General features: G+C 48.0%; 5 protein-coding genes, 1 long non-coding RNA gene and 2 pseudogenes across 12 annotated transcripts; 5 read left to right on the top strand and 3 right to left on the bottom strand.

The window, feature by feature from the left end:
- The first annotated feature begins 27,208 nt into the window (after window positions 1-27,208).
- Window positions 27,209-71,925, top strand: rffl (ring finger and FYVE-like domain containing E3 ubiquitin protein ligase). Of its 5 annotated transcripts, none has more exons than XR_011587281.1 (7): window positions 27,209-27,393; window positions 56,981-57,391; window positions 58,228-58,293; window positions 67,422-67,635; window positions 67,736-67,759; window positions 68,805-69,093; window positions 71,029-71,925. XR_011587281.1 is itself a non-coding variant. In XM_070857362.1 (6 exons), the coding sequence occupies exons 1-6, from the start codon at window positions 27,217-27,219 to the stop codon at window positions 68,984-68,986; spliced, it is 1,074 nt and encodes a 357-aa protein (XP_070713463.1). In that variant the 5' UTR covers window positions 27,209-27,216; the 3' UTR covers window positions 68,987-69,186. The 5 variants fall into 5 exon arrangements, 2 of the variants coding, with proteins under 2 accessions (XP_070713463.1, XP_070713464.1); XR_011587280.1 differs by having other exon boundaries at window positions 70,119-71,925; XR_011587279.1 differs by having other exon boundaries at window positions 69,236-71,925.
- A 2,612-nt stretch (window positions 71,926-74,537) lies between these two features.
- On the top strand, window positions 74,538-114,405 carry LOC139226172 (schlafen family member 13-like; annotated as a pseudogene).
- Window positions 114,406-144,649: 30,244 nt separating this feature from the next.
- On the bottom strand, window positions 144,650-162,517 carry LOC139226528 (schlafen family member 13-like). Its single transcript, XM_070857361.1, has 5 exons — window positions 162,120-162,517; window positions 151,825-152,908; window positions 151,446-151,574; window positions 146,958-147,730; window positions 144,650-146,113 (listed from the first exon to the last, which is right to left on the bottom strand). The coding sequence occupies exons 2-5, from the start codon at window positions 152,906-152,908 to the stop codon at window positions 145,301-145,303; spliced, it is 2,799 nt and encodes a 932-aa protein (XP_070713462.1). The 5' UTR covers window positions 162,120-162,517; the 3' UTR covers window positions 144,650-145,300.
- On the top strand, window positions 162,198-243,018 carry LOC139226529 (uncharacterized). The gene is made up of 3 exons (XR_011587278.1): window positions 162,198-162,513; window positions 185,238-185,365; window positions 242,618-243,018. It is a non-coding gene; the product is annotated as an uncharacterized lncRNA (long non-coding RNA).
- LOC139227053 (schlafen family member 13-like) lies at window positions 199,919-210,535 on the bottom strand (annotated as a pseudogene).
- A 7,348-nt stretch (window positions 243,019-250,366) lies between the features above and the next one.
- On the bottom strand, window positions 250,367-324,970 carry styxl1 (serine/threonine/tyrosine interacting-like 1). The gene is made up of 8 exons (XM_070857360.1): window positions 324,746-324,970; window positions 296,915-296,976; window positions 294,083-294,182; window positions 274,121-274,254; window positions 266,812-266,957; window positions 262,760-262,854; window positions 256,334-256,443; window positions 250,367-254,717 (listed from the first exon to the last, which is right to left on the bottom strand). The coding sequence occupies exons 1-8, from the start codon at window positions 324,846-324,848 to the stop codon at window positions 254,586-254,588; spliced, it is 882 nt and encodes a 293-aa protein (XP_070713461.1). The 5' UTR covers window positions 324,849-324,970; the 3' UTR covers window positions 250,367-254,585.
- A 306-nt stretch (window positions 324,971-325,276) lies between these two features.
- Window positions 325,277-365,447, top strand: mdh2 (malate dehydrogenase 2, NAD (mitochondrial)). Its single transcript, XM_070857359.1, has 9 exons — window positions 325,277-325,425; window positions 349,211-349,379; window positions 350,202-350,285; window positions 355,767-355,876; window positions 357,094-357,219; window positions 359,787-359,864; window positions 362,774-362,873; window positions 364,345-364,496; window positions 365,125-365,447. The coding sequence occupies exons 1-9, from the start codon at window positions 325,363-325,365 to the stop codon at window positions 365,254-365,256; spliced, it is 1,014 nt and encodes a 337-aa protein (XP_070713460.1). The 5' UTR covers window positions 325,277-325,362; the 3' UTR covers window positions 365,257-365,447.
- A 2,560-nt stretch (window positions 365,448-368,007) lies between these two features.
- Window positions 368,008-403,923, top strand: LOC139226524 (uncharacterized). Of its 3 annotated transcripts, XM_070857358.1 has the most exons (4): window positions 374,555-374,629; window positions 395,789-395,897; window positions 396,003-396,303; window positions 400,409-403,923. In XM_070857358.1, the coding sequence occupies exons 1-4, from the start codon at window positions 374,598-374,600 to the stop codon at window positions 400,543-400,545; spliced, it is 579 nt and encodes a 192-aa protein (XP_070713459.1). In that variant the 5' UTR covers window positions 374,555-374,597; the 3' UTR covers window positions 400,546-403,923. The 3 variants fall into 3 exon arrangements, with proteins under 3 accessions (XP_070713458.1, XP_070713459.1, XP_070713457.1); XM_070857357.1 differs by lacking the exon at window positions 374,555-374,629 and adding an exon at window positions 368,008-368,212 and having other exon boundaries at window positions 395,789-396,303; XM_070857356.1 differs by having other exon boundaries at window positions 395,789-396,303.
- The last annotated feature ends 172,793 nt before the right edge of the window (window positions 403,924-576,716 follow it).

Raw genomic sequence — 576,716 nt, 5'->3', positions numbered from 1 at the left:
TGGTTACTCTGGGTGGTGGATTGGGATTTGCTGCAGCCAATCGAATTTAATGATCCCAAAAGCAGTAATGTTTAAATTGGTCCCTATATGTTAATTTCGCAATAGAATTGCATAGGATATACAAAAATATAATACCTCACACTTATGCCGAATTTCATTTGCTAATTATATGCCCATTCTGCAAGATTATTTGTTGCAGTCCTCCTCCGTATTGACTATTCCCCACCTCCAATTTGGTGTCATCTGCAAATGCATCCTGTGCGCTCTTAACTATAAATGACAGGTGTTTACAATAAACTTTCATTTAAGCCATCTTGGATTTAAAATATAAAAATGTTGAAACACAAGTCCTATTTTATATATAGTCCAAATTGAATCAGAGTCACCATTAAAACACATGTTTAATTTGCTAACCTCCCTAGTGCTGAAGAATGCAGTTAATGAAAGGGTAGTTTTCCTTTCATCACTGCAGATGATTTGACTGCCACAGCATTGATTTTTAGTTTTGCTTTGATGTGATGGATTTAAATCCGGACTTGAAGCTATAGTTTGTAACAGGGAAACCAGTGACTCCTTGAGCAAAATGTTAGCATAGTAAAAATAAGTGTGTGCATCTTTTCAAACCACTTCTAATTTGGAAAATAAAGGCAGTTCAAAGCAATGGCAGTGCATGTTTGGCAGATTGGATTGTGAGAAATTTTGTAGTGTTTGTTTTTTGTGTGTGAAAACGGAATGAATTCTCATACTGTGAATGCATTAGTGAGCAGGCTATGTGGCATCTCTGGTTTTACTGAATTTGGGATTTAAGAACATAGAAATTTACAACACAGAAAGAAGATATTTCGGCCCATCGTGTCCACCCGCACGGCCCTCAGTCAGCAACCCTGAAGGTTACATATAAACCTATAAACAATGGCGGAAAGGCAAAGAACACCCAGCTCAACCAGTCCGCCCCACACAACTGCAACACCCCTTATACTGAAACCTTCTACACTCCACCCCAACCGGAGCCATGTGATCTCCTGGGAGAGGCAAAAACCAGATTTAAAACCCCAGGCTAATTTAGGGGGAAAAGAAATCTGGGAAAATTCCTCTCCGACCCATCCAGGTGATCGACACTAGTCCAGATCATCACCCTGGCTGTATTCGATTCCCTGCAGTACTTACCATTATATCTGCGCCGACCAACAAAAGGTTATCCAGTCTAATCCCAATTATTAGCTCTTGCCCAATTTATTTTTTGGTCAGATGGAATCTGATGTGACCTGTTGCCATGCTTCAGACTGAACAGCGCTACCGAATCAAACTGTTTGCTAGAATGTGTGCATTCTCCCCACAAACACGCCCTAAATCCAGAGAGCTCGGGTGCGGGTTGGCAGTGCCGAGGTTCAGGCCAAGTGTGCACAGCACAACAACTGGCGTTTAACCAGTTAAAACCATGCAGCTTACCAGTACAGAGCACAAGAATAATGCTCCACGGTAAGATGAATAGGCCCTGCAACTGAAAAAGTGCAGTCTGTACTGCTAGAAATTTGAGGCACATTATCTTTGTGGGAAAGTGTATAGCTAATCTATTGAAGGAGCATAATTATTATGACATCATTTGGATCATGGTGACATTGCTTTCCGACAATGGTATCAGCTTTCCTTGGGCTCAGCTCATGATCCAGCATCATTTCCAGATGTTTTGCTGGACAACAATCTAGGCTAAAACCTGATGTTGCAAAAGAAGTTGAAACATGAAACCCACCTTTGTGGCACCCACCTTGATTTCTATCCACTCTGCTTTCTCCCTTTGGGAGTAGGAATTACATCCATTGTCATGTGACCATTAAAATATGATCCAGTTCTTCAAGTAAAATAATTTTTTTTGTATATGTGTGTATATATAAGAACATAAGAAATAGGAGCAGGAGTCGGCCATTTGGCCCCTCGAGCCTGCTCCGCCATTTAATAAGATAGTGGCTGATCTGATCAGGGATTCTGCTCCACTTCCCTGCCCGCTCCCCATAATCCTTTATTTGCTTATCGCTCAAAAATCTGTCTATCTCCACCTTAGATATATTCAATGACCCAGCCTCGATAGCTCTCAGTGTGGAGCAGAGAATTCCATAGATTTACAACCCTCAGAGAAGAAATTCCTCCTCATCTCAGTTTTAAATGGGAGGCCCTTATTCTGAGACTATGTCCCCTAGTTTTAGTTTTCTCTGAGTGGAAATATCCTCTCTGCATCCACCTTGTCGATCCCCTCATTATCTTATGTTTCGAAAAGATCATCTCTCAATTAGGCCCAAGTTTCGAGTGGAGTTGCTCCAATTTTTTTTTGAGCAACTAGTTTAATTTGGTGTATCTTAGAAATCGCAATTCTCAGCACTTGGTTTGCTCCAGTTCTAGTGAGTTAGTTTAGGTTCATTTTAGTTCAGGCTTTTTTTCCAAAAGGGTGTGTGTCTAGCCACTTAGGCCTGTTTTGCAAGTTTCGGCAGCGAAAACTTACACCAAACTAATTTAGAATGGAGTAAATGTCCACTTTTGTAAGTTCTGAAAAACCTTACCAAGAGTTAAGCTCAGTTCAGGCACAGCCAGAGACGGGGGTGGGGGGCGGGGCGGGAAGCATTAAGCACATCACTTAAAATGGCCTAAAACTTCTTGTGATGATATTTTGCCTTATCTGCTGAGTGAGGACAGTTGTTTCTCTTTTTTTATAAATAAGCAAGTGTATGCTCCCGGCTGAGGCAGGCACATCAACACCTAATTATGGCTAAAATGTCAGGGACTGACTGTTAGAGTAACGTGTTGTAACCCACCCTAACCCACCACTGTCTCCCACACCCCCAACTGCTCTCTTTTCTCCCCACCCCGCTGTCCCCAAACCTTCGCTCCGTGTGCCCCTCCTCACTCCTACACCCCCAACAGGTGGGGTGGGGGGGTTAGGGGGGTGTAGGGGAAGAGATGGGGTGGGGGGAGAGGGAGGAGTCCCAGCTTGGGTCTCTACAGAGGTTGCTACTGGGATTGCAATAGGAGTGGCCTTTGATTGGCCGGGATGTGTGCGCTTATTGCAGCCTGATGGCCTCTGCCAGCATTTGCGCTGCTCCAGAGATTCCCGCACTCAGTTCACGTGGCATAACTGCTATTTGTCCAGACAGTGCTGCTAACTCCTCACCAACCCAAAGTATAATTTGCCAGTCTATCCTAGCCAATTCACATCTCATACCATCGAAGTTACCTTTCCTTAAGTTCAGGACCCTAGTTTCTGAATTAACTGTGTCACTCTCCATCTTAATAAAGAATTCTACCATATTATGGTCACTCTTCCCCAGGGGCCTCGCACAACAAGATTGCTAATTAGTCCCCTCTCATTACAGAACACCCAGTCTAGGATGGCCAGCTCTCTAGTTGGCTCCTCGACATATTGGTCTAGAAAGCCATCCCTAATACACTCCAGGAAATCCTCCTCCACTGCATTGCTACCAACTTGGTTAATCCAGTCTATATGTAGATTAAAGTCACCCATGATAGCTGCTGTACCTTTATTACACGCATCCCTAATTTCTTGTTTGATGCCATCCCCAACTTTACTACTACTACTGTTTGGTGGTCTGTACACAACTCCCACTAGCGTTTTCTGCCCTTTGGTATTCCGCAGCTCTACCTATACAGATTCCACATCATCCAGGCTAATGTCCTTTCTTACTATTGCGTTAATTTCCTCTTTAACCAGCAACGCTACCTCACCTCCTTTTCCTTTCTGTCTATCCCTCCTGAATGTTGAATACCCCTGGATGTTGAGTTCCCAGCCTTAGTCACCCTGGAGCCATGTCTCCGTAATCCCAATTATATCATAATCGTTAATAGCTGCCTGCACAGTTAATTCATCCATCTTATTACGAATGCTCCTCGCATTGAGGCACAGAGTCTTCAGGCTTGTCTTTTTAACACTCTTTGTCCCTTTAGAATTTTGCTATAATGTGGCCCTTTTTGATTTTTGTCTTGGGTTTCTCTCCCCTCCACTTTTACTATTCTCCTTTCTATCTTCTTCTGCCCCCATTTTATTTCCCTCTGTCTCCATTCCCCTGCCATATTAGTTTAACTCCTCCCCAACAGCACTAGCAAACACTCTCCCTAGGACATTGGTTGTGGTCCTGCCCAGGTGCAGCCAAGTCCCACCTCCCCCAGAACCGGTTCTAATGTCCCAGGAATTTTAATCCCTCCCTCTTGCACCACTCCTCAAGCCACGTATTCATCTTGGCTATCCTGCCATTTCTACTCTAACTAGCATGTAGCAGTGGTAGCAATCCTGAGATTACCATCTTTGAGGTCTTACTTTTTAATTTAACTCCTAGCTCCCTAAATTCAGCTTGTAGGACCTCATCCTGCTTTTTACCTATATCGTTGGTACCTATATGCACCACGACAACTGGTTGTTCACACTCCCCCTCCAAAATATCCTGCAACAGCTTCGAGACATCCTCAACCCTTGCACTAGGGAGGCAACATACCATCCTGGAGTCTATCCCCCTTGCAATAGAATCCCCTATCACTATAGCTCTTCCACTCTCTTTCCTGCTCTCCCATGCAGCAGAGCCACCCACGGTGCCATGAACTTGGCTGCTGCTACCTTCCCCTGGTGAGCCATCTCCCCCAACAATATTCAAAGCGGTATGTCTGTTTTGGAGGGAGATGACCGCAGGGGACTCCTGCACTACCTTCCTACTCCTGCTCTGCCTGATGGTCACCCACCCCCTATCTGCCTTTGTAACCTTTACCTGCGGTGTGACCAACTCACTATCCATGACATCCTCAGCATCGCGCGTGCTCCAGAATGAATCCATCCGCAGCGCCAGTGCCGTCGTGCGGTCTAACAGGAGCTGCAGCTGGATACACTTCCTGCACACATAGTCGTCAGGGACACTGGAAGCGTCCCTGATTTCCCACATGGTACAGGAGGAGTATGACACGGGTCTGGGCTCTCCTGCCATGACTTAACCCTTAAAATAACCTAATGTGGCAACAATGCCCAAGGTTTCTTACTGACATTATAAGGAAAAAAGAAAAACTACTCACCAATCAACCAGCCAATCACTTACCCTCTTGGCTGTGACGTCACACTTGGTGATGGTATAGGTAAAGGGTTGACAGTGGACAGGCAATGGCAGACATTTTATAGATTACATGGATGAACTTCAACAATTGTACATCCCTGTTTGGAGTAAAAATAAAAAGGGGAAGGTAGCTCAACCGTGGCTAACAAGGGAAATTAGGGATAATGTTAAATCCAAGGAAGAGGCATATAAATTGGCGAGAAAAAGCAGCAATTGAGGACTGGGAGAAATTTATAATTCAGCAGAGGAGAACAAAGGGTCTAATTAGGAGGGGGGAAATAAAGTGAGAGGAAGCTTGCAGGGAACATTAAAACTGACTGCAAAAGCTTCTATAGATATGTGAAGAGAAAAAGATTAGTGAAGACCAACGTAGGTCCTTTGCAGACAGAATCAGGTGAATTTATAATGGGAAACAAAGAAATGGCAGACCAATTGAACAAATACTTTGGATCTGTCTTCACTAAGGACGACACAAATAACTTTCTGGAAATACTAGGGGTTCGAGGGTCTAGCGAAAAGGAGGAACTGAAGGAAATTCTTATTAGTCAGGGAATTGTGTTAGGGAAATTGATGGGATTGAAGGCCGATAAATCCCCAGGGCCTGATGGGCTGCATCCCAGAGTACTTAAGGAAGTGACCCTAGAAATAGTGGATGCATTGGTGATCATTTTCCAATATTCTATTGACTCTGGATCAGTTCCTATGGACTGGAGGGTAGCTAATGTAACACCACTTTTTAAAAAAGGAGGGAGAGAGAAAACGGGGAATTATCAACCGGTTAGCCTGACATCGGTGGTGGGGAAAATGTTGGAATCAATTATTAAAGATAAAATAGCAGTGCATTTGGAAAGCAGTGATAGGATCGGTCCAAGTCAGCTTGGATTTATGAAAGGGAAATCATGCTGGACAAATCTTCTGGAATTTTTTGAGAATGTAACTAGTAGAGTAGACAAGGGAGAACCAGTGGATGTGGTGTATTTGGACTTTCAAAAGGCTTTCGACAAGGTCCCACACAAGAGATTAATGTGCAAAATTAAAGCACATGGTATTGGGGGTAATGTATTGACGTGGATAGAGAACTGGTCGGCAGACAGGAAGCAGAGAGTCGGAATAAACGTGTCCTTTTCAGAATGGCAGGCAGTGACCAGTGGGGTGCCGCAGGGTTCAGTGCTGGGACCCCAGCTATTTACAATATACATCAATGATTTAGATGAAGGAATTGAATGTAATATCTCCAAGTTTGCGGATGACACTAAGCTGGGTGGCGGTGTGAGCTGTGAGGAGGATGCTAAGAGACTGCAGGGTGACTTGGCTGGTTAGGTGAGAGGGCAAATGCATGGCAGATGCAGTATAATGTGGATAAATATGAGGTTATCCACCTTGGTGGCAAAATCAGGAAGACAGAATATTATCTGAATGATGACAGATTAGGAAAAGGGGAGGTGCAACGAGACCTGGGTGTCATGGTACATCAGTCATTGAAGTTTGGCATGCAGGTACAGCAGGTGGTGAAAAAGGCAAATGGCATGTTGGCCTTCATAGCTAGAGGATTTGAGTCTCGGAGCAGGGAGGTCTTACTGCAGTTGTACAGAGCCTTGGTGAGGCCACACCTGGAATATTGTGTTCAGTTTTGGTCTCCTAATCTGAGGAAGGACGTTCTTGCTATTCAGGGAGTGCAGCGAAGGTTCACCAGATTGATTCCCGGGATGACAGGACTGACATATGAGGAGAGACTGGATCAACTGGGCTTGTATCCACTGGAGTTTAGAAGAATGAGAGGGGATCTCATAGAAACATATAAAATTCTGACAGGATTGGACAGGTTAGAGGCAGGAAGAATGTTCCCGTTGCTGGGGAGTTCCAGAACCAGGGGTCACAGTCTAAGAATAAGGGGTAAGCCATTTAGGACTGAGATGAGAAGAAACTTCTTCACTGAGAGTGATTAACCTGTGGAATTCTCTACTGCAGAAAGTTGTTGAGGCCAATCTGTTAGATATATTCAAAAGGGAGTTAGATATGGCCCTTACGGCCAAAGGGATCAAGGGGTATGGAGAGAAAGCAGGAAAGGGTACTGAGGTTGAATGATCAGCCGTGATCTTATTGAATGGCGGTGCAGGCTCGAAGGGCCAAATGGCCTGCTCCTGCACCTAATTTCTGTTTCTCACCCCTCTGATGGTGCCCTCGAGTGAACGGGTAAGGTCATTGCCCTCCACACCCAATGCAATAACGTCAAGCGCATTTGTTGAACGCTGCATCTCAGGAGATTCTACTCTGGTTCTCTTGGCTCTGCCTCTTGCACCACTCCAGTGCGAGGCGCAGAGTGGGATGGTGGGGCCCTGGCTGTTCCACACTGTATTCCACCACCACCACCACTGAGACCCGCTTCCTCTGACAGTGGGGGCCTGGGTGCTACATTGCACCACCATTACTGGGACCCGCTACTTCGGGAGATGTGAAACCATGGAATGTCTTACCAGAACTTATATCACTAAGCGCGGATGGGTACGTGAGGAGACGATGGCATGCGGCATCAGAACTTAAAGCACCACACAAGGATGGGGGGTGGATGAAAGAGTGGAATGTTGGACAAGAACGCATGATATTGTTTGGGAGAGTGAGGCCCTGCACTATGGACTGATTCATATTACGATCAGCATTCTCACCTGAACACACACATCCATGCCCCTGTCCCCCCCCCCCGCCCCACTGCCTTGGTCTTGATCGTACGCATCTGAATCTTCTGGATTGGCATTATGTTCTGCAAAATATAACCGAACAGTCAAATGGTTAGCAGGGCAGGAGTGGGCAGGATGGGTGACATGGATAGTCTCGCACATAGCAGGCTAGGCAACAGGTTGATTTGAAGGGTCACGATGCATTTTCAGGACTTGCCCTCTCCTAAGCGTGTGGGCCCAGCTTGAGCATCACTGATTGCTTTTCTCTCGGCACGACTCATCAGGGCAGCAACCCTCACTTCCAAGGGTGTCAGTTGGTGCAGATTTGGCGGGCCTCCTTCTGTTCGTGTTCTTTCCCTTTTGTTGTGAGCCAATTTCTTCTGCAAGGATGAAAATATAACTTTTTAGAGAAGGTGCCTTTCTGCTGAGTGGGCCATATACAGCTGGTCACATTTACAATTGCAATTCCAGTGAGAAAAGGAAGATATTACTTACACTAACAACTTGACCAAGGTCCTGCCATTTCTTTTTACACTGGACCCCAGATCTCCCGGTATTCACCACTCTGCAGTATTTGGCTGCAACTAGGTCCCAGCGTTTCTTGATTCCTTTGTGCGGCCTCTGTTGCTGGTGTCCAGCTCCTGCCATCTCTCCTCAATGACATTAACTAGTGTCTCCACTTCGTCATACAAGAAGTTCTTCGTTCTCGCTGCACGTTCTTGCATTGCTGTACTGGATTTTCACTGTGATTTTTAAAAATCACTGTCCTTTCCTTGCATGCACTCCTTTCCCTATCTGCAACCAAAAGTCCCAGCTCGCTTTAAATGAGTGCCTGTCACGTTCTCCCTTTAAATTGCCACGGTCGAGGACCCATTGCGCATGCGCGCACGCTGTAACGTGCATGCGCAAGGGCCCCGACCTCCTGCTGGCTGCGATCGACTTGCTCCATCCCAGGGAGACTCTGCTGTGCCATGCCACACTCCAGGACGACCGGAGAATTCCCCGGTAAGATTTCGGCACACTTTTTTTTTCCCAGACAGGTTATGTAAATCACGGAGGTGTGCCGTTTTCAGCAACATCGGAAACTTGGGCCCATTCTTCTGAACTCCAATGAGTATAGGCCCAACCTACTCAACCTATCTTCATAAGTCAACCCCCTCATCTCCGGAATCAACCTAGTGAACTTTCTGAACAGCCTCTAATGCAAGTATATCCTTCCTTAAATACGGAGAACAAAACTGTACGCAGTACTCTAGGTGTGGCCTCACCAATACCCTGTACAGTTGTAGCAGGACTTCTCTGCTTTTATACTCTCTCCCCCTTGCAATAAAGGCCAACATTCCATTTGCCTTCCTGATTACTTGCTGTACCTGCATACTAACCTTTTGTGTTTCATGCACAAGGGCCCCCAGGTCCCTCTGTACTGCAGCACTTTGCAATTTTTCTCCATTTAAATTATAATTTGCTTTTCTATTTTTTCTGCAAAAGTGGATAACCTCACATTCCACATTATACTCCATCTGCCAAATTTCTGCCCACTCACTTAGCCTGTCTATATCCCTTTGCAGATTTCTTGTGTCCTCCTCACAATTTGCTCTCCCACCCATCTTTGTATCATCGGCAAACTTGGCTACATTTCACTCGGTCCCTTCATCCAAGTCATTAATATAGATTGTAAATAGTTGAGGCCTCAGCACCGATCCCTGCGGCACCCCACTAATAACTGTTTCCCAATTGGAAAATGACTCATTTATCCCGACTCTCTGTTTTCTGTTAGTTAGCCAATCCTCTATCCAATATATTACCCTCAACCCTGTGAACTTTTATCTTGTGCAATAACCTTTTATGTGGCACCTTATCGAATGCCTTCTGGCAATCCAAATACACCACATCCACTGGTTCCCCCTTATCCACCCTGCTTGTTACATCCTCAAAGAACTCCAACAAAGTTGTCAAACATGATTTCTCTTTCATAAAACCATGATGACTCTGCTTGATTGAATCATGCTTTTCCAAAAGTCCTGCTACTGCTTCCTTAATAATGGACTCCAGCATTTTCCCAATGACAGATGTTAGGCTAACTGGTCTATAGTTTCCTGCTTTCTGTCTGCCTCCTTTTTTAAATAGTGGCATTACATTTGCGGTTTTCCAATCCGCTGGGACCTTCCCAGATTCCAGGGAATTTTGATAGATTACAGCCAATGTTATCTCTGCAGCCACTTCTTTTAAGGCCCTAGGATGCAAGCCATCAGGTCCAGGGGACTTGTCTACCTTTAGTCGCATTATTTTACCGAGTACTACTTATTTAGTGATAGTGATTGTATTATGTTCCTCCCTCCCTATAGCCCCATGATTATCCATTATTGGGAAGTTTTTAATGTCTTCTACCGTGAAGACTGATACAAAATATTTGTTCAAAGTCTCTGCCATTTCCCTGTTCCCCATTATTAATTCCCCAGTCTCATCCTCTAAGGGGCCAACATTTACTTTAGCCACTCTTTTTTCCTTTTTTTGTACCTGTAGAAACTCTTACCATCTGTTTTTATATTTTGTGCTAGTTTGCTTTCATAATCTATCTTCCCCCTCTCGTTTTTAGTTGTTCTTTGCTGGCTTTTAAAAGTTTCCCAATCCTCTGGCCTCTCACTAAACTTGGCCAACATTGTATGCATTTGTTTTCAATTTGATACCATCTCTTATTTCCTTAGTTGGCCACAGATGGTTATCCCTTTATCTTAGTCTTTCCTTCTCATTGGAATATATTTTTGTTGAGAGTTATGAAATATCTCCTTAAATGTCTGCTATTGCTCATCAACCGTCCCACACTTTAATCTATTTTCCCTGTTCACTTTAGCCAACTCTACCTTCATATCTCCTTTGTTTAAGCTTAGGCCACTGGTTTGAGATCTGACTTTCTCTAGAAAATATGTGAATCTTAAAATATTTCTTCCATATTTGGAGTCTCTGTCAATACAGTTCACACTTGAAAGAAAATAAAATGAATTTACAAGTTGGATGTGTCTTGACATCATCAGACCACAACCTGATTATAAGGCAAAATCTTTTTTGTTGTGTAGGATATGGGAGTGAAATTAGCACACCATTTTAACAATCAGTGAAGTACCAGTAAATTAGTTGATTTGGGAGTGAGACCAGAAATTGAATTGGCTCTTAAAGAACTCTGAAATCAGTTGTACTTCTTGCATTTGTGCACATTATTATCCCAGAAGGATTTTGGATTCAGCAAACTAACATGCAAATCATGGAAGATGGTATTTCTTTTTTGAATATTCGATGTGCCATGTCTCTTGGTTTCAGGACCGCCCAGCCAATTTCCACTGATGTCATCAGCAGCGGTCCCGCTAAGGTATGCGGCCGCACAGTGGTCTGGAGGTCCCGTGCAGGCTGCTCACCAGCTTTTTACATTGAAGAAACTGCGTAGGCACGAAAATTTGAATGGGCCGCGCAGCCAGTTAAAGGGACTGCGCACTTAAAATAAAAATTTGAGAGAACAATTGTCATCAGTACTCAATGTTTAACTTGCAGAAAGTTGCACCAATATAAAATTACATAAAATAACTTTTTATAATGAGTTTGCTCATTAAATGTATTGGACTACACAATCCATACTGAAGCTACTCTTGTTAATTCTGTACTGCTTTGTGCACAAGTGGTGTACACATTCACTTTCATTCCTTTTCCAATTTTTCCTGTTGCTTACCAAAAACAAATTAACTTGTACTCTGATCATGAGTGCATATGTACACACATTAGCTCAGTTGCTGATATTGCATTTTATTTGTTTCAATTATGTTTGAGATATTGTATAATAAATACAAGACTTTTATTTAATTGAATTTTATTATTGAAATTGCCTGGTGATTTAGTTGAGCCTTACAAATCAGGAAGTCTGATCTCTAGTGTCTGCAATCTGAGTTATGAGGACAGACAGTAAGGACTTGAACTGTTCAGCCTGGAAAGGGGGTGATCTTGTAAAAGTATATAAAATAGTAAGTGGTATGGAAAAGGATAATCTGGAATACTACTTTAAATTAAACAATGAGAATAGGATAAGGACATGTGTTCAAACTAGTTGATAGTCATTTTAGCATTGATACTAGGTGGTCTTCACTGAGTAATCAGCTCTTGGAATGGGCTTCTGGTTAAGAGTGGTGGAGACAAAAACCCTGACATCATTTAAGAAACAACTAGATGCAGAAATGAGTGGAGAAATTACGATGGGCTGAATGACCTTCCTCATCCAAATGCCTATTTCTTGATTGTCTTATTTTGACTGGCCCAAATGAGCAGTGTTTTGGCAGAGGCCATATTGACCTCTGTACCCTAAAACTTTTATTTTTTTCGAAATAGTATGAGTGAGGGAATGGTTTATTTTAGTGTGGGTAAAAGGGTTGTAGAAAGGATTACATCATCCAGTAAAATAGATAAATGATTGTTTGTTTAAAAAGCTGCTCGAGGCTATTTTACTAATCCAGAGAGATGCACGAGTGATTTTTATCCAGGATTTAAATCACTTGTTCTGTTGGAATGGTGATGGAGGAGAGCTTTTGGCAATGTTTCAACATAAGATTGAGGGGAAAAGTTAACATTTTATCAAAGTATATATATTTTTTCAGCTATTCTGAGTGAGGGGTGGAACATAAAATTCAAAGCAGAAGTTTTTCAGTTGAAGACTTGGCTATTGTGTAATTCCTTGTCTGAATTCATTCTTCAGAAGGCAACGATTATTTTTGGGGACTGAGGTGTTCTGACATTGACTTTTCCAATGGTATGGTTGGGTAGCTTAATTTTGACTCATCGTTAATTTTAAAAGTTAATGATTGCCTTTTTTGCTATCAGATGATGAATTCATGGCAACAGTTTGCAAAGGAAAGTCTATCCTCTCCAGATTCTACAACCAAATGCAGCTTACAGCACGATAAGCCTAGAAAATAATATATCTTCTAATAATGGAATGCAAACTTAAAAATTTACTTCACAGGATTTTCTCTGTGAATGTATATAATCTTCCTTGATGCAACCTTAACCCTTAACTCTCCTTTCCTTTCATGATTTGTCTGGCTTGACATCATGTAGCCCAACAAGGCAGGCATAACGCCTGCTCCCAGGCTGCCATCATTGTCATCTGTATCAGGCTCTGAGATACAGAAGAGCATCCAGGCCTGATTGTCCTTGCCAGTTTGTCCACCTTCTCCCCTCTAACCTGGAGATACCACAGCCTCTGCTTAGCTCCTCCACAATCCATGCCATTCAAATCCGGAAGCGAGCAGATAGGAGCTTGATTCCTGTTTTGTGGCATTGCTTGTCTTTCTGTGAAGTTGCCCCAAATGTGTTGTGCCATAAAGTATTGGACTGTGGGTTACATAGAATTTACAGCACAGAAATGGGCGATTCGGCTCAACTGGTATATGCTCCACATGAGCCTCTTCCCTGTTTCACCAAACCATATCAAATTATCCTTCTGTTTCTTTCTCCCTCATGTACTTACCTAACTTCCCCTTAAAGACATCTATGCTGTTTGCCTCAACTATTGCATGTGGTAGTGAGTTCTTCACTGCTATTTCCCTCCACTTGGTCAGTTTGATCATTTCCCCTTTGTACTGGTTGATTGTGTAAAGTGAGTAAGTGACCTCTAGTGTAAAGCTTCCATACCTGATTAAAAGGTGGTATGATATGCCTCTTTATCCATCATTCATTCTCTTATTAATATTCAATCAAACATAATTAGCACTAAGATGGAGATTGGGTTTAGTTAATTTATTCTGCTTTTTGCCCCAGGGTTTTACTAACCTGGGCTGCAGAAATATCTGTAATTTACATACTGACGGTGCTGCATTTTGATCTATTCAAATAGCATCGGACTTATCCAGTTTTTTGTGCTACTATTTTGAGTTATAATCTTTCCAATGAGTTTGGTTTATCTATTGAAGCAATAATTATTGTAACCATGTTGAGACCTTTCTAGGAATACTTAGACTGCAAGATTGCATCGAGGGTGGAAATGCAGTCTTGGAGTACTTGTACCAACCTGTGCCATTGTTCAGTTTGTGTGCTTGCCGGTCTAAAATTTATCAGCCTGATGCACGAACTTTTTTTATTTAAAGTGGAAAATTAATTTCATTTGGCCTTTGTGGAAATCTGATGTGAAACTTAAATTGCAGTTCTTTTGAGGTCTAGTTTCCACAGTTGGAGCTTTTACTATGTACTAACATGAGAATAAATGACAAGCTATTGCACAATTACAACATGAACTTTTGGAATTGCAGTGTAAACTGGACTTTGAAGATATATTTGAGATGCCGCACTTTCCTAAAATAAACAGTAAATCCACTTGGGTTCGCCTGATTTCAGCTGCAAGATACGTACATGTCTCTTGTCGAGTGTTTTTGCTTTGCTATTTTAGTCTTCCTGCTCCGTTTACTGACCAATAAAACGTTTTGTCTGGGAATATTAGCTGACTTGTATCTTCAGATTGCTGGTGCACACACAAGATTGGCATTGGTGGGGATTCATGTTCCATTGTGAAAGTGTGTAGAGCAATAATCCAGTCAAATGATTTATACTTCCAATAGACATTCATGAAATAGAATCTCATCAGGTTCCTGATGGTATCATGTTCTCATGACTGGCACACTGATATCAAAACTTAAAACAGTTGAATTGCTGCCTAATCCTTTGGAAAACTTTAACTACTAACTTGATCTAGCTAACTTTTAGCTTGTTAGTTATTCATTTGCTCCAAGATCAGTGTTAATTAACTGCAGTCTCAAATTTAAATGCTACAGAGAGAACTCTGTGATCCATTTTCTTGTGTATATAATTGAATAGGCACTACATGAGTAACTATAATAGGATTTCTACTCTAGTAGACAAAAACTCATTTGGAAAAATGAAACTCAAACATTATCCACTGGCTTAATTTGACTTCAATGTTGTGCATGTCTTCTGAATTGTAACAGTCCCTTCATTCTGTTGTTCCTCCCCAACTCCTAGTTTGCTTTACAAAAAGCAATTGTCTAAGTTGGATACATTTAATATTCAAGTATCAACACACAAGGTGTGTATTTAAGCAAGATAACATACGTATGTGTGTATATCATCATAGGAAGTCCCTCGGAATCGAGGAAGTATTCTTTGGTGACTGAACAATCCAATATGAGAACCACAGACTCTTGTCACAGGTGGGAAAGATAGTCGTTGAGGGAGGGGGTGGGTGGGACTGGTTCGCTGCTGTGGGGGGTATGTAATATATAGTTTTTAAAACTCCATTTGGAGCAAATGTAGTTAGTGTGTCGAAAGTCATTGTACCAGTTATGGAGAAATGGAAAGGTGAAATGTGTGTCAGTTACATGGCATTTATTTAAGTGAAGTTAGTAGACTTGTTGCTTTCTAGATCTATCCCTCCTCATCTTTCTCGACCTGTCTGCAGCCTTTGACACAGTTGACCAATCCATCCTCCTCCAATGCCTTTCCATATCGTCCAGCTGGGTGGGACTACATTCACCTGCTCCATTCTTGTCTATCTAATTGTAACCAGAAAATCACCTGCAACGGCTTCTCTTCCCACTCCTGCATTGTTACCTCTGGTGTCCCATAAGGATCAATCCTTGGCCCCCCTTCTATTTCTCATCTACATGCTGCCCCTTGGCGACATCATCCGAAATCACGGCATCAGTTTCTACATGTACGCTGACGACACCCAGCCCTACCTCATCACCACTTCTCTCGACCCCTCCACTGTCTCTAAATTGTCTGACTGCTTGTCTGATATCTGGATGAGCAGAAATTTTCTCCAGTTAAATATTGGGAAGACCAAAGCCATTGTCTTTGGTCCCCGCCACAAACTCCGTTCCCTAACCACTGACTCCATCCCTCTCCCTAACTTCTGTCTGAGGCTGAATCAGACTGTTGGTGTCATATTTGACCCTGAAATGAGCTTCCGTCCACATATCCGTGGCATAACTAAGATCGCCTATTTCCACCTCCGTAACATCGCCCGTCTCCGTCCTTGCCTAAGCTGATCTGCTGAAGCCCTCATCCATGCCTTTGTTACCTCTAGACTTGACTATTCCAACGCACTCCTGGTTGGCCTCCTACATTCTACCCCACGTAAACTAGAGGTCATCCAAAACTTGGCTGTCTATGTCCTAACTCACACCAAGTCCCGCTCACCCATCACCCCTGTGCTCACTGATCTACCTTGGCTCCCGGTTAAGCAACGCCTCGATTTCAAAATTCTCATTCTTGTTTTCAGATCCCTCCATGGCCTCGCCCCCCCCCTATCTCTGTAATCTCCTCCAGCCCCACAACCCCTCGGGATATCTGCGTTCCTCAAATTCTGCCCTCTTGAGCATCCCTGTTTATAATCGCCCAACCATCTGTGGCCGTGCCTTCAGCTGCTGGGCCCTAAGCTCTGAAACTCCCTCTCCGCCTCTCTACCTCTCCTCCTTGAAGACGCTCCTTAAACCCACCTCTTTGACGAAGCTTTTGGTCACCTGCCCTAATTTCTTCTTGTGTGGCTCAGTGTCAATTTTTTTTTCTTGTAACATTCCTGTGAACTACCTTGTGATGTTTTACTATGTTAAAGGTGCTATATAAATACAAGTTGTTCTTGTAGATGTATTTTGGAGTGTCAAAATATAAAAATATAATCTCTTTTTCCACTGCCTCTTCAGGTTTGCCTTACTTTTGGTGGGATTTTGAAGTTTTTCAAATTCTCCTTCTGTGCTCCAGTTTGCATTTTAGGATGGGAAGTAAGAGCATGAACTTCTATAAAGTTTGAGTTCTGCACTCCAAGGCCTGTTATTTGTTCCTTTTAGAGAATAGAAGTGGAGGGCAGAGATAGAGAAATGGAAACAAAGGAACTATGAGAAGTGAGCAAGTAAAGATTATGCAAGGGCAGTTAATACAACTCATTTTCTGGGAATAAATCAAAGGCTTTAATTACATCAGAGCTTTTTGAATGTACAGTATCCTTTTCCCTTTGTGTGCCTGCTCACCGCTCCTGAAAGTAGTGATCCGTGCTAGGTTATAGTTTCATGGCGGCAGCAGCAGCCTGCTGGTACCTTGCCCAAGTGGTCAGCAATCTTGAAAGTTATAACTGTGATGGTCATCAAGCTATTCAGGTGTGGCAGCATCACAACTGAGCCTGATGATGGCCTTGATATACCTACATGAGCTGCGCAAAATTTTATGTGGTATGAATAGATTTTTAGGTATGCACCCAAGACACTACTAGAAGTTAAACCAGGAAAGTAGGGTCCGAGGATACAAATTTAAATAAGCGAGTAATAGTTTCTTTACTTGAAAGTTTTTTTTTATAGAACAGCAAACGGAGACAAAAAAGATAGTAAGTGCTGCAAAACAGAATACAAAAAGAAACTTTTGAGATATATCAAGATTAACACACAGTTTTTACAATTATATTACATGGAATAAAGAGTAGTCAATAGTAATATGGGTCCTTTAAAAACAGATGCAGGTAATATTGTAAATAAAAATAAGGAAATGTCAGACTTGTTGAATAATTACTTTGTGTCAGTCTTCACAGTAGAGCAAGAGGATAATATATCTGACGTTCCAGGGAAACTAATACTGAAGCAAGGACGGGAACTCCCTAAAGTTAATATGAACAAGAAAGCAATATTAGAAAATAATAATGGCACTAAAGACTGACCAATCCCCAGGACCTGATGGTTTCCACCCAGGGTTTTAAAGGAAATAGGTGAGGAAATTGCAGATTCTTTAGCCATAATCTTCCAAAATGCTCTCAATTCAGAAATTGTCCCTTTTTAGATTGGAAAATTGCAAATGTAGCGCCATTATTTAAGAATGGTGAGGGAGAAAACCAGGAAATTATAGACCTGTTTGTCTAACATCTGTTGTAGGGAAGTTACTGGAATATATATTTAAGGATAAAATGACATGAGCTGATTAGAGAGAGCCAACATGGATTTGGAAAGGGTGAGTCATATCTAATAACATAGAAACATAGAAAATAGGTGCAGGAGTAGGCCATTCGGCCCTTTGAGCCTGCACCACCATTCATTAACATCATGGCTGATCATTCACCTCAGTAGCCCAGTCCTGCTTTCTCTCCATACCCCTTGATCCCTTTAGCCGTAAGGGCCACATCTAACTCCCTCTTGAATATATCCAATGAACTGGCATCAACAACTCTCTGTGGTAGGGAATTCCACAGGTTAACAACTCTCTGAGTGAAGAAGTTTCTCCTCATCTCAGTCCTAAATGGCTTACCCCTTATCCTTAGACTGTGTCCTCTGGTTCTGGACTTCCCCAACATCAGGAACATTTTTCCTGCCTCTGATCTGTCCAGTCCCGTCAGAATTTTATATGTTTCTATGAGATCCCCGCTCATCCTTCTAAACTCCAGTGAATACAGGCGCAGTCGATCCAGTCTCTCCTCATATGTCAATCCTGCCATCCCGGGAATCAGTCTGGTGAACCTTCGCTGCACTCCCTCAATAGCAAGGAACGTCCTTCCTCAGATTAGGAGACCAAAACTGAACACAATATTCCAGGTGGAGGAAGGCCATATACAACTGCAGTAAGTCCTCCCTGCTCCTATACTCAAATCCCCTTGAGATGAAGGCCAACATACCATTTGCCTTCTTCACCGTCTGCTGTACTTGCATGCCAACTTTCAATGACTGATGTACCATGACACCAAGGTCTCGTTGCACCTCCCCTTTTCCTAATCTGCCGCCATTCAGAGAATATTCTGCCTTCGTGTTTTTGCCCCCAAAGTGGATAACCTCACATTTATCCACATTATACTGCATCTGCCATGCATTTGCCCACTCACGAAATCTGTCCAAGTCACCCTCTTGGCGTTCTCCTCACAGCTCCCACCGCCACCCAGCTTAGTGTCATCTGCAAACTTGGAGATATTACACTCCATTCCTTCATCTAAATCATTAACGTATACTGTAAATAGCTGGGGTCCAGGCACTGAGCCCTGCGGCACCCCACTAGTCACTGCCTGCCATTCTGAAAAGGACCCGTTTATCCCGACTGTCTGCTTCCTGTCTGCCAACCAGTTTTCTATCCACATCAGTACATTATCATCAATACCATGTGCTTTAATTTTGCACACCAATCTCTTGTGTGGGACCTTGTCAAAAGCCTTTTGAAAGTCCAAATACACCACATCCACTGGTTCTCCCATGTCCACTCTACTAGTTACATCCTAATGAACCTAATTAATATTTTTGAGGAAGTAACTGAAGTAGTAGACAGGGGAATGTCTATGGATGTAGTTTATATGGACTTCCAGAGGTATTTGTTAAGGTTCCGCATAAGAGACTATTATCTCAAATTAAAGCTCATGGAATAGAAGGCAAATTATTGACCTGGTTAGGAGATTGCTAAGGTAGTAGTGTCAAGTGTAGGAATAATGGACCTGGGGATTTGTCAGTCTTTAGTGCCATTATTGTTTTCCAATATTGCTTTCTTAACTTTAGGGAGTTCCCATCCTTGCTTCACTATTAGTTTCCCTGGAATGTCAGATATGTTGTTCTCTAATTGGAAGGAAATGACTAGCGGTGTGCCACAAAGATCTGTGCTTCAACTATTCACTGTTTAATAATAACTTGGATAATAGAGCCATATATCCAAGTTTGCCGATCACACAAAGATTGATGGTATAGTAGGTAGTGTAGAAGGGAGCATAAAATTATAAGAGACAGTGAAGATTGAGTAAGTGGGAAAAACTGTGGCAGATGAATTTCAATGTTAGCAAGTGTGATGTCATCCATTTTGGACCAAAAAGGATAGATCTGAGTTTTTTTAAGTAGTAAAGAGCTAGGAACCGTGGTGGTCCAAAGAGATTTTAGGGTCCATGTACACATCACTAAAATGTAGTGGGCAGGTATAAAAAATAATCAAAAATGCTAATGGAATGTTAGCCTTTATCTAGAAGGCTAGAATATAAAAGGGAGCAAGTTTTTCTACAGCTATACAAAGCCCTGGTTAGACCACATCTGGAGCATTTCTGGGCACAGTACCATAGTAAGGATATTGGAAGGAGTGCAGTGTAGATCTACCAGAATGTTACCAGGGCTCCAAGGGTTAGATTATGAGGAGAGATTACATAAACTAGGCTTATATTCCCTGGAATATAGAAGGTTAAGTGATGATTTGATTTGATTTGAGGTTTTTAGGATTTTGAAAGGAATTGATAGGGTAGATAGGGAGAATCGTTTTTTTCGCTGGTGGGGAAGTCCAGGACCAGGGGACAGAACCTAAAAATCAGAGCCAGGATATTCGGGAGGGAATTTAGGAAACACTTCACGCAAGTAGATGCTAGCTTAATTAATCATTTTAAATCTGAGCATTAGATTTTTGCTAGCCCAAGGATATGGAGCCAAAGTGGGTAAATGGAGTTCGGATGCAAATCAGCTATGCTCTCATTGAATGGTGGAATAGGCATGCGGGGCTGAGTGCTGTACTCCTGTTCCTGTATTGGGTTTAGTGGGGTATTCCTGCTTGGGTCTTTCACAGTCAGAGTCAACCCCACTACCTATTGAATTCACTGAGCTTACTCAAACACTTTTTTTTTTAAACTGCATTATCCAAGTAGCCAACCTCAGCAAATCCAGCAAGTTTATTGTGCAGTTACAGTTGTCAGTGTGATATTTGTTGTCAAGAGCAGCTGGCACTAGCACCCCACTAAACCCAATGTAAAAGCTACTCCAAGATTGATATGTTTGAAGCAATCTACCAGTTGGGGTAGTGGAAGAAAAAGTATTCGGACAATCACAATGATCCTGAATACTATAATGGAATAGCTAGCATTCTAGAGAGATGAGCCGAGACCAGCTCAAAGTCCCATCTTGCCCTTGACCTCGAAAGGAGAACTAAGATGGCTTTACAACAATTGCAATTGTACTGCTGCTCTTAAGCCCAAGTGATGTGATGCTTTCTCTTCCAAGTTGCCGATGCCGATATTCCAATTGTCTTCAGATCTCTGACATTAACTGCTGTATAACTGGCTTATAAATCTTGGAAAGTGTGAAGTTATTGCCATATATCTAGCTCTAATCTTGAGCCTTGAAATCTTGTACCATTTATAATCGAGCTTCTCTTTGTACATTCATTGTTTCGGGGTTTACTGAAAGGGAATTTTATAGTTCGGCATATAGAAAATATTTTAGATTTAGTTCACATTTAATATCTCCAGAGTGTTGCTGTATGCATTTACGTTGGGATCTATTTTGAGCACTATAAATGATTTTTTAAAATCGAACATTCAAGGGTTTGCATTCAGTTACATATTTTGTTTGCCTGATGTTTGCAGTAAAAACATACTGATGCATTAGGTTTTGAAACAGAGCTGTTTTTCTTTAAGGGTAGCTGCAGTTAGTTTGGTCAGTCTCTGGAATACAATTTAGCGAGGAGATCAAGGGAATCCTGCTTAACGAGTGCACACGTTAGTCATTGCTACTGTTTTTGCCTTCACTGAGAAGGTGGTTTGGGTGTAGGGCAAGCATTTATACAAAGTTATTTTTGAGGCACATAAATTAGAGTCCATTCTCTTGAGTGATCCAGTTTCTGACAGTTGCATATTTCCTGTTGTACAGCAATGTGTTCTTCATTGACCAGTCCAGATGACTACTTGTAGAAGGAATATTATGCTCATTGAATCTTTTGCATTTAATTCTTTCCTACCAGAGGTGTATTATTGCGATGAGTCATGTGTATTCTTTGTTCAGCTGAAATGTTTTAAGTGTATAAAGTGCGGGTATACAGGTACAACGAGACCGCGCCGGTTTTCGGATTTTGCCGGATTTCAGACCTCGCTGTTGGTGCTTCTCACCAATCCTTGCTGCCTGCCGATTCCCTCCGATTATCGCCCGGCGCTGCGTTTTTTTACCAGTTTCCTCATCCCTCGTCACCCGATGTCGCCATCTTGGCTGCCGCAAAAATGTCCAGTTTTCGGACAATTCCGGTTTCCAGACGCCGGATTCGAGGCGTTGTACCTGTAACAGCATATTGGTTATGTTTAGTAGTTATAGAGGCCAGGATTACAGGTAGAACATTCCGATACCGGAAACCTCGGGAGTGAGACCATTCTGGTTTTCGGATTTTTCCAGATTTCGGAGAAGAGATTGGACATCCGGAATCCAGAAACCCCCCAACTGGGCCGAGTCTCATGTATTTCCAGATTTCAGAGAAGAAATCCAAGGGGAGTACGTAGGTCAGGTGGCCGTTGGCTCAGGCCACACGTGGGTTTGGTCGGGTCGGCTCTGGTCTCGTGGGTTAGGTCAGGTCGGCTCGGGTCTCACGTGGGTCGGAGTCATGGGGCATTGGAAAGGCTCAGGAGCAGGTCTGTACATTGAAACATAGAAAATAGGTGCAGGAGTAGGCCATTTGGCCATTCGAGTCTGCACACCATTCAATAAGATCATGGCTGATCATTCAACCTCAGTACCCCTTTCCTGCTTTCTCTCCATACCCCTTGATCCCTTTAGCCGTAAGAGCCACATCTAACTCCCTTGTGAATATATCTAATGAACCGGCATCAACAACTTTCTGCGGTAGAGAATTCCACAGGTTAACAACTCTGAGTGAAGAAGTTTCTCCTTATCTCGGTCCTAAATGGCTTACCCCTTATCCTTAGACTGTGACCCCTGGTTCTGGACTTCCCCAGCATTGGGAACATTCTTCCTGCCTCTAACCTGTCCAATCCTGTCAGAATTTTATATGTTTCTATGAGATCTCCTCTCATTCTTCTAAACTCCAGTGAATACAAGCCCAGTCGATCCAGTCTCTCCTCATATGTCAGTCCTGCCATCCCGGGAATCAGTCTGGTGAACCTTCGCTGCACTCCCTCAATAGCAAGAATGTCCTTCCTCAAATTAGGAGACCAAAACTGAACACTATTCCAGGTGTGGCCCTCACCAAGGCCCTGTACAACTGCACTAAGACCTCCCTGCTCCTATACTCAAATCCTCTAGCTATGAAGGCCAACATGCCATTTGCCTTCTTCACCGCCTGCTGTACCTGCATGCCAAACTTCAATGACTGATGTACCATGACACCCAGGTCTCGTTGCACCTCCCCTTTTCCTAATCTGTCACCATTCAGATAATAATCTGTCTTCCTGTTTTTGCCACCAAAGTGGATAACCTCACATTTATCCACATTATACTGCATCTACCATGCATTTGTGCACTAGCCTAACCTGTCCAAGTCACCCTGCAGTCTCTTAGCATCCTCCTCACAGCTCACACAGCCACGCAGCTTAGTGTCATCTACAAACTTGGAGATATTACATTCAATTCCTTCATCTAAATCATTAATGTATATTGTAAATAGCTGGGATCCCAACACTGAACCCTGCGGCACCCCACTAGTCACTGCCTGCCATTCTGAAAAGGACCCATTTATTCCGACTCTCTGCTTCCTGTATGCCAACCAGTTCTCTATCCACGTCAGTACATTACCCCCAATACCATGTGCTTTAATTTTGCACACTAATCTCTTTTGTGGGACCTTGTCAAAGCCTTTTGAAAGTCCAAATACACCACATCCACTGGTTCTCCCTTGTCCACTCTACTAGTTACGTCCTCAAAAAATTCTAGAAGATTTGTCAAGCATGATTTCCCTTTCAATAATCCATGCTGACTTGGACAGATCCTATCACTGCTTTCCAAATGCTCTGCTATTTCATCTTAAATAACTGATTCCAACATTTTCCCCACTACCGATGTCAGGCTAACCGGTCTATAATTCCCTGTTTTCTCTGCCTCCTTTTTTAAAAAGTGGTGTTACATTAGCTACCCTCCAGTCCATAGGAACTGATCCAGAGTCAATAGAATGTTGGAAAATGATTACCAATGCATCCAGTATTTATAGGACCACTTCCTTAGGCTGCATCCCAGAGTACTTATCAGGCCCTGGGGATTTATCGACCTTCAATCCCATCAATTTCCTTAACACAATTTTCTGCCTAATAAGGATATCCTTTAGTTCCTCCTTCTCACTAGACCCTTGGTCCCCCAGTATTTCTGGAAGGTTATTTGTGTCTTCCTTCATGAAGACAGAACCAAAGTATTTGTTTAACTGGTCTGCCATTTCTTTGTTCCCCATTATAAATTCACCTGAATCTGACTGCAAGGGATCTGCGTTTGTCTTCACTAATCTTTTTCTCTTCATATAGCTATAGAAGCTTTCAAGTCAGTTTTTATGTTCCCAGCAAGCTTCCTCTCATACTCTATTTTCCTCCTGCTAATTAAACCCTTTGTTCTCCTCTGCTGTATTATAAAATTCTCCCAGTCCTCAGGTTTGCTGCGTTTTCTGAACAATTTATATGCCTCTTCCTTGGATTTAACGCTATCCTTAATTTCCCTTGTTAGCCACGGTTGAGCCACCTTCCCCGTTTTATTTTTACTCCAGACAGGGATATATAATTGTTGAAGTTCATCCATGTGAGCTTTTAAATGTTTGCCATTGCCTATCCACCGTCAACCCTTTAAGTATCACTCGCCAGTCTATTCTAGCCAATTCACGTCTCATACCATCGAAGTAACCTTTCCTTAAGTTCAGGAACCTAGTCTCACAATCAACTGTGTCACTCTCCATCTTAATAAAGAATTCTACCATATTATGGTCACTCTTCCCCAAGGGGCCTCGAACAACAAGATTGCTGATTAGTCCTTTCTCGTTACACATCACCCAGTCTAGGATGGCCAGCCCTCTAGTTGGTTCCTCGACATATTGGTTTAGAAAACCACCCCTAATACACTCCAGGAAATCCTCCTCGGCTGCATTGCTACCAGTTTGGTTAGCCCAATCAATATGTAGATTAAAGTTGCCCATGATAACTGCTGTACCTTTTATTGCACGCATCCCTAATTTCTTGTTTGATGCTGTCCCCAACCTCACTACTACTGTTTGGTGGTCTTTACACAACTCCCACTAGCGTTTTCTGCCCTTTGGTATTCCGTAGCTCCACCCATACTGATTCCACATTATCCAAGCTAATGTCTTTCCTTACTATTGCATTAATTTCCTCTTTAACCAGCAACGCCACCCCGCCTCCTTTTCCTCTCTGTCTATCCTTCCAAAATGTTGAATACCCCTGGATGTTGAGTTCCCAGTTTTGGTCACCCTGGAGCCATGTCTCCATGATGCCAATTACATCATATCCGCTAACTGCTATCTGCGCAGTTAATTCGTCCACCTTATTACGAATACTCCTCGCATTGAGGCACAGAGCCTTCAGGCTTGTCTTTTTAACACACTTTGCCCCTTTAAAATTTTGCTGTAATGTGGCCCTTTTTGCTTTTTGCCTTGGGTTTCTCTGCCCTCCACTTTTGCTTTTCTTCTTTCTATCTTTTGCTTCTGCCTCCATTCTACTTCCCTCTGTCTCCCTGCATAGGTTCCCATCCCCTGCCATATTAGTTTAACCCCTCCCCAACGGCACTTGCAAACACTCCCCCTAGGACATTGGTTCCAGTCCTGCCCAGGTGCAGACCGTCTGGTTTGTACTGGTCCCACCTCCCCCAGAACCAGTTCCAGTGTCCCAGGAATTTGAATCCCTCCCTTCTGCACCACTCCTCAAGCCACGTATTCATCTGAGCTATCCTGCGATTCCTACTCTGATGAGCACGTGGCACTGGTAGCAATCCTGAGATTACTACTTTTGAGGTCCTACTTTTTAATTTGACCTTCATAGCTAGGGGATTAGAGTATAGGAGCAGGGAGGTCTTACTGCAGTTGTACAGGGCTTTAGTGAGGCCTCACCTGGAATATTGTGTTCAGTTTTGGTCTCCTAATCTGAGGAAGGATGTTCTTGCTATTGAGGGAGTGCAGTGAAGGTTCACCAGACTGATTCCCGGGCTGGCAGGACTGACATATGAGGAGAGACTGGATCGACTGGGCCTTTATTCACTGGAGTTTAGAAGGATGAGACGGAATCTCATAGAAACATATAAAATTCTGGCGGGACTGGACAGGTTAGATGCAGGAAGAATGTTCCCGATGTTGCAGAAGTCCAGAACCAGGGGACACAGTCTAAGGATAAGGGGTAAGCCATTTAGGACCGAGATGAGGAGAAACTTCTTCACTCAGTTGTTAACCTGTGGAATTCCCTACCACAGAGAGTTGTTGATGCCAGATCATTGATATATTCAAGAGGGAGTTAGATATGGCCCTTACGGCTAAATGGATCAAGGGGTATGGAGAGAAAGCAGGAAAGGGGTACTGAGGTGAATGATCAGCCATGATCTTATTGAATGGTGGTGCAGGCTCGAAGGGCCGAACAGCCTACTCCTGCACCTATTTTCTATGTTTCTGGTCACCACATTACAGGAAAGATGTGATTGCACTGAAGAGGGTGCAGAGGAGATTTAAAGTATGTTGCCTGGACTGGAGAATTTTGGCTATGAGGAAAGATTGGAGGTGCTGGGTCTGTTTTCTTTAGAACAGAGGAGCCCAAGGGGAGACCTGATTGAGGTGTATAAAATTATGAGGGGCCTGGATAGAGTGGATAGGAAGGACCTGTTTCCCTGAGCAGAGCTGTCAACAACTGAGGGCAAGATTTAAAGTAATTGGGGGAGGTTTAGAGGAGATTTGAAGGGAAATGTCTTCACCCAGACGATGGTGGGGATCTGGCTGATAGTGTGGTAGAGGCAGAAACCCTCACCACAGTTTAAAAAATACTTGGATGTGCACTTAAAGTGCGCTAACTACAAGGCTAGGGACCAAGAACTGGATAGCTCTTGGTCAGCCGGCAGGGACACCATGGGCAGAAATGACGTCCTTCCGTGCTGTAAATTTCTATGATTCTATGAAGAGAGAGTCTAGCCGCCTCCATTGATTAATCCCCCACCATTAATATCCTGAGGGGGCGGTCACCATTCACCAGAAACTTAACTGAACCAGCCACATAAATACTGTGGCTACAAGAGCAAGTCAGAGGCTGGGTATTCTGTGATAAGTGACTCATCTGACGCCCCAAAGACTTTCCACCACCTACAAGATGTACTGCAGCAACTCACCAAGGCTTCTTTAACAGCACCTCCCAAACCCGCGACCTCCTCCACCAAGAACGCCAATGTTGCAGGTGCACAGGAACACCACCACTTCCAAGTCTCACACCATCGTAACCTGGAAATATATCGTCACTGGGTCAAAATCCTGGAATTCCCTACCTAACGTAATGTAGAAGTAGCTTCACCTCACGGACTGCAGCATTCAAGAAGGCAGCTCAACACTACCTTCTCGACGGCAATTAGGATTGCGCAGTAAATGCTGGTCTTGCCAGAGACGACCAGATCCTGTGAATGAATAAATAAATAAGTGATAAATTGTCTGCAGTCGAATATAGATATTGTCATGCAAGTGTCACCCTCCTGCAAGTTATGAATAAATCGTTGTGTTTTGCAGACGGCGTTGCAATGTGGGCCTCCTGCTGCAACTGGTTCTGCGTGGACAACCAGACCATGGATGAGCCGGACATTAATCCTAGAAGGCAGGCGTACACTAATGCAGGCTACAACTCTCAGTCATCTCCATCTGGATTGGAACACACATGCAGAGCGTGTGGTTCTCGATTTGAAAACGCATCGAGAAAGGTTGGTACAAGTTGTGAGCTAGACATTAGAATTGAATTGAACTCTGCTTGCACAGGAAGAAATTTGACTAATTGTCAGCAGAAGTTGCAGGTTTGAAACCAGCATTGCTAAATGTGATTTTATCCTGTGCTGCTAACCTTTAATTTTAACTTGTGTTGGAGACATTTATTAGTGATTCTGTTGAGGCAGAAGGTGATGCATTCTGTCAATAGTTGCTAACTTGTTTATGATTTGGTGACCTGTTCATCTCTTGGTAAGTTGGAGGATATGCTGTTTTCGAAGAACAGGAAATAAATCCCGTGTAATATGCCAGCTGTTATTGTGCTAAATTTGAGCTTTGTTCATGCCACATGGGTTAATTGCTGTGAATAGGTTCATCTTGAAGTGAAAGTTGCTAATTGCTTTTTCTCTTTTAATGCTTTTCTTTAAAGATTCTACTTAAGTTCCCTTTCTGGTTGTGACTTGTTGCTGTTTTGTGAATGGTATTTGAGGCGGTAATCAAAAATTCCCTAGACGTTATCTTTTTTGTGACTATTCCATGGCAGATCAGACGATTTGCTATTTTTAGAGAGAGGGAAGTGTTATAACATGTAACGCACAGTGCATTCTGCTAAGGCACATCTGTGTCTCCTAAGATGGCCAAGTCTAATTGCTAAGTAAACATTTAGATGAATAGGACTTTAATTGTTGTTTGATCAGGGAAGCTTATCGTGTTGAATGTGCTGGTCAGTTTTAGGCTACAGCTCTGTAGCAACCTGCACTTAAAAATATTTTTCAGCAATAACAAAGTATGATTTCTGGATTCCCCAGATGTACCAGTTTTGATCCTGTGGTATTATTAGTAAACAAAAAAAAATCCTTTTCGTGAAAATTTCTCTGCTTCTCACGCTCTTAATTTTTCTCATTCTTTGCCTTCCATCCTTCTGGCTACTGAACACTTTTCTGTATTATGTCGATCAGTCTGTTTAATATTTTCATTGTTCATGTCACACTGTTTGACACCAGTCCTCGTCTGCTGTATGTCTTCAGTGTTTCTGTGGAGCTCTATTGCATGTTCTTTGTGCACAATATCTCTTGCCTTTTCTTTTTAAAGGGTTGTGGATCTGTGGAATTTGCTGCCTCAGAGAGCTGTGGAAGCTGGGACATTGAATAAATTTAAGACAGAAATAGACAGTTTCTTAAACGATAAGGGAAAAAGAGGTTATGGAGAGCGGGCAGGGAAGTGGACCTGAGTCCATGATCGGATCAGCCATGATCGTATTGAATGGCGGAGCAGGCTCGAGGGGCCATATGGCCTACTCCTGCTCCTATTTCTTATATTCTTATGTAGGGAGAAGCTGTATGAGAAGTGATGCAATATGGGTGATCAAGTGAGATGAGACAGGTGAACCAATGAAATGGCTCCTAACATTTTATTGAATATCTTTTTGCCTGACAGAACTCTCTCGATCGGAGAAACATAGTGCAGGAAGTAAGATTTGTAACATTGAAGACGTTCAAAAAAAATAATTCAACATTTAGAAGAAAAGCATTACATTTAGCTATATAGGAGCATTTTGTGTTCATGTTGTTAATGTTTTCAGTCAGAGGCTTGTGTATTTCTTTTCTGAGATGTTTGAGCTCATGCGCCTTCCCAGAGTAGGAGAGACTCAACCTCTTCCAATGTGTACCCGTGCCTACAACTCCGGAATTATTTTAGATTGGCAGCAAGACTGACCGTTCAGTGTGTGTAGAACTTGCTATTTGTGCCTAAGCCCTCCTTCCGCTCTTGATGAAAAAATGAGGCAATGAAAGTAATTTGCCAAAGATCAAAACAAAATAAAGCATGACAACGACATTTTCTAAGATAACTTTGCTGAGGAAAACAATGTATGTTACTATATTTAAGGGAGTTGTATATTTAGTTAATATGATGATGTGTGTGACATGAAACTTTTCAATTTTGTGATTTTTTTTTTTCCTGTAGTACATTCTGATTATAGCAGCTGCATTTCTTTTGTATGTTGGGAGAGAATCGATCAGGAAAATAAATCAAATATAGACAACTTATCTAAGAACTGTAGCATTATTCAAGTTTGCAGGGAGGTTCTGAATAGAAGTCCTGAATTTAAACATGTTTGTTTAACTGAACCCTTTAATAACAGTAAGTAATGTTGCAGAAATATTTTAAGAAATAAAGATACAAATTAGTTTAATCTTTTTCTGAACGTAAATATATCTTTATCTTCATTAGTTAAAGAGCTACTACCCTGTGGGACATGGTAATTCATTTCTATCTAAACTGTATGTGAGAGGAGCAATCATATTTATTTATCTTCTTACAATGGGATGGAAAATGCTGTTTTATTTTCTAGGAAACAATCAAAGTCCATGAACATAATATAAGAAATAGGAGCAGAGGTAGGCCAACTGGCCCCTCAAGCCTGCTCCGCCATTTAATAAAATCATGGCTGATCTGATCAAGGTCTCTGGTCCACTTCCCTGCCTGCCCCCCATAACCCTTTATTGCTCAAATATCTGTCTATCTCCATCTTAAATATATTCAATGACCCAGCCTCCACAGCTCTCTGGGGCAGAGAATTCCACAGATTTACAACCCTCAGAAGAAATTCTTCCTCATCTCAGTTTTAAATGGACGGCCCCTTATTCTGAGACTATGTCCCCTAGTTTTAGTTTCCCCTATGGTTGGAAATATCCTCTCTGCATCCACCTTGTCGAGCTCTCTCATTATCTTATATGTTTCAATAAGATCCCCTCTCATTCTTATGAACTCCAATGTGTGTAGGCTCAACCTATCTTCATAAGTCAACCCCCTCATCTCCGGAATCAACCTAGTGAGCCTTCGCTGAACTGCCTCCAATCCAAGTAGACCCTTAAATAAGAGACCAAAACTGTACGTAGTACTCTAGGTGTGGTCTCACCAATACCCTGTACAGTTGTAGCAGGACTTCTCTGCTTTTATACTCTCTCCCCCTTGCAATAAAGGACAACATTCCATTTGCCTTGCTGTACCTGCATACTAACCTTTTTTGTTTCATGCACAAGGACTCCCAGGTCCCTCTGTACTGTAGCACTGCAATTTTTCTCCATTTAAATTATAATTTGCTTTTCCATTTTTTCTGCCAAAGTGGATAACCTCACATTTTTCCACATAAAGGGCCCAAGTTTCCACACGCGCCTAGAACGGCGCAGTCCCGACCTGGACGCCCGTTTTTCGCGCCACAAAGTGCGCCTAAAACAATCCTCGGTATTCTCCACCTACCTGCAGGTCCTCTGGCCCTCGGCGCAGCCAGCACGAGCTGTGGGGGGATGGAGCCAGGTCCCTGCGCTGAAAACAGTGCCGGGACCTCTGCACATGCGCGCTACAGTGGGCACGCAAGTGCAGTAGCTCCAGGCGCCGAACTGTGTGGGAGGGGCCCGAAGCACGCAGCCCCGAGCCCTGGCTGAATAGCCTCACTGGGGCTGCGTGAATAAAGCTCCACCCACGGCCAGCTCCTGCTCCCCCCCCCCCCCCCCCCCCCTGCCCCCGACCAGACCCGACTGGACCCGACCCGAGCTCCTGTTCCCGCTCCCCAACTGGACCTGACCCGACCCGACCCACGCTCCTGTTCATGCTCCCCGCCCCCCCCTGACTGGACCCGACCCGCGCTCCCGCCCCGACCTCCTCCCCCCCCCCCCCCACCACTGGACCCGACTCCCGCTCCCGGACGACTGGATCCGACCTGACATGACCCCCCCCCCCTCTCCCTCTCTTTCCCCCCCTCTCCCTCTCCCTCTCTTTTCCCCCCCCCCTCTTCCCTCTCCCTTTCCCTCTTCCCTCTCCCTTTCCCTCTTCCCTCTCCCTCTCCCTCTTCCCTTTCCCTCTTCCCTTTCCCTCTCCCTTTCCCTCTCCCTTTCCCTCTCCCTTTCCCTCTCCCTTTCCCTCTCCCTTTCCCTCTCCCTTTCCCTCTCCCTTTCCCTCTCCCTTTCCCTCTCCCTTTCCCTCTCCCTTTCCCTCTCCCTTTCCCTCTCCCTTTCCCTCTCCCTTTCCCTCTCCCTTTCCCTCTCCCTTTCCCTCTCCCTTTCCCTCTCCCTTTCCCTCTCCCTTTCCCTCTCCCTTTCCCTCTCCCTTTCCCTCTCCCTTTCCCTCTCCCTTTCCCTCTCCCTTTCCCTCTCCCTTTCCCTCTCCCTTTCCCTCTCCCTCTCCCTCTCCCTCTCCCTCTCCCTTTCCCTCTCCCTCTCCCTCTCCCTCTCCCTCTCCCTCTCCCTCTCCCTCTCCCTCTCCCTCTCCCTCTCCCTTTCCCTCTCCCTCTCCCTCTCCCCCCCCCCCTCCCTCTCCCTCTCCCCTCTCTCTCTCTCTCTCTCTCCCTCTCTCCCTCTCTCCCCGAACCGAAGCTCCCCAACCCAACCCAACGCCACCTACCTGTAAATCTGGTGCTGGGGACTTCAGCCTTCGGTCCCGAAAGGCCTTCCTGAAGCACTTTCACACAGGTAGGAAGATGGTTTATTTAATCTTTTCTTTGCTTATAAATGTTTGTTCAGGTTGGACTTATTTGTATAAGTATAAATAAGGATTCATTATAGAATTTAATGACTTCCCTCCCCCTCCCCCCACCTCGTTCTGGACGCCTAATTTGTAACCTGCGCCTGATTTTTTTAATGTGTAGAACAGGTTTTTTCAGTTCTACAAAAATCTTCACTTGCTCCATTCTACTTTAGTTTGGAGTATGTTTTCACTGTGGAAACTTTCAAATCAGGCGTCAGTGGCCGGACATGCCCCCTTTTGAAGAAAAAATTCTGTTCCTGACTAGAACTGCAGAAAAAAAAAATGTGGAGAATTGCGATTTCTAAGATAGTCCGTTCTCCACCAGTTGCTCCTAAAAATCAGGCGCAAATCATGTGGAAACTTGGGCCCATTATTCCATCTGCCAAATTTTTGCCCACTCTCTTAGCCTGTCTATATATCCCTTTGCAGATTTTTTGTGTCCTCACAATTTGCTTTCCCACCCATCTTTGTATCATCAGCAAACTTGGCTACATTACACTCGGTCCCTTCATCCAAGTCATTAATATAGATTGTAAATAGTTGCGGCCCCAGCACCAATCCTTGTGGCACCCCACTAGTTACTGTTTGCCAACCGGAAAATGACCCATTTATCCCAACTCTCTGTTTTCTGTTAGTTAGCCAATCCTCTATCCATGCTAATATTTTACCCCCAACCCCGTGAACTTTTATCTTGTGCAGTAACCTTTTATGTGGCACATTATCGAATGCCTTCTGGAAATACAAATGCACCACATCCACTCGTTCCCCCTTATCCACCCTGCTTGTTACAACCTCAAAGAACTCCAGCAAATTTGTCAAACATGATTTCCCTTTCATAAAACCGTGCTGACTCTGCTTGATTGAATTATGCTTTTCTAAATGTCCCGCTACTGCTTCCTTAATATTGGACTCCAGCATTTTCCCAACGACAGATGTTAGGCTAACTGGTCTATAGTTTCCTGCTTTTTGTCTGCCTCCTCTTGCAAACTTCTCCCCAAACTCTTATGGGCAAGGGGTGCACCCTTACCCGCTGCTACACCCCAGCATACCCACCCTTTTCAACAGAGCAGTTTCTTAGCTACTGTGACCAGTGTTGCATAGTATGTATATGAATTTGCGAAGTTATTGACTCTTTAATACAGTAAAATATATTGATTATATCCTGGCTTCGATATTTACCTCAAAAGGAATCTTCATTTCACAAACTGTCAAACTAAGAAATCATGGAACCAGCTTTTCTCAGGCTTGGGATATTCAATATTTATTTAAAAAAATGCACTATAGAGCATTGCGCTGATTCATATTTGACCACCAAAATGCAGAGTAGGAAGGTTTGTTTCCCCTGCTCTGATTTGTTGTCCATTTTATTTTCCCAAGTTCTACTATCAACTCCTCAAAATTGTCTTTTCTCCAATCTGTTACCCTGATCTTTGTCATACTTGCGTCCTTCTCAATTATTATCTTCAAGTATATTATATTATGGTCACTATTGCCCAGATGTTCCCTTATTTTTTACTTTTATCTGCTCTGGCTCATTCCCCATTACTAGATCCAAAATCGAATCCTCCCTTGTTGGGCTTCTTGCATATTGGGTTAGGAAGGAGTCCTGTACACATTGTAGGAACTCCATTTCCTTTTCCCATTTGCCTACCTCTTCTGTTCAATTAATATCAGGGTAGTTAAAATCCCCTATGATTATTCTATGTTTTTTACTCATTTCTTTAATTTGTTTGCATATTTCTTCCTCCACCTCCCTTCCTCTATTACATGGTCTGTAGACTACCCCTATTAGTGTGATGAATACTTTATTATCTTTCATCTCTCTCCACATGGGTTCTATTTCTGTCGTGCTGATAGCTGCGTCATTTTTTTTTAACTCCAATTGTTATCCCTAATAAGTACAGCTACTCCACCTCCTTTTCCCCCCTCTAACTTTTCTAAATGCATTATACCCAGTGATGTTTAATTCCCGGTCCTGATGTTTTTGTAGCCATTTCTCAGTAATCCCTCCCATGTCTGGTTCCTTGCATCGTATTATTGCCACCAGTTCCCCTGTTTTATTACGGACACTGCATTGCTGTACAAACAATTAAACTCATTTTTAATAGTTCTTTGCACTTTATTTTTTAACCATCTTTTTACACTCCTCCTGTTCTATAACTCTATATTTATTCCCTGGCCATCAATGCCCTACCTTTTATTCTTTCCAATGCTCTCCTTTCCTGTTTTGTTTATATTTAGGCTGGTTTAATTTCTTGTAGATCCCTTCCCCTGTCTTACTAGTTTAAAGCCTTTGCACCTCCCTATTTACCCTTTCCACTGGGACATCGGGCCCATCCCAGTATTGGTGCCAATGGCCCATGAAAAGGAACCCCTCTTTCCCACACCAGCCGTTTAGCCAAATGTTCTCCTCATCTGACTGTTTCTATGCCAGTTTGCACATGGCTTGGGCAATAATCCAGAGATGATTACCCTCGAGATCCTGCTTTTTTATTTTCTCCAAACTCCTGATACTCCATCAGCAGGATCTCCTCTCTATTCCTACCTATGTTGTTTGTTCCCACATGGTCCACGACAACTAAATTTTCTCCCTCCCTTTGCAAATTCCTCTCCAACCTCCATGAGATATCCTTACCCTGGCACTGGGTAATCAGCACACCCTTCAGGATTCTCGTTTGTGGTTGCAGAGGACGCTATCACCCTAATTATCAAATTTCCCATCACTACCGCATTTCTGTTCTGCTCTTCTCTCTTTTTTTCCTTCCCCTCCCGCCCTGGGCCACCTTCTGAGCCACGGTGCCTTGGTCTACATTGTGGCTGTCCTCTCCGCAGTCTTTCTCCTTGTCCTCACAGGTGGGCGAGTACATTGTACCTGTTGGACAGGACCAATGTATGGGGGACCTCCTTCTCAACCTCTTCTAAGTCCTCGCTACCCATCTCCCTAGCAGTCATACTCTCCCTTTCTGGAACTGGTGCTTTCTTCTGGGGTGTGACTGTTTTCTGGATATTACTTCCTCCCCCCTCCCTTATGTTTCGGAGTGTCTCTAACTTGCAATTCAGCTCAATAATTGTGAGCCGGAGTGACTGAAGGCAGAGACATTTCCTGTAAAAGTGTGAATCTGAGACAGTCTTGCTGTCCACAAACTTCCACATACTACAGTCCTGACACAAAGCCTGCCCTGCCATCTCTAGTCTTTTTTATTTATTTGCTTATTGATGGCCTGAATTAATTTAATTAAAGTTTTTATTCAAATTGTTATTTATAGTTAAATGAATTAATTTATCTAGTTAAGTTATTAATTTAATAAAGTAATAGTTATAAATCCCCAACTCTTGGTTTAAACCACTGCCCTAGTTCTCTAGTTTAGAGAGAAAAACAAGTTGTAATACTCACCAACCAATCACCTACCTGCTGTCCCATGATGTCACTCTTTGATTTTTATTTGCTCTCCCCGCTCCTTTTATCCCCATTTCTCGCCACTGGTCCCACTCTCTCCACTGGCTTCAGGTCCCCGCTCCTTTTATCCCCATTTCTCGCCTCTGGTCCCACTCTCTCCACTGGCTTCAGGTCCCCGCTCCTTTTATCACAGTCTCTTGCCTCTGGACTTGCTCTCGCTGCAGAGATTCAGTGTGTGGGACCTAGATCTATATGAATCAGTGACATTCACTGCTGAGTTATTGGGAGTGTGCTTTTACTTAAAGAAACATAAGATAATGAGGGGGCTCGACAAGGTGGATGCAGAGAGGATATTTCCACTCATGGGGGAAACTAAAACTAGGGGACATAGTCTCAGAATAAGGGGCCGCCCATTTAAAACTGAGATGAGGAAGAATTTCTTCTGAGTTGTAAATCTGTGGAATTCCCTGCCCCAGAGAGCTGTGGAGGCTGGGTCATTGAATATATTTAAGGCGGAGATAGACAGATTTTTGAGTGATCATGGAATAGAGGGTTATGGGGAGTGGGCGGGGAAGTGGAACTGAGTCCATGATCAGATCAGCCATGATCTTATTGAATGGCAGAGCAGGCTCGAAGGGCCAAAAGGCCTAATCCTGCTCCTATCTCCTAGTTCTTATGTACTTAATTGGCATATAATTACCTATTTTTGTTGCGTTTAATTCCCATTTCTTGGGAAAGAGCATGAATCCTTCCCGAGGAGGTACTGTATCATTGCTTTTAAAGTCCTCCATTATCATGCAGGATATCAATCTTTTCCAACATAAATAGTTCACTCAAATGTACATTACATAACTTTTAACAACTTTACTCCCGAAAGTTCTCAACTGCTAGATCAGTTAGTTGCAGCCAGAAATATAACCCTGTGTTTCAGAAAGGTTCATGCTACCTTTAGAAGTAAACGGAAACATTTCATTCTCCTAAAACCTTGAGCAAAAACCAGTAACTGTTCCTTATCTTCTATGGTGCTATTTCAAGAACCTAAAACGAACTGTGGAAGCAATTTAAGATGCCTGTTGAAACTATTGGACTTCCACAAGTGTATCATAAGTACTGATGTTATTTTAAGTGCGCACCCACCAATTTTGTTTTCCTTCAGAAAAATGTGTGCCCTTTGTCTTGTGATCAAACCTGTTAATCCAGTCTGCAATTTGAATTCTGTTAATTTTCTTTTTACCTAGCTGAGTTACGTGCTGTGTGCAGTGTTTAAAGAATAAAGTGAGAATATGACATAAGTGTAAAAATGTTTACTGAATCCATAATTAATTATGTATACCTTTTAGTCTTTACATATCGCAACAGATATAACCTAGAAAGTAAGTTCCTGTATGTGTCCAGGAATATCTTGCTATACTCAAAATATTGGCTGACATTTCAGTGTTGTACTAAGGGAGTGCTACACTGTTTGAGGTGCTGTCTTTTGGCTGAGACATTAAACAGTGACCCGGTCTGCTCCCGCAGGTGAACGCAAAAGATCCCACTGCACTATTCGTAGAAGAGCAGGGGAGTTCTCCCTGGTGTCCTGACCAATATTTATCCCTCAACCAATATCACAAACAGATGATCTGGTCATTATCACATTTGCTGTTTGTGGGAGCTTGCTGTGCGCAAATTGGCTGCCGCGTTTCCTACATTACAGCAGTGACTACACTTCAAACGTACTTAATGGGCTGGAAAGCACTTTGGGACGTCCTGAGTTCGTGAAAGGCGCTATAGAAATGCAAGTCTTTCTTTCTCTCCCTTTCCTTTTAGCTTTTTAATTTTTCTCTTGCGCTCTCTCTCTCGCTGTCTCTTTCATCCTTTTTCTGTTTCTCTCTTTTCTCCTCCCTTTTTCTTTATGCTTCCTCTTTCTGTCTGTCATTAATAATGCTGGGCTTCCATGCAAATGAATGCGCTGAATATGGCCACTGCTTCCTGATTTTGATTAGTCGTACTCAGACAAAACAGCACTGAAGATGTACAAATGGTCTCGGGATCCCAGAACAGCAAAGGGGAAACCCAAACTGTTAAATAATTCCCCACTGCTATTTTGCTTGGAATGTTTATTCCTCACTAATTGGACCAGAGGCTGTCCAGGGCACTGTTGTGATATTAAGGACCAGTTGCAGATATTGTCAGTGGAATAGTTGACGGTGGGGAGTGGGGTGAGAATTGTCAGCTACATGTTAGAGTACACTGCGGGATGAAACACATTTTAGAATGAGATGCATACAATCTTGCTTTAAAAAAAATATATGCACTATAATCAACAGTGGCACGTTCTGATCTTTGAAGTCTAGCTATTTTCAGCATTACAAAAGATTTAAATGCCATTTTTAGTACACCACAGTCGCCACTAAATTATTTTAAATACATTTGAAGTGCGTGAAAAAATTAATAATGAAGGAGGGGCAGGAGCTCTGTAAATACAGGAGCTGTATCTGAAGAGAGGAAGATGGTGAATGTTAACCTTATAGTCGAGGAAAAAGTTGTTGGAATTGTAGACTGGTTAGTACAATATAAATAGTGGGGGATGGTGTGCAGTGTTTATCTCTAGTTTGGATGCCATAAGGGACAGTTGTTGTGGTCAGCCATTCCTCACGACTTTTGGAATTCCTGGCGCTGACAACTCTTCGATGGATACAATTTAATGGGACGTCCAGCAGGTATTTGAAAAGATTATGCATGTGAGGCTTTTAAAGAAGATGGAATTAATGGCAAATGAGCTAGTTAGATTGTAAATTTGACAATATAAATGCAAAAGGCTTTGTCCAGGAGGTAGGGCATGAGTGGTGAATTTGTAAAAGGGATCTAGTCTGTTCCCCCCCCTGCCAGTTACACTGATATATGATAGATGACGATTCTTCTATCAATATTATAGTACCATTCTTTTCCAAGTGTAAAGAAGGAAGTGGGGTTGGAAGAAGATGGGAGTTGTGTGTGCTGAGGGATGTAGGAAGTGGTCAGAGATGGCCTTGTCTGTGATTGAGAATGGGAGTAGTGAGGCTGTGGGAGATGGAAAAGTTGACAAGGTGGCCGTGAATGAACAGGGGAATTTATATGGAGGGAGAGGTTTTGGGAGCTCAGAGGAGAGAGCAAGGGGAGCTTTAAATTATCGAAGATGAGGAATTGCTCATTGCAGGGAGAATATCACAGTGAGAAACTCGGGTGGGTTGATAGAAAATGAGCATTTTAAGAAAGACAAGAGATATGGAACGAGGTGAGGCGCTCAAAGGAGGAAAAAGTAGGGGGGGACACCAAGGTGTGATTCAGTGATAAAGACTACAGCATCACCAAGGCGGTTTGGAGGGCAGGTGATGGGAAGTTTTTAGTTAAGTGGGAATGATTCAGTAAGAGGCAAGGTGTTGCCATCCATGAACAAAGTTTGTCAAAGTCAAGGTGTCCATGAAGTCATGCACAGCAAGGTACTAGATAGCAAGGGCCTTGTTTGCAAGTGAATGGACATTCTGAAGAAAAGTGCGGAGATGTCTTGTTGATCCATTGGCAGGGTCCAAGAACGCAGTGAGCGGGATGGGAAGGAGGTTGGCAAGGTTATCCCCTAGCAGGTGCACTGCAGGAAGATAGTGACAGGAGAATGGAACATTTGGAGTTGCTGCTCGCAAGGAGTGAATGACTAGTGCTTGATGGGCCCATTTTTTAAAAAAAACAAAAAAAGACAGCCACAGCTGACCAGGATAAAACATTTTTATGAACTAAATGAGAGGCTGGAAAGAGTATTCAGTGGAACCATGAATACTGAACCACTGCAGAAAGAGCTGGTGAAGCAGAATGGAGTGATGAATAGTGTCGAAGGGAGCATGAAGTTGCAGGAGAATGAGGGCAAGCAGGCAGCTACAGTCACAGTCAAACACATATGTCAGTGTCATTGACAATGTCAATGCTGTGGAGAGGGCGAGAACTACATTGGAATAATGAGTGAGAGGTTAGAAAATCATTCAAAAGTGAATGGTAGGTCATGTCTGGCTAATCTATTTGAATGTTTTGAGCAGGTCAAGGCATGGTGGATAGGATGTTGTCTAGAAATGTTGTCTATATATGGATATGGCAGTAAAGGCAGCCTTTAAACAGCATGAGAGGGAGAGCCCAGGGACACACCACACAGTGCGAGACCAGAGCGGGAGCGGCAGCCTTTAAACAGCGCGAGAGGGAGGGCCCAGCAGCCCAATCAGCACCAACTGACCTGAAGGCCAGAAGTAAAAAGAACCAAAATCAAATTGTGATGTCACAGGAAAGAAGGGAACTGATTGGTGTTTTTTTCTCTCTTCTGGGGCATTGGTTTGAATTAAGAGCTGGGATTAAAAACAAAACTTGCAAACTTAATTAACTAAATACATTAGAGATGGCAGGACAGGCGATGTGTTTCTGCTGTTGCATGTGGGGGCTGGTTGGACCCCATTGAGGTCCACAGCAACCACGTCTGCAGCTCGAGGAACTTCGGCTCCGCGTTGACGAGCTGGAGTCCAAGCTTCAGACACTGCAACACATCAGGGAGGGGGAGAGTTACCTGGACGCTGTGTTCCAGGAGGCAGTCACACCCCTTGGTTTAATCAATTCAAATGTGCTCGGTGGTCAGAGCCAGGAGGGTGTGACTGAGTGAGGAAGGTATAGGGACTCAGGATGGAGCGATGGAGAAGCCTCAACCCTTGCTCTTGTCCAACAGGTTGGAGGCTCTTACTCCCTGTGGAGATGAGAGCAGGGACTGCAGGGAGGATGAGCAAACTGACCATAGCACCATGGTACAGGGGGCCATTCAAATGGCGGGAGTAAAAAGAAACATTGTACTGATAGGGGACAGTATCGTTAGGGGGATAGATACTGCTCTCTCTAGCCAAGAATGAAAGTCCTGAAGGCTGTGTTGCCTGCCTGGTGCCAGGGTTACGGACATCTCCTTTGGGCTGGAGGGGAACTTTGAGTGGGAGGGGGAAGATCCAGTTGTCGTGGTCCACGTGGGTACCAACGACATAGGTAAGATAAAGAAGGAGGTTCTGTTGAGGGAGTATGAGCAGCTAGGGGCCAAATTAAAAAGCAGAACCACAAAGGTAATAATCTCTGGATTACTACCGAAGCCACGAGCAAATTTGCATCGGGTAAATATGATCAGGGAGTTAAACATGTGGCTCAAAGACTGGTGTGAGAGAAATGGATTTTGGTTTGTGGGACACTGGCACCAGTACTGGGGTAAGAGGGAGCTGTTCCGTTGTGATGGACTCTACTTAGACCGTGCTGGGACTAGGGTCCTGGCAAATCGAATAACTCTGGTTGTAGATAGGGCTTTAAACTAATTAGTGGGGGGGAGGGTTCAGGTAACCGGAAATTTAAAAAGTCAAAGAATAAGAAGGTGGCAATAGAGCAGGGAAGCACTAGGGGAAATTAAAACCAGAGCGTGCCAGGAAGAGACAATGTATAAACCTAAAAGTGAATCAGGGGTCAAAGCAGGAAAAAATGGTAAAGTTTATTTTTCATAAGCTCTTTATCTGAATGCATGCAGCATTTGTAACAAAATAGATGAGTTGATGGCACAAATAGATACAAATGGGTATGATCTAATGGCCATTACAGAGACATGGTTGCAAGGTGACCATGGCTGGGAACTAAATATTCAGGGGTATTTGACAATTCGGAAGGACAGACAGAAAGAAAAAGGAGGTGGGGTAGCTCTGTTAATAAAGGATGAGATCACTGCATTAGTGAGAAACGATATTGGCTCAGAAGATCAAGATGTTAAATCAGTTTGGGTGGAGATAACGAACAATAGGGGTAATAGTCTACAGGTCCCCTAACAATAGCTACACTGTTGGACGGAGTATAAATCAAGAAATAATGGAGGCTTGTAAAAAAGGAACGGCAATAATCATGGGCGATTTTAACCTTCATATTGGACAAAGCAAATTGACCAGGGTAATCTTGAAGAGTTCAGTGTATCCGGGATAGTTTCCTTGAACAGTACGTTGCGGAACCAACCAGGGAGCAGGCTATCTTAGATCTGGTCCTGTGCACTGAGACAGGATTAATAAACTATCTCCAGATCCTCTAGGAATGAGTAACCATAACATGGTTGAATTTCAACTTCAGTTGGAGGGTGAGAAAGTTGGATCTCAAACCAATGTCGTAAGCTTAAATAAAGGAGACGACAAAGGTATGAAGGCAGAGTTGGCTAAAGTGGGCTGGGAAAATAGATTAAAGGGCTCAATTTTCCCCAAAGCTTTTTTTGGCGTGCTTAAAGAGTTACGCCCGTTTTTTGGGGGCCCAAGTACACCAAAAAAAAATGTTCTAAGTTTCCTTGTTGGATTTCTTCATTTTGGCATGGCCTAACCTGTCCTCTAGTTTGGGGAGTGGAGACTTGATCTGCATCATAAGATTGGGTTGCCTCGGTGCAAGCTGAGGCTGCAAAGTGAAACATGTAGCCAGCTCGCAACACATTAAAACATCAACTTAAAAACACATTAAAATATATTGCAGCAACTTGCCTCCAATTATTAAAGCCGGTCCCTCTCCTAGCCCTGGCCAAAGGGCTTGCCTAGCCCGCCCCGAGCCCCTTGCTGTGCTGCTCCAGCTCCCACGCCCCCACCAAACCCCGAGTGCCTTGCCAGTCCTGCCCCCCGCCACCCTGCCCCAAGTGCCTTGCTGATCCCCTAGCCCTGGCCGAAGGGCTTGCCGGTCTGATCCCCCGCCCGACCCTGGCCCAAAGTGCCTTGTCGGTCTCGGACCCCTGCTCCTCGCCCAGACCAAAGGGCTTGCCAGTCCGCTCCCCTGCCCCTGGCCATGCCGAATGATCTCCCTCCCAGTCCCCACACCTAACGATCTCTCTCCCCTCTCCCCTCTCCCCTCTCCCCTCTCCCCTCTCCCCTCTCCCACCTCCCACCTCCCACCTCCCACCTCCCACCTCCCACCTCCCACCTCCCACCTCCCACCTCCCACCTCCCACCTCCCACCTCCCACCTCCCACCTCTCACCTCTCACCTCTCACCTCTCTCTCCTCCTCCCCCCCCCCCCATCTCTCTCTCTCTTCTCCCCTCCCTCCCCCCCCCATCTCGCTCTCTTTCCCCCCCCCCCCCAATCTCGCTCTCTTTCTTCCCCCCCCCCCCCCCCCCCCCACCTCTCTCCCCCTTAGCTTTCCTACTGCTGCTGTCCAGGCATCTGCTGCACGTAGCTGCGCCGATTTCTTTAATTCTCCAGAAGGTTTTTCTGCAGAGGCCACATACGCTGGCCTAAGCACAACTGGAGTAACCCTCAGCTGGCCAAACTTGCCTAAATGGCCAGAATTGGCGCGGGTGGCAGGTTACGACCCCTTTGGCTGAAAAAAAACTTAGCTAAAAAAAAAATCATAACTGAGTTGCGCTGGTGCAAATTGATCAGTGAAACGGTAGTTTTTTTAACTTGGGCCAAAAAAACGGCGCAAATCACCGGGAAAAACTGAGCCCAAAAAATGGGACGGTTGATGAGCAGTGGCAGCCATTTAAAGAGATACCTCATAACTCTCAACAAAAATATATCCCAATGAGAAGGAAAGGCTCTAAGAGAAGGGACAACCGTCCGTGGCTAACTAAGAAAATAAGGGATGGTATCAAAATGAAAACCAGGGCATACAATGTGGCTAAGACCAGTGGGAGGCCAGAGGATTGGGAAACTTTTAAAAGCCAGCAAAGAATGACAAAAAAATGATTAAAAGAGGGAAGATAGATTATGAAGGTAAACTAGCACGAAATATAAAAACAGTAAGAGTTTCTACAGGTATATAAAAAGGAAAAGAGTGGCTAAAGTAAATGTTGGTGCCCTCGAGGATGAGACTGGGGAATTAATAATGGGCAACAGGGAAATGGCAGAGACTTTGAACAAATATTTTGTCTCGGTCTTCACGGTAGAGGACACTAAAAACATCCCAATAGGGGATAATCAAGTGGCTATAAGGAGGAATGAACTTAATACAATCACTATCACTAAAGAAGTAGTACTCGGTAAAATAATGGGACTAAAGGTGGACAAGTCCTCTGGACTTGATGGCTTGCATCCTAGGGTACTAAAAGAAGTGGCTGCAGAGGTAGTGCATGCATTGGTTGTAATCTACCAAAATTCCCTGGATTGTGGGGAGGTCCCAGCGAATTGGAAAACCGCAAATGTAACACCCCTATTTTTTTTTTAAAAAGGAGGCAGGCACAAAGCAGGAAACTATAGACCGGTTAGCCTATAGCCTAACTTCTGTCATTGGGAAAATACTGAAGTCCATTATTAAGGAAACAGTAGCAGGACATTTGGAAAAGCATAGTTCAATCAAGCAGAGTCAGCATGGTTTTATGAAAGGGAAATCCTGTTTGACAAATTTGCTGGAGTTCTTTGAGGATGTAACGAGCAGGGTGGATAAGGGGGAACCAGTGGATGTGGTGTATTTGGATTGCCAGAAGGCATTTGATGAGGTGCCACATAAAAGGTTATTGCACAAGATAAAAGTTCACAGGGTTGAGGGTAATATTTTGTATAGAGGATTGGCTAACTAACAGAAAACAGTCGGGATGAACGGGTCATTTTCCGGTTGGCAAACAGTAACTAGTGGGGTGCTGCAGGGATCGGTGCTGGGGCCTCAACTATTTACAATCTATATTAATGACTTGATGAAGGGAGTGTAATGTAGCCAAGTTTGCTGATGATACAAAGATGGGTGGGAAAGCAAATTGTGAGGAGGACACAAAAAATCTGCAAAGGGGAATAGACAGGTTAAGTAAGTGGGTAAAAATTTGACAGATGGCGTATAATGTGGGAAAATGTGAGGTTATTCACTTTGGCAGAAAAAATAGAAAAGCAAATTATAATTTAAATGGAGAAAAATTGCAAAGTGCTTCAGTACAGAGGGACCTGGGGGTCTTTGTGCATGACACACAAAAAGTTAGTATGCAGGTCCAGCAAGTAATCAGGAATGCAAATGGAATGTTGGCCTTTATTGCAAGGGGGATAGAGTATAAAAGCAGAGAAGTCCTGCTACAACTGTACAGGGTATTGGTGAGCCCACACCTCGAGTATTGCGTGCAGTTTTGGTCTCTGTATTTAAGGAAGGATATACTTGCATTGGAGGTTGTTCAGACAAGGTTCACTAGGTTGATTTTGGAGATGAGAGGGGTTGACTTATGAAGATAGGTTGAGACCATACACATTGGAGTTCAGAAGAATGAGAGGTGATCTTATCGAAACATATAAGGTAATGAGGGGGCTCGTCAAGGTGGATGTAGAGAGGCTATTTCCACTCATAGGGGAAACTAAAACTAGGGGACATAATCTCAGAATAAGGGGCCACCCATTTAAAACTGAGATGAGGAGGAATTTCTTTTGGGGGTTGTAAATCTGTGGAATTCCCTGCCCCAGAGAGCTATGGAGGCTGGGTCATTGAATATATTTAAGGCAGAGATAGACAGATTTTTGAGCGATAAGGGAATAAAGGGTTATGGGGAGCGGGCAGGAAAGTGAAACTGATCCCATGATCAGATCAACCATAATCTTATTAAATAGTGGAGCAGGCTCGAGGGGTCAAATGGCCTACTCCTGCTACCATTTATTGTGTACAGGTATGACGTCCAAAATCCGTGATGTTCCGACCTCCCGCCCGCCTCGGTCCGCCCAGCCTCCCCCGGCATCGGTCCGACCGAACCCCACCCCCACTCCTACGGCGCGACCGACACCCCTGACCTCCGGCGGCCTGAGAGACCGACCTTCCCTACCTACCTTCCTCCCCTAGCTGCCTTCCTCGGCCCAGGCAAAGATGTTCAGAAATACCCAGAATAAGGAATGGTCTCAGTCCTGAGCTTTCCGGATTTCGGACGTCACACCTGTAGTTAGTTAATGGGTATGGGTGAGACACAGAAGCCTGGGACAATAGAGGAATAGGAATATAGCAAAGGGATAGCAATGGGGGAATAAGAGATCGTTGTGGGAATGGTACAGTTCCTTTGGAAGGAGAGTGTGAGGTTGGGAATAAGAGAAGGAACTAATGACTCGGTAGTACACTAGGTGGGGCAGAGATGTACCCCCAGAAATACCCTTCTGTATCTCTATCAATCCCATTTTTGCAGGAAATAATCTTTTTGGGAAAATGAAGAAAAGTGACGTTGGAGCTTTGTGGCATTTTGAGAACTAGTTTTGCAAAAACACTACTTAATCAAAAGATTTACACGCTAAGACGCAGGTTTACATAATACAAAAGCAAAATACTGCTGGAAATCTGAAATAAAAGCAGGAAACGCTGGAAATACTCAGCCGGTTAGGTAGCATCTGTGGAGAGAGAAACAGAGCTAACGTTTCAGGTCGATGACCTTTTGTCAGAACTGGGTTTATATAATGCCTACTGTGTCTCAAATGTCTCAAAGTGCTTCACAATGAATTTATTTGAAATACAGTCACTGTGATGTAGACAAACATAGCAACCATTTTGTGTCCCGTAAGATGGCAGAAAAATAATGTGAATGAGCATAAGGCCTGCTTTTACCAGCGTAGAGTTTTTAAAAACTAGAAAAATAAAATGTTATCACTCATTTATAAATTTAAAAACCCTGTCCATTAAGGTAAGTTTATTCTTAGCCCTGTTAAAACATATCAAAAAAAAAATGTTTTTAAGTTTTGGAGAAAATATTCCATTAAATGCATTTTAATTAATTTTAAATATGTAATTTTTTTTTAAATTTAACCCTTACACAGAAACGGAACTCACCATAAGTATGAATGAGAATAGCCCCATTTTGATTGGTTGGGCTGGCCCACGTGATCTCAGGGACGCGTACAAAGCACACATGCTCCTGGGATACGTGGGCCTCTACGCAGGCCTTCACAGAGGCTCAGGACCACGAGTCTCTGAACCTCTGGGACTACATAGAAACATAGAAAATAGGTGCAGGAGTAGGCCATTCGGCCCTTCGAGCCTGCACCGCCATTCAATGAGTTCATGGCTGAACATGCAACTTCAGTACCCCATTCCTGCTTTCTCGCCATACCCCTTGATCCCCCTAGTAGTAAGGACTACATCTAACTCCTTTTTGAATATATTTAGTGAATTGGCCTCAACAACTTTCTGTGGCAGAGAATTCCACAGGTTCACCACTCTCTGGGTGAAGAAGTTTCTCCTCATCTCGGTCCTAAATGGCTTACCCCTTATCCTTAGACTGTGACCCCTGGTTCTGGACTTCCCCAACATTGGGAACATTCTTCATGCATCTAACCTGTCTAAACCCGTCAGAATTTTAAACGTTTCTATGAGGTCCCCTCTCATTCTTCTGAACTCCAGTGAATACAAGCCCAGTTGATCCAGTCTTTCTTGATATGTCAGTCCTGCCATCCTGGGAATCAGTCTGGTGAACCTTCGCTGCACTCCCTCAATAGCAAGAATGTCCTTCCTCAAGTTAGGAGACCAAAACTGTACACAATACTCCAGATGTGGCCTCACCAAGGCCCTGTACAACTGTAGTAACACCTCCCTGCCCCTGTACTCAAATCCCCTCGCTATGAAGGCCAACATGCCATTTGCTTTCTTAACCGCCTGCTGTACCTGCATACCAACCTTCAATGACTGACTTACATGACACCCAGGTCTCGTTGCATCTCTCCTTTTCCTAATCTGTCACCATTCAGATAATAGTCTGTCTCTCTGTTTTTACCACCAAAATGGATAACCTCCCATTTATCCACATTATACTTCATCTGCCATGCATTTGCCCACTCACCTAACCTATCCAAGTCACTCTGCAGCCTCATAGCATCCTCCTAGCAGCTCACACTGTCACCCAACTTAGTGTCATCCGCAAATTTGGAGATGCTACATTTAATCTCCTCATCTAAATCATTAATATACAATGTAAACAGCTGGGGGCCCCAGCATAGAACCTTGCGGTACCCCACTAGTCACTGCCTGCCATTCTGAAAAGTACCCCTTTACTCCTACTCTTTGCTTCCTGTCTGCCAACCAGTTCTCAATCCATGTCAGCACACTACCCCCAATCCCATGTGCTTTAACTTTGCACATTAATCTCTTGTGTGGGACCTTGTTGAAAGCCTTCTGAAAGTCCAAATACACCACATCAACTGGTTCTCCCTTGTCCACTCTACTGAAAACATCCTCAAAAAATTCCAGAAGATTTGTCAAGCATGATCTCTCTTTCACAAATCCATGCTGACTTGGACCTATCATGTCACCTCTTTCCAAATGCGCTGCTATGACATCCTTAATAATTGATTCCACCATTTTACCCACTACCGATGTCAGGCTGACCGGTCTATAATTCCCTTTTTTCTCTCTCCCTCCTTTTTTAAAAAGTGGGGTTACATTGGCTACCCTCCACTCCATAGGAACTGATCCAGAGTCAATGGAATGTTGGAAAACGACTGTCAATGCATCCGCTATTTCCAAGGCCACCTCCTTAAGTACTCTGGGATTCAGTCCATCAGGCCCTGGGGATTTATCGGCCTTCAATCCCATCAATTTCCCCAACACAATTTCCTGCCTAATAAGGATTTCCCTCAGTTCCTCCTCCTTACTAGACCCTCTGACCCCTTTTATAACCGGAAGGTTGTTTGTGTCCTCCTTAGTGAATACCGAACCAAAGTACTTGTTCAATTGGTCTGCCATTTCTTTGTTCCCAGTTATGACTTCCCATGATTCTGACTGCAGGGGACCTACGTTTGTCTTTGCTAACCTTTTTCTCTTTACATATCTATAGAAGCTTTTGCAGTCCGTCTTAATATTCCCTGCAAGCTTCCTCTCGTACTCTATTTTCCCTGCCCTAATCAAACCCTTTGTCCTCCTCTGCTGAGTTCTAAATTTCTCCCAGTCCCTGAGTTCGCTGCTATTTCTGGCCAATTTGTATGCCACTTCCTTGGCTTTAATACTATCCCTGATTTCCCTTGATAGCCACAGTTGAGCCACCTTCCCTTTTTTATTTTTACGCCAGACAGGGATGCACAATTGTTGTAGTTCATCCATGCGGTTTCTAAATGTCTGCCATTGCCCATCCACAGTCAACCCCTTAAGTATCTTTCGCCAATCTATCCTAGCCAATTCATGCCTCATACCTTCAAAGTTACCCTTCTTTAAGTTCTGGACCATGGTCTCTGAATTAACTGTTTCATTCTCCATCCTAATGAAGAATTCCACCATATTACGGTCACTCTTCCCCAAGGGGCCTCGCACAACGAGATTGCTAATTAATACTCTCTCATTACACAACACCCAGTCTAAGATGGCCTCCCCCCTCGACATATTGGTCTAGAAAACCATCCCTTATGCACTCCAGGAAATCCTCCTCCACCGTATTGCTTCCAGTTTGGTTAGCCCAATCTATATGCATATTAAAGTCACCCATGATAACTGCTGCATCTTTATTGCATGCACTCCTCATTTCCTGTTTGATGCCCTCCCCAACATCACTACTACTGTTTGGAGGTCTGTACACAACTCCCACTAACGTTTTTTGCCCTTTGGTGTTCTGCAGCTCTACCCATCATCCAAGCTAATGTCCTTTCTAACTATTGCATTAATCTCCTCTTTAACCAGCAATGCTACCCCACCTCCTTTTCCTTTTATTCTATCCTTCCTGAATGTTGAATACCCTTGGATGTTGAGTTCCCAGCCCTGATCATCCTGGAGCCACATCTCTGTAATCCCAATCACATCATATCTGTTAACATCTATTTGCACAGTTCATTCATCCACCTTATTACGGATACTCCTTGCATTAAGACACAAAGCCTTCAGGCTTGTTTTTCTAACACCCTTTGTCCTTTTAGAATTATGATGTAGTGTGGCCCTTTTTATTTCTTGCCTTTGTTTACTTGGCCTTTCACTATTGCTTTTTGCCTTTCTACCATCTGTTTCTGACTCCATTTTACTTCGCCCTGTCTCGCTGCATAGGGTCCCATTCCCCTGCCATATCAGTTTAAACACTCCCGAACTGCATTAGCAAATGTTACTCCCAGGACATCAGTTCCAGTCCTGCAAAAGTGCAGACCGTCCCTTTTGTACAAGTCCCACTTCCCCCAGGACTGGTTCCAATGTCCCAGGAATTTAAACACTAGATTTTAAGCATCATTCCACCTCTTGAAAAGAATCCCCCCTGAAACTCTTAATCCAAGATATATGGCAGAATAACATTCCATGGAGATGGGACATTCTGTTGGTATCTGGCACAATAATCCTTGGGGAGCACATCCAACAAGTGCCAAAGATACTCCATGATGGACATATTAAAACCCAACCAAGAGCTAGATCCACTCAGCACAGTACTTTTTGAAAGGAAAATGTAGCTTGGAGCTTGACTTTACTCTTATTAAACATGCAGGATTCTGCAGTCCTTGATAGATGTGGCCTCTGAGGATCCCCATAAAATATTAGTCTGTTGCATTCAGTGGAGAAGGGGATTAATGTAGTGAACATTCGGGGGAGGTAATTGCAATGTAAAGAACTTTTATGTGCTGTAATCTCCTTTTAAAATATTTGGCACAAGTAGTAGCTCATTGCAGTGAATTCAATTTACAGGTCTGAGGTGGAGCCTTGAATTCACTGTTTGGATATGTGTAGGGTAATATGTCTAATGGTGTAGTTCATCAAATCCCGCCAATCCCCGATAAGGAAGGGACATGTAGGTTTTCCCTACATTATGCAATTAAAACTTGACTGGCTGAGTGGCAAGTACTCTTGTAATTGAGGATCATTCTAGCCTTACCATATCTGTGATCAGCATTTCCTCTTGTGGAAATGCATCCAGTGGCAATTCACCTTTATATTTCTTCCAAACACTTAGCGGTTTAATTTCTCCACAGGTTTCCCGATCTCCCAGCAGAAACCGTAGCAAAATGGTGGCAACGACTGTTGATGCCATTTCTCTGACATTTCCACTGGAGTTGAGGTGGGAGATCGGGGAACCAATGGAGAAATTCTACCCCTAAGCACCCAAAATTCCACACTGCCGTTTTTTGCCATTATTTCAGATTAATAGCCGTTTTTTTAAGTCCGAAATAACGCCAAAAATCCGAAGTTTTGCCAAAATTAATTTTCATTTTGGCACAGTGCAGAAACACCTGGTTTTGAGGGCGGAGCTATGTTTTTGCGCCGAAAAAATGAGTCCCGTTCTGCGCATGCTCAAGCATTTAGGTTTCCAGTGTAACGCGAAGCACCATGGGAGGGAATGAGCTGTTTCTCTCTTGTTCCCAGAGGAAGGAAATCTGGACTGAGGGCTGCTTTTATATAATTGTGTCGTGGGAGCTTTACTTTGTAGCTAACCCGTGCTGTACCTACCCTGGGAGTGTTTTGATGCTGAAACGTAAACTCCCCGTCCGAGCCACTGGACTCTGCCGACGGCTTGCAAATGGCACGCTGCGGCCGCCCCTCTCCCTGGCCAAATGGCCCACTGCGGCCGTCCCTATCCCTGGCCAAATGGCCCACTGCGGCCGTCCCTATCCCTGGCCAAATGGCCCACTGCGGCCGCCCCTATCCCTGGCCAAATGGCCCACTGCGGCCGCCCCTATCCCTGGCCAAATGGTCCCTCCCGGCTGTCCCTCTCCCTGGCCAAATGGCCCACTGCGGCCGCCCCTATCCCTGGTCAAATGCCCCACTGCGGCCACCCCTATCCCTGGCCAAGTGGCCCGCCGAGTGTTTTAACACAGTAAATATTAAGTCCTAAAAATAAAATAACTTTCTTTTGTAATGAAGTAATTCAAAGATAATAATGCATCACTACATTCAATAGGAACATAATAAATACAGATCAACACAACAAATCAATCCTAAGCTCCCGTTACCGCCGATTTCGATCAGACTCCGACTTGATATGGTATGGTTTTAAAAAGTGGTCCCTAGCACTGTCCTAAAAAAAAATTAAATAAATAAAAATTATATAATTTTTAAAATCCTTATTGGCGAAACTTGCAAAAATGGCGTTATGGGTGGGTTTGACCCCAAGTGATAGCAGAAAAACGGTACTTTAAAAAAACGACCGTTACCTGGTAAGCCATTATACCATTGCCGAAACTTGCAAAATTAAGTTAGCTCCAAAAAACACTTAGCTCAAAAAATGGAGCTTAAATGGTGGCAAATTTTGGGCCCTTAGGGGTAAAATTTATCCACGGGTTCCCCAATCTCCCACCGTAACACCAACAGAAACTGCAGAGAAATGGTGGCAACAACTGTTTATACCATTTCTCTGACATTTCCACTGGAGTTGAGGTGGGAGATCGGGAGAACCCCCATGGAAATTATTAATGCCTCTTTCCTTTAAACATTCTGTTTGGGTGGACAGAGTAGACTCAAGAAACTAATCCTATCTGCAGCCTTAGTTACTTGCAATTTGACTGTTTCAGAATATTTATGTGCTGAAGACCTAAACTGGAGGTGATGAATGTACCTCAGAGTAGTAGTTGATTTAATAGAGAAAATGTCCATGTGCAACTGTAATGTTGTTTAACTATCCTTGAGTGGGGAGAATTGCCTTTTCTTGCTTGGTAGTTAACTGATTCTGTAAGGATTTTTGTGGCTGTATAGAGGGCGGGGAGGTCCAAGGGAAGAGGAAGGAAGAGTGTTAACATGTATAAACCCCAGCAGCAGTAGGATCAGCACTTAAAATTCTTGACTGCAATGTTTTCTGCAGTACAGTTGATTAGAAGGCTCTTTGAACTGATGCAACACTCAAGACATGGTACAAAGTTGTTGTGATAACTCCAACAAGTGAATACATTTATTTTTCCTGCAGTCCAACAGTGATTACACTTTAAAAATAACTCAATGGCTGCAAAGTACTTTGGGATGTCTTGATGTGAAAGGCACTATATCAATGCAAGTTCTATTTTTAATTATTTGCAACATGTACTCTTAACATGACTTTGTAGACAAGAATGTTTAAGTGACCACACAGGCTTACAAAGTAGGGTCTGGCAAGGTCGCAAATTTGCAAAGTGCATAATTCTGCTGCTAGATTTAATTTTTTTTTTCACTAGGAGAATGCTCAGAAAATTCACCTATCTGCTTTTCTTGACTCTGAGAAAGCTTGTGAAGGTGCTTAATGCTTCGACTCCTGCTGGGGAGTAGCAAAGTTTTATGCGCTGACCAAGACAAGGGGAATATTTTGATGGTCCCCAAACAGAATTTGTGTGGGGTCAGAAAGTGGGCCTAAGGGAGGCAGACAGGAGGCAAAGTATCCACCCAAAAGATGTTGTTTATGGAATGGAATTGTTAGCTGTTTTTATAGCACTTTTTCTTTTAGATATGTATGCAGGGCTAGCTGTAGAGACTGAAGACTAAGTGGATGGAGAACTCTCATAGGAGATATCTGTTTCTGATTTTGGAATCAATGTCACGCTGTCTGTGACCATATAGTAAATGCTAACCACAGTTAGCAGCACTGAAAGCACTTTACATGTGGTCTACATTTTTACACAACTTTCAATAATGTGGATAGATTGTTCACAAGTGTGATATCTCCTCCAATTCAAACAGTGATTTGTATTTCACTTGGCAATGCTCCCATTCCAAACTCTTCTTGCAAGCCCCCTGATGACTCTCTGTCAAGTGTTTGAGAGAGCTTATTTTTGCATCTTTGGCTCAAATACAAATGAACTGAAGTCTTAACCTGTTGGTAACCAAGACGATGGAGAAATCCAAGTTTTTCTCCTAACTTCTGAAAGTACCTCACTCAAGTGATCTTCAAGTGTAAACCTAGCAGGTTCATTGATCGTAGATGGCATCACAGTTGAGTTTTAAATGGTCTTCCTTTGACATGAGAACTTTCCAAATATTTAGCTGAGAGAATGCCGAGAACAACTTTCCACAGGTCACTCCTGGTCCTCGGTCCAGGGTCACCAAAGTTAATTGCTTTATCTGAGATCAGGTAACAGCACAGCCTGTGGGCCTTTCTGTTCTGTATGGCTCGTGATCACACCTTGATATGTTTCCCAAGTTACCAATTAGGAGCTCTGGCTTAAAATAATCTATAAGGGAATCTGTACTGCAGACCTATTCGAGGAAATATTTAGAGCGGTCTCATGATCTACTGTGAAGTTTGAACCATGAAGGTTGGGACACAGAGTTTGTCTGGAAGTGATTCCCTTCTGAATCTTTTTTTTTGGAGATTATTTTTATCCCCTATTCCATCTTGTCTTTATGTGTCTTTAGACAGCCACTTCCCCAGACACTAGTGCCTTCAGAATCCAAAGCATCTGTGTAAGACAAAGCTAACAAAGATAATGTTCTGACTACAGTAACTTCTGTTTGGTTGGCCACTGCGATTCTGCACACAGACCTAATCTGCACAAGCTTCTTAAACCTTTAAAATACTAGCATTGGCCTTGCATCAGTGATAACACTCGTGCCTCTAAGTCAGAAGGTCATGGGTTCACGCTTCCTCAAGGACATGGACACACAACCTCAGCTAATACTTCAGTACGGCAGTGACCGAGTGCTCAATTGTCAGAGGGTGCTGTCTTTTGGATGAGGTGTGTGTGTCTCTCTCCCCCTGTCTGTTCTCTCAGGTGACCTTGAAAGAACCCATGGCAGTATTTGAAGAAAATTAGGAGCCCTATCTTCATGTCCCTCGACCAGCATAATTTACAGATTATCTAATCATTTGTCTCATTGGGGTTTGTGGGACCTTGCTGTGCACAAATTGACTCCCTTGTTTGTCTACATTACAACAGTGGCTGTGTAGTGCTTTGGGATATCCCAAGGTCATGAAAGGTGCTAAATAAATGCAAGGTTTTTTTATTTAACTCACTAATTTCTAGATTACCAATTTTTTTGAACTGACTTGTTTATTGGCAGAATACAGATAGATAGGGCTCTTACACATGTAGATATTACATAAACATTATATGAATTCTTAAAATCTTACAATTATCTGCAAGTGCAGATCAAAACTATTTTTTGTGAAAGAATTTAAAAAGGGGGCTACTACAATTTCCATTTTGGTGAATTCCAACAATTTATATGTTTGATTCTGCGGCTTCAAGTCAAATTTATTTAAACAAGGTTGTCCAATACTGCTCGTAAATTTGCTTTGCTCTTTCTAATTTCAGATGATAAAAATTTGAAGAAACTGAATCAATCAAATTGCTCAGAACAAAATTTCAAAATCTTTTTGGCCACATTTATTTTCTCTCTGGCTTAAAACTTTCTGTCAAATGAGGTTCGTAACAATGTTTTAAGAAGAAATAGTTCACAACATGATTTTTAAAAAATCCCCATTTAAAAACATTCCTGTCTGAGTACCTTCATTAATGTTTTAACCATGGGAGCTCATTCACTCGATAAAGCCTAGGGTTGGAGTTGATATTCCTAAAGCTATCATTCTGCCAGCTGAAGAGAGTAAACCTAAGTCTGCAATTCTCAGGGTGCCATAGTCTGAGTGTGTGCAGTGTTGAAAATTATCCAGCATTCATCCATATGATGGTGCACTGAGTCTTTTGGCAGACTACAAAAATTGAGTTTGTTTTTTCCAAGTTATTTTAAAACAGACCCCAAACATGAATTTAAAAACCTTTCAAGTAAAGGTTCACAGAGAAACTCTGTTCTGATGCTTATGTTTTTGCTGCTCAAAAAGAAATTGGGATTGCAACACCAGTCTTTTAATTTTAGTCCTAGAATTTGAAAACAACGATCGTTATATAAAGATTTTTTTTTCCAACTGCTGTTAGGACAACACAAAATATTTTCCGACAATCAAAGAGCAGTTGCTTCAATGGCCCGGATTTTGCAGTCAGCGGCAAACAAGTTGTGTTAGCCGCTTATTACATTTGCCAACGGACTTTGTGGGCTTCACTAGAACTTAGTGATTAGAAATCCAAAACAGCATGACGCCCTCTAGAGGAGATTTGAAACCTGTATGAGCGAGGCAAGCAACTGTGTATCTGCTTAACCAATCCGATTGAAGAATCTTGACTGAGCCACGCAGAGTCTCGACCAGGAAGTGTAAAATAGAATAATTAATTCGATGTAAAATCACGTACAGGAAACAAAATAGAGGGGAAAGAAAGATGAGACAGAAAGGAAAAGTTAAAAAAAAAATTGATTTAAATTTTTACATTAAAAAAATTCTCCAACAATAATTAAAATCTGTAGGAATGTGACTCCACACGTTTATAAAAGTTAATTTTCAGTGCCAGAGGTTTTGTTTGGAAGTATTTAAGATATATGTGATTGCTGGAAGTTGCTGTCTGATTTACTCTTTAATAATGGTGAACACTGATAGCCTCGCCGTTATTTTTACTGCAGAATCCAGGCTATTGTCTTTAAGCAGAATTCTTAGGATTCACAGAAAAGCTTTTCACTGGTGTGCAGCCCACTCTTCCTTTTGCTTCAGAGAGAGGGGCTGAGAGAAATGTGTGGAGCACTTCTTTTTTGTTCATATTGAGAATTACAATGTTTTTTTTCACATTTGTTTATGCAGCTGTGCTATTTATCCCACTGCAGTGAAGAAAACTCTAATTTATTTTACTATGACTAATCAAAAATCCACTATCTCTGCATAGCATTTTTAGAAACACTTTTTTTCCCCCCACTGAAATATATACCCATCCCCCCCCCCCTCCCCCCCCCACCACCCCTTTGCACAACCCTGCACCTTGCAATAACTTAACCTATGACTCACATCGAGCATTCCACTGGAGATTCCACACTGGGGGAAAAAGCCACTATACATTTCATTTCATGTCTGGCGGACTTCATGTCAAACTGAAAGTGCTATGTCACCATTAGCGGGAGGGGAAGATGAAGAATCCGAAATGGAAAATACCAGAGCCTCGTCCCTGATATTACTATTTTTATTTTAAAATAAAGACAGTGGCAACCATTTGGAATATACCAAAACTCTCCAGAACAGAAAATATTGAAGTCTCAATTGCTTTTACCAACTACGCTTAAATCCAGGGTTCTGAACTGCATTAATATTAACAGTTAAACTCTGAATAAACTAGCCCAACGTTTATCCAACAGCTGCTTGATTTATGGTCTTGAAAATACACTGCTTTACATTACCAACAAGATAATACATTGTGCATTTCATAGGATACTACTTCTATCCCTATATGACAGTGTAACATCTCACCATGAGCGGACACAATGGGCCAAAATGCGCTGTAAATTTCTATGTTTCTATGAGCAATGCCACAGAAGAACTGCGAATAATGTATCAAGAGCTGTATGTCTGTACACACACAACCATCACGATGCAGATGTCACACTTTGTCACAGATGCAGAGCAACTTTAAAATGCAGGGTGTTTTGACCTGCATTTGTAATCTCCAGCCTGAAACAGATGAGTGCATTCCAGTTTGCAAGGAAGTGATCTAAGCATCTATTTCCCTAATTAGTTTGTTGCTGTAAAGGAGCACAGCTGGGAAGCGGAACAATACATTGTGAATTGCATGGTATAACACTGCTATCCTTCTAAAACAGCATTAGTATATCATCCGATTTACTGTGACAATCTCATGGGGGAGCGGCTATTATGTCTAATTATTTTGAGAAATGCTTGTTTTTTTAAAATTCCTTAGCCTAGGAGAAAAAAGAAAATTATCGCAGAGTCAAGCAGGAATGCTGCATTAATTTGATTAAGTTGAGATGCACTGTGCCATTAACACTTTTTCTCTCTTTGCAGCATGTATGTGTGGATTGTAAGAAGAATTTCTGTACAGCCTGTTCCGTCCAACCCGAGAACAGCCCTAAAATGTGCCACACTTGCCAGAGATTCCGTGCCACTGACTTCCAGCGAAGAGAGCTGATGAAACTAAAAGTGAAAGACTTGCGTGACTACCTCCAACTACATGAAATTTCAATGGAGATGTGCAGAGAGAAATCTGATCTAGTGGACCTGGTACTGGGACAGCAACCTCAGTCTGCCCCACCTGGTCACATGCACATTCCTGTTTATAGGGTGGACATGTCTGAGCAGCAGTCCTTCATATCAAATATACACACAGGGACAACAGCATCTACCTCACACGATGCTCCGCCACCATATGGAGCAACCAGCCCAAGTAACCCAGAACAGCCTCGGGATGCAAACCTGGTATATATGTATTTTATAAATTCATGAAAACTGCATAATTTTTTTTTCAAGTTGATTGTGGGTCTGTGATGTTGAACCTGTTAATTTTGTATCAATGGTAGAAGGAAGAATTGACTGACTCCTATTGGTCACTTGACTATTGTAGATAAAGTAATCAATTATTTTGAGGTTCGTGTTAGCTCCTCAATAGTAAAGCTATTTGTGACGTTTGAGTCGCTTTTAATGCATTCTTAAGTGTTGCAGTGCATGAGATGCAAACAAACAAAACATTAGTCAGCCAGCAAGATAAGAGTTCCTCTGAATCTGACGGAAGTCTGAGAGTCGGGATTGCTCTAGTACAAGTTTATCCATCAGAGACATCTACAGAAACCGATTTCCCACTTTCTCAAATTCTTACTGCAATAAAACGTTGCCTACAACCTATTAAATGCAACATAGAACTGAGCGATGAAGATGTATACTCAAACCAAATTAACTAATTTCACAAAGGTTATGGTTGCAAAGAGGAAATTGCTCATGTCTATGTATTATTTCTGGGCTTGGCTTCGAAGTAGTAACATCTGTTGGGTTCACTGGGAAACCCTTAGAGCAGTCTACTCTTAGTAGGAGTTAACTCATTACATGCACACCATAATCTCTTTTTTTTTAGTATTGCGTAGAAATTGAAAAGTACTAGACCAGCAGTGAACACTAGTTACGCATGTATATAATCTTTCAGTATTAGTCATGAACTTTAATCTTAAATCAATTTAGTTTTCACTTTGTTGTCCATTTTGGAATATGAATGTGATGCAATTTTGAATTACTGAGTTAACTTCTTTTCTATACATACGCAGGTGCATGCAGAAGTGACAGGAGAAGGTCACCATGAACCTGTGGCACAAATCGAGGATGAGACTGAGGTATGTTGCATCTCTCCTGGTGCCACAATGTAATTCTCTTGTTTCTGGAATTCTGTAAATGACACTAGTGGAAAAACAGCGGGTTTGCGACCAGCAATGTTGTTTTTGGAAGTCAATCAGTATATGCCGAGAGTATTATGTTGACAATATTTTCAGTCAAAAGTAGTCTATTTTTATTGAGTGAGGTCAATTATACTCAATCCCACAGACCAGTTCTTCACAGAGCATAATTTTAGTGGTACCCTGTATTACAAATGGCTAACCCTTAAACTTGGGCAATTCTGGGAAACTCCAATCATCCTGAGCTAATCATTGTGTCTCAATTTTTTAGCTCACATGCTAAAATGATCCTAATATAGTAATAGTTACTGTTAGTAGCGTTATTACTGTAATAACCCTATACAACTAAATCATTTTATTTATGCTGGCTCTGTCTTCCCTACTGTAATTTTTCATTTTTACCAAGCCTTTTTATTCTAGCTTTACTTTTATCTAATATAGCTTTATTTTGCAAACCTTCTACATGCCTATTTACTTCTGTGTGCCTATTGAGGTGAAAGCCTGTTTTTAAATAAAAATGGCCACTGGCTGCAAAAGTCAATTTTAAGCTGCTAAAGGTTGGAACTCTGAAGTTTGACAAGGTTGTATTATAAGACATCATATGATCAATTTCTGATGTGGTTTTTGTACTTCAAAAAGAAAAGTGCTACCACAGGCTACGTTAGCTCATCCATAGTGCCAGTAGACTGAATGAGAGAGTTCATCCGTGGCATTCTAGGGATGCTGCAACTCATTTAGTGGTCATGTCCAGTGTTCCCTATCATTTTTTTTTGTACTGAGCGGGCCACGAATTCTTTTGAGCACAACCGTTACATTCGTGGGCAGCTTTTACAGCAGCAGCTACCACTTAAAAGCATATATACAGTATTCCCATTAACACCCCAACGTCTCAAACCATAAGACAATCAGACAAGGTTCTATACAAGTTTAATATAACTGCTCTGCTTTTGAATTCTATTCCTCCAGAAATGAACCCCAGTGCTTTATTTGTACTTTTATGACTTTTTTTTAACCTGCGTTGCTACTTTTAATGATTTGTGAATCTATACTCCTAGATCCTTTTGCGCCTCTACTCCATTTAGATTCTTATTTTCCAAGTAGGTAGCCTCCTTATCCCTTCTACCAAAATGCACAAAATCCCGGTCTCGCCGGGTCCATGCGGAATACATGCGGACCCGTCGAGGCCTCGCAAAAGCCGTTTTTTGGCGCGCAATGCACATGTGCCAAAAACCAGCGCTTCCGATCTGTCAAGATATCGCTTGACAGATCTTCCGCATCCCTGCAGCAAGGACATTCACGCGGGGGAGATTGGGCCATTTGCCCAGCGAATGTCTTTGTAACTTTTATGCCTGGTAAAAGCAAGCGCATAGCCTACTTTTACCAGCGTAAGAGCTTTAAAACACACACAAATTAAAGTTAAACACTCATTTTTAGAGTAAAAACCCTGTCCATTAAGGTAAGTTTATTTTAAACCCTAAATAAAACACATTAAAAAAAAATCTCCAAAATGTTTTTTTTTCTAAAACATTTAATTAACTTTAATTTCAATTCATTTTAAATATGTGAGGTGTTATTTTTATTTATAATGTTGTGTTTGGGTGTTTTAGGGGGTTATTCTCATTGATAGTAACAGGAACTCGGAGATAGAGAATTCCTATTATAATCAATGAGAATATTGTACCGTGTTTGGTTGTCCAGGCCCACGTGATTCCAGCTTTTACTTGCATATCTCCAAGACTGGCGCACTGCGAAGTGCGGGAAACAAAGACCTCTGACCGGAATCAAAGGCACCTCTGGGACCACCAGGTACATTCATAGAAAAATTTTGTGTTGGAGGCATTCGTCCGAAGGAAGCCTCCGACCTTAATTTCAGGGCCATTGAAATTCATTCGTCATTTACACGCCCATTCTACAAGTTTGTTTACGGTAGAATAATTAAAAGCTTTTCATTCGCCATGTACAAACTCAATTTAAAAAAATATATATACATATAATATAATCATCATCATAGGCAGTCCCTCCAAATGAAGGAAAACTTGCTTCCACTCTTAGCGTGAGTTCTTAGGTGGCTGTACAGTCCAATACGAGAACCACAGTCTCTGTCACAGGTGGGACAGATAGTCATTGAGGGAAAGGGTGGGCAGGGAGCCTGGTTTGCCGCAATCTCCTTCCGCTGCCTGCGCTTGATTTCTGCATGCTTTCTGCGCCGATGCTCGAGGAGCTCAGCGCTCTCCCGAATGCACTTTCTCCACTTAGGGCGGTCTATGGCCAGGGATTCCCAGGTGTCATTGGGGATGTCGCACTTTATCAGGGAGGCTTTGAGGGTGTCCTTGTAACATTTCCTCTGCCCACCTTTGGCTCGTTTGCCGTGAAGGAGTTCCGAGTAGAGCACTTGCTTTGGGAGTCTCGTGTCTGGCATGCGAACTATGTGGCCTGCCCAACGGAGCTGATTGTGTGGTCAGTACTTGTATATAAATATATATATATTATATATATTTTTTTTAATATATATATATTTTATTACATATATATATATATTCAAAAGAACTGCAAAACAGTTCGGGAACATAAGAACATAAGAAATAGGAGCAGGAGTTGGCCATCTGGCCCCTCGAGCCTGCTCCACCATTCAATAAGATAATGGCTGATCTGATCTTGGCCTCAACTCCACTTCCACGCCCTCTCCTCATAACCCTTGACTCCCTTATCCTACAAAAATCTGTCCATCTCCACCTTAAATATATTCAATGACCAGCCTCCACAGCTCTCTGGGGCAGAAAATTCCACAGGTTCATGACCCTCAGAGAAGAAATTCCTTCTTCTTTCCATTTTAAATGGGCAACCCCTTATTCTGAAACTATGCCCCCTAGTTCTAGATTCCCCCACGAGGAGAAACATCCTCTCTGCATCTACCCTGTCAAGCCCCCTCAGAATCTTATATGTTTCAATAAGATCATCTCTCATTCTTCTAAACTCCAATGAGTATAGGTTCAACCTGCTCAAACTCTCTTCATATGACAACCTCTTCATCTCCGGAATCAACCTAGTGAACCTTTTCTGAACTGCCTCCAATGCAAGTATATCCCTCCTTAAATAAGGAGACTAAAACTGTACGCAGTACTCTAGGTGTGGTCTCACCAACGTGTCACTCAGTTACACTGTTATGCATAGACAAACTATCCAAAAGTTCATGTTGAGCTGAAAGAAGCATATCTGTTTGTGCAATTAATATTAATTTTAAAGTTTCCAACGTATTAGCCCATCCCTCATGTCACTATATCAATGGCTGCACAAGCAGCAGGAGCAGCGGTCTTCCTGTGGTGCTGACGTGCTGTATGTCTAAATAAGTAATTAGAATATTAATCACAATGCAACCAGACAACCAACAAATATAAAGTGCTGTAGTTATTTCGTTCACAGTATTAAAAAGAATTGAACAAAAATTGGTATCTGTATTTTCAATCTCTTCCATTAATAAACGTTGTCTTCTTGAACCAGCACAGCCCTCATGTAGCACGTTAGAAATTCAGCACTTATTCACAAGTGCAGAAAAATACGTACACAATTAAAAACAAAAAGCAGGAAAAGCTATAATTTAACAGAAATAAACATTCATCTTTCTTCCTGGACAGAAGAACCAATCCGATTGACTTGAAAACTAATATGTTGAAGTAAAGATGTTAATTTACAAATTGCACTTCCAATATTTTTCTCTCAAACATTCATCAGAATATTAATCCCTGCTCTTATCTCAAAGTGTTGAATTATATTAGGTACTTTGCAATTAAATAGCAGGAAACAAACTTCATTGTACTATCAATTTTTTATCTCCTAATTTGAACATTTATACCAAATCAAAATTATACATTGTCAGTTTAATTGAAGTATTTTCTGTCTTTCTCAATAAACAAATAGTGGTTTCTTCTAAAGTAGCTTCCTGCAATTTTTATACATCGTTACATAACTCTCAACTAAACGTTTAAGAGGAAATCTATATTTATGTTATTCAAGACATATGTAACTCCTACAAATCCTCCCCTGCCCTCCCCCTCTTAAACAGCATGGATGTATGCTTGTGTAAAGCTACTCACTTCAGTTGATCATTCAACATCAAATATTGAGAAATTTTAATTTTAAAACGTTGTAAGCAATTCGGAGCCTCTTTAAAAGCATTTGGACGTCAACACCTGGTTGAAACTTGTTTAGATGAAGGGAAAATTGATTTTTTGCTTGTTTTTTCCAAAATCGTATTCAAAACCGAGGGGGAGAGAAAGTTTTTGGGGTAGTTCTTTAAATTCTTTCAAGTCTCGTTGCGACTTTGACAGAAGTTGCTCCAAGTTTCTCTTTCCCTCCAACGCTGTCGTTGCACATGAACAAACAAATAATAAAATAAACTCTAATTCGAAACAAAGCTCAAATAAGAAAGTGAATAAAGTGGTTAAACTTCCTAAGAAGGTGATGAGGTCATTTATAACCAGCCTTGGTGATGAGTTGGGATCAGTTTTTGAGAAGTTGTTTCCTCTTTTTCTGCTGCCGATCCCTCCGTGTCTCTCAGACTCTGAGGTACAAACAGGGGCACAAACTTTTTCCCCTCTCATAATATGATTTAAATAACATAAGAACATAAGAAATAGGAGCAGGAGTAGACCATAAGGCCCCCTCGAGCCTGCTCCGCCATTTAATACGTTTATGGCTGATCCGATCATGGCCTCATCTCCACTTCCCTGCCTGGTCCCCATAACCCCTTATTCCCTTATTGTTTAGGAAACTGTCTATCTCTGTCTTAAATTTATTCAATGTCCCAGCTTCCACAGCTCTCTGAGACAGATCCACAACCCTCACAGAAGAAATTTCTCCTCAACTCTGTTTTAAATGGGCGGCCCCTTATTCTAAGATCATGCCCTCTAGTTCTAGTCTCCCCCATCAGTGGAAACATCCTCTCTGCATCCACCTTGTCAAGCCCCCTCATAATCCAATGAGTAGAGGCCCAACCTACTCGACCTTTCCTCATAAGTCAACCCCCTCATCCCCGGAATCAACCTAGTGAACCTTCTCCGATCAGCCTCCAAAGCAAGTATATCCTTCCTTAAATACAGAGACCAAAACTGCATGCAGTATTCCAGGTGTGGCCTCACCAGTACCCTGTATAACTGTAGCAAGACTTCCCAGCTTTTATACTCCATTCCCTTTGCAATAAAGGCCAAGATTCCATTGGCCTTCCTGATCACTTGCTGTACCTGCATACTAACCTTTGTGTTTCATGCACAAGTACCCCCAGGTCCCGCTATACTGCGGCACTTTGCATTCTTTCTCCACTTAAATAACAACCCTGATAAACTCTTGCAAAAGGGTACAACACCTAGCAAACTTTAAATAGAACTTACCGCAGGACATTCATCATCACTTTCCCATATTTTTTTCTGGCTTTAGAAAATTTTCCGAATTTTTTTAAAAAGTTGCACTGCGGGCCTAAAAATTGTTTGCTTTCATCTCCTTCCAGCAGCCATTGTACATGTGCTGTGCCACCATCTGTGTTGGTTAAAAAGGGCGGCCGCTGCTCCGACCCTGGGAATGGATTACATGTGCCTGGACCCTGCCCCCCTCTCCCCTCTTTCCCTGTCTCCCTGTCTCTGTCCCTCTCTCCCTCTGTTTCTCTATCTCCCTCTGGCACTGTCACTTGCTATCTCTCTCTCCCTGTGTGTGTCTCGCGCTCGCGCTCTCGCTCTCCCGCTGTGTGTCTGTCTGTCTCTCTCAGAAACATAGAAAATAGGTGCAGGAGTAGGCTTTTCGGCCCTTTGAGTCTGCACCACCATTCAATTAGATCATGGCTGATCATTCTCTCAGTACCCCTTTCCTTCTCTCTCCATACCCCTTGATCCCTTTAACCGTAAGGGCCATATCTAACTCCCTCTTGAATATATCCAATGAACTGGCATCAACAACTCTCTGTGGCAGGGAATTTCACAGGTTAACAACTTTGAGTAAAGAAGTTTCTCCTCATCTCAGTCCTAAACGGCCTACCCCTTATCCAATGACTATGTCCCCTGGTTCTGGACTTCCCCAACATCGGGAACATTCTTCCCGCATCTAACCTGTCCAGTCCCGTCAGAATCTTTTATGTTTCTATGAGATCTCCTCTCATCCTTCTAAACTCCAGTGAATAAAGGCCCAGTTGATCCAGTCTCTCCTCATATGACAGTCCCTCCCGCTCGCTCACCCGGCCCGACCCAGCCCTCCCTCTCTCCCTCCCTCCCTCCCTCCTGCTCGCCTGGCCCTCCCGCCCGAAGTACTAGAGGACCGAGGGTCTAGTGAGAAGGATGAACTGAAGGAGATCCTTATTAGGTGGGAAATTGTGTTGGGGAAATTGATGGGATTGAAGGCCGATAAATCCCTGGGGCCTGATAGTCTGCATCCCAGAGTACTTAAGGAAGTGGCCATAGAAATAGTGGATGCATTGGTGATCATTTTCTAACAGTCCATCACCTCTGGATCAGTTCCCATGGACTGGAGGGTAGCTAACACCACTTTTTAAAAAAGGAGGGAGAGAGAAAACGGGTAATTATAGACCGGTTAGCCTGACATCGGTGGTGGGGAAAATGTTGGAATCAATTATTAAAGATGAAATAGCAGCTCCTTTGGAAAGCAGTGACCGGTTCGGTCCAAGTCAGCATGGATTTATGAAAGGGAAATCATGCTGGACAAATCTCCTGGAATTTTTTGAGGATGTAACTAGTAGACTGGACAAGGGAGAACCAGTGGATGTGGTGTATTTGGACTTTCAAAACACTTTTGACAAGTTCCTACACAAGAGATTGGTGTGCAAAATCAAAGCACATGGTATTGGGGGTAATGTACTGATGTGGATAGAGAACTGGTTGGCAGACAGGAAGCAGAGAGTCGGGATAAATGGGTCCTTTTCAGAATGGCAGGCAGTGACAAGTGGAGTGCCGCAGGGCTCAGTGCTGGGACCCCAGCTCTTTGCAATATACATTAATGATTTGGATGAAGGAATTGAGTGCAATATCTCCAAGTTTGCAAATGACACTAAGCTGGGTGGCGGTGTGAGGAGGACGCTAAGAGGCTGCAGGGTGACTTGGACAGGTTAGGTGAGTGGACAAATGCATGGCAGATGCAGTGTAATGTGGATAAATGTGAGGTTATCCACTTGGAAAAAACACGAAGGCAGAATATTATCTGAATGCGGCAGATTAGGAAAAGGGGAGGTGCAACGAGACCTGGGTGTCATGGTTCATCAGTCATTGAAAGTTGGCATGCAGGTACAGCAGGCGGTGAAGAAGGCAAATGGTATGTTGGCCTTCATAGCTAGGGGATTTGAGTTTAGGAGCGGGAGGTCTTACTGCAGTTGTACAGGGCCTTGGTGAGGCCTCACCTGGAATATTATGTTCAGTTTTGGTCTCCTAATCTGAGGAAGGACATTCTTGCTATTGAGGGGGTGCAGTGAAGGTTCACCAGACTGATTCCCGGGATGGCTGGACTGACATGTGAGGAGAGACTGGATCAACTGGGCCTTTATACACTGGAGTTTAGAAGGATGAGAGGGGATCTCATAGAAACACACAAGATTCTGACGGGACCGGACAGGTTTGATGAGGGAAGAATGTTCCTGATGTTGGGGAAGTCCAGAACCAGGGGACATAGTCTTAGGATAAGGGGTAGGCCATTTAGGACTGAAGAGGAGAAACTTCTTCACTCAGGGAGTTGTTAACCTGTGGAATTCCCTGCCGCAGAGAGTTGTTGATGCCAGCTCATTGGATATATTTAAGCGGGAGTTAGATATGGCCCTTACGGCTAAAGGGATCAAGGGGTATGGAGAGAAAGCAGGAAATGGGTACTGGGGGAATGATCAGCCATGATCTTATTGAATGGCAGTGCAAGCTCGAGGGGCCGAATGGCCTACTCCTGCACCTATTTTCTATGTTTCTCCTTCCCTACCGGTCGCTCGACCGCCCGCCCTCCCTCCCTCCCAGTTGCTCCCTCGCCCTCCCTCCCTCCCAGTTGCTCCCTCGCCCTCCCTCCCTCCCAGTTGCTCCCTCGCCCTCCCTCCTTCCCAGTTGCTCCCTCGCCCTCCCTCCCTCCCAGTTGCTCCCTCGCCCTCCCTCCCTCCCAGTTGCTCCCTCGCCCTCCCTCCCTCCCAGTTGCTCCCTCGCCCTCCCTCCCTCCCAGTTGCTCCCTCGCCCTCCCTCCCTCCCAGTTGCTCCCTCGCCCTCTCTCCCTCCCAGTTGCTCCCTCGCTCTCCCTCCCTCCCAGTTGCTCCCTCGCCCTCCCTCTCTCCCAGTCACCCGCCTGCCCTCCCAGTCGTTCACCCGCCCGTCGTCGCTCGCCCTCCCTCCCTCCCCAGTCGCTCGATCGCCCGCCCTTCCTCCCTCCGCAGTCGCTCGCCTGCCCTCCCTCTCGCCCCTCCATTGGCTTCCGGTTGAACAATATCTCAATTTCAAAATTGTCATCCTTGTTTTCAAATCTCTCCATGGCCTCACCCCTCCCTATCTCTGTAATCTCCTCCAGCCCCACAATTCCCTAAGATATCTGTGCTCCTCTAATTCTGCCATCTTGAGCATCCCTGATTATAATCGCTCAACCATTGGTGCCTTCTGTTGCCTAGGCCCCAAGCTTTGGAACTGCCTGCCTAAACCTCTCCGCCCCCTACCTCTCCTCCTTTAAGACTTGCCTCTTTGACCAAGCTTTTGGTCACCTGCGCTAATTTCTCCTTGTATGGCTCGGTGTCAATTTCTTTTGTCTTATAATACTCCTGTGAAGCGCCTTGGGATGTTTTACTACGTTCAAGGTGCTGTATAAAAACATTTTTTAACTTTTCACCATTTTCCTCACCCCAAATTAGACGTCCATGAAATTGGTTTGGTCAAGTTTGGGGAACTTTAACCACTACGTAAAATAGCGCTGCATTAGTGTGTTGCACTGTTATACTATTGTTATCGCTTGTACCATTTTATATCTAGTGTGTGGAATAAATGATTTTGATGTTTTTGCATGATATTGTTCACACCATATGTATCTACAATCATGAACCCTTTTGGTTTTGGTTGCCCTAGTCCATCGATTCAGAGGAGGTCGTCGCTCCAGGCCGGCGCCGAGCGTCTCTATCAGACTTGACTTGCGTGGAAGACATTGAAACTCTGACAGTGCGTCAGCTAAAGGAAATACTAGCACGGAACTTTGTAAATTACAAAGGGTGTTGTGAAAAGTGGGAGCTGATGGAGAGAGTGACGAGGCTCTACAATGAACAAACAGAACTTCAGATTCAGGGTAAGAGAAGTTCCATATATAGAATCAGATAACTATGCTGAATAGTTAATTTCATTGTTTGGTATATACCTTTTTTCCTCCTAATTTCTTTTCTCAGCAGTTGCTGAATCCAGAACACAAGACGGTAAGAATCTGCATTATTTTCACTTTGTAACTTTTATGAAACACTGATGAATGGTCATTGTTTTATATATTGCACAGAAACAGGCCATTCGGTGCAACAGTCCATGCCGGTGTTTATGCTGCACAAGAGCCTCCCCCACCCTTCTTGTAACCCCATTGTGCATAAATAGATAAGGGGTTCAGGATTATCTTGGGTTGTGGAGCATTTGAAAGCTGTGGATGATTTAGTTTGTATGTCATAACTTTGCTGGATGAATATTGTTATCCCAAGTAAGGGATGTTGGTGCAGGGAGTTAATTATTTGCTATATTTTTCACCCAATATTTGTTTAAAAGTATTCCTGAATTTAATATAAGCCAAAAGTATCCTTGACCCTGCCTAACATGTGCCCTAACACCAACTGCAGGAAAGTGCTACTAATGTCCCAGCGTAGGTTTTCCATTTCTAGTAAGTCATGAGTGAGGCTGCATACTTAATGATAATCAGTGCTGAACTATGGGTAGTTTTGTTCTGTGCACATATGCCACCAGGCACAGGGTTGAAACTGCACAAACCCGTTTCACTTTAGGACCTGTAGGCAGTAGAGAGAAATTAGACTTTCATCCCATTTGAGTTGGCTGATTTCAAACCGAGAGGTGAAAGGTCAGGTGAAATTCCTGCATTGCACAGTCGCTCAACTTTCCTTGATGTACTCCAAAGGCCCCAAATTAGAATGTACCTTTTGTTTGGAGTTACATTGCATCTGTGGAATGTGATGTTCACTCAGCAGACTGGAATTGCTCTACTGACTCAGATCAGTGACAAAGCAGCACTCTGCTTGCATGCTTGGACATGCAGAGTTCCAACCCCCGCCAGACAGATCATTTGTAATGTTGACTGTGGGTGAGAGCTGAGCACTAAAAATAAACATGTTCATTCTCCAGTACTGACATTCTCAATGACCACAAAAATGTAAATTTATATTTTGGACATGAACCAATTTTCTGTTCGATAACTTTAGCTTGTCTCATAGAGGCATGTTCCATTAATTGTTTTATTTTGTGTAGGTGGGACTGGATCGTCGGGTGTTGATGAGAACCTCTGTAAAATATGCATGGACTCTCCAATTGACTGTGTGCTGCTCGAGTGTGGCCATATGGTCACGTGTACCAAGTGTGGAAAGCGCATGAGCGAGTGCCCCATCTGCAGGCAGTTTGTCATACGGGCTGTGCATATCTTCAGGTCTTGAGTAACCGTGTCTACTGTGAAACCATATCCCATCGATTGGAGACGTGCATTTTCACAACCCAGATCCCACGCTGCTGATTTAAGCATATCTGTCCACATATACTACTAGTAAGTGAGTTAACACATTTCTGCTTCACTCACTGGAAACACTATTTAATTGTATAGAGTTTTTTTTTTACATAAAACATATCATTTACCTTGGATGTGTTGAAAGGATCACTTTATACAGCTTCAATTCCTTCCCCTGTAGAAAGCAAGGTAGAAATGGGATTGGAAGGAGAAGTACAAGAAAACCCAAAGCAAAAAGAAATTAAGCTAGGAATCACTGGTCTTGTGCCACTCTATGGAACAACATGTGTGGCGGAGCTATTTTAGCATGTCACTAATTGGAGGTGAGAGTTACTCCAGATTTCCATTGTATACCCAGCACCTGGTAAAAGAGTGGCATTGCCAGAATGTGAGAGCAGGCTGCTGATCTGGGGTTAAAGGAGAGAAGTTGAAATTATTAAATGTAAGCTAGTTTCTATTCGGGGTAATTGGTATTTTTGAAGGATCTTGTACCTATGTTTTGAGCATTCAGAGTTTATCAGAATGACTGCAGACACTTTAAAAATAGTGTAATTTGTTTTTACCAGTAGTTACTGAAGGGGCACTAAATATGCACTGGAAATCGATATGTGGGCAAATAATAGAGTAGAAATGGAACTGCACTAAACTGAACAAGTACTGGTAGAAAAACAGAAAATGCTGGAAACACTCAGCAGGCCAGGCAGCATCCGTGGTGAGAGAGACAGTTAATGTTCCAGGTCCAAGACTCTTCGTTCCACTGATGAATGGTCACAGACCAGAAACCTTAACTGTTTCACCACAGATGCTGCCTGGCCCGCTGAGTTTTACAGCATTTTTTGTTTTTGTTTTCGATTCCAGCATCGGCAGTATTTTGCTAAAGTACTGATAGATGTTTCAAAACATTAATAAGCCACAGTCATCGTACTAATTTTCATAATGCAAGTAGAACGCATAACATTTTTTCAGTTCCAGCTAAAACTTGGCTCTGCCGGCTTTCTGTTGAGTTCAATGCTTAAACCTAAACCCACTGAATTAAATCCTAGATATATTATTACAACTCGCAGGCACAAGGCTTTCCCAAATGCATTTGACTGTCATCGGACAAAGCCAGCCCTTGGTGAGCAATTGCATGTGTAGGTCAGATTGGGTTGATAAAATGCACCATCTTCATTTTATTGTGCCCCAAACCTTAACATGAAAGTGCCATGCAACACTCTGCATGGTTCCATATCATTTATACAGTTCTGTGCTATCTGAATCTTCCTGTTTTTCTGTACCAAGTAGATCGAATGAGTATATTTAAAGATCAGTAGGCATGCACAAGTTTAAAAAGTAAAGATAAATTTAAGTCATTTAAAATCCAGTCTATTGATCTTTAACTTTGCATTTGTGTCTACAGTGCAATAATTGCATGGAAATGTTTACAAGAGTATTAAGCAGGTTAAAGGTCAAACAATAACATTGTACATTCTGTGAAATCATTTTAAGATTGACTAGTTTTCGCTACTGCTCTTCCAAACTGAGTGTTTGATGCCAGTGCCTTAACATCTTTTATCCATTCTGTTGCTTTTATAGGTACTGGTTTTCCACTTTTAGCAGTCCTACGCCATCAGTTTGACCTTACATTTATACCAATATTTTCCCCTGAAAATCTATTATTTTTGATTTCCTTCTCCCTCCCCCTTCACAACCAAAAGAAAATTCATGACACCAAATGCACTATTTGAAGTGGCTTTTATTGAAGAATTTTAGAATCTGTTGTGCCTTGAAGTTCAATAGTAGTCTTATCTGTACAGTGAATGTTTTTTTTGCCGATTAAGTTTTCAACAAGCAAACATTTTAGTGTGCTAACAATCTATCTGTTAAACCTTTTGTAGTCTGTTAATTGTACTGTACCTGCAGCTGATCTGATGATGCAGCATTGTAGCGCTTGTCACCTGCAAGACATGTTTACCATTTCCCTCTTTTTCTCAGGATTGAAAGCTGTTTCCCGCCCCATTTTCCTCAAAATTCATCCCACTCATTTAAACCTATTCTCTCAGACTGGTTTTCTTTCAACTGTGCAAACTGACTCTGCCTATATTTGAGATGGTGCTATTTGTATCTTGAAAGCAATAACTAACGAGGAAGGCGTGTTGATTGAAGTCTTCGTTATTGGGTTTACATTGATGCAAACTTTTGGAGAGTTTTGCAGTCCTTAGACCAGAATGTCGCAAGATGCGATTTGTGAATTCCACCTCAATCTGACTCCAGTCCCTTCATATTGTAAATTTCAAAAATCCAGGATAAGTGTGTATTAACACCAACCACCTCTAGAACACACCCCCAAAATAGATACCCACATACCATTGGTCGTCCATTAGAAAAGGGGGCTGTATTCTGTAATACACATAAAATATCTCCCGTTGCCTCTAAGATGATGGAAACTATACCCCTCTCTCACCTAAGCCATGTTTATGTTGCATCCTTTATGGCAGCAGTGGCTTCGTTTCATGGGAAGAAATGTATCAAGTAGCCATCTTCTCATCCATAATACTGCCTTGAACTTGCCTGGTGTTCTGGAGGACAATTCTACAGCAAGTTTTCCCATTTTACATTTACCTCTTTTTTTTTTTTCTTCTTTCTCTTCCCAACCCCAAATATCATGTGAATGCTACTTAAGAGTGTGGATGTGTGGTAGGCCGAATCTGAAGGGCCAGGATTGTTTGCTGTTGAGTATAGCTCCCTTTTATACACGCTCACAAACCGACCCACTTTCTTTCCTCTCCTTTTATAGTGTTGAAACTTGCTTGATGCTGCTGAGGTTGGACTGAGGTGCTGGTGGTGGGTGCAGTGTATCAGGTGGTGTCGACTGCTTGTGAAAGCTTCATAATAAGATAATGGGGGGGGGGGGGGGGAGAAACAGAGTTGCCTGTGGACATCTCCTATTCTACCACCATAACTAGGCATTTACATGCGTAAACTGAGTATCCACCCACCTTCTGTTGAAGCTACGGAGGCTGGAAGCCACAGTTTATTTAAGTATCTTGCAATCATATTTGTGTAAATGTCATTTATGTAAAAGCTGGATTTTGGAAAAAGGAATTCCTACAGTAAAATGTCTATTCCAGTCACAAGGTTCTACAACTAGAGTGAACTGTAGTGTTTACAGATTTATCTGGTTGTGTACTATCAGATATCAGCTGGTATTTTTACATTTGCATTATCTCTACCTTTTTTTTTAAAAAGATTGTTAATAAAAATACTTTTTGCTATCTTACCACAAAATGGCCTCAACATAAAGCACCATCATAAGGACAGTCCACTGAAAATTCACCTTCACTTTTGTCTTCTCCACAAATATGGATTTTCAATCATGTCGATTGGCGATTGGAAGATTATAGGCCAAGAGGACATCCTTTCTGTTCTTCCACGGATAGTCAGCACATCTTTACCCTTCCTGTGCTGAGGTCTACGGCTCTCCCATTCAGCTTCACCGAAGCACACGTTTTGCACATTGATGCATCGTTGAAGAATTATTGTTTGTATCAAGAGGAATTTTCCTTTTCTCCTTCTGACACTGCTATGTTTCTGAATTATTTTTTAATGTGATTTACATATTTGAAGTGATAAAGATTCTGATGCTGGTTTACCTTTAATAACAGGCCTCAGAGAAAGTGGTCAGGATGTTTGGGAGAATTTACTTCTTACTCCCTGTACATCCCCAACATCCCCTGTAGATCCAAAGGAAAAATTGCTGAGAGAACCTCAACGTTGCCTGAAGTGCCTTTATTGCTTTCAACTGTTCAGTAATGGAAGGGAAGCTGAAGATAGGGATTTTTTTTTTTTGAACGGGGATAGGACGAAAAAGAAAAGCAAAATTTAATAGTTTTATAGGCCCAGCTGCTTTATAGGGAATTAATACATCCCCTTAAAGGGGAAGCAAAGTCTTCGGGGTGTAATTTTATAACCCTTGCCCATTCAATGTGTCTGCTCAGAGGCTCCATACGAAACAGCAGGGACTTCATCTTCAAACCAACCTGGGGACCATTATGTAGGCTTGATGCAGGTTTCCCAGCCTGCAGTGCTATGCCCTGGGGCCCGATGTCTGTAGTCGCAGCCCCTCGCCCCTCCCCCAGCGTTTCCTAAAAGCTGCTGTGGATGCCCAGTGGTGACTCCAATGGTGATGTCACCAGATCAGCTGAGCAGTGAGGGTTCTGAACACTGGCTTCAAAGAAAACTTGACGCTTTTCCTAAAATGCCAAAAATATTTGTTTAGACTATTATTTTCCTGTATAAAATGAGGAAATATTTTGATCAGGTTGTACAACCCCACCATTAAGTATTGGAGCTTGTGTGAATCGTATAAGAATAGGACGTTTCATGATGTATGTTCAGACCAATGTGAGAACACAAAATATATTGAGAGGCGCATGCCTTCATCTTTGACAATGTTACTTAAAATGACTGGAAATCCATAGATGGATGAAGCAAGATTTAATCAAAAGAGTAATGGTTCCTACAAATGATTTTGAGCTGAAAAAGTGAGCAACCTATAACTGTAGTACACTTGTTATTTTATTATATCATTCACTGCTATTAAGCACAGGTTTGTGACATACACTAGACTGGGATTTGGGCACCAGATATGAAAGGGCTCTGAGTTGTACAACCTGTTACATTAGTGGAGAGTTATGGACAGGGGCTGGAATTAGCTTTAAAACTACACAGCGTTAATCAGCTGTTGAAACAAATCTCGTTGGAGACAAATTTGGTAATGTTAATGTGTTCACCAGAAACTGTGATACCCAAAGAAGTGGCTTCATGTACTAATGTTTCAAAACCCTTGCATTTGCGGAAACCAAAAATCAGTACATTATCAGGAAGGCAGCAATATTTGAAGCAGAGATGGAATACAGATGTTAAAATTCTGTTATAGCCGTCTAAAGAAATACTTGCCTCTTGTGAACTTAATCGACTGGTTATTTGCAGTGATGTATTTTTTGTGAGGCAGTACTATTTCGTTGCCAGTCACATCACCATTACTGTAACCGGTTCAGCAGTTGCAAGAGAATATTGAAACCACACTGTCCATTGGACCAGACCTCCTTTCCTGTTTGTGTCTCCCATAATAGTATTTTCTTTATAATAAAAAAAAATTGGTAAGTGAATTTAATCAACACATTTTATTGAAAATGACAATCTAAATCAAACCCTTTGTTTGGAAGCTTTACAGACTACCTGATGCTCCTGAAATACCATATTACATTGTCCATTTGCCTTCCGAACTTTTCAGAATCTGCTGTAAGTTTAGTGTCTTTTTAAAATTGCCAAACTTCAGTTCCCCTTACCTACCAAAGTATCTTCAGTAAAATATATGCAAAGAATGAGTAACTGATCTAGCTACTCTCTTGAAATCCTCTCTGTACTTTTTAAAAGCAAGAATATTAATTAAGAGGATTTAGCAATATAACGATGTCAAATTTGAAAGTCAGATTGGGAAAATGGAGGGTGAAGAGACTCATGAGAATATGAATTCATTTTCTAACCAGATTAAGAATGTGGTATTTGAAGTAGACCCTTCACATTCAGTTTTATTTTCCCTGCTTCACTTTGTAATAAAGCGGAAGCATGATTGATGGTGTGATTTTCAAAAAATCAAGTAGAAAATGGAGCTTGTTCTGTGAAGACTGGTGATCAAAGTTACATGGGAAATGCGTATCTCTAGTTGAATGTATAACCTTCAAAATGTTTAAAGCATTTATAGGTTTAAAAAAAAATACTATTTTAAACAATGAGAGTGTTGAATATAACCGCGCATTGGATGCATTTTTTATTTCAAAAGGCAACTGACTGTGTCAGGAGCAGAATTTAAAATAAGGCACAAAATGCCTCCTTTTTGCTATCATCGCTTTTATGAAATGTATTTTCATTTTGGGGTTTTACTGTTTCCTTTTTACTGAAAGAAGTGATTGGTTCTGCTGAGCACTGAGTAGACTAAATGACAGCACTACAAATGAGGGTCTAATGATTTATTCTATACATTTGTGGTTTAATGGAGTTTGGTAATCTATCATTTATCTACACTGGAAATATTGTCTATTCTGACTAACTAGAAATTTTATATTGATTATATGGATAATTCTTGGAATCAGTTCCTTGGTTAATTTTAACGCCTGCATAAACTTTCCTGTACATGATTTTAGATTTCATTTTTCTAATCAATAAAAAAAAATGTAAATTTGGAATTTTGATGTATTGAATTTCTGAAAACACTTCTGCAGAGTGATGCTGTACATAATACACATGCACACGCACACACACATCCGATAGACTTGGAAATTCTACAAATCTCCCAATTTATGCACTGCGATAGATTGTTTTCGTCCAGTTGTACTTCCCCCAACCCCCACTCCTCCCCAAAATAAGGTGAGAGTTTTTAATTAATACATGAATATTTTGTTAAATCATTGGTGCTGCATTGAATGTATTCAAGGTGAAGTTGACGGTGTTTGCTTATTTAAAAAAAAAAATCAACTGCATTTACGCTGGCCAACTGAGCACGGATTCGCTGTCAAATAGCAGGCATTTTTAGTGATGTTCATCTCTGCCCTCCCCTCATTGAGAATTGGATCACTGTTACTGATCCGAAGTGACGAGCAGCTTCAGTCCGAAGAGTGAATCAATGAATGCCAATTCCAGCTGGGGAAAGTATATTGGTGTATATGGTTATCTAATCGTAGCCAGAGAATCGCCTGCACTGGCTTCTTTTCCTGCTCCTGCACTGTGTTCCCCCATGGATTTATCCTTGGCCCCCTTCTATCCATCTACATTTTGCCACTCGGCAACATCATCTGAAAACACAGCATGAGTTTCCATGCTGATGACATCCAGCTCTTAATTCACCACCACTTCTTACAACCCCTCCACAGTCTCTAAATTGTCAGGCTACTTGTCTGACATCCAGAAATTTCCTTCAACTAAATATTGGGAAGACTGAAGCCATTTTCCTCAGTCCCCGCCACAAACTTCATTTCCTAGCCACTGATTCCATCCCTCTCTCCAGCATCTTTCTGAGGCTGAACCAGACTGTTCGCAACCTTGGTGTCATATTTGACTATGAAATGAGCTTCCGACCACATATTTGCACTATCACTACCCTATTTCCACCTCCGAAACATCGCCCGACTCTGCCCATGCTTCTGTTGATCTGCTGCTGAAACTCTCACCCATGCCCTTGTTACCTGTAGACTTGACTATTTCAACGCACCCTTGTTGATCTCCCACATTCTACCCTACCCACATTCCACCCTACGTAAACTTGAGGTCATCCTAAACTCGGCTGCCCGTGTCCTAAATAGCACCAAGCCCCGTTCAACCCCTAAGCTCTGGAACTCTCTCCCTAAACCTCTCCGTCTCTCTACCTCTCTTTCCTCCTTGAAGATGCTCCTTTAAAACCTACCTCTTTGACCATCTGCCCTAATTTCTTATGTGGCTCAGTGTCAAATTTGGTTTTAAAGCTCTCCTGTGAAGCGCCTTGGGACGTTTTACTATGTTAAAGGTGCTTTATAAACACAAGTTGTATGTTCGCAGCTTTCTCATTTATTGCTACATGAAAATTCAGTTTTTGATTTTAAATCGAGAAGCCCACAGTTGATGCTCTACTTGCCAAATAAAAGAGCATGGTCGATTAGAGGTGAGAGAACCTAAAACAAAAGGAAAGACCACAAACAAGTGCAAGAATAGTGTAGATCTAGGGAACTGCGGGAGATGTAAAGAACAGTAAAGGAAGGCAAAAAATAAAGAAAATTGTGAGGGATGTTAAGATGAACAAGTGTTTACAATTGTATTGGAATTAGAAGGGTAGTCCGGGGTGATGTGGGTCTTTAAATACAGATGCAGGTAATGTTGCAAGTGGAAATAGGGAATGGTAGACTAATTGAATAATTACTTTCAATCTTCACAGAGAATGAGGAAAATATGCCTGACATTCCAGAGAAACTAATAATGACTCGACTGGAACTCACTAAAGTTAACGTACGGAAGTAGACAGTATTAGAAAAAATAATGGCACGAAAGACTGACTCATCCCATTTTAAAGGAAGTAGATGAGGAAATGGCAGATGCTCCAAAGCGCGCTCAATTCAAGAACTATTCCTTGGATTTGAAAATTGCAAGTGTAACTCCATTATGTAAGAAATGGCTGAGGGAGAAACTAGGAAATTATAGACCTGTTGGTCTAACATCTGTTGTGGGGGAACTTACTGGAATCTATAATTAAGGACAAAGTGACCTGAGCACTTGGAGAAATCAGAGAGAGCCAACATGGATTTGTAAAGGGTGGGTCATGTCTAATGAACCTAATTAATATTTTTGAGGAAGTAACTAAAGTAGTAGACAGGGGAATGTCTATTGATGTCGTTTATATGGACTTCCAGTGGCATTTGATAAGGTTCCACATAAGAGACTATTATCTTAAATTGAAGATACATTATTGACCTGGTTAGGCGATCGAAGACAGCATAATGGGTATATACTCTAATTAGAAGGAAGTGACTAGTGGTGTCTCGCAAAGATCTATGCTCGGGCCTCAACTATTCACCATATTTATTAGTGACGTAGATAACGTAAAGGCCCGAATTTTGCTCTCGGCGACAAAGGAATGGCACTCGCTGTTTTCCTCGCTGACTGTTCAGTTCCATTCCCAACTCTGATAATGAAGCAGTCCATGCTCGCATGCACATCATTCAGGTTGGGCTGATAAGTGGCAAGTAACATTCACACCACACAAGTGCCAGGCAATGACCATCTCCAATAAGAGAGAATCTAGCCACCTCCCCTTGTCATGCAAAGGGATTACCATCACTGATTCTCCCACCATCAACAGTCTGGGAGTCAACATTGACCAGAAATTTAACGACCAGATGCATAAATACTGTGGCTACAAATCAGGTCAGAGGTTGGGTATTCTGTGGTGAGTAACTCACTTCCTGACATCCCAAAAACTTTCCACCATCTACAAGGCACAAGTCAGAAGCGTGATGGAATATTCTCCCATTTGTCTTGAAGGGTTAGAATTGCATTAAAATATAAAGGGATATAGGGAAAGTCCAGGGAAATGGAATTGTAGCTCATACTCAGACCGTCGGGTGCAGCACACCCAGCGCTACAGGTGATTGTACCCGGAAGACATCTCCCCATGCACTGCACAGCCAGTGGACGCCTCCGAAGGGGAGCCGCCGTTCTCCCGGGAACACTGGTCAGAGCAACCCGGGGAGGAAATAGTTTGGAAAAACAGACCTGAAGTACAGTAAGTTTCTCTTTCAGAGTTCAGTAATTCTCCAATGGATGTTTTAGAACTATTGATGTAAAGTTCTGACTCCCTTAATAGTCGCCAAGGCGGTGCGTGACAGGACGTAGCCGGGATTGAGGGTGTATTTTCGGTGTCCCGCCAATCGCCCTTTCCCATTGCCCAGCCTCTTGTGTATTTCACTCTCCGCGCTGGTGATGATTCTTGTCCATTTCACATTCCTCCCCCTGGGACCAGCTGTTTGTATCCTCCCTTGTTGCGATTTGGTGCCTTTATTTAACAGCTGTTTGCTTCTCGATCTTTGCCGGATAGGTGGCACTTTTAGATCTCTGGATGTCCGGGCTGCTTTGTTACTTCGCTCCCCTCTAAATAATTACATGTAACAGGAATTCAAAACATGCTGAATGTGGAGGAAATGCTGGGGGTGATTTTCAGATCACAAAAGGGGTGTATTCCCTCTGCACGTGTAAAGTCGAAAAAGTACTGTTTTTCTTTGGATCATTTCTGTATTTAAATTTGGCGCCTTTATTTTCTTGGCAGATCTCCCAGAAGATAGCACGGCTCCGGGTGAGGAGAACTCTGCTTTGTGACATTGCAGGTAAGTGATTGGTAACATAAGAAATAGGAGTAGGCCATACGGTGGGCTAAGTTTTTCTTTTAAATTAACATATAGCCTATAACTAAATTCTAAAAACGAACCTTTATTTGTTTAATTAATTTAATAAACTATGTAGGGTAAATACTTGATTAACGCTAAACGAATTAATTAAATAAAGTAATGGGAAAACAGGAGATGTTTTGCTGCTGCAATATGTCGGAGCCCCTTCTGGACGTTTTGGTCCAGGGTGCCTACATCTGCGGCTTCGGCTCCGAGTTGAGGAGCTGGAGTCTGAGCTGCAGACATTGCCAGATATCAGGGAGGGAGAAAGTTATCTCCAGGAGGCAGCCACACCCTCTAGATTAAATACTTTAGAATTGACACGTGGTCAGGGAGAGGAGGGTGTGACTGCGAGTGAAGCAGGCAACGGGATCCAGGAGGTCGTATTGCAGGAGCCTCAGTCCCTGCACTTATCCAATAGATTTGAGGTTCTTGCAACCCTTGTGGACAAGTGTGCAGACTGCTGGGTGGACGAACAGATTGACCAAGGCACCGTGATGCAGAAAGCCATTCAAGTGGGTGGAGTAAAGAGGCAGGTGGTTGCAGTAGGGGACAGTACAGTTAGGGAGATAGATAGGGTTCTCTGCAGCCGAGAGCGTGCATCCCCAAAGGCTGTGATGCCTACCCGGTGCCAGGGTAAAGGACATCTCCGGACTGGAGAAGAGCTTGGAGTGGGAGGGGGAGGATCCAGTTGTTGTGGTATACGTAGGTACCAATGACAGAGGTAAGATTAAGAAAGAGGTTCTGCTGAGAGAGTTTGAAAAGCTTGTGACTAAATTGAAAAGCAAAACCAGAAAGATGATAATCTCTGCATTATTACCTGAGCCACGAGCAAATGGGCATAGGGTCAATAGAATCAGGGAGATGAATGCGTGGCTCAGATGTAGTTTTTAACTACTTAGCAGCTTTTTGCCGCTTTGCTAATTATAGCAATTCAACTATTCTCAGAGTTTATATTTAATTCAAACTAGGAGACTTTTCAGATTATAGCTCATGCTTTTAACACAGGTATATTGAGTAAAAACAACAGAAATTTATCAAGTAAATTACGTTCTGTTACAAAAAGTAATACTTAACAAATGATAGTCCCGATAGCGTCCTCTTGAGAGACCATAGTGCCGAGCTCTTATCTCTTGTCTTGATTCGCACTGCCTTCCTGGTAGAAGAGCTGTTACTTTATACCCTTTTCCTCCCATTCAAATGCTGTGAAAATCTGCAGCTGTTTCAGCCTCACAACAGATCATATTGAGTGTGCTGTTTTTGACCACCTATGTTATTTCTACCTCCCCTCCCTCTCTGGGAACAATTATACAGACCATGATGCACAGAATTATAATGAGCTTGGCTTTACAAAATTATAAGAAGAAATGGTACATGCTTTTATCTTATTGATTATTAATTTTGGCCTTGATCATTCTGGTTCTAAATTAAGTTGTATCAGCAGTTACAAGAATGGTTAACATAATAATGGCTCAATTTACCATGATGCTTTGCTTCTCAGCCTTTGGCCATTTTAAAACCCATTTTATGTTATACGGCCATTTTCTATCATTTATAAGTGAGTTTTACATACAATCAATGCATATAAAGGAAGTTACAAATATAAAGGTTAATCATTAATTAAAGGCGTTTAAAATAAGCTTCTTAATTCTAACTTCTAACACCTAACACCTGTCAATAGGCGATATCTTACACAGAGGTTGGTGTGAGAGAAGTGGGTTTCGATTCGTGGGGCACTGGCATCTATACTCGGGAAAGAGAGAGCTGTTCCGTGGGGACGGACTACACCTGAACTATGCTGGGACCAGACTTCTAACAAACCAAATAACTAGGGAGATAGACAGGGCTTTAAACTAAATAAGGAGGGGGGAGGGGTAGATGGTCCCAGTGGAGAGAAATCTAGAGAGGAAAAGAGAAAAGGAAGCAATGCAGGAAAGTGATTGTGGTAAGGATAACCAGATTATGTCAGGAAGGGACAGAGCACACAAACAAAAGAGTGCACTAACAAGTAGAGTCCAGGTAAGAAAAAATAGGGCTATAATACAAAATAATGTTAAGATGTCTAATAATAAGATAAATCTAAAAGCATTGTATCTGAATGCACAAAGCATCTGTAATAAGGTAGACGAATTAACAGCGCAAATAGATGTAAACGGATACGATATAGTTGCAATTACGGAGACATGGTTGCAGGGTGACCAGGGTTGAGAACTGAATATCCAGGGATATTTGATATTTAGGAAGGACAGGCAAAAAGGAAAAGTCGGTGGTGTGGCGTTGTTAGTAAAGAATGAAATCAGAGCAATAATGAGAAAGGATGTTGGCTCAGAAAATCAAGATGTAGAATCAGAGCTAAGGAGCACCATGGGGCAGAAAACATTGGTGGGAGTTGTCTATAGCCTCCAAACAGTAATGATAATGTAGAAGATGGTATCAAACAGAAAATTAGAGATGCATGTAACAAGGGTCATCGTCATCATCATCATCATCATAGGCAGTCCCTTGAACGAGGATGACTTGCTTCCACGAGCTCACTGATGTTTCAATGAAGGACCCGATGTTCCAGTCCTGAACTCTAATTGAGGGGGTGGAAGATGCCTGTTCGCAAATTGTTTTACCGTGTGGTGACCATTGCACAACAGCCACCACACGGGCTTGACAGAGCTTGGTCTTGGTCCAGTGGCAAGGATTAATCGAGACAACTGGAGACCTGCTCTGCTGCACGGACCTAGTGCACGCACACATCGCAGTGGTACTACAGTAATCGTAGGTGACTTTAAACTACATATAGACTGGCCAACCAAATTAGTAATAATACTGTGGAAGATGAATTCCTGGAGTGTGTACGAGATGGTTTTGTAGACCAGTATGTTGAGAGCCTACTAGGGAACAGGCTATCCTAGATTGGGTATAGCGTAATGAGAAGAGGTTAATTAACAGTCTTGTTGTACGGGGTCCTTTAGGGAAGAGTGACCATAACATGATTGAATTCTTTATTAAGGTGGAAAGTGAAGTAGTCCAATCCAAAACTGGGGTCCTAAATCTAAACAAAGGAAATTACAAAGGTATGAGGAATGAATTGGCTATGATAGATTGGGAAGATTCATTAAAAGGCATGACAGTGGATAGGCAATGGCTAATATTTAAGGAACGCATGCATGAATTGCAACAGTTATACATTCCTTTCTGGCGTAAAAACATAAAAGAAAACGTGGCCCAAACATGGCTAACAAAAGAAATTAAGGATAGTATTAGATCCAAAGAAGAGTTGTACAAAGTTGCCAGAAAAAATAGCAAGCCTGCGGAATGGGAGCAGTTTAGAATCCAGCAAAAAAGGACCAAGAGATTGATTAAGAGGGGAAAAATAGAGTATGAGAGTAAATTTGCAAGGAATATAAAAACCAACTGCAAAAATTTCTACATGTACGTTAAAAAAAATTTAGTGAAGACGAATGTAGGTCCTTTACAGACAGAAACGGGAGAATTTATAATGGGGAACAAGGAAATGGCAGAACAATTAAATAAATACTTCGGTTCAGTCTTCACGGAAGAGGACACAAATAACATCCCAGAAATGCTAGCAAACTAAGAGTCTAGTGAGCAAGATGAATTAAAGGAAATGATTATTAGTAAGAAAATAGTGCTGGAGAAACTAATGGGACTGAAGGCTGATAAATCCCCAGGGCCTGATGATCTGCATCCCAGAGTACTAAAAGAGATAGCCATGGAAATAGTGGATGCATTGGTTGTCATCTTCCAAAATTCTATAGATTATGGAACAGTTCCTGCAGATTGGAGGGTGGCAAATGTAACCCCACTATTTAAAAAAGGAGGGAGAGAGAAAACATGGAACTACAGACCGGTTAGCCTATCATCAGTAGTAGGAAAAATGCTGGAGTCTATTATAAAGGATCTGATAACGGGACACATAGAAAATATCAACGGGATTAGACAAAGTCAACATGGATTTATGAAAGGAAAATCATGTTTGACAAACCTATTGGAGTTTTTTGAGGATGTAACTGATAGAATAGATAAGGGAGAACCAGTGGATGTAGTGTATTTGGATTTTCAGAAGGCCTTTGATAAAGTCCCACATAAGAGGTTAGTGCGCAAAATTAAAGCACATAGGATTCAGGGTAATGTACTGGCATGGATTGAAAATTCGTTAACTGACAGGAAACAGAAAGTAGGAATAAACGGGTCCTTTTTCGAGATGGTGGACAGTGACTAGTGGGGTACCAGCTATTCACAATATATATAAATGATTTGAATGAGGGAACCAAATGTTAATATTTCCAAGTTTGCTGGTGACACAAAACTAGGTGGGAATGTGAGTCGTTAGAAGGATGCAAAGACGCTGCAAGGTGATTTAGATAGGTTGAGTGAGTGGGCAAACACATGGCAGATGCAGTATAATGTGGATAAATGAGAAGTTATCCTCTTTGATAGGAAAAACGTAAGAACAAAGTATTATTTAAATGGTGATGGCTTGGGAAGTGTTGATGTACAGAGGGACCTGGGTGTCCTTGTACACCAGTCATTGAAAGCAAACATGCAGGTGCAGCAAGCCGTTAGGAAGGCAAATGGTATGTTGGCCTTCATTGCAAGAGGATTTGAGTACAGGAGCAAGGATGTCTTACTATAGTTAATCAGGGCCTTGGTGAAACCGCACCTGGAGTATTGTGTGCAGTTTTAGTCTCCTTACCTAAGAAAGGATATACTTGCCATAAAGGGAGTGCAGCGAAGGTTCACCCCCAGACTGATTCCTGGGATGCCAGAACTGCCGTATGAGGAGAGATTGGGTCAACTAGGCCTGTATTCACTAGAAGAATGAGAGAGGATCCAATTGTATAAAATTCTGACGGGGTTGGACAGACTGGATGCGGGGAGGAGGTTTCCCCTGGCTGGGAAGTCTAGAACAAGGGGTACAGTCTCAGGATACAGGGTAGGAAATTTAGGACCGAGATGAGAAATTTTTTCACTCAGGGTCGTGAACCTGTGGAATTCTCTACCACAGAAGACTGTGGAGGCCAATTCACTGAATATATTTAAGAAGGAGATAGATAGATTTCTAGACAGAAAAGGCATCAAATGGTATGGTGTTGAGACAGAGGATCAGCCACGATCATATTGAATGGTGGTGCAGGCTCGAAGGGCTGAATAGCCTACTACTGCTCCTATTTTCTGTTTCTAAGAGGGGATCTGATTGAACAGCACAGTCTTTCTGTATGTACTGAACTCTGTAATTCAACTGAACAGCAATGTCTTAAACACAATTTCCCAACCCTAGTAGTTTTAAATAAATGAAACTGGAGCTATCTTTTTTAACTCATTTGGATTGTGCAGGAGGCAAGCGACCATTAAAATCTTTAACTTAGAAAAGGGTAGTGTTATGCACATGGGCGGATCAGATGCGAAATATGCATATGCCCTGCAGGGAAAAGTATTGAATGCAGTGGTGGAAGAAAATGAGCTGGGTGTTACAGTGTATCAGTCTGTAAAGGTTCATGAACAATGCTGTAAAGTTACAGCTAAAACAAACATGATTGTACAGGTATTCACAGGACAATTCACTACAAAACAAAACATACCATGTTGTCCTTGAACAAGACCTTGATTAAGACTCAGTTAGAATACTGTGTCCAGTTTTAGTCTCCTCATGTGTAGAGGGTATTGAGACTTTGGAAATGGTGTAGAGGAGGGTGGACGATGCCTTCGGTATTCCTGACTTTTTAGCTGGAGGAATCTGCGATAGATGTGACAGCTATGTAGCTGGTGGTGGAGAGGTAGAGCTGGATACTGGCAGCATACAAATGGGAGCTGACTCCACGTCTGCACTGAGGGGCAGCATATAGAGGAGCAAAAGGAGGGGGCCAAAGATGTATCCTTGGAGGACTCTGGAGGTGACAATGTGATGGCGGGGGGGGGGGGGGGGGGCTGCGGGGGCGTGGGCCGATACGCCATTGATTGAGATGCACTGGCTGCAACCGGATAGATAGGAGTAGAACCCAGCAAAGGTAGTTCCATGGAGCGGGACAAGAAGTGGAGGAGGATGGCATGATCTGCCACATCAAATGCTGTGGAAAGATTGTGGATGTCGAGGAGGGATAATGCACCATGGTCACAGTCACAGAGGTGCTAGCAGCCCTCGAGTATCTTGCTCGAGTGACTATTTTAAAAAGAAAGAGAAAACTTGCATTTATATGATCTCAGGATGTCCCAGAGTGCTTTGCAGCCAATGAAATGGAGTCACTGTTGTAATGTAGGGAAATACAGCAGCCAATTTGTGCTCAGCAAGGCCCCACAAACAGCAATGAAATAAATGATCAAGTGACTATTTTAGGGATTTGTTTGAGGGATAAATATTGACCAGGACATCTGGGAGAACTCCCCTACTCTTCTTCGATTAGTGTTGTGGGATTTTTTACATCTACCTGAGAGCAAAGACATGACTTTGGCTTTTCATTTCATCTAGAATACGGCACGACTGACGGTGCAGCATTCCCTCAGTATTGGACTGAAGTGCTGGCATAGATTATGTGCTCAGAAATCGCCTGCTGTTCTTCAAAATAGTGGCAATGGATCTTTTACGTCCACCTGAGGGGGCAGGCTGGGCCTCAGTTTGATGTCTCATTCAAAAGTCGGCACCTCCGACAGTGCAGCACTCCCTCAGTATTGCACTAGAATGTCAGCCTAGGTTTTGTGCTCAAGTCTCGTGGAGTGGGGCTTGAACCCACAACCTTCTGACTCAGAGATGAGAGTGTTACCACTGAGCCACAGCTGACACCTTACATTTTACATATGTGAGTTTGTGTAGCGAGTGTTGTAAACTGTAGGCCGAGACTCAAAAAAAATGCTTTTTCATTCGAAAATAGGCAGAAATCTCGTCAAAACCCAGAGTGATGATGCAATTGCTAGTTATTTAAATTATCAAAACTGCTATATTTGTCGGACGTGTTTATTTGTACTGCAAAAATGGCGACCATATTCCACCCTTTGTCTATGATTGGTCCCCTTGGAGGATAAGCCACATCCTGAAGTTGCACAGGAATGTGCAACTGGATTTGTCCATCCCACGGTCTCACTGACTTTACAAATTGTAACTCGATCCATTTTGACTTCCTGAAGCGACAGAGGACAGACCTCCCCCGAAGACAGCAAGGGCCAGCCAAAGTGCCTTACCCCAGTCCAAGTGCACGTCTCTCCCAGCCGAAGTGCCTTACTCCAACGCAAGTACATCCTCCCCGCCGCAACATAGAACCATAGAAAATAGGTGCAGAAGTAGGCCAGTCGGCCCTTCGAGCCTGCACCTCCATTCAATAAGATCATGGCTGATCATTCCCTCAGTACCCCTTTCCAGCTTTCTCTCCATACCCCTTGATCCCTTTAGCGATAAGGGCCATATCTAACTCCCTCTTGAATATATCCAATGAACTGGCATCAACAGTTCCCTCTCTGCGGTAGGGAATTCCACAGGTTAACAACTCTGAGTGAAGAAGTTTCTCCTCATCTCAGTCCTAAATGGCCTAACTCTTATCCTAAGACTGTGTCCCCTGGTTCTGGACTTCCCCAACATCGGGAACATTCTTCCCGCATCTAACCTGTCCAGTCCCGTCAGAATCTTATGTGTTTCTATGAGATCCCCTCTCATCCTTCTAAACTCCAGAATATAAAGGCCCAGTTGATCCAGTCTCTCCTCATATGTCAGTCCAGCCATCCCGGGAATCAGTCTGGTGAATCTTCGCTGCACTCCCTCAATAGCAAGAACATCCTTCCTCAGATTAGGAGACTAAAATTAAACACAGTATTCCAGGTGAGGCCTCACCAATGCCCTGTATGACTGCAGTAAGACCTCCCTGCTCCTATACTCAAATCCCCTAGCTATGAAGGCCAACATACCATGTGCCGCCTTCACCGCCTGCTGTACCTGCATGCCAACTTTCAATGACTGATGAACCATGACACCCAGGTCTCATTGCACCTCCCCTTTTCCTAATCTGCCGCCATTCAGATAATATTCTGCCTTTGTGTTTTTGCCCCCAAAGTGGATAACCTCACATTTATCCACATTATACTGCATCTTCCAATTCTTTTGCCCACTCATCTAACCTGTCCAAGTCACCTTGCAGCCTTTTAGCATCTTCCTCACAGCTCACACCGCCACCCAGTTTAGTATGGCAATATTACACTCAATTCCTTCATCTAAATCATTAATGTATATTGTAAAGAGCTGGGGTCCCAGCACTGAGCCCTACGGCACTCCACTAGTCACTGCCTGCCATTCTGAAAAGAACCCCTTTATCCCAACTCTCTGCTTCCTGTATGCCAACCAGTTCTCTATCAACGTCAGTACATTACTCCCAATACCATGTGCTTTCATTTTGCACACCAATCTCTTGTGTGGGACCTTGTCAAAAGCCTTTTGAAAGTCCAAATACACCACATCCACTGGTTCTCCCTTGTCCACTCTACTAGTTACAAAAAATTCCAGAAGATTTGTCAAGCATAATTTCCCTTTCAGAAATCCATGCTGACTTGGACCGATCCTGTCACTGCTTTCAAAATGCGCTACTATTTATCTTTAATAATTGATTCCAACATTTTCCCCACTACTGATGTCAGGTTAACCGGTCTATAATACCCGTTTTCTCTCGCCCTCCTTTTTTTAAACAGTGGTGTTACATTAGCTACCCTCCAGTCCATAGGAACTGATCCAGAGTCGATAGACTGTTGGAAAATGATCACCAATGCATCCACTATTTCAATGGCCACTTCCTTAAGTATTCTGGGATGCAGACTATCAGGCACTGGAGATTTATTGGCCTTCAATCCCATCAATTTCCCTATCACAATTTTCCGCTTTATAAGGATAACCTTCAGTTCCTCCTTCTCACTAGACCCTCGGTCCCCTAGTATTTCTGGAAGATTATTTGTGTCTTCCTTCGTGAAAACAGAACCAAAGTATTTGTTTAACTGGTCCGCCATTTCTTTGTTCCCCATTATAAATTCATCTGAATCTGACTGCAAGGGACCTACGTTTGTTTTCACTAATCTTTTCTTCTTCACATATCTATAGAAGCTTTTGCAGTCAGTTTTTATGTTCCCGGCAAGCTTCCTCTCAAACTCTATTTTCCCCCTCCTAAATAAACCCTTTGTCCTCCTCTGCTGTATTACAAAATTCTCCCAGTCCTCAGGTTTGATGCTTTTTCTGGCCAATTTATATGCCTCTTCCTTGGATTTAACACTATCCTTAATTTTCCTCGTTAGCCACGGTTGAGCCACCTTCCCTGTTTTATTTTTACTCCAGAGATGTATAATTGTTGAAGTTCATCCATGTGATCTTTAAATGTTTGCCATTGCCTATCCACCGTACAACCCTTTAAGTATCACTCACCAGTCTATTCTAGCCAATTCACGTCTCGTACCATCGAAGTTACCTTTCCCCAAGTTCAGGACCCTCGTCTTTGCATTAACTGTGTCACTCTCCATCTTAATAAAGAATTCTACCATATTATGGTCACTCTTCCCCAAGGGGCCTCGCACAACAAGATTGTTAATTGTTAACCCCCCATCCCACCATAGATGGGACTGGCATTATGTATGGATTGTTAACAGGTTTATTGAGTATGAAGTGAATAGTGACAGAGTCATGACTTCAGGAAGGCCAATGGTATCTTGGCCTTTATGGCAAATGAGATGGAGTATAAAAGTAGGGAAGTCTTGCTACAGCTATACAGGGTATTGATGAGGCCACACCTGGAATACTGCATGCAGTTTTGGTTTCCATATTTACGAAAGGATATACTTGCTTTAGAGGCAGTTCAGAGAAGGTTCACTCGGTTGATTCTGGGGATGAGGGGGCTGATTTATGAGGAAAGGTTGAGTATATTGGGCCTCTACTCATTGGAATTCAGAAGAATGAGAGGTGATCTTATCGAAACGTAAAAGATTATGAGGGGGCTTGACAAGATGGATGCAGAGAGGATGTTTCCACTGATGGGGGAGACTAGAACTACAGGGCATGATCTTAGAATAAGGGGCCGCCCGTTTAAAACTGAGATGAGGAGAAATTTCTTCTGAGAATTGTAAATCTGTGGAATTCGCTGCCTCAGAGAGCTGTGGAAGCTGGGACATTGAATAAATTTAAGACAGAAACAGGCAGTTTCTTAAACGATAAGGGGATAAAGGGTTATGGGGAGCGGGCAGGAAAGTGGAGCTGAGTCCAATATCAGATCAGCCATGATCTTATTGAATGGCGGAACAGGCTCGAGGGGCCATATGGCCTACTACTGCTCCTATTTCTTATGTTCTTATGAATCACAAGTGAGCTTCCAGTCGACAACTCACAGGTAGCAGTCTTCTTCATTCATACAGTAGTAGCAAACCAAATCAAACATCAATATCCAATTTGGATATCCAGTCCAAAGCTTCCGGTGTAACAGCGTGGGTATTTCGTAGATTGCCCACAAATTCCCTCTGAGGGCAGTGCTCAGTGATGTGCTCCAGGGTTTGATTAGGAGCTCCACAGTCACATGATGGGGATGCTTTAATCTTCCACCTATGGAGAAGGTGACAGCACCGACCATGACCAGTTCTGAGGCGGTTGATGGTTGTCCACTGTTTGTGAGGAAGGTTTGCTCCTACAGGTTATACTGTGGGGTCCTCTATAAGGAGTCCATTCCGTATGTCGCAGTTCTTCCAAGCATTTTGCTATCGGTCACCAAGGCTGAGGGTAGATCGCTGAAGGGCTCCGGCAACAGTCCAAAATGGCCTTGTAGATTTGAGACGGGTTGGTGGTAGATGACATCAACAGCCGTAGATGATATCAATAGCCGCAAGATTATTTCTGTTTGCCATGATATCATGAATCTCGGATTGAAAGAGAGGAACCCCATGCCAAAACACTCCGCTTTGGCCATGTCTGTCAGACATGTGACTGGCTCAGCAGTTGATTGGCCTTCTGAATGGCCTTGGACACTGCTCTTCAAATTCTCAAGTACTAGAACATGACACAGCACTGGCCGAGCTCCTGATTCAACAAGGTGAGCAGTATTATCACACACAATATCAAGCTCAACGTACACGCAACACTGGTTTGGGACAACGATTTCTGAGAGGAGACATTCAAGAAAAGGCACAGTTCACAATACAAATGGCTACTAATTTAAAGGGATGAGTTAACTGCAATAAAACAACCAGAACTACTGGCCTTGAAGAAAACGAAAAAAAGACACCTGCAGTACCCTCCACGAATATTGACCTTTATTGTTCATGCACAGTATGCATAAGGAAGGTGCTCTTGCCTTCTCGACATCGACTCGTGTGTAGGTTATGAGAATGTTGCATCTTTGCCCGAGATTTCTAGGGCCGAGGAAACAGATGCCCTTGATTCTGTTGATGATTCATAGATATGTATTCCTTTTCAGCCTCTAACTTTTTTCCAGATCTATTTTGTTTTTTCAGTACTTCTATCTTTTTTTTAAAAAAATCAATACTATTACTTTTATTATTATAATTATATGGTTGACAAATGAGTGCGGGTGTCTGTCTGAAATGTCTAAGTATGTATGAAATAGATGGTTGCTATGGTCGATTTCTTTCTCAGCAATGGAAATGAAAACAAAACTTAGATTTATGTATAACTGCACCATATGATGCGTCCAGACCTCAGATATCCTCACTGATACTTTTTTTTTTACCAATTCTGACACTATCCAAGCTTAAAATTTAGCAGTAGCACTTATTGCTAGGGAAAAGAAAGTCCAAAACAACCATTTTTATCTTTTTCTTTGTTTTTGGCCATTTCTCGATAACACTCAATTTTCAGTCACAGATTTAGTTTTTGCTTCAGATGCACATGTTTAACATATTTAGCATGATTTTGGGTACTTCCCACACGGAGACTATGGAACATAAAAATCAGGCTTCAACCCATAGTCTATTGGGAGGCTGTTCAATCATTGGGCCGTCGCAGCCAAGCTTGAGTCAGTCTCCGAAGCCCTTGCACGCACCTCCAGCAGTAATCTCTGCAGAAGAATTTATGTCTCTCTTCCTCCTTCCTAAACTCAAATGTCGTGAACTTCAGAGCTATTCTGTCCGCCTTGAAATTGCTTAACTCAGGACAGTGAGTCGGGTTTTAAGCTGTGATGTAGCGAGTAATACATCACGCCATTTATCTACTGAGCCATCAGAGGGTTTACACTACAATGTAAGATTTGGATCTCATTAATTTCATGCATATTGTGTGGTGTGAGCACAATACATAATGACATGGGGTGTGCTCCTTGTCCACGAGGGGCACTTGGGGCTTTGCTGCTTGTGAGTTCCCAGCTCTGTATTTATTTATTTTCCAGATCCTGTGAACATTCGAGTGATCGAGACTGAGTACCCCGACTGGGTGCTGGATGTTGGCACGGCAACCTTTGGGGAGAAGCAGAGACAAATAATGCAAAACAAAAATTTGAAAAAGATAGAATGCAAAAATATACTTCAATCAGCATGTGCTCTATTAAACTCTGAGGCTGGGATCATCACTGTGAAATTGATGTAGATTACAACTGTAAAGTTGATGGAATTGGATTGGACATAGAAACTGCTAGTAGCGAGCTAGTAAATGGTTCAACAAACACATCGTTCTTTGAATTCAGGCAACAAAGTGGAACCATGTTGATTTTTGTGCAGTCTTGGTGCAGTGGAATTATTAATGGTAATGAAAAGTTGCCACAGCTTTGTACTGTATCATGTCATACCTACAAGCGATTGTATTGAAATGACTTCCCTTGACTTCTCAATAGATTCCCGTGGAGAATCTATTGAGAAGAGGAACCAAGCCTGCTCCAAACAGCGACAGCACTGATGAAGATTCAGATTCCAGCATTGGACCATCAGTGAAAAAATCCTGTTTATCTCCTGAAAGTGAGGATATTGAGTCAGCTGGATCGAACACAATTTAAGCATGGTGAAGAGTTGAGTTACGGTGAATTTAAAGAATTTTCAACAGAAAAATTCTTAACCAGGATAAAAGAGGCACTGCCAAAGTACATCTCTGGGTTTGCAAACAGAGGGTGGGATTTTATTCATTGGGGTCAATGACGAGTCGAGAAAAGTTGTTGGATGTGGGCAGTACATTAAAGATCCTAAGGTGTTTGAGGAATTGGTATCCAGCACTGTAAGAAAACTCAACACTTCACGTTTGCTCCTCTCCAAAGAACATTAAATACAGGCTTAATGTTGCCAGAGTGATGCAGGGATCAGAACAGCACAGCTTTGTGTTAATTTTGCATGTGAAGCCATTCTGCTGTGTAGTGTTTGCCGATTACCCTGCTGGAAGGTAGAAAATGACCAGGTTAAGAGAGTGGAACCTGGTGAATGGGCTGCAAAGATGTTGGCTACAGATCCTGGTAAATACCCAAGTATTGTAAAATCTGGTAAAGCTCACCTTGCATGTGTTAAACAGGGGGGTGGGAGTGATTTTACAGCAGAGCACTTTCTAGTTTTTCTAACCTAAATCAGTAACTAAAATAGAGAATTAATTTTGTTACCATATTCAGTGATTAAACACAGCAAATAGTTACAATTGGCAATAGACGTCATTGCTGTCGGTTGCTGACAATATGTTATTTTGAAAGGTATGATCTTTCTCTTTCCCGCAGTGACGAAAGAACTCAGTATGAAGTTTCAGAATGAATTGAGTGTGACTGCAGCACCACCAGGGTGTAAGACCGTGTTTTCAATTGGAGGTGCTGAACGTTTGGACAACTTGCAACAGCAGCTCTTTAAAGGTTTGAAGCCGTAGTGACAATTTCACTTCCCTTTAACAAAAGGTCCAAAAATGTATCGTTTCACTATTAGTTGCATAAGAACATAAGAAATAGCAGCAGGAGTAGGCCATATGGCCCCTTGAGCCTGCTCCGCCATTTAATATGTTCATGACTGATCCGATCATGGACTCAGGTCCACTTACCTGCCCGCTTCCCATAACCCCTTAATCCCTTATCGGTTAAGAAACTGTCTATCTCTGTCTTAAATTTATTCAATGTCCCAGCTTCCACAGCTCTTTGAGGCAGTGAATTCCACAGATTTACAACCCACTGAGAGAAGAAATTCCTCCTCATCTCAGTTTTAAATGGATGGTCCCCTTATTCTAAGATTATGCTCCCTAGTTCTAGTCTCCCCATCAGTGGAAACATCCTCTCTGTATCCACCTTGTCATGCCCCCTCATAATCTTATACGTTTTGATAAGATCACCTCTCAGTCTTCTGAATTCCAATGAGTAGAGGCCCAACCTCCTCAACCTTTCCTCATAAGTCAACTCCCTCATCTCCGGAATCAACCTAGTGAACTTTCTCTGAACTGTCTCCAAAGCAAGTATATCCTTTCGTAAATATGGAAACCAAAACTGCACGCAGTATTCCAGGTGTGGCCTCACCAATATCCTGTATAACTGTAGCAAGACTTCCCTGCTTTTATTCTCCATCCTCTTTGCAATAAAGGCCAAGATTCCATTGGCCTTCCTGTTCACTTGCTGTACCTGCATACTATCCTTTTGTGTTTCATGCACAAGTACCCCCAGGTCCCGCTGTACTGCAGCACTTTGCAATTTTTCTCCATTTAAATAATAACTTGCTCTTTGATTTTTTTTCTGCCAGTGGATAACCTCACACTTTCCAACATTATAATCCATCTGCCAAATTTTTGCCCACTCATCATCATAGGCAGTCCCTCGGGATCGAGGAAGACTTGCTTCCACTCCTAAAGTGAGTTCTTTGGTGGCTGAACAGTCCTTCAACACGAGAGCCACAGACTTTGTCACGGTGGGACAGATATTCATCGAAGGAAGGGGGGTGGGGAGTGGCACTGATTTACCACATGCTCCTTCCGCTGCCTGCGCCTGACCTCTTCACGCTCGCAGCGTTGAGATTTGAAGAGCTCAACGCCCTCCCGGATGCACTTTCTCCACCTAGGGCGATCTTCGGCCAGGATCTCCCAGGTGTCAGTGGTGATGTCGCACTTCACCAGGGAGGCTTTGAGGGTGTCCTTGTAACATTTCCGCTGCCCACCTTTGGCTCATTTGCCATGAGAAAGCTCCGCATAGAGCAATTGCTTAGGGAATTTCGTGTCTGGCATGCGAACTAAGTGGCTATACCAGCGAAGCTGATCGAGTGTGGTTAGTGCTTCAATGCTGGGGATGTTAGCCTGGTCGAGGACACTGATGTTGGTGCGTCTGTCCTCCCAGGGGATTTGCAGGATCTTGCGGAGACATCGTTGGTGATATATCTCCAGCGACTTGATGTGTCTTCTGTAAGTCGTCCATGCCTCTGATCCATACAGGAGGGCGGGTGCTACTACAGCCCTGTAGACCATGAGCTTGGTGGTAGGTTTGAGGGCCTGGTCTTCGAACATTCTTTTCCTCAGGTGGCCAAAGGCTGCACTGGCGCACAGGAGGCGATGTTGAAACTCCGCATCAATGTCTGCCTTTGTTGACAAGAGGCCCACTCACTTAGCCTGTCTATGTCCTTTTGCACATTTTTTGTGTCCTCCTCACACATTGCTTTTCCTCCCATCTTTGTATCATCAGCAAACTTGGCTACGTTACACTCAGCCCCTTCTTCCAAGTCATTAATATAGTTGCTCTCCATTTCTTTGTCAGTCTTTGTTTTATACATTAATATACATATCCCCCTTTTCCTGGTGATTTTAATATGCCTTTCTACTACTTGTTTTTCAGTTCTGATGAAGGGTATGAATCTGTTCTCTCTACAGATGTGGATTATCCTGCTGAGTGTTTACAGCTTCTTCTGTTTTTCATTTCACGTGTCCAAATGAAAATCTATGGGCTAGAATTTCCTAACAATTCGCCAGAGCCCAATTGCCGCCCAAAATACCGCTAAGATTCTCAAGATTATCGGCAGCAAAAAAAACTCGCCCCGCGACAAAAACGGGCGTTGTGCCACGATTCTCGGCGAAAAAGTGGAAATTTGTCTCGATTGGGCGGTTCTTAAAGAAAATGGGCGATAATTAATAAATTTACTAAAAATTTACACCGAGGCTGCGGGTTGGGACGAGGAGGAGAAAGACATTAAAAATATTTTTTCAAAAAACATAACATAAAAAAATCATAAAAACATAACATTAAAAAATCATAAAAACATTCTCCGGACCCTTTTAACTTAAATCACTACAAGAGAATTTTAAACTAATCTCCAACAATGACCATCTGAAGGAATGGGCCTCCACACTTTAATTGTTCACTTTCTGGGCCAGAGAGGTTGATTGGAAATCATTAACAATGATCACATTGTTAAAAGGCTACTTACTCTATTAATTACTAGACTTAATTTTCTGCGGCGTGTGTAATGGGCAAATGCAGCAACTCCATGAACCTCACGGGGAGGTTGAGGGTGAGCTGCCGGTTTCACGAGGCTAACGGCGGAGTAGCACAAATCTTCAGCAAATTGTGGTGATTCGCAATTCTCGGGTTACCTCTTCCATACCACAAGTTGCTGTCCGATTTACACATTAATAACGGTGTGCATTGTTCAATATCGTATTTCAATATCTCCATTATTGGCTTAATTATTCAGGATTATATATTTACTATGTTGTTCACTGTTTTGCAGTGGAATCTACTTGCTCCAGTGGAATATGTATAATGCCAGAGAACGTGTATAAGGAACTGTTAAAAGATTATCCAGCTCTCGGGAATCTGCTGCCTAAAATGAAAGCGGCAGGAAGTCGGGGAGTTCTGATTTTCTCCAGAAGCTGGGCTGTTGACATTGGCCTGCCAAAGAACCAGGATGTAATATGTGATGCTCTGCTAGTGGCCACAAAGACTGCACCACTATTGTACACCGTCATCAGACAGGACAGTCAGGGAGTGGCCAAGTATTCAAAAGGCACAGCATTTTCCATCAAACAAAAACTGGTGAATCCAGGTGGCTATGCAGGAAAACTCTGTGTAATTCCCCAAATCCTTTGTTGCACAGACCGTGAGTCAGACAAAGATGGCAATGCATCTACGTTGGGATCTGGCAATGTGCAGGAGACTGTGAGCAAGTTACAAGTTCAGTACCCAGCTGTTTATAGTGTCTTAACAGACATTGACATCAGAGCATTGCTGAGGGTGCTCACTATTGTTCTCCTGAATTTCACCTCCTTCCTAAGTGACCAGTATTGTGTTCCTAACACAGATGAGACTGCACACGGAGGTTAAAGTAACAGTGACCTCAGTCTTTATTAAGACACTCCAGAGTGAGGAACAGGCCTTAGGAGCCCACTTATATACAGTGCTCCCAAGGGATGCTGGGATCCCTTGGGACTTCAGGGGATGCGCTCCCTGGTGGCGGAACATGGGAGTGCATCCTTTACAGATACTCATCATCACTCCCCGCCCACCGCCCCCCCCAAAGTCAAAGTGAAAACTATTTACAAGGTGAGGCGGTCGGGAGCCTTTCTTTCCCTGGTGGACCGCCTCGGTACAAATGTCTGTTCTGGTGTGTTGGCTGTGCCCTCGCTGGGCTGGCGTGTTGTTGGCCTTGCAGGGCTGCTGGGTGAGCCTGGCCTTGCTGGGCTGTTGGGCGTGATGGGTTCAATTTCCTGGTCCGGCGTGGTGTCGTTGATCCTTTGGGTGTGTGTTGTGGGCTCGAAAAAGGTGGTGTCTGCTGAGGGTTGATCAGGGCAGTCTGTGAACCGCAGCCTCATTTGGTCCAGGTGCTTTCTGCAAATTTGTCCATTGTCCAAACACCCTATTCCCTTCTTTAGCTATCACCGTGCCCGCTATCCACTTGGGACCATGTCCACAGCTTAGTACATACACAGGGTCATTCAGATCAATTTCCCATGACACAGTGGTGCGACCATCATTTACATTTTGTTGCTGCCGCCTGCTCTCTACCTAATCATGCAGGTTGGGGTGAACCTGTGGGAGTCTGGTTTTAAGTGTCCTTTTTATGAGTAGCTCAGCCGGGGGCACCCCTGTTAGTGAGTGGGGTCTCGTGCTGTAGCTGAGCAGTACTCGGGACAGGGGGGTTTGGAGTAAGCCTTCTGTGACTCGTTTAAGGCTCTGTTTGATTATTTGTACTGCCCGCTCTGTCTGCCCATTGGAGACTGGTTTAAACAGGGCCAAGGTGACATGTTTTATCCCATTACAGGTCATGAATTCTTTAAATTCGGCACTGGTGAAACATGGCCCGTTGTCACTGACCAGTATGTCAGGCAGGTCTTGGGTGGCAAACATGGCCCTCAGGCTTTCAATGGTGGCGATGGCGGTGCTTCCTGACATCATTTCATGTTCAATCCATTTTGAAAAAGCATCCACCACCACCAGGAACATTTTACCGAGAAACGGACCTGTATAGTTGACATGGATCCTCAACCATGGTCTGGAGGGCCAGGACCACAAACTTAGTGGTGCCTCTTTGGGCGCGTTGCTCAACTGAGCACACATGCGGCATTGCTGTACACAGGACTCTAAGTCAGAGTCGATACCGGGCCACCACACATGGGATCTGGCTATAGCTTTCATCATTACCGTACCCGGGTGTGTGCTGTGGCGATCCGAGATGCACGTCTCCCTGCCTTTTTTGGGTAGCATTACGCGGTTACCCCACAACAGGCAGTCTTCCTGAATGGACAACTCGACCTTTCGCCGCTGGAACGGCTGATTGGCTCTTGCATTTCAACGGGGATGCTGGCCCAGCTCCCATGCAGTACACAGTTTTTTACTAGAGACAGCAGCAGATCTTGGCTGGTCCAAGTCCTAATCTGGCGGAAAATTTATCATTTTCAAACGCTTCCATGACCATCAACAAGTCTGCGGGCTGCGCCACCATCAACAAGTTTGCAGGCTGCGCCATTTCCACCCGCATGGTGGGCAATGGTCGCTGACTGAGAGCATCCACACAGTTCTCGGTTCCTGGCCTGTGGCGGATGGTATAGTTATACGCTGATAGCGCGAGTGCCCACCTTTGTATGCAGGCTGAGGCATTAGTATTTATCCCCTTGTTTTCAGCGAACAGGGATATGAGGGGGCTTGTGATCGGTTTCCAGCTCAAATTTGAGGCCAAACAGGTACTGATGCATTTTCTTTACCCCAAACACACACGCTAATGCCTCTTTCTCAATCATGCTGTAGGCCTTCTCGGCCTTAGACAAGCTCCTGAAGGCCTAGTCGACAGGTTGCAACTTCCCTGCAACGTTAGCTTTATGTAATACACCCGACTCCGTATGACGACGCATCACATGCTAGCACAAGTCTTTTACACGGGTTAGACAATACAAGCAGCTTGTTGGAGCATAAAATGTTTCTGGCTTTCTCAAAAGCAATTACTTGTTTGTTTTCCCCATACCCAGTTCTCACCTTTACACAATAACACATGTAGGGGCTCTGAGAGGGTGCTTAACCCCAGTAGTAACTTACCAAAATTGTTGAGTCCCAGGAACGACCGCAGCTCCGTGACGTTCTGTTACTTGAGCGTGTTCCTGATAGCCTCTGTCTTGGCATCTGTGGGCCGGATGCCGTCCGCCGCAATCTTTCTCCCCAAAAACTCCACTTCTGTTGCCATGAAGATGCATTTCGACCTCTTCAGCCACAGCCCTACGCGATCCAGTCGCTGGAGGACCTCCTCCAGGTTTTGTAGGTGCTTAACGGTGTCCTGACCCGTGACCAATATGTCGTTCTGAAAAACCACCATTCGTGGTACCGACTTGAGTAGGCTCTCCATGTTTATCTGAAAGATCGCTGCAGCCGATCGAATTCCAAACGGGCATCTGTTGTAGATGAACAGTCCCTTGTGCGTGTTGAGGCCCTTCGAAGACTCCTCCAGCTCCTGCGTCATGTAGGCCGAAGTCAGGTCGAGCTTGGTGAATGTCTTGCCTCCTGCCAGCGTCGCAAATAGGTAATCTGCCTTAGGTAGCGGGTATTGGTCCTGTAGTGAGAAACGATTAATAGTTACTTTATAATCGCCGCAAATCCTGACCGTGCCATCACTTTGGAGTACTGGAACAATCGGGCTGGCCCACTCACTGAATTCCACTGGCGAGATGATGCCCTCACGTTGCAGCCTGTCCAGCTCGATTTCCACACTCTCCCTCATCATGTGAGGTACTGCTCGCACCTTGTGGTGAATGGGTCGTGCCTCTGGGACCGAGTGGATCCGCACCTTTGCCCCGGAAAAGTTTCCAATGCCTGGCTCAAAAAGGGAAGGAAGTTTGTTAAGAACCTGGGTACATGAGGCCTCATCGACATGTGATAGCGCTTGAATGTCATCCCAGTTCCAGCGGATTTTGCCCAGCCAGCTCCTTCCAAGCAGTGTGGGGCCATCGCCCAGGACAATCCAGAGTGGCAGTTCGTGCATCGTGCCCTCGTAGGTGACCTTGACCAAGGCGCTGCCCAGGACAGTGATGAGCTCTTTGCTGTACATTCTCAGTTTCGTGTGGATGGAGCTCAGGGCTGGTCTGAGTGTCTTGTTGCACCACAGTCTCTCAAACATCTTTTTACTCATGATGGATTTGCTAGTGCCAGTGTCCAGTTCCATGGCTACGGGTAAGCCATTCAATTTTACATTTAGCATTATAGGTGGACATTTCGTCGAAAATGTGTGCACCCCGTGTACTTCAGCATCTGCCTCCCCTCTCTCAGGCTCTAAATTGCTTTGATCCACCATGGACCAATCTTCCTCTGCCACGTGGTGGGTAGCAGGTTTTGCAGAGCTTTGCAGCTTGTCTGCAAGCTCGTTGGAGGTGCTCCATTGTTCCACAGCTCTTGCAAACATACCCTTTGAAGCGGCATGAATAGGCTGAATGGAAGCCTCCACAACGCCAACAAGGTGTGAATTGCCTTGCATTCATCCTTTGTTACAGACTCTGGGTCACCTGAGGCCTGTTGGCAGTTGCAGACTCATGGGTTCTGCCCTGTACATTTCTGCTCGCAAACACAGTTCCAGTTAATTTATGAACATTGTTAGCACTTGTGCGCTGAGAGATTTGTTTGGTGTTATCACTGGTGGACATAAACGCCTGTGCTATCGCAATGGTCTTAACTGAGGGTCGGTGTCTCTCCAGTCAAACATTTTCGTAGGATGGTCTCGTGGCCAATGCCCAGTACAAAATAGTCTCTGAGCATCTGCTCCATATAGCCATCAAACTCACATTGTCCTGCAAGTCGCCTTAGCTCGGCAACGTAGCTTGCCACTTCCTGACCTTCAGATCGCTGGCACGTGTAGAACAGATACCTCGCCATCAGCACGCTCTCCCTTGGGTTAAGATGCTCCCGAACCAGTGTACACAGCTCCTCATACGACTTATCTGTGGGTTTCACCGAAGCCAGAAGATTCTTCATGAGGCTGTAGGTCGGTGCCCCGCAGACCGTGAGGAGGACCGCTCTCCTTTTTGCAGCGCTTCCTTCTCCGTCCAACATGTTGACTATGTCAACATAGGCTTCCCAGTCCTCACCCTCCGAGAACATCTCCAGGATGCCCACAGTTTGCTGCATCTTTTCGTTGGATTTGTATACTCATCGCCAGTTATTGTGTTCCTAACGCAAATGAGACTGCACACAGGGAGGTTAAAGTAACAGTGACCTCAGTCTCTATTCAGACACTCCAGAGTGAGGAACAGGCCTTAGGAGCCAGCTTATATACAGTGCTCCCAAGGGATGCTGGGATCCCTTGGGACTTCAGGGGATGCGCTCCCTGGTGGCGGAACATGGGTGTGCATGCTTTACAGATACACAACAACGAGCTTGGCTGTAAATTTCTCAATCTGCTAACACTGGACCAATTTCAGCTTCTTCATTCAAAACACGAGATTGAGAATTGCAAAAAAACTTTTTCTACATGGTCTTCCTGGAACTGGCAAAACAGTTCCAGGTGTGTGTAGAGGCTCAGTAGGTGCGTCGCTGAGGCCTATAAAAAGGCGCAATGCGTCGGAGAGGCTTGGGAGTTCCAGGTGCGTGGAGAGGCTTGGGTGGTGCTTCGCTGAGGCCAGCTGGTGCAGCTATAGGGAGAAGGCAAAAAAGTAGTAGAAAGAAATCGAAAGGTGACGTCACAGCCAAAGGGGTAAGTGATTGGTAAGTAGTTTTTCTTTTTCTTTCTTTAACATTGTTGTTGCCCAATTAAGTTAATCCGAGGGTTAAGTCATGGCAGGAGAGCTTGGACACGTGTTATGCTCCTCCTGTACTATGTGGGAACTCAGGGACGCTTCCAGTGTCACTGATGACTACGTGTGCGAGAAGTGCATCCGCCTGCAGATCCTGACAGACCACATTGCGGCACTGGAGCTGCGGGTGGATTCACTCTGGAGCATCCACGATGAGGAGAATGACGTGAATAGCACGTTTGGCGACTTGATCACACCGCAGGTAAAGGGTACACAGCCAGATAGGGAACGGGTGACCAACAGGAAGAGCAGTGCAAGGAAGGTAGTGCAGGGGTCCCCTGCGGTCATCCCCCTGCAAAATCGATACACCGCTTTGGGTACTGTTGAGGGGGATGACTCATCAGGGGAAGGCAGCAGCAGCCAAGTTCATGGCACCGTGGGTGGTTCTGCTACACAGGAGGGCAGGAAAAAGAGTGGGAGAGCGATAGTGATAGGGGATTCATTTGTAAGGGGAATAGATAGGCGTTTCTGCGGCCGCAACCGAGACTCCAGGATGGTATGTTGCCTCCCTGGTGCAAGGGTCAAGGATGTTTCGGAGAGGGTGCAGGACATTCTGAAAAGGGAGGGTGAACAGCCAGTTGTTGTGGTGCATATAGGTACCAACGATATAGGTAAAAAAACGGGATGAGGTCCTACGAGACGAATTTAGGAAGCTAGGAGCTGAATTAAAAAGTAAGACCTCAAAAGTGGTAATCTCAGGATTACTACCAGTGCCACGTGGTAGTCAGAGTAGGAATCGAAGGATAGCTCCGATGAATACGTGGCTTGAGGAGTGATGCAGAAGGGAGTGATTCAAATTCCTGGGACATTGGAACCGGTTCTAGGGGAGGTGGGACCAGTACAAACTGGACGGTCTGCACCTGGGCAGGACCGGAAACAATGTCCTAGGGGGAGTGTTTGCTATTGCTGTTGGGGAGGAGTTAAACTAATATGGCAGGGGGATGGAAACCTATGCAGGGAGGCAGAGGGAAATAAAAGGGAGACGGAGGCAAAAGATAGAAAGGAGAATTAGTAAAAGTGGAGGGCAGAGAAACCCAAGGCAAAAAACAAAAAGGGCCACATTACAGCAAAATTCTAAAGGGGCAAAGTGTGTTAAAAAGACAAACCTGAAGGCTTTGTGTCTCAATGCGAGGAGTATTCGGAATAAGGTGGACGAATTAACTGCGCAGATAGCAGTTAATGGATATGATGTAGTTGGCATCACAGAGACATGGCTCCAGGGTGACCAAGGCTGGGAATGCAACATCCAGGGGTATGCAACATTTAGGAAGGATAGACAAAAAGGAAAAGGAGGCTGGGTGGTGTTGCTGGTTAAAGAGGAAATTAATGCAATAATAAGGAAGGACATTGATTTGGATGATGTGGAATCGGTATGGGTGGAGCTACAGAATACCAAAGGGCAGAAATCGCTGGTGGGAGTTGTGTACAGGCCACCAAACAGTAGTAGTGAGGTTGGGGACAGCATCAAACAAGAAATAAGGGATGTGTGCAATAAAGGTACAGCAGTTATCATGGGCGACTTTAATCTACATATTGATTGGGCTAACCAAACTGGTAGCAATGTGGTGGTGGAGGATTTCCTGGAGTGTTTTAGAGATGGTTTTCTTGACCAATATGTCGAGGAACCAACGAGGAGAGCTGGCCATCCTAGTCTGAGTGATGTGTAATGAGAAGGGACTAATTAGCAATCTTGTTGTGCGAGGCCCCTTGGGGAAGAGTGATCCTAATATGGTAGAATTCGTTATTTAGATGGAGAGTGACAGTTAAATCATAAACTAGGGTCCTGAACTTAAGAAAGGTAACTTCGACGGCATGAGGCCTGAATTGGCTAGAATAGACTAGCAAATGATACTTAAAGGGTTGACGATGGATAGGCAATGGCAAACATTTATAGATCACATGAATGAACTTCAACAATTGTACATCCCTGTCTGGAGTAAAAATAAAACAGGGAAGGTGGCTCAACCGTGGCTAACAAGGGAAATTAAGGATAGTGTTAGATCCAAGGAAGAGGCATATAAATTGGCCAGAAAAAGCAGCAAACCAGAGGACTGGGAGTAATTTAGAATTCAGCAGAGGAGGACAAAGGGTTTAATTAGGAGCGGGAAAATAGAGTACGAGAGGAAGCTTGCCGTGAACATAAAAACTGACTGCAAAAGCTTCTATAGATATGTGAAAAGAAAAAGATTAGTGAAGACAAATGTAGGTCCTTTGCAATCAGACTCAGGTAAATTTATAATGGGGAACAAAGAAATGGCAGACCAATTCAACAAATACTTTGGTTCTGTCTTCACGAAGGAAAACACAAATAACCTTCCGGATGTACTAGGGGACCGAGGGTCTAGTGAGAAGGAGGAAATGAAGGATTAGGCGGGAAATTGTGTTAGGGAAATTGATGGGATTGAAGGCCGATAAATCGCCGGGGCCTGATTGTCTGCATCCCAGAGTACTTAAGGAACTGGCCCTAGAAATAGTAGATGCATTGGTGATCATTTTCCAACAGTCTATCGACTCTGGATCAGTTCCCATGGACTGGAGGGTAGCTAATGTAACACCACTTTTTAAAAAAGGAGGGAGAGAGAAAACGGGTAATTATAGACCGGTTAGCTTGACATCAGTCGTGGGGAAAATGTTGGAATCAATTATTAAGGATGAAATAGCAACGCATTTGGAAAGCAGTGACGGGATCAGTCTAAGTCAGCTTGGATTTATGAAAGGGAAATCATGCTTGACAAATCTTCTTGAATTTTTTGAGGATGTAACTGGTGGAGTAGAGAAGGGAGAACCTGTGGAGGTGGTGTATTTGGACTTTCAAAAGGCTTTTGACAAGGTCCCACATAAGAGATTGGTGTGAAAAATCAAAGCACATGGTATTGGGGGTAATGTACTGGCGTGGATAGAGAATTGGTTGGAAGACAGGAAGCAGAGAGTCGGGATAAACGGGTCCTTTTGGGAATGGGAGGCAGTGACTAGTGGAGTGCCGCAAGGCTCAGTGCTGGGACCCCAGCTCTTTATAATATACATCGATGATTTGGATGAAGGAATTGAGTGTAATATCTCCAAGTTTGCAGGTGATACTAAACTGGGTGGCGGTGTGAGCTGTGAGGAGGATGCTAAGAGGCAGCAGGTGACTTGGACAGGTTAGGTGAGTGGGCAAATGCATGGCAGATGCAGTATAATGTGGATAAATGTGAGGTTATACATTTGGTGGCAAAAACACGAAGGCAGAATATTATCTGAATGGTGGCAGATTAGGAAAAGGGGAGGTGCAACGAGACCTGGGTGTCATGGTTCATCAGTCATTGAAAGTTGGCATGCGGGTACAGCAGGCGGTGAAGAAGACAAATAGCTAGAGGATTTGAGTATAGGAGCAGGGAGTTCTTACTGCAATTGTACGGGGCCTTGGTGAGGCCTCACCTGGAATATTGTGTTCACTTTTGGTCTCCTAATGTGAGGAAGGACGTTCTTGCTATTGAGGAAGTGCAGCGAAGGTTCACCAGACTGATTCCAGGGATGGCTGGACTGACATATGAGGAGAGACTGGATCAACGGCCTTTATACACTGGAGTTTAGAAGGATGAGAAGGTATCTCATAGAAACATATAAGATTCTGACTGGACGGGACAGGTTAGATGCGGGAAGAATGTTTCCGATGTTGGGGATGTCCAGAACTGTTAATTCCTGGATTCTTTTACTTCAATCTGGTTCAGTAAAATTACTGAGTCGAATACCTCTTGTGCTTTGAACAAAGCAGTCTTTATTACCGGCCAGTAAGACCTATCAGACAGAAGATATACTCTCTGGATAGAGCGTACACACTCCCTACGGATAGGTGAAGTTACATCGTAAAGCGTTAACAGTTATACAGTTTTGAAATCAGATAACAAAATACAAATGGATTGACAGTCTAACTCAGCCACTCATTAGTCAATCTATATGAGATGTTCTTCTTGAAAGCTCAAGTATTGCCTCTAAATGTTTCAATCTAATGGTGTGACTATTTACTGAGACCTTGCAATTCTGCAGATGTATTTCATGTTACAATTATATATTATTGGCAGGATTAGTGACTTGAAACCTTGAGACAGACTGTTAGCTATGCTGATGTTGCACTATTTGCAATCTGACATTCTCCCAGCTATTCTTCCATGGCTTATACATTTTCATATATCCCGTTTACTTTACTGTCCTTAATTCCATATATTCCGTTCAGATATCCACATCCCCCCTTTTATCATTCTATGATAACATTTAGGATCATTCTATGAGTATTGCATTGTTGAGTAGTTCTCTAGTTTGTTGGATCATAACCCGGGAACCCTTGACCACAAGAGGGTCTGCTAACCTTGTCATTGCTTTACAGCAGAGGTTAAGGCAACCAACAATCAAACAGCAGGTAATTATTATGATGAGAACAATTGCCCCATGTATTAGATAGGATCTCCAAGATCCACCCAGAAACCAATCAAACCTGCTAAGTTCTTTTGCTGGTGTGGATAACTTTTTCACCTCCCTCCTTATGTGATCGGCAAGGTGGGTTATGTTTTCTGAACTATCAGGAATGTAAGTGCAACATTCAGATCCTATCAGGGCACACGTTCCCCCTTTCTCAGCTAACAGGTAATCGAGGGCCATTCGGTTTTGTAATGCTACGGTCCTTATCGCTACCATTTCAGCTGTGATGCCCTCCAGAGCCTCAGCAGTGTGGTTAGCTACCTGTTCCAATATCGTTTCTTTGAATCCATCTAACAGTCTCAGTTAGGGTCAGTGGAACGGTGCGCAAAGGAATTCCCCCTTTAGAATGTATAGGGATATGTGAACACACCCAGCATCAAGTGAAGTGCCCTTTTTCCGCATAAACGTAAGACATATACAAAAAGGTGTTTACATGGAGCTCTCGCCTTTGTCTTCCTTCCCGTGCACCAAAACTGTCATATATCAACACTATTATGCAGACAGTAGCATACAGACACAGTCTCATCTTATAAATAGTCCAATTATTTAGCTGATAAAGAGTTCTGTTTTCACGTTTCCCTTCAGGTCTCCGTCAGTGTATTTGGCTGTCTGACAGGTAAGAGTTCAAACTGATCCTCCTTCAACTGCCTTGTTCAGCTATAGGGAGGAGGAGATCTGGAACAGAAACAGGAATTAGACTAACCAGCAAAATTTGTTTAAATGGTGATGAGCTTGCAGTGGTGCAGGTGAACCCAGGCACTTTTCCCCTCAACCTTGGCTGCAGTGGGGGTAGTGAGTGACACCTAAAAAGGCCCCTCCTATTTGTGGCTCTAATCCCTTCCGAATCCATACTTCCCTGGTGCCACGAGGGACAATTCGGGTAAAACTGGGAGGTCGAGGTGAGCATCTTGAACCTGGTTGTGAACTAGTCGCAGAGCCTGAGTCAGAGAAAGAACATAGGTGGTCATCAGTCTAGCTGAGATCTCATATCTAGGAACAATTTCCCTCATTAACACCTTAACAACAGTCTGAGTCTTATTGTCCAGGTTAGGGTAGGCTTCAATCCATCTGCTAAACACATCTACTATTACTAACACATATTTGTAACACTGAACTTTTTGCAACTCAATGTAGTCCAACTGAAATGTCTCAAAGGGACCTTCGGGTAGGGGCGTTTTACCCCAATCACAGGGGACTCCCTTCCCTGGATTATGTTGCTGGCCAACCAGGCAATGACTACTGATATTCTGGGTGAGCGCCTGGAGTTTAGGGTGCCACCAAGTAGCCAAAAGCGTATCACTTGTTGCCCTTGCTCCACAATGAGTAGCAAAATGCAGACATTCTATAACCCATGAGGCCAACTCGTCAGACATGCAAGTCTGTTCCGCGGGAGTGGTCCAGAGTTTAGAAACATTGTCATAAGTACATGCATAATATTTCCACAACAGTTTATCTTTTTCAGGAGCGTCCCCCTGTGCTTTTATAACATCTTGGATGGTTGGCATTGGTTTTTCCGAGGCTAACTTATCCTTCGCAGGATTTTTAGTCTGACTCATAATTTTGGGCACTACCATCTGTTGGTCACGAGAGGCCTGTTTGGCCTCTTGGTACAATGGCAATGCGTTTGGGGAACATGAGGGCTTGCAACAAATCAGATACTAGCTGTTTATGAGATATCTCATTCCCCTGTGAGGTTAGGAATCCCTATTTTTCCATAATTGTCCGAAATCATGCGCCACCCCAAAGGCATACCTAGAGTCGGTATAGATATTGACTTTGAGATCTTTGGCCAAGATACAGGCTTGGGTGAGGGCGAATAGTTCAGCTTGTTGAGCAGAATAGGCGGTTTCAAAGCAGCAGATCTTCTGGATTAATAGAAGTACTTCCGTCAACAAACATAAACAATCATGACTGGGTTCTTCCTCATCTTGGGGTGGCTCAGTAAGAAAACAGGCCGGATTAATTGCAGTACAGTGCCGAAAAGTTAGTTTAGGATTGCCTGTGATTTCAGTGGGTTCTGTCGGATAGAGGGCCAGTCCACATTGCCCTGCACTGGGATCTCAATTAATGGGAGTATAACCCACTTGGAAGGGGTCCTCTGCCCACACATGAGGATCCACATAATCAGGTATGTCCGAGCCAGTATGATGCCGTAGAGTTGTTAATACTTTCTCGGGGTCCCCATTAAATTGGACTGTTCGGCCATGTTTTACAATTTGCACATCCCGGCTGGTAGGGTCAGCCTCATCTATGGCCTTACGTACCATAACTCCCAAATCTTTAGCATGGTGAGGGGCTAATACTTCACGAGCAATATGCGGTGCCATTGTTAGGGGCTGTTTCCACAGATTCTTATCCACTTCCACAAAATCTGCCTCTCTTTCCAGTCCAGTCACTCTAGCCCTTAATAGAATTCCCTTCACTTCCCCTTCGTGATCCTGATGAAAGTTCTGCAGGTCCTGATTCTTTCCACTGGGATCGTATGCTAGGGTCACGTGATAGGGTGCCTGCGGCAAGTCCAGAGACCACCACTGAGGGGTTCTAGTGGTATAATACTGCCGCTTAAGGGTTTCCTGTTTTACAATAATCCCATTATCTCCACACTCCAAATGCAACTGGAATTTGCAAAGGAGGTCTCTAGCCATCAAGTTACAGTCCAGATTGGTTGTGATAACAACTCGATGTTCCACCAATTCTTCCTGGTAACCCATTTTAACCGGTTCTGACACTGGGAATGTCGAGATTTGTCCCAGGAATCCTGAAAGTTCCTGTGTTTCAGTAGAAGCAGGGAGTTTAAGCTTTGATTGTACAGAAGACATGAAGGCTCCCGTATCTATCAAAAAGGGTTGCCACTCATTCAGAATGGGTTCGTCATCCGGGGAGGATCCCTGCACAATCAAGCTGCGTAGTCAATCGGGGGACAATTGACCAAAGGGGTTGTTCTGGGAGAAGTTAGTGTAAGATCCTCCTCTCCCCCCTTGCCCCCCTCCTCTTCCTCCTCTTCCTTTTCCATGCTGACGGTAGGGGCAATTTTTATTCCAATGTCCTTCCTGCCCACAATTAAAACAGTCAATTCCTCTTACCCAGTCCCGGCCTCTTCCCATACCATGCCGGGGACAATAGGGAGGTTTATTAGCAGGGCTCGGGCCGTTTGGTTGTTTAGTATAACCGTATCCTTGCTTATCCATCCAATCCTGTATGCAACACTGCGGTTCTATTGATCCTTCCTCCCGAGATGGCTCTTCCTTTCTAGTCACGTATTCAGTCTTGACCCGGGTTGGGGGCGCACCTCCCCCCTCCCCTTTCTTTTTCTGCCAATAATATCTAACTGCCCTTTCCATCTGTCCGGATAGCGTGAGCAATCAAATAGTTGTTTGAAGATCACAGACATCTATAGAGAGGTGGTCTGTAGCTTGTTGTGCATCAGGGTTTGGCATTGGTCTGACAGGGAATTGGTGTCGGGACTTTGGGATCTTGGAAATCATTTCTAGGCCGGAGGATGTTTCAGAGCTGTCTGACTGCTTGACAGTTCTGCGTCTCGATCGGCGGGGGTGTTTGCTATGTCTTTCACAACTTGGACTGGTAGATTGACTAGAAGATTTACGGGACTGTTTGTGATGTTGAGATATAGTTCTGCCCTTTCGAGTGTGAGATCTGGTCCTTTCGGCTATATTGCCTGTGAACTGGGGATCCGAATCGCTATCAGAGGATGAGGAGTCAGTTTGGGTTTGTTGCTTTGGTGATATGTGGTTGTTCCTAACTCTTTTTACCGGAGTGTTAGGTGGAGGGTGTTGGGAAGAGGACTGGAGCAAGAGGCCAGGGGGTGCGGGAGGCGCCGTTGGGCGCTGAGTCAGTGGCCACTCATCAATTTCATCATCAGCCTAAGTTAACACAAAGCCAGTCATTTTAACTTGTAGTTGATCAATACCTTTCTCAGAGGTCCCAGAGGATCTCTTAGCAAGTTTCTCGTGCGCACATTCATTCTTTTTTTTTTTAAGACGTCTACAGTTTTAACATGTGTTCTCTCTGTCAATGCAAGTCCTAATTTAATAGCATTTGTTTGCCAACTCGATAGAAGTGATGCATCTTTTAATTTCTGACAATAATGTCGCCAGGTTGCAATTAAATTTTTTTATCCCCTTTTCCTCGTCCCCTTCTCCAAATTAATCCCTGTGCTTTTTTTTTTACCTCTACGCTTCTAGTGTGACCTAGAGGCCACTGGTCATCCCCTAATAATTTGTTCAGGGCTCCTGATAATTTTCTAAAGTCTTCAGCTCTTTCAGGGAATTCCTCACATAGCTTTTGTAGCGGATTATCCGCATCCGTGGTTTTATCTAACTGATTACCCATTTTCACACTGCCCCTCGTATTACTGTGTCGCTACGCGTTCGTGTCGTCATGCAATTTAAACAAACTTAAAAATAGACACAGACTTTACAGAACTAACACGGACTTTAACTAACTCCAAATAACCAAACTTTACTAATGCTAACACTTACCCGCGTCGCCGCGCGATTCGCGTCGCCGTGCGATTTCAATACTAAACTACCACGTCGCCTCGCAGTTCATGTCGCCGCGCAATCCGCGTTGCCTCGCAGTTCACATCGCCGCGCAATCCGCGTCGACCCGTGGCTCGCGTCGCCGCGCGAGTTAAGATACTTTAAACTTTAAAAGATAAACAAGGACTTCTAACACTTACCCGCGTCGTCGCGCGGTTCGCATCGCATCGCGATTTACAAAATAGACAAAGACTTCTAACACTTACCCGCATCGCCGCGCGGTTCGCATTGCCGCGCGATTTCAATACTTAAAACTTTACTTAAAACTCTAAACACTTTAAAACTTACAGACTTACTGCCATTAGCACTGACTTTCGCGATTCGCGTTGCTGCGCCTCGGCGTCACCGCGCGTCTACGTCACCGCGCGTCTACGTCACTGCGCGTTGACGTCACTGCGCGTTCGCTTCACTGCGCGTTTACGTCACTGCGTGTTCGCTTCGGCCCTACCTTCCGAGTTGCTGCGGGGGTTTTTTTTTAATTCAATCAGAGCCTAGACGGGCCAAGTGATATACAAGGTCGACGTCGTACCTGAGTTGAACACCTATCTTCTATTTAAATCCCCATTTTATTCCCTGTGAGCCTAATTTTCTAATTTTGATTTCTTATGAGCCTCAATTAATTTCTTTTAGTCTCCAAATTTCCCTATCCTTTCGCGTTACTGCGCAGTTTAAATCCAATCAGTCAATGAAAGCCCTAATTTAATGGAGTTTTTCTGCCAACTGGACAGGAGTGATGTATTTAAAATCTCAGAACATTTTTTTTTCTTTCGGCACCTATTTAGTACGTTACTTTTTTTATAACTAGAGAGAAGTCTGGCACGTAGGCTGTGGACTGCTTTTCGTTATCTCAATTGTTCCAGCCTCAAGGTCGTGTTATTTAATATATTTTTTTAAAATCCTTTTGAATCCATCTCAGTTGTTTTGCTGTGCCTTCTCTGAATGTTTTCTTTCAACAAGTTTTTCTTTTTTTTTTAACCACCGGGACCATGTAATTTTTTCTTTTTTTTTTAACAAACCTATCCTTTGGGCATTTCCTGGCTCCGTAACTTATCATCCGAATATACGTAATTTAATAAGGTTCACACTCTTAAACTTCCCACATACAGGACAACACTACGAAGGGTTAAAACAAACTTTCATTCTGTTTGAGATAAAACAAACCACAACTCCCCGGCTTTTTTTTTTACAGTAAAAGTCACAGAAGCATTTCTCATTTAAACAGACATTCACAAGAGTCTCTTTTCTTTCCTATTAATTTTTTTTTTTTTTTTGGATCCATGATTGATCATCTATCCCTATCTAGCTCTAACTATCTTTCCCTTTCCAAGTCGCCGCTTGGTTTGCGTCATCGCGCAATTTCCCTATCTATCCCTATTCTAAGTTTGAAAGATATTCACCAGATTGTCCTGGATCTCGTTCAGACACTACCTGAGAACCAGCGAGTGGCTAAACTTTCCTCAGACTTTTGAAACCGGGGGAAACTGGAGCAGTATTGAAATCATACTCACTCCAGTGGCCATTTTCCCCTCGTCTCGTCCAAGGCTAGTCTGGCTCTTAATTCGCAAGTTTTCGGCAGTCGTCCGTTGAGATCCCACTTCTGACACCAAATGTTAATTCCTGGATTCTTTTACTTCAATCTGGTTCAGTAAAATTACTGAGTAGAATACCTCTTGTGCTTTGAACAAAGCAGTCTTTATTACCGGCCAGTAAGACCTATCAGACAGAAGATATACTCTCTGGATAGAGCGTACACACTCCCTACGGATAGGTGAAGTTACATCGTAAAGCGTTAACAGTTATACAGTTTTGAAATCAGATAACAAAATACAAATGGATTGACAGTCTAACTCAGCCACTCATTAGTCAATCTATATGAGATGTTCTTCTTGAAAGCTCAAGTATTGCCTCTAAATGTTTCAATCTAATGGTGTGACTATTTACTGAGACCTTGCAATTCTGCAGATGTATTTCATGTTACAATTATATATTATTGGCAGGATTAGTGACTTGAAACCTTGAGACAGACTGTTAGCTATGCTGATGTTGCACTATTTACAATCTGACATTCTCCCAGCTATTCTTCCATGGCTTATACATTTTCATATATCCCGTTTACTTTACTGTCCTTAATTCCATATATTCCGTTCAGATATCCACAGAACCAGGGGAGACAGTCTTAGGATAAGGGGTATGCCATTTAGGACTGAGATGGGGAGAAATTTCTTCACTCAGGTAGTTGTTAACCTGTGGAATTCCCTGCCGCAGAGAGTTGTTGATGCCAGTTCATTGGATGTATTCAAGAGGGAGTTAGATATGGCCCTTACGGCTAAAGGGATCAAGGGGTATGGAGAGAAAGCAGGAAAGGGGTACTGAGTGAATGATCAGTCATGATCTTATTGAATGGTTGTGCAGGCTCGAAGGGCCGAATGGCCTACTCCTGCACCTATTTTCTACGTTTCTATGTAATAGCCGGGCAACTCATTGAAAGGATTATCAACACCTTCCGTTGTGAAGGACACAAGGTCATTTATATTTGTGAAAATAGTCCATTGGAGAAATCTATGAGGTAAAATTTATGTTACAACCTTTTTTTAAAAACAAAGCTAAATGCACGAGTGTATTTGTTTGTTTGAGTCATGGGCAATGCAGAAGGAGAATGAAAGGTTTGGAGCCTTTTCTTCTCGTTCCATCGTCCATTTTGCCTTTGCTTCAATTTTCATTGACGCTAATCCTAATATTGCCCCAATTTGTATGTGCCCACTCAATATTCCATTAATAGCATAAATCTCCCTCCAAAACATTCACTTAGATTACGAATCTCCATTTTTCTAACCAAAATACAGGCACTCCCTCGTCACTGCAAACAGGTGGAAAAAAATAGAGAACTTTTCTTTATATAGTGCCTTTCAAAACATTCCAAAGCGTTTTCAGCCAATGAAGTACTTTTGGGATGTAGTCATTGTTGTGATAGCAAAACGTGGCAGCCAATATGTGCACAGCACGCTCCCACAAACACCATTGTAATAATGACCAGATAATGTGTTTTTGGTGTTGAAAAGCGGGTAACATGCCTGCTGTTCTTCGAAATAGTGCCAATGGATCTTTTATATCCACCTGAGAGAGCACACGGAGCCTCGGTTTTAACGTCTTGTCCGAAAGACAATGCAACACTCTGTCAGCACTGCACTGGAATGTCAGCGTAGGTTTTGTGCTCAAGTCCCTGGAGTGGGACTTGAACCCACAACCTTCTAACTCAGGCAAGAGTGCTACCCACTGTGTCACAGCTGAAAACCCTTCACAAAATGGGATTGAAACAGCTGGACATGTGTCAGACTGTACAGCCAGATGTGTAGGGCTTATCACCAAGTATCGCTTTTGAAATATTTTATCACAGATGAGCTGTTTTTGAGTGATATTTTGCATTAACCTGGCATTTTAATTTTAGGGAAAAAAATTATTGCCTCTGCGCTACAAGGAAGACCTTCATGGAGAAAGATTTCCCAAAGGTGAAACACATCATTGTTGATGAGGCTCAAAACTTCCGCCTCGAGTCTGATGACTGGTTCGATAAAGCTGAGAGAATCAGAAAAGCGAAACAAACACATCCTGATGGACCCAGGAGTCTTCTGGATTTTCATGGATTACTTCCAAGCTTCCCATCTGTATGAAAGTGGATTGCCCAGGATTCTATACCAGGATCCCAGAGAGGAATTGACAAGAGGAGTCCAGAATGCAACGAAAATAATGAAGTTGTCCACTTGCATATGGCTAAGATTATTAATTTACCAAATTTCAAACAGCAACATGATTTTCTTACAAAACTATCTGAAGATGCTACTTGTGGACATTCTATTCCAGGGACAGTTGACGAGCCAGCAAAAATGACACGAGAAGGGATTGCCCAATACATAGGTGGCAAAATAAAAAATTATCTTAAGACAGGCTATGCAACACAGAGGCAGCATGCAGGCGTTACAGAGATCTGCTGCAGCGTGAGGTCAGAACACTAAAATCAGGTGTAGGTTTAGCAAAAGTAGATGAAATGGTTGAGGATTGTATTATCCTGGACAGTGTTTGCAGATTTTCAGGCCTAGAAAGGACCATTGTATCTGGCATCCACTCTGTACCTCACCACATGCAGCCTAAACTAATTCCTAATCTGTTAGTCTGCCTGGCGTCACGAGCTATGACACACCTTCATGTGTTATATGAAGAGTCTGAACAAAGTTAGACTCAGCCTAGATTTTCTGCTCCTCACTTAGATTCGATACAAATGCTATTGGTGGCTTTAGATGGACTCAAATGGCAGTGTGGTGTTTGCACGCAAACTTTCATTAGCTCACCTCATGAATGTAACTTCAAATTCACATTTGGATGAGTCACTGGGGACACACAAGCAGCAGGAGCAGAAAATTGTGAGTAAGTGAATTTAAAGGAGTGGGAATAATTAAAGGGCTGCCACAAAAGAGGAATTTTAAAATTTAATTACATTTACTTTTAATAAATGTCGTCATTAAGTAGATTTTGAGCTTGCTTCTCGTAGAGGAAGAACAAAACTAGGTTGATTCTGGAGATGAGAGGGTTGATTTATGAGGAAAGGTTGGGTCTCTACTCATTGGAATTCAGAAGAATGAGAGGTGATCTTATCGAAACGTATAAGATTATGAGGGGGCTTGACAAGGTGGATGCAGAGAGGATGTTTCCACTGATGGGGGAGACTAGATCTAGGAGGCATAATCTTAGAATAAGGGGCCACCCATTTAAAACAGAGATGAGGAGGAATTTCTTCTCCCAGAGGGTTGTGACTCTGTGGAATTCGCTGCCTGAGAGCTGTGGAAGCTGGGACATTGAATAAATTTGAGACAGAGGTTATTGTGTTCCTAACACAGATGAGACTGCACACAGGGAGGTTAAAGTAACAGTAACCTCAGTCTCTAATAAGACACTCCAGAGTGAGGAACAGGCCTTGGGGACCGGCATATATACAGTGCTTCCAAGGACTTCAGGGGATGCGCTCCCTGGTGGCGGAACATGGGAGTGCGTGCTTTACAGATACACATCACTCCCCGCCCCCCCCCCCACACCCAAAGTCAAAGTGAAAATTATTTACAAGGTGAGGCGATCGGGAGCCTTTCTTTCCCTGGTGAACCACCTCGGTACAAATGTCTGTTCTGGTGTGTTGGCTGTACCCTCGCTGGGCTGGCGTGTTATTGGCCTTGCTGGGCTGTTGGGCGTGATGGGTTTGATTTCCTGGTCCGGGGTGGTGTCGTTGATCTGTTTGGGTGTGTGTGTGTTGTGGGCTCGAAAAAGGTGGTGTCTGCTGTGGGTTGTTCAGGGCAGTGTGTGAACCACAGTCTCGTTTGGTCCAGGTGCTTTCTGCAAATTTGTCCATTGTCTAGTTGGACTACAAACACCCTACTCCCTTCTTTAACTATCACCGTGCCCGCGATCCACTTGGGGCCATGTCCATAGTTTAGCACATGCACAGGGTCATTCAGATCAATTTCCCACGACACAGTGGCGCGACCATCGTTTACATTTTGTTGCTGCCGCCTGCTCTCTACCTGATCATGCAGGTTGGGGTGAACCAGCGAGAGTCTGGTTTTAAGTGTCCTTTTCATGAGTAGCTCAGCCGGGTGCACCCCTGTGAGCAAGTGGGGTCTCGTGCAGGTTTGGAGTGAGCCTTCTGTGACTCATTTGAGGATCAGTTTGATTGTTTGTACTGCCTGCTCTGCCTGCCCATTGGAGGCTGGTTTAAACGGGGCCGAGGTTACATGTTTGATCCCATTGCGGGTCATGAATTCTTTAAATTCGGCACTGGTGAAACATGGCCCGTTGTCACTGACCAGTATGTCAGGCAGCCCATGGGTGACAAACATGGCCCTAAGGCTTTCAATGGTGGTGGTGCTTCCCTACATTATTTCACATTCAATCCATTTTGAAAAAGCATCCACCATCACCAGGAACATTTTACCGAGAAACAGGCCCGCATAGTCGACATGGATCCTCGACCATGGTCTATAGGGCCAGGACCACAAAATACGTGGCGCCTCTGGGCGCGTTGCTCAACTGAGCACACACACTGCTTGCCGTACACAGGACTCTAAGTCAGAGTCGATACCGGGCCACCGCATGTGGGATCTGTATCGCTTTCATCATTATTATACCTGGGTGTGTGCTGTGGAGATCCGAGATGAACATCTCCCTACCTTTTTTGGGTAGCACTACGCGGTTACCCCACAACGGGCAGTCTGCCTGAATGGACAGCTCATCCTTTCGCAGCTGGAACGGCTTGATTAGCTCTTGCATTTCAACAGGGATGCTGGCCCAGCTCCCATGCAGTACACAGTTTTTTTACTAGGGACAGCAGAGGATCTTGGCTGGTCCTAATCTGGCAGGCTGTGACAGGTGATTTATCATTTTCAAACACTTCCATGACCATCAACAAGTCTGCGGGCTGCGCCATCATCAATAGGTTTGCAGGCTGGGCCATTTCCACCTCTGTGGTGAACAATGGTAGCCGACTGAGAGCTATACATTGATAGCGCGAGTGCCCGCTTTTGTATGCGGGCTGTGAGGCATTAGTATTTATCCCCTTGTTTTCAACGAACAGGAATATGAGGGGCATGTGATCGGTTTAGAGCTCAAATTTGAGGCCAAACAAGTACTGATGCATTTTCTTTACCCCGAACACACATGCTAATGCCTCTTTCTAAATCATGCTGTAGGCCCTCACGGCCTTCGACAAACTCCCGGAGGCATAGGCGACAGGTTGCAACTTCCCCGCAATGTTAGCTTATTGTAATACACACCCGACTCCGTATGACGACGCATCACATGCTAGCACAAGTCTTTCATACGGGTTATACAATACAAGCAGCTTGTTGGAGCATAAAATGTTTCTGGCTTTCTCAAAAACAATTACTTGGTTTTTATCCCATACCCAGTTCTCACCTTTACGCAGTAACACATGTAGGGGCTCTAAGAGGATGCTTAACCCCGGTAGGAAGTTACCAAAATAGTTGTTGAGTCCCAGAAATGACCGCAGCTCCATGACGTTCTGTGGCCTGGGCGCATTCCTCATAGCCTCTGTCTTGGCATTTGTGGGCCGATTTCCATCCGCGCGATTTTTCTCCCCAAAAACTCCCCTTCTGTTGCCATGAAGACTTATTTCGACCTCTTCAGCCACAGTCCTATGCAATCCAGTCGCTGGAGGACCTCCTCCAGGTTTTGTTGGTGCTCCACGGTGTCCCGACCCGTGACCAATATGAAAAACTACCGTGCATGGTACCGACTTGAGTAGGCTCTCCATGTTTCTCTGGAAGATCGCTGCAGCCGATCAAATTCCAAACGGGCATCTGTTGTAGATGAACAGTCCCTTGTGCGTGTTGATGCAGGTGAGGCCCTTCGAAGACTCCTCCAGCTCCTGCGTCATGTAGGCCAAAGTCAGGTCGAGCTCAGAAACATAGAAAAATAGGTGCGGGAGTAGGCCAGTCGGCCCTTCGAGCCTGCACTGCCATTCAATAAGGTCATGGCTGATCATTCCTTCAGTACCCCTTTCCTACTTTCTCTCCATACCCGTTGATCCCCTTAACCGTAAGAGCCATATCTAACTTCATCTTGAATATATCCAGTGAACTGGCATCAACAACTCTCTGCGGCAGGGAATTCCACAGGTTAACAACTCTGAGTGAAGAAGTTTCTCCTCATCTCAGTCCTAAATGGCCTACCCCTGATCCGAAGACTATGTCCCCTGGTTCTGGACTTCCCCAACATCGGGAACATTCTTCCCGCATCTAACCTGTCCAGTCCCTTTTATGTTTCTATGAGATCCCCCCTCATCCTTCTAAACTCCAGTGAATAAAGGCCCAGTTGATCCAGTCTCTCCTCATATGACAGCCCAGCCATCCCTGGAATCAGTCTGTTGAACCTTCGCTGCACTCCCTCAATAGCAAGAACGTCCTTCCTCAGACTAGGAGACCAAAACTGAACACAATATTCCAGGTGAGGCCTCACTAAGGCCCTGTATAACTGCAGTAAGACCTCCCTGCTTCTATATTCAAATCCCCTAGCTATGAAGGCAACATACCATTTGCTTTCTTCACTGCCTGCTGTACCTACGTGCCCACTTTCAGTGACTGATGAACCATGACACCCAGGTCTCGTTGTACCTCCCCTTTTCCTAGTCTGCTGCCATTCAGGTAATATTCTGCCTTCGTGTTTTTGCCCCCAAAATGGATAACCTCACATTTATCCACATTATACTGCATCTGCCATGCATTTGCCCACTCACCTAACCTGTCCAAGTCACCCTGCAGCCTCTTAGCATACTCCTCATAGCTCACACCGCCACCCAGTTTAGTGTCATCTGCAAACTTGGAGATATTGCACTCTATTCCTTCATCCAAATCGTCAATGTATAGTGTAAAGAGCTGGGGTCCCAGCACTGAGCCCTGCGGCACTCCACTAGTCACTGCCTGCCATTCTGAAAAGGACCTGTTTATCCCGACTCTCTGCTTCCTGTCTGCCAACCAGTTCCCTATCCATGTCAGTACATTACCCCCAATACCATGTGCTTTGATTTTGCACACCAATCTCTTGTGCGGTACCTTGTCAAAAGCCTTCTGAAAGTCCCAATACACCACATCCACTGGTTCTCCCTTGTCCACTCTGCAAGTTACGTCCTCAAAAAATTCCAGAAGATTCGTCAAGCATAATTTCCCTTTCATAATTCCATGCTGACTTGATCCGATCCTGTCACCGCTTTCTAAATGCGCTGCTATTTCGTCCTTCATGATCGATTCCAACATTTTCCCCACGACTGATGTCAAGCTTAACCGGTCTATAATTACCTGTTTTATCTCTCCCTCCTTTTTTAAAAAGTGGTGTTACATTAGCTACCCTCCAGTCCATGGAAACTGATCCAGAGTCGATAGACTGTTGGAAAATGATCACCAATACAGCCACTATTTCTAGGGCCACTTCCTTGAGCACTCTGGGATGCAGACTATCAGGCCCCGGGGATTTATCGGCCTTCAATCCCATCAATTTCCCTAACACAATTTCCCACCTAATAAGGATACCCTTCAGTTCCTCCTCCTCACTTGACCCACTGTCCCCTAGTACCTTCGGAAGGTTATTTGTATCTTCCTTCGTGAAGACAGAACCGAAGTATTTGTTGAATTGGTCTGCCATTTCTTTGTTCCCCATTATAATTTCACCTGAATCCGACTGCAAGGGACCTACGTTTGTCTTTACTAATCTTTTTCTCTTCACATATTTATAGAAGCTTTTGCAGTCAGTTTTTATATTCCCTGCAAGCTTCCTCTCGTACTCTATTTTCCCCCTCTTAATTAAACCCTTAGTCCTCCTCTGTTGAATTCTAAATTTCTCCAAGTCCTCAGGTTTGTTGCTTTTTCTAGCCAATTTATATGCCTCTTCCTTGGCTTTAACACTATCCTTAATTTCTTTTGTTAGCCACGGCTGAGCCACCTTCCCAGTTTTATTTTTACTCCAGACAGGGATGTACATTTGCTGAAGTTCATCCATGTGATCTTTAAATGTTTGCCATTGCTTATCCACCGTCAACCCTTTTAGTATTGTTTGCCAGTCTATTCTAGCCAATTCACGCCTCATACCATCGAAGTTACCTTTCCTTAAGTTCAGGACCCTAGTTTCCGAATTAACTTTTGTCACTCTCCATCTTAATAAGGAATTCTACCATATTATGGTCACTTTTCCCCAAGGGGCCTTGCACTACAAGATTGCTAATTAGTCCATTCTCATTACACGATACCCAGTCTAGGATGGCCAACTCCCTGGTTGGTTCCTCGACATATTGGTCGAGAAAACCATCCCTAATACACTCCAGGAAATCCTCCTCCACCGCATTGCTAGCAGTTAGGTTAGCCCAATCAATGTGTAGATTAAAGTCGCCCATGATTACTGCTGTACCTTTATTGCACACATCCCTTATTTCTTGCTTGATGCTGTCCCCAACCTCACTACTACTATTTGGTGGTCTATACACAACATCCACTAGTGTTTGCAGCCATTTGGTATTCCGCAGCTCCACCCATACCGATTCCACATCATCCAGGCTAATGTCCTTCCTTACTATTGCATTGATTTCATCTTTAACGAGCAACGTTACCCCGCCTCCTTTTCCTTTCTGACTATCCTTCCTAAATGCTGAATACCCCTGGATGTTGCGTTCCCAGCCTTGGTCCCCCTGGAGCAATGTCTCCGTGATGCCAATCACATCGTATCCGTTAACTGCTATCTGTGCAGTTAATTCAGCCGCCTTATTCTGAATACTCCTCGCATTGAGGCACAGAGCCTTCAGGCTTGTTTTTTTAACACACTTTGCCCCTTTAGAATTTTGCTGTAATGTGGCCCTTTTTGTTTTTTGCCCTGGGTTTCTCTGCCCTCCACTTTTACTATTCTCCTTTCTATATTTTGCTTCTGCCTCCTTTTTATTTCCCTTTGGTTCCCATCCCCCTGCCATATTAGTTTAACTCCTCCCCAACAGCACTAGCAAACACTCCCCCTAGGATATTGGTTCCGGTCCTGCCCAGGTGCAGACCGTCCTATTTGTACTGGTCCTACCTCCCCCAGAACTGGTTCCAATGACCCAGGAATTTGAATCCCTCCCTTCTGCGCCACTCTTCAAGCCACGTATTCATCTGAGCTATCCTGCGATTCCTACTCTGACTAGCACGTGGCACTGGTAGCAATCCTGAGATTACTACTTTTGAGGTCCTACTTTTTAATTTAGCTCCTAGCTCCCTAAATTCTCCTCGGAGGACCTCATCCCATTTTTTACCTATGTCATTGGTACCTATATGCACCACGACAACTGGCTGTTCACCCTTCCTTTTCAGAATGTCCTGCACCTGCTCCAAGACATCCTTGACTCTTGCATTAGGATGGAGAATGAAACAGTAAATTCAGAGACCATGGTCCAGAACTTAAAGAAGGGTAACTTTGAAGGTATGAGGCGAGAATTGGCTACGATAGATTGGCGAATGATACTTAGGGGGTTGACTGTGGATGGGCAATGGCAGACATTTAGAGACCGCATGGATGAAGTACAACAATTGTACATTCCTGTCTGGCGTAAAAATAAAAAGGGGAAGGTGGCTCAACCGTGGCTATCTAGGGAAATCAGGGATAGTATTAAAGCCAAGGAAGTGGCATACAAATTGGCCAGAAATAGCAGCGAACCTGGGGACTGGGAGAAATTTAGAACTCAGCAGAGGAGGACAAAGGGTTTGATTAGGACAGGGAAAATGGAGTACGAGAAGAAGCTTGCAGGGAACATTAAGGCGGATTGCAAAAGTTTCTATAGGTATGTAAAGAGAAAAAGGTTGGTGAAGACAAACGTAGGTCCCCTGCAGTCAGAATCAGGGGAAGTCATAACGGGGAACAAAGAAATGGCGGATCAATTGAACAAGTACTTTGGTTCGGTATTCACTAAGGAGGATACAAACAACCTTCCGGATATAAAAGGGGTCAGAGGGTCTAGTAAGGAAGAGGAACTGAGGGAAATCTTTATTAGTCGGGAAATTGTGTTGGGGAAATTGATGGGATTGAAGGCAGATAAATCCCCAGGGCCTGATGGCCTGCATCCTAGAGTACTTAAGGAGGTGGCCTTCGAAATAGCGGATGCATTGACAGTCATTTTCCAACATTCCATTGACTCTGGATCAGTTCCTATGGAGTGGAGGGTAGCCAATGTAACCCCACTTTTTAAAAAAGGAGGGAGAGAGAAAACAGGGAATTATAGACCGGTCAGCCTGACCTCAGTAGTGGGTAAAATGATGGAATCAATTATTAAGGATGTCATAGCAGTGCATCTGGAAAATGGTGACATGATAGGTCCAAGTCAGCATGGATTTGTGAAAGGTAAATCATGCTTGACAAATCTTCTGGAATTTTTTGAGGATGTTTCCAGTAAAGTGGACAAAGGAGAACCAGTTGATGTGGTATATTTGGACTTTCAGAAGGCTTTCGACAAGGTCCCACACAAGAGATTAATGTGCAAAGTTAAAGCACATGGGATTGGGGGTAGTGTGCTGACGTGGATTGAGAACTGGTTGTCAGACAGGAAGCAAAGAGTAGGAGTAAACGGGTACTTTTCAGAATGGCAGGCAGTGACTAGTGGAGTGCCGCAAGGTTCTGTGCTGGGGCCCCAGCTGTTTACATTGTACATTAATGATTTAGACGAGGGGATTAAATGCAGTATCTCCAAATTTGCGGATGATACTAAGTTGGGTGGCAGTGTGAGCTGCGAGGAGGATGCTATTAGGCTGCAGAGTGACTTGGATAGGTTAGGTGAGTGGGCAAATGCATGGCAGATGAAGTATAATGTGGATAAATGTGAGGTTATCCACTTTGGTGGTAAAAACAGAGAGACAGACTATTATCTGAATGGTGACAGATTAGGAAAAGGGAAGGTGCAACGAGACCTGGGTGTCATGGTACATCAGTCATTGAAGGTTGGCATGCAGGTACAGCAGGCGGTTAAGAAAGCAAATGGCATGTTGGCCTTCATAGCGAGGGGATTTGAATACAGGGGCAGGGAGGTGTTGCTACAGTTGTACAGGGCCTTGGTGAGGCCACACCTGGAGTATTGTGTACAGTTTTGGTCTCCTAACTTGAGGAAGGACATTCTTGCTATTGAGGGAGTGCAGCGAAGGTTCACCAGACTGATTCCCGGGATGGCGGGACTGACCTATCAAGAAAGATTGGATCAATTGGGCTTGTATTCACTGGAGTTCAGAAGAATGAGAGGGGACCTCATAGAAACGTTTAAAATTCTGACGGGTTTAGACAGGTTAGATGCAGAAAGAATGTTCCCAATGTTGGGGAAGTCCAGAACCAGGGGTCACAGTCTGAGGATAAGGGGTAAGCCATTTAGGACCGAGATGAGGAGAAACTTCTTCACCCAGAGAGTGGTGAACCTGTGGAATTCTCTACCACAGAATGTAGTTGAGGCCAATTCACTAAATATATTCAAAAGGGAGTTAGATGAAGTCCTTACTACTCGGGGGATCAAGGGTTATGGCGAGAAAGCAGGAAGGGGGTACTGAAGTTTCATGTTCAGCCATGAACTCATTGAATGGCGGTGCAGGCTAGAAGGGCTGAATGGCCTGCTCCTGCACCTATTTTCTATGTTTCTATGTTTCTATGCACCAGGGAGGTAACATACCATCCTGGAGTCTCGGTTGCGGCCGCAGAAATGCCTGTCTATTCCCCTTACAATTGAATTCCCTATCGCTATCGCTCTCCCACTCTTTTTCCTGCCCTCCTGTGCAGCAGAGCCAGCCACGGTGCCATGAACTTGGCTGCTGCTGCTGCTCCCCTGATGAGTCATCCCCCTCAACAGTACTCAAAACGGTGTATCTGTTTTGCAGGGGGATGACCGCAGGGGATCCCTGCATTACCTTCCTTGCACTGCTCTTCCTGTTGGTCTTCCATTCTCTATTTGGCTGTGGGCCCTTTACCTGCGGTAAGACCAACTCGCTACATGTGCTATTCACGTCATTCTCAGCATCGTGGATGCTCCAGAGTGAATCTACCTTCAGCTCCAATTCCACAATGCGGTTCGTCAGGAGCTGGAGGCAGATACACTTTCCGCACACGTAGTTGTCAGGGACACCAGAGGCGTCCCTGATTTCCCACATAGTAGAGGAGGAGCATAACGTGTCCGAGCTCTCCTGCCATGACTTAACCCTTAGATACATTTAAATTGGCAACAACAGTGCTAAAAGTTACTCACTGATATAGAAGAGAGAAAAGAAAAACTACTTACCAATCACCAGCCAATCACTTACCCCCTTGGCTGTGACGTCACTTTTCTATTTCTTTCTACTTTTTTGCCTTCTCCCTGTAGCTGCACAAGCTCCGCCTTTATAGGCCTCTCGCTGACCCCGGACTCACGTCTCCGACGCACCTCCCCACGCCTCTCGTGGCCTCTTGTAGGCCTCTCGCCGACCCCGGACTCGCGTCTCTCCGACGCACCTCCCGATGCCTCTCGCGGACTTTTGTAGGCCTCTCGCCGACCCCGGACTCACGTCTCTCCGACTTGGTGCACGTCTTGCCTCCTGCCAGCGTCGCAACTAGGTCGTCTGCCTTAGGTAGCGGGTTTTGGTCCTGTAGCGAGAAACGATTAATAGTTACTTTATAATCGCCACAAATCCTGACCATCACTTTAGAGTACTGGAACAATCGGGCTGGCCCACTTGCTGAATTCCACTGGGGAGATGATGCCCTTGCGTTGCTGCCTGTCCAGCTCGATTTCTATTCTCTCCCTCATCATGTGAGGTACCGCACGTGCCTTGTGGTGAATGGGTCGTGACTCTGGGACCAAGTGGATCCGCACCTCCGCCCCGGAAAAGTTTCCAATGCCTGGCTCAAAAAGGGAAGGAAATTTGTAAAGAACCTGGGTACATGAGGCCTCAACGACATGTGATAGCGCTCAAATGTCATCGTAGTTCCAGCGGATTTTGCCCAGCCAGCTCCTTCCAAGCAGTGTGGGGCCATCGCCCGGGACAATCCAGAGTGGCAGTTCGTGCACCGTGCCCTCGTAGGTGACCTTGACCATGGCGCTGCCCAGGACAGTGATAAGCTCTTTGGTGTACGTTCTCAGTTTCATGTGGATGGGGCTCAGGGCTGGTCTGAATGCCTTGTTGCACCACAGTCTCGCAAACATCTTTTTACTCATGATGGATTGGCTCGCAGCAGTGTCCAGTTCCATGGCTACGGGTAAGCCATTCAATTTTACATTTAGCATTATAGGTGGACATTTCGGCGAAAATGTGTGCACCCCGTGTACTTCAGCATCTGCCTCCTCTCTCTCAGGCTCTAAATTGCTTTGATCCACCATGGACCGTTCTTCCTCTGCCACGTGGTGGTTAGCAGATTTTGCAGAGCTTGCAGCTCATCTGCAAGCTCATTGGAGGTGCCCCACTGTTCCACAGCTCTTGCAAATATACCCTTTGAAGCGGCATGAATAGGCTGAATGAAAACCTCCACAACGCCAACAAGTTGTGAATTGCCTTGCATTCATCCTTTGTTGCGGACTCTGAGTCATCTGGGTCACCTGAGGCCTGCTGGCAGTTGCAGACTTGTGGTTTCTGCCCTGTACATTTCTGCTCGCAAACACAGTTCCAGTTAATTTATGAACATTGCTAGCACTTGTGTGCTGAGAGATTTGTTTGGTGTTATCACTGATGGGCATAAACGCCTGTGCTATCGCAATGGCCTTACTGAGGGTCGGTGTCTCTACAGTCAAAAGTTTTCATAGGATGGTCTTGTAGCCAATGCCCAGTACAAAAAAGTCACTGAGCATTTGCTCCAGGTAGCCATCAAACTCACATTGTCCTGCATGTCGCCTTAGCTTGGCGATGTAGCTCGCCACTTCCTGACCTTCAGATCGTTGGCACGTGTATAACCGATACCTCGCCATCAGCACGCTCTCCCTCGGGTTAAGATGCTCCCGAACCAGTGTACACAGCTTCTCATACGACATATCTTGTGGGTTTCACCGGAGTCAGAAGATTCTTCATGAGGCTGTTGGTCGGTGCCCTGCAGACTGTGAGGAGGACCGCTCTCCTTTTTGCAGCACTTCCTTCTCCATCCAGCTCGTTGGCTACAAAGTACTGGTCTAGCCGTTCGACATAGGCTTCCCAGTCCTCACCCTCCGAGAACGTCTCCAGGATGCCGAGAGTTTGCTGCATCTTCGTGTTGGATTCGTATACTCGTCGCCAGTTATTGTGTTCCTAACACAGATGAGACTGCACACAGGGAGGTTAAAGTAACAGTGACCTCAGTCTTTATTAAGACACTCCAGAGTGAGGAACAGGCCTTAGGGGTCGGCTTATATACAGTGCTCCCAAGGGACGCTGGGATCCCTTGGGACTTCAGGGGATGCGCTCCCTGGTGGCGGAACATGGGAGTGCATGCTTTACAGATGCATAACAGAGGTAGACAGTTTCTTGACCAATAAGGGGTTATGAGGAGCAGGCAGGGAAGTGGACCTGAGTCCATGATCGGATCAGCCATGATCGTATTAAATGGCAGAGCAAGCTTGAGGGGCCGGATGGCCTACTCCTGCTCCTATTTCTTATGTTTTTGATGGAATCAGCCTAAAGAGCTGAGTCTGTGTTTTAGTTGTGTAGTATAAGCAGTGTAATAATCACAATAATTCGAGCATCCAAAGAGAAATCATCTCATCAGGAAGCAACATAGTAATGTTTAAACACACACGTTGATTTGTCTTTACGTTAAGTGTCCCCCATGTCATACACAATGCTGGGAGCCATCCCGCTGAATGAACTGTAAAGCTAACTTTCCAAGCAAGTATTATCATATGAAATTATATCTTTTATTATGCTCCGATACTGTAATTGTGAACATGCTGATACTGTAATTCTGAACTGATGATTATGTTGATGTGTATTATCTTTACCCGTGCAAATGCAGTTAAATAAACTAACGAGGACTTGTAATAAACCTCGAGTTGTGTCCTGTTCACTCCTCGATCCGCCTGAGGTGAACTAAAAGTGAAATACTATTCTCACCGGTGGTCAGGTTACCGCCGGGCTCTGGGTGCTTACATTAATTCAGTCTCTTTGTGAGAAATTAGGAATCACCGGACACCCTCAGACATAAACCTAAATCCCACATAATTTTAATAATTTCAAATTTACTCTATGGTTCCATTGCAGATCCCTGGGATAGGTCACTTTATCAACCTCTTTCTCCCTGATATCATCATAGGTAGTCCCTCGAAATCGAGGAAGACTTGCTTCCACTCTAAATAGTGAGTTCTTGGGTGACTGAACAGTCCAATATGGGAATTACAGTCTTTGTCACAAGTGGGACAGATAGTGGTTGAAGGAATGGGTGGGTGGGACAGGTTTGCCGCACGCTCTTTCCGCTGCCTGCGCTTGGTTTCTGCATGCTCTCGGCGATGAGACTCGAGGTGCTCAGCGGCCTCCCACGTGCACTTCCTCCACTTAGGGCAGTCTTTGGCCAGGGACTCCCAGGTGTCGGTGAGAATGTTGCATTTTATCAAGGAGGCTTTGAGGGTGTCCTTGAAATGCTTCCTCTGCCCACATGGGGCTCACTTGCCGTGTAGGAGTTCCGAGTAGAGCGCTTGCTTTGGGAGTACCAGTGGGAACCTGTTCAACCTTCGTTGTCTCCAGGCCAGATCCAAGACCGCCCCAACCTCTGTCGTCGAGCTACAGTACACGGATGACACTTGCGTCTGCGCACATTCAGAGACTGAACTCCAAGTCATAGCCAACAGCTTCATTGAGACGTATGAAAGCATAGGCCTTACACTAAACATCCGTAAGACAAAGGTCCTCCACCAACCTGACCCTGCCACACAGCACTGCCCCCTCCGGTTATCAAGATCCACAGCGCGGCCCTGGACAACGTGGACCACTTTCCCAATACTCATAGTTCCAGTCGCAGTCATGTTGTCGACCAGCAAGGCTTCTGTTGCGATCTACCTGTCTCGAGGTGCTGTGCAAACTAGCCCAGTCTGAGACATGGGAATATATCACACTTGAACCAAATGCCTTCCTCAAAAGATGCAGAATCCCAGGAGATTGTGAACAGTTCTTGATTGTACGACTCCTCTGGTTCTTAGTCCATGTTCCTGATTTCAATTATACAATTAGACAAAGAAACTGATAATCAGCACGGAGTTCCATGGGGAACATTAGTTGACAAAGAAAAGACATGATTAAAATGACTCTTTTACGAAAAGCAGAACCAAGCAAGTTATTTTTTTTGATGAATTTGTGCTTTAGATAATAATGACCTGAACCTGAACAGGGCATAATTTCAAAGTTTGCAGATGATACAAAATTTGGAAATGTAGTAAACAATGAGGTGGACCTTCAAGGGGTGGCAGGATTCAACCAGGATCTCCCGGGGGGCATTCGCCAACCTTGTACCAGGGTCACGGGGAGCTGAGTGTGGTTTACCGTTAAAGCGAGAGTTCGGGGCCCAGAGGCGGTGAGGTCCAGGGGCAGCACGGACCTGCCCACACTGTGGTATGTGTGCACAATAGCTCCGTGCAGCAGAGATGGTCTCCAGTCGTGTTGGTTAACCCTTGCCACTGGACCAAGACCTAGCTCTGTCAAGCCCGTGTGGTGGCTGGTGTGCAACGGCCACCCCACGTTAAAAAAATCCACGCACAGGCATCTTCCACCCTTCAGGATGTAGTTCGTGATCCAGAATATTAGATCCTTCATTAAAACACCTGTGAACTCATCCTTTCTCGGCGTAGAAGCAAGTCATCCTCAACACGAGGGACTGCCTATGATGATGGATAGTAAGCAACTTCAGGAGGACAGAAACAGACTGGTGAAATGGACAGACAAATTACATAATATTTAATGCTGAGAAGTGTGAAGTGATACATTTTGGTAGGAAGAATGAGGCGAAGCAATATAAACCAAATGGTACAATTTTAAAAGGGGTGCAGGAACAGGGACCTGAGGGTGTATGTACACACATCTTTGGAGGTGGCAGGACAAAGTGAGAAGGCTGTTTTGATCTTCCAAAATTCCCTCGAGTCTAGAATGGTCCCAGTGGATTGAAATGATTTTGTGTATTTTAAAACTCTTACGCCTGTAAAAGTAGGCTATGTGCCTGCTGTTATCAGGCGCAAGAGTTTTGAGGACATTTGCTAGGCAAGATATGGGTCAATACCACAATCTTGCCCTTGCAAATGTCCTCGCTCCCGATATGTGGAGGATCAGTCAAGCCAGAAGCTTGACCGATTGTGCGCTGAAAACTGGCTTTTCCAATGCCTTCCTGGGTCCGTAGACACTCCGTACGGATCCGGGGAGGCCGGATTTCCATGCCAACATATTAGCATGGATAGCTGATTGGTTAACAGGATGGCAGGCTGTAAGGATCAGAGCAGGGGCTTCAGCTATTTACAATCTATATTAATGACCTAGATGAAGGGACCGAGAGCAATGTATCCAAGTTTGCTGACGATACAAAGCAAGGTGGGACATTAAGCTGTGAGGATAACACACAGGGGACAAAGATGCCCCCCGCCCCGCCCCCGGCTGGAAACACGGCGCACCTACTGTGTTTGAGATTTTTTCACTGCCACAGCCTCTTGCACGAAATTCCACTCTGGCTTTCTTTCCCCAGCAGACCAGAAGTCGGTCATAATGGGATGGAAGTGAGGCGGAGAGCGGGCAGTCCACCGCTATGACTCATCAGCGTAGCTCTGACGATGTCACCACGCCGGCACGTCTTCCCTTCACTGAAAGGGGAGGGCCGCTGCAAGCTCTTTGTTTATTTTAGTTAGGTCCACTGGGCCACCACGGATGGTTTCGGCTGGGCCGCCAACAGGCAGCCTGGCACCCCACTGGCCTGGCCGAAACCATATAGATTACAACCAATGTATCCACTAACTGCAGCCACTTATTTTAAGACCCTAGGTTGCAGGTCATCAGGCCAAGGGTCTTGTCCACCTTTAGTCCCATTAGTTTGCCTAGTACTTTTTCTTTAGTGATAGTGATTGTTTTAAGTTCCCCCATCCCTATAGCCCCTTGATTATCTATTATTATTGGGATGCTAAGGTGAGGTGCTGTTCCTCGAGCTTGTGTTGAGCTTCGTTGGAACAGTGTAGGAGCCCAAGGATGGAGATATCAGAGTGGGAATGGAGTGGAGAATTAAAAGTAACAGGTGACCGGAAGTTTGGGGTCACGCTCACAGACTGAATGGAGGTGTTCCGCAAAGCGGTCACCCAAACTACGCTTGGATTCCCCAATGTAGAGGAGACCACAGCGTGAGCAGCGAGTACAGTATACTAAATTGAAAGAAGTACAAATAAATTGCTGTTTCACCTGGAAGGAGTATTTGGGGCCCTGGATAGTGGGAAGGGAGCAGGTAAAAGGGCAGGTGTTGCATCTCCTGCGCTTGCACGGGAAGGTGCCATGGGAAAGGGAGGGGTGTCGGGGGTGACTGTGGAATGGACCAGGGTGCCGTGGAGGGAGCGGTCCCTTCGGAATGAGGGGAGGGGAGGGGAAGATGTGATTGGTGATGGGATCACGCTGGTGGTGACGGAAATGGCGGAGGATGATCCGTTGAATGTGGAGGCTGGTGGGCTGAAAGGTGAGGACAAGGAAAACCCTGTCATGTTCCCTAGTTGGTTCCTCAACATACTGATCTAGAAAATTATCTTGTATGCATTCCATGAATTGGTTCTCTACACTATTACTGCAAATTTGGTTTGTCTAGTCTATATGTAGATTAAAGTTCTCCATGATTACTTTATTACCTGTTGGGGTAAAAAGAAGACTTCTCTTCCTCAAGATGGACTCCCTGATATAAGGAATCGACACCCGTCCGTCCGTATAGCGACCACGGAATCACTCAGACTAAACCTTGGTTTAAACGGTTTTTATTCAAGCATGCTAGGGAAGGGTTCTGATGAACCCTTCTCTGATCAGAGGATTTACAATTACAATTATACAGTTTTTCGAGGTGTGCGACCCTCCTACAAAACCACCGATTGGCCGACTGCTATCAGCGCAGTTACATTGATTTGTGGACCCGTATTAGAGTGGCTCTCCCCACCTGTCCATCTCCCATCACATGTCACCCTCCTGGAATATGTTATTCAGTGGTGTCAACTTTGCCTCAGTTCCTCATGATGTGTGAAGTAACCTTGTTTCCCAAGGTGGTGCCTCCTTATTCCTCTCTCAACAACTCTAGTCAGAATTACCAGTCAATACCATCCTGTTCCCATGCTGCTATAATCCACGTTCCCGAACATTTTACTATCCTTGTTCTGTACTGAATGTAAGTTTCCCTCAGCCTGTACTAAGGTTAATACAACGGATGGTTCATTACCCATCAAGCTTTGCTGCTTCCCTTTCTTAAAACCCATTCAAGCAAGTGTATAAGCGTACTTTACATACATGAGCGAGTTTTACATACAATCGGTCAATTACAATCCTTACCGTAAGGTAGAGGAACTCCCGATTCCTCAGAACCTCCTAATACAGATAAGCCCTACAATCCGGACCATGTGTTAGATCAATTCACTACTTTCAGTATCCACTTTCATGACCATCTTTTATCCCCTTACATTACCCTTATTACACTCTGCCCCACATTACCACTACAGTTTGGGAGCCGAGAAACAACTCCCACCAATGTTTTCTGCCTCTTGCTGTTCCTTGGCTCCACCCAAATTGATTCTACTTCTTGATTTTCAGAACAAAGATCCTTTCTCTCTCCTGTCTTTATCCCATTCTTATAAACAAGGCTACCTCTCCTCCTTTTCCATTTTGCCTATCTCTTCTAAAAGTTAAGCATCCTAGAATATTTAGTTCCGAATCTTGGCCACTTTGCAACCACGTAATGGCTATTAGATCAAACCTATTAATTTCTATCTGTGCTATTAATCTATTTTGTTGCGAATGCTTCACGCAGATATATTGCCTTTAGCTGTGACTTATTTCTATTCTTCCTTGATGTCAGCTTGGTCACTGCTGTCCTATTACCTCTGTTACTCTCTCTGTCCTTTCCTGACCCACTCTGCTTATTTTTACGTAAAACTCTACTCTGCTCTGGAGCCTTGACATTTCTCTTGCTGCTTTTAAACTTACTCTTTCCTGAATCCTCCCCCCCAGCCCCCACTTCATTCAACTGTGGCGCAGTTGGTAGCACACTTGCCTCTGAGTCAGAAGGTCGTGGGTTCAAGTTGAGCACACAATTCTAGGCTGACACTCCAGTGCAGTGCTGAGGGATCGCTGCACTGTCGGAAGTGCTGTCTTTGGGATGAGACGTTAAACCGAGGCCCCGTCTGCTCTGTCAGGTGGACGTAAAAGATCCCATGGCACTATTTTGAAGAAGTGCAGGGGAGTTATACCCGGTTATCCCTGATGTCCTGGCCAATATTTATCCCTCAATCAACAGAACAAAAAAAAATTATCTGGTCATTATCATATTGCTCTTTCTCACATTACAATCGTCACTACACTCCAAAAGTACTTCATTGGCTGTAAAGCACTTTGAGACATCCGGTGGCCAGGAGAGGTGCTATTTAAATGCAAGTCTTTCTTTTATTTCTTTTATTTCTTTCATTAGTTTAAAGCCCTGTCTACTGCCCTAGCTATTTGATTCACCAGGACATTGGTCCCAGCCTGGTTTACGTGGAGACTGTTGCAACGGAACAGCTCCTTCTTACCCCAGTGCTGGTGCCAGTGCCCCATGAACTGAAACCCCTTCTTCCCACAACAGTCTGTGAGCCATACATTTAAACCTCTAATCTGTTTGTTCCTATGCCAATTTGCGCGTGGCTCAGGTAACAATCCAGAGATTATTCCCTTTGAGGTTTTGCTTTTTAATTTGGATCATAGCTGCTCAAACTCCTTCTGCAGAACCTCATTCCTGCTTCTACCTATGTCTTTGGTTCCTACATAGACCACGACAACTGGAACCGCCCGGAGATATCCTTAACCCTGGCACCGGGGTAGGCAAGATAACCTCTGGAACTCCCTGTCACGGCTGCAGAGAACAGTATCTATCCCCTGGACAATACTGTCGCCTACCACTACCCAATTCTTTATTCCTCACCCCACTTGAATGGCCTTGGTGCCCTGGTCAGTTTGCCCATCCTCCCTGCAGTCCTTGTTCTCATCCATACAGGCAGCAGGTACCTTGTACCTGTTGGACATGGTCAGGGGCTGAGGCGCCACCATCACTACATCCTGGGTCCCCATACCCTCCTGTCCCTTGACCATTGACAAACTCTAAAGTATTGCTTAACCTCAGGAGTGAGACTGCCTCCTGGAACAAAGTGTCCAGGTAACTCTCCCTCTCCCTGAGGCATCGCAATGTCTGCAGTTCGGACTCCAGCTCAACAACTCTGAGCCGAATGTTCCTCGAGCTGCAGGCACTTACCGCAGATGTGGTTGCTCAGGATCTCATTGGTCTCCAGCAACTCCCACCTGCTGCTATGCCGACACACCACCTGCCCTGCCATCTCGATCAAGCTTATTTTATTTATATAATTAGTTACAGTATTTATTCAAATGATTATTTTTACTTTTAATTTGTAGTTTTAATTAGTTAATTTAGTTTTAAGTTATTAATTCAATAAAGTTGTAGTGGTTAATAAGCTCTCAGTTCTGAATTTAATCCATTTACCAAACCTAGAAAGAGCTTTAATACTCACCAACCAATCACCTACCTGCTATCCTGTGATGTCACGCCTCGATTTGTTTTCTCTCCCCTCGCTTTTTATTTCCCCGACCCCCGCTCCGTCCCCCACCTGACCCATCCCGTCCCCCCGACCTGTCATATCCAGCCTAATCCCACTTTCTAGCTCTAGGTCCGTAACCTACAAGGCATTTCAGATGCACATCCAAGTACTTTTTAAATGTGGTGCGGGTTTCTGCCTCTACCAACCATTTAGGCAGTGAGTTCCAGACAACAACAACTCTCTGGGTGAAGACATTTCCCCTCAAATCCCCTCTAAACCTTCTACCAATTACTTTAAATTTATGCCCCCTGGTTGTTGACCCTTCTGCTAAGGGAAATAGGCCCTTTCTATCCATTATATCTAGGCCCCTCATCATTTTATACACCTCAATCAGATCTCCCCTCAGCCTTCTCTGTTCCAAGGAAATCAAATCCAGCCTATCCAATCTATCCTCATATCTAAGATTCTCCACTCCTGGCAACATCCTTGTTAATCTCCTCTGTACCCTCTCCAGTGCAATCACATCCTTCCTGTAATGTGGTGACCAGAACTGCATGCAGTACTCTATAACTGTGGCCTAACTGGGGTTTTATACAGTTCAAGCATAACCTCCCTGCTCTTGTATTCGACGCCTTGGTTAATAAAGGCAAGCATTCTGTATGCTGCCTTAACCACCTTTCTACCTGGCCTCCTACCTTCAGGGATCTGTGGACTGTACTCCTAGGTCCCTTTGTTCCTCTACACTTCTCAGTGTCCTACCATTTAATGTGTATTCCCTCCTTAGCCTCCCCAAATGCATAACTTCACACTTCACCGAATTAAATTCCAGTTGCCACTGTTCTGCCCACCTGACCAGTTAATTGATATCTTCCTGCAGTCCGCAGCTTTCTTCTTCATTATCAACCACACAGCCGATTTTAGTATCATCTGCAAACTTCTTAATCATACCCCCAACATTCAAGTCAAGATCATTGATGTACACCTGTACCACAAAAAGCAAGGGACTTAGGGCTAGATTATCCACTTTTGTGCTTATCGCCCAAAAATGAGCGTTATTTTTGGCGTGGGCGCTAAAAATGGGTTTTCAGGTCGTTGGCTTCTCGCCCATTCTCAAAGCACCTAGTATCCATTTTTGAAATTGGGCGCTACCACGAGCGATATGAAATGGGCGGTAGTGTTAAATCTCTCTGACCTTCTGCCGTAAAGTGTTGCCGTCCTTAGCAACGGCATGGCAATGCTCGATTCTCGCGATTCAGGAAGTCAAGAGTCATCATCACATGTGCAGAAGAGGAGACAAAGAGAGAGGGAGCTGAGAGGGACTGAAGGCATGTGTGGGTGTGGTGTGTGCTTGTTTGGCTGTTGTGGGAGGCATGAAGTAGATTCACCAGCAGCAAAAAGCCAACTAAGCACAAAGAACATAGTTGGCACCGAGTTTTTGTCCAACAAATAAGATATAACATGGAAGGGATGGAGGAGGCCCTGGAGCTGGTAGCCAGGAACACTGGTGGCAGAGGGCTCCCGGAGCGTGACACTGCACCCCAAGGTGCCACACCCCCATTGCCAACCACACATGAGAGCCAGCAGCAACATCTTGCTTCTGGCTTGGAGCACATTCCCACCTCGAGACCGTTCTCTCTCGTATCCGTCCAAGTAGTGGTTCGGCCATTGTTCCCCCCTCAATGAAGATTCACATGAGGAGCTCCTTGGCCAGGCGGTTTGGAGTCAGAAGGAGAAGGGGAATGGGTAGAGGTGGGGAGGAGAAGCAGGGGAGGAGGGAAAGTGTTGGTTTGTACAGAAATACTGATGATTTCAGACAAGTGTTCGTGTTTAAATTTTTTTTATTTCACAAAACCTTGTTGCGCATTGGCTCAGATAGCTGCACCATTACACGCTGGTGATTCCTTAACATCAAAGGGTATAATGACACATAACTTCAATCAACTTAAACTTTAACTGTCACCAAAGTGATGCCCACCATTGACGTATGACCTGCACACCCAGCAATGTGTCAGCCTTGTAAATAACACCAACGTTCTTTCAGGCAAAGTGTTCATTGATGAGCTCCTGACATAAGGCTCTTGCAGCTATCATGCCACCATGGACCCTTTGATGCGGTCAACAGGGGGGCAGGGGCATGGCTTCAGCATCAGCCTGATTGTGTGGGCCGATGTCAGCGTTCGCATCCTCTTCCTCTCTCTGGTGAGGTGAACTGTCAGACTCATCAGGCCATTCTTATCCCCTCCTGATAGCCAAGTTGTGCAGCATGGAGCACACCACCACGAATTGAGCTACCTGCTCAGGGTGATATTGGAGCTTGCCTCCTGAGTGATCCAGGCATCTAAAGTGCTGCTTAAGCACTCCACTAGTTTTCTCCATGATATTGCGAGTGGCTCTGTGACTCTCGTTGTATCACCTCTCGGCTTCGGTGTGGGTGTCACGCAGGGGTGGTCATCAGCCAGGTGGCGAGGCCATATCCTTTGTCACCAAGCATCCAGCATTGACCTTGTGGTTGATTGTTAAACAAGTCAGAGACAGTGCTCTCACGCAGGATGTGAGCATCATGGATGCTGAGCAGAAATTTAGCATTCACTGCCATAATAATTTGCTGGTAGTCGACAACGAGTTGCACATTCAGGGAGTGGAATCCCTTGCGGTTCCAGAAAACCTCTGCATCATGAAAAGGTGCCCACATTGCGATGTGCGTACAGTCTATTGCTTCCTGCAATTTGGGGAAGTTAGCAATTCAGTAGAATCCTAAAGCCCTCTCAGTCTGAGCCTACCTGCCGCGGTGACTTTGACCTCGACTGACAGTGCAGTTCTGATGGTGCTGGCAGGCTGCAGATCTCCCCTTCTGAGCTGGCATACCTCACTGATAACCTCTTTGTGGAAGCACAGTCTCCAAAGGCAGGTGGTGTCGGGCAAGTCGAGGTAAGATCGCTTCTCCCTGTACTTGCTGGGGGGTGAAACATCTGGTCCTCCTCATCAGTCTGGCACATCTTACATTGGGCGCATAATGCTGTGGAGCATACCTTCTGCCATCTCGAGTCTGCAGCATGTCATTGGTCATCAAAAGAGGGTGAGAAAGGACAGGCCCCATTCCAACAGCTATCTGTTTTCCACCGATTGGTCACAAAGAATGAATGTCCCGACGAAGACACCTATTAAATTCCAATCGTTCACAGTATGATAAAGATGTTTGTTCAAATGTTCACATCATCTCCAAAGACCTCCAGAGTACATCCGAACTCCCCTGAGGTTGAAGCAACGCAGCCTTTTAAATGATGCGACATGTGATGTAGAGCACGGCGTCCATACCGCTGTGATTCATTCAGAACAGTTCCACTTTTTCTGGGCCTTTTTTTGGGCGAGTGATATTGTGGGCGCGATGTGTACAAAGTAGTGAAAGTGACGCTGGGCGATCTCCTGGGTGTTCGTTTCGGCAAATGTGATCTTTACGACAAAATAAAATGGGCGGTCGGTATTATTGAATCTGAGTTAATTTCGTGCGGAATGTAACGCTGGCCGATATTATGGGCATTGGTTTTGCCCATTCTGATGATTCCGCCCCAAAAAAGTGGGCGGGCGGTATTATTTTTTCCCGGCGTTACACACATGGGGAAAGTAACGCTCGCCGATAAGTGTTTGGAAAATGGGCATCAGTTTCCATTTTGTGGCAAATGGGCGATATCTGGGCATTATACATCATTTCAGCGTTAAAATGGACGTTAAGTGGGCATTATGCAAAAAAAAGTGGAACCCTTGGAATTTAAAGATCAGTTGGATGCTGTGTTTGGGAATCATGGGATAGAATTTTTGTGGGGTTCTCCTGATCTCCTTCCCTAACTTTGGTGGGAAACCCAAGAGAAACCCTGCAAACGTTCGTTTACTCCATTTATCTGGGGCTTCTGCCGGTTTTTAATGCAAGGTTGAGTTCGATGCATGGAATAGCTTCCCTCATCTACACCAACTGCTGTGATGTGAAGAGCACCTCAGGCCACAACGTGTATGGAGCCCATCCCTCATTATACCTGTGTCAACTTCACTCCATTAATAGCACACTTACCCTCACCCTCAAATGATTGTAAGTTCAACTCCCATCCCTGGATGTGAGTGAACAATCTAATCAGACATGCCCATGCTGTGTTATTCGAGATTTTGTCCTTTGGTTGAGACATTAATCCAAGGTTCTGTCTGTTGTTTCGTGTTAAAGCTTCCAACACAGGTTTGGTCCCAGCTGGAGTATTGTGTCTAATTCTCAGCATCACACATTAGGAAAGACGTGAAGGCTTTGGCGAGGGAACAGAAGAGATTTAATGGAATGGTTCCAGGGGTGAGGGATTACAGTTACATGAACAGACCAGAGAAGCTGGGGTTGTTCCCCTTGGTACAGATAAGGTTAAGAGGAGATTTGATAGAGGCATTTATTATCTTGAAAGGCAGCTCCAACAGTACTCAAGAAGCACAACACCATCCAGGGCAAAGCAGCCCACTTGATTGACACCCCATCCATCACCTTCAACATTCACACCCTCCACCACCAGTGCATCGTGGCTGCAGTGTGTACCATCTACAAGATGCACTGCAGCAACTCGCCAAGACTTCTTCGGCAGCATCTCCCAAATCCGTGACCTCTACCACTTAGAAGGACAAGAGCAGCAGGCGCATGGGAACACCATCACCTGCAAGTTCCCCTCCAAGTCGGACACCATCCTGACTTGGAAATATATCACCACTCCTTTGTCGCTAGGTCAAAATCCTGCCTCCTTAACAGCACTGTGGGAGTACCTTCACCGCATGGGCTGCAGCGGTTCAAGAGGTTCACCAGGCATGTGAAGCTAGTGTTGCAGTTGGTGGGATATGGCATCTGAGAATGAATTCACTGACCTTGACCACTCGCGTGAGGTCACTGAACTTTTTCCGGCACTGCGTCCAGGTCCTCGGGGCTTGACCCCTGGCATTGACCGCCACTGCTAACTGCTTCCACTCTTTTTGCAGAGTTTGTCTGGAGGGTCTCCTGACCCCTGTGGATAGAGGACCTCTCTCCTCCTGTCCACCTCCTCCACCAAGGCCTCCAATGCAGCTTCTGAGAACCTTGGAGCACCCTCTCTTCCTTGTTGCCCCATTAGGCAATCTTCTTGCAGCCCAGACTCTCTTCTCCAGCCACTTCCAGCATTTGCTCCAGCCAGAATGCATCTCCCCTTTAAGAGGTGCAGGCTAGCTTTAAGTGGCGCTAGCCTTGCAGAAACATGGCTCCCCAGCTGAGGAGTGTAGCCACTCAACAGCCCGTTAAGCGCTGCAATAGTTTAAATTAGCAGGCAGTTTGCGTGCTTCTTTCATTGGAACCAACGGACACGGGTGATCCCATGCCCATTTTCAGGGGCTATCGAATTTAGCTCCAAAAGCATTTTGAAGACTGCATGCCATATTTAGTTCATTCAGTGCTAGAATTTCTATCAATGATAATATGGGAAAGTTTCTTCTGAACTCTACTTTATTCATCGGCCTCTGTTTTGGAAATGTCTCTAGAAGCATAGACTGATACAGCACAGAAGGGGCCATCGTGCCTGTACTGGCTTGTTGGTAGAGTTATCCAATTAATCCCACTCCCTTCTTTTTTCCACACGGACCTGTACATTTTTTCTCTTCAATTATTTATCCAATTCTCTTTTCAATGCTACTATTGAATCTATTTCCATCACCGTTTCAGGTAGTGTATTCCAGATCACAACAATTCGCTGTCTAAAAGCATGTTGGTTATATATACAGACTATAGATATATTCTCTGTATAGTCATTGTATAGTTGCATAAGATGGAGACTTGTTACGTGATGTACTATCAATAAGATTTACACTGTGTATATACTATGCTGGCACCACTAGCGGGTGCAACTGGTGAAGACCGGGGTTTCCTGCCCCTGTGGTAGAGGCTGTCCACCAGACGGCACTGCGGTGAAAGAGCTGAGGGTCACCTGCATAGGTGTGCAGAGCCCAGTATAAAAGGCTGCTCACCATGCCTGTGTCTCACATCTAGTTACAAATAAAGGACCAAGGGTTAGGGTTAGAGTTTGAGTACAAACATTGCCTCGTGGAGTCATTCATAAGTGCGTTACAGACATAACAACTGGCGACGAGAATACGGAGTTTCATGCGATTATGGCTACCTTTGGCACACTAAAAGACTTCGCAGAGGGTGATTATTGGGATTCACGGAAAGGCTCAAGCAATATTTCGTGGCAAATGACCTGGCAGGAGAGACGGACACATTGGCGGAGAAGCGCAAGGCTATACTGCTGGCCAGTTGTGGGCCCGAGGTCTACCGCCTCATCAGGGACTTGCTAGCACCCACGAAGGCCAAGGATAAGACATACGATGAGCTGACTGAACTAATTCGTGACCAACTAAAACCAAAACAGAGCATCCTCATGGCCAGGCACAGATTCGACACTCACCTGAGGGCCACGAGATTGCAAAATATGCTGCCGACCTCAGGAGACTTGCGGCATCGTTTGATTTTGGCACACACCTCAACAAAGCATTGTGAGACTCTTCGTTATGGGAATTGGCCATGAGGGCCTCCTTCACAAGCGATTATCTGCCGACACCACAGTCAACCTGCAGAAGGCCATCAGCATCAGTCAGGCGTTCATGACCTTGACCTGCAGCACCAAGCAAATTATTCATCCTGTGGACTCAAACCCGGCAGAATGGTGTCTCTTACAGGCAAGACTGTATAACGTGGCTCTGCCCAGGGCAGAGAGCACAGACCTCAGGGTTCCAGTACACAGAGTCCGCCAAGGGATGCTAATCGAGTAGCACCATGCTGGCGCTGTGGAGGAAACCATAGGGCTCACCAGTGTTGGTTTGCTGAGTATGTCTGCAAAGAGCCACGAAGGGCCAACTCCAGCGTATGTGTAAAAGAAATACGACTCACCGTCTAGCAGAGGAGTTGGTAGATGACTTTGAATCCAGCGAGGAGTATGATGATTTGGCCAGAGTGGCAGCTCAGCCTCAAGAAGAAGTGTATGGAGTGTATACCTGCACCACCGATTGTCCTCCAGTGAAGATGGAAGTCGAGATTAATGGCGTTCCAGTCTTCATGGAAGTGGACACAGGAGCGAGCCAGTCAGTGATGAGCCACAATGCCTTTGAGAGGCTATGGAACGAAAAACAACCCTAACTGGTTCCAATACAGGAAAAGTTGCGCACCTACACCAAGGAGCTGATCCCAGTCCTTGGTAGTGCAGATGTAAGTGTAATCCGTAATGGCGTGGTGCATAAGTTACCTCTGTGGATTGTTGCAGGTGATGGTCCAACGCTACTTGGAAAAAGGTAGATGGGGAAGATCCAGTGGAAATGGGAAGACATCTTCACTCCAGCAATCGATGTCCCCCGTGCTCAGAGGCAAAGCAAAACCTCACCTTCGCTTGGGCCCGGCACCAGAGAACAGACCAGCGCAGCACCTGAGGCACAGACCGTCCATCACGACTGCGTGGCAATGATCCAACTGGAACGACCTAAAAGTACCTTCCCGGCTCCAGTGGCAGGACTCCTGGGGAGGAAGATGGAATTCACAGGCACCCTTCCAGCTTTTGTGGCAGAATCACGGGAGAGAAGGATCAAGGCAGTCGACCTCGAGGACCGAGGCAAGATGGCGTCCCTGTTTTAGCAAGGTGCAGCGTGGCTGAAAAAAAAGATGGCCACAGCCATATCACGAGGTGCAACACTGAGGGACTAACACATGGTGTCTAACAATGGATTTGATTGGGGTAAAGTCAGCAGGGTTCTCTTAAAGGAGACCAGCAACCAACTGAACTTGGAGACATTGTATGCATGGCAATCAATGTAACGAACCGATTAAGATTGTGAACAATATGTTTGCGAGATGTCGGTACTATTCTTAATGTAAAAAACAAAATGTTATTGCAAGATGTCAGTACTAGTCCTAATGTAAAGAACAAAATGTTGCGAGATGTCGGGAATAGAGTGTCCCCAAAAGTAGCAAGCGAGCGAATTTGGGAGGGTAAAGGCGTTGATCCTGATGCCCTGCCCCAGATGTCCCCACAAGTTATAGACCAGCGACATCAGGAGGGTGAAGGCACTGATCCTGATACCCTGCCCCAGGTCTATCCCATGCTGCAGGCACCCGATGGCACTATTTGCCACGGACCTGGAAACGAAAACGGTGCCAATACGCGCAGTTGGCCACCGTTGCCCACCACCCGGGTGGAGATGGCGCAGCCCCCAGACCCAGTCGCTATCTCGGCCATGTCCTGGAGCGAAAGGTCAGAACCAATGAGTTCCCCAAGCGGGATCTGGAACAGCCAGGTTCCCAACACCGTTAGAGAACAGGCAGAAGATTCTGCAACCCTCAAAGGAGGACAGGGAGGCCACACACATCTGTGACTCTGCCCAACACTAGGCAACGGCAAAGGCCCTGAGTCCTGGCTAGGTGAGCGAACCAAGCCCGCCCCGCTAGCAGGGGGCGCAGCGCCAATATCAGACGACTAGGACCCCGTCCGGTTGCTCTGGAACCTGCGTCCTCGCATACCTGTACTGCTGCCTCAGTACTTACCATGACTGAACCATGAATGCAATCTATCCAATCCTGGTGCACGACCGCAAAACATAACGAATGTAAGTCATTGAACCAAGGTGTCACGATACAAACTGTAACCTCCTTTCTTTGTAATTGCAGTGTGTCTGATCCTGTATATTAATGTAACGGGCTTGCTGCATGATCTCGCTGTGGGAGGGAGGGACATGGATGTATGTAGACATGGACACACACATAGATCACACCCAGAACCCACTGGAACCTCCAGTGCACCATCGAACCATCCAATCTGATAACCACTACCCAACGTTATGGCAAAAGGACTTGGGGGTTAACAGGGAGAGAGCCAAGTCAAAGCACAGCCAAGGTGCAAGGGCTATTGGCACTTAAGTCTGGGGAGAGCTAAGCCAGAGCGCATAGTGCAAAGATAATCGGCACAAAGGACTTGGGGGAGAGTGATGTTATATATACAGACTATAGATACACTCTCTGTGTAGTTACTGTATAGTTGCATAAGATAGGGACTTGTTACCTGATGTACTTTCAATAAGGTTTACACTGTGTATATAGTATGCTGGCACCACTAGAGGGTGCAACTGGTGGAGACCGGGGTTTCGTGCCCCTGTGGCAGAGGCTGTCCACTAGAGGGCACTGCAGTGGGAGACCTGAGCGTCACCTGCATGGTGTGCAGGGCCCAATATAAAAGGCTGCTCACCATGCTTGTACCTCACTCTGGAGTTACGAATAAAGGACCAAGGTCACTACAGTTTGAGTACAACACATTGCCTCGTGGAGTCATTCATAAGTGCATTACAGACATAACAATGTTTCCTGCTGGTTCTTTTGCCAATCACCTTAAATCTGTGTCTTTTGGTTACCAACCCTTCTGCTACTGGAAATAGTTCCTCTTTATTTACTCTATCAAAACCCTTCATAATTTTGAACCTCTTATCAAATCTCCTCAATCTTCTCTGCTCTAAGAACAACAGCCCCGACGTCTTCAGTCTCTCCACATAACTGATCCCTCATCCTTGGTATCATTCTAGGTACTAGGGACAAGGGACTTCGCTGGGTCAAGATCCTGGAACTCCAACAGCACCGTGGGAGTACCTTCACCACACGGACTGCAGCGGTTCAAGGCGGTGGCTCACCATCACCTTCTCAAGGGCAATTAGGGATGGGCAATAAATGCCGGCCTTGCCAGCGATGCCCACATCCCAGGAACGAATATTTTAAAAAATCTATTCTGCATACTCTCCAAGGCCTTGACATCTTTCTTAACATTGAACACAATACTCCAGCTGAGACTTAACCTGTATTTTATAAATATCTAGCATAACTTCCTTGATTTTGTATTCTCTGCCTCTATTAATAAAGCCAAGAATCCCATGTTTTTTTTTATAACAGCCTTCTCACTTTGTCCTGCCACCTTTAAAGATGTGTGTACATACACCCCCAGGTCTCTCTGTTCCTTCACCCCATGTAGCTTATATCGCCTCTCCTCATTCTTCCTACCAAAACGTATCATTTCACACTTCTCAGCATTAAATATCATCTGTCATTTGTCTGCCTATTTCATCAGTCTGTCTCTGTCCTCCTGAAGTGAGTTATCGACCCCATTGTTTACTACATTTCCAAATTTCGAATCATCTGCAAACTTTGAAATTATGCCCTGTATACCCAAGTCCAGGTCATTAATATCTAAAGCCCGAATTCATCAAAAAAAAACTTGCTTGGTTCTGCTTTTTGTTAAAAGTCATTTTAATCATCTCTTTTCTCTGTCAACTAATGTTCTCCATGGGGAGCTCCGTGCTGACGATCAGTTTCTTTGTCTAATTGTATAATTGAGATCAGGAACATGGACTAAGAACCAGAGGAGTTGTACAATCAAGAACTGTTCACAATCTCCTGGGATTCTGTACCTTTTGTGGAAGGTGTTTGATTCAAGTGTGATATATTCCCGTCCAGGGGCAGCACAGGCCAGCCCATGCTGCGATATGTGTGTGCACTAGGTCCGTGCAGCAGAGCAGGTCTCCAGTCGTCTTGGTTAATCCTTGCCACTGGACCAAGACCGAACTGTCAAGCCCGTGTGGTGGCTGTTGTGCAATAGCCACCCCATGTTAAAAGAATCCACGCACAGGCTTGTTCCACCCTTCAATATGTAGTTCAGGACCTAAAATGTCAGGTCCCTCATTGAAACACCTGTGCCCTCATCCCTTTTTGGTGTGGAAACAGGTCATCCTCGATACGAGGGACTGTCTAATGTTATACTATATTCCTGTGTCTCAGGCTGGGCTAGTTTGCAAAGCACCTCGAGCCAGGCAGATCACAACAGAAGCCCTGCTGGTCGACACATGGCTGTGACTGGAACTATGAGTATTGGGGAGAAAGAGATTGATCAAATGACCGATCCCAGGATTCAGGGATCTGCAGGGGAACCAGAGGGTAAATTTGAAATTATTCAAATTGAGTGGGATTTAGGTTTATGTCTGAGGGTGTCCTATGATTCCTAATTTCTCACAAAGAGACTGAATTAATGTAAGCACCCAGAGCCCGGCGGTAACCTGACCACCGGTGAGAATAGTATTTCACTCCTAGTTCACCTCAGGAGGATCGAGGAGTGAACAGGACACAACTCGAGGTTTATTACAAGTCCTCGTTAGTTTATTTAACTGCATTTGCACAGGCAAAGATAATACACATCAACATAATCATCAGTTCACAATTACAGTATCGGAGCATAATAAAAGATATAATTTTATATGATAGTACTTGCTTGGAAAGTTAGCTTTTACAGTTCATTCAGTGGGATGGCTCCCAGCATTGTGTATGACATGGAGGACACTTAATGTAAAGACAAATCAACGTGTGTGTTTAAACATTATATGTTGCTTCCTGTTGAGATGATTTCTCTTTGGATGCTCTAATAATTGCTATTATTACATTGCTTATGCTCCACAACTAAAACACAGACTCAGCTCTTTGGGCTGATTCCATCAACTGGCTTTGTTCCTTTCTCTGTGAGAAGCAAGCTCAAAAACGACTTAATGATGACATTTATTAAAAGTAAACGTAATAAAAGTTTTAAAGTCCTCTTTTGTGGCACCCCTTTCATTATTCCCACCCCTTTAAATTGAATTACTCACAATTTTCTGCTCATGTGTCTCCAGTGACTCATCCAAATGTGAATTTGAAGCTACGTACATGAGGTTAGCTAATGAAAGTTTGGGTGTAAACATCACACTGCCATTTGAGTCCATCCAATAGCATTCATATCTAATCTATGTGAGGAGAGGAAAATCTAGGCTGAGTCTAACTCCGTTCAGACTCTTCGTATAACACATGAAGGTGTGTCATAGCTCGTGACGCCAGGCAGACTAACAGATTAGGAGTTAGTTTAGGCTGCATGTGGTGAGGTACAGGGTGGATGCCAAATACAATGGTCCTTTCTAGGCCTGAAAATCTGCGTATACTGTCCAGGATAATACAATCCTCAACCATTTCATCTGCTTTTGCTAAACCTACACCTGGTTTTAGTGTTCTGACCTCACGCTGCAGCAGATCGTTGTAATCACTGCATGCTGCCTCTGTGTTGCACAGAATAGCTATCTGTTTTGGTGCATAGCCTTCCTCAAGATAATTATTTATTTTGGCTTCAATATACTGGGTAATCTCTTGTCGTGTCATTTTTTCTGGCTCGTCAACTGTTCCTGGAATAGAATGTCCACAAATAGCATCTTTAGATAGTTTTGTAAGAAACTCACGTTGCTTTGTGATATTTTCTAAATTAATAATCTGAGCCATGTGCAAGTGGACAACTTCATGTATTTTCGATGCATTCCGGACTCCTTTTGTCAATTCCTCTCTGGGATCCTGATCTTGAATCCTGGGCAATCCACTTTCATATAGATGGGAAGCTTGGAAGTAATCGATGAAAATCCAGAAGACTCCTGGTCCATCAGGATGTGTTTGTTTCGCTTTTCTGATTCTCTCAGCTTTATCGAACCAGTTACCAGACTCTAGGCGGAAGTTTTGAGCCTCATCAACAATGATGTGTTTCACCTTTGGGAAATCTTTCTCCATGAAGGTCTTCCTTGTAGCGCAGATGCAATTACTTTTTTCCCTAAAATTAAAATGCCAGGTTAATGCAAAATATCACTCAAAAACAGCTCATCTGTGATAAAATATTTCAAAAGTGATACTTGGTGATAAGCCTTACACATCTGGCTGTACAGTCTGACACATGTCCAGTTGTTTCAATCCCATTTTGTGACGGGTTTTCAGTTGTGACACAGTGGGTAGCACTCTTGCCTGAGTTAGAAGGTTGTGGGTTCAAGTCCCACTCCAGAGACTTGAGCACAAAACCTACGCTGACATTCCAGTGCAGTGCTGACAGAGTGCTGCACTGTTGGATCTTTCGGATGAGACGTTAAACTGAGTCTGCTCTCTTAGGTGGACATAAAAGATCCCATTGCACTATTTCGAAGGAGAGCAGGCATTTTCCCCGGTGTCCTGGTCAATACTTAGTCCTCACTCACACCTAAAACACAACATCTGGTCATTATTACAACAATGACGACATCCCAAAAGTATTTCATTGGCTGTAAATGGTTTGGAACGTTTTAAAAGGCGTTATATAAAGGCAAGTTCTTTATTTTTTTCTACCTGTTTGCAGTGACGAGGGAGTGGCTGTATTTTGGTTAGAAAAATGGGGACTCTTAAATCTAAGTGGATGTTTTGGAGGGAGATTTATGCTATTAATGGAATATTAAGTGGGCACATACAAATTGGGGCAATATTAGGATTAGTGTCAATGAAGATCGAAGTAAAGGCAAAATGGACGATGGAACGGGAAGAAAAGGCTCCAAACCTTTCATTCTCCTTCAGCATCACCCATGACTCAAACTAACAAATACACTCGTGCATTTAGCCTTGTTTTTAAAAAAAGGTTGTAACGTAAATTTTATCTCATAAATTTCTTCAATGGACTATTTTCACAAATATAAAGGACCTCATCTCCTTCACAACGGAAGGTGTTGATAATCTTTTCAATGAGTTGCCCGGCTATTACTGTTTTGCCAGTTCCAGGAAGACCATGTACAAAGAGTTTTTTGCATTTCTCAATCTCGTGTTTTGAATGAAGATTCTGAAATTGTTCCAGTGTTAGCAGATTAAGAAATTTGCAGCCAAGCTGGTCACTTAGGAAGGAAGTGAAATTCAAGAGAACAATAGTGAGCGCCCTCAGCAATGCTTTGATGTCAATGTCTGTTAAGACACTATAAACAGCTGGGTACTGAACTTGTAACTTGCTCACAGTCTCCTGCACATTGCCAGATCCCAACGTAGATGCATTGCCATCTTCGTCTGACTCACGGTCTGTGCAACAAAGGATTTGGGGAATTACACAGAGTTTTCCTGCATAGCCACCTGGATTCACCAGTTTTTGTTTGATGGAAAATGCTGTGCCTTTTGAATACTTGGCCACTCCCTGACTGTCCTGTCTGACGACGGTGTACAATAGTGGTGCAGTCTTTGTGGCCACTAGCAGAGCATCACATATTACATCCTGGTTCTTTGGCAGGCCAATGTCAACAGCCCAGCTTCTGGAGAAAATCAGAATTCCCCGACTTCCTGCCGCTTTCATTTTAGGCAGCAGATTCCCGAGAGCTGGATAATCTTTTAACAGTTCCTTATACACGTTCTCTGGCGTTATACATATTCCACTGGAGCAAGTAGATTCCACTGTAAAACAGTAAACAACATAGTAAATATATAATCCTGAATAATTAAGCCAATAATGGAGATATTGAAATACGATATTGAACAATGCACACCTTTATTAATGTGTAAATCGGACAGCAACTTGTGGTATGGAAGAGGTAACCCGAGAATTGCGAATCACCACAATTTGCTGAAGATTTGTGCCACTCCGCCGTTAGCCTCGTGAAACCGGCAGCTCACCCTCAACCTCCCCGTGAGGTTCATGGAGTTGCTGCATTTGCCCATTACACACGCTGCAGAAAATTAAGTCTAGTAATTAATAGAGTAAGTAGCCTTTTAACAATGTGATCATTGTTAATGATTTCCAATCAACCTCTCTGGCCCAGAAAGTGAACAATTAAAGTGTGGAGGCCCATTCCTTCAGATGGTCATTGTTGGAGATTTTAAAAATGTCATCAGAAAGTGAGGTCAGAGTGGGGATAAGTAATAAAAAAACAAAATTAAAAGCGCTTTATCTGAATGCATGCAGCATCCATATCAAGATTGATTAGTTGATGGCACAAATAGAAATAAATGGGTAAGATCTGATAGCCATTACAGAGACTTGGTTGCAGGGTGACCAAGGCTGGGAACTAAATATTCAGGGATATTTGCCATTTCAAAGGGATAGGCAGAAAGGAAAAGGAGACGGGGTAGTTCTGTTAATAAGGGATGAGATCAGTGCAGTAGTGAGAAATTATATTGGCTCAGAAGATCAAGATGTAGATTAAGTTTGGTTGGAGATAAGCAATAATAAGGAAAATAAGTCACTGGTGGGAGTGGTCTACAGGCCCCCTAACAGTAGCCACACTGTAGGACAGAGTACAAATCAAGGAATAGAGGAGGCTTGTAAGGTATTGCAATAATTATGGATGATTTTAATCTTCATATTGATTGGACAAATCAAATTGGCAAAGGTAGGGGTAGTCTTGAGGAAGAGTTCATAGAGTGTATGCAGGATGGTTTCTTGGAACAATACGTTGTCGAACCAAGCAGGGAGCAGGCTATTTTAGATCTGGTATTGTGTAATGAGACGGAATTAATTAATGATCTCATAGTAAAGGATCCTCTAGGGAAGAGTGATCATAGCATGGTAGAATTTCAAATTCAGTTTGAGGGTGAGAAAGCTTGGTCTCAAATTAGTGTCCTGAACTTACTTAAAGGCAATTACAAAGGTATGAAGGCAGAGTTGGCTAAAGTGGACTGGGAAAATAAATTAAAGGGTAAGATGGTAGAAAACCAGTGGCAAATATATAACAAGATATTTCATAACTCTCAGCAAAAATATATTCCAGAGAGAAAGAAAGGCTAACTAAGGAAGTAAAGGATGGTATCAAATTGAAAACAAAGGCATACAAGGGTGGATAAAGGGGAACCAGTGGATGTGGTGTATTTGGACTTCCAGAAGGCATTTGACAAGGTGCCACAACTATCTGTCCCACCTGTGATAGTCTGTGGCTCTCGTATTGGACTGTTCAGCCACCAAAGAACTCACTTCAGGAGTGGAAGCAAGTCTTCCTCGATTCCGAGGGACTGCCTATGATGATGGCATAAAAGGTTACTGCACAAGATAAAAGTTCACGGGGTTGGGGATAATATATTAGCATTGATAGAGGATTGGCTAACTAACAGAAAACAGAGAGTCGGGTTAAAAGGTTCATTCTCTGGTTGGCAACCAGTAACTAGTGGGGTACCGCAGGGATCAGTGCTGGGACCCCAGCTATTTATAATCTATATTAACGACTTGGAAGAAGGGACTGAGCGTAACGTAGCCAAATTTGCTGATGATACATAGATGGGAGGAAAAGCAATGTGTGAGGAGGACACAAAAAATCTGCAAAAGGACATAGACAGGCTAAGTGAGTGGGCAAAAATTTGGTAAATAGAGTATAATGTTGGAAAGTGCGAGGTCATGCACTTTGGCAGAAAGAAATCCAAGAGCAAGTTATTATTTAAATGGAGAAAGATTGCAAAGTGCTGCAGTACAGCAGGACCTGGGGGTACTTGTGCATGAAACACAAAAGGTTACTATGCAGGTACAGCAAGTGATCAGGAAGGCCAATGAATCTTGGCCTTTATTGCAAAGAGGATGGAGTATAAAAGCAGGGAAGTCTTGTTACAGTTATACAGGGTATTGGTGAGGCCACACCTGGAATACTGCGTGCAGTTTTGGTTTCCATATTTACGGAAGGATATACTTGCTTTGGAGGCAGTTCAGAGAAGGTTCACTCGGTTGATTCGGAGATGAGGGGTTGACTTATGAGGAAAGGTTGAGTAGGTTGGGCCTCTACTCATTGGAATTCAGAAGAATGAGAGGTGATCTTATCGAAACGAATAAGATAATAAGGGGGCTTGACAAGGTGGATGCAGAGAGGATATTTCCACTCATGGGGAAACTAAAACTAGGGGGCATAGTCTCAGAATAAGGGTTTTCCCATTTAAAACGGAAATGAGGAGGAATTTCTTCTCAGAGGGTTGTGAAGCTGTGGAATTCTCTGTCCCAGAGAGCTGTGGAGGCTGGGTCATTGAATATATTTAAGGCGGAGATTGACAGATTTATTTAGTTGTTTATTTTTAAGTGTCACATTCTTTTTTATTGAACGTATAAACGATATGTTCGTCGATCCATTTATAAGTGTTTCAAAGAGAAGAAAGTCGAGGGTAACGGGGAGAGGGCAGGGAAGTGGAGTTGAGGCCAAGATCAGATCAGCCATGAATAGGCTCCAGGGGCCAAATGGCCGAATCCTGCTCCTAATTCTGATGTTCATTTTTTTTAAAACTTCCCTTTCCTTTCTATCTCTTTTTTTTTTATCTCTCAATACTATCTTTCTTTCCCTCTCTTAATTTCTCTTTCTGAACCTGATTTGAAATTGAATTCACCCACTCTAATGCACCCTCCTTCTCTGGCCTTTTTCTGTATGTTTTTCAATCCTTAAATCTCATTGGTTAAAGAGTTATACTGTTGGTTCTGACGATCACCAAGGTCCCAGATGCCCTCGGTACACCATTAACAGCTCGCACTTCCAGCAACTTACAGGGCAAAAGAATTTAGAGCTGAAGGGTTCAGGAAAAAGTCTAACTAACCGAGCCGCAGTGAGGTGCCTCGCTCCAGTAAATTCTGACCCTGTGTGATCTGCATTTAATTAGGTGCCCAATTTTAATCAGTAATTTACAGATTTACATCATGATCTCCATGTGCTCCAGAGCAGCAATGTGTTCATTGTTCCAACTCTTCAGGTACATCGAGAATGTTCATCGAACACCTACCCCCTCTTACCTTAGTCTTCCTTCAGTTACTGACAATCCCTAGGAGTCCTCAACATTGACTTAGCCTCTATTAAATCTCAGCCTCACATCCAACGGAGTGCAGCAGACACAGCAAAGGCTAAGGGCCTGCTCAACAGGATGGCAAAAACTGTAATAGTTATAGATTTTCACTTGGACACATGAAATCACAAAGAGAAAAGTCTGTAAACACTCAGCAGGATAATCCACATCTGTGGAGAGAACAGATTCATACCCTTCATCAGAACTGAAAAACAAGCAGAAAGGCATATTCAAATGATCAGGAAAAGGGGGATATATATATTAATGTATAAAACAGACTGACAAAGAAACAGAGAGGAAGCATTAGTGTAATGATACATTTTTGGACCTCTTGTTAAAGGGAAGTGAAATTGTCACTACGGCTTCAAACCTTTAAAGAGCTGCTGTTGCAAGTTGTCCAAACGTTCAGCACCTCCAATTGAAAACACGGTCTTACACCCTGGTGGTGCTGCAGTCACACTCAATTCATTCTGAAACTTCATACTGAGTTCTTCCGTCACTGCGGGAAAGAGAAAGATCATACCTTTCAAAATGACATCTTGTCAGCAACCGACAGCAATGACGTCTACTGCCAATTGTAACTATTTGCTGTGTTTAATCACTGAATATGGTAACAAAATTAATTCCCTATTTTAGTTACTGATTTAGGTTAGAAAAACTAGAAAGTGCTCTGCTGTAAAATCACTCCCACCCCCGTTTACAACATGCACAGTGAGCTTTACCAGATTTTACAAGGCTTGGGTACTTACCAGGATCCGTAGCCAACATCTTTTCAGCCCATTCACCAGGTTCCACTCTCTTAACCTGGTCATTTTCTACCTTCCAGCAGTCAGGGTAATCGGCAAACACTACACAGCAGAATGGCTTCACGTACAAAATTAACACAAAGCTGTGCTGTTGTGATCCCTGCTTCACTCTGGCAACATTAAGCCTGTATTTAATGTTCTTTGGAGAGGAGCAAATGTGAACAGTGTTGAGTTTTCTTACAGTGCTGGATACCAATTCCTCAAACACCTTAGGATCTTTAATGTACTGCCCACATCCAACAACTTTTCTCGACTCGTCATTGACCCCAATGAATAAAATCCCACCCTCTGTGTTTGCAAACCCAGAGATGTACTTTGGCAGTGCCTCTTTTATCCTGGTTAAGAATTTTTCTGTTGAAAATTCTTTAAATTCGACAAGCTTAGATTCACCGAAACTTAACTCTTCACCATGCTGAAATTGTGTTTGATGCAATATGCTGGGAGCTGACTCAATATTCTCACTTTCAGGAGATAAACGGGATTTTTTCACTGATGGTCCAATGCTGGAATCTGAATCTTCATCAGTGCTGTCACTGTTTGGAGCAGGCTTGGTTCTTCTTCTCAATAGATTCTCCACGTCAAGGGGAGTCATTTCAATACAATTGCTGAATGATCGCTTGTAGGCATTACACGATACAGTACAAAGCTGTGGCAACTTTTTATTACCATTAATAATTCCACTGCACCAAGACTGCACAAAAATCAACATGGTTCCCCTTTGTTGCCTGAATTCAAAGAACGATGTGTTTGTTGAACCATTTACTAGCTCGCCAAGCGCAGTTTCTATATCCGATCCAATTCCATGAACTTCATAGTCGTAATCTATATTGCTCAATTGCACAGTGATGATCCCACCCCCAGAGTTTAATAGAGCACATGCTGATTGAAGTATATTTTTGCATTCCACCTTTTTCAATTTTTTGTCTTTCATTTTTTCTCTCTGCTTCTCCCCAAAGGTTGCCGTGCCAACATCCAGCACCCAGTCGGAGTACTCAGTCTCGCTCACTTGAATGTTCACAGGATCCATCTGGAAAATAAATAAATGCAGAGAATGTTTGAGCTGGGAACTCACAAGCAGAAAAGCCCCAAGTATCCCTCGTGGACAAGGAGCACACCCCATGTCATTATGTATTGTGCTCACACCACACAATATGCATGAAATTAATGAGATCCAAATCTTACATTGTAGTGTAAACCCTCTGACGGATGGCCTCATGTAATACTAGCTACAACACAGCTTAAAACCCGACTCACTGTCCTGAATGAAGTAATCTCAAGATGGACTGCAGAATATCTCTGAAGTTCACGACGTTCAAGTTTAGGAAGGGGGAAGAGAGACAGAAATTCTTCTGCAGGTTACTGCTGGAGGTGCGTGTGCGGGCCTTGAAGACTTGGCTGCGACGGCCCAATGATTGATCAGCCTACCAACACTCGCTACACAAACTCACATATGTAAAATGTAAGGTTTCAGCTGTGGCTCAGTGGTAACACTCATCATCTCTAAGTCATGAAGGTTGTGGGTTCAAGCCCCACTCCATGAGACTGGAGCACAAATCCTAGGCTGACATTCTAGTGCAATACTGAGGGAGTGCTGCACTGTTGGAGGTGCTGTCTTTTGAATGAGACATTAAACTGAGGTCCCATCTGCCCTCTCAGGTGGATGTAAAAGATCCATTGCCATTATTTTGAAGAACAGCAGCCATTTTTTGAGCACATAATTTATGCCGGCACTTCAGTCCAATACTGAGGGAATGCTGCACTGTCGGAGGTGCTGTATTCGAGATGAAATGAAAAATCAAAGTCATGTCTTCGCTTTCAGACAGATGTAAAAAATCTTACGACACTAATTGAAGAAGAGTACGGGAGTTCTCTCTGATGTCCTGGCCAATACTTATTCCTCAAACAAATCCCTAAAATAGTTAATTGGTCATTTATTTCATTGCTGGTTGTGGGATTTTGCTGAGCACAATTTGGCTGCTGTATTTCCCTACATTACAACAGTGACTACACTTCAAAAGTACTTCATTGGCTGCAAAGCACTCTGGGACATCCTGAGATCATATAAATGCAAGTTTTCTCTTTCTTTTTAAAATAGTCACTTGAGCAAGATACTCGAGGGCTGCTAGCACCTCTGTGACTGTGACCATGGTGCATTATCCCTCCTCGACATCCACAATCTTTCCACAGCATTTGACATGGCAGATCATGCCATCCTCCTCCACTGCTTCTCCTTTGTCCAATATCCTCGCAGGGAGTTTTGCTCGTGCTGTTGGGGAGAGTTTAAACTAGCTTGGCAGGGGGATGGGAACTTGAGAACGAATTCAAAAGGAAAGGAAGTAAAGCAGAAATTGGATCGCAAGAATCTAGAAAGCGAATCTGTAAGACAGAGGAAACAGGGCTTAGTATGTAGTAAGCAAGGTCTTCCTGTGCTGAATGGTATATACTTTAATGCAACGAGTATAGCGAATAAGGTGGATGAGCTAAGAGCACAGGTAGACACTTGGGAGTATGACATTATAGCCATTACAGAAACATGACTGAAAGAGTTTGGCAGATCAATATTCCTGGCTGCAGGATTTTTAGACAAGATAGAGAGGGGGGGAGGGGTAAAAAGCGCGGGGGGGGGGGTTGCGGTACTGATTAAAGAAACTATTACAGCAGTGAGGAGGGATGATATGTTAGAGGGATCATTAAATGAGGCCATATGGATCGAATTGAAAAATAACAAAGGGGTGATCACACTGCTGGGTGTAAATTATAGATGGCCAAATAGTGGGAGGGAGATAGAGGAGCAAATTTGTAGGCAATTTGCTGTGAAGTCCAAAAACCATAGGGTAGTAATAGTCGGGGATTTTAATTATCCAAATATTGATTGGGACAAATTTAGTGTGAAGGGTATAGAGGGTGTGGAATTCTTGAAATGCATTCAAGAGAACGTTTTTAGTCAGTATGTAGCAAGCCCAACACGAGAGGGGACGGTCTTGGATTTAGTTTTGGGGAATGAAGCTAGGCAGGTTGAAGGGTATTAGTGGGAGAGCACTTGGGTGCCAGTGACCATAATTCAATCAGATTCAAGTTGGTTATGGATAAGGACAAGGATAGGCCTGGAATAAAAGTTCCGAATTGGTGAAAAGCTAATTTTGCTAAGGAGTGATTTGGCCATAGTGGACTGAAACAGCTACTTGTGGGTAAATCAGTGTCAGAATAGTGGGAGGCATTCAAGGAGGAGATCGGAAGGCTCAGGCCAAAAGAAAAAGGCTGGGAAAAATAATTCTAGAGCCCCCTGGATGTCGAGGAACTTACAGGGGAGGATTAAGAAAAAAAAGGAACGCTTATGTCATATACCAACGGATAAATACTTTAGAATCTTTAGAGGAATATAGAAAGTTAAGAGGCAAAATTAAAAAGGATATTAGGAATGCTAAGAGAGAGAACGAGAAATTCTTGGCCAGTAAAATTAAGGAAAGCCCTAAAATGTTCTCTAACTATATTAAGAGTAAGAGGATAACTAAAGAAAGAGTAGGGCCTATTAGGGACCATGAGGGTAATCTTTGTGTGGAGGCGGAAGATGTTGGTAGGGTTCTTAATGAATACTATGCATCTGTTTTCACAAAGGAAAGGGGTAATGCAGATACTGTTATCGAGGAGGAGTGTGATATTCTGGATGAAATAAATATAGTGAGAGAGGAAGTATTAAGGGGTTTAGCAGCTTTGAAAGTAGATAAGTCCCCAGGCCCGGATGAAATGCATCCCAGGCTGTTGAGCGAAGTAAAAGAGGAAATAGCAGAGTCCTTGACCATCATTTTCCAGTCCTCTTTGGATTTGGGCATTGTGCTGGAGGATTGGAGGACTGCTAATGTGGTACTCTTGTTTAAGAAGGGAAAAAGGGATAGACCGAGTAATTACAGGCCTGTCAGCCTAACCTCAGTGGTGGAAAAATTATTGGAAAAAATCCTGAAAGATAGGATAAATCTGCATTTGGAAAGGCAAGGATTAATTAGGGACAGTCAGCACGGATTTGTTAAGGGAAGATTGTGTTTGACTAACCTGATTGAATTTTTTGAGGCAGTAACCAAGAGGGTCGATGAGGGTAATGCATACGATGTAGTATATATGGACTTTAGCAAAGCTTTTGATAAGGTCCCACTTGGTAGACTGGTCATGAAGGTTAAAGCCCATGGGATCCAGGGCAAAGTGGCAAGTTGGATCCAAAATTGGCTTGGAGGTAGGAAGCAAAGGGTAATGGTTGATGGATGCCTTTCCGTCATTGTTCATAGTTCATTGTTCATAGGTTTATATGTAACCTTTCGGGCAGCTGACCAAGGGCCGTGCGGCTCTTTGTCGGCCGGCACGGACATGATGGGCCGAAATGGCCTCCTTCTGCGCTGTAAATTTCTATGTTTCTATGTCCCGCTCCACAGAACTGCCTTTGCTGGGTTGCACTCCGACCTATCCGGTTGCAGCCAGTGCATCTCAATCAATGGCGTATCGTCCCAACGCCGCCCCCCTCTCCCGCACCCCGCAACATCTGGGTTCTATATCTGACATTTCTTTTCAGGTTTTTAAAAGAAAGGCTTAGATTTATATAGCGCCTTTCACAATCACCGTGATATGTCCTTACTATACAGTACAAATGCACACGAGGCCCATACTTGACAGAAGGTCACTCTGTGACCAGTAACCTTTATTCCAGCACTGAAGTGATGAAGGTGGGTGGAGCTTCCCCTTTTATACCTGAAAGTCCAGGTTAGGAGTGTCTCCCACAAGTTCACCACCCAGTGATCAGTGTTCTCACGGTGTACAACTTAGATCAGTTTATACATGGATTACAATGACAGTTGAATACGTGACATCACCTCCCCCGAAAAGTCTTATTGGGATCACAGGTTAAGTCTCTCTGGTGGTTTACGCTCCCTTGTAGAGCGCCTGAGTTGGGGCTCCGGTTGTTGGGCGCTGGCCTGAGTGTCTGCTGTTTGCGGTGCCTCAGGCCTGTCCGGACTGCCCACAGTGACTGGGCTCTCCTCCACTTGGTTCCGGTGTTTGGTCACCTGTGGTGGAGTGAACTCTACATCGTGTTCTTCCTCTGCTTCTTCTATGGGGTTGCTGAACCTCCTTTTTGTTTGATCCACGTGTTTGCGGCAGATTTGTCCATTGGTAAGTTTAACTACCAGAATCCTATTCCCCTCTTTGGCAATCACAGTGCCTGCGAGCCATTTGGGCCCTGCAGCATAGTTGAGGACAAAGACAGGGTCATTGACATCAATACATCACGCTCTCACATTCCCGTCATGGTAGTGATATTGTGACCAGCGCCTGCTCTCAACAATTTCTTTCATGGTGGGGTGTATGAGGGATAACCTGGTTTTGAGCATCCTTTTCATTAGCAGCTCTGCGGGTGAAACTCCTGTGAGCGAGTGTGGTCGGGATCTATTGGCCAACAAGAGGCGTGATAAGCGGCTTTGTAGGGAACCCCCTTGGATTCTGAGCATCCCCTGTTTGATTATCTGCACTGCTCGTTCCGCCTGGCCGTTTGAGGCCGGCTTGAACGGTGCTGTTCTGACATGGCTGATACCATTTCCTGCCACAAAGTCCTGGAACTCAGTGCTTATAAAGCACGGGCCATTGTCGCTGACCAAGATGTCCGGTAGACTATGGGCGGCGAACATTGCCCGTAGTCTTTCTACCGTGGCAGAGGATGTGCTTGAATTGAGAATGTCACACTCGATCCATTTGGAGTAGGCGTCTACGACAACCAAAAACATTTTTCACATGAAGGGACCTGCGTAGTCCACATGGATGCGTGACCATGGCTTGGCGGGCCAGGACAAGGGGCTAAGGGGGGCTTCCCTGGGCGCATTGCCCAGCTGGGAACACGTGTTGCACCTGCGAACACAAAGTTCCAGGTCTGCATCTATCCCTGACCACCAAACGTGTGACCTGGCAATTGCCTTCATCATGACAATGCCCGGGTGCTCCTTGTGGAGTTTTCGGATGAACGCCTCTCTGCCCATCTGGGGCATGACTACTCGGTTCCCCCATAGTAGGCAATCAGCCTGAATCGAGAGTTCATCCATGCGCCTATGAAATGGTTTACATTTCTCAGGGCATGCCCCGTACGTGCGATATTCAGGACACATTTCTTGACTAAAGACAGTAGCGGGTCTCTGTTAGTCCAGACTTTGATCTGACGGGCTGTCACGGGTGAGCCTTCGCTTTCAAAAGCTTCAACAGTCATGACCATCTCAGCAGCATGCTCGGTTGCCCCCTCGATGGTGGATAGTGGGAGCCTGCTGAGTGTATCGGCGCAGTTTTCAGTGCCCGGTCTGTGCCGAATTGTATAGTCATAGGCGGCTAATGTGAGTGCCCACCTCTGTATGCGGGCCGATGCATTTGCATTTATGGCCTTGTTGTCGGCCAAAGGGGACGTAAGGGGTTTGTGATCTGTCTCCAGCTCAAATTTCCTGCCAAACAGGTACTGGTGCATTTTTTTTTTACTGCATATACACATGCAAGTGCTTCCTTTTCTACCATCCCGTAGCCCCTTTCTGCCTGGGACAAACTTCTGGAGGCATAAGCTACCGGCTGTAACTGACCCTTGGCATTAACATGCTGCAACATACACCCGACCCCATAGGTTTCTTACATGGGTCATATAGCGTTAACAGATTGTTGGAACACAACAAATTGCGTGCTCTATCAAAAGCCCTTTCCTGGCTGTCCCCCCAGACCCATTCACGACCTTTGCATAGGAGCACGTGTAGCAGCTCTAACAGTGTGCTCAATTTGGGAAGAAAGTTACCAAAATAGTTCAGGAGCCCCAGGAACAAACGCAACTCCGTCGTGTTACGGGATCTGGGTGCTCTCTGGATCGCTTCCATTTTGGACGCAGTAGGTCTGATCCTGTCTGCTGCTACCCTCATTCCCAGGAATTCCCACTCTGGCGCTAGGAAGACGCACTTCGCCTTTTTCAGTCGCAGACCCAGTTTGCGTAGCACCTCCTCCAGGTTGTAGAGGTGTTCTTTAGTATCGCAACCCGTGATGAGGATGTCGTCTTGAAAAACCAACCTCCTTGGAATCGACTTGAGGAGACTTTCCATGTTTCGTTGAAAGATCGCGGTGGCCGAGCGAATCCCGAACAGACATCTGTTGTACTCAAACAACCCGTTGTGTGTCGTGATGGTGGTCAGCTTCTTCGACTCACTCGCCAGCTCCTGGGTCATGTAAGCTGAGGTCAGGTCCAATTTTGAAAAAGGTTTGCCACCGCATAGCGTCGCAAAGAGGTCCTCCGCTCTCGGTAGCGGGTACTGGTCTTGGAGTGAAACCCGACTGATGGTGGCCTTGTAATCACCACATATCCTGACCGACCCATCCGCCTTGAGCACCGGCACAATCGGGCTCGCCCAGTCACTGAATACGACTGGCGAGATGGTGCCTTCCCTCAGCAGGCGATCCAATTCGCATTCTATCTTTTCCCGCATCACGTACGGCACCGCTCTGGCCTTGTGGTGTACTGGCCTGGCGTCCGGGTTTATGTGAATCACTACCTTGGCCCCCATGAAAGTGCCAATGCCGGGTTGAAATAGTGAGTCAAATTTGTCCAGGACCTGTGAGCATGATATTCGCTCCACAGAAGAAATTGCATTGACATCGCCCCATTTCCAGTTGGAGATCTGCCACGAAGTCTGGAACGCTTTACCCTTCTCGCCGCCGGTGCGTGTAAAACTGGTGTCTCGCCATGTGCATGGTGCTCGCCGGTTTAAAGTGCTCCCCAATCAACTTACTGAGCTCTTAAAAAGTCTTGTCCGCCGGCTTCTCTGGCGCTAGAAGGTCCTTCATTAGGGAGTACGTCCTGGATCCACAAACCGTCAGGAGATGAGCCCTGCGTTTGTCGGCCGAATCCTGTCCCAGCCATTCCTTGGTGACGAAACTTTGCTGTAGTCTCTCAATGAAATTGTCCCAATCATCACCAACACAGTACCTCTCGTCTGTGCTGCTAGTGGCCATGCTCGCGTGGTTTAAATCCCAGTTTCTCGTCGCCAATGATATGTCCTTACTATACAGTAAAAATGCACACGAGGCCTATACTTGAGAGAAGGTCACTCTGTGACCACTAATCTTTATTCCAGCACTGAAGTGATGAAGATGGGTGGAGCTTCCCCTTTTATACCTGAAAGTCCAGGTTAGGGGTGTCTGCCACAAGTTCATCACCTAGTGATCAGTGTTCTCACGGTGTACAACTTAGGTCAGTTTATACATGGGTTACAATGACAGTTGAATACATGATACACCGGACATCTCAAAGCACTTTACAGCCAATTAAGTACTTTATGGAGTTTAATCACAGTTGTAATGAACTCCGAGATGGTTCAGAGACGAGGGCCATATACAGCAGACATCTCAAAGCGCTGGAGAAGTACCACCAGCGCTGCCTCCGCAAAATCCTGCAAATCCCCTGGGAGGATAGATGCACCAACGTCGGTGTTCTTGCTCAGGCCAACATCCCCAGCATCGAAGCACTGACCACACTCGACCAGCTCCACATGTCCGACACGAGACTCCCAAAGCAAGCGCTCTACTCGGAATTCCTACACGGCAAGCGAGCCCCAGGTGGGCAGAGGAAAAGTTTCAAGGACACCCTCAAAGCCTCCCTGATAAAATGCAACATCCCCACCGACACCTGGGAGTCCCTGGCCAAAGACCACCCTAAGTGGAGGAAGAGCATCCGGGAGGGCGCTGAGTACCTCGAGTCTCATCGCCGAGAGCATGCAGAAACCAAACGCAGACAGCGGAAGGAGCGTGCGGCAAACCAGATTCACCACCCACCCTTTCCTTCAACCACTGTATGTCTCAACTGTGGCAGAGACTGTAATTCCTGCATTGGACTGTTCAGTCATCTGAGAACTCAATTTTAGAGTGGAAGCATGTCTTCCTCGATTCTGAGGGACTGCCTATGATGATGATGAATGTAGGAAATGCGGCAGCCAATTTGTGCACAGCAAGCTCCCACAAACAGCAATGTGACAATGACTAGATAATCTGTTTTTGTTATGTTGATTGAGGGATAAATATTGGCCAGGACACCAGAGATAACTCCCCTGCTCTTCGAAATAGTGCCATGGGATCTTTTACATCCACCCGAGAGGGCAGACGGGGCCTCGGTTTAACGTCTCATCCTCTGACAGTGCAAGCAGATAATTATTGAAGAATTAAATAAAGCTGTATTTAATTTTCATGTTGCTGGCATCTGTCACAGCTATAACATGACTTTAACAATAAAGCATATATGTCTTGTATATCATCATTCTCTTTTTGACTGTGATTTGGGATTTAAATATTAACAAAGCGTGCTACAATCCAATGGCACATTGCTGGCAATATTATACAAGGATGGACTGCCTCTGATTGTAATGGCCACTTGCCTCCGGTACAATCCAAATTAGTTAAGAAAGATAGCTCCAGCTTCAGTTATTGAAAAACTACTCGGGTTGGGAAACTGCGTTAAAGACATTGCTGTTCAGTTGAATTACAGAGCTCAGCACGTACAGACAGACTGTGCTGTTCAACTAAAACCCCACTTCCCGCCTTGCTGCCCTCTGCCAAGAAAATAAAGGCGCCATATTTTAAATACAGAAATGATCCAAAGAAAAACGGAACTTTCCAGCCGACCAAAAAATACAAATGCTGGATTAAAACTAAATGCCTCAGAATACAAACCTAAATCATAACGGTCCATGGAATGGTTTGAAACAGATGTTAAATGTCATGTACAGGAAATGTTATTGATTATAGTTTAAGAATGTCACCTCTGTTCTGTCCCCTTTAAAAATAAACACAAGACCATTTGACTTTGTCTCATTCTGAGATACATTTTGCTCTGTGTAAAGTTCATAATGACAGTTTAGTAAAATACTTTTTCCGGATATCCAGAGATCTAAAAGTGCCGCCTATCCGGCAAAGATTGAGAAGCAATCAGCTGTTAAATAAAGGCACCAAATCGCAACAAGGCGGCGGGAAGAGAGTGAAATACACAAGAGGCTGGGCAGTGGGAAAGGGCGATAGGCCGCAATCACAACCTTACTCAATATTACATCAATAGTTCTAAAAAGTCATTGTAGGGTAACTAACTTCCAGCTCGGAATGAACAAATATACAAAGACATCCATTACAAATGAGAGAGATTATAATTAAAAGTAAACTAATCCCTGTGAGAATGACTGAACTCTGAAAGAGAAACTTACTGTACTTCCGTCTGTTTTTGCAAACTCCGGTCAGTGGTCGCTCTGACTCCAGCTCACCAATAAAATGTCTTCAGGAAATAATACATTCGCGGGTGTGGCCTCGGAATTACACTCAAGGTTTCCAGTTGGAGCAGGAGATGCCACACTTTGTTGTTATTCTAATTCAACTTTTAGGAGAGTTAAAAAAAAAACTAAAACTTAAAGAAAGCTGTAACAGTTACTGTAAAGCCCTGTCCCTGCAGTACAGACTCACACGAGGCACATGCTGAAGTCAAAGTCACTCAGGACCTACACCTTTATTACACAGCTCTCGAATGCCACACTTGCCTGAGACCTGTCCTTATATACCTGTCTGGGACAGGTATCCAGTGTCTCCTGCACCCCTGGTGGTAAGGTAAGCTAGTGGTTACAGGTCATCTCTAGTTACAGTCATGTATAGCATGGTAAGATACAGTTATGTACAGTAGTGTGAAATACATGACAGTTACCCTGAGGTCCGATTTTAAAATCTCCGCAACAATGGGGTTGTGAGCGGGGGGCGGGGGGTGGGGGGGGGTAGAGAGAGGCTGGGGGGAGGGGGGGGGAGACTGGGGGGGCAGTGTGGCTGCGGGGGTCGGGAAGAGAGGCTGGGGGGTGGTGGAAGAGAGGCTGGGGGCGAGAGAGGCTTGGGGGGGAGGAGAGAGGCTGGGGGGGAGGAGAGAGGCTGGGGGGGGGAGGAGAGAGGCTGGTGAGGGAGAGGGGGGAGAGAGGCTGGGGGGTAGAGACTGGGCGGGGGGGAGAGAGAGGCTGGGGAGGGGGGAGAGGGTGGGGGGAGAGAGGCTGGGGGATGGGGGGAGAGAGAGAGGCTGGCAGGGGGGGGGAGAGAGAGGCTGGGGGGGAGAGAGAGGCTGGGGGGGAGAGAGGCTGGGGGGGGGAAGAGAGGCTGGGGGGGGGAGAGGGTGGGGGGAGAGAGGCTGGGGGATGGGGGGAGAGAGAGAGGCTGGCAGGGGGGGGAGAGAGAGGCTGGGGGGGAGAGAGAGGCTGGGGGGGAGAGAGAGGCTGGGGGGGGGAAGAGAGGCTGGGGGGGTAGAGAGAGGCTGAGGGGAGGGGGGAGACTGGGGGGGGCAGTGTGGCTGCGGGGGTCGGGAAGAGAGGCTGGGGGGTGGAGGAAGAGAGGCTGGGAGCGAGAGAGGCTTGGGGGGGGAGGAGAGAGGCTGGGGGGGAGGAGAGAGGCTGGTGAGGGAGAGGGGGGAGAGAGGCTGGGGGGTAGAGACTGGGCGGGGGGGAGAGAGAGGCTGGGGAGGGGGGAGAGGCTGGGGGTGGTGGGGGGAGAGAGGCTGGGGGATGGGGGGAGAGAGAGAGGCTGGGGGGGGAGAGAGGCTGGCAGGGGGGGGAGAGAGAGGCTGGGGGGGAGAGAGAGGCTGGGGGGGGAGAGAGAGGCTGGGGGGGAGAGAGAGGCTGGGGGGGAGAGAGAGGCTGGGGGGGGAAGAGAGGCTGGGGGGAAAGAGAGGCTGGGGGGAGAGAGAGACTGGGGCGGGGGGGTGATAGTGAGGCTGGGGGGGGTGAGAGAGGCTGGGGGGCGAAAGAGAGGTTGGGGTGGAGAGAGAGACTGGGGCAGGGGGGTGAGAGAGAGGCTGGCGGGGAGAGAGAGAGATTCTGTGGGGGGGGGTTTGGGAGAGAGAGAGAGGGGCTACGGGACGGGGGGGGTGGGAGAGAGGCTGAGCGGGGGGAGAGAGGCTGAAGGAGGGGGGGGAGAGAGAGAGACTGGGGAGGGGAGAGAGGCTGGGGGGAGAGAGAGGCTGGGGGGGGGAGAGAGAGAGACTGGAGGGAGGAGAGAGAGAGACTGGGAGGGGAGAGAGAGAGAGAGACTGCGGGTGCAAAGTCCTTAAACAATCCCACAAATCCATACGAGGCACATTCTATGGACAAGGTCACTCTATGACCTGAACCTTTATTCACAGGATCAAGAGGTGATAAGCCTGTTTGGGACCTCCCTTTATATACCTGGATAACCAGGTGAGGAGTATCTCCCACAAGTTCACCCCCTGTGGTCAAGATGTGCATTTCTTACATATGTACAGTGTTGCAGTGTTGTTACATAAAAGTTACATACATGACATCACCTCCCCCTCAACATCTTATTGGGATCATAGGTTAAGTCTCTCGGGTGGTCTGCACTCTCTTGTGGAGCGCCGCAGTTGGGGCTCTGGTTGTTGAGCCTTGGTATGCGTGTCTGTCACCTGTGGTGATTCTGGCCTGTCCGGGCTGACCGCCGGGACTGTGCATGCTGCTGAATGTTCTTGTTGCTCGTTCACTGGCGGTGGTGTGAATACCATCTCATGATCTTCCTCAGGTTCCTCAGTGTCCATGCTGAACCTTTTTTTTACTTGGTCCAGATGCTTGCGGCATATCTGCCCATTGTTAAGTTTAACCACTATAACCCTATTCCCCTCTTTGTCTATACCCTGAAGACATTTGGGCCCCACGGCGTGATTGAGAACAAATATGGGGTCAGCAATTTCTATACATCTTCCCCTTGAATTTCTGTCATGGTACTCGTTTTGGGACTGGCGCTTGCCCTCAACAATGTCGGACAGGACTGGATGATTGCGGGACAGCCGAGTTTTGAGTGTTCGTTTCATGAGTAGCTCCGCGGGCGGGACCCCCGTGAGTGAGTGAGGTCGGGACCTGTAGGCCAGCAGGAGGCGCGATAGGCGGAATTGAAGGGAGGGTTCTTGAATCCGGAGCATGCCTTGTTTTATGATTTGGACCTCACGTTACGCCTGGCCATTGGAGGCCGGCTTGAACGGTGCTGTCCTGACATGGTTAATGCCATTACCCGACATGAACTCCCGGAATTCGTAGCTTGTGAAACATGGGCCATTATCGCTAACAAGGATGTCCGGCAAGCCGTGGGTCGCAAAGAACGCGCGCAGACTCTCCACGGTGGTGGATATCGTGCACGAATTCAAAATGATGCATTCGATCCATTTCGAGTACGCATCAACAACAATGAAAAACATTTTTCCCATGAACGGGCCCGCGTAGTCTATGTGAATACGTGACCATGGCCTGGTGGGCCAGGGCCAAGGGCTGAGCGGGGCCTCCCTGGGGGCATTACCCAGCTGGGCACAGGTCGTGCACCTGCGGACACAGTGTTCCAGGTCTGAATCAATTCCCGGCCACCACACATGTGACCGGGCAATGGCCTTCATCAGCACGATGCCTGGGTGCTCGCTGTGGAGTTCCCTGATGAATGCTTCCCTGCCCCTCTGGGGCATGACTACCCGGCTGCCCCATAGTAGGCAGTCGGCTTGGATGGAGAGCTCATCTATCCGTCTATGAAACGGGCTGACCTCCTCAGGGCATGCTCCGTGTGCGGGCGCCCAATCCCCAGTCAGGACACATTTCTTAATCAAGGATAGGAGGGGATCTCTGTTGGTCCAGATTTTGATCCGGTGGGCTGTGATGGGGGAGCCTGCGCTGTCAAAGGCATCGACAGCCATGACCATCTCAGCGCTTTGCTCCGCTGTCCCCTCGGTGGTGGCCAGTGGAAGCCTGCTGAGCGATCAGCGCAGTTTTCTGTGCCGGGCCGGTGCCGTATGGTGTAGTCATACGCAGCGAGCGTGAGAGCCCATCGCTGTATGCGAGCTGACGCATTGGCATTGACAGCCTTGCTGTCAGACAACAGGGATGTTAACGGCTTGTGGTCCGTTTCTAATTCGAACCTCCTGCCAAAAAGGTACTGATGCATCTTTTTCACCCCATAGACACATGCAAGTGCTTCCTTTTCAACCATCCCATATCCCCGTTCTGCCTGGGAGAGCGACCTGGAGGCATAAGCCACAGGTTGTAGTTGGCCCTCAGCGTTACCCTGCTGCAACACGCACCCAACCCCATAGGACGATGCATCACATGTCAGAACCAATTTCTTACGGGGGTCGTACAGGGTCAACAACTTATTTGAACAGAGTAGGTTCCGCGCCCGATTGAAAACCCGTTCCTGACAGCCCCCCCAAAACCAATCGCAACCCTTACGCAGGAGCACGTGTAGCGGCTCCAACAATGTGCTTAAGTTCGGCAGAAAGTTCCCGAAATAGTTCAAGAGTCCCAGAAATGAACGCAACTCCGATGTGTTGCAGTGCCTGGGCGCACGTCGAATCGCTTCTGTTTTGGATTCGGTGGGCCGAATCCCGTCTGCAGCAATCCTCCTGCCCAGGAACTCGACCTCGGGAGCCAAAAACACATACTTAGACTTCTTGAGTCGCAGGCCTATCTGGTCCAGTCGGCGTAGCACCTCTTCCAGGTTGTGGAGGTGTTCCTCAGTGTCACGACCGGTGATGAGGATGTCGTCCTGAAATACGATTGTTCCGGGAATGGATTTGAGCAGGCTTTTCATGTCTCTTTGAAAAAGCGCGGCCGCTGATCGAATGCCAAATGAACACCTGTTGTAAACGAACAGTCCCTTGTGCGTGGTGATGGTCGTCAGTAGTTTAGATTCGTCAGCCAGTTCCTGGGTCATGTAGGCTGAAGTGAGGTCCAACTTGGTGAACAGCTTGCCACCTGCCAGCGTGGCAAAAAGGTCCTCTGCTCTCGGGAGCAGGTTTTGGTCTTGTAGGGACACCCAGTTGATAGTGGCCTTATAGTCGCCACAGATCCTGACAGAACCATCCGCTTTTAGGACGGGAACGATGGGGCTCGCCCAGTCGCTGAATTCAACGGGCGAGATGATGCCCTCTCTCAGCAACCGGTCCAACTCGCTCACAATTTTCTCCCGCATCACATACGGCACAGCTCTAGCTTTGTGGTGCACTGGTCTGGCGTCCGGGGAGATGCGTGTCACTACTTTGGTACCTTAGAACGTCCCGACGCCAGATTGAAATAATGACTCAAATTGCTGTAGGACCTGTGAGCATGAACTTCGCTCCACAGATGACATGGCGTGCACATCCCCCCATTTCCAGTTCATCCCAGCTAACCAGTTCCTCCCCAACAGTGCGGGACCATTGCTCGGGACAATCCAGAGCGGCAGCCGGTTCACTGATCCATTGTGAGTGACAGCTAACGTTGCGCTGCCTAGCACTGGAATGATTTCTTTGGTGTATGTCCGTAATTGCGACTCAATGCGTTCTAGTTTGGGTCTGCTGGCTTTGAGTGGCCACAGCTTTTCGAATTGTTGAACACTCATCAGTGACTGGCTGGCCCCCGTGTCCAGCTCCATGCGTACAGGGATGCCATTTAATAGGACTTTCATCATCATAGGTGGCGTTTTGGTATATGAGCTGCGAATGTTTGCCACATGAACCTGCTGAACTTCGGCGTCCATTAATTTGCCCCAAGCGTCATCCTGCTTCACAGACCCCTCATCTGGTTCATCCGCCTCGTATATTAGCCTGGTTACAGGCTTTCTGCACATTCTGGCTAAATGGCCATTGAGATTACAATTTCTGCAGATGAACTGTTGAAACCTGCAAGTCCTGGCAGCATGTCTGCCCCACACCTCCAGCATGAACTGAGATTCCCATTGTTGTGAACAAAAGAGCTGTTACCAGGCATTCCTCACTGATTGTCCCTTTGACTGCTCTTGAGCACCCTGTTAGTGGGTGTCAATGTCCCCATCCCGGGCCACATTGTTCACTGGGGGGCGTAAATATCCGTTCAGCCTGCCAGTGTCTCTGTTGGAGTCTTACTCTTGGGTCTATTGCTGCCTGGGGTCTGTCGAACAACCCTGCGGGGCTCTGTGTCGCGTTTATGATATTGACTCCCTGATCCAGAGGCAAAATTGCGCGCATATATTATCTTGGTTTCCTCCTCCCCTACCATAAAAGTCTGAGCCACCAACGCCGCCACTTCCAAGGTCAAGTCCTTGGTCTCAATTAGCTTTCTGAAAATTCCAGCATGACCGATGGCCTCAATAAAAGAAATCGCTTAGCATCTCCCCCCTGCAGGCGTCTGTGAACTTACAGAGGCTGGCCAAGCGCCGGAGGTCCACAACAAAATCCGGTATGCTCTGTCCTTCCCGACGTCGATGGGTATAGAATCTGTGTCGGGCCATGTGTACGCTGCTCGCCGGTTTGAGGTGCTCACCGATTAGTTTGCTGAGCTCTTCAAAGGTTTTGTCCGCCGGCTTCTCGGGTGCGAGCAGGTCTTTCATGAGCGCGTAAGTCTTAGGTCCACAGCTGGTCAGCAGATGAGCCCTTCGCTTGTCGACCGCTGCATCTCCCAGCCAGTCCTTCGTGACAAAACTCTGCTGGAGCCTCTCAATGAAATCGTCCCAGTCCTCACCAACACAGTACCGTTCATCTGTGCTGCCGGTGGCCATTCTTGTGGGTCGTTGATTCCCATTTCTCGTCGCCAATGTAAAGTCCTTACACAATCCCACAAATCCACACGAGGCACATTCTATGGACAAGGTCACTCCATGACCTGAACCTTTATTCACAGGATCAAGAAGTGATGACCCTGCGTGGGACCTCCCTTTATATACCTGGGTGACCAGGTGAGGAGTGTCTCCCACAAGTTCACCCCCTGTGGTCAAGGTATGCATTTCTTACATATATACAGTATTGCAGTGTTGTTACAGAAAGGTTACATACATGACAGCGGGGGGAGAGAGAGAGACTGGGGGGAGGGGAGAGACCGAGGCTGGGGTGAGGGAGAGAGGCTGGGGGCGGAGAGAGAGACTGGGGCGGGGGGGGAGAGAGAGGCTGGGGGCGGGGGAGGAGAGATAGAGAGACTGGGTGGGAAGAGAGAGACTGGGGGGGTAGAGAGAGAGGCTGGGGGGGGGGCGCGAGAGAGGCTGGGGGGAGGGGAGAGAGAGAGACTCGGGGGAAGAGAGAGAGGCTGGTGGGAGGAGAGAGAGAGAGACTGGGGTGGGAGAGAGAGAGTCTGGGGGGGGGGGGGAAAGAGAGAGACTGGGGGGGAGCGGAGAGAGAAGGGCTGGGGGAGAGAGGGAGAGAGATTCTGGCGGGGGGGAGAGAGAGACGGGGGGAGAGAGGCTGCGGGGGGAGAGAGGCTGGGGGGGAGAGAGGCTGGGGGGAGAAAGAGGCTGGGGTTGGGGGGAGAGAGAGGCTGGGGGTGGGAGAGAGTGGGAGACTGGGGGCGGCAGAGAGAGAGACTGGTGGGGGGCGGAGTGAGACACGGAGGGGGGGAGAGAGAGGCTGAGTAGTGGGGGGAGAGAGAGGCTGGGGGGGAGAGAGAGAGAGGTTGGGGGGAGAGAGTGGCTGGGGGTGGGTGGTGGGGGGGAGAGAGAGGCTGGGTGGGGGGTGGTGGCGGATGGAGAGAGAGAGGTTGCGGGATGGGGGGGAAAGAGAGGCTACATGGAGCGGGGGTTGAGGGAGAGAGAGAGGGAGGAAGTGGGGCAAAGGGAGATGCTGGTGGAGGTGGGAGAGAGAGGCTGTGAGGGGGGGTGAGAGAGTCGGTGGGAGGGAAGAGAGAGAGTCTGTGGGGAGGGGAGAGACTGGGAGGCTGGGGGAGAGAGGGAGGCTGGGGGGGAGGGGGAGAGAGGGAGGCTTGGGTGGAGGGGGAGAGAGGCTTCAGCATGTGGGGGAGGCTGGAGGGTGAGGGGGAGAGGCTGGGGGGAAGGAGAGAGAGGAAGGGGCGGGGGAGGAGAGAGAGGCTGGGGATGAGGGGGAGAGAGACTCGGGGGGAAGAGAGAGAGGTGGGGCAAAGTGAGAGGGGCGGGGAGAGAGAGAGGCTGGGAGGGAGGCTGTGGGAGGGAGAAAGAGAGAGGGAGGGGAGAGAAAGGCTGGGGATGAGGGGGAGAGAGGCTGCGGGGTGAGGGGCTGGGAGGAGAGAGGCGGGGGGTTGGAAAACAGAGAGGCGGGGGGCGGGGAGAGAGTGAGGCTGGGTGGGGGGTAGGGAGAGAGAGGTGGGGGGGGAAGAGAGAGGCGAGGGGAGAGCGAGGGGGGGGAGAAAGAGGCTGCATGGAGGGGGGGAGGGGTGAGGGAGAGAGAGGCGTGGGGGGGAGAGAGAAAGGCTGCAGGAGGCGGGGAAGAGAGAGGGTGCGTGGGGGAGAGAGAGAGAGGTGGGGGGTTGCGGGGGAGAGAGGCTGAGGGGGTGGAAAAAGAGAAGCTGTGGGGGTGGGTGGGGAAATAGGCTGGGTTGGGAGGGAGGCTGCGGGGGGGAGAGAGAGAGAGGTTGGGGGGCTGGGGAGAGAGAGGCTGGGAGGGGGAGATAGAGAGGCTGCGGGGGGGGAGGGGGATGGAGAGATGGAGAGAGAGGGGCTGGGGGAGGGGAGAGAGAGAGAGTGAGGCTGGTGGGGGGGGAGGGAGTGGCTGGGGGAGAGGGGCGGAGAGGCTGGGGGGCGAAAGGAGAGAGGCTGTGGGGGTAGGAGACCCTGGGAGGGAGAGATTGGCTGAGGAAAGAGAGAGAGAGGTTGGGGGTGGGGGAGAGAGAGAGAGGAAGGTGGGGTGGGCAGAGAGAGAGAGAGAGGAAGTGGGGGAAAGGGAGATGCTGGTGGGGGCGGGAGAGAGAGGCTGGTGTGGCGGGGGGGTGGGGGAGAGAGTCTGTGGGGGAAGAAAGAGGCTGCAGCGGGAAGAGAGAGTCTGGGGGGAGGGGAGAGAGTCGGAGGCTAGGGGAGAGAGGCTGTGGGGAGGAGAGAGAGTGGGAGGCTGGGGGGGGAGGGAGAGAGAGAGTGAGCTGGAGGGAGGGAGAGAGGCTTGGGGGAGGGGGAGAGAGGCTGGGGGGGTGAGGAGGAGGGAGGCTGTCGGGGGGGGGGGGTGGAAAGAGAGAGGCTGAGAGGGAAAGAGAGTGAGTCGGGGGGGGGGAGAGAAGAGAGAGAGGCGGGGGGGAGTGAGAGAGAGGCTGGGGGGGAGGTGTATCTGTAAAAGCATGCACTCCCATGTTCCGCCATCAGGGAGCTCATCCCCCGAAGTCCCAAGGGAACCCAGCATCCCTTGGGAACACTATATAAGCCGGCCTCTAAGGCCTGTTTCTCACTCTGGAGTGTCTTATTAAAGACTGAGGTCATTGTTATACTTACCTCCCTGTGTGCAGCCTCATCTGTGTTAGGAACACAATAACTGGCGACGAGAATGGGATCCAATGCAAAGATGCAGCAAACTGTGGGCATCCTGGAGAAGTTCTCGGAGGGTGAGGACTGGGAAGCCTATGTCGAATGGCTAGACCAGTACTTTGCAGCCAATGAGCTGGACGGAGAAGGAAGCGTTGCAAAAAGGAGAGCGGTCCTCCTCACAGTCTGTTTGGCACCTACCTACAGCCTCATGAAGAATCCTCTGGCTCCGGTGAAATCCACAGATAAGCCGTATGAGGAGCTGTGTACACTGGTTCGGGAGCATCTTAACCTGAGGGAGAGCGTGCTGATGGTGAGGTATCAGTCCTACACGTGCCAGCGATCTGAAGGTCAGGAAGTGGCGAGCTACGTCGCCGAGCTAACGCGACTTGCAGGACAATGTGAGTTTGATGGCTACCTAGAACAGATGCTCAGAGACTTTTTTGTACTGGGCATTGGCCACGAGACCATCCTACGAAAACTTTTGACTGTGGAGACACCGACCCTCAGCAAGGCCATTGCGATAGCACAGGCATTTATGTCCACCAGTGATAACACCAAACAAATCTCCCAGCACACAAGTGCTAGCAATGTTCCTAAATTAACTGGAACTGTGTTTTCGAGCAGAAATGTACAAGGCAGAACCCACGAGTCTGCAACTGCCAGCAAGCCTCAGGTGACCCAGATGACTCAGAGTCCGTAACAAAGGATGAATGCAAGACAATTCACACCTTGTTGGCGTTGTGGAGGCCTCCATTCAGACTATTCATGCCACTTCAAAGGGTATGTTTGCAAGAGCTGTGGAACAATGGGGCACCTCCAACGAGCTTGCAAACGAGCTGCAAGCTCTGCAAAACCTGCTAACCACCACATGGCAGAGGAAGATCGGTCCACTGTGGATCAAAGCAATTTTGAGCCTCAGAGAGAGGAGGCAGATGCTGAAGTACACGGGGTGCACACATTTTCGATGAAATGTCCACCTATAATGCTAAATGTAAAAGTGAATGGCTTACCCGTAGCCATGGAACTGGACACTGCTGCGAGCCAATCCATCATGAGTAAAAAGATATTTGCGAGACTGAGGTGCAACAAGGCATTCAGACCAGCCCTGAGCCCCATCCACATGAAACTGAGAACGTACACCAAAGAGCTTATCACTGTCCTGTGCAGCGCCATGGTCAAGGTCACCTACAAGGGCATGGTACACGTACTGCCACTCTGGATTGTCCCGGGCGATGGCCCCACACTGCTTGGAAAGAGCTGGCTGGGCAAAATCCGCTGGAACTGCGATGACATCCGAGCTCTATCACATGTCGATGAGGCCTCATGTACCCAGGTTCTTTACAAATTTCCTTCCCTTTTTGAGCCAGGCATTGGAAACTTTTCCGGGGCGGAGGTGCGGATCCACTTGGTCCCAGAGTCACGACCCATTCACCACAAGGCACGTGCGGTACCTCACATGATGAGGGAGAGAATAGAAATCGAGCTGGACAGGCAGCAACGCGAGGGCATCATCTCCCCAGTGGAATTCAGCAAGTGGGCCAGCCCGATTCTTCCAGTACTCAAAAGTGATGGTCAGGATTTGTGGCGATTATAAAGTAACTATTAATCGTTTCTCGCTACAGGACCAAAACCCGTTACCTAAGGCAGACGACATATTTGCGACGCTGGCAGGAGGCAAGATGTTCACCAAGCTCGACCTGACTTCGGCCTACATGATGCAGGAGCTGGAGGAGTCTTCGAAGGATCTCACCTGCATCAACACGCACAAGGGACTGTTCATCGACAACAGATGCCCGGTTGGAATTCGGTTGGCTGCAGCGATCTTCCAGAGAAACAAGGAGAGCCTACTCAAGTCGGTACTACACACGGTGGTCTTTCAGGACGATATATTGGACACGGGTCAGGACACCGTCAAGCACCTACAAAACCTGGAGGAGGTCCTCCAGCGACTGGATCGCGTCGGGCTGCGGCTGAAGAGGTCGAAATGCGTCTTCATGGCAACAGAAGTGGAGTTTTTGGGGAGAAAGATCGCGGCGGACGGTATTCGACCCACAGACGCCAAGACAGAGGCTATCAGGAATGCGCCCAGGCCACAGAACGTCACGGAGCTGCGTTCGCTCCTGGGACTCCTCTCCTCAACTATTTTGGTAACTTCCTACCGGGGTTAAGCACCCTTTTAGAGCCCCTACATGTGTTATTGCGTAAAGGTGAGAACTGGTATGAGAAAAAAACAAGTAATTGCTTTTGAGAAAGCCAGAAACATTTTATGCTCCAACAAGCTGCTTGTATTGTATAACCCGTGTAAAAGACTTGTGCTAGCATGTGACGCGTCGTCGTACGGAGTTGGGTGTGTATTACAACAAGCTAATGTTGCGGGAAGTTGCAACCTGTCGCCTATGCTTCCAGGAGCTTGTCTAAGGCCGAGAGGGCCTACAGCATGATTGAGAAAGAGGCGTTAGCGTGTGTGTTCGGGGTAAAGAAAATGCATCAGTACCTGTTTGGCCTCAAATTTGAGCTTGAAACCAATCACAAGCCCCTCACATCCCTATTCGCTGAAAACAAGGGGATAAATACTAATTCCTCAGCCCGCATACAAAGGTGGGCACTCGCGCTGTCAGCATATAACGATACCATCCGCCACAGGCCAGGCACCGAGAACTGTGCGGATGCTCTCAGTCAGCGACCATTGCCCACCATGCGGGTGGAAATGGCGCAGCCTGCAAACTTGTTGATGGTGGCGCAGCCCACAGACTTGTTGATGGTCATGGAAGCTTTTGAAAATGATAAATCACTTGTCACGGCCCGCCAGATTAGGACTCGGACCAGCCAAGATCCTCTGCTGTCCCTAGTAAAAAAAACTGTGTACTGCATGGGAGCTGGGCCAGCATCCCCGTTGAAATGCAAGAGCCAATCAAGCCGTTCCAGCGGCGAAAGGACGAGCTGTCCATTCAGGCAGACTGCCTGTTGTGGGGTAACCGCGTAGTGCTACCAAAAAAGGGCAGGGAGACGTTCATCTCGGATCTCCACAGCACACACCCAGGTATAGTAATGATGAAAGCGATAGCCAGATGCCACGTGTGGTGGCCCAGTATCGACTCTGACTTAGAGTCCTGTGTACGGCAAGCAGTGTGTGTGCTCAGTTGAGCAACGCGCCCAGAGAGGCACCACTAAGTTTGTGGTCCTGGCCCTCCAGACCATGGTCGAGGATCCATGTCGACTATGCGGGCCCATTTCTCGGTAAAATGTTCCTGGTGGTGGATACTTTTTCAAAATGGATTGAATGTGAAATAATGTCGGGAAGCACCGCCACCACCACCATTGAAAGCCTGAGGGCCATGTTTGTCACCCTGCCTGACATACTGGTCATTGACAGCGGGCCTTGTTTCACCAGTGCCGAATTTAAAGAATTCATGACCCGCAATGGGATCAAACATGTCACCTCGGCCCCGTTTAAACCAGCCTCCAATGGGCAGGCAGAGCGGGCAGTAGAAACAATCATACAGAGCCTTAAACGAGTCACAGAAGGCTCACTCCAAACCCGCCTGTCCCGAGTACTGATCAGCTACCGCACGAGACCCCACTCGCTCACAGGGGTGCCCCTGGCTGACCTACTCATCAAAAGGACACTTGAAACCAGACTCTCGCTGGTTCACCCCAACCTGCATGATCAGGTAGAGAGCAGGTGGCAGCAACAAAATGTAAACGATGGTCGCGCCACTGTTCATGGGAAATTGATCTGAATGACTCTGTGTATGTGCTAAACTATGGACATGGTCCCAAGTGGATCGCGGGCACAGTGATAGCTAAAGAAGGGAATAGGGTGTTTGTAGTTAAACTAGACAATGGACAAATGTGCAGAAAGCACCTGGACCAAACGAGGCTGCGGTTCACAGACTGCCCTGAACAACCCACAGCAGACACCACCTTTTTCAAGCCCACAACACACACCCAAAGGATCAACGGCACTACCCCGGACCAGGAAATTGAACCCATCACGCCCAACAGCCCAGCAAGGCCAGGGTCACCTAGCAGCCCTGCAGGACCAACAACATGCCAGCCCAGCGAGGGCACAGCCAACACACCAGAACAGACATTTGTACCGAGGCGATCCACCAGGGAAAGAAAGGCTCCCAACCGCCTCACCTTGTAAATAGTTTTCACTTTGACTTTGCGGGGGAGTGATGTTGTGTATCTGTAAAGCAAGGAAATAAAGGAGAGTATCAAATTAAAAACCAATGTGTATAAGGTGGCCAACGTTAGTGGGAAACTAGAAGATTGGGAAAATTTTAAACGACAGCAAAGAATGACTAAGAAAGCAATAAAGAAAGGAAAGATAGATTATGAAAGTAAATTTGCGGAAAACATAAAAACAGATAGTAAAAGCTTTTACCGATATATAAAACGGAAAAGAGTGACTAAAGTAAATGTTGGTCCCTTAGTAGATGAGAAGGGGGATTTAATAATGGGAAATGTGGAAATGGCTGAGATCTGAAACAATTATTTTGCTTTGGTCTTCACAGTGGAAGACACAAAAACCATGCCAAAAATTGCTGGTCATGGGAATGTGGGAAGGGAGGACCTTGAGACAATCACTATCACTAGGGAGGTAGTGCTGGACAGGCTAATGGGACTCAAGGTAGACAAGTCCCCTGGTCCTGATGAAATGCATCCCACGGTATTAAAAGAGATGGCGGAAGTTATAGCAGATGCATTTGTTATAATCTACCAAAATTCTCTGGACTCTGGGGAGGTACCAGCAGATTGGAGAGCAGCTAATGTAACACCTCTGTTTAAAAAAGGGGGCAGACAAAAGGCAGGTAACTATAGGCCGGTTAGTTTAAAATCTGTAGTGGGGAAAATGCTTGAAGCTATCATTAAGGAAGAAATAGCGGGACATCTAGATAGGAATAGTGCAATCAAGCAGACGCAACATGGATTCATGAAGGGGAAATCATGTTTAACTAATTTACTGGAATTCTTTGAGGATATAACGAGCATGGTGGATAGAAGTGTACCGATGGATGTGGTGTATTTGGATTTCCAAAAGGCATTCGATAAGGTGCCACACAAAAGATTACTGCAGAAGATAAAGCTATGCGGAGTCAGAGGAAATGTATTACCATGGATAGAGAATTGGCTAACTAACAGAAAGCAGAGAGACGGGATAAATGGGTCCTTTTCAGGTTGGAAATCGGTGGTTAGTGGTGTGCCACAGGGATCGGTGCTGGGACCACAACTGTTTACAATATACATAGATGACCTGGAAGAGGGGACAGAGTGTAGTGTAACAAAATTTGCAGATGACACAAAGATTATTGGGAAAGCGGGTGTGTAGAGGACACAGAGAGGCTGCAAAGAGATTGAGATAGGTTAAGCGAATGGGCTAAGGTTTGGCAGATGGAATACAATGTCGGAAAGTGTGAGGTCATCCACCTTGGAAAAAAAAATAGTAAAAGGGAATATTATTTGAATGGGGAGAAATTACAACATGCTGCGGTGCAGAGGGACCTGGGGGTCCTTGTGCATGAATCCCAAAAAGTTAGTTTGCAGGTGCAGCAGGTAATCAGGAAGGCGAATGGAATGTTGGCCTTCATTGCGAGAGGGATGGAGTACAAAAGCAGGGAGGTCCTGCTGCAACTGTACAGGGTATTGATGAGGCCGCACCTGGAGTACTGCGTGCAGTTTTGGTCACCTTACTGAAGGAGGGATATACTAGCTTTGGAGGGGGTACAGAGATGATTCACGAGGCTGATTCCGGAGATGAGAGGATTACCTTATGATGATAGATTGAGTAGACTGGGTCTTTACTCGTTGGAGTTCAGAAGGATGAGAGGTGATCTTATAGAAACATTTAAAATAATGAAAGGAATAGACAAGATAGAGGCAGAGAGGTTGTTTCCACTGGTCGGGGAGACTAGAACTAGGGGGGCACAGCCTCAAAATACGGGGGAGCCAATTTAAAACCGAGTTGAGAAGGAATTTCTTCTCCCAGAGGGTTGTGAATCTGTGGAATTCTCTGCCCAAGGAAGCAGTTGAGGCTAGCTCATTGAATGTATTCAAATCACAGATGGATAGATTTTTAACCAATAAGGGAATTAAGGGTTACGGGGAGCGGGCGGGTAAGTGGAGCTGAGTCCACGGCCAGATCAACCATGATCTTGTTGAATGGCAGAGCAGGCTCGAGGGGCTCGATAGCCTACTCCTGATCCTAATTCTTATGTTCTTATGTTCTATGCACTCCCATGTTCTGTCACCAGGGAGCTCATCCCCTGAAGTCCCAAGGAAATCCAGCATCCCTTGGGAGCACTGTATATAAGCTGACCCCTAAGGCCTGTTCCTTTGGAGTATCTTATTAAAGACTGAAGTCACTGTTACTATAACCTCCCTGTGTGCAGCCTCATCTGTGTTAGGAACACAATATGGGGGAAATGGGGCGAGGCTGGGGGGTGAGGGGGAGAGAGGCTGGAGGGTGAGGGGGAGAGAGGCTGTGGGGGGAGTAGAGAGAGAGGCTGGAGGGGAGAGACTGGGAGGGTAAGAGAGAGAGGCTGGAGGCGGGGGTGAGAGAGAGAGAGGCTGAAGTGCGGGGAAAGAGGGGCTGCGGGGTGAGAGGCTGGGGGTGGATAGAGAGAGCGAGAGGATGTCGGGGAGAGAAAGAGAGGTTGGGGGGGAGAAAGAGAGAGGCTGTGGCGTGGAGGGAGACAGAGGCTTGACGGTGGGGAGGGAGAGAGTGGCTGGAGGGGGAGGGGAGAGGGAGAAAGAGGTTGGGGATGTGGGGGGGAGGGAGACGCTGGGGGATGGGGCGAGAGAGAGGCTGGACGGGGAGGGAGAGAGAGAGGCTCGGGGGAGGCAGAGAGAGGCTGGCGAGGGAAAAGAGAGAGATTGAGGTTGGGGGTGGGTGGAGGGAGAGAGAGGCAGGGTGGCTGAGGGAGAGAGAGGCTGGGGGGGAGAGGGAGAGAGGCTGGTGGGGAGGGTGAGCGACAGAGGCTGGTTAGGGAGAGAGGGAGGTTGGGGGGGGAGAGAGCGAGGCTGGGGGAGGAGGGAGAGAGAGAGGCTGTGGGGGGGTGGGGGGGTGGAGGGAGAGAGAGAGGCTGAGCGGGGGGAGAGAAAGAGAGTCGGGGGAAGGGGAGGGAGAGAGAGAGGCAGGAGGAGGGAGAGAGGCGAGGGGGAGAGAATAAGAGAGGCTCGTGGGCGGAGGGGGGGAGCGGATGTGAGAGTGGTAGTGGGAGCAGTGAGAGAGGGAAGCTGGGGGCGAAGGGAGAGAGAGAGGCTCGCGCGGGGGTGGGAGGCTGGGGGGGTGGGGGGGAGGGAGTGAGAAGCTGGGGAGGGGGGAGTGAGAGAGAGGGTGGGGGACAAGAGAGAGACACCGGGAGGGAAGTGAGAGTATGGGGAGGGGGGGGCGAGAGAGAGATGCTGGGAGGTGGAGGGAAAGAGAAGGGCTGGGGGTGGAGGTGTTATATATGCAGACTATAGATATACTCTCTACGTAGTCACTGTATAGTGGCATAAGATGGAGACTTGTTACTTGATGTATTATCAATAAGGCTTACACTGTGTATATACTATGCTTGCACCACTAGAGGGTGCAACTGATGGACACCGGGGTTTCCTGTCCCTGTGCCAGATGCTATCCACCAGAGGGCACTGTGGTGGGAGACCTGAGGGTCACTTGCATGGTGTGCAGGGCCCAGTATAAAAGGCTACGTACCATGCTTGTGCCTTACTCAGGAGTTACGAATAAAGGACCAAGGTCACTACAGTTTGAGTACAACACATTGCATCGTGGAGTCATTCATAAGTATATTACAGACATAACAGGAAGGAGAGAAAGAGGCTGGGGAGGGAGGGAGAGAGAGAGAGAGGCTGGGGGGAACAGAGAGTCTGGGGAGGGGAGAGAGCGAGAGAGGCTGGGGGGAACAGGGAGTCTGGGGAGGGGAGGGAGGGAGAGAGCGAGGCTGGGGAGGGCGAAGGAGAAAGAGGCTGGGGGAAACAGAGAGTCTGGGGAGGGGAGAGAGAGGGGCTGGGGAGGGAGGGAGAGAGAGAGGCTGGGGAGGGCAAAGGAGAGAGAGGCTGGGGGGAACAGAGTCTGGGGAGGGGAGAGAGCGAGAGAGGCTGGGGAGGGAGGGAGAGAGAGGCTGTTGGGGGGAGAGAGAGAGGCTGGGGGGAACAGGTAGTCTGGGGAGGGGAGAGAAATGGCTGGGGAGGGGGAGGGAGAGAGAGGCTGTGGGAGGGAGGGAGAGGCTGTGGGTGGTGGGGAGGGGAAGAGAGAGAGAGAGGCTGAGGAGGGAGAGCGAGAGGCTGGGGGAGGGAGAGCGATAGGCTGGGGGAGGGAAAGAGAGAGGTTGGGGGTGGAGGGGAGGGTGGTGGAGGGAGAGAGAGTAAAGTGTGCTGCCTCCAGCTGAGCATTAACCTGTATTTTATAAAGGTTTAACATAACTTCCTCGCTTTTGTCCTCTATTCCTCTATTAATAAATCCTGTATGCTTTAAAAAAAAACAGACTTCTCAACTTTTCCTGCCAAAAGAACATAAGAATTAAAGCAGGAGTCGGCCCTGTGACCCCTCGAGCCTGCTCCGCCATTCAATAATATAATGGCAAATCGGCAACCTCAACTTTACTTTCCGGTCTCCATATCCCTCGATTCCCCGAGACTCCAACAATCTATCGATCTCAGCCTTGAATATATTCTGAGACTCAGCATCCACAGCCCTTTGGGGCAGAGAATTCCAACGATTCACAGCCCTCTGAGTGAAGAAATTCCTTACACATCTCTGTCTTATCCTGAGACTGTGCCCCCTGGTCCTAGACTCTCCAGCCCAGGGAAACAACCTCTCAGCATCTACTCTGTCAATCCCCTTCAGAATCTTGTATGTTTCAATGAGATCACCTCTCATTCTCCGAAACTCCAGATAGAATAGGCCCATTCTGCACACTTTCTCATCATAGGATCCTAACCCTAACCTTAACCCTAACCCTAACCTTAACCCTAACCCTGACCCTAATCCTCTCATCCCAGGAATCAATCTAATGAACCTTCTTCGTTGCACCGCCTCCAAGGCAAGTATATCCTTCCTTAGCTAATGAGACCAAAATTGTGCACAGTACTCCAGGTATCCCTGTACAATTGTAGCAAGACTTCCTTCCTCTTATAAGAACATAAGAAATAGGAGCAGGAGTAGGCCATTCGGCCCCTCGAGCCTGCTCCGCCATTTAATACGATCATGGCTGATCTGATCATGGACTCAGCTCCACTTCCCTGTCCACTCCCCATAACCCCTTATCCCCTTATCGTTTAAGAAACTGTTTATTTCTGTCTTAAACTTATTCAATTTATTCAGCTTCCACAGCTCTCTGAGGTAACGAATTCCACAGATCCACAACCCTCTGAGAGAAGAAATTCCTCCTCATCTCAGTTTTAAATGGGTGGCCCCTTATTCTAAGATTATGCCCTCTAGTTCTAGTCTCCCCCATCAGTGGAAACATCCTCTCTGCATCCACCTTGTCAAGCCCCTCATAATCTTATATGTTTCGGTAAGATCACCTCTCATTCTTCTGAATTCCAATGAGTAGAGGCCCAACCTACTCAACCTTTCCTCATAAGACAACCCCCTCAACCCCAGAATCAACCTAATGAACCTTTTCTGAACTGCCTCCAAAGCAAGTATATCCATTCGTAAATATGGAAACCAAAACTGCACGCAGTATTCCAGGTGTGGCCTCACCAATACCTTGTATAGCTGCAGCAAGACTTCCCTGCTTTTATACGCCATCCCCTTTGCAATAAAGGCCGAGATTCCATTGGCCTTCCTGATCACTTGCTGTACCTTCATACTATCTTTTTGTGTTTCATGCACAAGTACCCCCAGGTCCCGCTGTACTGTGGCACTTTGCAATCTTTCTCCATTTAAATAATAACTTGCTCTTTGATTTTATCTGCCAAACTGCATGACCTCACAATTTCCGACATTATGCTCCATCTGCCAAATTTTGCCCACTCACTTAGCCTGTCTATGTTCTTTTGCAGATTTTGTGTGTCCTCCTCACACATTGCTTTTCCTTCTATCTTTGTATCATCAGCAAACTTGGCTACGTTACACTCAGTCCCTTCTTCCAAGTCATTAATATAGATTGTAAATAGTTGGGGTCCCAGCACTGATCCCTGCGGCACCCCACTGATTACTGGTTGCCAACCAGCGAATGAACCATTTATCCTGACTCTCTGTTCTCTGTTAGTTAGCCAATCCTCTTTCCATGCTAATATATTATCCCCAACCCTGTGAACTTTTATCTTGTGCAGTAACCTTTTATGTGGAACCTTGTCAAATGCCTTCTGGAAGTCAAAATACACCACATCCACTGGTTCCCCATTATCCACCCTGTTCGTTACATCCTCAAAGAATTCCAGCAAATTTGTCAAACAGGACTTCCCCTTCATAAATCCACGCTGACTCTGCCTGACCAAATTTTGCTTTTCCAAATGTCCTGCTACTCCTTCTTTAATAATGGACTCCAACATTTTCCCAACCACAGATGTTAGGCTAACTAGTCTATAGTTTCTGGTTTTTCGTCTGACTCCTTTTTTAAATAGGGGTGTTACATTTGCAATTTTTTGATCTGCTGGAGCCTCCCCAGAATCCAGGGAATTTTGGTTAATTACAACCAATCCATCCACTATCCCTGCTGCTACTTCTCTTAAGACCCTAGGATGCAAAACGCCAAACCCCTTGCAAAAAAGGATAACATGCTATTTGTCTTTCTTATTGCTTGCGGTACCTGCTTGCATGAGGACACCCAAATCTCTCTGAACAGCAACATTTAAAAGTTTCTCGCCATGTAAAAAATATTTTGTTTTTCTATTCTTTCTACCTCACATTTCCCCACATTATGGGCCCAAGTTTCCACATGATTCGCGCCTGATTTTTAGGAGCAACTGGTGGAGAACGGACTATTTTAGAAATCGCAATTCTCCATATTTTTTTTTCTGCAGTTCTAGTCAGGTAGAACAGTTCTAGTTTAGAACAGAATTTTTTCTTCAAAACGGGGCGTGTCCGGCCACTGACGCCTGATTTGAAAGTTTCCACAGTGAAAATGTACTCCAAACTAAAGTAGAATGGAGCCAGTGAAGATTTTTGTAGAACTGAAAAAACCTGTTCTACACATTAAAAAATCAGGCGCAGGTTACAAATTAGGCGTCCAGAACGAGGTGGGGGGGGGAGGGGGGGGGAAAGGGAACTCATTAAATTCGACAATAAATCCTTATTTATACTTCTACAAATATTATACAAATAAATCCAACCTGAATAAACATTTATAAGCCAAGAAAATATTAAATAAACCATCTTCCTACCTGTGTGAAAGTGCTTCAGCCAGGGAGAATTCTGCAGCCGTTCGTGCCGCTGAGCGGGAGGGGGAGAGAGAGAGAGAGAGAGAGAGGGAGGGAGAGAGAGAGGGGGGAGAGAGGGGGGTGGGAGGGAGGGAGAGAGAAGGAGGGGCGGGAGGGAGAGGGGGGGGGAGGGAGGGAGAGAGAGAGAGGGGAGGGAGGGAGAGAGAGGGGGGGGAGAGAGAGAGAGAGAGGGAGGGAGGGAGGGTAGAGAGAGAGGGAGGGAGGGAGAGAGAGGGGGAGGGAGAGAGAGGGGGAGGGAGGGGAGGGAGGGATGGCAGGGAGAGAGAGAGAGGGGAGGGAGGGAGAGAGAGAGAGAGTGGGGGGGGAGAGAGAGAGAGCGGGGGGTGGGAGAGAGAGCGTGGGAGGAGAGAGCGGGGGGGAGGAGAGAGAGCGGGGGGGGGGAGAGAGAGAGCGGGGGTGGAGAGAGAGCGGGGGGGAAGAGAGAGAGAGGGGGGGGAACGGGTCGGGGAACAGGGGGTCGGGTCGGGTCAGTCGGTGGGGGGGAGCGGGTGTCTGGTCGGTGAGGGGGCGGGGTGCAGGTGTCGGGTCGGGTCTGGTCTGCGGGGGGGGGGGAGCGGGTGTCTGGTCGGCGGGGGGGGGGAGCGGGTGTCGGGTCGGGTCTGGTTGGCGGGGGGAGCGGGTGTCGGGTCGGGTCTGGTCGGCGGGGGGTGGGCGAGTGTCGGGTCTGGTCGGGGGGGGGGGGAGCAGGAGCTGGCTGTGGGAGGAGCCTTATTCACGCAGCCCCAGTGAGGCCATTCAGCCAGGGCTAGGGGCTGCATGCTTCGGGCCCCTCCCACACAGTTCGGCGCCTGGAGCTACTGCACTTGTGTGCCGACTGTAGCGCATGTGCAGAGGTCCCGGCACTGTTTTCAGCGCAGGGACCTGGCTCCGCCCCCCCACAGCGCGTGCTGGCTGCGCCGAGGGCCAGAGGACCTGTAAGTAGGTGGAGAATACCGAGGATTTTTTTAGGCGCCGTTTTAGGCGCGAAAAATGGGCGCCCAGCTCGGAGGGACGCCCGTTTTTTTTCTCGTGGAAACTTGGGCCCTATACTCCACCTTCCACCTTACTGCCCACTCATTTAATCTATCTATATCCATTTCCCCACATTATACTCCATCTTCCACCTTACTGCCCACTCACTTAATCTATCTATATCCATTTCCCCACATTATACTCCATCTTCCACCTTACTGCCCACTCACTTAATCTATCTATATCCATTTGCAGACACTTTGGGCACGAATTTGGTGATTTGGGCCGATGGCTACCGAGGTCCCTGACAGTTCTTTGGGCGGGGTTTTCATCACCTAGGTCCCTCGAAGGTTGGCAGGCGGTAAATCTTCGACATACATTGCCAATCTGGGCGGCAGCTGACGGGAGCCTGACATCAGTAGTGGGGAAAATATTGGAATCAATTATTAAAGATGAAATAGCAGTGCATTTGGAAAGCAGTGACAGGATCGGTCCAAGTCAGCATGGATTTATGAAAGGGAAATCATGCTTGACAACTCTCCTAGAATTTTTTGAGGGTGTAACTAGTAGAGTGTTCAAGGGAGAACCAGTGGATGTGGTGTATTTGGACTTTCAAACGGCTTTTGACAAGGTCCCACACAAGAGATTAGTGTGCACAATTAAAGCACATGGTACTGGGAGAAATGTATTGACGTGGATAAAGAACTGGTTGGCAGACAGGAAGCAGAAAGTCGGAATAAACGGGTCCTTTTCAGAATGGCAGGCAGTGACCAGTGGGGTGCCGCAGGGCTCAGTGCTGGGACCCCAGCTATTTACAATATACTTAAATGATTTAGATGAAGGAATTGAACATAATATCTCCAGGTTTGCAGATAACACTAAGCTGGGTGGCGGTGTGAGCTGTGAGGAGGATGCTAAGAGGCTGCAGGGTGACTTGGACAGGTTAGGTGAGTGGGCAAATGCATGGCAGATGCAGTATAATGTGGATAAATGTGAGGTTATCCACTTTGGTGGCAAAAACAGGAAGACAGAATATTATCTGAATCATGACAGATTAGGAAACGGGGAGGTGCAACGAGACCTGGGTGTCATGGTACATCAGTCATTGAAAGTTGGCATGCAGGTACAGCAGGCGGTGAAGAAGGCAAATGGCATGTTGGACTTCACAGCTAGAGAATTTGAGTGTAGGAGCAGGGAGGTCTTACTGCAGTTGTACAGGGCCTTGGTGAGGCCTCACCTGGAATATTGTGTTCAGTTTTGGTCTCCTAATCTGAGGAAGGATGTTCTTGCTATTGAGGGAGTATAGCGACGATTCACCAGATTGATTCCCGGAATGGCAGGACTGATATATGAGGAGAGATTGGATCAACTGGGCTTGTATCCACTGGAGTTTAGAAGAATGAGAGGAGATCTCATAGAAACATATAAAATTCTGACGGGATTGGACAGTTTGGAGGCAGGAAGAATGTTCCTGTTGCTGAGGAGTTCCAGAACCAGGGGTCACAGTCTAAGAATATGAGGTAAGCCATTTAGGACCTAGATGAGGAGAAACTTCTTCACTCAGAGAGTTGTTAACCTGTGGAATTCTCTACCGCAGAAAGTTGTTGAGGCCAGTTCATTAGTTATATTCAAAAGAGAGTTAGATATGGCCCTTACGGCCAAAGGCATTAAGGGGTATGGAGAGAAAGCAGGGACGGGGCACTGAAGTTGAATGATCAGCCGAATGGCCTGCTCCTGCACTAATTTCTATGTTTCTATGTTTCTATTCTCAGCGGCAAAGTTGCTTGCTGCCCGAGTGCCGCCGATGATGGAGTCGGGTCCACTGAGGGTTGAGCACCTGCAAAGAAAAATCATCAGAAAAAAAAAATCCATCGGAAGACCTTCAGGGGACACCATTGAGGTAAGTCGCTGTGAATTTTTTTTTAAAAGTTCACTAACCTTTTTTTCAGGATCTTCCTAACTACCGTCAGGGACAGACCAGCCTCCAGCTAACGGTCCAAGCCTGTTCTGGCGCAGACTCCCGCCCGCACCAATCTGGCGGCTCAGCGGGCAGGAGGTCACTTACGCCACTCGGCCGCCCGCTAACGTCAGCGGTTGGTTCCCGGCGGCTCTACCCTCCCACCCGCTCCAGCCCACCTCGAAAGTGGCACTGGGCGGATCTTCACAGGGACTGTCGGCGGCAGTGGGTGGTAAGGTGATCAAATTTGGGCCTTTTGTCTTCTCCTCACAGCTTACTGTCCCACGTAGCTTTGTATTATCAGCAAACTTGGATACATTACATTCAGTCCCTTCATCTAGGTCCTTAATATAGATTATAAATAGCTGAGGCCCCAGCACTGATCCTTTTAGCCTGCCAACCTGAAAAAGATCCATTTATCCCTTGTCTCTGTTTTCTGTCCATTAACCAATCCTCTATCCATGTTAATACATTACCTCCAATCCCATGAGCTCTTATCTTGTGTAAAAACCTGTTATGTGGCACCTTATCGAATGCCTTTTGGAAATCCAAATATACCACATCCACTGGTTCCCCTTTTTCTACCTTGCTAGTTACATTCTCAAAAAACTGTGTCTCAAAACTTAAAATAAATTGTCAAACACGATTTCCCTTTGATGAAACCATGTTGACTCTGTTTGATTGTATTATGATTTTTTAAATGTCCAGCTATTATTTCCTTAATAGATTTCCAATATTTTCCCAATGACAGATGTTAGGCTAACTGGCCTGTAGAACCCTGTTTTCTCTCTCCCTCCTTTCTTGAATAGTGGTGTTACATTTGCTACCTTCCAATCCTCTGGGACTGTTCCAGACTCGAGGGAATTTTGGAAGATCAAAACAGCCTTCTCACTTTGTCCTGCCACCTCCAAAGATGTGTGTACATACACCCCCAGGTCCCTGTTCCTGCACCCACTTTAAAATTGTACCATGTAGTTTATATTGCCTCTCCTCATTCTTCCGACCAAAATGTATCACTTCACATTTCTCAGCATTAAATATCATCGAATGCATCCTAGGGTCTTAAAAGTAGTGACTGCAGAGATAGTGGATGCATTGGTTGTAACCTACCAAAATTCCCTGAATTCAGGGGAGATCCCAGCGGACTGGAAAACAGCAAATGTAACACCCCTATTTATGAAAGGAGACAGAAAGCAGGAAACTACAGACCAGTTAGCCTAACATCTGTCATTGGGGAAATGCTGGAGCGCATTATTAAGGAAGTAGTAGCAGGACATTTGAAAAGCATAAAGGTTTGTGGGAAAACAAATTGTGAGGAGGACACAAAAAAATCTGCAAAGGGATATAGACAGGCTAAGTGAGTGAGTTGGCAGCTGGAGTATAATGAGGGAAAATGTGAGGTTCTCTGCTTTTATACTCTCTCCCCCTTGCAATAAAGGCCAACATTCCATTTACCTTCCTAATTACTTGCTGTACCTGCATACTAACTTTTAGTGTTTCATGCACAAGGATCCCCAAGTCCCTCTGTACTGCAGCACTTTGCAATTTTTCTCCATTTAAAAAAAAATTGCTTTTCTATTATTTCTGCCAAAGCGGATAATTTTACATTTTCCCACATTATACTCCATCTGTCAACTTTTTACCCATTCACTTAGCCTGTCTATATATATCCCTTTGCAGATTTTTTGTGTACTCCTCACAATTTGCTTTCCCACCCATCTTTGTATCATCAGCAAACTTGGCTACATTACACTCGGTCCTTCATCCAAGTTATTAATATAGATTGTAAATAGTTGAGGCCCCAGCACCGATCCCTGCGGCACTCCACTAGTTACTGTATGCCAACCAGAAAATGACCCATTTATCCCGACTCTGTTTTCTGTTAGTTAGCCAATCCTCTATCCATGGTAATATATTACCCCCAAACCCATGAACTTTTATCTTGTGCAGTAATCTTTTATGTGGCACCTTATCGAATGCCTTCATGAAATCCAAATACACCACATCCACTGGTTCCCCCTTATCCACTCTGCTCGTTGCATCCTCAAAGAATTTCAGCAAATTTTTCAAACATGATTTCCTTTTCATAAAACCATGCTGACTCTGCTTGATTGAATTATGCTTTTCCAAATGTCCTGCTACTGTTTCCTTAATAATGGACTCCAGCATTTTCCCAACCACAGATGTTAGGCTAACTGGTCTATAGTTTCCTGCTTTCTGTCTGCCTCCTTTTTTAAACAGGAGCTTTACATTTGCTGTTTTCCAATCTGCTGGGACCTCCCCATAATCTAAGGAATTTTACTAGATTACAACCTATGAATCCACTATCTCTGCACTGCAGCCACTTCTTTTAAGGCCCCAGGATGGAAGCCATCAGGTCCAGGGGACTTGTCCACCTTTAGTCCCATCATTTTGCCGAGTACTACTTCTTTAGTGATAGTGATTGTTTTGGTTTCTTCCTCCCTATAGCCCCTTGATTATCCATTATTGGGATGTTTTCAGTGTCTTCTACCATGAAGAACGATACAAAATATTTGTTCAAAGTCTCTGCCATTTCCCTATTCCCCATTATTAATTCCCCCGTCTCATCCTCTAAGGGACCTACATTTATTTTAGCCACTTTTTTCCTTTTTTACCTGTAGAAACTCTTATTATCTGTTTTTATATTTCGTGCTAGTTTACTTTCGTAATCTATCTTCCCTTTCCTTCTGATTTTTTTACTCGTTCTTTGTTGGCTTTTAAAATTTTCCCAATCTCCTGGCCTCCCACTAGTTTTGGCCACTTTGTAGGCTGTTGTTTTCAATTTGATACCCTCCTTTATTTCCTTAAGGAGGAGATAGACAGATTTTTGAATGATACGGGAATCGAGGGTTACGGGGAGCGGGAGGGGAAGTGGAGTTGAGGCCAGGATCAGATCAGACATGACTTTATTGAATGGCGGAGCAGGCTCCAGGGGCCGAATGGCCCACTCCTGATCCTATTTCTTATGTCAGAATCAGGGGAAGTCATAACGGGGAACAAAGAAATGGCGGACCAATTGAACAAGTACTTTGGTTCGGTATTCACGAAGGAGGACACGAACAACCTTCCGGTTATAAAAGGGGTCGGGGGGTCTAGTAAGGAGGAGGAACTGAGGGAAATCCTTATTAGCCGGGAAATTGTGTTGGGGAAATTGATGGGATTGAAGGCCGATAAATCCCCAGGGCCTGATGGACTGCATCCCAGAGTACTTAAGGAGGTGGCCTTAGAAATAGTGGATGTGTTGACAGTCATTTTCCAACATTCCATTGACTCTGGATCAGTTCCTATAGAGTGGAGGGTAGCCAATGTAACCCCACTTTTTAAAAAAGGAGGGAGAGAGAAAACAGGGAATTATAGACCGGTCAGCCTGACATCGGTAATGGGTAAAATGATGGAATCAATTATTAAGGATGTCATAGCAGTGCATTTGGAAAGAGGTGACATGATAGGTCCAAGTCAGCATGGATTTGTGAAAGGGAAATCATGCTTGACAAATCTTCTGGAATTTTTTGAGGATGTTTCCAGTAGAGTGGACAAGGGAGAACCAGTTGATGTGGTATATTTGGACTTTCAGAAGGCGTTCGACAAGGTCCCACACAAGAGATTGATGTGCAAAGTTAGAGCACATGGGATTGGGGGTAGTGTACTGACATGGATTGAGAACTGGTTGTCAGACAGGAAACAAAGAGTAGGAGTAAATGGGTACTTTTCAGAATGGCACGCAGTGACTAGTGGGGTACCGCAAGGTTCTGTGCTGGGGCCCCAGCTGTTTACACTGTACATTAATGATTTAGATGAGGGGATTAAATGTAGTATCTCCAAATTTACGGATGACACTAAGTTGGGTGGCAGTGTGAGCTGCGAGGTGGATGCTGTGAGGCTGCAGAGCGACTTGGATAGGTTAGGTGAGTGGGCAAATGCATGGCAGATGAAGTATAATGTGGATAAATGTGAGGTTATCCACTTTGGTGGTGAAAACAGAGAGACAGACTATTATCTGAATGGTGACAGATTAGGAAAAGGGGAGGTGCAAAGAGACCTGGGTGTCATGGTACATCAGTCATTGAAGGTTGGCATGCAGGTGCAGCAGGCGGTTAAGAAAGCAAATGGCATGTTGGCCTTCATAGCAAGGGGATTTGAGTACAGGGGCAGGGAGGTGTTGCTGCAGTTGTACAGGGCATTGGTGAGGCCACACCTGGAGTATTGTGTACAGTTTTGGTCTCCTAACCTGAGGAAGGACATTCTTGCTATTGAGGGAGTGCAGCGAAGGTTCACCAGACTGATTCCCGGGATGGCGGAACTGACCTATCAAGAAAGACTGGATCAACTGGGCTTGTATTCACTGGAGTTCAGAAGAATGAGAGGGGACCTCATAGAAACATTTAAAATTCTGACGGGGTTAGACAGGTTAGATGCAGGAAGAATGTTCCCAATGTTGGGGAAGTCCAGAACCAGAGGTCACAGTCTAAGGATAAGGGGTAAGCCATTTAGAACCGAGATGCGGAGGAACTTCTTCACCCAGAGAGTGGTGAACCTGTGGAATTCTCTACCACAGAAAGTTGTTGAGGCCAATTCACTAAATATATTCAAAAAGGAGTTAGATGAGGTCCTTACTATTAGGGGGATCAAGGGGTATGGCGAGAAAGCAGGAATGGGGTACTGAAGTTGAATGTTCAGCCATGAACTCATTGAATGGCGGTGCAGGCTAGAAGGGCCGAATGGCCTACTCCTGCACCTATTTTCTATGTTTCTATGTTTCTATGTGCCATGTTTCTGCCCATTTCACCAGTCTGTCTCTGTCCTCCAGAAGTCAGTCACTATCCACCTCATTGTTTACTCCATTTCCAAATTTCGGATCATCTGCAAACTTTGAAATTATGCCCTGTATACCCAAGTCCAGGTCATTAATATCTAAAGCCCGAATTCATCAAAAAAAAACTTGCTTGGTTCTGTTTTTTATAAAAAATCATTTTAATCATCTCTTTTCTCTGTCAACTAATGTTCTCCATGGGGAGCTCCGTGCTGACGATCAGTTTCTTTGTCTAATTGTATAATTGAGATCAGGAATATAGTCTAAGAACCAGAGGAGTCGTACAATCAAGAACTGTTCACAATCTCCTGGGATTCTGCACCTTTTGTGGAAGGTGTTTTATTCAAGCGTGATATATTCCCGTCCAGGGGCAGCACGGGCCAGCCCATACTGCAATATGTGCAGCAGAGCAGGTCTCCAGTCGTCTTGGTTAATCCTTGCCACTGGACCAAGACCTAACTGTCAAGCCCGTGTGGTGGCTGGTGTGCAATGGCCACCCCATGTTAAAAAAATCCATGCACCGGCATCTTCCACCCTTCAACATGTAGTTTGGGACCTAAAATGTCAGGTCCCTCATTGAAACACCTGTGACCTCATCCCTTTTTTGTGTGGAAACGGCTCATCCTCGATACGAGGGACTGCCTAATGTTATACTATATTCCCGTGTCTCAGGCTGGGCTAGTTTGCACAGCACGTCGAGCCAGGCAGATCACAACAGAAGCCCTGCTGGTTGACACATGACTGTGACTGGAACTATGAGTATTGGGGAGAAAGAGGTTGATAAAATGACCGATCCCAGTGTCATGTATGTATGCTTGGAGTTACTAGCCACCGGGGGCGCTACTGTCGGAGGTCATTGAGCTGTATGGACATGTGTGCGGGCCAGGTATATAAAGCAAGCCACCATGTAATGTGGGCCTTTTGGGCTCGAATAAAGTTGTGCCAGGTTTGCGTTTACAGTATTCAGTCTATCGAGTTATTACGTACATAACATTTGGTGACGAGGTAACTCAAGAAGCTTCGCATGCAACATGAGCACCATTGAAATTCTGGAGAGGTTTGTGGAGGGAGAGGACTGGTCGGATTTTATCGATCGTCTGGATCAGTACTTCGTGGCCAACAAAATGGAGGAAGTTACTGACACAGTTAGGCGCAGGGCAGTTTTCCTCACTGTCTGCGGTCCGAAAATCTATGGCCTCATAAAGAATCTCCTTTCGCCTGCACGTCTAACAAACAAGGACTATGAGAACATAAGAACATAAGAATTAGGAACAGGAGTAGGCCATCTTGCCCCTCGAGTCTGCTCCGTCATTCAAAAGGATCATGGCTGATCTGACCGTTGACTCAGCTCCACTTACCCACCCGCTCCCCATAACCCTTAACACACTTATTGGTTAAAAATCTATCTATCTGTGATTTGAATACATTCAATGAGCTAGCCTCAACTGCTTCCTTGGGCAGAGAATTCCACAGATTCACAACCCTCTGGGAGAAGAAATTCCTTCTCAACTCGGTTTTAAATTGGCTTCCCCGTATTTTGAGGCTTGCCCCCTAGTTCTAGTCTCCCCGACCAGTGGAAACAACCTCTCTGCCTCTATCTTGTCTATCCCTTTCATTATTTTAAATGTTTCTATAAGATCACCCCTCACCTTTCTGAACTCCGAGTAAAGACCCAGTCTACTCAATCTATCATCATAAGCTAACCCCCTCATCTCCGGAATCAGCCTCGTGAATCGTCTCTGTACCCTCTCCAAGGCTTGTATATCCTTCCTTAAGTAAGGTGACCAAAACTGCACGCAGTACTCCAGGTGCGGCCTCATCAATACCCTGTACAGTTGCAGCAGGACCTCCCTGCTTTTGTACTCCATCCCTCTCGCAATGAAGGCCAACATTCCATTCGTCTTCCTGATTACCTGCTGCACCTGCAAACAAACTTTTTGGGATTCATGCACAAGGAACCCCAGGTCCCTCTGCACCGCAGCATGTTGTAATTTCTCCCCATTCAAATAATATTCCCTGTTACTGTTTTTTTTTCCAAGGTGGATGACCTCACATTTTCCGACATTGTATTCCATCTGCCAAACCTTAGCCCATTCGCTTAACCTATCTCAATCTCTTTGCAGCCTCTCTGTGTCCTCTACACAACCCGCTTTCCCACTAATCTTTGTGTCATCTGCAAATTTTGTTACACTACACTCTGTCCCCTCTTCCAGGTCATCTATGTATATTGTAAACAGTTGTGGTCCCAGCACCGATCCCTGTGGCACACCACTAACCACCGATTGCCAACCTGAAAAGGACCCATTTATCCCGACCCTCTGCTTTCTGTTAGCCAGCCAATTCTCTATCCATGGTAATACATTTCCTCTGACTCCGCATAGCTTTATCTTCTGCAGTAATCTTTTGTGTGGCACCTTATCGAATGCCTTTTGGAAATCAAAATACACCACATCCATCGGTACACCTCTATCCACCATGCTCGTTATATCCTCAAAGAATTCCAGTAAATTAGTTAAACATGATTTCCCCTTCATGAATCCATGTTGCGTCTGCTTGATTGCACTATTCCTATCTAGATGCCCCGCTATTTCTTCCTTAATAATAGCTTCAAGCATTTTCCCCACTACAGATGTTAAACTAACTGGCCTATCGTTACCTGCCTTTTGTCTACCCCATTTTTTAAACAGAGGCGTTACATTAGCTTCTTTCCAATCAGCTGGTACCTCCCCAGAGTCCAGAGAATTTTGGTAGATTATAACGAATGCATCTGCTATAACTTCCACCATCACTTTTAATACCGTGGGATGCATTTCATCCGGACCAGGGGACTAGTCTACCTTGAGTCCCATTAGCCTGTCCAGCACTACCTTTCTAGTGATAGTGATTGTCTCAAGGTCCTCCCGTCCCACATTCCCGTGACCAGAAATTTTTAGCATGGTTTTTGTGTCTTCCACTGTGAAGACCGAAGCAAAATAATTGTTTAAAGTCTCAGCCATTTCCACATTTCCCATTATTAAATCCCCCTTCTCATCTTCTAAGGGACCAACATTTACTTTAGTCAGTCTCTTCCGTTTTATATATCGGTAAAAGCTTTTACTATCTGTTTTTATGTTTTGCGCAAGTTTACTTTCGTAATCTATCTTTCCTTTCTTTATTGCTTTCTTAGTCATTCTTTGCTGTCGTTTAAATTTTCCCAATCTTCTAGTTTCCCACTAACCTTGGCCACCTTATACGCTCCTTTATTTCCTTGGTTATCCACAGCTGGTTATCCCTTCTCTTACTGCCCTTCTTTTTCACTGGAATATATTTTTGTTGAGCACTATGAAAAAGCTCCTTAAAAGTCCTCCACTGTTCCTCAATTGTGACACCGTTTAGTCTGTGTTCCCAGTCTACTTTAGCTAACTCTGCCCTCATCCCACTGCAGTCCCCTTTGTTTAAGCATAGTACACTCGTTTGAGACACTACTTCCTCACCCTCAATCTGTATTACAAATTCAACCATGCTGTGATCACTCATTCTGAGAGGATCTTTTACTAGGAGAACGTTTATTATTCCTGTCTCATTACACAGGACCAGATCTAAGATAGCTTGCTCCCTTGTAGATTCTGTAACATACTGTTCTAAGAAACAATCCCGTATGCATTCTATGAATTCCTCCTCCAGGCTACCCCGTGTGATTTGATTTGACCAATCGATATGAGGAATTGTGTGCTCTGGTATATGACCATCTCAAACCAAAAGAAGGCATCATCATCCCACGCTATCGATTCTACACGCATGTTCGTTCTGAGGGCCAGGACGTGTCAGAATTAATCGCCGACCTAAGACGTCTTGCTGTGCAATGTAAGTTCGAAGATGCGTTGGGAGACATGCTGCGAGATTTCTTCGCATTAGGAATCAACCACGAGGTGATCCTCCGGAAGTTATTGGCTGCGGAGACGCTGGATTTGAGCAAGGCCACCGCGATTGCCCAGGCATGCATGATGACAGATGATAATTTAAGGCAGATATTATCGAAGAGTTGGAGCTCCACTGCAAGTACTGTAAACAAGATTGTGTCGTCGTATGGCATAGCTGCTTATTGCAGGGCCTACTCGATTACGTACACGAAACCTGTAGCTGCTCAAAATTTGCCAATGGGTACGAATTGTGGGGGCAATCATCGGCATCATCAGTGTCATTCTAAACAGTACATCTGTAAAGGCTGTTCGAAAGTGGGGCATCTTCAGCGAATGTGGCCACAACTGAGCAAGCGTTCTGCGACTCACCACGTGGATGATGACGACCAGTCCAGCACGGACCCAGATATGCAACCCGAGATACCCGAGGAGGAAGTGTATGGACTGCATTCATTCCTGACAAAGAGCCAACCGATAATGGGCGACTGGGTGACGTCATCAAAAACCCGGTCACTGTTTTGGAGCATTGGCAGGAACATCGGCAGGGCCCAGGTACAGAGGAGTGGGAAGGTCGGAGCAGAGGAGCGGCGAGTGTTTGTGGCGGAGGTGCGACAGATGAGGGTATGGGGCTCAGAAGAGGCGAGGGCTCAGGGGCAGCACGGACCAGCCCACACTGCGATATGTGTGTGCACTAGGTCCGTGCAGCAGAGCAGGTCTCCAGTTGTCTTGGTTAATACTTGCCACTGGACCAAGACCTAGCTCTGTCAACCCCGTGTGGTGGCTGGTGTGCAACGGCCACCACACGTTAAAAAAATCCACGCACAGGCATCTTCCACCTCCTTAATTGGAGTTCAGGACTGGAACATCGGGTCCTTCATCGAAACACTTGTGAACTCGTGGAAGCAAGTCATCCTCATTCGAGGGACCGCCTATGATGATGATGATGATTACTGTTGGGTAATCATGTTGTTATGCCTAAGAAAGGCAGAGAGAAATTTGTACATGATCTATACAGCACTCATCCCGGTATTGTCATCACATGGTCTCCAGGTCTCACATACGGTGACCTGGAATTGACTCTGATCTGGAATCATGTGTGCATCAGTGCAACACTTGCATGCAGGTAAGCAAAGTACCAGCAGAATCTCCACTGAGTCTGTGGTCGTGGCCATTCAAACCATGATCGAGGATCCACATCGACTTTGCGGGTCCTTTCCTGGGAAAGCTGTTTTTTGTTGTGGTGGGTGCATACTCCAAGTGGATAGAGTGTCATGTATAATTGTCATGTATCTAGACATGTTACTGCCTGTACTATTACATATGATGTGCCACCAGAGGGCACTACTACGGGAAACTTGTACACCAGCTGAATGGTCACGAAGGTGTGCCACCAGAGGGCGCTGCAGTGGGAGACTTGCAACCAGGATCCCCACCCAAATAACGTCCAGGCAAGTGAGTCAGCAGTTCCCTGCGCACTGCCAGACGACTGCCTCTCAGGGAGCAGCAGCAACCTGGGGCGCAAGAAAAGGACAGGGGGGTCACAGGCATCTGTAAACCTACCCGACACTAGGAGCAATGGCAAAGACCCCGAGAGCAGGCAACTTGAGCCAACCGGGTTCCCACTGCCAGCACTGGACACCGCGCCACCAAGACTACCTGGACATCACCCAGCAGTTCTGGAACTAGTTTGTCCTCATGCACCGGTGCTGACGCCAGAACTGAGTCCAAGTATGTATCAAGAATGTACCTCACCAGTCAAATGTACTTGCCTCACAATTGTAGCACAATTGTAGCACAAATGTATATGAATGTAAGTAGCGACCGGCGTAATCTGTATGTGGGGGGGAGAGAATGGAGTGGTCATAGACTCACAAACAGAAACCACCAGCACCTCTACTGCCAACGAAACACCACCTACTCACCCAAGATGAAAACTGTTGTGTATGAATAAAGAGTCTGACCAGATACTGTGAGCTCAAAGTAAAGTGTGACCGTATCTTTTATTGCAGGTCTCCAGAGTGCTTCTGCAGCCTGTGAGACCTCCTTAAGTACAGGTGTTCCCAAGTGATTGTGGGATCCCTTGGGACTCCAGGAGATGAGCCCTCTGGTGGTTAAACAAGGTATTTACAGGTTTACATATAAAACAACACTCCTCTTCCCCAAAGTCAATAGTGTAACTATTTACAAGGTGAGTCGGTCTGGGGCCTTTCTTTCCCTGGTTGATAGTCTTGGTGCAAATGCTGGCTTTGGTGAGTTGTTTGTTGGGCCCTCACTGGGCTGCTGTGCAGCTGGCCTTGCTGGCCTGGTGTGGTGAGTCCTGCTGGGCTGCTGTGGGTGATGGGTTCTGCTTCGTGGTCAACCACTATGTCATTTGCCACTGGTGTGTATGTTGGGGGGTCAAAAAAGGTAGGGTCTAATGTGGGTTGCTCTGGATAGTCCGTGAATCTGAGTTTGGTTTCTGTAGATGAGTCCATTTTAAAGTTTGACCCAAAACACCCTACTCCCCTCTTTGGCCACGACAGGTGTCAAGTGCCGGGAAGCCACTTGGGACCTTGTCCATAGTTCAACACAAATACAGAATCGTTGATCTCAATTTCGTGTGACACATTTGCGCTATCATGATATGTACTTTGTTGTACCTGTTCGTGTAGATCAGGGTGTACTAACGAGAGCCTTGTCTTAAGTGCCCTTTTCATTAGCAGTTCAACGGGTGGAATCCCAGTGAGCGAGTGGGGTCTCGTGTGGTAACTAAGCAGGACTCGGGATAGGCGAGTCTGCAGTGAGCCTTCAGTTACCCTCCTCAAGCTTTGCTTGATTGTTTGCTATGCCTGACCATTGGATGCTGGTTAGAACGGGGCAGATGTAACAGGTTTGATCCCATTGCGGGTCATGAACTCTTTGAACTCGGCACTGGTGAAACACGGCCCGTTGTCACTCACAAGGACATCAGGCTGGCCGTGCGTGGCAAATATGGCCCACAGGCTTTCAGTGGTGGCAGCAGATGTGCTTGCCGACATTATCTCACATTCAATCCATTTGGAGTACGCATCTACAACCACTAGGAACATTTTTCCCAAGAACGGACCTGCATAGTCGACATGGACCCTAGATCACGGTTTGAAGAGCCAAGACCATAAACTTAGTGGCGCCTCCCTGGGTGCATTGCTTAACTGTGAACATGTGTTACATTTGTGCACACAGGACTCAAGTCCGCCTCGATACCGGGCCACCACACGTGGGATCTGGCTATCGCTTTCATCATTACAATGCCTGGGTGGGTACTGTGGAGATCACTAATGAAAGTGTCTCTGCCCTTTTTGGGTACCATTACCCGATTACCCCACAGAAGGCAGTCTGCCTGTATAGACATTTCATCTTTGCGCGCTGGTATGGCTTTATCTCTTCCTGCATCCCTAACGGGACACTGGACCAGCTCCCATGAAGCACACAGCTTTTTACTAAGGACAGTAAGGGGTCCTGACTCATCCAGGTTCTAATCTGTCGGGCGGTAACAGGTGATTGCTCACTCTCAAATGCTTCCATTACCATGACTAAATCTGCGGGCTGTGCCATTTCCATCCCCATGGTGGGCAATGGCAGCCTACTGAGAGCATCGGCACAGTTTTCTGTGCCTGGCCTGTGGTGGATGGCGTAGTTGTATGTGGACAACGTGAGCGCCCATCTCTGGATGTGGGTCGATGCATTCGTATTTATCCCCTTACTTTCAGAAAAGAAGAATATCTGTGGCTTATGGTCAGTTTCCAATTCAAATTTGAGCCCAAACAGATATTGATGCATTTTCTTTACCCCATAAACACACGCTAACGCTTCTTTTTCAATCATCCTATAGACCCTCTCAGCCTTAGACAGACTTCTGGATGCATAAGCAACCGGTTGCAATTTCCAAGATTCATTAGCTAGTTGAAAAAATACACCCGACGCTGTATGATGACGCATCACATGCTGTACCAAACGCTTACATGGATCATACAAACAATCTGTTTGAGTATAACAGCTTTCTAGCTTTTACAAAGGCATTTTCTTGGCTTTTACCCTATACCCATTCGTCTCCTTTACGCATTAAGGCGTGCAGTGGTTCTAACAGTGTGCTGAGACCCGGTAAGAAGTTACCAAAGTAATCCAGGAGTCCTAGAAATGACCGCAGCTCCGTCACGTTCTGTGGCCTTGGTGCATTCTCGATTGCCTCTGTCTTCGAATCGGTGGGCCTGATGCTGTCCGCCACGATTCTTCTCCCCAGGAACTCCACTTCAGGCGCCAGGAAAACGCACTTCGAGCTTTTTAACCTGAGCCCCACGCGATTAAGCCGACTAAGAACCTCCTCCAGGTTCTGAGGATGCTCGACGGTGTCCCGACCTGTAACCAAGATGTCGTCCTGGAAGACCATAGTGCGCGGGACAAACTTCAGTAAGCTTTCCATGTTTCTCTGGAATATCACCACGGCTGATCGAATCCCAAACGGGCATCTGTTGTAAATGAAGAGACCTTTGTGCGTGTTTATGCAGGTGAGGCCCTTCGATGATTCCTCCAGCTCCTGCGTCATGTAGGCCGAGGTCAAGTCCAGCTTCATGAACGTCTTTCCTCCCGCCAGCATCGCAAAAAGGTCGTCTAGCTTTGGTAGTGGGTATTGATCCTGCAGGGAGAAATGATTGATAGTTACTTTGTAATCACCATTGATTCTGACGATGCCGTCTCGCTTGAGGACTGGAACAATCGGACTGGCCCAATCGGACTGGCCCAATCGGACTGGCCCACTCATTGAACTCGATCGGTGAAATGATGCCCTCTCGTTGCAGCCGGTCCAGCTCGATCTCCATCTTCTCTCTCATCATGTACGGTACTGCTCTCGGCTTGTGATGGATGGGTCACGCCCCCTGAATTAGGTGGATCTGCACTTTTGCTCCTTGGAACTTCCCGATGCCTGGTTTGAACAGCGAGGGGAACTTGTTTAGGACCTGGGCACACGAAGTGTCGTCGACAGACGAGAGCGCTCAGACGTCATCCCAATTCCAGCGTATCTTCCCCAGCCAGCTCCTGCCGAGCAGCGTGGATCCTGAGTGACCTTGACTTCAGTATGTGCCTCGTATGAATCTGTACTGAAAGGACAGGTCTTTACAAGAATAGTATTTCACTCTTAGTTCACCTCAAGAGGATCGAGGAGTGAACAGGACACAACTCGAGGTTTATTACAAGTCCTCGTTAGTTTATTTAACTGCATTTGCACGGGTAAAGATAATACACCCATCAACATAATCATCAGTTCAGAATTACAGTATCAGCCTGTTCACAATTACAGTATCGGAGCATAATAAAAGATATAATTTTATATGATAGTACTTGCTTGGAAAGTTAGCTTTTACAATTCATTCAGCGGGATGGCTCCCAGCATTGTGTATGACATGGGGGACACTTAACGTAAAGATAAATCAACGTGTGTGTTTAAACATTGCTATATTGCTTCCTGTTGAGATGATTTCTCTTTGGATGCTCTAATTATTGCTATTATTACATTGCTTATACTCCACAACTAAAACACAGACTCAGCTCTTTGGGCTGATTCCATCAACTGGCTTTGTTCCTTTCTCTGTGAGAAGCAAGCTCAAAAACGACTTAATGATGACATTTATTAAAAGTAAATGTAATAAAATTTTAAAATTCCTCTTTTGTGGCACCCCTTTCATTATTCCCACCCCTTTAAATTCACTTACTCATAATTTTCTGCTCCTGCTGCTCATGTGTCCCCAGTGACTCATCCAAATGTGAATCTGAAGCTACGTACATGAGGTGAGCTAATGAAATTTTGGGTGTAAACACCACACTGCCATTTGAGTCCATCTAAAGCCACCAATAGCATTCATATCTAATCTACGTGAGGAGCGAAAAATCTAGGCTGAGTCTTACTTCGTTCAGAGTCTTCATATAACACATGAAGGTGTGTCATAGCTCGTGACGCCAGGCAGACTAACAGATTAGGAGTTAGAATATGTGGCATGTAGTGAGATTCAGGGTCGATGCCAAATACAATGGTCCTTTCTAGGCCTGAAAATCTGCGTATACCGTCCAGGATAATACAATCCTCAACCATTTCATCTGCTTTTGCTAAACCTACACCTAATTTTAGTGTTTTGACCTCACGCTGCAGCAGATCTCTGTAATCATTGCATGCTGCCTGTCTGTTGCACAGAATAGCTATCTGTTTTGGTGCATAGCCTGCCTTAAGATAATTTTTTATTTTGCCACCTATGTATTGGGCAATCCCTTCTTGTGTCATTTTTTCTGGCTCGTCAACTGTCCCTGGAATAGAATGTCCACAAGTAGATTTTTTTATATAGTTTATCAAGAATCTCATGCTGCGGACCGAACTTTTGTAACACAATCGTATCCATGTGCAAGTGGACAATTTTATGTATTTTCGTTGCATTCCGGACTCCTCTTGTCAACTCCTCTCTAGAATCCTGGTATTTAATCTCAGGCAATCCACCTTTATTCGCTTGGGAAACTTGGAAGTAATCGATGAAAATCCAGAAGACTCCTGGTCCATCAGCATGTGTTTGTTCATTTGTTCTGATTCTCTCAGCTTTATCGAACCAGTTACCAGACTTGAGGCAGTAGTTTTGAGCCTCATCAACAATGATGTGTTTCACCTTTGGGAAATCTTTCTTCATGAAGGTCTTCCTTGTAGCGCAGAGGCAATTACTTTTTTCCCTAAAATTAAAATGCCAGGTTAATGCAAAATATCACTCAAAAACTCGTCTGTGATAAAATATTTCAAAAGCGATACTTGGTGATAAGCCTTACACATCTGGCTGTACAGTCTGACACATGTCCAGTTGTTTCAACCCATTTTGTGACGGGTTTTCAGCTGTGACACAGTGGGTAGCACTCTTGCCTGAGTTAGAAGGTTGTGGTTCAAGTCCCACTCCAGAGACTTGAGCACAAAACCTACGCTGACATTCCAGTGCAGTGCTGACAGAGTGCTGCACTGTCGGATCATAGAAACATAGAAACATAGAAAATAGGTGCAGGAGTAGGCCATTCGGCCCTTCTAGCCTGCACCGCCATTCAATGAGTTCATGGCTGAACATGCAACTTCAGTACCCCATTCCTGCTTTCTCACCATACCCCTTGATTCCCCTAGTAGTTGATGTTAAACTGAGTCTGCTCTCTTAGGTGGACGTAAAAGATCCCATTGCACTATTTCGAAGGAGAGCAGGCATTTTCCCCGGTGTCCTGGTCAATACTTAGTCCTCACTCACACCTAAAACACAACATCTGGTCATTATTACAATGGTGTTTGTGGGAGCTTGCTGTGCACATATTCGCTGTCACGGTTTGCTGTCACAACAACAACATCCCAAAACTACTTCATTGGCTGTAAACGCTTTGGAACGTTTTGAAAGGCGCTATATAAAGGCAAGTTCTTTATTTTTTTTCTACCTGTTTGCAGTGTAGAAAAAAAATTTGCCTGTATTTTGGTTAGAAAAATGAGGACTCTTAAATCTAAGTGGATGTTTTGGAGGGAGATTTATGCTATTAATGGAATATTGAGTGGGCACATACAAATTGGGGCAATATTAGGATTAGTGTCAATGAAGATCGAAGTAAAGGCAAAATGGACGATGGAACGGGAAGAAAAGGCTTCTCCTGCATTACCCATGACTCAAACTATCAAATACGCTAGTGCATTTAGCTTTGTTTAAAAAAAAAATTTACCTCATAAATTTCTCCATGGTCTACTTTCACAAATATAAAGGACCTCATCTCCTTCACAACGGAAGGTGTTGATAATCTTTTCAATGAGTTGCCCGGCTATTACTGTTTTGCCAGTTCCAGGAAGACCATGGACAAAGAGTTTTTTGCATTTCTCAATCACGTGTTTTGAATGAAGATTCTGAAATTGTTCCAGTGTTAGCAGATTAAGAAATTTGCAGCCAAGCTGGTCACTTAGGAAGGAGGTGAAATTCAGGAAAACAATAGTGAGCGCCCTCAGCAATGCTTTGATGTCAATGTCTGTTAAGACACTATAAACAGCTGGGTACTGAACTTGTAACTTGCTCACAGTCTCCTGCACATTGCCAGATCCCAACGTAGATGCATTGCCATCTTCGTCTGACTCACGGTCTGTGCAACAAAGGATTTGGGGAATTACACAGAGTTTTCCTGCATAGCCACCGGGATTCACCAGTTTTTGTTTGATGGAAAATGCTGTGCCTTTTGAATACTTGGCCACTCCCTGACTGTCCTGTCTGACGACGGTGTACAATAGTGGTGCAGTCTTTGTGGCCACTAGCAGAGCATCACATATTACATCCTGGTTCTTTGGCAGGCCAATGTCAACAGCCCAGCTTCTGGAGAAAATCAGAACTCCCCAACTTCCTGCCGCTTTCATTTTAGGCAGCAGATTTCCGAGAGCTGGATAATTTTTCAACAGTTCCTTATACACGTTCTCTGGCGTTATACAGATTCTACTGAAGCAAGTAGATTCCACAGTAAAACAGTAAACAACATAGTAAATATATAATACTGAATAATTAAGCCAATAATGGAGATATTGAACAATGCACACCGTTATTAATGTGTAAATCGGACAGCAACTTGTGGTATGGAAGAGGTAACCCGAGAATTGCGAATCACCACAATTTGCTGAAGATTTGTGCCACTCCGCCGTTAGCCTCGTGAAACCGGCAGCTCACCCTCAACCTCCCCGTGAGGTTCATGGAGTTGCTGCATTTGCCCATTACACACGCTGCAGAAAATTAAGTCTAGTAATTAATAGAGTAAGTAGCCTTTTAACAATGTGATCATTGTTAATGATTTCCAATCAACCTCTCTGGCCCAGAAAGTGAACAATTAAAGTGTGGAGGCCCATTCCTTCAGATGGTCATTGTTGGAGATTTTAAAAATGTCATCAGAAAGTGAGGTCAGAGTGGGGATAAGTAATAAAAAAACAAAATTAAAAGCTCTTTATCTGAATGCATGCAGCATCCATATCAAGATTGATTAGTTGATGGCACAAATAGAAATAAATGGGTAAGATCTGATAGCCATTACAGAGACTTGGTTGCAGGGTGACCAAGGCTGGGAACTAAATATTCAGGGATATTTGCCATTTCGAAGGGATAGGCAGAAAGGAAAAGGAGGCGGGGTAGCTCTGTTAATAAGGGATGAGATCAGTGCAGTAGTGAGAAATTATATTGGCTCAGAAGATCAAGATGTAGATTAAGTTTGGGTGGAGATAAGCAATAATAAGGAAAATAAGTCACTGGTGGAAGTGGTCTACAGGCCCCATAACAGTAGCCACACTGCAGGACAGAGTACAAATCAAGGAATAGAGGAGGTTTGTAAGGTACGGCAATAATTATGGGTGATTTTAATCTTCATATTGATTGGACAAATCAAATTGGCAAAGGTAGTCTTGAGGAAGAGTTCATAGAGTGTATGCAGGATGGTTTCTTGGAACAATACGTTGTCAAACCAAGCAGGGAGCAGACTATTTTAGATCTGGTAATGTGTAATGAGACGGGATTAATTAATGATCTCATAGTAAAGGATCCTCTAGGGAAGAGTGATCATAGCATGGTAGAATTTCAAATTCAGTTTGAGGGTGAGAAAGCTTGGTCACAAATTAGTGTCCTGAACTTACTTAAAGGCAATTACAAAGGTATGAAGGCAGAGTTGGCTAAAGTGGACTGGGAAAATAAATTAAAGGGTAAGATGGTAGAAAACCAGTGGCAAACATATAACTCTCAGCAAAAATATATTCCAGAGAGAAAGAAAGGCTAACTAAGGAAGTAAAGGATGGTATCAAATTGAAAACAAAGGCATACAAGGGTGGATAAAGGGGAATCAGTGGATGTGGTGTATTTGGACTTCCAGAAGGCATTTGACAAGGTGCCACGACTATCTGACCCACCTGTGACAGGGACTGTGGCTCTCGTATTGGACTGTTCAGCCACCAAAGAACTCTCTTCAGGAGCGGAAGCAAGTCTTCCTTGATTCCGAGGGACTGCCTATGATGATGGCATAAAAGGTTACTGCACAAGATAAAAGTTCACAGGGTTGGGGGTAATATATTAGCATTGATAGAGGATTGGCTAACTAACAGAAAACAGAGAGTCGGGTTAAAAGGTTCATTCTCTGGTTGGCAACCAGTAACTAGTGGGGTACCGCAAGGATCAGTGCTGGGACCCCAACTATTTACAATCTATATTAACGACTTGGAAGAAGGGACTGAGCGTAACGTAGCCAAGTTTGCTGATGATACAAAGATGGGAGGAAAAGCAATGTGTGAGGACACAAAAAATCTGCAAAAGGACATACACAGGCTAAATGAGTGGGCAAAAATTTGGTAAATAGAGTATAATGTTGGAAAGTGCGAGGTCATGCACTTTGGCAGAAAGAAATCCAAGAGCAAGTTATTATTTAATTGGAGAATAATTGCAAAGTGCTGCAGTACAGCGGGACCTGGGGGTGCTTGTGCATGAAACACAAAAGGATAGTATGCAGGTACAGCAAGTGATCAAGAAGGCCAATGGAATCTTGGCCTTTATTGCAAAGGGGATGGAGTATAAAAGCAGGGAAGTCTTGTTACAGCTATACAGGGTATTGGTGAGGCCACACCTGGAATACTGCGTGCAGTTTTGGTTTCCATATTTACGGAAGGATATACTTGCTTTGGAGGCAGTTCAGAGAAGGTTCACTAGGTTGATTCGGAGATGAGGGGGTTGACTTATGAGGAAAGGTTAAGTAGGTTGGGCCTCTACTCATTGGAATTCAGAAGAATGTGAGGTGATCTTATCGAAACGAATAAGATAATAAGGGGGCTTGACAAGGTGGATGCAGAGAGGATATTTCCACTCATAGGGGAAACTAAAACTAGGGGGCATAGTCTCAGAATAAGGGTTTTACCATTTAAAACGGAAACGAGGAGGAATTTCTTCTCAGAGGGTTGTGAAGCTGTGGAATTCTCTGTCCCAGAGAGCTGTGGAGGCTGGGTCATTGAATATATTTAAGGCGGAGATTGACAGATTTATTTAGTTGTTTATTTTTAAGTGTCACATTCTTTTTTATTGAACGTATAAACGATATGTTCGTCGATCCATTTAAAAGTGTTTTAAAGATAAGGAAGTCGAGGGTAACGGGGAGAGGGCAGGGAAGTGGAGTTGAGGCCAAGATCAGATCAGCCATGAATAGGCTCCAGGGGCCAAATGGCCGAATCCTGCTCCTAATTCTGATGTTCATTTTTTTAAAAACTTCCCTTTCCTTTCTATCTCTTTTTTTATCTCTCAATACTATCTTTCTTTCCCTCTCTTAATTTCTCTTTCTGAACCTGATTTGAAATTGAATTCACCCACTCTAATGCACCCTCCTTCTCTGGCCTTTTTCTGTATGTTTTTCAATCCTTAAATCTCATTGGTTAAAGAGTTATACTGTTGGTTCTGACGATCACCAAGGTCCCAGATGCCCTCGGTACACCATTAACAGCTCGCACTTCCAGCAACTTACAGGGCAAAAGAATTTAGAGCTGAAGGGTTCAGGAAAAAGTCTAACTAACCGAGCCGCAGTGAGGTGCCTCGCTCCAGTAAATTCTGACCCTGTGTGATCTGCATTTAATTAGGTGCCCAATTTTAATCAGTAATTTACAGATTTACATCATGATCTCCATGTGCTCCAGAGCAGCAATGTGTTCATTGTTCCAACTCTTCAGGTACATCGAGAATGTTCATCGAACACCTACCCCCTCTTACCTTAGTCTTCCTTCAGTTACTGACAATCCCTAGGAGTCCTCAACATTGACTTAGCCTCTATTAAATCTCAGCCTCACATCCAACAGAGTGCAGCAGACACAGCAAAGGCTAAGGGCCTGCTCAACAGGATGGCAAAAACTGTAATAGTTATAGATTTTCACTTGGACACATGAAATCACAAAGAGAAAAGTCTGTAAACACTCAGCAGGATAATCCACATCTGTGGAGAGAACAGATTCATACCCTTCATCAGAACTGAAAAACAAGCAGAAAGTAATATTCAAATGATCAGGAAAAGGGGGATATATATATTAATGTATAAAACAGACTGACAAAGAAACAGAGAGGAAGCATTAGTGTAATGATACATTTTTGGACCTCTTGTTAAAGGGAAGTGAAATTGTCACTACGGCTTCAAACCTTTAAAGAGCTGCTGTTGCAAGTTGTCCAAACGTTCAGCACCTCCAATTGAAAACACGGTCTTACACCCTGGTGGTGCTGCAGTCACACTCAATTCATTCTGAAACTTCATACTGAGTTCTTCCGTCACTGCGGGAAAGAGAAAGATCATACCTTTCAAAATGACATCTTGTCAGCAACCGACAGCAATGACGTCTACTGCCAATTGTAACTATTTGCTGTGTTTAATCACTGAATATGGTAACAAAATTAATTCCCTATTTTAGTTACTGATTTAGGTTAGAAAAACTAGAAAGTGCTCTGCTGTAAAATCACTCCCACCCCGCTGTTTACAACATGCACGGTGAGCTTTACCAGATTTTACAAGACTTGGGTATTTACCAGGATCCATAGCTAACATCTTTGCAGCCCATTCACCAGGTTCCACTCTCTTAACCTGGTCATTTTCTACCTTCCAGCAGTCAGGGTAATCGGCAAACACTACACAGCAGAATGGCTTCATGTACAAAATGAATAAAAAGCTGTGCTGTTGTGATCCCTGCTTCACTCTGGCAACATTAAGCCTGTATTTAATGTTCTTTGGAGAGGAGCAAATGTGAACAGTGTTGAGTTTTCTTACAGTGCTGGATACCAATTCCTCAAACACCTTAGGATCTTTAATGTACTGCCCACATCCAACAACTTTTCTCAACTCGTCATTGACCCCAATGAATAAAATCCCACCCTCTGTGTTTGCAAACCCAGAGATGTACTTTGGCAGTGCCTCTTTTATCCTGGTTGAGGCTTTTTCTGTTGAAAAGTCTTTAAATTCGACATGCTTAGATTCACCAAAACTCAACTCTTTACCATGCTGAAATTGTGTTCGATCCAATATCCTCACTTTCAGGAGATAAACGGGATTTTTTCACTGATGGTCCAATGCTGGAATCTGAATCTTCATCAGTGCTGTCGCTGTTTGGAGCAGGCTTGGTTCCTCTTCTCAATAGATTCTCCACGTCAAGGGGAGTCATTTCAATACAATTGCTGAATGATCGCTTGTAGGCATTACATGATACAGTACAAAGCTGTGGCAACTTTTTATTACCATTAATAATTCCACTGCACCAAGACTGCACAAAAATCAACATGGTTCCAATTTGTTGCCTGAATTCAAAGAACGATGTGTTTGTTGAACCATTTACTAGCTCGCCAAGCGCAGTTTCTATATCCAATCCAATTCCATGAGCTTTACAGTTGTAATCTACATTGCTCAATTTCACAGTGATGATCCCACCTCCAGAGTTTAATAGAGCACATGCTGATTGAAGTATATTTTTGCGTTCCTTCCTTTTCAAATTTTTGTTTTGCATTTTTTCTCACTGCTGAGCCAGCATCCAGCACCCAGTCGGGGTACTCAATCTCGATCACTCGAATGTTCACAGGATCCATCTGGAAAATAAATAATAGACAGAGAGTGTTTGAGCTGGGAACTCACAAGCAGCAAAGCCCCAAGTGCCCCTCGTGGACAAGGAGCACACCCCATGTCATTATGTATTGTGCTCACACCACACAATATGCATGAAATTAATGAGGTCCAGATCTTACATTGTAGTGTAAACCCTCTGATGGCTCAGTAGATAAATGGCCTGATGTAATACTAGCTACATCACAGCTTAAAACCCGGCTCACTGTCCTGAGTTAAGCTAACATCTGGAGTGTCTTCCGCCCCCGCCATATTCTTTGGGATGATGAACCAGATTCTGTAAGGCATTGATGGGGAAGTATGTTATTTAGATGATATACTAATTTCAGCAACAAACAGGCAAATCCATAATATCGCATTGAAGGAAGTGCTCAAACGGCTAGAGGAGCACAGAGTACAAATGACTGCTCACAAGTTTTTATGTTCCCTGCAAGCTTCCTCTAGTACTCTATTTTCCCCCCTCTTAATTAAACCCTTAGTCCTCCTCTGTTGAATTCTAAATTTCTCCCAGTCCTCAGGTTTGTTGCTTTTTCTAGCCAATTTATCTGCCTCTTCCTTGGCTTTAACACTATCCTTAATTTCCCTTGTTAGCCATGGTTGAGGCACCTTCCCTGGTTTATTTTTACTCCAGACAGGGATATACAATTGCTGAAGTTCATCCATGTGATCTTTAAATGTTTGCCATTGCCTATCCACCGTCAACCCTTTAAGTATCCTTTGCCAGTCTATTTTAGCCAATTCACGCCTCATACTGTCGAAGTTACCTTTCCTTAAGTTCAGGACCCTAGTTTCCGAATTAACTGTGTCACTCTCCATCTTAATAAAGAATTCTACCATATTATAGTCACTCTTCCCCAAGGGGCCTTGCACAACAAGATTGCTAATTAGTCCCTTCTCATTACACATCACCCAGTCTAGGATGGCCAGCTCTCTGGTTGGTTCCTCAACATATTGGTCTAGAAAACCATTCCTAATCCACTCCAGGAAATCCTCCTCCACTGCATTGCTACCAGTTTGGTTAGCCCAATCAATATGTAGATTAAAGTCGCCCATGATACCTTTATTGCACACATCCCTTATTTCTTGTTTGATGCTGTCCCCAACCTCACTACTACTATTTGGTGGTCTATACACAACTCCCACTAACGTTTTCTGCCCTTTGGAATTCTGCAGCTCCACCCATACCGATTCCACATCATCCAGGCTAATGTCCCTCCTTACGATTGCATTCATTTCCTCTTTAACCAGCAACGCCACCCCGCCTCCTTTTCCTCTCTGCCTATCCTTCCTAAATGTTGAATACCCGTGGATGTTGAGTTCCCAGCCTTGGTCACCCTGGAGCCATGTCTCCGTGATGCCAATTACATCATACCCGTTAACTGCTGTCTGCGCAGTTAATTCGTCCACCTTATTCCGAATACTCCTCGCATTGAGGCACAGAGCCTTCAGGCTTGTCTTTTTAACACACTTTGCCCCTTTAGAATTTTTCTGTACTGTGGCCCTTTTTGTTTTTTGCCTTGGGTTTCTCTGCCCTTCACTTTTACTATTCTCCTTTCTATCTTTTGCTTCTGCTTCCATTTTATTTCCCTCTGTCTCCCTGCATAGGTTCCCATCCCCCTGCCATGTTAGTTTAACTCTTCCCCAACAGCACTAGCAAACACTCCCCCTAGGACATTGGTTCCGGTCCTGCCTAGGTGCAGATCGTCCGGTTTGTACTGGTCCCACCTCCCCCAGAACCGGTTCCAATGTCACAGGAATTTGAATCCCTCCCTCTTGCACCACTCCTCAAGCCACGTATTCATCTGAGCTATCCTGCGATTCCTACTCTGACTAGCACGTGGCACTGGTATCAATCCTGAGATTACTACCTTTGAGGTCCTACTTTTTAATTTAGCTCCTAGTTCCCGAAATTCGTCTCGTAGGAACTCATCCTGTTTTTTACCTGTATCGTTGGTACCTATATGCACCATGGCAACTGGCTGTTCACCCTCCCTTTTCAGAATGTCCTGCACCCGCTCCGAGACATTCTTGACCCTTGTACCAGGGAGGCAATATACCATCCTGGAATCTCGGCTGCGGCCGCAGAACGCCTATTTATTCCCCTTACAATCGAATCCCCTATCACTATAGCTCTCCCACTTTTTCCTGCCCTCTTGTGCAGCAGAGCCATCCACGGTGCCATGAACTTGGCTGTTGCTGCTCCCCCATGATGAGTCATCCCCCTCAACAGTACCCAAAGCGGTGTATATGTTTTGCAGGGGGATGACCGCAGAGGACCCCTGCACTACCTTCCTTGCACTGCTCTTCCTGTTGGTCACCCATTTACTATCTGGCTGTGTACCCTTTACCTGAGGTGAGATCAACTCGCTAAACGTGCTATTCACTTCATTCTCAGCATCGTGCAAGCTCCAGAGTGAATCCACCCACAGCTCCAGTGCCGCAATGTGGTCCATCAGGAGCTGGAGGTGGATACACTTCCCACACATGTAGTTGTCAGGGACACTGGAAGCGTCCCCGACTTCCCACATAGTGCAGGAGGAGCATAACATGTGTCCAAGCTGTCCTGCCATGACTTAACCCTTAGATTAACTTAATTTGGCAACAACAATGCTAAAGGTTGCTTACTGATATAGAAAAAAAAAAGAAAAAGAAAAACTACTCACCAATCATCAGCCAATCACTCACCCCCTTGCTGTGATGTCACCTTTCAATTTCTTTCTACTTCTTTTTTGCCTTTTCATCCTGCTGCAGCTGCACCGGCTGGGCCTTTTTCGGCCTCCCCACGCTGCCTCTCGCCGACTCAGGCACTCCCGCTGCCTCTCGCCGACTCAGGCACTCCCGCTGCCTCTCGCCGACTCAGGCACTCCCGCTGCCTCTCGCTGACTCACCAACGTTGGGCCTGCAAAAGCTTCTATAAATATGTGAAGAGAAAAGGATTAGTGAAGACAAACGTAGGTCCCTTGCAGTCGGATTCAGGTGAGTTTATAATGGGGAACAAAGAAATGGCAGACCAATTGAACAAATACTTCGGTTCTGTCTTCACGAAGGAAGACACAAATAACCTTCCGAATGTACGAGGGGATAGTGGGTTTGGTGAGAAGGAGGAACTGAAGGATATCCTTATTAGGCGGGAAATTGTGTTAGGGAAATTGATGGGATTGAAGGCCGATAAATCCCTGGGGCCTGATAGTCTGCATCCCAGAGTACTTAAGGAAGTGGCCCAAGGAATAGTGGATGCATTGGTAATCATTTTCCAACAGTCTATCGACTCTGGATCAGTTCCTATGGACTGGAGGGTAGCTAATGTAACATCACTTTTTAAAAAAGGAGGGAGAGAGAAAACGGGTAATTATAGACCGGTTAGCCTGACATCAGTAATGGAAAAAAGGTTGGAATCAATCATTAAAGATGAAATAGCAGCGCATTTGCAAAGCAGTGACAGGATAGGTCCAAGTCAGCATGGATTTATGAAAGGGAAATCATGCTTGACGAATCTTCTGGAATTTTTTGAGGATGTAACTGGTAGAGTGGACAAGGGAGAATCAGTGGATGTGGTGTATTTGGACTTTCAAAAGGCTTTTGACAAGGTCCCGCATAAGAGATTGGTGTGCAAAATCAAAGCGCATGGTATTGGGGATAATGTACTGACGTGGATAGAGAACTGGTTGGCAGACAGGAAGCAGAGAGTAGGGATAAACGGGCCTTTTCAGAATGGCAGGCAGTGACTAGTGGAGTGCTGCAGGGCTCAGTGCTGGGACACCAGCTCTTTACAATATACATTGACGATTTAGATGAAGGAATTGAGTGTAATATCTCCAAGTTTGCGGATGACACTAAACTGGGTGGCGGAGTGAGCTGTGAGGAGGACGCTAAGAGGCTGCAGGGTGACTTGGACTGGTTAGGTGAGTGGGCAAATGCATGGTAGATGCAGTATAATGTGGATAAATGTGAGGTTATCCATTTTGGGGGCAAAAACACGAAGGCAAATTATCTGAATGGCGGCAGATTAGGAAAAGGGGAGGTGCAACGAGACCTGGGTGTCATGGTTCATCAGTCACTGAAAGTGGGCATGCAGGTACAGCAGGCGGTGAAGAAGACAAATGGTATGTTGGCCTTCATAGCTAGGGGATTTGAATATAGGAGCAGGGAGGTCTTACTGCAGTTGTACAGGGCCTTAGTGAGACCTCACCTGGAATATTGTGTACAGTTTTGGTCTCCTAATCTGAGGAAGGACGTTCTTGCTATTGAGGGAGTGCAGCGAAGGTTCACCAGACTGATTCCAGGGATGGCTGGACTGTCATATGAGGAGAGACTGGCTCAACTGGGCCTTTATTCACTGGAGATTAGAAGGATGAGAGGGGATCTCATAGAAACATATAAGATTCTGACGGGACTGGACAGGTTAGATGCGGGAAGAATGTTCCTGATGTTGGGGAAGTCCAGAACCAGGGGACATAGTCTTAGGATAAGGGTTAGGCCATTTAGGACTGAGATGAGGAGAAACTTCTTCACTCAGAGAATTGTTAACCTATGGAATTCCCTGCCGCAGAGAGTTGTTGATGCCAGTTCATTGGATATATTCAAGAGGGAATTAGATATGGCCCTTATGGATAAGGGGATCAAGGGGTATGGAGAGAAAGCAGGAAAGGGGTACTGAGGGAATGATCAGCCATGATCTTACTGAATGGCGGTGCAGGCTCCAAAGGCCGAATGGCCTAATCCTGCACCTATTTTCTATGTTTCATAACTCAGTGGAGTACTTAGGGCACAGAGTAGATAAAGATGGTTTACATCAAATCAAGGGAATGCTGGATGCAATCAGAAATGCACCCCCACCCAAAAAATGTCACTAAACTTCAATCATTTTTGGGTCTTTTGAACTATTATGGGAAGTTCCTACCAAATTCGGCTGCAATGTTACATCCAATGAATGAGCTGTTGAAAAAACAGGTCCATTGGAAGTGGTCAGAAGAATGTGACACAGCATTCAGAGTGTAAAAGCCAATTGGTAGAGAATACCATGAAAGTTCACTATGACGTATCTAAGGAGATCAAGCTAGCATGTGACGCCTCTCCGTATGGAGTTGGGGCACTGATCTCTCATGTACTATTTAGTGGAGAGGAGAGACCAATTGCTTTTGCTTCACGCACTCTCAGTGCCAGTGAGCGTAATTATGTGCAGATCAAAAGAGAAGCTTTGGCATTGATTTCTCAGTCAAGAAGCTCCACAAATACTTGTATGGTCATAAGTTTACCATCATTACTGACCATAAGCCACTGACAGTAATCCTCCATCCAAAGTCCCCAGTTCCAACATTAGCTGCAGCCCGAATGCAGAGATGGGCTTTGATTTTGTCAGCATATACGTATGACATTGAGTGCAGCTGATCACAGTAATGCTGATTCTATGTCCAGGTTGCCTTCCCCATCACAAGCTACACCCAATAAGGAAGAACAGTTCTATTTTTCATAAATTGATGAGCTACCAGTCATAGCTGAAGAGATTGTTAAAGCAACCAAACGTGACCCAATTATGGCAAAGGTGTATGATTACATAGCAAATGGCTGGCCAAAACAGGTATCAGAGGAAGATATTCATCCATACTTGGTTCGTTGGAATGAATTATCAGTGGATAAAGATTGTATCATGTGGGATGCAAGAGTAGTTATTCCAAATACGTTCAGGTCCAAATTGTTAGATCTTCATGACCAGCACCTGGGAATGTGCTTGACCAAGAGTTTTGCACGCAGTTATTTATGGTGGCCAGGTCAAGATAAAGATATTGGGCTGGAAATTCCCCAACCTTGCACCGGGTTTTTCGTCGTTTTTGATGGAAAACGGTGCAGTGGGAAATTCGCTGAAGTCTTGCGTCGGCGGTTTTGAAATACCGCTGGGGAGTGGACTGCCGGTGTGCAAGACTGCAAAAAGCACTTTCGCCCGATATTTGGCTCAGAGGTGACCTGTAGCTAGGACCCAAAAAAACGCCAGGGAAAAACCTGCATTGCAGTCCTTGGAACGGCAGTAACATAAGAACATAAGAAATATGAGCAGGAGTAGGCCATACGGTCCCTCGAGTCTGCTCTGCCATTCAATAAGATCATGGCTGATCTGATCATGGACTCAGCTCCACTTTCCTGCCCGCTCCCCTTATTCCCTTATCGCTTAAAAATCTGTCTATCTCCGCCTTAAATATATTCAAGGACCCAACTTCCACAGCTCCCTGGGGCAGAGAATTCCACAGATTTACAATTCTCTGAGGGAAGAAATTCCTCCTCATCTCAGTTTTAAATGGGCGGCCCCTTATTCCGAGACTATGTCCCCTAGTTTTAGTTTCCCCTATGAGTGGAAATATCTGATCTGCATCCACCTTGTCGAGCCCCCTCATTATCTTATATGTTTCAATAAGATCACCTCTCATTCTTCTGAACTCCAATGAGTATAGGCCCAACCTATCTTCATAAGTCAACCCCCTCATCTCTGGAATCAACCAAGTGAACCTTCTCTGAACTGCCTGCACTGCAAGTACATCCTTCCTTAAAGACGGAGACCAAAACTGTACGCAGTACTCCAGGTGTGTCCTCACCAATACCCTGTACAGTTGTAGCAGGACTTCTCTGCTTTTATACTCTATTCCCCTTGCAATAAAGGCCAATATTCCATTTGCCTTCCTGATTACTTGCTGTACCTGCATACCTTTTTGTGTTTCACGTACAAGGATCCCCAGATCCCTCTATACCGCAGCATTTTGTAATCTCTCTCCATTTAAGTAATAATATTTTTATTCTTCCTACCAAAGTGGATAACCTCACATTTTCCCACATTTTCCCCCATCTGCCAAGTTTTTGCCCATTCACTTAGCCTGTCTATATCCCTTTGCAGATTTCTTGTGTCCTCCTCACAATTTGCTCTCCCACCCATCTTTGTATCATCAGCAAACTTGGCTACATTATACTCAGTCCCTTCATCCAAGTCATTAATATAGATTGTAAACAGTTGAGGTCCCAGCACCGATCCCTCGGCACCCCACTAGTTACTGTTTGCCAACTGAAAAATGACACATTTATCCTGACTCTCTGTTTTCTGTTAGTTAGCCAATCCTCTATCCATGCTAATATATATTACCCCCACCCCGTGAACTTTTATCGTGCTGTAACTGTTATATTTTGAATAAAGAGTCAGACTAGATACTGCAAGCTCAAAGTAAGTGTGACCGTAGTCCTTTATTACAGATCTCAGAGTGCCTCTCCAACCTGTGAGGCCTCCTTATATACAGGTGCTCCCAAGGGATTGTGGAATCCCTTGGGACTCCAGGGGATAAGTCCTCTAGTGGTTAGACATGATATTTACAGGTTTACACACATAACAGTAAACTTTCAGCATTTTCCCAACGACAGATGTTAGGCTAACTGGTCTATAGTTTCCTACTTTCTGCCTGCCTCCTTTTTTAAATAGGGGCGTTACATTTGCGGTTTTCCAATCCACTGGGACCTCTCCAGAATCCAGGGAATTTTGATAGTGCATGCATTGGTTATAATTTATCTCTGCAGCCACTTCTTTTAGGACCCTAGGATGCAAGCCATCAGGTCCAGGGGACTTGTCCACCTTTAATCCCAGTATTTTACCAAATACTATTTCTTTCATGATAGTGATTGTATTAAGTTCCTCCCTCCCTATAGCCCCTTGATTATCCACTATTGGGATGCTTTTAGTGTCTTCTACCATGAAGACCGATACAAAATATTTGTTCAAAGTCTGTGCCAATTCCCTGTTCCCCATTATTAATTCCTCAGTCTCTGGGGGACCAACATTTACTTTAGCCACTCTTCCTTCTTATGTACTTGTAGAAACTCTTTCTATCTGTTTTTATATTTCGTGCTAGTTTACTTTTATAATCTTCCCTCTCTTTCTTTTTTTTTTAGTCGTTCTTTGCTTGCTTTTAAAAGTCTCCATCTCGTCCTCCGTCTCCTCCTCTTTCCCCACCATCACCGCTGCCAATATGGAGACCCATTGAGGAGAGTACTGCAAGGCACCACCAGACCTGCCCAATGAAACCTCTGCTTCAGGATCCAATGCAGTGCTTGTTGGAGAAAATTTCTTAACCTATAACCTTTGTAACTTTTATAATGTGTAGCCAGCTCCCCTGTCTCTATCTGATGAATTATGGGACAGGGAGAGTGGTCAAGTAAGAAATGTATACTTAAGCAGAAGGCATGTGTAGTCTCCAATGTCCGTTGACCCTGAGTCATGGAGATAGGGGAAGTAGGACAATGGGCGGTTGGAGAGGCAAACAGATGTATATCGCTTGTACTAATAACAGGAAGATAGTTCCTTGTTTTTCTGCTGATGCGGGGAACTAACCCCACTTGTGTCTGCGCCTGCTAGTTAACCTTTGACTTGCCACAATGTAAGACTGCCACAGCATTACCATATAGGGTAATACTATGCCTAAATGTTAAATAATTGGACGATGATGTAAGGGGGCGGGGCCGCCCCCAAAGGTATAATTGTAACTTGAAAACTGCACTCAGGGAGAAGGTGTGGCGAAGCTGCGGAGTTTCCCCACTTCTCCCAGAGCGCTTTGCACGAATAAACTGTGACGTTTCCTTCACTGTTCTCGGACTCGGTGTGGAATTTATTTCCCTTACAGTGCTCGACGATGCAGCTGATGCCAGAGCACGCGTCACTGTAGGTATGCTCGGCCGCTGTCCTGGGGTTCCGTAGTACAGCCAAGTGGACAGGGGATATCCCTTGTCCCCAAGCAGCCATCCACAATCGTGGTTTGGCCTGGTGAAGAGGGCGGGCACACAGGTCTGGCGTAGAATGAATGAATCATGGCTGCTGCCTGGATACCTGGCATCACTGCCAGGAGCCTACACCGGCGGTCACACACCAGCTACACATTGACGGAGTGGAATCCCTTCCTATTGTTGAAGACTTCGGGATGATGTTGTGGCACCCTCAGGCCAACGTGTGTGCAGTCGATGGCTCCCTGCACCCTGGGGAACCCTGCAATCCGGACAAATCCGGCCTGCCGCTCCACCTGCCTCTCCCTGGTCATGGGGAATGAACATAGTCCACTCTTCTCCGATACAGAGCACAGTGACCTGCCGGATGGAACGATGGGCAGAGAATTGGAAGATGTTGGTGATGTCTGCAGTAGCAGACTGGAAAGACCCCGCAGCATAAATGTTCAGAGCTATGGTGACCTTGGTCTCAACCGTCAGAGCGACCCCGAGCCTTGTGTGAGGCTCCAGATCTTGGAGCAGGACATTGCAGAGCTCCCTCAGTGCGTCCTTTCTAAACCGGAGCCTTCGCAAACATTGCTCATCGCTGAGCTCCAGGAAGGAGAACTGACATCGGTAGACCCTTTGACGGTAGAGCATCCTTCCTCCAGGAGTGTGCTGGCCAGCTCCCATGGCAGCTGGCTCATTGCCCTCTCCCTGTTCCTCCTCATGGTCGGGAGCTTCTGCAGGCTGTTGTTGGCAAGGCTCCTGGGCCAGTATTTGGTACCGGAGGTCAGCATACCTGACCCTCCTCTTCACACCATCTCCCTCCTGGCCACCCTCTCTACGTGATGGTTGGTGCCCATCTGCAGGCCCTTCTGGATGTTGGGCAGCCATGGCTGCTGCCTCCCTTGCCCGCTGCCTCTCTACACGTTGCTGACGGCGCTGCCTTCTCCAGCGTGTGGCCCTGCATCTGACATGGTGACAAGACGTTCCCCTGCCAACACCAAGCCCATTCTGTGTGAAGGCTGGACCCTTACAAGCAGGTCTATGTGCAGCACAGAATGAGGCCTACTGCACTAATCAGTGAGAAATACAACTCTTCAAAACTCTCCCAAAACTGCTGAAAACGACTCTGGGTTGACCAAATGCAGAATAAAAAAAAGCAAAAGTTGTGGCCAACAATACCCAATCGCGCTACTCCTCCAGCGGTTGTCCTCCTCCAGCGGTATCGAGTTGCACGGCCAAGTGCACCGACCCAAAAAGTTGGCGGGGGCACTGCTGCAAAAAACCCTTAATTTTTGACGCTGAATTTGGGTGGCATGGCTGTGTCACCGTCGCCGCACGCCCCATACCGCGGCGGAAGTCAGCGGTGGATAGGCCTCACCGCCAAAAAGGCCCCCACGCTGAAAATGCCAGTCGAGCAAAACGTGATTTTGACGAATGGCCGCCACAATCCCGCGGTAACGGTCCTTCCCAGGACCGTGAATTTTGGCCCCAAATAGTCTTGTTACAAGTGAAGTACCAGTAGCAGATAAGAACATAAGAACATGAGAAATAGGAGCAGGAGTACGCCATACGGCCCCTCGAGCCTGCTCCGCCATTTAATAAGATCATGGCTGATCTGATCATGGACTCAGGTCCACTTCCCTGCCCGCTCCCCATAACCCCTTATCCCCTTATCGGTTAAGAAACTGTCTATCTCTGTCTTAAATTTATTCAATGTCCCAGCTTCCACAGCTCTCTGAGGCAGCGAATTCCACGGATTCACAACCCTCTGAGAGAAGAAATTCCTCTTCATCTGTTTTAAATGGGTGGCACTTTATTCTAAGATTGTGACCCCTAGTTCTAGTCTTCCCTATCAGTGGAAACATCCTCTCTGCATCCACCTAGTCAAGCCCCTTCATAATCTTATACGTTTCGATAAGATCATCTCTCATTCTTCTGAATTCCAATGAGTAGAGGCCCAACCTCCTCAACCTTTCCTCATAAGTCAACCCCCTCATCCCCGGAATCAACCTAGTGAACCTTCTCTGAACTGCCTCCAAAGCAGGGTATATCCTTTCGTAAATATGGAAACCAAAACTGCACACAGTATTCCAGGTGTGGCCTCATCAATACCCTGTATAGCTGTAACAAGACTTCCCTGCTTTTATACTCCATCCCCTTTGCAATAAAGGCCAAGATTCCATTGGTCTTCCTGATCACTTGCTGTACCTGCATACTAACCTTTTGTGTTTCATGCACAAGTACCCCCAGGTCCCAATGTACTGCAGCACTTTGCAAATAATAATAATAAATTGCTCTTTGATTTTTTTCTGCCAAAGTGCATGACCTCACACTTTCCCACATTATACTCCATCTGCCAAATTTTTGCCCACTTAGCCTGTCTATGTCCTTTTGCAGATTTTTTGTGTCCTCCCATCTTTATATCGTCAGCAAACTTGGCTACGTTACACACGATCCTTTCTTCCGAGTCGTTAATTAAGATTGTAAATAGTTGGGGTCCCAGCATTGATCCCTGTGGCACCCCACTAGTTGTTGATTGCCAACCTGAGAACCCGACTCTCTGTTTTCTGTTAGTTAGGCAATCCTCTATCCATGCTAATATATTACCCCCAACCCCGTGAACTTTTATCTTGTGCAGTAACCTTTTATGTGGCACTTTGTCAAATGCCTTCTGGAAGTCCAAATACACCACATTCACTGGTTCCCCTTTATCCACCCTGTTCATTACATCCTCAAAGAATTCCAGCAAATTTGTCAAACATGATTTCCCCTTCATAAATCCATGCTGACTCTGCCTGACTGAATTATGCTTTTCCAAATGTGCTGCTACTGCTTCTTTAATAATGGACTCCAACATTTTCCCAATGACAGTTGTTAGGCTAACTGGTCTATAGTTTCCTGCTTTTTGTCTGCCTCCTTTTTTAAATAGGGGCGTTACATTTGTAGTTTTCCAATCTGCTGGAACCTCCCCAGAGTCCAGGGAATTTTGGTAGATTACAACCAATGCATCCATTATCGCTGCCGCTACTTCTCTTAAGACCCTAGGATGCAAGCCATCAGGACCAGGGGATTTATCCGCCTTTAGTCCCATTATCTTACTGAGTACCACCTCATTAGTGATTGTGATTCTGTTAAGTTCCTCCCCCCTTATAGCCCCTAGACTATCAACTGTTGGGATATTGTTTGTATCCTCTACCATAAAGACTGATACAAAATATTGTATAATGTTGCCACATGTGTGCCATTCGATTGTAGCACTCTGTTAATATTTAAACCCCAAATCACAGTAAAAAAGATAATACAAGACATAAATGCTTTAATGTTAAAGCTGTGACAGATTCCAGCAACATAAAAATTAAGTATAGCTTTATTTAATTCTTCAATAAATATCTACTTGTCTCTTAAAAGCCCGAAAAGAAATGTCAGATATAGAACCTCAGATGTTGGGGAATTCCAAATTGTTGCAGCTGGAACAAGGAGGATAAATCATCGATACTGGGCCTGAAATTTGGGTCAGAGGCTTCCTTCAGACAAACGCCTCCGACCGGAGAATTTTTTACGAAATACCTGGTGGTCCCGGAGGTGCCTGTGATTCCTGCGGGAGGCCTTCTCTTCCTCCTGTCCGAGGTTCGGACAGAGAAGGTGGAGTCACGTGCAACTGGACAACCAATCACGGTACAGTATTCTCATTGATAGCAATGAGAACTCCCTATCTCCGAGTTCTTATTGCTATCGATGAGAAAAAAAAGGAAACACATTAAACACAACATAAAAAATTAAAAAAAACACCTCACATGATTAAAATTAATTGAAATTAAACTTAATTAAATGTTTTAGAAAAAATAAATATTTTTTGGATTTTTTTTAAAGTGTTTTAATAGGGTTTGAAATAAACTTACCTTAGTGGACTACACATTTAACATAAAAATGTGTATTTAAATTTTATTTTTATATATTTTAAAACTCTTACACTGGTAAAAGTATGCTTTGTGCCTGCTTTTAACAGGCGCAAGCATTTTAAGGACATTCGCTGGACAAGAGTTGTACAAATAGCCCAATCTCGTCCGTGCGAATGTCCTGGCTGCGGGGATGCGGAAATCTGTCAAACCAAAACTACACAGATTGGAAAAGCTGGTTTTCGGCCCATGCGCATTGCGCGCTGAGTTCCGACTTTTGCGGGGTCTCGCCGGGTCCACACGTATTCCATACGGACCTGGCCAGGCCGGAATTTTAGCCCCACTGTCTTGATGTACTTCTTCATGATACAGGGTCGCCTGTGCATGCAGCTATTTGCTGGGACTGTATCCCGTCAGTACTGACAGTCCTTCAGGATGTAATACCTGGACTGGCTTGGGTGCAGAATTAAGCTTGGACAGGTAGCGACGCCCCAAATACGCAGCAATGATTGAACCTGAGATCGGTTTTCATTAGAAGAGAGGAGATTATGGGCTGAGGTGTTCAAAGTTATGAAGGAGTGATGCAGGATAGATAGAAAGAGAGTGTTTCTAGTGGTTGCTGTCAATGGAATTGAATTTGGATCTGGGTGGAGACCAGTTAGCAGTGGTGTCCCCCAGGGCTCGGGCTCTTTTACTATTCTCATTAATCATCGAGATGCAAGTGTTGGGAGAATTATCTGCAAGTTTACAGATGATACCAAGCTATGTGTGAGTAATAGGATTGCAGAGGGTGCTCAACTACTGCAAGTAGATCTCGATGTGCTGGGAAAATGTGTTTGGTAAATGATGTGTAACTTAGAAAAGTGTAGTGTTATGCATGTAGGCAGGTCAGGTACTTAGTATTGAGGCTTTGGAAAGGGTGTGGAGGAGGGTATTCTTGATTGTTAGCTGAAGGAATCTGTGACAGCTGTGTAGAAGATTGTGGGGTTGAGCGAGGTGGTGGAGAGATAGAGCTGGATTCTGTCAGCATACAAATGGAAGCTGACTCTACGCCTGGGACTGGAACATCGGGTCCTTCATTGAACCATCTCTGAATTCGTGGAAGCAAGTCATCCTCGTTCGAGGGACCACCCATGATGTACTGAGGGGCAGCATATAGAGGAAGAAAAAGAGGGTGTAATTACCTTTACAGAGCCCACGAACACACTACACACAAGATGGCTCCATACAGAAACTCATCACGTAGTTCACTAGGTGGAGCAGTAGTCCACTAGGGGGAGCTCTATTACATGTCGCCCTCCTTATTGAAGAAGTAATCATAACAAAATAATCATCATACATAACTTGCATGGTTATACACAACAAAAGTTATGGGGCTCAAATTTCCCCAAAGCATTTTTTTGGTATACTTGAAGAGTTACGCATGATTTTTAGGGGCCCAAGTACGGCAAAAAAAATTTTTTCTAAGTTTCCCCATTGGATTTCTTCATTTTGACGTGACCTAACCCAACCTTTAGTTTTGGGGTTGGAGCCTTGATCTGTGCCAAAAAGATCGGGCTGCCACGATAACCAGGGACATAATGCGAGCTGAGGCTGCAAAGCGAAGCATACAGCCAGATCCCAACACATTAAAAGAATTGAAAAACACATAGCAGCAACTTACCTCCAACTCCGCTCTCTCTCTCTCTCTCTCTCTCGTGTGTGCAGACTGTGTGAGTGAACCGGGGACTGAGAATGGGACCAGACAGCCTTTGGGCGGGGTTGGAGGTAAGTTGCTGTTATGTTTCAATTCTTTCAGTGTGTCTGGGCTGCGCCGATTTCCTTAACTCTCCGGAAGGTTTTTCTGCAGAGGCCACATACGCTGGCCTAATCAGAACTGGAGTAACTCTCAACTGGCCGAACTTCCCTAACTTCCCTAGCGGGTGGCAGGTTACGACCCCTTTGGCTGAAAAAAAAACGGACTTAAAAAAATCGTAACTGAGTTACGCTGGTGCAAATTTATTGGGGAAACTGTGGTTTTTCAACTTAGGCCAAAAAGAGCAGCCTACTCCAAATAAACGGCGCAAATCACCGGGGAAAATTAAGCCCATGGACTTATTTTTCCATATTTACAAATCAAACTTAGCTGGTTGTTTTCTGTTTCAAAGAGGTTTCGAAGAGGATACCTTCGCTCTTGAACAGAACTTTCCAAACTTGTAATATTAGACGCATTCTTGGCTGAGCCTGAGAAGAGTCTCCCTCTCGCTCTCTCTTCCTCAGTCTTTCACTCTTCCACCGTCTCTCCCCCACCCCCCCAGTCTCTCTCTCTCCTCCCTCCAGTCTCTCTCTCTCCTCCCTCCAGTCTCTCTCTACCCCCCACAGTCTCTCTCTCGCTCTCTCCCCCACTCGCTCTCTCCCCCCCCCCCCAAGTCTCTCTCTACACCCCCCCCCAGTCTCTCTCTACACCCCCCCCCACAAGTCTCTCTCCCCCCGCCCCAGTCTCTCTCTCTTTTTCCCCCTCTCGCCCCCCAGTCTCTCTCTCCCCCCCAGAAGTCTCTCTCCCCCCGCCCCAGTCTCTCTCTCTCTCTCCCCCCAGTCTCTCTCTCTCCCCCACTGATATATCCTTACTATACAGTATACAAACATAGAAACATAGAAAATAGGTGCAGAAGTAGGCCATTCGGCCCTTCGAGCCTGCACCACTATTCAATAAGATCATGGCTGATCATTCCCTCAGTATCCCTTTCTTGCTTTCTCTCCATACCCCTTGATCCCCTTCGTCGCAAGGGCCATATCTAACTCCCTCTTGAATATATCCAATGAACTGGTATTAACAACTTTCTGCGGCAGGGAATTCCACAGGTTAACAACTCTCTGAGTGAAGAAGTTTCTCCTCATCTCAGTCCTAAATGGCCTACCCCTTATCCTAAGACTGTGTCCCCTGGTTCTGGACTTCCCCAACATCGGGAACATTCTACCCACATCTAACCTGTCCCGTCCCGTCAGAATCTTATATGTTTCTATGAGATCCCCTCTCATCCTTCTAAACTCCAATGTATAAAGGCCCAGTTGATCCAGTCTCTCCTCATATGTGAGTCCAGCCATCCCGGGAATCAGTCTGGTGAACCTTCATTGCACTCCCTCAATAGCAAGTGATATGTCCTTACCATACAGTATAAATGCACACGAGGCCCATACTTGAGAGAAGGTCACTCTGTGACCAGTTACCTTTATTACCAAGACCTCAAGTGATGAAGGTGGGTGGAGCTTCCCCTTTTACACCTGAAAGTCCAGGTTAGGACTGTCTCCCACATGTTCACCCTCTTGTGGTCAATATTCTCAAGGTGTACAACTTAGGTCAACTTATACATGGGTTACAATGATAGTTGAATACATGATATCACCTCCCCACCCAAAGTCTTATCAGGATTACAGGTTAAGTCTCTCTGGTGGTTTACGCTCCCTGGTAGAGCGCCTGAGTTGGGGTTCCGGTTGTTGGGCGCTGGCCTGAATGTCTGCTGTTTGCAGTGCCTCAGGCCTGTCCGGACTGCCCACAGTGACTGGGCTCTCCTCCACTTGGTTCCGGTGGTTACGTCGTGTTCTTCCTCTGCTTGTTCTATGGGGTTGCTGAACCTCCTTTTAGTTTGATCCACGTGTTTGCGGCAGATTTGTCCATTAGTAAGTTTAACTACCAAAATCCTATTCCCCTCTTTGGCAATCACAGTGCCTGCAAGCCATTTGGGCCCTGCAGCGTAATTAAGGACAAAAACAGGGTCATTGACATCAATACATCGCGCCCTCGCATTCCTGTCATGGTAGTCACATTGTGACTGACGCCTGCTCTCAACAATTTCTTTCATACTAGGGTGTATAAGGGATAACCTGGTTTTGAGCGTCCTTTTCACTAGCAGCTCTGCGGGTGAGCGAGTGTGGTCTGGATCAATTGGCCGACAGGAGGCGTGATAAGCGGCTTTGTAGGGAACCCCCTTGGATTCTCAGCATCCCCTGTTTGATTATCTGCACTGCTCGTTCCGCCTGGCCGTTTGAGGCCGACTTGAACGGTGCCGTTCTGACATGGTTGATTCCATTGCCTGCCATGAAGTCCTGGAATTCAGTGCTTGTGAAGCATGGGCCATTGTCGCTGACCAAGATGTCCGGTAGACCGTGGGCGGCGAACATTGCCCGTAGACTTTCTACCGTGGCAGAGGATGTGCTTGAATTTAAAATGTCACACTCGATCCATTTGGAGTAGGCGTCTACTACAACCAAAAACATTTTCCCCATGAAAGGACCTGCGTAGTCCACATGGATGCGTGACCGTGGCTTGGCGGGCCAGGACCAGGGGCTGAGGGGGGCTTCCCTGGGTGCGTTGCCTAGTTGAGCACACATGTTGCACCTGCGAACACAAAGTTCCAGGTCTGCATCTATCCCTGGCCACCAAACGTGTGACCTGGCAATTGCCTTCATCATGACAATGCCCGGGTGCTCATTGTGAAGTTCTCTGATAAACACCTCTCTGCCCATCTGGGGCATGACTACTCGGTTTCCCCACAGTAGGCAATCGGCCTGAATCGAGAGTTCATCCTTGCGCCTATAAAACGGTTTAAATTCCTCACGGCATGCCCCGTACGTGGCTGCCCACTCGCCATTCAGGACACATTTCTTAACTAAAGACAGTAGCGGGTCTTTACTTGTCCAGACTTTAATCTGACGGGCTTTCGAAAGCTTCAACAGCCATGACCATCTCACCACCATGCTTAGTTGCCCCCTCAGTGGTGGCTAGTGGGAGCCTGCTGAGTGCATCGGCGCAGTTTTCAGTGCCCGGTCTGTGCCGAATTGTGTAGTCATAGGCGGCTAATGTGAGTGCCCACCTCTGTATGCGGGCCGATGCATTCGCATTCATGGCCTTGTTGTCGGCCAAAAGGGACATTAGGGGTTTGTGATCTGTCTCCAGCTCAAATTTCCTGCTAAACAGGTACTGGTGCATTTTTTTTTCTGCATATACACATGCTAGCGCTTCCTTTTCTACCATCCCGTAGTCCCTTTCTGCCCGGGACAGACTTCTGGAGGCATAAGCTACCGGCTGTAGCTGACAATTGGCATTCACATGCTGCAACACACACCCGACCCCATAGGACGACGCATCGCACGTTAAAACAAGTTTCTTACACGGGTCATATAACGTTAACAGATTGTTGGAACACAACAAATTGCGTGCTCTATTAAAAGCCCTTTCCTGGCTGTACCCCCAGACCCACTCGTGACCTTTGTGTAGGAGCATGTGTAGCGGCTCTAACAGCGTGCTCAATTTGGGAAGAAATAGTTCAGGAGCCCCAGGAACGAATGCAGCTCCGTCGTGTTACGGGGTCTGGGTGCTCTCTGGATTGCTTGCTGCTGCTACCCTCCTCCCCAGGAATTCTACCTCTGGAGCTAGGAAGACGCACTTCGCCTTTTGCAGTTGCAGCCCTACCCGGTCCAGTCTGCATAGCACCTCCTCCCGGTTGTGGAGGTGTTCTTCAGTATCACAACCCGTGATGAGGATGTCGTCTTGAAAAACCACCGTCCTTAGAATCGACTTGGAGGCTTTCCATATTTCGCTGAAAGATCGCGGCGGCCGAACGAATCCCGAACGGACATCTGTTATACTCAAACAACCCCTTGTGTGTCGTGATGGTGGTCAGTTTCTTCGACTCACTCGCCAGCTCCTAGATCATGTATGCTGAGGTCAGGTCCAATTTGGAAAAAAGTTTACCACCGGATAGCGTCACAAAGTGGTCCTCTGCTCTCGGTAGCGGGTATTGGTCTTGGTGCGACACCCAATTGATGGTGGCCTTGTAATCGCCACATATCCTGACCGACCCATCCGCCTTGAGCACCGGCACGATCGGGCTCTGCCAGTCACTGAATTCGACTGGCGAGATGATGCCTTCCCTCAGCAGGCGGTCCAATTCGCATTCTATCTTTTTCCGCATCACATACGGCACCGCTCTGGCCTTGTGGTGTACTGGCCTGGCGTCCGGGTTTATGTGAATCACTACCTTGGCCCCCATGAAAGTGCCGATGCCGGGTTGAAATAATGAGTCAAATTTGTCCAGCACCTGTGAGCATGATACTCGCTCCACAGAAGAAATTGCATTGACATCGCCCCATTTCCAGTTCATGACAGCAAGCCAACTCCTCCCCAGTAGTGCGGGACCGTCCCCGGGACAATCCAGAGTGGCAACCTGTTCTCCGAATCTTTGTGGATCACGACTACCGTGGCGCTGCCTAGCACCGGAATGATCTCCATTGTATATGTCCGTAGCTGTGTGTCAATCGGCAATAATTTTGGCCTCCTGGCCTTGGACACCCACAAGCTTTCGAACTGTTTGATACTCATCAGGGACTGACTGGTCCCGTGTCTAGCTCCATTAATACTGGGATGCCATTGAGGAGCACTTTCATCATTATCGGCGGCGTCCTGGTATATGAACTGTATGTGTGCTCCACATGAACTCACTGAACTACAGCTTCCAGCGATTTCCCCCAGTATTCATTTGGCCTCGTAGGGCTTACATCGGGCCCGTCCTCCTCGTATATCAACCTGGCTGCAGGCTTCCTGCACATACGCGCTAAGTTGACGTTGCAGTTTCTGCAGGTATATTGCCGATACCTGCAAACTCTGGCTGGGTGTTTGCCTCCACACTTCCAGCATGAGCTGGGGGCCCCGTTGTTGGAAACAAAAGGTCCATTACCAGTCAATCGTCTCTGACTGTCTCTGTAACTGTCCTTAAGGAGTTAGATGTAGTCCTTTCTACTAGGGGGATCAAGGGGTATGGCGAGAAAGCAGGAATGGGGTACTGAAGTTGCATGTTCAGCCATGAACTCATTGGCTCGAGGGGCCGAATGGCCCACTCCTGCACCTATTTTCTATGTTTCTATGTTTAAGCGCAAAATTAACAGGCCCCATTACTGGCTGCATTGTCCATTGTGATGGCATGAACCCTTAGGGTTCGACTACATTCTGGGGCATGTCCGATTGCCCTTGTCTGCCTAGAGAACTGTGTGCCGCATTAACAATGTTGACTCTCTGGTCGTTTGCCGCATTTGAGCCAAGATTTTTGTCCTACATCATTCTGGTCTCTTCCACCCCTGAGATAAATGTCTGGGCTATCACAGCTGCCGTTTCCAAGGTCAAGTGTTTGGTCAGTTTCCTGAAAACCACAGCGTGCCCGATGCCCTCAATAGTAAAGTCTCGCAGCATCTCCGCTCTGCATGCATCTGGGAACTTACATAACCTCGCCAGTCGCCGGAGATCTGCCACGAAGTCTGGAACGCTTTGCCCTTCTCGCCGCCGGTGCATGCAAAACCGGTGTCTTGCCATGTGCTTGCTGCTCGCCGGTTTAAGGTGTTCCCTGATCAACTTACCGAGCTCTTCGAACGTCTTGTCCGCCGGCTTCTCTGGCGCTAGAAGGTCCTTCATCAGGGAGTACATTCTGGATCCACAAACCGTCAGATGAGCCCTGCGTTTGTCGGCTGAATCCTGTCCCAACCATTCCTGAGTGACAAAACTTTGCTGTAGTCTTTCAATAAAGTCGTCCCAATCATCACCAACACAGTACCTCTCTTCTGTGCTACTAGTGGCCATGCTCGCGTGGTTTAAATCCCAGTTTCTCTACGCCAATGATATGTCCTTACTATACAGTATAAATGCATACGAGGCCCATACTTGAGAGAAGGTCACTCTGTGACCAGTTACCTTTATTACCAAGACCTCAAGTGATGAAGGTGGGTGGAGCTTCCCCTTTTATACCTGAAAGTGCAGGTTAGGAGTGTCTCCCACAAGTTCACCCCCTTGTGGTCAATGTTCTCAAGGTGCACAACTTAGGTCAGTTTATATATGGGTTACAATGATAGTTGAATACATGACACCCCCAGTCTCTCTCTCTCCCCCCACCCAGTCTCTCTCTCTCTCTCTCTCACGCCCAGTCTCTTTCTCTCACCCCCCCCGCATCTCTCTCTCCACCCAGTCTCTCTCTCCCCACCCGTCCCCCAGTCTCTCTCTCCCCCCTTTTCCCCAGTCTCTCTCTCCAACCCCCCCAGTCTCTCTCTCCCCACCCTCCAAGTCTCTCTCTCCCCACACCCCCAGTCTCTCTCCCACAGTCTTTCTCTCCCCCGCTCGTCTCTCTCTCTCTCTCTCTCTCTCTCCACCCCCCCCACCCGAGTCTCACCCCCCCAATCTCTCTCTCATCCCCCCAGTATCTCCACCACCCCCAGTCTCTCACTCTTCCACCCCCCAGTCTCCCTCTCCCTATCCCCCAGTCTCTCTCTCTCTCTCTCCCCCCAGTCTCTCTCTCTCCCCCCAGTCTCTCTCTCTCTCTCCCCCCCCGTCTCTCTCTCCCTCTCCCCCCCAGTCTCTCTCTCCCTCTCCCCCCCCCAGTCTCTCTCTCTCTCTCTCCCCCCCCCCAGTCTCTCTCTCTCTCTCTCTCTCTCCCCCCCCAGTCTCTCTCTCTCTCTCTCTCTCTCCCCCCCCAGTCTCTCTCTCTCTCTCTCTCCCCCCCCCCAGTCTCTCTCTCTCTCTCTCCCCTCCCCCCCCCGCAGTCTCTCTCTCTCTCTTCCCCCCCCCCCCCCAGTCTCTCTCTCTCCCCCCCAGTCTCTCTCGCACCCCCATCCCCCAGTCTCTCCTCCCAGTCTCTCTCTCTCTCCTCCCCCCGGTCACTCTCTCTCCCCCACGCGTCTCTCTCTCTCACTACCCCCCATCAGTCTCTCTCACGCTCTCTCTCCCCCTCCCAGTCTCTCTCTCTCTCCTCCCCCAGTCTCTCTCTTTCTACACACCAGTCTCTCTCCCCCGCCAGTCTCTCTCTCTCTCTCTCTCCCCCCTCCCAGTCTCTCTCTCTCTCCCCCCCACAGTCTCTCTCTCTCTCTCCCCCCCGCAGTCTCTCTCTCTCTCCCCCCCCCGCAGTCTCTCTCTCTCTCCCCCCCCGCAGTCTCTCTCTCTCTCTCCCCCCCCACAGTCTCTCTCCCTCCCCTCCCCCCAGTCTCTCTCCCCCCCCGCAGTCTCTCTCTCTCTCCCCCCCCCCCGCAGTCTCTCTCTCTCTCTCTCCCCCCCACAGTCTCTCTCTCCCTCCCCTCCCCCCAGTCTCTCCCTCCCTCCCCTCCCCCCAGTCTCTCCCCCCCCCCCCCCCCCCGTCATGTATGTAACCTTCATGTAACAACACTGCAATACTGTATATACTTGAGAAATGCATACATTGACCACAGGGGATGAACTTGTGGGAGACACTCCTCACCTGGTCATCCAGGTATATAAAGGGAGGTCCCACGCACAGTCATCACTTCTTGGTCCTGTGAATAAAGGTGCAGGTCACAGAGTGACCTTGTCCATAGAATGTGCCTCGTGTGGATTTGTGGAATTGTGTAAGGACTTTACAGTGGCGACGAGAAACGGGAATCAACGACCCACGAGAATGGCCACCGGCAGCACAGAGGAACGGTACTGTGTTGGTGAGGACTGGGACGATTTCATTGTGAGGCTTCAGCAGAGCTTTGTCACGAAGGACTGGCTGGGAGATGCAGTGGCAGACAAGCGAAGGGCTCATCTACCGATCAGCTGTGGATCTAAAACTTACGCGCTCATGAAAGACCTGCTAGCATCCGAGAAGCCGGCGGACAAAACCTTTGAAGAGCTCAGCAAGCTAATCAGTGAGCACCTCAAACCGGCGAGCAGCATACACATGGCCCGACACAGATTCTATACCCACCGACGTCGGGAAGGACAGAGCATACCGGACTTTGTTGCGGACCTCTGGCGCTTGGCCAGCCTCTAAGTTCACAGACGCCTGCAGGGGGGAAATGCTAAGGGATTTCTTTATTGAGGGCATCGGTCATGCCGGGATTTTCAGAAAGTTAATCGAGACCAAGAACTTGACCGAGGAAGCGGCGGCGTTGCTGGCTCAGGCTTTTATGGCGGGGAGGAGGAAACCAAGATACTATACGCATGCAACTCTGCCTCCAACGTGGCGATGGATCAGGGGTCAATATCATAAATGCGACTCAGAGCCCAGCAGGCAGGCAAGGGCAGTTCGACAAACCCCAGGCAGCAATAGACCCCAGAACAGGTATTCAACACAGACAATGGCAGGCTGAACGGACATTTACACCATCCCAGTGGACAATGCGTTCTGGGATGGGACCATTGACATCCATTAACAGGGTGCTCAAGAGCAGTCAAAGGGACGATCAGTGAGGAATGCCTGGTAACAGCTCTTTTGTTCACAACAATGGGAATCTCAGTTCATGCCGGAGGTGTGGGCAGACATGCTGCAGGACTTGCAGCTTTCAACAGTTCATCTGCAGAAATTGTAACCTCAGTGGCCATTTAGCCAGAATGTGCAGGAAGCCTGCGACCAGGCTAATTTACGAGGCGGATGGACCGGGTCTGCGGGCAGGATGACGCGTGGGGCAAATCAATGAACGCTGAAGTTCAGCGGGTTCATGTGGCAAACATTCACAGCTCATATACCAAAACGCCACCTATGATGATGAAGGTCCTATTAAACAGCATCCCGGTACGCATGGAGCTGGACACGGGGGCCAGCCGGTCACTCATGAGCGTTCAACAATTCGAAAAGCTATGGCCACTCAAAGGCAGCAGACCCAAACTAGAACGCACTGAGACTCAACTACGGACGTACACCAAAGAAATCATTCCAGTGCTAGGCAGTGCAACGTTAGCTGTCACACACAATGAATCAGTGAACCGGCTGCCGCTCTGGATTGTCCCGGGCAATGGTCCCGCACTGTTGGGGAGGAGCTGGTTAGCTGAGATGAACTGGAAATGGGGGGATGTGCATGCAGCATCATCTGTGGAGTGAAGTTCATGCTCACAGCTCCTACAGCAATTTGAGTCGCTATTCCAACCTGGCGTCAGGATGTTCAAAGGTACCAACGTAGTGATTCGCATCACCCCGGATGCCAGACCAATGCACCACAAAGCCAGAGCTGTGCCGTATGTGATGCGAGAGAAAATTGAAAGAGAATTGGACCGTTTACTGAGAGAGGGCATCATCTCGCCCGTTGAACGGCCAGGATCTGTGGTGACTACAAGGCCACTATCAACCGGGTGTCCATACAAGATCAATACCCGCTTCCGAGAGCAGAGGATCTTTTTGCCATGCTGGCAGGCGGCAAGCTGTTCACCAAGTTGGACCTCACTTCAGCCTACATGACCCAAGAACTGGCCGACGAATCCAAACTACTGACCACAATCACCACGCACAAGGGACTGTTTGTTTACAGCAGGTGCCCGTTTGGTATTCGATCAGCGGCTGCGATCTTTCGAAGAAACATGGACAGCCTGCTCAAATCCATTCCTGGAACGATCGTATTTCAGGACAATATCCTCATCACAGGTCGGGACTCCGAGGAACACCTCCACAACCTGGAAGAGGTGGACTAGATAGGCCTATGACTCAAGAAACCCAAGTGTGTGTTTTTGGCTCCTGAAGTCGAGTTTCTGGGCAGGAGGGTTGCTGCAAACAGGATTCGGCCGACCGAATCCAAAACAGAGACGATTCAACGAGCGCCCAGGCCCTGCAACACATCGGAGTTGCGTTCATTTCTGGGACTCTTGAACTATTTCGGGAACTTTCTGTCGAACTTAAGCACATTGTTGGAGCCGCTACACATGCTCCTGCATAAGGGTTGCGATTGGTTTTGGGGGGACTGTTAAGAACGGGCTTTCAATCGGGCGTGTAACTTACTCTGTTCAAATAGGTTATTGACCCTGTACAACCCCCGTAAGAAATTGTTTCTGACATGTGATGCATCGTCCTATGGGGTTGGGTGCGTGTTGCAGCAATGCAGTGGAGGGGCAACTCCAACCTGTGGCTTATGCCACCAGGTCGCTCTCTCAAGCAGAACGTGGATATGGGATGGTGAGAAGGAAGCACTTGCATGTGTCTATGGTGTGAAAAAGATGTACCAGTACCTTTTTGGCAGGAGGTTCGAATTAGAAACGGACCACAAGCCGTTAAGATCCCTGTTGTCAGACAGCAAAGCTGGCCGAAGACCGCCGTAAGTGGAGGAAGTGCATCCGGGAGGGCGCTGAGCACCTCGAGTCTCATCGCCGAGAGCATGCAGAAAACGAGCGCAGGCAGAAGAAAGAGCGTTCGGCAAACCAGTCCCACCCACCCTTACCATCAAGGACTATCTGTCCCACCTGTGGCAGGGACTGTGGCTCTCGTATTGGACTGTTCAGCCACCTAAGGATTCATTCTAAGAGTGGAAGCAAGTCTTCCTCGATTCCGAGGGACTGCCTATGATGATGATGATGATGATGGACTGAGCCATTGTGAACAACAGGATAACTTTTCTGTCCCCACCACAACTTCTCTTTATTATGGTGAGCTGCAGCCCTTTAAGAGCTGCTGCTGCGCTCATTTTTCCAATCGACTCTGGGTTAACCAAATGCAGAATAAAAAAAAGTAAAAGTTGTGGCCAACAATACCCGATCGCGCAATTCCTCCAGCGGTTGTCCTCCTCCAGCGGTATCGAGTTGCACAGCCAAGTGCACCGACCCAAAAGGTTGGCGGGGGCACTGCTGCAAAAAACCCTCACTTTTTGACGCTGAATTTGGGTGGCGTGGCTGGTAGCAGCGGCACGCACCCTGATGACGTCACCGCTACCGCACGCCCCATACCGCGGCGGAAGTCAGCGGTGGATAGGCCTCACCGCCAAAAAGGCCCTCACGCTGAAAATGCCAGTCGAGCAAAACATGGCGGCCATTCGATTTTAGCGAATGGCCGCCGCAACCCCGCAGTAACGGTCCTTCCTGGGACCGTGGATTTTGGCCTCAGATAATCTTGTTACAAGTGAAGTACCAGTAGCAGATCGACATCAGATGTACTCGAAACAAGTCCAAGAGAAAGTCAGAATTTAAGTCCGAGTTCGAATCAGGCAGACAAACAGTCTGAAGTTGTAGAGAGTTCAAATGTAGATCAAGGGTTGCCCTTGGAGGAAAACTCTCCTCAGGCTCAGCCTAGAATGAGTCTAAGTTCATCATCATTATCATCATCATAGGCAGTCCCTCGGAAACAAAGAAGGCTTGCTTCCATTCCTGAAGTGAGTTCTTTGGTGGCTGAACAGTCCAATACGAGGGCCACAGACTCTGTCACCGGTGGGACAGATAGTCGTTGAAGAAAGGGGGGGGGATGGGTCTGGTTTGCCGCTGTCTGCGCTTGATTTCTGCATGTTCTCGGCGTTGCGACTCGAGGTGCTCAGCGCCCTCTCAGATGCACTTCCTCCACTTAGGGCGGTCTTTGGCCAGGGACACCCAGGTGTCAGTGGTGATGTCGCACTTTTCAAGAAGTCTTTCAGGGTGCCCTTGTAATGTTTCCGCTGCCCACCTTTGGCTTGGTTGCTGTGAAGGAGCTCCAAGTAGAGCACTTGCTTTGGGAGTCTCGTGTCAGGCAAGCGATCTATGTGGCCTGATCGAGTGTGGTCAGTGTTTCAATGCTGGGGATGTTAGCCTGGACGAGGACACTGATGTTGGTGCATCTGTCCTCCCAAGGCGTTGGTAGGATCTTGCGGAGACATCGTTGGTGATGTTTTTCCAGCGACTTGAGGTGTCTACGGTACATGGTGCATATCTCTGAGCCATACAGGAGGGCAGGTATTACTACAACCCTGTAGATCATGAGCTTGGAGGCAGTATCGAGGGCCTGGTCTTCAAAAACCCTTTTCCTCAGGCGGCCGAAGGCTGCACAGGCGCACTGAAGGGGGTGTTGAATCTCCTCATCAATGTGTACTTTTGTTGATAAGAGGCTCTGGGGGTATGGGAAATGGTCCATGTTGTCGAGGGCCGTGCCGTGGATCTTGATGACTGGGGGGCAGTGCTGTACGGCGAGGACAGGCTGATGGAGGACCTTTATCGTATGGATGTTTAGCGTAAGGCCTATGCTTTTGTACGCCTCAGTAAATACGTCGACTATGTCCTGGAGTTCAGCCTCTGTATGTCTGCGTACTGTAGCTTGACGGCAGAGGTTGGGGTGGTCTTGGACCTAGCCCACAGATGGCGCAGGTTGAACAGGTTCCCACTGGTTCTGTAGTTTAGTTCCACTCCAGCGGGGAGCTTGTTGATTGTAAGGTGGAGCATGGCGGCGAGAAAGATTGAGAAGAGGGTTGAGAAGATGCCGCAGCCCTGTTTGACCCCGGTCCAGACATGGATTGGGTCTGTGATGGATCCGTTGGTAAGGATCACGGCCTGCATGTCATCGTGGAGCAGGCAGAGTACTCCAAGTATGGAAAGTTCTGTTCAAGAGCGAAGGCATCCTCTTCCAAACAGAAAACAAGTGGTTACGTTTGATTTGTAAATATGGAAAAATAAGTCCATAACTTTTGTTGTGTATAACCATGCAAGTTATGTATGATGATTATTTTGTTATGATTACTTCTTCAATAAGAAGGAAGACGTGTAATAGAGCTCCCCCTAGTGGGCTACTGCTCCACCTAGTGAACTATGTGATGAGTTTCTGTATAGAGTCATCTTGTGTGTAGTGTGTTAATGAGCTCTGTAAAGGTAATTACACCCTCCTTTTCCTCCTCTATATGCTGCCCCTCAGTACATCATAGGCGGTCCTCAAACGAGGATGACTTGCTTCCACGAATTCAGAGATGTTTCAATGAAGGACCCGATGTTCCAGTCCCAGACGTAGAGTCAGCTCCCATTTATATGCTGACAGCATCCAGCTGTATCTCTCCACCACCTCGCTCAACCCCACAATCTTCTACACAGCTGTCACAGATTCCTTCAGCTAACAATCAGGAATACCCTCCTCCACACCCTTCCAAAGCCTCAATACTAAGCACCTGACCTGCCCACGTGCATAACACTACACTTTTCCAAGTTACACATCATTTGCCAAACACGGGCTCATTCTCCCGACACATCGAGATCCACTTGCAGTAGTTGAGCACCCTCTGCAATCCTATTACTCACATAGAAACATAGAAAATAGGTGCAGGAGCAGGCCATTCAGCCCTTCTAGCCTGCACCGCCATTCAATGAGTTCATGGCTGAACATGAAACTTCAGTACCCCCTTCCTGCTTTCTCGCCATAACCCTTGATCCCGCGAGTAGTAAAGACTTCATCTAACTCCCTTTTGAATATATTTAGTGAATTGGCCTCAACTACTTTCTGTGGTAGAGAATTCCACAGGTTCACCACTCTCTGGGTGAAGAAGTTTCTCCTCATCTCGGTCCTAAATGGCTTACCCCTTATCCTCAGACTGTGACCCCTGGTTCTGGACTTCCCCAACATTGGGAACATTCTTCCTGCATCTAACCTGTCTAAACCCGTCAGAATTTTAAACGTTTCCATGAGGTCCCCTCTCATTCTTCTGAACTCCAGTGAATACAAGCCCAGTTGATCCAGTCTTTCTTGATAGGTCAGTCCCACCATCCCGGGAATCAGTCTGGTGAATCTTCGCTGCACTCCCTCAATAGCAAGAATGTCCTTCCTCAAGTTAGGAGACCAAAACTGTACACAATACTCCAGGTGTGGCCTCACCAAGGCTCTGTACAACTGTAGCAACACCTCCCTGCCCCTGTATTCAAATCCCCTCGCTATGAAGGCCAACATGCCATTTGCTTTCTTAACCGCCTGCTGTACCTGCATGCTAACCTTCAATGACTGATGTAAACTTGCAGATAATTCTCCCAACACTTGCATCTCGATGATTAATGAGAATAGTAAAGAGCCCGAACCCTGGGGGACACCACTGCTAACTGGTCTCCACCCAGATCCAAATTCAATTCCATTGACAGCAACCACTAGAAACACTCTCTTTCTATCTATCCTGCATCACCCCTTCATAATTTTGAACACCTCAGTCAAATCAGCCCATAATCTCCTCTCTTCTAATGAAAACAGATCTCAGGTTCAATCATTGCTGCGTATGTGTATTTGGGGCGTCTCTACCTGTCCAAGCTTAATTCTGCACCCAAGCCAGTTCAGGTATTACATTCTGAAGGACTGTCAGTACTGACGGGATACAGTCCCAGCAAATAGCTGCATGCACAGGCGACCCTGTATCATGAAGAAGTACATCAAGACAGTGGGGCTAAAATTCCGGCCTGGCCGGGTCCGTATGGAATACGTGTGGACCCGGCGAGACCCCGCAAAAGTCGGAATTCAGCGCGCAATGCGCATGGGCCGAAAACCAGCTTTTCCAATCTGTCTCGTTTTGGTTTGACAGATTTCCGCATCCCCGCAGCCAGGACATTCGCACGGACGAGATTGGGCTATTTGTACAACTCTTGTCCAGCGAATGTCCTTAAAACTCTTGCGCCTGGTAAAACAGGTGCATAGCCTACTTTTACCAGTGTAAGAGTTTTAAAACATAAAAATAAAATTTAAATGCACATTTTTATGTTAAAAACCCTGTCCACTAAGGTAAGCTTATTTTAAACCCTATTAAAACACTTTTTTTTTTAAATCCAAAAAATATTTTTTCTAAAACTTTTAATGAATTTTAATTTCAATTAATTTTGATTATGTGAGGTGTTTTTTTTAATTTTTTATGTTGTGTTTAATGTGTTTCATTTTTTTTTCCTCATCGATAGCAATAAGAACGCGGAAATACGAAGTTCTCATTGCTATCAATGAGAGTACTGTACCGTGATTGGTTGTCCAGTCGCACGTGACTCCACCTTCTCTGTCCGAACCTCGAGGACAGGAGCGCGCTCCGAAGCGCGGGAAGACAAGGTCTCCCGCAGAAATCACAGGCACCTCCGCAACCACCAGGTTTTTGTAAAAAATTCTCGGGTCGGAGGCGTTCGACTGAAGGAAGCCTCCAACCTGAATTTCAGGCCCAGTGTCTATGATTTATCCTCTTTGTTCCAGCTGCGACAATTTAGAATTCCCCAACATCTGGGGTTTTATATCTGACATTTCTTTTCGGACTTTTAGGAGACAAGTAGATATTAATTGAAGAAATAAATAAAGCTGTACTTAATTTTTATGATGCTGAAATCTGTCACAGCTTTAACATTAAACATTTATGTCTTGTATATCGTTATTATCTTTTTTACTGTGATTTGGGGTTTAAATATTAACAGAGTGCTACAATCGAATGGCACACATGTGGCAACATTATACACATGAGACTTTAATGGCCATTTGCCTCCTGTACAATCTAAATGAATTAAGAAAGATAGCTCCAGTTTCATTTATTTAAAAACTACTCGGTCTGGGAAATTGTGCTTATGACACTGCTGTTCAGTTGAATTCAGTACATCGACAGACTGTGCTGTTCAATCCACTCCACACTTCCTGCCTTGTTGCCCCTGCGAAGAAAATAAAGGGGCCAAATTTTAAAGGACCCGTTTATTTGCAACACCTAAAGCTCTGATTGGACTCCCTTGCTGACAAGACCTCAATGCTGATTGGACCCCTTGGAGGATAAGACACATCCAGCAGTTTCCCTTTGCAAAGTGTAATTCGAACCATTGACTGCTGACTCCAGACGAACAGAGCTCACTTGGAACAGACTGAGCTCTTTCTCATTCCCACCTGCCAAATAAGTTCCTGCCCCCATCATCCAAGTTCCTGACCTTCTCCCCCTGCCCAAGTTCCTCCCCCTAACAAGTTTGTGACCTTCTATCCCCACGCAGCACCTCCCCCCCTCCATAGATGGGGCATTGTGTGTGGGTCACAGATTGTTAACAGGTTTATTGGGTACGAAGTGAATGGTGACGGGTACGAAGTGAATGTAACGCCTCTGTTTAAAAAAGGGGGCAGACAAAAGGCAGGTAACTATAGGCCGGTTAGTTTAACATCTGTAGTGGGGAAAATGCTTGAAATTATCATTAAGGAAGAAATAGCGGGACATCTAGATAGGAATAATGCAATCAAGCAGACGCAGCATGGATTTATGAAGGGGAAATCATGTTTAACTAATTTACTGGAATTCTTTGAGGATATAACAAGCATGGTGGATAGAGGTGTACCGATGGATGTGCTGTATTTAGATTTTCAAAAGGCATTCGATAAGGTGCCACACAAAAGGTTACTGCAGAAGATAAAGGTACGCGGGGTCAGTGGAAATGTATTAGCATGGATAGAGAATTGGCTGGCTAACAGAAAGCAGAGAGTCGGGATAAATGGGTCCTTTTCGGGTTGGAAATCGGTGGTTAGTGGTGTGCCACAGGGATCGGTGCTGGGACCACAACTGTTTACAATATACATAGATGACCTGGAAGAGGGGACAGAGTGTAGTGTAACAAAATTTGCAGATGACACAAAGATTAGTGGGAAAGCGGGTTGTGTAGAGGACACAGAGAGACTGCAAAGAGATTTAGATAGGTTAAGCGAATGGGCTAAGGTTTGGCAGATGGAATACAATGTCGGAAAGTGTGAGGTCATCCACCTTGGGAAAAAAACAAAAAAAGGGAATACTATTTAAATGGGGAGAAATTACAACATGCTGCGGTGCAGAGGGACCTGGGGGTCCTTGTGCATGAATCCCAAAAAGTTAGTTTGCAGGTGCAGCAGGTAATCAGGAAGGTGAATGGAATGTTGGCCTTCATTGCGAGAGGGATGGAGTACAAAAGCAGGGAGGTCCTTCTGCAACTGTACCGGGTATTGGTGAGGCCACACCTGGAGTACTGCGTGCAGTTTTGGTCGCCTTACTTAAAGAAGGATATACTGGCTTTGGAGGGGGTAGAGAGACGATTCACTAGGTTGATTCCGGAGATGAGGGGGTTACCTTATGATGATAGATTGAGTAGACTGGGTCTTTACTCGTTGGAGTTCAGAAGGATGAGGGGTGATCTTATAGAAACATTTAAAATAATGAAAGGGATAGACAAGATAGAGGCAGAGAGGTTGTTTCCACTGGTCGGGGAGACTAGAACTAGGGGGCACAGCCTCAAAATGCGGGGGAGCCAATTTAAAACCGAGTTGAGAAGGAATTTCTTCTCCCAGAGGGTTGTGAATCTGTGGAATTCTCTGCCCAAGGAAGCAGTTGAGGCTAGTTCATTGAATGTATTCAAGTCACAGATAGATAGATTTTTAACTAATAAGGGAATTAAGGGTTACGGGGAGCGGGCGGGTAATTGGAGCTGAGTCCATGGCCAGATCAGCCATGATCTTGTTGAATGGCGGAGCAGACTCGAGGGGCAAGATGGCCTACTCCTGTTCCTAATTCTTATGTTCTTATGTGACAGCGTCATGACATCCAGATTTCATCCAAGCTTACCATCAGGATCATGTTCTCGCTCTCGACCCCAACTTTACACCTGGATCATGTTCTTCCACCTTACCCATTATGTTCTCTGTACTCTTTACTCCACCAAAATCCTGACCTCCTCTCTGCAATCCCTCCCATTCCCTTTCTGCCTCCTCCGATCTTCCCCTCTCTCTATGTCTGTCTCCCCTCTCTCTCCCTCCGAACTCTGCCCCCCTCTCCCCGTCTCCCTCTCCCCAGTCTCCCCCTTTCTCTCCCCCCAGTCTCTCACTCTCTGTGTCTCCCTCTCTCTTCCCCAGTCTTTCTCTCTCCTCTCATTCTCCCCCTCTCTTCCCCAGTCAGTCTCTCTGTCCCAGTCTCTCTCTCTCTCTCTCCCTCTCCCCAGTTTTTCTCTCCCCCAGTCTCTCGTTCTCTCAATCCCCCAGTCTCTTTCCCCCTCTCCCCAAATCTCTTTCCCCACCGCCCCAATCTCTCTTCCCGCCCCTCCTCCGCAGTCTGTCAATCTCTCTCTCCACCCCCAAACTCTCTGTCTCCTCCCAGTGTCTCGCTCTCTCCAGTCCCACCCCCCACAGTCTCTCTCCCACCCCAGTCTCTCTCTCCCGCCCCCCAGTCTCTCTCTCTCTCTCTCTTTCCCCCCCCCCACAGTCTCTCTCTCTCCCTCCCCAGTCTCTCTCTCTCCCCCTCCCAGTCTCTCTCTCTCCCCCTCCCAGCTCTCTCTCTTCCCCCTCCCAGTCTCTCTCTCTCCCCCTCCCAGTCTCTCTCTCTCCCCTCCCAGTCTCTCTCTCTCTCCCCCCTCCCAGTCTCTCTCTCTCTCTCCCCCCTCCCAGTCTCTCTCTCTCTCTCTCCCCCCTCCCAGTCTCTCTCTCTCTCTCTCTCCCCCTCCCAGTCTCTCTCTCTCTCTCTCTCTCTCTCTCTCTCCCCGATCCCAGTCTCTCTCTCTCTCTCTCCCCCCTCCCAGTCTCCTCTCTCTCTCTCCCCCCTCCCAGTCTCTCTCTCTCCCCCCCTCCCAGTCTCTCTCTCTCTCCCTCTCTCTCTCTCCCCCCCCTCCCAGTCTCTCTCTCTCTCTCTCTCTCTCTCTCTCCCCCCCTCCCAGTCTCTCTCTCTCTCTCTCTCCCCCCTCCCAGTCTCTCTCTCTCTCTCTCCCCCCTCCCAGTCTCTCTCTCTCCCCCCTCCCAGTCTCTCTCTCTCTCTCTCTCTCTCTCTCTCCCCTCCCAGTCTCTCTCTCTCTCTCTCTCCCCCCTCCCAGTCTCTCTCTCTCTCTCCCCCCTCCCAGTCTCTCTCTCTCTCTCCCCCCTCCCAGTCTCTCTCTCTCTCCCCCCTCCCAGTCTCTCTCTCTCTCTCTCCCCCCTCCCTCCCAGTCTCTCTCTCTCCCCCCTCCCAGACTCTCTCTCTCTCCCCCCACCAATATCTCCCCACCACTGTCTTTCTCCCCCACAGTCTCTCTCTCTCTCTCTCTCCCCCACCAGTCTCTCACTCTCTCTCCCCCCCCCCAGTCTCTCACTCTCTCTCCTCCCCCCAGTCTCTCACTCTCTCTCCCCCCCCCAGTCTCTCACTCTCTCTCCCCCCCCCAGTCTCTCACTCTCTCTCCCCCTCCCAGTCTCTCTCTCACTCCCCCCTCCCAGTCTCTCTCTCTCTCCCCCCTCCCAGTCTCTCTCTCTCTCTCTCTCTCCCCCCTCCCAGTCTCTCTCTCTCTCTCCCCCCTCCCAGTCTCTCTCTCTCTCTCCCCCCTCCCAGTCTCTCTCTCTCTCTCCCCCCTCCCAGTCTCTCTCTCTCTCTCTCTCCCCTCCCAGTCTCTCTCTCTCTCCCCCCTCCCTCACAGTCTCTCTCTCTCTCCCCCCTCCCTCACAGTCTCTCTCTCTCTCTCTCCCCCCTCCCAGAATCTCTCTCTCTCTCCCCCCCCCCCAGTCTCTCACTCTCTCTCCCCCCCCCAGTCTCTCACTCTCTCTCTCCCCCCCCCAAGTCTCTCACTCTCTCTCTCCCCCCCCAGTCTCTCACTCTCTCTCTCTCCCCCCCCAGTCTCTCACTCTCTTCCCCCCCCCCAGTCCCTCGCGCTCTCCTCCCGAAGTCTCGCGCTCACCCTTCCCCCAGTCTCTCTGTCTCCCTCTCCCCAGACTCTGTCTCCCTCCCCACCCCCGAGTCTCTCTCTCTTCCCCCCCAGTCTCTCTCTCTTCCCCCAGTCTCTCTCTCTTCCCCAGTCTCTCTCTCTTCCCTCTTCCCCCAGTCTCTCGCTCCCCCCCCAGTCTCTGTCTTCCTCTCCCCACTCTCCCCCCACCCCCCCCAGTCTCCCTCTCCCCACAGTCTCTCCCTCCTCCCCCCCCCAGTCGTCTCCCCCTCCTCCCCCCCCCACGTCTCCCCCTCCCCGCCCCCCCCCAGTCTCTCGCTCTCTCCCCCGCCCCCCCCCCCACCTCAGTCTCTCTACATTTCGATCCAAGCTACTCCGAAACATTGACTCACGAAGTTGAACAAATCGCTCCGCTACATTTTGAGGAACTGCGCATGTGTGGCCGTACCTGGCTGCCAGCGCGCAGAAGGAATACGCCACTTTTGTGATCTGAAACCTCACCCACAGCACTTCCTCCACATTCAGTATGTTTTGAATTCCTGTTACATGTAATTATTTAGAGGGGAGGGAAGCAACAAAGCAGCCCGGACATCCAGAGAACTAAAAGTGCCATCTATCCGGCAAAGATCGAGAAGCAAACAGCTGTTGAATAAAGGCACCAAATCCCAACAAGAATGTTATGGGGAGTGGGCAGGGAAGTGGAGTTGAGGCCAAGATCAGATCAAACATGATCTTATTGAATGGCAGAGCAGGCTCGAGAGGACAAATGGCCCACTCCTGCTCTTATTTCTGATGTTCTTATGATACAATCAGCTGGGCTGTTCGAGCTGCTGTATATAGTTTTAAGATGTTCTTTTGCACTTTTTAATTTGCACTATGGCTAGGTATCTCACTGATGATGTTTCTTTCTTTCTAATCCAGTTTCTAATCCATAAATCCGGGGGAAGAGCGTGAAATGGACAAGAAACATCACTGGCGCGGAGAGTGAAATACACAAGAGGCTGGGCAGTGGGAAAGGGCGATTGGCGGGAGTCACAACCTTACTCAATATTACATCAATAGTTCTAAAAAAAACATTGAATAAAAACTAACTTCCAGCTCGGAATGAGCAAATACACAAAGACATCCATTACAAATGGGACCGATGAATGTGGATTCAAATTAAAAGTCAATTAATCCCTGTGAGAATTACTGAACTCAAAGAGAAACTTACTGTACTTCAGATGTTGATTCCTTCCGTCTGTTTTTGCAAACTATCTCGTCACGCGTCGCTCTGACTCCAGCTCTCCAATATTGCAATAAAATGTCTTCAGGAAATAATACATTCGCGGGTGTGGCCTCAGAATTATACTCAAGATTGCCAGTTGGATTACGAGATATGACACATTGTTGTTATTTTAAATTCAACCTTTAGGAGGGTTTTAAAAAAACTAAAACTTAAAGAAAGCTGTAAAAGTCACACTGAGGTCCGATTTTCCAGTCTTAGGCAAAATGGGGATGTGCTGGCCCAAATGTTAGGCACACCTGCAGCAGACTGTGCTGCAGCCACCTTTCTGATTATGATCTAACCAATGTTTTAATACAATATAGGATAGCTTGGCCTGCGACTCACTTGACTCGGGATTGGAAAAATGAGCGCGGCAGCAGCTCTTAAAGGGCTGCAGCTCACCATAATAAAGAGAAGTTGTGGTGGGGACAGAAAAGTTGCCGTTGTTCACAATGGCTCGGTGGAGACAGGTGGACAACACTGGCTGGACCCGAGCAGATTGGACATGAGGAAGGTATAGCCAGATCTCAGGGGCAAGGTGATGGTGAATGTATTGTGTCTGTAATGCACTTATGAATGACTCCATGAGGCAATGCGTTGTACTCAAACTGTAACCCGAGAGTGAGGCACAAGCATGGTGGGCAGCCTTTTGTACAGGGCCCTGCACACCTATGCAGGTGACCCTCAGGTCTCCCACCGCAGTGCCCTCTGGTAGAGGGTTAGGAAACCCCAGTCTCCACCAGTTGTATCCTCTAGTGGTGCCAGCCTAGTATATACACAGTGTAAACCTTATTGATAGTATATTAGGTAACAAGTCTCCATCTTATGCAACTATACAGTGACTACACAGAGAGTATATCTATAGTCTGCATCTATAACAGAAGGTATATCCAGATCTCAGGGGCAAGGTGATGGTGAATGTGCTCCTCACTTTAGCATGCAATTGTTAGGAGACTTATCAAGCATCCCATAAACCTCATTTGGAAACTCATCAATCCTCTGGGAGATACCATTTCCAGCATTGCACACAAACATTACACTTTGACAGACACTTTCATTGTAACCGAGTGATGTGCATAATTTAACTGCGGGTGGTAGATGTGGAACAGCAAACAGATGCTCAGGCTCCCAGCTCCAGACACTTCTCTGCTGTTGGGGTCTTCTCCGTGGCATCAACAGTCATTGGTGCAGAGAATAACTTGGTTCTTCCAAGAGCCATCCAACCAGTGTCTCCTCCTACTGCACAGAATGTGGGTACCATGGACCAGTCACTGATCTACATGATTGTGTTTCTGTCGTCACAAACCACCTCAACACTATATGTGGCCGGATATGCTCTCAACAGCGAACATTATACTTGCAACTGCCCACAGACTTTCAATGGGACTTTGCAGTGGAACTGACTGCAATTGGAGAGCCAGTTAGGTGCAATGCCCTTTACACAGGATCTGACACGTATGGCAGGAACTGTGCATCTCCTTAACCAATCAGATTGAAGATTCATTAATGAGCAGCACAGAGTCTGAACTAGAAATGTCAGTTAGAATATTTAGGTAGCGAAATTCCTCAGAACCCTGTTTGGGGGCAGTAACAGAGTCGGGGTGGGACTTCCTGTGCCCGGCGCAAAAGTCCCGCCCGGCCACAAAATTGCGGTTACTGCCCCTCGCAGGAAGTGGAGCGCAATATCACGTGCTCCACTTCCTGTTTAGGCAGGTTTGGGGGTGTTACTTGGGCGTGTTCGCCGGCGTTATGCGGCTGCTCGCGTAGCGCTGAGGCGTTTCAACGCCCCTTCCCTTCCGTAAAAGGGGAGGGCCACTGCCCACTCTGCATGGCCTCTGAGGGTCTCCACTAGGCCACCAGTGCGGCGTGGTGCCAAGGCCCCAGCCCAGCCTCCAAATGGATGCACGATGGCGGCCCGGACCATGCAACAGAAGAGCAATATGGGCCGACTGGCGAGACGGACAAACCTACAAAATGGTGGCAGCGGCGCTCCGCACTTCCCCTTTAACTTCCGCCCCGTGAGCAGATGTCGGCCCGGTTCGCGACCTGCAAGGCAGGCACTGAAACCCCTCGCGGCAGCCTTGCGGGGCGCTGGCCAATATCTGCCGTGGCGCTAAGGGATTGCCCTGCTTGCCGATAATGTCATTGCTGGTTGTGTGGCAGCCCAGGACACTACTGGCGGGGCACGGTGCTACCATGTCACCGCCTCCACTAACATGCGTACAATTTCATGGGAGCCAGTAGCGACCCGGGTCCCCATAGCCCCTGGCGAAAACAGTTTAGCGCCCTTAGGCGCAAACAGGGCATTTTCACCCCCTTAATTCAATGTCAAATCAGGTGCAGAAACAAAATATAAGAGAGCAGACAAAAGAGACAGAAACAAAAAGTTTTTAAAAAGTCCAATGTTTTTATTTTTTTAAATCTCAGGGCACACTCGCCCCTGAGTCAGAAGGTTGTGGGTTCAAGTCCAACTCCAAAGACTTGAGCATAAAATCTAGGCTGACATTCCAGTGCAGTGCTGAGGGAGTGCTGCACTATCAGAGGGGCTGTCTTTTGGATGAGACGTTAAACCGAGGCCCCGTCTCCCTCTCAGGAGGACAATAAAAGATCCCATGGCACTATTTTGAAGAAGAGCAGGGGAGTTAGCCCCGGTGTCCTGGCCAATATTTATCCCTCAATCAAAATAACAAAAACAGATTATCTGGTCATTATCACATTGCTGTTTGTGGGAGCTTGCTGTGCACAAATTGGCTGCCGTGTTTCCCACATTACAAAAGTGACTGCACTCCAAAAGTACTTCATTGCCTGTAAAGCACTTTGAGACATCCAGTGGTCATGAAAGGTGCTATATAAATGCAAACCTTTCTTTCTTTCTTTCTCTCTCCTTTACCTCTTCTTGGCCAACCACTGGCTGGTCAGGCTGCATTTCTTGGGCGTGTGAAAAGGCGACGGCATGAAGGTGGAGTTGTGGTGAGGGGAGGGGAGGGTGGGAAAGCAAGAGGTGCATGCCAGAAGGAGGCTAATGTAAGAAGATACATCCTTTATGCCCCACCATTGGCCAAGGGCTCAGCCATGCCCCTGCCAAAAATGGCCTGCACGGTCTCCTCCAAGGGAGTGAGGCGAGGGTAGGAATGGGAGATGTGCCCCATGATTCATACAGATTGTTGGTAGGTGATTGATTGGGGGGGGGGGGGGGTGCGGGGGGAGTCATGCATTGAGCAGTGTGTGAAGCTAGTGATTCAATTGGTAGGAGAGGGCTTTTGAAGATGCATTCACTGACCTTCACCGGGGTCTGAGGTTATGAAACTTCTTTGGGGACTGGAGCCAGGTGGTGTGGCAACATTGTTGGAAGTGATGGCCTCAGAGATGTAGTCCCACATCATTCTCTCTGGAGGACCTCCTTGCCCCTGTGGGTAGAGGACCTTTCTTGCAGTGTTGACCCCCTGCACAAAGCTGGAGTGCTACATGAGAGACCCTGGGTGCCCTTCCCTGACAGTAGACTCCCGAGGTATGGAAAATGGTCCACGTTGTCCAAGGCCATGCCATGGATTTTGGTGACTGGGGGGGGGTGGGGGCTGTGCTGTGTGGCAGGGTCAGGTTGGTGGAGGACCTTTGCCTTACGAATGTTTAGCGTAAGGTCCATTCTTTCGTATGCCATTTGTGTTAGTGCTGAAGCACTTTTCCCATTTTTTGAGGCTCGGATAGGAATTCAGCCTTAGGTGCTGAAGACTGCTTTTTGGGACTTCTTTTTAGCAATGTTTTTTTTTGAAAGGCAGTAAGGGCTGAAAAATGCATTTTTTCCACTAGATTTTAATTTTTATTAGTTCTGAGTGCATTGCCTCTTTTATTCATAGCCCCTTTAATTACCCACAATTCATTGTGAACTCCACAGCCTCGCTCCAAGAGGCTGCAAGAAGTCACAATGCCGACTGTGGACAGGAATTTCAGGTCAGGTGCCTTCATCAATGCCACCAGGAAGGCATTACACTCCAAGCCATCGTCAACGCCTTCAACGAGGCGTACGAAATAATGGGCCTTACGCTAAACATTCGTAAGACAAAGGTCCTCCACCAACCTGACTCCGCCATACAGCACTGCCCCCCCGGTCACCAAAATCCACAGCGCAGCCTTGGACAACGTGGACCATTTTCCATACCTCGGGAGCCTACTGTCAGCAAGGGCAGACATCGATGATGAGGTCCAACACTGCCTTCAGTGTGTCAGTACAGCCTTCGGTCGCCTGAGGAAGAGATTGCTTGAAGACCAGGACCTCAAATCTTGCACCAAGCTTATGGTCTACAGGAAGGTAGTGATACCCGCCCTCCTATATGGCTCAGAGATGTGGACTATGTACAGCAGACACCTCAAAGCACTGGAGAAGTACCACCAGCGCTGCCTCTGCAAGATCCTGCAAATTCACTGGAAGGATAGATGCACCAACGTCAGTGTTCGCGATCAGGCCAACATCCCAGACCGCATTGAAGCGGTGACCACACTTGACCAGCTCCGTCGGGTGGGCCACATCGTCCGCATGCCCGACACGAGACTCCTTAAGCAAGTGCTCTATTCGGAACTCCTACGCGGCAAGCAAGCCCTAGGTGGGTAGAGGAAATGCTTCAAGGACACCCTCAAAGCCTCCTTGATAAAATGCAACATCCCCACCAGCACCTGGGAGTCCCTGGCCCAAGACCGCCCAAAGTGGAGGAAGAGCGTCCGGGAGGGCGCTGAGCACCTTGAGTCTCATCGCCGAGAGCATGCAGAAACCAAGCGCAGGCAGCGGAAGGAGCGTGCCAAACCAGTCCCACCCACCCTTTCCTTCAACCACTGTCTGTCCCACCTGTGACAGAGACTGTAATTCCCGCATTGGACTGTACAGCCACCTGAGAACTCATTTTTAGAGTGGCAACAAGTCTTCTTCGATTTCGAGGGACTGCCTATGATGATGAGGATGATGACACTGTAAGTTAGTGCTGGGCTAAAAACTTTTAGCCCCAATGCAAATTTTTTCCCGGTACCGCTGCGGCCAATTTCAGCAGCCGTAATTTTGTCGATGTCCAATTTCTAGGCCAATGTCACCCACAGCCTTCAGATGTGAGCTGGGACTCAGTGGTAGTATTCTCGCCTTGGAGTCAGAAAGTTGGAAGTTTAAGCCCCACTCCAGAGATTTGAGCAGAAAGTCCAGGCTGACGCACCAATACAGTACAATGCTGGTGGAGGGGACGTCTTTCTGATGAGATGTTAAACAGAGACCCTGTCTGCCCTCTCAGGGTAAAAGATCCTATGCCACAATACAACGGAAGAACAGTGTCCTGGCCAACATCACTAAAACCGATGATCTCGTCATTATCTCATTATTGTTTGTGGGAGCTTGCTGTGCAAAATTGGCTGCTGCGTTTTCTATAACAGTGACTACACTTCAAAAGTATTTAATTGGCCATAAAGCTCTTTGGACGTTTTGAGTTTATGAAAGGTGCTATATAAATGCAAGTCTCACTCTTTCTCTCTCTCTTCCCTTTTTCTTTATTCTTTTTAAGCAGCTTACAGCCTGTCAAATGAGACACATTACAGATTTGGAATTTAAAAGGAAATCTCCAATTCAGGAAAGATTTTAATTTTACTCAGAAATTATGATTTTCTCCTTAAAAGTTCTTGAAAATTTCTCATGGGGAAAATTATCAAACAGTTCACCTTTTTTTAAGCCATAAAAATCTGACAGATAATTTATTTCTAAAACAGTGACATTCTCATTTTATGAAAATGAGATTGCTAGGTGTAAAGTGTTTTAATATTTTGAACTTGGTTCCTGGGCTTTTACGGCAGGTTTCAGCATTTCTTTTATTGAAACTGTACTCAAAAGGTACAATGTTCTGTTTGAATGTATTCATGGGCTCACACGCACATCATCATAGACATTACAGCACCGGAGGATGCCATTCAGCCCATCATGGGTGTACCAGTGCGAGCTTTTCACATACTGCAATTCCATTTTCTTGCACTTTCCCCATATCCTTTTATATTTTAATGCAATTCTTTTAATAGATATTATAGTAGCACGCTTTAGTCATCAATAAATTAAGGCATTAAAGTTGTAATTGAATGATTCTAGGACCCTTCATTTTACATTGAATAATTGAGGCCAAATGGTTTTGGGAGAACTCCCTGCTCTTCAACGTCATCATCATCATAGGCAGTCCCTCGCATCGAGGATGACTTGCATCCACGCCAAAAAAGGATGAGTTCACAGGTGTTCCAATGAAGGACCTAATATTCCAGATCCCGAACTACATCCTGAAGGGTGGAAGATGCCTGTGCGTGGATTTAAAAAAAATGTGTGGTGGCCGTTGCACACCAGCCACTACACGGGCTTGACAGAGGCAAGGGTCATCCAAGGCGACTGGAGACCTGCTTTGCTGCACGGACCTAGTGTGCACACATATTGCAGTGTGGGCTGGCCCATGCTGCCCCTGAACTCACGACTCTCCTGGGCCCTGATCACGTCCCTCTAGTCTCTTGCCGCTCCTTCACCCTGACCTCGCCGCTCCTGCTGTGTCTGCCCACGCTCCAATCACCGACCTGGACCTTGATGACGTCACCAACGTGTGATATCATAGAATCATACAAGAGTACAGCATAGAAGGAGGCCATTTGGCCCATCGACTGCGCTAGCTCTGTCCAGTTACACCCACTCCCCCACTCTTTCCCCTTATCCCCGCAATTTTTTTCTCCTTCAAGTAGTTATCCAATTCCTTTTTGAAGGCTACAATTGAATCTGTAGCCACCTCCCTACCAGGCAGTGCGTTCCAAATCCTTGTTGTGTAAAATGTTTCCCCTCATGTCGCCTCTGATTATTTTGTCAATCACCTTAAATCTGTGCCCTCTCGTTATCGACCCTTCAGCCATTGGCAAAAGTTTCTCTTTATTTACTCTATCTAAACCCTTCAAGTTATTGCGCTGAAAATTCCAGTCTTGTCGGGTCCGTCCAAAGTGCGCATGGACCTGGCGATGCCTCGCAAAAGCCGGTTTTCATGGAGCGATGCGCATGTGTAGAAAACCGGCTTTTCCGAACTGTCGCGATTTCTCTCGACAGATCCTCCATATCCTCGGGAGGATATTTGCGCCAGAGAGATTGGGCTATTTGCCTTCAAACTTGTCCTTCAAACTTTTACGCCTAGTAAAAGCAGGCGCATTGCTTACTTTTGCCAGCGTAAGAGTTTTAAAACATATAAAAATTAAATGTAATCATTCATGTTTATGTTAAAAACCCTGTCCATTAGGCAAGTTTATTTTAACCTTATTAAAACACATCAAAAAAATTCCCCAAAATATATATTTTTTTCTAAAACACTTAGTTATAATTAATTTTAAATATGTGAGTTTAACATTTTTTTATTGTGCTGTGTTTCCTGTTTTAGGAGGGTTTTCTCATTGATAGTAATGGGATCTCGCACAAACGGAGTTCCCATTTTTATCAATGAGAATATGGGTAGAGTGTCCGAAATCTGCAAAGCCTCGGGAGCGAGGCCGTTCTGGATTTTGGGTATTTCCGGATTTTGGAACGTCTTTCCGACGTCCCGAATCTGGAAACGCCTGGGTCGAGGTAAGAGGGGGGAGGGGGGCCGGTGGCTGAGCGGGAGGACGTCGGCTCGTATTTCGGAACATTTTCCGGATTCCGGATGACCCCGCCACGGATTGGCCCAGAGTTCGGATTCCGGAACATTCCGAATTACGGAACTCCGGATTTCGGACGCTAAACCTGTACTACCTGGTGATCGGTGGTCCAGGCCCACGTGACTCCAGCATTTCCCTACGTACGGGGAATGAAGGCCTTAGACTGCAATCGAAGGTGCCTCCGTGACCACCAGCAATTTTCCCTCCATTAAATACCTCTATCAAATCTCCTCTTAGCCTTATCTGTTCCAAGGGGAACAACCTCAGCTTCTCTGGTCTGCTGTAATCCCTCATCCCTGGAACCATTCCATTAAATCTCTTCTGTTCCCTCACCAAAGCCTTCACGTCCTTCCTAATGTGTGGTGCCAAGAATTAGACACAATACTCCAGCTGGGACAAAATCTGTGTTGGAAGCTTTAACACGAAACAACAGACAGAACCTTGGATTAATGCCTCAACCAAAGGACAAAATCTTGAATAACGCAGCATGGGCATGTCTGATTAGATTGTTCACTCACATCCAGGGATGGAAGTTAAACTTGCAATCTTTTGAGGGTGAGGGTAAGTGTGCTATTAATGGAGTGAAGTTGACACAGGTATAATGAGGGATGGACTCCATACACGTTGTGGCCTGAGGTGCTCTTCACATCACAGCAGTTGGTGTAGATGAGGGAAGCATCGAACTCAACCTTGCATTAAAAACCGGTGGAAGCACCAGATAAATGGAGTAAACGAACGTTTGGAGGGTTTCTCTTGTTTCAGTATATTCAAGACAGAGAGCGATAGATTTTTGGATATTAAAGGAATCAAAGGATATCGGGACAGTGCAGAAAAGTGTTAAGGTAGAAGATCAGCCATGATCTCATTGAATGGCGGAGCAGGCTCGAGGGTGGGTTGTTCTTGTGTTATGTTCTCATATCTCTTGGGTTTCCCACCAAAGTTAGGGAAGGAGATCAGGAAAACCCCACTAAAATTCTATCCCATTATTCCCAAACACAGCATCCAACTGATCTTTAAATTCCAAATGTTTTTGCATACCCGAAAGAGAATTCTAATGATTAATCGCTCTTTGTTTGAAGCAATGCTTCTTGGCACAACATTTTCAGTCATTCAAGTATATCTTCCTTAGTCTGTGGTAGCTTCTCCTCACCCAACCCACTCACTCCATATCCATACCAATAGATATGAGAACATAACACAAGAACAACCATAGACTGAGCCTCCACAGCCCTCTGGGGTAGAGAATTCCAAAGATTCACCACCCTCTGAGTGAAGCAGTTTCTCCTCATCTCAGTCCTAAATGGCTGACCCCTTATTCTGAGACTGTGACCCCTGGTTCTAGACTACCCAGCCAGAGGAAACACCCTCTCTGCATCTACCCTGTCAAGCCCTGTAAGAATTTTGTATGTTTCAATGAGATCACCTCTCATTCTTCTAAACACTAGAGAATATAGGCCTAGTCTACTCAATCTCTCCTCATAGGACAGGAATCCCAGGAATCAGTCTGGTGAACCTTCGTTGCATGTTCTCTATGGCAAGTATATTCTTCCTTAGGTAAAGAGACCAAAACTGTACACAATACTCCAAGTGCGGTCTCACCAGGGCGCTATATAATTGCAGTAAGATGTCTTTACTCTTATACTCAAATCCTCTTGTAATAAATGCCAGCATACCATTTGCTTTCTTAATTGCTTGCTGTACCTGCATGTTAACTTTGAGTGATGAGTGTACAAGGACACACAGTTCCCTCTGAACACCAACATTTCCCAATCTCACCATTTAAAAAATACTCTGTTTTTCTGTTTTTCCTACCAAAGTGGTTAACTTCATATTTCTCCATATTTTATTCCATTTGCCATGTTATTGCCCACTCACTTAGCCTGTCTCGTCCTCACAACTTACATTCCCACCTAGCTTTGTATCATGAGAAAACTTGGATATATTACATTTGGTCCCCTCATCCAAATCATTGATATAGATTGTGAATAGCTGGGGCCCAAGCAGTGATCCTTGCGGTACCCCACTAATTACAGCCTGCCAACCTGAAAATGACACATTTATTTGTACTCTGGTTTTGGAAGATGACAACTAATGCATCCGCTATCTCTATAGCCACCTCTTTCAAAACCCGAGGATGTAGACAGTCAGGTCCAGGGGATTTATCCTCTTTCAGTCCCATTAATTTCTCCAGTACTATTTTTCTGACCGTTAATCAATCCCCAATCCATGCTAGTATATTATCCCCAATCCCATGAGCCCTATTTTTGTTCAATGAATTCTTGTGTGGCACCTTATCGAATGCCTTCTGAAAATCCAAATACACCACATCCACTGGTCCCCTCTTATCTATTCTGCTAGTTACAACCTCAAAAAACTCAACAGATGTGTCAAACAGGATTTCCCTTTCATAAATCAATGTTGACTCTGCCCAATCCTATTATTATTTTCGAAATGCCCTGTTACCACGTCCTTAATAATGGATTCTAGAATTTTCTCTACTACTGATGTCAGGCTAACTGGCCTGTAGATCCCCTTGTTCTCTCTCCCTCCTTTCTTAAATAGCGGGGTTACATTAGCTACCTTCCAACTTGCGGGAACCATTCTAGAATCTATAGAATTTTGGAAGATGACAACTAATGCATCCACTATCTCTATAGCCACCTCTTTCAAAACCCTAGAACGTAGGCCGTCAGGTCCAGGGGATTTATCCGCTTTCAGTCCCATTAATTTCTCCAGTACTATTTTTTTTACTAATACTAATTTCTTTCAATTCCTCATTCTCGCTAGACCCCTGATACTCCACTATTTCCGGGAGGTTTTTTGCGTCTTCTTCCATGAAGACAGACACAAAGTATTTGTTTAATTTCTCTACCATTTCCTTATTCTCCATTATAATTTCTCCTGTTTCGGCCTGTAGGAGACCCACATTTACTTTTGCTAATCTTTTCCTTTTTACATTGCTATAGACGCTTTTAGTCTGTTTTTATGACTCTCGCTAGTTTACTCTCATGTTCTATTTTCCCTTTCTTTATCAATTTCTTGGTCCTCCTTTGCTGAATTCTCAGGTTTACTGCTGTTTTTGGCAACATTAGAGGCCTCTTCCTTTGATCTAATACTATCTTTAACTTCTCTTGTTAGCCACGGTTGGAAAACTTTTCCTGTGGGGTTTTTGTGCTTTTAAGGAATGTATGTTTGTTGTAAATGATGTATTAATTTTTCAAATGCTAGCCACTGCTTGTCTGCTGTCATACCTTTTAATGTAGTTTCCCAATCTACCTTAGCCAACTCTCCCTTCATACCTACATAGTTTCCTTTGTTTAGATTGAAAACCCTAGTTTTGGATTTAACTAAATCACTTTCAAACTTAATGTAAAATTCTATCATATCATGGTCACTCTTCCGTAAGGGCCCCTTTACTACAAGGTTATTAATTAGCCCTTTCTCATTGCACAATACTAGATCTAAAATAGCCTGTTCTCTAGTATGTTATAATCCTTTTTACGACTTATTCCCTACAACAGTTTAAAATTTATTTGCTAAAAACGTGGATTCAGGAGATCAAACCAAATCCTACGGTGATTAATTCCTAACATTTCCCCACTACTGAACACTTGCTTAGCCCGATTGTAGATGTCCTGCTGACACTGAATGAGATATAACTGACAGTCATGCACTCTTTTAAAGCTGTATTCCACAAAAGCTGTATATATGTATTACTTATTATAAACCCAATAAGCTCATTTATAATCTAAGATTCATTAATTTGTTATAAAAATTACAATTACAATTAGAAATTATTATAAAGAAAATTTAAATCACAGTGATGGTATAAATTAGATAACATTTTAGATACCTTTCATACAATTAAATTATTGATGGTTTAAAAAAAACAAATGTTTCTAAATCAAATGTTATGGTGGATGAATGTCTGCCTAACAGTTGCAAAATACCATTTCAGTAATAAGGGTCAGAGATATCGGTGATCTTATTCTTCAGAACCGTTTCCTCCCACTTGGAAAGCTGTTGAACAAAATCACGATGTGGCCGCATGGTTGTTTTACACTTCTGAACGTGTGCCCAGGCATCCTGAGGGAAAGAAACAACAAGCTACTTTTAACCCATCGGCAGACGTCGGCATTCAAAATATAGCAACCAAAAAAATACTTTGTTCATTTCTCGCGGCTACCAAGAAAGCTGCAGAGGGCTCAATATTCCTTCCTGTAACAGGAGGGGGGAGATGAATGGGCCTGCTCCATGTGCCCCCGTTTGTCACAGTACCTTTCCCTCTGCCCATTATTGGTTGGCAGTTTTGCTTTGAATTTCAATCCTTCTTTAGCCATCTGTCTGCCACAAATAGCCATTCCCTCTTATTGGACAGATCCCTTGGAGTCCCAAGAACTTTCCTCGTGTAAATTACATGATTTTGCTGAACGGGGCTCAACCACCTCTGTCAATGTTGGACCTGAACAGAGCCCTTATGGTTATCATTGGCTCACACGCGAGAGTATTCAACTGAGGTGAAGTAGATAGATTAGCAAATTACCACTGCAAGTAAGCTGTAGTCGAGGTGAGCAAGGCAGTATTAATTGGCTTTCAGGGATCTCTAGACCCAACCCCTAGTGTCAGGTCTTAAAAGTCCCACCATTGGGAAAGGAGCAATTTAACAGGATTTGTGGGAATAAATGTAAACAATGTGGAACTGGCAGCATCCAAGGAAGATTTTCAATCTCAAGCAATAGTGGGGAGATGACCTATCCCCCAGCAGAGTGGTGGACATGGAGAGCAGACTCCAAGGCAAAGACACTTAAGTTGGGGAACCAGGAATTATAGAACATTTTAGATACCTTTCATGCAATTAAATTTATTGATGATTTAAAAAAAACAAATGTTTCCAAATCAAATGTTATGGTGAATGAATGTCTGCTTTAACAGCCACAAAATACCATTTCAGTAATAAGGGTCAGAGATATCGGTGATCTTTTTCTTCAGAACCGTTTCCTCCCACTTGGAAAGCTGTTGAACAAAATCACAATGTTGTTTTACACTTTTGAACGTGTGCCCAGTCATTCTGAGGATTAGCATTTTTGTTCCTTGCTTTCTTATATTGTGCTAATTAAGCCATTCTTGCTGCAGGCCACAGATGGGGAGGAAAGGGGGTTTAATGCAGACAATGGTCAATATCAGCGAGAGGGAGAAGTACTGGGGATATGGTCTGTACCGGTATCACTACTGATTTTCCTTTCTATTTCAATTTTTGTTTAGTCCAGATAATCAGTCATTAATGCTTTTATCACTGTCATCGGGATGGTAATTGTAATGTATGCCCGTGAGTATGCTCACAGGTTTGCGGAGCTGTTACATTGTGAGTGGACTAGCCAGTCACATGATGCTCACAAGACTCAATAAAACCCCAGTCAGTTGGGCCTAAGTCATCCATGATGAGGTATGCAGTTGTGAGCCTAGTGGATGAACTGGTAATGTGTAGCGTAATTGTTAAACCATTGTTAATAAACCAACTAGTTCTTAATAGCAATGTGTTGCTATGAATTCTTAAGCAAAGAACCCATGAAGCAAATACATTACAGCAATAAAATAAATAGTTCAGACAATTTAAGAGTGGTGTGATGGTATTGGTCTCCGAGTTCAGGCTGGCTGACTTGATTCGAACACTTCCATCACTTTTATAAGATTCTTTCATTTACCTTTAGTGCAATTTTCTGAGAATGGATGAGGTAGGCTATCACTGCAGTACAGCAGCGACTTATACCCAGAGTGGAGATTACCAGCACCGAACCTTTATCCAACTGCTCATCTGTGTGCAAGAAAAGAGGGCACTTAATGCAATTCTGGAACCTGGTAAAACCCTCTCTACTTACATATAATCCAAAAAACAAACTGCTGGCTAGTTCCAAAATCGGTAATATGTATTTTTAAGTTTGACAGTCATAGAACGATAGGCCCCAAATTGGCTCAGTTATTTCAGGTAATGGCTGGAAACTCCACTGGGACCCGGATGTGGAAAACTGAATGACATGCTATGCTGCAGCATTACACAGAAGTTCCTTGTGACATTGTTTGGGGACGGAGCCAGTGACCCGGTATATGCTTGGAGGCTGGTGTGCTGAGTGGGATGCAGGGTTGGGCCCTAGACACCGAGAATGGTAGGCATTGAAAAAATATAAAATTTTGTAAGCGTTCATCTGACACAGAGAGGTACTCCGGGAATTTTACATCAGAGTTGCTGCGGTTTTGAATGAGAGGGGCCATCATCAGATGCCTTCGATAAGGTACCCCATAATAGTCTGATGAAGAAGAAAAGAGAATGCAGAGTCAGGGGACAAGTAGCAGAATGGATAGCTAGTTGGCTTCAACACAGAAAGCAGAGAGTGGGGGTAAAGGGTAGCTATTCACAGAAGGTGGGTAGTGGTGTTCCTCAAGGATCAGTGCTGGGACCACTGCTGCTCACAATTTACATTAACGATTTAGACTTTGGAATCAAAAACACAATTTCTAAATTTGCGGATGACACCAAATTGGGGCGATAGTCAATACTGAGGAGAACTGCAACAAATTACAGGAGGACATTAATTAACTTGCAGAATGGGCAAATAATTGACAAATGAAGTTCAACACAGATAGGGAGGTCGCTTATTACTTGGAGTGTGCGAGTCTGGGTGGGGTAGAGGAACAAAGGGATCTCAGAGTACAAATGCACAAATCACTAAAAGTTGTGACACAAGTTAGCAAGGCCATAAAAAGCAAACCAAGTACTAGGGTTTATTTCTGGAGGTATACAATTGAAAAGTAGGGAAGATATGCGAAACCTGTATCAAAAACAGGTTACACCACACTTAAAAGTATTACGTGCAGTTGTTGTCGCCATATTATAAAAAGGATGTAGAGTCCCTGGGGAGGGTGTAGAGAAGATTTACTAGGATGATACCAGAACTGTGAGGGTATACATATCAGGAAAGGATGAACAGGCTGGGTCTCTTTTCTCTTGAAAAGAGAAGGCTGAGGGGTGATCTACTAGAGGTCTTTAAAATTATGAAAGGTTTTTATAAAGTAGACACAGAGTGAGTGTTTCCATTTGTGGGGAGGAGCAAAACTAGAGGCCATCAATACAAGATAGTCACCAAGAAATCAATTTGGGAATTCACAAGGAACTTCTTTACCCAGAGAGTGGTGAGAATGTGGAACTCGCTATCACAGGGAGTGGTTGAGGTGAATAGTATAGATGCATTTAAGGGGAGGCTAGATAAGCGTACGAGGGAGAAGGGAATAGAGGATTATGCTCATAGACTTAGGTAAGGAACGATGGGAGGAGGCTCGAGTAGAGTATAAACGCTGGCATGGACTGGCTGGGCCGAATGGCCTATGTCCAAGCTGCATATCCTATGTAATCCTATGTAAAATCATGAAAGAATGGACAGGATAGAAGCAAACTGTTTTCAGTAGTTGAGGGCTCTAGAATGAGGAGCCTTGCATTAAATGCAAGAGATCTAGAACAGAGAGGAAGAGTAACCTTCTAACACAGTTGTGAGGCTGTGGAATTGACTTCCAAGATTAGCTGGTGAGGCAGAAACAAAGCCAACATTCAAAATAAGATTGGATAGGAGGATTTCCTGGAGTGCATAAGGGTTGGTTTTCGAGACCAATATGTCGAGGAACCAACTAGGGGGGAGGCCATCTTAGACTGGATGTTGTGCAATGAGAGAGGATTAATTAGCAATCTCGTTATGCGAGGCCCCTTGGGGAAGAGTGACCATAATATGGTTGAATTCTACATTAGGTTGGAGAATGAATCAGTTAATTCAGAGACCATGGTCCAGAACTTCATGAAGGGTAACTTTGAAGGTATGAGACATGAATTGGCTAGGATAGATTAGCGAATGATACTTAAGGGGTTGACAGTGGATGGGCAATGGCAGACATTTAGAGACCACATGGATGAACTACAACAATTGTACATCCCTGTCTGGCGTAAAAATAAAAAAAGGAAGGTGGCTCAACCGTGGATATCAAGGGAAATCATGGATAGTATTAAAGCCAAGGAAGTGGCATACAAATTGGCCAGAAATAGCAGTGAACCCGGGAACTGGGAGAAATTTAGAACTCAGCAGAGGAGGACAAAGGGTTTGATTAGGGCAGGGAAAATAGAATACGAGAGGGAGCTTGCAGGGAACATTAAAACGGACTGCAAAAGCTTCTATAGATATGTAAAGAGAAAAAGGTTAGTAAAGACAAACGTAGGTCCTCTGCAGTCAGAATCAGGGGAAGTCATAACGGGGAACAAAGAAATGGCGGACCAATTGAACAAGTACTTTGGTTCGGTATTCACTAAAGAGGACACAAACAACCCTCCGGATATAAAAGGGGTCAGAGGGCCTAGTAAGATGGAGGAACTGAGGGAAATCCTTATTAGTCGGGAAATTGTGTTGGGGAAATTGATGGGATTGAAGGCCGATAAATCCCCAGGGCCTGATGGTCTGCAACCCAGAGTACTTAAGGAGGTGGCCTTGGAAATAGCGGATGCATTGACAGTCATTTTCCAACATTCCATTGACTCTGGATCAGTACCTATGGAGTGGAGGGTAGCCAATGTAATCCCACTTTTTAAAAAAAGAGGGAGAGAGAAAACAGGGAATTATAGACCGGTCAGCCTGACATTGGCAGTGGGTAAAATGATGGAATCAATTATTAAGGATCTCATAGCAGCGCATTTGGAAAGAGGTGACATGATAGGTCCAAGTCAGCATGGATTTGTGAACGGGAAATCATGCTTGACAAATCTTCTGGAGTTTTTTGAGGATGTTTCCAGTGGAGTGGACAAGGAAGAACCAGTTGATGTGGTGTATTTGGATTTTCAGAAGGCTTTCGACAAGGTCCCACACAAGAGATTAATGTGCAAAGTTAAAGCACATGGGATTGGGGGTAGTGTGCTGACGTGGACTGAGAACTGGTTGGCAGACAGGAAGCAAAGAGTAGGAGTAAATGGGGACTTTTCAGAATGGCAGGCAGTGACTAGTGGGGTACCGCAAGGTTCTGTGCTGGGGCCCCAGCTGTTTAGACGAGGGGATTAAATGTAGTATCTCCAAATTTGCGGATGACACTAAGTTGGGTGGCAGTGTGAGCTGCGAGGAGGATGCTATGAGGCTGCAGAGTGACTTGGATAGGTTAGGTGAGTGGGCAAATGCATGGCAGATGAAGTATAATGTGGATAAATGTGAGGTTATCCACTTTGGTGGTAAAAACAGAGAGACAGACTATTATCTGAATGGTGACAGATTAGGAAAAGGGGAGGTGCAACGAGACCTGGGTGTCATGGTACATCAGTCATTGAAGGTTGGCATGCAGGTACAGCAGGCAGTTAAGAAAGCAAATGGCATGTTGGCCTTCATAGCGAGGGGATTTGAGTACAGGGCAGGGAGGTGTTGCTACAGTTGTACAGGGCCTTGGTGAGGCCACACCTGGAGTATTGTGTACAGTTTTGGTCTCCTAACTTGAGGAAGGACATTCTTGCTATTGAGGGAGTGCAGCGAAGGTTCACCAGACTGATTCCTGGGATGGCGGGACTGACCTATCAAGAAAGACTGGATCAACTGGTTTGTATTCACTGGAGTTCAGAAGAATGAGAGGGGACCTCATAGAAACGTTTAAAATTCTGACGGGTTTGGACAGGTTAGATGCAGGAAGAATGTTCCCAATGTTGGGGAAGTCCAGAACCAGGGGTCACAATCTAAGGATAAGGGGTAAACCATTTAGGACCGAGATGGAGGAGAATCTTCTTCACCCAGAGAGTGGTGAACCTGTGGAATTCTCTACCACAGAAAGTTGTTGAGGCCAATTCACTAAATATATTCAAGAAGGAGTTAGATGAAGTTCTTACTACTAGGGGGAATCAAGGGGCATGGCGAGAAAGCAGGAATGGGGTACTGAAGTTGCATGTTCAGCCATGAACTGATTGAATAGCGGTGCAGGCTCGAAGGGCCGAATGGCCTACTCCTGCACCTATTTTCTATGTTTCTATGAAGGAAATTATCTTGAATATGTACAACAACCGTCCAATGATCCTATTCACCTACGTGTTTCTGTATATGTTATCATCATAGGCAGTCCCTCATTTTGAGGATGACTTGCTTCCACGCCAAAAAGGGATGAGTTCACAGATGTTTCAATGAGGGACCTGATTGGGATTCCAGGTCCGATCTGCATATTGAAGGGTGGAAGATGCCTGTGCATGGATTTCTTTAATGTGTGGTGGCTATTGCTCACCAGCCACCACACGGGCTTGACTGAGCCAGGTCTTGGTCCAGTGGCAAGGGTTAACCAAGACGACTGGAGACCAGCTCTGCTGCACGGACCTAGTGCACACACATATCGCAGTGTGGGCTGGCCAGTGCTGACCCTGGGCCCTCGCCTCTTCTGGGCCCCGAACTCTCGCCTCTCCTGGGCCCTGACCATGTCACTTCACGATCTCGTGCCGCTCCTGCACCCCGACCTCGCCGCTCCTGCTGTACCTGCCCGCGTTCCAATCACCGACCTGGATTATGGTGACGTTCAATCCAGTCGCCCTCTTCGCAGCAGTCGCTCTCCTGCACCAGCACTCGCTGTACCTTGAAGTGGTATGCCTCCGCACGCCGCTCCTTTCAGGGCCCTGACCTGCTGACGGTCCTTGCCAGTCAGGCCACCCCGCCGAATGCTGGGTCGGGCCTCCGCACTCACGCTAACACCAGTACTCCTCCCCCGCATGCAACGCCGAACACCCTACCTCATCTAAAAAGGTTTCTCGGTAGTTAGATCTGTACGTTGCAGCAATAATCTACAATACAACGAATCCCACAACAAATCCCCTGCCATGCCCGGCAGTTGTGACGTGGTGGGCACCATGTGTTCCTTCTCAATTTCTTTTCCTTCGGCAGTCCCTCGGAATGGAGGATAACCACGCGGGAGATGGAAATGGAGGGAGGGAGGGTCATGGCCATTGACTACTCACTCTTGGCTTTATTGAGCTGCAGTGAGTGGTGGGAGCCCGGCACTCTGAAAGCTTCCCCTGGATACACATGGCTTCAAAAGGTTAGAGCCCTCTTATCCCATTCCCCCCTATCCTGAAGGTATTGGCTATGGACACAGGCTGCCCTCTCGTACTTTGCTCAAATGGTCAATAATCCCAGTCAGGGAGTGTCAGCTGGTTGTTTGACTGATGAGGGAGAAGGAGGTGGGGCAGGAGGTCTAGCTGAGCCAGATCCTGTCCTTCCCCATCTACTGTACAAGCTCATTTTCCAGAAGGGGTCACTGGACAGCGATTAGGAACTGGAATCCTGGCTACTTCCCGCATCCCCTCCATAGCCAGAGGTGCAACAAAGACTGCATATAACTGCACATAGTAAAGCCATAACGCATTACCAAACATTGAATGTGTCTAGCAAAGAGTTGAATTAACAAATTTTCCTGAAACCATTAGAGAAAATTTAAGCTTGAGAGAAAGTTCACACCATCAGGAATTAAATTCCAATCAAATAAATTGCTTGGATGATTTGTGGTCATGTTCTGAGTGACAAGTCATCAGATAATCGATATGGGAACTGGGTGACCCAGGTGGCTAGAACTGGTCTTTTTCCTTTGGGACGTGGGTTCATATCCAAGCCAGACTGATCAGATTAACATTTGCTCTGTACGAAAGCTCCGAGTTTAGACAGTCTCAAGTGGACATGGGCCTTCAGAACAAGACTGTCCCTAATTCAATATGAATTGGCAATCTCACTAAGTACTGGAAATTGAAAACGTGCCACACTGGTGCTCTTCTGAAATTGGGGCTGAGTCCTGTTGCTTTAGTTTGCATTTGACTGTGCTGCACCTAATCTGTGATTGCTTGACCCTTGAAACAGGAGACGTTCTATTCCCCCAGGATTTGGATGAGCACAAAAAGTATCACAGAAAAATAGCAACTGGTAAATTGCTTCCTTAAAGCTTTTTGACCGTAACAAATTCATCTTCATTAACTTGAGGTACTGGCCACTTCCTATGGTACAGGGACTGCAGGCCTCATTTTCACACATTTTTAACATATATATTTGACGTGCTACAAAAGGAAATTTCATACTTGCAGGGTTAGTCATTAAACTCACCGAGGTAACGACAGATCATTGGAAAATGGGAGAAGAGATTAGTGTCTTCTGAAGAAGGAATGTGTAAAATCAAAATGTTGTTCTCTTCTGTGAAGCTAAAATGACAAACAGAGTACAGTAACTGTTTCTTAACGTAGTTTCACAAAAACATTACTGTGCATTTAGGGTAGTATATATAAATAATCAGATTCTTTTAGGACAATTTTAGGGCAAAGGAATTGGATATATAGTTGAACAGGGAACATTTACATGGCAATGGTGAAGAGCAGGGGAGTGAGATTCATTGGATCCGGCACAGGCACTGCGGCCTGAATGGACTCTTTCTGGGCTGTAAGATTTTATGGGTTATAAATTTGGCTCCGTAGCGCCCGATTTTTCCATTTTGTGATGAAAATGGCGTACACGCCGTACACACCGCGCATGCACACTTCTGATGCGTGACGGACACCATCTTGGTGAGGGCATTAGGGCGGGCATTAGGAGCATATGCCGAGAGTATGTTAAGTGAGCTGATTGTGACATCAATCAACGCGCAATGCTGATTTGACGCCAACGTTGCCATTTTGATCCACAACACTGGAGTGAACGCCCTGTCTTAACCATGCACAGCAGCAGCAAGGATCTCCCTACCAGCGATATTTAAAGGGATCAGCAACCACTCTCAGGTTAGTTGCGGAGTAATTTCTACTGACATTTGTGGAAGTGTCTGGAGCTTCCTAGAGTTGTTTAAAGTTGGTGAGGTGACCTGAAGTGGTGCTTCATGTGGAGAAGGCCTTGGTTCTGACTTCAAGGGTTCTGGCCAGACCACTTGCTCCCAGTCATGGGAGCTGTAGTTGTCATCCTCTTTGGCCTGCAGCATGACAGGGAGATGGAGCAGAGGCAGCAAAGAGGACAAGCTGCTTGCAGAGGAAGGAGGAGGAGGGGGAGGAGGAGGAGAAGGACTCTCAGCAGGAGGCCTCATCCATCTAAGGTCTTCCGAGAGCGAGGAGCAGTGTGTGAGGCGTCTGCGCATTACAAAGAGGTGTTCACAGAACTCTGCCACCTCTTGCAACCCGAGCTGCAGCCTCACACCAGGGCAAGGACAGCGCTGAAGTGGCTGTGAAGGTGATCGGGGCCCTGAATTTCTTCACTTCGGGATCCTGCCAGACTGGAGCAGGCGACATCGCTAACATCTCCCAGCTCGCCATCCACTGCTGCATACGAGAGGTGACAGATGCTCTTTAGGCCAGGAGCGGGGAGTTCATTGTCTTCTCTCAGACCACACAGAAGCAGGCAGAGTGTGCATGTGGCTTTGCCAGGATAGTGGGCTTCCCCATGCTGCAGGGCGCCATTGACTGCATGCATGTGGCTTTGCGGGTGCCGCATCTAAATGCGGAGATGTACTCCAACCGCAAAGGCTATCAGTCGCTGAATGTGCAGTAGGTGTGCGACCATGCTCAGCACATCATGATGGCGAATGCCCGGTATCCTGGCAGCAGTCGTGGTACTTTTTTCCTGCGCCAGTCCGCTGTTCCTTCAGTCTTTGAGCCACCATGACAAACCAGAGGTGGCTACTGGGCAACAAGGGCTATCCGCTGACCATCTGGCTCGTGACTCCGCTGTGCAACCCACGCACACGTGGGCAGCATACATATAATGGGCGCCATGCTGACACACGGAATCTGACAGAGCAGACCATTGACGTCCTAAAACAACACTTCAGCTGTGTGGACCACACTGGAGGAGCCCTGCAGCACTCACCAGAGCACGTCTCAAGATTCGTTGTGGTCTGCTGCACGCTCCACAACCTCAGCATCATGAGGGCACAGCCTTGACATCAAGCATACAGCGACCAGCTGAGGAGGAGGTGCAGAAGGGAGGAGACAACCCAGACAGCTCCTTTCTGCGCGGACTGTCCATGATCGACTCATCCTACAGCAGTACCAGTGAACGCAACTCCAAATCTCCATTCAACAGCAGTCCCACACCTTACCTTCCCTCTGTTACCGACCATCACAGCGTCCTCTTAGAATGCTGAAATAAAAGCCAACACAAAAGAAACATTCCAATCCGACTTTATACCTCAATCCATCCAATATTACATAACCGAGTCACCAGTGGGCATTCCCTTAGAGCCTGTCTTCAGTCCTAGTGCTCTTATGAAGTGCTTCCCCCTGTGGCTGCAGCATGGTTGGTGGAAAGCTGCTGACTTTCAGTGGGGGAGACTGCAGATGGCCTTGCAGGATGACCTCGAGCAGCTCTGGGCCTAGAAGGCCTGGCTACAGACTGCACCACCTCGGCATGGACAGCTGCACTCGAGGCTGGCTGGCTGACAGGCAACAGCAAGGGCACCATCGGAGTAGCAGTGATCGGAGGACGAATGCTGTCTTCCAGAGAAAGGACAGCATGTTCATACTCCACAGATCCACTGCCACTTCTCCGGGGCAGTGCCTCAGCATTCCTAGTAATCTGCGGGAGGACAGATTGTTAGACTGCTATGACACCCTGCAAGCCCCTTTCCACACTAGTAAACACAAGTCATGATGGCAGCAGTATGAGATTTCTTTGAGGTCATCAAGAGGAGTGATGTTGGCTCTGTGGAACAGAACATATTCTTGCATTTCGGGCAGCCAATGTCAGCATCAAGCACTCAAGGACTTATATGGCACAGTTACAAGCAGAATAAAATATCAAGTGTCTCTACTGTGTCCTAAACTCAGAGATGTTGTGACTGCCTTTCATTTCTTATGCCAATTATTAGAACATAAAAACATAAGAGCAGGAGTAGGCCATACGGCCCTTCGAGCCTGCACCACCATTTAATACGATCATGGCTGATCTGATCATGGACTCAGCTCCACTCCCCTGCCCGCTCCCCATAACCCCTTATTCCCTTATCTGTTAAGAAACTATCTATCTCTGTCTTAAATTTATTCAATGTCCCAGCTTCCACAGGTCTCTGAGGCAGCGAATTCCACAGATTTACAACCCTCAGAGGAAATTTCTCCTCATCTCAGTATTAAATGGCCAACCCCTTATTCTAAGAATATGCCCTCTAGTTCTAGTCTCCCCTATCAGTGGAAACATCCTCTCTGCATCCACCTTGTCAAGCCATCTCATAACCTTACATGTTTCGATAAGATCACCTCTCATTCTTCTGAATTCCAATGAGTACAGGCCCAACCTACTCAATCTTTCCTCATAAGTCAACCCCCTCATCTCTGGAATCAACCTAGTGAACCTTCTCTGAACTGCCTCCAAAGTATATTCTTTCGTAAATATGGAAACCAAAACTACATGCAGTATTCCAGATGTGGCCTCACCAATACCCTGTATAACTGTAGCAAGACTTCCCTGCTTTTATACTCTATCCCCTTTGCAATAAAGGCCAGGATTGCATTGGCCTTCCTGATCACTTGTTATACCTGCGTACTAACCTTTTGTGTTTAATGCACAAGTACCCCCAGGGCCCGTTGTGCTGCAGCACTTTGTAATTTTTCTCCATTTAAATAATAACTTGCTTTTTGATTTTTTTTTCTGCCAAAGTGCATGAACTCACACTTTCCAACATTATACTCCATCTGCCAAATTTTTGCCCACTCACTTAGCATGTCTATGTCCTTTTGCAGATTTTCTGTGTCCTCCTCACACATTGCTTTTCCTCCCATCTTTGTATCATCAGCAAACTTGGCTACGTTACACTCGGTCCCTTCTTCCAAGTCGTTAATATATTCTGTGCTCCCTCTGAGTTGGATGGCCAGTTTAGTGCTAATTATGCTCCTGTCCACACACAACCTTATTGAAGCTTACAACCCTTACAGGAGTAAAAGGGAAAACTTTCCTCCCATCAGTCTGGATTGGATTGGATTGGATTGGAGAGGTTAAAGACTAGTGTGTAATCTACATCATTGCCCACTCCCTCACTTAAGAGTTTTCTATTGTGAAAATTCATCTGCAGACTCCAATGCAAAACGCTCACCTCATTCATTACATATCTTGAGAATCTATGTACCAACCTCTGAATTTAGGCAACATTTTGAAATATAGCGAAGAGTATCTTTTGAATTACTCACATTATCTCTTTTTCGTGACAGAGGTTAAGGTAAGCCTTGATTTTCAAATCTTTCTGAACTTGTTTGTTAGAGGCTTGTTTGAAATCTCCCAAGTAAAGTTTGGCTGGGAAAATCTCAACTGGATAGGGCTCAAAGTCATCCAGCTCCTAGAGGCAACACATAATACAGAAACATTTAGAAATCTTTATTTAGTTTCAGTTGTAATATATGTGAATCCAAGAAATTTAGAATCTGCTTACTTTAAATGCTTAGACCACGTAGACATGTTCATTCTCCTGCCTTTATAGAATTCATGAGGGTGAAATTGTCCCTTTTTATAGCCCCGTTCGAGCCTCCGGGGGGGCGATCGAGAGGCGAAAGAGACTTTTCGCCCAGCCTCCACAGTTCTCTGGGGCAGAGAATTCCACAGATTTACAACCCTCAGTTCTAAATGGGTGACCCCCTATTCTTAAACTATGCCCCCTAGTTCTAGATTCCCCACGAGTGGAAACATCCTCGCTGATGGATGAACTGGTAATGTGTAGTGTGATTGTTAAACCTTTGCTAATAAACTAACTAGTTCTTAATAGCAATGTGTTGCTATAAATTCTTAAGCAAAGAACCCATGAAGCAATTACATTACGAACCCATCCATCAATTCAGCCACTATACACTGACGGAAAGCATAGAGCATAGTGGCAGGCTCATCAGATTAAAGGTGATGTCACCAGTTTAGGGATGCAGGGACAGGGGAAGAACCGTGTATCTTTTTTTTTCGGTGTCCAAAAAATTTTATTATTCCATTTGTAAAACATACATTGACATTTTAAAAGATTGGATTTTTCCTCACCTTGGAATCTGCTAGTTACACCAGAGGTTTGACTTTCTATACTTCACAATTTAAGAGGATAGAAATATTTTTTTTAAATTAACAAGTTAACAATTCAAAGCACAACGTGTAAAATGAAGCAACATTAATGAGAAAGCTGGGAGAAGCTAAAAATTACCAGATGCTCTGTGGCATGATCTGAACACTGGTCATTTGCTTCGCTTTCACCTGGAAACATGCTCTGGACACTGTTCATGGCTCCCTTTCCTCTACACAAGTAATGGGTCAAATGCACCCTCCTTGCTGTGCTCGTGTGTCGCTGCTGCAATTACAGAGACATCATGGGCTGCCCTGACCTGTGTGAGAACACCACCACAGGTCAGGGCTATAAATAGAGCTGGAGTGCTGGGCCCTGGAACATCGTGGGTGAAGGTGCAGCGAATGAGGGTAGGGGGCCCAGAAGAGCCGAGGGCCCAGGGGTAGCACGGGCCTGCCCACACTGCAATGTGTGCGCGCGCTAGGTCCGTGCAGCAGAGCAGGTCTCCAGTCGTTCTGATTAATCCTTGCCACTGGACCAAGACCTAGCTCTGTCAAGCCCGTGTGGTGGCTGGTGTGCAACGGCCACCACATGTTAAAAAAAATCACGCACAGGCATCTTCTATTGGAGTTCAGGACTAGAACATCGGGTCCTTCATTGAAACATCTGTGAACTCTTGTGGAAGCAAGTCATCCTCGTTCAAGGGACCGCCTATGATGATGATGATACACAGACCGAGTCCTTCTAAAAGGGGCTGTGCCATTTCCAGCTCTATCACAGCAAGGGGACTTACACATCACCCTGCCTCTCTCTGTAGGGTTAAAAGGCAGGGATGAAATTCTGCAAGTAACTGGATTCCAACTGTACCACTGTGTGAACATGGATAGAACACAAACCATTCGCTAACTTTCTGTAGGATATGCGTAGTCACGTATGTCTGGCCATGAAGTTTTTGCAGCCAAAGAAAGCACAGAGAAACACGGCATCACCAGGAGCTGGAGTCAGGGTCCTTTACTCCTGCACTTCTTTCAACGCTTCGTCTCTGGAAAAGTGCGTTCCCAAATGCTTCGCGATATGCGGGGCTGCGCGAGTCCAGGAGGGAGTAAATCGTCTCATGGTACTGCATCGACAGTGACTCATCCACCTGGTCAAAGCCATAAGCTACCACCCGGGGTCTTGCTTCAGTCAGCTCGAGGCAGTATCTGTTCCTCTCCTTTGTTTCGACATTAATATAGGCAACATCTTCTTCAATTGGGAGGTTTTTAGAGACAGCCATGTGGCTAACAGTGAAGTTGATGTCGTTGACCCTGCCTCAGCCTCCACTCTCATATCCTTCACGTCTGCCCCTTCAAAGTCCCTCTCTTCCCAATCTTCACACTCGCTGGAATTATTAAACATCGACTCCTTCAACTCTTGGGGATCATTGTCCATTTCCTGCATGTAAAACTTTGTTCCGTCTGAAGACTCAGCAAACCTCGGGGATCGTCAACAGATCATCCTGCCGAGAGAAACAAGCCGAAAATGTATCTTTTACTTTATACGGAAGAGATACAGGGAGTGGAATTTGGTAGCGCCCCACTTGGGCATTAACTTTTTGAAAATTTAGCACCCAGCAAAATAGCTTGCAAAATTGTGGGAAATTGGGCATTTCCACCCAGGAGTGAAGGGAGGGGGGGGGAGGGGGGAGGTAAATGAGGCGCTAATGGCCTCAGTTGGGTGCTATTGACAGAGAGTTAGCCAATTTCAGCCTTCAATCCTCGCCTCCAGCTCAATCTAGCTCTTAAAGGGGAGGTAATTTCAAACTGCCGCTGCTCATTTTCAGCATTGCTACACTTGAGTCAGACATCTCAGCAACTGAGACACCTTTGTGCAATGGCTGATGTGAATCCTGCTTCACGGGAGAGGGCCACGCGGTTTAATAATGTGGTGCTGGAGACATTGATGGGGGCAGTGGAGAGAAGGAGGGAGTCGCTGTTCCCAGCATCTGGAAGGAGGCCATCGCCACAGGTTTTCAGGGCCATGTGACAAGAGGTGGCCTAGGAGCTGTCGGCCAGCACTGTGGCAGACAGAACCCTCACACAGTGCCGAAAGGAATTCAATGACCTCAAGTCAGTTTGTGAAGGTATGTACAAGCTTCCAGACCTCCTACATACCAGCTTCCGAAGCTCTGTCTGTGCGCACTGCACAAACCACCACTTCCCAACACTCAAACACTAGGCATCTGCAGCTAATCACATTTTCATCCTCAGCCTTGCCTACATTCACAGCTATTCAACCATGGCAGGCATATCTTCCACATACACAGCTGGACTCTTACTCACACAAGTTCCTTTCTTTTGCAAGCCAAGATGGCACATAACAGGAGGGAGCAGCAGCGGACTGGAGGAGGGGAACCTGAACTGCGCGAGCTGAGTGACCTTGAGGAGCGAGTGCTGCGGCTCATTGGGCCACAGGTGGTGGGTGCGTGGCTGGCGGAGACATCGACCCCACCAGGGGCAACAACGGTATCTTTATCCCCTCTCCTTTTCTCATCTCACTTCCCTGTCAAACCAGAAAGCTTTACCACTTTCCAGCCCCTGATATTGTCTGCATTCCTTGCTCCATTCCTGCCTCACCTTAACACGAGTCCAGTGCCTTTATACCTTCAGATAACCAGCCAGCAGACGTGGAGCCTGCACCTGAGCTCCCCCAACACAGCCACAAGGGAGAGGAGGGAGAGTAGGGAGAGTAGGGAGAGGAGGGAGAGGAGGAACCGAGTACTGCGTCATTGCTTCTGTCACCCGCAAGCACCAGCTCAGTTATTGGCACTACGCGTTCGTTAGAGTTTAGGTTAATGGAGGGGTCTACTCTGGGTGATGCACTGGGGATGAGCGGGCTGCAGCAAGGCCAAGGGGAAAGGGAACTTCGGGAGCAATCTCCCCGTAGGGCAAGTTTGCGCACGAGTTTGCTACACAGAACTCAGATGAGGATCTCGATGGAAAGGCTTTCACACAAAGGGTGATGGCAACACACTCTGACCTGATAGGTGCAATGACATGGATGCCTGGGAGCCTCTCGGCAATTGTAAGGAGCAGGGAGGAGTCCACTTCCAGCATCGCACAGAGCTCTGCGCACACCATGGAGCCCATCATCGCCAGACGATGATGGAATCCGAGAGAGACCGTGCGGATCCAGACCTCATGATGCGTGTCATGAGCAATGTGGCAGTTTCCATTGCAGCACAGGTGGAAGCAACACAACGTCTTAGTGCTGTGATGCAGAGCATGGTTGGTGCCATCAAGTCTCAGACTACTTTCATGCAGTCTCAGCTGGATGCCAAGTGCGCTCTGACAGCTGCCATCGCCACTGTCCACTAGAGATCTCATGGAGTTGCAGCAGCCCACCAAACTGTGCTTCAGTAGATTGGTGGGGATGCTGAGGTGCTGCCACGGGGGAGTGGCAGTGTGTCAGTGGAGCAGGAACCTCTCTCACGATGACAGCATTCCTGATCCCACCACTGCCACTTCGCCACTGTACTCGTTGCAGCCATCATCCAGCCAACCCAGACAGCCACCGCCCAGCTGGAGGTGGTGCAGTCTACAGCTAGGCCTTCCAAACCCAGAGCTGGCTCGAGGGCCTGCTGCAAGCCCATATGTAGTCTCTGGCCCTGACACACAGCAGCCTTCCACCAGCCATGCTGCAGCCACAGGAGACACACTGGGGAGGAGCACTAGAATAGTTAAACCAAAGGGGAGATAAGGGAATGCACAAGGGTGATTCTTAAATACATGATAATACAGTTAATTGTTATATACATTTTTATTAGAATGTTTCATCTTTGCAGTTGTCTCTCATTTCAGTTTTGGGGCTTTGGTATGGAAGGGCAAATTGATATGGTGATGTGGAGGTCCAGAGGAACTGGGAAGTGGGATTGAATTCACTGGAACCCAAGTTGATAAGACGGTCGCGGACCGTCCTTGCAGAATTGCGATTGAGTGGCTGCCTTGTCCATCGCTGGTGTTGCTGCTCCTGAGAGAAGGAGGATAACGTATGATGATACCAGTATTACATATCTTTTCAACCTCGCCACTGGCCAAGGGCTCAGCCATGCCCCTGCCAAGAATGGAGAGCACCGTCTCCTCCAAGGGGGATGAGGTTAATCTCGGAATGGGAGATGCGTCTCATGTTTGGTCGAGATTGTTGGTAGGGGCGGGGCACGGTTGTGCATTGAGCAGTGTGTGAGGCTAGTGGTGCAGTTGGTAGGAGACGGCCTTTGAAGATGCATTCACTGACCTTGGCCACTGGTCTGAGGTCATGAAGCTTCTTTGGGCACTGGAGCCAGGTGGTGGGGGGTTACACTACTGGCAGTGACGGCCTCGGTGATCTGGTCCCAAATCCTTCTCTCTGGAGGGCCTCCTGGCCCCTGTGGGTAGAGGACCTCACTTGCAGTGTTGATCCCCTGCACAAAGCTGGAGTACTGCGTGCGAGACCCTGAGTGCCCCTTCCCTGGCTTGCTGAGCCAGTTTTGATAGTGCTGAAGCACTTTTACATTTTTATAAGTGTGGAAGTCAATTTAATTTTAAGAGCTGAAGACTGCCATTTTGGAATTTGTTTTAATGTTTATTTTTTTTATCAAAAGGCAGTGGAGCTGTTTTAAATGATTTTTTTTTAATTTTAGAAAGCAATTCCCCGTAAAAGGACCGACACTGCTTTCTAAAACGCTACGGCCACACTGCATTGGGGCTTCTACTGCCTGAAAGCCAGCCTTACACAGTAAGTTTAGCGCCATGCTAATGTCAATTAGCAAGCAGCACCAATATACCAGTGCTATTAATTTTGGCGGCCGTTAACTGCAGCTCGCAGTGGCACAGGCAGCTTTTTGGCGCTCTCGAATTTTTAGCCCATTATCTCGGTCCACATTTCAGCAACCGTGCTCTCCACCCCCCCGCCCCAACCCACCCGCCCCCCTCACCTGCACGCACACACCTGCTGTGGGTGTGCCCAAAAGATGGACTTTGATCAGAACCCTGATAAAAGTTTTCCTTCTCCCATCATCCAAACTTCAATTGCACCAATTCACATGGCAAAAATAAAAGTGACTGCAGGTGAAAGCCCATTGCGACGACAGACAGAATACCCTGCCCATCAGCAGCTGAAAGTGAAAGCAGGAATCTTGCCCTCGAAGCTTCAACGCTGACCCTCCTTTGGGCGTCAGGAAGCACGCAGGAGCACAGGCTTGGTTCTTCGATTCCTACCCCCCTACACCCCCACCTTCGTGTTTTGCAACAAAGATGCTGCAATTGAAGAAATGCCACACTTGTGGAGTCATCACAGATCACATCTTGGGAGGAAAGAATAAAAAAATAACACTACCAGCATCGGGAAGCTTCTAATACAGAAATATATACATACGCACATTACTAATATTGGCAAAAATCTGCTTCCCCTGTCTCCAAATAGTTGACATTATCATCACCAACTATATGGGGTGACTTGGAGAATGTTTGTCAGGGCACTCACTGCTAAGATGATGATAAAAAATAAGTGACTGCAGGGACGTAATTGCATGCAGGGGAGGATCAGCTGACAGCACTCTTGGTTTACGATGACTGCCTACGATTACTGCCGGAAAACCATTACGATGTGTTTCCGTTGGATTGAGATCGTAGAAAAAGTGTGGGGGGGGGGATGAGGTGAACAGAAAGTAGGATAGAAAGAAAAGAAAAATGTGCCAATAAAGTGCTTTCCCAAGTGTAGTCATTGTTGTAATGTAGGCAAATGCAACAGCCAATTTACACACAGCAAGGTCCCATGAATGGAATGAGATAAATTACCAGATAATCTGTTTTAGGTGTTGGTTAAGGGCTAAATGTTGACCAGGACACCTTCCCTGCTCTTATTTGAAAGTGCAATGGGATTTTTTTTACATGCACTGAGCAGTCATGCGAGGCCTTGGTTAAACATTGCATCTGAAAAACGGCACCTCTGGCAGGGCAGCACGCTCTCAGTACTGTACTGAAGTGCCAACCTGGATTCAGTGCTCAAGTCTCTGGAGTGGGGCTTGAACACAAAACCTTCTGACTCAGAGATGAGAGTGCTACCACTGAGCCAAGGCTACAGCTATTAATTAATTCAGAGAATTGTTATGAATTGCCAGCAACATACGGCTGTAACTATCAAAAGTACACAGAGAGTGTACAAAATAATCAGCTTTTGATATTTTTAAAATGTCAAACAAGCTGATTATTTTGTGCATCAGCAGGGAAATTGCAGACAGGAATCTAGCTTTCAGAGCTCCATCAATTCTGATGCCCGTTAGCTCGTGAACAGTTTTTCCAGACCTGCGAGGCTGATGCTGCCTTGAAAATCATGTCACGAATGCAGATTTTCACAAATAATGCACAGCACAAGTGTGAGTTGCACTTGTGAAACTCGGACTCACTATGCCAACATAAAGTCGGATGGCTCAAGATTACTGGACCTACCTGCGGCATGTAAAATATTTTCTGTGTCCTGAAGAATGGATAGCAGGCAGAGAAGTGTTCATACCCACCGTTCAGGATCTGAATGGGTTGCCGGCTGACAACTTCCAGAAGCTTTGCATACTGGACAGCAGGACCTAGAATTGACACAGCGTTAAACTAGAGGCACCAACATTTAACCATGAATACATCTATCGTGAAACTTTAATTAAAAAAAATTAGTCTTAATTCATATCCCTGGCCCACCATTTCCAGATTCTCTGAGTCTCATACACCTGCCTTGGGATTGAAACAATTATAGGCTGTGTATTCTTGTTGCTCGATGGTAACTCAGAATTCAAGTGTCATACATATTGGCCTGGATATTAACAGGGGCGGGTTACATAGGCGGCTGGTGGGGGGGCAGAATTTTGGATGGGAAACCCATAAGTCCGAGTTTTAAATCCATAGCGTGCGTCTTTTGTCCTTGATAGGTTCCTCGCCTGGAAGTCAGCCTGATTGACAGGCTTGGCTTGCAGTCAGGCTGGGGGCAATCCAGAGCAGGCCACAACTGTAAATCAGTCCGCTCCCCGATCCCGGGGGGGGGGGGGGGGTGGTGGGGTCTGATCCCGGGGAGGGGGAGGTTCCGATCCCTGATCCCGGGGAGGGGGAAGTTCCGACCCCGGGGAGGGGGAAGTTTCGATCCCTGACCCAGGGAAGGGGGAAGTTCCGATCCCCGAGCCCTGGGGGGGGGGGGGGGTTGGGATCCGATCCCGGGGAGGGGGCGGTTCCGATCCCTGACCCCAGGGGGTGGGTGGGGGTCCAACTCCGGGGAGGGGGAAGTTCCGATCCCCGATCCTGGGGAGGGGGGGGGGGGGTTGGGATCCGATCCCGGGGAAGGGGAAGTTCCGACCCCGGGGAGGGGGAGGTTCCGATCCCCGATACTGGGAGGGGGGGTCCGATCCCGGGGAGGGGGAAGTTCCAATCCCCGATCCCGGGGAGGGGGAGGTTCCGATCCCTGATCCTGGGGGGTGGGGTCCGATCCCGAACCCCTGGGTCTTTGTATCGGGGGGGGTGGGGGGAGGGGTGCGGTTGGGCGGGGCACAGTTGGGGGGCTGAAACTTGGACGGCCAGAGGGAAGCAGTCCTGCTCCTCCTGGTCCACAACCAGTGCTGTAAAGGCACTTAACTTCTCCCCGAAGCTGTCCTCACCACCCTTCAGCTGCCGGGTTTCAGGAAACCCAGCCGGCCACAGTTAAACCTGCAAATTGGATTACATCCGAGGATAATACTCCCGTTAAAATATTTAAACTGCTCCCGGAAGTTGGTTAGATTCCACCACCCGCCACCCACAACCCCCACCGCCCCCCCCGCCACCCCCCAGCCCCTTGTCCATCCTCCACAGTAGCTCAGTGGGTAGCACACTCGCTTCTGAGTCAGAAGGGGGTGGGTTCAAGTCCCACTCCAGGAACTTGAGCACACAAATCTAGGCTGACCCTCCAGTAGTGTTGAGAGAGTGCTGCACTGTCGAAGGTGCCGTCTTTCGGATGAGACGTTAAGCCAAGGCCCTGTCTGCTCTCTCAGTTGGACGTAAAAGATCCCATGGCACTATTTAGAAGACGAGCAGGGGAGTTATCCCCAGTGTACTGGCCAATACTTATCCCTCAATCAACGTAACAAAAACAAATTATCTGGTCATTATCACATGGCTGTTTGTGGGAGTTTGCTGGGCGCAAGATAGCTGCCGCGTTTCCCACATTACAACAGTGACTACACTCCAAATGTACTTCATTGGCTGTAAAGCGCCTTGAGATGTCGGTGGTTGCGAAAGGCACTGTGGATATCTGAACGGAATATATGGAATTAAGGTCAGTAAAGTAAACGGGATATATGAAAATGTATAAGCCATGGAAGAATAGCTGGGAGAATGTCAGATTGCAAATAGTGCAACATCAGCATAGCTAACAGTCTTTCACAAGGTTTCAAGTCACTAATCCTGCCAATAACATCTAATTGTAACATGAAATAAATCTGCAGAATTGCAAGGTCTCAGCTAATAGTCACACCACTAGATTGGAACATTTAGAGGCAATGCTTGAGCTTTCAAGAAAAACATCTCATATAGATTGACTAATGAGTGGCTGAGTTAGACTGTCAATCCATTTGTATTTTGTTATCTGATTTCAAAACTGTATAACTGTTAACGCTTTATGATGTAACTTCACCTATCCGCAGGGAGTGTGTACGCTCTATCCAGAGAGTATATCTTCTGTCTGATAGGTCTTACTGGCCGGTAATAAAGACTGCTTTGTTCAAAGCACAAGAGGTATTCGACTCAGTAATTTTACTGAACCAGATTGAGGTAAAAGAATCCAGGAATTAACATTTGGTGTCAGAAGTGGGATCTCAACGGACGACTGCCGAAAACCTGCGAATTAAGAGCCAGACTAGCCTTGGACGAGACAAGGGGAAAGTGGCCACTGGAGTGAGTATGATTTCAATACTGCTCCAGTTTCCCCCGGTTTCAAAAGTCTGAGGAAAGTTTAGCCACTCGCTGGTTCTCAGGTAGTGTCTGAACGAGATCCAGGACAATCTGGTGAATACCTTTCAAACTTAGAATAGGGATAGAGATAGGGAAATTGCGCGATGACGCAAACCAAGCGGCGACTTGGAAAGATAGGTTATAGTTAGAGCTAGATAGGGATGGATGATCAATCATGGATCCAAAAATTAATAGGAAAGAAAAGAGACTCTTGTGAATGTCTGTTTAAATGAGAAATGCTTCTGTGATTTTTACTGTAACAAAAGCCGGGGAGTTGTGGTTTGTTTTATCTCAAACAGAATGAAAGTTTGTTTTAACCCTTTGTAGTGTTGTCCTGTATGTGAGAAGTTTAAGAGTGTGAACCTTACTAAATTACGTATATTCGGATGATAAGTTTCGGAGCCAGGAAATGCACAAAGGATAGGTTTGTTAAAAAAAAAAGAAAAAATTACATGGTCCCGGTGGTTTAAAAAAAAAGAAAAACTTGTTGAAAGAAAACATTCAGAGAAGGCACAGCAAAACAACTGAGATGGATTCAAAAGGATTTTAAAAAAAAATATTAAATTACACGACCTTGAGGCTGGAACAATTGAGATAACGAAAAGCAGTCCACAGCCTACGAGCCAGACTTCTCTCTAGTCATGAAAAAAAAAAGTAACGTACTAAATAGGTGCTGAAAGAAAAAAATGTTCTGAGATTTTAAATTATGAAAAAAATTCCACTGCAGTAAAAAAAAATCACTCCTGTCCAGTTGGCAGAAAAACTCCATTAAATTAGGGCTTTCATTGACTGATTGGATTTAAACTGCGCAGTAACGTGAAAGGATAGGGAAATTTGGAGACTAAAAGAAATTAATTAAGGCTCATAAAAAATCAAATTTAGAAAATTAGGCTCAGGGAATAAAATGGGGAATTAAATTTAGAAATAGGTGTTCAACTCAGGTACGACGTCGACCTTGTATATCACTTGGCCCGTCTAGGCTCTGATTGAATTTAAAAACCCGCAGCAACTCGGAAGGTAGGGCTGACGCGAACGCGCAGCGGCGCAGACGCGCAAACTACGCGAGACGCGCAGCGGCGCGAGCGGCCGAAAGGAGAAGGGCCGACGCAAACGCGCAGCGACGCTAACGCGTAGTGACGCAAACGCCCAGCGACGCTAACGCGTAGTGAAGCGAATGCGCAGTGACGCAGACGCGCAGCGGCGCAAGAGTGCGGCCGAGTAAAGGAGGGCTGACGCAGACGCACAGCAGAGTGAACACGTGGTGAAAATGGGTAATCAGTTAGATAAAACCACGGATGCGGATAGTCCGCTACAAAAGTTATGTGAGGAATTCCCTGAAAGAGCTGAAGACTTTAGAAAATTATCAGGAGCCCTGAATAAATTATTAGGAGATGACCAGTGGCCTCTAGGTGGCACTAGAAGCGTAGAGGTAGTAAAAAAGCACAGGGATTGTTAAAAAAAAATTAATTAAAAGATGCATCACTTCTGTCAAGTTGGCAAACAAATGCTATTAAATTAGGACTTTCATTGACAGAGGGAACACATGTTAAAACTGTAGACGTCTTAAAGAAAGAATGTGCGCACGAGAAACTTGCTAAGAGATCCTCTGGGACCTCTGAGAAAGGTATTGATCAACTACGAGTTAAAATGGCTGGCATTGTGTTAACCGAGGCTGATGATGAAATTGATGAGTGGCCACTGACTCAGCACCCAACGGCGCCTCCCGCACCCCCTGGCCTCTTGCTCCAGTCATCTTCCCAACACCCTCCACCTAACACTCCGGTAAAAAGAGGAGTTAAAAATAACCCCATACCACCAAAGCAACAAACCTGAACTGACTCCTCATCCTCTGATAGCGATTCGGATCCCCAGTTTACAAGCAATATAGCCGAAAGGACCAGATCTCACACTCGAAAGGGCAGAACTATATCTCGACATCACAAACAGTCCCGTAAATCTTCTAGTCAATCTACCAGTCCAAGTTGTGAAAGACAAAGCAAACACCCCCGCCGATCGAGACGCAGAACTGTCAAGCAGTCAGACAGCTCTGAAACATCCTCCGGCCTAGAAATGATTTCCAAGATCCCAAAGTTCCGACACCAATTCCCTGTCAGACCAATGCCAAACCCTGATGCACAACAAGCTGCAGACCACCTCTCTATAGATGTCTGTGATCTTCAAACAACTATTTGATTGCTCACGCTATCCGGACAGATGGAAAGGGCAGTTAGATATTATTGGCAGGAAAAGAAAGAGGAGGGGGGAGGTGCGCCCCCAACCCGGGTCAAGACTGAATACGTGACTAGAAAGGAAGAGCCATCTCGGGAGGAAGGATCAATAGAACCGCAGTGTTGCATACAGGATTGGATGGATAAGCAAGGATACGGTTATACTAAACAACCAAACGGCCCGAGCCCTGCTAATAAACCTCCCTATTGTCCCCGGCATGGTATGGGAAGAAGCCGGGACTGGGTAAGAGGAATTGACTGTTTTAATTGTGGGCAGGAAGGACATTGGAATAAAAATTGCCCCTACCATCAGCATGGAAAAGGAAGAGGAGGAAGAGGAGGGGGGCAAGGGGGGAGAGAAGGATCTTACACTAACTTCTCCCAGAAACAACCCCTTTGGTCAATTGTCCCCCGATTGACTACGCAGTTTGATTGTGCAGGGATCCTCCCCGGACGACGAACCCATTCTGAATGAGTGGCAACCCTTTTTGATAGATACGGGAGCCTTCATGTCTTCTGTACAATCAAAGCTTAAACTCCCTGCCTCTACTGAAACACAGGAACTTTCAGGATTCCTGGGATAAATCTCGACATTCCCAGTGTCAGAACCGGTTAAAATGGGTTACCAGGAAGAATCAGTGGAACATCGAGTTGTTATCACAACCAATCTGGACTGTAACTTGATGGCTAGAGACTTCCTTTGCAAATTCCAGTTGCATTTGGAGTGTGGAGATGATGGGATTATTGTAAAACAGGAAACCCTTAAGCGGCAGTATTATATCACTAGAACCCCTCAGTGGTGGTCTCTGGACTTGCCGCAGGCACCCTATCACGTGACCCTAGCATACGATCCCAGTGGAAAGAATCAGGACCTGCAGAACTTTTATCAGGATCACGAAGGGGAAGTGAAGGGAATTCTATTAAGGGCTAGAGTGACTGGACTGGAAAGAGAGGCAGATTTTGTGGAAGTGGATAAGAATCTGTGGAAACAGCCCCTAACAATGGCACCGCATATTGCTCGTGAAGTATTAGCCCCTCACCATGCTAAAGATTTGGGAGTTATGGTACGCAAGGCCATAGATGAGGCTGACCCTACCAGCCGGGATGTGCAAATCGTAAAACATGGCCGAACAGTCCAATTTCATGGGGACCCTGAGAAGGTCTTAACGACTCTACAGCATCATACTGGCTCGGACATACCTGACTATGTGGATCCTCATGTGTGGGCAGAGGACCCCTCCCAAGTGGGTTATACTCCCATTAATTGAGATCCCAGTGCAGGGCAATGTGGACTGGCCCTCTATCCGACAGAACCCACTGAAATCACAGGCAATCCTAAACTGACCTTTCGGCACTGTACTGCAATTAATCCGGCCTGTTTTCTTACTGAGCCACCCCAAGATGAGGAAGAACCCAGTCATGATTGCTTATCTTTAATTTAAGAGGCCACATCAGTCAGGGAAGATTTAGTTGATGTACCAATGGAAGATCCAGACTGTATTCTTACTGAGCCAACCCAAGATGAGGAAGAACCCAGTCATGATTGTTTATGTATGTTGACGGAAGTACTTCTATTAATCCAGAAGATACACGAATCTCAGGATACGCCATAGTAAACCAGCAGAATCAGGTCTTGGAATCTGCTGCTTTTGAAACCGCCTATTCTGCTCAACAAGCTGAACTATTCGCCCTCACCCGAGCCTGTATCTTGGCCAAAGATCTCAAAGTCAATATCTATACCGACTCTAGGTATGCCTTTGGGGTGGTCCATGATTTCGGACAATTATGGAAAAATAGGGGATTCCTAACCTCACAGGGGAATGAGATATCTCATAAACAGTTAGTATCTGATTTGTTGCAAGCCCTCATGTTCCCCAAACGCATTGCCATTGTCAAATGTACCGCCCATACTACCGGAAATTCTCTGGTTGATATAGGGAATCGTTGTCCTGACCAAGAGGCCAAACAGGCCTCTCGTGACCAACAGATGGTAGTGCCCAAAATTATGAGTCAGACTAAAAATCCTGCGAAGGATAAGTTAGCCTCGGAAAAACCAATGCCAACCATCCAAGATGTTATAAAAGCACAGGAAGACGCTCCTGAAAAAGATAAACTGTTGTGGAAATATTATGCATGTACTTATGACAATGTTTCTAAACTCTGGACCACTCCCGCGGAACAGACTTGCATGTCTGACAAGTTGGCTCTATGAGTTATTGAATGTATGCATTTTGCTACTCATTGTGGAGCAAGGACCACAAGTGACACACTTTTGGCTACTTGGGGGCACCCTAGACTCCAGGCGCTCACCCAGAACATCAGTAGTCGTTGCCTGGTTGGCCAGCAACATAATCCAGGGAAGGGAGTCCCCTGTGATTGGGGTAAAACGCCCCTACCCGAAGGTCCCTTTGAGACATTTCAGTTGGACTACATTGAGTTGCAAAAAGTTCAGTGTTACAAATATGTGTTAGTAATAGTAGATGTGTTTAGCAGATGGATTGAAGCCTACCCTAACCTGGACAATAAGACTCAGACTGTTGTTAAGGTGTTAATGAGGGAAATTGTTCCTAGATATGAGATCTCAGCTAGACTGATGACCACCTATGTTCTTTCTCTGACTCAGGCTCTGCGACTAGTTCACAACCAGGTTCAAGATGCTCACCTCGACCTCCCAGTTTTACCCGAATTGTCCCTCGTGGCACCAGGGAAGTATGGATTCGGAAGGGATGGGAGGGGCCTTTTTAGGTGTCACTCACTACCCCCACTGCAGCCAAGGTTGAGGGGAAAAGTGCCTGGGTTCACCTGCACCACTGCAAGCTCATCACCATTTAAACAAATTTTGCTGGTTAGTCTAATTCCTGTTTCTGTTCCAGATCTCCTCTTCCCCATAGCTGAACAAGGCAGTTAAAGGAGGATCAGTTTGAACTTTTACCCATAAGACAGCCAAATACACTGACGGAGACCTGAAGAAGGGAAACGGGAAAACAGAACTCTTTTTATCAGCTAAATAATTGGACTATTTATAAGATGAGACTGTGTCTGTATGCCACTGTCTGCATAATAGTGTTGATATGACAGTTTTGGTGCATGGGAAGGAAGACAAAGGCGAGAGCTCCATGTAAACACCTTTTTGTATATGTCTTACGTTTATGCGGAAAAAGGGCACTTCACTAGATGCTGGGTGTGTTCACATATCCCTATACATTCTAAAGGGGGAATTCCTTTGCGCACCGTTCCACTGACCCTAACTGAGATTGTTAGATGGATTCAAAGAAACGATATTGGAACAGGTAGCTAACCGCACTGCTGAGGCTCTGGAGGGCATCACAGCTGAAATGGTAGCGATAAGGACCATAGCATTACAAAACCGAATGGCCCTCGATTACCTGTTAGCTGAGAAAGGGGGAATGTGTGCCCTGATAGGATCTGAATGTTGCACTTACATTCCTGATAGTTCAGAAAACATAACCCACCTTGCCGATCACATAAGGAGGGAGGTGAAAAAGTTATCCACACCAGCAAAAGAACTTAGCAGGTTTGATTGGTTTCTGGGTGGATCTTGGAGATCCTATCTAATACATGGGGCAATTGTTCTCATCATAATAATTACCTGCTGTTTGATTGTTGGTTGCCTTAACCTCTGCTGTAAAGTAATGATGACAAGGTTAGCAGACCCTCTTGTGGTCAAGGATTCCCGGGTTATGATCCAACAAACTAGAGAACTACTCAACAATGCAATACTCCTAGAATGATCCTAAATGTTATCATAGAATGATAAAAGGAGGGATGTGGATATCTGAATGGAATATATGGAATTAAGGTCAGTAAAGTAAACGGGATATATGAAAATGTATAAGCCATGGAAGAATAGCTGGGAGAATGTCAGATTGCAAATAGTGCAACATCAGCATAGCTAACAGTCTTTCACAAGGTTTCAAGTCACTAATCCTGCCAATAACATCTAATTGTAACGTGAAATAAATCTGCAGAATTGCAAGGTCTCAGCTAATAGTCACACCACTAGATTGGAACATTTAGAGGCAATGCTTGAGCTTTCAAGAAAAACATCTCATATAGATTGACTAATGAGTGGCTGAGTTAGACTGTCAATCCATTTGTATTTTGTTATCTGATTTCAAAACTGTATAACTGTTAACGCTTTACGATGTAACTTCACCTATCCGTAGGGAGTGTGTACGCTCTATCCAGAGAGTATATCTTCTGTCTGATAGGTCTTACTGGCCGGTAATAAAGACTGCTTTGTTCAAAGCACAAGAGGTATTCGACTCAGTAATTTTACTGAACCAGATTGAGGTAAAAGAATCCAGGAATTAACATTACTATATAAATGCAAGTCTTTCTTTCGTTTCTCTCTTTCTCCGTAAAGCGCGGAAGTGGGCGGTTTGGGGTCGGGTTTCAGATTTTTGAAATTTTAACATCTGACCCGACTCCAAGCCACCTGTTTTTGATTGTTAAAATTCATGCCATTGATTCCTAGAATTAGTGTTTTGGAAGTAGTAAGCTTTCAAAACAGTAAATAATATATCTTACTAAATATGATTTTCTTTTCATTATTCTGCAGTTTTTCCTTCCTTCCCTTAAAATGTGTGCACCCCAAGATGTCAGGTAGGTCACCCGCTGTGTCCTTCAATAATGCTTCCCTTTAGTCAGCCACCAGGAGAATATGAACATTTTCCCTTCTTAGGTCACTGGCCACTCTTTAGCCTCTTTCCCCGACAGCACAGTTAGAAACATAGAAATTTACAGCGCAGAAGGAGGCCATTTCGGCCCATCGTGTCCACGCTGGCCGACAAAGAACCGCACGGCCCTCGGTCAGCAGCCCTGAAGGTTACATATGAACAATGAACAATGACGGAATGGCAAAGAGCACCCAGCCCAACCAGCCCACCTCACACAATGAAACATCCTACACTCCACCCCAACCGGAGCCATGTGATCTCCTGGGAGAGGCAAAAAACAGATAAAAACCCAGGCCAATTTAGGGAGAAAAATATCTGGGAAAATTTCTCTCCGACCCATCCAGACGATCGAAACTAATCCAGGTGATCACTCTGGCCGTAGTCGATTCCCTGCAGTACTTACCATTATATCTGCGCCGGCCAACAAGAGGTTATCCAGTCTAATCTCAATTACCAGCTCTAGGTCTGTAACCCTGCAGGTTACGGCACTTTGAGTGCCCATCCAACCATCTCTTAAAAGTGGTGAGGGTTTCTGCATCCACCACTCTTCTAGGCAGCGAGTTCCAGATCCCCACAATACTCCCTCAAATCCCCTAAGAAGCCCCTCTCAAATCCCCTCTAAACCTTCCACCAACCACCTTAAAACTATACCCGCTCGTAATAGACCACTCCATCAATGGAAATAGAACCTTACTATCAACTATGCCCAGGTCCCTCAATATTTTGTACACCTCAATGAGGTCTCCTCTCAACCTCCTCTGTTCCGATGAGAACAAACCCAGTCTATCCAATCTGTCCTCATAACTAAGATTCTCCATTCCAGGCAGCATCCTAGTAAATCTCCTCTGCACCCTCTCTAGTGCAATCACATCCTTCCTATAATATGGCAACCAGAACTGCACACAGTATTCCAGCTGTAGCCTAACCAAAGTATTATACAATTTAAGCATAACCTCCCTGCTCTTATATTCTATGCCAATAAAGACAAGCATTCCGTATGCCTTCTTAACCACCTTACCCACCTGGCCTGCTGCTTTCAGGGATCTGTGAACAAGCACTCCAGGGTCCCTTTGTTCATCTACACTATTAAATGGCCTACTGCTTAATGTGTATACCCTTTCCTTATTAGCCCTCCCAAAATGCATCACCTCACACTTCTCTGAATTAAATTCCATTTGCCACTGTTCTGCCCACCTGACCAGTTGATTGATATCCTCCTGCAGCCCATGACTTTCCTCTTCATTATCAACCACACGGCCAATTTTAGTGTTGGCTGTAAACTTCTAAATCATACTCCCTATATTCAAATCTAAATCGTTGATATACACCACAAAAAGCAAGGAACCCAGTACTGAGCCCTGCGGAACCCCACTGGAAACATCCTTCCAGGTCACATAAACATCCATTAACCATTACTCTTTGCTTCCTAACTCCAAGCCAAATTTGAATCCAACTTGCCACTTTGCCCTGGATCCCATGGGCTTTAACCTTCGTGATCAGTCTACCATGTGGGACCTTATCAAAAGCTTTGCTAAAGTCCATATACACTCTATCGTACGCACTACCCTCATCGACTCTCTTGGTTACCTCCTCAAAAAATTCAATCAGGTAAGTCAAACACAATCTTCCCTTAACAAATCCATGCTGACTGTCCCTAAATGGTGATTTATCCTATCTTTCAGGATTTTTCCCAATAATTTTCCCAATAATTACTCGGCCCATCCCTTTCTCCCTTCTTAAACAAGGGTACATTAGCAGTCCTCCAATCCTCTGCCCAAATCCAAAGAGGACTGAAAAATGATGGTCAAGGCTTCTGCTATTTCCTCTTTTACTTCGCTCAACAGCCTGGGATGCATTTCATCCGCGCCTGGGGACTTATCTACTTTCAAAGCTGCTAAACCCCTTAATACTTCCTCTCACTATATTTATTTCATCCAGAATATCACACTCCTCCTCGATAGCAGTATCTGCATTGCCCCTTCCCTTTGTAAAATCAGATGCAAAGTATTCATTAAGAACCTTACCAACATCTTCTGCCTCCACACAAAGATTACCCTCATGGTCTCTAATAGGCCCTACCCTTTCTTTAGTTACTCTCTTAGTCTTAATATATTTATTGAACATCTTAGGGTTTTCCTTAATTTTACTGGCCAAGAATTTTCCGTGCTCTCTCTTAGCATTCCTAATATCCTTTTTAATTTTGCCTCTTAACTTTCTATATTCCTCTAAAGATTCTATAGTATTTAGCCATTGGTATTGACATAAGCGTCCCATTTTTTCTTTATCCTCCCCTGCAACTCTCGAGACATCCAGGAGGCTCTAGAATTATTATTACCACCCTTTTTTTTTTTTTTTTTTTTTTTAAGGGCACATGTTTTGGCCTGAGCCTTCCAGATCTCCTCCTTGAATGCCTCCCACTGTTCCGACACGGATTTACCCACAAGTAGCTGTTTCCAGTCCACTATGGCCAAATCACTCCTCAACTTAGCAAAATTAGCTTTTCCCTAATTCGGGACTTTTATTCCAGGCCTATCCTTGTCTTTATCCATAACCAACTTGGATCTGACTGAATTATGGTCACTGGCACCCAAGTGCTCTCCCACTAATACCCCTTCAACCTGCCCAGCTTCATTCCCCAAAACTAAATCCAAAACCGCCCCCTCTCGTGTTGGACTTGCTACATACTGACTAAACAAGTTCTCGTGAATGAATTTCAAGAATTCCGCACCCCCTATACCCTTCACAGTATATTTGTCCCAATCAATATTTGGATAGTTGAAATCCCCGACTATTACTGCCCTATGGTTTTTGGACTTCACAGCAATTTGCCTACATATTTGCTCCTCTATCTCCCTCCCACTGTTTGGGGGTCTATAATACACGCCCAGCAGTGTGATCACCCCTTTTTTATTTTTCAATTCGACCCATATGGCCTCATTTGATGATCCCTCTAACATATCATCCCTCCTCACTGCTGTAATAGTTTCTTTAATCAATATCACAACCGCCCTCCACCCCCCCTTTTACCCCGCCTCTCTCTCTTGGCTAAAATCCTGTAGCCAGGAATATTGATCTGCCAAACCTGCCCTTCTTTCAGCCATGTTTATGTAATGGCTATAATGTCATACTCCCAAGTATCTACCTGTGCTCTTAGCTCATCCACCTTCTTCGCTATACTCCTTGCATTATATACCATTTAGCACAGGAAGACCTCCTTGCTTGCTACTTACTAAGCCTTGTTTCCTCTGTCTTACAGATTCGCTTTCTAGATTTTTGCTATCCAATTTCTGCTTTACTTCCTTCTCTATTGAATTTGTTCTCAGGTTCCCATCCCCCTGCCAAGCTAGTTTAAACTCTCCCCAACAGCACTAGCAAAACTCCCCGTCAGGATATTGGTCCCGGCGCTGTTGAGGTGCAACCCGTCCGGTTTGTACAGGTCCCATCACCCCCAGAAGCAGTCCCAATGCCTCAATAATTTAAAGCCCTCCCTTCCTATACCAACCCTCCAGCCTCGTGTTCATCCTCTCTATCCTTCTATTCTTTTACTCATTAGCACGTGGCACCGGTAGTAACCCAGAGATTACTACCTTTAAGGTCCTACCTTTTAATTTTCTTCCTAGCTCCCTGAATTCTGCCTGTAGGACCTCAGCCCTCTTTTTACCTACCTAGCTCCCTGAATTCTGCCTGTAGGACCTCATTCCTCTTTTTATATATGTCGTTGGTCCCGATATGGACCACGATCTCTAGCTATTTACCCTCTCCCCACAGAATGCCCTGCATCCGCTCTGTGATATCCTTGACCCTGGCACGAGGGAAGCACCATACCATTCGGTAATCAAGTCTGCGGCTGCAGAAACGCCTGTCTGTTCCCCCAACTACAGAATCCCCTATCACTAGGGCTCTTTCATTCTTTGTCCCTCCCCCCTGTGCAGCTGAGCTACCCGTGGTGCCTTGGAATTGGCTCTGGCTGCACTCCCCAGAGGCACCATTGCCCTCACCGATACTCAGAAGTGAATATTGGTTTGAAAGTGAGATGGATTCACGGGGGGACTCCTGCACTAGCTGCTAAGCATTCTTACTTCATCTGGTGGTCACCCACTTCCCCTCTGTTTACACTTTTAAGCTGTTGGGTGACCACCTCCTGAAATGTGCTATCCACGTAGCTCTCAGCCTCGCACCGTATTGACACCAGCCATCGCTCCAGCTCCAAAACACGGAGCTAGAGTAGGTGAAGCTGGAGACACCTTCTGCACATATGGTTGTCTAGGCCGCGCAAAGCATCCTGGACTTGCCACATGCCACAGGATGTGCACTCCACAGGACTGAGCTGCCCTGCCATCCCTATAGTTAGCCTTATCTAGTTTAAAATCTACTTAAAAAGAAATAGAGAAAAGAGAGATACTTACCAACTCACCTCATCGGCCTCTGTGGCCTCCCGAACTCCTGACCTCCCGAACTCACTGATCTCTGTGGCCTCCCGAACTCTCGGACTCCGGGGGTCTCCCGAACTCTCGGACTCTCAAGCTCACCGAGTCCCCTCTTCAACTTCACAGTTGAAATTAGAAATTCAGCATGTGGTGAATTATGTCCACAAACCTATATCCTACCTCACTTCACTCCTCCCCACCTCCATACGTGTGTTTGCACAGTTCTCCCCTTCTCCTGAAGGCACTGAGTCACGCAGTACTTCATCTGAATTTCCATTTTTCTTGTGTCAATAGTGGCAGACTACTCAGCACGGGCTCGATGGGCCGAATGGCCTTCCGTGCTGTAACCATTCTATGAACTCTACGAGGCATCATAAATGATGCCAATCGTGTCTCCACCTGAACGTCACACAATAACAACTTATATTTATATAGCACCTTTCACATAGTAAAACATCCAGCAGGGATTGTTAAATAAGAAGGTGAGTTTTCACTGATTTTCCCCTCTCAAGTCAAGGACACAGGGGCAGTTGTAGTGATGCTGCACGCAATCTGAGATCAGTAGGCTCAGCATAGATCACACCCGCTGTAATATATGGACCCGTGAAGATGCTTATAGGTTTGTAGAGCTGTTGACCCCGAAACCTCCCTCGGGAGCCAGCGCCTCACAACTTGAGCCTCTTCTGTGAAATCCCCTCCGTGCTTTTCAGTTCTGCGCGGAGAGGTTTCCTGTATGGGCTGCTCTTGCACACTCTCCACCTTGCCATCCTCGTCTGCCGTCCGGACACGTCATGGCGCACCATCTTACCGTCTGGAGGAGGCGGGGGTCCCCAATAGACTGCTCTCTACGCGGGAATCCTCCCTCTATTTATTGTGGACTTGGCCTGGAGGGTGGTGCACGGAGCAGTCCCATGCAATAGATTTTTAAGTCGGTTCACGGACTCCCAGGCCGCCTGCAATTTCTGCGGTCTGGAGGAGTCCGTGTTCCATGTTTTTATGGAATGTGTGAGGTTGCAGCCCCTCTTCCATTCTTTAAAGGGGCTGCTCCTCAAAATCTGGTTGCACTTCAGTCCCACACTCCTGATCTTTGGGCACCCTTTGCGGAGGGGAGCAGGTAGGTCGGAAGGCCTCCTCATAGGACTGATCGTAGATCAGCCGATCCAGGCAGCGGGCGGTCGAGGGGGTCTTCCGCGCTTACATCCGAGCCAGGGTGTCCCTGGAGATGGAGCACGCGGTGCCCACCGGTAACGCTTGCAGCCTTCCGCGAAAGGTGGGCGCCGGAGGGATTGGAATGAATCATCACCCCCGGCAACCAAATTTTAATTTGATTTTAATGTCTAAAGTTTAATTTGTTTAATTTGCCGGTTTTAGTGCTCCCCACCCCATTTTAGCCATGGGGCACTTGTATAATTTGTTTTTCGGTGCCCTCGGGAAAAAAAACCCAAAAAACAAGGGGGGCACTTGTTTGAAAGTGTTTGGAATGTGTCCCCTCCCCCCCCACTTAATAGGGGCACTTGATTTAATTGTTTAACTGTTTTCTACAAAAATAGTTATAGAGCTGTTAACCCCGAAACCTCTCTCGGGAGCCACAGCCTCACAACTTGAGCCGTCTCGGGGAAATCCCCTCCGTGCCCTTCAGTTCTGTGCGGAGGGGATTCCTGTTCGGGCTGCTCTTGCACACTCTCCACCTTGCCAACCTCATCTGCCGTCCAGACACGCCATGGCGCACCATCTTGCCGTCTGGAGGAGGCGGCGTCCCCAATGGAGTGCACTCTACATGGGAGTCCTCCCCCTATTTATTGGGGACTTGGCCTGGAGGGTGGTGCACGGAGCAGTCCCGTGCAATAAGTTTTTAAGTTGGTTCACGAACCGCCTGCAATTTCTGCGGTCTGGAAAAGTCCGTGTTCCTTGTTTTTATGGAATGTGCGAGGTTGCAGCCCCTATTCCACTATTTAAAGGGGCTGTTCCTCAAATTCTGGTTGCACTTCTGTCCCACACTCCTGATCTTTGGCCATCCTGTGCGGAGGGGAGCGGGCAGGTTGGTAGGACTGCTCCTGGGCACGGCCAAGGATGCCATCAGCCGGTCCAGGCAACGGGCAGTCGAGGGGGTCGTTCAGCCCGACTGCCTGCCTCTCTTCTGCGCTTACATCCGAGCCAGGGTGTCCTTGGAGATGGAGCACGCGGTATCCACCGGTACGCTCGCGGCCTTCCGTGAGAGGTGGGCACCGGAGGGACTGGAGTGCATCATCACCCCCGGCAACCAAATTTTAATTTGAACCATTTCCTAAGTTTTATTTGTTTAAGCTTGGCGGTTTTAGTGCCACCGCCCCCTTTTAGCCAGGGGGCACTTGTATAATGTGAGTTTTTCATGCCCCCATAACCCCCCCCCCCCTGAAAAAAAAAACTAAGGGAGTACTTGAAAAGTTCTTGGGAGTGTGCACCCCCCCACCCCTCGTTTAATCAGGTGGCACTTGATTTGTGTCAAAACAAAATAGTTGTAAATCTGGGAGTCATCCGACCGCCATGCAGGGGCTGCCTGTCTTTTACCAGGAACTCATCAGGATCTGGAACAAAGTCGCCACCAAGCGCAGCTCTCCCCCGTCTGGAGTGGCGGCTGTCCTTTGGGAACCACTGCTCAGGAATCTGTACCTCCACGAGCGTAGTTTTAAGTGACAGGCGGATGAGAGGGCTGCGTTTGACAAGGTGACCAGGGTCAGGGACCTACTTGATGGCGGAGGAGCGGGCTGTATGGCGGAGGAGGAGCTTGCATGGCGCCTATTCTGGACCAACGTCCGGCACGCAGCCAATGCCATCGATTCGCTAAAAACAGCGCTGGGCTCTGACTCCACGAGGTGCGTCGAGGAGGCTCAGGCACGTGGGATGATCCCATCCGAACTGACCCCCGTCCGGACGGAATTCCTCATCGGCGCCAAGCACCGAAACCTCCCTCTGGAGCCGGCGCCTCACAACCTGAGCCTCCTCCAGGAAATCTTCTCCGTGTCCTGTATGGGCTGCTCTTGCACACTCTCCAATTTGCCATCCTCGTCTGCCGTCCGGACTCGCCATCTTGCCGTCCGGAGGAGGCAGGGGTCCCCAACGGAGTGCTCCCTACGCGGGAGTTCTCCCTCCATTTATTGGGGACTTGACCTGGAGGGTGTTTCACATTTTTATTGAATGTGCGAGGTTGCAGCCCCCCCTATTTGCAGGGGCTGCTCCTCAAATTCTGGTTGCACTTCAGTCTCACACTCCTGATCTTTGGGCACCCTGTGCGGAGGGGAGCGGGCAGGTCGGACGGCACTTGGCATGGCCAAGAGGGCCATCAGCCAGTCCAGGCAGCGGGCGGTCGTTCAGCCCGACCGCCTGCCTCTTTTCCATGGTATCCCTGGAGATGGAGCACGCGGTATCCACCGGTACGCTCACAGCCTTCTGTGAGAGATGGGTGCCGGAGGGACTGGAGTGCATCATCACCCCCAGCAACCAAATTTTAATTTGAACCACGTCTAAAGTTTTATTTGTTTAAGTTTGTCGGTTTTAGTGCCCCCCCCCACCCCCCCCGCCCTGCCATTTTAGCCAGTGGGCACTTGTATAATGTGTTTTTTAGTGCCCCTAAAAAAAAAAACCAAAAGCCCCAAAAAAATAAGGGGGCACTCTAATCAGGGGATATTTGATTGTTTCTACACAAAATAGTTGTAAACCTGGGAGGCATCCGGACCGCCATGCGGGGGGCTGCCTGCCTTTTACCAGGAACTCATCAAGTCTGGAACAGAGTTGCCGCCAAGCGCAGTTCTCCCCTGTCTGGAGTGGCGGCTGTCCTTCAGGAGCCGCTGCTCAGGATTCCGTGCCTTCACGAGCGCAGTTTTAGGTGGCAGGCGGACAAGAGGGCTGGGTTTGGAAAGGTGACCAGGGTCAGGGGAGGAGCTGGCACGGCTCCTATCCTGGGCCAACGTCTGCCGCACGGCCAATGCCATCGAGTCGCTAAAACCAGCACTGGGCCCAGACTCCACGAGGTGAGTCGAGGAAGCTCAGGCACGTGGGATGATCCCATCCGAACTGACCCCCGTCCGGACGAAATTCCTCATCAGCGCCAAGCACCGAAACCTCCTTCGGGAGCCTCACAACTTGAGCCTCCTCCTGGAAATCCCCTCCGTGTCTTTCTGTTCTGTGCGGAGGGGTCTCCTGTATGGGCTGCTCTTGCACACTCTCCACTTTGCCATCCTCGTCTGTCATCCGGACAGGCCATGGCGCACCATCTTGCTGTCCGGAGGAGGCGGGGGTCCCCAATGGAGTGCTCTCTATGTGGGAGTCCTCCCTTTATTTATTGGGGACTTGGCCTGGAGGGTAGTGCACGGGGCAGTCCCGTGCAATCGGTTTTTAAGTTGTTTCACGGACTCCCAGGCTGCCTGCAATTTCTGTGGTCTGGAGGAGTCCGTGTTCCATGTCTATGTTCAAAGTGTGAGGTTGCAGTCCATCTTTCAATATTTGAAGGGGCTGCTCCTCAAATTCTGGTTGCACAGTCCCCAATCCTGATCTTTTCGCACCCTGTGTGGAGGGGAGCGGGTAGGTCGGAAGGCCTCCTCGTAGGGCTGCTCCTGGGCATGGCCAAGGGGCCATAAACTGGTCCAAGCAGCGGGTGGTCGAGGGGGGTTGTTCAGCCCAACTGCCTGCCTCGCTTCCGTGGTTACGTTCGAGCCAGGGTGTCCCTGGAGATGGAGCACGCGGTGTCCACTGGTACGCTCGCGGCCTTCCTTGAGAGGTGGGCATCGGAGGGACTGGAGTGGATCATCACCCCCAGCAACCAAATTTTAATTTGATTTAAGGTTTCGTTAAAGTTTAAAATGTTAATTTGTGGGTTCTAGTGCCCTTGCCGAAAGGGGGCATTTGATTTACGTTTCAACAAAAATAGTTGTAGAGCTGTTGAGTTGGGAGTGGCTCAACAAGACTCAATAAAACCCCGACCAGTTGGGTTCAGGGGATCCACGATGAGGCAGGTGGTTATGAACCTGATGGATGAACTGGTAATGTGTAGTGTGATTGTTAAACCTTTGCTAATAAACCAACAAGTTCTTAATAACAATGTGTTGCTATGAATTCTTAAACAAAGAACCCACAAAGCAAACACATTACACCCGCGATTCAGAGGAGCCTGAAATAGGCAAATCTCCACCCCATCAGTGGCCGAGGAGCCGGCTAAAAATGTTTAAATAAACCAGAAACAGAAGATCCGCCAGGATCAGGGGCCCAGCTGTGTGGTGGCAGGTGTACGTCTCACCATGCTGAACATATGTCCAAAGTGGAAGATCTGGCCTATTATTTCTTGGGTAGGAAAAGCTGGAACATAGGTGACCATTTGCTTTCAGGCCTCCTAATTCACGGAAGCAGAGCGTGAAACAGAGACGATTCCACAAAATAGAAAAGCCAAATTACAATTTTGTGCTCAGGTTAGACTATGTTGTGTTAATTAGTATTTCTTTCCTCTTTTCTAGCAAGGTTTCTACCCGGGGAATGATTCCATGGGCAGTGGTTGCCATCCATTATCTTTCCCTAGTGGCCTTTATTCATGAATGAGCCTCGATAATGAGCATCTGCAAGCTTTCAGCCATAGGTGGCAGCAGAGCCAAGGGGGATCCTGTACTCAGGTGGCGCCCACAATTCCCGTAGGAGCTCTTTGATAGTGATCAGGAGCAGGAACCCTGGTTGGTTTCTCCATTCCTAACCCAGAGGCACACAGGGCAACAATAGCACCCGTACCACCACCTTGTCTGAGACCAGCCAACTCAACACAGATCAGGAATAAAACCTGAGACCGAATGGATATTATGGCTCAGTTACTCAATGGATAAGCTCACGGAGGCATCAGGGGAGTCAGTATCGTTTTAAATACATGAACATAATTAGGTTGAAATTCATCTTGGTCAATGGCACAAAATGGGTTGTACTGCACGGCTGTTATACACCCCACCCATTATTTAGTTTCCTTCACGGAATACCCCTTTTTACGCTACCGCTCGAGATGAAATTCTACCCCAAGATTACTAAAGCTCTTTAGTTTATCTGGACCTTTACAGCTACATATGCTGATTATATATTTACCTTCTGTATCGAGTGATTTTGTGTGCCCATCATATACCACACAATACTTTACACACTCGAGCTCTACATCCTGTGGCATCAAATAATTTCCAACCGCATCCTGCAAAGCAACAATAATGACTAAATTATGTGTATAAAATAGAAAGCATGGGAAGATTAGGGGACTATTACTAACATTACACTGTACCATTCTGAGTACCCAATAATTCAGTTCAAGCAACAGTCAGGATTATAAATAGCTGGCTGCTTCAGACTGGAAGCCAGGACTAGTAAGGAGACCAATTTTGTTGAATCATCCATGTGTTCGCTGTCAGATATTGCCTTAGTGCATTACACTCGCTAGCGACTAGCAAGAACGGTACGGTTACTGCCAGCAAAAAATGCTTCTTACAAAGCAGGTTTTTAATTATATTTGGTGCAATAAGATTACACAATCCTCAAAAGTTGCATTTCCTTCATGAGAAAGCAAACTCCAGCAGTGGATTGGTTTAATTTATTAATTTCTTACTTTTATCTCCAGTTAATTATTGAGAACTCTAACATTTTGTAGTTCTCTGGTCAGAGCTCTTTAAGTTCACCCATTTACACCACTTGCATAACACAAATAAGAAATAGGAGCAGGAGTAGGCCATACGGCCCATCAAATCTCCTCCGCCATTCAATAAGATCACAGCTGGGCTTTTACTTCAACACCACTTTCCCGACCTATCCCCATATCTCTTGATTTCCTTAGTGCCCAAAAATCTATCGATCTCAGTCTTTAATACACTCATTGACTGAGCATCCACAGTCCTCTGGGATAGAACATTTCAAAGATTCATAAGCCTCCAAATGAAGAAATTTCTCCTCGGCTCAGTCCTAAATGGCTGACCCCTTATTCGGAGACCATAACCCCTAGTTCTAGATTCTCCAGCCAGGACATTTGGAAAAGCAAAATTTGGTCAGGCAAAGTCAGCATGGATTTATGAAGGCGAAGTCATGTTTGACAAATTTGCTGGAATTCTTTGAGGATGTAACAAACAGAGTGGATAAAGGGGAACCAGTGGATGTGGTGTATTTGGACTTCCAGAAGGCACTTGACAAGGTGCCACACAAAAGATTACTGCACAAGATAAAAGTTCACGGGGTTGGGGGTAATATATTAAGCATGGATAGAAGATTGGCTGACAAACAGAAAACAGAGAGTCGGGATAAATGGTTCTTTCTCTGATTGGTAATCAGTAACGAGTGGGGTGCCGCAGAGATCAGGGCTGGGACCCCAACTATTTACAATCCATATTAACGATTTGGAAGAGGGGACTGAGCATAACGTAGCCAAGTTTGCTGATGATACAAAGAGGGGAGGAAGGGCAATGTGTGAGGAGGACATAAATAGGCTGCAGGAGGACATAGGCAGGCTAAGTGAGTGGGCAAGAATTTGGCAGATGGAGTATAATGTTGGAAAGTGTGAGTTCATGCACTTTGGCAGAAAAAAATCAAAGAGCAAGTTATTATTTAAATGGAGAAAGATCGCAAAGTGCTGCAGTACAGCGGGACCTGAGGGTACTTGCGCATTAAACACAAAAAGATAGTATGCAGGTACAGCAAGTGATCAGGAAGGCCAACGGAATCTTGGCCTTTATTGCAAAGGGGATGGAGTATAAAAGCAGGGAAGTCTTGTTACAGCTGTACAGGGTATTGGTGAGGCCACACTTGGAATACTGCATGCAGTTTTGGTTTCCATATCTACGAAAGGATATACTAGGGGTAGTTCAAAGAAGGTTCACTAGGTTGATCCTGGGGATGAGGGGGTTGACTTATGGAGGAAAGGTTGAGTAGGTTGGGTATCTATTCATTGGAATTCAGGAGAATAAGAGGTGATCTTATAGAAACATATAAGGTTCTGAGAGGGCTTGATAAGGTGGATGCAGAGAGGATGTTTCCACTGGGGGAGACTAGAACTAGAGGGCATGATCTTAAGATAAGGGGCTGCCCATTTAGAACTGAGATGAGGAGAAATTTCTTCTCTGAGGGCTGTGAATCTGTGGAATTTGCTGCCTCAGAGAGCTGTGGAAGCTAGGACATTAAATAAATTTAAGTCAGAAATAGATAGTTTCTTAAACGAAAAGGGGATAAGGGGTTATGGGGAGCGGGCAGGGAAGTGGAGCTGAGTCCATGATCAGATCAGCCATGATCTTATTGAATGGCGGAGCAGGCTCGAGGAGCCTTATGGCCTACTCCTGCTCCTACTTCTTCTGCTCTTATGTTCTTATGAGAAACAGACTCTCTCAGCATCCATACATTGATGCAACATCGCATCTCCATCTGTTTTTGTCGAACTGTGGAACTTTGAATTGTGTTTGCATTGTGGACCTAGATGATAAGAAGCCTCAATTTTCCGCATTCTTATATTAGATTTTGTTGAATTTCAGCTAGGCTCAGAGTCCGAAGGTCATAGGTTCAAGCCCCACTCCCGGCTTTGAGCACATTGCCTAGGTTGACACTGCAGTACAGTACTGGGTGAGATGTTAACCCAAGGTCCATCTGCCAGCTGAGGTGAACAGAAGAGACCTCATGGCACTAGTTGAAGAAAAACATGGAGTTCTTCCAAAGTTAGGACCAAAATTGCTCTCTGAATTAAAACCACCTATACAGGTTAACTGGTTATCCATCCATCATGGGACCTGATGTGAGCCAACTGGCTGTCGTGTTTGCCCCACATATAAACAGTGACTATACTTTAAAAGTAATCCATTGGTTGTAAAGCAATTTGAGATGTCTTGATGACGTGATAAGATGATTTATATAAATTCAAGATTGCTTCTTTCATCAGACAGAAAAAAAACACATTACCGTTTTTGCTCTCTTGGCTGTTATCACGTGACTTTCATCATATTGATATTTGCTTCGTACGTCTGTAATAATAAATTTGAAAAAGCTGGATTGAATAAGGATTTACATTACAAAAAGACTGGTAAGTTCATGCTGTGTCAGACAATTAAAGGCGGCATAAGATGTTTTGTTTGCTTCTAAAAAGTCTGATGTTCAATATTTTGTAATGTGTACTAACAGATTTCACATGGCATTGCTCATGGTTTATAAATATAGGGAGTGAAATTCGATTAGACCCAAAAATGAGGGGAGCGCAGGCGCGATCTGCCTGTGCTCGTTCAAGGTGGTGCAGGCAGCATGCAAAATTTGAGCTGTGATCGTTTACATGATTGGAGTGCTAAGCTCAGCGCTAAATGCATTGCTGGTTGGCTTAGTGCTCAAGCAGGTGGTGGGGGGGGGGGGGTGGGAGCCAATATCGGGTGCAGTCTACTGGGGAATAACATTTTGCCTAGGCTCTCAGCACTTCTTAAAGAGGTTGTTGCGTTATTGCCGAAGCACCTCATTGTCCCTCGGAATGCAGCCATGGCTCGACAAGGAAGAGAAAGGGCAAGGATACTCTCAGATGCGGCACTGGACGTCTTGGTCCTGGGAATGCAAAGAAGCAGCAGCATGGGGGGGTGGTGGCAGGAAGCCTTACAGGCAGCACGGCAAAAAGCAATAGGAGGAGATAGCAGAAGCCGTCATTGCCACGTGTGTGGTGCCCAGGACCTGGATCCAGTGCCACAAAAAGTTTAATGACCTCAGACGAGTGGTCAAGGTAAATGAATGTATGGCAGATCCCACTAACTGCACCACGAACCTCACACATTGCTCAATGCACCACACCCCGATCACTCACCTACCAACATTCTCCAGCAATCGCGACTCATACCTCAATTACAGCTTCACCTCACCCTCACACATTTACCACTGCTGCGAGCCTCATACCCACATCTCACACCTTGCACACGCTGCCAGCTATTCATCCATGACATCCTAAACACAATGCATCACACGCGCCGATACACTTCCCTTTCTCTTGCAGGTCAAGGTGGCTCATAACATTTGTGAGCAGTAGCAGACAGGCAGAGGGGAGGCAGGTCTTCGGAACCTCACTGAGCTGGAGGAGACGGTGCTGGAGATAATTGGAGGGACCATCACTGAGGCCGTAGCGAGCGGCGAGTTTGGAAGTATTACTGATGACGGTAAGCTCATAACTAATCCTGCTTCTTACATCCTACAGTCCCCTCATAGCACAATCTCTTCTCACTCGCAAGCTGCTGATGGTGCAAGTCTGCACATCTTGCTTCCCCCACCCCGCTCCCCCCCACCCACCACAACCCGACCCGTGTACTTTCTCCTTTCAGATACCAAGAGCTGTCAGCAGCCCAGTCTGTCCCCAACGTAGTAGAGGAGAAGAGTAAAGGAGAAGAGGCATTGTCACTTGATCGGACACTCCTAGACACCAACTCAGAACATGGCACTGTGCGGACTTTAGAGGGTAGTATAGAAGCGGGATCTGCACGTGGTGAGTCACCGGGCACAAGTGGGCTGCAGCCAGGGCAGGCGGAAAGGGTAGCTTGAGTGCCAGCTGCCCAGAGGGCGAGCTCCCACTTGAGTTCTGCTGCACAGGACTCAGACGGTGACTTCGATGGGGCAGCCTTCAGAAGCAGGGTGATGGGCATGCACACAGAAGTACTTGGCGCAATGGCAAGCCTGCTAGAAAGCCTCTCGTCAGTGTCAAGGAGCATGGAGGAGTCCAGCTTCAACATTGCACAGGGCTTTGCGCAGAGCTTGGAGCCCATGAGGCAGTGGAAGTGCAGCCTGCTCTCGTGCAGTTTCAGTTTGTTGCCACGCAAGCTCGGACTGCTCTCATGCAATCTCAGCTTGCTGCCATGCAAGCCGAGACTGATGCCAATGTGACTGGGTTTAAAAGTGTGAAAAGGGACTTGCAGGGTTTCGCAGCAGGCCAGCAATCTGTGCTCCAACAGTTGCCTCGGCATGCTGAGGCGCCGCCCCGAGGGAATGGCAATGGCTCCTTGGAGCAAGAACCTGCTGTCCTCTTTCAGGGTGACATCATTTGTACTCCCATCTCTGCCACTCTACTGGTGCCCTTGCTGCTGCCCGTCAGCCAGCCAACCAACTCAGACATCTGCCGCCCATGCCAAGGTTGTGCAGTCTACAGCTGTGCCTTCTAGGATCAGAGCTGCTCAAGGTCATCCTCCAAGGCCATCTGCAGTCTTCCCCACGGAAAATCAACAGCCTTCCACCACCCATGCTGCAGCCACTCAAACAGCCTCTCAGCATCTACCCTGTTAAGCCTTCTAAGAATGTTATACATTTCAGTGAGATCACCTCTCATTCTTCTAAACTCCAGAGAATATGGGCCCATTCTACTCAATCTCTCCTCATAGGACAGCTCTCTCATCCCAGGAATCAAACTATCTGAACCTTTGTTGCAACCCTCTAATGCAAGTATATCTTTCCTTAGGTAAGGAGACCAAAACTATACACAGTACTCCAGGTGTGGTCTCACCAAAGCCTTGTAAATCATATAAGCCCTATATAAGCATTTTACACACACACAAAACAGAGAACACACACACAAACACACAGGCAGGGAGCGTCAGTAGGGTGTGGCCAAAACAGTTGCTTTATTCAGCTACAGGGTTAGTCTCATTGAGACCAGGCCAACGTTGCCAGTTGGAATATCAGTTCGGCAGACGATAAAATCTACATCGGTCAGACATTTATTGCACAGTCTAAAGTGTGAGATTACAGCCCGGCAGCTGCCCAATACTGCTGTGTCAAACGATTGCTCTGTGTTTACCTTGTGTCCTAATTGCAGCATTTGGCATATATTGAGAAAGAATTGCAAATCATGATTGAGTATCATTTCCAAATCACTATGACAGTGACTCAGTTCTGCTGGAATGTACCTTTATAAATGATTACCCAAGACCTTCCCCCTCAGTGCTAACATTATCATCTATGGTCGAAAAGGGAACTAACTAGTCTACAACATGATTAAGGTCCATTTCCTACTCAATCATGGCAGTGAACAATGGTCATCTAAACAATAAATATGATTCTGCAACCACTCTGGAAACAGTCAGTTGGGTATTTGGCTTGATTATTCTGTAATTTTTGGATTCTGTGCATTCCGGAATGAAATAATTTGTTATAATAAACAATGTGCCTGAAATTCAGATGTCCCGGGTCTGTACGACGTTTCTATGGACCTGGGAAGGCATCGGAAAAGCCGGTTTTCACCGCGCAATGTGCATGCACTGAAAATCGGCTTTTCCGATCTGTCAAGTTTCTGGTTTGACAGATCTCGCACATATCGGGAGCGAGGACACTTGCAAGGGCAAGATTTGCAGCAGCAGGCAAGTTCAAGGCATCATGGGTGGCTCTGCTGCACAGGAGGGCAGGAAAAAGAGTGGGAGAGCTATAGTAGTAGGGGATTCTATTGTAAGATGAATAGATAGACATTTCTGGGGCCGCAATCGAGATTCCAGGGTGGTATGTTGCCTCCCTGGTGCAAGGGTCAAGGATGTCTCAGAGTGGCTGCAGGGCATTCTGGAGGGGGAGGATGAACAGCCAGTTGTCGTGATGCATATAGGTACCAACAATATAGGTAAAAAAATGGGATGAGGTCCTACAAGTTTAATTTAGGGAGCTAAGAGTTAAATTAAAAAGTAGTACCTCAAAGGTAGTAATCTCAGGATTGCTACCAGTGCCACGTGCTAGTCAGAGTAGAAATAGCAGGATAGTTAAGATGAATACGGAATACGTGGCTTGAGGAATGGTGCAAGAAGGAGGGATTCAAATTCCTGGGACATTGGAACCGGTTCTGGGGGAGGTGGATCCAGTACAAATCAGACGGTCTGCAGCTGGGCAGGACCAGAATCGATGTCCTAGGGGGAGTGTTGGCTAGTGCTGTTGGGGAGGATTTAAACTAATATGGCAGGGGGATGGGAATCTATGCAGGGAGACAGAGGGAAGTAAAATGGGAGCAGAAGCAAAAGGTAGAAAGGAGGCAAGGACAAGTGGAGGGCAGAGAAATCAAAGGGAAAAATCAAAAAGGGCCACATTACAACATAATTCTAAAAGGACAAAGAGTGTTTAAAAAAACAAGCCTGCAGGCTCTGTGTCTCAATATTCGTAATAAGGTGGATGAAGTAACTGCGCAGATAGCTGTTAACGGATATGATGTAATTGGGATTACGAGACATGGCTCCAGGGTGACCAAGGCTGGGAACTCAACATCAAGAGGTACTCAATATTCAGGAAGGATAGACAAAATGGATAAGGAGGTGGGGTAGCATTGCTGGTTAAAGAGGAGATTAACACAATAGTAAGGAAGGACATTAGCTTGGATGATGTGGAATCTGTATGGGTAGAGTACGGAACACCAAAGGGCAGAAAACGCTAGTGGGAGTTGTGAACAGACCAAACAGTATTAGTGAGGTTGGGGATGGCATCAAACAGGAAATTAGGGATGCGTGCAATAAAGGTACAGCAGTTATCATGGGTGACGTTAATCTACATGTAGATTGGGCTAACCAAACTGGTAGCAATACGGTGGAGGAGGATTTCCTGGAGTGTATAAGGGATGGTTTTCTAGACCAATATGTCGAGGAACCAACTAGAGAGCTGGCCATCCTAGACTGGGTGCTGTGTAATGAGAGAGGATTAATTAGCAATCTTGTTGTGCGAGGCTCCTTGGGGAAGAGTGACCATAATATGGTAGAATTGTTCATTAAGACAGAGAATGACACAGTTAATTCAGAGACTAGGGTCCTGAACTTAAAGAAAGGTAACTTCGATGGTATGAAACGTGAATTGGCTAGGATAGACTGGCGAATGATACTTAAAGGGTTAACGGTGGATAGGCAATGGCAGACATTTAAGGATCACATGGATGAACTTCAACAATTGTACATCCCTGTCTGGCTTAATAATAAAACGGGGAAGGTGACTTAACCGTGGCTAACAAGGGAAATTAGGGATAGTGTTAAATCCAAGGAAGAGGCATATAAATTGGCCAAAAAAAGCAGCAAACTTGAGGACTGGGAGAAATTTAGAATTCAGCAGAGGACGACAAAGGGTTTAATTAGGAGGGGGAAAATAGAGTATGAGAGTAAGCTTGCAGGGAAAATAAAAACTGACTGCAAAAGCTTCTACAGATATGTGAAGAGAAAAAGATTTAAAAAGACAAATGTAGGTCCCTTGCAGTCAGAATCAGGTGAATTTATAATGGGGAACAAAGAAATGGCAGACCAATTGAACAAATACTTTGGTTCTGTCTTCACAAAGGAAGACACAAATAACCTTCCGAAAGTACTAGGGGACCGAGGGTCTCATGAGAAGGAGGAACTGAAGGAAATCCTTATTAGGTGGCAAATTGTGTTAGGGAAATTGATGGGATTGAATGCCGATAAATCCCCGGGGCCTGATAGTCTGCATCCCAGAGTACTTAAGGAAGTGTCCCTAGAAATGGTGGATGCATTGGTGATCATTTTCCAACAGTTTATCAACTCTGGATCAGTTCCTATGGACTGGAGGGTAGCTAATATAACACCACTTTTGAAAAAAAGGAGTGAGAGAAAACGGGTAATTATAGACCAGTTAGCCTGACATCAGTAGTGGGGAAAATGTTGGAATCAATTATTAAAGATGAAATAACAGCCCATTTGGAAAGCAGCGACAGAATTGGTCCAAGTCAACATGGATTTATGAAAGGGAAATCATGCTTGACAAATCTTGTGCAATCTTTTGAGGATGTAACGAGTAGAGTGGACAAGGGAGAACCAGTAGATGTGGTGTATTTGGACTTTCAAAAGGCTTTTGACAAGGTCCCACACAAGAGATTAGTGTGCAAAATGAAAGCACATGGTATTGGGGGTAATGTATTCTCGTGGATAGAGATCTGGTTGGCAGACAGGAAGCAAAGAGTAGGAATAAAAGGGTCTTTTTCAGAATGGCAGGCTGTGACTTGTGGGGTACCGCAAGGTTCAGTGCTGGGACCCCAGCTATTTACAACATACATAAATGATTTAGATGAAGGAATTGAATGTAATATCTCCAAGTTTGCAGATGACACTAAGCTGGGTGGCAGTGTGAGCTGTGAGGAGGATGCTAAGAGGTTGCAGGGTGACTTGGACAGGTTTGATGAGTGGGCAAATGCATGGCAGATGCAGTATAATGTGAATAAATGTGAGGTTATGTACTTTGGTGGTAAAAACAGGAAGGCAGATTATTATCTGAATGGTGACAGATTAGGAAAAGGGGAGGTGTAACGAGACCTGGGTGTCATGGTACATCAGCCATTGAAAGTTGGCATGCAGGTACAGCAGGCAGTGAAGGTGGCAAATGGCATGTTGGCCTTCATAGCAAGTGGATTTGAGTATGGGAGCAGTGAGGTCTTACTACAGTTGTATAGGGCCTTGGTGAGGCCACACCTTGAATATTGTGTACAGTTTTGGTCTCCTAATCTGAGGAAGGAGATTCTTGCTATTGAGGGAGTGCAGCGAAGGTTCCCGGGATGGCAGGACTGACATATGAAGAAAGACTGGATCGACTAGGCTTATATTCACTGGAATTTAGAAGAATGAGAGGGGATCTCATAGAAACATATAGAATTCTGACAGGATTGGACAGTTAGATGCAGGAAGAATGTTCCTGATGTTGGGGAAGTCCAGAACCAGGGGTCACAGTCGAAGGATAAGGGGTAAGCCATTTAGGACTGAGATGAGGAGAAACTTCTTCACTTAGAGAGTTGTTAACCTGTGGAGTTCTCTACCACAGAAAGTTGTAGAGACCAGTTTGTTAGATATATTCAAAAGGGAGTTAGATGTGGCCCTTACGGCTAAAGGGATCAAGGGGTATGGAGAGAAAGCAGGAATGGGGTACTGAAGTTGCATGATCAGCCATGATCATATTGAATGGTGGTGCAGGCTCAAAGGGCCGAATGGCCTACTCCTGCACCTATTTTCTATGTTTCTATCTTGCCCAGCAAATGTCCTCAAAAATCTTGCGCCTGAAAAAGCACGTGAATAGCCTACTTTTACAGGCGCAAGTATTTAAAAACATACATAAACATTAAAATTAAATTAAACACATATGAAAACATATTTTATTACCCAATACAGTAAGTTTATTTTAAGGCATAATTAATAAAAAATTTTAAAAAGTCAGAATATAATATTTTTTTATAAGAACTTTAATTTAAATGAATCTTAAATATGTAGTGTATTTTTCTATCTTTTTAGTGTTGTGTGTGTTTGGGGGGTGTTTCTCATTCATAATAATGGGAACACCAACTTACGGAGTTCCCATTATTATCAATGAGAAAATACTATACCTTGATTGGTTGCCCAGAGCCATGTGGCTCCAGCTCCAGCATACAGACATCCCAACGTGCATGCGCTCCGATGCGTAGGGAGTGAAGGCCTCAGGATCGGAAGTTCGAGCAGGCGCAGCACCTTCAGGTAAGTGCGCATTTTTTCCCCTTTTTTCAGTAGTTTGTTCACAGGAAGACCTTGATCAGGATTTCTGGGGCATTAAATATTACAACAAAAGATGAATTAATCAAAACTTGGGTCAAGAATATTGTTTCTTGTCTTCTGACAATTATATGTGCAAGAGGTGGCTGGGCAAAATGCAAAGAAAGGTGACTGAAATGTCCATTTAATTACAGATATATTTAGAATGTAGCTCAGGGCTCTGTTTACTTGTTTATCAAAGTTCATCAGCTTCTGCATGGGCAATTTTCACATCAAACACTTTTTTAAATGCAAAAATGACGATGTAAGGCAAGAGGTTGTTAGTCACAACAATGCAGTGTGGGATGACAATTGAACCAGTGATCGATCAGTGGGGGCAAGTGTGACGAGAGAGTGAACAAATGCAGGGGATGGTGCGAACATTTTGTTTTGATGGGGCAGACTTCTTCCTTATGGATTAATGCAAATACTAGTTTGAACTGTAATTGCTCTGTATAGGAGAACCCCGGTTCTCAAATCGGAACCCTTTACCTTCCTTAAATTTGAATATTGCCACAGGGTCCCATCATACTTCAACATGCAAGTTCCAAACTTTCTCAACATCAAACATGTTTGCAACATGTATGAATTTATTTACCAATCACGTGTTCTAATCTGGACAATATAGTTTAATTATGCTAAATCTTTATAAATCACTGGCTAAGGCTCATCTGGAGTATTGTGTCTAATTCTGGGTGCCACACTTTAGGAAGGATATCAAAACCTTGGAGCAGGTGCAGAGGAGATTTACTCGAATGGTACTAGACTAGAGAAGCTGGGATTGTTCACCTTAGAGCAGGGACATTTAAAGGGAGATTTAGTAGAGGTGTTCAAAATCATGAAGGGTTTTGATAAGAGTAAATAAGGAGAAACTTTCCATTGGTAGGTGGGTAAACCCAGAGGACACAGATTTAAGATAATTGTCAAAATAATCAGAGGTAAAATGAAGAGTGTTGTAGGAAGTAGGCACCTGCAGAATATATCAAAACACTAGGCATTAGGCACCTGCTAAATATATCTAAACTCATATAAGTTTAAAGTGGCCACACATAAAATGGCTGCCCAGGCATAATGGGAAATCAGGTAGTCAAGCTGTGAACTATTGACTGAGCAATGACCGAGCAATGACCCTGTGAGGCCCACTACCAGGAATGCCTTGGATACAAGATAAAAATAATAAACCAATTATTTCCCCAGGAAGAAAGAGATAAGGAGAGAACCTATCTCCTATAACAAGGTCATTAATCAGCCCGAGCTGACAAAAACCGAACATGCAGTTCCTGAGGCACCAAGGGAATTCTATTGGGTTAAAAGAACCTATATGTAATCTATAATCGTTATGATTGGATTGTGTCCAGCCGTGATGGGCTGAGTAACTGTAGTAAACTGTTGTGAAACATCTAAAAATCCATGTAACCCTTTGTTCTGTGGAGAGAAGCCTGGATACAGTCCTGAGGCTTCCTCCCCGCTGAGCGTTAATAAAGGCTGCATTGGCGTTGGAACCGACTCTGAGTGTTGAGTGATTCTTCTGAGAAAACATTCACGCTAACAGTGGCGTAGTCGGCAGGATTTCCCAGAGTCGCTGGACGCCCTTGGAAAAATCCGGGTGAGTATAAAAAACTATTTTTAATTATAAAGGGTGCGGAAGGTGGAAGCTGGTTGATCGACACGAAGAGACGGTCTAATATCTCAAACGCCTAGCCTGAACCTGAATTAAGAGGACTTTTGTCCCACGTGACGGCCAGGAACCAAGTAGGCGTAGGGAACACACTTAGACCGTGGGATCGTGATACTGAAAGACATCTTCCGGACCCAGCAGAGTAATTTGGAAAATACCCCGGGGTAGAACCAAGCGGTGTACAGCGGCTAACGGAATCCAAACCTGTCAACAGGGTCGGACCAACGGGCAGAGCGGTGGTAGGTAGTCGTTAAGGATACGTAGAGCACTGCGGGAATTGCTTAAACGCGTTTTAAGAATTGTATAAGTTTGTGTAACAGCAGAACATGTGACCTGACAGTAGCCAGGAGACGGTCTACTCCAAGTTGCGCTAGGAAGGAAGCGGACCTCTGAGAGTAGATTCCTAACGGTACTAGTCCTACCCAGGAATGGCCATGAAAACAAGTAACCTCGAGTGGATACCAGAAGGGTCGCTTACCCGACATCTGGCGGAAAAGCAAAAGAAACTAATCGAGAAAATGATTAGAGCAGGGTGGGACCTGCCAGCAGCCCAATGGGAATGGTGGGTGAAGGAACGAAAAAAAAAACAATACCGGTAGTCCACTACAAAAGTTATGTGAGGAATTATTTAGATAAAACTACGAATTCCCTGAAAGGTCATGGATCCAAAAATTAATAGGAAAGAAGAGAGACTGTTGTAAATGTCTGGTCGTTGAGTGAGAGTCCCTGTGTGATTTTGTGACTGCGGAATGAATTTTTCTGAAAGCCTGGTTGGAAGAGGAATGCAAGTGTCTGTTTATTTTAGCTAACCCTTTGTAGTGTTGTCCTGTATGTGGGAAGTTTTAAGACATTTAAGTTAGAAACGCAGGTGTGGATTTATTCTGATGATAAGTTACGGAGCTAGGAAATGTACAAAGGATAGGTTTGTTGAGCAAAAGATTTGACACGCTCACTTACTTGCCGAAAGAAAACATGCAATGATTGATTGGGTTGAAAGACATAGATTTAGTCTCGGAATGAGATAAAAAATGCTTTAAAAAAAGAGAGCTTCTAGCAAAAAAAAAGTTTTAAATAAAGATTGAAATTACAAAGTTTGAATTGGGATTTTGAGATATTCAGAGAAGGCACAGAAAATACTGAGGTGGATTCAAAAAAACAAATTATTAAATTAAATCTGATCAGGTCAAACTCCTGGGCGAGTGGCGAGCTATCTGCGAAGGTGTAAAAGGGACTTTTGAAAAATGTTAAAAAACAGCAAGCTTTAGTAACGACTTTGAAACTGGAGCATTTTGAGATAACGAAAGGCAGCCTTCAAACCCTCAAAGCTGGACTCCATTCCAGTTATGGAGAAAAAGAAAAAGATAAAGATGCCACTTTGAAAGTAAACAAATGATTTTAAATTAACAACTTTATGGAGTTACGAACCCTCCGTGTAAAATACAAAACCTAATTTGAAGAAAGAAAAAAAAAAGATGTAACGGACTAAATAACTTATTAAATACTAGTTGATGTTTGCTGTGAAAAAGATATTGGTTTAATTAGAAGAAAAAAAAATTGGAAGAGGTAAAAAAACACTACATGGATTCGAATTTTAAATTATGAGAAAGTTTCAATTTAGATGGACAGTGTTTATCAAGAAAAGTCCCGAACAGTCTAAACAAGCAGGAGGGTTTTGAAGATAACGAGGAGAAAGAGAGAAATTAAAAAAAAAACAACACTGAATTTCAGTAAACAATATTGTTATTAAAAATGTGTGGTCTCGTTTTAAATCAATTTAAAAAAAAGATTTCTTTGGCAAGTACTTGAATTAGAAGTTAAGAAAACATTGGAGTTTACTCTAAAATGCCGTCTTCCCTGATGAGAAGATTTGTATTATTTATGCTGTTTAACGGATTCCTAATTTCTAAGCAAGTTTTGAAGGCACAAAGATTTTTTTTTTCCAGATGATTACGTGAAGTCTTCTTACAAACCTGGAAAGGAGTTAACCCTTTCCATTGACAGCCGTTTTATACTGAACATGATTAGTTTGGATTTCTTAATAGAAAAAAGACTCACCTAACAGAGGAAACCAAAATAATACTTGCCTGATACAATAAAGAAATAGATACTCAAACAAAACAAATTGAAGTGTTAAAAGCTAAGATAAACAGGCTGGAAGAGATGTTTTAAAAAAAAACGGGACTAGACGGATAGTGCAGTGCGCAGCCATAGCACCATCACCTATGGCAATAGAGCCAATGTACCCCACGGTGGGTAGGTGTAGTCCACAAACCCAACCTAACGGTAAAGCAGACAACGATATTTGGAGGAATAATGGTGGCATTGGTGTTGATTGGAGTTTGGATAATATTTAGATGGGTCATCGTGCAGGCTCGAGCACAGCAGGCTCAAACGCAAAACCGACGGCAGCCCAGACAGGGACATGAAGTGATAGAGATGGTACGACTATAAAGAATATGGTTAACCTAACCCTTACCTTCGATTCCACAGAGTGACAGCGACACAAGTAGACCAGAACCTAACACCTGGTGACGACCAGGCTATCTGTTTAAAATTTTCAGATAAAACACTCACCAAGATGGGACCGCAGTGGTGACTCTGACTCTGGGGACTCATGATACTGGGAACCTCAAGACCCACGCAAACACTGGATGATACCAACGGATTGCAGCGCACTCAGGAAATAAACAACTACATGAACTATGGAGTCTTGTTTAATATAACGGATGGAATGTGCATCCCAGCAGCCAAGGACTGGAGCAAGGACAGGACTTATTTTAATGCATGGTTACAAGTAAATCCTAATAAGAACCGGGTATGTGTACAGTGCTCCACGGGTATAAGGAGCAGTTGCATTAAACGGAGGGATGTCAAAGGGCCCGATGAATGTACTTTCGGCATAATTTGCGCGCCTCCGGGTCAGTCCCAGCAGTCATCCGCAAAAAAGGAGTGGGGCTGTGTGGGTACTACGAGGAGGTGGGGGCGGCTGCAATATCATTGTATGTATGCTTCTCACCCCCTCCGACACCGCGTCCCATAAGAACCACTACATTGCCCGAGGAACTGCCTTGTCCCATAACTACTAAGGGACCAGAAAATGGGATTATAATGTACAACGAAGGGGAATTATTGTATGACAATGTTAAACATGAAATTGTGCCTGTCCTGATCAATATTTCAGGCATCCAGATGCCGGAATACTGTACAGAACAGTCAAGGAAGATGTACAATGTATTAAGTAAAGTTGTAATGCAGCAGGCTGCCGATGCAATGGGTGCCAGTAGGTTCCGGGGACAGGGGTCAGCCCCCAAGATAAAGAGGGGAATAGTTAATGATGTTGCTACCGGTTTCAATACAGGGACCTCCGTAGTAAACTCGATAGATATACAAGGGTTAAATGAGAGGGTGGAACAGCTTAGAGGGGTGATGAAGGGGTTATTAGAGAGGGTGGAGCAAAACCAGGAAGACCAAGCCAACCTAGGAAAGGATGGTGCCGAAATTCAGTTGGATGGCATCTCAGTCTTGGAAGCTCACGCCAAAACTATCAACCACCTCATTGATAGAGAAAAAGAAGATACGGGAAAGCAAAGACAGGGGCAACTCTGCCACGCTTATGGTCTGTGGATGGTGGGACAGATCCGCCACAATCTCGACCAGATCCAACGCGGGGAAGTACCCGATTGGATAGACAGTTCACATTTGGCTCAGTTGGCTAACCAGAGGGGGATACTGGATAATTGTACCCTGAAGGGACTGACCCGAGTATACCCAGCAATTCCAGATTGCCAGATGGGTAGGACTACTGGGATAGGGATAGTCCTGATGATCCCCATAGCCACGCCAGACTCAGAGCCGTTCCCCCTATACCAACTAGAGAATATCGGAGTAATACGGGAAAATGTCTCCATACGTTACTATCTGACCACCACCTCCGCCGTTCGTCGAAACAACATACTTACCGGGATTTCCCTAACAGAATGCAAGAAAAGGGGGGAGATCACAGTATGCCCTCACCCGGTAGGCCGAGGTGAACTAGACGAGTGCGGGTTTAACCGAACCGACGGGTGTGTACTAGAAATAGTGCCCGCACACAGGCACTTCGCGAGGGCAGGCTACGGAGGGAAGGGAAGATACTGCGTCTCTACCACAGAGCGTTCATACCAGTATAATGACCTGCAGTGCCCTATACCACAGCCAAACTTTTGCTTTACACCACTACGACCTGTCGCGATCGGGCAAGCGCATATCACCCAGGTTAGGCGCCAGAAGCCTGAAGTTATTGAGGTAACCGATCAGCTCCATGATCATTTGCAGGATTATGATGAGCCAGATCCGGTCCCTATCCCACATCTAACCGAAGTATTACGAGAATTGAGGCTCAGAGTGGGTCAATCCGTAAAGCTATATCACCAACTGCAAACCAAAATTAAAGTACTGGAAGAAGATATCAATGTAGACTTACAAAGTCAGAGTTGGTGGAGGAAGGTCTGGGACTGGGGAATAAATGTGAACATCCATCCTTGGATTCGAATAATTTCACACATACTGGTCGGGATACAATTGATCTTAGCGATAACATGGGGCATAATGGCCTGCCAGGCATGCAGACACCACGCACAGCGAAGAGGGACCAATCACCGTTCCCCGGATACTAAACAAGCCTGTTTAATAAGGGGGCAGGAGGATTTGGCCTTTGTCAATTTGATTTAAGCAACCGGGACTCCTGAAACCGCGTGACTGGCCAGCACGTTGAGGCAGGGAGTACCGGGCCGTGCACAAAAATCTAGTAAAGGTAGAACGGTCGGTTAAAAGGGGACTAGGACTAGTCCCTTTACCGAAAGGGGGAATTGTTGTAGGAAGTAGGCACCTGCAGAATATATCAAAACACTAGGCATTAGGCACCTGCTAAATATATCTAAACTCATATAAGTTTAAAGTGGCCACACATAAAATGGCTGCCCAGGCATGATGGGAAATCAGGTAGTCAAGCTGTGAACTATTGACTGAGCAATGACCGAGCAATGACCCTGTGAGGCCCACTACCAGGAATGCCTTGGATACAAGATAAGAATAATAAACCAATTATTTCCCCAGGAAGAAAGAGATAAGGAGAGAACCTATCTCCTATAACAAGGTCATTAATCAGCCCGAGCTGACAAAAACCGAACATGCAGTTCCTGAGGCACCAAGGGAATTCTATTGGATTAAAAGAACCTATATATAATAGTTATGATTGGATTGTGTCCAGCCGTGATGGGCTGAGTAACTGTCGTAAACTGTTGTGAAACATCTAAAAATCCATGTAACCCTTTGTTCTGTGGAGAAGCCTGGATACAGTCCTGAGACTTCCTCCCCGCTAAGCGTTAATAAAGGCCGCATTGGCGTTGGAACCGACTCTGAGTGTTGAGTGATTCTTCTGAGAAAACATTCACGCTAACAAAGAGACATTTTTTTATGCGGAGAGTTGCTATGATCTGGATTGCACTGCCTAAAAGGGTGGTGGAAGCAGATTCAAGAGTAACTTTCATAAAGTAATTGGACAAATACGTGAAGGGGAAACATTGCAGGGCTGTGGAGAAAGGACAGGGGAGTGGGACTAATTAGATAGCTCTTTCAAAAAGCCGACACAGGCACGATGGGCTGAAGATGGTTGGGCCTAGGACATTGCCCTGAGGAACTTCGAGAGCGATGTCCTGGAGCTCAGATGATCGACCTCCAACAAGCACCTTCCTTTGTGCTAGGTCTGACTCCAACCAGTGGAAAGTTTCTCCCTGATTCCTATTGACCTCAATTTTACTAGGGCTCCTTGATGTCACACTCGGTCATAGAAACATAGAAAGCATAGAAAATAGGTGCAGGAGTAGGCCATTGGGCCCTTCGAGCCTGCATTCAATATCATGGCTGATCATTCACCTCCGTACCCACTTCCTGCTTTCTCTCCTTACCCCTTGATCCCTTTAGCCGTAAGGGCCATGTCTAACTCCCTCTTGAATATATCCAATGAACTGGCATCAACAACTCTCTGCGGTAGAGAATTTCATAGGTTAACAACGCTGAGTGAAAAAGTTTCTCCTCACCTCAGTCCTAAATGGCTTACCCCTTATCCTTAGATTGTTGCCCCTGGTTCTGGACTTCCCCAACATCGGGAACATTCTTCCTGCATCTAACCTGTCCAGTCCTGTCAGAATTTTATATGTTTTTATGAGATCCCCTCTCATCCTTCGAAACTCCAGTGAATACAGGCCCAGTCGATCCAGTCTCTCCTCATATGTCAGTCCTGTCATCCCGGGAATCAGTCTGGTGAACCTTCGCTGCACTCCCTCAATAGCAAGAACATCCTTCCTCAGATTAGGAGACCAAAACTGAACACAATATTCCAGGTGAGGCCTCACCAAGGCCCTGTACAATTGCAGTAAGACCTTCCTGCTCCTATACTCAAATCCCCCAGCTATAAAGGCCAACATACCATTTGCCTTCTTCACCACCTTCTGTACCTGCATGCCAACTTTCAATGACTGATGTACCATGACACCCAGGTCTCGTTGCACTTACTTTTTGTGGTATACATCAATGATCTAGATTTGAATATAGAGAGTATGATTAAAATGTTTGCCGATGACACTAAAATTGACTGTGGGGTTGATAATGAAGAGGGAAGTCATGGACTGTAGGAGGATATCAATCTACTGGTAAGGTGGGCAGAACAGTGACAAATGGAATTTAATTTGGAGTGGTGCACTTGGGGAGGGCTAATAAGGAAAGGGTATACACATTAAGCGATAGACCACTTAATAGTGTAGATGAACAAAGGGACCTTTAGAGTGCTTGTCCACAGATCCCTGAAAGTAGCAGGCCAGGTAGATAAGAAGGTATACGGAATGCTTGCCTTTATTGGCCGAGGCATAGAATACAAGAGCAGGGAGGTTATGCTTAAATTGTATAATACTCTGGTTAGGCCACAGCTGGAGTACTGCGTGCAGTTCTGGTCGCTGTATTATAGGAAGGACGTGATTGCACTAGAGAGGGTACAGAGGAGATTTACGAGGATGTTGCCAGGAGTGGAGAACCTTAAGCTATGAAGACAGATTGGATAGGCTGGGTTTGTTCTCATTGGAACAGAGGAGGCTGAGAGTATACCTCATTGAGGTGTATAACATTTTGAGGGGCCTGGATATAGTAGATAGCAAGGGCCTATTTCCCTTGGTGGAGGTGTCAGTTCCGAAGGGGCATAGTTTTAAGGTGGTTGGTGGAAGGTTTAAAGGGGATTTGAGGGGAAGCTTCTTCGCACAGAGGGTTGTGGAGGTCTGGAACTCACTGCCTTGAAGTGTGGTGGATGCAGAAACCCTCACCACATTTAAAAGGTGCTTGGACAGGCACGTGAAGTGCCATAACCTGCAGGGTTATGGACCTAGAGCTGGTAAGTGGGATTAGACTGGATAACCTCTTGGCTTGCGCAGATACAATGGTAAGTACTACAGGGAATCCAATACAGCCAGAGTGATCTGGACTACTAGTTTCAATCGCCTGGATGGGTCGGAGAGGAATTTTCCCAGATTTTATTTCCCCAATTGGCCTGGGTTTTTTATCTTTGCGTCTCCCAGGAGATCGCATTTCTCCGGTTGGGGTGGAGTGTAGAATGTTGCGGTGCAGGGGGTGTCGCATTTGTGTGGGGTGGACTGGTTGGGCCGGATGCTCTTTACCTTTCCGTCATTGTTCATAGGTTTATATATAACCTTCAGGGCTGCTGACCGAGGGCCATGTGGCTCGTTGTTGGCCGGCGTGAGCACGATGGGCCGAAATGGCCGCCTCCTGCGCTGTAGATTTCTATGTTTCAATAAGATCGCGTCTCGTTCTTCTAAACTCCAAAGAGTATAGGCCTAACCTGCTCATCCTTTCTTTATAAGTCAACCTCTTCATCTCAGGAATCAACCTAGTGTACCTTCTCTGAACTGCCTCCAATGCAAGTATATCCCACCTTAAATAAAGAGAGCAAAACTGTACACAGTACTCTAGGTGTGGCCTCACCAATAAGCCTGTACAGTTATAGCAGAACTTCCCTGCTTTTATACTCTTCCCCCTTTCAATAAAGGCCAACATTCATTTGCTTTCCTGATTACTTGCTGTACCTGCATACTAACTTTGTGTTTCATGTAGGAGTTAGATGTAGTCCTTACTACTAGGGAGATCAAGGGGTATGGCGAGAAAGCAGGAATGGAGTACTGAAGTTGCATGTTCAGCCATGAACTCATTGAATGGCGGTGCAGGCTTGAAGGGCCGAATGGCCTACTCCTGCACCTATTTTCTATGTTTCCCCTTTTCCTAATCTGTCGCCATTCAGATAATATTCTGCCTTTGTGTTTTTGCCACCAAAGTGGATAACTTCACATTTATCCACATTATACTGCATCTGCCATGCATTTGCCCACTCACCTAACCTGTCCAAGTCACCCTGCAGCCTCTTAGCATCCTCCTCACAGCTCACATTGCCACCCAGCTTAGTGTCATCTGCAAACTTGGAGATATTACACTCAATTCCTTCATCCAAATCATTGATGTATATTGTAAAGAGCGAGGGTCCCAGCACTGAGCCCTGCGGCACTCCACTAGTCACTGCCTCCCATCCGAAAAGGACCTGTTTATCCCGACTCTCTGCTTCCTGTCTGTCAACCAATTCTCTATCCATGCCAATACCATGTGCTTTGATTTTGCACACCAATCTCTTGTGTGGGACCTTGTCAAAGGCCTTTTGAAAGTCCAAATACACCACATCCACTGGTTCTCCCTTGTCCACTCTACTAGTTACATCCTCAAAAAATTCCAGAAGATTTGTCAAGCATGATTTCACTTTCATAAATCCATGCTGACTTGGACCGATCCTGTCACTGCTTTCCAAATGCGCTGCTATTTCATCCTTAATAATTGATTCCAACATTTTCCCCATTACTGATGTCAGGCTAACCGGTCTATAATTACCCGTTTTCTCTCTCCCTCCTTTTTTAAAAAGTGGTGTTACATTAGCTACCCTCCAGTACATTGGAACTGATCCAGAGTCGATAGTTCCTATGGAAAATGATCACCAATGCATTCACTATTTCTAGGACCACTTCCTTAAGTACTCTGGGATGCAGACAATCAGGCCCCGTGATTTATCGGCCTTCAATCCCATCAATTTCCCCAACACAATTTCCCGCCTAATTAGGATATCTTTCAATTCCTCCTTCTCACTAGACCCTTGGTCCCCGAGTACATCTGGAAGGTTATTTGTGTCTTCCTTCGTGAAGACAGAACCAAAGTATTTGTTCAATTGGTCTGCCATTTCTTTGTTCCCCATTATAAATTCACCCGAGTCTGACTGCAAGGGACCTACGTTTGTCTTCACTAATCTTTTTCTCTTCACATATCTATAGAAAGCTTTTGCAGTCAGTTTTTATGTTCCCGGCCAGCTTCCTCTCGTACTCTATTTTCTCTCTGTTAATTAAACCCTTTGTCCTCCTCTGCTGAATTCTAAATTTGCTGCTTTTTGTGGCCAATTTATATGCCTCTTCCTTGGATCTAACACTATCCTTAATTTCCCTTGTTAGCCACGGTTGAGCCAACTTCCCTGTTTTATTTTTACTCCAGACAGGGATGTACAATTGTTGACGTTTATCCATGTGATCTATAAATGTTTGCCATTGCCTATCCACCGTCAACCCTTTAAGTATCACTCGCCACGCTATTCTAGCCAATTCACTGTCAGGTAGATGCCAGTGTTATAGCTGTACTGGAACAGCTTGGCTAGAGGCGCAGCTAGTTCTGGAGCAGAAGTCTTCAGCACAACAGCCGGGATCTTTGAGGCCCTTAGCTTTCACTGTATCCAGTGCACTCAGCTGCTTCTTGATATCACATGGAGTGAATCGAATTGGCTGAAGAATGACTTGTGTGATGGTGGGGACCTCAGGAGGAGGCCGATATGGATCATCCACTCAGCACTTCTGACTGAAGATGCTTGCAAATGCTTCAGCTTTGTCCTTTGCACTTGCATGCTGGGCTCTGTCATCATCAAGGATGGGGATATTCATGGAGCCTCCTCCTTCCGTTAGTTATTTAATGGTCCACCACCATTCATGAATGGATGTGGCAGGACTGCAGAGCTTTGATCTGATCTGTTGATTGTGGGATCGCTTAGCTCTGTTTATAGCATTTTGCTTCCGCTGCTTAGCATCCACATCATCCTGTGTTGCAGCTTCCCCAAGTTGTGACCTCATTTTTAGGTGCGCCTGGTATTGCTCCTGGCATGCGCTTCTGCACTCTTCATTGAACCAGGCTTGGTACCCTGACTTGATGGTAATGGTAGAGTGAGAGATATGCCGGGCTGTGAGGTTACAGATTCTGGTGGAATACAATTCTGTTGCTGCTGATGGCCCACAGCGCCTCATGGATGCCCAATTTTGAGCTGCTGGATCTGTTCTGAATCTATCCCATTTCGCACGGTGGCCACACAACACGATGGAGGACAGAACTTCAACTCCACAATGACTGTACGGTGGTCACTGCTACATGGACAGATGCATCTGCGACAGGTAGACTGGTGAGGACGAGGTCAAGTAGGTTTTCCCCGTGTGTTAATTCTCTCACCATCTGTCGCAGGCCCAGTCTGGCAGCTATGTCCTCCAGGACTCGGCCAGCTCAGTTAGTAGTGGTGCTGCCGAGCCACTCTTGGTGATGGACATTGGAGTCCCCCACCCAGAATACATTCTGTGCCCTTGCTACCCTCAGTGCTTCTTCCAAGTGGTATTCAACATGGAGGAGCACTGATTCATCAGCTGAGGGAGGGCAGTAGGTGGTAATCAGCAGGAGGTTTCCTTGCCCATGCTTGACCTGAAGACAAAATACTTTATGGGGCCTGGAGCCAATGTTGAGGACTCCCAAGGCAACTCCCTCCTGACTGTATACCACTGTGCTGCCACCTCGGGTAGGTCTGTCCTGCCGGTGGGACAGGCAATACAGGGATGGTGATGGAGGAGACTGGGATATTGGCTGAAAGGTATAATTCTGTGAGTATGACTATGTCAGGCTGTTGCTTGACGAGTCTGTGTGACCGCTCTCCCAATTTTGGCACAAATCCCCAGATGTTAGTAAGGAGGACTTTGCAGGGTCGAGTGGGTTAGGTGTGCCGGTCACGTTCGAAGCCAGTGCCGAGGTCGATATTGGGTGGTCCTTCCGGTTTTATTCTTATTATTGTGTCTTGTAGCGGTTTGTTACAATTGAGTGGCTCGCTGGGCCAGAGGCAGTTAAGTGTTAACCACATTGCTGTGGGTCAGGAGTCACATTTAGGCCAGATCAGGTAAGGGCGGCAGATTTCCTTCCCTAAAGGACATTAGTGAACCAGATGAGTTTTTATGACAATCTAGTAATTTCATGGTCACCATCACAGACAGTAGCTTTTTATTCCAGATTTATTTAATTAACTGAACTTAAATTCCATAGCTGCCGGGTGGGATTTGAACTCTATCCCCGGATTATTGATCCAGGCCTCTGGATTACTGGTCCTGTAATTTAACCACTATTCTACTGTCCCGATAAACTTCTTGTCACGTTTTAGTTACACTTTTGAGTCAACTTTGTCCCATCAGAATCTCTTTGGTCCACATGTATAATGGAATCTACCTGTGAAAATATGTCACCCTGTAATTACACTCTACTGCCAGTGGCGGTGCTGTTTTGCATTCCCCTCAGCCAGCACTGAATCGAATCTTCGACATTTAGGCCAACTCTACGCCCTATCCCAAACTCCACCAGTTTTGCTATTTACAAATCAAAGTATTATGTAAAAATAAGTACAGATTTCTTACTTGGTACACTAATGTCCTTTAGGGAAGGAAATCTGATGCCCTCACCAAAACCCTCATCCATGCCTTCGTTACCTCCAGACTTGATTACTCCAACGCACTCCTGGCTGGCCTCCCACATTCTACCCTATATAAACTAGAGGTGATCCAAAATTCGGCAGCCCGTGTCCTAACTCGCACCAAGTCCTGCTCACCTATCACTCCTGTGCTCGCTGAAACATAGAAACATAGAAAATAGGTGGAGTAGGCCATTGGGTCCTTCGAGCCTGCACCGCCATTCAATGAGTTCATGGCTGAACATGCAACTTCAGTACCCCATTCCTGCTTTCTCGCGATACCCCTTGATCTCCCTAGTAGTAAGGACTATATCTAACTCCTTTTTGAATATATTTAGTGAATTGGCCTCAACAACTTTCTGTGGTAGAGAATTCCACAGGTTCACCACTGTCTGGGTGAAGAAGTTTCTCCTCATCTCGGTCCTAAATGGCTTCCCCATATCCTTAGGCTGTGACCCCTGGTTCTGGACCTCCCCAACATTGGGAACATTCTTCCTGCATCGAACCTGTCTAAACCCGTCAGAATTTTGAACGTTTCTATGAGATCCCGTCTCATTCTTCTGAACTCCAGTGAATACAAGCCCAGTCGATCCAGTCTTTCTTGATATGTCAGTCCCGCCATCCCAGGAATCAGTCTGGTGAACCTTCGCTGCACTCCCTCAATAGCAAGAATGTCCTTCTTCAAGTTAGGAGACCAAAACTGTACACAATACTCCAGGTGTGGCCTTACCAAGGCCCTGTACACCTCCCTGCTCCTGTACTCAAATGCCCTCGCTATGAAGGCCAACATGCCATTTGCCTGCTGTACCTGCATTCAACCTTCAATGACTGATGTACCATGACACCCAGGTCTCGTTGCACCTCCCCTTTTCCTAATCTGTCACCATTCAGATAATAGTCTGTCTCTCTGTTTTTACCACCAAAGTGGATAACCTCACATTTATCCACATTATACTTCATCTGCCATGCATTTGCCCACTCACCTAACCTATCCAAGTCACTCTGCAGCCTCATAGTATCCTCCTCGCAGCTCACAATGCCACCCAACTTAGTGTCATCTGCAAATTTGGAGATACTACATTTAATCCCCTCGTCTAAATCATTAATGTACAATGTAAACAGCTGGGGCCCCAGCACAGAACCTTGTGGTACCCCACTAGGCACTGCCTGCCATTCTGAAAAGTACCCATTTACTCCTACTCTTTGCTTCCTGTCTGCCAATCAGTTCTCAATCCATGTCAGCACACTACCCCCAATCCCATGTGCATTGACTTTGCACAGTAATCTCTTTTGTGGGACCTTGTCGAAAGCCTTCTGAATGTCCAAATTCTCCCTTGTCCACTCGACTGGAAACATCCTCAAAAAATTCTAGAAGATTTGTCAACCATGATTTCCCTTTCACAAATCCATCCGCTATTTCCAAGTCCACCTCCTTAAGTACTCTGAGATGCAGACCAGCAGACACTGGGGATTTATCAGCCTTCAATCCCATCAATTTCCCCAACACAATTTCCCGACTAATAAGGATTTCCCTCAGTTCCTCCTTCTTACTAGACCCTCTCACCCCTTTTATATCCGGAAGGTTGTTTGTGTCCTCCTTAGTGAATACTCAACCAAAGTACTTGTTCAATTGGTCTGCCATTTCTTTGTTCACCGTTATGACGTCCCCTGATTCTGACTGCAGGGGACCTACATTTGTCTTTACTAACCTTTTTCTCTTTATATATCTATAGAAGCTTTTGCAGTCCATCTTAATGTTCCCTGCAAGCTTCCTCTCGTACTCTATTTTCCCTGCCCTAATCAAACCCTTTGTCCTCCTCTGCTGAGTTCTAAATTTCTCTCAGTCCCAGGGTTCGCTGCTATTTCTGGCCAATTTGTATGCCACTTTCTTGGCTTTAATACTATCCCTGATTTCCTTTGATAGCCACGGTTGAGCCACCTTCCCTTTTTTACTTTTACGCCAGACAGGGATGTACAATTGTTGTAGTTCATCCATGCGGTCTCTAAATGTCTGCCATTGCCCATCCACTGTCAACCCCTTAAGTATCATTCGCCAATCTATCCTAGCCAATTCACGCCTCATACCTTCAAAGTTACCCTTCTTTAAGTTCTGGACCATGGTCTCTGAATTAACGGTTTCATTCTCCATCCTAATGTAGAATTCCACCATATTATGGTCACTCTTCCCCAAGGGGCCTCGCACAAAGAGATTGCTAATTAATCCTCTCTCATTACACAACACCCAGTCTAAGATGGCCTCCCCTCTAGTTGGTTCCTCGACATATTGGTCTAGAAAACCATCCCTTATGCACTCCAGGAAATCCTCCTCCACCGTATTGCTTCCAGTTTGGTTAGCCCAATCTATATGCATATTAAAGTCACCCATGATAACTGCTGCACCTTTATTGCATGCACCCTTAATTTCCTGTTTGATGCCCTCCCCAACATCACTACTACTGTTTGGAGATCTGTACACAACTCCCACTAACGTTTTTTGCCCTTTGGTGTTCTGCAGCTCTACCCATATAGGGCCCAAGTTTCCACAAGAAAAAAAACAGGCGCCCCTCCGAGCTGGGCGCCCGTTTTTCGCGCCTAAAACGGCGCCTAAAAAAATCCTCGGTATTCTCCACCTACTTACAGGTCCTCTGGCCCTCGGCGCAGCCAGCACGAGCTGTGGGGGGGAGGTGCGGAGCCAGGTCCCTGCACTGAAAACAGTGCCGGGACCTCTGCACATGCGCGCTACAGTCGGCACGCAAGTGCAGTAGCTCCAGGCGCCGAACTGTGTGGGAGGGGCCCGAAGCACGCAGCCCCTAGCCCTGGCTGAATGGCCTCACTGGGGCTGCATGAATAAGGCTCCTCCCACGGCCAACTACTGCTCCCCCCACCCCCCGCCACCCGCTCCCCCCTGCCTCCGGACCGGACCAGACCCGACACCCGCTCCCCCCTCCACCCCCCCTCCCACGCCGACCAGACCAGACCTGACACCCGCTCCCCCCCCCCGCCGACCAGACCCGATACCCGCTTCCCCCACCACCCCCCCCACCCCCCGCCGACCAGACCAGACCTCTCTCTCTCTCTCTCTCTCTCTCTCTCTCTCTCTCTCTCTCTCCCCCTCTCTCTCTCCCCCTCTCTCCCGGCGACACGAACGGCTTTTATTCAGGTTGAATTTATTTGTATAATATTTGTCGAAGTATAAATAAGAATTTATTGTCGAATTTAATGAGTTCCCTTCCCCCCCCCCACCTCGTTCTGGACGCCAAATTTGTAACCTGCGTCTGATTTTTTAATGTGTAGAACAGGTTTTTTCAGTTCTACAAAAATCTTCACTGGTTCCATTCTACTTTAGTTTGGAGTACATTTTCACTGTGGAAACTTTCAAATCAGGCGTCAGTGGCCGGACACGCCCCCTTTTGAAGAAAAAAATTCTGTTCTAAACTAGAACTGTAGAAAAAAAAATGTGGAGAATTGCGATTTCTAAAATAGTCCGTTCTCCACCAGTTGCTCCTAAAAATCAGGCGCGAATCATATGGAAACTTGGGCCCCTAGATTCAACATCATCTAAGCTAATGTCCTTCCTAACTATTGCATTAATCTCCTCTTTAACCAGCAATGCTACACCACTCTTTTTCCTTTTATTCTATCCTTCCTGAATGTTGAATACCCTTGGATGTTGAGTTCCCAGCCCTGATCATCCTGGAGCCACGTCTCTGTAATCCCAATCACATCATATCTGTTAACATCTATTTGCACAGTTAATTAATCCATCTTGTTACGGATACTCCTTGCATTAAGACACAAAGCCTTCAGGCTTGTTTTTTTTTTAACACCCTTTGTCCTTGTAGAATTATGATGTAGTGTGGCCCTTTTTGTTTCTTGCCTTTGTTAACTCGGCCTTCCACTATTGCTTTTTACCTTTCTACCATCTGTTTCTAACTCCATATTACTTCGCCCTGTCTTGCTGCATAGGTTCCCAGCCCCCTGCCATATTAGTTTAAACACTCCCGAACTGCATTAGCAAATGTTAACCCCAGGACATCAGTTCCAGTCCTGCCCAAGTGCAGACCGTCCCTTTTGTACAGGTCCCACTTCCCCCAGAACTGATTCCAATGTCCCAGGAATTTGAATCCCTCCCTCTTGCACCACTGCTCAAGCCACGTAAATATTCTAACTATCCTGCTCCCTCTACTCTGATTAGCACGTGGCAATGGTAGCAATCCAGAGATTACTACCTTTGAGGTCCTACTTTTTAATTTAGCTCCTAGCTCCCTAAATTCAGCTTGTAGGACCTCTTCCTGCTTCTTACCTATATCGTTGGTACCTACATGTACCACGACAACTGGCTGTTCACCCTCCCTCTCAATAAGGGAATTAAGGGCTACGGGGAGCGGGCGGGTAAGTGGAGCTGAGTCCACGGCCAGATCAGCCATGATCTTGTTGAATGGCGGAGCAGGCTCGAGGGGCTGGATGGCCTACTCCTGTTCCTAATTCTTATGTTCTTATGAGTGCTCTGCAGCCGCTCCGAGACATCTTGACCTTTGCACCAGGGAGGCAACATACCATTGGCTTCCGGTTAAGCAATGCCTCGATTTCAAAATTCTCATCCTTATTTTCAAATCCCTCCATGGCCTCGCCCCTCCCTATCTCCGTAATGTCCTCCAGCCCCACAATCCCTCGAGATGTCTGTGCTCCTCTAATTCTGCCCTCTTGAGCATCCCTGATTATAATCACTCAACCATTGGTGGCCGTGCCTTCTGTTGCCTAGGCCCCAAGCTCTGGAACTCCCTGCCTAAACCTCTCCGCCTCTCTACCTCTCTTTCCTCCTTCAAGACGCTGCTTAAAACATACCTCTTTCCTGCGCTAATTTCTATGTATGTGGCTCGGTGTCAAATTTTTAAATCTCGTAACACTCTTGTGAAGCGCCTTGGGACGTTTCACGATGTTAAAGGCGCTATATAAATACAAGTTGTTGTTGTTTAAAATGAGGACTGGATTCTATTTGCATGCCCTGGTCTAACTACTCCCCACTCTCTAACATTGCTTCAGCTAAAGATTACATTTGGTTTTGACTCGTGATGTATATTCAACTCGTTTTTGATATTTTATCCTCTTTCTTTTTTTTTCCCCCTAATAAGAACACTAGTAGCTTATCGAGAAAAAATCTATTTACCAACAGCAGGTCCAGTAGTTTTGTAAGGTAACTTATATTACCTAAGGCCATCAAAGAACAGAATACTGGGACTGGGAGGGAACGTGAACGGTAGAGGAAGTATACTGACCAACTTTTACAGCAGCAAATCATGCATCAAAAAACAACTTCGTAGCATCCCATTCTTCAAGTTAATGATGAAATTACCCAAGACCAATAGGTCAAGAAGGGCAAACTTCTGCAGTGTGTGGAGAATGCAAAAGAAGAGAGGGAAGAAATTTGGGAGGGGAAGAAAAGTAGTGGGCAAATGACCCTGGAAGCCTACATGAATAATTTGAGGAAACAAGGTAATTTTGGACCTATGGTTACCCAAGCTCTCCACCACTGGGGATGTTCCTCATGTTCTGGATCTGTAGTAAAATAATGAGATTGATTGTTGTCATTCGTCAACAACTCCATTATCATTGTCATCATCATCATCATAGGTGGTCCCTCGAAACAAGGATGACTTGCTTCCATGCCAAAAAAGGATGAGTTCACAGGTATTTCAATGAAGGACCTAATATTCCAGATCCCGAACTACATCCCGAAGGGTGGAAGATGCCTGTGCGTGGATTTTTTTTAACGTGTGGAGGCCGTTGCACACCAGCCACCACATGGGCTTGACAGAGCTAGGCCTTGGTCCAGTGGCAAGGGTTATCCAAGACGACTGGAAACCTGCTCTGCTGCACGGACCTAGTGCGCACACATATCGCAGTCTGGGCTGGCCCGTGTTGCCCCTGGCCCTGAACTCACGCCTCTCCTGGGCCCCAATCACATCCCTCCACAGTCTCTCGCCGCACCTGCCGTATCTGCCCACGTTCCTGGACCCTGATGACGTCACTCTTCGCTGCCATGGCATGCCTCCACGGTGCTCCCAGACCGCCGCACCTCCACTCCCCCCATGGCCTCGACCTGCTGCTGGTGTTCTCACGCAGGTCAGGGCCTTCAAGCTGGAGGCCCCAATTATCATTGTATCAGGTGAATGAAGGCGAACTAGATGATCCTGGGTCTTTTTTTTCGTCCAGCAATTCCTATGTTCCAATGAAGCAAGTACCAATATCTGGTATGTTGAATAACATTTTGGTAGTGTAATCATGCTCTAGTGCTCACATTCTCTCGTTAACATACATTGACTCCCAGTTAAGCAACGCCTCAATTTTAAAACCCTCCCTATCTCTGTAACCTCCTCCAACCCTACAACCCTCAGAGATATCTGCATTCCTCTAATTCTGGCCTCTTGAGCCTTCTCGAATTTAATCGCTCAACTATTGATGGCCGTGCCTTCAGCTGCCACGGTCCTAATCTCTGGAAATCCCTCCCGAAACCTCTCCTCTCTATCTCTCTCTCCTCCTTTAAGTCAGTCCTAAAAACCTATCTCTTTGACCGAGTTTTTGGTCATCTGCCCTAACAGTATATGGCTTAGTGTTTTATAACGCTGTTGCGAAGCACATTGGCAGGTTTTACTACATTAAAGGTGCTACATAGAACTACGAGTTGTTGTTATACTCACCAACTAAATAGAGATAAATAGGCTCTGTCAGTCTGGAGTACTTTGTGTGCTGATTCAGCATATTGTAGAGCTCTGTTGCATCACAAAATATGATTCCAGCCATTCCGAAAATAAAGGTGAAAGTAATGAATTGTCGGGTGGTGAGGGACTACACTTATACACACTTCCAAAAGCTGCTACCGCTGCTCTGGCCCAACCATCCTCATCAGTTGCTAGGCTCTTGAGTTGAGTGGTATCCATGAAGTGACGTTATTGGAAGGGGGCGGGGGTTAGCTACATAGGCGCATGCGCTGATCGCGCAGTGCCCACATCGGCTTTGATTGACAGCCGTGTCCGCCAAAGGATGATGAGCCGCGGCGCAGCGGAGCACCAATCACCGACCGGCCCGGGCGTTGCGCGTCAACCGAACGTGACGCGCAGGACTCGGGGGGGGGCGGGTGATACCACGTGTCAGCTGTCAGCAGCGGCGGCGCCAGCCAATGGGAAAGGAGGGCGAGGGCAGACGGCGGCAGCGATTGGTCGGATCGGCGGCGGGAGGGTAACAGGTTTGGGTGCACCCTGTGGCTCACTGGAGGTCGTTGGAGTCACTGCATCTCGGAGCCCGGCCGCCGTCAGACATGTTGTCCCGCGTCTCCCGGCCCGCCACCGCCCTCGGTAGGAGCTTCTCGGTTTGCTCACAGGTAAGAGGCCGGGGGTGGGGGAAAGGGAGGGAGCTGGAAAACCACCCACACCCACACCCACACCCACACCCACACCCGAGGCCCTCCTTCTGTCCAGGGCCAGGCGGCCTTGCAGCCTCACCCGAGGCCGCCACCTTGAAAGCCCAGGAGTCGGTGGCGGCCGCCGCCGCCGGCGGGGACAGGTGCGGGTGTGGGACGTGCCCCGGGCCTGGCTTCCCCCCCCCCCCCCCCGCTAACTCCTACCTTGCTGGCCTTGCAATGTGGCCTTGGCCCTTCGCCTGCGCTTGGCCCGGTTATAGTTAGTGGGCTCAGGTTTCCAGCCCCGCTGCTTCATGCTGTGCAAAAGGCATTCCCGGGACACCCTCAGCCAAGGGGGAAATGGGTATTCATTCCTCCTAAATCTTATCCTGGCCAGGCCGAGGTCAGATAGTTAGCCTGAAGCTGTGAGCTGCTGCCTATTTCCGCTGCTGGATCGGTCCCCAAAGCACGAGAACTTTAAGACATTGCAGAACTGGTGTTGCCTACCTGACTAGCCAACCGTTCCTCGCAGCATTCACCACCGAGATTTACAAAGGGGATAGGAGGCAGGAAAGATTTTAGAGGGAGTGCGTGGAGCCAGAGGCAGGGCCGGAGAGAGATGTGTTTGAAGGAAGTGAGGGTTACGGATGCTTGGGAGAGCTGCAAAGCTCAAGGGTGTCGTTGCTGAAAGGTAGCCAACAATGTGGAGTGTCCGGAGTAGGCACCGAGCAACAATCCCGTGTCAGAAGAGAATCAGCAAACCGGCTGATGAGATACCTGATGCAGATAGGTCACATCTGACCAGTTCCTTGTGAACTGTAGTGTACATTATCACTGCCTCCTGCTGCACTGAGGCTGGTAAAGGGCAATAGCATTCAGTATCAAGGACAACAACCTGCTGCTAAAACTCTGTTTTAGTTATTGATGTCAACTTGTAAGTGGAAATCTGATACCTTGGTGTTGTAAAAATTGGTGGAATGTTTGCTTTTAGACTTCTACTCTAGACTTGACCATGCACTTCTGGCTGGCCTCCCACATTCTACCCTATGTAACTTGAGATCATCCAAAACTCAGCTGCCCCTGTCCTAACATGCACCAAGTCCTGCTCACCCATCACCTTTGTGCTCGCTGACCTACATTAGCTCCTGGTTAAGTAACGCCTCTTTCAAAATTCTCGCCCTTGTTTTCACATCCCTTCATGGCCTCTCCCCTTCCCTACCTCTAATCTCCTCCAGCCTGACAACCCCACCGAGATGTCTGTGCTCCTCTAATTCTGCCCTCCTAAACATCCCTGATTATAATTGCTCAACCATTGGTGGCTGTGTCTTCTGCTTAGGCCCTAAGCTCTAGAACTCCCTCCCTGCCTCTCTACCACTCTTTCCTCTCAAACACTCCTTAAAACCTACTTCTTTGACCAAGCTTTTGGTCATTTGCCCTAATTTTTCCTTTATATGGCTGGTGTCAATTTTATGTCTTTATAATACTGCTGTGAAGTGCCTTGGGAGGTTTTACTACATTAAAGGTGCTATATAAATACATGTTGTTTTGTAATTACTTCAGACAGGACAGGGCACACTGACCATGCATTGCAGTACAGGTGCAGCGCCTAAAATTCGGGTCTGGATTCTGGACTCTCGACGCTGCACCTGTATAACAAGACTGTATATAAGGCATGCAGTGAAAATACATTTTTACAAAATTTAAAAGTTTGATTTGTCAAGCTGGGTATTACCTGCATGGGAGGAATGATTTTTAAAAAAATCTTTATCAAAACTGGTGATCAAGCACTGTACATGAAGCATTGTTCACCTTGCACGATAGGGGAAAAAAGTGGATATCTCTTAAAGGTGTGAGTAATTCCACCTTTTGATGGTGTTACTTTATTGATTTGTAGTATGATGGCAGTCACCATGACTAGTTAGATCAGTAGGTGATGATTGATTTTTGTTTTCCCAGTGGTGGGGGGTGATATCAAATTACTAAGTTGTGCCAGCACTAACGTGGACTCTAAGCACTTTGACTCACAGCTGGAGAATTATTTGATCGAATCAGATATATTTGCACCCCTACTAGTATGGGCAGACAGATATATCATTTCAGGTGTTTAAAAAGGAGAAAACTATAGTACAAATGGGTACAGCAGTTCAGGCCTTTTGTCTCTTATTGAGTAAGATGTCAACACTTGGCATTTGGTTGCCTGACTGCAAAATAACTTTAAAAATATCCTCAATCTTCCTGTAGTCTTTGCAATTCTATTCATCGTGCTACTATATGAGTAGTGGTGGATGGAGCTCCAAGAAAAAGGTTAATTCTGAATCTCTCCATCCTTCCTCAGCACCAAAATAACAAAGTCACAGGTGACATCCTTTGGGACTAACTTGTTCACTATCTTCTCTGTAGTTGTCAACATGGTTCATCACACCTTCCTTCGCTAAGAATTCCACCATTGTCTGACTGAAGGATTACCCTTGCTTGGTATACACACCCAGCTATTTGATCATAGCCACAGCATTTCCAACAATGGCTTCCCTTTCTGGCCCACAACATTACTTCTGGAGACCCTCAAGGGTCTATTCTTGGCCCACTCCTCATCCTGATCATCATGTTGCAACTTGAAGGCAGCATCCTCAGTCATAGAACATAAGAAATAGGATCAGGAGTAGGCCACCTGGCCCCTCGAGCCTGCTCCGCCATTCAGTAAGATCATGGCTGATCTGATCATGGACTTGGCTCTACTTCCCTGCCCGCTCTCCATAACACTTTATTCCCTTTTCGCTCAAAAAATCTGTCTATCTCTGCCTTAAATATATTCAATGACCCAGCCTTCACAGCTCTCTGGGACACAGAATTCCACAGATTTACAACCCTCTGAGAGAAGAAATTCGGCCTCATCTCAGTTTTTAATGGGCGGCCCATTATTCTGAGACTATGTCCCCTAGTTTTAGTTTTCTGAGTGGAAATATCCCCTATGCATCCACCTTGTCGAGCCCCCTCATTACCTTGTATGTTTCGATAAGATCATCTCTCATTTTTCTGAACTCCAGTGAGTATAGGCCCAACCTACCTTCATAAGTCAACCCCCTCATCTCCGGAATCAACCTAGTGAACCTTCTCTGAACAGCCTCCAATGCAAATACATCCTGCCGTAAATACGGAGACAAACTACACAATTCTCCAGGTGTGGCCTCACCTGGAGGATTGCGTACAGAAGTCCTGTACAGTTGTAGCAGGACTTCTGCTTTTATATTCCATCCCCCTTGCAATAAAGGCCAACAGTCCATTTGCCTTCCTGATTTCTTGCTGTACCTGCATACTAATTTTGTATTTCAAGGACCCCCAGGTCCCTCTGTACTGCAGCACTTTTCAATTTTTCTCCATTTACATTATAATTTGCTTTTCTATTTTTTCTACCAAAGTGGATAACCTCACATTTTCCCAATTATTCTCCATCTGCCTCACTTAGCCTGTCTATATCCCTTTGCAGATTTTGTGTGTCCTTACAATTTGCTTTCCCACTCATCTTTGTATCATCAGCAAACTTGGCTACATTACACTTGGTCCCTTCATCCAAGTCATTAATATAGATTGTAAATAGTTGAGGATCCAGCATCGATCCCTGTGGCGCCCCACTAGTTACTATTTGCCAACCGGAGAATGACCCATTTATCCCGACTCTCTGTTTTTTGTTAGTTAGCCAATCCTCTATCCATGCTACTATATTACCCCCAACCTTGTGAACTTTTATCTTGTGTAGTAACCTTTTATGTGGCACCTTATTGAATGCCTTCTGGAATCCAAATACATCACATCCACTGGTTCTCCCTTATCCACCCTGGTCGTTACATCCGCAAAGAACTCCAGCAAATTTGTCAAACATTAATTTCCCTTTCATAAAACCATGCTCACTCTGCTTGATTGAATTATGTTTTTCCAAATGTCCTGCTTCTGCTTCCTTAATAATGGACTCCAGCATTTTCCCAATGACAGATGTTAGGCTAACTGGTCTATAGTTTCCTGCTTTTTGTCTGCCTCCTTTTTTTAAATAGGAGTCCGTTTCCACATCTATGCTGATAACGGATAGCTCTACATTGATCTCATTTTGATATCTGGACTTGACTGAGCTGCAATTTCCTCCTCTAAGTTAAGACTGAAGCCATTGTCATCTGCCCCGCCACAAACTCCATAACCATGCCACCAATTCCATAACCCTCCCTGGCCACAGTCTCAGGCTAAACCAGACTGTTTGCAATCTCCGAGATAGCAAAGACTGTCTGATTCCATCTCCGCAGCATCCCTCACCTCTCTCTCTCGTCCTTCCCCATCTCCTCTTTCCCACCACCCCCAACCCCCACATCAGCCCATGCCTCATACATGCCTTTGTCATTTACAGACTTGACTGTTCCAATCGTCTCCTGCCATCCTCCCATCCATCACTTTCCATAAACTTCAGCTCATCCAAAACTTTGCAGCCTGTAACTTATTACTGCACGAAGTCCTGCTCACCCATCACCCTGTCCTTGCTGACTTATGTTGGCTTCTGGTTCCTCAACATCTCATGTTTAAGTCCTTTTACAACCTCCCCTTTCTAGCTCTAGTTTCCTCCACCCCACTCCTGAACTTGAACTCAGTTCCTCTCGCTCTAGTCTTTTGTGTACCCCCCTCGTTTTGCCTTAGGAATTCCCTCCCTAAACCCCCCTCCTTTTTTAAAACCACCTTTAAAACCCACCTTTCTGACCAAGCTTTTGGCCACCTTTCCTAATATCTCGTTTGATTAAAACTCTGTGCCTTGGAATATTTTTTACATTTAAAATGTCAGCTGTAGCGCTTTCACCTCTGAGTCAGAAGGTTGTGGGTTCAAGTCCCACAGGGACTTGAGCGCACAAAAATCTAAGCTGACATTCCAATGCAATGCTGAGGGAGCACTGCACAGTCGGAGGTAGCGTCTTTCGAATGAGACGTTACACCGAAGTCCCGTCTGCCCTCTCGAGTGGATGTAAAAGATCCCATGGCATTATTTCAAAGAGCAGGGGAGTTATCCCCGGTGTCCTAGCCAATCTTTATCCCTCAATCAACATAACAAAAAAGCAGATTATCTGGTCATTATCACATTGCTGTTTGTGAAATCACTGAGTCGAATACCGATTGTGCTTTCAACAAAGCAATCTTTATTCACCGGCCGGCCGAGACTTATCAGACAGAAGGTATACTCTCTCGATAGAGCATGTACACTTCCTACGGACAAGCAAAGTTACATCGTAAAGTGACGACAGTTATACATTTTTGAAAATAGATAACAAGATACAATTAGATTGACATCCTAGTTCAGCCTATCCCTTTTGATCCTTCCTTTCCTTTGTCCACTCATGAGCTGACATCTATATGGGCTGTTTTTTACTAAAGCTCAGGCATTGCCTCTAAATGTTACAATTTTACTGGCGTGACTACTAACTGAAACCTTGCAATTCTGCTAATTGTGCTGATGTTGTATTTTCATTTATCCATATATCCATTTCATGTTACAATTTATACTGGCATGATTAGTAACTTAAAACCTTGAGAAAGTGTGTTAATTTTGCTGATGTTGTATTATTTGCAATCTGACATTCTCTTAGTTATTTTTCCATGGCTTATACATTTTTATATATCCAGTTCACTTCACTGTCTTTATTTCCATATATCCAGTTCACATATCCACATTTCCCCCTTTTATCATTCTATGATAACATTTAGGATCATTCTTGGAGTATTGCATTCATCCGTTCACACTCTATTTCCTGAATCATGTTGTTGTTGTTGTTGTCAAGTAGTTCTTTAGTTCGTTGGATCATAACCCGGGAGCCCTTGACCACAAGAGGGTTTGCTAACCTTGCCATCATTACTTTACAGCAGAGGTTAAGGCAACCATCAATCAGACAACAGGTAATTATTACTACGATGAGAATAATTGCCCCATGCATTAGATAGGATGTGATAGTCTGGCTCTGAATCCATCTGACAGTCTCAGTTAGGGTCAGTGGAACAGGGCGCAAAGGAATTCCCCCTTTGGAATGTATAGGGATATGGGAACACACCCAGCATCTAGAAAAGTGCCCATTTTGCGCATAAACATAAGACATATACAAAAAGGTGTTTACATAGAAACATAGAAAATAGGTGCAGGAGTAGGCCACTCGGCCCTTCTAGCCTGCACCGCCATTCAATGAGTTCATGGTTGAACATTCAACTTCAGTACCCCATTCCTGCTTTCTCGCCATACCCCTTGATCCCCCTAGTAGTAAGGACCTCATCTAACTCCTTTTTGAATATATTTAGTGAATTGGCCTCAACAACTTTCTGTGGTAGAGAATTCCACAGGTTCACCACTCTCTGGGTGAAGAAGTTCCTCCGCATCTCGGTCCTAAATGGCTTACCCCTTATCCTTAGACTGTGACCTCTGGTTCTGGACTTCCCCAACATTGGGAACATTCTTCCTGCATCTAACCTGTCTAACCCCGTCAGAATTTTAAATGTTTCTATGAGGTCCCCTCTCATTCTTCTGAACTCCAGTGAATACAAGCCCAGTTGATCCAGTCTTTCTTGATAGGTCAGTCCCGCCATCCCGGGAATCAGTCTGGTGAACCTTCGCTGCACTCCCTCAATAGCAAGAATGTCCTTCCTCAAGTTAGGAGACCAAAACTGTACACAATACTCCAGGTGTGGCCTCACCAATGCCCTGTACAACTGTAGCAACACCTCCCTGCCCCTGTACTCAAATCCCCTTGCTATGAAGGCCAACATGCCATTTGCTTTCTTAACCGCCTGCTGCACCTGCATGCCAACCTTCAATGACTGATGTACCATGACACCCAGGTCTCTTTGCACCTCCCCTTTTCCTAATCTGTCACCATTCAGATAATAGTCTGTCTCTCTGTTTTTACCACCAAAGTGGATAACCTCACATTTATCCACATTATACTTCATCTGCCATGCATTTGCCCACTCACCTAACCTATCCAAGTCGCTCTGCAGCCTCACAGCATCCTCCTCGCAGCTCACACTGCTACCCAACTTAGTGTCATCCGCAAATTTGGAGATACTACATTTAATCCCCGCATCTAAATCATTAATGTACAGTGTAAACAGCTGGGGCCCCAGCACAGAACCTTGCGGTACCCCACTAGTCACTGCCTGCCATTCTGAAAAGTACCCATTTACTCCTACTCTTTGCTTCCTGTCTGACAACCAGTTCTCAATCCATGTCAGTACACTACCCCCAATCCCATGTGCTCTAACTTTGCACATCAATCTCTTGTGTGGGACCTTGTCGAACGCCTTCTGAAAGTCCAAATATACCACATCAACTGGTTCTCCCTTATCCACTCTACTGGAAACATCCTCAAAAAATTCCAGAAGATTTGTCAAGCATGATTTCCCTTTCACAAATCCATGCTGACTTGGACCTATCATGTCACCTCTTTCCAAATGCACTGCTATGACATCCTTAATAATTGATTCCATCATTTTACCCACTACCGATGTCAGGCTGACCGGTCTATAATTCCCTGTTTTCTCTCTCCCTCCTTTTTTAAAAAGTGGGGTTACATTGGCTACCCTCCACTCCATAGGAACTGATCCAGAGTCAATGGAATGTTGGAAAATGACTGTCAACGCATCCACTATTTCCAAGGCCACCTCCTTAAGTACTCTGGGATGCAGTCCATCAGGCCCTGGGGATTTATCGGCCTTCAATCCCATCAATTTCCCCAACACAATTTCCCGGCTAATAAGGACTTCCCTCAGTTCCTCCTCCTTACTAGACCCCCCGACCCCTTTTATAACCGGAAGGTTGTTCGTGTCCTCCTTCGTGAATACCGAACCAAAGTACTTGTTCAATTGGTCCGCCATTTCTTTGTTCCCCGTTATGACTTCCCCTGATTCTGACTGCAGGGGACCTACGTTTGTCTTTACTAACCTTTTTCTCTTTACATATCTATAGAAACTTTTGCAATCCGTCTTAATGTTCCCTGCAAGCTTCTTCTCATACTCCATTTTCCCTGCCCTAATCAAACCCTTTGACCTCCTCTGCTGAGTTCTAAATTTCTCCCAGTCCCCAGGTTCGCTGCTATTTCTGGCCAATTTGTATGCCACTTCCTTGGCTTTAATACTATCCCTGATTTCCCTTGATAGCCACGGTTGAGCCACCTTCCATTTTTTATTTTTATGCCAGACAGGAATGTACAATTGTTGTAGTTCATCCATGCGGTCTCTAAATATCTGCCATTGCCCATCCACAGTCAACCCCTTAAGTATCATTCGCCAATCCATCCCAGCCAATTCACGCCTCATACCTTCAAAGTTAGCCTTCTTTAAGTTCTGGACCATGGTCTCTGAATTAACTGTTTCATTCTCCATCCCAATGCAGAATTCCACCATATTATGGTCACTCTTCCCCAAGGGGCCTCGCACAACGAGATTGCTAATTAATCCTCTCTCATTACATAACACCCAGTCTAAGATGGCCTCCCCCCTGGTTGGTTCCTCGACATATTGGTCTAAAAAAACCATCCCTTATGCACTCCAGAAAATCCTCCTCCACCTTATTGCTTCCAGTTTTGTTAGCCCAATCTATGTGCAAATTAAAGTCACCCATTATAACTGCTGCACCTTTATTGCACGCACCCCTAATTTCCTGTTTGATGCCCTCCCCAACATCACTACTACTGTTTGGAGGTCTGTACACAACTCCCACTAACGTTTTTTGCCCTTTGGTGTTCTGCAGCTCTACCCATATAGATTCCACATCATCCAAGCTAATGTCCTTCCTAACTATTGCCTTAATCTCCTCCTTAACCAGCAATGCTACCCCACCTCCTTTTCCTTTTATTCTATCCTTCCTGAATGTTGAATACCCCTGGATGTTGAGTTCCCAGCCCTGATCATCCTGGAGCCACGTCTCCGTAATCCCAATCACATCATATTTGTTAACATCTATTTGCACAGTTAATTCATCCACCTTATTGCGGATACTCCTTGCATTAAGACACAAAGCCTTTAGGCTTGTTTTTTTAACACCCTCTGTCCTTTTAGAATTTTGCTGTACAATGGCCCTTTTTGTTCTTTGCCTTGGGTTTCTCTGCCCTCCACTTTTCCTCATCTCCTTTCTGTCTTTTGTTTTTGCCTCCTTTTTGTTTCCCTCTATCTCCCTGCATTGGTTCCCATCCCCCTGCCATATTAGTTTAACTCCTCCCCAACAGCACTAGCAAACACTCCCCCGAGGACATTGGTTCCGATTCTGCCCAGGTGCAGACCGTCCGGATTGTACTGGTCCCACCTCCCCCAGAACCGGTTCCAATGCCCCAGGAATTTGAATCCCTCCCTGCTGCACCATTGCTCAAGCCACGTATTCATCTGAGCTATCCTGCGATTCCTACTCTGACTAGCACGTGGCACTGGTAGCAATCCCGAGATTACTACTTTTGAGGTCCTACTTTTTAATTTAGCTCCTAGCTCCTTAAATTCATTTCGTAGGAACTCATCCCTTTTTTTACCTATGTCATTGGTACCAACGTGCACCACGACAACTGGCTGTTCTCCCTCCCTTTTTAGAATGTCCTGCACCCGCTCCGAGACATCCTTGACCCTTGCACCAGGGAGGCAACATACCATCCTGGAGTCTCGGTTGCGGCCGCAGAAACGCCTATCTATTCCCCTTACAATTGAATCCCCTATCACTATCGCTCGCCCACTCTTTTTCCTGCCCTCCTGTGCAACAGAGCCAGCCACGGTGCCATGAACTTGGCTGCTGCTGCCCGCTCCTGATGAGTCATTCCCCTCAACAGCACTCAAAGCAGTGTATCTGTTTTGCAGGGGGATGACCACAGGGGACCCCTGCACTACCTTCCTTGCACTACTCTTCCTGCTGGTCTTCCATTCCCTCGCTGGCTGTGGACCCTTCTCCTGCGGTAAGACCAACTCGCTACACGTGATACTCACGTCATTCTCAGCATCGTGGATGCTCCAGAGTGAATCCACCTTCAGCTCCAACTCCGCAACGCGGACCGTCAGTAGCCGGAGGTGGACGCACTTCCCGCACATGTAGTCGTCAGGGACACTGGTGTTGTCCCCGTGTTCCCACATGGTACAGGAGGAGCATATCACGTGACCGAGCTGTCCTGCCATGACTTAACCCTTAGATACACTTAAATTGCTGACAACAATGTTAAAAGTAACTGACTAATAAAGAAAAAGAAAAACTACTCACCAATCAGCAGCCAATCACTTACCACGTTGGCTGTGACGTCACCTTTTGATTTCTTTCTACTTCTTTTTTGACTTCTCTCAGCTGGAGAGCTATTTTACATGGAGCTCTCGCCTTTGTTTCCTTTCCCATGTGCCGAAATTGTCATATATCAATATAGACTGTGTCAAACAGACATGGTTTCATCTAACGGCTCAGGATTCAGATAAATAGTCCAATTATTTTGCTGATTAAAAGAGTTCAGTTTTCCCGTCTCTCCTCTTAGGTCACTGTCGGTGTAGCTGGCTGTCTATCACTACGGGTAAAAGTTCAAACTGGTCTCCTCGGGACCCACTCTTTTAATCAGGACGCCGCTAGAGATGGCCTTGTTCAGCTATGGAGAAGAGGAAATCTGGAATTAGAATAACCAGTAAAATAGGTTTGTTAGAGGGTGGTGAGCTTGCAATGGTGCAGGTGAACTCAGGCACTTTTCCCCTCAACCTTGGCTGTAGTGGGGGTAGTGAGTAACACCTGAAAAGGCCCCTCCCATCGTGGCTCTAATCCCTTCCGAATCCATTTCTTAATCAGGACATACTTCCCTGGTGCCACGAGGGACATTTCGGGTAAAACTGGGAGGTCGAGGTGAGCCTCTCGAAATTGGTTGTGAGCTAGTCGCAGAGCCTATGTCAGAGAAAAAACATCAGTCGAGCTGGGATACCATATCTAGGAACAATTTCCCTCATTAATACCTTAACAACAGTTTGAGCCTTATTGTCCAGGGTAGGGTAGGCTTCAATCCATTTGCTAAACATATCTACTATTACTATCACATATTTGTAACACTGAACCCTTTGCAACTCAATGTAGTCCAACTGCAAGGTCTCAAAGGGACCTTCTGGTAGGGGCGTCTTGCCCTAATCACAGGAGACTCTCTTCCCTGGATTATACTGTTGGCAAACAAGGCAAAGACTACTGATGTTCTGGGTCAACGCCTGGAGTCTAGAGTGCCACCAAGTAGCCAAAAACGTATCACTTGTTGCCCTTGCTCCACAATGAGTACCAAAATGCATACATTCACTAACCCATAGAGCCAACTCGTCAGACATGCAAGTCTGTTCCGCGGGAGTGGTCCAGAGTTTAGAAACATTGTCATAAGTACATCCATAATATTTCCACAACAGTTTATCTTTTTCAGGAGCGTCCTCCTGTGCTTTTATAACATCTTGGATGGTTGGCATTGGTTTTTCCGAGGCTAACTTCTCCTTTGCAGGATTTTTAGTTTGACTCATCATTCTAGGCACTACCATTCGTTGTCCATGAGAGGCCTGTTTGGCCTCTTGGTCAGCACAGCGGTTCCCTATATCAACCAGAGAGTTTCCGGTAGTGTGGGCGGTACATTTGACAATGGCAATGCGCTTGGGGAACATGAGGGCTTGCAACAAATCAGATACTAGCTGTTTATGAGATATCTCATTCCCATTTGAAGTTAGGAATCCCCTATTCTTCCATAATTGTTCGAAATCATGGGCTACTCCAAAGGCATACCTCGAGGTCTTTAGCCAAGATACAGGCTCGGGTGAGGGCGAATAGTTCAGCTTGTTGGGCGGAATAGGTGGTTTCAAAGGCGGCAGATTCCGCGACCTGATTCTCCTGGTTTACTATGGCGTATCCAGAATTTCGTCTGCCTTCTGGGTCAATGGAAGAGCTTCCGTCTACATACATAATAAATTCAGGGTCCTCCATTGGTACATCAACTAAATCCTCCCTGACTGAGTTAGCTTCTTGAATTAAAGATAAACAGTCATGACTCGGTTCTTCCTCATCTTGGGGTGGCTTGGTCAGAAAACAGGCCGGATTAATGGCAGTACAGTGCCGAAAGGTCAGCCTTGGATTATTTAGTAGGTAGATCTCATATCTACTTTGCCCGGCCATGGTAAGATGTTGAGTCTGCAGTTGACCCAAGAGGGCAGCTACGGAGTGAGAGGTGTACAGAACAATATCCTGCTGGAGGATGATGTTGGCAGTGGATTGGAGGCTATTGTAGATGGCGGTTAATGCTTATCCCCGTGTTTCTGAGTTAAGACAGCAGTAGCACAGTCCTTCAGGATTGTACAATACAGTTGAAAGGGCCGGTCATAGAGGGGCCGGCCCAAAGCCGGAGCTTGCAGCAGGGCTGTCTTTAATTCCTTAAAGGCTTGGACGTCTGCGGTTTCTATTTCAAAGCTGCCTTACTTATTTGTATACTGGGTGAGGTGCTTAGTCATCAGGGCAACATTAGGGATCCAGGATCTGCAGTAATTGATCATTCCCAACCACTGTCGCATTTGTTTAGCCGTGCTAGGGACTGGAAACTGGCAAATCGGTTCGTCATCCGGGGAGGTTCTCTGTACAATCAAGCTACGTAGTCAATACGAATAATCGGGGGACGGTTGGCCAAAGGGGTTGTTCTGGGAGAAGTTAGTGTAAGATCCTTGTCCTCTTCCCCCCCTTGCCCCCCATCTCTTCCTCTTCCTTTTTCATGCTGACGGTAGGGGCAATTTTTATTCCAATGTCCTTCTTGCCCACAAATAAAACATTCATTTCCTCTTACCCAGCCCCGACCTCTTCCCATACCAGGCCGGGGACAATAGGGCGGTCTGTAATTAGCAGGGCCCGGGCCGTTTGGGTGTTTAGTATAACCGTATCCTTGCTTATCCACCCAATACTGCATACAACACTGCGGTTCCATCTGGTATCCCCTTGGGTCGGGTTTTGGTCCTTCCACCCGAGGCGGCTCTTCCTTTCTAGTCACGTATTCAGACTTGACCCGGGTTGGGGGCGCACCTCCCCCCTCTCCTTTCTTTTCCTGCCAATAATATCTAACCGCCCTTTCCATCTGAGCTTTACTGTTATCTGCCTAATTCATATTATTTGTCCGGATAGCGTGAGCAATCGAATAGGGCAGGCACTGAAGTAGAATAGCGCAGAATTGAGGAGAATCCTCTCCCTCCCTGAAGGCATTATCTCCTGATTGACTCCCGTATATTTCAATAAATCTTTCCATAAATTCATCGGCAGTTTCTTCTCGCTTGGGTTTAGTTTCTAATACTGTGGCCATACTGATGGGCTTCTGAAGTCAGCATGGATTTGTGAAAGGAAGATCATGCTTGACAAATCTTCTGGAATTTTTTGAGGATGTTTCCAGTAAAGTGGACAAAGGAGAACCAGTTGATGTGGTATATTTGGACTTTCAGAAGGCTTTCGACAAGGTCCCACACAGGAGATTAATGTGCAAAGTTAAGCACATAGGATTGGGGGTAGTGTGCTGACGTGGATTGAGAACTGGTTGTCAGACAGGAAGCAAAGAGTAGGAGTAAATGGGTACTTTTCAGAATGGCAGGCAGTGACTAGTGGGGTACCGCAAGGTTCTGTGCTGGGGCCCCAGCTGTTTACATTGTACATTAATGATTTAGACGAGGGGATTAAATGTAGTATCTCCAAATTTGCGGATGACATTAAGTTGGGTGGCAGTGTGAGCTGCGAGGAGGATGCTATGAGGCTGCAGAGTGACTTGGATAGGTTAGGTGAGTGGGCAAATGCGTGGCAGATGAAGTATAATGTGGATAAATGTGAGGTTATCCACTTTGGTGGTAAAAACAGAGAGACAGACTATTATCTGAATGGTGACAGATTAGGAAAAGGGAAGGTGCAAAGAGACCTGGGTGTCATGGTACATCAGTCATTGAAGGTTGGCATGCAGGTACAGCAGGCGGTTAAGAAAGCAAATGGCATGTTGGCCTTCATAGCGAGGGGATTTGAGTACAGGAGCAGGGAGGTGTTGCTACAGTTGTACAGGGCATTGGTGAGGCCACACCTGGAGTATTGTGTACAGTTTTGGTCTCCTAACTTGAGGAAGGACATTCTTGCTATTGAGGGAGTGCAGCGAAGATTCACCAGACTGATTCCCGGGATGGTGGGACTGACCTATCAAGAAAGACTGGATCAACTGGGCTTGTATTCACTGGAGTTCAGAAGAGTGAGAGGGGACCTCATAGAAACGTTTAAAATTCTGACGGGTTTGGACAGGTTGGATGCAGGAAGAATGTTCCCAATGTTGGGGAAGTCCAGAACCAGGGGTCACAGTCTAAGGATAAGGGGTAAGCCATTTAGGACCGAGATGAGGAGAAACTTCTTCACCCAGAGAGTGGTGAACCTGTGGAATTCTCTACCACAGAAAGTAGTTGAGGTCAATTCACTAAATATATTCAAAAGGGAGTTAGATGAGGTCCTTGCTACTCGGGGGATCAAGGGGTATGGTGTGAAAGCAGGAAGGGGGTACTGAAGTTTCATGTTCAGCCATGAACTCATTGAATGGCGGTGCAGGCTAGAAGGGCTGAATGGCCTACTCCTGCACCTATTTTCTATGTTTCTATGTTTCTATGAAGGGTCGTGGTGAGAGCATTAAAGATGGCGTTTAAGCGATCCTGGACATCGTTAGGGTGAGCAACCACCAATGCATCATGAGTAGCACGTCCTAGGTGAGTTAGAAATCGGGTATGCTCAGTTGTATTTTCAGTTTATAAGTGTGTTCAGTTGGGCTCAGGGTTTGCTTTACCAAGGCCCACAGGTCCCTTGATTCTGCATTATAAACTGAAATAGTAGTTCGAAGATGATCTATTGGTTCTTTTTTTGATCTGGTATGCTGGCCGTAAGGGCCAGAATTTCGTTCGGTTTCCAGGGCACATAGTTCTGCCCTTCCGAGTGTGAGATCTGGTTCTCTCGGCTATATTGCCTATGAACTGGGGATCCGAATCGCTATCAGAGGATGAGGAGTCAGTTTGGGCTTGTTGCTTCGTAGGTATGGGGTTACATTTATCTTTAACTCCTCTCGCCGGAGTGTAAGGTGGAGGGTGATGGGAAGAGGACTGGAGCAAGGGGCTAGGGGGTGCGGGAGGCGCCGTTGGGCGCCGAGTCAGTGACCATTCATCAATTTCATCATCAGCCTCGGTCAACCCAAAGCCAGCCATTTGACTACGTAGTCGGTCAATACCTTTCTCAGAGGTCCCAGCTGATCTCTTAGTACGTTTTTCGTGCGTGCATTCTTTTTTTAAGACGTCTACAGTTGTAACATGTCCTCCCTCTGTCAATGAGAGTCCTAATTTAATGGCATTTATTTGCCAACTTGACAGAAGTGATGCATCTTTTAATTAAATTCTTGTCCCTTTTCCCTCGCCCCCTTCTCCAAATCAATCCCTGTGCCTTTTTTTCTACCTCCACGCTTCTAGTGCCACCTTGGGGCCATTGGTCATCTCCTAATAATTTGTTCAGGGCTCCTGATAATTTTCTAAATTGTTCAGTTCTTTCAGGGAATTCCTCACATAACTTTTGTAGCGGACTATCCGCATCCGTTGTTTTATCCAACTGATTACCCATTTTCACGCCGCCCCTCGTATTTAAACTAACTCTAATTCCCGCGTCGCCACGCGATTTAAACTAACTTAACTTCCGTGTCGCCCCGCGGTTCGCGTCGCCGTGCGATTTTATCTAGCCCTACCTTTCGTGTTGCGGCGTGATTTGAACCCAATCAGTGCCTAGACGGGCCAAGTGATATACAAGGTCGACGTCACACCTGACTTGGACACTTATCCCCTATGAACCTTACTTAATTCCCCATAAGCCTTGCTTAATTCCTTGTGAGCCTAATTTAATTCCTTATGAGCCTAATTTAATTTCTTCTAGTCTCCAGATTTCCCTATCCTTTCGCGTCACTGCGCAGTTTAAATCCAATCAGTGCCTAGACGGGCCAAGTGATATACAAGGTCGACATCACACCTGACTTGGACACTTATTTTCTAAGTTTAGAAGGTATTCGCCAGATTGTTATGGATCTCGTTCAGACACTACCTGAGAACCAGCGAGTGGCCAAACTTTCCTCAGACTTTTGAAACCGGGGGAAACTGGAGCAGTATTGAAAGTATACTTACTCCAGTGGCCACTTTCCCCTCGTCTCGTCCAAGGCTAGTCTGGCTCTTAATTCGCAAGTTTTCGGCAGTCGTCCGTTGAGATCCCACTTCTGACACCAAATGTTGATTAATAGAGTTCTTTTCTCTCAATCTGGTTCAGTGAAATCACTGAGTCGAATACCGATTGTGCTTTCAACAAAGCAGTCTTTATTCACCGGCCGGCCGAGACTTATCAGACAGAAGGTATACTCTCTCGATAGAGCGTACACACTTCCTACGGACAAGCGAAGTTACATCGTAAAGCGACGACAGTTATACATTTTTGAAAATAGATAACAAGATACAATTAGATTGACATCCTAGTTCAGCCTATCCCTTTTGATCCTTCCTTTCCTTTGTCCACTCATGAGCTGCCATCTATATGGGCTGTTTTTTTACTAAAGCTCAGGCATTGCCTCTAAATGTTACAATTTTACTGACGTGACTACTAACTGAAACCTTGCAATTCTGCTAATTGTGCTGATGTTGTATTTTCATTTATCCATATATCCATTTCATGTTACAATTTATACTGGCATGATTAGTAACTTAAAACCTTGAGAAAGTGTGTTAATTGTGCTGATGTATTATTTGCAATCTGACATTCTCTTAGTTATTTTTCCATGGCTTATACATTTTCATATATCCAGTTCACTTCACTGTCTTTATTTCCATATATCCAGTTCACATATCCAGAGGAGGAAGCGTCTTTCGAATGAGATGTTACACCGAGGTCCCGTCTGCCCTCTCGAGTGGATGTAAAAGATCCCATGGCATTATTTCAAAGAGCAGGGGAGTTATCCCCGGTGTCCTAGCCAATCTTTATCCCTCAATCAACATAACAAAAAAGCAGATTACCTGGTCATTATCACATTGCTGTTTGTGGGAGCTTGCTGTGCACAAATTGGCTGCTTCGTTTCCCACATTACAACAGTGACTACACCCCAAAAGCACTTAATTGGCTGTAAAGCACTTTGAGAGGTCCAGTGGTTGTGAAAGACGTTATAAATATCCAAGTCTTTCTTTTAAAGGTACAATATAAATACAGGTTGTTGTATCACCAGAGAAGGTTTAAGTTTGCAGTGATGATCCGTGAGATCTATAGATTGCTTAAATCCGCCCAAATTGAATGTGACAAATTTGATTATTGTGTTGCATAGTTTCTGCTTCTGGCTGTTTTATCTGTAATATTTTCTCGCTGTCTGAGGCAGCAGGAAAAATGGTGAACATTATATTTATTCTCTGTAAACGATTTACTGTGGTGAGGATGAATTGTTAGACCTACATAACAACATAAGAGATAGGAGTAGGCCATTTGGCTCCTCAAGCCTGCTCAGCCATTTAATAAGATCATGGCTGATCTGATTATGGACTCAGCTCCACTTCCCTGCCCGCTCCCCATAACCTCTTACTTCCTTATCGCTCAAAAATCTGTCTATCTCCGCCTTAAATATATTCAATGACCCAGCCTGCACAGCTCTCTGGGGCAGCAAATTCCATAGATTTACAACCATCTGAGCGAATAAATTCTTCCATCTCAGTTTTAAATGGGCGGCCCCTTATTCTGAGACTATGCCCCCTAGTTTTAGTTTCCCTTGAGTGTGGAAATACCCTCTCTGCATCCACCTTGTCGAGTCCCCTCATTATCTTATCAGTTTCAATAAGATCACCCCTCATTCTTCTGAACTCCAATGTGTATAGGCTCAACCTATCCTCATAAGTCAACCGCCTCATCTCCGAATCAACCTAGTGAACCTTTTCTGAACAGCTTCCAATGCAAGTAGATCCCTCCTTAAATAAGGAGAACAAAACTGTACGCAGTACTCCAGGTGTGGCCTCGCCGATACCCTGTACAGTTGTAGCAGGACTTCTCTGCTTTTATACTCTATCCCCGTTGCAATAAAGACTAACATTCCATTTGCCTTCCTGGTTACTTGCTGTACCTGCATACTAACCTTTTGTGTTTCATGGAGTCGGCTAAACCAAGCACAACAGAGGTGTTTGTCTGCTTCTAAAAACCCGTCTAGATGTTTACACGTGTAAAAGTGAGGACATGGTTAGGGAAATCTACACTAATCTACACCAGTACATCTTAAAATATTCTGTATCAAGCATACACATCCAAATCATCTCCATGCAAATATTTGATGCATGAAGATGCCATGGGTCAGATAAAAGTTGTATTCTATTGCAAGGGATGAATCTGGCATCCCCTAAATTAGACTTGGTCTTTTATCTGCTTTGGAAAATATCTTGCTTTACTGTCAAATATTGAGTGTTTTTTTTCTGGAAACAATTAGTGGTAAATAATCTTTTTTGGAGCAGTTAAGTTCCCTGGGGTGATATGAAAGCAGTGCATGAACTCGGAGTTTGTTGGTTTCAACTTGCATTCTCTTGTGTGGGGGAAATTAAGTGACTTGAGTAGCTAGACAAAATACCCAGATAAATCAAGATCTGTCCATTTTGGGATTGGGTGCTGTAGAAACTTGAATCTAAATGTTGAGCTGCTCAGAAATGGCTGCTAGAAGTGGCTGGTGACTCATTCCTCACCTTGTTCAGTGCTAGCTACTATAGCTTTGGTCTGATTTATTCATCATTTTCCATCTCTTTAGGTGGTTTTAAACAGTCTTCTGTTCAGTTGAGTAATAATGAATTCAGTCTTGCGGTTATAATCACTTTTTTGACTTCAACATTAAAAATAAAATCTAAAAACAGAGTATAATTTGTTCAGAGTTTAACAGCGGAGTTTTGTCACCAGGTTTGAACATAGGCATGCACTCATCCTTGTACATTTCTCTCTCCTAAAACTTCAGACACAAGCTTTTCTTATGCTTTCTCCTTATCAAACTGGAAATGGCCATGCCTTATATGGACCTTTCCGGTCAGTGCACCATCCTTCCACCGATTCTTTTGCGCACAAGTTTACGTTTCTCTAATATACATACATCATCATCCTTTCTCGTAGGTCCTTGTTGAACATCCTGTTTTCAGTCCCAAGGTCCTGAAACTGGTCACTTGTACAAACTGACTGTTGCTAAGTAATACCTCTTTTTTTGCCAATCACCTTTTTTACTCTCTATTAAATGCGCTAAGCATGAGCACTGTTCAGAAGCTGAACTAGCCGAGTTCCATGTACCAACAGGTGGGTCTTTGAATCACAAGTTTCTTAAAGATGAAATGCATGCTATTGTAATTGATGTTTAATCCACGCAGAAACAAAACAAGTAGTTACAATTTTATAGTGTTGGTTTCCTTAATGGAAAACTTTGGTATGATCCCAGACATGACTTATTTCCACTCTTTTGCTTTCTCAGTGTTTTAGCTGTCTTAGTAAAATATATATGTTGCCGAAATGTGCCTTCTCGCAGGTCAACCAAAGCCATGGCATTGGCTGTAGCAATTTTTAGAGGCTGGAATGTACTAAAAAGAAAGACTTGGATTTATATAGCGCCTTTCACTACGTCTCAAAGCGCTTTACAGCCAATGAAGTACTTTTGGAGTGTAGTCATTGTTGTAATGTAAGAAACGTGGCAACCAATTTGCGCACAAGCAAGCTCCCACAAACAGTAATGTGATGACCAAATAATCAGTATGTTGATTGAGGAATAAATATTGGCCAGGACACCAGGGATAACTCCCCCGCTCTTTGAAATAATGCCATGGGATCTTTTGCGTCCAACTGAGAGAGCAGACGAGGCCTCAGTTAACATCTCATCCAAAAGACGGCACCTCCGACAGTGCAGCACTCCCTCAGCACTGCACTGGAGTGTTGGCCTAGATTTTTGCGTCAAGTTCCTGCAGTGGGACTTGAACCCACAACCTTCTGACTCAGAGGCGAGAGTGCTACCCACTGAGTAACAGCTGACACCATGCACCCAAGTGGCAAACCGAGAATTATATAACATCTATTAAATTACTACAAAGACCGCTGAAATACGTCACTTCATTTTCCATTAGGATGGAACTTTCAATTATTTTCCACTACCTGTTCTCCCAGGTAATGAGTGGGCTGAGTAGAAATGGGATGTGACCGAAGCAGAGCGCTGCCATGTCACAGATCTTTTACGGAACCTCAGCTAGGTAATACATTGTGAATTAGAAAAATTTAAACATCAGAGTGACTGAAAGACTGTTCAGTTATTAATTTTTTAATAGTGTAATAATCTTTGAGCAGAAGAATGGCTTTGACCTTGTGTTGTAATCTGCATTGGAGCACTGTAAGAATGGTATAAGTGGGTTTTCTCTGTATCTCAAACTCCCTGCGACTATCTCTTTCTACATTGAGGCGACGAGGAAGGGACTTGGGAGCAAGTTTTTGCTACATCATACATCCGGTGAAGCAACTGACCTACCTAGGTGAAGAGAAAATAATTAGAAACAGCCAACCTGGATTTCGGAAAGGAGGATCTTGCTTGGCAAATTGGATGAGGTCTTTGAGGAGGTGACTGATATGGTGGAAGTGTGAAATACAATGGATGTAGTGTACATGGACTTTTGAAAAGTCTTTGTTTCCACACAGGAGATTATTGAAGAAGATTAAGAGATATGGAATTGGGGTAGAGTTGAAAATTGGATTTAAAAACCAGTTAGATGGGAGTTAAGGGTGGCTTCTCAGAGCGGTTAGTTGTGGGAAATTCTGATGCAAGGTCGACAATCTGAAATGTTAACTGTTTCTCTCCCACAGACTTGTTGCGTGTTTTCAGCATTTTCTGGTTTATTTTAGAAGTGGGTAGTGCCCCGGGACCTACTTCTGTTCACTGTAGATCAATGATTTGGAAATGGTGTCCATGTTTTGAGACAACACATGGAGGCACAGTTAATAATTCTAAGGAGCATAGGGAGCTGCAAGGAGATATTGGTAAGATGGTAGAATGGGTAATACATTGACAGAATTCAATGTCAGTAAATGTGAGGTGGTGCATTTAAAAAAAAAAAAAAAAAAAACTTTTGAATGGAGAAGGCCAGGTGATGTGGAAGGCCAGAGAGATTTGAGGGTGAAATACACAAGACATTAAGGTATGTAAATGGAATGTTATTGCAAGGAGTATAAAAATTGGAAAGTATGCTAAAACTGTACAAGGTATTGGTGAGACCACACCTGGAGTACTGCGTACAGTTTTGGTCTCCTTATTTAAGGAAGGATATACTTGCTCTGGAGGCAGTTTAGAGAAGGTTCACTGTTGTTTCTGGAGATGAAGGGGTTGTCTTATGAAAAGATTGAGCAGATTTCACCTATACTCATTGGTGTTTAGAAGAATGAGGGGTCTTGACAGGGTAGATGCAGGAAGGATGTTTCCCCTCATGGGGGACTCGAACTAGGGGGCATAGTTTCAGAATAAGGGGACGCCCATTTAAAATGGAGATGAGGAGGAATTTCTTCTGAGGGTCGTGAATCAATGGAATTTTCTACCCCAGACCTGAATATATTTAAGGTGGTGATAGACAGATGTTTGAATGATAGGGGAGTCTAGAGTTATGGGGAGCGGGCAGGAAAATGGAGTTGAGTCCATGATCAGATCAGCCATGATCTTATTGAATGGCGGAGCAGGCTCGAGGGGCCATATGGCCTACTCCTATTTCTTATGTTCACCTCCAATTGGTTAAAGTCATTAAAAATGCTAACAGCATATTGGATTTTGTGACTAGGTATAGAATATAAAAGTAGAGATGTAATGGTGAATCCATATAAACCGTAGTCAGACTGTAGATCATTTGGATTTGTCATTTACGTTTAAATCTCGCAGATAGAGTACTGTGCATAGCTTTGGGTGCCACCCTATAGGAAGGATGTTGAGGCAGTCGAAGGGATACAGTGCAGGTTCACTGGGATGCTGTCTGGTATGAGGAAATACAAATGGAAAGAAATTTGGGGAAAGCTGAATATACTACTGGAGCTGGTGATTGAAACCCAAGATCGTGTCAACATTTAAGAACATGTTAGATATGTGGTTGAGGGAAAGGGGATAGGAACAGGGTAGGGCTATGGGATCAGGACTGCTGCTCACATGGAATAGAAACGCCTCTGGTTGGGCTGAACGGCCTGTTTCATGGCTTCGCCTTGCGCGCGCGCACACTCATCCCTCCCTATTTCTGTAATCTCTTTCAGCCTCTCAACCCCACGAGATGTCTGCGTTCCTCAAATTCTGCCCTCTTGAACATTCCTGATTATAACTGCTCGACCATCGGCGGCTGTGCCCAAACTCTGGAACTTCCTCCTTAAACCCTTCCGTCTCTCTATCTCTCTTTCCTCCTTTAAGATGCTCCTTAAAACCCACCTCTTCGACCAAGCTTTTGATCATCTGTAATTTCTTCTTATGTGGCTCGGTGTCAAATTTATTTGTTTTGTCTTAAAACACTCCTGTAAAGTGCCTTGGGATATTTCACTACGTTAAATGCGCTATTTAAATACAAGTTGTTTCCATGTAATAATTCTGTGTGCTGCTGCTCTTGGTTTATCTTGGATATTTAAATATATGTTGCAATTATTTAACTAGGTAAACAAATTATTATTAGCAGTCCACCAATCTAAATATAGCGAGGTTTTCACTTGCTGTAGTGTTCCAACTCGTGTCGGACTTTTTTGGGGTGTGTCTCTTGCCATTGGGGTCGTTCATAAGTACACCATGTACCAGCTTGGGTCAACTAAATGTCACCAGTAACTGCTTCCATTTATGCTTCAATTTTCGTTAGTGCTTGACCGTCTAAGAAAACCGCGAGCAGGTGGTAACACAAAAGCAAATACTGTGAATGCTGGATATCTGAAATAAAAGCAGCAAATGCTGGAAATACTCAGCAGGTCAGACAGCATCTGTGGAGAGAGAAACAGAGTTAGCGTTTCAGGTCGATGACCTTTCATCAGAACGTTCTCACCATGTGAGTTTGAGAATTTGAATTAAGTTTTTAATAAGCTGGATTTAGTAAAAGTGATCATGAAACTGTCGGATTGTCATAAAAGCCCAGCGGATTCACTGATGTCCTTCTACGAAGGAAGCCTTGCTTTCTTACCTGGTCTGGTTTATGGAGTCACAGATAAACCAGACCAGGTAAGAAACTGCTCTCTGAAGTTGCCTAGAAAGCCACTCGGTTGCACTAAACTGCTACCAGCAGTTCGTGAAGACCCACCACCAACTTCACCGGGCAGCTAGGGATGGGCAATAAATGCCCACATTCAGCGAACAGAAATAAAGGTTGCCTGTTTCAAGATGCAACATGAGAATTGGGTGCAAATAAGAGGAAGCAATGTGTGGCTGTCCTTTCAGGGTTGAGCTCTAAGCTTCCAGGTTTAATAATGAGAAAAACAGCACTCTCATAACCTAAGTATTAACCACAGGTTTACTGTGATCGCTCCAAGGGTGGGTCTTTGCAAGAACTGGTTTAAATAAGTCATATCAGAAAGTAGCGAGCCAGCTAACAAATGGTCAATTTCTTTAGAAGTGGGAAGAAGTGACGATTTAGTGTTCCCAAAAACTCCACTCGTGATCCAGCTATTAACACGACCGTAGTAGTGTTAATTACTGGTATTGCTTGATAGCTGTCCTCGGTATCACCATCTTTTATTTCCTTTGCACAGAACAATGCCAAGGTGGCAGTATTGGGTGCATCAGGTGGCATTGGGCAGCCTCTTTCTCTGCTGCTGAAGAACAGCCCTCTTGTGAGTGAGCTCTCACTGTATGATATCGCTCACACACCAGGTGTAGCAGCTGATCTGAGCCACATTGAGACCAGGGCAAAGGTTACTGGTGAGTAAAAGATTCAAGGTTTGATGTATTTACTGCTGCCGACGTGCTTATTCTATGTGTATATTAATACCAACCTGCTTAATAGTCCAAAGTGGCACTTGCCTGAGGCTAATTCATAGGATTTGCCAAGGCCGATCAGACTTTCACGACAGGTGAATATTCTGAGGGAAAGTCTCTCTTGTGCTTTACCTCTGAATCAGAGAGCTTTGTTTGTCAGAGTGTCAACCGTGGTTCTGAACCAGAAAGTTGTGGGCTCAAGTCCCACTCCCACTTGAATGTCAGCCTAGAATTTGTGCTCCAGTGCATTGCTGAGGAAATGCTGCACTGTCAGAGGTGCTGTCTTTCGGATGAGGCATTAAACCAAGGCCCCCTCTGCCCCCTCGGATGGGCATAAAAGATCCCATGACACTAATTGGAAGAAGCGCAAAGAAAGAAAGACTTGGATTTATATAGCTCCTTTCACGACTACTGGACGTCTCAAAGCGCTTTACAGCCAATGAAGTACTTTTGGAGTGCAGTCACTGTTGTAATGGAGGACAGCAGAGGAATTCTCCCTGGTGTCCTGGCCAATATACCTCATCAACCAACATTACTAAAATTATCTGGTCGTTCTCAGTACCATTTATAGGACCTTGCTGTGTGCAAATTGGCTGCATGTTTCTTACATTACAATAGTGGTTGCATTTCAAAGGTATTTAATTGACTGTACAGTGCTTTGTGACGTCCTGAGGTCATTAACCGTGCTATAGAATTACCAGTCTTTCTATCAATCAGTTTGTTTCTACGTGTTAAAGCACTCACTGAAATTATGTTTATCCCTAGGTTACTTGGGCAATGAACAGCTGCCTGATGCCTTGAAAGGATGTGAGCTGGTGGTCATTCCTGCCGGAGTACCTAGGAAACCTGGTATGTACTTAAATATCGAGGAATAATCCTTTACTGACTGGGTTTCAGCCTTGCTCAGTCAGGCGTTTCAAATCTTAAAACTGATCATGGTTGCTTTGAAGTAACCCATTAAAACCATGGCAGTTTAGTTTTGCTTTCAAGTCCCCACACTATGGCCCCAAGTTTCGACATGATTTGCTCCTGATTTTTAGGAGCAACTGGTGTAGAACGGAGTATCTTAGAAATCGGAATTCTCGCCATTTAGTTTGCTCCAGTTCTAGTCAGTTAGAACAGTTTCACTTTTTGGAACAGAATTTTTTTTTCAAAAGGGGGCGGGTCCGGCCACTTACGCCTGTTTTCAAAGTTTCGTCAGTGAAAACTTACTCCAAACTAACTTAGAATGGAGTAAGTGAAGATTTTTGTACGCTCGAAAAAACCTTGTCTACAATTTAGAAAATCAGGCGTAGGTTACAAATTAGGCGTAGGGAACGAGGTGGGGGGGAGGAGGGGGAAGGGAAGTCAATAAATTCTGCAATCAATCCTTAGTTATTATTATACAAATAAATCCAACCTGAATAAAAATTTATAAGCAAAGAAAAGATTAAATAAACCATGTTCCTACCTGTGTGAAATAGCATCAGCCTTCGAGCTGCTGTGCTTCAGGCAGGCGTTTCATGTTGGAGACAGGCAGGGGTGTGGCGTCAGTGTCTCGACGGCAGAAAGCTTCGAGCTGAGCTGCGGTGCTTGAGGCAGGCCTTCATTCTCTTCGTGGCTGGCCGCGAAGAAGCAACACCGGACGGACCCAAGGCCATTCGGCCATGAGATATCAGCGGTTGGCCGGCAGCCGAAGAATCAGCAGCGGACCAACGTGAGGCCATTCGGCCATGAGATAGCAGCGGCATCAGTGGCTGGCCGGCAGCCGAAGAATTAACGCAGGACACACGCAGATCATTAAGGTTCTTGAGGCCATTCGGCCACGCTTTAGGGGCGGCGTCAGTGGCTTGACGGCAGCCGAAGGTAGAGCAGCAGCCTTCGAGCTGTGAGGGGCACTGAGGCCATTTGGACAAGGAGAGGCAGCCACATCGACAGTTTTATATTTAATTTGCAGAATGGGTGCTGCATTGTCAACACCACGTATTATTGCAAAGTTGAATTGGCACTCTTATTTCTCCAAACACACAGTCCTTAATTTGCATACACCAATGCAGCACCGGTTCTGCAAGTTTAGCAGTGAAAAGCTGAACTCACTGATTTCAGCAGGTGATTTATTCAGCAGTGCTGCTAAAAGCACTCCCTCACACACAGAAATATGAAAAAAATAAAATTACAAGCCTTTGCAGGGGTCCAAGAAACAAATCTTCACTTTTTCTGCAGTCCTTTTAAAAATGGCCGAGTGCCAAAGTTTGTGTGAGACTGCGCATGCGCGCACGCGCAGGGTTGCCGGCACCACGAAGGTTAATTTAAATTGTACCCGCCCCCTGCTACTTAGAAAATCGACGCGAGTGTTAGGCTCCGCCCCCTGCTGCCAAGAGCGCACCGCGCCAAGCAGATATCGAGCTCCAAGGAGCTCGAGAATATGGGAGTTTTTTTAAGCGCAGTTTTCTGAGCGAAAAACAGGCGCCCAGCTCGGAGGTGCGCCGTTTTCGCCACGGGACGAAACTTGGGGCCTATGGGTTGTACATAGAGCAAGCTGTGGGGTTGGTGATTGGATATTTTGTGAGCAGTGTGGTTATGACTGAGTTTAGTCATCCTGTGAAAATGTTTCCCTTTTCCTTGCAGTGTTATTTATATTACACAATTACTATTCCTTTTTGTAATTAATTTATTTTTTGAGTTGTGTACTAGATGGCTGCCATTTTAACACTTCAGTGCAGAGCTTGGGGGAGAAAAAAATATTTTAGGGCAGTATTATCCATTAGAACTAGTTCCTTGCTCATTGAATATTTGATTTTTTGAGACTAAATTCATAATTACTTTCTCTCCCAGCACTATATGACGTTGTGTTCACACCTTTCATTGCGTGAACAACTGCTTTAGCTGAGCTAATGGCATTTATTACAGCTTGGTTTCTCCAGAGATTGGAACCAGGCTGTTTCCACAGACTGGTGCCCATCCCCTGAACTGAACCTGTACACCTTGTCATTGGAGTGAATGGGTTAACACAGTGCTGGATTAACACGCATTCTTGTCTGCAGTTATACAATGGAAGGATGTATGGGATTCCCACCATACTCTCTTAGCAATTCCTGGATAATGCAGCCACAGTGTGTCAGTGCTTATCAAAATGGTATGCAAACATTTGTCTCCATTGTCTCTAGTCTAGTTTGATTGACTGGGGCCTGATAACACTGATCAGTTGAAAAAGCACACTAATTAATATATTTCAGACTAAACAAATTGTATGGTAAACGTTTATGAAGAATAAATAAATCTCTAATAAAGAGCTTGATGGTGCTTAATGTTAAACTGTTGAAATAATGTTTTAAAATACTTTGTAAAATGACAAAATCATCCTAATTCTGACTTGGATGACTGCAGTGTAGCTGCGGAGTTCCATTGAATCTGTCTGTGTCACTGCAGAAAACTAGATGATAGTGATAAGGTACAGCCAAAACCTTGCTGTATTTATAGCAGCCTGATGCCCCAGTCAATCAAACTAGATGAGAGACAATGGAGACAAATGTTTGCATACCATTTTGATAAGCACTGACACCGTGACTGCATTATCCAGGAATTGCTAATGCAGTGTGCACCTGGCCAGCTTTTATAAAATACCGATGGCTCGGTCATTGGAGATGACTATGACAATGGCTTGCCTTTTATTTGGAGGCTTCTGACAGACGACATCTAATTGTAAGCTTGCATTCTGTGACGCTTGTCTGATGGGAATCTGCAAATGAAATCATCATAGTCCCTCAAAGAGTGCACACTTTTAAACCTCCTGGGGAATCCAAGATAGCACAGCCAGGAGAGAATTCCTACAACAAAGGCAAAAGACTTGCTTCTGCAACTCTGTTTTAAAATTTGCCCTAGTCAAAATTTCACATGCAAGGATAAAATATAGAACTAGCCTTGCATGATGTAGGGTGCATCCCTAGGATCATTATTACAAAACTAATAGAGCATATTAAATGTTACACTTTGGCCTCTTGACAAATACTTTCCTCATATCCAACACGGGTCAGTTCCCATAGGTAAGCATTACTCCTATCAACTGAAACATGCCCTTGTATTCTGGGATAGGATGCCCTGGATGAACAATAATTTAAACTGTTAATTTAACTATATTACCATTGCATAGGAAATAGTGATTCATCCACCTTTTTGAAGTGAACTTTTACATACTAGCCAGCGATGGATTCCTCTATACTTGAGATTATACAGTCAGCTGAGATTTTTTTTCCTGGTGTGTAGTCAGAAAATTAATGCATTGTGTACAGTTTTGGTCTCTTTACCTAAGGAAGGATATACTTTCCACAGAGGGAGTGCAACAAGGTTCACCAGACTGATTCCTGGGATGCGGGGGATTATCCTATGAGGTGTGATTGAGTAGATTTGGCCTACTTTCTGTAGGTGATCTCATTGAAACATACACAATTCTTACAGGGTAGATGCAGGGAGGATGTTTCCTCTGGCTGGGGAGTCTAGAACCAGGGGTCACAGTCTCAGAATAAGGGGTTGGCCATTTAGGACTGAGATGAGGAGAAACTTCTTCACTCAGAGGGTGGTGAATCTTTGGAATTCTGTACTCCAGAGGGCTGTGGAGGCCCTGAGTATATTCAAGACAGAGATCGATAGATTTTTGGATATTAAGGGAATCAAGGGATATGGGATAGTGCAGGAAAGTGGAGTCGCGGTAGATCAGCCATGATCTCATTGAATGGCGGAGCAGACTCGAGGGGCCGAATGGCCTACCCCAGCTCCTATTATGTTCTTATTAATGTGACCACAATGCTGGATCAGCTTTGACCACTCGAAGGACTATTAGAAACAGTTCTTTATAAAGAAAATATAAATCTCCTGATCTATCCTAATGGAGCCCACATCAGTCTATTTATAATTTTTAAAAATTTGTTAATGGGATGTGAGCATCACTGGAAAGTCCAGCATTTATTGCCCTTCCCAATATGCCCTGAGAATGTGGTGGTGAACCGCTGCAGTCAGTCTGTGGTGAAGGTACTCCCACAGTGCTGCTGGGGAGGGAGTTCCAGAATTTTAACCCAGTGGCGCTGAAGGAACAGCAATCTAGTTCCAAGTTTTGTGTGCAACTTGGAGAGGAACGTGGAGGTGATAGTGTTTCCAATCGCCTGCTGCCCTCCTTCTAGGCGGTAGAGGTCACATATTTGGCCGGTGCTGTCAAGAAGCCTTGGCGAGTTGCTGCAGTGCATCTTGTAGGGGGTGCACACTACAGCCACAGTATTCCGGTGGTGGAGGGAGTGAATGTTTTAAGGTGGTGGATGGGGTGCCAATCAAGCGGGCTGCATTGTCCTGGATGGTGTTGAGCTTCTTGAGTGTTGTTGGAGTTGCACTCATCCAGGCAAGTGGAGAGAGAGTATTCCATCATACTCCTGACTTGTGCCTTGTAGATGGTGGAAAGGCTTTGTGGAGTTAGGAGGTGAGACAATCGCTGCAGAATACCCAGCCTCTGACCTGCTCTTGTTGCCACAGTATTTGTTGCTGACCCAGTTAAATTTCTGGTCAATGGTGCCCCCAGGATGTTGATGGTGGAGGATTAGACAGAGGTAATGCCATTTAATGTCAATGGGAGGTATCACTTGATCAAAATATTCCCTTACTAGTGCTGTAACTGACTGCTTTATTGAAGATTAAACCAAAAGGATAGATTTTCCATCCATTGATAGTTAGATGATCTTGTTTTATTATAGTGGAAGCAGCTCTGTTTTTTATTTTAAATTCTCATTTGTTTGCCCTGTTTTCTCTGCCTGCTATCTAGCTAGGCACATGCTGCTTATTCCTGATGGGACTATATGAATATTTCATGGTAATTCAGAATTGGGAGCCAATATTGTCGCCTTAATTTGCAATCGGGGTGTGACTATTGTTCTGCTGGAGAGTTTACATATCGCTGGCTGGGAAAAATCTCACTTCAAAACCAGATAAATGTCTGTTGCATTTAAGTTTATTGGATCATTTTATGATTGTTTTTTAAGGGTGCATTGTTTTTTCAAACAAGCAAACCTTTGGTTAAAATATGCACATGTAAATTTTTCTCAGTACACCTGTGTTTTATTTTGTGCTTGTCAGTTAGTTAGATTTTCTAGTTCTCTTACAGGTGTATTCAATAACTTGCATACTGTGTCACAACTGAAATATGGGAAAATAAATTGTATCTTGGTGTGGGTGAATACATTCTTTGAAGCATTTAATTAAAGATTATAGGTTTCTGCCTGTAGAAAATTGGGGGAGGGTTGTTAATTATGATTCTTAACCTTGCACAAGCTGTTGTGCAACATTAAATATTGAAATTCCATTTGATTGCAGGCATGACTCGAGATGATCTGTTCAACACTAATGCTACAATAGTTGCAGTTTTAACGGAGGCTTGTGCCCAGCACTGTCCAGAGGCCATGATCTGTGTCATCTCCAACCCTGTAAGTTTGTACTGTTTGCTGCTAATGCCAGACCTGTGCCAGCTACTGCAATTTGACGGTGTCGGAGCTGTTGTAGTTGGCTGCACTCGTCCATTCAGTCCCAGGAATGCACTGTGCAAAATTGAATTGTCGTCTTGCCTCCAGGGAGAAGTGAATGATCTGGGGTTTAGAAAGGAGCTCCTAAAATTAGGCAGGGGTGTAAAAACCTTGATCAATAACTCGTAATGTGCTTCTCAAAGGACTCTATGCACTTGACACTGCATCAGCTCAATGTTTCTTGCTCTCCTAATACTAAAAAAAGAAATGAAATGTTGTGGCTTTGGAAGTGATATGTTTCAACTACGATATATTCCCAGAGCCACTCAAAGTAGTCAACCAGTGAGGGATGCACAGCCAAGAATATAGCTGATAGTAGTGGTAAACTTCTCCAGTGCCCTGGTCAGACGATCTTGACTTCAATGTTCAGTTTCCATTAACGAAGACCGAAGGAAAGCATTTTAAGCCATTCTGTTGGTGCCGAGCCACATGTCTGATCCCTGGTTTAGCTTTGAGGAAAGACTGGAAACTGGGGCTTGTTGGCTTTGAAAGGACGTACCCGAGCCAGAACCTTTTATAGAAGTATACACACAATAAATGGCATAATCGGGAGCAATAATTCAAGGCTTGTTGAGAGACTAGAACAAGGAAGCATGGGCTAAATGTGATGAAAGAGGAATTTGGGACTTGTTGGGAAGCAATTCTTCATACGGAGAAGCTTTCTGGATAGGGTAGTGGTGGGGAAAGCCTTGGACTCATTCAAGAAAGGATATGGAGGGGAGCGGGCGAGTAGGTCTCGCTCCATTCTGAATGGACAGGCTAGGATGGGCCGAATTTCTTCCTCATTTGTAAGTATCCTGTGATGGGCATCACTTCTTACTCAACTGAATGGAACATATAAGCTGTAGATAATTTTGAGTAGCAATGCAATTCTCTTCCCCAACGGACAACTGTTGAGAATTGCACAGTTTGCTTTTAAGATCTTTGCAGGAAAAAACCCTCCTTTTTTCTGACTTTCAAAATTCCAGCACATCCATCTAAAAATGTGTACAGATAAACCAACATAGGCACAGCATTGTGGGGACTTGCGTTGAATGCTGACTTGTTATATTTTGGCTCTGGTGGTACTGCAATGTATTTTTGTCCTTCCCAGTATTAAGTCGACCTTTTCATTTTTCAAGGTGAACTCCACAGTACCAATCGCATCAGAAATTTTCAAGAAACTTGGAGTCTACAACCCTAACAAAATCTTTGGTGTGTCAACACTGGACGTGGTCAGAGCCAACACCTTTATTGGTGAGCTGAAGGTAAACATGGAACAGGATGGGCTATACTTTGGGACACAACGTACTGAAGAAAATATTTGACATTTATCCAAAGATGTATTTTGTTCCACGCATCTGCAGTAGCAATATTTGCCTCTTTTTTTTTTCTTTTTAAAGCTCATCTTAATTGTAAACCCATGTCATTTGGCATAAACCAATACCACTTCTGTGTCCCTCGTATTCCTGAACATTGCTCTTTTGAGGAAAGACTGGATAAACCGGGGCAAGGGCACTTTAACAAGAATTGGCACTAATCATTTTACAGTAGGGCAAGTATTTGGGACTCGTGAGCTAGTGGAGATGACTAGTGCAGCTTTGGTCTCTCAAAATCATCATCATAGGCAGTCCCTTGAAATCAAGGAAGACTTGCTTCCACTCTAAAAGTGAGTTCTTGGGTGACTGTACAGTCCAATATGGGAATTACAGTCTCGGTCACAGGTGGGAAAGACAGTCGTTGAAGGAAAGGTGGGTGGGGAGTCTGGTTTGCTGCACGCTCCTTCCGCTGCCTGCACTTGTTTTCTGCATGCTCTCGGCGACGAGACTTGAGGTGCTCAGTACCCTCCTGGATGCTCTTCCTCCACTTCGGGCGGTCTTGGGCATGGACTCCCAGGTGTCGGTGGGGATGTTGCATTTTATCAAGGAGGCTTTCAGGGTGTCGTTGAAACATTTCCTCTGCCCACCTGCGGCTTGCTTGCTGTGTAGGAGATCCGAGTAGAGCGCTTGCTTTGGGAGTCTTGTGTTAGGCATGCGAACAATGTGGCCCGCCCAACGGAGCTGGTCGAGTGTGGTCAGTGTTTCGATGCTGGGGATGTTGGTCTGGTCGAGGACGCTAACGTTGGTGCGTCTATCCTCCCAGTCCTCAGTGGTGCTCTGCTGATAACCAATAGTATTGCGGGAGACTTGAAGATGCTTGCCGTGTTTTCTTTCCCTGACATTCCGCAACCAAAAGGAAAGCTCTTGGTTTCCTGCTATCACAACTGACTTCGCTGAGATACTTGTTATCTAAGTAGTTAATGCAATGTTTTTCTGTTCTGTTCTCGAAGATAAGCTTATTTTAACTTAAGTTGCTGATACAGAAATTATAGCAGTTATTACATTTTAAATAATGGAATGACTGCATGTGGCACTTTCATGGAGCAAGTTCAGCCTAAATTTTGGAACCAGATCCGAATAGTCTACCGAACTACTGTGTAATGTTTAAATATTTTATCTGCCACCTCAGCTGGGGGCAGTGGGAGGGAGACTCCAATGCACCAAGCTTAGTGAAATAGGACCAGAGTTGAGTCGTTGCTTTGATGAAAACGGCACTCCTAAAATAACTAGTAAAAAGTTTCCGAATGCAATTTTTCCAGTAAATCTTATTATTGAACATCTTTCTAAAGAGAGACTGGATTCATAAAGTTAATGATTATAAAAGTACGAATCAGACTGGTATGTGCAATTTTCAGAACTAATTTCTCTGCGTATTGTAGATTCCAGAAACAGCATGTTAGACCTGCCTGAAGGTAGGAGTGTGTGCTAGTTACAGAAATCATTGGGGACAGTGGGCCAGTTTGACTGTTCTTTAAAATGCTACATGACATTGGGTGTATGTTGTCCCTTGCTAGACCTTCTTGATATATTGACATCAGCTATATTCCCAAAAGTCAAATGGTATACTCACTGCTGGTGCAAGTTTTAATTTCTTCAAATGCTCAACTTGATTTCTGTCTAAATGTTGATCGCCTTGCTTTCTTCCCATCTTCAGCAAAAATATTTGGCGTTTGCACCATGTTTTAATTTGGACCATTTCCATATTCATGGGGCCACTCGTTTCTATAAGCAGACCAAGTTCCTTATGTGCCAAAGCCTGTGTCTCTATTCTTTGCTGTGCATGGGTTAAGGCAACTTGTGTCTAACAATTAACCTCAAATTCCAATAAATCACTGATTGGAGAATATGTGGGATTCCCATCACTTCAAAGTAGAAAAGTAAGCATGTTGCCAGACTGATGCATATAGGCTAAACTATTCTGTTGGACTTATTTAGATAAAATTATAAGGAAGCCAAACAAAATTTATTGCAAGAAACTTGTAGCACAATAATTAAAATAAAATAACACAATACATGAACTAGCTTGTAAAGACAGTTCAAAGTTTTTGCAGTGCTTAACAAGTTCTTAGTGAAATGCGTGTTCATGGAGTTCCTACTCTGCACTACTTGTAAAGGCTGGGGAGTAGAAGACTTGGATATCAAGCTGTTTCTTTGCAACAATCGCAGACATGGTGGTAATTGCTTGAAATTGCACGTACCTCGAGACTTGTGAATACATAGTTTCAAACTGGCCTTGGCACCCGTCAATGTACTTTTTAAATTTAGCTTCTGGATACAAGTCATTGCTAATTTACTGACACTAACTGCTCCATCCTTTCATTTTGAAACTCCGGTTTCTTGGTTGTTAATGAATTGACGATTTGGTGCAGTGATGACATGTTAGCTTAATTCAATCACTTCTGTTAAATGTATTTTCAGCATTGCTAAAATGCAAGTGGTTTCTGTCTTGTTTGCAGGGTCTTGACCCAGCACGTGTGTCTGTCCCAGTGGTTGGAGGCCATGCTGGAAAGACCATCATCCCTCTGGTGTCTCAGGTAAGCAGGCAAGATAATGGTACTCAAGCGTTCTACACGTGGGAAATGAGTCCTAAATATATCACTGTTTGGCAGTTTGTGATTATTGAGGATTATCCTGAGTCAACAGTGAAATAAATTACAAAATTCACTTTCACATCATGCTCTTGAGAATGCTCAAGCATTGGGTCTGTGGTCAAAGATATTGCATGGATGTGAAAACTGGACTGTCTGATTCCATGTATCTGACATTCCGCATTCACTTTGAATTGAGATATTGAGCCCCTGTGCTAGATAGGTCCACTGGAGGGAAGCTGTTCTCCATCAATCCTATCCATTCCTTTCATTATTTTAAACACCTCCGTCAGGCGTTTAACCTCCTCTCCAAAATGTATATCCTAAGTTTACTTAGTCTCTCATCATAGTTTAAGTCCCTTTACTGCACCAGAATAATATTTTGTATAGTCACTGGGCATTCCAAGGGCAGTATATCCTTCCAAGAAAATAAGAGGGATTAAGAGAGGGTATGAGAATAGAATGGCATCCAACTTAAAAGGTCATCCAGAAGTCTTCTATAGGCTTATAAATAGTAAATGGGCAGAAAGAGGAGGGGTGGGGCCGATTAGGGACCAATAAGGTGACGTTTGCAAGGAGGCAGAGGGTATGGCTGAGTTGCAAAACAAGTGCTTTGCATCTGTCTTCACCAAGGAAGAGGATCCTGCCATAGACATAGTGAAGGAAGAGGTAGTAGAGACACTTGACAGGATAAAAATTGATAAAGAAGAGATATTAGAAAAGCTGGTTGTACTTCAAGTAGATAAATCACCAGGAGCAGGTGGGATGCATTCTAGGATGTTGAGGGTGGAAATCACGGAGATACTGGCCATAGCATTCCAATTCCCCATAGATACGGGACTGGTGTCAGAGGACTGGAGAATTGCAAATGTTACATCCTTGTTCAAAAAAGGGGGTAAAGATAAAGCCAGCAACTACAGGGCAGAAAGTTTAACCTCGGTAGTGGGGAAGGCTTTTAGAAACAGAAATCAGGGACAAAATTAAGCCACTTGGATAGGGGTGGATTAATCAAGGAAAGCCAGCACGGATTTATTAAAGGCAAATCGTGTTTAACCAACTTGTTCGAGTTTTTTGATGAGGCAACAGAGGGTTGCTGAGGGTAATGTGGTTGATGTAGTGTACATGGATATCCGAAAGGCGTTCGACAAAGTGCCACATAAAAGGTTTGTCAGTTAAAATTGAAGCCCATGGAATAAAAGGGGTAGTGGCAGCCTAGAGATGAAATTGGCTCAGTGACAGGAAAGAGAGTGCAGTGGTGAACGGTTGTTTTTCGGACTGGAGGAAAGGTACACAGTGGTATTGTCCAGGGGTCGGCACTTGGACCGCTGCTTTTCTTGATATAAATGACTTGGACATAGGTGTACAGGGCACAATTTTAAAATTTGCAGATGACCCAAAACTTGGAAGTGTAGTGAACAGTGAGGAAGAGAGTGATGGACTTCAGGAAGACATAGACAGGCTGGTGGAATGGGCGGATACGTGGCGGAAATTTAGTGCAGAAAAATGTGAAGTGATGCATTTTGGTAGAAAGAATGAGGAGAGGACATAAAAACTAAATGGTACAATTCTAAAGTGGGTGCACGAACAGAGAGACCTAGGGGTATGTGAGTATAAATTGTTGATGGTGGCAGGGCAGATTGAGAAAGCAGTTAAAAAGGCTTAGCAATCCTCGGCTTCATAAATAGAGGTATAGAGTACAGAAGTGTGGAAATTAGATAGAGAAACTGTTCCCATTGGCAGAAGGGTCAAGAACCAGAGAACACAGATTTAAGATGATTGGTAGAAGAGTCAAAGGTGATGTAAGAGAACTTTTTTTACGCAGCGCGTGGTTAGAATTTGGAGTGCATTGCCTGAAAGGGTGGTGGAGGTAGACTCAATTTTATCTTTCAAAAGGGAGTTGGCTAAGTATCTGAAGGAAAAAAAATTGCAGGGCTACGGGGAAAGGGCAGGAGAGTGGGCTTGACGGACTGAATGGCCGCCTACCATGTTGTATGATTCTAAAAAGATGCCCAAATTCAATGATATCCAAATAAGGTCTTTCATGTTCTATTCATGATGGAGTCCAACATCCCATCAGCCTTTTCGCTTGCATTTAAACCAATACCGATCAACCTCTAGCAGACCGGGACAGAGAGAGGGAGAAACACTTTACCCAAGACCCTGATTTTTTTTTTTTGTCCCCCTTCTTCTCCTGTAGCTCATCACTGCTACTGATCTGAAGTTCTGCAAAAGTTGTGCATATTCTGGTGGGCAGTAGTATTGAGCTTATTGACCCTTTGTGCTCAGATGATTTAAAGCTAGAGTCACTCAGCAGTGGTCACTAGAAAATGCAGAATGGACCAAGGAAATCTATCTCTGACCCCTGAAGGCAAACACACAGGTTTTGCTGTTTTTGAATTTAAATAAATATATTTAATCGGTTTGATGAATTTAATTTCTACCAGATCGACAAGCTCGCTCATGTACAAGTACGACGTCTGAAATCTAGAATCCTCGGGACCGAATCTGTGCCGGATTTTGGGTTTTGCCAGATTTTGGACGAGAAAAATCAATCTGAAATCCAGAATCCTCGGGTCGGAATCTATGCCGGTTTTTGAGTTTTGCTAGATTTCGGACCTCACTGTCGACGCTCCTTCCCACATGCTGTTCCTCTGCTCACTGATTCTCGTCGCTGCCTGTGGCCTCCCGGCGCTGCATTTTTTAAACCTGTTTCCCCGTCCTTGGCTGCCTCAAAAATATCCAGTTTTCGGATAATTCTGACGTTGTACCTGTATTTTAATTGTATGTTATTAAAGAATTGGCTTTATCCAAGCAGACAGTGAGTAGTGCTGACTTCCATTCTGTTTTGATTCCAGTGCAATCCTAAAGTGGAATTCCCCCAGGATAAGCTTGAGGCCCTGACCGGCAGGATCCAGGAGGCTGGTACAGAGGTGGTCAAAGCCAAGGCCGGAGCAGGTCTGTTCATAATTTGAAGCCATTTATAGTCAAAGCCCCAATATCAGTCCTGTTAGCCAGCCTCTCCATTGTGGGAGTTGGTTTGTGATTTCCCAATTCATCCCAAGATAATCCTGGAGAACAAAAAAAGCATCTGGTTTCTTTTCTTCACCACCAACCATCTCCTTAAACTACTCTCCCCTGATCTCCAACAAGTGTGAAGAGCTCAGGAACTTATTTGTCAGCAAGTCTGAGACCATCTGTTGAGTTGCCTCAGCTACTTTCACCCTCTACCCCCTCTGCTGACACTCCAGTGCAGTGCTGAGGGAGCGCTGCACTGTCGGAGGTGCCGTCTTTTGGATGAGACGTTAAACCGAGGCCCTGTTTGCTCTCGGGTAGATGTAAAAGTTCCCATGGCACTATTTCAAAAAAGAGCAGGGGAGTTATCCCTGGTGTCCTGGCCAATATTTTTCCCGCAATCAATAGAACAAAAACAAATTATCTGGTCATTATCACATTGCTGCTTGTGGCTGAGACACGTCCGTGGTCGTGAAAGGCACTATATAAATGCAAGTCTTTGCCTTTCTGTAGCTGGAACCCAGATCCCCCTCTCGTTTCTCTGCCATCTCCACTCATGCCTCTCATCCAGGAGGCCCACCTCCTGCTTTCTCAACTCATTCCCACTAAACTAAGTACCCCTACTTGCCTTCCTGGCCTGCATTGTAAATGGTTCCCATTTCTTGGGTACTGTCACCGTGCCTTTCATCCCCTCTACTCCTCTGTCCTTGCAAAGAATAGCACTATCTGCAACTTATCTTTCCTATCAAGAGCTTGAATGTCCCACCCCCATCATTTGCTCCCATATCCCTTCTCCCTGCCTCCTTTGAGAGCCTGCTTAAACACCATTCGACCAAACTTCTAGTTATCCTCTTAATATATTCTCTCAGCATCCTTTACACCTGTGAAGTGCCTTGGGACATTTTTCTATATGCAGGCGCTATAATAAATTCAGATTGATGCTCGAGGGCAGTGGGGTTTGACGCAGCATGTATCACACGAACTAATTGCTGTCTGATGTGTCAGCAGTAATACTGAGCTCCGCGCTTCAGCTGGAGCCCAAACAACTCGGCTTGATGGTGGCTGAAAGTGTGTGAAGCACAGGTCAAATGGCAACATACTGAATAGTACTGGGGAACTGGAGATGTACAGAATCTGCCCAACATATTGTCCTTCAAGTGACAAACTGAAGCATGTTTGCGCGAGAGGCTTGAACAGATTTCCTTTAGCATGTGGAATTGCAGTATTTCTGGTTTGGCCCTTTGATTTACAAGTGCCGTTGCTGTGTGTGCACACAGTGCTTTTTCACTGCTATGTGTTCCATCTTTAACGGGGGGTGGGATTGTTTTTCTGGTTCTTAACCAGTAAGCGTTGATGTGGTGGTGTGCATTGTGGATTTTAAGGACGATTCTTGACTCTTCTGTCCAATGTTTAGGTTCTGCCACCCTGTCCATGGCTTATGCCGGTGCCCGGTTTGTTTTCTCGCTCTTGGATGCCATGAATGGTAAAGAAGGAGTGGTGGAATGTGCGTTTGTCAGGTCTGAAGAAACTGAGTCGCCGTATTTCTCTACACCGCTGCTTCTCGGGGTGAGTTTGTGCGCTGGGCAGATTGTTCAGCTGTTCAATAATGATCAGCAGAAACCTTTTTTTTTCCTGCCCCACTAAAAACTGCAAATGGTCAGCATCTTAAAACAGCCATGTTCTTAAAATCTGATCTGTCCTATTGTGCTAGAATTGTTGTCTTTTTAAAATTGAAATGTGAGGCCTACTTGCTGTTTGTGTATTTCAAACTGCAGCTGGGAGGAGCAAAGGTGATATTTCCACCGTCACAACCATGTCCCATCCCCACCCACCCCCATACCTTGTGTACACATACTTTCCAGCAGAGACCAGGCTCCAGGCTAGTAATGGGAACTGTGAAAGGTATCACATTTTCCTTCGCCTCCATTCCCTCTTCCCCAGGGATGATGATGACCAACTGTATAGCATCCAGCTGCTGCCTTGGCTGAGATCACAGACCAGGAAATGAACCCGAGACTTCCCTTAGTGTAACTGTGTGTATCGCTTCATTTGTAAGATTTCTCACTCTATTATTCTTGTCGGCTAAAATGCATCACGTCCCTCTAAGCTGTCTGCTGTTTTTAAAATTAGTTTTCTAATTTTGGTGTATTTCATTTAAAAAAAAAAAAAAAAAACTGCCCTTTTTATTTTCTAGAAAAATGGCATTGAGAAGAACCTTGGTCTGGGCAAAATATCTGCTTTTGAAGAGAAGCTTGTAGCTGAAGCGATGGTTGAACTCAAGGCTTCTATAAAGAAAGGAGAGGACTTTGCGAAGAGCAGGAAGTAAATGAGTGGTTGCATTGATGTGTACAGAATGGTAAAACTCTGACCTGCTGCAAACATCCCAACACGAGTGGCCATCCCATAGCGTTGGTCGTTGCTGTATGTCTGTGCTGTTTGCTAGCAGTTTTTAAAACTTCGATTCGTCGTGGCAGATCTCTTAAGCTCATCATTAAATTACTAGCACCATTTCTCAAACATTGTGTGCAGTTTTTATTTTCTCCAATGAAGACAAGTCAATCTTCTGCTCTGTGTTGCATTGTAAAGATTGTGTAAGTAACAGTGCATCCAGAACCTTGGCCTACATGTATGTACGTGCGTGCTCGGTGTTTGGAAATACCTTGCCTGAGAGGATTTCCAAAGTTGGAATACACAGCTGAGTTCTGGGCTTTTCCTTGTGCCTCGGGTTGTTTTTCTACATTAATTGCATTATATAAATGTAAGTTGCTGCTTGTTGCAAAGCAGACCATAAACTTGCATCTTCTTGACAAGTGTCTGTTAAGTTTTTTCTCTTCTGGTCCCATCCCATACAATTTGAGATGCATGTAACTCCTTTTAAAAGCAGTTGAACATATCTTTTAATCTATGGGGAAAAGGCTGGATAGCACAGTGGGGTCAGTGCATTGTTGAGGCCACATTCCAGAAGCAAAATTGCTGGGTCTGTTTTCCCCCCCACTTTGGAGGAGAGTTTGTGACCAGTTCTTTGGTGGGAGAGGGTCTATACTACAAATTGTGGTCATGCCATACAAAGGCCATTGTGGCAAACATCTCACTATTGGAACAGAATCTAATTTTAAAATGCAGCCAAAACCTACGATAAGACTGGTGTCAGATCTGGGAAACCACTGATACTCCTCACTGGGCAAAAGGAAAACAAGAATCTTATTCGGATGAATATTTCTTGTGATCTCTTATTTTTGTGTCCTTGAAAGTCAGTTATGTTGTAATCTTCTTGCCTTTGATTCCTTTATATCATCCTCAGCCTCTCCAAATCACTCCCTCACCTTAAGACACTGCTTAAAACCTACCTCTTTGACCAAGCTTTTGGTCTCCCGTTCTAATATCTCCTCCTTTAACTTGGTGTCAGTTTTTGTCCTATGAAGCGACTTGGGATGTTCTACATTAAAGGTGCTATATAAATGCAAGTTGTTGCGTAGCATTTAATTAGATGATGCCCAAGCCCAAGGACCCGGTTGTGATGTGAACTGGATATTGTGCCTTTCACGTGTACTTCTCCATTCTTTCAGTAGGAAGACAAAGTAAGACGAAGCCTGATGCAAATCGTTTAACTTGCTGCACAGTAAAGCAATTTAAGAAAATCACACTTGCATAGAAACATAGAAAATAGGTGCAGGAGTAGGCCATTCGTCCCTTTGAGCCTGCACCACCATTCAATAAGATCATGGTTGATCATTCCTGCTTTCTCTCCATACCCCTTACTTCACTCATTCTCACTTCTCTCCATGTTTGAAGAGCTAAGCCACGTCCCCTGTCCTGTTTTGTGGGCTGACTGACTTGTTTTTGGCATGCCTTTTCTTTTCTGGATAACTTCTAACTACAAAAATCTGCCTCCTGCATCTTAGCTTCTCGTCAGGCCTACACCTTGCAGCCTCTTGTTTAGAACCTGACTGGGTTCCTCAAGTGGGTCTCTTTCCATTTTGAGTATTTGCAAGGCTGGGGCCTAGGTTTGAGTGAGCAGTCTGGTTAATTTGAAAGAGTAATTTTTGGGGGGGCCAATCTTCCTGCTCCCTCTTGGTGAAGACATTGACTAGTTGCTGGGGAATGGTTCTCCAGGCAGCTCCGCATCCTTGCTCAGGTGTCCATTGTTCATGTGTGATTGTCAATGGTAGACTCGTGACTAAGGTGGCATCAGGGGACATATAGCAGAATGGATAGCAAGCTGGCTACAAAACCGTAGGAGTTAAGGGTAGCTCCTGAGCCTGGCAAAAGGTGAGAAGTGGTGTTCCATGGGGACTGGTGCTGGGACCATTGTTCATCATTTACATTAACAATTTGGACTCTAATCAGAAGTGCAATTTAAAAATTTGCGGTTGACACCAAGTTTGGGGTGGTGGGTACAATTAATACTGAGGAAGAATGTGACAAAATACAAGACATTAATAAACTTATACAATGGGTGTGTAATTGGCAAATTAATTTCAATATAGATAAGTGTGAAGTGGTGCATTTCTGCAGGAAGAATGAGGCCACATACTCCTTGTATAATGGAGTCTCAGTGGGATCATGGAGCAAAGTGATTGAGGGGTCACAAATCTCAAAATAGTGAAGCAGGTTAATATGGCCATAAACAACAAACTAGCACTGGGGTTTATTTCTAGGTGGATAGAATTAAAAAGCAGAAGTTGTTAAACTTGTATCGAACCATGGTTAGACCATGAGTACTGTGCACAGTTCTGGTCTCCATATTATAAAAAGGATATCGAGGCACACGCCACATCCCTGCAGGAAGTACATTTGCCCAACTAATGTCCTTCAAACTCTTACGCCTGGTAAAAGCAGGCATATAGCTTACTTTTACCAGCGTAAGAGTTTTAAAACATAGAAAAATTAAATGTAATCACTCATTTTTATATTTAAAAGCCCTGTCCATTAAGGTAAGTTTATTTTTAACCCTATTAAAACACATTAAAAAGAATTTAACTCTATTAAAAGACATTTAAAAAAAAAAAAATGTTTTTCTTAAATCATTTAATTATTTAATTTTAAATTAGGTGTTTATTTATTTGTTTTTCTGTGTTTTAGGGAGGTATTCTCATTGATGATAATGGGAGCTCCGTTTGTATTGGCTCCCATTACTATCAATAAGAATACTAGATGTTCATTGGTGGTCCAGGCCCATATGATCCCTGGATATGAATACATACCTGGAGGACATGTTCCCCTACGCTGGACTGCGAAACTAGGCCTCCGACTGGAATCCTTCGTTCTTCTGGGACCACCAGGTATTTTCATAAATACATTTCGGGTCGGAGGAGTTGTCACGAAGGAAGCCGCCATCGCAATTCCCCCGCCCCCGCCCCCCAGCTAGGTGAGCACATGAGAAAGGAATAGGATATGCTGACCAGGTTAGATGAAGTAAAGTGGGAAAAGGCTCATGTGGAGCATAAATGCCAGCATAGGCCAGATAAGCCGAATGCCCTGTTTTTGTGCTGCAGATTCTCAGTTTGTGGGGCCATTACAGCCAAATCCAATCCTGCGTGATGGAAGACAGAAATTTGCACCATTAGACTTGTGTAACTTAGCTGAAGAGTTTTTGAAAAATTAATTAATTGAGCTTGCGCTGGACATTTAGGAATAAGAGTAGTTGGAGAATTTACAGAATGACAATATTAAAATGGAAAAAAAAAAGTTAAAAATACTGGTCAATCCTAACTTAAAACTCAGCCAGCCATTGTTGTGAAGGCTTTTGGTTCCAGATCTCGTAAGAATGCGGTTTCCTAATTGCTTGTTGCATATTAACTTTGTGATCCGTGTACAAGGTCACACAGGTCCCTCTGAATGCAAACATTTCCCAGTCTCGCCATTCAGAAAATATTCTGCTTTATTGTTTTTCCAACCAAAGTGGATAGCTTCACGCTTCCCTACATTGTATTCCATTTGCCATGTTCTTGCCCACTCAGTCAACCTGTCTATATCTCTCTACAGCCTCTCTACATTTTCCTCACAACTTACTTTCCCACCGAACTTTGTATCATCAGCAAACTTGGATACATTACACTCAGTCCCTTCATCTAAGTCATTAATATAGATTGTAAATAGCTGAGGCCCAAGCACTGATCCTTGCGGTACCCCTCCAGTTACAGCCTGCCAACCCGAAAAGGTCCTGATAATTCCTACTGCTTTCTGCCCATTAACCAATCCTCAATCCATGCCAATATATTACCCCCCAATCCCATGAGTGCTAATTTTGTTGGGTTGATTGGATAACCAATTGAAACCTGCTAAAACCCAACTAGTAGCACAACACAACCAGTGATTTAAAAAAAAAACCTCCAAACCTTTAGGAGTGGTATTGTTCTTTTACTCCCTAATGGCCAGGATACAAATAAGCAAAGCTGCTGTTAGTCAAATAGAGAGCAAGGGATTCAGTTACATTATGGATTCAAATTAACAGTTTCCTCCAATACTTTTAAATGTTAAGCAGTGTATAATTATCAGCTCGAGTATTTTGCATTTCAGTTCAACTCTCCCATCTGAATAGGCTCACATGCAGTTTAGAACATGACATGAAAATTGTGCTTAACTGAAGAAATTGGGCTTTTACAGCTGCTTAAACATTTTGTAACATTTTAAGGTGAGATTAAAAGCTAAAATTAACCTTGTGGTTCTCACTGTAGTAAGAGGAGGAACACGACATAGTGCCCACGAACTGTGCCAGAATACAAAAGGGCACTAGCTTCCTCAATCTGCCCAGCTTGCGTAGCTAGCGACATAACTGCAGTCAAGAGAGCACCTGTGAAATTGAACATGTACCACCATGAACAATGCAATTTTAAAATTAAACTGCACACTACAAAGTAGTGGTACTCAATACCAAGCCGGGAGTTGTTTGCTTTTTTTTTGTGGCCCAGAGTTACATGTACTTCTGCATCTCCATTTACAACTTACTGGGTGTCGAATGTTAAGTAAGTCCGTGCTTTCCTGGTTCTTTTAACTTATTAGCAAAAAGGAAATGAAATCCTATTGCACTTCCATGCAGTAATTGACAGCCTCATTTAGATAGAATAATTCGCCCTAGTACTTATTTTCCTATACAAGCTTTCGCTTAGCAACTTCTGGTGCTTGAAAATAGCTTGCGGACAGACCAATCACTGTGGTACATTTCTTAAAACAGCCCCGATCCAAATGACAGTAAAATAGTAATTGAATTATGCAGAATGCACTGGATGAAGCAAGAAAGACCACAGATGAATCAAAGGTTAGGATTGGCTCGCGAGGAAAAATGTATGCCAAGCCAAAGAAGACACTATTAGTCGGGTTAACGGAAAACTTGGCCAAAGAGTTGGGTTTTAAGGAGAGTCTTAAAAGGAGGAGAGGGTGATGGAGAGACTGAGGGGTTCATGGAAACATAAGAAATAGGTGCAGGAGTAGGCCATTCGCCCCTTTGCGCCTGCACCACCATTCAATAAGATGTTGGCTAATCATTCACCTCAGTACCCCTTTTCTGCTTTCTCTCCATACCCCTTGATCCCTTTAGCCATAATGGCCATATCTAACTCTTGAATATATCCAATGAACTGGCATCAACAACTATCTGCAGTAGGGAATTCCACAGGTTAACAACTCTCTGAGTGAAGAAGTTTCTCCTCATCTCAGTCCTAAATGGCTTACCCCTTATCCTTAGACTATGTTCCCTGGTTCTGGATTTCCAACATTGGGAACATTCTTTCTGCATCTAACCTGTCCAGCCCTGTCAGAATTTTATGTTTCTATGAGATCCCCTCTCATCCTTCTAAACTCCAGTGAATAGGCCCAGTTGATCCAGTCTCTCTTCATAGGTCAGTCCTGCCATCCCGGGAATCAGTCTGGTGAACCTTGGCTGCACTCCCTCAATAGCAAGAACATCCTTCCTCAGATTAGGAGACCAAAACTGAATACAATATTCCAGGTGAGGTCTCACCTAAGACCCTGCACAACTGCAGTAAGACCTCCCTGCTCCTATACTCAAATCCCCAAGCTATGAAGGCCTTCTTCACCGCCTGCTGTACGTGTATGCCAACTTTCAATGTCTGATGTACCATGACACCCAGGTCTCTTTGCACCTCCCCTTTTCCTAATCTCCCATTCAGATAATATTCTGCCTTCGTGTTTTTGCCACCAAAGTGGATAACCTCATATTTATCCACATTATACTGCATCTGCCATGCATTTGCCCACTCACCTAACCTGTCCAAGTCACCCTGCAGCCTCTTAGCATCCTCCTCACAGCTCATACCACCACCCAGCTTAATGTCATCTGCTAACTTGGAGATATTACACTCAATTCCTCCATCTAAATCATTGATGAATATTGTAAATAGCTGGGGTCCCAGCACTGAGCCCTACGGCATCCCACTAGTCACTGCCTGCCATTCTGAAAAGGACTCATTTATCCCGACTCTCTGCTTCCTATCTGCCAACCAGTTCTCTATCCACGTGAGTACATTACCCCAATACCATGTGCTTTAATTTTGCACACCAATCTCTTGTGTGAGACCTTGTCAAAAGCCTTTTGAAAGTCCAAATACACCACATCGACTGGTTCTCCCTTGTCCACTCTACTAGTATCCTTAAAAAATTCTAGAAGATTTGTCAAGCATGATTTCCCTTTCATAAATCCATGTTGACTTGGACCGATCCTGTCACTGCTTTCCAAATGCGCTGCTATTTCATCTGTAATAATTGATTCCAACATTTTCCCCACTACTGATTACCCGTTTTCTCTCTCCCTCCTTTTTAAAAAAGTGATGTTACATTAGCTATCCTCCGTCCATAGGAACTGATCCAGAGTTGATAGACTGTTGGAAAATGATCACCAATGCATCCACTATTTCTAGGGCCACTTCCTTAAGTATTCTGGGATGCAGTCTATCAGTCGCTGGGGATTTATCGGCCTTCAATCCCATCAATTTCCCTAACACAATTTCCCGACTAATCAGGATTTCCTTCAGTTCCTCCTTCTCACTAGACCCTCGGTCCCCTAGTATTTCCGGAAGGTTATTTGTGTCTTCCTTCGTGAAGACAGAACCAAAGTATTTGTTCAACTAGTCTGCCATTTCTTTGTTCCCCATTATAAATTCACCTGATTCTGGCTGCAAGGGACCTACGTTTGTCTTCACTAATCTTTTTCCCTTCACATATCTATAGATAGGGAATTCCCTGTGTGGGACCAAAGTGACCGAAGACATGGGTATCATTAGTGGAGAAAAGGCTTGAGGAGATGTATAAGAAACGTGAGTTAGAGGAATGGAGTGTTTGGTATCAGCAGCTCTGGAAAAGATTAGAGACAGACGGGGGCAAAGTCACGGACGGATTTAAACATAAGGACGAGAATTTTAAATTTGAGACCTTGGGGAAACAGGAACCATTGTAGGTCACAGAACGGAATGGTGTGGAGGAGAAGATGGGTGGGAGAGTTTTGGAAGAGCTGATGTTTTCAGAGTGAAGTGTGGAAGGCTGGCCAAGCAAACATTGGAATACTTGAGGTGACAAAGGCATGACTGAGGGTTTCCGCAGCAGATGGGAAAAGGTATTGTCGGGGCAGACGCAGGCAATGCTTTGAAGGTGGAAGTTGGCGGGCTGTGTGATGGAGAGGATATGGGGAAGGAACTCGGCTCGGAGTTGACCAGAAAGCTGAGGTTGTCAACAGTCTGGCTCAGCCTGAAGCAGTCACCAGGGAGGGGGAATTGAGTCAGTGTCAAGGGGACAGAATTTGTGTCGGGGGTCAAAGCGGATTGATTCAGTCTTGCCAGTGTTCCGCTGAGGTTATTGTTTATATTTTCTGGAGGGGAAATGCAATACATGAAGTGTGGCCTCCCTTCCCAAAAAAAGCTTGGTATCGCACAGGTCAAACAACATCCTTCTTGTGACCTATTGTAACGGTTTGGAAGGATTGCACGGTTACTGCACAACTATATCTGGTTGATCTGACAACTCAATTGCAGTACCATGTAAAGCCCAACTAGAAGGGGGTTTTACATCCAGATCCCCCACAAAGAATTCTTCAATAAAGAAAATATTTTCTAAAAAGGCAAGGCTGCTCTGCCCTTGTTTTCCCAACCATATGTTCAGGAATACACGAAGCCAGAACAGAAAGAAAGAAGGACGAATTGCATTTATATAGCCTTTCACAGCCACCACACATCTCAAAGCACTTTACAGTCAGTGAAGTACTTCTTGGGTGCAGTCACTGTTATAATGTAGGAAATCGCAGCAGCCAATTTACACACAGCAAACTCCCACAAACAGCAATGTGATAATGACCAGATAATCTGTTTTATGTTGATTGAGGGATTGGCCCAGACCCCAGGGATAACTCCCCTGCTCTTCTTCAAGATAGTGCCATGGGATCTTTTAGATCCACCTGCGAGAGCAGATGGGACCTCGGTTTAATGTCTCTTCTGAAAGACAGCACCTCTGATTGTGCAGCACTGCACTGGAGTGTCAGCCTAGATTTATGTACTCAAGTTCCTGGAGTGGGACTTGAACCCACAACCTTCTGACTCAGAAAGAAGAGTACTACCCACTGAGCCACAGCTGACACTGGATAGAAAAGCTTGACGAAGGAATATTTGATACTTGTACTGCTGTTATGTGAGCCCATCGCTAAGGGTGCACTTGCTCTGTAAATTTAATGTCACTGTCAAGCAGTTTCCACTTCATAGCTGTGTTCAAGTTACAGCATCTTTAGAGTTAAGATTCAACTAGATTCTGAAATGGAGCAGTGAGACTTCCCTCTGGGAGAGGTGGTTGTAACTAGCTTTGCTGCACTGTGGAATACAATTCAAATGCAATGTCAAGCCTCATTTAAAAATCTTGGCACTTGCTGACATTTCCATTCACACTCGCCATTTAAGTTTTAACTACTGGAAGAGGTGGAACCATCCATGCACAGAGCTCTGCCACACCGAGGAATTGAGTTTAAGCCAGAATAAATGATCACACCCAGACTGGTAACTGGAATGCAAGTTCACTGTAAGTCTGTCAGTGTAATGTTGGAACATAGGAACGGGAGTAGGCCATTCATCCCCTCAAACTGGTTCTGCTATTCAATTAGATCATGCCCGATCTGTATCTTAAATCCATCTGCCTGCCTTGTTCCATAACCCTTAATACTTACTGAGCAAAAATCTATCGATCTTAGTTATGACATTTTCAATTGCCCTAGCCTCAATAGCTTTTTATTGGGGGACGGGAGAGAGTTCCAGATTTCCAGCACCCTTTGTGTGAAAAAGTGCTTCCTGACATCACCCCTAAACAGCCTGGCTCTAATTTTACAATTAGACCTGATCTGCACTCACCCACCACAGGAAATTGTTTCTCTCTATCTACCCACATGTCTCACTGCACACAGCATAGTAATTTTCCAATAATTGTCACTTAGGCAAACAATATTTACAACAGTCCTTCACTGTTGATCAAACAATAGCAGGCTGCACACTGGATTATATGTCAATTATATATTCACTGCTAGAAAATTGGAATCTCAAGTCATAAGTTCTTTGTACCTGTCTACAGATTCAGTCATGTGCTTTTTCAACATTGGAATAGCCTGGGGCTGGTCGAGTATCACACGAGAGCTGCCATGAGACTCCATGGTAGAGAAGAGGGTGGATATTATTGCCTTGAATGGAGCTGTCACACTTACACATTGCAAGCAGGTAGACCAAGTGTGTCATGTATCTCACACTACTGTACATAACTATCTTACTATGCTATACATGACTGTAACTAGAGATGACCTGTAACCACTAGCTTACCTTACTACTAGGGGTGCACTTGCAGGAGACACTGGATACCTGTCCCAGACAGGTATATAAGGACAGGTCTCAGGCAAGTGTGGCATTCGAGAGCTGTGTAATAAAGGTGCAGGTCCTGAGTGACCTTGACTTCAGTATGTGCCTCGTATGAATCTGTACTGCAGGGACAGGACTTTACAGTGGCGACGAGTTACGGGATCACAGAATCCACAGAATGGCGACCAACGGCTCAGAGGAAAAATAAACTGCTGGAGATAATTAGGAGGACTTTATAGAAAGGCTCCAGCAAAGCTTCGTAACCAAAGACTGGTTAGGCGACGATAAGGCAGACAAGAGAAGAGTCCATCTCTTGACCAGCTGTGGCTCGAAAACATACGCCTTAATGAAGGACCTGCTGGCACCCGAGAAACCAGCAAGCAAGTCATTTGAAGAGTTGAGCACACTGGTAAGAGACCACCTGAAGCCAGCGAGCAGCCTACACATGGCCAGACACAGGTTCTACAACTGCAGACGCTGTGTGGGCCAGAGCATATCCGATTTTGTGGCGGAACTTCGGAGGTTGGCTAGCTTTTGTGAGTTCACCGATGAAATAAGGAGAAACATAGAAACATAGAAAATAGGTGCAGGAGTAGGCCATTCGGCCCTTCTAGCCTGCACCGCCATTCCATGAGTTCATGGCTGAACATGCAACTTCAGTACCCCATTCCTGCTTTCTCACCATACCCCTTGATCCCCCTAGTAGTAAGGACTTCATCTAACTCCTTTTTGAATATATTTAGTGAATTGGCCTCGACAACTTTCTGTGGTAGAGAATTCCACAGGTTCACCACTCTCTGGGTGAAGAAATTCCTCCTCATCTCGGTCCTAAATGGCTTACCCCTTATCCTTAGACTGTGTCCCCTGGTTCTGGACTTCCCCAACATTGGGAACATTCTTCCTGCATCTAACCTGTCTAACCCCGTCAGAATTTTAAACGTTTCTATAAGGTCCCCTCTCATTCTTCTCAACTCCAGTGAATACAAGCCCAGTTGATCCAGTCTTTCATGATAGGTCAGTCCCGCCATCCCGGGAATCAGTCTGGTGAACCTTCGCTGCACTCTTTCAATAGCAAGAATGTCCTTCTTCAGGTTAGGAGACCAAAACTGTACACAATACTCCAGGTGTGGCCTCACCAAGGCCCTGTACAATTGTAGCAACACCTCCCTGCCCCTGTACTCAAATCCCCTCGCTATGAAGGCCAACATGCCATTTGCTTTCTTAACCGCCTGCTGTACCTGCATGCCAACCTTCAATGACTGATGTACCATGACACCCAGGTCTCTTTGCACCTCCCCTTTTCCTAATCTGTCACCATTCAGATAATAGTCTGTCTCTCTGTTTTTACCACCAAAGTGGATAACCTCACATTTATCCACATTATACTTCATCTGCCATGCATTTGCCCACTCACCTAACCTATCCAAGTCGCTCTGCAGCCTCATAGCATCCTCCTCGCAGCTCACACTGCCACCCAACTTAGTGTCATCCGCAAATTTGGAGATACTACATTTAATCCCCTCGTCTAAATCATTAATGTATAGTGTAAACAGCTGGGGCCCCAGCACAGAACCTTGCGGTACCCCACTTGTCACTGCTTGCCATTCTGAAAAGTCCCCATTTACTCCTACTCTTTGCTTCCTATCTGGCAACCAGTTCTCAATCCATGTCAGCACACTACCCCCAATCCCATGTGCTTTAACTTTGCACATTAATCTCTTGTGTGGGACCTTGTCGAAAGCCTTCTGAAAGTCCAAATATACCACATCAACTGGTTCTCCCTTGTCCACTCTACTGGAAACATCCTCAAAAAATTCCAGAAGATTTGTCAAGCATGATTTCCCTTTCACAAATCCATGCTGACTTGGACCTATCATGTCACCTCTTTCCAAATGCACTGCTATGACATCCTTAATAATTGATTCCATCATTTTACCCACTACTGAGGTCAGGCTGACCGGTCTATAATTCCTGGTTATCTCTCTCCCTCCTTTTTTAAAAAGTGGGGTTACATTGGCTACCCTCCACTCCATAGGAACTGATCCAGAGTCAATGGAATGTTGGAAAATGACTGTCAATGCATCCGCTATTTCCAAGGCCACCTCCTTAAGTACTCTGGGATGCAGTCCATCAGGCCCTGGGGATTTATCGGCCTTCAATCTCATCAATTTCGGCAACACAATTTCCCGACTAATAAGGATTTCCCTCAGTTCCTTCTCCTTACCAGACCCTCCGAACCCTTTTATATCCGGAAGGTTGTTTGTGTCCTCCTTAGTGAATACCGAACCAAAGTACTTGTTCAATTGGTCCGCCATTTCTTTGTTCCCTGTTATGACTTCCCCTGATTCTGACTGCAGGAGACCTATGTTTGTCTTTACTAACCTTTTTCTCTTTACATATCTATAGAAACGTTTGCAATCCGTCTTAATGTTCCCTGCAAGCTTCTTCTCGTACTCCATTTTCCCTGCCCTAATCAAACCCTTTGTCCTCCTCTGCTGAGTTCTAAATTTCTCCCAGTCCCCAGGTTCGCTGCTATTTCTGGCCAATTTGTATGCCACTTCCTTGGCTTTAATACTATCCCTGATTTCCCTTGATAGCCACGGTTGAGCCACCTTCCCTTTTTTATTTTTATGCCAGACAGGAATGTACAATTGTTGTAATTCATCCATGCGGTCTCTAAATGTCTGCCATTGCCCATCCACAGTCAACCCCTTAAGTATCATTTGCCAATCTATCCGAGCCAATTCACGCCTCATACCTTCAAAGTTACCCTTCTTTAAGTTCTGGACCATGGTCTCTGAATTAACTGTTTCATTCTCCATCCTAATGCAGAATTCCACCATATTATGGTCACTCTTCCCCAAGAGGCCTCGCACAACGAGATTGCTAATTAATCCTCTCTCATTACACAACACCCAGTCTAAGATGGCCGCCCCCCTAGTTGGTTCCTCGACATATTGGTCTAAAAAACCATCCCTTATGCACTCCAGGAAATCCTCCTCCACCGTATTGCTTCCAGTTTGGTTAACCCAATCTATGTGCATATTAAAGTCACCCATTATAACTGCTGCACCTTTATTGCACGCACCCCTAATTTCATGTTTGATGCCCTCCCCAACATCACTACTACTGTTTGGAGGTCTGTACACAACTCCCACTAACGTTTTTTGCCCTTTGGTGTTCTGCAGCTCTACCCATATAGATTCCACATCATCCAAGCTAATGTCCTTCTGAACTATTGCCTTAATTTCCTCCTTAATCAGCAATGCTATCCCACCTCCTTTTCCTTTTATTCTATCTTTCCTGAATGTTGAATACCCCTGGATGCTTAGTTCCCAGCCCTGATCATGCTGGAGCCATGTCTCCATAATCCCAATCACATCATATTTGTTAACATCTATTTGCACAGTTAATTCATCCACCTTATTGCGGATACTCCTTGCATTAAGACACAAAGCCTTCAGGCTTGTTTTTTTAACACCCTTTGTCCATTTAGAATTTTGCTGTACAATGGCCCTTTTTGTTCTTTGCCTTGGGTTTCTCTGCCCTCCACTTTTCCTCATCTCTTTTCTGTCTTTTGCTTTTGCCTCCTTTTTGTTTCCCTCTGTCTCCCTGCATTGGTTCCCATCCCCCTGCCATATTAGTTTAACTTATCCCCAACAGCACTAGCAAACACTCCCCCTAGGACATTGGTTCCGGTCCAGCCCAGTTGCAGACCGTCCGGTTTGTACTGGTCCCACCTCCCCCAGAACCGGTTCCAATGCCCCAGGAATTTGAATCCCTCCCTGCTGCACCACTGCTCAAGCCACGTATTCATCTGCGCTATTCTGCAATTCCTACTCTGACTAGCACGTGGCACTGGTAGCAATCCCGAGATTACTACTTTTGAGGTCCTACTTTTTAATTTAGCTCCTAGCTCCTTAAATTACTGAGACTTTTTTATTGAGGGAATAGGCCACGCAGGCATATTCCGAAAGCTCATAGAGACCAAGAACTTGACCCTAGAAGCAGCAGCACTGGTTGCACAGACATTCTTGGCAGGAGAAGAAGAAACGAGGTTGATCTACACTGCGGGTACCGACAACTAACGAAACATCGGAACAAGGGGTTCACAGCGTGAAACAAGCCGCTACCCCCACACACAGACAAAGGCAGGAGAGCAGGCCCTCAACAGCAGGCAGTGGCGCCAGACACCATCAAGGGCCACATGAATGGCCATTAACATCTCATCAACCTACAATGCGAGCAATCAACTACAAACTGAGAGAAGTTCAAGAGAGATCAGCCAGACGCAGCTCATCCTTTGGAAACAATGGAAGTGGTCTGTGCTGAGGTGTGGGGGAAGGCACTCATCAAGGGGGTGTCGATTTCAGCATGCTGTTTGCAGAAACTGCGACTATACAGGGCATCTGGCCCGCATGTGCAGAAAAATGGCAGCTCGGCTGGTATACGAATCAGAAGGGTCGGAAAGCGGACCAGAAGACGGTGGGGATAGTACCCGGGACACCGAGGTACAGCGGGTCAACATGATCAATGGCCACTGCTCTTACAACAAGACGCCTCCAATAATGATGAGGGTCCTACTCAACGGGATACCCGTCAACATGGAGCTGGATTCGGGAGCGAGTCAATCTCTCATGAGCGCTCAACAATTTGAACAGCTGTGGCCACACAAAAGAGACAGACCAAAGCTCACAAGGGTCGACACCAAACTAAGGGGGACCTATACCAAAGAAATCGTCCCAGTCCTTGGCAGCGCCATGCTCTCAGTCACACACAAAGGGACAGTGAACCGACTTCCCCTGTGGATTGTCCCCGGAGATCTCCCAGCACTGCTGGGGAGAAGCTGGCTGGCAAAACTAAACTGAAAATGGGATGATGTTCACGCCATGTCGTCAGAGGAACGGACCTCCTGCTCAACAGTTCTAAGTTGATTTGAACATCTCTTTCAGCCAGGTGTGGGCACCTTCAAAGGGGCTAAAGTCAAAATCTACATCACACAGGATGCTAGACTGGTCCATCACAAGGCCAGAGCTGTGCCTTATGTGATGAGGGAAAAGATTGAACATGAACTGCACAGGCTTCTGCGGGAAGGCATTATATCACTCGTGGAATTTAGCGACTGGGCAAGTTCCATCGCCCCAGTCATGAAGCCTGATGGATCCGTATGAATCTGTGGGGACTACAAATCTACCATAAACAGAGTCTCCCTACAGGACCAATACCCGCTGCCCAGAGCGGAGGACTTATTTGCCACATTGGCTGGAGGTAAACTTTTCTCAAAATTAGACGTATATGATGCAAGAATTGACCAAGGAATCCAAGCTACTCACCACCATCAACACACATCGAGGCCTTTTCATGCCCATTCGGCATCAGATCGGCAGCTGCTATATTCCAGTACAAGATGGAGAGCCTGCTCAAGTCCATCCCGGGGACGGTTGTATTTCAAGACGAAATACTTATCACGGGCAGGGACACCGGCTCCCATCTCCGTAATTTGGAGGAAGTACTAAAGCGGTTGGATCGGGTAGGCCTACGAGTCAAGAAATCCAAGTGCCTGTTTCTCGCGCCCGAGGTTGAATTTTTGGGCAGAAGGATTGCCGCTGATGGAATCCGCCCAACAGAGTCCAAAACCGAAGCAATTCGCCTGGCACCCAGGCCCCGGAATGTCTCAGAACTGCGCGCCTTTCTCGGGCTACTCAATTACTTTGGGAACTTTATGCAGAACTTAAGCACGTTGCTGGAGCCTCTCCACATGCTACTCAGAAAGGGGTGTGATTGGTTTTGGGGGGACGCCCAGGAACGCGCCTTCAATGAGGCAAGCAACCTTGTGTGTTCCAACAGTGTTTTGGCTTTCTTTGATCCAGGTAAAAAGCTAGTTCTTACATGTGATGCGTCAGCGTACGGGGTCGGGTGCGTTTTACAACATGTCAATAGTGCGGGTAAATTACAACCCATAGCCTATACCTTCAGGTCACTTTCGCAGGCGGAGCGCGGGTACGGTATGGTGGAGAAGGAGGCGCTTGTGTGCGTGTATGGTGTCAAAAAGATGCACCAATACCTTTTCGGGGCCAAGTTCGCGTTAGAAACCGACCACAAGCCCCTCACGTCCCTCCTATCCGAGAGCAAGGCAATAAACGCCAACGCCTCGGCGCGCATTCAACGGTGGGCACTCATGCTGGCCTCTTACGGTTACACCATAAGGCACAGACCAGGCACAGACAACTGTGCCGACGCGCTTAGCAGGCTACCCCTGGCGACCACAGAAGGATCCGACGAACAGGACTGTGAGATAGTCATGACATTCAATGCCTTTGAGTCCAAAGGTTCGCCCATGACGGCTCACCAAATCAGAGCCTGGACGACCAGCGACCCCACGTTATCCCTGGTAAAAAGATGTGTCCTAACCAGTGACTGGGCAGAGGCTCGCGATGCCTGCCCCGAGGAGATCAAACCTTTCCATAGGCGCTTGCATGAGCTGTCACTACAAGCAGACTGCCTGATGTGGGGCAGCCGAGTAGTTATGCCTCTGCAAGGCAGAGAAGCATTTGTCCGGGAGCTCCACTGCGAGCACCCGGGGATTGTTTTCATGAAGGCCATAGCCAGATCCCATGTCTGGTGGCCTGGCATTGATGCGGACTTGGAGCTCTGTATCCGACGGTGCACCATTTGTTCCAAACTCAGTAATGCCCCCAGGGAGGCCCCCCTGACCCCCTGGCCCACCAAACTGTGGTCGCGGGTGCACGTAGACTATGTGGGCCCATTCATGGGCAAAATGTTCCTCGTAGTTGTAGATGCATTTTCAAAGTGGATCGAATGCACCATTTTAAACTCGAGCACCACCTCCACCACTGTGGAAAGCCTTGGAACCATGTTCGCAATGCATGGCATTCCTGACATATTGGTCAGTGATAATGGTCCGTGCTTCACCAGGGCAGAATTCCAAGATTTTATGAGTGACCACGGCATAAATCATGTTAGGACGGCACCGTTCAAGCTGGCCTCCAACGGCCAGGCGGAGCGAGCAGTGCAGATCATTAAACAAGGCATGCTCAAAATCCAAGGTCCTATGCTGCAGGGCCACCTGTCGCAACTGCTGCTGGCATACAGATCTTGTCCGCATTCATTGACTGGAGTTCCCCCCGCGCAACTATTGATGAAACAGACCTTAAAGACAAGGCTCTCATTAATCCTCCCAGACATGCATGAAATCGTTGAGGCAAAGTGCCGTAAGCTAACAGAGTACCATGACCGAAATTCGAGGGGGAGGTGGAATGAGATAGGGGACAAAGTGTTTGTGCTAAACTATAGCAGGGGTCCCAAATGGCTTGCAGGGACAGTAACAGGCAAGGAAGGAAACAGTCTACTGGTGGTACAAATTGACAATGGCCAAACCTGCCGGAAGCATGTAGACCAAGTCAAAAGTAGATTTACCAACAACACTGCTGAACCAGGAGCAGACTACAATGTGCTCACACCACACCTGATGGACAGACAGAGGGAACAACCTGAGGAAAGGGCAATCCCAACAGACAGCCCAGGTGAGACACCAAAAATCATACTGAACGAAACAGACAGCCCAGGCGAGATACCAGCAATCACACCGAAAAACAGGCACCAAGGCAAACAACTGAACCACAACTAAGACGCTCCATGCGAGAGCATAGACCACCTGAGAGACTGAACCTATAAAGACAATAAGACCTTGAGGGAGGGTGATGTCATGTATCTCACACTACTGTACATAACTATATCTTACCATGCTATACATGACTGTAACTAGAGATGACCTGTAACCACTAGCTTACCTTACCACCAGGGGTGCACTTGCAGGAGACACTGGATACCTATCCCAGACAGGTATATAAGGACAGGTCTCAGGCAAGTGTGGCATTCGAGAGCTGTGTAATAAAGGTGCAAGTCCTGAGTGACCTTGACTGCAGTATGTGCCTCGTGTGAATCTGTACTGCAGGGACAGGACTTTTCAAAGTGTGTGAAGGGTCCCATTAAATGGTTGGCTTTCAGGACCTCTGTAATTGAAGTGGGAATATTGGTGTGCTACATGTGAATGTGCATCTGTGTCTCAGTCAAGTTTCTTCTTGCAGCTGAGGATTTAAGCTGGTTTCACTATTTTACCAAAACCAAAATACTGTGTAGGCTGGGAATCTGAGATAAAAGTAACTACTGGAAATACTCAGCAGGTCAGGCAGCAATTGTGGAGTGAGAAACAGGGTTATGTTTCAGGTCAATGACCCTTCACCAGATGATTGTTCTGACGAAGGGTCATTGACCTGAAACAATAACTCTGTTTCTCTCTCCGCAGATACTGCCTGACCGGTTGAGCATTTCCAGCATTTTCTGTTTTTATTTCATTATTTTAATTATTCAAAAGACAACTTAATTGCTATGTTTAATCATGTTATTGTGAACATATCTAATTTTTCAATGTTTTTTAATATTACAAGCTTCTTTTGGGCATTAGAAATATTAGTTATGGGGACAAATAATGAATCAATTAGTGCAACATTTTAAAATTGTTTGGATTCATAAGCCTGGTAATCTGGTTGCTAGTTTTCATGCCACTTTGGATTTGTACTTGCTGAGGTTTTACTTGCAATCAACAAAGTCTGATCTAACAGGAGGTATGTGTGACACAAGAGATGTATACATATGCAAAACTCTTGATTTATTCTGCAAACTGTAATGGTGTATTAAGGGTCAATTCAGCTGGAATACTTTTCTTAATTGTTTACTAATTACTTGGACATAGAATAGAGAATATACAGCTCAGAAACAGGCTGTTTGGCCCAACCAGTCCATGCTCCACTCGAGCCTCCTCCTGTCCTTTCTTATCTAACTCTATCAGCATAACCCTCTATTCCCTTCTCCCTTTATATGCATATCTAGTCTCCCCCCTCCCCCTTAAATGCATCGATACTATTCACCTCAACCACTCCCTGTGATAGCGAGTTCCACATTCTCACCACTCTCTGGGTAAAAAAGTTTCTTCAGAATTCTCTATTGGTTCTCTTGGTGACTATCTTATATTGATGGCCTCTAGTTATGCTCTTCCCCACAAGTGGAAACATTCTCTCTGTATCCACTCTATCAAAATCTTTCATAATTTTAAAGACCTCTATTAGGTCACCCAGCCTATTCATCTATTACTGATAGGTATAACTTTGTATTTCTGGAATTATCCTTGTAAATCATACATTGCAAATAATCACCAGTACACTTTATAGATTCATTTATAATCAATGGTGATTATAATTTTTCTAAAAACTGCAGTGGTTACCTTTTAGTTTGGTATGTTATTACATATTTAATTAAATATTGGAACTATTGCATTAATTCATTCTTGGCAATGGTTCTCCTACTGAATCAAGAAACTATTAAAACGGTTTCATTGTTTCAATGTTTCTGCAATGTAATCAATCAAGTGGTTAATTTGCAATAGTTCTGTTATTGAATGAATGAATTGCAACAATTCTATGAAACCAGTTAATTAATTGCAATAGTTCTAATACTGAATTAACTGGTTGATTGCAACAATTCTACTATGAAACCAGTTAATGAATTGCATTAATTCTACTATCGAATCAATGACTGAATTGCAACAATTCTATTAAACCAGTCAATTAATTGCAATAATTCTGCCATTAAACCAGTTAAGTTAATGCAACAATTGTACCATTGACCTAGTTAGTTAATGGCAATTTAGTTCTGGGATGAAGTGGGCGGCTGCAGTTAGTCGCCGCCCCCAGAAGTGACGAGCGCCTGGAAGTTGGCTGCGCTGCCTGCAGCTCCGGGAGTGGGAGATCGCGACACGGCTGGTACTGCATCACCTGAGGAGGAGCGGCGGCTCCGCAGGTAGGAGTACCTTCCGGGGTTTTGTCCCTGACTATCGGCCATTGCCGCAATGAAAGCCCCCAGCTCCCCTTGGCTTGCTGCCATGTACAGCCCGGGCCACTCTGGCTTGGCCTGCTGTATCTCAGTCACTGCTTTCTGGCTAGCTTTATTTGTGAAAAAAAACACATTTTTCCGCTAAATCTGAAGTTTCTGCATAGCTGAGTCAGAAGGTTGTGGGTTCAGGTCACACTCCAGGGACTTGAGCACATTATCTAGGTGCAGTACTGAGGGAGTGCTGCACTGCCGGAGGTGCCGTCTTTCAGATGAGAATTAAACCTAGGGCCCCTCAGGTGGGTTTAAACGATCCCATGGCACTATTTGAAGAGGAGCAGGGGCGTTATATCTGGTGCTCTGGCCAATATGTATTCCTCAACTTGCATCACTTAAAAACATTATCTGGTCATCAATGTTCCTTTAATTTTTTTTTTTGGGGGGGGGGGTGCATGTGTGGTTTTTTCCTATTTAAAAGCCAGTGAGCCAGCTGTGTGGGAGCTCAGCTTAAAGGGTACATTACTTGTCATGTCTGACTGTGGGAGCTTGCTGTGCGCAAATTGGCTGCTGTATTTCCTACATTACAACAGTGACTACACTTCGAATGAACGTGATTGGCTGTAAGGTGCTTTGGGATGTCCTGTGCTCGAGTCCTTTTTTAATTATCTCTTTTTTAATCTTCCCTTTGATCCTCCCACTGAATATATTTTATTTTGTAGACTTCATCTTCAGGTTAAACTGCAGCCAGTCTTCTCCCCTAGTTTAATAATGTCTGTAAATTTGATTGGCTGTAAAGAGCCTAAAAGTCCAAGTTGTTAAATGGAAATTTGTGACTTGATAACTTGGCGATACTGTATCCCCTCAATTGCAGAATGGCTGTATTACATCCTGTGAAGTGGTAATCTGCTAAAGTACATGAGGTGTATCTGAGGAATCTGGCCTATGAACTGACTTGTGCTTCTCATGAATCAGGTCAATTAATGATCCACAGATTCCTTCAGTCAAGGCTAGTAAATGGGCAGGAACAAAATCGGTTGTATTTTTTAAAAATCTCACAATTGTGGTGTTTTTCCATAAGTATTGAGACGAGAGCCAGTTGCAGGACCTGTAACAAATGAAAAAGTTTCCATCTTGGCTACAGTTCTGTTGGTGCAAGGTCCTGCCCTATAATTACTGTCCTTCAACATCACTGAAAAAACACATTATTTGTTCATTTATCACATTGCTGTTTGTGGGAGCTTGCTGTGTGCAAATTGATTGCTGTGATTCTTATGTTGCAACAGTGACTACACTTCAAAAGTACTTAATTGGCTGTGAAGTGGTATGGGACGTCCTGAGAGGAGGGGTTGCTAGAATTCCGATGTAGGTCAGGGTTGATGGGGTGATCGATGTGTCGGGTGAGGCTACGTGCAGCAGAGTTTGGGATAGACTTTTAGTTTATGGAGAGTAGAGGATGGGTGTTCAACAAGTTCACCAATCCTGACTGGAGAAAATATGATCTGTTTCTGATCTTTGTTTGAATTTATTGACATCTAGTCTCGCCTCTCGATCTGTGTCCTGTTACCAAAAGCCTCGGTATACAGCCATGTGTTCAATAGTTTATTTGGACCTTTGTCCAGAAGCTGAGCAAACCATCAGTTGCCTAGTGCAGTCTAGGTTTCAATGGTAAGTGGACCGGTCTGTGATAAACATAAGAATATAAGAAATGGGAGCAGGAGTAGACCATACAGCCCCTCGAGCCTGCTCTGCTATTTAATACGATCATGGACTCGGGACCACTTCTTGCCCGCTCCCTGTAACCCCTTATTCCCTTATCGTTTAAGAAACTGTATCTCTGACTTAAATCTACTCAATGACCCAGTTTCCACAGCTCTCTGAGGCAGTGAATTCCACAGATTCACAACCCTCAGAGAAGAAATTTCTCCTCATCTCAGTTTTAAATGGGCAGCCCCTTATTCTAAGATCATGCCCTCTAGTTCTAGTCTTCCCCCATCAGTGGAAACATCCTCTGCATCCACCTTATCAAGCACCCTTAATGTTATATGTTTTGATAAAATCACACCTCATTCTTCTGAATTCCAATGAGTAGAGGCCCAATCTACTCAACCTTTCCTCATAAATCAACCCCCTCATCTCTGGAATCAACCTAGTGAACCTTCTCTGAACTGCCTCCAAAGCAAGCATATCCTTTCGTAAATATGGAAACCAAAACTGCACGCAGTATTCCAGGTGTGGCCTCACCAATACCTTATATAACGAACAAGACTTCCCTGCTTTTATACTCCACCCCCTTTGCAATAAAGGCCAAGATTCCATTGGCCTTCCTGATCACTTGCTGTACCTGCATTCTAACCTTTTGTGTTTTATGCACAAGTACCCCCAGATCCTGCTGTACTGCAGCACTTTGCAATTTTTCTCCATTTAAATAATAACTTGCTCTTTGATTTTTTTTCTGCCAAAGTGCATGACCTCACACTTTCCACGTACCGCACCATTTGCTGCTTTGCATTTAAATTTGTGGCGAGGGCATTGCAGATCTGCGATTGTGTGTTCAATAACTCTTCATGGGAGCAACTTTTTTGCCCCAGTTGAGTTGAGGGTTGTCGGACCTCAGGAACGGAATGCCTTTCTACTTAAAGTCCCCAGTGTTGACGTTGAGTGCCTCTCGGTCAGGTTCAGCAGCACTGATCAGGAGAACGGTGAAACTTCCTCTACTATCAGGTGGCCTTGTACCCAGAGGGCATCCCATCTGCTGTACTGTTACCCCCTCCTCACCTTTTGCCATCTGCCATCTTTGGGGCCTCTGAATTGATCATCAGTTTCTGCGAAAACTTAAGCGGTGAGGTGTTGGTGCAGACCCACGAGGAGCTGAGTGAAGCTGGAAGATTTCATTTCACTTGTGACTTACAGCTAGCAGAGAGAGAATCTCATCCTGTCATTCTGCTGGATTTGAAACCAAGTCCACTGCCTCGATTTCAAAATTCTCATCTATGGCCTCCCTCCTCCCTGTCTCTGTAATCTCCTTCAGACCCCCACAAGATGTCTGCCCTCTTGAGCATCCCTGATTATAACTGCTCAACCATCGGTGGCTGTGCCTTCAGCTGCCTGGGCCCCAAGCTCTGGAACTCCCTGCCTAAACCTCTCCGCCTCTCTACCTCTCTTTCCTCCTTTTAAGACGCTCCTTAAAACCTACCTCTTTGACCAAGCTTTTGGTCATCTGCCATAATTTCTTGTGGCTCAGTCAAATGTATCTGTTTTGTCTTAAAACACTGCTGTGAAGTGCCTTGGGATGTTTTACTACGTTAAAGTTGAAGTTTTAGAAATGGCATTTGGCTCGTCAACCTCGGCCTCAACTCCTTCCAATTCTAACACCTATTTTCCTCCTGAACTCATATAATTGTGTCTTGAACTCATTTTTCCTGTTTGTCGTCCCTTCTAGCTTATTTCATGTCATTGTGGCCATTCAGTTTCCTGTTTACTCTCTGTCCAGTGACGATGAATAGGCCGGTCCGGAGATTTTTAACGACCTACTTTTACAAGCCCTTTTTTCATTGTGAACAGTTAGTCCATTAGGTTTATTGATCTTCAGATCCTCAGCTCTTGTTACCTCAAGCCCACCCTCACCACCCGTTTCCTTGTAACTCAAATCCCCGTGACCAATTGGTTGTCCTGTGATGCATCCTTAACATTGACAATATGTCCTACCCATGGTAAACGCAGTTTTTTTTTTTATTGCCTGGGGTATTGAGTGTAATCTGCTCACTCGCCATTCTTCACCCGGGCTGTGGAGGCTCAGTCGTTGAGTATATTCAAGACAGAGATCGATAGATTTTTGGATATTCAGGGAAGCAAGGGATATGGGGATAGTGCAGGAAAGTGGAGTTGAGGTAGAAGATCAGCCTTGATCTTATTAAATGGCGGAGCGGGCTCGAGGGGCTGAATGGTCTACTGCTCCTAATTCTTGGGTTCTTCGTGTCCTTTTCTGTTTGGTAAGCTCTTGCTGTCGGTTTTTTCAGACTTGTGCCAGTTTAATTGGAGTGTGTTTGTTTGAAAGGAAATTGTGATGGGGCTCTTATTAGGATAGTATAGCTATCCCCTGCTGCATGTCTGCTTATAGATAACTATTTTTCTGATTTATTGAACAGAATTCCTCATCTGTTTTCATTTGAAGAAAGGGCTGAATGTATTCACATTGCATGTACATCTTGCAACAATATGGGGAGACATAGCTAGAGTAGTTTTAAAAAGGTCAAATACACTCTCTCTCTCTCTCTCTCTCTCTCTCTCTCTCTCTCTCTCTTCAGTCTGGGTAGCTTGTTTAGTGAGAACACTCAGGAAATGTAATTTGTAATGGCTTTGTAGGAATCTGCATGGGGCACATTAACGAGCCCACTCCCGGGCTACATTATACTTGCCACACAAGGCTTCCTGGGTTCCTCTGAATTGGAGCAGCGGAGCACCACTGTACAGATGTTGGCACCTACTGTGGGATCAGTGTATAGAGCACTGCGTTCCTCCAACATTGGGCTCTTGGCCCCCCACCCCCTTCGCCCCACCATTGGCAGCCGTGGCGTCTAGGCCCCAAGCTCTGGAATGGCCCTCCCTAAACACCCCCATTCTCCCCTCCTTTTTAAAATGCTCCGTAAAACCTGCATCTTTGACAAACCTTTGGTCATCTTTCTTAATGTCGTCTCCTTTGGCTCGTTGTCACTTTCTACACTCCTGTGATGCACCTCTGGTTGTCTTGCTAAGTTAGAGGTGCTATATAAATCGTTAAGTTTCTGTCGTAGTATGTCGCTGTGGAGTGATGCCTGAGATTTGGAGGAAGTCAGGCTGCCCAGTATGCAGCGAAAATGGTTTATTCAACATGTAGCTAAATATTGGGAAGACCGAAGCCATTGTCTTCGGTCCCTGCCACCGGCTCCATCCCACAGTTGTAAAGTCAACCTGGCATCTGTCTGAGGCTGAACCAGATGGTTCAGAACCTTGGTGTCATATTTGACCTCGAGTTTTCGACCACGTCACAGACCATCTAATACCACCTCTAACATTTCCCGTCTCCGCTCCTGCCTCAGCTCATCCGTTGTTGAAACCCTATCCATGCCTTTGTTACCTCTCGACTCGACTATTCCAACGCACTCCTGGCTGATCTCCCACATGTACCCTCATGTACTTGAGGCCATCCAAAACTCTGCTGCCCGTTTCCTAACTCGCACCAAGTCCCGCTCACACATCACCCCTGTGCTCGCTAACCTACGTTGGCTCCCGGTTAAGCAATACCTTGATTTTAAAAAATTCCCATCCTTGTTATCAAATCTTTCCATGGCCTCACCCCTCCCTATCTCTGTAATCTCCTCCAGCCCCACAACCCCCCGAGATATCTGCGCTCCTCTAAATCTGGCCTCCTTAAAACCTACCTCTTCTGCCCTAATATCTTATCTGGCTCGGTCTAAAACGTTGTTAACGCTCCTGTGAAGCGCCATGGGACGTTTTACTACATCAAAGGCACTGTATAAATACTGGTTGTTGCAAGTGCACCTTCTACTGACCCGAGAAGTTGGCCTCATGCCTTTTAGGTAGGGTTAGGATGATTTCGGAGTTGTTCATGCTATCCATTCATTTCTCCAGCTATTCTACTGTTTTACTCCACTGCTGGCTCACCAGTTTGAGTAACTCTTGGCGGCAATATGGTCACAGCACTTTGCAAATGTCGCTAATGAGATTAGAAGGCAAAAAGTAAGGAACTGCAGGTGCTGGAAATCTGGAATTAAAAAGCTCCGGGTCAGCAAGGTCAGGCAACATCTGTGGAGAGAAGCGATGAGTTCATGTTTCAGGTATAGACCAGCTGTCAGAACCCAGTTCTGAAGAAAACTTTTCAGGTTTAACCTAACATCTGTTCTCTCATCTGAGGATCACAAAGGTGTGACTTTACAACTGTGGTGATTATCCTGGTGGCCACAAGATGGCAGCAGAGAGCCAGTGCACACTGTGCCGTTTGCCTCTGGGAACAGATTGTTTAAACTTGGTGTGTTGGAAGGAAGGTCTTGAATTTAGGTCTGAGACATTTACTATGCAAAGGGTAAAAAAGCCTTTATCCAGTGTATTGAATGTTGTCAAATGTTCTGTAAATTGGACCAATATTTTTTTAAACTGAACCACTGCACTAAATATTACAAATTTCTTACATTACAACAGTGACTACACTCAAAGTACTTCATTGGCTGTAAAGCGCTTTGAGACATCCAGTGGTCGTGAAAGGTGCTATATAAATGCAGGTCTTTAAATACTGTAATCACTGCTGAGATGGTGCTTCTCACATTAAAGTGTGAATAACGAGGATAAAAAAAGATGTATACCCGTTGTCTTTGAAACATTTGTTGGGGGTATGAATCGATCGTACAGCAACCAAGTGTTCCAAAACAAAATTTGTTCACAGGAGCGTTCCAAAACAAAATTTGACACCGAGCCACGAGAAATAAGACCCACGTGAATATGGCAAAAAAGGATCAGTCAGCCGTTGACCATTCATCCTGAGGTGGCCCTTCAACACGCGGGATTATCTGCAGGATGGCTGAGGTTGTGGGTCGCTACCAGGAGAACCAGCTGGAGGGGAGGATGGGCGGCCTTGAATGGTGCTGCAGGACTCCTGGCCCCTGACCTTGGCCCCTGGGTTGGTTTCTGCATGCTAAGGACTTAATCAACATCTGTCATGTCTCCAATGAACATCCCAAAATGCTTTACACCCTTTTTTTTTAAACAATAATTCAGTGTGAAGATAAAGCCAGCAATTACAGGCCAGTCTGTTTAACCTTGGTAGTGGAGAAGCTTTTAGAAATGGTGATCAGGGACAAAATTAATTTGCTTGGATAGGGGTGGATTAATTGGGAAAGCCAGCATGGATTTGTGAAAGGCAAATCGTGTTTAACCAACTTGGTCGAGTTTTTTGATGAAGTAATAGAGGGTTGATGAGGGTAATGCGGTTGACGTGGTGTACATGGATTTCCAAAAGGCATTTGCCACATAACAGGCTTGCCAGCAAAGTTGAAGCCCCTGGAATAAAAGGGACAGTGGCAGCATGGTTACGGAATTGGCTCAGTGACAGGAAACGGAGAGTAACGGTGAACGGTTGTTTTTCAGACAGGGGGAAGGTATATAGTGGTGGTCCCCAGGGGTCGGTACTAGGACCACTGCTTTTCTTGATATATATTAATGACTTGGACTTGTGTGTACAGGACACAGTTTCAAAATTTGCAGATCACACAAAACTTGGAAGTATAGTGAGGAGTAGTGACAGACTTCAGGAATTCATAGCCTGGTGAAATGGCAGATGAAATTTAACTTGTGTGAAGTGATGCACTTTGGTAGAAAGAATGAGGAGAGGACATATAAACTAAAGGGAACAATCCTAAAGTGTTATCGGAGACCTGGGGTATATGTGCACAAATCATTGAAGGGGCAGGGCAGGTTGAGAAAGCAGTCAAAATGGCTTACGGGACACGGGGCTTCATAAATAGAGGTACAGAGTACAAAAGTGTGGAAATTCTGATGCTGTATAAAACACTGGTTCGGCCCCAACTGGAGTACTGTGTCCAATTCTGGGCACCGCACTTTAGGAAGGATTTGAAGGCCTTGGAGAGGGTGCAGAAAAGATTTACAAGAATGGTTCCAGGGATAAGGGACTTCAGTCATGTGGATAGACTGGAGAAGCTGGGGTTGTTCTTGGAGCAGAGAAGGTTGAGAGGAGATTTGATTGAGGTGTTCAAAATCATGAGGGGTCTGGACAGAGTAGAGAGAGAGAAACTGTTCCCATTGGCAGAAGGGTTATAGAAACATGGAAAATAGGTGCAGGAGTAGGCCATTCGGCCCTTCGAGCCTGCACCACCATTCAATAAGATCATGGCTGATCATTCCCTCAGTACCCCTTTCCTGCTTTCTCTCCATACCCCTTGATCCCTTTAGCTCTAAGGGCCATATCTAACTCCCTCTTGAATATATCCAATGAACTGGCATCAACAACTCTCTGCGGTAGGGAATTCCACAGGTTAACAACTCTGAAGAAGTTTCTCCTCATCTCAGTCCTAAGATGGCTTACCCCTTAACCTTGGACTATGTCCCTTGGTTCTGGACTTCCCCAACATCGGGAACATTCTTCCTGCATCTAACCTGTCCAGTCCTGTCAGAATTTTATGTTTCTATGAGATCCCCTCTCATCCTTCTAAACTCCAGTGAATAAGGCTCAGTCGATCCAGTCTCTCCTCATGTCAGTCCTGCCATCCCGGGCATCAGTCTGGTGAACCTTTGCTGCACTCCCTCAATAGCAAGAACGTCCTTCCTCAGATTAGGAGACCAAAACTGCACACCATATTCCAGGTGAGGCCTCACAAAGGCCCTGTACAACTGCAGTAAGACTTCCCTGCTCCTATACTCAAATCCCCTAGCTATGAAGGCCAACATACCATTTGCTGCCTTCACCGCCTGCTACACCTGCATGCCAACTTTCAATGACTGATGTACCATGACACCCAGGTCTCGTTGCACCTCCCCTTTTCCTAATCTACCGCCATTCAGATGATAATTTGCCTTCGTGTTTTTGCCACCAAAGTGGATAACCTCACATTTATCCACATTATACTGCATCTGTAGTGCGTTTGCCCACTCACCTAACCTGTCCAAGTCACACCCTGCAGCCTCTTAGCATCCTCCTCACAGCTCACACCGCCACCCAGCTTAGTGTCATCTGCAAACTTGGAGATATTACTCAATTCCTTCATTTAAAGTATTAATATATATTATAAATAGCTGGGGTCCCAGCACTGAGCCCTGCAGCACCCCACTAGTCACTGCGTGCCATTCTGAAAAGGACCTGTTTATCCCGATTCTCTGCTTCCTGTCTGCCTACCAGTTCTCTATCCACGTCAGTACATTACCCCCAATAATTTTGCACACCAATCTCTTGTGTGGCACCTTGTCAAAAGCCTTTTGAAAGTCCAAATATACCACATCCACTGGTTCTCCCATGTCCACTCTACCAGTTACATCCTAAAAAAAATTCCAGATTTGTCCAGCTTGATTTCCCTTTCATAAATCCATGTTGACTTGGACCGATCCTGTCACTGCTTTTCAAATGCACTGTTATTTTATCTTTAATAATTGATTCCAAGATTTTCGCCACTACTGATGTCAGGCTAACCGGCCTATAATTACCCGTTTTCTTTTCCTCCTTTCTTAAAAAGTGGTGTTACATTAGCTATCCTCCAGTCCATAGGAACTGATCCAGAGTCGATAGACTGTTGGAAAATGATCACCAATGCATCCACTATTTCCAAGACCACTTAAGTACTCTGGGATGCAGAGGACACAGATTTAAGGTAATCACCAAAATACTTTTTATGCAGTGAGTGGTTAGGATCTGGAATGCACTGCCTCGACAGGCCCAATGGCGGCCTCCTGTGCTGTAACCATTCTCTGATTCTATGATTTAGTGTTGCAGTGCAGGCATTTGTAGCCAAATGCAGCAGCCATTTTTCGCACGCAAGCACCCCACAGCAGCAATGAGATAATCGACCAATAATCTGAATCATGAGCTGCAGTAAAATTAGGGAAGGGGGGGTCCCTCGTGTACCTGCCAAGGGCTGAGTGAGTGACAGGTCTCCTGGCCCCACCTCCTGCTGGCCCCTGGAGTGTGTGGGGGGGGTTTGAGCCTTGGCAGCACGAATGAGGTGTGGGTCCGTTTTGTGGCCTGGCGACGGTCCAAGTCCCCGCACTCTGTGATCTGCAGGGCCCACTTCAGGCCTGACTGCTTGGACACTGTGAGCTGGTGAGCAGCTTCGACATCCCGGGCCCCAGCAGGTGAGGGGCTGGGGATCAGGGCCCTGCCTGGGCTGTGAGAGGGACCAACGGCTCTACTGTTCTCTGCCTGCGGTCGACATTCAGCCCCCTCTGGTCTCCTGTCCCGCTGCTAGACGGAAAAAGACCAAGGTCCATCTATTTACCACCTACCATCCCAGTAGTCACACGATGCAATGATGAGAATTGTCGACTAATCCCAGCAACCAGTCTCCATCAGTGAGTCTACAACAGACCCAGACAGGAGGTCATGAAACCCCCAGTGGAGGAGAGATTTGGCAACCACAGGTCCACAATCCCCTGTTCCTCCCGAGCACACCACGCATCATCCTCTTTTTATTCCCTCTCGGCACACACTGCTGAGGGGGTGGCGAGGTGCCCGCGCGCCTCTAACTGACCACAGGGACGGGGTACGTGGCATGGGTCAGCAGTTTGATACTCCCTGCCTGCGCTCCTTTTGGCAAAGTAGTGAGTACCCGATCTGGCTAAGATTGCAGGCTCCGTAAGTAGGGAATGACAGGTAGGCCCTCCAACTCTGAGCTGCAGCACTAACTTGCTTTGCCTCGGTGTCGCTCCGCAGTCTTGTGTACAAGAAAAAGAGTAAACTGGGCCCATGCTCTCTGGAGTTTAGGAGGAGAGGTGATCTCATAGAAAGATATAAGATTCTGGGGATTGACAGGGTAGATGCTGAGAGGATGTTTCCCCCTGGCTGGAGTGTCTAGAACCAGGGGGCACAGTCTCAGGATAAGAGGGTGGCCATTTAAGTCAGAGGTGTAGTAATTTCTTCAGAGGGTTGTGAATCTTTGCAATTCTCTACCCCAGAGGGATGTGGATGCTGAATCATTGAGTATATTCAAAGCCGGGATAGATAGATTTTTGGACACTAAGGGAATCGAGGGATATGGGAATTGGGTGGGAAAAGTGGAGGTTGAGGATCAGTCATGATATTGAATGGCGAAGCAGGCTCCAGGGGCCATATGGTCTACTGCTCCTAATTCTGATGTTCCTGTGTTCTTATTGGATGAAGGGCCCAAAGCCCTGTCCCCTCCCAAATATTCAACGAGGGTGACTATTATGGGATGCCCAAATTTCCAGGTCTACGTGACCTGCTGTAACCTGTAAAGTTTTGTTGGGTAAAGACCTCTACATTTTTACCAGTAATTTAAATATATGGTGCATTGTTAATGTGCATTTGTTTATATGTATACGTCTGTATTTTAGTTATATACAGTTCTAATTTACGTACAGCTATTGTGGTTTATTTTTCTCCAGGCTGAAGCTGAAAGAGGGTGTGTTGCCGACAGTGGCGATTGATCTTCCCGCTCCGTCCGGCAAGCGGATGAAAGGACGAGATGCCTCGGCAGAAGCGTCGAAGAAAATCGTACTGTCTGTTTTTTTTTTAACCTGTCCTCTCAAAGTGCTCCTTGTGCCAATTTGTTTTCACCAAATTGTTCACGGAACTATTTTTATCCTCTTGACCCCGCAGATTGTGCACCGGCTGTTTGACGCAAGCACCTCCGTTACGTACACCATTCATGAGACTGTTGACGAGGAGAACCTCAAACATGCCAACGGGACGCCCAGTTTGAATCCTTCCGGCGAGCAGTGCGTTCGCTCGACCAATGCGCCCACCATGATCGGCAGCCAACCGCTGAGCCGACAGTCACCAGGCGGGCCCAGTGTAAGCAGCTGTGTACCATCTGCACCAAATCAACAATTCCATCGAGGAAATCAATTGCACAACAAAAAGGTTCAAACCACAATCAAGCCCAAAGTCAGAACAGTGGGTGAGTTATGGGTGGATGGAGCCAGTATTCTTTCTGCTAAACACTAACTAGATTTTCAACATTCTCCATGTTTCTGTTGCATGCTTTGTTTCCACCTGCCATTTATGTCTCAGTCAGTGTTCTCTCTCGTGCCAGCATCCCCAGTATCGAGGCATTGACCACACTCGACCAGCTCCGCTGGGCAGCCACATTGTCCGTATGCCCGATGCTAGACTCCCGAAATAGGCACTCTACTCAGAGCTCCGTCACGGCAAGCGAGCCCCAGGTGGGCGGGGAAAACTCTTCAAGGACACCCGCAAAGCCTCCTTGTAAAAAAATGTAACATCCCCACCGACTCTTGGAAATCCCTGGCCCAAGACCGCTCAAAGTGAGGAGAAGCATCCGAGAAGGCGCCGAACACCTCGAGTCTCTTCGGGAGCACGCGGAAGCTAAACTCAAAACAACAGAAGGAGCGCACCGCAACCCAAGCCCCCCACCCACCCACCCAGCCGTCCCTCCAACCACCGTCTGCCCCACCTGTGACAGAGACTGTAGATCCCGCATTGGACTCATCAGTCACCTTAGAACTCATGCTAGTGTGGACGCAAGTCATCCTCGACTCCGGGGGACTGCCTGAGAAGAGTCAGGATGACTAGGGAGTGTTTGGATGTCCTTTTCCTGCGTTGAGGGTACACAAGTGTCCCAGATTGTAGTTTTGATCTGACTGAGAAATGTATGGTTGGGATTTTGGACACAAGCAAAATACTGCGGATGCTGGAATCTGAAATAAAAACAGAACATGCTGGACATCTCAGCGGGTCAGGCAGCATCTGTGGAGAGAGAAACAGAGTTAATGTTTCGGGTCATGCCCCTTCGTCAGAACTGGCGAATGTTCGAAAAAAGCCCAAAGGGGGAGGGGTGGAAAGAACAAAAGGGAAGGTCTGTGATTGGGTGAAAGGCAGGAGAGATTAGAGAGACAAAAGGGATGATGGGCCAACTTGAAATGGTAATGGTGGAAGTTAGAAAAAGGTTAATCTGGAATGGTCTGAAATTGTTGAACTCGATGTTGAGACCAGAAGGCTGTAAAGTGCGCAAACGAAAGATGAGGTGCTGTTCCTTGAGCTTGCGTTGAGCTTCATTGGAACAGTGCAGGAGATCAAGGACGGAGAGGTCAGAGTGGGAGTGGAGAGGGGAATTAAAGTGACAGGCGACCGGAAGCTCGGGGTCACACAACAGTCGGTGAGTTATGAGTGGATGTAGCCAGTATTCTTTCTGCCAAACACTTGTGGACTAAATGGAGATGTTCAGCAAAAGAGTCACCCAATCTGCATTTGGTCTCCCCAATGTAGAGATCATCACATCGTGAGCAGTGAATACAGTATACTAAATTGCAAGTACATCCAGTAAATCACTGTTTCACTCGGGGCCCTGGACGGTGGGAAGGGAGGAGGTAAAAGGGCAGGTGTTGCATCTCCTGCGCCTGCACGGGAAGGTGCCGTGGGAAGGGGAGGGGGTGCTTGGGGTGACTGCGAAATGGGCCAGGGTGTCGCAGAGGGAGCGGTCCCTTCGGAATGCTGAGAGGGGAGGGGAAGATGTGATTGGTGGTGGGATCACGCTGGAGGTGGTGGAAATGGCGGAGGATGATTCGTTGAACGCGGAGGCTGGTGGGGTGAAAGGTGAGAACAAGGGGAATCCTGTCATGATTCTGAGTGGGAGGGGAAGGGGTGAGAGCAGAAGTGTGTGAAATGGAACGGACATGGTCGAGGGCCCTGTCGATCATGGTCGAGGGGAATCCTCGGTTGAGGAAAAAGGAAGACCTGTCAGAGGCACTAGTGTGAAAGGTGGCGTCGTCAGAGCAGATCAGACGGAGAAACTGGGAGAATGGAATGGAGTCCTTACAGGATGCAGGGTGGGTGGAAGTGTAGTCCAGGTAGCTGTGGGAGTCAGTGGGCTTATAGTGGATACTGGTCTACAGCCTATCCCCAGAGATGGAGACGGAGAAGTCGAGGAAGGGAAGGGAAGAGTTGGAGATGGACCATGTGCAGGTGAGGGAAGGGTGGAAATTGGATGCAAAGTGACTGAAATTTTCAAGTTCAGGGTGAGAGCAGGAAACGACACCGATACAGTCATCAATGTACCGGACAAAGAGGTGAGGGAGGGGACCCGAGTAGGCCTGGAACAAAGAATGTTCCACATATCCCACGAAAAGGCAGACATAGGTAGGACCCATGCCGGTTCCCATAGCAACACTTATGTAAAGGGTTATGAGGAGCGGGCAGTGAAGTGGACCTGAGTCCATGATCAGATTGGCCATGATCGTATTAAATGGCGGAGCAGGTTCGAGTGGTCAAGGGATTGGACGTCCATGGTGAAAAGGAGACGGTTGGGGCTGGGAAACTGGAAACTGTTAAAGTGACGGAGGGTTTTGGAGGAGTCGTGGATGTAGGTGGGAAGCGAGTGGACAGTGGGAGAAAAAATATTCAAAATAGGAAGAAATCAGTTCTGTGGGGCAAGAACAGGCTGAAATGATGGGTCTAACAGGGCAGTCCTGTTTGTGGATCTTAGAAAGGAGGTAGAAACGGGCTGTGAGGGGTTGGGGAACTGAGGTTGGTGTGGAGGGAAGATCTCCAGAGGAGATGAGGTCAGTGACGGTCTGGGAACTGATGGCTTGATGTTCGGTAGTGGGGGTCATGGTTCAGGAGGAGGTGTCAGAGAGCTGCCGATCAGCCTCTGCAAGGTAGAGGTTGGTTTGCCAAACAACAGCAGTGCCACCCTTGTCAGCAGGTTTGATGACAAGGTTGGGGTTGGATCTGAGCGAGCGGAGTGCTGCAAGTTCAGAGGGAGGGAGGTAGGTTGGAGTGAGTGAGAGGAGCAGGGAAATTGAGAAGGCCGATGTCCCGTAGGCAGTTTGTAATGAAAAGATCTAGAGACGGTAATAGGCCAGAGGGAGGGGTCCAAGTAGAGCGAGAGTTCTGAAAGCATGAGAAAGGGTCAGCTGTTCCAGAGGTGGGTGGGAGGGGAGAGCAGGGGAAGACTCCTGGCTGAAGAAGTGAGCGCGAAGGTGGTGGATAAAGAGCTCCACATCATGCAGAGCTCGAAATTCATTGAGTTGGGGACATAAGGGGATGAAGCTCAGAACTTTGCTGAGTACTAATGGTTCGGGGTTTTGGACATGTATCCATGTAGTTCTTGTGATGCAGCTTGATGGTGGTCTGACCTCGTCACCTGTGTGCTGTCTGGTACTAACCATAAAATATCTCCAATGTAGGTTGGGACATATGGACAAGTAAAGACCCTCTGGTCCATCGACCCTGCCCCCCACAATTGCGATACCTTGTGTATCACAACATATACACTCCACCCCACCCCAAACCATGGGATCTCCTAGGAGAGGCAAAAAAACAGATTTAAAAAAAAAAACTCAGGCCAATTTGGGGGAGATAAAATATGCAGGAAATTCTTGTCTGACCCATCTAGGCGATTAAAACTAGTCCCGATCGCTCTGGCCTTGAATTCCCTGCAGTACTGACCACCTGTAAGAGGTGATCTCCGCCACAACCAGAAACAAATCCAGCTTTCATTGTTTAATATTGAGTGCCCATTTTACGCTGGCTCTTGCTCGTATTTAACATCGACCAATGATTGTAGTTGCATTTATGAAGGACAACCACAAATGAAGTTAATTTTTTATTTTTACATAAAATCATATTTTGGGTCATTAATGAAATATTACCGAGTGCAGTTGTTCCTGGTTGTTGAATAGGATTATGCTTCAAACCTGTTTTTGTAAGTTTGGTCTGGTTGGCCCACTGAGAGAACTCCCCTGCTCTTTGAGTAAGGCAGTGGGATCTTTTACGTTCACCTGAGAGAGAGCTGAAAGACGGCACCCCGACAGTGCAGCACCCCCTCAGCACTGCACTGCAGTGTCGGTATGGATTGTGTTCTAAAGTGGGATTTGAACCCACAATCGAGACTGAGGCAAGCGTGCTACTCACTGAGCCACACCTTTAAATGAGCCAGTTCATCGTCTAAGGGACGAGTGTAAATTCTCAAATTGAAATTGTAACGTCCCACTGTCAGACTTTTTGAGCCCTTGTGATATTCTTTTCCATCTGTGTCTTTCCAGGTATTCAGGTGGCTATTGGAGAGAATAAAAAGCTGCTTGCGTCTCGGGAAACTCAAACCGATTGGACATTCCAGCCGCCCTTTCCTGTGCCAGATTACTCTCGCTCTGTGAAAACTGAAGTAATGGATGCTGTTTAGCCTTTGGAATTGTCTCAAACTTGTTGATCAGACTGAAAATGACCAGGAATATTCTTGCCACAGTTCCCAATGGTAGTTTGTACATTTTGTATGTTTGGTACAGGAGGCAAAACGATAGCTGTGTGAGTGTGTGTGTGTTTTCAATACTCTGACTGCAGACGGTTGATTGACATCACCATGGGCTCAGTTTTCTCCAGTATTTGCGCAGTTTTTTTGAGCAGGCTGCTTTTTCTGGCCTAACTTTAAAAAAAATCCCCAGTTTCCCCAATCAATTTGCACTAGCGTTTTTGCAGTTACAAATTTTTTAAGTCAGTTTTTTTTTTTCAGCCAAAGGGGGTGTAACCAGCTACCTATGCCACTTCTAGCCATTTAGGGAAGTTTGGCCAGCTGAGAGTTACACTGGCCTAATCAGAACTGGAGTATGTGGCCTGTCCTGAAAAACCTTCCCGAGAGTTAAGGAAATCGGCGCAGGTACGGAAAGCAGCGCAGCAGATGCCCGGACACAGTGAAAGAATTGAAAAACACATAGCAGCAACCTACCTCCAACCCTGCCCGAAGGCTGTCTGGTTCTCTCTCTCAGACTGAGGAAGGCAATCCAGTTCAGAGAGCGAATGCATTGGGGAAAATTGAGCCCTATAATGGGGTTTGTGCTATCGCGTGGCTTGGTTCCATCAAAGTGTAAGTTGGTTGCAGGCCCGATGTGTGTAATGCTTTTTTGTCAAAGTTGCGTTTAATTTGGTTTTGTGATTTTCCAATGTTCTGGGCAACCAGTCTGTTTACTGTGTCCACGTGGTCTATCAGTGTCTAACATAAAGGCATCATATTAGCCCATTGAGCGGGGTGTTCTGTACCTAATTTACGTAACATTGTTTTCAATGTCCGATTACCACTTTCTACAATTCCTGATTGTTGATGTGCAATATGTAACTTGTGCCTTATTTGGAGCATGTCCTGCAGAATAGTAAAATCTGCTCCAGTAAAATGTGGACCCTGATCACTATCTACCTGTATTGGTATTCCTCACTTACAGAACACCTCACTCAAAAGGATATTATCCTTAGTTGGAAAGGCTTCGATCCATTTTGTGAACTGACCAATTACTACCAGAGCGTGTTCATAATTACCCTGGGATTTATTAAAAGGTCCAATAAAATCAATTTGTAGGTGTCTCCATGGACCTTCAGGAGGGGGTTGCGATCTGAGTCGAGCTCGATTTTAGAGCAGGCAGAAGGGTTTGTCTGTAAACATGGTAATCATCTATTAACATATTCTTTGACAATTTTCCAATCCAGGCTACCAACAGGTGATTTAATTTCTGTGTTGTGGTAGGGACAGAATAATGTCCTGCAGTAGGGTGGGAATGAAACAAACTTAACCTATCGTCTTTAAGTTGTAGAGGAATGCATACCACAAGGTAATCCAGTTTATTTTTAACCATAAGCAGGGAATCACCCTTCTGATAACTTTGGAGCTCAGTGGAGTCTGCCCATAAGGTGGGTTGTGATAGCAGGCGGCCTTGGTTATGACAAAGACACTCGATACAGGTCTGTTTTCGAGAAAAGAATTGTTTAATTTGCTTGATCAAGGGAGACACAGTTTACACCAGTTCCTCAACTGGGTGCTTTCCCAACCGTTCTCTCCGAACACATTTGGAGCTGCTGCTTTATACAGAATCAGATCTTAGCAAAGTCATTCCGGCACACGTGATTTACCTTACCATTGGTCACTCTTCTACCGCGTGACAATTTTTGCCTAGTTACAGTTTGTTCATTTTAACTTGCTGACAGTTCCAGTACCTTACTTTGGTATGGGCAGCTGCATTCTTCCGCTAGCGGAACTTGCATCATAAACTTGGGACCTTTGTTCTGAAGGACAGGAACTTAGGACCCTCAATCTGAATAACAGAAACTTGTATCATAAACTCAGGATCTCTGTCCTGAAAAACCAATCTTGCAGTTACAGCTATTGCAGACTGCCCTTTGCACCTGATAATTGCCACATAAGCTTATTCTTGTTTTTGCCTTGCTAGCATAAAGCATGCTTAGCTCATTGTTCCCCCTAAAGTGTGCCTTGCTTTCCTTGACTGGCAGACGGAGAATGCAGAAACTTCAGCAAGAAATGTTACTGTTTGAATTTGCACAGTTAACATAAGATGTTCTGCATGATTCTAACAGAAAGTGCTTGTGTTGCAGCTTTTAGCTAGTAAACAGTGGATGGATTAAACCACATTCACTTCCATACAGACAACTGGTGATTCAGGCAATTTTGTAAAATATGTGCACGTGATAAATGCCTGGTTCTGATATACTGCTTACTGTAAGACAATTCAAATCTGATCATCAAAATATGGTTGCAACGCAATCCTGTTGTGTTTGAGCAAGTCTAGACACATGCAATGTCTTTAAGCAGTCGCCATACAAAGAAATAAACGCAATTACCCCATTCTTCTCTGGGTAGAGATGTAACCTTCGGTGATCCTTTTGCTCCTGACTCTACAAATTAAGGCAAGCCCAATATCTTTATAGATCTTTAGTCATACATTCTGTTCTTGCTGATTCGTTATGGCATAACCAGTGTTGTGAACAAAGCCCCAGAAATGAGAATTCTTACAATCTTCGAGATGTTTATCATCTGGCCTGTAACTAATCATCCTGAGTCCCATTGTCCCATTCCCTTCTCCAGACTGCCTTGGCTGTCTCTTCACAATGTGGCAGCAAAAGGTCCACAGACATGAATCTCTCATCCTGCACTTTCAGCTGAAGCTAAATTGTACCCTTAAGCTTCCTGGGAATGAACAACTTTAACATTTCATTATTTGTAGCCATGTACAAGTAAAAAGAAAGCAAAAACCGCAATCATGAGATTAAACCAAATCCTAACCCCTACATAGAGGGTATCTTGCATTACAAACCCAACTCTCAATATTAAAAACTTTCAAAAGTTTATAAGAAGTTTGCTGTTTGTTATAACTTGACTGAATTTGATGTACCAGCATGCTTTGAGAGGCTTAGAAGCAGTGTTGCTGGGCAAATGCTGTAAAGATAGAACTGCTGTGGTTTACAAATCTATGGTTGGGACAATCTGCATAACCTGGAGTTCTGCAAAACAAACCTTTTAAGCTGTTGTAACATTGAACAATAGCCAATGTGGTCTGAGACAGAAGAGATATCAATAATTTTAAAATAGTCAACGTAGTCTGAGACATGTTTGCATTGGGAGGCCTGCCCAAGTTTTGTATAAAGGACACTGTTAGAAAAATGTTTGGAGCTGCTGCAGTGAGTTGGGTGACTTGATCGGTTACACAGGAAGCAGGGCCGACTAGTCACTGCCGAACTGGTCGCTCACTGGTGTTAGTACGTACGTACGCTTGTACTTGCTTGTAATCATAGATTGATTTTCAGTAAAGAAAAATTACCTTGAAGTGTTTTGTCTCGAGTTGTCTGTTCCACTACGGGTCCAAACTCTCTCTGCTGTTAGACGGAGGCAAGGTAGACACACCTTACAAGTTCAGAGAATTGGTTACCAAGATGTGGTCTTAGAAAAGGAAATTGAGAATATGGTAAGATTTGGAACACGAGCAAATGCAGATGTGTCCAACTAGGCAAAATGAAGTAGTCACATTACTGTTGCTTTTCATCTCAGTTTTCGTAGCAAAGGGTCTCCTCCAGCCAGTGGCCTCATCCATGCAAATCTCCTGGAGGGGCGAAGGTGATCTGTGCTTTCACTGGATTGACTGCTGCAGTTGGTGTTACTGAGACCAGTGAACTGCAGGAGTGTATTTTCCTGATGCTATCTTAATGCCATCATTGTTATGGTAGCATCATCACACAACATGATGTCACTGGCCAAGCTGTCATGGATGGCTCTGCATACACCCAGTATTGAGGATCCCTCAATATAGCTGATTTACAGGAAGACCGGCTGTGAAAGTAAGAAAGAATGTGCACTTTTCATGAACTCGGGACGTCCCAAAGTGCTTTACTTTTGAAGTTGAGTCACTGTTGTAATGTAGGAAACACGGCAGTCAATTTGCGCACAGCAAGCTCCCACAAATGGTAATGTTGGTTGAGGGATAAATATTGTCCTAGATTCTGGGGAGAACTTCCCTGCTCTTCGAATAGTGGGATTCTTTACCTCCACCCAAGAGGGCAAGTGGGACCTCAGTTGAATGTCTCAACATGAAAGATGGTAATTCCCTCAGTACTGCACTGGAGTCAACCTAGATTTTGTGCTCTAGTCTCAAACCTATAAATGTCTGACTCAAGCAAAAGTGCTAACATTGAACTAGTGCTGTGTATTACATAATCCTCTCATCTCCTGAGCCTGCAGTGTTCAGGGCCACAACTTTACAGTGGCTTGCATGGAAATTGAGAATTTAATAAATGTTTTCCAAACCAGATTCTGATCTTTACAATTGTTGTGAACAATGTGCTTTTGACCTGTCTAGTTATAAATTCTCTCATTCCACTGCAAAGATAACACTGTACCATCACAAACATGGGTTTGCTCTATAAAATCCCTACTCCTTGAATGTTAGCCTAATTTCAAGTTGCTCAGTCAAGCTTCACTGTTGGCCTTTCAATAGCTCCCCATTGACAAAAAAACACCCATTTGACACCTGCATTGGACACAACTCTCTGAAGGAGAGTCATAGCTGGGGTCGTTGCCAGCAGTCCCATTGAAATCCAGTACAGATGTTGATCAAATTAACCCACCTCTGGTAGTTCTTGCACAACCTGCAATATATAAATGTCCAATTCTTTCACAAGGGCAGCATTATTGTGCATCGTGGAAAGGGGGTTACTGGGAGACTAGGTGAAAAATCTCATTTGAGTTTGGGGATATACAATTATTTAACATTTAGCAGCCTTTTGCAGCAGATTGTTTAGTATTTACATGTATCCAACAAACTGACTTTGAAAGCTTTATTTGCTCTACCTTTATCTTGTTTCCAATCTGTCTTTTTACCAAACACAGAACTGCTGTAAGGTGCAGTGTTGTACACATCGTCACCATCATCATAGGCAGTCCCTCGGGATCGAGGAACACTTGCTTCCACTCTTAGAATGAATCCTTAGGTGGCTGAACAGTCCGACACGAGAACCACAGTCTCTATCACAGGTGGGATAGACAGATGTTGAAGGAAAGGGTGGGCAGGGAGCCTGGTTTGCCGCACGCTCTTTCCGCTGCCTGCGCTTGATTTCTGCATGCTCTCGGCGATGAGACTCCAGGTGCTCAGCGCCCGGATGCACTTCCTCCACTTAGGGCGGTCTTTGGCCAGGGACTCCCAGGTGTTGGTGGGGATGTTGCACTTTATCAGGGAGGCTTTGAGGGTATCCTTAACGTTTTCTCTGTCCACCTTTGGCTTGTTTGCCATGAAGGAGTTTCGAGTAGAGTGCTTGCTTTGGGAGTCTCGTGTCTGGCATGCGGATAACGTGGCCATCCCAGCGGAGCTGATCGAGTGTGGTCAGTGCTTCAATGCTGGGGATGTTAGCCTGGACGAGGACGCTAATGTTGGTGCGTCTGTCCTCCCAGGGGATTTGTAGGATCTTGTGGAGGCATCGTTGATATTTCTCCAGCGACCTTGAGGTGTCTACTGTACATGGTCCATGTCTCTGAGCCATACAGGAGGGCGGTTATTACTACAGCCCTGTAGACCATGAGTTTGATGGTAGATTGAAGACCAGGCCTCAAAGCACTCTTTTCTCCCCAGGCGGCCGAAGGCTGCACTAGCGCACTGGAGATGATGTTGAATCTCATCAATGTCTGCCCTTGTTAAGAGGCTCCCGAGCTATGGGAAATGGTCCACGTTGTCCAGGGCCGCGCTGTGGATCTTGATGACTGGGGGGCAGTGCTGTGCGGTGAGGACAGGCTGGTGGAGGACCTTTTGCCTTATGGATGTTTAGCGTAAGGCCCATGCTTTCGTATGCCTCAGGAAAAACATCGACTATATCCTGGAGTTCAGCCTCTGTGCGCAGACGCAGGCATTGTCCGCGTACTGTAGCTCGACGACAGAGGTTGGAGTGGTTTAGGACCTGGCCTGGAGGTGGTGAAGGTTAAACAGCTTCCCACTGGTTCTGTAGTTTAGTTCCACTCCAGCGGGGAGCTTGTTGACTGTGAGGTGGAGCATGGCAGCGAGGAAGTTTGAGGAGGGTTGGAGTGATGACTCAGCCCTGTTTGACCCCGGTCCGGATGTGGATTGAGTCTGTAATGGATCCATTGGTAAGGATCACGGCCTGCATGTCGTCATGGAGCAGACGAAGGATGTTGACGAACTTTTGGGGGCATCCGAAATGGAGGAGGAAGCTCCATAGACCCTCGCGGTTGACAGTGTCAAAAGCCTTTAAGGGCTGGCGCTGCTCCCTGCATTTTTCCTGCAGCTGTTGTGCTGCAAAGATCATGTCCATTGTGCCCTATAGGGGACGGAATCCGCACTGTGACTCCGGGAAGCATTCCTCAGCCACAGGGAGAAGACGGTTGAGGAGGACTCTAGCGCCGACTTTCCAAGTGGTTGATACAGGGAGATTCCTCTGTAGTTGTCGCAGTCGGACTTGTCTTTTTTTTTTAAAGATGGTCATGATCACTACATCTCTGAGATCTCCTGTCATGCTCTCATCCCTCCAGATAAGAAAGGTGAAGTCAGGTATCCGTGCCAACAGCGCCTCTCCACCATACTTTAGCGCATCAGCAGGGATTCCATCTGATCCCGCAGCCTTGTTGTCTTGAGCTGTCTTATGGCTTTTCCTACCTCGTGCAACGTTGGGGGTTTCACTGAGCTGGTGGCGAGTAGCATGCTGCGGGATGGAGTCGAGAAAGCTCGAGTAAAAGGCAGTCTCGATTTGAGGAGGTCTTCGAAGCGCTCCTTCCAGTGGGCCCTGACTGCCTCGGTATCCTTGCTGAGTGTTTACCCGTTCATGGTCAGCAGTGGGGTGGGGCCTTGGGAGTTTGGACCGTAGGTAGTCTTGACTGCGATGAAGAATCCTCGCACATTATGGCTGTCGGCCAGTTATTGTATCTCCTGTGCTTTCTCCATTCGCCACCTGTTTTTTTAGGTCCCGAGTTTTTTGTTGGACCTTAGCCTTGAGCTGCCTGTAATATTGCTTTGCTGCTCCCGAGTTGGATTGTTACTTGAGGCTCAGAAATGCTCTGCACTTGTGATCTATTCATTCTTGTATCTTATCATTCTCATCAAACCAATCCTGGTGTTTTCTGGTTGAGTGACCAAGTGTCTCTTCGTAGGCACAGGTTATGGAGGGCAGACCAAGTGCTGTGGGCGTTCTGCATCTCGGGGTCATCAAGGCACGCCAAGTTAGCTGTGAGGTGCTGGCTGTATAGGGCTATCAGCTGGGTCTTTAAGTGTCCTGGTATTGACATTTTTGCGGCACTATCTGATGTCTCCTCCGCTTTGGGGCTATGTTAATATCGATAATGGATCGGATTAGGTGGTGGTCCATCCAGCAGTTGTCAGCTCCTATCATGGCGTGGGTGATGCGCACATCCTTGTGATCCCTGGTTCGGACGATGACATAGTTGAGCAGGTGCCAGTGTTTGGAGTGAGGGTGGTGACACGATGCCTTTTATTTGTCCCACTGGCGGTATAGTGTTGGTGATGAGTTCATGTTCTCGTCATTTTGTCAGGAGTAGGGTACCGCTGGAGTTGGCTTTCCCTACCCCCTCTCTGCCAATCACGCATCCCCAGAGGGCTGTGTCTTTGCCGACCCTGGAGTTGAAGTCACCTTGGAGGATCAGTTTGTCACCCGCAGGGACGCGGGACAGGGATGTTTCAAGGTTGGAATAAAAACCCTCTTTGGTCTCTCCCGTTGCATCGAGTGTTGGGGCATATGCACTGATGACTGGCGCATTGATTCTGGGATAAGGTGAGTCGAAGAGTCATGAGGCGTTCGTTAAGTCTTTGAGGCGGTCAACCAGCTCATTTTTGATGGCGAAGCTGACTCCGTGAAGGCAGCATTCTTCCTCTGGTTTCCCTTTCCAGAAGAACTTGTAACCTTCACCTTGTTCCTTGAACTGGCTTTTCCCTGCCCGCCGGATCTCTCTTGGGGCGGTGATGTCAAAGTGTCTAAGTTCCCGGGCAACTATGGCGGTGCGGCGTTCGGGCCTGTCGCTGTTGGAGTTGTCCATGAGGGTCCTGACGTTCCAGGTCCCGAACTTCACGTTAACCGAATGGAAGATGCCTGTGCGTGAGTTCTTTTAACGTGGGGTGGCTGTTTCACACTGGCCACCACACGGGCTTAGCTGAGCAAGGTCTTGGTCGAGTGGCAAGGGGGTCCAAGACAACTGGAGACCAGGCACTGCTGCATGAGCCTAATTGCCTATGGCGAGATGTTGGTCGCAAGCTCGGCACCGAGTAGTGCCTTGATGGTAGGTGGCCTGAGGCTTGGTTGAGGACAGGCATTAGGAAGGTCAGTTGTCTGCTGGAGTTCCGAGTGGGAGGTCAGCAAGGAGTGGGAGGGTGGGAGAGTCATATGATGCTCACCAGTAGAAGAGGCCAGGTCACCAGTGGGGAAAGAGGCCCAGCCGTTGACGAGGAGAGGCCCGATCACTGCTGGAGGGATAAAGGCCCGCCACAGGAGGGGGGTGGGGTTTGATGTCTCGCTCACCTGCTCGCCGGGCATCGTCGAGAGTAACCCGGTTTCAAATGACTGAAAATGATGCTAATCAAACATGCCAAACTATTTTCTAGTTAGATTGGGGTACAGTATTCAATATGTAAACCTGTAATTACCATGTCTAACCACTTATGGCTCATCCCCTGGTGTCCCAAGGGATCCCACAATCCCTTGGGAGCACCTGTATATAAGGAGGTCTCACAGGCTGGAGAGGCACTCTGCAATCTGTAATAAAGGACTATGGTCACACTTACTTTGAGCTTGCAGTATCTAGTCTGACTCTTTATCCAAGACATAACACGGGGGACGGTGCAGTGTTGTGCACACGGGGGGGGCGGTGCAGTGTTGTGCACACGGGGGGGGGGCGGTGCAGTGCTGTGCACACGGGGGGGGGCGGTGCAGTGTTGTGCACACGGGGGGGGCGGTGCAGTGTTGTGCACACGGGGGGGGCGGTGCAGTGTTGTGCACACGGGGGGGGCGGTGCAGTGTTGTGCACACGGGGGGGGCGGTGCAGTGTTGTGCACACGGGGGGACGGTGCAGTGTTGTGCACACGGGGGGACGGTGCAGTGTTGTGCACACGGGGGACGGTGCAGTGTTGTGCACATGCAGGCGGCCAGTAGCCTGCAGTTGCATTGCAGGAGTTGTATGCGTGTGAAGCTATCTAGAATTGTTTGCAATACGTACTCGGAGCTTGTGATTCTGTCAATCCATCCAGTAGACTCCACAGGGACTTCATGGAGGCAGCTTCACTTGGATCACCATGGGAGGTCTTGTAGGTTTTCAGACTGTTAGACATAGTTTGAAACGCTGATATATCAGGCTGATCTGGTGGGAAAGTGGTCAACTGCTTCAACACATGCTAAACTTCCAAATATGCAACGTACACATGTTCTGTAGCCTGCTGGAAGATATTCTTTGTGAATCAACATGTTTCTTTGATAGTCACAAAGTGGTTCAATTGTGAATTTCTGAAGGATAAGATGTGTACCAAATGAGTGGCAATCACAGAAACTACTTGCATTTATATAGCGCCTTTAAAGTAGTGTGACATCCCAAGGAGCTTCACAGGAGCATAATCAGACAAATTTTGACACCTCCAATAACCCCCCTCAAACTGCATTCCTAAAGCACTTCATGAATGGGCTTTGTCACTTACAAAGGCACCTACTGAAACTCAACTTCTTGATAAAAAGAGCCTGTTCCCCTTAGCAGAGAGGTCAATAACCCGGGGGGCTTGGAGTAAAGTAATTCTAACAGGATTAGAGGGGAGTTGAGGAAAACTTCTTCCACCCAGAGGGTGGTGGGGGTCTGGCACTTACTGCCTAAAAGGGTGGTAGAGGCAGAAACCCCTTGTTGCATTTAAAAAGTACTTAGATGTGCACTTGATGTGCCGTAACCTGCAGGGTTACGGACCAAGAGCTGGAAAGTGGGATTAGGCTGGGTAGCGTTTTTCTGGCCGGCACGGACACGATGGGCCGAATGGCGGCCTCCTGTGCTATAAATTTCTCTGATTCTGTACTGAGCTTTGTAGAGTTTGAGCCTCTGTGGAGTGGATCACCAACGCAAGTTTTATACTGCTTGTCAGATGTGCTTTTCCTCTCACGGAAGAGAAATAAATGGCATTAAGGACCCTGTATGGAAGACTCCCAGTGCCTGACCTTTTGCTACTGTAAGAAATCGTGAACTTGAGAACAAAAAGTCACTGGTGTTAGAATTGAAGGATCCAGGGTACAATAGGTAAAGCTACTTGAACAGCGCGAGCATAAATAACTGATAACAGGCAGCTCCAAACATCTGAAGGCTAAGAGTGGCCTGTCTGACTGCAACCACCAGAGGATGGATTTTCAGAAAGTATAAACTGGATTGGACACCGGTTTGGTAAGAGCCTTAATGGGTTAAATGGTCCTGTCCATCACGTTCCCCCAGGCCCACCCCTAAAAACACAATTAATGGCATGCCTAAAGCACTGAAGACAGTTGCACCAAACTTCTGCCATAAGGCAGAAATTAAACTTTTATAATTTGAAAAATGATCCTTTAGGGACTAATGAGCAATCTTGTTGTGCGAGGCCCCTTGGGGAAGAGTGACCATAATATGGTGGAATTCTTTATTAAGATGGAGAGTGACAGTTAATTCAGAAACTGGGGTCCTGAACTTAAGGAAAGGTAACTTCGATGGTATGAGGCGTGAAATGGCTAGAATAGACTGGCAAATGATACTTAAAGGATTGACGGTGGATAGGCAATGGCAAACATTTAAAGATCACATGGATGAACTTCAACAATTGTACATCCCTGTCTGGAGTAGAAATAAAACGGGGAAGGTGGCTCAACCGTGGCTAACAAGGGAAATTAAGGATAGTATTAAATCCAAGGAAGAGGCATATAAATTGGCCAGAAAAAGCAGCAAACCTGAGGACTGGGAGAAATTTAGAATTCAGCAGAGGAGGACAAAGGGTTTAATTAAGAGGGGGAAAATAGATTGAGAGGAAGCTTGCCGGGAACATAAAAACTGACTGCAAAAGCTTCTATAGATATGTGAAGAAAAAAAGATGAGTGAAGACAAACGTAGGTCCCTTGCAGTTGGATTCAGGTGAATTTATAATGGGGAACAAAGAAATGGCAGGCCAATTGAACAAATACTTTGGTTCTGACTTCATGAAGGAAAACACAAATAACCTTCCGGATGTACCAGGACAGTGGGTCTAGTGAGAAGGAGGAACTGAAGGATAGCCTTATTAGGCGGGAAATTGTGTTAGGGAAATTGATGGGATTGAAGGCCGATAAATCCCCAGGGCCTGCTAGTCTGCATCCCAGAGTACTTAAGGAAGTGGCCCTAGAAATAGTGGATGCATTGGTGATCATTTTTCAATAGTCTATTGACTCTGGATTACTTCCTATGGACTGGAGGGGAGCTAATGTAACAGCACTTTTTTTTTTAAAAAAGGAGGGAGAGAGAAAACGGGTAATTATAGACCAGTTAGTCTGACATCAGTAGTGGGGAAAATGTTGGAATCAATCATTAAGGGATGATATAGCAGCGCATTTGGAAAGCAGTGACAGGATCGGTCCAAATCAGCATGGATTTATGAAAGAAAAATCATGCTTGACGAATCTTCTGGAATTTTTTGAGGATGTAACTAGCAGAGTGGACAAGGGAGAACCAGTGGATGTGGTGTATTTGGACTTTCAAAAGGCTTTTGACAAGGTCCCACACAAGAGATTGGTGTGCAAAATCAAAGCACATGGTATTTGGGGTAATGTACTGACGTGGATAGAGAACTGGTTGGCAGACAGTCGGGATAAACGGGTCCTTTTCAGAATGGCAGGCAGTGACTAGTGGGGTGCCGCAGGGCTTAGTGCTGGGACCCCAGCTCTTTACAATTTCCATTAATGATTTGGATGAAGGAATTGAGTGTAATATCTCCAAGTTTGCAGATGACACTAAACTGGGTGGCGGTGTGAACTGTGAGGAGGATGCTAAGAGGCTGCAGGGTGACTTGGACAGATTAGGTGAGTGGGCAAATGCATGGCAGATGCAGTATAATGTGGATAAATGTGAGGTTATCCACTTTGGGGGCAAAAACACGAAGGCAGAATATTATCTGAATGGCGGCAGATTAGGAAAAGGGGAGGTGCAATGAGACCTGGGTGTCATGGTTCATCAGTCATTGAAAGTTGACATGCAGGTGCAGCAGGTGGTGAAGGCGGCAAATGGTATGTTGGCCTTCATGGCTATGGGATTTGAGTATAGGAGCAGGGAGGTCTTACTGCAGTTGTACAGGGCCTTCATGAGACCTCACCTGGAATATTGTGTTCCGTTTTGATCTCCTAATCTGAGGAAGGACATTCTTGCTATTGAGGCAGCAAAGGTTCACCAGACTGATTCCAGGGATGGCTGGACTGACATGAGGAGAGACTGGGTCAACTGGGCCTTTATACATTGGAGTTTAGAAGGATGACCGGGGATCTCACAGAAACGTATAAGATTCTGACAGGACTGGACAGGTTAGATGTGGGTAGAATGTTCCCGATGTTGGGGAAGTCCAGAAGCAGGTGACACCGTCTTAGGATAATGGGTAGGCCATTTAGGACTGAGATGAGGAGAAACTTATTCACTCAAAGAGTTGTTGATGCCAGTTCATTGGATATATTCAAAAGGGAGTTAGATATGACCCTTATGGCTAAAGGGATCAAGGGATATGGAGAGAAAGCAGGAAAGGGGTACTAAGGGAGTGATCGGCCATGATCTTATTGAATGGCGGTGCAGGCTCGAAGGGCCGAATGGCCTACTCCTGCACCTATTTTCTATGTTTCTATGTTTAGAACATTTCCCCTAATGTGCACCTGCTATCCAAATCCATTCCTCCGCTGCGTTCACTGCTCTTGCGGTTGCTATGAGATTTATCTCGTGGTGTTTAGTTTTGGTAATGATCCAATCTTTTCCCACAGACTTCTCCATCCAATCTCTTACAGTCGGATGATCCAGTTCCTCCACAGGAATATTTCCACATACCAGCCTTCAGCGTATACAGCACCATTTAATTCTAGTTGCCACTTATGTTTTGAAGTAGCTATACTGTGCCACCTGCTTGCCTTGCTTCCTTTGTTCTGTACTTCTGGCTAATTAAGTGGTCTTTAATATCCTTCCCAGTGTAGCTCAGACAATGGCTTTCCTTCATGGTGACATAGTTCTTCAAACTTGAATTGTAAGGCACCTTTTATCGTAGCAGTATCCGAGCCAAAGACCGCCCTAAGTGGAGGAAGTGCATCGGGGAGGCTGCTGAGCACCTCGAGTCTCATCGCCGAGAGCATGCAGAAATCAAGCGCAGGCAGCGGAAGGAGCGTGCGGCAAACCAGTCCCACCCACCCCTTCCCTCAACGACTATCTGTTCCACCTGTGACAGAGACTGTAATTTCTGTATTGGACTGTACAGTCACCTGAGAACTCACTTTTAGAATGGAAGCAAGTCTTCCTCGATTCCGAGGGACTGCCTATGATGATGATCCTAAGTCTCTATCTTCTGGACGTTTCTAGTGGTCAAGGTGGAAAAATTTGAATTGCAAAATTACAATTCATTTTTTTTGTTGTAAAATGTTGAGGGGACAAAACCTGCAAACAAGTTAATACCGACCAAGTGTCATGTTAAGAAAGTGCGGATTGAGCAGAGACGTTTGCAAAAGATCACCGAGCAAAGAATGCCAGAGTGCTGTTGGTGCTTTGCTGAGGCACTGGTTTTCTGCTCGCCTACCCCTGTCGAGCTGCTAGTAGCAGAGCAGAAACGCCACCTGCTGTTCCCATACCTAAACTTTGGGGTAAGGTCAGACTGGAGCCGTTGGATTTACTGTGTCACTTAGTGACCTGTTGGACACCTTGCCCATTTGAGCCTGATCATTACTGTCCAGGTACTGCTTGTTTTCCCTTCACAGGAAAGAAAAAGACTTGCATTTATATAGCGCCTTTCACAACCACCAGACGTCTCAAAATGCTTTCCAGCCAATGAAGTACTTTTGGAGTGTAGTCACTGTTGTAATGTAGGAAACGCAGCAGCCAATTTGCACACACAGTAAGCTCCCACAAACAGCAATGTGATAATGACCAAATAATCTGTTTTTTGTTATGTTGATTGAGGAATAAATATTGACTAGAACGCCAGGGATAACTCCCCTGCTCTGCTTCGGAACAGTGCCATAGGATCTTTTACATCCACTTGGGAGAGCCGACAGGGCCTCGGTGTAATGTCTCAGATGACACCACCAACAACAACTCCCTCAGCACTACATTGGAGTGTCAGCCTAGATTTTCTTTGTGCTGGAGTGGGATTTGAATCCACAACCTTCTGACTCAGAGATGGGCCACAGCTGACACATGGCATTACTGTCGGACGACATCCTTGCTCCTGTACTCAAATCCTCTTGCAATGAAGGCCAACATACCATTTGCCTTTCTAACTGCTTGTTGCACCTGCATGTTTGCTTTCAATGACCGGTGTACAAGGACACCCTGGTCCCTTTGTACATCAACATTTTCCAAGCTATCACTATTTAATAATACTTTGTCTTTATGTTTTTCCTACCAAAGTAGATAATTTCACATTTATCCACGTTATATTGCATCTGCCATGTGTTTGTCCACTCAATCAACCTACCTAAATCGCCTTGCAGTGTCTTTGCATCTTCCTCACAACTCTCAATCCCACTTGGAAAATTACATTTGGTTCCCTCATCCAAATCATATATATATTGTGAATAGCTGGGGCCCCAGCACTGATCCCTGTGGTACTGCAATAGTCACTGCTCGCCACCCCGAAAAAGACCTGTTTATTCCTACTCTCTGTTTCCTGTCAGTTAACCAATTTTCAATCAATGCCAATACATTACCCCCAATCCTATGTGCTTTCATTTTGCACACTAACCTCTTATGTGGGACTTTATCAATGGCCTTCTAAAAATCCAAATGCTCTACATCCATTGGTTCTCCCTTATCTATTCTAACAGTTACATCCTCCAAAAACTACAGTAGGTTTGTCAAACATGATTTTCCTTTCATAAATCCATGTTGACTTTGTCCAATCCCGTTGATATTTTCTAAATGTCCCGTTATCACATCCTTTATAATAGACTCCAGCATTTTCCCTACTACTGATGTCAGGTCTGTAGTTCCCTGTTTTCTCTCTCCCTCCTTTATTAAATAGTGGGGTTACATTTGCCACCTCCAATCTGTAGGAACTGTTCCATAATCTATAGAATTTTGGAATTGCGTCCACTATTTCCATGGCTACCTCTTTTAGTACTCTGGGATGCAGCTCATCAGGCCCTGGGGATTTATCTGCCTTCAGTCCCATTTAGTTTCTCCAGCACTATTTTCTTACTAATAATCATTTCCTTTAATTCCTCTTGCTCACTAGACCCTTGATTGACTAGCATTTCTGGGGTGTTATTTGTGTCCTCTTCCGTGAAGACAGAACCAAAGTATTTAATTGTTCTGCCATTTCCTTGTTCCCCATTATAAATTCTCCCGTTTCTGACTGTAAAGGACCTACATTTGTCTTCACTAATCTTTTTCTTTTTACGTACTTGTAGAAACTTTTGCAGTTGTTTTTTATGTTCCTTGCAAATTTACTCTCATATTCTATTTTTCCCCTCTTAATCAATCTCTTGGTCCTTTTTTGCTGAATTCTAAACTCAGGCTTGCTACTTTTTTTGGCAACTTCGTATGACTCCTCTTTGGACCTAATATTATCCTTCATTTCTTTTGTTAGCCATAATTGGGCCACTTTTTCTTGTGTTTTTACGCCAGAAAGGAATGTATAACTGTTGCAATTCATGCATTCGTTCCTTAAATATTAGCCATTGCCTATTCACTGTCATGACTTTTAATGAATCTTCCCAATCTATCATAGCCAATTCATTCCTCATACCTTCGTAGTTTCCTTTGTTTAGATTTAGGACCCTAGTTTCAGATTGGACTACTTCACTTTCCAGCTTAATAAAGAATTCAATCATGTTATGGTCACTCTTCCCTAAAGGACCTCGCACAACAAGACTATTAATTAACCCCTTCTCATTGCACAATACCCAATCTAGGATAGCCTGTTCCCTAGTAGGCTCCTCAATATGCTGGTCTAAAAAACCATCTCGTACACACTCCAGGAATTCATCTGCCACAGCATTATTACTAATTTGGTTTGGCCAGTCTATATGTAGATTAAAGTCACCTACGATTACTGTAGTACTCTTGTTACATGCATCTCTAATTTCCTGCTTGATGCCGTCCCCTACACTACCACTATTGTTTGGAGGCCTATAGACAACTCCCACCAATGTTTTCTGCCCCTTGGTGCTCCGTAGCTCCACCCAGACTGATTCTACATCTTGATTTTCTGAGCCAATATCTTTTCTCACTATTGCTCTGATTTCATCCTTTACTAACAATGCCACACCACCCCCTCTTCCTTTTTGTCTGTCCTTCCTAAATATCGAATATCCTTGGATATTCAGTTCCCAACCCTGGTCACCCTGCAACCATGTCTCAGTAATTGCAACTATATTGTATCCGTTTACATCTATTTGCGCTGTTAATTCGTCTACCTTATTACAGATGCTTCGTGCATTCAGATACAATGCTTTTAGATTTGTCTTTTTAACGTTATTAGACATCTTAATATATATTCGTACTATAGCCCTATTTGTCTTATCGCTATTTTTTCTTACCTGGACCCTATTTGTTAGTGCACTCTTTTGTTTGTGTGCTCTGTCCCTTCCTGACATAATCTGGTTATCCTTACCACAATCACTTTCCTGCACTGCTTACTTTTCTTTTCTCTTTAGCATTTTAGATTTCTCTCCACTAGGACCCCACCCCCCATTTAGTTCAAAGCCCTGTCTACCTCCCTAGTTATTCGATTCGCTAGAACTCTGGTCCCAGCATAGTTCAGGTGTAGTCCGTCCCCATGGAACAGCTCTCTTTCCTGAGTATTGGTGCCAGTGCCCCATGAATCGAAACCCACTTCTCCCACACCAACCTCTGAGCCACGCATTCATCTCCCTGATTCTATTGACCCTATGCCAGTTTGCTCGTGGCTCAGGTAACAATGCAGAGATTACTACCTTTTGTGGTTCTGCTTTTCAATTTAGTCCCTAGCTGTTCAAACTCTCTCAGCAGAACCTGTTTTTTAGTCCTACCTATGTCATTGGTACCTACGTATACCACGACAACTGGATCCTCCCCCTCCCACTCCAAGCTCTTCTCCAGCCAGGAGATGTCCTTTACCCTGGCACCGGGTAGGCACCACAGCCTTTGGGACCCACGCTCTTGGCTGCAGAGAACCCGATCTATCCCCCTAACTGTACTGTCCCCTACTACAACCACCTGGCTCTTTACTCCCCCGACTTGAATGGCTTTCTGCATCACGGTGCCTTGGTCAATCTGCTCGTCCACCCTGCAGTCTGCACACTTGTCCACAAGGGTTGCAAGAACCTCAAATCTATTCGACAAGTGCAGGGACTGAGGCTCCTGCAATACTACCTCCTGGATCTCCTTGCCTGCTTCAGTCACAGTCACACCCTCCTCTCCCTGACCACGTGTCAATTCTAAAGTATTTAATCTAGAGGGTGTGGCTGCCTCCTGGAGCAAAAGGTCCAAGTAACTTTCTCCCTCCCTGATATCTCTCAATGTCTGCAGCTCGGACTCCAGCTCCTCAACTCTGAGCTGAAGTTCATCAAGCCGCAGACACTTACTGCAGATGTAGTCACCCTGGACCAAAACGTCCAGAAGCTCCCACATATTGCAGCAGCAACACATCTCCTGTTTTCCCATTGTTTTATTTAATTAATTAGTTTAGTGTTTAGATTAGGTTAGTTTTTAGAATTTAGTTATATGCTATGTGTTAACTTAAAAGAAAAACTCAGCCCACAATCACTACCAATCACTTACCTGCCTTACCTGTGATGTCACACAGCAGAGTTCTCCTCCCCCGCAGCCATGTGATCTCCTGGGAGAGGCAAAAAAACAGATAAAAACCCAGGCCAACTGGGGAAAAAATCTGGGAAAATTCCTCTCCAACCAGACCAGGCAATTGAAACTGGTCCAGCAGATCACACTGGCTGTATGCAATTCCTCTCCAACCCAACCAGGCGATCAAAACTAGTCGAAGAGATCACACTGGCCGTATTAGATTCCTTGGAGTTGCAGGTCTGCTGTTGCTTTTATCCCACTCTCAGGCCTCGATCTGCTCCCGCTCAGGTACGCCGCCGCTCTGCAGAAGAAGTTAGGAAAAACAAGGCAAAGCAACGCCTCCCGCCCCCACTTCACCAAACTCTCCCACTTACCAAGCTCTCAAGTTTCCCACTCTGTGCTACTGCACTCCAATTGGCCCCTCCACCTGCTCCACGACGACATGCAAGCCGTGATCCTGACCAACGGATCGACCACAGACCCAATCCACATCCGGACCGGGGTCAAGCAGGGCTGCGTCATCGCACCAACCCTCTTCTCGATCTTCCTTGCTGCAATGCTCCATCTCACTCTCAACAAGCTCTCCGCTGGAGTGGAACTAAACTACAGAACCAATGTGAACCTGTTCAACCTTCGCCGGCTCCAGGCTAGAACCAAGGTCGTCCCATCCTCTGTCATCGAACTACAATCATTGATATAGATTGTAAATAGCTGAGGCCCAAGCACTGATCTTTGTGGCACCCCACTAGTTACAGCCCATCAACCTCAATATTTTTGGTCACAGCTCCCTAATATTTTAATGGTGAGTACCTCGTATATAAGGTTGATCGTTTGCTCTGCTGTAATGTGCTTTTAATAACTTGTAGACAAATTTTGTGGCAGAATTTTTTTGAAGTGGTGATATATTGTCTGATATATTTACCAACTCTCCCATGTGTAATTTGTGCCCATCCCAGTGCATGGTTGAGGAATACAGGGGCCGAAATTAGAGAACTTGCCGCCAACTACCTTCCATTACCACAGACATTCCTCTCGTCGATCTGCCCAATCCCACTTTCGACGTGGCCTGGAGTAGGCGGGAGGGGAGAGCCCCCGAGATGTGCCCGCCGACGTCAGCGGACAGCCAATGCGCGTAAGTACACTCCCTCCCGTATTTTAAATACAGCTAGGCTTTCTAGTATTTCCTCTTTATCAATTTTTATCTCATTCAGTATCTCCTCTCCCTCCTCTTTCACTATGACTATGGCAGCATCTTCTTCCTTGGTGGAGACAGATCTGTTCTCAACCCATTGAAATTGGCTTTCCTCCAATTAACTATTTTTGTTCTGGATTGCTCCCTGTCATTTTCCGTAGCTAATCTAAACCTTATGATACTATGATCACTGTTCCCTAAATGTCCCCCCACTGACACTTGCTCCACTTGCGCCACCTCATTCCCCAGAACCAGATCCAGCAATACTATCTCCCTCGGGCCAGAAACATACTGATGAAGAAAGTTCTCTCAAACACAATGCTTCCCACTCTCTGTGCTTTACACTATTACTATCCCAGTCAATATTCGGATAGTTGAAGTCTCCCATTATCACTACTCTATAGTTCTTGCGCCTCTCTGTAATTTCCCTGCAAATTTGCTCCTCTATATCCTTCCCGATAGAATACAGCAAGTAGTGTAATGGCACCTCTATTGTTCTCAACTCTAACCAAATAGATTTTGTCCTTGACGCCTCCAGAACATCCTCTCTCTCCAGCACTGTAACATTCTCCTTAATCAATAATGCCACTCCACCTGCTTTCTTTCCTTTTCTATCTTTCCTGAACCCCTTATATCTAGGAATATTTAAAACCCAATCCTGCTCTTTTTTGAGCCAGTTTCCGTTATCACCACAACATCACCTTCCCATGTGACTATTTGCGCTGTAGCTCACCAACCACTCCACACGTTCTGTAAACCTAATACATACCATTTCTTACTCTAGTGCTATCTGTCTCTCCAAATCCTTTGTGCACGTTGTCTCTCCCTTCTAATGGTACGTCCTGGTGCCCACCCCCCAACAGCACTAGCAAACCCCCCCCGCGAGGATATTGGTCCCGGCTCTGTTGAGGTGCAACCTGTCCAGCTTGTACAGGTCCCACCTCCCCCAGAACGAGTCTCAATATCCCAGGAATCTAAAGCCCTCCCTCCTGCACCTTCTCTCCAGCCATGCATTCATCTGCTCTATCCTCCTATTTCTATACTCACTAACACGTTGCACCTGGAGTAATCCGGAGATAAGGTCTGCTTCATAATCTCTTTCCCAGCTCCCTAAAATCTGCCTGCAAGACCTCATTCCTCTTTCTAACTAAGTCATTGATAGCGATGTGGACCGTGCCCTCTGACTGTTCACCCTCCCCCTCAGAATAATCTGCAGCCGCTCTGACCTCCTTGATCCTGGGATTGCAATAAAGGACCAGCTTGAGATAATAGTACGCTGGACCTGTGATGTACTCAGGACAAGAGAGGGCAAATAGACCCAAGCAAGCTCACCCACTGACCGGACATGGCCCTGTATGACCACTCATGCCCACTGACTGGACACGGCCCTGTATGACCACTCATGCCCACTGACTGGACTGTATGACCCCATGCCCACTGACTGGACAAGGCCCTGTATGACCACTCATGCCCACTGACTGGACATGACCCTGTGTGACCACCCATGCCCACTGACTGGACATGGCCCTGTATGACCACTCATGCCCACTGACTGGACACGGCCCTGTATGACCACTCATGCCCACTGACTGGACACATCCCTGTATGACCCCATGCCCACTGACTGGACAAGGCCCTGTATGACCATTCATGCCCACTGACTGGACATGACCCTGTGTGACCACCCATGCCCACTGACTGGACATGGCCCTGTGTGACCACCCATGCCCACTGACTGGACATGGCCCTGTGTGACCACCCATGCCCACTGACTGGACACGGCCCTGTATGACCCCATGCCCACTGACTGGACACGGCCCTGTATGACCCCATGCCCACTGACTGGACAAGGCCCTGTATGACCACCCATGCCCACTTCCTGGCAGAGAGAAATAAATGACCAATGCAGGAGTCTCTGTGATAACTTCCTCTCTGTCCCCCTCACAGATCACCAGGCAAGCCCCAGGAGCCCTAAGCTTGTTAGATGTTACCCCCAAACTTCACCTTCATTCTGCTGCGAACTTGTCGTTTGCCAGAAATGTCGAGCATTCCCATTTATCTGTATCTGGCGTGCAATTTGTACATGGTTCAGCATTCCACATTTATACTTCCCTGTTCCAAAAAATGTAAATTCAATTTCAGTAGCGACAACAGTATTGGATACTAATGCAATGGTGGTCATTTCACACCAGTGGACTGCCATAGGTGTAGGAAAGAAAGTGGGTCTGAAGTATAAGGAAACTAATATTTCTTCTATCCAATCTCTCCCAATGACCATGGCCACGTTTAGTTGTAGTAATTTTTTCAAGTCTAAGGGTGTAGTTTGTAAGGTTTTAAATTAAAGCCCAACAACAACAACAACTTGAATCTATATAGCGCCTTTAACGGAGTAAAATATCCCAAGGCACTTCACAGGAGCGTAATCAAACAAAATTTGACACCCAGCAAAAGAAGGAGATATTAGGGCAGGTGAGGTCAGTGGTAGGTTTTAAGGAGGGTCTTAAAGGAGAAGAGAGAGCTGGCGAGGTTTATTGAGGGAATGCCAGAGGTTAGGGCCTAGGCGGCTGAAGGCACGGCCACCAATGGTGGGCAGAAGTCGTCAGTGATGCACAAGAGGCCAGAATTGGAACGATCACGATCTGTGTGAAATTCAGTTTGCTGGAATCCCTAAATGTAAACGATCCTGCAGTTACTTGGCTTTTGCAGTGACTGTGTTTTACTGACTGTCCTTGATCGCTGTGCCGTTTGAGCTGAGATTAATGGGCAAACAACTAACAGCAACTGCTGCGGCATTAACGTTTTCCAATAACTCTCATTTAGAAAGTTAACTCGGTGGTGTTGATTGTGTTCACCATACAGAGAGCTGTCTGCAATTCTTTGAGCCGTGTGAACTGAACCAGTTTAGGTGTCTCCACAACCACTGTCGGAGGATTAGTCGATGTGACACTCCCAGCTCTTTTTTCCATTGTGGATAAATTAGTAAGCTGTCGAATGCATCTCATGTTGGGAATGTGAAAGCGTTGGCAACTGGTGGAGGAGAGGGTAAAGGGATGGAGGTGGACATTCTAACATGAATAGTTTTCTTGGACCTGTCTATACACTGGAGATGTACCACCAACACTGCCTCCACAAAATCCTGCAAGTCCATTGGCACCAACGTCCGTGTTCTCTCTCAGGTCAACATCTCCAGCATCGAGGCATTGAACACGCTCGATCAGCTCCGATGGACGGACCATATCGTCCGCATGCCCGATACTAGACTCCAGAAACAGGCGCTCTACTCTGACCTACGTCATGGCAGACAAGCCTCAGGAGGGCAGAGAAAATGTTTTAAGGACACCCTCAAAGCCTCTTGGAAAAAATGTAACATCCCCACCGACTCTTGGGAATCCCTGACCTGAGACCGCTCAAAGTGGAGGAGAAGCATCCGGGAAGGCTCCGAACACTTTGAGTCTCTTCGCCGGGAGCACGCAGAAGCCAAGTATAAACAGTGGAAGGAGCGTACGACAAATCAAGCACCCTGCCCACCCATCCCTTCAACCATCACCTACCCCATCTGTGACCGAGACTGTAGATCCTGCATTGGTCTCATCAGCCACCTTAGAACTCACTTGAGTGTGGAAACAAGTTATCCTCGACTCTGGGGGACTGCCTAAGAAGAAGATACCACAGGTACATTGCACCGATGTTGCAATTATTTTATAAGGAAAGACTGACTGTTTCTGACTTACAAAAATTACTTTGAGATTTCCCAATCGCAGACTATCCATCAAGGGAGCAACAGGAGTTGGCTTCAGTGTTTCTGTTGAGGGGAGGGGAAAGTTGGCCCTGGTTCCTGCTCCTGGTCTCTGTGATCCCTTTTGGAAATCCGCATTGGTGGAAAGGATTTCAAAACCTGATGTCTGGCTTTGCACGTGAAGAATGGTTACTCGGAAGGGGTGTTGGAGGGTAGACCACCCCTTCTCTTCCCTCCCTCTCCTCCACCCCACCAAATGGAGAAGGGGAGAGGGGAAACTGCTATCAATAAAGTGGCTGCTGTACAAATTTGCAGCACAATTGTTTGAAGCTGATTGAGAGAGGCTGTGGGGAGTCGACATGGCAGTGTGTAACAGTGGAAAACAAAACATAATTCCAATGTTTCAAATTAACGAAGCAAAGCTTTAGGAGGATCTGAATTAAATTAATAAAATGGGCTTCGTTCCCTGTTTTATGCAAAAGCGTAATTGGATTCTTTTGTTGTGTTTGGAGTCTTTAAATCTCTGATACAAAACAATTCGTGTTTATACCCATTCGTGCAGTCTAAATGAGCAGTTTGTACTCTGAAGGATATTGAGTCTGTTATTCATGCTGAACTATGAAGAAACATACCGACAGTGCAAGCTCTGCTTATCCAACACAAACGTTTGCAGGACAAAGTGTTGCGTGTGATGTTTCCTCATTACGCAGGCTGCTAACGCATTAATATATTTCATCGCCTAAAATTGGTAAAATTAAATTCAGTTGTGTTCTACATGTCTTTGTTCCCATGCTGAGGGTATGATGCACCGTTGATGTGAGGACACACCAAGCGGAGGGTGAGTCCATTAATTGGATGGCGACCTGGTTATTCATGAGGAGGCCAATGGAGGTTCCATGTTTTACAGGAGGGTGACAGCTGGCTGCAGTGCGGGCAGGTACAGCAGGAGCAGCGAGGTCGGGGCGAAGGAGCGGCAAGAGTTTGTAGATGGAAGTGACCGGGGCCCAGGAGAGGCGAGAGTTCGGGGCCCAGAAGAGGCGAGGGCCCAGAAGCAGCACGGGCCAGCCCACACTGTGATATGTGTGTGCACTAGGTCCGTGCAGCAGAGCAGGTCTCCAGTCATCCTGGTTCATCCTTCGCCACTGGACCAAGACCAAGCTTGAGTAGTGGCTGGTGTGCAATGGCCACCACACATTAAAAAAATCCACGGACAGGCATCTTCCACCCTTCAGGATGTAGTTTGGGATCCGGAATATTAGATCGTTCATTGAAACATCTGTGAACTCATCCCTTTTTGGCGTGGAAGCAAGTCATCCTCATTTTGAGGGACCACCTATGATGATGATTTTACAACTTCAATACAGTTATGAAATAATGCAGGTAAAGTGAAGCATTGGAAGGGACTGGGTGAGTATTATATGTTACTTCATGGTGTTTAAATGATAACGTTCACAAAGCATTTCATGAGGTTATTCTCTTTGTTACAGTAAATTTATACATTTTTAGCATCTTGTTACTGAAACATACAAAATAGGTGCAAGAGTAGGCCATTCGGCCCTTTGAGCCTGCACCACCATTCAATAAGATCATGGCTGATCATTCACCTCAGTACCCCTTTCCTGCTTTCTCTCCATACCCTTGATCCCGTTAGCCGTAAGGATCATATCTAACTCCCTCTTGAATATATCCAATGAAGTGGCATCAACAACTCTCTGCGGCAGGGAATTCCACAAGTCAATAACTCTCTGTGTGAAGAAGTTTCTCCTCATCTTAGTCCTAAATGGCTTACCCCTTATCCATAGACTGTGTCCCCTGGTTCTGGACTTCACCAACATCGGGAACATTCTTCCTTTATCTAACCTGTCCAGTCCCGTCAGAGTGTTATATATTTCTATGAGATCCCCTCTCATCCTTCTAAACTCTAGTGAATACAGGCCCAGATGATCCAGTCTCTCCTGATATGTCAGTCCTGCCATCCTGGGAATCGGTCTGGTGAACCTTGGCTGAACTCCCTCAATAGCAAGAACGTCCTTCCTCAGATTAGGAGACCAAAACTGAACACAATATTCCAGGTGAGACCTCACCAAGGCCTTGTACAACTGCAGAAAGACCTCCCTGCTCCTATACTCAAATCCCCTAGCTATGAAGGCCAACATACCATTTGCCTTCTTCACCGCCTGCTGTACCTGCATGCCAACCTTCAATGACTGATGTACCATGACACCCAGGTCTCATTGCACCTCCCCTTTTCCTAATCTGCCGCCATTCAGATAATATTCTGCCTTCGTGTTTTTGCCACCAAGATGGATAACCTCACATTTATCCACATTATACTGCATTTGCCCACTCACCTAACCTGTCCAAGTCACCCTGCAGCCTCATAGCATCCTCCTCACAGCTCACAACACCACCCAACTTAGTGTCATCTGCAAACTTGGAGATATTACATTCAAGTCCTTCATCTAAATCATTAATGTATATTGTAAATAGCTGAGATCCCAGCACTGAGCCCTGTAGCACCCCACTAGTCACTGCTTGCCATTCTGAAAAGGACCCATTTATCCCGACTCTCTGCTTCCTGTCTGCCAACCAGTTCTCTATCCAAGTCAGTACATTACCTCCAATACCTTGTGCTTTAATTTTGCACACCAATCTCTTGTGTGGGACCTTGTCAAAAGCCTTATGAAAATCCAAATACACCACATCCACTGGTTCTTTCTTGTCCACTCTATTAGTTACATCCTCAAAAAATTCTAGAAGATTTGTGAAGCACGATTTCCCTTTCATAAATCCATGCTGACTTGTCACTGCTTTTCAAATGTTTTGCTATTTCATCTTTAATAATTGATTCCAACATTTTCCCCGCTACTGATGTCAGGCTAACCGGTCTATAATTCCCCGTTTTCTCTCTCCCTCCTTTTTTAAAAAAGTGGCATTACATTAGCTCCAGTCCATAGGAACTGATCCAGAGTCGATAGACTGTTGGAAAATGATCACCAATGCATCCACTATTTCTAGGGCCACTTCCTTAAGTATTCTGGGATGCAGACTATCAGTCCCTGGGGATTTATCGGCCTTCAATCCCATCAATTTCCCTAACACAATTTCCCGCCTAATAAGGATTTCCTTCAGTTCCTCCTTCTCACTAGACCCTCGGTCCCCTAGTATTTCCGGAAGTTATTTGTGTTTTCCTTTGTGAAGACAGAACCAAAGTATTTGTTCAACTGGTCTGCCATTTCTTTGTTCCTAGGCCTAGCAGTCTAGGCCTATAGGGGCCACATTTGCCCTCTCCCTGAGGCCTGTTACCACCGCAAATCGGCGGCCACGCTGCGGAGTGGAGTGGCCGCTGACTTTTGGTGGAATGGTTGCTGCTAGCCAGATCAGCTTCCTGAGTTTTCCTGGTGGTTTCCCCCCCCCCCTCCCCCAGCTCCACTGCTGCCGATCTCCCCCCCCCCCCCCCCAGACGGTGACATTCCCCTTGAAGATTTTCGGCCTGCCCAGTGGTGCCAAAGCCTGCTTTCCACGGTGGTCCAGTGAGGCCGTGGCCTTCTGCAATGGTGGTGCGCCTTCCCTTAAAGGGGAGGGCGCACTGCCGCTGCCGCCATGTTTTTGTATGCCGGTTTACTACCATATTGGCCCAACAATTATACCCCCGGGTTTGGCCGGGCCGCCAACAGGCAACCTGTTGCTCCCTCTTGGGTGCCAGGCCATTGGCCCAGCTGAAACCCTTCCTGGTGGCCCAGTAGACCGAAGTTTAAAAAGCGTGAAGGCTCTCCCCTTTAAGTGAAGGGGCGAGCCGTGGTGACGTGGCACCATGATGATGTCATCGCGGCGGTGACCCCGCACTGCCCCCAAATGCCCCTCAGTTGCTGTGGCAGCTGCGTTTTTGCCCCTCGGGTGTAGTCACCGCCCCCCCATTATGACTGATCTCCGGATGAAAATCACAAAAAAAGTGGAATTTCCCGAAAGAGTTGACCTGAACCGCAGCTGCGGTAAAAAATATCGAAACAAACATAAGTTCTTACCGGGCTTGACAGGGTAACTGCAGGGAGGATGTTACCTCTGGCTGAGGAGTTTAGAACCAGGGGGGTCACAGTCTCAGAATAAGGGGTCGGATATTTAGGACTGAGATGAGGAGAAATTTCTTCACTCAGAGGGAAGTGAATCTTTGGAATTCTCTGCCCCAGAGGGCTGTGGAGGCTCAGTCGTTCAGTACATTCAAAACCGAGATCGCTAGATTTTTGAATATTAAGGGAATCAAGGGATATGGAGATCGGGCAGGAAAGTGGACTTGAGATGGAAGATCAGCCATGATTTTATTGAATGGCGGAGCAGGCTTGAGGGGCCAAATGGCCTACTCCTGCTCCTAATTCTTATGTACTTATATTTGTTGGTGTTTTTTTACCTAATCAGTTGCCGTGGAACCACGGCCCTGACTCGGGTTGCCAATTCTGGTTGGGCATATTCCTGGCACTATCATCACATGACCTCCTGCCCTGCCCCCATATTCCCACCATTGGTCGCCCAACGTGTCCATCCCCACCGTGCCTCGGCTCCCCACAGCCAATCGGAAAGGGAATAGACTGTTCATTACTCGAGTGAATGATTCTTGGCTGTCGGTCAAACTGCCGTTTTTCTTACCCATGTAACCAATAAACAAAATTGTTCAAAGAAAATGACAAGAAGAATAGTTTTATATTACCCCTATGATTTTTGTCCCGGACTGTTCGCTGCAGTGTGCTGGAGATTCATCTTTAACTTCAGGCAATCCTGCAGGGTTGGGAACCCAAGTCTTGTCGGAGGACTTTAGATAAGAGGGCTGTTTTTCAGTTGTACCTTTATTGAACTGTAAAGCTTTAATTCCCACTGTGACTACACTATAAACGTTTTTCATTGACTGTAAAACACTTTCGGGCATCTTGAGGACATCGCTGTAATGTATTTGCTTCATGGGTTCTTTGCTTAAGAATTCATAGCAACACATTGCTATTAAGAACTAGTTGGTTTATTAGCAAAGGTTTAACAATCACACTACACATTACCAATTCATGCACCAGGCTCACAACCACCTGCCTCATCATGGATCCCCTGAACCCAACTGGCTGGGGTTTTATTGAGTCTTGTGAACATCACATGACTGGCTAAGCCACTCCCAACTCAATAGCTCTACAACTATTTTGGTAGAATTAAGTGCCCCTTGACTAAAGGGGCACTAAAACCGACAAATTAATCAAATTAACTTTTTACCAGAGACTGACTCAAATTAAAATTTGGTTGCCGGGGGTGATGATGCACTCCAGTCCCTCTGGTGCCCACCTCTTGCGGAAGGCCACGAGCGTACCGGTGGACACCGCATGCTCCATCTCCAGGGACACCCTGGCTCGGATGTAATTCAGCTCTGCAACTCTCTTTTTTGGAGAAAAAAATAAACACTAGTTCAAATGCCCCCCAATCTGGGGCACACTCCAGAAACTTTTCAACTGCCATTTAAAAAAAAAAACTTTTTTTGTGTGTGTTTTTTTGTGTTTTTTTGGGCTTTAAAAGCATAAATTATTACAAGTGCTCCCTATAAAAGGGGAGGGGGACACTAAAAATTGCTGCATCCTATTTGGCAAATCATGTTCAGCACGCAGCACAGTGATTAACTGGAACAGATTAGACTATTTTACACGGATCCTGCTGCGCGTTTTGCCATAAACCGTGATTTCCAAATCTGGGAAAGGGAAAGCACAATTTTCCGCTGTTATAATTCTGAATAATTATTGTTCCGTGAGCTGTAATATGTACAGACGGTGTCAAACCTCGCACTGTCACTTGTCCCCACCCTCTCCTCACCTATTTGGCTACTTGTCCTATTTTTGGCTTCTCTACAAACTGTAGCCTTTGATGCCTTTGGGGCAATGTTTTGGTCCCAGCGCTGTTGGATCATGCCGGATGATCGGTGATTGGGCTTGTTGATTACGTTTTGTGAGCCCTCGGCTTGGATTGAGCTCGTGCTGGGAACTTGGTGACAGCTGTGCGCAGCTGCAGCTCTTAAAAGGCTGCGGATGCGACTTGACAGGACTAAAGAGACAAAAACAGATTGCAAAAGCTTCTATAGGAAGAGATTAGTGAAAGTAAACAGTAAACGTGGGCGCCTTACAGGCAAAGACAGGAGAAATTATACCGGGGAACATGGAAATGCCAGAGACGTTAAACAAATACTTTGGCCGGAATTTTTACTTTGGAGTTGAGTCGGGTGTGTGTGAGCCGTGTAGCAGGTCAGGAACGTATTGGCCCAGAAATCCCGGTTTCTCCTTCCTACGGGAGTTTGAATAGATTTTAGAAAAAAGATGCGCACCTACCTATAGCTGCTGCAGCCACGCGAGTTCCCGGTCCTGAGGCCTCCCCTGACTGTGCATCGCAGCGCGTGCACATCGGGATGTGCGCAGAGCTGGATCTGCAGTCGCATGGCTCTGGGCAGCCAATCAGGTGCAATATATTCTCATTCATAGTAATAGGAATTTCGTAAGTCTGAAACTCCTATTACTATGAATGAGAAACATCCCCAAAACACTAAAAAGATAGAAAAAATGCATAAAATATTTTTATTAATTTAAATTAGTTATTAATGTATTTAAAAAAAAATAGATATTCACGATTTTTAACGTTTTTAAAATTATGCTTTAAAATAAACTTACCGTATTGGGAAGGGTTTTTAACGTTAAAATGTATTTTTATAACTTTATTTTAAAATGTTTTTGTGTATTTTAAAACACTTGCACCTGTAAAAGTAGGCTACGTGCCTGCTTTCATCAATCACAAAAGTTTTGAGGACATTTGCGGCAAGATATGGGTAAATCCCGCAATCATGCCCATGCAAATGTCCTCGCTCCCAATATGCGAAGGATCTGTCCAGCCACAAACTTAACAGATCGGAAAAGCCGGTTTTCAGTGCATGCGCATTGTGCGCCGAAAACCAGCTTTTCTGATGCCTTCCTGGGTCCGTAGACACTCCGTACACACTCCGTACGGACCCGGGGAGGCCGGGATTTCTGGGCCAATGTTTTGCTCAAGGTATTCATTACGACTTAACTTAATGGTCTCACTCAAACTAGTCAGGCACATTTCCCGGTCTAATTAAATGGAATGGATCTGATGAAGTCACCGATGACTCGTTTCCAGCGCCGATATTTAAAGCAGCCTTTGCGTACATCTCGTTTGAAGGTTGCTAAAGGAATGTGCAAGGTCAATTACAAACGTCTGAGTACAGTCCCAAACATTAAAAGACAGATACACAAAGGCAGAGGGGCTGCACCCAGATTTAGTGATACATCCCGTGGGGGCAGTGAGAGCATGCAGGGAGGGCCTGTTCCCTGCATAAAGGCACAAGAGATCTTCCAAAATACCAAAAGGGCCTGGCTGGTGATAACAGAGGAGGTCAGCAGCAAGGACCTGAAGCCAGTGCAGGAAAAGATTCAATGATCTCACAAGGCCAGGAAAGATGAGTGCAAAGCCACAAGCCCATCACTCTCTTACTCCTGCACATCACCCCTCACACCAACATACCTTGCAGGTCTACCCATCCCTCTCTGTCTATGTAACTACTCACATCTCCATCTGACTAACCATCCCTGACACTTGCCCTCATGCACTCATCCCAAGAGGGGATGCCAGGCTGCGTGTTGGCGGCCCGGCTGAACCCGGGAGCATAATTGTTGGCCAGACATAGCAGTCGGCTGACAAAAAAAAAACATGGCGCAGCAGCAGTGCGCCCTCCCCTTTAAGAGGAACTGTGTCACCATTGCAGAAGGCCTCAGCCTCCCTATACCGCCGGGGAAAAGCAGGTTTTGGCACCGCCGGGCGGGCTGAAGATTTTCTCAGTGGAATTTAGCTGTCAGTAGGGTAGATCGGCAGTGCACACCTTTAGTAATGTATGTAGGCACCTTTTAGTAATGACTCCATGAGGCAAGGTATGATACTTAAACTGTGCAGACCTGTAGTCCTTTATTTGCAGCTCCTGAGTGACGACAACAAGCTGCGAGTTCCCTTTTATACTGGGTTACCTGCCGTGTGCAGGCAGCCCTAGGTCTCCAGCAGCAGCACCCTCTGGTGTACCGGTATGGTGTGTATAGTATAAGGGTACATTCAATGTGGCATAACCGTGTTACAGACATCACACAGTAAACAGGCATGCATACACAACAATACTCCCCCCTGAGCATTTTTCATATCCTCATTGTCATGACCAGGGGAAGTGCTCAGTGGTGGGCTATGGGAGGTTGTGGTGAGGGTTGTGTGGTTGCCAGGTGTGACACTTGTGCTTGAGGCTGGCCTCGTACATTTCCCCTCCCTCACACACAAACCAAGTGGGTGTCACTGTTGTGGGATCCCTCGGGGAGGTAGCCACGGCAGCAGTGGGTGGTGTGTATACACTGTGATGTGGGTAGTTGTGGGCAGGGCCATAAGACTGGGTGGGCTCCTTGTCCACCGTTGTTGTGGGGTGGTGGGCAGGGCCACAAGACTGGGTGGGCTCCTTGTCCACCAATTGGGATGATGGTCAGGTCATCCCAGGGTTTGCCAGGGAACCTGGAGGGTATTGGCCTCATGCTCCTGGTGTTGGCCCTGGTGGCCAGGGGCTGTAGGGCTGGCCTGGTGCAGGTTGCCATTGGTGGTGGCTGGGCTGCCCATTGACCACTGTCCCTGTAGTGGGTCTGCTCCCACATGGTCAGCTAGCCTGCTGGACCTGGGGGGTCTCCCACAGGGGGATTCCATTGGCATCAGCATGGTCCCTGTAGGACTCAATGTCCTTTGGCAGTGTCCATGACACCGGTATACATGACACCTTGGCTCTGATCACACATAGTTGAGCCTGCATTATATATTCTAGCATTTGCATCACTTTTGGGTGCCCTGGTTTCAACAGACATAATTACATTAGGCATCTCACATTCCTTATCATTATTGTTAAGCATAATAAACGTGTTCTTAACCTTACTGACACCTGCATTCATCTCATTAGTCACATTAGTTAAGCTAGCATCACAAGTCATGGTTATATTGCATACTTTTTAATGCTTGCACCCTTTAATTGCATCTTTAGCTTTAAAGTCCGTGTACTCAAATAGTTGAAACTTCCCCTTTAAAATTTTTTGGTTACCGGTCTCCTTTAAAGGAGCCTTCAAATCCGATTGGCCGCTCGATGTCACATGATGCTCCTCCATGTTCACTCGTGGCATGGTGGAGGCCATTTTGATTACAGGTTCTGCTGCTTGTGGTGCTGCAGCCATTTTCTGGTCTTGTTGCAGGTAAGCTGTGGTGGGTCTTTTCTTTTACAGGGCTACTTCGCCTGATGTGGACCCGGTTCATCCAATTCCTGCCCAGCAGCATGGGACCGTCGCCAGCTACAATCCACAGGGGGAGTTTGTTCAACACGCCGCCCTGGGAGACCTGGACGTCTACACTGCCAACGAGTTGGATTTTACCTTTGATATAGGTGAGCAGCTTTGCCTGGACAGGAGATAGTTTTGGTCGAGTGGCAGGATTCATCCAAATTTTTTCAAAGGTCATTTGGCTCATCACAGACTGGCTCGCCCCTGTGTCGATCTCCTTGGAGACTGGGACCCCATCGATGTCCGCTTCCATCATCCAAGGAGAACTTCTGGTGGAGCAGGTAAGGATTCCATACCCTTCTTCCAGGGTTTGAGCAGCTTCATCTTCATCTGTGTCGGAGCCCCGGTGATCAGCCAACTCATCAGAGACACAGTGAGTACAGCCTTTTCTGCACATTCTCTGAAGGTGCCCTTTCTCTTTGCAGCCTTTGCATGCATAGTCTTTGTAGCGGCACTGGTGGGCCCTGTGGTTTCCTCCACAGCGCCAGCACCGGGCCATCCGGTTTGCCCCATGTGGCGGACTCGGGGTTGCGGGACTCGGGGCAGCATTTCTGCCTTTAGAAGTATCCATGTGGTGCACTGCGCTCGCCGGTTTAGAGTCCTGGGTCAGTATTCACCTGGAGTCGCTGGCCGAAACCATGTAGGTCTGGCTCACTTGAATTGCTTTCTGCAGGGTGACCGTGATGTCACCCGAGAGCAATTTGTGTAGGGGGCCTTTGTGGCCGATTCCGATGACAAACATGTCCCTTAGTACTTCATTAAGATGGTCGTCAAAATCACACGGTGCAGCTAGTCTTTTTAAGTGTGCAGCATACTTGGTAATTTCTTGGCCCTCAGGTCGCCGATAAGTGTAGAACCGGTGCCTGGCTGTGAGGATGCTTTCTTTCGGTTTTAGTTGTTCCTGTATGATTGTAACAAGTTGCTCATAGCTCTTGGCGGTTGTCTTCTCCGGGGCTACTAAGTCCCTGCGAGACCGTAGATGGTGGGCCCACAACTGCTAAGCAGGATGGCCCTGCGTTTGTTCGGTCGTGTGGCCGGTGTGTCCCTGTCCAGGTTGTTGGCTATAAAGAAGTGTTCCAATCTTTCCACAAAAGCATCCCAATCTTCCCCCTCTGTAAATTGCTGAAAGTTGCTGAGGTTAGACATGTTGAGCGTGTAGTTCGTGACCTCGTATCCCATCCTCGTCGCCAGTTGTAGTGTATGTAGGCACCTTTAGTAATGATTCCACGAGGCAGGGTATGATACTTAAACTGTGCAGACCTATAGTCCTTTATTTGTAGCTCCTGAATGATGACAACAAGCTGTGAGTTCCCTTTTATACTGGGTTACCTGCCTTGTGCAGGCAACCCCTAGGTCTCCAGCAACAACACCCTCTGGTGTACTGGTAGGGTGTGTACAGTATAATGATACATTCAATGTGGCATAACAGTGTTACAGACATCACACCGTAAACAGGCATGCATACACAACAGTGCTGACCCACTTAACACGGATCAGCAGCAACGGAGTGGTCGGAGGGGGAGCGGGTCACCGTGGATAACACAGAAGCAGAATTTTAATAATGGTGGCCATTACACGACAAGTCGGCAGCCATTGTACTCTGCAGCGTGGCCGCTGATTTCCAATGGTAACGGGCCTTAAGGGAAGGGGCAATTTCGGCCCCTAGATGTCTTACTGCAATTATATAGGGCCCTGGTGAGACTGTACCTGGAGTATTGTATTCAGTTTTGGTCTCCTTACCTAAGGAAGGATATAGGGAGTCTAACGAAGGTTCACCAGACTGATTCCTGGGATAAGGGGATTGTCCTATGAGGAGAGATTGAGTAGACTAAGCCTATATTCCCTCGAGTTTAGAAGAATGAGGGGTGATCTCATTGAAACAAATAAAATTCTTACAGGGCTTGAAAGCTTAGATGGTGGGAGGATGTTTCCCCATCTGGGGAGTCTCGAACTAAGACTGAGATGAGAAATTTCTTGACTTAGAGCGTGGTGAATCTTTGGAATTCTCACCCCCAGAGGCCTGTGAATACTTAATCATTGAGTATATTGAGATTGCTAGGTTTTTGGATACTAAGGGAACCAAGGGATATGGGGATAGGGTGGGAAGGTGGAGTTAAGGTAGAAGATCAGCCAACTCCTGCTCCCATTTCTTATGTTCTTATGCACGTTGCTGTGCCACAGAATGGCTGGAGCAAGGAACAGGCTCCCTAACGAAGGACAAAGGAATCAGGACCAAATGGTGTGAGCAGAGGCGGAGCAGTAACCCACTGGCAGAAGGTTAGCGCTCATCACCTGTCAACTGTAGAACCTGGGATCCCATGATCTCCGTATCATTGCCCGTCTCCGCCCCTGCCTCAGCCCGTCTGGTGCTGAAACCCTGATCCGTGCTTTTGTTACCTCCAAACTGGAGCACTATGTGGTCCTGGGCCGGGCCTACAGGGAACATTACCTGTATCCTAACTCGCACCCGTTCACCCAACATCCCTGCACTCGCTGACCTACGTTGCCTCCCTGTCCATCAATTTAACATTTTCATTCTTGTGTTCAAATCATAAGAACATAAGAAATAGGAGCAGGAGTAGGCTATACGGCCTCTCGAGCCTGCCTGCTCCGCCATTTAATACGATCATGACTGATTCGATCATGGACTCAGTTCCACTTCCCTGCCCGCTCCCCATAACCCCTTATTCTCTTATCGGTTAAGAGACTGTTTATCTCTGTCTTAAATTTATTCAATGTTCCAGCTTCCACAGCTTTCTGAGGCAGAGAATTCCACAGATTTACAACCCTCCGAGAGAAGGATTCCTTCTCATCTCAGTATTAAATGGGCAGCCCCTTATTCTAAGATTATTCCCCCGGTTCTAGTCTCCCCCATCAACGGAAACATCCTCTCTGCATCCACCCTGTCAAGCCCCCTCATAATCTTATATGTTTCGATAAGATCACCTCTCATTCTTCTGAATTCCAATGAGTAGAGGCCCAACCTACTCAATCTTTCCTCATAAGTCAACCCCCTCATCTCCGGAATTAACCTAGTAACCTTCTCTGAACTGCCTCCAAAGCAAGTATATCCTTTCGTAAATATGGAAACCAAAACTGTACACAATATTCCAGGTGTGCCCTCACCAATACCCTGTATAACTGTAGCAAGACTTCCCTGCTTTTATACTCCATCCCCTTTGTAATAAAGGCCAAGATTCCATTGGCCTTCTTGATCACTTGCTGTACCTGCATACTATCCTTTTGTGTTTCATGCACAAGTACCCCCAGGTCCCGCTATACTGCAGCACTTTGCAATCTTTCTCCATTTAAATAATAACTTGCTCTTTGATTTTTTTTCTGCCAAAGTGCATGACCTCACACTTTCCAACATTATACTCCATCTGCAAAATTTTTGCCCACTCACTTAGCCTGACCATGTCCTTTTGCAGATTTTTTGTATCCTCCTCACACACTGCTTTTCCTTCCATCTTTGTATCATCAGTAAACTTGGCTACATTACACTCAGTCCCTTCTTCCAAGTCGTTAATATAGATTGGAAATAGTTGGGGTCCCAGCACTGATCCCTGCGGCACCCCACTAGTTACTGGTTGCCAACCCGAGAATAAACCATTTATCCCGACTCTGTTTTCTGCTAGTTAGCCAATCCTCTATCCATGTTACTATATTAACCCGAACTCCGTGAACTTTTATCTTGTGCAGTAACCTTTTATGTGGCACCTTGTTAAGTGTCTTCTGGAAGTCGAAATACACCACATCCACTGGTTCCCCTTTATCCACCCTGTTCATTACATCCTCAAAGAATTCCAGTAAATTTGTCAAACATGACTTCCCCTTCATAAATCCACGCTGACTCTGCCTGACTGAATTTTGCTTTTCCAAATGTCCTGCTACTGCTTTAATAATGGACTCCAACATTTTCCCAACCACAGATGTTAGGCTAACTGGTCTATAGTTTCCTGCTTTTTGTCTGCCTCCTTTTTTAAATAGGGGTGTTACATTTGCAGTTTTCCAATTTGCTGGGACCTCCCCAGAATCCAGGGAATTTTGGTAAATTACAACCAATGCATCCACAATCCCTGCCGCTACTTCTCTTAAGACCCTAGGATGCAAGCCATCAGGTCCAGGGGATTTATCTGCCTTTAGTCCCATTATCTTACTGAGTACCACCTCCTTAATGCTTGTGATTGTGTTAAGTTCCTTGCCCCCTATAGCCCCTAGACTATCCACCGTTGGAATATTGTTTCCTCGAGAAACTGAACCAAAAGGGAAGATAAAGCCCAGCAATATTTGCAATTGGAAACACTTGGCGTTGCTTCTGGGTTTGTGGAAGGTTACTGGGGATAGTTCACACTGCTGCAGTATTGCGGTAAACTGCCTAGTGAAGTAGTTAAGTCCTTTATAAAATTTGCAGTTAGTGTCCTCCACCGTAAAAACTGATACAAAATATTTGTTCAGAGTTTCTGCCATCTCCATGTTCCCCATTACTAATTCCCCGGTCCCAAGCTCTAAGGGACCAACATTTACTTTAGCCACTCTTTTCCTTTTTATATAGCTATAGAAACTCTTACTATCTGTTTTTATATTTTGTGAGAACTTGCATTTACTCATGAATCAGTTCATCACTATAGAATGATTTGTTCCTAAATGTTTCCAAGTGTTGTAGCAAGTCTCATAGAATTATAGAATGATACAACACAGAAGGAGGCCACTCGGCCCATCGTTCTTGTGCTGATTCTTTGAAAGAGTGATCCAATCAGTCTCGCTCCCCTGCTCTTTCCCCATCGCCCTGCAAATTCTACCCCTTCAAGTATTTATCCAAGTCCCCTTTGAAATTTATTATTGAATCTGCTTCCACCGCCCTTTCGGGCAGTGCCCTCCCCTTACCACAATGCTACCCTTGTACCTTCCTCGATTCACTCACTCAAGAAATGCAGCCTGCCCAGCCAGTGGTTGGCCAAGCAAAGGAGAGTGAAGGAGAAGAAGAGGAATCAGTGTCACGCGATTTGACACTCCCAGCCACCAGCTCCTCAAGCTCGATCAGCAAGGCCACTTGAAGTATCCCCCACTGAGAGCCTTCCACCAGCCGTGCTGCAGCCACTGGGGTAGCACTGCGTGACATCAGTAGGATAGGCAAAGGCACACACAAAACAGTCACAAAGGTAATGCGTACAGGTGATTAGTTGATTTCTTGATGTCATATTGGATGGATAGAAGTATAAAGCTGGATTTTGCTTTGTGGTGGCGCTTATTTCAGCATCGTGGCCAAGAGGACGCTGCGATGATCAGTAACAGAGGTAAGGTGTAAGGTCAGTGACCAGAACCCCAACTTCCCCTTTCAACATTTTTGCTGGTACCGGGTGAATTTTTCGCCCTATGATTCTAAATTCCTCCATAAAACCCACTCTTTGATCAAGCTTTGGGTCACCTCTCACAATCTCTGCTTCTTAGAATCGTCACCTGAGCCTCTGAAGAGCTGTGTGCCATTTCCCAATGCTAAAGGTGTTATAGAAATGCAAGCTCTTTCAATTCAAACCCATGGGGCTTCCCTGGGACCTATCACTCAGCTTCCCGTTCCACCCTGATAGCATCTCTCTTTCTCCTCTATAAATGTGAGGTGATCCAAAACTCGGCAGCCCGTGTCCTAACTCGCACCAAGTCCCGCTCGCCCATCACCCCTGTGCTGGCTGGCCTACACTGGCTCCTGGTTCAGCAACGCCTCAATTTCAAAATTCTCATCCTGGTTTACAAATCCCTCCATGGCCTCGCCCCTCCCTATCTCTGTAATCTCGTTCAGCCTCACAACCCCCCGAGATGTCTGCGCTCCTCAAATTCTGCCCTCTTGAGCATCCCTGATTATAATCACTCAACCATTGGTGGCCGTGTCTTCAGCTCTGGAACTCCCTCACTAAATCTCGTCGCCTCTACCCCTCTTTCCTCCTTCAAGACGCTCCTTAAAACCTACCTCTTTGACCAAACTTTTGGTCACCTGCTGTAATTTTTTCTTATGTGGCTCGGTGTCACATTTATTTGTTTTGTCTTAAAACACTGCTGTGAAGCGCCTTGGGACGTTTTACTCTGTTCAAGGCGCTATATAACTACAAGCTGTTGTTGTTGTAGATCTCACGCCGTCCCTCCCCTTCTGTGACACCTATTTCAAGAGAGGTTATTGTGGTACACGGGGCCCTTCTCATAGAATCATAGAAAGTTACAGCATGGAAGGAGGCCATTTCAGCCCATCGTGTCCACACCGGCCAACCAAGAGCTACCCAGCCTATTCCCACTTAACTGTCTAAATGAACCTCCTGTCTGTCTGGTTTCTATGGTTGAATGGATTCCAGCCCCAACTATGCCTTGTTTACCCCAAGTTATTAAACTCCTGTCTTTTCAAGGTCTGTGGTTCATGTTGTTTGTTTGCTGTGTTTTGGTCAGCTGCAGTCTGTGATGTATTTGCAGCCATGCTCTGTACCATGCATTGTACCTATTGTGTTCCTAGCACAGATGAGGTGGCACACATAAAGTAACAGTGACCTCAGTCTTTAATAAAATACTCCAAAGTGAGGAACAGGCCTTAGGGGCCGGCTTATATACAGTGCTCCCAAGGAATGCTGGAATCCTTTGGGACTTCAGGGGATGAGCTCCCTGGTGGTGGAAAATGGGAGTGCATGCTTTACAGATACACAACATAGAAACATAGAAACATAGAAAATAGGTATAGGAGTAGGCCATTCAGCCCTTCTAGCCTGCACCGCCATTCAATGAGTTCATGGCTGAACATGCAACTTCAGTACCCCATTCCTGCTTTCTCACCATACCCCTTGATTCCCCTAGTAGTAAGGACTCCATCTAACTCCTTTTTGAATATATTTAGTGAATTGGCCTCAACAACTTTCTGTGGTAGAGAATTCCACAGGTTCACCACTCTCTGGGTGAAGAAATTCCTCCTCATCTCGGTCCTAAATGGCTTACCCCTTATCCTTAGACTGTGTCCCCTGGTTCTGGACTTCCCCAACATTGGGAACATTCTTCCTGCATCTAACCTGTCTAACCCCGTCAGAATTTTAAACGTTTCTATGAGGTCCCCTCTCATTCTTCTGAACTCCAGTGAATACAAGCCCACTTGATCCAGTCTTTCTTGATAGGTCAGTCCCGCCATCCCGGGAATCAGTCTGGTGAACTTTCGCTGCACTCCCTCAATAGCAAGAATGTCCTTCCTCAGGTTAGGAGACCAAAACTGTACACAATACTCCAGGTGTGGCCTCACCAAGGCCCTGTACAACTGTAGCAACACCTCCCTGCCCCTGTACTCAAATCCCCTCGCTATGAAGGCCAACATGCCATTTGCTTTCTTAACCGCCTGCTGTACCTGCATGCCAACCTTCAATGACTGATGTACCATGACACCCAGGTCTCGATGCACCTCCCCTTTTCCTAATCACTCCACCCCCCCAAAGTCAAAGTGAAAACTATTACAAGGTGAGGCGGTCGGGAGCCTTTCTTTCCCTGGTGGACTGCCTGGGTGCAAATGTCTGTTCTGGTGTGTTGGCTGTGCCCTCGCTGGGCTGGCGTGTTGTTGGCCCTGCAGGGCTGCTGGGTGAGCCTGGCCTTGCTGGGCTGTTGGGCGTGATGGGTTCGATTTCCTGGTCCGGCGTGGTGTCGATCCTTTGGATGCGTGTTCTGGACTCTCAAAAGGTGGTGTCTGCTGTGGGTTGTTCAGGGCAGTCCGTGAACCGCAGCCTCGTTTGGTCCAGGTGCTTTCTGCAAATTTGTCCATTGTCTAGTTTGACTACAAACACCCTATTCCCATCTTTAGCTATCACCGTGCCCGCGATCCACTTGGGACCATGTCCATAGTTTAGCACATACACATCATTCAGATCAATTTCCTGTGACACAGTGGCGTGACCATCGTTTACATTTTGTTGCTGCCGCCTGCTCTCTAGCTGGTCATGCAGGTTAGGGTGAACCATCGAGAGTCTGGTTTTAAGTGTCCTTTTCATGAGTAGCTCAGCTGGGGTCACCCCTGTGAGCGAGTGGGGTTTCGTGCGGTAGCTGAGCAGTACTCGGGACAGACGGGTTTGGAGTGAGCCTTCTGTGACTCGTTTAAGACTCTGTTTGATTGTTTGTACTGCCCGCTCTGCTTGCCCATTGGAGGCTGGTTTAAACGGGGCCGAGGTGACATGTTTGATCCCATTGCGGGTCATGAATTTTTTTAATTTGGCACTGGTGAAACATGGCCCGTTGTCACTGACCAGTATGTCAGGCAGGCCAAGGGTGGCAAACACGGCCCTCAGGCTTTCAATGGTGGTGGTGGCAGTGCTTCCCGACATGATTTCACATTCAATCCATTTTGAAAAAGCATCCACCACCACGAACATTTTACCGAGAAATGGGCCCGCATAGTCGACATGGATCCTTGACCATGGTCTGGAGGGCCAGGACCACAAACTTAGTTGTACCTCTCTGGGCGCGTTGCTCAACTGAGCACATATGCTGCATTGCCGTACACAGGACTCTAAGTCAGAGTCGATACCGGGCCACCACACGTGGGATCTGGCTTTCGCTTTCATCATTACTATACCCGCGTGTGTGCTGTGGAGATCCGAGATGAATGTTTCCCTGCCCTTTTTTTGGTAGCACTACACGGTTACCCCACAACAGGCAGTCTGCCTGAATGGACAGTTCATCCTTTCGTTCCTGGAATGGCTTGATTGGCTCTTGCATTTCAACAGGGATGCTGGCCCAGCTCCCATGCAGTACACAGTTTTTTACTAGGGACAGCAGAGGATCTTGGCTGGTCCAAGTCCTAATCTGGCGGGCCATGACAGGTGATTTATCATTTTCAAACGCTTCCATGACCATCAACAAGATGGCGCAGCCCGCAGACATCAACAAGTTTGCAGGCTGCGCCATTTCCACTCCCATGGTGGGCAATGGTAGCCGACAGAGCATCCGCACAGTTCTCGGTGCCTGGCCTGTGGCAGATGGTATAGTTATACGCTGATAGCGCGAGTGCCTGCTTTGTATGTGGGCTGAGGCAATTAGTATTTATCCCCTTGTTTTCAGCGAACAGGGATATGAGGGGCTTGTGATCGGTTTCCAGCTCAGATTTGAGGCCAAACAGGTACTGATGCATTTACTTTACCCCAAACACACACGCTAATGCCTCTTTCTCAATCATGCTGTAGGCCCTCTCGGCCTTAGACAAGCTCCTGGAAGCACAGGCGACAGGTTGCAACTTCCCCGCAACGTTAGCTTGTTGTAATATACACCTGACTCTGTACGACGACGTGTCACATGCTAGCACGAGTCTTTTACATGGGTTATATAATACAAGCAGCTTGTTGGAGCATAAAATGTTTCTGGCTTTCTCAAAAGCAATTACTTGTTTTTTTTCCCCCATACCCAGTTCTCACCTTTGTGCAATAACACATCTAGGGGCTCTAAAAGGGTGCTTAACCCCGATAGGAAGTTACCAAAATAATTGAGGAGTTCCAGGAACGACCGCAGCTCTGTGACATTCTGTGGCCTGGGCGCATTCCTGATAGCCTCTATCTTGGCGTCTGTGGGTCGAATGCCGTCCACCGCAATCTTTCTCCCCAAAAACTCCACTTCTGTTGCCATGAAGATGCATTTTGACCTCTTCAGCCGCAGCCCTACGCGATCCAGTCGCTGGAGGACCTCCTCCAGGTTTTGTAAGTGCTTGGCGGTGTCCCGACCCGTGACCAATATGTCGCCCTGAAAGACCACCGTGTGTGGTACCACATGAGTAAGCTCTCCATGTTTCTCTGGAAGATCGCTGCAGCCGACCGAATTCCAAACGGGCATCTGTTGTAAATGAACAGTCCCTTTTGTGCGTTGATGCAGGTGAGGCCCTTCGAAGACTCCTCCAGCTCCTGCATCATGTAGGCCGAAGTCAGGTCGAGCTTGGTGAACATCTTGCCTCCTGCCAGCGTCGCAAATAGGTCATCTGCCTTGGGTAGCGGGTATTGGTCCTGCAGCGAGAAACGATTAATAGTTACTTTATAATCGCCGCAAATCCTGACCGTGCCATCACTTTTGAGTACTGGAATAATCGGGCTGGCCCACTCGCTGAATTCCACTGAGGAGATGATGCCCTTGCGTTGCAGCTTGTCCAGCTCGATTTCCACTCTCTCCCTCATCATTTGAGGTACTGCTCGCGCCTTGTGGTGAATGGGTCGTGCTTCTGGGACCAAGTGGATCCGCACCTTCGCCACGGAAAAGTTTCCAAGGCTCAAAAAGGGAAGGAAATTTGTTAAGAACCTGGGTACATGAGGCCTCATCGACATGTGATAGCGCTCGGATGTCATCCCAGTTTCAGCGGATTTTGCCCAGCCAGCTCCTTCCAAGCAGTGTGGGGCCATCGCCCGGGACAATCCAGAGTGGCGCCATGCCCTCGTAGGTGACCTTGACCATGGCGCTGCCCAGGACAGTGATCAGCTCTTTGGTGTATGTTCTCAGTTTCATGTGGATGGGACTCAGGGCTGGTCTGAATGCCTTGTTGCACCACAGTCTCTCAAACATCTTTTTACTCATGATGGATTGGCTAGCGCCAGTGGCCAGTTCCATGGCTACGGGTAAGTCATTCAATTTTATGTTTAGCATTATAGGTGGACATTTCACTGAAAATGTGTGCACCCGTGTACTTCAGCATCTGCCTTCTCTCTCTGAGGCTCAAAATTGCTTTGATCCACTATGGATCAATCTTTCTCTGCCATGCAGGTTTTGCAGAGCTTACAGCTCGTTTGCAAGCTCGTTGGAGGTGCCCCATTGTTCCACAGCTCTTGCAAACATACCCTTTGAAGTGGCATGAATAGGCTGAATGGAAGCCTCCACAACGCCAACTAGGTGTGAATTGCCTTGCATTCATCCTTTGTTGGGGACTCTGAGTCATCTGGGTCACCTGAGGCCTGCTGGCAGTTGCAGACTCGTGGGTTCTGCCCTGTACATTTCTGCTCGCAAACACAGTTCCAGTTAATTTATGAACATTGCTAGCACTTGTGTGCTGAGAGATTTGTTTGGTGTTATCACTGGTGGACATAAACGCCTGTGTTATCGCAATGGCCTTACTGAGGGTCGGTGTCTCTACAGTCAAAAGTTTTCGTAGGATGGTCTCGTGGCCAATGCCCAGTACAAAAAAGTCTCTGAGCATTTGCTCCAGGTAGCCATCAAACTCACATTGTCCTGCAAGTCGCCTTAGCTCGGCGATGTAGCTCGCCACTTCCTGACCTTCAGATCGCTGGCACGTATAGAACCGATACCTCGCCATCAGCACGCTCTCCCTCAGGTTAAAATGCTCCGGAACCAATGTACACAGCTCCTCATACGACTTATCTGTGGGTTTCACCAGAGCCAGAAGATTCTTCATGAGGCTGTAGGTCGGTGCCCCGCAGACTGTGAGGAGGACCGCTCTCCTTTTTGCAGCACTTCCTTCTCCGTCCAGCTCATTGGCTACAAAGTACTGGTCTAGCCATTCATAAGAACATAAGAACATAAGAATTAGGAACAGGAATAGGCCATCTAGCCCCTCGAGCCTGCTCCGCCATTCAACAAGATCATGGCTGATCTGGTCGTGGATTCAGCTCCACTTACCCGCCCTCTCCCCGTAACCCTTAATTCCCTTATTGCTTAAAAATCTATCTATCTTTGACTTGAAAACATTCAATGAGCCAGCCTCAACTGCTTCCTTGGGCAGAGAATTCCACAGATTCACAACCCTCTGGGAGAAGAAATTCTTTCTCAACTCGGTTTTAAATTGGCTCCTCCGTATTTTGAGACTGTGCTCCCCAGTTCTAGTCTCCCCCACCAATGGAAACAACCTCTCTGCCTCTATCTTGTCTATCCCTTTCATGATTTTAAATGTTTCTATAAGATCACCCCTCATCCTTCTGAACTCCAAGGAGTAAAGACCCAGTCTACTCAATCTATCATCATAAGGTAACCCCCTCATTTCTCGAATCAGCCTAGTGAATCGTCTCTGTACCCCTTCCAAAGCTAGTATATCCTTCCTTAAGTAAGGTGACCAAAACTGCACGCAGTACTCCAGGTGCGGCCTTACCAATACCTTATACAGTTGCAGCAACACCTCCCTGCTTTTGTACTCCATCCCTTTCGCAGTGAAGGCCAACATTCCATTTGCCTTCCTGATTACCTGCTGCACCTGCAAACTAACCTTTTGGGATTCATGCACAAGGACCCCCAGGTCCCTCTGCACCACAGCATGTTGTAATTTCTCCCCATTCAAATAATATTCCCTTTTACTGTTTTTTTCCCCCAAGGTGGATGACCTCACACTTGCCGACATTGTATTCCATCTGCCAAACCTTAGCCCATTCGCTTAACCTATCCAAATCTCCTTGTAGCCTCTCTGAGTCCTCTACACAACCTGCTTTCCCACTAATCTTAGTGTCATCTGCAAATTTTGTTGCACTACACTCTGTCCCCTCCTCTAGGTCATCTATGTATATTGTAAACAGTTGTGGTCCCAGCACTGATCCATGTGGCACACCACTAACCACTGATTTCCAACCGGAAAAGGACCCATTTATCCCGACTCTGCTTTCTGTTCGCCAGCCAATTCTCTATCCATGCTAATACATTTCCTCTGACTCCGCGTACCTTTATCTTCTGCAGTAACCTTTTGTGTGGCACCTTATCGAATGCCTTTTGGAAATCTAAATACACCACATCCATCGGTACACCTCTATCCACCATGCTCGTTATATCCTCAAAGAATTCCAGTAAATTAGTTAAACATGATTTCCCTTTCATGAATCCATGCTGCGTCTGCTTGATTGCACTATTCCTATCCAGATGTCCCGCTATTTCTTCCTTAATGATAGTTTCAAGCATTTTCCCCACTACAGATGTTAAACTAACCGGCCTATAGTTACCTGCCTTTTGCCTGCCCCCTTTTTTAAACAGAGGCGTTACATTAGCTGCTCTCCAATCCGCTGGTACCTCCCCAGAGTCCAGAGAATTTTGGTAGATTATAACAAATGCATCTGCTATAACTTCCGCCATCTCTTTTAATACCGTGGGTTGCATTTCATCAGGACCAGGGGACTTGTCTACCTTCAATACCATTAGTCTGTCCAGCACTACCTCCCTAGTGATAGTGATCATCTCAAGGTCCTCCCTTCCCACATTCCTATGACCAGCAATTTTTGGCATGGTTTTTGTGTCTTCCACTGTGAAGACGGAAGCAAAATAATTGTTTAAGGTCTCAGCCATTTCCACATTTCCCATTATTAAATCCCCCTTTTCATCTTCTAAGGGACCAACATTTACTTTAGTCACTCTTTTCCGTTTTATATATCGGTAAAAGCTTTTACTATCTGTTTTTATGTTTTGCGCCAGTTTACCTTCGTAATCTATCTTCCCTTTCTTTATTGCTTTTTTAGTCATTCTTTGCTGTTGCTTAAAATCTTCCCAATCCTCTAGTTTCCCACTAACCTTGGCCACCTTATAAGCATTGGTCTTTGATTTGATACTTTCCTTTATTTCCTTGGTTATCCACGGCTGGTTATCTCTTCTCTTGCCGCCCTTCTTTTTCACTGGAATATATTTTTGTTGCGCATTATGAAAGAGCTCCTTAAAAGTCCTCCACTGTTCCTCAATTGTGCCACCATTTAGTCCTTGTTTCCAGTCTACTTTAGCCAACTCTGCCCTCATCCCACTGTAGTCCCCTTTGTTTAAGCATAGTACTCTCGTTTCTGACACAACTTCCTCATCCTCAATCTGTATTACAAATTCAACCATATTGTGATCACTCATTCCGAGAGGATCTTTTACGAGGAGTCATTTATTTTTCTTGTCTCGTTACACAGGACCAGATCCAAAATGGCTTGCTCCCTTGTAGGCTCTGTTACATACTGTTCTAAGAAACAATCCCGTATGCATTCTATTAATTCCTCCTCCAGGCTACCCCCTGCGATTTGATTTGACCAATCGATATGTAGGTTAAAATCCCCCATAACTACTGCCGTTCCTTTTTCACATGCCTCCATTATTCCCTTGATTATTGCCCGCCCCACCATGAAGTTATTATTTGGGGGCCTATAAACTACGCCGACCAGTGACTTTTTCCCCTTACTATCTCTAATCTCCACCCACAATGATTCAACATTTTGTTCATTGGAGCCAATATCATCCCTCACAACTGCCCTGATATCATCCCTTATTAACAGAGCTACCCCACCTCCCTTCCCTTCCTGCCTATCTTTCCGAATCGTCAGATACCCCTGTACGTTTAATTCCCAGTCCTGGCCACCTTGCAACCATGTCTCTGTAATGGCCACCAAATCATACCCATTTGTAATGATTTTCGGCGTCAACTCATTTACTTTATTTCTAATGCTGCGTGCATTTAGGTAGAGTGTTTTCATCCTAGTTTTTAAACCATGATTTTTAATTTTTACCCCCCCCTGCAGCCCTTTTATATTCAGTGGTCCTTTTTGTTTCTTGCCTTTGGTTTCTCTGCCCTCCACTTTTACTCATCTCTTTTCTGTCTTTTGTTTTTGTCTCCTTTTTGTTTCCCTCTGTCTCCCTGTATTGGTTCCCATCCCCCTGCCATATTAGTTTAACTCCTCACCAACAGCACTAGCAAACACTCCCCCTAGGACATTGGTTCCGTTCCTGCCCAAGTGCAGACCGTCCGGTTTGTACTGGTCCCACCTCCCCCAGAACCGGTTCCAATGCCCCACGAATTTGAATCCATCCCTGCTGCACCACTGCTCAAGCCACGTATTCATCTGTGCTATCCTGCGATTCCTACTCTGACTAGCACGTGGCACTGGTAGCAATCCCGAGATTATTACTTTTGAGGTCCTACTTTTTAATTTAACTCCTAGCTCCTTAAATTCAACATAGGCTTCCCAGTCCTCACCCTCCGAGAACTTCTCCAGGATGCTCACAGCTTGCTGCATCTTTGCGTTGGATTCGTATTCTCGTCGCCAGTTATTGTGTTCCTAACACAGATGAGGCTGCACACAGGGAGGTTAAAGTAACAGTGACCTCAGTCTTTAATAAGACACTCCAGAGTGAGGAATAGGCTTATATACAGTGTTCCCAAGGAATGCTGGGATCCCTTCAGGGGATGAGCTCCCTGGTGGCAGAACATGCGAGTGCATGCTTTACAGATACACAACAGTACCATGTAATTACATGTAACAGCCAACAGATGGGGAAAGCTCGGGATGCACCTCGTGCTGTCTGCCGATATAAAGCAGGCTCCTCCTGCAGGTTTCACCTTTTGGAGTTTACATTAAACCTAAAGGTTACAAGGTGATCAGCTCCAGCAATGGGTCACATGTGATTTATTATAGTGATAAGCATATGTATCACCATCTACTGTGATAATAAATGTCGAGCTGATCAGTGTTTTTCCCATCAGTCTTTTCGCTAAGTTGGTTTCGCCAAGTTTTGCTACTATAATGTATTTGCTTATTGGGTTCTTTGATTAAGAATTCATAGCAACACATTACTATTAAGAACTAGTTGGTTTATTAGCAAAATTTTAACAATCACACTGCACATTACCACCATCCACTAGGCTTACAACTGCATACCTCATCGTGGGTGACCTAGACGCAACTGGCTGGGGTTTTATTGAGGCTTGTGAACATCATGTGACTGGCTAAGCCACTCATAACTCTACAAACCCGTGAGCATACTCACAGACGCATACATTACACTGCTTCCCTTTTTTGTTAGAAGCAAGGGGCCGAAACCAGAAAGCTGGCGCACCTATAAATTTTTGAGAGGCACTCACCGTGGGAACTCCTGGTATGGTAAATAGATTCTTCTTCCGGACTCTGACATTTTTTTCAAAGTTCTACAGGAAATTGATCATAATGGGGGCGGGCTTTAGATTCAAAGCCCAGCTGAGTGGCTGAATATAGGTCGGACAGAGATTCCGCCGACTGTCAATCAGCGGTAGAGTCGTGGTGATGTCATAGCGCCTGTGCGTCACCACACTCTCCCCCCTCCGTTAAAGGGGAGAGATTCAATCACTTTTTAACTCTGGCCACTGGGCCACCAGGGAGGGTTTCGGCCGGGCCAGCGACCTGGCACCCAAGAGCGGGAGCCAGGCTGTCCATTGGCGGCCTGGCTGAAGCCGGGAGCAGTATTTTGCTGGCCAATCGGTAAGTCGGCCGGCAAAACTTTTGCCATTTTGTCCACCCGGCAGTGGGCCCTCCCCTTTAAGGATGGCTGCGCTGCCGGGCCGCATTCAGTGTGGAGATGGTGCACCGGCGGATCGAGGGATGGAGCCGAAAATGGTTGGTAAGTATTTTTTTATTCCTTTAAATTGGCGGTGCAACTACTTGGGCAGGATGGGGTCCAGGCCAAAAAATCCCCGACCTGAATTTAGGTCGGGTCGGCCTGTTGACCCGACCCAAAGAGGTGGCCATTTGATTTTTACAAATGGCCATCGCAAATGGGCATTAACGGGTCTTTTGGGGACCCTGAATTTAGCCCCCGATATTTACAGCTGCCTTATCCTGTAAGGTAATTCTAATTATATACACACATGTGTTTGTGTATAAGTGTTAATAAATTAGTAACTGCTAGCATTTATGGTGTAAAGAAAATAAGTGTTAATAGACAAATTAATAAATAAATTGATTCTAATCTTACAGCATGTCACATACCATGTTCTAAACAGGTAAATTTGGTGGGCTTCAACTTTTTTGCAGTGATAGAGCTGCGATTAAGCAACTATAATGTACTTCCAATCAAACTGTGTTGGAAAATTGAAACTAGTCCGATCGATTGAAGGACATGATCTGTCCCAATCCTTCATTCAAATTGCCAAACAGCATTTCCCAGCAGAGTACTTGCAGCCATCTATTTTTTGCCGTTTTGCACTTTCTGTATCACTGTTCAATAGATTATTTATAGAAACGTATGCAACAGCCTTGATGGCTTAATGCACATGTAATAGCTGTGGAAAAAAGGCAAATGTTCCGATTGTAAGAAAAAATACAGACGGAGCAAGTATTCAATCTGGTTCTTCAGAGAGAGGCAACTAATGGTCTGTTTAAAGAGGAGGAAATGTCAGAGAATATCTTAGACTAGCAGAGACCCGCAAAACATTTGCGATCAAATTAGTATCTTTATTGCAACGGTACTTGTTTAGATTCTTATCATCATCTTCTTCTATAGAATCAACGCCGATGTCCCCCTCCCTCTTTCTGCCTCTCTCTCTCTTACCCCCACCTCCCTCTCTCCCCCACCTCCCTCTCTCCCCCGCCCACTCTCTCCACCTCCCTACCTCCCTCTCTCCCCCTCCCACTCTCTCCACCTCCCTCTCTTCCCCTCCGTCTCTCTCCCTCTCTCTCTCTCTCGCCCCACCTTCCTCCCTCTCTCTCTCTCTCACCTGCCACGCACTCCTCTCGGTTCTGTAGCAATGCCCGTGGAGGCCCCGCCCCCGGCCCTGCCGCATCCACTGCCGCCTCCTCATTGGAGCAGACCCAGCGTCAATCAAACATTTAAAATTCGCGCTATAGCTCCCCGCCGTGATTGGTTGTGAGGCCGGGCAGGTCCTGATCGGCCATTGGTCAGTGCGACTGTCACTCAGTCCGGACCGCATGCTCCCACCTTAAAGCTGTCTTTTTCTTTCTTGTATCAGCTGTGGTTCAGAGGGTAGCACACTTGCCTCTGAGTCCGAAGGTTGTGGGTTCAAGTCCCACTCCAGGGCCTTGAGCACATAAATCTAGGCTGACCCTCCAGTGCAGTGCTGAGGGAGTGCTGCACTGTCTGAGGTGCCGTCTTTCGGCTGAGATGCTAAACCGAGGTCCCGTCTGCCCTCTCGGGTGGATGTAAAAGATCCCATAGCACTATTTTGAAGAAGAGCAGGGGAGTTATCCCTGGTACAAAAACAAAATACTGTGGATGCTGGAATCTGGAATTAAAACAGAAAATGCTGGAAATCTCAGCGGGTCGTTAGAACTCTGCTTTCTCTCCACAAATGCTGCCTGACCTGTTGATATTTCCAGCATTTTCTGTTTTTATCCCCAGCGTCCTGGGGTCAATACTTATCCCTCACTCAACAGAAAAAAACAGATTATCATGTCACTATCACATTGCTGTGTGTGGGAGCTTGCTGTGCGCAAATTGGCTGCCGCGTTTCCCACATTACAACAGTGACTACACTCCTAAAGCACTTTGAAACATCCGGTGGTCGTGAAAGGCGCTATATAAATGCATGTCTTTCTTTCTTGTGAAGGAGAAATTTGTTTGGAGAGCAATATTGAAGTAATGTTGAGCGAGACACAGGCAAGGAAGCACGCCACCTATGGACGTGAAGGGTACTGCAGCCACAGTGTACTGGTGGTGGAGGGAGTGAATGTTTAGGAAGGAATAATTAGGAAGGATAGCAGCAAGCTCAAGACTTTCATCAAGGTAAGAAAGTTCTTTACTTACCTGTATTGGTCTGCCTCACCCATGAAAATGCATGTGCTTGTGTGCACACACGTGCACGTATATTCACCTCAGTGAGTTGCATGCTCACAAGGATTGCTTTCCTTTCCTTGCTCACCCTGTACTTGGATATCTTTCCCTGTTGGGAGGTAGATCCTATTTAAGTCTCCCTTTTGCACACACTGCTCCTGGTAAATTATCTAGCCTTGATAGGCTGCAGGAACCAGTCAGAGCAAGGAGGCGAGATACAGGATAGATGGTGAACGGGAGCCCATCGCCCCCCCCAAATCTACAACTCCCCGTCTTGCATCGAGGAGCTCATGTTACTCACTGTGGGATGACATTCGATGGAGTCTATTGGATAGAAGCAGGAGGATGGTGAGCTTGACTCCACCATTGCGTAACCATTCTTCTCTCAAATATACACGTTATCCATTGACTCCTCCACCTCTGCTCAGGTGTTGCTGAAAATGTATTGCAAAGTGTGTGTTGCATGTTACAACCATAGCTCTCCCCACCCTCTGCCCACAGGGCCACCTTGGGAGCAAAAGCTAGCCGGGCCAATTCACCTCCTACCACACTCCATCACTCACTCTATTACTGGAAGCATCACTCTGGATCTATCCACTCCGGGTGAGGCACCGAGTTTATTCTTCGAATGTGGGCAACACTGACATGGCAACAATTATTACCCACCCTTAGTTGTCCGGAATAGGTGGTAGTGGGCCGCCGCCTTGACTAACGATCTTTTGTACAATTGATTGCCTTGCTAGGCCACTTTATAGGAACACAGGAATTGTTAGATGAAGAAGACCACACTCCATCCAGTTTACCGGTAGTCACATGACACAACGATACTGGAGCTGTTGACCAATTACAGCAATCAATCGCTATCAACGCGTCTACCACAAACCCAGGCACGAGACGAGGAAAACCCCCAGCGGTGCAGAGCTTTGCGAACTATTGGACTGGATTTTCGGCTTTGCTGATTTTCGGGGCAGTAATGGCGGTGGGGCAGTAAAGTTTGCACCTCGGTCAGTAACATTGGGCAGCTGGACCCTGAGTCAGGGGGCACAGTGCTAAGGGAGGCGTTGGACACCTCTCTTGGGGCGTTAGCATGGGAAATTCCCGAGCTAAAAAGCCTGGCCGGGAGCGCTCTGAGAGACGCCTGGGGAAGAAAAAAACCTGAAAGAAAACTCACAAAAACATTCCCAAAACATTGCCCACGCCACACAGCGTAAGTCGCAAAAACAATTAAAAGAAAAAACTATCACACTTACCGTAGGACTGCAGTCGGGATTGTTGGGCCGCCCACTTTTCCAGGGGGTCCCAGCAAGGCGCATTGCGGGACATACGAGGAGGGCGGGAGTCTAAAAGTGAGCCGGTGTCGCAACCAATTCTTCCTTCAGTTCCTCCTTCTCACTAGACCCTCGGTCCCCTAGTATTTCCGGAAAACAGAACTAAAGTATTTGTTCAACTGGTCTGCCATTTCTTTGTTCCCCATTATAAATTCACCTGAATAGAAACATAGAAACATAGAAAATATGTGCAGGAGTAGGCCATTCGGCCCTTCTAGCCTGCACCGCCATTCAATGAGTTCATTGCTGAACATGCAACTTCAGTACCCCATTCCTGCTTTCTCACCATACCCCTTGATTCCCCTAGTAGTAAGGACTTCATCTAACTCCTTTTTGAATATATTTAGTGAATTGGCCTCAACAACTTTCTGTGGTAGAGAATTCCACAGGTTCACCACTCTCTGGGTGAAGAAATTCCTCCTCATCTCGGTCCTAAATGGCTTCCCCCTTATCCTTAGACTGGGTCCCCTGGTTCTGGACTTCCCCAACATTGGGAACATTCTTCCTGCATCTAACCTGTCTAACCCCGTCAGAATTTTAAACGTTTCTATGAGGTCCCCTCTCATTCTTCTGAACTCCAGTGAATACAAGCCCAGTTGATCCAGTCTTTCTTGATAGGTCAGTCCCGCCATCCCGGGTATCAGTCTGGTGAACCTTCGCTGCACTCCCTCAATAGCAAGAATGTCCTTCCTCAGGTTAGGAGACCAAAACTGTACACAATACTCCAGGTGTGGCCTCACCAAGGCCCTGTACAATTGTAGCAACACCTCCCTGCCCCTGTACTCAAATCCCCTCGCTACGAAGGCCAACATGCCATTTGCTTTCTTAACCGCCTGCTGTACCTGCATGCCAACCTTCAATGACTGATGTACCATGACACCCAGGTCTTTTTGCACCTCCCCTTTTCCTAATCTGTCACCATTCAGATAATAGTCTGTCTCTCTGTTTAACCTCACATTTATCCACATTATACTTCATCTGCCATGCATTTGCCCACTCACCTAACCTATCCAAGTCGCTCTGCAGCCTCATAGAATCCTCTTTGCAGCTCACACTGCCACACAACTTAGTGTCATCCGCAAATTTGGAGATACTACATTTAATCCCCTCATCTAAATCATTAATGTACAGTGTAAACAGCTGGGGCCCCAGCACAGAACCTTGCGGTACCCCACTAGTCACTGCCTGCCATTCTGAAAAGTCCCCATTTACTCCTACTCTTTGCTTCCTGTCTGACAACCAGTTCTCAATCCATGTCAGCACACTACCCCCAATCCCATGTGCTTTAACTTTGCACATTAATCTCTTGTGTGGGACCTTGTCGAAAGCCTTCTGAAAGTCCAAATATACCACATCAACTGGTTCTCCCTTGTCCACTCTACTGGAAACATCCTCAAAAAATTCCAGAAGATTTGTCAAGCATGATTTCCCTTTCACAAATCCATGCTGACTTGGACCTATCATATTACCTCTTTCCAAATGCACTGCTATGACATCCTTAATAATTGATTCCATCATTTTACCCACTACCGATGTCAGGCTGACCGGTCTATAATTCCCTCTTTTCTCTCTCCCTCCTTTTTTAAAAAGTGGGGTTACATTGGCTACCCTCCACTCCATAGGAACTGATCCAGAGTCAATGGAATGTTGGAAAATGACTATCAATGCATCCACTATTTCCAAGGCCACCTCCTTAAGTACTCTGGGATGCAGTCCATCAGGCCCTGGGGATTTATTGGCCTTCAATCCCATCAATTTCCCCAACACAATTTCCCGACTAATAAGGATTTCCCTCAGTTCCTCCTCCTTACTAGACCCTCCGACCCCTTTTATATCCGGAAGGTTGTTTGTGTCCTCCTCAGTGAATACCGAACCAAAGTACTTGTTCAATTGGTCCGCTATTTCTTTGTTCCCCATTATGACTTCCCCTGATTCTGTCTGCAGGGGACCTACGTTTGTCTTCACTAATCTTTTTCTCTTCACATATCTATAGAAGCTTTTGCAGTCAGTTTTTATGTTCCCAGCAAGCTTCCTCTCATACTCTATTTTCCCCCTCCTATTTAAACCCTTTGTCCTCTTCTGCTGAATTCTAAATTTCTCCCAGTCCTTTTTTGCTCTCCCAGGTTTGCTGCTTTTTCTGGCCAATTTATTTGCCTCTTCCTTGGATTTAACACTATCCCTAATTTCCCTTGTTAGCCACGGTTGAGCCACCTCCCCCATTTTATTTTGACTTCAGAAAGGGATGTACAATTGAAGTTCATCCATGTGATATTTAAATGTTTGCCATTGCCTATCCACCGTCGACCCTTTTAGTATCATTCGCCAGTCTATTCTAGCCAATTCACGTCTCATACCATCGAAGTTACCTTTCCTTCAGAGGAAAGGAAAAATTAAAAGAGCGCAGACATCTCGGGGGGGAGGGGGGGGGTTGTGGAGCTGGAGGAGATTACAGAGATAGAGAGGGGCGAGGACATAGAGGGATTTGAAAACAAGGATGAGAATTTTGAAATCGACCTCAATCCAGCAGCTTTCATGGTGGCTTTTCACCTGATGCCTGCCCTCAAATTACCAGAATTATTGAATCTGGTGGGCTTTGAACTCTCAAATTCTGGGTTGCTGCTCCATTACACTTGTGCTAATAGAAATTTATCTGCAGTTCTACATGTTACCTCCAGATGGGGCCATTGCACTTTCAGTGCGACTTCACGTCATATTTCCTGAGATGTTTATTCTGCACCATCTTTCCAATCTCACTGGAATTAAATAGTATTATGTTGCTGTTGATGGAGTTTATGATGCCTCAAGTGTCGGTATAATTTTTAGACTGCTATTGAGGAATGAGCAACTGCAGCATTTTAGACAAAAATAAATGAAAGAACTTGTATTTATATAACGCCTTTCACGACCTCCAGACGTCCCAAGGTGCTTTATAGCCAATGAGGTATTTTTTGGCGTGTAGTCACTATTTTAGGGCAGGCAACTAATTTGCACACAGCAAGATCACACAAATGATAATGAGATAATGACCAGAAAGGTTTTTAGGTATTGATTGAGGGACAAATATTAGCCAGGACATTGGAGACAACTTCCCTGCTCTTCTTCAAAATACTACAGTTGGATCATTTATGTCCACCTGAGAGGGCAGCTGGAACCTCAGTTTAGCATCCCATTCAAAGATGGTGTAATGTATACCCCTGTGAGTATGCTCACAGGTTTATAGAGCTCTTGAGAATTCTTCGTCGGCGCCAAGCCCCGAAACCACCCTCGGGAGCCGGCGCCTCACAAATTGAGCCCCTTCCGGGAAATCCCCTCCGTGCCTTTCAGTTCTGCGCAGAGGAGTTTCCTGTACGGGCTGCTCCTGCACACTCTCCACCTTGCCATCCTCGTCTGCCGTCCAGACACCCCATTGCGCACTATCTTGCGGTTCGGAAGAGATTGGAGTCCTTCCTCTATTTATCGGGGACTTGGCCTGGAGGGTGGTGCATGGAGCAGTCCCGTGCAATAAGTTTTTAAGTCGGTTCACAGGCTCCCAGGCCGCCTGCAATTTCTGCGGTCTGGAAGAGTCCGTGATCCATGTTTTTATGGAATGTGAGAGGTTACAGCCCCTCTTCCATTATTTGAAGGGGCTGCTCCTCAAATTCTGGTTGCACTTCAGTCCCACACTCCTGATCTTTGGGCACCCTGTCCTGAGGGGAGAGGGCAGGTTGGAAGGCCTCCTCATGGGCATGGCCAAGGAGGCCATTAACCGGTCCAGGCAGTAGGCGGTCGAGGGGGTCGTTCAGCCCGACTGCCTGCCTCTCTTCCGCAGTTACATCCGAGCCAGGGTGTCCCTGGAGATGGAGCACGCGGTGTCCATCGGTACGCTCATGGCCTTCCACGAGAGGTGGGCGCTGGAGGGACTGGAGTGCATCATCAGCCCCGGCAACCAAATTTTAATTTGAACCTTTAGTGTCTAAAGTTTAATTTGTTAAGTTTAAGCCAGGGGGCACTTGTATAATTTGTGTTTTTAGTGCCCCCCCCACCCCCCAAAAAAACACAAAAAAACAAGGGGGCACTTGATTATTAGTTTACAACAAAATAGTTGTAGAGCTGTTGAGTTGGGAGTGGCTTAGCCAGTCACGTGATGTTCACAAGACTCAATAAAACCCCAGCCAGTTGGGTTCGGGGGATTCACGATGAGGCAGGTGGTTGTGAGCCTGGTGGATGGACTGGTAATGTGTAGTGTGACTGTTAAACCTTTGCTAATAAACCAACTAGTTCTTAATAGCAATGTGTTGCTATGAATTCTTCAGCAAAGATCCCATGAAGCATCATCATCATAGGCAGTCCCTCGAAATTCAGGAAGACTTGCTTCCACTCTAAAAGTGAGTTCTTAGGTGACTGAACAGTCCAATATGGGAATTACAGTCTCTGTCACAGGTTGGGCAGACAGTGGTTGAAGGAAAGGGTGGTTTGCCGCACGCTCCTTCCGCTACCTGCACTTGATTTCTGCATGCTCTCGGTGACGAGACTTGAAGTGCTCAGCGCCCTCCCGGATGCTCTTCCTCCACTTAGTATGGTCTCTGGCCAGGGACTCCCAGGTTTCGGTGGGGATGTTGCATTTTATCAGGGAGGCTTTGAGGGTGTCCTTGAAACTCTTCCTCTGCCCACCTGGGGCTCGCTTGCCGTGAAGGAGTTCCGAGTAGAGCGCTTGCTTTGGGAGTCTCGTGTCAGGCATGCGGACGATGTGGCCCGCCCAACAGAGCTGGTTGAGTGTGGTCAGTGCTTCGATGCTGGGGATGTTGGCTTGGTCGAGGACGCTAACGTTGGTGCGTCTGTCCTCCCAGGGGATTTGCAGGATCTTGGGAATCCATGAAGCAAATACATGTTGGCAGACAGGAAGCAAAGAGTAGGAGTAAATGGGTACTTTTCAGAATGGCAGGCAGTGACTAGTGGGGTACTGCAAGGTTCTGTGCTGGGGCCCCAGCTGTTTACAATTAATGATTTAGACGAAGGGATTAAATGTAGTATCTCCAAATTTGCAGATGACACTAAGTTGGGTGGCAGTGTGAGCTGCGAGGAGGATGCTATGAGGCTGCAGAGTGACTTGGATAGGTTAGGTGAGTGGGCAAATGCATGCCAGATGAAGTATAATGTGGATAAATGAGAGGTTATTCACTTTTGTGGTAAAAACAGAGAGACAGATTATTATCTGAATGGTGACAGATTAGGAAAAGGGGAGGTGCAACGAGACCTGGGTGTCATGATACATCAGTCATTGAAGGTTGGCATGCAGGTGCAGCAGGCGGTTAAGAAAGCAAATGGCATGTTGGCCATTATAGCGAGGGGATTTGAGTACAGGGGCAGGGAGGTGTTACTACAGTTGTACAGGGCCTTGGTAAGGCCACACCTGGCGTATTGTGTACAGTTTTGGTCTCCTAACTTGAGGAAGGACATTCTTGCTATTGAGGGAGTGCAGCGAAGGTTCACCAGACTGATTCCTGGGATGGCAGGACTGACATATCAAGAAAGACTGGATCAACTGGGCTTGTATTCACTGGAGTTCAGAAGAATGAGAGGGGATCTCATAGAAACGTTTAAAATTCTGACGGGTTTAGACAGGTTAGATGCAGGAAGAATGTTCCCAATGTTGGGGAAGTCCAGAACCAGTGGTCACAGTCTAAGGATAAGGGGTAAGCCATTTAGGACCGAGATGAGGAGAAACTTCTTCACCCAGAGAGTGGTGAACCTGTGGAATTCTCTACCACAGAAAGTTGTTGAGGCCAATTCACTAAATATATTCAAAAATGTAGTCCTTACTACTAGGGGGATCAAGGGGTATGACAAGAAAGCAGGAATGGGGTACTGAAGTTGCATGTTCAGCCATGAACTCATTGAATGGCGGTGCAGACTCGAAGGGCCGAATGGCCTACTCCTGCACCTATTTTTTATGTTTCTATTACAGACGGCACCTCTGGCAGTGCAGCACTGCCTCAGCATCGCACTGGAGTGTCAGCCTGGAATTTATACTCAAGTATCTGGAGTGGGACTTGAACCCACAACCCTCTGTCTTGGAGGCGAGAGTGCTACTCCACCAATCTATGGCTACACTATGTCCCCATTTACTGCAGGCAGGGTGAATGATGTTCCATGATTTCATGCCATACTGACACCTAGTGTGATTTAATAAAAATTGGCATGTTGGCACTTGTAGCAAGATCGCCTGGTGAGGTTGGCCAGTTGCCACTGGTGTGCAGTCTGTACACAGTTGTTCATCTTTACACCTTTGATAAATAAATCCAGGCTGCTCATTGGTCCCACCATTAAATCTAGAAGAGCAGCCAACAGCTGCCCCTCCCCTCAACAGGTACCTTCCAGCATTAGAGAATTTGCTGGTAATTAGAGGCAGCTGATCACAGCTCCCCAGTTCCCTTTAGCTGTGGGGCGGGGGGGAGGCAGGGCAGGGGGGAGAGGGGGTGCGGTGTGGTATTGGGGACGAGGGCTATGATTCCTTTTCCCAGCTTGCCCCTGGTGTTAAAGGCCTATCTGCAGCTGCCTGCTGACAGGCCCAGTTGAGGTGTACATGATTGTATCCCTCAAGTGGAGCGCGAGTGGGGCAAAGGCAGCTGGCTAGTGCTTGATTCAGTGAGTGAAGTGATTTATACAGCATTTCGGGCAGCTCTCCTGTTAGTAATTTGCATTCAGAATTCTCTTCTGCACAACATGGAACTCGGGCTTTTGAAAACATTGAGGGCAGGAGATTACGTGAAGAAAGAAGGTTCTTTGAATTAAATTAGAATGCAAGACAAAAGGGAATACTCACAAAATGATTAACCTTTAACCAAAGAAAGATAGTTCAGAATTAATTTCCTTTCGCACAGGGTTCTTAACTTGAGGAATGAGCTGGCAGCTATCACAGTTAATGTGGATTCCTTTGAAACAGAACTGCTCCCCCATGCAGAACCATCTCAATTGGAGAGGGTAACAAGCTGGGATCTATTCCTATAGTGATTTGGAAGAGAGCAATGGTTGCTGTAACCAATAAGCATGATTTGCTAATGGGGTAGGCCGCCCTAAGTGCATTCGAGAGGGCGCTGAGCACCTCAAGTCTCATCGCCGAGAGCATGCAGAAATCAAGCGCAGGCAGCGGAAAGAGCGTGCGGCAAACCAGTCCCACCCACCCCTTCCCTCAACGAGTGTCTGTCCCACCTGTGACAGAGACTGTGGCTCTTGAATTGGACTGTTCAGTCACCTAAGGACTCATTTTTAGAGTGGAAGCAAGTCTTCCTCGATTCCGAGAGACTGCCTATGATGATGATGATGAGATCTTGCCTTAGTGCGACAGTGTAAAGCGGGTGATAGCGAGTCAGAAGCTCAACTTACAGCTGGAGTACTACGTGCAGTTCTGGTCACCACATTACAGGAAGGATCTGATTGCACCAGAAAGGGTGCAGAGGAGATTTACGAGGATGTTGCCAGGACTGGAAAACCTTAGCTATAAGGAAAGATTGGGTAGGCTGGGGTTGTTTTCCTTGGAACAGAGGAGGCTGAGGGGAGATTTAATTGAAGTGTATAAAATTATGAGGGGCCTAGATAGAGTGGATAGGAAGGACCCATTTCCCTTAGCTGAGGGGTCAACAACCAGGGGGCATAGATTTAAAGTAGTTGGTGGAAGGATTAGAGGGGAGATGAGGAAACATTTCTTCCCCCAGAGGGTGGTGGGGGTCTGGAACTCACTGTCTGAAAGGGTGGTAGAGGCAGAAACCCTCACCACATTTAAAAAATACTTGGTTGTGCACTTGAAGTGCCGTAACCTGCAGGGCTACGGACCGAGAGCTGGAAGGTGGGATTAGGCTGGGTAGTTCTTTTTCGATCGGCACAGACACGATGGGCCGAATGGCCTCCATCCTGTGCCACAATTTTCTATGATTCTACATCTCCCCATTTTACTCTTCACTGACCTCAGTGGAAATGAAGCTCGCGAGCGATGTAAACTGGGCTGTAGACTCGCTAAGACTCATTTTACAACATCGCACAAAGTCAAAGTCCACCCCCTGGTCTTTTTTTCCCATTACACTTTTGTGTGTCTTTCATTTCTTGCCTGCTCCCAATGTATTTAGCAACTTACAGCATCTTTCAGCACAGATAAAGACCAATCGGCCTATCGTGCCTGTGCCAGCTCTCTGAAAGAGCTCTCCAATCATCAGTCCCACTCTCCTGCTCTTTCCCCACAGCCCTGCACATTGTTCCTTTTCAAGTCTATATCCAATTCCCTTTTGAAAGTTACGATTGAATCTGCTTCCACCGCCCTTTCAGGCAGCGCCTTCCCGATCACAACATTTTTTCCTTCACATCACATTACAACAGTGGCAACACTTCAAACAGAACTTGATTTGGCTGTAAAGCACTTGGACGTCCAGTGGCCTTAAAAGGTGCTATATAAACGCAAGTATTTCTTTTTCATCTCACCTCTGGTTCTTTTGCTAATCAACCTAACTCTGTGTCCTCTGGTTACCGGCCCTTTTGCCACTGGAAACACTTTCTCCCTATCTACTCTATCAAAACCCCTCATAATATTGAATACCTCGATTAAATCTCCCCTTAACCATTTCTGTTCTAAGGAGAACAGCCCTCCTTCCTCGTGACATGACTTTTACCGGCATTACTCTCCTGCGACAAGAAAGCAAGCAGATTTAAAGGACTGTTGTGTATGCATTAACTGTTAGACTGGGTACTGTTTAACTTCCAGAGGTATGACCATGTCTCTGCTTTATTAAGGCCCAAAGTGCCCAATATACAAAATGGCTGGCCTTTTATACTTGGGCTGCACATACGTGCGTGCAGCCCAATGGTCTCCAACAGTGATGCCATCTAGTGGCTAGTGATCCCAAAAGTACATACATGACCATACCCCCCTCTGAGATATTAACACAGTCTTTTACAAATTGAGATGGTCTGGTGTTTTATACTCCTGGGTTGACCGTCTCAGTTCAATTCCAGCCTTGGGTGAGTGTTCAGAGTCTGTTGTGACTGGTGGCTGGGTGGCTGACCTGGTGGGAGTGGCAATGGCCATGTCAGGGATTGAAAGTCCATTTTCATTGAACATGTCAGTGATTGAAAGTCCTGATTCACTGATGACCACTGAGTCCTCTGATGACTGGGGGTAGGTTGGTTGGTCGTCGATTGTCTCTTCCTCCGATTGTTCCGGTTCGTCTGTGTGCCGCAGCTTTGTCTGATCCATATGTTTCCTGCAGGTTTGCCCATTTTTGAGCTTGACAATAAATACTCTGTTGCCCTCCTTGGCCATGACAGTACCAGTGATCCACTTGGGACTCTGACCATAATTCAGAACATATACAGGATCATTTATAGAAATATCGCATGACACAGCTGCGCGATTGTGATACCCTTGCTGACTGTCTTCTATATTCAACATGATTATTCAAGTCAGGGTGTACAAGAGATAGCTTGGTCTTAAGACCTCTCTTCATCATTAGTTCAGCAGACGAGACCCCGGTAAGCTTGTGTGGTCTTGTCCTGTAACTAAGCAGTATGCATGACAGGTGGGTCTGCATTGACCCTTGGGTTACTCGCTTTATACTCTGCTTTATGATTTGGACAGCACATTCTGCTTGCCCATTGGATGCAGTTTTGAACGGTGCTGACCTTATATGTTTAATACCATTGAGTTTCATGAACTCTTGAAACTCCTGACTGGTGAAGCACGATCCATTGTCGCTAACAACGATGTCAAGCAGACCATGCGTCGCGAACATGACACTGAGATTCTCAATGGTAGCTGTGGATGTGTTGGATGACATGATTATACACTCTACCCACTTTGAATATGCATCCACTACAACTAAAAATATCTTCCCCAGGAATTGGTTACATACTCCAACAAGCTAATGAGTCGGGTAAACTTCAACCAGTCGCATATGCTTCAAAAGTTTGTCTAAAGCGGAAAAAGCCTACAGCATGGTAGAGAAAGAAGCACTAGCCTGTGTGTATGGGGTTAAAAAGGTGCATCAGTACCTGTTTGGTCTTCAGTTTGAACTGGAGACAGATCATAAGCCGCTCATTTCACTGTTCTCTGAAAACAAAGCTTCATCCCACATCCAGAAGTGGGCGCTGACATTATCCACTTATGATTATGTCATTCGCCATAGACCCGGCACCGAGAATTGTGCCGATGCTTTGAGCTGTCTGCCGTTGCCCACACCGGAGGATTGGACGGCCATGACCACAGACTCAGCGGCGATTTTGCTGAGCTGCATGCAAGTATAGCACTGATGCACACATGATTACAGCTCAGAGTCAGTTCCCGGCCACCATACATAAGACCTGGTGATGGCTTTCATCATTACAATGCCGGAATGTGTGCTATGTAGCTCACGTACAAATTTCTCTCTCCCTTTCTTGGGCATAACAACACGATTGCCCCACAGTATACAATCCGACTGAATAGACAGTTCGTCTTTGCGACGAATGTAAGGTTTGGTCTCCTCGCACATTTGCTTGGGTATGGCAGACCAACCACCTTTGAGGATGCAACTCTTCACCACCAATTAAAATCGGATCCTGGCTGGTCCAGGTCTTAACTTGTTGAGCCGTGACAGGGGTTCCTTCACTCTCAAAAGCATCCATAACTAACAATAGGTCCACCGGTTGTGGTGTTTCCACCTCCGGTGTGGGCAACGGCAGACGGCTCAAAGCATCGGCACAATTCTCGGTGCCGGGTCTATGGCGAATGACATAATCATAAGCGGATAATGTCAGCGCCCACTTCTGGATGTGGGATGAAGCTTTGTTTTCAGAGAACAGTGAAATGAGCGGCTTATGATCTGTCTCCAGTTCAAACTGAAGACCAAACAGGTACTGATGCACCTTTTTAACCCCATACACACAGGCTAGTGCTTCTTTCTCTACCATGCTGTAGGCTTTTTCCGCTTTAGACAAACTTTTGAAGCATATGCGACTGGTTGAAGTTTACCCGACTCATTAGCTTGTTGGAGTATGTAACCAATTCCATATGACAAAGCATCACAGGCCAATACTAAACGTTTACTTGGGTCATAATGTACCAGCAGCTTGTTAGAGCAAAGCAGATTAGTGGCTTTCTCAAAGCTCTGTCTTGAGACGCACCCCACATCCAGTTGTCGCCTTTTCTTATCAGCATGTTCTAATAAAGTGCTCAATTTAAGTAGGAAGTTACCGAAGTAGGTGAGTAGACCCAGGAATGAACGCAGCTCTGTCACATTCTGCGGCTTGGGTGCATTCTTGATGGCCTTGGTTTTCGCGTCCATGGGCCTGATGCCGTCAGCAGCAATTTTCCTCCCCAGGAATTCGACCTCTGGTGCCATGAAGATGCACTTCGAGCGTTTCAGTCTGAATCCCACTTTGTCCAGACGATGTAGAACCTCTTCCAGGTTGTTCAGATGTTCCTCGGAGTCACGACCTGTGATCAGGATGTCATCTTGGAACACGATGGTTCTGGGAACGGACTTCAGTAGACTCTCCATGTTCCTCTGAAATATTGTTGCAGCCGAGCGAATTCCAAAAGGGCGCCTGTGATAAATAAACAGTCCTTTATGCGTGTTAATGCACGTAAGTCTATTCGACGTCTCGACCAGCTCCTGTGTCATGTAGGCCGACGTCAAATCCAGTTTGGTGAACGGCTTCCCCCCAGCTAGCGTTGCAAACAAATCATCAGCCTTCGGTAACTGGTATTGATCCTGTTTTGAAACCCTATTGATCGTAGCCTTGTAGTCTCTACAGATTCTGACTGTGCCATCACTTTTCAGCACAGGAACAATGGGGCTGGCCTATTCATTAAATTCAACCGGTGATATGATCCCTTCACACTGGAGTCTGACCAGTTCAATTTTGACCTTCTCCCTCATCATATACGGAACTGCCCGAGCTTTATGATGGATGGGTCTTGCCTCCGAGTCCACATGGATCTGCACCGTGGCTCCCGTAAAGTTGCCGATGCCTGGTTTGAACAGCAAGGGGAACTTGCTCAGTACTTGGGCACATGTATCTTTCTCTGATGATAAGGCCTTGATGTCATTCCAATCGCATCTGTTTTTTCAAGCCAGTTGCTGCCGAACAATGTTGGGCCATTGCCTGGGACAATCCATAGCGGTAACTCGTGAACCGCACCGTCATACGACACTTTAATTGTGGCACTGTCAATCACCCGTAATGAGTTCTTTGGTGTACGTGCACAACTTGGCATTGACTGGACTCCACCTGGGCCTCACCACCTTAGTATCCCACGGCTTGTCGCATGCCCTTTGGCTCATTATTGATTGACTCGCCCCCGTGTCCAGTTCCATCGATACTGGCACCCCATTAAATTTCACGTTGATCATTATCGGTTTGCTCTTAGTTAGGAACGAGTACAGTCCATACACTTCCTCCTCTCATATCTCGGATTACATATCCGGATCAGCGCTAGTCTGACCATCATCTGCCACATGGTGTGTTGCAGCACGCTTGCTCCTCTGCGGACACTTGCGCTGAAGATGCCCCACTCTCAAGACAGCCTTTGCAACTATATTGCTTAAATCGGCATTGCTGGTGCTGGTGATTTCCCCACAATGCCAACACTGAGAAATCGGATGCATTCCCGCTGGCGGACTTTGTGCAGCCACAGATTTCGTGTACACAGTCAGGTATGCCCTGCCATGTGCCGCTCTGCCGATCGGTGAGTTTACAGTAAATGCCGAGTTTCGATTTTTCACTGATATCTGCTTTAGACTTCTATCCGTCGTCATGCATGACTGAGTGATCGTGATGGCCCAGTTCAAGTCCAACGTCTCCACCGCCAGTAATTTATGCAGGATCACCTCGTGGTTGATGCCGATTACAAAGAAGTCCAGCAGCATGTCTGCCAACACAGCCCCGAACTTACATGGTCTCGCTAGACATCTCAGGTCGGCAACAAATTCCACCGCATTCTGGCCCTCTGGGCGAACGTGCGTGTAAAATCTGTATCTCGAGATGATGATGCCTTCGTCTGGCTTAAGGTGGTCCTGTACCAGTGTACACAATTCTTCATACATCTTCTCTGTTCGACTCACAGGCAGGAGTAGATTCTTTATCGGAGCATAAATTTTTGGACCGCAAACTGTGAGGAACACCGCCCAGTGCCGATCTGCATCGCCGACCTCCATTTTGTTGGCCATGAAGAACTGGCTCAAACGGCTCACAAAGTCTGCCCAATCTTCTCCTTCCACGAATCACTCCAACAATCCAATTGTGCTTATTTTTGCATGCAAAGGTTCTTGTTGCCTCGTCGCCAAATGTTGTGTATGCAATGACTGTTAGACTGAGTACTGTTTAACTCCAAGAGGTATGACCTTGGCTCTGCTTTATTCAGGTCCAAAGTGACTAATATACAAAATGGCTGGCCTTTTATACTTGGGCTGTACACATGTGCGTGCAGCTCAATGGCTTCCAACAGTGACGCCATCTAGTGGCTAGTAATCCCAAAAGTAATATATGACAGTTACATACGAACAATGATGGACAGGTAAAGACCATCGAGCCTGTTATATATACTTGTATTTACTCTGAAAAGCCACCAGAGGGCTCATCCCCTGGAGTCCCAAGGGATCCCATAATCCCTTGGGAGCACAGGTATTTAAGGAGGCTTCACAGGTTGGAGAGGCACTCTGGAGAGCTGCAATAAAAGACTAAGGTCACACTTTACTTTGAGCTCACAGTGTTCAGTCTAACTCTTTCTCCATACACAACAACTGGTGATGAGATACAGATAGTGAACCCAAAGATGCAGAGAACAGTGGGCATCCTGGAGAAATTCTCGGAGGGAGATGATTGGGAAACTTTTGTGGAGCGACTCGACCAATACTTCGTGGCCAATGAGCTAGATGGGGAAGAGAGCACTGCCAAATGAAGGGCGATCCTCCTCACCATCTGTGGGGCACCAACGTATGGCCTCATGAAGAATCTGCTCACTCCATTGAAACCCATGGAGAAATTGTATGACTATTTGTGCACACTGGTCCGAGAGCATTTGAATCCGAAGGAAAGCGTTCTGGCAAGGTATCTGCTCTACACCTACAAAAGGTCTGAAGGCCAGGAAGTGCCGATTTATGTCGCCGAGCTAAGACTTCTTGCAGGACATTGCGAATTTAAAGGACACTTGGAGCACATGCTCAGAGACTTTTTCATACTTGGCATTGGCCACGAAAACATACTTCGCAAACTTTTGAATGTAGAGACCCCAACCTTGAGTAAGGCCATAGCGATAGCCCAGGCATTCATTGCCATCAGTGCCAATACGAAGCAAATCTCAGCACACAAGTGCTGCTACAAGTACTGTGAACAAAGTGATGTTGTTTTTGAATCATAACGTACAGGGCAGGTCACACATATCTGCAGCTACACTTCCGCAGATGTCTGAGTCCACCATCAAGGGTGATGAATGCAAGGCCATTAACACCTTGTTGGCGATGTGGGGGTGATCATCGTTTCCATTTATGTCGATTCAAAGGATACATTTGCAAGGGCTGTGAAACAATGGGATACCTCCAATAAGTGTGCAGGCGAGCTGCAAAGCCTGTTAAACCTGCAAACCACCATGTTGCAGAAGAGGACAGATCCACGGAGAATCACGACAAACCAGAGCCTCAGATAGAGGAGGCAGAGGTACATGGAGTGCACACATTCACCACGAATTGTCCCCCGATAATGCTGAATGTTGAACTAAATGGACTCCCGGTGTCAATGGAGCTGGACACAAGTGAGTCAGTCCATCATGGGCAAAAAGACTTTCGAAAGGTTGTGATGCAACAAGGTCTCAAGGCCAGTCTTAACTCCAGTTCGCATGAAACTAAGAACTTGCATTAAATAACTAATTCCTGTAATCGGCAGTGCTACCGTAAAGGTCTCCTACGATGGAGCGGTGCACAAGCTACCACTCTAGGTGGTATTGGGCGATGGTCCCACGCTGCTCGGTAGGAGCTGGCTGGGAAAGATACGTTGGAACTGGGACGACGTCTGAGCGCTATTGCCCGTTAACGATACTTCGTGCGCCCAGGTCTTAAACAAATTTCCTTCGCTGTTCGAACCAGGCATCGGGAAATTCCAAGGAGCAAAAGTGCAGATCCACTTAATTCCGGGGGCGTGACCCATCCATCACTAGGCGAGAGCAGTACCATACATGATGATGAGAGAAAGGGTAGAGATAAAGCTAGACCGGCTGCAAAGAGAGGGTATTATTTCACCGATCGAGTTCAACCAGTGGGCCAGTCCTATCATCCCAGTCCTCAAGGGAGATGGCACCTCAAGGGTACGCCACGAAAAACCTTGTGTAGAGTTAACAAATCAGTGCAGCGTTTTCATTTATGCCGATTCAAAGGATACATTTGCAAGGGCTGTGAAACAATGGGACACCTCCAATAAGTGTGCAGGCGAGCTGCAAAGCCTGTTAAACCTGCAAACCACCATGTTGCAGAAGAGGACAGATCCACGGAGAATCTGTGGCGATTACAAAGTAACTATCAATCATTTCTCCCTGCAGGACCAATACCCACTTCCAAAGGCCGATGACCTCTTTGCAATGCTGGCGGGAGGAAAGACATTCACGAAGCTGGATCTGACTTAAGCCTACATGACGCAGGAACTGGAGGAATCATCGAAGGCCCTCACCTGCATCAACACGCACAAAGGTATTTTTGTTTATAACAGATGCCCGTTTGGAATCCGATCGGCGGCGGCGATATTCCAGAGAAACATGGAAAGCTTACTGAAGTTGGTCCCGCACACCGTGGTCTTCCAGGACGACATCTTGGTCACAGGTCAGAACACAGTCGAGCATCTGCAGAACCTGGAGGAGGTTCTTAGTCGACTCAACCGCGTGGGGCTTAGGTTAAAACGCTCGAAGTGCATTTTCCTGGCACCTGAAATGGAGTTCCTGGGAAGGAGGATTGCGGCGGACGGCATCAGGCCCACCAATGCGAAGACGGAGGCAATCGAGAATGCACTGAGGCCACAGAACGTGACGGAGCTGCGGTCATTTCTGGGATGCCTGAATTACTTTGGTAACTTCTTACCGGGTCTCAGCACCCTGCTAGACCCACTGCATGTCTTACTACGTAAAGGAGACGAATGGGTTTGGGGCAAAGGCCAAGAAAATGCCTTTGTAAAAGTGAGAAAATTGTTATGCTCAAACAAATTGCTTGTGTTGTATGATCCATGTACTACCATGTGATGCATCATCATATGGCGTTGGGTGTGTATTGCAACAAGCTAATGATTTCGGGAAACTGCAACCGGTTGCTTATGCATCCATGAGTCTGTCTAAGGCTGAGAGAGCCAACAGCATGATTGAGAAAGAAGCGTTAGCATGTGTCTATGGGGTAAAGAAAATGTATCAATACCTGTTTGGGCTAAAATTCAAATTGGAAATTGACCATAAACCACTTATATCCCTGTTTTCCGAGAGTAAAAGCATAAATACCAATGCATCGGCCCGCATCCAGAGATGGGCGCTCACGTTGTCCGCATACAACTACGCCATCCGCCACAGGCCAGGCACAGAAAACTGTGCCGATGCTCTCAGTAGTCTGCCATTGCCCACCACGGGGGTGGAAATGGCGCAGCCCGCAGACCTAGCCATGGTTATGGAAGCATTTGAGTGAGCAATCACCCATCACTGCCCGGCAGATCAAACCCTGGACAAGCCAGAACCCCTTATTATCTCGAGTCAAAAGCTGTGTGCTTCACGGGAGCTGGTCCAGTGTCCCAGTGGAAATGCAGGAAGAGATAAAGCCATTCCAGCGGCGCAAAGACGAAATGTCTATAAAAGCAGACTGCCTTCTGTGGGGCAATCGAGTAGTGGACACCAAGAAGAGCAGCGAGACCTTCATCAATGACCTCCACAGTACCCACCCAGGCATCGTAATGATGAAAGCGATAGCCAGATCCCACGTGTGGTGGCCCGGTATCGATGCGGGCTTAGAGTCCTGTGTGCACAGATGTAATACATGCTCGCAGTTAAGCAATGTACCCAGGGAGGCGCCGCTAAGTTTATGGTCTTGGCCCTCCAAACCATGGTCTAGGTTACACGTCGACTATGCAGGCCCGTTCTTGGGTAAAATGTTCCTTGGAGTACGCGTCTACAATCACAAGTGGATTGAATGTGAGATAATGTTGGCTAGCACGTCCGCTGCCACTACTGAAATCCTGCGGGCCATGTTTGCCACACACGGCCTACCCGATGTCGTGGTGAGCAACATGTTTTATCAGTGCTGAGTTCAAAGAGTTCATGACCCGTAATGAGATCAGTCATGTCACATCTGCCCCATTTAAACCAGCGTCCAATGGTCAGGCAGAGAGAGCAGTGCAAACCATCAAGCAAGGCTTGAAGAAGGTAACTAAAGGCTCACTGCAGACTCGCCAATCCCGAGTCCTGCTTAGCTACTGCATGAGAACCCACTCACTCACTGGGATCCCACCTGCTGAACTGCTCATGAAAAGAGCACTTAAGACAAGGCTCTCGTTAGTTCACCCTGATCTACATAAACAGGCAGAGAGCAGGCGACTTCAACAAAGTACATACCATGATAGCGCAAATGTGTCACGCGAGATTGAAATCAATGATCCTGTATTTGTATTAAATTATGGACAAGGTCCCAAGTGGTTTCCCGGCCCTGTCGTGGCCAAAGAGGTGTTTTGGGTCAAACTTTCAAATGGACTCATTCACTGGAAACACTTGGACCGAATCAAACTCAGATTCACGGACTACCCTGAGCAACCCATCTTGGACCCTACCTTTTTTGATCCCCCAACATACACACCAGTGGCAACCGGCACCACGGTTGACCATGAAGCAGAACCCATCATCCACAGCAGCCCAGTAGGGCCCAACACACCAGCCAGCCCAGCAAGGCCAGCTACACAGCAGCCCAGTGAGGGCCTAACAAATGATTCAACAAAACCAGCTTTCACACTGAGACGATCAAGAGGGGCCCCAGATCGACTCACATTGTAAATAGTTACACTATTGACTTTGGGGGGGTGGTGGGGTGGGGGGGGGAGTGTTGTTATATATGTGGACTTGTATTTACTCTGAAAAGCCACCAAAGGGCTCATCCCCTGGAGTCCCAAGGGATCCCATAATCCCTTGGGAGCACAGGTATTTAAGGAGGCTTCACAGGTTGGAGAGGCAATCTGGAGACCTGCAGTAAAAGAGTAAGGTCACACTTTACTTTGAGCTCACAGTGTTCAGTCTGACTCTTTCTCCATACACAACAGAGCCTGTCCCACACAATGGTGATACCTTGTGTATCACAACTTACATGCTCCGCCCCACCCAAAACCATGGGATCTCCTGGGAGAGGCAAAAAAAGATAGAAAAACCCAGGCTAATTTGAGAAAAAAATCTGGGAAATTCCCCTCTGACCCATCTAGGTGATCAAAACTAGTCCAGGAGATCATTCTGGCCATTAAATCCCCTGCAGTCATTCCCTTCTGTAGGAGGTGATCTCTGTCACAGCCAGAAACAAATCCAGCTTTTGCTTGAAGGAATTCCGAACATTCATCAGATCCAAGGTCTGAGTGTACAAGAAGGTCTAAGATAGGTTTACAATGCATGTGTGTAAAGGCACGAAGTGTGGTAAATAAGGTTGGTGAGCTGCAGGCACAAATAGCCACATGAGAATATGATGTGGTGGTGATACCGGAGACCTGGCTCAAAACGGGCAGAATTGGATTTTAAATATTCCTGGAAAGGTGTTCAGGAAAGATGGGGAAGGAAAAAAAGGATGTGGGGTGGCAGTTTTGGTTACGGAAAATGTTAGTGCTGGAGAGAGAGGATGTTCTGAAGGGGTCAAGGACAGAATCCATTTGGTTAGAGTTAAGAAATAATAGAGGTGCCATTATACTAAGAGGTGTATTCTATCAGCCACAAATGAGTAGGAAAGATATAGAGAAGCAAATTTGCATGGAAATTTATAAAGAGGTGCAAGAACTTTGGAGTAGTGATAATGGGGGACTTCAATTATACTAATATAGACTGGGACAGTAATAGTGCAAAGGGCAGAGAGGGGGAAGAATTTCTGAAGTGTGTTCAGGAGAACTTTCTGGATCTGTATGTTTCCGGCCCAACGAGGAGGGAGGCATTGCTGGATCTGGTTCTGGGGAACAAGGTCGGTCAAGTGGAGCAAGTGTCAGTAGGGGAACATTTAGGGAACAGCGATCATAGAATCATAAGGTTTAGACGAGCTATGGAAAAGGGCAGGGAGCAATCTAGAGTAAAAATACTTAATTGGAGTAAGGCAAATTTCAGTGGGTTGAGATGGATCTGGCCCAGGCAAATTGGAATCAAAGATTGACAGACAAAACTGTAATCGAACAACAGGCTGCCTTTAAAGAGGAGATAGTTCGGATACAGTCAACAACAACAACAACTTTTATTTATATAGCACCTTTAACATAGTAAATTGTCCCAAGGTGCTTCACAGCAGTGTAAAAAGACAAAACAGATAAATTTGACACCGAGCCACATAAGAAGAAATTACGGCAATTGACCAAAAGCTTAGTTAAAGAGGTAGGTTTTAAGGAGCGTCTTAAAGGAGGAATAAAGAGGTAGAGGCGGAAAGGTTTAGAGAGGGAGTTCCAGAGCTTAGGGCCCAGGCAGCTGAAGGCACGGCCACCGAGCAGTTATAATCAGGGATGCTCAAGAGGGCAGATTTGAGGAACGCAGACATCTCGGGGGGTTGTGAAGATGAAGCAGATTACAGAGATAGGGAGGGGTGAGGCCATGGAGGGATTTGTAAACAAGGATGAGAATTTTGAAATTGAGGTGTTGTTTAACTGGAAGCCAATGTAGGTCAGCGAGCACAGGGGGTGATGGGTGAGCGGAACTTGGTGTGAGTTAGGACACAGGCAGCCAAGTTTTGGATCACCTCTAGTTTACGTAGGGTAGAATGTGGGAGGCCAGCCCAGGAGTGCATTGGAGTAGTCAAATCTAGAGGTAACAAAGGCACGGATGAGGGTTTCAGCAGCAGAAGAGCTGAGTCAGGGGTGGGGGCGGGCAATGTTCCGGAGGTGGAAATAGATGGTTTAGTTATGCCACAGATATGTGGCTGGAAACTCATTTCAGGGTCAAATATGACACCAAAGGTTGCAAACAGTGTGGTTCAGCCTCAGATAGATGCTTGGGAAAGGGATGGAGCCAGTGGCTAGGGAACGGAGTTTGTGATGGGGACCAAAGACAATGGCTTCGGTCTTCCCGATATTTAATTGGAGAAAATTTCTGCTCATCCAGTACTGGAAGTCGGACAAGCAGTCTGACAATTTAGAATCCGTGGAGAATTGAGAGAAGTGGGGGTGAGGTAGAGCTGGGTTTCGTCAGCTTACATGTGGAAACTGACGCTGCGTTTTCCGATGATGTTGCCAAGGAGTAACGTGTAGATGGGAAATAGGAGGGGGACACCAGAGGTAATGATGCGGGAGTGGGAAGAGAAGCCATTGCAGGTGATTCTCTGGCTACCATTCGTAGATAAGAATGGAGCCAGTCGAGTGCAGTCCCACCCAGCTGGACATTGGTGGAGAGGCGTTGGAGGAGGATGGAGTGGTCAACCGTGTCAAAGGCTGCAGACAGGTCAGGAAGGACGAGGACAGATAGTTTACCTCAGTTACAGTCACAAAGGATGTCATTTGTGACTTTGATGAGAGCTGTTTCGGTATTGTGGCAGGCGCGGAAACCAGATTGGAGGGATTTAAACATTGAGTTCCGGGAAAGATAGTCAGGGATTTTGGAGGCGACAACACGTTCAAGTACTTTGGACCGAAAGGGAGGTTGGAAATGGGGCTGTAGCTAGCAAGCACAGAGGGGTCAAGGGTTGGTTTTTTGAGAGGGGTGATGACGGCAGATTTGAAGGAGAGGGGAACATTACCTGAGAGAGAACCGTTAACAATGTCGGCTAACATGGGAGCCAGAAAAGGAACATTCGAGGTACATTTCCATGAAGGGGAAAGCAGGGCAACTCAAACCAGAGCTCCCTGGATGATGAATGAGATAGAGAGTAAGATGAAGCTGAAAAGGAGGGTGTATGACAGATGTTGGGTTGAGAATACAAGTGAAAATCAGGTTGAATATAGAAAGTTCAGAGGGCAAGTGAAAAAGAAAATAAGGTGGGCAAAGACAGAATATGAGAATAAATTGGTAGCTAACATAAAATGGAATTCAAAAATCTTCTATCGGCATATAAATAGTAAATGGGGAGTCAGAGGAGGGGTGGGGCCGATTAGGAACCATAAAGGAGACCTACACAGGGAGGCAGAGGGCATAGCTGAGGTACTAAATGTGTACTTTGCAACTTTCTTCACCAAGGAAGAAGATGCTGCCAAAATCATAGTGAAAGAGGAGATAGTGCAGATACTGGATGAGATAAAAATTGATGAAGAGGAGGTACTACAAAGGCTGTCTGTACTTAAAGTAGATAAATCACCAGGACCGGATGAGATGCATCCTAGGATGCTGAGTGAAGTTAAGGAGGAAATCGCAGAGGTACTGGCCATAATCTTCCAATCCTCCTTAGATACAGGGGCAGTGCCAGAGGACTGAGAATTGCAAATGTTACACTATTGTTCAAAAAAGGGTGTAAGGATACACCCAGCACCTACAGGCCAGTCAGTTTAACCTGGGTAGTGCGGGAGCTTTTAGAAACAATAATCAGGGACAAAGTTGACAGTCATTTGGACAAGTGTAGATTAATTAAGGAAAGCCAGCATGGATTTGTTTAAGGTAAATTGTGTTTAACCAACTTGATCGAGTTTTTTATGAGGTAACAGAGAGGGTTGATGAGGGCAATGCGGTTGACGTGTACATGGATTTCCAAAAGGCGTTTGATTAAAGTGCCACACAATAGGCTTGTCAGCAAAGTTGAAGCCCATGGAATAAAATGGACAGTGGCAACATGGATACAAAATTAGCTCAGTGACAGGAAACAATAGTGGTGAACGGTTGTTTTTCAGACAGGAGGAAGGCATACAGTGGTGTTCCCCAGGGGTCAGTACTAGGACCACTGCTTTTCTTGATATATCTTAATGATTTAGGGCTAGACTTTCCATTGGGATCACCCAGTTACCACCCATTTAACCGCCGAGATTGAGTTTAACGCCCATATTTCAGTAAAAATGGAAACTAACGCCCAATTAGCGCCCATTTATCGCCGGCGTAACTATCGGTATACAATTAACGCTGGGAATTAGCTGAACCACCTGCACATATTTTTTAAATAAAATCTGACCATCACTCGTGCAGACTGTATATAATAGAAACTAACGGCCAAATACTACCCAGATTATCGCCGAGCGCTACTTTCGGCATCTCACCCATATACCGCCCAACTGATCACTCGCCCTAAAAGACGCACAAGAAAAGTTGCACTCACCTGACCTTAACCCAGCAGTATGGACGGCATTTCGTAATTCGGAGGACTTTTTATAAAAAGCTACTTCAAGTTCATGGGAGCTTTGAAGTAATTTGTGAGTGCTTTTAAGGTGGTTTTAAAATCTCTTGACAACCATCTAATCACATTGTGGTGAATTTTGAGTTTTTATTGCATTTTTAGAGGACAATTTAACAATTTTGAAGACATATAAATAGGGCATTTATAGTAATGGGGCCTGTAATTTCTCAGCCAGTACTGAAGACTACTCACATGCTGCAGACTAGAGATGGGAGAAGGTATGTTGAAGAACATTATGCGCCCAATCGAAGAGGTGGCAGACTGCTAAGGAGGAGGAGACCTTACACCCAACGCACTTAGAGGTATAAGCGATCATACCTGGACTTGTCCGATAACATGTGCCTCAGGAGACTGTGCTTTGAAAGGAGGTCATCAGTGAGATATTCCAGATCATGAAAGGGAGATCTGCAGCCTACCAGCATCACCAGGACGGCACTGGCCGTTGAGGTCAAGGTTACTGCAACACTTTTCTTCTATGCATCGGGCTCCTTTCAGGCCTCAGCTGACGACATTTGCGGTATCTCTCATCACGCCACACACTGCAGCATTCGACAGGTGACAGAAGCTCTTTACACTCGCAGGATGGACTTTATAAACTTCCATATGACCAGGAAGGCACAGAGTGAGAGGGCTTTGGGTTTCTCGAGAATAGCAAACTTCTCCAAAGTGCAGGGAGCAATAGACTGTATGCACATCACCCTGTCAGCACCTTTTCAGGATGCAGAGGTGTTTCGGAAGTGAAAGGGATTCCACTTCCTGAATGTGCAACTCGTTATCGACCACAACCAAATAAGCATGGCTGTAAGTGCAAATTTTCCAGGGAGCATCCATGATGCGCACATCTTGCGTGAGAGCACTGTCTCTGACCTGTTTAAGAGTCAGCCACAAGGTCACAGTTGGATGTTGGGGGATAAAGGATATGGCCTTGCCAGCTGGCTCATGACCCCACTGCGTAAGCCCTAGACGGAGGCCGAGAAGTGCTACAACGAAAGCCATATAGCCACCCGCAAAGTCGTTTAAAAGACAATTGGAATGCTTGAGCAGCGCTTCAGATGCCTGGACCACTCGGGAGGTGACTTACAATCCCACCCTGCTGAGTTCATTGTGGTGTGCTGCATGTTGCATAACTTAGCTATCAGGAGGGGACAAGAATTGCCAGATGGGACTGCCAGTCCACCTCAGGAGAGAGGAGGATAAGGAGGTGGACGAGGACCTCGGGGAGGACAATCAGACTGGCCTTGAAACAAAGGGAAGTCTTGCTACAGTTATACAGGGTATTGGTAAGGCTACATCTGGAATACTGCGTGCAGTTTTGGTTTCCATATTTACGAAAATAACAGTATAACAACAAACTTTCAAAAACAATTATAAATATAACACCCAGCCAGCAGTCAACAAATTTATTAATAGCAATAATACAAAATACAAAAAATTACAGTCCCCCCCCCCCCTCCCCAATTTGCGGCCATGCCTTGCCTTGCCTTTACCCCCCCCAGTCTGGACCCCACCCGCTCCCACTTACACCCCCCTTCTACCCACGCCAAGCCGCCTTGTAGCAGGGCACTTCGCGTGCTGCTGAATAGTGTGGGGGCTGACGGTGGCAGAGTCACAGATGAGGCTGGAGAAGATGGAGAAGCAACTGCTTCCTCCTGACTCACATCCTCCTGTCGGCAATGGCGGTGCGGCACCTTGTGGTGGAGTGCTGTATCCCGAGACCACTGCCTGCCGGCTGGCATCCATGGAATCGGCTATTCTCTGCATTGCCACAACCATCCGCGACATCTCCTCCGAGACCAACGTGGTCAGAGTGGCAACGTGACCAGTTAACCCTCCCATTGCCTGGAGGAGCTCTCGACCAATGTCGCGCTCGTCCGAGACAGTTGCACTATGTCCACGTTGACTTCTGCCGGTCTGGGAGCAATCCGACTTCGCCGAACCAACCTCTGCGGGGTTGGCGCAGGCATTGAAACACTCGGGCTGCCCTGCTACAAAGAGCTTGGCCTTGCTGCTCCCTCGGTGGACGAGGACGTGGCCGCAGGAACATCGGAACAACCTGCTGCAGGCTCTTGTTCCGCCTCCTCACTGTCCTCGGTGCACAAGAGCACTTGTACAAGCAGAGGATAGACTCTTGCCTCCTCGCCTCCAGATACGGCCTGGGGAGCGGAGTCTGGGAAGCCTGGGGAATCAGGGGACCTAGAAAACATAAATGATGTTGGTAGAAGAGAAGGGGGTGCCATGGTGACATGAGAATGCTTACGCTCCACAGGCATATGTACGAGGAGCAACACTACTGCTATAAATATCACTGACAGACGTCACATATAATTAACCATGATAGAACAGAATCTGCATTGCATTACAATGATATTTCATGATCCCATCATTAATTACATAATATTACATAACATTACATCAATCATATATTGTACTAAAATGGCATTAAATTACTTTAAATCACCAATAGTTTATACATTACTCACGAGGCACAAGAACAGGTTCAGCACCACCACAAATGGCCGAACGATTGTTGTCCCCTACTAACCGCCAATGCCCGCTCCTCGAGGTCAGTGAGTTGGCACAGATCCGCCGGTCCTGCTCCAGTCCGCCTCTGCTCGGCGTGGTTTTTTGACAGTTTCCTCTGTAAAGGTGACAAGAGCATGGCATAAGCTCATTGCCGAGGTACTATTACAGATATTACAGATATTAATAGATACTATTTCTATTACACAACACACACAACACACAGATAATCCACAATTAGTCATCGCCCTTGTTAATCATCGTTAATGTTATATGCTAATATGCTTTGTATGCAATTGAATACACGGTCTGAGACTAAATTTAATAAGATCGAGGTTAGGAACTAACTCGTCACACCGAGGTTACCAGCTTAACTACAATCCAGCAGATCTACATTTGAATTAATGAGTCATTGCATCATTACAATTTATAAATTTAATAAATTTAATACTTACTCTTCCAACACCAACAAGGTCGTTCCAGTGCTTGCGACACTGGTTCGGCTCACGGAATTCATGTGCCACTGACACATTGTGGGTGGAGATTAGAGATAGTAAGGGGAAAAAGTCACTGGTGGGCGTAGTTTATAGGCCCCCAAATAATAACTTCACGGTGGGGCGGGCAATAATCAAGGGAATAATGGAGGCATGTGAAAAAGGAACGGCAGTAATCATGGGGGATTTTAACCTACATATCGATTGGTCAAATCAAATCGCACGGGGTAGCCTGGAGGAGGAATTCATATCCTGGAGCAGGATAGCACAGATGAATACGTGGCTTGAGCAGTGGTGCAGCAGGGAGGGATTCAAATTCCTGGGGCATTGGAACCGGTTCTGGGGGAGGTGGGACCAGTACAAACCGGATGGTCTGCACCTGGGCAGGACCGGAACCAATGTCCTAGGGGGAGTGTTTGCTAGGGCTGTTGGGGAGGAATTAAACTAATATGGCAGGGGGATGGGAACCAATGCAGGGAGACAAGGCAAAGAACAAAAAGGGCCACTGTACAGCAAAATTCTAAAAGGACAAAGGGTGTTAAAAAAACAAGCCTGAAGGCTTTGTGTCTTAATGCAAGGACTATCCGTAATAAGGTGGATGAATTAACTGTGCAAATAGATGTTAACAAATATGATGTGATTGGGATTACAGAGACGTGGCTCCAGGATGATCAGGGCTGGGAACTCAACATCCAGGGGTATTCAACATTCAGGAAGGATAGAATAAAAGGAAAAGGAGGTGGGGTAGCATTGCTGGTTAAGGAGGAGATTAATGCAATAGTTAGGAAGGACATTAGCTTGGATGATGTGGAATCGATATGGGTAGAGCTGCAGAACACCAAAGGGCAAAAATCGTTAGTGGGAGTTGTGTACAGACCTCCAAACAGTGATGTTGGGGAGGGCATCAAACAGGAGATTGCAGACAGAATCAGGGGAAGTCATAATGGGGAACAAAAAAATGGCGGACCAATTGAACAAGTACTTTGGTTCGGTATTCACTAAGGAGGACACAAACAACCTTCCGGATATAAAAGGGGTCAGAGGGTCTAGTAAGGAGGAGGAACTGAGGGAAATCCTTATTAGTCGGGAAATTGTGTTGGGGAAATTGATGGAATTGAAGGACGATAAATCCCCAGGGCCTGATGGACTGCATCCCAGAGTACTTAAGGAGGTGGTCTTGGAAATAACGGAGTGGGAACCCCAGATTTTCAGGCCTCAGGTGTCAGGTAATGCAGCGTCCCAGCGCTTGAGCCATTGGGGGAGGGGGGCAGCATCCTGGGTCGATAGTAATGGTTCAACAACAACTTGCATTTATATAGCGGCTTCAACGCAGTAAAATGTTCCAAGGTGCTTCACAGGAGCATTATCAAACAAAATTTGACACCGAGCCACATAAAGAGCTATCAGGATAGGTGGACAAAAAGTTAGTCAAAGAGGTAGGTTTTAAGGAGGGTCTTAACGGAGGAGAGAGAGGTGGAGAGATTTCAGGAGGGAATTCCATAGCTTAAGGCCTAGGCAGCGGAAGGCCCAGAGGTAACTAAGGCATGGATGAGGGTTTCAGCAGCAGATGAGCTGAGGCAGGGGCAGAGACTGGCGATAACATCAATGGTGAATTAATTCATTGGCTATTTAATTTAGGAAGGAAATTCCAGAGCTTAGGGCCTAGGCGGCTGAAGGCATGGCCGCCAATGGTGGAGTGATTAAAATCAGGGATGCACACGAGGTCACAATTGGAGGAGATCTCCATGGGCTGTAGGGCTGGAGGAGATTACAGAGAGAAAAGAAAAAAAAAGAAAGTCTTGCATTTGTATAGTGCCTTTCACGACCACAGGAGGTCTCAAAGCGCTTTACAGCCAATGAAGTACTTTTAGAGTGTAGTCACGTGTTGTAATAGGGGGGCGAGGCCATGGAGGGATTTGAAAACTAGGATGAGAATTTTAAAATGGAAGCATTGGCGGACTGGGAGCTGAGCACAGGGTGGTGGGTGAACAGGACTTGGTGCGAGTTAGGATGCGGGCTGCCAAGTTTTGGATGAGCTCAGCTTTATAGAGGGTGGAAGATGGGAGGCCAGCCAGGGGAGCTTTGGAATAGTCGAGCCTGGAGGTAATTACAGTTGTAACTGTATGGAAGTGAATAGCTTCAATTTAATGAAAGATGACATCATAAACCAGAAGAACAAAACTGGAGGTTAAATTACAGCCCTAGAGACACACAATGCTCTCTGTTTCTTCTTATCATCATTCCTATTCTAATCTCAACAGAGTGAGAACAATGACAGTTAAACTGGCACTGAAAGAACATCGATTGAAGATAGTGATGTTGTTATCACAGAATAACAATGTTATGCGATTCACAGGGGAGTTCGAGCAGAATTAAGGCTGATTGCAGCTCAGATTAGAGGTTCAGAGACTGACATGAGACATGGCAGTTAAACCTGAGAGGGTTATGCTCAGTGAGCCTCAAGATTAAATGGCAGCTGGCTCTTGTACTTGCTGTGACCGTGAGCTTTATGCGTTTGCTGCGGGATGGAGTCGAGAACACTCGGGTCAAAGGCAGAGTTTCGGTTGAGGAGATCTTCGAAGTGCTCCTTCCAGAGGGCCCTGACTGCCTCGGTGTCCTTGATGAGTGTTTCCCTGCTTTTTGGCCAGCAGTGGGATGGGGCCTTGGGTGTTTGGACCGTCGGTGCTCTTGACTGCGAGGAAGAATCCTCGCACATGGCTGTCGGCCAGTTGTTGTATCTCCTGTGCTTTCTCCATCCACCACCTGTTCTTTAGGTCCTGGGTTTTTCGTTGGTCCCCAGCCTTGAGCTGTCTATAATGCTGCTTTGCTGCTCCCGAGTTGAGTTGTTGTTTAAGGCTCAGAAATGCCCTGCGCTTGCGACCTATTAGCTCTTGAATCTGCTGGTCATTCTCATCAACCAGTCCTGGTGTTTCCTGGTTGAGTGACCGAGCGTCTCTTCGCAGGCACTGGTTATGGAGGCCTGGGCAGAGGAAACGTTACAAGGACACCCTCAAAGCCTCCCTGATAAAGTGCAACATCCCCACTGACACCTGGGAGTCCCTGGCCAAAGACCGCCCTAAGTGGAGGAAGTGCATCCGGGAGGGCGATGAGCACCTCGAGTCTCGTCGCCGAGAGCATGCAGAAATCAAGCGCAGGCAGCGGAAAGAGCGTGCGGCAAACCAGTCCCACCCACCTATTCCCTCAACGACTATCTGTCCCACCTGTGACAGGGACTGTGGTTCCCATATTGGACTGTTTAGCCATCTAAGGACTCATTTTAAGAGTGGAAGCAAGTCTTCCTCGATTCCGAGGGACTGCCTATGATGATAATGGTGATATGTGATTGGTTTTTCTTTCCTCCCCTCCATTATCTTCCCAAACATCAAACGGCCATTTCTTATCAGTGAGCCTGGACACTGAAGCCTGGATTTTAGCTCCCGGGCAGAGAGCCAGGGAAGGGGGCTGGGGACGGAGGGTGGGGGTTGGGGAGTGGGGACGGAGGGTAGGGTTTATGGGAGTTTCCCAACTTCCCGTTCCAGATTCACTGTGGAGGGGGCAGAGCGGGGCGGGGGGACAGTGATTTTAATGTCCGGGCCTCATATTAAGGTGGAGATAGACAGATTTTTGAATGATGAGGGAGTCAACGGTTATGGGGAGCAGGCAGGGAAGTGGAGTTGAGGCCAGGATCAGATCAGCCATGATCTTATTGAATGGGGGAGCAGGCTCGAGGGGCTAAATGCCCGACTCCTGCTCCTATTTCTTATGGTAACATACCACTGGCTGAAATCGGCTGAAGACCCAGAGGCTTCCTGTTGGCACTCGGGTAATTTGGTGGGGGGGTGGGGGGTGGGGGTGAGGGTGGCAGGAGGCAGTGTTCCGCGGCTGGGAAGGGGGGAGCCAGGATGCCAGAGGCACAGATTTTCCCGTTGGTATACTCCTGCTCCTCCTGGCCTCACAAAGAAAAGATTTCCACTTACCTTTCGGGACCTGCGCTGGGTGTCCGTCAGGTTTCACCGGTCAGAGTGACCACTGGGGTTGCTCCGGTCAGTCGGCTGTTAATATCACTATCCTAGTGATAGTGCATCAATTAGCATATATTAGCATATATTAGCATATATCTGGCTGACTCGGGTGGATACTTTGACCGCACACTGTTTGCCGAGCAGGAAAAACAGCTGCTTGGTTTGAACTCCCATTCTGCCTGGTAGAGGGAGTTAAGATCCCCTCTGCTGCGTTGGCAGGACATCCAGCTGTGGAGGACAGCACGGCTAAACCTAATCCTGGTCTCACCTGACAGCCACCTATTTGCCCTTTCCAACAAAGGTCATTGGGTAATAACGAACAAGAACCTTAACTAACATTCGCGACGTCCAAGGACCATCTCCAACAAAAAAGTGCCTAATCACCATTCTTTGACATTCAATGGCATTACCATCATTAAATCACCCACCATCAAGATCCTGGGGTTCATCATTGATCAGAAACTCAACTGGACCAGCCACATAAATGCCAGGGCTACTTGAGCAGGTCAGAGGCTGGGTATTCTGTGGCAAGTGTCTCACCTCTCGACTCCCCAAAGCCTTTTCCCCAGCTACAAGGCTTAAGTCAGGGGTGTGATGGAATACTCTCCACTTGCCTGGATGGGTGCAGTCCCAACAACACTAAAGAATCTTGACGCCATCGGAGACAAAGCAGTCCGCTTCATCGACACTTCATCCATGAGCTTAAACATCCACCCTCTCCACCATAGGAACAGCAGTAGACCATTCAGCCCCTCGCGTCTGCTCCGCCATTCAATGAGATCATGGCTGATCTGCGACCTAACTCCATATACCCGCCTTTGGCCCATATCCCTTAATACCTTAGGTTAACAGAAAGCTATCAATCTCCGATTTAAAACTAACAACTGATCTAGCATCAATTGTTGTTTGCGGAAGAGAGTTCCAAACTTCTACCACCCTTTGTGTGTAGAAGTGTTTCCTAATTTCACTCCTGAAACGTCTGGCTTGAATATTTAGTCCTAGTTTTTAGTCCTGGAATCTGCAACCAGTGGAAATAGTTTCTCTTTATCTATCCTATCTGCTCACCTTAATATCCTGAAATGGTGTATAGGAACATAGGAACATAGGAAATAGGAGTCGGCCACTTGGCCCCTCGAGCCTGCTCCACCATTCAATAAGATCATGGTTGATCTGATTCTGGACTCAGCTCCACTTCCCTGCCCGCTCCCCATAACCCTTTACTCCCTTATTGCTCAAAAATCTCTATCTCCACCTTAAATATATTCAATGACCCAGCCTCCACAGCTCTCTGGGGCAGAGAATTCCACAGATTTACCACTATCTGAGAGAAGAAATTCCTCCTCATCTCAGTTCTAAATGGGCGACCCCTTATTCTTAACCTATGCCCTCTAGTTCTAGATTCCCCCACAAGTGGAAACATCCTCTCTGCATCGACCCTGTCGAGCCCCCTCAGTATCTTATATGGCAGGGGGATGGGGACCTATGCAGCGAGACAGGGCGAAGTAATATGGAGTCAGAAACAGAAGGTAAAAAGCAATAGTGGAAGGCCGAGTAAACAAAGACAAGAAACAAAAAAGGGCCACACTACATCATAATTCTACAAGGACAAAGGGTGTTAAAAAAAACAAGCCTGAAGGCTTTGTGTCTTAATGCAAGGACTATCCGTAATAAGGTGGATGAATTAACTGTGCAAATAGATGTTAACAGATATGATGTGATTGGGATTACAGAGACGTGGCTCCAGGACGATCAGGGCTGGGAACTCAACATCCAGGGGTATTCAACATTCAGGAAGGATAGAATAAAAGGAAAAGGAGGTTGGGTAGTATTGCTGGTTAAGGAGGAGATTAATGCAATAGTTAGGAAGGACATTAGCTTGGATGATGTGGAATCTATATGGGTAGAGCTGCAGAACACCAAAGGGCAAAAAACGTTAGTGGGAGTTGTGTACAGACCTCCAATCAGTAGAAGTGATGTTGGGAAGGGCATCAAACAGGAAATTAGGGGTGCATGCAATAAAGGTGCAGCAGGTATCATGGGTGACTTTAATATGCATATAGATTGGGCTAACCAAACTGGAAGCAATATGATGGAGGAGGATTTCCTGGAGTGCATAAGGGATGGTTTTTTAGATCAATATGTCGAGGAACCAACTAGGGGGGAGGCCATCTTAGACTGGGTGTTGTGTAATGAGAGAGGATTAATTAGCAATCTCGTTATGCGAGGCCCCTTGGGGAAGAGTGACCATAATATGGTGGAATTCTGCATTAGGATGGAGAATGAAACAGTTAATTCAGAGACCATGGTCCAGAACTTAAAGAAGGGTAACTTTGAAGGAATGAAGTGTGAATTGGCTAGGATAGATTGGGGAATGATACTTAAGAGGTTGACAGTGGATGGGCAATAGCAGACATTTAGAGACCGCATGGATAAACTACAACAATTGTACATCCCTGTCTGGCGTAAAAATAAAAAAGGGAAGGTGGCTCAACCGTGGCTATCAAGGGACATCAGGGATAGTATTAAAGCCAAGGAAGTGGCATACAAATTGGCCAGAAAAAGCAGCGAACCCGGGGAATGGGAGAAATTTAGAACTTAGCAGAGGAGGACAAAGGGTTTGATTAGGACAGGGAAAATAGAGTACGAGAGGAAGCTTGCAGGGAACATTAAGACGGACTGTAAAAGCTTCTATAGCTATGTAAAGAGAAAAAGGTTAGTAAAGACAAACGTAGATCCCCTGCAGTCAGAATCAGGGGAAGTAATAACTGGGAACAAAGAAATGGCAGACCAATTGAACAAGTACTTTGGTTCGGTATTCACTAAGGAGGACACAAACAATCTTCCGGATGTAAAAGGGGTCAGAGGGTCTAGTAAGAAGGAGGAACTGAGGGAAATCCTTATTAGTCGGGAAATTGTGTTGGGGAAATTGATGGGATTGAAGGCCGATAAATCCCCAGTGCCTGATGGTCTGCGTCCCAGAGTACTTAAGGAGGTGGCCTTGGAAATAGCGGATGCATTGACAGTCATTTTCCAACATTCCATAGACTCTGGATCAGTTCCTATGAGTGGAGGGTAGCCAATGTAACTCCACTTTGTAAAAAAGGAGGGAGAGAGAAAACAGGGAATTATAGACCGGTCAGCCTGACATCGGTAGTGGGTAAAATGATGGAATCAATTACTAAGGATGTTATAGCAGCGCATTTGGAAAGAGGTGACATGATAGGTCCAAGTAAAACAAATATAGGTGGTTGATGGAACGGGGAAAAGGGCGGGTCATATGGAATTATTACTACCGATTGGATAAATACCAACACAGGCTGTTTGTTCGGAATGTTCTATATTCAGGATGTTGTTTCTATGCATTTGTAAATTTTTTAATTAATAATATTTGTCTTGCCCAATTTTATCTGGGGGGCAATATTTAGTTACTCCTGCACTTAATGCACTGCCCACACATGGATCAAACAGGTAGGTGTGTTGGTCAGCCTGTACTTTGATCTCCTACAGAACCCATGGCCCAGCTGCCCAATGTACCTGCACTGATGCATTCCACACATTACTAGAGGACACCCTGAGCCCATCTAGAGCATCAGTAAGTGACCACATTGGTTTAACAGCGGCTTGGCTTATGAACTGCTTGGTGGGAAGGTACTGCAGGGAATTTAATGGCCAGCATGATCTCCTGGACTAGTTTCGATTGCCTCAATGGGTCGGCGAGGATTTCAGTTGTATGTTGCACCTTGACTGTTCCCCCCCCCACCGGCCCCACCGAGGTATGGGGATGAATCACACGCAATGAAAGATCTGTGAGATTATTTAAAGGTTTGGAATTGGCAGCGAGTGAACGTGAACAGGCTTGATAGGCAAGACTTTGTAGCATGGAAACCTGGGCCATCCACCTGGTACATGATGCTGTTGGATAGTCGTACCGTGCCAGATTCCTTAAAGTGCGCCGTCTAACCTCTCCGTCCGTTCCCAGGCCCTGTAGACAGAGCTGAACCCGGCCAGGTAGGATGCCCTGCCAATCTCTGGGTGGGGTAAAAAAGAAAAAGAAAGAACGACTTGTATTTATATAGCACCTTTCACGACCACCGGACGTCTCAAAGTGCTTCACAGCCAATTAAATACTTTTGGAGCGTCGTCACTGTTATGTAGGAAATGGCAGCAGTCAACTTGTGCACAGCAAGCTCCCACAAACAGCAATATGATCACGACCAGATAATCTGTTTTTGTTATGTTAATTGAGGGATAAATATTGGCCAAGATGCCAGGGATAACTCCCCTGCTCTCCTTCAAAATAGTGGGATCTTTTACATCCACCTGATAGGGCAGAAGGGGCCTCGGTTTAACATTTCATCCAAAAGACGGCACCTCCGACAGGGCAGCGCTCCCTCAGCACTGCACTGGAATCTCAGCCAAGATTTATGTGCCCAAGGCCCTGGCATGGAACTTGTACTCACAAACTTCTGACTCAGAGGCGAGAGTGCTGCCCAGCTGACACTGTGCCCTAACATGTCAAACATGACAACACTCCTTGAACTCACTTCATGTAGCAACTTTTCCGGACATCAAGCTGAGAAAACATTTCCTGCCTCACTCCACGTGTGATGTCCTTTCTCTTGTCCTTGTCCATCACTTCTTTCCTCCTTTGCAAAAGCTGAAAAAAGTTTTAGAATCGTTTTTGAGTTTTAAAAAAGGCTCCAACAATTTTTATGCTCATATGTAGCTACTCACCTTTAGGTGGCCATGTTTAAATTTCAGTGCCGTGTGATTTTTTACATCCACCCACGAGGGCAGACAGGGCCTAGGTTTAATGCCTCACCTGAAGTACGCGACCTCCTCCAGCACACCACACCCTCAGTACTGCACTGGAGTGTCAGCCTGGATTATGTACCCAAGGCCCTGGAGTGGGACCTGACCCCAGGGCCATCTGACTCAGAGAGGAAAGTGCCACAGCTGATACCATAGTCATCATCTTAGGCAGTCCCTCGAAATCGAGGAAGACTTGCTTCCACTCAATGGCCCCAAGTTTCGGCCCGCGCCGAAAGCGGCGCACCTCCGAGCTGCACGCCTGTTCTTCGCACCTAAAAGTGCGCTAGAAAAAAACTGCGATATTCTCCGGCTCCTCAGAGCTCGATCTCAGCTTGGCGCGGCGCGCTCTTCACAGCGGGGGGCGGAGCCAAACACTCGCGCCGATTCTGTAAGTAGTGGGGGGCGGGTCCAATTTAAATGAGCCAACGTGGTGCCGGCAACACTGCGCGTGCGCGTTGGAGCGTGCGTGCACGCGCAGTGTCAAACAAACATTGGCACTCGGCCATTTTTAAAAGGACTGGAGAAAAAGTGAAGATTTGTCTCTTGGACCCCTGCAAAGGCTTGTAATTTAATTTTTGTGATATTTCTGTGTGTGAGGGAGTGCGTTTAGCAGCACTGTTGAATAAATCACCTGATGAAATCAGTGAGTTCAGCTTTTCACTGCTAAACTTGCAGAACTGGTCCTCCATTGGTGCATGCAAATTAAGGACTGCGTGTTTTGAGAAATAAGAGTGCCAATTCAACTTTGCAATGGATCAACTTCCACCAAGAACAAAGAATTTCTTGCATGAGGAAGTAGAGATATTAGTCAATGTAATTGAGCAGAGATGGCAGGAGCTAGATACCAACAACAGAGGTCGCATAAAAGTGCCACCAAAAGAAATGAAGAAACGCTGGAACCAAGTTGCAGAAGATTACTGCGCAGTGGTGCATACCAGGAGATCTGACTGAACAGTCCAAAACGGGAATTACAGTCTCTGTCACAGGTGGGGTCAGGTTGGTGGAGGACCTTTGTCTTACGGATGTTTAGTGTAAGGCCCGTGCTTTTGTACGCCTCGGTGAAGATTCTGACTATGACTTGCAGTTCAGTCTCTGAACGTGCGCAGACACAAGCGTCGTCCGCCACACCATAGTAAGACATCATGGTAGGGAAGACTAACGGACAATACAGTTAAGTTGATATCCTTCCTGTTTTCTATATAGGACACCTTCTCACTCTCATCCTCCCCCCCACCCCCCCTGAGAAAGAAGGGACAAGCTAACAATTCCCATATCCTCGTCTGACTGGGAACAACTCCACGGGAGATCTGTTACTATCTAAAATGCCCCTGCTGTTGCAACTGCGGGCCCTTACAACAGCTGCATCCTGACATCCCTCAAGGTACAGCTGCATGTTGATCAAGATTTTAGGATGTCATAGAATCCTATGTCCAGAAGGAGGCCATTTGGCCCATCATACCTGTGCCGGCTCTTTGAAATAGCTATCCACTTAGTCCCCCATTGCTTCCCCAAAGCCCGGCGATTTTTTTTCTTTAAGAGTATATATCCAATTCCCTTTTGATAGCTACTGTTGAATCTGCTTCCACCGCCCTTTCAGATAGCACAGAAAAAAAAAAATTCTCCCTATCTCCCCTCTGGTTCTTTTGCCAATTATCTTAAAGCTAAGAACATAAGAAATAGGAACAGGAGTAGGCCATATGGCCCCTCGAGCCTGCTCCACCATTCAATATCATGGCTGATCATCGACCTCAACTCCACCTTCCCGCCCGATCTCTATATCCCTAGATTCCCCTGGACTCCAAAAATCTATCGATCTCAACCTTGAATATATTCTGAGACTCAGCATCAACAGCCCTCTGGGGCAGAGAATTCTAACGATTCACAACCCTTTGAGTGAAGAAATTCCTTACACATCTCTACCTTATGCTGAGACTGTGCCCCCTGGTCCTAGACTCTCCAGCCCGGGGAAACAACCTCTCAGCATCTACTCTGTCAATCCCCTTCAGAATCTTGTATGTCTCAATGAGATCACCTCTCATTCTCCGAAACTCCAGATAGAATAGACCCATTCTACACACTCTCTCATCATAAGACAGCTCTCTCATCCCAGGAATCAGTCTCGTGAACCTCTGTGGCACTGTCTCCAAGGCAAGTATATCCTTCCTTAGATAAGGAGACCAAAACTGTGCACAGTACTCCAGGTATGATATGATTCCAGAAGGGTTGACAGTCTAGGATTGGAGACATTCAGGTTGGCCTGACCCTACACATTGCTTTGAAAAGCATTTCTTTAATGTATATCAGCACAGTGCCTTCTGTCCCACCACACCAAGAACCAAGGGCTAGAAATTCGGTATTGCCCATTTTGAGGTGTTAATCCTGTTGGGGCGGTAACAGTAGTGCCCCCTGAAAGTTTGCGGCGCCTACATCAAAATTCAGTTTCTGCGCCCCAAGAGGGGAAGGGAGCCCTAAATCAACCGTTGCACAATTCTCTGAGGGCGGTGGAACCGAAAATCCCAGCGATAAATTTCCAGAAACAGTGTGGATACTGCGGAGGCCGCTATACATCCCGTGGAAAGCCGATTCTTCAAGGCGTGGTAAGATAAGAATGCGCATGCGCAGCTCCAACTGCTCAATCTGCTCAGAGCGGGAAAATGGAGGAGGAAGCAGGTCACCAGCGTGCCCACCATTCCTCACTCATGGCCGTCGAGGCGTTAGTGGAGGGAGTGGAGAGGCGGTGGATTTTGCTGCAACCTTCCAGTGGAAGGAGACTCGCTCCTAGAGTCTTCAGGAGGCGATGGAGGGAGGTGGCCCAGCACGTCTCCGACAGGAACATGGTGGCCTGAACCGCGACACAATGTCACAAGAAGTTCAACGACCTCACTAGGGTTGTCAGGGTGAGTACCCTTTCTATTAACATTGCGATGCCATAATGTGACCCTCACTGTCTCACACAATGTACAGTCTGTGCAGTACTTGCTCCTTCACTATGTGTACCATCCCAAGCTCTTCGTTGGTGAAGTCACTATAAAAATTCAGGCTCAGTTCAGCAGCCATGCCCTGGCCATCCAATCGTTGCTGACCTTCTTGTTCCCAACTCAGCCTGACCCCTCCTCGCACCACCGTTTCACTCTTGATGTGCATTCACAGCCTCATCCTTCATCTTAGGTGGTTGTCACCTAATCCCACCGTTCACATAGCCACTCTGCACAGCCACGCAGATTCAAATGGAGATCTGCACACTTCCATGCAGCAAGAGCTATTCAACTATAGAAGGCACTTGTGGCTCACTCACTCACACCTTCTTGTGTTTGTTATTGCGGTCGAAACGGGCACACAACAGGGGCGAGCAGAGGCACAGAGGGGAGCCTGACATCGAGGACCTCACGGAGGTGAAGAAGCGAGTGTCCGCCCTCGTGGGCACACCAGTTGGGTAAGCTGAGCCCCCTGGGAATGACTGGCTACAGGAGATGTTAATACCCTTTGTGTTTTACGTGAGACCCTTTACCCTTGATACCACATGCCTTACCCCCTTTACATATAAATGTCCAATGTCACCTCCTTCTTCCCTTCCTTCCCCCTCCCCTGTTGCTAACCACAGTTCTATTGCTTTGTGCTTACAGATGATGAGCCAGAAGCAAAGCAGCCTGCCCGACCAGAGGAGGGAGGGGATGCCCGTGGTGCGACAGAGCAGGACGCTCCATCTGCTGCATCGAGTGGGGGCACCACCTCTGTGGAAGACACGCCATGCCTGGGCTTTGAAGAGCCTGAGGCTCCAGACCCGAGTGGCTTGCAGCAACACCCAGAGAGAGGGGAAACTCGAGGGCCAGCTCCCCGGAGGGTGAGTCAGCCCATGGATCCTGCTCAGAGACACTCAGATGTAGACCTGGACTTGGAGGCAATGTCGAGAGAGTCCGTGGTATTGCACCGCGAGCTTATTGGTGCATTGGAAAGGGTGCCGCAGAGCATGGATGCACTTGGTCTGAGTGTGTCGGAGGCTGCCTCAAGCATTGCCCGTGTCTCTCAGCAGCCCAACGAGCCTATCCTTGACCGGCTTCAGAGGGAGATGGGCTCACCGAGCGACAGTGAAGTCCAAGAGGTGATGGCGCGTGCCATGGTTGACGTGGCAGCAGCTATCACATCACAGGCCCAAACCAGGCAAGGCCTTCGTGATGTGATGCAGTCAACTGTCAGACTGCAGCGTTTCTGACTCAGTGTGCTGTGAGTCAGTCTCCGATTGATGCCATGCAAACACTGACTACTGCCATCCTCTCTGGATTCCCCATCGTCCAACGGGGAAGTGACGGTGCTGAAGCAGGCCACCAAGGTGTGCTCCCGCATCGTGCTCCAGATGTTGAGGCCCTGCCCCGGGGGAATGGCAGTGGGCCAATGGAAATGGAAGGTGCTGTCCTTGCTCACGATGACAGCATTCCGGCTCCCACCACTGCCACTCCGCCTTTGCACCTGCTGCGGTCTACACCCCAGCCATCCCAGACTGCAGCCGCCAATGCTGAGATGGTGCAGTCCGCAGCTGGGCCTTCCAGGCCCAGACCTGGTCCAGGGCGTCCTGCGAGGTCGCCTGTAGTGTCTGCCTCACAGTCACAGCAGCCTTCAAGCAGCCTTGCTGCAGGCACTGCGGCCCCATTAAGGAGGAGCAGTAGGCGTGGGAGGGGAAGTTAAGGAAAGGGGTGAGAAATTGGAGAGCAAATCTCAATAAAGACTTTGGCCACCATGGACAAATGTCTTCATCCTGTAAATGTAATTGTAAATATCTGGTTGCTGTTGTTTGACGCCTGCTATTGGTGCATGGGTCTGGGCCCAATATGGCACATGGAAGCTGGTGGAATTACAAATGGCAGGGATGTTTGTACAGATATTGTTGAAGTTGTTTGTGTGTTATGCAGTTTCAAGGGGCATTTGTTATATTTTTTATTCGTTGCTGGTGAGGTTTTTTTGGTGTGTTGTTTGAGGTGAGACTATTGATGCAGTTATTAAAATGTTCATTTGACTGTTTACATTCCCGTCTTGTCTATTAATGTGGAATTTCACCGAGCTGTTATCATAGCACACAGCGCGCTCAATGTCAGCTGCATCCGTCAGCGTCCTCCATTTAAGAGAAGCAATGTATTATAAGTCGCTGACGTGTGGCCCTTGCACCGACAGCATTGCCACGCTGCCTCCTCCGCGGCTGCTGCTCCTCCCCCTCGTCAGGCTGGCCATTCGGGGCCTCGGCAGGCTCGTCTTCCTCTTCCTCCTCCTCATGAGGTGGGGCTGCAATCCCCATCGGCAATGCCTGCGCCCTCATTATGCAGCATGCAGCACACCACAACAAATATGTCCCCTGCTGCAGCCTGGAAGGAGCCGGAGGCATAGAAGGCGAGTGCCACAGTGACCTTCACTGCGACGGGCAGCGCAGTCCTGGTGCCGATGTCAGGCTGCAGGTCTGGCTGCAGGAGATAGCGTTTCTCTGTCTCCTTTTGGAAGCGCAGCTCCTCCGACATGTCGAGGTATGAGTGTTGCTCCCGTTAACCCGTGGGGGGGCAAGGCCTTCTGTCCCGACTCATTGGGGTCTCCTCCGTCATGGGCCGACACGGCCAACAGCCCTGATACCCTGACGCTGCTTAACAAGAGCATGTAGAAGGCGAAGCTGGCGTGCTAGTGATGCACCCATTTAACTCAAGTTGTGAGGAACCTCTAAGGTCAGATAAACCTGCCGCTGCAAAGTAAGAGGCACACGCACCGCGCTCTGTCGAAACGTTGCACTCACCGTGACCTCCGTTGCTCCTCCCTTCAAATAGCCTCCATGTATCGCCTAAAGAAGGTGGGACTGCCTGGTTTCTCCAGCGTGTCCAGCGGCAGACGCTATATGAGGCGGACACACCTAATTTTGCGAGCGGGGGGGCGAACGGGTCGTTGCACGCGTACTGACGTCAGGATCGGGCTGAAGTCAGACGGCGAGACGGTAACTCTTTCTGCCGCCAGTAAACTGAACCAAACTTTCCCGGCAGGGCGCCACTACCTGTGTGGCCCGGCGGGAAGTCATTCGAGACGCATTAACGCCCCACCTCTTTACCCTGATTCACTTGGTTTTGTCCTTTTCTGCCTCCCCGCTCTTCCCCCATTCAGCTTCTAACTCCTTTATTCCCTGAACTCGCTCGCCGGTTTAGTCAAAACAGAAGTGGCAAGTCCAGACAAATCATTTAATCAGCCTATTGCTGCCTTGCCAGTTGCCTGATTGTTAGCGCTAATTGGTATCGACTGAGAGACAATTCATGAAGCTTGTCTCAGATAAGACTTGCCCCGTAACGAAGAGGGCATACTCTGTCTGGGTTGTGAAGCACACCAGGTCGATGTCTGATTTATTGCTCTCTTCAAACAGCTTTACTTAAGTTACTTAACCCTCCTCAGCATTAATTGTGTTTTGTGCACTCTTAGTCCAAAAGTAGCCTTGATTCTTCTTGTATCTGAGAGATTCTGACTGAATGGCTGCTATTCACTAATAAACTTTTACAGCTGTGTATTGTCAGCTTGAGGCCAGCCACTTTGCCGGTTTAAATATTCAATGGAACATAATTGTTTCTGTGCTGTTGGGACTGTGAAAAGCAATTGGCCAGATGTGGATAATGACAGTGTAAGTGCAGCACTGAAGAACTTTGCTTGATTGTCGTTGAGGGCCCAGGGAGAAATTCTTCATAACTTTCACTCAACCATTTTAGTAAAAGGAGTAAAGTACAGGAGAAGGAAAGGTGTTCCTGGTCTGTGGAAAAGTGGGCTTGGTTTTTTTTGTTGAATTTAAAATTCTCATGCTCATGTTCGAATCCCTCCATAGCTCAGCCCTCCTTATCTCTGTGACTTCTTACAGTCGTGTAACCTACTGAGGACAATGCATCCTCCGATTCTGGCCTCTTGTGCATCTCCCATTCCTTTGCCCCACCAATGGCAACGTGCCTTCAGCAGCCTAGGTCCTAAGCTCTGGAGTTCACTCCCTAAATCCATCTCCGCCTCTCTCTCTCCCTTTTAAGACCCTCCTTAAACCTACCTCTTTGACCAAGCTTTTGGTCACTTGTCCTAATATCTCCTTATGTGGTCCGGTGTCAAGTTTTGTCGATAATGCACCTGCGAGACACCTTGGGATGCTTTACTGCATTAGCGGTGCTGTTTAACTGCAAGTTTTTGCTTCATATTTTCTTGTATTTCTTTGATAAAATGTGTGTGTGGTAATAAAAGTTTCCAGTTAGATGGCTTGGGTCCAAAATCCATTTGTGCTCCCAAATAGAACATTCTAGAATCAACAATATAAACCTGAGGCCTATTCAGCACCCGCTGCTTTCCGCTTCCCATATTGCATGCTAACAGAGGATGCGCAGTCAGAGACCCTCTTTCTAATGTAATCGAGGTCTCCCTCCACAGTATGGATGAGTTAGTCACTCAGTACCAACGGGTGCTGCAAAGTAGCACTTTGTTCTCGTGTTTAACTTTATCCCCATGGGTGGCTGTCTCAGGGGACCATTCATCTTACCGGCTCTTGATTGACTTTGACCTCAAAAGGCCGTTTTACCTCAGGCTCCAATGTACTTCCCCCTCACCCTCTTCACCCCTCACCACCCCACCCACCCCCCTCCCAAAAAGCAAAGAAATGAATACTTTGATGTACCAGCAGCCATTTAGGTGCTGCTGGTCCTAGATATGCAACCCCCAAGTCTTGGTGGTCTTCCAATGTGTCATGCTTGGTGGACGATGTATCAGGTCTGTACTTTTCAGCCCCTCTGTCTAAAATAGGGAAATATAGTTTGGTGGTCGGGCCCAGCCTACAAAGAGCGACTACTGCTGAACATTGTGAATGAGTGAATTCGCCTTTTTCTCAGAAGGAAAGTAACATTTTGAGAGGAAAGGTAGATTTAAAAACAAATGATTTAAGAAACAAAAGATATTGAGGGATTTATAATTCTTCCCCAGCCATCCCATTATAGACTAACATAAGAGGACTATAAAAATGTTCTTTCCCCAAGGCAGCTACTAATCCATGCTCCTATTATTTTCTGTGGGAGAAGAAAGCGGTTGCCTAGTTACCTAAAATTTAAATGCTCTGGCCTCCAAATGCTAAAATGTAACCCCTCAAAAATTCAAAGGTAAGTACAAAACAATCAGAAGAATATAAGTTTGGTATTTTGGGCAGATCTCAATAGATTAATATGGGTAAGACACAGCTCAAACAGTCTTTGGGGGAAAATAATTTGGTACCTTGGCGCCTCACGTTAGCGTCAGCAGATGGTGCTACCGGGGTGCTAGAGCATTATTGCCGGGGTGAGGTGAATCCAATGCCACACGCCAAATCCCGTTACCCCCCCACCGCTGTGTTGTCGCTAACAGTTATCGGCTGGAGCCTCAATGCTAGGTGGATCATGACATCAGTGAATGTGCAACACTCACTTACCACCCGATCTGCAAAATTAATTCTTGCCACCTACCTTAGCGCCTGGAGGAAACAGCGACAGGGAAAGCTGGCATGAAACAACAGGAAGCTGGCTCCAGGGACGTTATTTAAAGGGATCAGCAGTAATGTTGCAGCTGCAGGTTAGTGGAGTTTCAGTGCTATCTTGTCAGTTTCACATAGTCCCAACAGTTCCATTCTGTAATTTCAGTGTTATTTAGTATCTTCTTCTTCTTCTTCTTCTCCAAGAGTCTTGAGGCAACTAAAATGTAGTTACATTTATTGGGGCAGAAATCCCGGCCTCCCGGGTCCATACGGAGTGTGTACGGAGTGTGTAAGGACCCCGGGAAGGCATTGGAAAAGCCGGTTTTCAGCGCACAATGCACATGTGCTGAAAACCAGCTTTTCCGATCTGTCAAGCTGGAGTTTGACAGATCCTCCACATCTCGGGAGCGAGGACATTTGCACGGGCAAGATTGTGGGATTTACCCACATCTTGCCCGGCAAATGTCCTCAAAAATATTGCGCCTGATAAAAGCAGGCACATAGCATACTGTTACAGTCGTAAGAGTTTAAAAACACACAAAAACATGTTAAAATAAAATTATAAAAACACATTTTATTGTTAAAAACCCTCCCCACTACGGTAAATTTATTTTAAACCATAATTTTAAAAACTTTTTTAAAAATCGGGAAAATATATTTTTTGTTATAAGATGTTAATAACTTTAATTTAAATGAATCTTAAATATGTAGTGTATATTTTCTATTTTTTATTAGATTTTTGGGTGTTTGGGGGGGTTTCTCATTCATAGTAGCAGAAGTTTCGACACGGAATTCCTATTACTATGAATGAGAATATACTACACCTGATTGGCTGCCCAGAACCATGTGACTCCAGCTCCAGGCCTGCGCACGTCCCAACGTGCACGCGCTGCGATGCGCAGTCAGGAGAGGCCTCAGGACCGGGATCTCAAGCGGGCCCAGCAGCTTCAGCTAAGTGCACATTTTCTGTCCTTTCTTCAGTGGCTTGCCCGTGGGAAGACCTCGACCGGGATTTCCAGGTCATTATTTTAAAAATCAAACTGCTACACTTGTTACATTAATGGGGACTGTATTGTCAGTCGATCTTGTCCTCCAGAATCTATGGCGGAGGGAGCGGAGGCAGCGAAAAAGACTGGAAACCAAAAATATAGTAATCAATAGTCAACATGGATTTCAAAAGGGATAGTCTTCCTTGAGCAACCTCATTGAATTTTTTGAAGAAGTATCAGAGAGCGTATAGAGTAATGCAGTAGACGTAATTAATCTAGATTTTCAAAAGGCCTTCGATAAGGTATCCCATAGACTGATGAACAAGGTCAGAGTCTGGGGACAAGTAGCAGAATGGATCGCTAGCTGGCTTCAAGACAGAAAGCAGAGAGTAGGGGCAAAGGGTAGCTATTCACAGTGGCAGAAGGTGGATAGTGGTGTTCCACAAGGATCAGTGTTGGGACCAGTGTTGTTCACAATTTATGCTAATGATTTATACCTTGGAATCAAAAACACAATTTCCAGATTTGTGGATGACACAAATTGGCGGGGAGTGGGTATAGTCGATACTGAGGAGGATTGCAACAAATTACGGGATGACATTAATAAACTTGCAGAATGGGTATATCATTGACAAATGAAATTCAACAAAGATAAAAGCCAGGTATTACATTTTGGTAGGAAGAATAGGGAGGTCACATTACTTGGAGGGTGCAAGTCTGGGTGGGGTAGAGGAACAAAGGGATCTCGGAGTACAAATACACAAATCACTAAAAGTTGCGACACAAGACCATATAAAAGGCAAACCAAGCAGTGGGGTATATTTCTGGAGGTATAGAATTGAAAAGGAGGTAAGTTATACTAAACCTGTATTGAACCTTGGTTAGACCACACATAGGGCCCAAGTTTCGGCCTCAGTTGCTCCTGATTTTTTGGAGCAACTGGTGTAGAACGGAGTATCTTAGAAATTCAAATTCTCGGCATTTAGTTTGCTCCAGTTCTAGTCAGTTAGAACAGTTTCACTTTGGAACAGAATTTTTTTTTCAAAAGGGGGCGTGTCCGGCCACTTACGCCTGTTTTCAAAGTTTCGGCAGTGAACACTTACTCCAAACTAACTTAGAATGGAGTAAGTGAAGATTTTTGTACGCTCAAAAAAACCTTGTCTACACTTTAAAAAATCTGGCATAGGTTACAAATCAGGCGTAGGGAATGGGGGGGGGGGGGTTTAAAGGGAAGTTTACAAACATTAAACAGTTCAGTTTTACAAATAAAGAGCCATCATCAATAATAAATGATAAATACATCAATAAATCAACCAATAAATCAATCAAAAAAAATTAATAAGAAATAATTAAAACAAAACAATAAATAAAACATTTTCTACTTACCGACTGCAGCACCGGGAGCCCTCCAACAGCGTGCTGGGATGCTTCCCCCCCCCCCCCCCCCAGTGTATCTCTGTCCGTGTCTCTATCTCTCTGTCTGTCTGTCTGTGTGTGTCTCTCACTCTCTGTATGTCAGTGTCTGTGTTTCTGACAGCGAGGGGAGGAGGGGGAGGGGGGGTAGAGGGAGAGAGGGGGGGGCAGGGGGAGGGAGGGAGGCAGAGGGGGGGGCAGGGGGAGGGAGGGAGGGAGGCAGAGGGGAAGGGGAGGGGGGAGAGAAGGGGAAGAAGGGGAAGGGGGAGGAGAAGGGGGGGAGAGGGGAATGGGAAAGGGGAGGGAGAGGGGAAGGGGAGGGAGAGGGGAAGGGGAAAGGGGAGGGGAAGGGGAAAGGGGAGGGAGAGGGGAAGGGGAAAGGGGAGGGAGAGGGGAAGGGGAAAGGGGAGGGAGAGGGGAAGGGGAAAGGGGGGGAAGAGGAGAAGGGGAAGGGGGAGAGGAGAAGGGGAAAGGAGAAGGGGGGGAAAGGAGAAGGGGGGGAAAGGAGAAGGGGGGGAAAGGAGAAGGGGGGAAAAGGAGAAGGGGGGAAAAGGAGAAGGGGGGGAAAGGAGAAGAGGGGGGAAGAAGAGGGGGGGAAAGGAGGAGGGGGAAAGGAGAGTGGGGGAAGGAGAAGAGGGGGGAAGAAGAGGGGGGGAAAGGAGGAGGGGGAAAGGAGAGGGGGGGGAAGGAGAAGGGGTGGGGGGGAGGCTGAACGGGCCGGGCCGGGCCCGGCCAGGCCCAAGACTTCGGGCAGGGCCCGTCCCCAGCACCAAATTTACAGGTAGGTGGTGTTGGGTTGGGTCGGGAGCGCGGGTCGGGTCGGGAGCGCGGGTCGGGTCCAGTCCGGAGGGGGGTGCGGTCGGGAGCACGGGTCGGGTCGGGGGGGGAGGATGGAGGTCGGGTTGGTTCGGGTAGGGGGGCGGAGGGAGGGAATGCGGGTTGGGGGTGGGGGGAGGGAGGTCAGGTTGGGTTGGGTCCGGTCCGGGCGGTCGGTGGGGGGGTCGGAGCGTGGGTCGAGTCGGGGGGGAGGGAGAGGGAGGTCGGTTCGGTTCGGGTCCGGGGGGGGGGGGTTCGGGAGCGCGGGTCGAGTCGGGGGGGAGGGAGAGGGAGGTCAGGTCGTGTGGGGGGGCGGGGGGAGCGTTGGTCGGGTCCAGTCCGGGGGGGGGGGGGAAGTGGGAGTCGGGTCGGGTCGGGAGGAAGCAGGAGCTGGGCGTGGAAGGAGCCTTATGCATACAGCCCCAGTGAGGCCATTCGGCTAGGGCTAGGGGCTGCGTGCTTCGGCCCCTCCCACACAGTTTTGGGCGCCTGGAGCATGTGCAGAGGTCCCGGCACTGTTTTCGGCGCAGGGACCTAGCTCCGCCCCCACAGCTCGTGCTGTGCCACGCCGAGGGCCAGAGGACCTGCAGGGAGCCGGAGAATCTGGAAGTTTTTTTTAGGCCCTAATTAGAGTGTTGTGTACAGTTCTGGTCGCCATGTTATAAAAAGGATATAGAGGCACTGGAGAGGGTGCAGAGACGATTTACAAGGATGATACCAGAAATGCGAGGGTATACATATCAGGAAAGGATGAACAGGCTGGGTCTCTTTTCTCTTGAAAAAAGAAGGCCGAGGGATGATCTACTAGAGATCTTTAAAATTATGAAAGGTTTTGATAGAGTGGATAAAGAGAGAATGTTTCCACTTGTGGGGAAGAGTATAACTAGAGGCCATCAATATAAGATAGTCACCAAGAAATCCAACAGGGAATTCAGAAGAAACTTCTTTACACAGAGAGTGGTGAGAATGTGGAACTTTCTGCCATAGGGAATGATTGAGGCGAATAGCATCGATGCATTTAAGGGGAGGCTAGACATATGAGGGAGAAGTGAATAGAGGGTTATGCTGTTAGATTTAGATGAGGAAGGATGGGAGGAGGCGTGAGTGTAGCATAAATGCCGGCATGGACAGGTTGGGCCGAATGGCCTGTTTCTGTGCTGTATGTAATGCCAAGTAATCTTATGTGACCAGAGGGAGCAGGAGGGCTATCAGGACTCTCAGCAGAAAGCCTTACCCTCCGAGAGTATTCCGAGAGCACTTCTACACTTCAGTTAGGCAAGGAGCAGTGTATAGAAGGTGCCACTTTACAAGGAAGTGGGTCACAGAGCACTGCCACCTCCTGCAACCAGACCTCGCGCCTCAGACCAGGGCAACCACAGCTCTCCCAGTGGCAGTCAAGGTCACTGTTGCCCTCAATTTCTTCGCCAGTAGATCCTTCCAGTCTGCAACAAGAGACATAGCTAACATTTCGCAGTTCGCCGTCCGTTGCTCCATCCGCGAGGTCACAGATGCTCTGTACAGAAGGAGGAGGGACTACATTTCCTTCCCCATGACCAGAGAGAAGCAGCACGATCGGCATGTGGATTTGCCAGGATAGCGGATAGCGGACATCCCCATGGTGCAGGGCGCCATTGACTGCACCCACGTCACTTTGTGGGCACCGCATCACAATCTTGAGATCTTCCGTAACCACAAAGGCTTCCACTTACTGCATGTTCAACCACACACAGTAAATACTCACTGTCAATGCCCTCTATCCTGGCAGTAGTTATGATGCCTTCATCCTCCACCATACCAGTGTGCCAGCTCTCTTCCAGGCACCACGTCAAGCTTCAGGGTGGCTGCACAGAGCCACGGGCTATCCGCTCCCCTCCTGGCTCATGACTCCCCTCCACAATCCAACATTCCTTCCCAGCACTAATACAATGAGAGCCATGCTGCCACCAGGAACATCATCGAGTAGTCCATCAGTCTGCTGAAGCAACGGTTCCACTGCCTTGACCACTCGGGAGGAGCGGATGCCTTGCTCCAGTTGCCTTGCTGTTCTTGAGCTGACGGATGGCCTTTTCTACTCGTGCAGGGCTGGGGTTTTGCTGAGATGGTGGCGGGTAGCATGCTGTGGGATGGAGTCGAGGTCACCTGCTTCGAAGGCAGAGTTTCAGTTAAGGAGATCTTCGAAGTGCTCCTTCCAGCGGGCCCTGACTGCCTCGGTGTCCTTAATGAGGGGAATAATGGGGATGTGGTGAGCAACGGGGACCTGGCATTTAACTCGTTCTAACTGCAGTCTGATGAGGCAGTCACTGACGACGATGACATCGTCCTCCACGACCTCCTCCTCTGCTTCCTCCTCCTCCCGCTGAGGCACTAAAGTATGGTGGAGAGGCACTATTGGCACGAATGTATGACCTCATCTCTCTTATCTGGAAAGAGGAGAGTATACCGGGAGATCTCAGAGGTGCCATAATCGTGACCGTCTTCAAAAAAGGGGACAAGTCCGACTGTGCTAACTACAGCAGAATCTCCCTGTTGTTGGCCACGGAAAGTCATTGCAAGAATCCTCCTCAATCGTCTCTCCCTGTGGCTGAAGAGTTCCTCCCAGAGTCACAATATGGATTCCGTCCACTACGGGGTACAACGGACATGATCTTAACTACGAGAAATGTAGGGAACAGCACCAAACCTTATACATGGCCTTCTTTGACCTCACAAAGGCCTTTGACACTGTCAACCGCGAGAGATTATGGAGCATCCTCCTCCGTTTCCGCGGTGCCCAAAAGTTTGTCACCATCCTCCGCCTGCTCCATGACGACATGCAAGCCGTGATCCTGACCAATGGATCCACCACAGACCCAATCCACATCCGGACCGGGGTCAAACAGGGCTGCGTCATCGCACCAATGCTCTTATCAATCTTCCTCGCTGCAATGCTCCATCTCACTCTCAACAAGCTCCCCGCTGGAGTGGAACTAAACTATAGAACCAATGGGAACCTGTTCAACCTTCGCCGGCTCCAGGCTAGATCCAAGTCCTCCCATCCTCTGTCATCGAACAACAGTATGCAGACGGTGCTTGCGTCTGCACACATTCAGAGGCCGAACTCCAAGCCATCGTCAACACCTTCACCGAGGTGTACGAAAGCATAGGCCTTACACTAAACATCCGTAAGATAAAGGTCCTCCACCAACCTGACTCCGCCACACAGCACCGCCCCCGGTCATCAACATCCACGCCGCGGCCTTGGAGAATGTGGACCATTTTCCATACCTCGGGAGCCTACTATCAGCAAGGGCAGACATCGACGATGAGGTCCAACACCGCCTCCAGTGCGCCAGCGCAGCCTTCGGTCGCCTGAAGAACAAGATCTCAAATCTGGCACCAAGCTTATAGTCTACAGGGCAGTTGTGATACCCGCCTCCTATATGGCCCATATACAGCAGACATCTCAAAGCGCTGGAGAAGTACCACCAGCGCTGCCTCCGCAAGATCCTGCAAATCCCCCGGGAGGATAGACACACCAACGTCAGTGTCCTCACTCAGCCTTGTGCAATGTTGGAGGCTCTCGGGCACCCTTGCCATTGCACCTATTATCTCCGTGTGCTGCCCATCACCCATCTTCTAAACGTCTCCCCATCGAGGTCCTCATCTAGTCCTGTGCAGCAGAACTTGCGCGTGAACTCACCCTCCGGGGAGCTGGCCCCCGAGATACCCTTTCCCCCGGCCTTGCTGCAGCCCCCTCGTGCCCGGTGCCTCGCCCTGTGCAGATCCCACTACTACACCAGCCTCTAAAGACCACATAGTGCCAGTGTCTGAGCGGGTGTCTGCGGGTGAGAGATGCAGTGACGCGATGTGTTCCTCCACCCGCCTCCTCTCCCGCCTCGCTCTCTCCGTCCCCTCAGGGACAGGGTGCTCAGGGGCTTGCTCATTGTCTGACAGCATAATGGCACAAGAGTGGGGTTTCCAACAGTCTATCGACTCTGGATCAGTTCCTATGGACTGGAGGGTAGCTAATGTAAAACCACTTTTTAAAAAAGAAGGGAGAGTGAAAGCGGGTAATTATAGACCAGTTAGCCTGACATCAGTAGTGGGGAAAATGTTGGAAACAATCATTAAGGATGAAATAGCAGCGCATTTGGAAAGCAGTGACAGGATCGGACCAAGTCAGCATGCATTTATGAAAGGGAAATCATGCTTGACAAATCTTCTAGAATTTTTTAAGGACGTAGCTAGCAGAGTGGACAAGGGAGAACCAGTGGATGTGGTGTATTTGGACTTTCAAAAGGCTTTTGACAAGAGATTGGTGTGCAAAATCAAAGCGCATGGTATTGAGGGTAATATACTGACGTGGATAGAGAACTGGTTGGCAGACAGGAAGCAGAGAGTCGGGATAAACGGATCCTTTTCAGAATGGCAGGCAGTGACTAGTGGAGTGTCGCAGGGCTCAGTGCTGGGATCCCAGTTCTTTACATATACATTAACGATTTTAGATGAAGGAATTGAATGTAATATCTCCAAGTTTGCGGATGACACTAAACTGGGTGGCGGTGTGAGCTGTGAGGAGGACGCTAATAGGCTGCAGGGTGACTTGGACAGGTTAGGTGAGTGGGCAGATGCAGTATAATGTGGATAAATGTGAGGTTATCCATTTTGGGGGCAAAAACACGAAGGCAGAATATTATCTGAATGGCGGCAGATTAAGAAAAGGGGAGGTACAACGAGACCTGGGTGTCATGGTACATCAGTCACTGAACGTGGGCATGCAGGTACAGCAGGCGGTGAAGAAGGCAAATGGTATGTTGGCCTTCATAGCTAGGGGATTTGAGTATAGGAGCAGGGAAGTCTTACTGCAGTTGTACAGGGCCTTAGTGAGACCTCACCTGGAATATTGTGTGCAATTTGAGGAAGGACATTCTTGCTATTGAGGGAGTGCAGCGAAGGTTCACCAGATTGATTCCAGGGATGGCTGGACTGTCATATGAGGAGAGATTGGATCAACTGGGCCTTTATTCACTGGAGTTTAGAAGGATGAGAGGGGATCCCATAGAAACGTATAAGATTCTGACTGGACTGGACAGGTTAGATGCGGGAAGAATGTTCCCGATGTTGGGGAAGTCCAGAACCAGGGGACATAGTCTTAGGATAAGGGGTAGGCCATTTAGGACTGAGATGAGGAGAAACTTCTTCACTCAGAGCGCTGTTAACCTATGGAATTCCCTGCCGCAGAGAGTTGTTGATGCCAGTTCATTGGATATATTCAAGAGGGAGTTAGATATGACCCGTACGGCTAAAGGGATCAAGAGGTATGGAGGGAAAGCAGAAAAGGGGTACTGAGGGAATGATCAGCCATGATCTTATTGAATGGTGGTGCAGGCTCGAAGGGCCAAATGGCCTACTCCTGCACCTATTTCCTATGTTTCTATGTTAAAATGAGGGGGCAGGAGGGGGAAATACAGCATGGTTAGCTGGACAGTGTGAAACACTTGTGGGGTGAGGGGTAAGTGGGATGTGAGAAGGAGGAGAAGGGATGAACATACCGTTGTTGTCCCCAAGGGGGTTAACGCTGTCGGTGACCACAGCGCCCACTACCTGTCGCCCAATAATCTGCCGCACTCGATGTTCCAGCGCAGACAGTGGTTGTGTGTCGGCTTGTCCCCTGCCTGTGCGCTCCCACTCCCTCCGCCTGTGAGCCACCTTGGCCTGCGAGAGAAAGGAAAGTGTGTGAGTGAGTGTGCAGCAATGTGTTTGGGTGATGTGCCTGCCACAGTTGAATAGCTGTCATTGTGTGCAAAGTGTGAGATGTGGGTGTGAGTGTTGGTCAGGAGAGATTGTTGGTGGGTGAGTGCTGGGGGTGGGGTGGTGTGTGAAGACTGGTTCAGATGGTGGTATTTGGGTTTGTTGAAGCATTCACTTACCCTGACCCCCCGAGTGAGGTCGTTAAATTTCTTCCTGCACTGTGTGTGGGTCCTGGGGCCACAGTGCTGCCCGAGACACACTGCCCGAGACACGCTGCCCGAGGGCCCGAGACACACTGCCCGAGACACACTGCCCGAGGGCCCGAGACACATTGCCCGAGACGCGCTGCCCGAGACACGCTGCCCGAGACACACTGCCCGAGACACACTGCATGAGACGCGCTGCCCGAGACACACTGCCCGAGACGTGCTGCCCGAGACACACTGCCCGAGACATACTGCCCGAGGGCCCGAGACACACTGCCCGAGACACACTGCCCGAGACGCGCTGCCCGAGACACACTGCCCGAGACACACTGCCCGAGACGCACTGCCCGAGACACACTGCCCGAGGGCCCGAGACACACTGCCCGAGACGCGCTGCCCGAGACACACTGCCCGAGACACACTGCCCGAGACATGCGGCGCTCCCTCCCCCCACACGGTGCGGGAGACTTGCGGTGAGGGCCTCCTGCCCTTTTCTGGGTGGAGCGCTGCCCTCCGTCTCTCCACAGTGTACACCAACGCCTCCAATGCTTGATGGCAGAATCTGCGGGCTCTCTCCCTGGGGCGTGGATCTGCCATGAGCACACCTGGTTCAGTCCTCGAGCCCCTTCTCCTTATCCTGCTGCTGCTTGCTGAGGTAGCTGCACAGTCAGCAATGCTGAGAATGAGGTTCTGCAATACCAATGAACCTCCCCTTTAAGTACTGAAAAAAGCCTGTGGCAATGATGAGTTGCGATTGGACTGCACCTGATATTGGTCCACCCTTTGAGTGTAATGCCAATGAACTTGGGCTTTAAGACTTGAATTATACTCCAAGGGCTAGAAATTGCATCGTGCTATGTTTGGGGGATAACTTTTGCAGGAACGCAATAGTATTGCCGGGCGCTATACAATCGATTATGATGGGAACTTTCGATTTTGCGCTCCAAGAGGGAAGTGGAGCTAAATCAAGCACCACCCCTTCCGTTAGAGCGCTAAAGGGAGTGACAGAGCGTTGACCAATGTTCCGTGCAATGCTGCCAGATTCACAGGCTCCTTGCCTCCCTCAAAGGGAAGGGCCAATGCTGCGATTATTGGATGCTAAGGCTGCAAATGGTCGGAGGTGGCTTCTGTGATACGACAGAGCGGCCCCAAGCACTCAGAGTGCAGGGCTGAGCAATCGCGGTCTGGAAAAAAAATCAAAATGCAGCACACTGGGGACATTATTAAATGTTGCCCGACCTGACCACTACTGCCTTTAATTAGCGCTTCCCAAGCCGCTGGCCAAGGTGACAACGCCTCTTGCAGCTGCCGCTGTTGACGCCCGGTGATGCTGCAGGGCACGGAAGTGAACGTTACATCCGGGGCGGTAACGGGGCGCTGCGCACCGGATGACGTCAAGATCTCCGAGGCGAGTGAGGCGGTAAGTTGTAGCGCCAATGCAAATGCGCCAGAGAAGTTCGCGGGTGTAAAGTCCTGTCCCCTCAGTACAGATTCACACGAGGCATGTAGTGAAGTCAAGGTCACTCTGGACCTGCACCTTTATTTCACAGCTCTGGAATGCTGCACTTACCTGAGACCTGTCCTTATATACCTGTCTCTTGCAAGTGCACCCCTGGAGGTAAGGTATGCTGGTGGTTACAGGTCATGTCTTATTACAGTCATGTATAGCATGTTAGGATACAGTTAGATATAATAATGTAAGATACATGACATCACCCTCCCCCAAGATCTTATTGTCTTTATACGTTCAGTCTCTCAGGTGGTCTACGCTCTCGTGTGGAGCGTCTGAGTTGTGGTTCAGTTGTTCGCCTTGGTGTCTGTTTTTCTTTGGGTGTGGTTGCTGGTATCTCGCCTGGGCTGTCTGTTTCGATTGGTGTGATTGTTGTTGACTCGCCTGGGCTGTCTGTTGGGATTGCCCTCTCCTCAGGTTGTTCCCTCTGTCTGTCCACCAGATGTGGTGCAAGTTCCACATTGTAGTCTGCCTCTGGTTCCGCAGTGTTGTTGGTAAATCTGCTTTTGACTTGGTCTACATGCCTCCGGCAGGTTTTGCCATTGTCCATTTGTACTACCAGTAGCCTGTTTCCTTCCTTGCCCGTTACTGTCCCTGCAAGCCATTTGGGACCCCTGCCATAGTTTAGTACAAACACTTTGTCCCCTATCTCATTCCATCTCCCCCTCGAATTTCTGTCATGGTACTCAGTCAGCTTACGGCGCTTTGCCTCAACGATTTCGTGTATGTCTGGGAGGATTAATGAGAGCCTTGTTTTTAAAGTCCTTTTCATCAACAGTTGCGCGGGGGGGTTCCCAGTCAGTGAGTGCGGACGAGATCTGTATGCCAGCAGCAGTCACAACAGGCGACCCTGCAGTGTGGGACCTTGGATTTTAAGCATGCATTGTTTAATGATTTGCACTGCTCTCTCCGCCTGGCCGTTGGAGGCTGGCTTGAACGGTGCCGTCTTCTTGTGATTTATGCCGTGGTCAATTATAAAGTCTTCGAATTCTGCGCTGGTGAAACACGGACCATTGTCACTGACCAACATGTCAGGGATTCCGTGCGTTGCAAACATGGTTGCGAGGCTCTCCACAGTGGTGGAGGTTGTGCTCGAGTTTAAAATGGTACATTCGATCCACTTTGAAAATGCATCTACAACTATGAGGAACATTTTGCCCATGAATGGGCCCGCATAGTCTACGTGCATCCGCGACGACGGTTTGGTAGGCCAGGGCCAGGGGCTCAGTGGAGCCTCCCTGGGGGCATTTCTGAGTTGGGCACAAATGGTGCACCTTCGGATGCAGAGCTCCAAGTCCGCGTCAATACCAGGCCACCAGACGTGGGATCTGGCTATGGCCTTCATGAGAACGATCCCCGGGTGCTCGCGGTGGAGCTCCCGGACAAATGCCTCTCTGCCTCGCAGAGGCATGACTACTCGGCTGCCCCACATCAGGCAGTCTGCTTGTAGTGATAGCTCATGCATACGCCTGTGAAAGGGTTTTAATTCCTCGGGGCAGGCATCGTGAGCCTCTGCCCAGTCATCGGTTAGGACACATCTTTTCACTAAGGATAACGTGGGGTCGCTGGCCGTCCAGGCTCTGATTTGGCGAGCTGTCATGGGCGAACCTGTGGACTCAAAGGCATTGATTGCCATGACTATCTCACAGTCCTGTTTGTCAGACCCTTCCGTGGTCGCCAGGGGTAGCCTGCTGAGCGCGTCGGCACAGTTGTCTGTGCCTGATCTGTGCCTTATGGTATAGTCGTAGGACGCCAGCATGAGTGCCCACCGTTGAAATCGTGCCGAGGCGTTGGCGTTTATTGCCTTGCTCTCAGATAGGAGGGACATGAGGGGCTTGTGGTCGGTTTCTAACACGAACTTGGCCCCGAAAAGGTATTGGTGCATCTTTTTGACACCGTACACGCACGCGAGCGCCTCCTTCTCTACCATTCCGTACACACGCTCCGCCCGTGAAAGTGACCTAGAGGCAAAAGCTATGGGTTGTAATTTGCCCGCACTATTGACATGTTGCAAAACCCGACCCCATACGCTGACGCATCGCATGTGAGAACTAGCTTTTTACCCGGGTCAAAGAAAGTCAAAACTTTGTTGGAACACAGAAGGTTGCGTGCCTTATTGAAGGCGCGTTCCTGGGCGTCCCCCCAAAACCAATCGCACCCCTTCCTGAGTAGCACATGGAGAGGCTCCAGCAGCGTGCTTAAGCTCTGCATAAAGTTCCCAAAGTAATTGAGTAGCCCGAGAAAGGCGCACAGTTCTGAGACATTCCGGGGCCTGGGTGCCAGGTGAATTGCTTCTGTTTTGGACTCTGTTGGGCGGATTCCATCAGCGGCAATCCTTCTGCCCAAAAATTCAACCTCGGGTGCGAGAAACAGGCACTTGGATTTCTTGACTCGTAGGCCTACCCGTTCCAACCGCTTTAGTACTTCCTCCAAATTACGGAGATGGGAGTCGGTGTCCCTGCCCGTGATAAGTATGTCATCTTGAAATACAACCGTCCCCGGGATGGACTTGAGCAAACTCTCCATGTTGCGCTGGAATATGGCAGCTGCCGAACTGATGCCAAATGGGCATCGATTGTACATGATGTGTGTTGATGGTGGTGAGTAGCTTGAATTCCTCGGTCAATTCTTGCGTCATATACGCAGATGTGAGGTCTAATTTTGAGAAAATTTTACCTCCAGCCAATGTGGCAAATAAGTCCTCCGCTCTGGGCAGTGGGTACTGGTCCTGTAGGGAGACTCTATTTATGGTAGATTTGTAGTCCCCACAGATTCGGACGGATCCATCAGGCTTCATGACTGGGACGATGGGACTTGCCCATTTACTAAATTCCACAGGTGATATAATGCCTTCCCGCAGAAGCCTGTCTAGTTCGTGTTCAATCTTTTCCCTCATCACATAGGGTACAGCTCTGGCCTTGTGATGGACCGGTCTAGCATCCTGTGTGATGTAGATTTTGACTTTGGCCCCTTTGAAAGTGCCCACACCTGCCTGAAAGAGCTGTTCAAATTGCTTTATAACTGTTGAGCAGGAGGTCCATTCCTCTAATGACATGGCATGGACATCATCCCATTTCCAGTTTAGTTTTGCCAGCCAGCTTCTCCCCAGCAGTGCTGGGGGGTCTCCGGGAACAATCCACAGGGGAAGTCGGTTCACTGTCCCTTTGTGTGTGACAGAGAGCATGGCGCTGCCGAGGACTGGTACGATTTCTTTGGTATAGGTCCTTAGTTTGGTGTCGACCCTTGTGAGTTTTGGTCTGTCTCTTTTATGCGGCCACAATTGTTCAAATTGTTGAGCGCCCATGAGAGATTGATTCGCTCCCGTATCCAGCTCCATGTTGACAGATATCCCGTTGAGTAGGACCCTCACCATTATAGGAGGCGTCCTGTTGTAGGAGCAGCGGCCATTGATCGTGTTGACCCGCTGTACATCGCTGTCCCGGGTACTGTCCCCATCATCTTCTAGTCTGCTTTCCGACCCATCCGATTCGTATACCAGCCGAGCTGCCGTTTTTTTGCACATGCGGGCCAAATGCCCTGTATATTCACAATTTCTGCAAACAGCCTGCTGAAATCGACATCCCCTTGACGAGTGCCCACCCCCACACCTCCAGCATAGACCTGTTCTATTGTTCAAATTGTTCCCAAAGAATGAGCTGCGTCTGGCTGATCTCTCTTGAGCTTCTCTCAGTTTGTAGTTGATTGCTCGCATTGTGGGTTGATGAGGTGTGAACGGCCGTTCCTGTCGCCCTTGATGGCTTCTGCTTGCTGTCGAGAGCCTGTTCTCCCGGTTTTGTCTGTGTGTGGGGGTAGCAACTTGTTTAGTGCTGTGAACTTCTTGTTCCGATATTTCGTTAGTTGTTGTACCTGCATTGTAAATCAACCTTGTTTCTTCTTCCCCTACCAAGAATGTCTGTGCAACCAGTGCTGCTGCCTCTAAGGTCTAAGGTCAGGTTCTTGGTCTCTATGAGCTTTCAGAATATGCCTGCGTGGTCTATTCCTTCAATGAAAAAGTCTCTCAGCATTTCTCTCCTCAGTTCTTCGGAGAACTCACATAAACTAGCCAACCTTCGAAGTTCCGCCACGAAGTCGGGTATGCTCTGGCCCACACAGCGTCTGTAGTTGTAGAACCTGTGTCTGGCCATGTGTAGGCTGCTCGCTGGCTTCAGGTGGTCTCTTACCAGTGTGCTCAATTCTTCAAACGACTTGCTTGCTGGTTTCTCGGGTGCCAACAGATCCTTCATTAAAGCGTATGTTTTCGAGCCACAGCTGGTCAAGAGATGGGCTCTTCTCTTGTCTGCTTTATCATCGCCTAACCAGTCTTTGGTTACAAAGCTTTGCTGGAACCTTTCTATAAAGTCCTCCCAATTGTCTCCCGCATTGTACTTTTCATCTGATCCATTGTTCGCCATTCTGTGGATTCTGTAATCCCGTAACTCGTCGCCACTGTAAAGTTCTGTCCCCTCAGTACAGATTCACACGAGGCATGTAGTGAAGTCAAGGTCACTCTGGACCTGCACCTTTATTTCACAGCTCTGGAATGCTGCACTTGCCTGAGACCTGTCCTTATATACCTGTCTCTTGCAAGTGCACCCCTGGTGGTAAGGTATGCTGGTGGTTACAGGTCATATCTTATTACAGTCATGTATAGCATGTTAGGATACAGTTATATATAATAATGTAAGATACATGACAGCGGGCGTCGGTGATTTCGCCGTGCTTGGTTGGTAAGCCTCATTACTGCCCCCTGGAGGCGCTAACGGGAGGCACAAAGGAGGCCATTTTCTCCCCCCAAGCATTTCTGTGAGCAGTGAGCACGAATTTTGCATGCATTCTAAATCATTAGCGCCTGGCGCTAATTCTCCAGGTTTTCTAATTATACCGCCCATTCCTGGGCGATAATGAATTTCTAGCGCAATGTCTAAGGCCTGCCTTTGGTACCAAAATCTCTTGGGGGCAGGGTAGAACTCTACCTGGGGAGAACCTGCCCCTGTGGAAATTCTACCCCACATCCTCACGCATGCTGTTATAGCACAAGTGCATGTGACAGTGATTAAATACTTTGATGCCACTTTGTGGCATTATGGATTGGTTCTGCAGCTGTGAACGTCCTTTTGTTTCTGTTTTGAATACTTTGCTATTTTCCTGCCTCGATTTTGGATCTTATTCAACTGAACATCTGCCAATAAAACCTGTGAAGCTGCATCTGAGCCACCTTAAGATTCAGCTGATTGAACGAGCTCTCTTACAGGCTATTAAAAGAAGTCATCATCATCATAGACAGCCCCTCAAAATCGAGGAAGACTTGCTTCCACTTTAAAAGTGAGTTCTCAGGTGACTGAACAGTCGAATATGGGAATTACAGTCTCTGTCACAGGCGGGACAGATTAAAAGTATAGAAGTGGAATAAACCAGGTTCACAATGACAGTTTTAGAATACTTCTAAGTCAATTGGTCCGAACTTGTAACTCTTGGAACTGGTTCAGTCCCATTGACTTCTAGTTGAGTTGGTCTTATCATAGAGCAAGAGCACCTCAGCTCGTCCCAGTCCCCTGCCCTTTCCCCATAGCCCTGCAAATTTTCTCCATTCAGTTACTTATCCAATAACTTTTGGAAAGCCATGATTGAGTCTGGCTCCACCAGCCTCAGGCAGTGCATTCAGATTGTAACCACTCGCTGCGTAAAAAGGTTTCCCCTCATGTCGCCTTCGGTTCTTTTGCCAATCGCCTTAAACCTGTATCCTCTGGTTCTCGACCCTTCTGCCAATGGGAACAGTTTCTCTCTATCTACTCAATCGAGTATGTATTTGTGCTGCAGGGATGATAGAGAATTCAAGCTCTGCAGCCTGGCTGCAGTTTTGAAAATTCACAGACCCCAAGTCAAAGCTACGACGTGCAACTCAGCTTGTTGCATTAAGTCATCAATCAACTTGACATTTCAGGACGTTTGGGTAGCGAGCCAATTAAAGGTTAACAGACTATTTATTAATTGAGCCAATAAGGTCAAAGAAGGCGAGTTCTTTTCTGTAAATTGAACCAGGTATAAAAACAGCCATTTTGGCCATGTGGTCTCAGAAGGACAAAGGCCTGGCTTAAAGCCAAGATCTTGTTGCTGCTGCCAGAATAAAGTTACATTAAAACTACAATCGGAGTTCGTATTTCATTGGAAATTAAGAGATCTAACAAGGGAGTAGCATGTCCCATCTTGTAGGCCTATCCTGCCTATCCTGTGGGGCTACCCTGCTCCTTCACAGGCTGCGCTGTGCACCCAGTGCCAACCCTCCACCAATCGGTATAATCGCTCAAATCAGGGAAACTGACGGCAACTTCAACTCTTCCGCAGTAATACCACTGTTAAATGCCCCACTAGAAGTTAAACCCAAAGGGATTAGGTACAACTGCGGTTTATCAGCATATTGACTGCTAAACAAAGGTTATGGCCCAGAAATATTAATTTTAATTTTGTGCAGTATTAAAAAAAAAATAAACTTTTAGAATTTTAATTTTTTTAAATGTTGTTTGTTCATCTTTATTTCAGGTTTGTCCCAGTCTTTCCTTTGCTGTCTCTAACATTGTTTAAAAGTTAGAATTTTAAGAGATTACCCACTGGTTCGCTGCCCTATGAGAATTCTACGTTTTGATTGGCTGCTTCGACAGCTTGTTGACGTCACAGCAGTTCGCACTTGGGGAGCCCCGCTAAACTCCGTTGACTTGAATCATGTGTTGGAAAATCACAACTTCTCGAACTTTGTGCGAAGATTACTTTGGGGCCAGTGGCAAACACCTTCGCTTCGCTGCTGACAGCAAATTCGGGGCGGCTTCGGACTTCCCAATATTTGGCGAGAGGAAATTTCTGCTCACCAAGTACTCGACGTCGGACAAACAGCGTGACGAATCCGAGACAGTGGAGGGGCTGAGAGAAGTGGTGTGAGGTAGAGCTGGGTGTCGTCGGTGTACATGAGGAAACTGACGGCGTATTTTCAGATGATGTCGCCAAGTGGCAGCGTTAAAATGAAAAATAGGAGGGGCCCAAGGATAGATCCTTGGGGGACACCAGAGGTAACGGTGCAGGAGTGGGAAGAGAAGCCATTGCAGGAGATTTTCTGGCTACGATTAGATAGATAAGAATGGAGCCAGTCGAGTGCAGCCCACCCAGCTGGACATCGGTGGACAGGCGTTGGAGGAGGATGGAGTGGTCAACTGTGTCAAAGGCTGCAGACAGGTCAGGAAGGACGAGGACGGATAGTTTACCTCAGTGACAGTCACAAAGGATGTCATTTGTGACTTTGATGAGAGCTGCTTCGGTAATGAGGCAGGCGCGGAAACTGGATTGGAGGGATTTAAACATGGAATTGTGGAAAAGATGCGCACGGATTTTGGAGGTGACAACACATCAATGACTTGGAGAGGAAAGGGAGGTTGGAGGTGGGGAAGTTGGAGGTGGGGAAGTTGGAGGTAGGAGTTGGGGAGGTTGGAGACGGGGAGGTTGGAGACGGGGAGGTTGGAGGCGGGGAGGTTGGAGGCGGGGAGGTTGGAGGCGGGGAGGTTGGAGGCGGGGAGGTTGGACTCGGGGAGGTTGGAGACGGGGAGGTTGGAGGCGGGGAGGTTGGAGGCGGGGAGGTTGGAGGCGGGGAGGTTGGAGACGGGGAGGTTGGACTCAGGGAGGTTGGAGGTGGGGAGGTTGGAGACGGGGAGGTTGGAGACGGGGAGGTTGGAGGTGGGGAGGTTGGAGACGGGGAGGTTGGAGACGGGGAGGTTGGAGACGGTGAGGTTGGAGACGGGGAGGTTGGAGGCGGGGAGGTTGGAGGCGAGGAGGATGGAGGCGGGGAGGTTGGAGAGGGGGAGGTTGGACTCGGAGGTTGGAGGTGGGGAGGTTGGAGGTGGGGAGGTTGGAGATGGGGAGGTTGGAGGTGGGGAGGTTGGAGACGGGGAGGTTGGAGTTGGGGAGGTTGGAGACGGGGAGATTGGAGGTGGGGAGATTGGAGACGGGGAGGTTGGAGACGGGGAGTTTGGAGGTGTGGGGGTTGGAGGTGGGGAGGCTGGAGGTGGGGAGGTTGGAGACGGGGAGGTTGGAGGTGGGGAGGTTGGAGACGGGGAGGTTCGAGGCGGGGAGGTTGGAGGGGGGGAGGTTGAAGACGGGGAAGTTGGAGGTGGGGCGTTTGGAGACGGAGAGATTGGAGACGGGGAGGTTGGAAGTTGGAGGTGGGGAGGTTGGAGACGGAGAGGTTGGAGACGGGGAGGTTGGAAGTGGGGAGGTTGGAGACGGGGAGGTTGGAGATGGGGAGGTTGGAGATGGGAGGTTGGAGATGGGGAGGTTGGAGGTGGGGAGGTTGGAGACGGGGAGGTTGGAGACAGGGAGGTTGGACTCAGGGAGGTTGGAGGTGGGCAGGTTGGAGGCGGGGAGGTTGGAGGTGGGGAGGTTGGAGGTGAAAGGTTGGAGGTGGGGAGGTTGGAGGTGGGAGGTTGGAGGTGGGGAGGTTGGAGTTGGGGAGGTTGGCGACGGGGAGCTTAGAGACGGGGAGGTTGGAGACGGGGAGGTTGGAGACGGGGAGGTTGGAGACGGGGAGGTTGGAGGTGGGGAGGTTGGAGACGGGGAGGTTGGAGGTGGGGAGGTTGGAGGTGGGGAGGTTGGAGGTGGGGAGGTTGGAGACGGGGAGGTTGGAGACGGGGAGGTTGGAGACGGGGAGGTTGGAGACGGGGAGGTTGGAGACGGGGAGGTTGGAGACGGGGAGGTTGGAGACGGGGAGTTTGGAGGTGGGGGGGTTGGAGGTGGGGAGGCTGGAGGTGGGGAGGTTGGAGACGGGGAGGTTGGAGGTGGGGAGATTGGAGGTGGGGAGGTTGGAGGTGGGGAGGTTGGAGGGGGGAAGTTGGAGATGGGGAGGTTGGAGACGGGGAGTTCGGAGGTGGGGGGGTTGGAGGTGGGGGGGTTGGAGACGGGGAGGTTGGAGACGGGGAGGTTGGAGACGGGGAGGTTGGAGACGGGGAGGTTGGAGACGGGGAGGTTGGAGACGGGGAGGTTGGAGACGGGGAGGTTGGAGACGGGGAGTTTGGAGGTGGGGGGGTTGGAGTTGGGGAAGTTGGAGGTGGGGAGGCTGGAGGTGGGGAGGTTGGAGACGGGGAGGTTGGAGGTGGGGAGGTTGGAGGTGGGGAGGTTGGAGATGGGCGGTTGGAGGTGGGGTGGTTGGAGGTGGGGAGGTTGGAGGTGGGGAGGTTGGAGATGGAGAGGTTGGAGGTGGGGTGGTTGGAGGTGGGGAGGTTGGAGGTGGGAAGGTTGGAGACAGGGCGGTTGGAGGTGGGGGTTTGGAGACGGGGAGGTTGGAGGTGGGGAGGTTGGAGGTGGGGAGCTTGGAGGTGGGGAGCTTGGAGGTGGGGAGGTTGGAGGTGGGGAGTTTGGAGGCGGGGAGGTTGGAGACGGGGAGGTTGGAGGTGGGCTGGTTGGAGGTGGGCAGGTTGGAGGTGGGCAGGTTGGAGGTGGGGAGGTTGGAGGTGGGGAGGTTGGAGGTGGGGAGGTTGGAGGTGGGGAGGTTGGAGACGGGGAGGTTGGAGACGGGGAGGTTTGAGACGGGGAGGTTGGAGGTGGGGAGGTTGGAGGTGGGGAGGTTGGAGGTGGGGAGGTTGGAGGTGGGGAGGTTGGAGGTGGGGAGGTTGGAGGTGGGGAGGTTGGAGACGGGGAGGTTGGAGACGGGGTGGTTGGAGACGGGGAGGTTGGAGACGGGGAGGTTGGAGACGGGGAGGTTGGAGGTGGGGAGGTTGGAGGTGGGGAGGTTGGAGGTGCGGAGGTTGGAGGTGGGGAGGTTGGAGGTGGGGAGGTTGGAGGTGGGGAGGTTGGAGGTGGGGAGGTTGGAGGTGGGGAGGTTGGAGCCGGGGAGGTTGGAGACGGGGAGGTTGGAGACGGGGAGTTTGGAGACGGGGAGGTTGGAGGTGGTGAGGTTGGAGGTGGGGAGGTTGGAGGTGGGGAGGTTGGAGACGGGGAGGTTGGAGACCGGGTGGTTGGAGACGGGGAGGTTGGAGACGGGGAGGTTGGAGACGGGGAGGTTGGAGGTGGGGAGGTTGGAGGTGGGGAGGTTGGAGGTGGGGAGGTTGGAGGTGCGGAGGTTGGAGGTGGGGAGTTTGGAGGTGGGGAGGTTGGAGGTGGGGAGGTTGGAGGTGGGGAGGTTGGAGGTGGGGAGGTTGGAGGTGGGGAGGTTGGAGCCGGGGAGGTTGGAGCCGGGGAGGTTGGAGACGGGGAGGTTGGAGACGGGGAGGTTGGAGGTGGGGAGGTTGGAGGTGGGGAGGTTGGAGGTGGGGATGTTGGAGACGGGGAGGTTGGAGACGGGGAGGTTGAGACGGGGAGGTTGGAGACGGGGAGGTTGGAGACGGGGAGGTTGGAGGTGGGGAGGTGGGGAGGTGGGGAGGTGGGGAGGTGGGGAGGTTGGAGGTGGGGAGGTTGGAGGCGGGGAGGTTGGAGGTGGGGAGGTTGGAGGTGGGGAGGTTGGAGCTGGGGAGGTTGGAGGTGGGGAGGTTGGAGGTGGGGAGGTTGGAGGTGGGGAGGTTGGAGGTGGGGAGGTTGGACCCGAGAGGTTGGAGACGGGGAGGTTGGAGGTGGGGAGGTTGGAGGTGGGGAGGTTGGAGGTGGGGAGGGTGGAGGTGCGGAGGTTGGAGGTGGGGAGGTTGGAGGTGGGGAGGTTGGAGGTGGGGAGGTTGGAGGTGGGGAGGTTGGAGGTGGGGAGGTTGGAGGTGGGGAGGTTGGAGGTGGTGAGGTTGGAGCCGGTGAGGTTGGAGCCAGGGAGGTTGGAGAAGGGGAGGTTGGAGACGGGGAGGTTGGAGACGGGGCGGTTGGAGGTGGGGGGGTTGGAGGTGGGGAGGTTGGAGTTGGGGAGGCTGGATGTGGAGGGATTGGAGACGGGGAGGTTGGAGACGGGGAGGTTGGAGACGGGGTGGTTGGAGGTGGGGAGGTTGGAGACGGGGAGGTTGGAGACGGGTAGGTTGGAGGTGGGGAGGTTGGAGACGGTGAGGTTGGAGGTGCGGAGGTTGGAGGCGGGGAGGTTGGAGATGGGGTGGTTGGAGACGGGGAGGTTGGAGGTGGGGAGGTTGGAGACGGGGAGGTTGGAGGTGGGGAGGTTGGAGGTGGGGAGGTTGGAGGTTGGGAGGTTGGAGGTGGGGAGGTTGGATGTGGGGAATTTGGAAGTGGGGAGGTTGGAGGCGGGGAAGTTGGAGACGGGGTGGTTGGAGACGGGGAGGTTGGAGGTGGGGAGGTTGGAGGTGGGGAGGTTGGAGGTGGGGAGGTTGGAGGTGGGGAGGTTGGAGTTGGGGAGATTTGAAGTGGGGAGGTTGGAGACGGGGAGGTTGGAGACGGGGAGGTTGGAGACGGGGAGGTTGGAGGCGGGGAGGTTGGAGGCGGGGAGGTTGGAGGTGGGGAGGCTGGAGGTGGGGAGGTTGGAGGTGGTGAGGTTGGAGGTGGGGAGGTTGGAGGTGGGGAGGTTGGAGGTGGGGAGGTTGGAGGTGGGGAGGTTGGAGACGGGGAGTTTGGAGACGGGGAGTTTGGAGACGGGGAGGTTGGAGATGGGGAGGTTGGAGGTGGGAAGGTTGGAGACGGGGAGGTTGGAGACGGGGAGGTTGGAGACGGGGAGGTTGGAGGCGGGGAGGTTGGAGACGGGGAGGTTGGAGGCGGGGAGGTTGGAGGCGGGGAGGTTGGAGGTGGGGAGGTTGGAGGGGGAGGTTGGAGGTGGGGAGGTTGGAGACGGGGGGATGGAGGTGGGAGGTTGGAGGTGGGGAGGTTGGAGTTGGGGAGGTTGGAGGTGGGAAGGTTGGAGACGGGAAGGTAGGAGGTGGGGAGGTTGGAGATGGGGAGGTTGGAGACGGGGAGGTTGGAGACGGGGAGGTTGGAGGCGGGGAGGTTGGAGGCGGGGAGGTTGGAGGCGGGGAGGTTGGAGGTGGGGAGGTTGGAGACGGGCGGTTGGAGGTGGGGTGGTTGGAGGTGGGGAGGTTGGAGGTGGGGAGGTTGGAGATGGAGAGGTTGGAGATGGAGAGGTTGGAGGTGGGGTGGTTGGAGGTGGGGAGGTTGGAGGTGGGGAGGTTGGAGGTGGGGAGGTTGGAGACGGGGCGGTTGGAGGTCGGGGTTTGGAGACGGGGAGGTTGGAGGTGGGGAGGTTGGAGGTGGGGAGCTTGGAGGTGGGGAGGTTGGAGGTGGGGAGTCTAGAGGCGGGGAGGTTGGAGACGGGGAGGTTGGAGGTGGGCAGGTTGGAGGTGGGCAGGTTGGAGGTGGGGAGGTTGGAGGTGGGGAGGTTGGAGGTGGGGAGGTTGGAGGTGGGGAGGTTGGAGGTGGGGAGGTTGGAGACGGGGAGGTTGGAGACGGGGAGGTTGGAGGTGGGGAGGTTGGAGGTGGGGAGGTTGGAGGTGGGGAGGTTGGAGGTGGGGAGGTTGGAGGTGGGGAGGTTGGAGGTGGGGAGGTTGGAGACGGGGAGGTTGGAGACGGGGAGGTTGGAGACGGGGAGGTTGGAGGTGGGGAGGTTGGAGGTGGGGAGGTTGGAGGTGGGGAGGTTGGAGGTGCGGAGGTTGGAGGTGGGGAGGTTGGAGGTGGGGAGGTTGGAGGTGGGGAGGTTGGAGGTGGGGAGGTTGGAGCCGGGGAGGTTGGAGCCGGGGAGGTTGGAGACGGGGAGGTTGGAGACGGGGAGGTTGGAGACGGGGAGGTTGGAGGTGGGGAGGTTGGAGGTGGGGAGTTTGGAGGTGGGGAGGTTGGAGACGGGGAGGTTGGAGACGGGGTGGTTGGAGACGGGGAGGTTGGAGACGGGGAGGTTGGAGGTGGGGAGGTTGGAGGTGGGGAGGTTGGAGGTGGGGAGGTTGGAGGTGCGGAGGTTGGAGGTGGGGAGTTTGGAGGTAGGGAGGTTGGAGGTGGGGAGGTTGGAGGTGGGGAGGTTGGAGGTGGGGAGGTTGGAGGTGGGGAGGTTGGAGGTGGGGAGGTTGGAGACGGGGAGGTTGGAGACGGGGAGGTTGGAGACGGGGAGGTTGGAGGTGGGGAGGTTGGAGGTGGGGAGGTTGGAGGTGGGGAGGTTGGAGGTGCGGAGGTTGGAGGTGGGGAGGTTGGAGGTGGGGAGGTTGGAGGTGGGGAGGTTGGAGCCGGGGAGGTTGGAGCCAGGGAGGTTGGAGACGGGGAGGTTGGAGACGGGGAGGTTGGAGACGGGGAGGTTGGAGGTGGGGAGGTTGGAGGTGGGGAGGTTGGAGGTGGGGAGGTTGGAGACGGGGAGGTTGGAGACGGGGTGGTTGGAGACGGGGAGGTTGGAGACGGGGAGGTTGGAGGTGGGGAGGTTGGAGGTGGGGAGGTTGGAGGTGGGGAGGTTGGAGGTGCGGAGGTTGGAGGTGGGGAGTTTGGAGGTGGGGAGTTTGGAGGTGGGGAGGTTGGAGGTGGGGAGGTTGGAGGTGGGGAGGTTGGAGGTGGGGAGGTTGGAGCCGGGGAGGTTGGAGACGGGGAGGTTGGAGACGGGGAGGTTGGAGGTGGGGAGGTTGGAGGTGGGGAGGTTGGAGGTGGGGAGGTTGGAGGTGGGGAGGTTGGAGGTGGGGAGGTTGGAGCCGGGGAGGTTGGAGACGGGGAGGTTGGAGGTGGGGAGGTTGGAGACGGGGAGGTTGGAGACGGGGAGGTTGGAGACGGGGAGGTTGGAGACGGGGAGGTTGGAGACGGGGTGGTTGGAGACGGGGAGGTTGGAGGTGGGGAGGTTGGAGGTGGGGAGGTTGGAGGTGGGGAGGTTGGAGGTGGGGAGGTTGGAGCCGGGGAGGTTGGAGACGGGGAGGTTGGAGGTGGGGAGGTTGGAGGTGGGGAGGTTGGAGGTGGGGAGGTTGGAGGTGCAGAGGTTGGAGGTGGGGAGGTTGGAGGTGGGGAGGTTGGAGGTGGGGAGGTTGGAGGTGGGGAGGTTGGAGGTGGTGAGGTTGGAGCCAGGGAGGTTGGAGAAGGGGAGGTTGGAGACGGGGAGGTTGGAGGTGGGGAGGTTGGAGGTGGGGAGGTTGGAGATGGGGAGGTTGGAGACGGGGCGGTTGGAGGTGGGGGGGTTGGAGGTGGGGAGGTTGGAGACGGGGAGGTTGGAGACGGGGAGGTTGGAGACGGGGAGGTTGGAGACGGGGAGGTTGGAGGTGGGGAGGTTGGAGACGGGGATGTTGGAGGTGGGGAGATTGGAGACGCGGAGGTAGGAGACGGGGAGGTTGGAGGTGGGGAGGTTGGAGACGGTGAGGTTGGAGGTGGGGAGGTTGGAGGTGGGCAGGTCGGGCGGTTGGAGTTGGGGAGGTTGGAGGTGGGGAGGTTGGAGGTGGGGAATTTGGAGACGGGGAGGTTGGAGATGGGGCGGTTGGAGGTGGGGAGCTTGGAGGTGGGGAGGTGGGAGGTGGGGAGGTTGGAGGTGGGGAGGTTGGAGACGGGGAGTTTGGAGACGGGGCGGTTGGAGGAGGGGAGTTTGGCGACGGGGAGTTTGGAGGTGGGGAGGTTGGAAGTGGGGAGGTTGGAGGCGGGGAGGTTGGAGGCGGGGAGGTTGGACACGGGGAGGTTGGAGACGGGGAGGTTGGAGACGGGGAGGTTGGAGGTGGGGAGGTTGGAGACGGGGCGGTTGGAGACGAGGAGGTTGGAGACGGGGAGGTTGGAGGTGGGGAGGTTGGAGGTGGGGAGGTTGGAGACGGGGAGGTTGGAGGTGGGGGGTTGGAGGTGGGGAGGTTGGAGGTGGGGGGGTTGGAGACAAGGAGGTTGGAGGTGGGGAGGTTGGAGGCGGGGAGTTTGGAGGTGGGGAGGTTGGAGGTGGGGAGGTTGGAGGTGGGGAGGTTGGAGACGGGGAGTTTGGAGACGGGGAGGTTGGAGGCGGGGAGGTTGGAGACGGGGCGGTTGGAGACGGGGAGGTTGGAGGCGGGGATGTTGGAGGTGGGGATGTTGGAGGTGGGGAAGTTGGAGCCGGGGAGGTTGGAGGTGGGGAGGTTGGAGTTGGGGAGGTTGGAGCCGGGGAGGTTGGAGACGGTGAGGTTGGAGGTGGGGAGGTTGGAGGTGGGGAGGTTGGAGGTGGGGAGGTTGGAGGTGCAGAGGTTGGAGGTGGGGAGGTTGGAGGTGGGGAGGTTGGAGGTGGGGAGGTTGGAGGTGGGGAGGTTGGAGGTGGGGAGGTTGGAGGTGGTGAGGTTGGAGCCAGGGAGGTTGGAGAAGGGGAGGTTGGAGACGGGGAGGTTGGAGGTGGGGAGGTTGGAGACGGGGAGGTTGGAGACGGGGAGGTTGGAGACGGGTAGGTTGGAGGTGGGGAGGTTGGAGACGGGGATGTTGGAGGTGGGGAGATTGGAGACGCGGAGGTAGGAGACGGCGAGGTTGGAGGTGGGGAGGTTGGAGACGGTGAGGTTGGAGGTGGGGAGGTTGGAGGTGGGCAGGTGGGGAGGTTGGAGTTGGGGAGGTTGGAGGTGGGGAGGTTGGAGGTGGGGAATTTGGAGACGGGGAGGTTGGAGATGGGGCGGTTGGAGGAGGGGAGGTTGGAGGTGGGGAGGTTGGAAGTGGGGAGGTTGGAGACGGGGAGGTTGGAGACCGGGAGGTTGGAGACGGGGAGGTTGGAGGTGGGGAGGTTGGAGGTGGGGAGGTTGGAGACGGGGAGGTTGGAGACGGGGAGGTTGGAGGTGGGGAGGTTGGAGACGGGGAGGTTGGAGACGGGGAGGTTGGAGGTGGGGAGGTTGGAGGTGGGGAGGTTGGAGACGGGGAGTTTGGAGACGGGGCGGTTGGAGGAGGGGAGTTTGGCGACGGGGAGTTTGGAGGTGGGAAGGTTGGAAGTGGGGAGGTTGGAGGCGGGGAGGTTGGACACGGGGAGGTTGGAGACGGGGAGGTTGGACACGGGGAGGTTGGAGACGGGGAGGTTGGAGACGGGGAGGTTGGAGACGGGGAGGTTGGAGACGGGGAGGTTGGAGACGGGGAGGTTGGACACGGGGAGGTTGGAGACGGGGAGGTTGGACACGGGGAGGTTGGAGCCGGGGAGGTTGGAGACGGGGAGGTTGGAGGTGGGGAGGTTGGAGACGGGGCGGTTGGAGACGAGGAGGTTGGAGGTGGGGAGGTTGGAGGTGGGGAGGTTGGAGACGGGGCGGTTGGAGACGAGGAGGTTGGAGACGGGGAGGTTGGAGGTGGGGGGTTGGAGGTGGGGAGGTTGGAGGTGGGGGGGTTGGAGACAAGGAGGTTGGAGGTGGGGAGGTTGGAGGTGGGGAGGTTGGAGGTGGGGAGGTTGGAGGTGGGGAGGTTGGAGACGGGGAGGTTGGAGACGGGGAGGTTGGAGACGGGGAGGTTGGAGGTGGGGAGGTTGGAGGTGGGGAGGTTGGAGGTGGGGAGGTTGGAGGTGGGGAGGTTGGAGCCGGGGAGCTTGGAGACGGGGAGGTTGGAGACGGGTAGGTTGGAGGCGGGGAGGTTGGAGGCGGGGAGGTTGGAGGCGGGGAGGTTGGAGATGGGGAGGTTGGAGGTGGGGAGGTTGGAGGTGGGGAGGTTGGAGGTGGGGAGGTTGGAGGTGGGGAGGTTGGAGTCGGGGAGGTTGGAGACGGAGAGTTTGGAGACGGAGAGTTTGGAGACGGGGAGTTTGGAGACGGGGAGGTTGGAGGTGGGGAGGTTGGAGACGGGGAGGTTGGAGACGGGGAGGTTGGAGGTGGGGAGGTTGGAGGTGGGGAGGTTGGAGGTGGGGAGGTTGGAGGTGGGGAGGTTGGAGGTGGGGAGGTTGGAGACGGGGAGGTTGGAGGTGGGGAGGTTGGAGACGGGGAGGTTGGAGGTGGGGAGATTGGAGGTTGGGAGGTTGGAGGTGGGGAGGTTGGAAGTGGGGAAGTTGGAAGCGGGGAGGTTGGAGGCGGGGAAGTTGGAGACGGGGAGGTTGGAGACGGGGAGGTTGGAGACGGGGAGGTTGGAGGTGGGGAGGTTGGAGGTGGGGAGGTTGGAGGTGGGGAGGTTGGAGGTGGGGAGATTTGAAGTGGGGAGGTTGGAGACGGGGAGGTTGGAGACGGGGAGGTTGGAGACGGGGAGGTTGGAGACGGGGAGGTTGGAGGCGGGGAGGTTGGAGGCGGGGAGGTTGGAGGTGGGGAGGTTGGAGGTGGGGAGGTTGGAGGTGGGGAGGTTGGAGGTGGGGAGGTTGGAGACGGGGAGTTTGGAGACGGGGAGGTTGGAGGCGGGGAGGTTGGAGGCGGGGAGGTTGGAGACGGGGCGGTTGGAGACGGGGAGGTTGGAGGCGGGGATGTTGGAGGTGGGGATGTTGGAGGTGGGGAAGTTGGAGGTGGGGAGGCTGGAGGTGGGGAGGTTGGAGGTGGTGAGGTTGGAGGTGGGGAGGTTGGAGGTGGGGAGGTTGGAGGTGGGGAGGTTGGAGGTGGGGAGGTTGGAGACGGGGAGTTTGGAGACGGGGAGGTTGGAGGTGGGGAGGTTGGAGACGGGGAGGTTGGAGACGGGGAGGTTGGAGGTGGGGAGGTTGGAGGTGGGGAGGTTGGAGGTGGGGAGGTTGGAGACGGGGTGGTTGGAGACGGGGAGGTTGGAGGCGGGGAGGTTGGAGGCGGGGAGGTTGGAGGCGGGGAGGTTGGAGGTGGGGAGGTTGGAAGTGGGGAGGTTGGAGACGGGGAGGTTGGAGACGGGGAGGTTGGAGACGGGGAGTTTGGAGACGGGGCGGTTGGAGGAGGGGAGGTTGGAGACCGGGAGGTTGGAGACGGGGAGGATGGAGGTGGGGAGGTTGGAGACGGGGAGGTTGGAGGCGGGGAGGTTGGAGACGGGGAGTTTGGAGACGGGGCGGTTGGAGGAGGGGAGGTTGGAGACCGGGAGGTTGGAGACGGGGAGGATGGAGGTGGGGAGGTTGGAGGCGGGGAGGTTGGAGGCGGGGAGCTTGGAGACGGGGAGGTTGGAGACGGGGAGGTTGGAGACGGGGAGGTTGGAGACGGGGAGGTTGGAGACGGGGAGGTTGGAGGTGGGGAGGTTGGAGGTGGGGAGGTTGGAGGTGGGGAGTTTGGAGACGGGGTTGTTGGAGGCAGGGAGGTTGGAGGCGGGGAGGTTGGAGGCGGGGATGTTGGAGGCGGGGAGGTTGGAGGCGGGGAGTTTGGAGACGGGGAGGTTGGAGGTGGGGAGGGTGGAGGAGGGGAGGTTGGAGGTGGGGAGGTTGGAGGTGGGGAGGTTGGAGACGGGGAGGTTGGAGACGGGGAGGTTGGAGACGGGGAGGTTGGAGACGGGGAGTTTGGAAGTGGGGAGGTTGGAGGTGGGGAGGTTGGAGGTGGGGAGGTTGGAGGTGGGGAGGTTGGAGACGGGTAGGTTGGAGGTGGGGAGGTTGGAGGTGGGGAGGTTGGAGGTGGGGAGTTTGGAGGTGGGGAGGTTGGAGGTGGGGAGGTTGGAGGTGGGGAGGTTGGAGACGGGGAGGTTGGAGACGGGGAGGTTGGACGTGGGGAAGTTGGAGGCGGGGAGGTTGGAGGTGGGGAGGTTGGAGGTGGGGAGGTTGGAGGTGGTGAGGTTGGAGGTGGGGAGGTTGGAGACTGGGAAGTTGGAGACGGGGAGCTTGGAGATGGGGAGGTTGGAGACGGGGAGGTTGGAGACAGGGAGGTTGGAGACGGGGAGGATGGAGGTGGGGAGGTTGGAGGTGGGGAGGTTGGAGGTGGGGAGTTTGAGACGGGGTGGTTGGAGACGGGGTGGTTGGAGATGGGGAGGTTGGAGACGGGGAGGTTGGAGGTGGGGAGGTTGGAGGTGGGGAGGTTGGAGACGGGGAGGTTGGTGACGGGGAGGTTGGATGTGGGGAGGTTGGAGGTGGGGAGGTTGGAGACGGGGAGGTTGGAGACAGGAAGGTTGGAGGCGGGGAGGTTGGAGTCGGGGAGGTTGGAGACGGGGAGGTTGGAGTCGGGGAGGTTGGAGTCGGGGAGGTTGGAGACGGGGAGGTTGGAGACGATTAGGTTGGAGATGGGGAGGTTGGAGACGGGGAGGTTGGACGTGGGGAGGTTGGACATGGGGAGGTTGGAGACGGGGATGTTGGAGGTGGGGAGGTTGGAGACGGGGAGGTTGGAGGTGGGGAGGTTGGAGGTGGGGAGGTTGGAAGTGGGGAGGTTGGAGACGGGGATGTTGGAGGTGGGGAGGTTGGAGACGGCGAGGTTGGAGGTGGGGAGGTTGGAGGCGGGGAGATTGGAGGCGGGGTGGTTGGAGGTGGGGAGGTTGGAGATGGGGAGGTTGGAGATGGGGAGGTTGGAGACGGGGAAGTTGGAGATGGGGAGGTTGGAGACTGGGAGGTTGGAGGTGGGGAGGTTGGAGGTGGGGAGGTTGGAGGTGGGGAGGTTGGAGGTGGGGAGGTTGGAGACGGGGAGGTTGGAGATGGGGAGGTTGGAGGTGGGGATGTTGGAGGTGGGGAGGTTGGAGGTGGGGAGGTTGGAGGTGGGGAGGTTGGAGGTGGGGAGGTTGGATACGGGGAGGTTGGATACGGGGAGGATGGAGGCGGGGAGGTTGGAGGCGGGGAGGTTGGAGGCGGGGAGGTTGGAGGCGGGGAGGTTGGAGACGGGGAGGTTGGAGACGGGGAGGTTGGAGTCGGGGAGGTTGGAGGTGGGGAGGTTGGAGGTGGGGAGGTTGGAGGTGGGGAGGTTGGAGGTGGGGAGGTTGGAGGTGGGGAGGTTGGAGGTGGGGAGGTTGGAGGTGGGGAGGTTGGAGACCGGGAGGTTGGAGGTGGCGAGGTTCGAGATGGGGAGGTTGGAGGTGGGGAGGTTGTAGGTGTGGAGGTTGGAGGTAGGGAGGTTGGAGGCGGGGAGGTTTGAGGCGGGGTGGTTGGAGGCGGGGTGGTTGGAGGCGGGGAGGTTGGAGGCGGGGAGGTTGGAGATCGCGAGGTTGGAGGTGGGGAGGTTGGAGACGGGGAGGTTGGAGATGGGGAGATTGGAGACGGGGAGGTTGGTGATGGAGATGTTGGAGACGGGGCGGTTGGAGGTGGGGAGGTTGGAGATGGGGAGGTTGGAGGTGGGGAGGTTGGAGACGGCGAGGTTGGAGATGGGGAGGTTGGAGACGGGGAGGTTGGAGATGGGGAGGTTGGAGACGGGGAGGTTGGTGATGGAGATGTTGGAGACGGGGCGGTTGGAGGTGGGGAGGTTGGAGACGGGGAGGTTGGAGACGGGGAGGTTGGAGGTGGGGAGGTTGGATGTGGGGAGGTTGGAGGTGGGGAGGTTGGAGGAGGGGAGGTTGGAGGTGGGTAGGTTGGAGACGGGGAGGTTGGAGACGATGAGGATGGAGGTGGGGAGGTTGGAGGTGGGGAGGTTGGAGGTGGGGAGGTTGGAGACGGGGAGGTTGGAGACGGGGAGGTTGGAGACGGGGAGGTTGGAGACGGGGAGGTTGGAGAAGGGGAGGTTGGAGAAGGGGAGGTTGGAGACGGGGAGGTTGGAGACGGGGAGGTTGGAGACGGGGAGGTTGGAGACGGGGAGGTTGGAGGTGGGGAGGTTGGAGGTGGGGGGGTTGGAGGTGGGGAGGTTGGAGGTGGGGAGGTTGGAGGTGGGAAGGTTGGAGGTGGGGAGGTTGGAGACGGGGATGTTGGAGACGGGGAGGTTGGAGGTGGGGAGGTTGGAGGTGGGGAGGTTGGAGACGGGGAGGTTGGACACGGGGAGGTTGGAGACGGGGAGGTTGGAGACGGGGAGCTTGGAGACGGGGAGGTTGGAGGTGGGGAGTTTGGAGGTGGGGAGGTTGGAGGTGGGGAGGTTGGAGACGGAGCGGTTGCAGACGGGGAGGTTGGAGACGGGGATGTTGGAGGAGGGGGATTGGAGGTGGGGAGGTTGGAGGTGGGGAGGTTGGAGGTGGGGAGGTTGGAGGTGGGGAGCTTGGAGGTGGGGAGCTTGGAGGTGGGGAGGTTGGAGGTGGGGAGGTTGGAGGTGGGGAGGTTGGAGGTGGGGAGGTTGGAGGTGGGGAGGTTGGAGGTGGGGAGGTTGGAGGTGGGGAGGTTGGAGACGGGGAGGTTGGAGGCGGGGAGGTTGGAGTTGGGGAGGTTGGAGACGGGGAGGTTGGAGGTGGGGAGGTTGCAGACGGGGAGGTTGGAGGTGGGGAGTTTGGAGACGATTAGGTTGGAGGTGGGGAGGTTGGAGACGGGGAGGTTGGAGGTGGGGAGGTTGCAGACGGGGAGGTTGGAGGTGGGGAGGTTGGAGGTGGGGAGGTTGGAGACGGGGAGGTTGGAGGTGGGGAGGTTGGCGGTGGGGATGTTGGAGACGGGGATGTTGGAGGTGGGGAAGTTGGAGACGGGGAGGTTGGAGGTGGGGAGGTTGGAGGCGGAGAGGTTGGAGGCGGGGAGGTTGGAGGCGGGGAGGTTGGAGGTGCGGAGGTTGGAGATGGGGAGGTTGGAGATGGGGAGGTTGGAGATGGGGAGCTTGGAGATGGGGAGGTTGGAGACGGGGAGGTTGGAGACAGGGAGGTTGGAGACGGGGAGGATGGAGGTGGGGAGGTTGGAGATGGGGAGGTTGGAGGTGGGGAGGTTGAGACGGGGTGGTTGGAGACGGGGTGGTTGGAGATGGGGAGGTTGGAGACGGGGAGGTTGGAGGTGGGGTGGTTGGAGGTGGGGAGGTTGGAGACGGGGAGGTTGGTGACGGGGAGGTTGGATGTGGGTTGGTTGGAGACGGGGAGGTTGGAGGCGGGGAGGTTGGAGTCGGGGAGGTTGGAGACGGGGAGGTTGGAGGTGGGGAGGTTGGAGACGATTAGGTTGGAGATGGGGAGGTTGGAGACGGGGAGGTTGGACGTGGGGAGGTTGGACATGGGGAGGTTGGAGACGGGGAGGTTGGAGACGGGGAGGTTGGAGGTGGGGAGGTTGGAGACGGGGAGGTTGGAGGTGGGGAGGTTGGAAGTGGGGAGGTTGGAAGTGGGGAGGTTGGAGACGGGGAGGTTGGAGACGGGGAGGTTGGAGGTGGGGAGGTTGGAGGTGGGGAGGTTGGAGGTGGGGAGGTTGGAGGTGGGGAGGTTGGAGGTGAGGAGGTTGGAGACGGGGAGGTTGGAGATGGGGAGGTTGGAGGTGGGGAGGTTGGAGGTGGGGAGGTTGGAGGTGGGGAGGTTGGAGGTGGGGAGGTTGGATTCGGGGAGGTTGGATACGGGGAGGTTGGAGGCGGGGAGGTTGGAGGCGGGGAGGTTGGAGGCGGGGAGGTTGGAGTCGGGGAGGTTGGAGGTGGGGAGGTTGGAGGTGGGGAGGTTGGAGGTGGGGAGGTTGGAGGTGGGGAGGTTGGAGGTGGGGAGGTTGGAGGTGGGGAGGTTGGAGGTGGGGAGGTTGGAGGTGGGGAGGTTGGAGGTGGGAATGTTGGAGACGGGGAGGTTGGAGACGGGGAGGTTGGAGGTGGGGGTGTTGGAGGTGGGGAGGTTGGAGGTGGGGAGGTTGGAGGTGGGGAGGTTGGATACGGGGAGGTTGGATACGGGGAGGATGGAGGCGGGGAGGATGGAGGCGGGGAGGTTGGAGGCGGGGAGGTTGGAGGCGGGGAGGTTGGAGTCGGGGAGGTTGGAGGTGGGGAGGTTGGAGGTGGGGAGGTTGGAGGTGGGGAGGTTGGAGATGGGGAGGTTGGAGGTAGGGAGGTTGGAGGTGGGGAGGTTGTAGACCGGGAGGTTGGAGGTGGCGAGGTTCGAGACGGGGAGGTTGGAGGTGGGGAGGTTGGAGGCGGGGAGGTTGGAGGCGGGGAGGTTGGAGGCGGGGTGGTTGGAGGCGGGGAGGTTGGAGACGGCGAGGTTGGAGACGGCGAGGTTGGAGGTGGGGAGGTTGGAGACGCGGAGGTTGGTGATGGAGATGTTGGAGACGGGGCGGTTGGAGGTGGGGAGGTTGGAGATGGGGAGGTTGGAGACGGGGAGGTTGGAGACGGCGAGGTTGGAGATGGGGAGGTTGGAGACGGGGAGGTTGGAGACGGGGAGGTTGGAGACGGGGAGGTTGGAGGTGGGGAGGTTGGAGACGGCGAGGTTGGAGATGGGGAGGTTGGAGACGGGGATGTTGGAGACGGGGAGGTTGGAGACGGGGAGGTTGGAGACGGGGAGGTTGGAGGTGGGGAGGTTGGAGGTGGGGAGGTTGGTGATGGAGATGTTGGAGACGGGGAGGTTGGAGACGGGGAGGTTGGAGACGGGGAGGTTGGAGACGGGGAGGTTGGAGACGGGGAGGTTGGAGACGGGGAGGTTGGAGGTGGGGAGGTTGGAGGTGGGGGGGTTGGAGGTGGGGAGGTTGGAGGTGGGGAGGTTGGAGGTGGGGAGGTTGGAGGTGGGAAGGTTGGAGGTGGGGAGGTTGGAGACGGGGAGGTTGGAGACGGGGAGGTTGGAGACGGGGAGCTTGGAGGTGGGGAGGTTGGAGGTGGGGAGGTTGGAGGTGGGGAGGTTGGAGACGGGGAGGTTGGAGACGGGGAGGTTGGAGACGGGGAGGTTGGAGACGGGGAGTTTGGAGGTGGGAAGGTTGGAGACGGGGTGGTTGGAGACGGGGAGGTTGGAGGCGGGGAGGTTGGAGGTGGGGAGGTTGGAGGTGGGGAGTTTTGAGGTGGGGAGGTTGGAGACGGGGAGGTTGGTGATGGAGATGTTGGAGACGGGGAGGTTGGAGGTGGGGAGGTTGGAGGTGGGGAGGTTGGAGGTGGGGAGGTTGGAGGTGGGAAGGTTGGAGACGGGGACGTTGGAGACGGGGAGGTTGGAGACGGGGAGGTTGGAGACGGGGAGGTTGGAGACGGGGAGGTTGGAGGTGGGGAGGTTGGAGGTGGGGGGGTTGGAGGTGGGGGGGTTGGAGGTGGGGAGGTTGGAGGTGGGGAGGTTGGAGGTGGGAAGGTTGGAGACGGGGACGTTGGAGACGGGGAGGTTGGAGACGGGGAGGTTGGAGACGGGGAGGTTGGAGACGGGGAGGTTGGAGGTGGGGAGGTTGGAGGTGGGGGGGTTGGAGGTGGGGAGGTTGGAGGTGGGGAGGTTGGAGGTGGGAAGGTTGGAGGTGGGGAGGTTGGAGACGGGGAGGTTGGAGACGGGGAGGTTGGAGACGGGGAGGTTGGAGACGGGGAGCTTGGAGACGGGGAGGTTGGAGGTGGGGAGGTTGGAGGTGGGGAGGTTGGCGGTGGGGAGGTTGGAGGTGGGGAGGTTGGAGACGGGGAGGGTGGAGACGGGGAGGTTGGAGGTGGGGAGGTTGGAGACGGGGAGGTTGGAGGTGGGGAGGTTGGAGACGGGGAGGTTGGAAACGGGGAGGTTGGAGACGGGGAGGTTGGAGGTGGGGGGGTTGGAGACGGGGAGGTTGGAGGTGGGGAGGTTTGAGGTGGGGAGGTTGGAGGTTCGGAGGTTGGAGGTGGGGAGGTTGGAAGTGGGGAGGTTGGAGACGGGGAGGTTGGAGACGGGGAGGTTGGAGGTGGGGAGCTTGGAGGTGGGGGGGTTGGAGGTGGGGAGGTTGGATGTGGTGAGGTTGGAGGTGGGGAGGTTGGATGTGGTGAGGTTGGAGACGGGGAATTTGGAGACGGGGAGGTTGGATGTGGGGAGGTTGGTGGTGGGGAGATTGGAGGCGGGGAATTTGGAGACGGGGAAGTTGGAGACGGGGAGGTTGGAGGAGGGGTGGTTGGAGTTGGGGAGGTTGGAGGTGGGGAGGTTGGAGGTGGGGAGGTTGGAGGTGGGGAGGTTGGAGGTGGGGAGGTTGGAGGTGGGAATGTTGGAGACGGGGAGGTTGGAGACGGGGAGGTTGGAGGTGGGGGTGTTGGAGGTGGGGAGGTTGGAGGCGGGGAGGTTGGAGGCGGGGAGGTTGGAGACGGGGAGGTTGGTGACGGGGAGTTTGGAGACGGGGAGGTTGGAGGTGGGGAGGTTGGAAGTGGGGAGGTTGGAGACGGGGAGATTGGAGACGGGGAGGTTGGAGACGGGGAGGTTGGAGACGGAGAGGTTGGAGACGGGGAGGTTGGAGACGGAGAGGTTGGAGGTGGGGAGTTTGGAGGTGGGGGTGTTGGAGACGGGGAGGTTGGAGACGGGGAGGTTGGAGACGGGGAGCTTGGATGTGGGGAGGTTGGTGGTGGGGAGGTTGGAAGTGGGGAGGTTGGAGACGGGGAGATTGGAGACGGGGAGGTTGGAGACGGGGAGGTTGGATGTGGGGAGGTTGGTGGTGGGGAGGTTGGAGGCGGGGAAGTTGGAGACGGGGAGGTTGGAGGCGGGGAGGTTGGAGGCGGCGAGGTTGGAGGTGGGGATGTTGGAGGTGGGGAGGTTGGTGGTGGAGAGGTTGGAGGTGGGGAGGTTGGAGGCGGGGAGGTTGGAGGCGGGGAGGTTGGAGGCGGGGAGGTTGGAGGCGGGGAGGTTGGAGACGGGGAGGTTGGAGGCGGGGAGGTTGTAGACCGGGAGTTTGGAGACGGGGAGGTTGGAGGTGGGGAGTTTGGAGGTGGGGAGGTTGGAGTAGGGAAGGTTGGAGACGGGGAGGTTGAAGGTGGGGAGGTTGAAGGTGGGGAGGTTGGAGGTGGGGAGGTTGGAGGTGGGCAGGTTGGAGGTGGGGAGGTTGGAGACGGGGAGGTTGGCGGAGGCGAGGTTGGAGACGGGGAGGTTGGAGACGGGGAGGTTGGAGACGGGGTGGTGGGGAGGTTGGAGGTGGGTAGGTTGGAGGTGGGGAGGTTGGAGGTGGGGAGGTTGGAGGTGGGGAGGTTGGAGGTGGGGAGGTTGGAGACGGGGAGGTTGAAGACGGGAAGGTTGGAGGTGAGGAGGTTGGAGGTGGGGAGGTTGGAGGTGGGGAGGTTGGAGACGGGGAGGTTGGAGACGGGGAGGTTGGAGACGGGGAGGTTGGAGACGGGGAGGTTGGAGGTGGGGAGGTTGGAGGTGGGGAGGTTGAAGGTGGGGAGGTTGGAGACGGAGCGGTTGCAGACGGGGAGGTTGGAGACGGGGATTTTGGAGGTGGTGGATTGGAGGTGGGGAGTTTGGAGGTGGGGAGGTTGGAGGTGGGGAGTATGGAGGTGGGGAGGTTGGATGTGGGGAGGTTGGAGACGGGGAGGTTGGAGGTGGGGAGTTTGGAGACGGGGAGGTTGGAGACGGGGAGGTTGGAGACGGGGAGGTTGGACGTGGGAATGGTTGGTGGTGGGGAGGTTGGAGGCGGGGAAGTTGGAGGTGGGGAGGTTGGAGGTGGGGAGGTTGGAGGTGGGGAGGTTGGAGGTGGGGAGGTTGGAGGCGGGGAGGTTGGAGACGGGGAGGTTGGAGACGGGGAGGTTGGAGACGGGGAGGTTGGAGACGGGGAGGTTGAAGGTGGGCAGGTTGGAGGTGGGAAGGTTGGAGGCGGGGAGGTTGGAGACGGGGAGGTTGGAGGCGGGGAGGTTGTAGACCGGGAGTTTGGAGACGGGGAGGTTGGAGATGGGGAGTTTGGAGGTGGGGAGGTTGGAGACGGGGAGGTTGGAGACGGGGAGGTTGAAGGTGGGGAGGTTGGAGGTGGAGAGGTTGGAGGTGGGCAGGTTGGAGGTGGGGAGGTTGGAGATGGGGAGGTTGGAGACGGGGAGGTTGGAGACGGGGAAGTGGGGAGGTTGGAGGTGGGGAGGTTGGAGGTGGGGAGGTTGGAGGTGGGGAGGTTGGAGACGGGGACGTTGGAGACGGGGATGTTGGAGGTGGGAAGGTTGGAGGTGAGGAGGTTGGAGGTGGGGAGGTTGGAGGTGGGGAGTTTGGAGGTGGGGAGGTTGGAGGTGGGGAGGTTGGAGACGGGGAGGTTGGAGACGGGGAGGTTGGAGACGGGGAGGTTGGAGACGGGGAGGTTGGAGACGGGGAGGTTGGAGGTGGGGAGGTTGGAGGTGGGGAGGTTGGAGGTGGGGAGGTTGGAGGTGGGGAGGTTGGAGGTGGGGGAGGTTGGAGACGGAGCGGTTGCAGACGGGGAGGTTGGAGACGGGGATGTTGGAGGTGGTGGATTGGAGGTGGGGAGGTTGGAGGTGGGGAGGTTGGAGGTGGGGAGTATGGAGGTGGGGAGGTTGGAGGTGGGGAGGTTGGATGTGGGGAGGTTGGAGACGGGGAGGTTGGAGGTGGGGAGGTTGGAGGCGGGGAGGTTGTAGGTGTGGAGTTTGGAGACGGGGATGTTGGAGACGGGGAGGTTGGACGTGGGGATGGTTGGTGGTGGGGAGGTTGGAGGCGGGGAAGTTGGAGGTGGGGAGGTTGGAGGTGGGGAGGTTGGAGGTGGGGAGGTTGGAGGCGGGGAGGTTGGAGGCGGGGAGGTTGGAGACGGGGAAGTTGGAGACGGGGAGGTTGGAGACGGGGAGGTTGGAGGTGGGGAGGTTGGAGACGGGGAGGTTGGAGACGGGAAGGTTGGAGGTGGGGAGGTTGGAGGTGGGGAGGTTGGAGACGATGAGGTTGGAGGCGGGGAGGTTGGAAGCGGGGAGGTTGGAGACGGGGAGGTTGGAGACGGGGAGGTTGGAGGTGGGGAGTTTGGAGACGGGGAGGTTGGAGACGGGGAGGTTGGAGACGGGGAGGTGGGGAGGTTGGAGGTGGGGAGTTTGGAGGTGGGGAGGTTGGAGGTGGGGAGGTTGGAGGTGGGGAGGTTGGAGGTGGGGAGGTTGGAGGCGGGGAGGTTCGAGGCGGGGAGGTTGGAGGCGGGGAGGTTGGATGTGGGGAGGTTGGAGACGGGGAGGTTGGAGGTGGGGAGTTTGGAGACGGGGAGGTTGGAGACGGGGAGGTTGGAGACGGGGAGGTTGGAGACGGGGAGGTTGGAGACGGGGAGGTTGGAGGTGGGGAGTTTGGAGACGGGGAGGTTGGAGACGGGGAGGTTGGAGACGGGGAGGTTGGACGTGGGGATGGTTGGTGGTGGGGAGGTTGGAGGCGGGGAAGTTGGAGGCGGGGAGGTTGGAGGTGGGGAGGTTGGAGGTGGGGAGGTTGGAGGCGGGGAGGTTGGAGGCGGGGAGGTTGGAGGCGGGGAGGTTGGAGACGGGGAAGTTGGAGACGGGGAGGTTGGAGACGGGGAGGTTGGAGGTGGGGAGGTTGGAGACGGGGAGGTTGGAGACGGGAAGGTTGGAGGTGGGGAGGTTGGAGGTGGGGAGGTTGGAGACGAAGAGGTTGGAGACGGGGAGGTTGGAAGCGGGGAGGTTGGAGACGGGGAGGTTGGAGACGGGGAGGTTGGAGGTGGGGAGTTTGGAGACGGGGAGGTTGGAGACGGGGAGGTTGGAGACGGGGAGGTTGGAGGTGGGGAGTTTGGAGGTGGGGAGGTTGGAGGTGGGGAGGTTGGAGGTGGGGAGGTTGGAGGTGGGGAGGTTGGAGGCGGGGAGGTTCGAGGCGGGGTGGTTGGAGGCGGGGAGGTTGGAGGCGGGAAGGTTGGAGGCGGGAAGGTTGGAGATGGGAATGTTGGAGACGGGGAGGTTGGAGACGGGGAGGTTGGAGGTGGGGAGGTTGGAGGTGGGGATGTTGGAGGTGGGGAGGTTGGAGGTGGGGAGGTTGGAGATGGGGAGGTTGGAGACGGGGCGGTTGGAGGTGGGGGGGTTGGAGGCGGGGAGGTTGGAGACGGCGAGGTTGGAGGTGGGGAGGTTGGAGACGGGGAGGTTGGTGATGGAGATGTTGGAGACGGGGCGGTTGGAGGTGGGGAGTTTGGAGATGGGGAGGTTGGAGGTGGGGAGGTTGGAGGTGGGGAGGTTGGAGGTGGGTAGGTTGGAGACGGGGAGGTTGGAGGTGGGGAGGTTGGAGGTGGGGAGGTTGGAGGTGGGGAGGTTGGAGGTGGGGAGGTTGGAGGTGGGTAGGTTGGAGACGGGGAGGTTGGAGACGATGAGGATGGAGGTGGGGAGGTTGGAGGTGGGGAGGTTGGAGGTGGGGAGGTTGGAGACGGGGAGTTTGGAGACGGGGAGTTTGGAGACGGGGAGGTTGGAGACGGGGAGGTTGGAGACGGGGAGGTTGGAGACGGGGAGGTTGGAGGTGGGGAGGTTGCAAGGTGGGGAGGTTGGAGGTGGGGAGGTTGGAGACGGGGAGGTTGGAGGTGGGGAGGTTGGAGGTGGGGAGGTTGGAGGTGGGGAGGTTGGAGACGGGGAGGTTGGAGACGGGGAGGTTGGAGACGGGGAGGTTGGAGACGGGGAGGTTGGAGGTGGGGAGGTTGGAGGTGGGGAGGTTGGAGGTGGGGAGGTTGGAGGTGGGGAGGTTGGAGACGGGGAGGTTGGAGACGGGGAGGTTGGAGACGGGGATGTTGGAGGTGGGGAGGTTGGAGACGGGGAGGTTGGAGACGGGGAGTTTGGAGACGAGGCGGTTGGAGGAGGGGAGGTTGGAGACGGGGAGGTTGGAGACGGGGAGGTTGGAGACGGGGAGGTTGGAGACGGGGAGGTTGGAGGTGGGGAGGTTGGAGGTGGGGAGGTTGGAGGTGGGGAGGTTGGAGGTGGGGAGTTTGGAGACGGGGATGTTGGAGGCGGGGAGTTTGGAGGCGGGGTCTTTGGAGGCGGGGAGGTTGGAGGCGGGGAGGTTGGAGACGGGGAGGTTGGAGGTGGGGATGTTGGAGGTGGGGATGTTGGAGGTGGGGATGTTGGAGGTGGGGAGGTTTGAGGTGGGGAGGCTGGAGGTGGGGAGGCTGGAGGTGGGGAGGTTGGAGGTGGGGAGGTTGGAGGTGGGGAGGTTGGAGGTGGGGAGGTTGGAGGTGGGGAGGTTGGAGGTGGGGAGGTTGGAGGTGGGGAGGTTGGAGGTGGGGAGTTTGGAGAAGGGGAGGGTGGAGGTGGGGAGGTTGGAGGTGGGGAGGTTGGAGACGGGGAGGTTGGAGACGGGGAGGTTGGAGGCGGGGAGGTTGGAGGCGGGGAGGTTGGAGGCGGGGCGGTTGGAGGCGGGGAGGTTGGAGGCGGGGAGTTTGGAGACGGGGAGGGTGGAGGTGGGGAGGTTGGAGGTGGGGAGGTTGGAGGTGGGGAGGTTGGAGGTGGGGAGTTTGGAGGTGGGGAGGTTGGTGGTGGGGAGGTTGGAGGTGGGGAGGTTGGAGGTGGGGAGGTTGGAGGTGGGGAGGTTGGAGACGGGGAGGTTGGAGACGGGGAGGTTGGAGGTGGGGAGGTTGGAGACGGGGAGGTTGGAGACGGGGAGGTTGGAGGTGGGGAGGTTGGAGGTGGGGAGGTTGGAGACTGGGAGGTTGGAGACGGGGAGGTTGGAGGTGGGGAGGTTGGAGACGGGGAGATTGGAGACGGGGAGGTTGGAGGTGGGGGGGTTGGAGACGGGGAGTTTGGAAGTGGGGAGGTTGGAGGTGGGGAGGTTGGAGGTGGGGAGTTTGGAGGTGGGGAGGTTGGTGGTGGGGAGGTTGGAGGTGGGGAGGTTGGAGGTGGGGAGGTTGGAGGTGGGGAGGTTGGAGACGGGGAGGTTGGAGACGGGGAGGTTAGATGTGGGGAAGTTGGAGGCGGGGAGGTTGGAGGTGGGGAGGTTGGAGGTGGGGAGGTTGGAGACTGGGAGGTTGGAGACGGGGAGGTTGGAGGTGGGGAGGTTGGAGACGGGGAGATTGGAGACGGGGAGGTTGGAGGTGGGGGGGTTGGAGACGGGGAGGTTGGAGGTGGGGAGATTGGAGGTGGGGAGGTTGGAGGTGGGGAGGTTGGAGGTGGGGAGGTTGGAGTTGGGGAGGTTGGAGGTGGGGAGGTTGGAGACTGGGAGGTTGGAGACGGGGAGGTTGGAGGTGGGGAGGTTGGAGGTGGGGAGGTTGGAGACCGGGAGGTTGGAGACGGGGATGTTGGAGGTGGGGAGGTTGGAGGTGGGGAGGTTGGAGGTGGGGAGGTTGGAGTGAGGGGGGTTGGAGACGGGGAGTTTGGAGATGGGGAGGTTGGAGACGGGGAGGTTGGAGACGGGGAGGTTGGAGACGGGGAGGTTGGAGACGGGGAGGTTGGAGACGGGGAGGTTGGAGACGGGGAGGTTGGAGGTGGGGAGGTTGGAGGTGGGGAGGTTGGAGGTGGGGAGGTTGGAGGTGGGGAGGTTGGAGTTGGGGAGGTTGGAGGTGGGGAGGTTGGAGGTGGGGAGGTTGGAGTTGGGGAGGTTGGAGGTGGGGAGGTTGGAGGTGGGGAGGTTGGAGACGGAGAGTTTGGAGACGGGGAGTTTGGAGACGGGGTGGTTGGAGACGGGGAGGTTGGAGACGGGGTGGTTGGAGACGGGGAGCTTGGAGACGGGGAGGTTGGAGGCGGGGAGGTTGGAGGCGGGGAGGTTGGAGACGGGGAGGTTGGAGACGGGGAGGTTGGAGACGGGGAGGTTGGAGGTGGGGAGGTTGGAGGTGGGGAGGTTGGAGGCGGGGAGGTTGGAGGTGGGGAGGTTGGAGGTGGGGAGGTTGGAGACGGGGAGGTTGGAAGTGGGGAGATTGGAAGTGGGGAGGTTGGAGACGGGGAGGTTGGAGACGGGGAGGTTGGAGACGGGGAGGTTGGAGACGGGGAGGTTGGAGACGGGGAGGTTGGAGGCGGGGAGGTTGGAGGTGGGGAGGTTGGAGGCGGGGAGGTTGGAGACGGGGCGGTTGGAGACGGGGAGGTTGGAGGCGGGGATGTTGGAGGTGGGGATGTTGGAGGTGGGGATGTTGGAGGTGGGGAGGTTGGAGGTGGGGAGGCTGGAGGTGGGGAGGTTGGAGGTGGGGAGGTTGGAGGTGGGGAGGTTGGAGGTGGGGAGGTTGGAGGTGGGGAGGTTGGAGGTGGGGAGGTTGTAGGCGGGGAGGTTGGAGACGGGGTGGTTGGAGACGGGGAGGTTGGAGGTGGGGAGGTTGGAGGTGGGGAGGTTGGAGGTGGGGAGGTTGGAGGTGGGGAGGTTGGAAGTGGGGAGGTTGGAGACGGGGAGGTTGGAGACGGGGATGTTGGAGGCGGGGAGGTTGGAGGCGGGGAGGTTGGAGACGGGGAGTTTGGAGACGGGGCGGTTGGAGGAGGGGAGGTTGGAGACGGGGAGGTTGGAGACGGGGAGGTTGGAGACGGGGAGGTTGGAGGTGGGGAGGTTGGAGGTGGGGAGGTTGGAGGTGGGGAGTTTGGAGACGGGGATGTTGGAGGCGGGGAGGTTGGAGGCGGGGACTTTGGAGGCGGGGAGGTTGGAGGCGGGGAGTTTGGAGACGGGGATGTTGGAGGCGGGGAGGTTGGAGGCGGGGAGGTTGGACGTGGGGAGGTTGGAGGTGGGGAGGTTGGAGGCGGGGAGGTTGGAGGTGGGGAGGTTGGAGGTGGGGAGTTTGGAGACGGGGAGTTTGGAGACGGGTCAGTTGGAGACGGGGAGGTTGGAGACGGGGAGGTTGGAGGCGGGGAGGTTGGAGGCGGGGCGGTTGGAGGCGGGGAGGTTGGAGGCGGGGAGATTGGAGGCGGGGAGTTTGGAGACGGGGAGGTTGGAGACGGGGAGGGTGGAGGTGGGGAGGTTGGAGGTGGGGAGGTTGGAGGTGGGGAGGTTGGAGGTGGGGAGGTTGGAGACGGGGAGGTTGGAGACGGGGAGGTTGGAGACGGGGAGGTTGGAGACGGGGAGGATGGAGACGGGGAGTTTGGAAGTGGGGAGGTTGGAGGTGGGGAGGTTGGAGACGGGGAGGTTGGAGGTGGGGAGATTGGAGGTGGGGAGGTTGGAGGTGGGGAGTTTGGAGGTGGGGAGGTTGGTGGTGGGGAGGTTGGAGGTGGGGAGGTTGGAGGTGGGGAGGTTGGAGGTGGGGAGGTTGGAGACGGGGAGGTTGGAGACGGGGAGTTTGGAGACGGGGAGGTTGGAGACGGGGAGGTTGGAGGTGGGGAGGTTGGAGACGGGGAGATTGGAGGTGGGGGTGTTGGAGACGGGGAGGTTGGAGACGGGGAGGTTGGAGGTGGGGAGGTTGGAGGTGGGGAGGTTGGAGGTGGGGAGGTTGGAAGTGGGGAGGTTGGAGACGGGGTGGTTGGAGGTGGGGAGGTTGGAGGTGGGGAGGTTGGAGGTGGGGAGGTTGGAGGTGGGGAGGTTGGAGGTGGGGAGGTTGGAGACGGGGTGGTTGGAGACGGGGAGTTTGGAGGTGGGGAGGTTGGAGACGGGGTGGTTGGAGACGGGGAGGTTGGAGGCGGGGAGGTTGGAGGTGGGGAGGTTGGAGGTGGGGAGGTTGGAAGTGGGGAGGTTGGAAGTGGGGAGGTTGGAGGCGGGGAGGTTGGAGACGGGGTGGTTGGAGACGGGGAGTTTGGAGGCGGGGAGGTTGGAGGAGGGGAGGTTGGAGACGGGGAGGTTGGAGACGGGGAGGTTGGAGACGGGGAGTTTGGAGACGGGGAGTTTGGAGACGGGGAGTTTGGAGACGGGGCGGTTGGAGGTGGGGAGGTTGGAGACGGGGAGGTTGGAGACGGGGAGGTTGGAGACGGGGAGGTTGGAGACGGGGAGGTTGGAGACGGGGAGGTTGGAGACGGGGAGTTTGGAGACGGGGAGTTTGGAGACGGGGCGGTTGGAGGAGGGGAGGTTGGAGACGGGGAGGTTGGAGACGGGGAGGTTGGAGACGGGGAGGTTGGAGACGGGGAGGTTGGAGGTGGGGAGGTTGGAGGTGGGGAGGTTGGAGGTGGGGAGTTTGGAGACGGGGAGTTTGGAGACGGGGAGGTTGGAGACGGGGAGGTTGGAGACGGGGAGGTTGGAGGCGGGGAGGTTGGAGGCGGGGAGGGTGGAGGTGGGGAGGTTTGAGGTGGGGAGGTTGGAGGTGGGGAGGTTGGAGACGGGGAGGTTGGAGACGGGGAGGTTGGAGACGGGGAGGTTGGAAGTGGGGAGGTTGGAGGTGGGGAGGTTGGAGGTGGGGAGGTTGGAGGTGGGGAGGTTGGAGGTGGGGAGGTTGGAGGTGGGGAGGTTGGAGACGGGGAGGTTGGAGACGGGGAGGTTGGAGGTGGGGAGGTTGGAGGTGGGGAGTTTGGAGGTGGGGAGGTTGGTGGTGGGGAGGTTGGAGGTGGGGAGGTTGGAGGTGGGGAGGTTGGAGGTGGGGAGGTTGGAGGTGCGGAGGTTGGAGACGGGGAGGTTGGAGACGGGGAGTTTGGAGACGGGGAGGTTGGAGACGGGGAGGTTGGATGTGGGGAAGTTGGAGGCGGGGAGGTTGGAGGTGGGGAGGTTGGAGGTGGGCTGGTTGGTGGTGGGGAGGTTGGAGGTGGGGAGGTTGGAGGTGGGGAGGTTGGAGGTGGGGAGGTTGGAGGTGGGGAGGTTGGAAGGTTGGAGACTGGGAGGTTGGAGACGGGGAGGTTGGAGGTGGGGAGGTTGGAGACGGGGAGATTGGAGACGGGGAGGTTGGAGGTGGGGGGGTTGGAGACGGGGAGGTTGGAGGTGGGGAGGTTGGAGGTGGGGAGGTTGGAGGTGGGGAGGTTGGAGGTGGGGAGGTTGGAGTTGGGGAGGTTGGAGGTGGGGAGGTTGGAGACTGGGAGGTTGGAGACGGGGAGGTTGGAGGTGGGGAGGTTGGAGGTGGGGAGGTTGGAGACCGGGAGGTTGGAGACGGGGATGTTGGAGGTGGGGAGGTTGGAGACGGGGAGGTTGGAGTGAGGGGGGTTGGAGACGGGGAGTTTGGAGATGGGGAGGTTGGAGACGGGGAGGTTGGAGACGGGGAGGTTGGAGACGGGGAGGTTGGAGACGGGGAGGTTGGAGGTGGGGAGGTTGGAGGTGGGGAGGTTGGAGGTGGGGAGGTTGGAGGTGGGGAGGTTGGAGGCGGGGAGGTTGGAAGTGGGGAGGTTGGATGTGGGGAGGTTGGATGTGGGGAGGTTGGAGGTGGGGAGGTTGGAGACCGGGAGGTTGGAGACGGGGAGGTTGGAGGTGGGGAGGTTGGAGACGGGGAGGTTGGAGACGGGGAGGTTGGAGGTGGGGAGGTTGGAGACGGGGAGGTTGGAGACGGGGAGGTTGGAGACGGGGAGGTTGGAGGTGGGGAGGTTGGAGACGGGGAGGTTGGAGACGGGGAGGTTGGAGGTGGGGAGGTTGGAGTTGGGGAGGTTGGAGGCGGGGAGGTTGGAGGTGGGGAGGTTGGAGGCGGGGAGGTTGGAGGTGGGGGGATTGGAGGTGGGGGGATTGGAGGTGGGGAGGTTGGACGTCGGGAGGTTGGAGGTGGGGAGGTTGGAGGTGGGGAGGTTGGAGGTGGGGAGGTTGGAGGTGGGGAGGTTGGAGGTGGGGAGGTTGGAGGTGGGGAGGTTGGAGGTGGGGAGGATGGAGACGATTAGGTTGGAGGTGGGGAGGTTGGAGACGGGGAGGTTGGAGGTGGGGAGGATGGAGACGATTAGTTTGGAGGTGGGGAGGTTGGAGACGGGGAGGTTGGAGGTGGGGAGGTTGCAGACGGGGAGGTTGGAGGTGGGGAGGTTGGAGACGGGGAGGTTGGAGGTGGGGAGGTTGGCGGTGGGGAGGTTGGAGTCGGGGATGTTGGAGGTGGGGAAGTTGGAGACGGGGAGGTTGGAGGTGGGGAGGTTGGAGGCGGGGAGGTTGGAGGTGCGGAGGTTGGAGATGGAGAGGTTGGAGATGGGGAGGTTGGAGATGGGGAGGTTGGAGACGGGGAGCTTGGAGATGGGGAGTTTGGAGACGGGGAGGTTGGAGACAGGGAGGTTGGAGACGGGGAGGATGGAGGTGGGGAGGTTGGAGGTGGGGAGGTTGGAGACGGGGAGCTTGGAGATGGGGAGTTTGGAGACGGGGAGGTTGGAGACAGGGAGGTTGGAGACGGGGAGGATGGAGGTGGGGAGGTTGAGACGGGGTGGTTGGAGACGGGGTGGTTGGAGATGGGGAGTTTGGAGACGGGGAGGTTGGAGGTGGGGAGGTTGGAGGTGGGGAGGTTGGAGACGGGGAGGTTGGTGACGGGGAGGTTGGATGTGGGGAGGTTGGAGGTGGGGAGGTTGGAGACGGGGAGGTTGGAGACGGGGAGGTTGGAGGCGGGGAGGTTGGAGGCGGGGAGGTTGGAGTCGGGGAGGTTGGAGACGGGGAGGTTGGAGGTGGGGAGGTTGGAGACGATTAGGTTGGAGATGGGAAGGTTGGAGACGGGGAGGTTGGACGTGGGGAGGTTGGACATGGGGAGGTTAGAGGTGGGGAGTTTGGAGGTGGGGAGGTTGGAGGTGGGGAGGTTGGAGGTGGGGAGGTTGGAGTCGGGGAGGTTGGAGACAGGGAGGTTGGAGGTGGGGAGGTTGGAGACGGGGAGGTTAGAGGTGGGGAGTTTGGAGGTGGGGAGGTTGGAGGTGGGGAGGTTGGAGGTGGGGAGGTTGGAGTCGGGGAGGTTGGAGACGGGGAGGTTGGAGACGGGGAGGTTGGAGACGGGGAGGTTGGAGACGGAGAGGTTGGAGACGGGGAGTTTGGAGGTGGGGAGGTTGGAGGTGGGGAGGTTGGAGGCGGGGGGGTTGGAGACGGGGTGGTTGGAGACGGGACGGTTGGAGGTGGGGAGGTTGGAGGTGGGGAGATTGGAGGTGGGGAGGTTGGAGATGGGGAGGTTGGAGACGGGGGGGTTGGAGATGTGGAGGTTGGAGACGGGGAGGTTGGAGGTGGGGGGGTTGGAGACGGGAAGGTTGGAGGTGGGGAGGTTGGAGGTGGGGAGGTTGGAGGTGGGGAGGTTGGAGGTGGGGAGGTTGGAGGTGGGGAGGTTGGAGGTGGGGAGGTTGGAGACTGGGAGGTTGGAGACGGGGAGGTTGGAGACGGGGAGGTTGGAGTTGGCGAGGTTGGAGGTGGCGAGTTTGGAGACGGGGAGGTTGGAGGTGGGGAGGTTGGAGACGGGGAGATTGGAGGCGGGGAGGTTGGAGGCGGGGAGGTTGGAGGTGCGGAGGTTGGAGATGGGGAGGTTGGAGATGGGGAGTTTGGAGACGGGGAGGTTGGAGACGGGGAGGTTGGAGACAGGGAGGTTGGAGACGGGGAGGATGGAGGTGGGGAGGTTGGAGGTGGGGAGGTTGGAGGTGGGGAGGTTGAGACTGGGTGGTTGGAGACGGGGAGGTTGGAGACGGGGAGGTTGGAGGTGGGGAGGTTGGTGACGGGGAGGTTGGAGGTGGGGAGGTTGGAGACGATTAGGTTGGAGATGGGGAGGTTGGAGACGGGGAGGTTGGACGTGGGGAGGTTGGACATGGGGAGGTTAGAGGTGGGGAGTTTGGAGGTGGGGAGGTTGGAGGTGGGGAGGTTGGAGGTGGGGAGGTTGGAGTCGGGGAGGTTGGAGACGGGGAGGTTGGAGGTGGGGAGGTTGGAGACGATTAGGTTGGAGATGGGGAGGTTGGAGACGGGGAGGTTGGACGTGGGGAGGTTGGACATGGGGAGGTTAGAGGTGGGGAGTTTGGAGGTGGGGAGGTTGGAGGTGGGGAGGTTGGAGGTGGGGAGGTTGGAGTCGGGGAGGTTGGAGACAGGGAGGTTGGAGGTGGGGAGGTTGGAGACCGTGAGGTTAGACGTGGGGAGTTTGGAGGTGGGGAGGTTGGAGGTGGGGAGGTTGGAGGTGGGGAGGTTGGAGTCGGGGAGGTTGGAGACGGGGAGGTTGGAGACGGGGAAGTTGGAGGTGGGGAGGTTGGAGACGGGGAGGTTGGAGACGGGGAGGTTGGAGACGGAGAGGTTGGAGACGGGGAGTTTGGAGGTGGGGAGGTTGGAGGTGGGGAGGTTGGAGGCGGGGGGGTTGGAGACGGGGGGGGTTGGAGACGGGACGGTTGGAGGTGGGGAGGTTGGAGGTGGGGAGATTGGAGACGGGGAGGTTGGAGGTGGGGGGGTTGGAGACGGGAAGGTTGGAGGTGGGGAGGTTGGAGGTGGGGAGGTTGGATGTGGGGAGGTTGGAGGTGGGGAGGTTGGAGGTGGGGAGGTTGGAGGTGGGGAGGTTGGAGACGGGGAGGTTGGAGACTGGGAGGTTGGAGACTGGGAGGTTGGAGACGGGGAGGTTGGAGACGGGGAGGTTGGAGGTGGCGAGGTTGGAGGTGGCGAGTTTGGAGACGGGGAGGTTGGAGGTGGGGAGGTTGGAGACGGGGAGGTTGGAGGCGGGGAGGTTGGAGGCGGGGAAGTTGGAGACGGGGAGGTTGGAGACGGGGAGGTTGGAGACGGGGAGTTTGGAGACGGGGAGGTTGGAGACGGGGATGTTGGAGACGGGGAGGTTGGAGGTGGGGAGGTTGGAGACGGGGAGGTTGGAGGTGGGTGGGTTGGAGACGGGAAGGTTGGAGGTGGGGAGGTTGGAGGCGGGGAGGTTGGAGACGGGGAGGTTGGAGACGGGGAGGTTGGAGACGGGGAGGTTGGAGGTGGGGAGGTTGGAGGTGGGGAGGTTGGAGGTGGGGAGGTTGGAGGCGGGGAAGTTGGAGACGGGGAGGTTGGAGACGGGGAGGTTGGAGACGGGGAGGTTGGAGACGGGGAGGTTGGAGGTGGGGAGGTTGGAGGTGGGGAGGTTGGAGGTGGGGAGGTTGGAGGTGGGCAGGTTGGAGGTGGGGAGGTTGGAGGCGGGGAGGTTGGAGACGGGGAGGTTGGAGGCGGGGAGGTTGTAGACCGGGAGTTTGGAGACGGGGAGGTTGGAGGTGGGGAGTTTGGAGGTGGGGAGGTTGGAGACGGGGAGGTTGGAGACGGGGAGGTTGGAGGTGGGGAGGTTGGAGGTGGGGAGGTTGGAGGTGGGGAGGTTGGAGGTGGGGAGGTTGGAGACGGGGAGTTTGGAGACGGGGAGGTTGGAGACGGGGAGGTTGGATGTGGGGAAGTTGGAGGCGGGGAGGTTGGAGGTGGGGAGGTTGGAGGTGGGCTGGTTGGTGGTGGGGGGGTTGGAGGTGGGGAGGTTGGAGGTGGGGAGGTTGGAGGTGGGGAGGTTGGAGGTGGGGAGGTTGGAGGTGGGGAGGTTGGAGACTGGGAGGTTGGAGACGGGGAGGTTGGAGGTGGGGAGGTTGGAGACGGGGAGATTGGAGACGGGGAGGTTGGAGGTGGGGAGGTTGGAGACGGGGTGGTTGGAGACGGGGAGGTTGGAGGTGGGGAGGTTGGAGACGGGGTGGTTGGAGACGGGGAGGTTGGAGGTGGGGAGGTTGGAGGTGGGGAGGTTGGAGGTGGGGAGGTTGGAGGTGGGGAGATTGGAAGTGGGGAGGTTGGAGACGGGGAGGTTGGAGACGGGGAGGTTGGAGACGGGGAGGTTGGAGGCGGGGAGGTTGGAGGCGGGGAGGTTGGAGGCGGGGAGGTTGGAGGTGGGGAGGTTGGAGGCGGGGAGATTGGAGGCGGGGAGGTTGGAGGTGGGGAGGTTGGAGACGGGGAGTTTGGAGACGGGGAGGTTGGAGGCGGGGAGATTGGAGGCGGGGAGGTTGGAGACGGGGCGGTTGGAGACGGGGAGGTTGGAGGCGGGGATGTTGGAGGCGGGGAGGTTGGAGGCGGGGAGGTTGGAGACGGGGAGTTTGGAGACGGGGCGGTTGGAGGAGGGGAGGTTGGAGACGGGGAGGTTGGAGACGGGGAGGTTGGAGGTGGGGAGGTTGGAGGTGGGGAGGTTGGAGGTGGGGAGGTTGGAGGTGGGGAGGTTGGAGGTGGGGAGGTTGGAGGTGGGGAGTTTGGAGGCGGGGACTTTGGAGGCGGGGAGGTTGGAGGCGGGGAGGTTGGAGACGGGGAGGTTGGAGGTGGGGATGTTGGAGGTGGGGTTGTTGGAGGTGGGGATGTTGGAGGTGGGGAGGTTGGAGGTGGGGAGGTTGGAGACGGGGATGTTGGAGGCGGGGAGGTTGGAGGCGGGGACTTTGGAGGCGGGGAGGTTGGAGGCGGGGAGGTTGGAGACGGGGAGGTTGGAGGCGGGGAGGTTGGAGGTGGGGAGGTTGGAGGTGGGGAGGTTGGAGGTGGGGAGTTTGGAGGTGGGGAGGCTGGAGGTGGGGAGGTTGGAGGTGGGGAGGTTGGAGGTGGGGAGGTTGGAGGTGGGGAGGTTGGAGGTGGGGAGTTTGGAGACGGGGAGTTTGGAGACGGGGAGGTTGGAGACGGGGAGGTTGGAGACGGGGAGGTTGGAGGCGGGGAGGTTGGAGGCGGGGCGGTTGGAGGCGGGGAGGTTGGAGGCGGGGAGTTTGGAGGCGGGGAGTTTGGAGACGGGGAGGTTGGAGACGGGGAGGGTGGAGGTGGGGAGGTTGGAGGTGGGGAGGTTGGAGGTGGGGAGGTTGGAGACGGGGAGGTTGGAGACGGGGAGGTTGGAGACGGGGAGGTTGGAGACGGGGAGGTTGGAGACGGGGAGGATGGAGACGGGGAGTTTGGAAGTGGGGAGGTTGGAGGTGGGGAGGTTGGAGGTGGGGAGGTTGGAGGTGGGGAAGTTGGAGACGGGGAGGTTGGAGACGGGGAGGTTGGAGGTGGGGAGGTTGGAGGTGGGGAGTTTGGAGGTGGGGAGGTTGGTGGTGGGGAGGTTGGAGGTGGGGAGGTTGGAGGTGGGGAGGTTGGAGGTGGGGAGGTTGGAGGTGGGGAGGTTGGAGACGGGGAGGTTGGAGACGGGGAGTTTGGAGACGGGGAGGTTGGAGGTGGGGAGGTTGGATGTGGGGAGGTTGGAGGTGGGGAGGTTGGAGACCGGGAGGTTGGAGACGGGGATGTTGGAGGTGGGGGGGTTGGAGACGTGGAGGTTGGAGACGGGGAGGTTGGAGTGAGGGGGGTTGGAGACGGGGTGGTTGGAGACGGGAAGGTTGGAGACGGGGAGGTTGGAGACGGGGAGGTTGGAGACGGGGAGGTTGGAGACGGGGAGGTTGGAGGTGGAGAGGTTGGAGGTGGGGAGGTTGGAGGTGGGGAGGTTGGAGGTGGGGGGGTTGGAGACGTGGAGGTTGGAGACGGGGAGGTTGGAGTGAGGGGGGTTGGAGACGGGGTGCTTGGAGACGGGAAGGTTGGAGACGGGTAGGTTTGACACGGGGAGGTTGGAGACGGAGAGGTTGGAGACGGGGAGGTTGGAGGTGGGGAGGTTGGAGACGGGGAGGTTGGAGGCGGGGAGGTTGGAAGTGGGGAGGTTGGATGTGGGGAGGTTGGATGTGGGGAGGTTGGAGGTGGGGAGGTTGGAGACCGGGAGGTTGGAGACCGGGAGGTTGGAGACGGGGATGTTGGAGGTGGGGGGGTTGGAGACGTGGAGGTTGGAGACGGGGAGGTTGGAGTGAGGGGGGTTGGAGACGGGGTGGTTGGAGACGGGAAGGTTGGAGACGGGTAGGTTTGACACGGGGAGGTTGGAGGCGGGGAGGTTGGAGACGGGGAGGTTGGAGGTGGGGAGGTTGGAGACGGGGAGGTTGGAGACGGGGAGGTTGGAGGTGGGGAGGTTGGAGGTGGGGAGGTTGGAGGCGGGGAGGTTGGAGGTGGGGAGGTTGGAGGCGGGGAGGTTGGAGGTGGGGGGATTGGAGGTGGGGGGATTGGAGGTGGGGAGGTTGGACGTCGGGAGGTTGGAGGTGGGGAGGTTGGAGGTGGGGAGGTTGGAGGTGGGGAGGTTGGAGGTGGGGAGGTTGGAGGTGGGGAGGTTGGAGGTGGGGAGGTTGGAGGTGGGGAGGTTGGAGATGGGGAGGTTGGAGGTGGGGAGGTTGGAGGTGGGGAGGTTGGAGGTGGGGAGGTTGGAGACGGGGAGGTTGGAGACGGGGAGGTTGGAGGTGGGGAGGTTGGAGGTGGGGAGGTTGGAGGTGGGGAGGTTGGAGACGGGGAGGTTGGAGGTGGGGAGGTTGGAGACGGGGAGTTTGGAGACGGGGAGGTTGGAGGCGGGGAGATTGGAGGCGGGGAGGTTGGAGGCGGGGAGGTTGGAGACGGGGCGGTTGGAGGAGGGGAGGTTGGAGACGGGGAGGTTGGAGACGGGGAGGTTGGAGACGGGGAGGTTGGAGACGGGGAGGTTGGAGACGGGGAGGTTGGAGGTGGGGAGGTTGGAGGTGGGGAGGTTGGAGGTGGGGAGGTTGGAGACGGGGCGGTTGGAGGAGGGGAGGTTGGAGGCGGGGAGGTTGGAGACGGGGAGTTTGGAGACGGGGCGGTTGGAGGAGGGGAGGTTGGAGACGGGGAGGTTGGAGACGGGGAGGTTGGAGACGGGGAGGTTGGAGACGGGGAGGTTGGAGGTGGGGAGGTTGGAGGTGGGGAGGTTGGAGGTGGGGAGGTTGGAGGTGGGGAGGTTGGAGGTGGGGAGGTTGGAGGTGGGGAGTTTGGAGGCGGGGACTTTGGAGGCGGGGAGGTTGGAGGCGGGGAGGTTGGAGACGGGGAGGTTGGAGGTGGGGATGTTGGAGGTGGGGATGTTGGAGGTGGGGATGTTGGAGGTGGGGAGGTTGGAGGTGGGGAGGTTGGAGACGGGGATGTTGGAGGCGGGGAGGTTGGAGGCGGGGACTTTGGAGGCGGGGAGGTTGGAGGCGGGGAGGTTGGAGACGGGGAGGTTAAGGTGGGGATGTTGGAGGTGGGGATGTTGGAGGTGGGGATGTTGGAGGTGGGGAGGTTCGAGGTGGGGAGGCTGGAGGTGGGGAGGCTGGAGGTGGGGAGGTTGGAGGTGGGGAGGTTGGAGGTGGGGAGGTTGGAGGTGGGGAGGTTGGAGACGGGGAGTTTGGAGACGGGGAGGTTGGAGGCGGGGAGGTTGGAGGCGGGGAGGTTGGAGGCGGGGAGGTTGGAGGCGGGGAGGTTGGAGGCGGGGAGGTTGGAGGCGGGGAGTTTGGAGGCGGGGAGTTTGGAGACGGGGAGGTTGGAGATGGGGAGGGTGGAGGTGGGGAGGTTGGAGGTGGGGAGGTTGGAGGTGGGGAGGTTGGAGACGGGGAGGTTGGAGACGGGGAGGTTGGAGACGGGGAGGTTGGAGACGGGGAGGATGGAGACAGGGAGTTTGGAAGTGGGGAGGTTGGAGGTGGGGAGGTTGGAGGTGGGGAGGTTGGAGGTGGGGAGTTTGGAGGTGGGGAGGTTGGTGGTGGGGAGGTTGGAGGTGGGGAGTTTGGAGGTGGGGAGGTTGGTGGTGGGGAGGTTGGAGGTGGGGAGGTTGGAGGTGGGGAGGTTGGAGGTGGGGAGGTTGGAGGTGGGGAGGTTGGAGGTGGGGAGGTTGGAGGTGGGGAGGTTGGAGACGGGGAGGTTGGAGACGGGGAGGTTGGAGACGGGGAGTTTGGAGACGGGGAGGTTGGAGGTGGGGAGGTTGGAGACGGGGAGGTTGGAGACGGGGAGGTTGGAGACGGGGATGTTGGAGGTGGGGGGGTTGGAGACGTGGAGGTTGGAGACGGGGAGGTTGGAGTGAGGGGGGTTGGAGACGGGGTGGTTGGAGACGGGAAGGTTGGAGACGGGGAGGTTGGAGACGGGGAGGTTGGAGACGGGGAGGTTGGAGACGGGGAGGTTGGAGGTGGGGAGGTTGGAGGTGGGGAGGTTGGAGGTGGGGAGGTTGGAGGTGGGGAGGTTGGAGGCGGGGAGGTTGGAAGTGGGGAGGTTGGATGTGGGGAGGTTGGATGTGGGGAGGTTGGAGGTGGGGAGGTTGGAGACCGGGAGGTTGGAGACGGGGATGTTGGAGGTGGGGGGGTTGGAGACGTGGAGGTTGGAGACGGGGAGGTTGGAGTGAGGGGGGTTGGAGACGGGGTGGTTGGAGACGGGAAGGTTGGAGACGGGTAGGTTTGACACGGGGAGGTTGGAGACGGGGAGGTTGGAGACGGGGAGGTTGGAGGTGGGGAGGTTGGAGACGGGGAGGTTGGAGGCGGGGAGGTTGGAAGTGGGGAGGTTGGATGTGGGGAGGTTGGATGTGGGGAGGTTGGAGGTGGGGAGGTTGGAGACGGGGATGTTGGAGGTGGGGGGGTTGGAGACGTGGAGGTTGGAGACGGGGAGGTTGGAGTGAGGGGGGTTGGAGACGGGGTGGTTGGAGACGGGAAGGTTGGAGACGGGGAGGTTGGAGGTGGGGAGGTTGGAGGCGGGGAGGTTGGAGGTGGGGGGATTGGAGGTGGGGGGATTGGAGGTGGGGAGGTTGGACGTCGGGAGGTTGGAGGTGGGGAGGTTGGAGGTGGGGAGGTTGGAGGTGGGGAGGTTGGAGGCGGGGAGGTTGGAGGTGGGGGGATTGGAGGTGGGGGGATTGGAGGTGGGGTGGTTGGACGTCGGGAGGTTGGAGGTGGGGAGGTTGGAGGTGGGGAGGTTGGAGGTGGGGAGGTTGGAGGTGGGGAGGTTGGAGGTGGGGAGGTTGGAGATGGGGAGGTTGGAGGTGGGGAGGTTGGAGGTGGGGAGGTTGGAGACGGGGAGGTTGGAGGTGGGGAGGTTGGAGACGATTAGGTTGGAGGTGGGGAGGTTGGAGACGGGGAGGTTGGAGGTGGGGAGGTTGCAGACGGGGAGGTTGGAGGTGGGGAGGTTGGAGACGGGGAGGTTGGAGGTGGGGAGGTTGGCGGTGGGGAGGTTGGAGTCGGGGATGTTGGAGGTGGGGAAGTTGGAGACGGGGAGGTTGGAGGTGGGGAGGTTGGAGGCGGAGAGGTTGGAGGTGGGGAGGTTGGAGGTGGGGAGGTTGGAGGCGGGGAGGTTGGAGGTGCGGAGGTTGGAGATGGGGAGGTTGGAGATGGGGAGGTTGGAGATGGGGAGGTTGGAGACGGGGAGCTTGGAGATGGGGAGTTTGGAGACGGGGAGGTTGGAGACAGGGAGGTTGGAGACGGGGAGGATGGAGGTGGGGAGGTTGGAGGTGGGGAGGTTGGAGGTGGGGAGGTTGAGACGGGGTGGTTGGAGACGGGGTGGTTGGAGATGGGGAGTTTGGAGACGGGGAGGTTGGAGGTGGGGAGGTTGGAGGTGGGGAGGTTGGAGACGGGGAGGTTGGTGACGGGGAGGTTGGATGTGGGGAGGTTGGAGGTGGGGAGGTTGGAGACGGGGAGGTTGGAGACAGGGAGGTTGGAGGCGGGGAGGTTGGAGTCGGGGAGGTTGGAGACGGGGAGGTTGGAGGTGGGGAGGTTGGAGACGATTAGGTTGGAGATGGGGAGGTTGGAGACGGGGAGGTTGGACGTGGGGAGGTTGGACATGGGGAGGTTAGAGGTGGGGAGTTTGGAGGTGGGGAGGTTGGAGGTGGGGAGGTTGGAGGTGGGGAGGTTGGAGGTGGGGAGGTTGGAGACAGGAAGGTTGGAGGTGGGGAGGTTGGAGACGGGGAGGTTAGAGGTGGGGAGTTTGGAGGTGGGGAGGTTGGAGGTGGGGAGGTTGGAGGTGGGGAGGTTGGAGTCGGGGAGGTTGGAGACGGGGAGGTTGGAGACGGGGAAGTTGGAGGTGGGGAGGTTGGAGACTGGGAGGTTGGAGACGGGGCGGTTGGAGGCGGGGAGGTTGGAGGTGGGGAGGTTGGAGGCGGGGAGTTTGGAGACGGGGAGGTTGGAGACGGGGAGGTTGGAGACGGGGAGGTTGGAGACGGAGAGGTTGGAGACGGGGAGTTTGGAGGTGGGGAGGTTGGAGGTGGGGAGGTTGGAGGCGGGGGGGTTGGAGACGGGGGGGTTGGAGACGGGACGGTTGGAGGTGGGGAGGTTGGAGGTGGGGAGATTGGAGGTGGGGAGGTTGGAGATGGGGAGGTTGGAGACGGGGAGGTTGGAGATGTGGAGGTTGGAGATGTGGAGGTTGGAGACGGGGAGGTTGGAGGTGGGGGGATTGGAGACGGGAAGGTTGGAGGTGGGGAGGTTGGAGGTGGGGAGGTTGGAGGTGAGGAGGTTGGAGGTGGGGAGGTTGGAGACTGGGAGGTTGGAGACTGGGAGGTTGGAGACTGGGAGGTTGGAGACGGGGAGGTTGGAGGTGGCGAGGTTGGAGGTGGCGAGTTTGGCGACGGGGAGGTTGGAGGTGGGGAGGTTGGAGACGGGGATGTTGGAGACGGGGAGGTTGGAGGTGGGGAGGTTGGAGACGGGGAGGTTGGAGGTGGGTGGGTTGGAGACGGGAAGGTTGGAGGTGGGGAGGTTGGAGATGGGGAGGTTGGAGGCGGGGAAGTTGGAGACGGGGAGGTTGGAGACGGGGATGTTGGAGACGGGGAGGTTGGAGGTGGGGAGGTTGGAGACGGGGAGGTTGGAGGCGGGGAGGTTGGAGACGGGGAGGTTGGAGGCGGGGAGGTTGTAGACCGGGAGTTTGGAGACGGGGAGGTTGGAGGTGGGGAGTTTGGAGGTGGGGAGGTTGGAGACGGGGAGGTTGGAGATGGGGAGGTTGAAGGTGGGGAGTTTGAAGGTGGGGAGGTTGGAGGTGGGGAGGTTGGAGGTGGGCAGGTTGGAGGTGGGGAGGTTGGAGGCGGGGAGGTTGGCGGAGGCGAGGTTGGAGACGGGGAGGTTGGAGACGGGGAGGTTGGAGACGGGGAGGTGGGGAGGTTGGAGGTGGGGAGGTTGGAGGTGGGGAGGTTGGAGGTGGGGAGGTTGCAGACGGGGAAGTTGGAGACGGGGATGTTGGAGGTGGGAAGGTTGGAGGTGAGGAGGTTGGAGGTGGGGAGGTTGGAGGTGGGGAGGTTGGAGGTGGGGAGGTTGGAGGTGGGGAGGTTGGAGACGGGGAGGTTGGAGACGGGGAGTTTGGAGACGGGGAGTTTGGAGCCGGGGAGGTTGGATGTGGGGAGGTTGGAGACGGGGAGGTTGGAGGCGGGGAAGTTGGAGACGGGGAAGTTGGAGACGGGGAGGTTGGAGGTGGGGAGGTTGGAGACGGGGAGGTTGGAGACGGGGAGGTTGGAGGTGGGGAGGTTGGAGACGGAGCTGTTGCAGACGGGGAGGATGGAGACGGGGATGTTGGAGGTGGTGGATTGGAGGTGGGGAGGTTGGAGGTGGGGAGGTTGGAGGTGGGGAGTATGGAGGTGGGGAGGTTGGATGTGGGGAGATTGGAGTCGGGTAGGTTGGAGGCGGGGAGGTTGGAGACGGGGAGGTTGGAGACGGGGAGTTTGGAGACGGGGAGTTTGGAGCCGGGGAGGTTGGATGTGGGGAGGTTGGAGACGGGGAGGTTGGAGGCGGGGAAGTTGGAGACGGGGAAGTTGGAGACGGGGAGGTTGGAGGTGGGGAGGTTGGAAGTGGGGAGGTTGGAGACGGGGAGGTTGGAGACGGGGAGGTTGGAGGTGGGGAGTTTGGTGGCGGGGAGGTTGGAGACGGGGAGGTTGGAGACGGGGAGGTTGGATGTGGGGAGTTTGGTGGCGGGGAGGTTGGAGGTGGGGAGGTTGGAGACGGGGAGGTTGGAGACGGGGAGGTTGGAGGTGGGGAGGTTGGAGTTTGGGAGGTTGGAGGTGGGGAGTTTGGAAGTGGGGAGGTTGGAGACGGGGAGGTTGGAGGCGGGGAGGTTGGAGGCGGGGAGGTTGGAGGCGGGGAGGTTGGAGGTGGGGAGGTTGGAGACGGGGAGGTTGGAGGTGGGGAGGTTGGAAGTGGGGAGGTTGGAGACGGGGAGGTTGGAGACGGGGAGGTTGGAGACGGGGAGGTTGGAGGTGGGGAGTTTGGTGGCGGGGAGGTTGGAGGCGGGGAAGTTGGAGACGGGGAGGTTGGAGGCGGGGAGGTTGGAGGCGGGGTGGTTGGAGGCGGGTAGGTTGGAGGCGGCGAGGTTGGAGGTGGGGAGGTTGGAGGTGGGGAGGTTGGAGGCGGGGAGGTTGGAGGCGGGGAGGTTGGAGGCGGGGAGGTTGGAGAAGGGGAGGTTGGAGGCGGGGAGGTTGTAGACCGGGAGGGTGGAGACGGGGAGGTTGGAGGTAGGGAGTTTGGAGACGGGGAGGTTGGAGACGGGGAGGTTGGAGACGGGGAGGTTGAAGGTGGGGAGGTTGGAGTTGGGGAGGTTGGAGGTGGGCAGGTTGGAGGTGGGGAGGTTGGAGACGGGGAGTTTGGAGGAGTGGAGGTTGGAGACGGGGAGGTTGGAGACGGGAAGGTTGGAGATGGGGAGGTGGGGAGGTTGGAGGTGGGCAGGTTGGAGGTGGGGAGGTTGGAGACGGGGAGTTTGGAGACGGGGAGGTTGGAGACGGGGAGGTTGGCGACGGGGAGGTTGGAGACAGGGAGGTGGGAGGTGGCAGGTTGGAGACGGAGAGGTTGGAGGTGGGGAGGTTGGAGTTGGGGAGGTTGGAGACGGGGAGGTTGGAGACGGGGAGGTTGGAGACGGGGCGGTTGGAGGTGGGGAGGTTGGAGTTTGGGACGTTGGAGACGGGGAGGTTGGAGGTGGGGAGGTTGGAGACGGGGAGGTTAGAGGTGGGGAGTTTGGAGGTGGGGAGGTTGGAGGTGGGGAGGTTGGAGGTGGGGAGGTTGGAGGCGGGGAGGTTGGAGACGGGGAGGTTGGAGACGGGGAAGTTGGAGGTGGGGAGGTTGGAGACGGAGAGATTGGAGACGGGGAGTTTGGAGACGGGGGGGTTGGAGACGGGACGGTTGGAGGTGGGGAGGTTCGAGGTGGGGAGATTGGAGGTGGGGAGGTTGGAGATGGGGAGGTTGGAGATGGGGAGGTTGGAGATGTGGAGGTTGGAGACGGGGAGGTTGGAGGTGGGGGGGTTGGAGACGGGAAGGTTGGAGGTGGGGAGGTTGGAGGTGGGGAGGTTGGAGGTGGGGAGGTTGGAGGTGGGGAGGTTGGAGACTGGGAGGTTGGAGACTAGGAGGTTGGAGACGGGGAGGTTGGAGACGGGGAGGTTGGAGGTGGCGAGGTTGGAGGTGTCGAGTTTGGAGACGGGGAGGTTGGAGGTGGGGAGGTTGGAGACGGGGAGGTTGGAGGCGGGGAGGTTGGAGGCGGGGAGGTTGGAGACGGGGAGGTTCGAGACGGGGATGTTGGAGACGGGGAGGTTGGAGGTGGGGAGGTTGGAGACGGGGAGGTTGGAGGTGGGTGGGTTGGAGACGGGAAGGTTGGAGGTGGGGAGGTTGGAGGCGGGGAGGTTGGAGGCGGGGAGGTTGGAGGCGGGGAGTTTGGAGGCGGGGAGGTTGGAGGCGGGGAGGTTGGAGACGGGGAGGTTGGAGACGGGGAGGTTGGAGACGGGGAAGTTGGAGGTGGGGAGGTTGGAGACGGGGAGGTTGGGGACGGGGAGTTTGGGGACGGGGAGGTTGGGGAAAAAAAGGTTGGAGACGGGGAGGTTGGAGGTGGGGAGGTTGGAGGCGGGGAGGTTGGAGACGAGGAGGTTGGAGACGGGGAGGTTGGAGACGGGGAGGTTGGAGACGGGGAGGTTGGAGACGGGGAGGTTGGAGGTGGGGAGGTTGGAGATGGGGAGGTTGGAGACGGGGACGTTGGAGACTGGGAGGTTGGAGGTGGGGAGGTTGGAGACGGAGAGGTTGGAGGTGGGGAGGTTGGAGACGGGGAGGTTGGAGACGGGGAGGTTGGAGGTGGGGAGTTTGGAGGTTGGGAGGTTGGAGACGGGGAGGTTGGAGGTGGGGAGGTTGGAGACGGGGAGGTTGGAGGTGGGGCGGTTGGAGGTGGGGAGGTTGGAGGTGGGGAGGTTGGAGGTGGGGAGGTTGGAGGTGGGGAGGCTGGAGGTGGGGAGGTTGGAGGTGGGGAGGTTGGAGGTGGGGAGGTTGGAGGTGGGGAAGGTTGGACGTGGGGAGGTTGGAGGTGGGGAGGTCGGAGGTGGTGAGGTTGGAGACGGGGAGGTTGGAGGTGGGGAGGTTGGAGGTGGGGAGGTTGGAGGTTGGGAGGTTGGAGGTTGGGAGGTTGGAGACGGGGAGGTTGGAGGTGGCGAGGTTGGAGGTGGTGAGTTTGGAGGTGGGGAGTTTGGAGGTGGGGAGGTTGGAGGTGGGGAGGTTGGAAGTGGGGAGGTTGGAGGTGGGGAGGTTGGAGGTGGGGAGGTTGGAGACGGGGAGGTTGGAGGTGGGGAGGTTGGAGGTGGGGAGGTTGCAGGTGGGGAGGTTGGAGACGGGGAGGTTGGAGGTGGGTCGGTTGGAGACGGGGAGTTTGGAGGTGGGGAGGTTGTAGATGGAGAGGTTGGAGGTGGGGAGTTTGGAGACGGGGAGGTTGGAGGTGGGTCGGTTGGAGACGGGGAGTTTGGAGGTGGGGAGGTTGTAGATGGAGAGGTTGGAGGTGGGGAGTTTGGAGACGGGGAGGTTGGAGGTGGGGAGTTTGGAGGTGGGGAGTTTGGAGGTGGGGAGGTTGGAGGTGGGGAGGTTGGAGGTGGGGAGGTTGGAGACGGGGAGGTTGGAGGTGGGGAGGTTGGAGGTGGGGAGGTTGGAGGTTGGAGACGGGGAGGTTGGAGACGGGGAGGTAGGAGACGGGGAGGTTGGAGGTGGGGAGGTTGGAGGTGGGGAGGTTGGAGGTGGGGAGGTTGGAGGTGGGGAGGTTGGAGGTGGGGAGTTTGGAGATGGGGAGTTTGGAGGTGGGGAGGTTGGAGGTGGGGAGTTTGGAGACGGGGAGTTTGGAGGTGGGGAGGTTGGAGACGGGGAGGTTGGAGGTGGCGAGGTTGGAGGTGGGGAGTTTGGAGTTGGGGAGGTTGGAGGAGGGGAGGTTGGAGATGGGGAGGTTGGAGGTGGGGAGGTTGGAGGTGGGGAGGTTGGAGGTGGGGAGGTTGGAGACGGAGAGGTTGGAGGTGGGGAGTTTGGAGACGGGGAGGTTGGAGACGGGGAGGTTGGAGGTGGGGAGGTTGGAGGTGGGGAGGTTGGAGGCGGGGAGGTTGGAGGCGGGGAGGTTGGAGACGGGGAGGTTGGAGGTGGGGAGGTTGGAGGTGGGGAGGTTGGCGGTGGGGAGGTTGGAGACGGGGCGGTTGGCGACGGGGAGGTTGGAGACGGGGCGGTTGGAGACGGGGAGGTTGGAGACGGGGAGGTTGGAGGTGGGGAGGTTGGAGGTGGGGAGGTTGGAGGTGGGGAGGTTGGAGGTGGGGAGGTTGGAGGTGGGGAGGTTGGAGGTGGGGAGGTTGGAGGCGGGGAGGTTGGAGGCGGGGAGGTTGGAGGCGGGGAGGTTGGAGACGGGGAGGTTGGAGACGGGGAGGTTGGAGACGGGGAGGTTGGAGGTGGGGAGGTTGGAGTTGGGGAGGTTGGAGGTGGGGAGGTTGGAGGTGGAGAGGTTGGAGGTGGGGAGGTTGGAGGTGGGGAGGTTGGAGGTGGGGAGGTTGGAGACGGGGAGGTTGGAGGTGGGGAGGTTGGCGGTGGGGAGGTTGGCGGTGGGGAGGTTGGAGACGGGGAGGTTGGAGGTGGGGAGGTTGGAGGTGGGGAGTTTGGAGACGGGGAGGTTGGAGGTGGGGAGGTTGGAGACGGGGAGGTTGGAGACGGGGAGGTTGGAGACGGGGAGGTTGGAGGTGGGGAGGTTGGAGGTGGGGAGGTTGGAGGTGGGGACGTTTGAGGTAGGGAGGTTGGAGGTTGCGAGGTTGGATGTGGGGAGGTTGGAGGTTGGAGACGGGGAGGTTGGAGACGGGGAGGTTGGAGGTGGGGAGGTTGGAGGTGGGGAGGTTGGAGGTGGGGAGTTTGGAGATGGGGAGTTTGGAGGTGGGGAGGTTGGAGGTGGGGAGTTTGGAGGTGGGGAGGTTGGAGGTGGGGAGGTTGGAGGTGGCGTGGTTGGAGGTGGGGAGTTTGGAGGTGGGGAGGTTGGAGGTGGGGAGGTTGGAGGTGGGGAGGTTGGAGGTGGGGAGGTTGGAGGTGGGGAGGTTGGAGACGGAGAGGTTGGAGGTGGGGAGTTTGGAGACGGGGAGGTTGGAGACGGGGAGGTTGGAGGTGGGGAGGTTGGAGGTGGGGAGGTTGGAGGCGTGGATGTTGGAGACGGGGAGGTTGGAGACGGGGAGGTTGGAGACGGGGAGGTTGGAGACGGGGAGGTTGGGGACGGGGAGGTTGGAGGCGGGGAGGTTGGAGACGGGGAGGTTGGAGACGGGGAGGTTGGAGACGGGGAGGTTGGGGACGGGGAGGTTGGAGGCGGGGAGGTTGGAGACGGGGAGGTTGGAGACGGGGAGGTTGGAGACGGGGAGGTTGGAGACGGGGAGGTAGGAGACGGGGAGGTAGGAGACGGGGAGGTTGGAGACGGGGAGGTTGGAGACGGGGAGGTTGGGGACGGGGATGTTGGAGACGGGGAGGTTGGAGGTTGCGAGGTTGGAGGTGGGGAGGTTGGAGGTGGGGAGGTTGGAAGCGGGGTGGTTGGAGACGGGGAGGTTGAAGACGGGGAGGTTGGAGACCGGGAGGTTGGAGACCGAGAGTTTGGAGACGGGGAGGTTGGAGACGGGGAGGTTGGAGACGGGGAGGTTGGAGACGGGGAGGTTGGAGGTGGGGAGGTTGGAGGTGGGGAGGTTGGAGACGGGGCGGTTGGAGACGGGGAGGTTGGAGACGGGGCGGTTGGAGACGGGGAGGTTGGAGACGGGTAGGTAGGAGACGGTGAGGTTGGAGACGGGGAGGTTGGAGGTGGGGAGGTTGGAGGTGGGGAGGTTGGAGGTGGGGCGGCTGGAGGTGGGGAGGTTGGAGACGGGGAGGTTGGAGACGGGGAGGTTGGAGGTGGGGAGGTTGGAGGTGGGGAGGTTGGAGACGGGGAGGTTGGAGACGGGGAGGTTGGAGACGGGGAGGTTGGGGACGGGGAGGTTGGGGACGGGGAGGTTGGAGGTGGGGAGGTTGGAGGTGGGGAGGTTGGAGGTGGGGAGATTGGAGGTGGGGAGGTTGGAGGTGGGGAGGTTGGAGGTGGGGAGGTTGGAGGTGGGGAGGTTGGAGGTGGGGAGGTTGGAGACGGGGAGGTTGGAGGTGCGGGGGTTGGAGACGGGGAGGTTGGAGGTGGGGAGGTTGGAGGTGGGGAGGTTGGAGGTGGGGAGTTCGGAGATGGGGAGGTTGGAGGTGTGGAGGTTGGAGGTGGGGAGGTTGGAGGTGGGGATGTTGGAGATGGGGAGGTTGGAGGTAGGGATGTTGGAGACGGGGAGGTTGGAGACGGGGAGGTTGGAGGTGGGGAGGTTGGAGGTGGGGAGGTTGGAGACGGGGAGGTTGGAGGTGGGGACGTTTGAGGTGGGGAGGTTGGAGGTTGCGAGGTTGGAGGTGGGGAGGTTGGAGGTGGGGAGGTTGGAGGTGGGGAGGTTGGAGCGGGGGAGGTTGGAGCGGGGGAGGTTGGAGGTGGGGACGTTTGAGGTGGGGAGGTTGGAGGTGGGGAGGTTGGAGGTGGGGACGTTTGAGGTGGGGAGGTTGGAGGTTGCGAGGTTGGAGGTGGGGAGGTTGGAGGTGGGGAGTTTGGAGGTGGGGAGGTTGGAGGTGGGGAGGTTGGAAGTGGGGAGGTTGGAGGTGGGGAGGTTGGAGGTGGGGAGGTTGGAGACGGGGTGGTTGGAGGTGGGGAGGTTGGAGGTGGGGAGGTTGCAGGTGGGGAGGTTGCAGGTGGGGAGGTTGGAGGTGGTGAGGTTGGAGGTGGGGAGGTTGGAGACGGGGAGGTTGGAGGTGGGTCGGTTGGAGACGGGGAGTTTGGAGGTGGGGAGGTTGTAGATGGAGAGGTTGGAGGTGGGGAGTTTGGAGACGGGGAGGTTGGAGGTGGGGAGTTTGGAGGTGGGGAGGTTGGAGGTGGGGAGGTTGGAGGTGGGGAGGTTGGAGGTGGGGAGGTTGGAGGTGGGGAGGTTGGAGGTGGGGAGGTTGGAAGTTGGAGACGGGGAGGTTGGAGACGGGGAGGTTGGAGACGGGGAGGTAGGAGACGGGGAGGTTGGAGGTGGGGAGGTTGGAGGTGGGGAGGTTGGAGGTGGGGAGGTTGGAGGTGGGGAGGTTGGAGGTGGGGAGGTTGGAGACGGGGAGGTTGGGGACGGGGAGGTTGGAGACGGGGAGGTTGGGGACGGGGAGGTTGGGGACGGGGAGGTTGGAGGTGGGGAGGTTGGAGGTGGGGAGGTTGGAGGTGGGGAGATTGGAGGTGGGGAGGTTGGAGGTGGGGAGGTTGGAGGTGGGGAGGTTGGAGGTGGGGAGGTTGGAGGTGGGGAGGTTGGAGGTGGGGAGGTTGGAGGTGGGGAGGTTGGAGACGGAGAGGTTGGAGGTGGGGAGTTTGGAGACGGGGAGGTTGGAGACGGGGAGGTTGGAGGTGGGGAGGTTGGAGGCGGGGAGGTTGGAGGCGGGGAGGTTGGAGACGGGGAGGTTGGAGACGGGGAGGTTGGAGACGGGGAAGTTGGACCTGGGGAGGTTGGAGGTGGGGAGGTTGGAGGTGGGGAGGTTGGAGACGGGGAGGTTGGAGACGGGGAGGTTGGAGGCGGGGAGGTTGGAGGCGGGTAGGTTGGAGACGAGGAGGTTGGAGACGGGGAGGTTGGAAACGGGGAGGTTGGAGATGGGGAGGTTGGAGACGGGTAGGTTGGAGACGGGGAGGTTGGAGACTGGGAGGTAGGAGACGGGGAGGTAGGAGACGGGGAGGTTGGAGACGGGGAGGTTGGAGACGGGGAGGTTGGGGACGGGGAGTTTGGAGACGGGGAGGTTGGAGGTTGCGAGGTTGGAGGTTGCGAGGTTGGAGGTGGGGAGGTTGGAGGTGGGGAGGTTGGAGGTGGGGTGGTTGGAGACGGGGAGGTTGGAGACGGGGAGGTTGGAGACGGGGAGCTTGGAGGTGGGGAGGTTGGAGGTGGGGAGGTTGGAGGTGGGGAGGTTGGAGGTGGGGAGGTTGGAGACGGGGAGGTTGGAGACGGGGAGGTAGGAGACGGGGAGGTAGGAGACGGGGAGGTTGGAGACGGGGAGGTTGGAGGTTGCGAGGTTGGAGGTTGCGAGGTTGGAGGTGGGGAGGTTGGAGGTGGGGAGGTTGGAGGAGGGGACGTTGGAGGTGGGGAGTTTGGAGGTTGCGAGGTTGGAGGTGGGGAGGTTGGAGGTGGGGAGGTTGGAGGTGGGGTGGTTGGAGACGGGGAGTTTGGAGACGGGGAGGTTGGAGACCGGGAGGTTGGAGACCGAGAGGTTGGAGACGGGGAGGTTGGAGACGGGGAGGTTGGAGGTGGGGAGGTTGGAGGTGGGGAGGTTGGCGGTGGGGAGGTTGGAGACGGGGCGGTTGGAGACGGGGAGGTTGGAGACGGGGCGGTTGGAGACGGGGAGGTTGGAGACGGGGAGGTTGGAGGTGGGGAGGTTGGAGGTGGGGAGGTTGGAGGTGGGGAGGTTGGAGGTGGGGAGGTTGGAGGCGGGGAGGTTGGACGCGGGGAGGTTGCAAAACGGGGAGGTTGGAGACGGGGAGGTTGGAGACGGGGAGGTTGGAGACGGGGAGGTTGGAGGTGGGGAGGTTGGAGTTGGGGAGGTTGGAGGTGGGGAGGTTGGAGGTGGAGAGGTTGGAGGTGGGGAGGTTGGAGGTGGGGAGGTTGGAGACGGGGAGGTTGGAGACGGGGAGGTTGGAGGTGGGGAGGTTGGCGGTGGGGAGGTTGGAGACGGGGAGGTTGGAGGTGGGGAGGTTGGAGGTGGGGAGTTTGGAGACGGGGAGGTTGGAGGTGGGGAGTTTGGAGACGGGGAGGTTGGAGACGGGGAGGTTGGAGACGGGGAGGTTGGAGACGGGGAGGTTGGAGGTGGGGAGGTTGGAGGTGGGGAGGTTGGAGGTGGGGACGTTTGAGGTAGGGAGGTTGGAGGTTGCGAGGTTGGAGGTGGGGAGGTTGGAGGTTGGAGACGGGGAGGTTGGAGACGGGTAGGTTGGAGGTGGGGAGGTTGGAGGTGGGGAGGTTGGAGGTGGGGAGGTTGGAGGTGGGGAGTTTGGAGATGGGGAGTTTGGAGGTGGGGAGGTTGCTAGGTGGGGAGTTTGGAGGTGGGGAGGTTGGAGGTGGGGAGGTTGGAGGTGGCGTGGTTGGAGGTGGGGAGTTTGGAGGTGGGGAGGTTGGAGGTGGGGAGGTTGGAGGTGGGGAGGTTGGAGGTGGGGAGGTTGGAGACGGAGAGGTTGGAGGTGGGGAGTTTGGAGACGGGGAGGTTGGAGACGGGGAGGTTGGAGGTGGGGAGGTTGGAGGTGGGGAGGTTGGAGACGGGGAGGTTGGAGACGGGGAGGTTGGAGACGGGTAGGTTGGAGGCGGGGAGGTTGGAGGCGGGGAGGTTGGAGACGGGGAGGTTGGAGACGGGGAGGTTGGAGGTTGCGAGGTTGGAGGTGGGGAGGTTGGAGGTGGGGAGGTTGGAGGTGGGGTGGTTGGAGACGGGGAGGTTGGAGACGGGGAGGTTGGAGACCGGGAGGTTGGAGACCGAGAGGTTGGAGACGGGGAGGTTGGAGACGGGGCGGTTGGAGACGGGGAGGTTGGAGACGGGTAGGTAGGAGACGGGGAGTTAGGAGACGGGGAGGTTGGAGACGGGTAGGTAGGAGACGGGGAGTTAGGAGACGGGGAGGTTGGAGACGGGGAGGTTGGAGACGGGGAGGTTGGGGACGGGGAGTTAGGAGACGGGGAGGTTGGAGTTGGGGAGGTTGGAGGTGGGGAGGTTGGAGACGGGGAGGTTGGAGACGGGGAGGTAGGAGACGGGGAGTTAGGAGACGGGGAGGTTGGAGACGGGGAGGTTGGAGACGGGGAGGTTGGGGACGGGGAGGTTGGAGACGGGGAGGTTGGAGGTTGCGAGGTTGGAGGTGGGGAGGTTGGAGGTGGGGAGGTTGGAGGAGGGGACGTTGGAGGTGGGGAGTTTGGAGGTTGCGAGGTTGGAGGTGGGGAGGTTGGAGGTGGGGAGGTTGGAGACGGGGCGGTTGGAGACGGGGAGGTTGAAGACGGGGCGGTTGGAGACGGGGAGATTGGAGACGGGGAGGTTGGAGGTGGGGAGGTTGGAGGTGGGGAGGTTGGAGGTGGGGAGGTTGGAGGCGGGGAGGTTGGAGACGGGGAGGTTGGAGACGGGGAGGTTGGAGACGGGGAGGTTGGAGACGGGGAGGTTGGAGACGGGGAGGTTGGAGACGGGGAGGTTGGAGTTGGGGAGGTTGGAGGTGGGGAGGTTGGAGGTGGGGAGGTTGGAGGTGGGGAGGTTGGAGACGGGGAGGTTGGAGACGGGGAGGTTGGAGGTGGGGAGGTTGGCGGTGGGGAGGTTGGAGACGGGGAGGTTGGAGGTGGGGATGTTGGAGGTGGGGAGTTTGGAGACGGGGAGGTTGGAGGTGGGGAGGTTGGAGGTGGGGAGGTTGGAGACGGGGAGGTTGGAGACGGGGAGGTTGGAGATGGGGAGGTTGGAGACGGGGAGGTTGGAGACGGGGAGGTTGGAGACGGGGAGGTTGGAGGTGGGGAGGTTGGAGGTGGGGAGGTTGGAGGTGGGGACGTTTGAGGTAGGGAGGTTGGAGGTTGCGAGGTTGGAGGTAGGGAGGTTGGAGGTTGGAGACGGGGAGGTTGGAGGTGGGGAGGTTGGAGGTGGGGAGGTTGGAGGTGGGGAGGTTGGAGGTGGGGAGGTTGGAAGTGGGGAGTTTGGAGATGGGGAGTTTGGAGGTGGGGAGGTTGGAGGTGGGGAGGTTGGAGGTGGGGAGGTTGGAGGTGGGGAGTTTGGAGGTGGGGAGGTTGGAGGTGGGGAGGTTGGAGGTGGGGAGGTTGGAGGTGGGGAGGTTGGAGACGGAGAGGTTGGAGGTGGGGAGTTTGGAGACGTGGAGGTTGGAGACGGGGAGGTTGGAGGTGGGGAGGTTGGAGGCGGGGATGTTGGAGACGGGGAGGTTGGAGACGGGGAGGTTGGTGACGGGGAATTTGGAGGTGGGGAGGTTGGAGGTGGGGAGGTTGGAGGTGGGGATGTTGGAGACGGGGAGGTTGGAGGCGGGGAGGTTGGAGGCGGGGAGGTTGGAGACGGGGAGGTTGGAGGCGGGGAGGTTGGAGGCGGGGAGGTTGGAGACGGGGAGGTTGGAGACGGGGAGGTTGGAGACGGTGAGGTAGGAGACGGGGAGGTAGGAGACGGGGAGGTAGGAGACGGGGAGGTTGGAGACGGGGAGGTTGGAGACGGGGTGGTTGGGGACGGGGATGTTGGAGACGGGGAGGTTGGAGGTTGCGAGGTTGGAGGTGGGGAGGTTGGAGGTGGGGAGGTTGGAGGTGGGGTGGTTGGAGACGGGGAGGTTGGAGACGGGGAGGTTGGAGACCGGGAGGTTGGAGACCGAGAGGTTGGAGACGGGGAGGTTGGAGACGGGGAGGTTGGAGACGGGGAGGTTGGAGGTGGGGTGGTTGGAGACGGGGCGGTTGGAGACGGGGCGGTTGGAGACGAGGCGGTTGGAGACGGGGAGGTTGGAGACGGGTAGGTAGGAGACGGTGAGGTTGGAGACGGGGAGGTTGGGGACGGGGAGGTTGGAGGAGGGGAGGTTGGAGGTGGGGAGGTTGGAGGTGGGGCGGTTGGAGGTGGGGCGGTTGGAGGTGGGGAGTTTGGAGACGGGGAGGTTGGAGGTGGGGAGTTTGGAGACGGGGAGGTTGGAGACGGGGAGGTTGGAGACGGGGAGGTTGGAGACGGGGAGGTTGGAGGTGGGGAGGTTGGAGGTGGGGAGGTTGGAGGTGGGGACGTTTGAGGTAGGGAGGTTGGAGGTTGCGAGGTTGGAGGTGGGGAGGTTGGAGGTTGGAGACGGGGAGGTTGGAGACGGGTAGGTTGGAGGTGGGGAGGTTGGAGGTGGGGAGGTTGGAGGTGGGGAGGTTGGAGGTGGGGAGTTTGGAGATGGGGAGTTTGGAGGTGGGGAGGTTGCTAGGTGGGGAGTTTGGAGGTGGGGAGGTTGGAGGTGGGGAGGTTGGAGGTGGCGTGGTTGGAGGTGGGGAGTTTGGAGGTGGGGAGGTTGGAGGTGGGGAGGTTGGAGGTGGGGAGGTTGGAGGTGGGGAGGTTGGAGACGGAGAGGTTGGAGGTGGGGAGTTTGGAGACGGGGAGGTTGGAGACGGGGAGGTTGGAGGTGGGGAGGTTGGAGGTGGGGAGGTTGGAGACGGGGAGGTTGGAGACGGGGAGGTTGGAGACGGGTAGGTTGGAGGCGGGGAGGTTGGAGGCGGGGAGGTTGGAGACGGGGAGGTTGGAGACGGGGAGGTTGGAGGTTGCGAGGTTGGAGGTGGGGAGGTTGGAGGTGGGGAGGTTGGAGGTGGGGTGGTTGGAGACGGGGAGGTTGGAGACGGGGAGGTTGGAGACCGGGAGGTTGGAGACCGAGAGGTTGGAGACGGGGAGGTTGGAGACGGGGCGGTTGGAGACGGGGAGGTTGGAGACGGGTAGGTAGGAGACGGGAAGTTAGGAGACGGGGAGGTTGGAGACGGGTAGGTAGGAGACGGGGAGTTAGGAGACGGGGAGGTTGGAGACGGGGAGGTTGGAGACGGGGAGGTTGGGGACGGGGAGTTAGGAGACGGGGAGGTTGGAGTTGGGGAGGTTGGAGGTGGGGAGGTTGGAGACGGGGAGGTTGGAGACGGGGAGGTAGGAGACGGGGAGTTAGGAGACGGGGAGGTTGGAGACGGGGAGGTTGGAGACGGGGAGGTTGGGGACGGGGAGGTTGGAGACGGGGAGGTTGGAGGTTGCGAGGTTGGAGGTGGGGAGGTTGGAGGTGGGGAGGTTGGAGGAGGGGACGTTGGAGGTGGGGAGTTTGGAGGTTGCGAGGTTGGAGGTGGGGAGGTTGGAGGTGGGGAGGTTGGAGACGGGGCGGTTGGAGACGGGGAGGTTGAAGACGGGGCGGTTGGAGACGGGGAGATTGGAGACGGGGAGGTTGGAGGTGGGGAGGTTGGAGGTGGGGAGGTTGGAGGTGGGGAGGTTGGAGGTGGGGAGGTTGGAGGCGGGGAGGTTGGAGACGGGGAGGTTGGAGACGGGGAGGTTGGAGACGGGGAGGTTGGAGACGGGGAGGTTGGAGACGGGGAGGTTGGAGACGGGGAGGTTGGAGTTGGGGAGGTTGGAGGTGGGGAGGTTGGAGGTGGGGAGGTTGGAGGTGGGGAGGTTGGAGACGGGGAGGTTGGAGACGGGGAGGTTGGAGGTGGGGAGGTTGGCGGTGGGGAGGTTGGAGACGGGGAGGTTGGAGGTGGGGATGTTGGAGGTGGGGAGTTTGGAGACGGGGAGGTTGGAGGTGGGGAGGTTGGAGGTGGGGAGGTTGGAGACGGGGAGGTTGGAGACGGGGAGGTTGGAGATGGGGAGGTTGGAGACGGGGAGGTTGGAGACGGGGAGGTTGGAGACGGGGAGGTTGGAGGTGGGGAGGTTGGAGGTGGGGAGGTTGGAGGTGGGGACGTTTGAGGTAGGGAGGTTGGAGGTTGCGAGGTTGGAGGTAGGGAGGTTGGAGGTTGGAGACGGGGAGGTTGGAGGTGGGGAGGTTGGAGGTGGGGAGGTTGGAGGTGGGGAGGTTGGAGGTGGGGAGGTTGGAAGTGGGGAGTTTGGAGATGGGGAGTTTGGAGGTGGGGAGGTTGGAGGTGGGGAGGTTGGAGGTGGGGAGGTTGGAGGTGGCGTGGTTGGAGGTGGGGAGTTTGGAGGTGGGGAGGTTGGAGGTGGGGAGGTTGGAGGTGGGGAGGTTGGAGGTGGGGAGGTTGGAGACGGAGAGGTTGGAGGTGGGGAGTTTGGAGACGTGGAGGTTGGAGACGGGGAGGTTGGAGGTGGGGAGGTTGGAGGCGGGGATGTTGGAGACGGGGAGGTTGGAGACGGGGAGGTTGGTGACGGGGAATTTGGAGGTGGGGAGGTTGGAGGTGGGGAGGTTGGAGGTGGGGATGTTGGAGACGGGGAGGTTGGAGGCGGGGAGGTTGGAGGCGGGGAGGTTGGAGACGGGGAGGTTGGAGGCGGGGAGGTTGGAGGCGGGGAGGTTGGAGACGGGGAGGTTGGAGACGGGGAGGTTGGAGACGGTGAGGTAGGAGACGGGGAGGTAGGAGACGGGGAGGTAGGAGACGGGGAGGTTGGAGACGGGGAGGTTGGAGACGGGGTGGTTGGGGACGGGGATGTTGGAGACGGGGAGGTTGGAGGTTGCGAGGTTGGAGGTGGGGAGGTTGGAGGTGGGGAGGTTGGAGGTGGGGTGGTTGGAGACGGGGAGGTTGGAGACGGGGAGGTTGGAGACCGGGAGGTTGGAGACCGAGAGGTTGGAGACGGGGAGGTTGGAGACGGGGAGGTTGGAGACGGGGAGGTTGGAGGTGGGGAGGTTGGAGACGGGGCGGTTGGAGACGGGGTGGTTGGAGACGAGGCGGTTGGAGACGGGGAGGTTGGAGACGGGTAGGTAGGAGACGGTGAGGTTGGAGACGGGGAGGTTGGGGACGGGGAGGTTGGAGGAGGGGAGGTTGGAGGTGGGGAGGTTGGAGGTGGGGCGGTTGGAGGTGGGGCGGTTGGAGGTGGGGAGGTTGGAGACGGGGAGGTTGGAGACGGGGAGGTTGGAGGCGGGGAGGTTGGAGGTGGGGAGGTTGGAGGTGGGGAGGTTGGAGACGGGGAGGTTGGAGACGGGGAGGTTGGAGACGGGGAGGTTGGGGACGGGGAGGTTGGGGACGGGGAGGTTGGAGGTGGGGAGGTTGGAGGTGGGGAGATTGGAGGTGGGGAGTTTGGAGGTGGGGAGGTTGGAGGTGGGGAGGTTGGAGGTGGGGAGGTTGGAGGTGGGGAGGTTGGAGACGGGGAGGTTGGAGGTGCGGGGGTTGGAGACGGGGAGGTTGGAGGTGGGGAGGTTGGAGGTGGGGAGTTCGGAGATGGGGAGGTTGGAGGTGTGGAGGTTGGAGGTGGGGAGGTTGGAGGTGGGGATGTTGGAGGTGGGGAGGTTGGAGGTAGGGATGTTGGAGACGGGGAGGTTGGAGACGGGGAGGTTGGAGGTGGGGAGGTTGGAGGTGGGGAGGTTGGAGACGGGGAGGTTGGAGGTGGGGACGTTTGAGGTGGGGAGGTTGGAGGTTGCGAGGTTGGAGGTGGGGAGGTTGGAGGTGGGGAGGTTGGAGGTGGGGAGGTTGGAGCGGGGGAGGTTGGAGGTGGGGACGTTTGAGGTGGGGAGGTTGGAGGTGGGGAGGTTGGAGGTGGGTACGTTTGAGGTGGGGAGGTTGGAGGTTGCGAGGTTGGAGGTGGGGAGGTTGGAGGTGGGGACGTTGGAGGTGGGGAGGTTGGAGGTGGGGAGGTTGGAGGTGGGGAGGTTGGAGGTGGGGAGTTTGGAGATGGGGAGTTTGGAGGTGGGGAGGTTGGAGGTGGGGAGTTTGGAGGTGGGGAGTTTGGAGGTGGGGAGTTTGGAGACGGGGAGGTTGGAGGTGGGGAGGTTGGAGGTGGGGAGGTTGGAGGTGGGGAGGTTGGAGGTGGGGAGGTTGGAGCAGGGGAGGTTGGAGGTGGGGACGTTTGAGGTGGGGAGGTTGGAGGTGGGGACATTTGAGGTGGGGAGGTTGGAGGTTGCGAGGTTGGAGGTGGGGAGGTTGGAGGTGGGGAGGTTGGAGGTGGGGAGGTTGGAGGTGGGGAGGTTGGAGGTGGGGAGGTTGGAGGTGGGGAGGTTGGAGACGGGGAGGTTGGAGGTGGGGAGGTTGGAGACGGGGAGGTTGGAGACGGGGAGGTTGGGGACGGGGAGGTTGGGGACGGGGAGGTTGGGGACGGGGAGGTTGGAGGTGGGGAGGTTGGAGGTGGGGACGTTTGAGGTGGGGAGGTTGGAGGTTGCGAGGTTGGAGGTGGGGAGGTTGGAGGTGGGGAGGTTGGAGACGGGGAGGTTGGAGACGGGGAGGTTGGGGACTGGGAGGTTGGGGACGGGGAGGTTGGAGGTGGGGAGGTTGGAGGTGGGGAGGTTGGAGGTGGGGAGGTTGGAGACGGGGAGGTTGGAGGTGGGGAGGTTGGAGACGGGGAGGTTGGGGACGGGGAGGTTGGAGGTGGGGAGGTTGGAGGTGGGGAGGTTGGAGGTGGGGAGGTTGGAGGTGGGGAGTTCGGAGACGGGAAGGTTGGAGGTGGGGAGGTTGGGGACGGGGAGGTTGGAGACGGGGAGGTTGGAGGTGGGGAGGTTGGAGGTGGGGAGGTTGGAGACGGGGAGGTTGGAGGTGGGGAGGTTGGAGGTGGGGAGGTTGGAGGTGGGGAGGTTGGAGGTGGGGAGGTTGGAGGTGGGGAGGTTGGAGACGGGGCGGTTGGTGACGGGGAGGTTGGAGACGGGGCGGTTGGAGACGGGGAGGTAGGAGACGGGGTGGTTGGAGACGGGGAGGTTGGAGACGGGGAGGTTGGAGACGGGGAGGTAGGAGACGGGGTGGTTGGAGACGGGGAGGTTGGAGACGGGGAGGTTGGGGACGGGGAGGTTGGAGACGGGGAGGTTGGAGGTTGCGAGGTTGGAGGTGGGGAGGTTGGAGGTGGGGAGGTTGGAGGAGGGGACGTTGGAGGTGGGTAGGTTGGAGGTTGTGAGGTTGGAGGTGGGGAGGTTGGAGGTGGGGAGGTTGGAGGTGGGGAGGTTGGAGGTGGGGAGGTTGGAGGTGGGGTGGTTGGAGACGGGGAGGTTGGAGACGGGGAGGTAGGAGGTGGGGAGGTTGGAGGTGGGGAGGTTGGAGGTGGGGAGGTTGGAGACGGGGAGGTTGGAGGAGGGAAGGTTGGAGACGGGGAGGTTGGAGACGGGGAGGTTGGAGACGGGGAGGTTGGAGGTGGGGTGGTTGGAGGTGGGGAGGTTGGAGACGGGGAGGTTGGAGGTGGGGAGGTTGGAGGTGGGGAGTTTGGAGGTGGGGAGGTTGGAGACGGGGAGGTTGGAGGTGGGGAGGTTGGAGACGGGGAGGTTGGAGACGGGGAGGTTGGAGGTGGGGAGGTTGGAGACGGGGAGGTTGGAGACGGGGAGGTTGGAGGTGGGGAGGTTGGAGATGGGGTGGTTGGAGGTGGGGAGGTTGGAGGTGGGGAGGTTGGAGACGGGGAGGTTGGAGGTGGGGAGGTTGGAGACGGGGAGGTTGGAGGTGGGGAGGTTGGAGGTGGGGAGGCTTGAGACGGGGAGGTTGGAGCTGGGGAGGTTGGAGACGGGGCGGTAGTTTGCAAGGATGGAGGGGTCGGGCGTTGTTTTTTTGAGGAGCGGGGTGATGATTGCAGATTTGAGGGAGAGGGAGACGATACCTGAGGAGAGAGAACTGTTAACAATGTCGGCTAACATGGGAGCCAGAAAAGAAAGTTGGGTGTTCAGCAATTTGGTGGGAATAGGGTTGAGGGAGCAGAAAGTGGGTCTCATGGAGAGGATGAGCTGAGAAAGGTGATGAGGTGAGATCGGTGAGAAGCTGGAGAAGGAGCAGATCGGTCGCTGCATAAATGTGGTGGTGAATGAAGGGCCAAAGGCTGAACAGTTAAGAATTTGAACGTGCAGTTGTCAGTGGCTTAGGAGAGAGCATTTTCCTGGGGCTGACACAGAAGGCAGTAAGGATGGGAGGAGGAAGCGGAATGTGGGTGGAGAGGGATACAAGGAAGCGATCGCAGTTGGCCATAACTATGATTGACATGATGGGAGGAGCAAGGTCACACAAGATGGTGCGGTTGAGCGGGTGGCTGTGAATATGTTTAGGGGAGTTAATGTGGTGGGAGAGATTTAGGGAGGATAGGAGGGCAGTGAAACATAGAAACATAGAAAATAGGTGCAGGAGTAAGCTATTCGGCCCTTCGAGCCTGCACCACCATTCAATAAGATCATGGCTCAGAGGAGAGAGAGCTTGGTGAGTTGAGATGGAGGTTGAAATCGCTGAGGATGATAAGTCGCTCGGTGCAGAGGCTGAGGGAGAAAAGCAGTGAGGATATCTCGATGAGAAACTTGGCGTGGTACTTGGGTAGGTGGTAAAGATCAGGGCGGAGAAATTCGGGAGTGTCCCATTTATGGCTAATGAGTTAGGCGCTAATGAGTTTCAACTTGTAAAAAATTCGGAGCTTGCACTCCAGGAAGGAAGTGGAGCGCTAAATCTTTCCTGGAGTGCAACAGGACGCAGGCGGGAAGGGAGGCATGCAGCCCTGCACAATGGGCTTTCCATCCTCAAAAGGAAAGGCCATCGCTGCAGTCCCGATCTATGCCTCCTGCAGCTGTCGCCCGGTGATGCTGCGGGGGAGTGGGGGGGCGGAACTGAAGTTCGGGTCCGGGGCGCTCCCGGAGCGATGCGCACAGCGATGACATCACAATCTCCGGGCGAAGGAGTTCGGGGTGCAACATCCTACTGCCACGTGCAAACCTCCCGACGAGGTTAGTGGGAGTCGTTAATCTCGCCGCGCCCGGTTGGTAAATTGTTGGCGTCCCGTTATCGCCCCCTGGAGGTGATATCGGGAGGCGCTAAGGAGGCCAGTTTCTACGCCCTGGAATTTTAAATGAGAGGCGAGAGGAGTGGAACATGGTGAGATGCTCAAGGGAGGAGAGGGTGCCAGAGAAGTAGGGGAGCAGACCAAGGTGTGACTTGGTGATAAGGGCTACACCATCACCATGGTAGTTTGGGGGAAGGTAGGGAGGCTTCATTAAAGGGGAAGCTGTCATTTCCCTCAGCCAGGTTTCCATCAAGGTGTTGTGAAGTATTAGAAATAGAACACACGACACAAAGATCCATATCTAGAGAAAATAATTGTTTATGAAGACCTGATTAATTAAGGGAGATCCGGCCTCATCTGTACCGTTACTGAGTGCTCTCACAGGACAGGCTGTGTAATTACATTTTTATACAGTTGAGATACAGTCAAAATGGTGGAACTACGCAGGGTAGTGTTCCATTGATTAATATAGGTTACAGCAATTTCATTGGGTGCTATAGTTACATTAATTTTATTGGTTATAGTAATTTCTAATGATTCAATTGGTACATTCAGTTCTGGCGACTGTTGTTAGGGAAAAGCCTCCCTGTAGGTTATGGGTTACATTTCTGTGAACGTCTTCCCAGGCTAACTCTGTCCTTGGCAGATTTCTGGTTATTCTCTGTTTTAAAAGAGGCCTGTTATCGCATGTGGCTGGAACATCGTGGCCTTCTCTCATTAATTCTGTGAGCTGTCTACATAAATCCTGTGGGTGTTCTTATCTCCTTAGAGAATTACTCTGACCTTCTATGTTCTGGGATGTGCAATTCAGCTATTCTACCATGAACGCATTTAAACCTTTCTCTCAGTCTTTCTTACTTTATATTTTAATTACACCGAATTACTTTACTCCTGATTAAGGTTTTCACTCTTACAAAGGCCATGAAGTTAATGCAATCATCCACAGTAAGCTCATGGATGGCAAGGGTCTTGGTCACAAGTGAACGGACATTCTGGAGGGAGATGTGGTGAGGGGCAGTGATAGCTAATGTACTGGCTTGACTCCCTCTTAGATAAACCTACAGCTTCCCTCAGTGCCTCTCTTGGCATTCTCCGAAGGGCCCTTGAGGCACTTGTCGCTGCCTTCTTACGAGGAGCAACCCTCAATCAACATATCAAAAACCCAGATTATCTGGTCATTATCACATTGCTGTTTGTGGGAGCTTGCTTTACGCAAATCAGATGCGCATTTCCCACATTACAACAGTGGCTACACTCCAAAAGTATTTCACTGGCTGTAAAGCGCTTTGAGACATCCGGTGGTCGTGAAAGTCGCTATATCAGTTCTCAGGTGGCTGAACAGTCCAATATAGGAATTACAGTCTCTGTCGCAGGTGGGGCAGACAATGGTTGAGGGAAAGTGTGGGTGGGGAGTCTGGTTTGCCGCACGCTCCTTCCGAGTCTTTCTTTATGTGGTTCAGTGTCAAATTTTGTTTTATAACCCTCCTGTGAAGAGCCTTGGGATATTTTACTACGTTAAAGGCGCTATATAAATAAAAGATCGAGTCTCGTCGCCGAGAGCATGCAGAAACCAAGCGCAGGCAGCGGAAGGGGCGTGCGACAAACCAGTCCCACCCACCCTTTCCTCCAACCACTGTCTGTCCCACCTGTGACAGAGACTGTAATTCCCGTATTGGACTGTACAGTCACCTGAGAACTTTTAGAGTGGAAGCAAGTCTTCCTCGATTTCGAGGAACTGCCTCTGATAATGATAAATAAAAGTTATTATTATTGTTAACCTTGTTGTGACTTCCCCCCCCTGGTTGAACAGCCCATTGACCTTGCCTGCGCTCACACATGAAGAATGACCATTTAGGTGAGGTACAGAAGGATGGCCCAGCATAAATCATAAGAAGACTGGACAAGGGTGGGAGGAATCGCATAAAGAATGGAAACGAGAAGGGCTGTACAATGCACAAAGTGATTATAATGTCTGTCTGAAATATAATTAAACATAAGAAATTGATCTGCAGATCACTTAGATTGAATTTTGCAACATAATAATACATTTTAAAATTGGTGATTAATGGAAAAAGCAGTATCTATAATTATATGCAGGAACAATCTTATTCTCTGTTTGTAAATATTTTATTTACTAATCAACATTACTTATTTAGCAAGACTTTACATGCACAAAATAATTGGCAATTGGTAAAAAATGTATAAAATGTTTTTTTATCTAAAATTGGCTTTAACCCTTACGGTGCGCACATGAGTAATGTCAGGCAGATGTCGGGCTGCGGGGCACGGTGGATGAGATCATTTCATCCCTTGTAGTTTGATCTCTAAATATTGGATCAAATGTTAACCTTGTGTCTATGATGCAGCCTATGATGGGCTTCAGTCTGCCAAAAACATGGCATATATCTAGCTACCGGAGGTAACTTCCGACATGACAACAGTGAACACACTTCATAAGAACATAGAACATAAGAAATAGGAGCAGGAGAAGGCCACCTGACCCCTTCAGCCTGCTCCACCATTCAATAAGATCATGGCTGATCTGATCATGGACTCAGCTCCACTTCCCCGCCCGCTCCCCATAACCCTTTACCCCCTTATTGCTCAAAAATCTGTTTATCTCCACCTTAAATATATTCAATGACCCAGCCTCCACAGCTCTCTGAGGCAGCGAATTCCACAGATTTACAACCCTCTGAGAGAAGAAATTCCTCCTCACCTCAGTTTTAAATGGGCGGGCCCTTATTCTGAGACTATGTCCCCTAGTTGTAGTTTCCCCGATCGGTGGAAACATCCTCTCTGCATCCACCTTGTCGAGCCCCCTCATAATCTTATACGTTTCGATAAGATCACCTCTCATTCTTCTGAACTCCAATGAGTAGAGGCCCAACCTACTCAACCTATCTTCATAAGTCAACCCCCTCAACCCTGGAATCAACCTAGTGAACCTTCTCTGAACTGCCTCCAAAGCAAGTATATGTGAAGCGCCTTGGGATGTTTGACGATGTTAAAGGCACTATATAAAGACAAGTTGTTGTTGTTGTTGGCTATAAAGCGCATTGGGATGTCCTGAGGTCGAAGAAATCACTAGATATTCGCTACAAGTGTGCAGGGCCTTGGTGAGCCCACACCTGGAGTACTGTGCACAGTTTGGGTCTCCTTATCTAAGGAAGGATATACTTACCTTGGAGGTGGTACAACGGAGGTTCACTAGATTGATTCCTGGGGTGAGAGGACTGTCCTGTGAGGAGAGATTGTGTAGAATGTGTCCATATTCTCTGGAGTTTAGAAGAATGAGAGGTGATTGCATTGAAACATACGAGATTCTGAGGGGGATTGACAGGGTAGATGCTGAGAGGTTGTTTCCCTGGGCTGGAGTGTCTAGAACCAGGGGTCACAGTCTCAGGATAAGGGGTCGCCCATTTAAGGCAGAGATGAGGAGGAATTTCTTCACTCAGAGGGAGGCAAACCATTGGAATTCTCAGCCTCAGAGGGCTGTGGATACTGAGTCTCTGAATATATTCAAGACTGAGAGCGATTGATTTTTGGTGGTAGAAATTGCCTCCCACCCCATTTTGATGGTTTTTACTGCAGCTGCGGTTCAGGTCGCCTCTTGAGCGACATCCAGCTCTTTGTTGTATTTGTTTCTTTGCATCTGGAACGCGATGGTAATGGGGGCGGTGATGGCACGAGAGGGGCGAATACCGGGTGGTGACTGACCTGAGGGGTGAATACTGGGTGGAGACAGCACCTGAGGGGCGGATACGGGGTGGTGACTGACCTGAGGGGCGGATACGGAGCGGTGATTGCCCCTGAGGGACAGATACGGGGCAGATACGGAGTGGTGACTGACCTGAGGGGCAGATACGGAGCGGTGATTGCCCCTGAGGGACAGATACGGGGCAGATACGGAGTGGTGACTGACCTGAGGGGCAGATACGGAACGGTGACTGACCTGAGGGGCAGATATGGGGCGATGACTGACCTGAGGGGCAGATATGGGGCAGCGATTGACCTGAGGGGCAGATATGGGGCAGTGACTGACCTGAGGGGCAGATATGGGGCAGCGACTGACCTGAGGGATGGATACGGGGCGGTGACTGACCTGAGGGGCAGATATGGGGCAGTGACTGACCTGAGGGGCAAATATGGGGCAGTGACTGACCTGAGGGGCAGATATGGGGCAGTGACTGACCTGAGGGGCAGATATGGGGCAGCGACTGACCTGAGGGATGGATACGGGGTGGTGACTGACCTGAGGGGCAGATATGGGGCGATGACTGACCTGAGGGATGGATACGGGGTGGTGACTGACCTGAGGGGCAGATATGGGGCAGCGACTGACCTGAGGGATGGATACGGGGTGGTGACTGACCTGAGGGGCAGATATGGGGCGATGACTGACCTGAGGGATGGATACGGGGTGGTGACTGACCTGAGGGGCAGATATGGGGCAGTGACTGACCTGAGGGGCAGATATGGGGCAGTGACTGACCTGAGGGATGGATACGGGGTGGTGACTGAACTGAGGGGCAGATATGGGGCGGTGACTGACCTGAGGGGCAGATATGGGGCGATGACTGACCTGAGGGATGGATACGGGGTGGTGACTGACCTGAGGGGCAGATATGGGGTGATGACTGACCTGAGGGATGGATACGGGGTGGTGACTGACCTGAGGGGCAGATATGGGGCGATGACTGACCTGAGGGATGGATACGGGGTGGTGACTGACCTGAGGGGCAGATATGGGGCAGTGACTGACCTGAGGGGCAGATATGGGGTGGTGACTGACCTGAGGGGCAGTTATGGGGCAGTGACTGACCTGAGGGGCAGATATGGGGCAGTGACTGACCTGAGGGATGGATACGGGGTGGTGACTGACCTGAGGGGCAGATATGGGGTGGTGACTGACCTGAGGGGCAGATATGGGGCAGTGACTGACCTGAGGGATGGATAGGGGGTGGTGACTGACCTGAGGGGCAGATATGGGGCGGTGACTGACCTGAGGGGCAGATATGGGGCAGTGACTGACCTGAGGGATGGATACGGGGTGGTGACTGACCTGAGGGGCAGATATGGGGCAGTGACTGACCTGAGGGATGGATACGGGGTGGTGACTGACCTGAGGGGCAGATATGGGGCAGTGACTGACCTGAGGGGCAGATATGGGGCAGTGACTGACCTGAGGGGCAGATATGGGGTGGTGACTGACCTGAGGGATGGATACGGGGTGGTGACTGACCTGAGGGATGGATACGGGGTGGTGCCTGACCTGAGGGGCAGATATGGGGTGGTGACTGACCTGAGGGATGGATACGGGGTGGTGACTGACCTGAGGGATGGATACGGGGTGGTGACTGACCTGAAGGGCAGATATGGGGCAGTGACTGACCTGAGGGATGGATACGGGGTGGTGACTGACCTGAGGGGCAGATATGGGACGATGACTGACCTGAGGGATGGATACGGGGTGGTGACTGACCTGAGGGGCAGATATGGGGCAGCGACTGACCTGAGGGATGGATACGGGGTGGTGACTGACCTGAGGGGCAGATATGGGGCGATGACTGACCTGAGGGATGGATACGGGGTGGTGACTGAACTGAGGGGCAGATATGGGGCGGTGACTGACCTGAGGGGCAGATATGGGGCGATGACTGACCTGAGGGATGGATACGGGGTGGTGACTGACCTGAGGGGCAGATATGGGGTGATGACTGACCTGAGGGATGGATACGGGGTGGTGACTGACCTGAGGGGCAGATATGGGGCGATGACTGACCTGAGGGATGGATACGGGGTGGTGACTGACCTGAGGGGCAGATATGGGGCAGTGACTGACCTGAGGGGCAGATATGGGGCAGTGACTGACCTGAGGGATGGATACGGGGTGGTGACTGAACTGAGGGGCAGATATGGGGCGGTGACTGACCTGAGGGGCAGATATGGGGCGATGACTGACCTGAGGGATGGATACGGGGTGGTGACTGACCTGAGGGGCAGATATGGGGTGATGACTGACCTGAGGGATGGATACGGGGTGGTGACTGACCTGAGGGGCAGATATGGGGCGATGACTGACCTGAGGGATGGATACGGGGTGGTGACTGACCTGAGGGGCAGATATGGGGCAGTGACTGACCTGAGGGGCAGATATGGGGTGGTGACTGACCTGAGGGGCAGTTATGG

Source organism: Pristiophorus japonicus, chromosome 16 (assembly GCF_044704955.1).
Source record: "Pristiophorus japonicus isolate sPriJap1 chromosome 16, sPriJap1.hap1, whole genome shotgun sequence".
NCBI classification, from domain to species: domain Eukaryota; kingdom Metazoa; phylum Chordata; class Chondrichthyes; family Pristiophoridae; genus Pristiophorus; species Pristiophorus japonicus.
Note: the sequence above shows the minus strand (reverse complement) of the source record. Positions and strands in the feature narration are given on the sequence as shown.

Coding starts and splice junctions, on each gene's coding strand:
- LOC139226524 (XM_070857356.1), top strand. CDS start 374,598: ATGGAGCTGTCACACTTACACATTGCAAGCAG. Junction 374,630..395,788: donor CACTTACACATTGCAAGCAG/GTAGACCAAGTG, acceptor ATTTTTCTCCAG/GCTGAAGCTGAAAGAGGGTG. Junction 396,304..400,408: donor GCCCAAAGTCAGAACAGTGG/GTGAGTTATGGG, acceptor GTGTCTTTCCAG/GTATTCAGGTGGCTATTGGA.
- LOC139226528 (XM_070857361.1), bottom strand. CDS start 152,908: ATGGATCCTGTGAACATTCAAGTGAGCGAGACTGAGTACTCCGACTGG. Junction 151,575..151,824: donor GATGTTGGCTACGGATCCTG/GTAAGTACCCAA, acceptor TCTTTCCCGCAG/TGACGGAAGAACTCAGTATG. Junction 146,114..146,957: donor GTCCATTGAAGAAATTTATG/AGATAAAATTTA, acceptor CATTTTAATTTT/AGGGAAAAAAGTAATTGCAT.
- styxl1 (XM_070857360.1), bottom strand. CDS start 324,848: ATGGCTGGAATCATATTTTGTGATGCAACAGAGCTCTACAATATGCTG. Junction 294,183..296,914: donor CAGCCAAGAGAGCAAAAACG/GTAATGTGTTTT, acceptor GTTGCTTTGCAG/GATGCGGTTGGAAATTATTT. Junction 256,444..262,759: donor AATGATCTGTCGTTACCTCG/GTGAGTTTAATG, acceptor TCTTGCACACAG/ATGAGCAGTTGGATAAAGGT.
- rffl (XM_070857362.1), top strand. CDS start 27,217: ATGTGGGCCTCCTGCTGCAACTGGTTCTGCGTGGACAACCAGACCATG. Junction 27,394..56,980: donor TTGAAAACGCATCGAGAAAG/GTTGGTACAAGT, acceptor CTCTCTTTGCAG/CATGTATGTGTGGATTGTAA. Junction 58,294..67,421: donor AAATCGAGGATGAGACTGAG/GTATGTTGCATC, acceptor TGGTTGCCCTAG/TCCATCGATTCAGAGGAGGT.
- mdh2 (XM_070857359.1), top strand. CDS start 325,363: ATGTTGTCCCGCGTCTCCCGGCCCGCCACCGCCCTCGGTAGGAGCTTC. Junction 362,874..364,344: donor CAAAGCCAAGGCCGGAGCAG/GTCTGTTCATAA, acceptor TCCAATGTTTAG/GTTCTGCCACCCTGTCCATG. Junction 364,497..365,124: donor CTACACCGCTGCTTCTCGGG/GTGAGTTTGTGC, acceptor TTTATTTTCTAG/AAAAATGGCATTGAGAAGAA.